This window comes from Strix uralensis, chromosome 9, assembly GCF_047716275.1.
Source record: "Strix uralensis isolate ZFMK-TIS-50842 chromosome 9, bStrUra1, whole genome shotgun sequence".
Lineage (NCBI taxonomy): Eukaryota > Metazoa > Chordata > Aves > Strigiformes > Strigidae > Strix > Strix uralensis.
In genome coordinates, this window is record NC_133980.1 from 23,089,379 (window position 1) to 23,666,094 (window position 576,716).

At 37.3% G+C, this 576,716-nt stretch overlaps 2 protein-coding genes across 2 annotated transcripts; both read right to left on the reverse strand.

The window, feature by feature from the left end:
* Positions 1-7,662: 7,662 nt before the first annotated feature.
* TRIM42 (tripartite motif containing 42) lies at positions 7,663-41,338 on the reverse strand. The gene is given in 11 exon segments (XM_074877418.1): positions 7,663-7,713; positions 10,682-10,930; positions 11,519-11,576; positions 11,578-11,830; positions 11,833-11,934; positions 11,937-12,335; positions 13,632-14,170; positions 14,172-14,294; positions 15,647-16,013; positions 18,070-18,216; positions 41,200-41,338. Coding segments are annotated over 11 exon segments (2,427 nt in total).
* A 35,083-nt stretch (positions 41,339-76,421) lies between these two features.
* On the reverse strand, positions 76,422-474,283 carry CLSTN2 (calsyntenin 2). Its single transcript, XM_074877726.1, has 17 exons — positions 474,073-474,283; positions 316,801-316,923; positions 172,533-172,728; positions 170,606-170,814; positions 163,430-163,579; positions 151,545-151,730; positions 146,767-147,015; positions 146,058-146,179; positions 114,183-114,345; positions 100,542-100,708; positions 96,941-97,089; positions 95,534-95,757; positions 93,005-93,175; positions 92,246-92,391; positions 90,698-90,821; positions 88,936-89,120; positions 76,422-88,167 (listed from the first exon to the last, which is right to left on the reverse strand). The coding sequence occupies exons 1-17, from the start codon at positions 474,179-474,181 to the stop codon at positions 87,958-87,960; spliced, it is 2,883 nt and encodes a 960-aa protein (XP_074733827.1). The 5' UTR covers positions 474,182-474,283; the 3' UTR covers positions 76,422-87,957.
* Positions 474,284-576,716: the final 102,433 nt, after the last annotated feature.

Below are 576,716 nucleotides of genomic sequence, written 5' to 3' on the forward strand. Positions count from 1 at the left end.
GATGTTTATTCATTTGGCTGAATAAGTTTGTGATGATTTGATTTCTAGTTTTAAAACAAAGCTAGGAAACGAACGAGGGGTTGCTTGAAGTGAATAATTCACTAGGAAAATGTTTAATGAGAAAAGAGCTCTACCAGAGAAAATCACCAGAATCTTTACCAAATTGCTCCACAGTGTGATGGCCTCCTCCACTTCTAACCTCCTACCACAGTGCACCCTGAGGGACAAGTCAGTTTATAGAAGTGCAGGAAGTACAGAACTTTCTTCTGTTTGACTCCCAGACACTACTCCATGATTTATCCTCCGGATAGATTTCTATTTTCGTTTTCACAAGAATGATAAACATCATTCACTAAAATGAAATTTTTAAAATTTAGCAGGTAGAGATAACTTGTATTGCAGAGTTTTTAAAAGAATTATCTAAAGCATTTTCATGTCCACAAATCTACATTTGAATAAAACTTGGAAAAATTAGGAAGGTATAACTGTCCAAAAGAAAGCTAGGTAAGTGCTAATATATTAAAAGAAGATCACCTAAACATGTGTAAATGTATATCGACCCAGGCAAATAATGGAAAATCTTCACTCTTATAATGAATATTACCTTTTTCCTTTCAAGTTCCCAAATATTGTCCTTCATAAGTTTTAAACAAAAGATTCACCTAGATTCACTTGGTGCTTCTGTTAGAAAGTCCCTTTGCAGATGTCTTATTTTAGTACCCCATGCGAGTTATTTTTGGAAATATTTTATTTTTTACCTGATTGTAGACATTTATAGAGAAGTTAGGCAATATTAGATAGAAAGAAATTTTAAACACAAGGCCAGTATAATGAACTTCTAAACTCAGGCTTGATTATGCTGCTGAAGAGGGTGAAACTCCTTGCCATAGAGGTATATAATACAGGCAAAAAGTTGTCAGGGTCTCAAAATGGGAGTGGACAAATTCAAAAAAGAAAGTTCTTGTGAGTTTTAGGATACCAAGAGGCTCTCTGTGGCTGACGAAATCCTTAAGCCATACCTTATGAAGGCATAGAGAATATAATTGTTTCTATACTCTTTTGTTTGCTGCTGGTCGCTGTTAGAGACAGTGGATAGCACACTCAGCAGAGCTTTTATCTAACCTGACTATTTTTACATAGATCGTTTTTAAGCTGTAATATAAGTGTCCTGGTTTGAGCCCAGAGGGCAACTTAGCACCACGCAGCCATTCACTCACCCATTCCCCCCCAGCACTGGGAAGGAGAAAATGAAACAAAAGGCTCAGGAATTGAGATAAGGACAGGGAGGGATGATTCACCTATTATGGTTATTGGCAAAAGACAGAGTCGTTAGGGGAAAAAAAAGATGTCAATTTAATTCAAACACTAACAAAACCAACACTTAACAGAATGGGACAGTAAGAAGTATTACCACATCTTAAAACACTTCCTCCCACCCCTCCCTTCTTCCCGGGCTCGGTTTTGTTCCAGATATCTCTACCTCCTCCTCCAGTGGCACAGGGGCAGGGGATGGGGGGGGTGCAGTCAGTTTGTAGCTTCTTTCTCCAAGGGGGGGAAGCACTCCTCTGCATTCTTCCTCCTGCTCCATGAGGCTCTCCTCTCATGGGAGACAGTCCTCCATGAACTTTCTCTGTCAGGAATCCTCCCCGTGAGATGCATTCTTCTCGAGATGCTCCGGCGTGGGTCACCTCCATGTGTTGCAGCCCTCCCAGTGCCGAACTACAACAGCGGGGGCTGCTTCTTCCCACAGAGTCCTGGGGGTCCTTCACAGGCTACAGGCAAATCTCTGCTCCTCTGGTGACCCCCATGGGTGGCAGGGGGGCAGCCCTGCCATCTCACCATGGGATACAGGGGGGCTCTCTGCTCCGGTGCACATCCCCCCCTTCCACCTTCTTCCTTCTGCTGACCTCTGTGTTTGCAGAGGTGTCCTTCATGTAACTCCTCCTCACAGATCCCAATCCCCTTCTAGATTCCCCTTCTTAAATATATTATCACAGAAGTGTGACCACCATTGCTAATTGGTTTGGCCTTGACCAGAGGTGGGTCCCACTTGGAGCCAGGGGAGCTTTGAGAAGCTTCTCACAGGGGACACCGCTGTAGCCCCCTTCCCTGCTACCAAAAACCCCACCACTCAAACCCAGCACAACAATGCAATTTATTCAGCACACCTATTGTACGTTGGCTCCAGAGTACTTAGAATTCATCACCAAAAGCCACTGCTGCTTTAGTTTAAGAGGAGTTCTTGGAGCATTGAGTTCTGCATCGTTAGTTTGTATTGTCTTATGAGGTTCAAAAATTGCTTTGAAAAATTGGTTTCTGGATGGTTAGGTTTTCTTGTGACCCCCATTTTGACTTCTAACCTTCAGATAAACAGTGTTGGGACAACAAGAGTTAGCCTATTTAGAGCTGTCTGTGCACATCAGGTATATATTCAGTAACATTAAAATAAAGAAATAATACTTTGTGCAGGCTTTCTGATGAAAAGCTGAACATTTCAAAGGGTGAAATTGCTAGCAAATACAATGTCATTTCTGCTCAAAGTGTTCACTGGAGAAAAAAAAATAAAATCCCAGGGCATTCACTGGTGTGTCTAAATGTTTTGTGGAATGCAAGCTTTGAGGGTCTTTTTTAAAAAACTTGAGACCTTTTCCCCTTCAGCTTGTGAGTCTTGTGAAATATTCTTGCTGCGTTGGAGTTGCAGTAGAATTAATGACTTGATATTAGATTTACTATGATTTGTTTCCTGCCATGATCTGCTAAAAGTAAGCAATGCAAAAATCTCATTGTAACTAACACATTTATAAATGCAAGGGCACATCCAGGAGATTTTTATTTGCAGACCAAAATCCCAGAATTTATAGAGTCTGTCTTAGTTACTATTGTGAAGAGGGGAAAAAACCCCAGTGAACTCTATTAAAAAGATTGATGCATGGCTACGAGAGCTCTTGACAATTGAGATTTCTTTCTGAAGTGTTGTTTAACATATGTATGGCAAAAGAAATGCAGGGGAAGGAAGCAAATTTTCTTATGAAATTTTGAAGTACTTTGAATCTAGCAAAATAATGAAATGATTTAAACACAAATTCTGTGTAGCTGAGAAAGCAAAACATTCACGTTTTATAAAGCTAGAATTCATGCCAGGAAACAAAAGCAAAAATATTTCCTAGGTATTTGAGCTATAGGTAGGCTATATGGATATGATAGTTGGGTCTGGTCAAAGTACTCTGGTCACCTTTTTTGTTGAGTCACTGTCTGGGACAAGACATTTCTGGTTGAGCTTCTAAGCTGACAGGTTACATTTCCTGTGACCTGCATGCTCCAGTAAATGTCCTTTTGAAGACAAAGCATCTTTCTCTTCCTTAAGCCGAAATGTTCCTTACTGGATGAGACTGATGATTGTTGTCCTGTGGACTCTCTCTAATACTGCTTTGTACATTGGAATCAGTTTTACCCCTAAAAAAGCTTTGCAATGTGTAACATAGTCATTCACTGCTGATTTAAGTTTTGTATAACACCAACTGCTTAGGTCAAATCCGTCATTTCTGAACACTGTTGTAACATGATACTACCTGGTAGGTTATTCCTCTTCCTCTTAGATGTTTACACCTTTCAGGCAGGCTGTTATTTTATTCTTCCTTTGCTGTTCCATGAACTTTCAGGTAAAGAGATGTCTAAGCCTGAATTTTGTTCCAGTTACATATCACTTCTGATTCAGTTTTCTATGGAAGGAGCAAGTATCTAAAACCTTTACGTTTATGAACATGTGTTTCCCTTATTTTTTAAAATTATTTGCTAGAATCTAGTCGGTCTCTAATTATGTATTTATTTTGAGGTCTACCTATATTTTCAAACTCTCCATTATCCAGATGATTTTAATTTAAGAAGCATTTTGGGAGACTAAAAGTTGTGTGTTTGAGATTATAAGATAGAAAAGGGACTTGGTTCAAACCGTTTTGATTATTAGTCCTTTTTTCATTTTTGTTCTCTCTCCTAATTACGATTGCAGAACCTCCTAACTTTTAGAATGCATTTTTCAGCTGCACTGAATCACAGCTTCACAGTCTAAAACAGAACAGTTTTAGCAGGCTGTGTTTATGTTTGTTTACGTATTACTGCTCTGCTTTATTTGCTTAAAATGCTGTGACTTATAATAATTATGTATAATAATACTTATGTAGAGTTATGTATTTCAGAATTTCAGTTCAGCTATCAAGTCACTTTTACACATTGTACAGAGGTGCAATGTGAGTCTCATCACATTATGAACAGTAGTTATGTTAGAAAACATTGGGAATATTTTCAGTCCGAATTGTCAGTTAAACATTTAGGCCCCCAAAGACCTCTACCTCCTCTTGTGTAAAAATAATGTGTTACAGGTGGACCAATGTTCTCCAAAGTTCTATAATGGTCTTGAAAATATTCTTGAAGATGACACTGCAGACCCTTGAATAATATTGATACTAATTATTCCCTGATGGGTTACACAGCAAGTGGATGATAAAACATTGTAATACCTTGGCTTAATAGTTGATGCCCATATATCTCTTGTGTTTGCTGTGCAGGGTGGGTTGGTTAGCTGCTTTGTGTCATGCAGGTTAGCTAGCTGAACCTCCGACCTATCTCCTACCTGCCAGCTAATTTATGATCCATCCAGGAAGGCAGAGATGCCACTGACTAGTAGGTATCTGTATGTTAGACTGATGTTGGTCTTGATTTCATCACTTAACAAAGTGGGTAGCCACCATCACAGAATATTTTCTTTCAAATTGTCCTTATTTGCTTCAGCCCAGCTGTTTGCTTGGCTTTGGAGGAGGTAGTTTGACAGCCACTTTTATTTTATAGTGTTTTGTTCAGCAGGGTTGGTTACAGATACTCCAAGAGATAAATGGTGGTGAAATGAAATGATGGTTCATCTAATATTCAATTACGTATGTGTCTTTCATTTCTTCACCTTGGCCAGCTGCCCAGCACAAATAGATGCATATTGTTCCCTAAATAAATTACCCTGGTTCTAAGCTGCTCCTCAATTTGATACCTACAAGAGTTCTGTGTTTATTTGCTGGCACAGGCTGCTCTAAAGATACTCAACCTTCTGTGTTTTGGCTTCTATTACACTCATTACCTTGAAAAGTAATTATGCAAATATCACACTTGTATTAAATACGGGGAGGTTTTTACTTATTTATAAACATCTCAAAATTTCAATTTCAGGGCATGCAGCTGAAAAATGTCTGCATAGGCTGAGAAATGGAGCTGCCTCCCCACCCATTGCTGTAACTGAGCAGCAAGTAGTAGATAAGCAAAACTGTTCCATTCTTTGCCTTGCCTGCTTATTGAAAGGAGGAGTGCAGTAAATTGGGCTGTAGACATCCAGTCACCATGGGATTTGGCTCTGTTCACAACAGGCAGGCACTGAACTGTACGTGAAGATCTTAACACATCTTTTTCTCCCATGAAAATAGAGGCAACCCTGGAGAAAAAAGCAAAGCGAGCTGAGATAGAGATGTTTGAAAGGTAATTTGTTTGAAAAGAAACATAGGCTTCCAGCAGCCCCACAGTAATTAATAAAAATCTTAAAGCTTGCAGGGTTGGACTGATTCTGATCTCTTAGCGATATTGATAAAATGTTGCCCTATTCAGGTGATCTGAGTCACTGTTTACACGGAATTGGAATTGGAGCTTTGCTTGGCTGTTGCACAGAACTGTGTACTGCAAATTGCATCTCTTCAGAACTGCTGGGTACAGAAGGCTGCTATTATCAATGGATAGCCAGGGGGTGCAAAGGGATTTTATACAGTTGATCCAAATTGCAGTCTTATCCATCTACAGAGAAATATACTAAAAAGAATACCAGATGGATGAGCTTCTGGGGAACTGTAGGCCATCAGCAAAAACTCACATGTCCTTGAAAAAAGGTATAAAATGTTGCTGTCTGGGGAATGGGTTTAAAAAACCATGAGTATTGAAGGAATAATTGGGCTTTACTATCTAGAGAGCTCAGACATTTAGATTTCTGCAAAAATCTATCAGAAGTTTTAGATTGCAGGTGCTTTTCATGTGTGATGATCAGGCCCCTTTTAAATGTTTCAAAATATGTTTCTCAAAATCAGACACTGCTATAATTGTTCAATAGATTTGAAAATGCAAACCTCTTTTGCTTTTAATAGCCTTTACTCCTATCTAGAGACTTTGTTGAAAGAAAAATACGCTGTCAAGGAAAAGCTGCACAGAGATCCTGGCAAGAACATACATACTAACTGAAGCATCACTAATAACTCACTGGCTAGCACAAGACAGAGAACTCGCTGCTCTAAGAGTTCAGATTTTGGCTTTGTTGATAGTTTGATTGGACTCTTTTTATTACATTAGCCATCCATAAAGTGGGTTGAATATTATTACCTTCCAGCAACTATGTGAAGCTAAAGCAGAGCTTCAGAAATGAAAGTTGCAATGGAAAAATGGTATATTAATAATAAATATACCTAAGTTTTATTGTTTGCCTTAAGGAAGGTAGCAGGAGGTCCAAGATTTCATGGGCAGTATTCATAATACAAGATTCCCCATAAAAGAATTTGTTCTGTGCTGAAGGTAAGACACAAACATAGAGATGGACAGAAGGGGTTTAAAAGAGCTAGTAGTGGCCCTGATCCTGTTTCCATTCCCATGTAAATGCCCTACTTGATTGGACTGGGGCAAAGGGAGTTTGTAAATGTGTTTAAATACATACATGTATTTGTGTGTGTATATGTGCAGGCATATATGGAGATGTGTGTAAGTACGTGTGTGTGTGTGTGTGAAAATATAGATAGCTCGCTAGATATGAATACCTGGTTGGTATGGCTGAAGTGAAAGAAAGGAACCATGTGAGATCATCCATGCACAAAGGACGTTAGTTATTACTCTTGACTATTTCAATATAGAAACTTGATGTGGATCTAGTAACTCCTGTTCAGTGGATCAGAGCTGCTATGACTTCTCCTAATTTTATTTGCAGCTACTTTTAACAAGTTGATATGCTGCAACTCACGTGACCTTCACAACAGTCAAGTAAACCCAACCATTATTAAGTGCATAAGGAGATAAAATTTTGTCTGTCCTAATTCTTGTACTTCTTGTCCTGCCTGTTGCCAGGGCCCTGCTATGTGTGTATGCATGTTGTACTTAGCTGAGTGAGGCTGAGAGCAAAAGTGTATATGTACAGAGTAACTTATTTTGTGCTTTAATAATATGCAAAGTGTGATATAGGCTCATGCAGCTCTTTATGAACTGGTATTGAATGGTCTCGTAGGGAATAGTAATCGGACTGTTAACTTACAATGCAAATACATCATTTATTTCCTTTAAGCTGCAAAGGTCCCTCAAGTATAATGGGTTTTATACTGTATTCTTATGCATGGCATAGCATTTTCCTTAGGTCTTGGTGCTACATCTGGAAAAAGAAAAGCTAATGTAAACATGGGGGTTTTTTATTATTATTTGCCAGAAAGCAATAATAGTCTGAAGAACTCCCCATTAGATCTCTGGCTGCTAACTTCAGTGGGAAATGGGATATTGCATAAGGAGGCATAGATGTTTTTCAGTTCCTTGAGGAAAAAAAAAAGAATCCCTATTTTCATTTTTTGTCTATCTATTTGGTGTATGCAGAGCACCCTGAATACTCTTCTACTTTGCCCACCCGTCTTCCATTTTCCCATATTCATCTGAAGTGATTATCTGCAAGTAGAGAACAAGGATGTATTAAAGTACAGAAGTAGTACATGTATTTATTATTTTGGGGATAGGATTTAATTAGTGTCTGTTTTCAAAAGAACTTACCACTTACAGATGTATTTTCAAAGCAGTCAAACTGTCTTATCTATGTTGAACTTTGGAAGTCTAAGTACTTATGTTGGAGGCAAAATGGAAGTTGAGCTCTTTAAAAAAAACCTTACATTGGAGGCAAGCAACGGTCTGGTGGCAAATGTTACAGTGATTAATACAATATATAGCCATTAGGTTCTGGCAGCTGGTCATTTAGGGAAAGAGTTTCAGATACAACCACAGGATTTAGATGCCCACATCCTATTAAAAGTCATTTTGCTTTTGGCTTCCAAGGTAATTTTGAAAAATCTCCTTCCAGAGGTTTAATCAACAAGAGTATGATGAAAAGGTAGAAAGCAACAAAACCATCATTAGAATTATCACTGTTTCTGTGGTTGACAATCTCAAGAGACAGGTTAAGGGACACAAAGTGTGTTGGCATTTGTGGCAGGCTGCTGCTCTCATTGAGAAGAAGGGCTGGGGGAGCACGTCTTCCAAGAGTAGTAGTACTGGCAGCAACTAGAGCAAGGATTGCAGAATTCCAACATTTTCCCTTCCTGTTTTTCTAACTGCATCCTTAGTGCTTCTCATTCCTCCTCCCATGGCAGATGCAGCCAAATCCTTTATCTCTGGGGCAACAAATTTTTGCCTACTTTGTTGAAAGTCCCCAGGGAGCACTGAATTTCACCCTTAGAGGATTCCTTGTCACTTGCCTTACGACATAGTTTTGCATGGTTTGCCAAGGCTGTTTAATGCAGCAGTTTGTTGACAAGGCTGCCTTCAGTTTCTGTCATTCATCCAGGATCTTCCACAACCTCAACACATACTCAAAAATATCCCTTACCCAGGACAGTGCAGTGTAATTCCTTCAACTGACTTTTAAATTAGGATCCAGTTGCCAAAATCATTAATATCTTTTACCAGTTTAGATGTTCGAGGGTAACCTGCCTTCTTCCTAGTTGCTGCTCAAGAAGTGCATTTTCCAAGTCTGGTGTCATCTGTCAGCTCTGTGCAGATATGTTAGATACCTTCGGGCACTTCCTGAGGCATTAGGAGCCTATATTGAGACAACTGTATTGAACTCTTCTTGGGCAAAGAGATCACGCCATTTGTAGCAGCTTCTGTGATCGTGTAACAAGGATATAGTGGTACTTCCATGGTGCTTCACACACTGACAAATGGCTGAAATTGAGGAAGCTGTGATTCAGCTGTAAGCCAACAATCATGTTAATGGGCTAAGAGAGAAGTTCCCTCACTCCTAAAAGCAGAGAGACTATAGTTTTCTGTTTCTGTTAGTTGCTTATGAGGGCTTCATGCAGACTTGAAAAATCTGCTTGTAATGCTAAGTAGCACTATAGTTGAATAGTAACTAGTAACTATAGTTGAATAACCTCTTCTGTGGGACTTGATATTTTGGGGTATCAGTGGCATGGCATCAGCTTTAGTTCAAAGAATGAAATATTAGCTGCTGTCTAACAAAACTTTCTGTCACCTTCTTCCTCTTCATAGCTTGGTGCCTGGGCTCCTGTGACCTGTCATAGCCGTCACAGTTACATTCCCTCAGAGACTTAGTAACTGTTACACATGAAGAATGATATTGCTCTGACTAAATCCCCTATTTAAAATCAAATACTACATTTTCTTTTAAAAAAAATTTCTTCCAAACTTTCTGTGTAGTGTAACTGGTAAAGTAAAATAGTCTGATATTATGCAAAAGGAACAGATAGTTATTTTTTAAAAGACGATTTATAAAAGTCTGTCATTCATACTCTCATTTTCATTTGCTATGAAACTCTTTACTTCTGTAAATTACAGCAGATGTTAACTGAGTTTGTGTTTCTTTGGAATATTAATATGACTGTACTGTGTGCAGAAAGAACAATTTTCAGAAGAAAAATCAATATTACATTCCAACATGTTAGATTAAAAAAAAAAAAAAAAAAAAAGAAACTACTGCACTCAGTGTTTTAAGTATAGGAAGTGGAGCAGTCCAGGAAGGTGTCATTTGTCATTAAAGCTCAGGAAGTGTGAGGGATGTCTGAATACTGTTTCAAAGTTAAGGCTTTTACTCTCTAAATGTGATAAGGGACAAGAGACCTGGAAAGGGACAACACTTGGTGTAACTGATATAGGAAAAGACCGTGAAATGCGGTTGGAACCAGAGAACAGCAGCTACCATTCTCATGGAAGCCATCTGCATTTTATGCACTGCAACTCCTCAATACAGCCTTTACTGAAAATTTATCAAGGAGAAAGCATGAATTAAGTATGTATTTTTTCAGCAAGGCATGAAAAACTAAAGGTGACTTCAGCAAGAGATCTGGGATGCTTGAAGGGTGTTAAAGTGAATTCATTAGATCTCTTAACTTTCGACACCTTTTTGAATACCTTCCTACTCCTTTTAACTTTTATCTTGCAACACTTTTCCTCCTCTTCTAAAACCACAATAAAGGAGACTCTGTTGAAAGGTGAATATTCTTATTTTTCTGTTTGTGTCCTCTCTTCTAATGATTGCCGCCTTGTTCTAACATGAAAGTTTCTGGATCTGACACTTACTCTGTGTGTTCAGAGAGATTAGTGCAAACACAGCCCCAGTCCTTGAAGCAATATGAATTACAGTGACTTGGCTGATGTGATCATGACACAGCATCTGTGCTAGAAAAAATGAGAAACATTCTACATAGGTCAAGCAGTTTCAAACTGAATTAGAAAGAACAATGTATGGAAAAATCCGGTGTAACTGTTAGTATCACTTACCTAGATAAGTGAATAGCAATATTTCATTTAAGCAGTCTTCTTCATAAATACATGGGGTAAAAAACAATTGTGGAGGCAAGAAGATCAAGGCAACTCTATGAAGTATAGGAAGAATCTACAATACCTTACAGATCTCACTCCATTCTCCTCGACCACTTGCATTGACAGCACAGAGTTTAAAAAGATATTCTGCCTTTGGATCCAGATTATGTATTTCAAGGTTCTGCTGCTGTATTTTGTTTAGCTGCCCAGCTAGTGGTGTCTGGGCAGTGTTATCAGGACCAATACGAGCAACTTTATAAAACTCTACCTCATATTTGCTTTCTTGGAACATCCCTGTTTGGCGTATTTTAATTTTGAAATGCCAATGCAGCTGAAATTCCAACCATAACATGAAATATATGTGGAAGATAATGCAGTTTGTGGTCTTGGAAAATGCTAAGCTGCCTCCTGGGAATTTCATAGTATCCTCTTCTAACACGCTAAAAGTAATGTAGGCTGACAGCAGTCAGCACTTTGCAACATGCACTTGGGCATGTTAGGCAACTGGCGTACTGATCTTGTTAGCATCTATAAACGTATAATGACGAAAATTACATGGATATGATGTGGTCACATTGAAGGCCAAGACCACGATTGAATTATTTGATCCGACATACAGATATTTAAATACAAACATGGCATATCTATTTCTTTCTGCATTGGACCTTTCCATGTAACATATTCATATCACATATATAATAACATAAGAACCCCATTGACTGCAGTAGAATGTAATACGAATCAATTTATGCTTCAGTTTATCTAAAAAGGTGAGTTTGAAATGCACTGTCTCCTACAAATAAAGTTTTGGAATTGATATTGTAGTCTTATTTACTCAAACTCGTATGGGTTCAGACTTCATAAAAGCCTGAAAATCTAATGATCTCTTCTATATATTTAGAATTTATTAATGTCTTACTTTGGCAGACCTCGAGTAAACAGCAGTCTGATATATAACAACAGGTCCTGGGACTGGGACTGTCATTGTCTGTAGGTTCTGGACTTGAAAAGTTAACAATCTGATATTTTCTTTCTTTTCCTGGAGTTTCACAAGCTGTATCCCGCTACTCACACACTTCATTACTCTGTGTAGGATGATGGGGATGTGTAGAGCTTAGTCTTCTGACAGTGTCTTTAGACAGCACACCTAAATCAAACAAGGAATCTAAAAATGGACTTCAGAATAATGTTGCTTGCTTGGATTCATGAGTACTTGAAACATGCCTTGGAACATTATCTCTGGGTTAAAAGAATAGGGATGTTTTTCTGCTTTACTTTCTGACTGCTTTATTCTGCTAAGGGATGGGACAAGTCCGTGTAAAACAGGAAAAATTTGTCAAAGTTGAGTTGATGTTTTCTTAAGGGATCTTCTCTTAGATGTGGACTAGATTGGAAAATGGAAGGAACTGCATTTTCTATTTCTTTCACCAATCACTGTGCAGATTGCAGAAACACAACTTGGCTTTCTTCCTTAAGAGCCTCTTTAGTGTATCAAATAAGGCCATCCATATATGATAGCTGGCTGGATGTATAGCTTATGTATTCTGAAATTTCTTTCTGTTTTTTAAGTTCAATGTTTTCAAGCAACTCCATCATCTCCTTTTCTTGTTCATGATGAACCATACATATTTTTAATAATCCATTTCTGATCTCCTTTCTTTTGATGACCGTATAGGTCCTGAAATTATATTTTAACAGGATGACTTCCATTAGGCCATTATCAACTTCTTAGTGTACTGTGGAAAAAAAATAAATCAGGTCAGAAGTTCCAAATTCTTTTTAAAACGTAGTGGTTACAAGAGGCAGAATGATAGATTTTAGCTTAAAAAAAAATCGTGTTTGGTAGAACATGGGAGAAGAATAAGGATTCTAGTATTTTTCTCACATTTCTGCTGCTGGTAAGCCCTGAGGGAAGTTGTTTGGGTTAAAATGTTCACATTTAGGTGTATAAAATTTGGCAGTTAATTGCTACTTTATTGTTATTTCCTCACTTACTCAAATTAATCTCCCCCAAAATAGACTTGATAATTTTTACTTTATTACATGGGAAATCCTGAAGCTGAATTTATTGTAGCTCTATATTATCTTTGAAAATTCACTATGACAGTATGAAGTTAAAATATTGACAGCAAATACACCTGCATAGCCCACATTATGTCTGTGGCTGACAGTACATTCCTCTGATGGTCGTTATGTGAAGGTATGATTAACTCTTCTGACACTAAAAATTGTGAACTGTGAGGGAAAGAATCAAAAGTACCAAAGACCGATAGTAAATTCCAGTGGCATTCAGCTAACATCAGGAAACAATTTCACATTACAAAATCCTGCATAAATATTCTACATTACTTTTCTCAAACTTAAGACTATTTGAAAATTGAGAATTTAATGCTTCCAGCTGTTTCTCATTGTGCATGGTTCACTTTCACCTTTCTGAATGTTATTTTCTGTGCAACTTCATTATGTCCCCAACATTTGTGAAGTTATATGCAAAGATCAAAATTAAAAGAAATTGATAAAATCATGGTCTGTGTTCAGTCCCTTAGTTGCTATGGATCAAGTCTTAGTTAAAATAAGTGACACTGCTGTGTCACCTCAGAAAAATGTGACTGCTTTGACTCATAGCATGGGCATAAGCATAAAACTGACTGAAGAGGGACAATTCATAACTTGCCTGCAGGTGAAGAAGCAGTTCATCTTCAAACATCTATTTCTGATTAAAAAATATTCACCATTTTGTCCTGCAGATGTAATTGGTGTTTATTCCATGCTGGGTCCTGTAGTATGAAATGAAAGTTCCCCTTCCTAGATGCACATTTCTGTTCCCATCCCACATACAGATCCTTCATTCTGTAATAGTGGAGCCTGGCTCATGATGCCACAATTATGGGCTTTTGTGTTTCTACAGTGGGAACACATCACCTTTCTGACTCTTGTGCTGTGCAGAGAATTAATATAACTTGTCAACCATATGTTCAAGTTTCTTTCCCAAGGAGGCATGGGAAAGTGTGAGAAGCAACAGAAATACACACCTGTTCTAAATTTTGCAAATGTATCAAAAAGGGAAGCAGGCTCTCTTGAACACATGACTGACAAGGGAATAGTCTCGTGATCGTTGTGCAGTGAGTTCTTGCAGGACTCACAGATCAGGTCGTGGCTATCCAGACAGTGTTCAGAGAGGTTTGAGTTGCTGTGCAGTAAGCAGCGCCACTGTTCACAATCTTCTTTATGTGCTTTGGTGAAAATGTGGTCTTGAGCACCATTCTTGCAATGGTTTAAATGCAGACATTCATTACAATAATTGATTCCACATGTTCTACACCTTTTGGTTGCCACTCTTCTTCTCTCCCTGCAAGTTTCACAGTCACTATGGTCAAATCTCCACCTCAGAAAACTATGTCTAGTTTTGCTTTTCCTCAGCTGAATTTTATTTGTGTAGGGGGGGCAATGTGCTCTGCTATACACTGGGCATATGATGATATAAAAGTTTTCAGTTACTTCAGCTTTGGTCTTGCTTTTAGTTATGCACTTCTCACCAATGCAGTGATTGAATGGCAGCATAAATCGTTGGAAACAATTGCTTACAGAGTGGACAGGCAAGCTGGTCACGGAAAACATGGCTGGAGACATTCCTTTCCAGTGTAATGACAGGTGCATTATTCCTAGTTCTGAATCTTGAGATGACATCTTTTGATCTAAATAAAATTGGAAAAAAAACAATGAAACAACCCCAAGAACTCAAACAAAAATATTTGAATATTAGGGTACTATCTAAGACACTAAATTATTTCATAATTTTAGAATCATTTAAGAAATCACTCACCTCTGAATTATTTCTGATTTCTAGAATGAATTAAGTTTATTTTTAGTGTTAGTAGCAGCCTTATCACTGATTCTTTATATTAATTGCAAAGACTTTCAAATGTGTTTTCTTTTTTTTAACTATTATTTTGTTTTAGAAGAGGACTGATTTTTCAGGATGTGCTAATCCCCATTCTCTTCAAATCTTGATAGTTAGTCGTAACCTGCCTCTTAGTCTGTGGACATTATCCTTTTAAAAATATATTAATTTTATAGTGCCTCCTCAATATTTTCCATAGCCTTGACATAAGCATCTTTATTCAAGATGAACACCTGGTTCTAGGCCTCTATGGTCTGGCCCTCTGATGTGTGTTTCTTTAGCATCTATGTTGTTACTGCTTTCCTTCCCACCTTCTCTCCTCAAATGTTCAACCATGCTATCTGCTCTTTCTGTCACTCTAAACAACAGAAAAACCCTAATAAACTAAAGAGACTAGAATCTTCGGTTGCTATGAAGATTCCTTCTTGTCTTCAGAGTTTACCTAGGTAGGGATTAACCATACATTTCCAGAGGTCCTGTCAATTCCCTTTGGTTTGGTACTGTTTAGTCTGGAATTCTTCCGTTAACTTCATTTCTGCCCTCCTCTTCCCCCACCCATACTTGTGAGTGCTCCTTAGTGTAGCATTTCTACAGTTAATAATCAGCCCCTTCCCTCCTGGTTTCCAGTTTTATCTTCTAAGACTGTTACTATGCCTTCTTTCCATTCTCTGTGTGGCATTTCTTGAGTCTTCATAATTATTTGTCTCCTTTTTGTTTTATTCTGAACATAACTGCTTCCATCTGCTTCCAGTTAACAGCAGTCTTACTACTCTTTGTTTTTACTCCAGTCTTCCTTGTATCCTTACCTGCAGCCCCCTTCCTACAAAAACATTCCTGTTTTCCTCCTTGTTCTCAGGTTCTCTTTTCCTTCATGTTGCTACATAGGTTTTTACACTGTGAGAATGCATAAGCATATGCTGGCCATTCATGGATTTTATCTGGAAATCAGGTGGTCCTAATTACAAGTGCAATGATGTTCTGGAGCAGTCTTCGCCCCAGTCAGAGTAATGATATCCTGTGGTTATTCGAAATGACTCCAACATGCCAACAGACTGTGTTTTCTAAATGCAACACATCTATTAAGATATAATGTAAATTAGAAAAACAAAACCCCAAGAAATTTTAAGAGCCCTTAACTCCACTTACTGAACAGCTCCTGGTGTTCTTGAGTGATGTGGTTCATCAATAGAACTTCTGCAGCACTTGCTTTCATAATACTGACATGCTGAATTCTCTCCACCGCAGCAGCAGCACTTGCAGTCTGGGTCATTTGAACAAGAGCAGCAGCACCACCAACAATTTGCCTGCTCTGCACATGAGCAGTGACAGCACTGGCAAGGTTTATCTTTGTACAGACATGGAAAACGGCTACAGTTCTGCTCACTGCTAAACAAGAAGCGCCAACATGGGCAGCATTATTTCTTTCTGCTGTGTCAAGTCAGGTAACGGCAGTTTGAGCAGCATGGCCAGATCAAACAGGGATGCCCGTTTTCGTCCACCCCTCTGTCAGATACTTGGAAAAAAGTTCATTGATCGTTTCAGCTTCTTTGCACACTACAGCAGCTGAGCTTCAAAAAGGCACAAGCTCTGACTGTGGGGTCAAGCTCTGTGCTGTGGTGATGCGCTTCATTATGATTGGAAGGTGATTTCACAGCATGATATTCAAATAAGGACACACGCAGAATTTTATGCACAGGTACCTGATATAGTGATTACATCATCTATACATCACAATAACTATAATTGTTCTTCCTGAATTTCTTGAAAGCATTTACCTCACTCTTCATTAATTCATGGGGAGTTTATACACTTGGATTAGGTACCATAAGGCCACTATCTTGTTAGGACCACACATTTCATAGGCATTTTGTCCACTCAGCTTGGTGCTATAAGCAAACCACCTGAATCAGCCCCTAACCAGCAATAGTGAGAGGTTTCTCATCAGGCTCCTATGAGACTTTAAGCATAACTAGCACACATGAAAGAACCTTACACTTGAGATGCATCTTTAAGCATATCCTTGTAACTGTCTTAATTATTTTAAGCTCTTGTCTGCCATTGTTTATGCTCTTGAACAATGCATGGCATTCTTTCTCCCAAGGCCTGATGAAGAGAGCTGGACTTGAATTGTAGTTTCAGTGTTGTTGCTCATTTGCTGTGGACCTGCCCCTTTTTTCACTGAGTCCAAGTGTGTTTCTTGTCCTTCCTTAAGCTGGCCACTGTCCTATAAATGCACTATCAGACATATTATTTCTATTATTGTTTAGTTACTTTGTATTAGACACCTTCATTAGTTGATTTATTCCAAGATTTATGTAGCATTTTTTACCTATTTATACAAATGATAATTTTAAAGAAAAATGAAATTTGTGTAAAGAATATATGAGCCTTTCAATATTGCATGCTTACTATAGTGCTTATATGTAAGTGGTTGCACTCGATGATCTTTAAGGTCTTTTCCAACCTAAATGATCCTATGATTCCAAACAAGGAAATCTACCCTCTAAGAGTTTATCTGCAACTGACATATGAAACAGCTTATTCTCTTACTTGAAACTGTAAAGGACAGTGATATCTATATGACACATATTCAAGAATACTGACTTTTGATGCTGGCTTCTGTACTGTAGGTAACTAAATTTTTCCAAAATTTAGCAATTCAACTGGTGTTAATGAGTTAATGTATAATTGGGAGTTACTAAGATAAGTCTTGACATAGTTTATTGTAAGAGTTCCTTTGAGCCTATTTGCTCAAAGTTTGTTCTACCTAGAGAAATTTTAATTCACTGATCCAGAGCCCTACAGACCATAATGACTGTGTCATTATGTGTAACCATTTACATGATGGGCTATAATAGGTTGTTGGAATGGTTATAGCCTATTGTGTCAATTGGATTTTCATGCATAAGTACTAGATCTGTGTGCTGAACAGCTTTCCATAGTATAACCTGAACCTTTAATGGATATTATTTATTCCATTTGTCTTTCCAGTCTAATCAATGGTAATGCTTTTTTATTGTGCATATTTAATTTTGGGATATTGAAAGGCTTTTAAATTAAATCATTAGAAGAAATGTATCTTGTGATGCTTGCCTGCTTTTCTTTTGTGAAACATTCATGAATACATAGGGAGTTTTTTGAGTAATGAAAGAAATCAAAAGTGTGTCTTGTGTGCCACGTGCTGACGCCTGGACCTGTATTTTGACATAATACAGAGGCTAATAGCAGCTTGTGCATATATTATTCTCAGCAACATATTTCTTTTTCTCGGATTCTCTGTGAATTGTTTTCTTCCACTGAGTCTTGGACAACTTTGTCTTCTGCCCCATGTATTTCCCATCACTTATTTCCTGCTGTCTGTAGTGCTCTAGTTTTGCTCTATCAAAATTACTTTCATCCAACAGCCTCATTCCTGTGCTGCTCCCAGTATAGGTGGCCCTCTCAGCGTCTATCTGTAGGCTTGTAGCCAGTTCTAAGATGGTCTCATTTCATTAATACGTTTATTCTCTAGCAGATATTGAAAGATCCGATCCGACTGGCTGCCAAAGAAACTGAATTAGATGCAATACCTGCAACCAAACTGACAGACTTTAATAGTGTTTGCAAACATGTTCCCTCATGCCTCTGTTCTGGTTTGGTCTGATTGTCATTTTCATCATAGTTCTCATGATAGCCAGACTGTGATATGATGACTTCACCTACAAATAAGCTCGACCCTGCAAGGTGTTGATGGAAAAAAACCCAAATGTGTGAGAGAAAGAAAAGCACAGGGCAATGAGGACACAGGTTCAGTTGAAATTGCTTCAAATTAGTGTGTGGTCATTTATGCTGTATTTCCATTAGCTGTCAAATAACTCAGTACAAGTTCTACTTGGCAGTTTATCCTGTTCTGTTCTGTTTTGCAGGATAAGCGAAGATTGTTGTCTTTTTCTTCTTTCTTCCCCCTTTTGCTCTACCTCCTGATACCTCATTGGTATTCCTAATACTGATATTTCTAACAGTAATTTGAGACTGCACACTGATTAATAATGTGCAGAAAGAAGTTTGAAGAAAGACCATATACTATCAGTGACTTAACCCTTGACTAGTGTCTGTAGTAACACTACGTAAATCATGGATTTATTGTTTATAAAAGTGCTTTTTCTTTTATTTACACAGGCCATGACGACACACTCAAATTAGAGAGGCAGAAACTTATTAAAATAGTTAACAATTTTCCCTGTATTCTGTACTCCTAACACAGCAAAGTGGTAGCTGATTACATTGTTCTTTTCTATGTCTGCTAATGGTATCAAAAATTTCTGTTAGCATGTTCATTCTCTCAGTTACTATGTAGAAAACCAGCAAGAAAAGTCTGCTGCCTTCAAGTGTTCCTAGAGGTGTAAGATAAGCTCATGAGTCAGGGAGAGGGAAGAGGAACTGTTGCCTTCCTTAGGATGGAGAAGGAATGACCCTTCCTATAAAACCATGTATTCCAGCAGGATTCACTCTCTAAAGGATACAGTAGTTCTTTCAATAAATTGCAGTGATTTAAGAGACTAACTGACTGCAGCACATAGAAATATCTGGTTTGGGGGGAAGGTTTAGAACGATATATGAGAAGCCAGATGTGGTACAACCCAAAACTGATGCATTCACAATTGAGAATTGCTTCTGAAAACATTATTTCTGGCTAGCTGTGGCTTGCCCACAACAACTAGCAAGAGAAAGGAAAAAACATCACTACCCTTTCATCATAAGAAAAATCTCTGCTTCTAGCTCTTTGTTTTCACCCAGAGGGAAAACTAATTTCAGACAATGTCAAAGGAAAGGACTCACTAATGACATTTTGACATTTTGTGCATTTCTTCATTAAAAAACTTAACTGAATGTCCTGGTTTCATCTGGGATAATTTTCTTGAGCTGGGAGAGAGCATAACTGGAGCACCTGACCCGGATTTCAGCCAGGGTAGAGTTAACTTTCTTTGAGCTGGGAGGGGCACAGCTGGAGTGCCTGGCCCAAACTGACCACGGGAAAGGGTGAGTGAAGATCTGAGTGGTGTTTGACTGCTGGCCCAAGATCAAGCCACAACACTGAGATCACATAGTAACACCATTAGTACCAGAAATATATAATATATAGCTAAGAACTGTCTAGAATTTAAAAAAAAAAAAAAAAAAAAAAAAAAGAAGAAAAAAGAGAAAGTTATACCACACTTTTATTTAATTTAATATTTAATTATTTAATATTTTCAAAGTATCAGGGCCTAATAAAATTCATTCAAAGAATATAGAGACATATCTGAAATATTCACAATGGTTTTAGGAGTTCTTTTTTAAGAACACATGAAAGATGTTGGAAAAGATACTGGACTAAATGAAATTTAAGATTACACAATTTAGAAGAAAATGTAAGAAATCTCATTTTGGATGAGATGCATTTCCACAGGACAAGGACTTTCTATTGCTTGCGTGCCAGAGAAATCAAAGCTTTTCATGCCCATTTGCACAGATCTCAAAGGTATTAAGTGAATCGCTTCAAAATGCTTTAGAGGATCTATTTGTCACAGATACTAAGAAACTACAACAGCATACTGTTGTTACGGGTCTGCATGCATGGTCTTTCACAACCTATTATTCCTGCTATGCAAAGCCTTGTCTTATGTATTACTGTCACAATGCGAGACCTGTTGTTCTTTGGAACAAATAAAAGTTTGGGCATGTTACAGAATGATTGGAAATACTAGGTATGTATAATCTCTAGCTGCTTCCACTCCAGCCCTCGTGTGCTTCATCCTTGTCCTGGTGGCTGCACGCATTTCCTCCACCTGATATGGTTTTGTTTCTGGTTTGGCTCACTCTCAGTTTCCTGCACACTCCCTGTTTAGGTTCTTTTTTGTTAGGCTCTGACTTTTTGAGCTTGCTTGTTCTCAGAGTAAGGGTGTTCATCTCCTTAAGGTGAGGTGTGTCTGTGCTGCTATTGAAACTACAAAGAAACTCAAATGTTTTAGCTTGAGCACATCAGTTAAGGCAGTGTTAGAACAAATGTAGCAACTGCAAACCAACACATTTAAAATTTAAGGCCATATTATGTTAAAAGGTGCTGGACTGACTGCATGTTAAACAACTGTGGTTGCAAACCAGCCAAACTTTGTTTGGGTTTTTTGGTTTGGTTTTTGTTTTTTTGGTTTTTGGGGTTTTTTTTAAAACCTTTTCTATTACAAAATTATAAATGAATAATACCAAGCTTGTTAATGCCAAATCTTCATCCTGGTCTGTAGTGATTATGTGAGTTGGTGATCAGGCACTCGCCCTCCTTCAGGCTGCTCTGTTGGTATATCTGCTTTTATGACCATAGTACCTAGCTTCAGCCTCACTTTTTAGTCTATTTTTCATTCTTGTGTTGGTTCTCTGCTGGACATCCTGACTCCTCTCCTGATTAGCCTGGCTCTAAGCAGTAACTAGCTTATTAGGAGGTCCAGCTGAGCAGTGAAATATGTGTTAATAACTTGGCTCTGCTTAAAAGGAAAAAAAATTTTAAAAAATTCACTCTATTGCACTGCCTAGGGGAAGAGGAGAAAATACAAATGAAGTGGGCAGAGGTGAGAGAAAAGGCTTTATGGATTTAGGCGATGCATAGCATAGGGAATTAAAGCTGTGGTAAGCCGAAGTTCCCTGCAATCAGAGAAAGAGTGAAGTTTCTCCTTCACCCCAGAAGTTTCTCCTTCTCACCAGCTGAGAAGATTTATATATGTAAAAAAAAATAAAAATAAAAGAAGTGCTTTTTAGAAGAACTTGTGAAGAGGAAAAAAAGGGCTCCCGGCAAGGAAAACAACAAGTATAAACACTTCATCTTTAATTGGAATCTGAAGACAGTGCTTGCTGCTTATATACCCCTACAGAGAGGATGGGGAATATGCCTGCCTACATGCACTGCAGAGGTGAAAAAGCTTCTTGAGCAAAGTTGCTTGCTGTGTGTCTAAGCTTGCACTTGAATTAGTGCTGGAACTATTGTGTCATGGACTGTTAACTTTCAGTTGTACTTTCAGGTTTGCAACTCTGCTTTTTACTCTTCTTTATGCTCCCATGCTTGCTGTATGCTTACCTCTTGTGGTGGGTTGACCCTGGCTGGATGCCAGGTACCCACCAAGCCGCTCTATCACTCCCCCTTCTCAGCTGGACAGGGGAGAGAGAAAATATATCGAAAGGCTTGTGAGCTGAGCTAAGGACAGGGAGAAATCACTCAGCAGTTACTGTCATGGGCAAAACAGGCTTGACTTGGGGAAATTAATTTTATTACAAATCAAATCAGAGTAGGGTAATGAGAAATAAAACCAAAACTTAAAAACACCTTCCCCCTACCCCTCCCTTCTTTCTGGGCTCAACTTCACTCCTGATTTTCTCTGCCTCCTCCCTCCAAGTGCCACAGGGGGACAGGAATGGGTGTTGTGGTCAGTTCATCATGTCTCTGTTGCTCCTTCCTCTCACTCTTTTCCTGCTCCAGTGTGAGGTGCCTCCCACAGGAGACAGTCCTCCACAAACTTTCTCTAATAATTCCCATGGACTGCAGTCCTTCAGGAACAGACTGCTCCAACGTGGGTCCCCTGTGGGGTCACCAGTCCTGCCAAGGAACCTGCTCCAGTGTGGGCTCCTCTCTCCATGGGGCTACAGGTCCTGCCAGAAGCCTGCTCCAGCGTGGGCTTCCCACAGGGTCACAGCCTCCTTCAGGCACCCACCTGCTCTGGCGTGGGGTCCCCCAAGGGCTGCAGGTGGGTCTCTGCTCCCCCGTGGACCTCCCTGGGTGTAGGGCACAGCTGCCTCATGATGGGCTGCACCACAGGCTGCAGGGGAATCTCTGCTCCAGCACCTGGAGCACCTCCTGCCCCTCCTCCTGCACTGACCTTGGGGTCTGCAGAGTTGTTTCTCTCCATGTTCTCACTCTACTCTCCGACTGCTGCCCCACAGTTTTCCCCCCTGCTCTTCTTAAATATGTTATCCCAGAGGCACTGGCACTGTGGCTGATGGGCTCGGCCTGGGCCAGCGGCGGGTCCGTCCTGGAGCCGGATGGCATTGGCTCTGTGGGACATGGGGGAAGCTTCCAGCAGCTTCTCACAGAAGCCACCCCTGTAGCTTCCCTGCTACCAAAACCTTGCCACGCAAACCCAATACACCTCATCTATGAGAATATCAGAGAAAACTTTGTGTAATGGCATGAGACTCATTTCTACCAGTTTTCTCATCAGTAGTAAGGTTAAGGATGCACAAATGATGAAGAGTATTTCTCAGTGGAAATCCCACTTTTTATAGTGTAACAGACTGTCTCTTATGCTGTTTCTTCTGTTTCCAATTTAAGTTTTGGATATTTCTCTGTCTGGTGTTTTGGAAATGTAAAGGACTCTCTTTACATGTTCTATGTCCTACTTTACATAACAGGAGAGAAGAAAGTTTTCCACTGTGGACTGTTTTTCATTCAATTATTTAGAGAGTGAATGCTTCTGCCTAGATGCATAGGTTGCTGTACAACTATTTAAATTTTTTTTTCCCTGAAGTATTTTTATTATTGTATTATAGTAGCGGACCAAATGTATCAGTGCTGTTGTAAGTGGAAAATGATGCAGCATTTACAATCATTGGGCTTACAGTGAGAGGTGATTATAATGGAATTAACTTAATTTGCTGTTTCCTTGTTGGATGCAGAAAATACTGTGTTATTACTAGCTAGTGTGCTCCATGTCTGCCTCATGGACCTTTCAGTTTGGTGGTGGTTGCTGTTGATTATTGGGGATTTTAGCCCATATCTCCTTCAAATAGAAGGATAATATAATTCATGCTGTAGCAAGATAGTTTAGTATCAAGAAATAAAAACTTCCACCTGTTGACACATTCTAGGGACTGTTTTATCAGAGCAAAATGGTACTTCAAGACATAGCAATGCTCACCACGTTCATAAGCTGAGATCTAAAAGCTGAACTTCTTTTGGAAAATAGAAGTATATATCAAAAAATTGAGCATGCCATCTGAAAGAGTTTTTATTAATGTACATACATTACTTAGTGGGAATAAATGTAGTATACTATCCATTTAAGAAACTTTATAGAATGAATCCTCTTTTCTTCAGATTAATTAATAAGAATTTGCCAAAAGTCTTGCATGGTGAACTTCAGAGTATACTATATCTACAAGCAGTTCACTTGCAGCAGGCACTACTTGTGGGAATACATGAGTCACTTAAGTTTCTTTTCCCTCTCTTCTCTGCCTGAATGATAAAGCTTTCCAGGTAGGAAAATGAATTTGCATCCTGATTGCCACCATCTTCTCACTGAAATAGCAATGCTAAAAGATATGGCTTCTTAAATGTGTTGAATTATTAAGATTATGTCATGGAATGAATTTGGGTTTCATTTGATCTCAGTACTGTCTACAACATTTTACTATGAAAGGAGTCTACTCCAAAGCATGATTATGACACTGAGATGGAAGAATTGACAGAGGCAAACATATAACAGGATGAAATCCTTTTTAGGTTAAAAATGACTGTATCAAACAGTGAGAGAGTTTAAACTGTTATAAAGCTTCAGGAGTAGAAATAACTGTACAGCTGAGGCATTTAATGAAAGCATACTGTAATAACAGCTGAATTATAAATGAACACAATATTAAACAGTGGTCAATGATTCCTCTATCCTCTTACAGTTAGCTGCTCAGTAGTTCAAAGTGAGCAATGGAAAAACAAGCTGCAGTTTGATCTACAGCCTTCAGCAGATAACGTAACCTCTCTGTGCTATAGATTTGATGCATAACTTTCTTTTAGGATATTGGTTGCAAGGCTTAATTTTTAATACTTTAAACTCTTCAAGATTCATAGACCCAAGAAGGCTATATACATGCAAAGGACTAATTTAGTAAATTAAGTCATGAGATTTCCTTATGTTGAATCCTACCTTCCCCCCCCCCCCCCCCCCCCCAAATGATGAATACTGGAAGCTGTTCCATTTAATTAAGATGTTAGGCACTGAGCTCACCTCCTGAGATGCACATGTTGTTTTCCAGGGGATGCCCACAGGAGGTTGCAGTGCTTTCAATGGTGCTGGAGCAACCTGCAATAGAATACTGATAGTGCAACGTGGGATGCCTTGCTTGTTGTAGTAGACTGAAATTTTAAAATGTCACAAATCTAGGTCATTCTACACTGTCTGTGTGTATATTGGATAGTGCTTGGCTAGTTTGATGTTTTCCTTTTTTTAATTTACAATCAGTCTCATGAAAGGCTGCATCTGATTATTTTGATATTAATAATAGAAATGTGGCTTGATATTATACTGCAGTGTTTTGTAGCTTTACTTTATGCTCTTGAAATGTCATACAAAATTATGTGGCTTCACATGTTTTTTTCCTGTAATCTTTCATATTTTTATACATAATCCCATTATTAAATAAAAAAACCTCACATAGGTTTGGGCCCAAAGCTATGTGAGTTAAGGAGCTAAGTTTCATTCAGTGATATGTTTCATATGTCTCAGTTCCTTTCCATGACCAGTATCTGATCCTTTCTTTCCAGCAATGATGATTCTTCCTTTGTTTTTCACTTGTCTTCTTTCAGTTGGCTTTCTTTCAGTCAATTTTTATCTTGTTGCCATACAATTCTAATAATTTGGCTGGTGACCAGAATCTCAAAGGAGCTGAGTAGGAAAGCTGGTATAAATAATTTTGTTTCAAATAGGAAAAAAATTGCTTATTGCTCCCTGTTGCCTGTGAACCTGCTTCTCTGTTCTTACACAAAGTAGATGCTGGTCAACTTTTTACATGTTCACTGGCTGATCTGAAAAAATCCATCGACCAACAATAAATGAGTGGAGATCAAGCAGAGGAGGATTAATAGCACGAAGTTCCCGTATGCTGCAGGGTGCAATAGGCAAGGAAAATCTGTCTGTTTTTCTGCTACATGATGATTAATGCTGATGATTACCATCAATTAAAGAATTCAATCACTTTATATGCAGACCTGATATAAAACTGGGTATTCAGATCTTTTGAGTAAGATACAAACAGTAGAGTATAGTTTGATAGTCACTTCCATCCCTAGTGCAGTTAGTCCTAGTCAGTAGAAGATATTCTTTCTGTACTTTCAGCTTTTTCCTCCCTGGTCTTGTGAGCACTATAGCACTGTACACAGGAGATCTTTACTACTTAAAAATTACTGTGGTTTATTGTAGATAGTTTTATTTTATTGAAGTCCTCCCTATCTTTCCTTGTATAACTTTACTTTTATTAGGTACAAGGCTTTTGCTTTTGGGGGGAATAAAAGTTGTTGTACCTAATGGAAATGGAAATAAATTCCTTCTTAGTTATAACTGACTTCTGGCAAACTCCCCAGGGAGTGGGAGGAACACCATAGACGTTCTTCGTGTTCAATGGGATAAGAATAGTTTTGGCATTAAAGCTGGTAATATTGTGAGCCCTTTTGTGCAGAGTGTAAGCCTGTCAAGAAAACACTTTCTGTGTTAAGGGAGTACTTGATTTGCTATTCACAAGTGATGGTGAGGAAATGTGATGTCGAACAAGGCAAGTCACTGCCTCAGAGTTGCAATTGGTGTGGCACTAGCAGATGTCAGATCAGGGTTTTGTCTTAATTCTCATTTATTAGTGTGTATTTATCCTTAGGAAGGAATTAACATAGTTCTTCCTTTGTCCTAACCAGATTTATTTTGGTTAAAATTATCTTAATGAAGTATCTTGAGCTTTGTGAAGACAAAGGTTTCCTTTCCACATAAAAACTTTTTGACTTTGTGTCATCTTTACAAGGAGGAACAGAAGGATTGAGTATTCCTTCATCTAAACAGCAGCAGATGAAAAATCAGACCAGTGTCAATCATATGAGCCTATCTTCGTTTATTTGTAATAAGCTTTTCCTTGTGCTTTCATTTTCTGCTGTATTTTCTCTCAAAAATTTGAAAGCAAAGTTTTTGCTACTGCACTCGGAAAATTAATCAGGCCCGCCTAAAGAAATAACTCAGACACCAGTTAATGTTTACAATCATCTTTTTTCCTCGAGTAATCTGTTGGAGGCTTCAGACTATGATTACCATCTACTGAACTTAAAAATGGGTAAATGCGATGATTTTTTTCTTTCTTTTTAAAAACGTGCCTTGAATAAAAATGGCAAGTTAACACCAGCTTTCCTTCTATTCTGCAGACCTGCTTCTTGGGTAACTTCGAACAGAAATTAATAGTTTCAGTGGTATCTCAATGTGTCACTTTTTATACAGAGAGTTTCCCTTAAAAAGCTTAAATGGGATAAACAATCATTGTTTAAAGCAAAGAAGCTTGCCTGATGTTTGTATGAGCTTGTTGTGCTCTACAAGTACATGTAAAAATGGGAGGAGGAAATACTGCATTCTAAACAAACAGCTGTGGGCCTCTGTCATGTTTCTGTTGGGGGAGTGGAAGGTTCTGGTCGCTGAATTCCCACTGAACTAAGCTGCAAGTTCAAAGGAACCTGAGCTGAAGAAGTACAGCTGTTGTGCTGCATATGATGTTCCAGCCCTTTGTCTACTGTGAAATACAACTGTCACTGTAAAGCAAGGTATCAAAACGACTGAGCTGCTCACACTGCAATAGTTTGAAGTACATCCTATAGTCCACCACTTTTTTTTTTTTTTGGTAAAATATTTGGTTGTACAGTTGATTGGAAGTTGTGTTGCAGTCTGTACAGAAGCAGTCAGAAAAGTGCTTTAAAGCCTAGAATTATATATGGCAGTTATATATTGTTCTGCTCACTGCATAATTTTGTTTGAAAAAACAAACAAATAAAAAACCTCAACCCAAAAAACCCTAACCAAACCCATACAACTGTGTTTAAGATGGGTATAATTTATAAACAGCAGATTCTTTCCAAATTCTGAGACTAGAAAGTGCAACGTTGAATGGGATAGGCTGAAAAGCATAAAGATAGCTGGGCAGCCACTAGGAAACTCATTTTCTTTTGTATCAGTGTAATGTGAGAAATATTAAACAATCCTAGTACTGTTTTATGTTCTTAAACATAGAGACTAGCCAGAGATTTAACTGTAAATCTACAGAAATGCATATATGACTCAGGAAAAGCAGACTGACTTGTTTTCTTTCTCAGTACAGTATATAGATGTGCTGCTGATATCTGTGGAGTTACAATTTAAGAATATAGACTTATGTTCTACTTCAGAAAGGTGTATGTGCCACTAATCTGTGACAAGTCAGTGATAAAGTCTAACACTTATTTTTCAGCTTTCTGTTAGGGGGGAAAAAAGTATTGAATTTAGGGAGTAAGCTCACCTACTACTTACAAAAAAAAGTAGTTAGCATATTGAAAGGCTAATATTTTATTAATTGAAAACCAGTCTTTTCCTAGGCTCCCTAAAAAGTAGTTGCCCTTAAGCTATTGGCAAAGCAGCATTTAAAATAAGTTCCTGACATCCCCAAGATGTGCTTTTTTCATTTGATCTCTGTTGAAGCTTGCAGAACAAGAAAGCAAAATGAATTTTTGGAGCCTGAACTATCTTCATGGAAACTCGTGTTATGGAATAAAGCAACATATGTTAATTCATATAGAAGTGTGATGTTTGTATCAATGCAGATCTTTAGTCTTAAACTGAGCTTAGTATTTTACTTTTGACCCATTTTTGCAAATAGTTTTCCACACTTTCTGTTCATTAAAAGCATTTTGTCACTAGAATACAAGATCATATGGCAGAGAGAAGTGAAGGTGAATCCAAACATATGGTTTCCTTTTTATGTCACATGAGAATACTCGTGTGCATAAAAACTATATGCCAGAAACATCAGTGAATTGTGATTTGATGAAAGTGACTCTGTTTGACAGGAGCTAATTTGCACAAAAAAGTTCTCCTGAAGTTGCTGTGATCAGGCCTCAACTCAGAATAAAGGGTGATCTTTATAGGACTTGGTATCTCAAATCCGTGACAGGAACATTCACTTTAGTAGTTGACACAGTTGATGAGACAGTTAAATCTGTTCACTGTAAAAGTAAACAAAGGAAGAGCACTTGTCCTGGTAGTGTTTTCTTATTTTTGCAGGCATTAGAAACCAAGGAAATTGATTATTTAAGAAATAGTATCTATCCCTGTAATTATGTGTTCTTCGGATTGGGATAACAGTCATTTTGTTCTTTTTGGTACATGGCTGATGAAAACTAGTAATGTGGAAAAAGAAAGAAACTTAAGAGAATAACATTTTCCCACCATGTTTAATCTACTCTAATATTTCATGACTATAATAGATGCTAATATGTTAAATGTTGGATTATGGGCCAGTCATGCATGTTGTTTGATTTAGCAAATCAATTAAAAAATCACGCTTCTGCATAATGGACTCCTTAGTTTGGAGCCTGTGTTTGAAGAGCCCCGATGAATCAGCGTAAGTGCTGGAGTGTGAGCTGTGCTGACGTTACCAGGCTTCTGTTAAGATAGTGTGTGACTGCAAGTTTGGCCTTGGCTATTTGCCTCCACTCTGGGAAAACAGCTGCCCCCAAAACTGGACTCCTTGGCCTCACTGAGATGTGGTTCTCTATTGTATTTAAAACTTAGTTCTTAAATCTTAGTTGTCTGCCTTTTAGTTTACATAAAGCTGAGATGGTCTGCTTTGGGGCAGAAACTTTAACACGAGTTTCTATAGAGCATGGAGCCTCTGGAACTGTCTGCCAACCAGGTAGAGTCACTTTATTGTCCTGCAGTATGTGTACAAATACAAATGTTTGGAGAATGGCCCAAAATTGAATAGAGAAAGGGGAAAGCAAATACAAATAGTGAAACCAACAGACCGTACTAATTTCCTAAACTGTTATCAGACAAATTATGAGGAGATTGGAGGCTATTCCTAGGGAATGTTTTAAAATCTGTCATTATTTCCAGTTCCACAAAGAAGTTTTAGTTTCTCTGAATCCTCAACTTCTACATACTATATCCTTATATCTGTGTGTTTTCTCATTTTGAATTTTATAACAATGAATCATGACACTTAACAAAGAAGTTGCAGGTCCCTCCTGCTCTCTCAGCTTCTGTATACAATTTGGTTTCCCTCTTCTGAACTCATCTTTTGTGTTGCAATATTTCCATTTAATGCATTATTACAAAACCTGCTATTACTTTATTCCATACTTGGAAGGGATTCCATACTTGGAGCAAGCTGATGACCTTTCTTCTAAAGACACCAAAGACTGCTTGTGTCAGACAGTTTAGCACTTAGTCCCATTTTGCAGTAGGATGTATCCTCTAAGGCAGTGTGAAGCACAAAGCAATTTGTTTTGCATAAGTAGCTGTTATGAGTAATTGTTTGTACTACAAGAGTCTAGGGAGACCAGGCATAGACTAGGACATTGTATGAACCTGAAGCTAATTCACCACTTAAAGTGAGTTTGGGATGATAATGAATTAACAAAAGCAAAGTTCTGAAGATCTATCAAATAGAGTGGTTGGTAGCCGATTTTAACACATCCGGTATCATATTTCCTATTTATTCTTGATGAATCACTGCAACCTCTTTTCATTCAGAAGTTGTGGTAAATTTGCAAAGTTTGGGGATAGGTTATTCATAAATACTTGATGGTGTAAAAACAAAAAATATCTTCACCCAAAATGTTATGCAAACACTTCTAATACTACCATGCAAAAAAAATGAGATTAGAAGGAAAGCTTACTTTATTTTCAAGAATATTTTGACTTCTTATTTTGGCTAAAGCTTATTCTTCTCAGTTTTTCTTGGGACGATGCAGAGAAAATTATTGTGAAGGCATTTCATGTCAAGAAGCAAACTTAACAGACTCTTTACATGAATTTAAGTTGTCTGTACAGACTGAACCCTGTTCTAGAAATTTTAGGGAAAAAGTGAGGCCTAAATGTCTGGGAATGGCATTGTTAGTCATAATGTGTGGCAAACCAAAAAATGGCTTTTTATGTAAAGATACAAACTGAATCTTGGAGTACTTGCTAATTTCAGGATGTTTAACTCCTGTCCTCTCCTACTGGCTGTAGCTGTATTTGTCTAGTAAAATGTGGGGAACTGTACATTGAAGTGCATGTTTGGGGTGGTGGGGAAGAGGGATGGTGGTCTGTGTGATGTAGTCTGTGTGCCTCAGTATTATCCAAAGTCTGGCTTGAAATTCCTTTCAAAGAAACAACTATATAAGTGAAGTTTTTACATTCAGATTGAAGGTCTACATAGTAACTGCAATCTCTCTTTGCCATGAACAGGCATTTAACTGCTCTGCTGGCAGTGACACTGTCAGGTCTAATTGTGACTACAGTATTAGCTTTATCACAGCCTTTCAAAGTTCCTCCTTTATGAACACACTTTCTTCTAATGAATTCTTGTTTTGTGTGTAATGTTTAATGCACCTTTATTCTTAAGAACATCAGTAACCATACACTGAATTCCTCATCTTCTCACAATATTTTAATTAGTTTTACTTCCAGGCTTGAACAGCTGCTACCCAACCACCAGAGGGTAGAGCTGTCTCTTACTGAACCAGATCACGTACCAGCACTTTCCTCATCCTTCTTTTATACTGTCTCAAGTCACTTCTAGCACTGAACAGTGAGTCTGGGCAAGATCAGCACACTGGTGTGCCAACATGACGTTACTCAGTAAAGTAAATGAAGAATCACTTTTCCTGTCAGTAGGCATCATTCTGAAATACCAGGTTATACACACCTTTCTCTTGTTCTGGCAGTGAAACTGATAATTTCCAGATTTACTCTTTTATTATCCTTAATATCTGTCTTAAAGACCACACTGTGGTTTGTAGTGAGTACACAATCCATATACCCTCAATGAATGCTAGCCATCGAACTAGAGCAAAATTGGAAAAATTCAGTTCAGAAATAGAAACCTGGCTATGAAATATTTCAAAAGACTGTAAGGAAGAAACTGTATGTCAACCTCTTGCTACCTCATTCAGCTGACCAAAGAGTCACCTGAAAGATCTGTGGGAAATGAATCAAAGAAAATGGAATACTGTATCATGTTCCTGTTCCCTGCAATTATTAAGATGGGAAGCTTGTAAATTACTTTTTTTTAAAAAAAGGAAAACCAAAACTGTGAAATACAGTTTATAGCCTTAAAATTAATTATTTATGTACGTATGCATGCATATATGTACAAAAATATGTATCTGTACAATGGAAACACATTTTTTAAAGTCTACTTTGTTCCAAACATTTTAAGCTACATTATGGGGTGGGGGAGAATAAAAGAAGACATGGATAGAAGATTCTAGTCTTCAGAGTTATTAGTATAACAAACTTCATAAATACCAAATATCTTTGAAATACATAACAAAACTTACAAACTATTTATGGAATTCAGTGACTTAAAATTGTAACTGCTGGTATTTTGTGTAGTAAGTGTTGTAAATTTTTACAGAAGATGACTTTTATTGCAACTGCTGTCTGTAATCATTGTTTTGTACACAAAAGCAGCATGTCTAAGAAAAGTATAAGGCTTCAGTAGTACCTTGAATGAAGGTGATGAGACATTTTTTATCTTACATACTATAAATGTCAGTAAGTTATGAAGTAAAGATTAGTTTAAATCTGGTTAATTTTAAACCCAAAGTGTGAAATGTTCACATTCTCCTATCCTTGTCTGTAATCTGTTGATTTACCTCTGGATACATTAGATGTCATAATGTAGAGTAATCTAGAAGGTGACAGCAGACTGTAAACATTTCCTTCTCTGGATTTGCACTTATCTCTATGACAACGAAGTTAATACAGCATACAGTGCATGATGAAACTATGTCACAGTATGAGTTAGAGAGGTTAGAGCATAACAATAATTTGCAAAGCTCCCCACATTTGTTTAGTTCCATGCCATTGCTGTAACAAGCAGATTTTCTAAAAGGACTGCCTTTCACCTGTTCAATGGAGTTACTCCTGGACTATACTGATTGCTCTGGTTCAGGTTTCAGTATACCAAGCTCATTTGAGTTTACATACCTGTAAGGCCTGTTTGGTATAATTGGGACACTTGTCTGCTATCCTTTCACAGACATGACCAAATTATTCTCACTGCTGTGTGTTCTCAGCCTAACCAGTGCATTAATTGTACTGTTCGGATGATACAAGCAGATATCTATTCCACATCTATTAGAGATTTCTGAAGCACTTAGCAAAATAATAAACACTTTCAGGTTTCAGTATAAATTAGAGCAAGTTAATACTTTGCAGAGTGTAGTGTCTATTCTTTTTACTCCCATATAATACAACTTTTTCTTGTTACTCTTCAGTCACTTCCATTCTAACACTCAAGTTTTTCTCTTACGTGGCTGATGAAAGATCTTTTCTTTTTATAACCACAATATTTGTCCATTAACTTTCTTTAGAATATCACATCTTCCCTTAAAGGAAGGGAATCAATGTCAGTGTTTGGCAAGCATTTCACTGGATCTGTATACCTATATGAATTCATCAGTTGCTACCCCATCCTGGCCCTGGAAATCAAGCCTTTGCAGACAGTTGATTTTTTTTTTTTTTCAGTAAAGTTGGCCATTTTTTTCTTCAGAAGACAGAAGGAAAGGAAAGAATAACTTGACAGCTCTTGCTAAAAAAACCCCAACAAACCCCAAAACCAACAAACCCAAGCATTTGAATACCTTCACTTTTCTGAGGGAAAGTGGCACAGAAATGATAAGAAATATTCTAACAAGGAGATCATCTAAGCATATTAAAGTTAATAAAAATAAAAAAGAAAACAAAACCAAGAACATGACCTGGTGAGTAAACTTACTCTGAAACAGTTCTTTAAAGTTGAGAAATAATTTGGAAGAGCTTTCTCTGAAGAGTAAACAAACATTTGTCAAGAGAAAAATGTTGTTCATACACATCATTAAATGATTTTTTTCTAAATTATTTCCTCCTACCCTGCACTGTGGACTGTTTCTTAATAATACTTGTTTGTCTCCACTTACCTCTTACTGTTTTTTTCAGCACAAAATGAACTGATCAGTCAAAAAAATACTCTAATTCAATTAATTCCATATGTAAATATTTCATGTTAATAAACAGAGCATAGATATAACCTTGGGTCACTACAGTGGCCAATTGCTTATAAATTGGCAAAGTGCACAATCCTCCAGCCTGTTCCTTGTGGAAATTATTAGCTTTTTGTATGAATCCTATTCCACCCATGTGTAAAAAGTTTCAGGAAGAGGAGTCAAGATTCAACTATCAGGCCCCTTTCCCAAGCTCAAGTGAGTATGATTTTGTACAGTTTGTCAGATTGCTGCTGCTGAATGTGGAATGTGTTAAATGGCTAAACTGAAGAATATTTTTTGTTTTGAATAAGCCAATGCAGAGATAAGTGTAAAGGACTGAGTTTCTCAGCAAAGTATCTTATCCTAATAGCTAAAAAATCATCATCCCCTTTAGGGGAATGGATAAGGAATAGAAAAAGTCGGAGAAGGAACAGTTTTGGTAATGTCAAAGACAGCAAAATTTGAAATATGGTTAAGGCACTGGCAATTCAGTTTCAATATCCCATAGTAGACCCCTGAATCTTTTCTAACACATTATCTTCCCTTGCTTCTTATCTCATCTTGTCTCTTTGCTTTGTAAGTTTTCCAGTCACATAATTTATTCTGTTTTTGCACAATGCCTTATACCATAAATCCCTCACCGTGGGTGAGATCACAGTGTACCACTTAATTTTGTTTTGGCACAGAGTAAATACTGCTTTTATGCTGAACAATGCCAGAGTGTTCCAGATGAGTAGAAACAGACAGTTGAAAGACATGCTCCATTAAAACCAGTGGACTTGCCAAGTGCTCTTTTTCACGCTTAACAAGAACATTCAAGTCCTTCTGTTTCATTAAAAAAGTACCACAGACAATGAAGGTAACTAGCAAAGGCAGAGCCATATAACCAGGAGAAAGTAAAGGCAAATACATTACCTAGTTGTAATGCGGGGTCTGAGATATTACTTGAAGACTCTGTGGACTTCATAGTTACGGAAAAAAAAAGGTTTTAATGTTTATTTGAGGAAAGAAACCTTTATTTTCTTTCTCTTCCTATGGAGAGTAGCAAGAATAAGAAAAGTGAAAGTGTTGACTCTTCTAGACATACATTGTGCAGGCTATGGTTGCCCACACTATATTCTGCCTAGCCCATGCCTTTCATCTCTCAGCAGCAAATTCCCTATAACATTTGTATAGCACAGTAATAAGAAGTGTTTGCATTTGGGTTTTTTTTTTATCCTTACCTTAGAACTAATAAATAGTACCAAAAAATTTTAACAGTGAAAGGAATGAAAAAAATTGATAACATCTTTCAACCTTTTGTAATCCATATCTAGCTGCAGCCAATTGAGGTCAAAACTGGGTTGTCTGCTTCCTAACCCAGGTTTTGTCTCAGCTGTTTTAGAAAATATTCCTACTGTTTTGAGTTGCCTTTGGTAGCTAATCTTTTGGTGGGAGACCTGCAGACAGAAGGAAGTATAACATCGACCTAGCTGGGGCGTATTCAAAATGAAAAGAAAGCACAGAGGTCACCTTGTGGTGACAGCAGGAGGAACTGATAGATCACACAGAGATGCACCTTTTATTCTCTAAGAAAATTGTGTCCCTTTAGCTCTTGCTGTGTGTTTCTAACCCTTCTGCCCCTTTCCGCTACCTTGTGCCCCTACTTGTTTCCTTTAGTGGCAGCACAACAATAAGGATTTTATTAACAATAATGTACATCTACACAGTTTTGTGAATTGGAGGGCACAATAGATCTGGTAATCTGTTTTCTTTCCTTGCAAGGTGAAGGGCTGCAAGATTTAAATATAAGTTTTGCAGAAGAAACACAGAATGAAGGTGACATAAAACACACGACACCAAAAAATACCTACAGTCAGATACAACCAAGTGCACTAGAATAGAAACTGCAAAATGTTTTGAATTCAGCACTAATATCATAGTATTCTTGATATAGGAGATCTGTGAATTCCATAATTTTTTTGCAGGGAAGAGTGTGGAGAGCAAAAAGCAAAGAAAGAAATCAGAACGATTTCTAACATGTTCTTTGATGACTAGTTTGAACCAAGATGCACAAAGTTGTACCTCAGAGATGTACTTTTAAAAAAATCGATCATACCCATCGATGAATTCTCCAAGACTTTCACTATAATTTGATTTATATCAATGTAGCATAACTTGATTTCTTGCCTGTGTAAAAAAGATCAATGTAAAGTCACTATTACAAAGATTTATTCATGGGTACACAGTAGTTTCTGTCTACCTAATTAAATCTATTGTATCAAAAATAAATTTCAGTTGGTGCAAAGTTAGTTCATAGACTAGCTGGAAAGTGCTGTATCTGCGGTACTATTTAGTTATGAGAATTTATCAGTGGCATTCCTAAATGATGAGACTTTAAAAACACACTTCTGAGACATTTCCTTTACATTGACAATGTGATTTCAGAGGCCCTTAATGACATTATAATTTTTTATTGTTGTTGTTTGTTTTCTTACTTCCCAGCAATGCCACTGAGGCTTATAAAAATAATACAAAACCCAGAAAAAAAGTCACACACAATTCTTTGTCTGCTTCCTCACAGCTTTGTTGTCTAAAGAAAAACTTAGCAAAGGAATAGGGTTTGCCTAAAGAAAATGAGAAGGTATGTGAAGTTGTTCATCTGAAGTCCTGGTTCAATTAAAGATGAAAGCTCTCAATTTCAAGGAGATCTATTCAGTTTTTAGATAATTACTGTGATTACATGCATGTGTGTGTATTTATATAGTGAATCATTTTCTGGGTAAGAGAAAAGATGGATTAGAAACAGTAGGTGTCATAGCTCACTAGAACAAGAATGAAAGTAAAATGTGAAAAACTTTTTTATTCTCTCTATGGTATCCATGTTCAGGTGTGATTAAAGGACTTTTACAGCTTGGTGTCCAGTTCAATCATTTTCTTGAAGGGAAGAAAATAGCTAGCAGCTGTTTAAAAAGGATATATGTCTAGTTATTTTGTACCACTAAGGTACCACAAATGACCCAGCTAAGCTACGGTATAAATTGTTACTGGGGTTTTTTTTTCATGTTTGTTGTTGTTGGTGGTGGTTTTTTTACTGTCCTTTACTTACTTCTTGTCTAGCATATAGCAGGTGAATTCATACTAGCTAGAGATTAATATATGATCTCCTGGTGGGGAGACAGTGAAGTTCACTGTAGCTCCCAACTTAGACATGGATTTGTTTGATTTCTGGAGATTGTTTTGTATCACTGCTATATTAACATGTCATTGCACTTTTACCATGAGATTGACTATTTTTCAGTCTAGAATTTTTCACAGTACCCAATCAGTTTGATTTTTTTTTTTTTTCTCTGGCAAGCTGTCCTAATGGAATATTTCCCTCACACCTTCTGTATTGCATTTGAAGAAGGGCAGATCATAAGCGCTTGAGTTGCGAGGTGCACTGAGACCCTATGGTTTAAATGCCCAGACGTCTTGGAAGTTGGGATGGTAGAGACCTATGGGCATTTAGAATCATTAAGGGGACAAGATAAAGAGAATTCTTAGAGCAGAGGAGAAGCTAGACAAAAATAGCTAGGGCTGATAGTTTACTTTTTGAACTGAGAAGGATACATGAGGAGGAAGAGAAGATGAAACTGATCTGGAAAATAGGGTCTTTGGATGAAGTGATGTAGGATACTTAAGAAGGAAAATGCCATTCAATTAGGGGTTTTTTATTATGTAGTGGAAAATATGAACTAAAAGAGTGAAAAATGTAGTAGTAGATGAGAATTGGAAGTCAACTGTAAGAACTGTATTTCCAGAAAAAGCCATTCTTTTCGTATCTTTAATTTTTTTGTGGATAGTAAATCAGATATTAAAAATGTGTGTGTATCATACGTCAAGGCAGTTGGGACTCTGAGGCACACTAAGTGAATGTGTTTCAAAGCCCTGTATCTGTCCACTTTTGCCCAAAGCCTCTGGAAATATTACTGTGGTCTCTATCCCTATTCTTCAAAAGGATCAATGTGCATCTTCATTTATTTGATCAATGATGTTGAGGTGAGAGTACAAGGGTTTTTCTTTAGCAAAATATGATGATGCTGTAGTTGAAGCAGAAGAAAGGTATCCTCTATGGCATATGCAGTAAGTGTATGCATTATCATCATATTTGTGTATCAGAATCTTAATATACTTTGCTATATGTGTGTGTGTTTTATACATATTTTCTAGGAGTATTGTAAAGCTTAATACATTTCCATCTCTTTCTCTATTGGAAAACAAAACTGTAATACAAAAGTAACATCTTTGGAGATCTTTATTTTTGTATATGTGCCTTTGTTTCCATTTTCTGTCTGAAACAACAAATTAATACATTATTTTGTCCGATGCAAATGTGTCGGTATTCAGGTATTCCGCCTGCTCACTAGAAGTTATAAGATCCCTGCAATTAGACCCCACCTACACAATTATTTCAATTTGTTATTCTAATAGAGTCTAATAGATAGAACAGTTCAATTGAAAGGGACCTACACAATCATCTTGTCCAACTGCCTGACCATTCCCCTCTTCATTCTCAAAGTGAAAAATTACACTTCCTGCAGCTACTGTACTCAAAACAAGCCACAAGAAATTGATTAAAAACCATTCCATTGAATGGAAGTTACATGTATGAGTATTTAGACTTTTTAGAGTTGCTCTGTTGTACATGGTTGCTGCTCCCAAAATCACGAGAGGAAAATGTCCACAATAGACTAAGCACTGTACAAATGTGCAATCTGGGCCAGCCCTGAGGAGTTAATAATCTAAGCAAGAAGTGAAGGGGAGGAATGTTTATTACTCAGTTAAAATAAGTGGAAAAGCTATATTTAAGAGCTGCCATAGTTTGGAGGACTTTTATGTTGAGGCAATACATAGTTTACCCAGTATCCTGAAAGAAGCCAGTTGTTGGTGGTGTTTTTATTCCTTATGTCAGTGGCTTCTGGGTCTGATTGCAATGTTTTATCTATGCTATAAATTTCTTTCAAAATGTAGTATTGACTAGAACAGAGATTACTTATTCTTTGAATTTTTATTCTTAAAAAAGGGAAATGAAACCTCTAATTGATTTCCTGCCCAGAGTGCAAAAAAGCAAGCCCTGCCTAAACCATACCTTGTTAAGCGTCAGCTCCAATTCTAGCTATTAGGATGAAACCTTTCAGAGAAGATGTTTGCAGGACTTTATTGTTGTTTTGGCAAACTCTATATTGTTTTAGACAGTTAAAAACAGTTGCCAGTCACAGTGTTTTATAAACCAGACACCTTCCTATGTCAAGGACACTTTGGAGTAATTGCAGTGAACACTGGGATAAAATTATCATTTTAGAGCAGTCATTTGGCAGAGAAATAAATGATGGTTACACATGACAGCAGCATAGTCCAGTGGAGTATCATGCGTTTTTCCTTTGCTTTTCAGGATAAGCAATCTTGCCTCTAGAGCTGAACCACTGCTCAGCCTTCCTGTGTGCTCTCTTCTGGCTTACTCTCCTCACCATTTTCTTCACACTTACATGAAAAGCAGGGATATATTTCTAGAGTGGCATGCAGGAGTGCCATGCATGAGCAAAACTGAACTTACGGCAATCTACAGGGTAGTGATTTGTGCAGAGTAAGACCCAAGATAGTGGTTTGTGTGTACTGTTGGAACCAGTAGCTACAGTGTTGCAGCAGCAGTACTGAGAGAGCTCACCTGACTGCAGCTACAAAGCAACAGGAGTTTTTTATTCTACATCTAGCCTAAAGTGAGACCGGGCTTACTTGTATATTCATCCCTCTTCTCAAACAGCAATATTTGTTAATTTAAGGAGAGGCACAGAGCTTCATTTAAAATCATCTAGTATAATTGGAGCTTTGTGATATGAAAAGAATTACTACAGTCTTCATGAACCTGTAACTTTTGGGGGGCAGGTTGAGGGGAGGAGGTGTTTTTTAGCAGTGAGAAGTTGACAGTAGGATTAAAATGAATTTTTTATTTGAGTAAAATCTTATTTGTGAGTGCAAGAGCTCCTGCTCCTTTCTTGACTATATCACTTGGGAGTATAGGAACTGCCATACTGCATCAAACCACTCATTTGTCTATCGCAGCACGCCCTTGCCAGCAGTGACCGACATCAAATGCTTCACAAGACGGCAAGGGAAAACCTGTAAGGAGGCCAGAGTAAGAAACACTGTTCTAGAGGAAAGTGGTTTTTTCTCCCTCCTGATTTTGTTTTAACCCGATGAAATGGTTTGAAATAAAGCCCAAAAGTCATAATCTTTTGATGGCATTTTAAGTTTTCCCTTTTGAAGATTCATAGCATGTCATCAAAAACTAGAGAAACTGCTTGAATAAGAAGGTAAGGGGAAAGAAGTGTCCAGCGGCATTAAAGTGTGCATCTAATGCAGTGTAGGAAGAAATATTTTTCTTGTTTATCATAACAAGAAAATGTATGTAATGCTGCGTCTACCTCCTGCCTTCTAGCCTACACTCTCTTCCAAATGACTTTCTCCACAGTTGGTAAATGTGTGTGTGCTCCAGTGTTTTTTAAAGATAGATTTGGATTCTGCTTCCCCTAAATTTCCAAAGGGGAATATGTCCAGGGATGCTTGATAATTTGCCCAAACCTAGGGCAAATCTAGGGGCTGTATGTAGCCATAAATACTAAACACATCTTGTGATGCAGAGCCAGTAGGGTAGGTCAGAAGTTTTCCATCAACAGTGCTGCACTATGTATTGGAAGTTGATGATGACAAAATACTTACAGTTGAAGAAGAACATATTTCTCTTCCAGAATTTTTTTTCTTTCCTCCACTTTAAGCCTTTATTATCAGATTTCAGAGTTTTTAGGATACCAAGAAAACCACTGATAGAAAATAATTAAGAACTCTATATTAAGCCAAAATATCAAAATGAACAAATAGTTCTTTTTTCAAGGAAAAAGTCTCATAAGACTGTTTTGTGGATGTGGAACACAGGAAAAAAAAAAAAAGAGCTGCTTAAATCCCTCTGGAGAGGAATAGGGTCTCTGTGGTTTTGGTGACTACTGTGGAAATTGTTTCGAATCAGAATGGTTTGGGTTGGAAGGGACCTTAAAGATCATCTAGTTCCAACCCCCTGCCATGGGCAGGGACACCTTCCACTAGACCAGGTTGCTCAAAGCCCCGTCCAACCTGGCTTTGAACACTGCCAGGGAGGGGCCAGCCACAGCTTCTCTGGGCAACCTGTGCCAGGGCCTCACCACCCTCACAGGAAAGAATTTCTTCCTTATATCTAATCTAAATCTACCCTCTTTCAGTTTAAAACCACTACCCCTCATCCTATCCCTACACCCCCTGATAAAGAGTCCCTCCCCACCCTTCCTGTAGCCCCATTTAAGTACTGGAAGACCGCTAGAAGGTCTCCCCGGAGCCTTCTCTTCTCCAGGCTGAAGAACCCCAACTCTTCAGAGATGAGACTCACAGGTCTGTAGTTCCATGGGTCTTCCTTTTTTTCCTTTTTAAAAATGGGGGTTATGTTTCCCCTTTTCCAGTCAGTGGGAACTTCACCAGACTGCCATGACTTCTCAGATATGATGGATAGTGGCTTAGCCACGTCATCCACCAGTTCCCTTGGGACCTGTGGATGCATCTCATCAGGTCCCATGGACTTTTCCTTAGCTGGTCTCGAATCTGATCTTCTCCTACAGTGGGCTGTTCTTCATTCTCCCAGTCTCCATACCTTTCTCTTCTGCATGTTGGGGGGTGTGGCTGGAGCCCTTGCCAGTGAAGACTGAGCCAAAAAAGGCATTGAGTATCTCAGCCTTCTCTATATCTCTAGTAACCAGGTCTCCCCCTTTCTTTCTAGAGAGGGCCCACATTTTCCCTAGTCTTCCTTTTATCAATGACATACCTAGAGAAGCTTTTCGTATTGCCCTTGATGTCCCTGGCCTGATTTAATTCTATCAGGGCTTTGGCCTTCCTGATCTGATCCCTGGCTGCTTGGAGAGTTTCTCTGTACTCCTCCCAGGCTATCTGTCCTTGCTTCTACCCTCTGTAGGCTTCCTTTTTGTGTTTGAGCTTGTCCAGGAGCTCCTTTTTCATCCATGCAGGCCTCCTGGAGATCTTACCTGACTTCCTTTGAATAGTAGTAGTACCTAATAGTGAAAATATTGTTTCTGGTGCTAACAGATATCCATTATTGGATTAAGATAAGAAAATAGTTCTAGCTGTTATGGTGAGAACTAACCAAGTCTTCTTTGCAAACAAGGATCCTTACAAGTTGGGTTGAGAACTACTTCTATTCTGTATCTTGTCCATTACATCTTGAAGAAGATTTTTGTACTGGGCATAGAACTGGAGCTCCAAAAGCAATGATAATTTTCAGTCACCTGGAAGATTTTAAATGAAAGCCAATTATTTAATGTGACACCATTCCCTGGGTGGTGACTCCATTTGTAGGTGGCATCCTGGTTCCACACATACTACGCTGGCATATTTTACTCTTCTTTGCAGTAACCTATCTCTGTACTTTACACGTTGGTAAATAACAAAGGGTTTTCTCTTGTAGAGCATAGTTAGAGAGTTGTCCTCATTACTGTCAGTTTAAATCACCATGAAACAGTGGGTTTTTAAGTAGGAAATGAATAGTGAGGAGATTAATTGGTTGAAAAGATTGCAGGGTAAACACAAGTAGAGAAGAGGGACATGACTGAAAGAAGAGATCATGTGTGCAAATAGCTGGCAAAGGAAAAAACAGAGAATACAATAGGGCTAAAACACCATAACACAGAGAAATACAGTACTGGCAGTGACTTGCATTCCTGCAGCATCTTTCATCCAGAATTGTCTTCAGACACCACAGAGATTTATCTCATCATTTATCCCTCCAAAGCAGTCACCTTTCAGGTGAAGGTGAGAAAAACAGATTAGAAAGATATAGACAAGAAAGATTGCTAAAATCTAGGGAAAGAGAGGCAGAATAGGCAAACCTAGTTTTCAAGAATGTTTTATAAAGCATCCTACTCAAAACCAAGTTATGGCCCTGCACTGAATGCATGGATATTACATGATAATTTATATTGTGGAACCTCATCTTGGGACAAACAGTTGATGATCTCAGCTACAGTTAAACTGGAAGACCTAACCCCCTCTGAACTGTATTTTGGGGCTGGTCCTGCCACATGCAAGCATCATCTCCTGATCATGTCCTAGTTTCCCCAGGGAACAGCCATGAGGGAACTGTGATCTCCAGCCAGTCCCTGGTTTGGCCTGGGGATGTAATACACTACAGAAGAAATCTACAAGTCACTTCAGAGAAAAATTTAATTTCAATTATAGTTGAGGACCTAAAAGATTATGTTACTCTCTTTTAAAACACGAAAAACATTAAGGCAACACCAATTATTGCCAATTGTCTCCAAGAAATCTGACACACTTGAAAGGGTTGAAGTTGAAAGGGTTAAAGTCGGTTCTTCACATTGCAGGTGCAGGATCTTTCATGTCCAGTCCACCCACAGGCTGAAATCATTGCAGGTGTAATGGGATGCTCAGTGACGGAATTGCACATATAGTCAGTCCTGTTTCAAAACAGAAGTGCGATCATATCATTGTATGTACATTCATGCCCACAATTCCTAAACACAGGCAGGAGGACTCTTTTTTTGTCCTCTGTACACATGCCACATTGCTAAGGAATAGACTCATTTTGCAACCATAAAGACAAAGCCATCTTAGACTGTAAGAAAGAGAGACTATTATAGCTCAGGGAATGGCACTTTAGCGTGTCATTGAATTCAGTAACTCAATTAAGAGCACTGACAGTTTACTACACATTCAACTGCACAGAGCTGCATGCAGCTGTGCTCTGCCACATGGTGGCATAAGAAAGGACAAACATTTGATCTTCAGCTACACTGTTTTTTGTATTCATCATGTGCAGTGTGCTGAGTGCGCGTGGGCTGCTGGAGAAAATTCTATCCAAGTTGCTGCACAGCCTTGTCTGGATGCTGACTGATTACACCTGCCACATTTCAGTTTTAGATAGGTTCATATTAACCTTCTACACTGCGAAGTGTAGTCCCCTTTCACAATGCCTCAGACTGAATTCCTGAGAAGACACCTCATGTTCCCCCCTTAAAAAAAAGGCAGAAGGACATATGCCATTTAATAAAGTGATGCCAGAGGATTTGAATCTTCTCTGTGTCTCCTTGCCCTGTCCCCCTACCACCTTTCTTCCATCATCAAGATATTCTGATGTGTAACTCAGTTTTAAGTAGCAGAAGCTGCATAGTTCTCATACATCCCTGTCAACTGGTGCATGAAATAAAGATGCATGCACAACCCAGGAGATACATGCACGTCCTTTGCATCTGAGAAAAGCAAATAACTGTTACCTATGGAATTATCTAAAAATCCCTGCTCTGTCTCCAAAATTTCATTTCACTCAACTCATTCAGATTAAAATACTCCCTTCTTGTTGCCTCTGTTTGTATGACTTCATACCTGGCTTCACAGTAGGTCTGCTGCAATTTTTTTGGTTGAGGAGCAGGGAAAACTTTCTGGTTTCACTTTGTCTTTTGGTTCTGAGATTTATTCCCATTATCTCTGTACTTTTGTTTTGATAATTGATACTTTACATCATCTGAGCTGACATTCTCTCTCTTCACTCTGTAACCCATTTTACTGCTATTACTCACCCATGTGTTTAAGTGCTTAACTAAGAAGTTTTGTGACAATCTATTTTATTTTCTCTTCATTGTAAAAAACTCTAAAATGTGCAATCCAAAATTGTAGGTTTAAGGTATTTGTTACCCTTTTTTTTAATTATCTGGTGAAGAACTAGCTCCAGATTTCACTTTTAAAAATATTTCCATCTCTTGGAAATATCTATACAATATTGTGCTGCTGGCAAAACTTCAAGGATGGTTAAGAGCATTTCTGCTAGAATCTTAGATTTTTAGAACCTATGTATGTGCTTGAATGCCCTTTCCAGGTTCTGAAGGGATTCCGATACAACTTGTAAACTGTGAGACACTGCAGTGAACCAGTGGATGCTATGCATCAACATCCATAAAATTGAGCTTGGCCACACCTTACTCTTGGGCAAATTGCCTCCTGTGACTTTTGTTGCATACAGCGAGTCAAAGGGCTTCTAGGAAATTCGTATCAGGCCATGGAAGATTGTTAGAAGGCAGCAGAGATAAAGTTTCCTGGTCCAAGCAGTCTCTCTACTCTCATCTGGATAGGTTTCAGCACTTGTCTCCTTAACACATGCATGTAGAACAAGCAGATAAAATATAATAGAGGCACCTATCTTCCAGCACTCCCATTTCCTCTCTCCACACCTGATGACTTGAGTCATCAGTACCTGACCAAAGTAAGACATGATGTGTCCGATAAAGGATGCAGGTTCCTAGATAGAAGATACAGTAAGGGAAATTAACAAAAACTGAAGCAGTTATTGCTTGCTTGTGCTGGTCTTGTGATACTTCTGTAAAACAGCGTAATTCATATTTTTTCTGTGACTTGCACCAAATCTCTCAGTGACTTTAATTTTGTCAGTGAGGCCATACTAACTTATTCCAACTGACAAATCAGCCTGCTATTTTACATTTACCTAAATTTAAATGTTTTCTCTACCATTGGGGTTCTTAAATGCAGCTGTTGCTTGAAATGTAAACTTACTCTATGACAACAGAGATAACTTTTCAGTCTTTATTCAACAGTTTTGCATGGAATAGTGAGTGATTTTTTTATTCATCTAGCAGAACAACTTGTTACCATCCTTGATTAGTTCTTCAATCATTATAGCTTTTATAGTTCTGAGAACATTATAGTTATTTCTCTCTCTCCCTCTCTCTTTTAACTATTTACATTCTAAAATGTGTCTGTCCCTTAGAACAGTAAAACTTCATCTTCGTTGGTTTCTTACAAACAATTCAGTTCATTCAAATGCTCAGCAGAGACATTTGTAACAAGATCAAAAACATGATTCACTGAAGTTCTCCAGACATCAGTGAAATGAAAATGCTGCTGCTGTAGGAAGAGAAATGATGTCTGTTTCTTTAGAAAATACTGCTGACACATTGAACAAACACCAAAATTGTATTTCTGTATGAAGCAAGCTTTTATTATTCTTTGAAAGCAGAATAACTGTATTTCTAAAAGGCTCTCATCACTAAACAAAAAAAACCCTATGTTAAATCTTACAGGGATGTGGTTTATAATAAACTCAGGATAGCAAATCTAGTTGTGGTGTCAGTCTCCTCTAACTCAGAACTGTCTTAACTTGGAAACAGATAAGGTTAATTTATTTATTAGATAAAATAATACTAGAGGCCAGTTAGCCTTTCGTTTAGTTTTTGATCCATGATGTAATTTTAATGGTACATTTCAGAGAGAGATATTAGAAGAAAAGAGTTTCATAATCATGAGCTGCTGGATCACAGGTAGCAATCAGTGTCAAGTTGCCAGCATTGTCAATGGGCGTGATTTATTGAAAGCAAATAATCAACCTTTATCAGAATGGATGGAAAGAGCAAGTGAATATGGTGACACTAGTAATATTGAAGAGTTAAAAAGAGGGATTTTTTCTTCTAGTATACTACAGAATATCACTGGCATAATGTAGTCTTACAATGGTTAAAAAAACTTGGTTTATAAAAAGTAAATGAGTGGGGAAGGGTTTTTTTTGTGATGTTATAGTCCTCAGTCTACTGCTGAATCTAATAATTTGAGTTTACAGAAAGCACATTCTAAACAACATACAAATCTGCACAATGCTCAAGAATCAACAAATTGCCTTGGATCAATGAATCAAATTGTATATGAAAAGTAACTTTTTTCACTTCCTGAATATCAGGCTGTTCTGTTACAGTATTTCTGGAAAGATGCAAACCCATTTCCACCAAGGGCTTGCATCCTTAGCCTATCAAGTCTTATATACATCCATTATGGTGATTTTTACTGTGTTAGTCACATGTCCCAGCAAAGCACAATCAGCTCCTCGTGTAAAGCTCCCTAAATGATTTCCTTACAAGTCTGATATGGGAGCAGAGCTGGAAAGCTGGTATTTTACCAAGGCTTATCTGCAGATGTACTGTTTTGGGGATCCATGTAGAGTGGGAAGAAAAGTAACCAGATTTGAAGTTGCACTACAGGTTACCAGAGCTGATCATAGAAGAAAACTGCTTAATTCACATAGTTTTAATCAAATCAAGATCAAAGAAGTTAATTGATTTATTAATGACAATAATTAACCAACAATCAATGAAGTGTACATTCAGGTTCCATATCAGCAATACAGCATAATAAACCATAATACTAGACGCTTACAGAATGTGAATACACACAGATTTCTCCACACCCTTCTATAACTTATCCAAGAAATTTACAGAAGTGGCAATGCCAACAGAGCAACTGCTCGTGTTTTCAGACCAAGTTTTGATGCTGCTGTCTTCCCATTTCTCTCTCCCCACTGTTAAATATTTCCTTGCTTCTTTTATAGTTCTTTCAAGCTGACTTCTAATTTGTTTCAAAAGTGTCTCTGTTACAGTTTAATGTGGCTGATGATTGTCTCAGTGCTACAAGTTTTGGGCAAAATGACCTCTCAGACAGTTTGGGCTCTTTTATTTCCACGCGAACTGATTATGCTTACACTCCTGACTTACCAGCCATTTTTCCAAGGAGGAGGCTGTGTGAATTTGCCCCCAGTGGGCTGTCAGAGTAGATGATATCAGCCCTAGATTCAGATTCAATTCTACCTTCTGACTCCAGAATAGAAAATGTACCTTGAGCAGACCTAAGTGACCAGATTCGAGCTTTTATTATTTTTATTTATCTAGCTCTATGTTTATCAGAAGCCTTTTTTTTTTTTCCCCCTTAAATACATTTTTACTGGCTTGTCTCTAACTTATTCTATGTCAGAGGCAATGTATTAGATTTTCTTTTTCCTCTTTGCAATGTGCGCCTTAAAAATTATAGATTATTCTGTTTTCTGGATAGATGTTATTGAAGAGTAACAAAGCTCAAACTCATCACTTGTCTGTAAATGTTCTTGGGGATATGAACGTGAATGATGACTCTTTGTTGATGACTCATAAAATTACTCAAAACTTGGAACTGGAGATTTATATTCTTTTCTTGTACATGTTCTCTATATTCTCTAATTCACTTTTGCCTGTAATTCTCTATTACTGGGCATATGGTCAAATAGCAACACATCTAAAAGCTTCTCCTTCTAAACCAGTCTTTTAATTCTTTCCTTGTTTACAAAGGCAATTTAATTTAAACAAGTTCCCAATGTTATCAGATTATTAGAATTTCTACAAATGTGTGTGTTGCTCATAATGTAGAAAAGTAATAGTTTTTTTTGGGATGTAATTAATTATTATTACTGTTGCAATATTTATACAATTTTTTATCCATCGTCTATCTGAAGTTCCCCTGTGATCGTAATAAGCAACACAGAAGACTTGGGGATTTTTTTTTTCTGCATCATATATCTCGGTTTTGGGGCCACTCCTGTTTAACATCTTTATTGATGACCTAGACGAGGGGATAGAGTGCCCCCTCAGTAAATTTGCAGATGACTCCAAGTTGGGTGGGAGTGTTGATCTGCTTGAGGGTAGGGAGGCTCTGCAGAGAGATCTGGACAGGCTGGAGCGATGGGCTAAGGCCAGTTGTAGGAGTTTCAATAAGGCCAAATGCCAGGTTCTGCACTTCAGCCACAACAACCCCCAGCAGCGCTACAGGCTTGGGGAGGAGTGGCTGGAGAGCTGCTAGTCAGAGAGGGACCTGGGCTTGTTGATTGACAGCCAGCTGAACATGAACCAGCAGTGTGCCCAGGTGGCCAAGAAGGCCAATGGTATCCTGGCCAGCAGGGACAGGGAAGGGATCTTACCCCTGTACTTGGCACTGGTGAGGCTGCACCTCGATTACTGTGTTCAGTTTTGGGCCCCTCACTACAAAAAGGACATTGAATTACTTGAGTGTGTCCAAAGAAGGGCAACGAAGCTGGTGAAGGGTCTGGAGCACAGGTCTGATGGGGAGCGGCTGAGGGAACTGGGGTTGTTTAGTCTGGAGAAGAGGAGGCTGAGGGGAGACCTCATCGCCCTCTACAGCTACCTGAAAGGAGGTTGCAGAGAGCTGGGGATGAGTCTCTTTAACCAAGTAATAAACGATAGAACAAGAGACAATGGCCTCGAGTTGCATCAGGGAAGGTTTAGACTAGATATTAGGAAGCATTTCTTTACAGAATGGGTTGTTAGGCGTTGGAATGGATTGCCCAGGGAGGTGGTGGAGTCCCCATCCCTGGAGGTGTTTAAGAGTAGGGTCGACATAGCGCTGAGGGATATGGTTGGGAACTGTTAATGTTGGGTTGAAGGTTGGACTGGATGATCTTCAAGGTCTTTTCCAACCTAGACAATTCTGTGATTCTGTATGTTCATTTATATCAGAGGAAACCAGGAATTTTCTAGAATAAACACACAAGCCCAAATTTTCAAATGTGTTGATTTCAGGTGTCCTACTTAAGCATCCAGTAAAGGTCTGGTCTCCCAGGAATACTGAACAATTAGCTTGTAACAATCAAGTACTTTTCCAGTGACTGTAGTACGTCATCTTTATTTCTTCTCCTCTACCTCATGTATTTCATATTGAGAAATCAAGAAATTAAACACTGGAGAATTTTTTTTTAGTCTTTCTCCCTCTTTGCCTTTTTCTTCTCCTTTTCTTCTCAGAAAAATCAGATACTGCCCATTTTCAGTTTTTATGGAAATAAAAATGAAATGAAAAAACAAAATTAAACAGAAACTAAATACAATTATCTCTGGCCAATTTTATTATGAAGTGATGTGTCATTATTCTTTCATTTATCAATGTTTTCACTCTTTAAGCTGCAACTCTGTTCTGAAATGCTAACAAGGTAAAGGAAAATCCTCTTTCCATTACTCTTAAAAAGGATAGGCATTTATGGGTCCAGATTTTCGATATTGTGCACAAAAAATTACAAATGCAAATATGCCTCTGTGGTTGTGGGTAATTTGTAGCTGCAGTTAACATAACTATGCATAAGATAAAAATCATGCTTCAGTCACCATAAACATATAAATCACCATCTGTACCCAAAATTACCCAAAATCTGTGCAGGATTTTTTTTTTTTTTTTTTTTTAATTAGGCAAATACAAGTTTTTTCCTGAGTTACAGCCAGACAGACACATCATATGTTAGTCTCCACTGCTGCCTCCATCTTCTTTACCTAGAGTCCAGATTTTAAGGAAAATTTCACAGAAGTGTCTGCAATGTTGCTCCAGTTATTCCATGTACACCATCCTGTTTATGTTAAACTTTCCAACCATTTTTTACTAATGTATAAATAAAACACAACTTTGATTTCAGAAAGTACTAGACCCAAGTTCTAGTTGTTTGCCCACATGAGTAATGATTTTTTTCCTCTGTTCTCTATTTTTTCCTCTGTTCTTGTTGCTGTCTTTTTATAATTCAAGTACCTGGATGAAAACTGTTCCAAATGCTTTCTTCTAGCATGATGGTCAAAAGATAACCTTTCAGCATAAAATTCAGACAAGCTTTTTAGAGCTGGATTTACATGTAGTTTTTATTTTCTATTTCGGTAGTCAGAGGGCCATGTACAGTTCTAAAATCCCCAGGGCAGCAAATTCAGAGGAGGTTAGACATAAAAAGACATAAAAAGCTACAGCTGAAGTTGCAAGAATTGTTGTCACCTTTTGTCAGCTTCTACCAGCAGGATAAACTAGAGAGCAAGGTGAAAAAAATCATGTGCTGAATGGTGAGTTAGATGCAGTAAAATACAGACATTTTATGCTGTTCAACACTGGAAGCACCTGAAATCTGTAGATCTTCTCCTTCTGCACAGTGTGTTTTGAGATAAAGCAGAGTGATAATTCATAAAACTCAAAAATATTACAGTTTCAAACTGAAGTCTCTTATAGGAGCTATATAAAGAATGACGGGAAGATTAAAACCATAAAATGAAAAAAACCCCCATAGTTGGTATGCGAGGTAAATTAGAAGATTTGTGAGATATCATACAAAAATGCCTCTAGAACATAATCAGTGATATCCACTCTAGCAAGGGGAGTAGCATTGCAGGCATGGAGCTTGCAGGTGGAATATCCTAATTGCTAGAAACCAGTCACTGCTCTCTGGTGAAGGCAAACACATTCTTGATTGGTGTCCTGACTGACTCTGAAACACAGTAAAGCTTGAGAAACACTTCTCTGCTAGGACCATGTATCTGTGTGCTAGGCCTATGTGAGTAATGTTGCAAAGGGTCTGAAGAATGTGGTCAAAACTGGTGAAAAAGACCTAAAGAAGCAGACAGTCTTAGAAGAGAAGGTAATCTGCAAGTCTAATACCAGTGACAGTGGATCACCATCTATATTTGAAAAATCATCAGTGTGGTAGAAGACTCTGATACCCTATCTGGACAAGGTGCTGGTTAGAAGGAGGAAACTTCTTTCTACTTGCAGGGGTGAAAGTGACTTGTTTCATATGGATATATGGGAAACCTGTGATGATAATAACAAAATAAAAATTTACTATGAATAATTTAGGAACATTCATGGTTTTGTAATTTGCCAAATTGCTATGAAGAGTGCAGAAGTCCTGTTACAAGAAAAACATATTCCTAGTATATATTCCTTGTAGCTAAGGTAAAAATAAGTTCTGAAGCATATCTTGTTTTTTGCCAACTTTGACTATGTACTGAGTGTGAGAGATTTCAGTCAGGAAAAACTCCAGTTTCTGTCTGCTTCTGTGCGTGGAATCTGTGACATGAAAACATGAACATTGAACTGAACTGAGAATCAAAAGTTTAATGAATGATCACATACACTAAGGTCTCCTCATCGCAAAAAAAAGGTAGCTATTGAAATTGTATGTTTGTGTCAGACTATTTAGTGCTTTTAATTAGCTTTATTGTTAAGCACTTGTGGGAAATTTGTCTGTGAAAAGTAAACAAGTGAGAAATGCACTGATTTCATTTATATCAGGGGGTGATATCTCAGGCCATTTACTGTTACACTTAGGATGTATTGAAATGTCCTAGGTGACTTGGGTTCTCACTGTGCAAGCTACTATGCAGGCATGTAATAGAAATGAGACATGGTCCGTTAACATTTGGATGACACAATATAAACAAATGAGACCGCAATCCAGCAGGATGAACTGTCAATCTTCGCATCCTAGAGCAAGTCAGTGATAGTGTAGTATACAGATCTTGGCTGCTGGTTCTGTTCCCACCTCTTTAGATCAACAGCATCAGCACCATTGATTGGTTCTGTGTTGATGGCTGACTGGCTTTCTGATAGTACAACTGAAGTACAGCTGAAGCATCATTCTTACTAACTTGTTCAGTAACAGCAACTAGCTTAAATCCTGATAGTAGTAGATAAGCACTGGTATATGTTTCCCAAATAGAGCATTTGAAAGATATAGAACTGAAACCTGACCTCAATTCTAGTTGTGTAAAGTCTTCCAGTGATGAAAGACACAGTTATCAATTATGAATTGTAGAAGAATCAAAAAAGGAAATTATTTTTTCAAGTCACAAGAACAGTGTCTGACTTTTTGTCCTTGCACAGTGGTACAAATGGAAGAAGTTACTGTCTGTTACTGCTGGAAATAAAAATGCAGGCAGACGTACAGGTTCTAAACACACAAATTATTAAAGAAAAACCCTAAAAGAAAAGAATCAAAGCTATTGATGAACCCTTTTCCTGAGTATAAAAGAGTTTCTCTAAAATGACTGATTTTGCCTTTCATTTAAATGGCTGTTTATCAGTGTCTGACAGCACCATTTTCATTATCAAATTCCAGCAGACTGTAGTGTTGGCTCATCAGTATGTCTCTTGGGTATTTCTTGGCTATGTGATCAAACAAGGCATATTTCCCAACTTAGCTCATTTGACATCACATGAGGTATCATTCTTTGGAGTCATATTCTAGGTTGCAAGTTAAGGAGAGAAAGGTTTCAGCAGATGCAAAGCAGCATATGTACCTTGACTTTGGCTTCAAGAGTAAGGAACCAGTAGAAAATTAGGCAGTGCTCTCACTGTGCCTACTGTTCTGTTTTGCATGCAGTTTCTGAACAGAATACCTCTCAGCTGAGGGGAAATTCTGGAATGGAAAGTTTAGAAAAAATCTAAGACTTAGCTCACTATCTATGCAGATCCTAATGAAAACCTACCTTATGGTTATTTTACTCATCATAAATTCTCTTCCCATTACATTTGCTTTCTGAGGCTTTATACAGACCTCACTGTTGTCCTGATTCAGTAAAGTGCATCCACATTCAAAGCACTGGAGTAGCTCTGTATAGAATAAAAATGTCACAAAGCTGTTGACGTATTTTTGCTTTGGATCCACATGCATTCCAATTTACAATCCAAATGGGATCAGGAAGTGGAAATGAAAGAAAAAAGTTGACCGTTAAACTAAATGTTAACAGATTTCCTTGTCCTTTTCATACAAGACTATTGTAAGAGTAATGCTTAATAAGCTAAGCAGAGCATTGTAATGATAAACCTCCTCATAGAGTTTTCATTCTGTGATAGTACAGGTAATATAGGATCCCCTAAATAATATTTGCTTGACACAGTAGACTTTCAACTGATTAACTTCAAAGATAGGAAAAAAAAAAGGAAGGAAGAGACCTAGTTCTTTCTACAGAGATTAGATATAATTTGTCTTAAAAGATCTTTCCATCAATCATATCCTATTCATGTTTTGCACTGAAGAAGTGCATACCGTGTTCATGGTTTGCAGTTGCTTGTTGTCTAAGAGGTAATTAGTTCATAACTTTGTTGTAGGGGATGACTTGTACATTACTGGAAGAAAAAATCTATCAAGATCACTCCTTGGCTTTAATTAAAAAATAGCACCCAGAATATTACACGTCTCTCACTTCATAAGGCAAGTGTCACACAGTACAAATTACTTAAAAATTTTCTTGCACTTTGTACAAGCAATTACTGTTTGAACATGTTCTTTTGCAAACTGTTCCGGAAAGAAGAAAAGAAGGAAACTATACTTTGCTTCTTAGTAATTTGCTTATGTTATCCTAGAATACAACAAACAAATGCTAACGCTTCTTCTCTATTTTGACTATTCCTATTAGAATTTTGTTTGGACAGAAATGAATAAAAGCTATACCGTTGAAGGAATATAATTCATTTGTTGGTCTGTCTACGTGGTGACTCCAAAGGAGTCACAGGTCTATACATATAGCCCTCAGTGGTAGCTTTTTTATTTGCATCTCTAAATTAACTGGAAGATCTGAAGCCAGAAATGGTCTGCAGTGGCTAGTTTGAGGAGTGCTATGTATTTTGCTTGCCTGAATGAATGTAGGAAATATGCTGTTTGCATGAAAAGGACTGATCATAAGGTACTTTCAGAGGTGTCTCTGTGAATGACTTGAAAAACGACTGAGTTACCTTCAGAATATTCTTTGTCTCAAGAATTCTAAGGTGAAGACATAGTAAACCAGTGTTACTGTAACTGAATAGATGGATAACTAGATAATGGGATAAACTTGGGTCAGAAGTTCTTTTCCACCCCTGTTGTTGTATTCAGACCTTTGTGCATGCCTCATACATATACACGGCTTCTCTGTTTACTCTTGTGGAAATATATATGTGAGGAGGTGTACAAGATGTGCTTTCTGTGATCCTATGTTGTTCTTGTTTAAGAGGAGGAAAGTCTGTATTCTTATCCCACCGCTGATGTCCTTTTGTCAGCTTCTGTTCCCCAGGTTCTCAGTCCATAAAATGAAAATGGTTTCATGGAGCCTCAGTCTTGACACATAGTCAAAAATTTCCCTAAAAAGCCATGAAATTTTGGCTTGGTTGCCATCTACTATCTCTGGTCTTAATTTCCCTCTGCAGTAGAATACAACCTTTAGAGATATGAAGGATTTTTTTACAATTTTTCCTCAGGTATCAGGATGGTGGGCTTTTATTCAAACAAACCCAATATATTTACCAATCTCATTAACTGTGACAAGTATCATAAATTGTAAATTACAGAGGACACCTGCAGATTCAAAATATAATCCTATGTCAACTTGTTAAAAGAACTTGTAACAAATACTGCATTGTGGGAGAAACTGCCTGAATCTAAACCAAAGAAAATGCTTGCTCATGCCCTTGGGAATCAAAACTGCCAGATTTTATGCAGCTCCAATTAAAGTACAACACACAACAGATGCTCAGGCTCAAAAAATTCGAAGTTAGTTTCAGTACTGGTGTAATACAGTATTCATCCCTCAGTGCTGGCTTATTCATGAATAATGAATATTTTATATGTTATTTAGATAAACAGTTTTGTGTCTGCACCACAATATTCTGCTATTGGTTCAGGCTGCGAGGAGCCACACATACTACACAAAGTTACCGAGGTCTTTTGGCATCTGCAAGAATGAATGAGAAAGCTAATGAGGGGAGAGGTTCTGAGGTATGTCTGCTTACAGCCCTTGGGGTTAGCAGCAATTTTGGTGTCACATAAGTGGACTCAACAATTTCTCATCTAGAATCCAAAATTCAAATATAGATGCAGAGGTAATGTTTCCATCTATTTTCTCTTTGGCAGTGAGAAAAATGGTGCCAACTATCTTCTGTCCTTCTCTTGTTAAGTTTACATGTACACTCTTTGCCTGCATGCCTTAAAGCCAGAAGTAGCATATTAAAATGGATCTTGGAAGTAAGTTTTGTCTCCTTTTCACATTGAACTGTCCATAAAAATGTTAGTGAAGCTGTGTGCACTGTTATTAAATCACTTCTATATTGGTCTAGCCTATGAATTTGGGATAACAAAGCAAGATAGCTTTTTCAGATACTCCTTAAACTTTACTGAGTTGCATTATATATGCAATAATTCTGAGTCTTCTACTGTAGAAGTAGAGATGAGCTGTTTGTTCCTTTATCATTTAACAGTTTATTTCGATGTATCTAGTTTTGCGACTGAGAAAGGAATCTAATACTTCTACGGGCTTCTTAAAACCTGGAGTTTGCAGAAGATATGACTACAGAGTGAAATGAAGGCATGATGTGATAATGAAACTTAGACAGAATGGGTAGCAATATCAGTATAGATGTAAGGACATGAATTATTCTAGTGTGTGTTAACAATTATGTTGAAAGCCCTGTACTGTACAGTTGCCAATACATTCTTTCTGTTGCTACATCTTCATTGTTACCATTGCACATACAGACAAGTACAGCACAAACAGGCCATGTGTTACAGTCCACCTTCAGTTTGCTGTGTAGACATGCTTCTGACTGAAAATTTAGGACCCATAAGTTGAGAGCTGCTTTGTGAGTGCAGAACTCCTCAAAGTTTGGCCCTACAGTCCTTTAGTTCTATAAAACAGGGTTGATCACAACATTTTTTTAAGCTAGATTTTGTATTTAGTATTTATGCCAGGAACTGTCTTTAATAGGGTTCCAGTGTCAGTGAAAACATTGAGATGCCACTTGGTTAGATGTAATGAGTAACAATAATACACACGATGCAAATATGTCTTAAAAATTTCTAAGTTTCTTTTCAGTTCAGCATGGGGAAGGCATTCTCTCCCATGTTTCATTATCTTTTGGGGTTTTTTTGCTATTTTTATGGCTCATTGGCAGGCAAAATTCTATTTGTTTGAGCAAATAAGGTTTTCATTTCTGTAAAGAAGGGATGTTATAGCTTCACCAAAAGATTTTTTTTCTGTTACTGTTATACTATTATTATATAGTGACTAGTGACTAATATACTATTACTCTAGTATATTCCAAGCATCTTTTAATTTTTTTTTTCCCCTCAGAGGAAAACCAGATCAAATCTACATGTAGTGAGTCAGAGCAAATTGACTGGAAAATATCAGTTGTTGCTGTAGTTAAAATAGTATGTTGTTATAGCAGTAAAAGGTAAAAAATCTGCATAGTAACTGAAAAGCATGTCCCATAAAGAGCTGCATGAAGTTGTTCTTGCAAATGGTATTCAAAAAATGAGCTTGTTCTCTTTCTTCAAATATGCACCTGATTTTCAAAACTCATTTTTTATTAAAATGATAACAAATAACTAATGCCATGACATACTTATTAAAAAGTGACTTGTTTTCATGAGAAGCTTGAAATTAATTTTATAGGACATTATTACTGGTTTTGGTCTGATGCAAACGTGGTTATTCTAGCTTTATGCTTCTGTTATATGGAGCAGAATGTAACTATAACAAATAAACATCTTATGTTCTAATGGAATTGAACAAATATATACAAGAAACATTCATTTTTTTTATTATTCCTTTTTTTCAGCAATAATTGTCATATGCAGACATAACTTTTATTTGCTTTTCTCTCTGACAATTTCAGCTCCCCGTCTCTGGGGAAATAAGAAATCAGTAAAACAGTGTCTTTGCTTTTTAGAAGCTCAAGTCCTTGAGAAAAAAGGAAATGCAGTATTGCTTCTGCTGGCTTAGGCAGCCAAATCTATTTCTTCCATCAGTTTTTTCTGATTCTGTAAAGATCTCTGTTGGCCTGCTGTTTCTTCGGCTTTCTGGCATGGAACATACCCAAAGCACATCATTGCAGCATAGAGGGCCCCTCTCCATGTCTATTCCCCCACAGTGAAAAAAAGAGGATAAAATGTTCAGAAAGGAGACAGCATGTGGCTTGTTCCAGAAGCCCTGTTCCCTTTCAGTGAGGAGCATTAGTTTTCTCATTCGAAGGACACATGAGCAGTTAAGCTAGCCAAAGATGATTGCAGCTTACCCTGTTGGGCAGAGTACTTCTGAATTTCCCTTTGATCCATGGTCATTTCAGCTTTGTCCCATCTTCTATCTCCTTATCTATTATGTTTCACCTGACAGCTGCTACACTGTTGATATTAGACACTTTCTGCCCCTACGTATGTTCCCATCCTCTTTCTTCAGATCAAAATGATCAAAAACTCTGGCATTAAGGGCCATAATCTAGATCTCTTCAAAACTCTGACAAGGCATGTCTGCGTAGTCAGATACATGAGATGATCTTCTATAGCTCTGCCTGTGCTCTAAGTTAGAAGGGTATGAGCCAGGTCCTTGCTCAAAGGAGCCTGTAAGTTCACTAACAGGCATCCCTCATGCTTTACTCAGGAGTCTGATTAATGAGACTCACATCTAACAATTCTAATATCTTTGGAATAGGCTTGTGTCCCCGGCCAGGTCACTCTCTTTCCCAGTTCCCAAGCAGACAGAAGTTAAACTGCTGCTCTGTAGATGAGGACTTTTCTGTTTCTGTTCTTATCTGGTCCATATACTCTGCAGAGTCTGGTCTTGTTCTATGTAAGGTTTATAGTTTTCTGCTTTTGGAGATAGGCAATATCAGCATTTCCTGTTTTTTAAGATGGATCTTCTTCAGCCATCCGTTGTAACACAGCTTTTGCTAAACTTCCTTGCGTTCATGCAGTAATTTGTTCGGAGAGAAATACTGATTATAGTTAATTTGTGTTATTTTGTTGAATTTTAGTTCTTGAGTGTATACAAAAATTAAGAACATAATGCCTGGACATAGAATCACTAGTGAGCTAACTTGCTTTGACAGCTTTTTTTAATCCAGCTAGGTAGAACTAATTGTACTGGGGTTTCTCATTCTCTGGTAGAAAACAGGTTTGTATTCATGCCATGACAGCTGACAGCATGATGCAAAATGTCAGGAGTAATTAGTTAACCGCTGGTGTCAGCCCTTGCTAAAATTTCCCTGGGAGGTCATTGGTCATCCAAAGCAGCCACACAAGAAAACACTTAAGCATATTGTGACTAAGCTTTAGGGAATAATGTGCTAAAGTAATCTACAAAGTATACATAGCCTCTTTGACTATGCATAAGGGATACCTTTCAGTAGTTTCAATTCCCCTGAATCTGTTTGCTTCATGATTTTGTTAAATACTTTTAGTCTTATGGGGTTAGAATTCTGCCCTTCTCCTTTACTGTGGACTTGTTTTAAGCAATCTCTATGCTAAAGTCGTTTTTTCTCTTGTATTTTTTGGAGAACGCATACAGCACTTCTACTCTTGGCTTGATTCAATTAATGCACGTCTAGGATTTCTAGGGCAAATCTATGCATGTGCAGGTTTAAACTTCAGGTTCTGTGATCATTCATACTAGTGACATTTCATTCTGTTCAACTTTGGGGAAATCCTATTTTGAATACAAAAGCAGGATGAAAAAAGACCAGAAAAGAAGTCATTTAAAAGCTGAGATGAATGTTCATATTGAAGTCCTTACTTACTTGCAATTGTACAGCACCAGCTTTAGGTAGTAGGGTTTTACACTTTTGCACTGATAAAAGAATAACTGTCAATTCTATTTCTAATACATACATTTTAAATACTGAGTTCCACTTGCCAGTTATGAATTTACAGTTTATGGGTCCACCTGTTGCTATTTTTTTTCTGGCACAGAGAAAATTGGAATAGAAAGATTCCAGGAAGCTAAATATGGGCCAGATCTTTGAACTCGGACTTTTTCCACTGCTGCAATACCTTAAAGGGAAGATAAAAAGAGCTGTATGTCCTCTTTGTATTGTCCTCCATCTTCCACTTTTTTAGTCTTTGCAAAGTAGTTTGAAGCCTTAGATGCTGCTGCTGTCTCTATTGAGATATTCTACTTATGGTTCTCTGGAAGAGTTAAATAATGCCCTTGGATCCTTTGGGCCAGTAGAAATTCCCATGTGTTTCCTAAAACCAGCCACCTGAAAGGCTGTTATACAGGACAGAAAGGAAGCGAAGGAGATGGTATTCAGGCCATTTGACTCCATCCACTTTAAAGATTGCAGTGATAAAATAGTTTGTCAGGAATAGTTTGTTATAGTGACAGCACTACAGAACAATCCTGATACTACCTACAGACTAGAACAAAGGGGTGCAGTGGAATTTGCAGTACAAACAGCTTAAATCCTAAATTAATTTCTAAAATAAAATGTAATAAATAGTCTGTTTTAGTTCATAATGCATTCATATTGCTAGTAATAATAATTCTAACAATTATGATATTACACAATTAGATTAAAAACTTCCTGATTTTAAGACAGCTAAATAGCTGAAAGTCAAGGAGGTACAGAATTGCTAGGGAGTTTTCCTTCAGCCAAGATGAAATTAAGCAGGTTACCTTGAGAGCTGGTTGAAACCATAAGTTTAATTAATTAATGGTTCAGGGCACAAGATGTCTGATAAAGCAGACTCTTTGTGGAAAAGAAAAAAAATTTTTTTCTTTTCCCAAGAAAATTAGTCAAGTACTTGTTGCTTTTAATGAGTTTTGCCCCTGTTGCCTTGCCCCACCCTTACCTGATTTGCTAATTAGACTATATGCATCAAGAGCTGATCAAGCCTTCTTGTAAAAGGAGTCCCCGCAGAGACTGACTTGACTGCCTTAGACTGGAAGATTTCAAAACCAGTTAGGGAGAGGGAAGTAAAATAAAAGGAATGGAGCTTGGGAGAAATAAATGAGTACAAAAGAACATGGATTTTTACTAAGATGTGGCTATAATTGTAATATTTTATTAACCTTCTTACTATATAGTGAATTTTCTTTCTTCATCCTCTTTAAAGGTACCAGTCTGTGTTCGTTAAAGTCAATGGACAAGCTTTTATGGGCCAAATTTGTAAAGTTGTTTTGCTAGATAGATCCCTATCAGAATTAGGCTCCTAGATGCTATTGAAAGTCTCACTGGCTGCTAATCTGCATCCCTAACCAGTTTTAAAAGTCACCATATAAATGTTTTCATTAGGTCTGTGATCAAGTCTTCATCATCCAGGCTAAGGGGAAGAAAAGTTTAGGTTATTTGAATAAAGCATAGAATGTATATAATTTAGATGGTAGGAAAATACAATCAGAGTGTAAAGGAGAAAAGAAAAATCCATAACAGTAATGCAAATTTTCTTGATACTCCAAATCCCCAAGGTGTCCTGGTTCATGAGTTCAGCTGTGGTGTTTAGTTGGATGATATATACCAAGACTTGTTGGAACATCAAAATAATTTTATTTCTAAAATCATTCAAGTTTGTTTAACTACAGTAGTGAAGAACTAGGTTAAAATTAGCCTTATCCATAGAAACCCAGGACCTACTGTGGGTGCCAGATAGGCTTCAGTCTGCAGCAGAAACCTGTGAGCAAAGCAGTGGGTGGGGAACAAAGGACGGCTGAGCTTTTTGGTTGGGGTGGTGATTCCAGCTCACTTCTTTCCTTCCTGAGCTAAATTCTTGATGCTGTTATGAAAGTTAGTGAGAAATGAGTATTGAAATAAATGCTCACGTGAGTTCATAAAGAATTGTCATGTGTGGTCAATGCATGGCCCAGTTATGTGTGTATTCTGTCTCAGCCAACACCATAGGCCTAGGTAAGAATATAAGAACAATGGCAATACCTGAGGCTGCAGAAATTTGCAAACCTGAGAATTCTGAACTGGAGACAATATCTTTCTACTTAATGGCTCTTGATGGATGTTTTTCCATTTATGATTTGTTCAATCTCTTTTTGAACCCTGAGCTTTCCTATGTCTTTGGAAATCTCATCCATGGAATCACCACTGTCATTAGCTTTTCCTCTGGTGGTAGAAAAAAGAAACACAGTGCTACAGCCGGGGAAGTGGGAAGGGGCTACAACATCTGCTTCACATAGGGCATTCATGTTTTATGATCTCATAGCAGCACGACACTTGCCACAGATTTCTCCTGCCTACAGGTTTCTCTTACTTGGTTGCAGTCTGCACAGCCCTCTATTCCACAGTATAGTCAAAGACAGGTCGGGATAGAATCTGCAGCAGGCTGATCTTCGTGACAGCTACCAAAGAGAGATATTCTATTGAAGTGCTGGACTTGATCACCTCCTAGACAAATGAAATTAAAACATTATTGAAACTCCCTGGAAAGGAAGATTAAACTTTTTCTATTAAATTAAACTCCTTGGTCAAAGAAGTGGAAGATTCAAAGCAGACATTGTATCAGTGGCTAGAGAAGATAATTATCCTTGAGGTAGTGAGAGAAAAATCATAGCAATTGAAAATTCTTACCCAAGAGAACAAAACTTTTCCTATTAGAAAATCTTCTAGTTTAGAGCCTCAGAGATCCGAAAAATCAAGTTCAAGTACAGAATAAAGATGATCATATGCTCCTCTGCACTGTTTTATTGAAACTTTTTACTGTGTGATACTGTGATACATTAACTCTTCCTTTTTTTTTTTTTTTTTTTTAAATCATGCATTAAACAAAATGACAAGAGTTGCAAGCAGTTTTTTTTCTTATGCTCTTCCTGCTGGGTTAAGAAACAGTACATAAAATTTTTATTTTGCAGGGGTGGAGGGGAGTGGGGAAGGGGAAAGTCATGTATGCTGATCTGCATCTTTTATTGGTAGGGTCAAGTAAGTATAAGGTGTGCAGTTTTAGTGTTCTGTGTGGGAAGTGATCCCATTCAGATACGATCTGGATATACTGGTCTCTTTCACTGTCCTTTTGTACCAATTTTGTATTGGCAGCTAAAGAGTGATGCTCTCACATTATCGGTGTCCTTTCAGGTAAACATGCTTGAACCCCTATTAACGTCCCATTATTGAGGAGGAAGTTTTGCTTTAGTGTATGTTATTTGTTTCTTTGTTCTGCTGATGACATCATGTCAAGTAGTGTCATTTGAATTGAAGGACTATTCCTGATCAAGCCAGTTTGTCAATTAGATGCAGTTGTTCCATATTGCATTTCTGTTATTGATCAGTCTGTGGACAGAATGATTGCCAACTCTCCATGAGAACATCTGTTTAGGGGTGTTCTTGGTTTTTCTCCTTCTCCTCACAATCTGAAACAAATATTTATCTCAGTATTAGGGTCTGAACAGGCAATTCAATTACCATGGCTTAAAAAGTTATCATCTGTCAGCTAAGGCATGTTAATAAACATGTTCATGTGCATGTTTTTAGCACTAAGCATTCTCATTATTTTATTCTGCAGATGATGAGTGGCACTTTACTGGTTGTTCTGTCACTTTGGAACATGTGGCTTAACCCCAAGAAAGGACTTTTACAGCTGAGTATTAATCACCAAATTTATGAAAGCTTTAGAGCCCTAAAGAAAGCAGGAGAAATTGGGTACCTTGGGAATTAATATTTGCAGATTTGTCTAGACCTTCACCAACAAACTGTATTACTGACCTATGAAACGTAGCTTCATACCTCTATATCTTTCTTGGCATGCCTCTATACCAGGACTTACAAGGAAATAGTACAGCTGGCATCTGGACTTCCGGGATATTTTGTTTAGATCCAGAAATTTAGAATTCTTTTAGGCAAGTCCTGTCCTTTTATGGACTCATACCAAGCTTCAGGGATCTGCTAACTGTGAGAGTGTCTGCCATGTGAATTCAACAATGTGGATTAGCTGCAGTTTCTTCAGGTAACTACTGACCCATCTTAATGTTTGGTTGTCATGAGAAAATGGAAGCAAAAAGATAATTATTTAATTTTCAGATCAGAGGTAAGTAGGAAGGAAAAATAGTTATCTTGGTACCTAATAATAAAGTGGAGGAGTCTGCAAGGTGCCATTTTCCCTCTCAAAAGAAGTAGTTCCAAGCAATGCATAATAAATATGAGTGTGCCTGTGAAACTGATGAGAGCACTGTTGAAGTAATAAGGATACTCTTTGACTGTAAATTTGTTTCTCTCATGATTTCATTCTTTCACTTATAAATCACAGGATGTTTGTTATGTATTCTCTTACTTCAAGCACAAGTAGCTTATCAAATACTATATATAACATGCTTGTGAGCTGCCTGTGGTCTTTTCTGCATCTGAGGCTTAACATAAGAAATGTCAAAAGAAAAAATGCCTTACGTTAGCCTTAGGGCTAGAAATATTACAGGCTTTCAGTAATGATGTATGATCAGACTTATGCAAACATGATGAAAATATCTCAGTGGAATTTTGCTCAAAAATGTTTCCCTTATGGGAGAATCCTATGGAACTAATTAAGAATGAAACCAAGAGGATTCTATTGAATTTGTTCCAAAGAGCTACTGTATGTAGTAAAGATCAATTGCTCTTTTTGTAGAATTTTTTTTAAATCGTCCTTCAGAAGATGATGAATAATTATCTCTGCTAGCAAATCTCAGAGGCTGGTTTTAAAAATCTGGGCAAAAATTTCCCAGAGGAATTAACTTCTGCAGGTTTGTTCAATATGATCGTATTCTTTAGGACAGTTACTAATTTCTTTTGTTATACATTTGAGACTTGAATGTTTTCACATAGGCTAGCCAAACCTTGATGTAAAAGAGCCACATACTTTCAAAATTTTGATTCCTTCAAAAATCCCCTTCGTGTCTATACTTGAAAAATCCCCTCTACTATACTGTACCCAAAATATTGGCTGGGTAATAGCTAAGATGGCGATGAGCTACAATTTTTCTTAAATTTCTAAGAATTTCTAGTATATTCCAAAAATTGTTTGCATCCATCCCACTTAGTTGTCTGATATAACTCATGTTCTCTGTCCTCCTATCACAATTTTGCTTAGTCAGTTCAAATCTGTGCACAAGTATGAGAGATCTGTTAATTAGCCGTGTGATGGAAGTTTTGTGTAGGCCAGCTGATTTGTTCAGGCTGGTTCAAGTAGCTCTCCACAACACCATGTTGTGCCACGTAAACATAGCCGTAGAGCTAAGTCCTGGATTCCACGGGCCATCACATGTGAGCAGCAAAGCTGTTTTGACTGGCACAGAAGAGTATGAATGATAGTTAATGACAGCAACTCATTTTAAAATAGTTTCAGTGGGTAGAGTGGAGCCCAGGCCCAGTAGCATGAGTAACTATGTTTTAAAGAATATTTTGGTTTTAAACTATACAGAAAGATATCCCCGTGCTATGTCTAACCATTTCAAATTCTATGCACTTCATGATGCAAAAGTTTTATAGGGCAAAATCATTAGGTGTTTTCTGATGGTTAATAGTTCTTATCTGGAAACTCAGCAGTTGGATGGAGATGTTTAAGTAGTGGTAGCTCCTTGGGGAGCAGAAAGGGGGCTTTCCTGAGGCAGTCTATCCTGAAGGGTTAGCTTCTCTCCTACCATTATCTCCTGCCCGTTTTTCCCAACTGGTTCTATTCCTTTCCATTCTGTAGAACTTTTAAGATTTGCTGACTGTTAAGGATAAATTCCATGTGTCTTGTAAAACCTTCTTGATACAGCCTGATGTGGATAAAATACACTATTGGGGAACTTCTGTCAAGCTTTGCCACAGTGTAACTGGGACCGTGAACACCCTGTGTAGTCGTGTTCTGTTTCAGATTACGTATTTGGAAAGCTTAGGTAACGGTGGAGTTAACACTGAAGGTCTTAGAAAAGACAAGCTGAATGGAAGACTTAGTAGAATGAGGGACTTCTGGAATGAGTAGCATACTATCATTACAAGACTCAAACAATTGAGACTTGAAATATTCCTGGACTACCTGACTTACTGCTGTACAATGTGCAAAATAGGCTATGTCTTTGTAAAGTATTTATGTAGTCAAGGAGCGTGACTGGAGATACAGGTGATTTTTGTCTAATGAAAAATGAAGAATTCAAGCAGGCATGATCATAACAAATGTATGATAGAAGGAAGACAAAATTAGTCTCAGGTGCTAGAATTTGGTACACAATAATGAAGCTATTTAGAAACCGTGTACTTACAGAGTATGTCAGAAGATACTGGTCTTTGAGCCATTAAGGGTCAACAAACTCTCTACAAAACCAATAAAATAAGAATGCTTTGGGTCAAGTATTCCATTAAAGTAGAACATAAACCTTTCCTACGCTTGCAGACAAAACCAGTTAGATGTAACTCAGAGAAGACTCACTGTTTTTCTCACATTTGTGAAAGCTGAGTAACTGGAAGCAGACTTGGCATTTGAATAGCCTCTTCATGTAACTCCTTAAAAGTCAATCCTGTAAACCAGAACTGGACAAAATAAATGCACTTAGACAAGTGTCTGGTGCCTGCCAACCCTAATCAGGCAACATTGATCAGAGTCTTACACTGCACAGCACTAATTACCATACTTACACACCCAGTCCACATGTCACTTGCCTCACAGACCCTGCCATCATATTCTCCTTTTAACCAGCTTCTCCCTCTCCCTCCAGTCCCTCAGTATTCTACCTCCTTTATACTAGGACCTCTGTTTTTCTGTAAACTGCCACCTTTTCATACTAATACCTCTTTCTTTGTATGCTCCTATGGGCCCTAACCGTGATGATACTGAGGGGAAGTGTTCCACTGGACATTTGAGCTCAGAAATAAATTACTTCAAGGTAACTAGCTATTTTGTGATAACTTCCAGAGTGACAGCTTGTTAACGTAGTGCTTATACTCAGACATAAATCTAACCCCATTTTGAACATGCTCTGAAATAAGGGGAAATATCTGAAGCCAAAACTAAGGCTCACAGTATTTAGGGGGTCTTCCTGTGAACATTATCCCTGAGATGAGCACACTCTACTGCTTTCAGTTATGGCTAAACTTCCTCTCTAATGTAGAAAAGCAATTACTGTTGAGGATCTGATGAACCAGAGCTGCCTCCCCATCTGTAACTTGATTCTGTGTCAATTTGTAGCCTTTGCTATGAGTATATTTGTTAGAAAATACACAAGACATCTGTACTGTCCATGAAAGAACAGGCCAGGCCAATGTGCAGTCTGCTCACTGACCCGTGGCTGTGCAGCCACATGGCCAGAGAATGCTGCAGCACATTTGGCATATTTGGCAATGGACAGATGGTTAAAGCAGAGCCATTCAAATGAAGGTTCCTCAGTTGCACCTGGAAGTGCAAGGCAAGTTAGGACTTTCTCTTCTAATTAGCAAGTTTTATGCTACAGACTTGTAAAAAACTTTGAGTCTGAGAATAAGTGTGTATTTCAGTGCAGTATTTGTGGTCCTTTTGTCTAAGCCTGAAACAAGCTAAGTTCAATTTAAAGGAAAAAAAATCAATCTGTGAGGGAATTGTCATTCTAAAGAGCCACCTGATTCTGAGGTGGATGTACAGTGGAAACAAATGTTCTTCTCCATCCTGCTGACATTTCTAGGAATATAAATAGTTGTTCTGTTTGTCCTTCAGCACTTTATTGAACCAGGGCTTCAGAGCCTGGTTCACTTCGAATTCATGCTTAATGAAGCATAAGTTGTATTAATAGCAGCTAGTAAATCTAGATAGCTTAATAGAAATTTCAGCTCGACGCACAGTCTGACAATGGCTTAAGTAGCAAAGGCTGGCAAAGCCCAGTTGTGATGCACTCCAGAGATTTCAATTCAGTTCCTAATGACACTGCCCATGAATCACTGCCCACATAAGCAGAAGCCTGTTTCTGGATAAGAAAACCCCTTTACAAGAGCCAAAGGATGTTTCAACAGTATCAGTGAGGCACAATGCACAAGTACTTTCAGAGAAGCATACTACAGAATATGGAAGAAAAAATTCCAGCGAGTGTTAGAGGCCAGCCTGCCAGCTTTGAGAAGCTAGGAGAATATTTTTAACAGTCGGCTCTCCATTTCTGAGGATAATTGAGAGGCTTTGGTATCTTGGATACTCCAGGGACTTTTAGTATTTGTTGGGGAGAGCAATGCAAAAGCATAGAGAGGGGTAATGAAAAGCACCCCAAGGACTCTGAGTAGAGCTGATCCTTGTTTAGTGTAGACAGCAGTGAGTCTGATCTAATAAGCCGTGCAAAACACAAGATAAGTGTGTGCGGCATTGTACAGAGATACCCAGCCTGGCTTTACACCTAAACCAGCTCAGGCACAGCGGCCTTGACTCGCCTGAATTCTGTGCTCTGCAAATATATCTGCTCTGCTTCTTGGCAGACCATGGAGTTAGTGCACCTGCATTTATTTGGCAGCTCACCTGAGGTGCTAAGCCCTTTCCAATCCAGCTGCCTTTGCATCAAGCCATCTTGGGAGCTGCTTCACCTATGGCACTGTTTGTTCACAGATAAACCACTAACAGATAATCAAAGTTGATTGCACTTGTCAAGTCAGAGAGGCTAATGAGTGGCTTACATTCTCATCTCATCCTCTGTACCAAAAGATCCAAAATACTTCACAGAGTTAACTAATCAATATATAAAGTACATTACACAAACAACACGTGTATTGTTTCATCTAGTTATTGATCTTTGCTTGTTGACTGAATGAGAGCCTTAGTTTAAGGCTAGATATTTACTGAGAACTATGGGAGAAGAAAGGAAGAATAGTGTATAAAGAGACAAAAATTCTACTGATGTAGGTAAGCAGAATCTGATAATCCCAGTTGATACAGTGCCTAGTTTGGATTCTTTAGGTTTTTAAAGTCCAGAAGCCTAGTATCTTGCTTATGCAAGTTGTAAAAAAACCAGGAGCAAGTGTATTAATAGGTGAAATCTAGATAGTAAGGAAACACGATGAGTTCTGCCATTCGCAGAAGTTCATGAGGGATCTCATCAATGTGTATAACTATCTGAAGGGAGTGTATAAAGAACAGAGAGCCAGGCTCTTTGCAGTGGTGCCCAATGACAGGACAAGAGGTAGTGGGCACAGACTGTAGCACAGATTTCTGCTGAACATCAGGAAACACTGTTTTACTGTGAGGGTCATTGAACACTGGCACAGGCTGCCCAGAGATATTCAAAAGCCAACTGAATATGGTCCTGGAAAACCTGCTCTATGTGTAGGTGACCCTGCTTGAGCAGAGGGGTTGGTCAAAGCGACCTTCCAGACTCAACCATTCTATGATACATCATTAACACCACCATTACCTACACAGTCACAGATCAATAGTAAAATGGTTTAGCTTTTAAACTATAGTGTCTTAGCAGAGGTAGTAGGTAGCACTCATTTTGGGTCTTGAGGAATCTCTATATCTTATATAAATTTCTAGCTATGCCATGAATCTCTTGGTATAGTTTGATCAGGGATTTTTAGGCTTCCAAGGTTTTTTCCTGATGTCCAGTGATGCCCATATCACAATTCTCATTAACGTTATTGCAGTTAAAATTTCACCTTTTAGAAATCTCTTTTTTCTGAAGCAAATCGATATTTACTTTTTAAAAAGAAAAATCAGTGGTGTAAAAAAAATCTGTAATGAACATAATGCTTTTCTGTGTATAAATGTCACATAAATGCAAAGTCATCTCAGTTGTCACATGTGCTTCTTTAGTGTTGCTGTACTAACGTGTACCAGCCATGTCTCTTGCTCCGTGTATAGATTTTCACTGCAAGTGCAAATACTCCTGGTATAATTGAACACCCAATTGCTTTCCTTGACTGTGCATATGAGCAAAACCTGTTTACTTGAACATTACATCTGAGGACTGCGACTGAATGCTGAATAATTGTATTTTAAATCGTAGAAAATTTTTAGCTACTGTAACCTGATCTCCACAAAAATAAGTACAAAAGAGGACAGCAGTCCCTCTAAGACCCATTTTTTTCTGTGACTCCACAAAGGCCTGAGAAAGTGGAGAGTTTCCCAGTACAGAGGCCAGCTAGCAAAGCTACTTTTTAATCTATTATTGTTTTTAAAACCTGTATTAATAGTCATAACCAGTGTCCAAAGCAAGGCTGACTCTTGTTCCTCAGGACTTCAATGAGTCATTCCTTCTCTTTCCCCCCAAGATTCTGACTGAATCTTTTTTTTTTTTGTTTCTTCTTTCATGCTCTCTCATCCATCTCCACATTACAGTCATGTATTCACCACTGTTGCCTCTGATGGTCTGGTTGAAGGATTTGTAAGATCTGGTCGCTGGCCCTGAACCTTCCTCCATACAAGTGGTGGGATGGCAATGCTGAGGCTTAGTGTTTGTGCTTTTTTTTTCCTCCAATATTACTAGGCTTTCCAGGAAAGAACAGCTTGCCTGTCAGTGTATGTGCCTGGGTGTGTATCTGTCTAGTGGATATTGGTTTTCATCACACAAGTTTTCTGAAACAGCTGGTGAGTAAGGCTAATGTTTCTGGATTGGATGGTCAAATGATGGTCAAAATGGTTTTCAGAGGGTGATTACTCAATGTCTTGTGAAACCCAAACCACATTGAAAAGTCCCAAAATGCAACAAGTTCCAGAATCACTAAGTAGACATGTTTCAAAACCTAGCTAATTTCTTGATCTGTTACCCTTAAATGAAGACAGTAGTTAGAATTAATTTTCCCTGTGATTATTATTCTGCTTAGAATGGTGGTATTTACAAAATAGTACAATAATTGTCTGTGTCTTCACTGAAAATCAGCAAGCAAAAAAACTTGTGTGTATTCTAGTCTTTTGATATAGCATAAATAAATCTGATGCTTCCTTGCCTCAACAATTACTTTGGCTAAGTGCTTCAGCTTTGCCTTGGCATTTACTTAAGCAGCAGAGGACTAATATTCTGCAACAATATTCTCAGAAATAGGTCTCAGTTATTATTCTAAATGGGACTGAAAACAGCTATTTGGGACAAATGGCATTTATTTATTGTGAAAAGAAACCTAAAAATGACAATGCTGCCATTAAACTGGAGAAACATATGAGATACAGCCATTGAACTCAAACTTATGCTCATGCTAATTTCGGGAATTTCTACACTACTTTCCCACTTTCAAGTCTCTCACCAGCTGTATGGTTATTGTCTTCTAAATGTATGTACAATGGGAATGCAATGCTGATGACAGTTTTGTTCTTAGACGGAAGCTCTCATTCTTCCATTTTAGCTGTCTCTGGGAGTATTGTAGGTCTAATTTAAAAAAAAAAAAAAAGTTGTCGGATACTGCTAATCACTGGAAAGAGGCCTTGTCTGGTAGGAAGGTCACCTTGTCAGAGTGAAAGTAGTCATCGGCATTTAGATTTTACTTTTAAAGCATGATGTGCTAGAAGAAGAAGCTATGAGAATTGTGCATTTAGGAACTCTTTTTGCTGTTCTGCCTGCACCTCACTGCTTGTTATTCTGCTTGATTTTGTCATCTCCCACCCGTATTATATTCCTTCCAATTCTTGCTCGTGTAATACTGAGACCTCCAGTATATATTGTGGAATTCAGGACCATAAGTTTAATTACATAGATGAGAAAGTATTTCTAGTTTGTTAAATATTTTTAGGAAGTTTGTTTTGCCTCCTTATATGAAAAAAGACATTTCACTGACTGAAATGCTTTATTAATACTCATGTTAATATTCAGCAAGTGTAGAGCAGTTTATTTTAACAAATTTCTACAGGTCTCCTAGACCACTGTAGATCCGGTCCTAATGTTTATAAAATGAGAGATTTCTATGTTCTTGAGTAATCAATTATTTTTTAAAATATATTAACCTTTCCCTAATACATAAGGTTTGCCATATCTTTATGTATTTGTCATGTATTTAAGGAGAAAAATATTTTCAGTATAAATAATGAATTTCATTAGGTTTTGATTGTCACTACTGCAGTGATCTGCTTTCCCTGGACATAGCCTTTCACTTGTAGGCACATGGATGTCACAGTCAGATTCCGTCTGCAAATGAGCAGTGGGAGAACAGGATTTGCTTACAACAGTAATATTTATGATCTGCAGTAATCATATTAGGATAGTCATCTTGCTATATAAGTTTTTATGTAGGACTTAGCAGGAGCAGGGGTCACACCATAATTAGAAAAGCTAACTAGAACAGTTTTTTTAGTTCCATTTTATAGGTGCGGAAAGTGAAGTACAGAGGAGGATGAAGAGTCCTATGAAGATGACAGGCAAAAAGGGTAGTAAAAGAGTCTAGATTTGCGTATTTGAGGCTCATGTCTACCTGTTCTGCCATGCCGTTCCAGGTAGCATTTATAATTATCATTATTATTGTTATCCATTCTCTGTCGAATCATTCATGGGATTAAATCCAAGGGGCCTCCATGCTATAGTCTATAAAACACGCAGTACAAAAGACTACCCCCAAAACCTTACAAGATAAGTATTAAACAGGCCACAACAGGCATCTAAACATCAGACAATGGAGAGCAATGAGACAAAGCTGAGCAGCCTGATAAGGAGCCATCCTAAACCAGCAACTGTCTAACTAACCCTCTCCAAATTACATGAAACTATGGACAGTGTTTCCATAAAGAAGAACATGTGCTCTGAAATGACTGTCTGCATCCTGGAACACTCAGGGCAGGATACTCTGCAGGGTGGCTCAGACTTTTGGGACTGCAGATTAACAGCAAAATTTGTTTAAAATGTATGTAGAAAGGTATTGCAGAGTAAGCCCCTTCAAAATCTAGGTCGCCTATGGTTACTGAATTTTTAGTAAAAATATTTCTGGTGTCCTGAATATTTCTGGAAGCCTGAAAACATCCCTTTTTCTTCCTTCCTACCTCAATAACCATATATGATCAAGGAAAGACCTCACCACACCCAATTCAAAGTGGGAAGTAAATTGCACACCACATGGTCACATAGTGCTGTGCCTTTTCATGGAGGGCTCTGCGAAGCACATGCACAGGTATAGCAAGAGGGCAGCCATCATTTCATTAGTGTCAAACTTGAAGATACAAGAGATGAGTGTGTGACATGCAAGCAGATCTAAATGGTTTCTTGGATTACATTTTTGAAACTTCTATTCCCTACAGAATGGTTATTTCTATTTGGAATAATATTTTCACTTATGAGTGACAACAGATGAAAAATTAAGAAAACAGAAAGATTCTTTTACCTGCAGAAAGGCAGACTATGGATGTCACTACTGAGAGCTCCTCCAAGCATTTAATCTACAAAGAGATTTATTGAGTATTTGGTTCTTGCTGGAATTGCTAATAGTATAGCTAATTGAGATGGTGATTCCTTTTGTCATGGACATCTGCTTGAAGGAATGAGACAGAAATGTACTGCAGTTAGAAAATGTAGAAAGCTCTCAGATACCACAGTAAGGGGGAAGATATAAAAATGTATGTAAAATGAAGCAGTACCATCAATCCCTTCCATAAACTAAGCCAACCATCTCTTCAACAGAAAAATACTTTGCTTGTTCTAAAGATTTAACTGAGCTTGAGTCATCACCCTGATATTCTCAGCCTGAAACTCTCATCACCTCATTCCTGCATATCTTATGTGAAGACATAAACCTCATAAACAAGATCTGCAGTTCTTGCTTTCTTCAGTAAATGCCACGCTGAAAGACAGCAAGAACAGGATCCTTCCTTTACTTCTAAATTGCTGTGACCTTCACCCAGGCTTTTGAAAAAGCAGCTAGTACAGCTAGAAAGGGTTGAAAATAAAGCCCTGCTTACAAATTTTTAGTAGCCTCAGAAACATAGTTGACCTCTTTCACTAAATGTGAAAATGTTAAAGGTTTTCTCATATTTCTGTATGAACTCTGTTTTAAGGGTGATGTTTGCAATAATGTGCCTAAATATTTTCTTCCCCTCTTTATCCATGCCTGTGTTCAGGGAAGTTATAAAATTATACTTTTTTTTGAAAGGTCAGAATAGGAAGACATTTCAAACCCTCTAATTAAAAGCACAGAAAAACATCTCTTTTTCCTCATTCCAAGGTCTCTAGTGATTTTTGTGTCTCATACACATCTCTGTCAATGTCTCTTTGTAATGCTGTAAACCTTCCGGTACATGGCATTTTACATGGTCTTGGGAAATTTGGAGATTGCTGAGTGTTAAGTTTGTTTTACCAAAACCTTTTGCACAGATTTTTTTTTCTCTCTGAACTTCTGCACCAGTTTTTCTCATTTGTTGTTGTTTTCCTTTTTTCTTGTGAGCAGGTATTTCTGATTGAGGAGTTAGTGGGATTTGCTCAAGTCCCAGCTGAAAAATTTGCTCCCTCTAGGAACTTTCCTGCTGGAAGTTACTCTGATGCCCTTGGTGAGCTTTCCCCTAAGCCACTTTGTGCAGAAGCAGTCAGAGAAATTTAAGAACTGTCTGTGGTCTTGCATACTAGCCTGTCCCCTTTTGACGAAAAGCATCAGACTTATAACTTCTTGCTTGGGAAGAATGAGAGAAGAGGCAGAAAGACTGTGAGTACTGCTGATCTGGTCAGATAACATTGTTGAAGCTAGGAGAAAATATTTAGCCATTGCTTTAGTAAGGCTGCCACAGTGAGTATATGTGGTAGAAGGCAGCAAACATCAAAGACTCTAGATTCTGGGGCTAGTCTACATTCAGTGAATTTGTTGTAGTCAAGCTGTGATAACTAAATCACAACCTCTAGACCACTGAGCCTTTTGTTGACTGCTGTACTCTGCAGAATAATCTGCATCATGACAGGAAGGCAGATATAAATCTGTTTGTCCTAAATCTGTTCCTGCTTACGTTTCTGCATCTCATATATGTAACAGTGTATCATTTGACCAACTACAGCTTTTAAAAAACATTGAAATCTATGAACGCTTGTCTATACATGATCCATCAATATATGTCACAGAAGAGTTAAATGCTAGTTTCTGTTACTTATTATAATACCTGCTACTATTTTACCTTGCAGTTGACCTCGGGACTAGGACCAGCTTCTGGTGTCTTGTTTTCAGTGTGGTAAAGGACTGATGTTTAAACATTGTCATAGTACAAGCAATAACTTGCAAATAAATGAAAAGTTCATTTGTATCAATTAACTTTTAATTTCCAATATTTCTTCGAGTGTATCTCGTGTGGAACTAAGAAAAAAATGCTGAAGTTTTGTGCATCTCTGTTAGGAGGTTTTCTGCTTCCTAAATTGGGGAAGATTTAGCATAGTGTTTCACTACTTGAGATATCTTTTTAGAGAGACTAAACCGCTATGATTTGTTGGAGGTTTTCTAAAGCCAGGAAGTAAGATCGTGGAGGTCTTTAGAGAACCTGCAAAGACAACAAAGGCTTGCAATTATAAATAGAATGAAATAATGAATAGAAATTATTTCTATTCTTAAAATTGTAAGTAAAAATTATTGTCTGTTATATAATAAGAAATAATTCTTTGCAGAGAGATAATAGAAACTGTAAAGTTGCACTAGCTCATATTTTACTGATTTTTCAGAAGCTCTTCAAGAAACCTCTAAATCAAATATGTGACATTATGTTTTAGTTATTAGCAGACAATGCTTTCTAATATTTATTTACAAATAGTCACAAAGGGAGGAAGATTTTAGGGTGGAAAATTTTAGGTTCTTTTTCTAGAGCACCCATAATTCATTTGTTTTCTTTCCTTGAATCACCGCAATTTCATTGTGATTCATTAGGTCTAGACTCAGGACTTCTGTAAAGCCCATCCTAAATTATTGATAGGTGTTACAGACCTGGAAATTGCTAGAAACAAAACGCAAAGTCAAAACCTGCAGTGACTGGAATGTGTTTTGGGTCATTGCATAGTAGCCCTATATTTTGTATTAAGAGAGAGTGCCAGGAGTTAATGCTTACTCTGGTTGGAACTAATGTGTGATACCATTTTCTTTCTTTCTTTCCTCTTTTATTTTTTCTTTTAACTAATGACACACAAAAAAGTATAAACCCAGATTGCACTGAAAGGTGAGAGGAAAGGCAGGTAGGAATTGCTCTCTAAGGAGGGAAGGATAATTAGATTTAAAAACATTTATTTTTTTTTTCTATTAAGAAAACAGGCCTTGGATCTCTGCAAACTGATGAGGGGTCCAGCCTTGCTTGGGTGGTGCAGTCAGCACAGGCTGACAGGCTATCTATAACAGGAAAATCTTTGTCATTTGTTCAGGTATTGTGTAATCTTAGTCTTGCAGAAGAATGTCAAACTCTTCCTGTTTGAATTTGTTAACAAAAATCATCCTTGCTAATCTAGATCTTCTAGAGTTGGTGAGAAAGCTTCTGCCAGGAATGTGATAGGTAGGGTTAATCTTGTACTAAAGCAGCCAGAATGGAAGATTCTTCATAAGGTCCCTTCCATTTCTACCTGTCTAAATTGTATGATGCTTAGCCCTCCCAGTATTGCTGCTGAGCTACACCAAGGCTGGCTAATGAATCTGAATAGATTGCTAAGGCTGCAATGACTGGCTCCACTGTCTGGATGTGAGATGCAGGAAACAGGGACTTCTGTAAACCTGTAACACTACTCTGTAACCACAAAAAATCAGCATTAGGCTCACTGTCCCTTGTGTGTAGGATACAGGCAACATTCTCCCTGAGAGATTTTCCAAAACTCCAACCAGGATGCTATGCCACTAAGATCAGGAGCGCAAAGTCTAATGTTGCTTTCAATCCTTGTTCTGTTCAGTACAACTCTGCAAAGATTGGAGATGGTGATTTAGGTGTTCAGGTTAGGCTTTTGCCTTTCACTGAGACTTCTGAAGCGGGAGTTGGACCCTTCTGAAAATTCAAAAGAGCTGACTTACCTTAGCTGATGTTGGGTACTTAACTAAGTGTGGCTAATGAAATATATATGTGGAGTTTTTATTGTATTGTGACTTGTAAATCACACCTTATGTAATCAGTGTAACAGCTCATTAAAGAACTAGATTGAGTCCGAGGAGCTAATAAAGAGGGGAGCTCTAGATAGAGCAGAACACAAAAAGTCAGCTATGTTCCTATATGTGATGAGATCACATGTATCACATGTGCAGATGTAATCCATAGGCAGATGATTCAAAATTATGTTTTTCCCTTTGTACTATTTCACAGTTTATGTGTGTAATATACGGTGTAATCATCTCTTTAATCTTTCATCACCTTTTATCAGACCAAAATGAAGCGTGAAAATAGATGGCTATTAAATGTAGATACCAACAACTACTGTTCAGAGGGTTCCCTTTCACTTGCTTCCCTTTCTATATTCTCAGCAGCAGGAAGAAAAATTATGTAGGTGCTTTAAAACTGTACTGAGTCTTTTGACGCATGGCATGTTCCTCCCTAGGAGTTAGCAATAGAGTGGACAGATATAGACCAGACTCAACCTTTGCCACCAGAGGTGTTAGTGTTTAAGGGTTATTGTTCAGGAAATTAGAACATCCCAATAACCGGTGAAATAAAGATTACAGAACATTACCTTTTATGTGAAATTCTAAAATTATATTTATTGGCCAATTCACAGAAAGTGCCATAGTGACCACAAAAATGAACCTGGTTTTATACATGTACAGGTGTACAAGCCAAGTTTTAAAATAACAGATCTATTTCCATTATGCATTTAATCAATCCTGTGGAAAACATATGGCTATTACTGAATTTGAATTCATAAATGACTGTGCAAATTGACATGGCTTTTTAAAAATATACCACTATGCCATGGAAGGGGTTTTGTACAACTTATTCCCACTGTATGTGAAGTTACTTTTCACGTACTTTACTATGTGTCAAAATTTACTGTACATTTTCATAAAGAGAAGGTTGTTTTTTTAAAAAAAAGCCAACACAGCAGATTTGTATCTGTCTTCAAAAACCATTTTCGTTTCATATTCACCTTTTTAATTGCATATAGTAATTTAGTTCACCATTCTGCATAAATTGTATAGATTCACGCTTTCATAAATGCATTTAGCACCTGCAACAAGACATTTCAAGATGTAGTTTATGATTGTTTCACATATATATTAAGATATTTTATATTATGAGCATCTCTCCTGGACTGAAGAGTCTGTTGTTTTGAGACACACTTAAGGGGTCACAACCATTATGGAATATGTTTATTTGAATCCCATCTGGTACATTTTTTATTATCAATAGAAGCGGCCACAACTACACAGAGACTGGACTGCTAGGAAACAATCCCAAAATACATGCTACCAACTGCAGTTACTGCTCCTCAGCAGGAACTAATGCACCAACATGGAAGCAAATCTGGGAAATGATGAACTGTGTGTGAGACATTCTACATTTTTGCAGGCAGATGAAGTATCGCTTTTACTGTCAAGCTATGATGAAATTTGAAATAGAATTGTCCCAGCCAATTAGAGCTCAGAGCTGTTACATTCAACATGATGAGATTATTTCTCAGCTCTTCAAAATCCTACTCTCTCAATAACATTTAAGATATTTCATAACTATATGGTTAATTATAACTAGAAACAACCCCTTCCACCAAACTCCAGCAATATGCAGGGTGAATGTCTGATTCCTGATATGCTGCTCATCATAACTTAAATCATGTTTTACAGTTCCCTGCTCAGGAATTCCTCTTCCCCTTTGTGTTGAAACCTTACCTTGCAAGGCTTGATCATCTCCCCACTTAGTCTATTAGACTTAAGTTACTCTTCATGCAATTATTACTCTTTATGCAATGGCTCATTTTGGAAGGGTGGGCAGAGAAGTGACAGGAAGCTATGACGACAGGTTTTTTAGAAAATGGAAAGATATTTCCACTAGCTTTTCTCATCCATTGTATTAGCCAATGCCAAGGTAGTCATCTTTGTTTGATCATGTGACCTAAAACCACTGATGGCAACTTGTCATTCTCTACAATATTATTTGTACAATGTTAGTTGAGACCTGTTAGGGACAGAGATGTGCTAAGGGAAGTGTATAGTGTCGTTAAGTCAACACTGGAAGGCTTAGTGTGCCTGCTGTCTCCCTTTATATTAATCCTTTTAGACAGAGCAAATGAGGAAGACAGTTTTATTTCACTTGGGTCTTAGTGATGCAGTGGGCCTTCGAGCACATGGATTTCAGTTTTGGTTTGGCTTTCAGGTACTGAAGGATGGGGTAGAAGAAAATACATCAATTAAAAGACCCAAGCTGACTTTGTACATCTTTCCTGTTGGCCTGTGTAATCAGGCTTCTGAGCCAGAGAACAGAGGTTTGCTTCAGGCATGCTTGAAAACTAACCATATAGTCATCATGCCAGTCAGAGAATGTAAATGCATTACAAATTTGCAATATACCGTTAGGCATGGCAGTACTCAGAAAAGTTGGCACAATTCTGTTTCTTTGCAGCAGTTAACATATAGCTAGAATATACTTGTTTTAGAAAGTAAGTGCATTGTACCAATGAGATTCGAGGAGAAACAGCATATACTAATCTGTCTTAAAGGAATGTATTGTTAATAGTTACTGTTTAGTGTAGGGACACTTAAAAGCATAGACACATGAATGACATGTCTATTTTCAAACTAATGATGACAATCTAAATTTTAACAAATTACTACTTCGTGTTATTGTTTGGTTGGCTCCAATGTTATGTTTATTGGTTGGCTTTGTTAAATCATACTGACATAAAAGACACTGGCAAATTCATATTATATGAGAAATTATCCATAGATTACAGCAAAAATTTTTTAAAAAATCAAGTTTCAATATAAATGTATTGTTTAACCTTTGACAGCCTACACAGTGACACACACCAACACAGAGCACTTTAACAGAGTGAAGTGACCAGGACTAATTTAAGGAAATACCAGTTTCTTTAGTTTGTGTATTAATGACATTTCATGAAAAGGTAAGAAATGTGAGACTAAAGGAATGAATCGGGAGGAGGAGGGATTCATAGCTTCTCTAATAAATGCCCAAAGGCAACAAAACTGATAACTATCTAAAAATATTCAAAGGATATAAATCATGCTTAGGGGAATCATTTAGGGTGGTGCAAAACGGTATAACTGGCACTAATGAGATAAAAATTACAAAAAGGGTTATTTAAATTCATTATCAGAAAATGGTGAATTCTAATAGAGTCTAGAATAATCTCTGAGGGGAAGCAGTAAAAGCCCCAGGCTTCGAAACATTTAAGTAGGTGGAAACACCCCCTCCCCTAACACTAGAAAATATATCCCAGAGAACAATTCTGCACTGTTAGCGTAACACTCTACTGGTACTACTCTTTCTTTCTGTCTACTAGTCTTTATTTCTAGGATTTAATGAGTCTAGCAGCAACTTCTAAACACACTGAAGTTTAGATGAAAACAGTTATTAGGAATCCTAACCACAGTGTATATTACTCTGCAAAGCAGTAACCCACTGTGGTATATCTTTCCATCCCTGTTGTGATGACCCTTTGAACAGAACTGCCTGTTAATCACAATCAAGTGTTTACTCAAGATTCTGGTGGTGCAGTATTTACAGCAGAATGTAAAACATATTTTGAGATGTACTTACAGTCTTTGGATCATTTTGTGGAGGATCTAACAATAAATATGCCAGTGGTTCATTCTGAGAGCAGAGGTAATAGCTTCAGCTCTCAGAATTGTCCAGGGATGATTGTTATCCTTGAGAATTTTTTGTATCTCATGTATTTTCAAAAATCAAGATTTGTAACTGTGTGGTCACTTAGGAAATTGGATCATTACAAAAAGTTTACTTATGGGCCTTTGCAACATGGTATACAGTCTTTCTTGGGTGTTCCTAGTGCCTGATCCAACCTATGGAGTATAAAGGTCGTAGAAAATCTCTGAAACTAATCAACACAGTTGTCTGTGTGCAAAACTTCTGTTTCTTACCTCAAATTAAAATGTGTGGTAACTGTACCATTAAATTTGAGTCACTACAGACAAAATGTTTTGGCCCAAATCACCATGGGCCTGCCTTGGCTGTAAAGCATTTCCTGCTTAATGCATGCACAGGGTAGCAACATTCATCATGGTCCTGCTCCCTTCCCAGCTCTGCTGGAGGTAGTGTAACTATAACTAATGAAGCGGCTATGGACAGCAGCAACCATGCTAAATAACTTCAGGTTCTAGTTCATCACCACAACAACCACCTCCATGCTGGGAATGATCAGGTGGTTTTTTTGTATACAAATATATATATGTATACACACACATATGTGCACATGCATATACACACAGTCATCTTGGAACCTTTCAACATCCTGTATTCGTTTTCCTTCTTGTTGAGTCTGTTAGCTGTCAGTTCTGGACATGAAAATAGCATGTCTTCATTTTCTTACTTTTTGACACTGAAACTTTTAATGTCTCTTGTTTCTAGAAGATTAAATTTCAGGGTTTTTCACATCAGCTGGAAACCTTAACTCTTTCTGTTTGTTACTCATGCATTATTCTACCTTCCTGTTCATTCTTTCCTAAATAATAATTCAATTTTCTAAAAGAACTGGCTGCAGTTGATCCATTCCACTTTCCAAAGGGCATATCCAGTTAAAACAACCATCCACCTTCTCATCTACATGTGTGCATATTAAGCAGATTGTAAGCAAGAAATCATTGCCAATTTCAGTACTGGTTTGAAATGTCATTGTAGTCACAGACTTTGTCGGGGTTATCTGATCAAGTCTTTTGTATCTTTTCGTATATTTAGGGGAGGCAGGAGTAGAAAGAGAAAAGACATTGTAATTTTAACAGTTTCTTTGGTTTTGTTTTCTTTAGGATATCCTGAAAACTTCAGCCAAAAATTATTTTATGGGTTTATACACCTAAAGGAACCTGAAAGAAGAACTTTATATCCAGTTAGGAAGTTAAATGCCTCTGAAAACCCAGAATTCTGTCTAGATTTATACAAAAAGAATAGGTAGGGCAGCAGAAAGGCCTTTTACTCCCATGAAATTTTCTGGGTTTCTAAAGTGTGAGGATAGAATATGATTGTAAAACCTTTGTCCCCCATTTGGAGACAGCTTCTCTTTGCATTTGGCAGGCTTTATGCACCTTGCCTAGTGAAAGCTGCACTCTTTTTATCGTACAATGTACTTAACTGGGAAAAAATTTCTTCTGCTTCTTTGTTCTCAGTACATGTATAAATACTGACAATACACAGTCCTGTAGCTTCAACAGCTGATGAATGCACAATTTCCACACGAGTTAGAGTTGAAAATAGGAATGAGGGCTTTTTCTGAACTCTGTTTTAAATGTTTGTAATGTTTCAAACTATTGTGAGTGTTTCTTCATAGGCAATAACTAATGAAAGAAGAGCTCAAAGTTCTTGACTGTAACCAGTGTCATTCATTTTGTGTGTGTATAGGCTGCTCTACAGTGGAGTAAGTAGAGCTGCAACAGAATTACTGAATCGTAACACCACCAAGCTCTTTGACAGTCATTTTCATCTACGGGGTGCACAGTACTTTGTGAAGGATGTCAGTATCATTATTCTTATTTACAAGCAGAGAAATGTAAACTGTAACTGACAAACCACTGCTGATACCTACTCAAAAGGCAGCAAAATGCCTTTAGGGAAAAAGGGTACCTGATCTGGTAACTGCCTTTTCATCACCAGGAATGAAGTTATGAACATACAAAACCTCCTGGATTTATTTTATTGTGTTAAGCTTCAATAATGTGGCTTAAATTGTTTATTATTTAAAAATTCTCTGTTAGACAGAGGTTTATGAAATGAAAGCCCTTGCTTCCCTTTCACTTTTGCTTTGTTTGAGCATTGTGAATTTTTATTTTATGATCATGTCTTCTTTAAGGAAATAAAACACAACCCAAAAACCCATACCAGACTTGTACCTTGTTACTCATACAAAGGTAATGAAGAATAATTACCTTCTGAGATATCGCTGGAGTAATTTTCCTGATAGATTTAGCAGAATTATTTCTTGAGACTGGGTGTGTTAACAGAGTATGTGTTTTACTCTGGTGTAGCTTTACTAGTCATCTTTCAGACCTATTTTTATTCTCCACTGTAATAAAAAATAATCTGGATTCTAGGAGAGACAAACCAGGAAAAAACCCCAACCAAACAACAAAACACCCTAGTGCTAAAGCAAACAGATTGATCACTGAATACACTTTCTTGTGTTGGTTCACCTAAAACTATCACCTCCTTCACTGGGAATCTGAAACATGTAGCATTAAGGGACCTGATACATTTGAGTTTACAACACTCCCCACACTGCTCGTTATGTTATTTTTTGGTTTTGTTTTTTTTTTAAAAGCATTTGACCCAAATGTACAAAGATTGTCCAGGTATGCTGTTTGCTTCTGGGTGCCGTACAAAGTATTTATATTATACTGCAAAGTGTTGCATGGTTTGGCCATCATAAGCACGGGAGTGTTGGTTTTTTTGGCACCATCTAGATCTTTGAGGGACAAGGGTGGCTGTCGGTCTCATGGCTGTTTGGAGTGGAACTTTTACACTATGAGGTTTGCAGACTCCGTGGGCAGTGAGGATGTGACATGAACAAAGCTGGTCATCTTTCTCAGCTTAGACTGAAGAGGCAGAAACCTAACATTATATGGTTGGTGATGCTGGTTGAAACATGAGGAAGATCATATTTATATAGCGCAGTGTTACATACAGTTAACAGTAATATCTTTAGTCATTTCAAAGGTCTTCAACTGTCCTTTTTTTTTTATTTATTTCTATCTCCTCCTTACATTTGCCCAACTGGTGTATGAGAACTGCCTTAAGCAGATATTAAGTAAAGGTCAGCAGTTACGGGGATCATCCAGAGGTGCATTAATCCCAAAGTTTATGGTCAAAAGTAAGAGACACATCAATATGAGGCTACTGAACATCCAGGTTTCCCCAAATATTTCCACTTTTTTGTTCAGTAATTTTATCAGGGCAGAAACAGAGCTCATTGGCCATTTGTCTGTGATTTCCAGCTAGCCAGCAAGATGACTAGCATCTGACAGAGATTTTAAAGAGCCATAAATTGGCCCATTTTTAAGGGCACAGATGCTATATACTTTGATTCCAGCATTTCCAGATAGTCTCAGAGCAACTCTAGATGTGCTGCAGCTGCATAAGACAAGAGATGTATTTCCAATCTGGTTAATATATTTTTTTTATATATATATACACACACATACATACAATGTTACTTAATTTGTATGTATACAAACTATTATATATAGGCAATATAATGGATCAATTTGGGTATGTTTTTTCAAAATTCTGCTCATATCGCTGTTACTTCTCAGTCTGGCAACTGTCAATATTTGTCAAAAATTTTATTTCATGAAATTGGTTTTTGTCAACACCAGGATTTAATCAAAAACCAAATATCTAAGTATATTTAAAACACCTTTTACAAGATGTGACACCTTTATTTTTCTGCCAGATGAGATGTTCTCTTGCTGTTAACCTATTGGTGCTTTTTAAGACTAGTTCAGAAATAGTATACAGCATATATCCAGCTACTTTCCATAGAGGTGAAGCAAATTTGACCCCCCAAAATTAGGATGCTAGTCATAATGTCAGACACCAAGATTTTTAACACTTGGCTCCTTTGCCTACTGCTAGATTCCTGGAAATTGTTTATATGGAAATTGCATTTTGCTATGAGGTTTTATTGTAATTTTCAATAAGTGTACAAAAAATGGTGGGGATATACTGGTATTGAGATATTTAATCTAGTCAGCATGTGTGAATTAAGGGAACAGGAGACTTTTCTGAAGCCCTGGAGATGTTCTCACAGTTTAATTTCCTCTCCCTAAGTATCCATATGCTTTTGCAAACATCCTTAACTTTGGTATTATAATGTATATTTCAGGATACCAGCAGCAGCTTCATGGGTCCTTCACACCAGACCTTTACCTGCTGTCACCTCAGTGAAGCCTTTCATTCTCATCTTCTGCTAAGTATGGATGGTGGTGGAGATGGAGTGGTGCATGTGCTGGCACCAAAATTTCCAGAAGAGGAAGTGTTGTATCCCAACCTGCTGGGATCCCCACCAGGTAAAACCATTAGAGCTGCCTCTCAGGTTACAGGTCAGGGAAACAGACAGTTGAGACACAAACTAGGTGCAGGGCTCAAAAGTCAAGTAAGAGGTGCTGAACTACCCTCTGACCAGCCCTTAACCTGGGGCTACTAATGTCCCATGGCATTTTTTTCAGCTCAGGGTCAGGCAGGACAGCTTCTGCAATGGAGACAGTGGATTTCATCCCTGCTAAAGGAACTTTATAACCCTCTGAGTCTTTCTGAGTCTCATTTTCTTCCTGAATGAAGTAGGGATGGTGCACATGCTCACAGCAAGTCCAGCACCGCAACACACCAGAAAGGGAAATCAACTGCACCTTCCCATTAGCCCTTGGTGAGGGAGATCATCAGTTAAAAAGAAGTCGAGCCACCACTGCAGGATACTATCGCCTGTTTGAATGAACAAATAACAACATTTTATTTCAATTAGTATTAAAGATGTCATGAACCCTACATGTCTATTTCTAATTTGAACTGGTGTCAGCCAATGCAGTAAATATTGAGATTAATCTCAACAACTGTGCATTTTAAGGTTTACTTGCAAAGATAAAATACCTGTGGAGGTGGTAGAAGTGAAAAAGAAATGTGAGCTATTGATTACAAAAAGCAACAACTTAGTTATATTAATTCAGGTAACAGTGTATCACTGTCTTGAATTTGGATTTCCCAGTCTTAGTTAAGAATTTAAAAAATTTAAAGGCATTCATTGAATTGATGTCATTTTAGACCTCTGGCATCACAGATTCCTGATGTCAGGTACTACACGTTCCCCTTCAGAGGTGTTTTTTGGATGCACTTTTTATTGCTACTGCAGAAAAGCCACCCTTATTTATGTGTCTTCATAGCTCAACCCTGCAACTGGGCTAAGGATAAACATTACATCTTAAAGAACCAGATACTGCAGTTGCCATTTCAGAGGTTGCAGCATAAACTCTTTTTTCAGAGAGGAAAGGAGAGATTTCTGGCTTTTGATTAGGGGAAAAAAAAATGGGGCTTGTATGTATGCACGTATGTGTATGTTCTGGTTTGGTTTTAAGCAAGTAGTTTACATCAAAAAAGAATTCATGGAGGGGAGGCAATATTACAATTATTTCAGAAAAAGTGATATTTCTATGTTGTTCTACTAATAGGCTTTTGCTCATGAAGCCATTGCTGTTAGCTTCTATACAAATATACTAATTCTAAACTTCATTTTGTGAAGAAGTATCTCATTCTCACTAACATTTTGTGAAAAGGATTTTTCTGTTTATTTGAATGAAAAATGCTGAATAATGCACGCCAATGAGTAATCTAAAATAAGTACAGTCATACATTTTAGTTTGCTGAGTATCTTGTTGCAAACGAAATCTTAGTGATAACACACACATGCCTGTATTACTTTACTTAGGTTTAAAAATGTAGGTTTATTTACAGTAGAGAAAATACTTTGTTTGCTTCTTGTGTAATGTACCAGCATGACCTGAAAAGATTTGCTTCCAGTAACAAAAAGATAAAAATCTATTAGATGGAGAAACACACTGATGATGACATGAGCATATAAAAGAATTAAAGGCTGTCAGTAAGGTTGTAAATTGCTGTTTTCAAGTTGCCCAAATGTTTGCTGCAATAACAACAATAATAATCAGGAATAACAGAAACTTTAAAAATAATTTAAGTCAAGTTTTAAATCTGAAATTGACTTTTAAATATCTACTTCTAATTTTAAATCTTATTTTTTTTCTGAGCAGAAAGCTTTGCTGATATATGCCGATAACAAGGATCATGAAGAGCCTGCTTCATGTCACTAACACAAATTAATGCTAGGAAGTAATTTAGGATACTAGGATGCTAGAAAATGATCTAACATAAAATTTCTGTTCAAGATATTCAGAAATTTTAAAATTATTTTTTTATTAAACAGATTTTGGCTGATTTTACAGTCTTTATTCTTGCAGATAAATTGTATGTATGTGGGCTTGATTCTGCAAATATTCTTGTAAGTTTAATACATGTGAGAGACCAGAAAACTAATAAAACAGGACTGCTTATATAAGAAAATGTCTATATTGCCAGTCTTCATTGCCAGAGCATGAAGAGCTCTAATTTTAAAATTAATTTAGAGTTTTTTTCATTTACTTTCTAGTTATTAAACTACAAGGTCTAGTTGCTGTCAATCTTTCCCTGCCACTATCAGATGCAGAAACTGGAATTAAAAGAACCCCCAAACCCACAATATATCCTCTATATTCCAAGACGTTCAGGAGCTGCTAAAAATTTAGTATTGAGGGAGGTGGATATACTCAAGATTACTCAAGTTACTCTTTGCAATATCAACACTACCATTGATGAGTGCTCAGGAAGGTCCTGTTGTGGCAAGACTGCTTGCTTCTCTGGGAGACAGGAAAAGAGAAAGTAGCTCATTTTAAACAGCAAATTACAAAAGCAAAAGTTAATGATGAAATTGTAAAGAAAATGAAGTACGTTTAGAAAAAAAAACAGACAAGCCACTAGGCAGCATTCACTTGCATGCCATTTTGGTTTTTTACGCATTAGAGCAGTTAGTTATCCTAGTAAGTGCTGCATCATTTGGTACGCAGAGCATTTGAAGATGCAACAATAATTAAGGGGACAAAAAACACACCACACAGACTTATCAACACATTGTACATAGCTTTGCTTTTTTTTTTTTTTCTTTTTTTCCCTTTTTAAACAGTGTTTAAGAAAAATATGCTGTGTTACCATAACAAACTAAAGTACTCTCTCAACCTCTTAAGAGTTTAGTTTTTGTTTTCACTTCTTTTGGTTCCAGATATAGGTTTTATTTGTTCTTGTTCTACTTTATAAAACCCTTTCTTAACATTAATGGCTTCAGGAAGAAGAAATAAGGGAGAAGTATGAGCACAAAAGAGAGCTGACAGTTGTGTATGTTGTTACTTTCTCTTGTGCCACTCGTAGGTGGGTCGGGGTACAGAAGAAATAGGGCATAATGTTTTATAGAATACAGTCAGACAGGAATTCCAGCTGGCATTCACTAAAGCAAAAGGGAACATTTTCCTCATGTAAAATCGTTTTTTAAATCCCAACCATACATAGCTATGGAATAATGGGGTCACTTATTTTCCACCACTTCAGTAAGATACTGCAGCAAGCTAATGATTTTACAAGACAGACAGTTTAAAGCATTGATTTGCTGCAAATTGCTCAATCCATAACTAATGAGCAGCTCTACAGGTTTTCAGTAAATCAATCCTATTAGAATTTACAGTTTGCATAAGATCATATTACTCAATCTGTGGACACAGAATGATTTTTTTTTTTTTTGTAACCTCCAGCAGCCCCTTGTTGCTGTTTTTTTAAACTCTTTTCTGTGGGTGGGTTGGATAAAATCCCTGTCTTGAGGGTTCTGACAGCATGCCTGAAAAATACACTGAACAATTCTACACAGGCACACGTGCATCCCGTGTCAAGTCCTAGATATATTCCCTTGTCGAAGAAAGACAGTTAACATCCAAGAAGGCAGGACAAGACGACAAATGGAATTCAGTCTCTGTCACCTGTAGCACTAAAACTCTGCCCCAATTTGAAGGTGGATTATGTTTTACACCTGCAAGAGTGTGAAGTCAAATGGCAACTGTTATTTGGACCCACACAAGTAATTCTTCATAACAAGCTGAAATCTCTCCTGTATGAAAAATCTAGCAAAGGCAAAAACCTCTATGGATTGAGTGACAGGACTTTTGTCACATTCTGCAGTATAGAAACAGGAAATTGCGAACTACGCTTGCTAACAGATCAAGTTCTAGATTACTTCATTACGAGTGATGCCTGTATGTTTGTACCATGTTTTCTCCGGGCTTTGTAAGAAAAGGGTCGGTTCTATCATTATCAATTACTACAGCAAGATCATTTTAGGCAAAACGGTTACAGGCAAGCAGAAGTTCAAATCCTGTCAGTGAATTCATAGACTCTGAAAAAACACTGTAGTGGTTGTTACAAAAGAGCAATGTGGCTGGAGGGCTGTTAGTACGGGAGTGTTGAATCATCCCACTCCAACTGCTCTTGCCTGGTGGCATTCTGTTTGTCTCCCTTTTGGACAATCACTTCCTCTTCTTCCTCCTCCTCCTCCTCCTCTTCACTTTCATCTGATTCAGCACTGGTTGTGTCTTCCTCTTCATCTTCTATGTCTTCTTCCTCACTCTCTTCTTCTGTCTGGTGAGGCTTTTCGTATTTCTACAGTACATTTAAAGAAATGGAAGAGAGACAGTAGAAGAAAAGTACCTTCTTGCTAGCCAGCGGCCATGAGAATGTATTTATTCCACATTTAGAAATGCTAACATGCTGGGAAAATCTGCTTTCCATCATTATGTGACTACTGGGCGTCAAATAGGATACGAATATGATACAGCTCAGAAGGAGCCAGAGGGGTACAGAGCCCTGGTTGAGAAAGCAGTGCTAGGTTAACGGTTGGACTTGATGATCTTGAAGGTCTCTTCCAACCTAAACGATTCTATAATTCTATTCTATGATTCTATGAATTCAGTAGCAAATATTCAGAAACTACTGTAACAAGAACAGAATGTCAATAAGCAATATATTTGTTAGTCAAGCTGCCAAAAATGTTTCTTTAAATTGCTGATCATTTCCTCTCCTTTAGTGTGTTAGTGCTTACATTAAAAAGTTAAAACCAAAGTAACTATATCATATTGCGTACCTAGGGTGCAAATATGGATGGAGAGAGGAAGTGATGTTGTGCCCAACACCATCCTATTTAGTAATTATATATCACAACAAATATTAAATGCTCAATTATATACTATCATGGTGTGCAGACCTGAAAACTGAGATGGAGTCCTGAGTGTACATACATACAACTGTTCTGCCAAGCCTAAACAGGTGTACTCCAAAAGAGGCTTAAAACTCACTGCTGAGTAAGCCACCAGCCCAGACAGTAACTCCTGGCAGTGTATCATGGTATAATACCGTGCCTCAGTTATGTACCTCCATGGGGTTGACAGTAATTGTCAGAGCAGAATCATCCCAATCCATTTCATTTTCTTTACTTCCTTCGCTGTCTGCAGAGCTGTGCTGATGAGCTGTCCGAATTCGATAGACCCCCAAGGTTATGATGAAAATGAGTATGCTCACACAGATTATGATAACGATAGTAGCCACGCTTGGAACAACTGGAACAAAAGGTGGAAAAAGGAATGGGCTTATATTTGTGGAACAAATTGCCTACAAAACACTAAATACATTGTCTATTTTTTTCCCCTCAGCACCTCTTCCTCCGGATTGAGAATCAGCACAGCCATCTGTCATGAGCCTGGAACTACAGAAAGTGTTGACAAGTGCCCACCTACTAAGGCAGAGCATACACGAATGGTGTTTGTTTACAGATATCTTATAGTGAGTATTATAAATCATAACTAAAAAGTGAGTATGCCTACCGTTTGTTCTTTAAGCAACTTTATTACAGAAGACAAGTAGTCAATCAGTGCAGAACCAATTAGTTTCAGAACAAGTGTTTTTGCAATAAGGTTCAGTTATCTTACCTGCATGTTGTCCCCTTCTGATTACAGCTGAGGCGTTAACTTCTCTTGTGAGAAAAAGTATATCTGAAAGCTTATATTTTCAAAGGTTTCAAAAACCTGTACTGCAATTTAAATCTCAATCTCCAAGAATTAAAACATATTGCCACTCTATTTGCCTGCATTACAACCTTCCTGGGAGGCTCTTGAGGATTCAAGACATTTTTCCTCACTGTTCAGTTGCACTCTGAGAAGCCTCTGTCTCCACCCAGTCACAGGAAGAAATCTCTGTGAACTACTTGTATATTATCAGCTTCCTCATTAGGTTAGTGGAGAAGTGCTGCCACTCTCTATGTACCTTTGCTACCTAGGTACTGCAGTTCCAGGAGCTACAGTAGTTCTGTACCCCTTTTTATCACCTTGCCCTGCCTGTAAGGATGAAATTTTGAAATCAGAACACTATTAAAGAAGAAAGAACTAGTTTGCAATAGTTTGTAAAAATTCAGTTTCATTTTAGTAAGATGTTCATACAAGTGTACAGAAAAATACAGTAATTTTCTAAGAATAGCTGTATATAACTACATACACTTTACATCAGCTTTATTTCTTTACATATGTATCAATCAGCTAAAAGGATTTCAAAATTCAGAATTTAAACAGATATCTTTGCTCTGTGTTTAAGTTATATTTTAACTCATATAGTCTAAAAATTCGATTTTAATTCTGTATTGAGTATATACTAATGCCCCCTGCACATGGCTAGGTGGACCTATCTTCTCTCCAGAGAGCTCCAGACTGATGCCTGGACAGCAGCTAACAGAAGTCCTGTAGCAATTATATATTTAAAAAATAATACAAATGTTTCTTCCTTTTGCTTAGAAAGGGGTAGGCAGAAATTAGTATGCCATAGAAATACAGATGTACAAAGACAATATGAGCATAAATATTATCCTTTATATCATTCAATACTAGAAACAAGGCATTTTCTTAACTATGTGGGTCAGAGTACATAGCCTTTAATGAAGTCTTAAAAAAGGATATAAAGTACATCCTTGGAAAGAAAGAAGAGAATTCACTGTTACCTTCTTTCATACCCGTGCAATGATCTCTGTGAGGTTTCAGAAACTGTAACTATGGACATCAGGGCTTTATGTGTTGACCAGGCTGAATCACAAAGGAAATGCCAACATACCAGAATCATTATGAGCAGTCTCTGTAAAGTCGTCACATACCTGAGTTGTGAACAGCACTTATGCTTCCCTCTGGGTGGTGGACAGATTGGAGAAATTGTGGTTGTACTATCATATGATTTACATGGTCCATGAAGTTGGAGTTGGAGCTGTGTAGAATATTAACCTGGCACAAGAGAAGAATAAGAGATCAGATACTAAGAAGTGCTCTATATTCCAAGCCTGCTGGCTCCATACATTACACTGAACTATGACGTTCATCAGCAGATAGGAACATTATCATATAGATCTTAAAGGCCAAATTGACTTTTTTTATGCCATTGAAAAATGCACAGCTTAATATATTTCTCATTTCTAGCATTAAAACATTTCTAACTGTAGACTATGAAGTGGCACAGAAGATGATTTTTTTGATTTACCTGTCTGTATAAGTAGCGACTTTTTTTCTCTATACTAATCAGATTTAGATGTTCCCTGAAACTTAGTGGGAGGTTTGTCACTCTGAACACTGACAGAGAATGTATCAAACTCATTGAGTTTAAAACCAAAACAGTAATAGAGAATTAAAAGAGGTTTTAGTTTTTCCTCTATCCTTACTTTCAGAGTGACTTTCTTTGAAGATACCATTTCAATTCTCTGTCCTGCTGATAGTTATAAGCAAAAACCCTGAAGTCATTGTCAGGGCTGCAGAATGCTAAGATGAAAAGAATTTTCAAGACAATGTAAGCATGCAAAAACTTTCAAAACCAATTTTTAAGTTTTGAGCCTATTGCTATAAAGGTCCTGCCCTTTTCTGTAGTTACTTGGTACCTGAGTTCTAGGCTGATTCTTCAGAACTGGTCCGTGATTTCTGCTGAGGTGCGTCAGCAGTAATTCTCAGTCCCTGAGCCACTGTGCTGCACTGGACTCAGTACCAGCACACATAAGCTCAGGAGAGCTATTTAAATGTTCCTGTGGTAACTGACTATGTCTGGGTAGTGGATCCAAAAGAATATGACAGATGAACTCCACCCTGTGTGTTTGTTACCTGTATACTGACTTCCTCCCCAAAGAAACCTGTAATCATGTAAATTACCAGGAATGATCTCTATCTGATCAAGAAGAAATTATAAAACTTATTGTAAGGGTGTAGTGCTTGGAAAAACTGAAAAGATGAATACCCCGGGAAAGAAGAGTACATTAGGTTAAGTAAAAAAATAACTAATCTAAGGAAAATCATGAGGCTGTAATGATTTACTTTTGAGCAGGTGTATAAATCTTCAAAAAGGCCTGTAGGCCTGGAAAAACAGTGATGATGACCTTAGCCTCCATTCTGCTTGAACAGGAGTAATTCTCTGAGTTAGTGGAGGTCAAGAGAAGGGTCATCTCCTTACACATGCAGCAGAATACAGAGACCCACACTGAGGAATGCCCACAGGAGAAGTCAACTTCCTATTTGAATGAAACTTAGAATTTTTCCTCTATTTGTTTATAGTAACCAGAACATGTCAATCATTTTACATATTTCAAAGAAAACTCGATGTCACTGAAGATAAGGCTAGTGCTCAGTGTCAGTGCTGGAAAAGGAAAATTGACTAAATGATTGCTTACCTCCAAGTTAAATTCATTGCTAGTGTAACGTCCATTTAGCTCTGAGCACTTGACTCTGAACTTTCTGTCAAAGGTGACGGAAGTGTACCAGTTACGATATCGAATCTGCTGAAGAACCTGTTCGTAGTTGTGCATGCTGTCCACACCTGAAATGGTGGTAGAGCAGCAGTAATCTCAAGGAGATGCTATGTAACAAATGCTCCATGCAGTACAGGAGAAATCAAATGTTCACAGAAAATACAAAATTTGGCAGAATGATCTGAAAATGGCAGTGCATCAAATATTCCCTGATAGAGCCTTTGGCTGATACTAAATTATGTGAGAATAGTTTTTGGAAATAAATGTAGGTCCATAATGAGAAGAACAAATACAACAGCAACACTTTAGAATAAATTATTTAGTAATCAGAAAAACTGGCCAGTGAGTTACCAGCACTGTGCAGGAGCACTGAGGAATCCCCTCATTCCCATGTTCTACTGTGATGGTTCACAAGAACCCCCACGTTGCTATTTTCCTTGTTTGGGAAGTAGCAGGAGGGATGCTGAGATCAAGACAGAGCTGTGCTGTATTCCAAAGGATAAACACAGCGTACCCAGAGATCAAGAAGTGACTATGTCTTTTGAGACGCAGTCTCTCCTGGAAGATTTTACAGCTAGTACATCACAAATTTCTGTCTAATTTCTTTTGCATCAGTCCTTTCATCCAATAATGTAATTGTTGGTGGGAAGAAATAGGAGAAAGCAAAGTCCATGAACATACCATAGATTGAATATCCTGCTGTGGAATTTGTGGCATCTAGATGTTTTCCTTGAAGCTCCACATGATCTAGTTCTAAACACTCTTGTTCAGGATCTAGTTCTGCACCAATGACCAAAATATCACAGAAATCCAAGTTGTGGAGCATTTCCTCTAATACCACTGGTTTATTGGCTGTGAACACATGGCATATACCACAAAAAAGAAAGAAACTAAGATAAATGATCACAGAACAGCCCAGTCATTTTATGTGCTTTGCATCAGGACTTTCAATTTTTGCAAAGATGGCTGAATTGTTTTTTGCCAATATTAAATACAGCATACTTGAAGCAAATCAGAAGTGTCTGTTTTGCTGGTTCAGGTGCTATGATGATGATGGCCTACAAATACCTAGTGAGACAGATGAACAATATATTGCTTTGTAATAAAAGGCATTCAAGAACAGTATTTGGAATAGAAAACTGAAATTTGATCCTGGAAATAAATTCATGTAAACAATTCTGATTTTCAATACTGTATTGCTACCAGGTTGGTATCACACATTCATTTTTTTCTCAAGGAAAACCGAACTGGAAAAATACATGTCAAGTATATCTATGGTTGGATGAATCTCTCAGTTACTCTATGGCCCATAAAGAATTTGCATTACAAAGAACATGGCCATCTATCCAAGAACATGGTATTATCATAAATGGCAAGACCCTCTGTTGTGTGACTTGGAGAAATTGAGTTGTAAACTGACTATCCTTCAGTATGCAATTAAAAAAAAAAAAATCTGGTACTGGAAAAAGAATAGCATATTGATTTAAATATTTTAATTCTCTGGTCAACTTAGCACAGAGTGTCTGGCAAGACTGCTTAACCAGCTCCCTGAGGGAGAGACTGCAATCTTGGAACTTAGTGCCCATTTTGCGAATTTCATTTTAGAGGGCATATGGGGAAGGAAGGCACAGACAGAAAAGTCTTATGCCCTAGATTCCCAACTTCTGGTACAGGGAATTTGGGTATCAAACTCTAGGCACAGCTCTAACTTATCCGAAAATGCAGACCGAACTCTAATTTGCACGCTAGGCACATCTGAATATTGCTGAGGTCGATGAGTTGGACTATTTCATGGGAAGCTATGACAGACAGGCAAAAGCTGGGCTGCAGAGCAAGGGAAAAGCCTGCACTGGTCAGCTTTGCTGCTCTGGCTGTCAGTGGACAAACAGGAGAGGTAGGGGCAGCAATTTTAGCTATTGGGGGGATCCCACTGATTTCTCTACTGAGGCAGGACAAGCAGCAAGATACTGGTATTCCAGGGGCCCTCCACAGGTAAATAAGGCCTCAGAGCCATAGTCATGCTGCTGCCTCTTAGTGGAAATAAACAAGAGCTGGCACATTAGGATGACTTTCAAGGAATTAAACCGTAGTTTAAGAAAGGCTGCTATATTCCTTTTCAAGGTGAGACTGGGGCTTTTTAGGTTACAAGGTGCTACAACAGTAATTATGTCAATAACTGTACTGGGAAAAACTGCAAGAGATGAAATTTATGAACTAAACTGGAAAGCAGTAGTTCCTAGTTCACCGAACAGTTGTGATGATGTCATAGCATTTAGGGACATGGAGCGTCATACATGCATTGTGTCTTAAGTGATGGATAATGATCACTTTTCTATTCAAGAATGTATGCAGCTGATTGCTATTATGGTATGATACACTTTCTGGCCTTGAGAGGACAGATGCAGTTTCAGGCAAGTGATAAGCAGCATTATTACAGAGCATGGCTTCAGGGAATCCATGACCCTACACTTGCACATCATTAGCGATTTTATCTTTTCAAGAAATGTACATCTAGTTGCTACTTATTCTAGGCTAACAAATATTGTTTAGAATGATTCCTCAGATTACTAGGCTTTTAATTTACCATGCACACAAACATCCAAAAGGAAGATTCCTTTATAGACAATTATTTTAAACCTTATATATATTTTTGAACATTCACCTAGTGTTGAATAATAATAAATACACATATTGCTCAGCATTAGAATAAACTGTCATAATGGGAAAAAATCTTTGCAAATTATTATGTTTACATTATATAGATGGGAAAACTGAGGCACAAGATTACTTTCTCAAGTATCACCAAGAAGTCAGTAGCAGAGCTGGAAACATAAGAACAGACTAAAACTCCAACTATTAGTCAATTACTGCTCTCCACTTTATCAGTACAATTAACAAAATTCTGTTACAAAAAGATTCTAATAAAAATATGTTATTCAGCGGAACATGTACAGAAGAGTGGAATTATTCTGCAGTAGGCAAGACACTAAATGGAAAAGCTGCTTTTTTTGAAGCACATACTGATCTATCATTATTTAACACATTTTTCAATGTGTTTAACTGAATGTCTTCAGTACAGCATTACTGTTGCCTAATATTGCCTAAATTAATCCGGGTGAAGTGACTTCCTTTGTGTTACTTGTTTGCAATATCCTTATAAAAAAGCAATGTTACAGAGTAAGCAATAATATTTAAAAGAAATCCACAAACCTCCGTCATGTTCTTTTAAGTCCACTGGATGCTCCACTTTAGTGACTGTGCTGACAATCCTGACATCAGGTAACAAAATAACACCTCTTTCACTTTCAAATTGTGCAGCTGGTCTAGCAAAGTGGTCCATCCCACTTATTGTAATCTTGGGCTCATTGGCCTGAAACACCATTACATACGCATCTATATCTGGGATACTTATGCAGACATCTTCACCAAAACATCTGAAAAATATATTATTCATTAACTGCATGTAACACATTGCACATCAGAGGTGTGTGGCGCTTGCACTGCCCAAAACCCACCTGATGGCTCTCATCCTTTTGTATTCTCTCAGATCAGTCTATTCCATGCTTTGGCACTGCCACACATAAGGACATGCACCTGCACCACCATGTACATAGGCCAGCAGTGACTGTCACAGCTCTGTTCCTCTCATCCCCTCCCACATTCACAACTACTGAAATTAGCTAGGAACAGCTTAGCAAACAGATTCATGACAAGCTCAGATGGGTCACTAGGAGACTAATAGTTTGATGTTTAACTGACATTTAAAAGTAGTGAATGGTTAAAAAAAAATAAAGTTAATTAGATGATAACAGCTAACTTTAGGAAACCTAACATTAAATTCTCAAAGTAATAGCTAATAAACATAATATGGTTATTTTGTCACGTGTGAATAAAAGGGCCTAATTATCCATTTAAATTGAACCCATCATGAACTCATTCTGGCACCCACCAGTATTTACTGGGGAGAAAAGGGGCCTATATTAGCATTTTCATATGAATCAGCACCGTGCTTTGGAAGTGAATCTCCTGACAAACTCTATTTTACTTCGCCTCAGCACAAGGCTTGGGCCAGCCTTGGAGTGTGCGAACTGGACTGCTTCCAGTGTCACTATTGTTGCATGAAAATGGAAGGACGTGGATTTCTGTTTAACACCCAACACCAGTACTCCAGCGATGACAGCCATATAAGGATACAGACAGACAAAGACTATTTCAAGCATAGCTACAAATACTGTTCTTGCAGCTATGTCATCTGTTAGATGTAATAGGCCTGATTTAAAAAGTCATGGCTCTACCTATCTCAGAAGAAACTGTAACTTTTTAAAATGAACAGTAAAATAAGACTGTAATAAATGCAAGTACTGTAGTCCAGACTATAAACAGAATACAAGTAAATTACAGGAGCAAGAGAAGTTTCTTAAGAGGACAATATTGAAAGAAAACCACAACATAAATCAGCATAAAAGTAAATGAAATTCATCCTTTATGCTCAATAACATAAAAGTATGATTTAGCAATGTAATTTAGCCAAAAACTCTTCTTTTTACAGGGCCAAAGAAAAAAGTACTTTGTTAAAAATATTCCTAATCTAATCAGTTCATCTGAAGTATAACTTACTGGACTTTAGATGAGACTTTGAGACGTCGTACGCCTGCAGTAGGAAACTGTCTAGAGTTGATGTATGAGACCTTTTGGAGAGCTTGATTTATATTCTCAATGTCATCTCCTTCCATGACAAGGACTGACTGGGAAGGGTTGAAGTGATACTAGGGGAAATGCATATAATTAGTATTTAAGGTACCAGGTACAGAGTACAATATAAGGCAGTTTTAAGTAATGTTGCACAGATGTAAGTTTAAAATTTAATGATTTAAGAAAACAAAATTCTTAGTAGCTACCGTTGGCTGAATCCATATGTTGTTCCCTAAAACACGTACTTGTAGTAGTCATGTATTTCGTGTCTGATAACTACTGTTATAATTAATTTAATAGTAAACTAATCCTGATTTGTTGTACTTTGCCCAGCCTTATCAGCTTTGCTGATACCATTTCAAAACCTTAACTGACTGTCATCATTATTATTACTATGTAATTTTTTTAGGTTAAACACATCCCCCATATACAAATATTGGCTTAAACCAGAGTAGCATGCAGAAGCATATTTTTCCTGCTTTCTGTTTGGTTTTACCCTGGGCTATCTTTCTGAGATATATTTCAACATGAATGAACACAACAATTGTAACATTTACCTCCTACATCTTCATTAATGTCAGACCCAATATAGGGGATTCTCCTTTCTCTGTCTCATGATCAATAAGGGTGTCATGATTTAAGATGGAGCTGCTACATGCACAAAGCCAGTTGCTCATTCGAGCCAACAAACCTTGCAAAGTCAATCGCTATTCTTGTAGCCCTGATCTTTCTCTAGTCCATTGCATTGAACATTAAACAGTCTTGCTGACCAAGAAACTTTGCTACTATATTCACATAAAACCGATTGATTTTATCTGCATCATAATTCATCCTGATTTCATTTTTTTGGTCTGTTAATTAGTTCAGCAAACCATCTGCATTGCGGAGAAAACCAGATTAACCCCCTTGATTTTGTACCCTACTGTTGTCAGCACAAAATGCAGAGAAATGCACCCTTTTCTTACATGCAGTCCCTTCCCAAAGCTGCATATTGATTATATGAACATGTTCTATTATATACAGACAATGGTTGTCTACACTTCCTTGCAATGAGAAAGGTTAAAAAGCAGAAGAGCAAATAGACTGTGAACAACAGAATGAAGCACGGGGTTCTCTGTTGAACAGAACACAGAGGACTGGGTTTAAAGCTTGTGCAGGAAGGTCATAACACCTGGAAGGGTATTTTTTTAACAAAGAAAGAGGACTAACATAAGTCACAGCCTGCATAAACTTCTTTTTCCTTTCTGTAAGCGAGCAGTAGTAGAGAATAAAATTAGCAAAAGGAGACTCTAGCTAGCTAGTTAACTTAATAGCTCAGCTGCCAGAACAGCTGGAATGCTGCCAAAGGGACTGGAAAAAGCCCTAGTCTGAGCCATTTTTGTCTTTCTCATTAAAAAAGGCTAAAAATAGTGACAGTTTAGACAGTGTTTCTGAGAGCTGTTACAGATATCTAAAAATTAGGCTGCAGAAAAAAAAAGTCCACCACTAGTGTCAGAAACTGTATTACAGCTGCACTGCTCTTTCTTAGGTGGCTAAAGGGTGAAGCTTCATGAGTCCAAAGTGCCCAGCAGAAACACCTTCCAACATCAGTTTGCCAACATTGAATCTGCTAAGCAACATGTAAATAGCCAACACAGAACCTATCTGTGCAACTGTCAAACACGTTTGTCTAAGATCAGGTATGTTTATTTTTGACATCAGAAGCCCTTTCTCTTTATTAATCTTCTGTTCAAGGTCAGGTGCCAACTGTTCCACTTTCATCTGAGCTTCTTTCTGTCTGCCCCAATAAGAAACCCTACCACAATCTATCTCTGACTGCCCCTTTCATTTTTGCCTCCTGCTGTTGAGCTTGCTGAGGAGGTAAAAATTAAAACAGTAACTTTAAAAAAAACACTATGTCTCATCTGTATTTCGGAAAATGAACATGTTTTGAAGTTTGGTGAAAGAAAGAAAAGGCAGAAAACAATCCCTCATCTCCATGTTCCCCACTGCACTGCTAGTACGGTAAAGAAACTGATCACCCATGCTGGTGCAGCGGTGGGTGGTATAACAGGGATTTTTCCAAGCCCATGAAATAAGACTACTCAAATATTGTCAAGTTTTAGAGTGTGACAAAAGGAGAGGAATTACTATGCTCTTAAGCACCATGGACCAAGTGTACACTGCTTTAATTAATGTAAAATCCCAGCAAAGAACTTACTTGTAGGCATATACACTTGCGTTCCAGAAAATCCTACCTGCTCTTTGTACGCATTGTCTTTTAAGAATAGCTTTTATTTGTAAGTGTGTTATTTTGCTGGGACAAGCAACGTGAAATTCTTGGTAGCATGAAGAAATTAAAAAATTTTGGGAGTGTTTTGCTCATACGTAAAAGCTAGCAAAACTCCTCCTTACCTTTGCACTTTAAATTTTCATTTTTACCCTTGTTTTCAGAAAACATATTGGTTATACTACAGCACTGTAACTTATCACCTAGACAGGCATTTGAGTGTATTTCAGGTCAGTCTCCTATCTTTAGCTAATAAAATGTAGTACATGGCACTTCCACTGCATACTCCAGATCAAGTGTTACAGCACCATCCTCCTCCCCACTGTAAAACAACACACTAAAAAACCACCTGTGCAGTTTCACAGGATGCATGGTCTGCAGCCAAAGTATCTTCCCAGTTTGAATTTGAAGCTCAGCTCCTTTGGAAGATGGTATTGTCATTTGTGTGCTGCTAGGAAAGAGCTTAACAGTGTGTTTACACACTAGGCAGAAGAACATCTGTCACCTAATATTGGTATCTGTAAAGGAAAACTGTCAATGCATCTCATGTCAGCATTAGAGAAGTTATAGTCAAAAATCCTACATAGATATCCAGAAGAACAGAATTTGTCTTAATGAATGCAAAGCAATCTGGCCAGTATGTCAATTGAAACAGGATTTCCTTCTGTCTGTTCTCCAATCTTCGAAAAAGTGTTACAATATCAATAAGATAGCCATATGCATAATGAAGATGGATAATGTTTTATATGCAAATGTAAAATTTTAATTTCTTGACTTTAGGTTTTTCTATTGTCCACTTTTCACATCCCATAATGTTTTCCTCTTGGAACACACCTTAAATTTGTCAATACTATTGCATTGGGACTTCTTTCAGAGCTGCCTCTAGATGAAAGATATTCCAGTTATGTTTTCCATTGCTTTAAAGCTACTTGAGATCAAAATTCAATAATGCCTTGGAATCATGTCCATTTCTGTAAAACTACCAAAAAAAGCATGAGAACACGACCTGGCAATTCTTATGGACGCTGAAATATCAGCAGCACCTTACTTTCTGAGCATCTAGCTTTGCAATAATGGAAACATTTTTCCTTGCAGTGTCACAGCTCTTCTGCTGTTCTGCTTTTTCTTTGCATGACTTTATGGGAAATTACATCGCTTCTGGGAGTACATTTGTACTGTGTGTACTCTACCTTGGGCTCTCCACTTCATAAATCAGATCTAAATTTTTATCAAAGATTATGTCAGTTCATCCCTCACCTTTATTCCTTGGCCAAGACTCTCAAGAGAATTAATATCCAGACCTTCCTTGCAGGCTTGCAAACAGGAAATCACTTTCTGACTCTCAATTTTGCCTGGTCGGATAGTAAGACTGGCCAGGCTGCCATGGAAATACTGAGCAAATCTGGGCTTGGTGACTTCACCTCCTGCAAGAAAGAGAATACAAAATTATTATTGATAACAATAAACAAACCACACATAATTCATTTTATGTTTTAACACATTTGAAGAATTTATATCTATTTTAGCCAAGTATATTTGAGATCCCATTTATTGTGATAAGTGGAATTGCTTTGTGGGTTGTTGGGTGGTACCTAGTAGCAGCCTGTCTTTAAGATTCTTGTCAGTGTTTTTCCAGTATTGCATTCAGGTATTTATAAAGCTGTGACAACGTACTCTGAGATGAAACATAGCTTCCCAAACCTGTGTCCAAGGAAGCACAGCATTTAAAAAAATTGATAAGATTATTGAAGTGATCAAACACAAAATTAAAAAAAAAGTTGAAGGTCCAACGTTTATTTATACAGAAACTGTATTTGCAAGTTTTCTATTACATGATCACTTACACAGCCTTTGCCTTTTATCCTCCACAAAACATACTACCTGAAGTTCTGAGATGTGCTAAGAGTCATGGGCTCTGTGTAAGCGAACTGCCACACTCTCTACAACCGGTTGTCTCTAAGGATATGGTGTAAATTCACAGCAGTGAATGCTGGCCAATGCCCAGCACTATACTAAAAGTCTTACAGTGCTTCCCTTCCCCAGAGCAGCTCATCTGGTGCCAGATCAGGTCTCGTCACTGTATGCTGCATTAGGCCCTCTAGCTACGCTCTATTCAGTTTCACTCTAGGCAGTTTCAAAGGAAGACTGATCTTTAGGAGTTGTCAATAAAATGTGATTACATACTGCCTGCACCAGTGATCATAGCATCTAAATTACTCTTGGGATATTTACTGATTTACGTATTCTCCTCCAGAAGAATTTTTAGAGCCTGTCTTTCCTGCAAGTGTTAGCTATATCAGTGCATGTGAATTACTGCCTACCTTGAGCCTGAGAGGACTAAGAGAGCCAGTGAAGCCACGCAGACTAATTGGATTAGCAGTTGATAAACTGTTGTAATTGGTAGATAACTCATCTCTACAGTGTTTGTAGCTTTTGTGTCAAACAAGCTATTTCTGCCAGGTAAGCTAGCTCAAGCTTGAAGTTTAACTTGAAGACTTGTGTGTGGATTTAGGGTAGGATAGGGTGAAGTGGCAAATTTTCTTCTGGCTGATGTTGTGACCTAAAAGTCTGAAAAACATCACTTCTAGTCTGTGCAGTACGAGCACTATGAAGAAGACTTGAGTTATTTTATGTAGCAAAGAAAATACACAAGTGTACTACTGGTGTACTGAGAGAAAAGAAGGTGTCTAAGCAGGCTGTTTCTTTGTAGAAGTAGACAGGTTTTGTTCTTTTTTGTTAACATTGCAGCACAAACTGCCTCTCTTTTTACCCCAAAGAAAGATCCTCAAGGAGAGATTATTCTCCACTCTTTCATTCATTTCTCCATTATACAGAAAACTTACTCTGGGCAGAATTTTTTTGAGGTTTCATAGAAACTTTGATGTATGCAACAGCTAAAGTGCAGGATTAGTTTGTTCTGTAATTTTGGCCTTTCTGATACTTACCAAGACAATTATTTGCTAAATAGATAGTGCATTACGGTGACATTGGCTTTTCAGCAAAAATGTTGTTATATTTACCTGTTTACATCGTCTTTAAAAGTACATGTTGCCACTAATACAGAAGCAATGTGTCTGGACAGAAAAAGGTAAGCTAAATTAAGAAAAAAAAAAATGCAAACCTCTCCCTAAAAAGGAGATAAAGAGAGAAAACTAGATAAGAACTTACAGAAGAAGTGAATCACATTGTGCTTTGAAGTTTCAAATCCTCATATCCCTAATGGAATTCTGAAAACAGCAAGTTCCAAGGCTAAAACACCAACAATAATCCTGGAGCTTTGAAATTTAGAAATGTACAGTAAGTCTGTCAGTGGATCTTAATAGTTCTGAGCAGATGCAAAATAAGAAGCAGTCTCAGATAAGCTAATGTATTTAAATATGAAAGTAGCTTATTTAAATGTATAAAGGGCTAGACAAGAAGCTAGAACAGAGAATTCAGTGCTGTGGTTATGCCTGACAGAAACAAGCAGGATAAGCCAGTTGAAGTAAAGCTATAAGAGCAACACAACTGGTGCTTACATCCATGAATAGGAATTTCAGGTTTGGATTTTTTTTTTTTCATTGGTTGGTCTTTCACTTTGGACTAGTTCTTCTCTGGTGTCATTGACAAAGCACTTACAATTACGTTGCTAGGTCATTTACAATGATACAGTAATTGCCCATAAACAATATTAAATATACAGAGTATTCACTGTGCTCAAGCCCCACTTTAAAAAATGCTGGTGTACAAGGTGTACATCTTGGAGATGTATAATTCATGTTTAAAGTCATCTGTCCTGTAAGCCATCTGCCCAACCGCTAACGTAAAGCATGGAAGAGAATATGAGTGTTTCTAGGAATAAGCTTTTAAAATGCTCTGCAAATGCAGGCACTCAAAACCAGTGAGCATTTGAAGAACATACTTACCCTGTTCACAGGACTAAGGCTGGGTTTTGTAGACATATAGATCAATTTTGGACTGTAAAGGAGGTGATGTAATCTTTGTTCTGGAGAGACTATCAACTGCTATGTGAAAAAAGCAAGTATTTCAAGAAAATATGAGTGAAAAATAGCTGGGACTAGCTAGTCCATATTGTGTCAGCAGAGAAAATCTGCAAAACTATGCCTGTAGTTACAACCGGGTGATTCAGGCTGGGACAATTGCACTGGAACAACTGACAGCAGAGTCTGAAGGGACACTAAGGGGGGATGCCATCTGCTCCCTAGCCCCGGGACAAGAACAGCTGTACTTAATCTATTCTTGAGAATTGCCTGAGCTGTTCTAAACTCTTATGGAGACAGACACTCCCCAAGCAATCCACTCCAATGACCATCGATCCTTAGATTTGGAAGATTAATTCCTAACAGGGAATGTGAGCCTTCAAAATATGGCTACGTCTTCTTTTCCTTTGCCAGGGTAAACAAGGCTTTTACGTCTTCTACTTAACACTGTAGACTATGATCATTCCTGTTGCTTTTCGTGGAACTCCTGCTGTTATCTGAAGTACTAACCATAACCTAGTGTTCTTCTCAACATTACCTGTGTTTTACATAGGACATGCCTGTTAATCCAGGGCAGTGTGAGTACGAGATTTTTCCACATAAAAAAACATGAGCACTTGAAGAGAGAATACTATCTCACACTTTATTAGAAAAAATAGACTGCTAAATAAGCCTTCCATAAGCACCTTTTACCAGAGTTAAAGACAAAATTATATACCTGCCAATTTTATCCTCGAAGGTGAACAGAAGTCATTATATCTGACTCTTATCACAGCTGCTTGTAATTGCAGTATGTTGACATTTTGATATTCTTCTACCTCAGCATTTCAGAAACTTCTCAGCTCAGTGGGGTATATTGGCTTGCTGATGTGTTTCAATTGCCAGTAATTATTATATTGCAAATGGACAAAATCCAATGCAATAAAATTGAGAAGCAAAACCCAAAACTCTTGCTAAAATTGAAGGAATGGCCTAAAGCCAATCTGCTACAATCCTGTATTATAGGGTTGATAAAAGGAATTATTGAGAATATAGTTTTTCAATCTCAAAATAATTGTCAGAATAAATTGAAAATCCTCAGCAATTGGCTGTTTTACTCCTGTCTGTACCAGTGTTTTATTCATGCTTTGTTCTACTATATTAGTATGTGTGAATGCTGTGTTTCCTTCTGCTTCTGTATTCTAATATTCTTCAAGTATTCTCAGTGGGTGCAAATTTAGCCCAGGACGGCCAATCTCCAAGTCCTAGTCACTCTAAAATTCTTACCTCCCAAAATTAGATGAGTATAAATATATTTAATCCAGCGTGAAAATGGCAATTCTGTACTGTAGTACGTTAAAGCACAGTGCGTAATTGTAGCTAATGCTGATAGTAATAGAGTATCATCTAAATTCTTCTAAATACCGATCTTTCAAAGAGAGATCCTTTGCCCTTGAGCATGATACATTTAATTCCTGTGCAGCTCCAAAGCAGCTGACAGGCAAGTCACAGCCACTGACTTCACTGGGCAGGAGGAATGCTCAGTTGCATTGTCTGAATTTGGCTCATCACTGAAATTACCACATGCTAAGAAACAACTGAGGAAAGGCATAAACTACTCCCAACAGCCCTTACTGCTTTAAGACACTTTGAATTTAACTCTTGGTTCTGACACGAAACTGAGCCTAAGCAACAATATTTTTGAGATAATGAAGAACTAAATAGATTACACAAGCCTCCGGAGCAACAATTCAGAGAACGAAGTGGAGCTGCAGTGGTGATGATCTTGAGGTAATCCATGTCCTACCATTTTTTCCTACTTCCCAATGTCATGGTGTAGTGAAAAATAAAGTGTTCTGTAACATAGCATCTACCAGTTTCTGTCCAGAGGTCAGGCCATCCAGTTAACCTAGACTGACTCAGCAATTTTCATGGCATGTTTTGCTGTCAGGGTCTTTTTGCACTTTCTTGTGAGATACAGCTCACCTCTGTAATGATGTTATAGCATCAAGACCTGAGAGAATAAGAAAACATACTCCTCAACTGTGTGACGTGTTGTGTTTCAGTCAGCTCTATGCTTATTGATGACTATGGATTAATATGCTGTGAGTGTTAATTCTTGGGGGATAGTTAAGTAGTTAAGACTTAGCTGAATGATGCGACCAACAAAGGAAAACGGAACCTTCTCTACTGTTTGTCAGGGAATGGGGTTGATGTCTGTAACACAAAAAGAGACTGAAACAACACTATAGAACAACATCACTTATTCTCATTGCAAACCCTTGCATGACAAATTTTTGAAGCTACTGGTTTTTTTCCCTTCCTTAAATATAAATGTTGCAGTCCCTATCGCAGTTGTGAGGCAACACAGGCCATAGTGTTAGTCAAACCTTGGTAAAACTGTGCACTGCTTTTTCCACCTGACCCAGCATGCACATCCACTCCCAAAGTCTGGCAGATACAGGAGGATGGATGTTGGCTTTCTGGCATTAATTCAATCCTTATAATGGGAAGATGGTGTCAGACTGTGGGAGGCATCCAGAGAAACTGTTGACATATATAATCATTCACTATAATGCTGTTCACTACTTAGTCATTGTCAAAGTAGTATGTATCACATTTTTTACTTGCTAAAATAATAACTGTTTTCTGGACTGAGTTTCTTCTTCTTCTTCTTCTGTGCTGGTTCTGATCGCTTCTGCCTGGAACTTTATCAATGCAGAGCAAGTAGGGCAGCTCAGACATTAAGGTTGAGGGGTCCCTCCCACCAGAACTTTACCCAGTGTCACCTTGATAATGTCTAAATTACTTTCCTTTTCTGCTAAGCGTGAACGCTGGTGGCGGTGAACAAGTATAGCACACACACTGACAACAGAATAAACAGAAGAAGGGTCCTGCCCTGGCCTGCTGGACTTCCCACCAGATAAAACCATTATAGCAGACACTTGGTTATGGTTCTGAGAAAGAGGCAGCTGAGACATAACATAGGCACAGGGCTTAGAATGAGCTGTAAAAATAAAGTGCATGCTGCTACTGGAATTATCTAGATAAGTAGAATTATCAGGGTTTACTAATGTCCCATGATATTAGTTGCAGCCTAGGGGTAGGGTTAGGCAGGGGCATCTCCTACACTAGGGTCAGGGTGTTCCCTCACCACAAGAACCTTATAACCCTCTGACTAATGAGTGTTACTTCCCACCTGTGCTAGTCACAGCTGGTGCCTGTGCTCACACCAAGCCGAGCCCCACAGCACGCTGGAGCAGGAAGCACAAGTTGGAGAATGCACACTACACAAAAGGCAGTATGCTGCACCCACACAGCAGCCCTCAGTGGGGAGTGATCAAGCTGCCAATGAAAGCAAGACTTTACAGTATCACTGTGTTTGGCACATTCCTAAATGGTCACAAGCACAGTTACAGTTGGTGCCTGAATTTTCAAACACAACAGATCAAATGTAGAATTAACCTACTTAATTTTAGATGAGTATGTTGCAGATGCCTGTCCTACTTGTGGGCAGATCAGTCAGGATGGCTCCCTTATACACATGGAGGAGAACAAATGCTTCTAGTATACACGTCACCTTGCAAACAGCTAGAATCTCTCAGATGAATACCAGTTTAGGGGGGTTAAAGGACTGTCATCTAGCAAACACCGTCTGATCCCAGCCATGAGGACGTTCTGTTAGATATAACACTGGAGAGTCTGGGGAAAACTGAACATTCTCAGGATTCATTCTTCACAGGGTTAAGGCACATTCATTAACGAAGCAGAGTTGATTTCCATGACACCATTTTTTTTTAATTTCACATTGGGTTAATATAAAGTGTGACAGAACTTGATTACCATTGAATTTTACAGTTGTATAGTTTTGACTTCAGAGATGTAAAGTGCTGTTTGCATTCACTCGTCAATCTCCAAAGAATAATCATGCCTTTCTGTCAAACGAGTGACTTTATTGAGCTCACAGATCTTTTAGGCCTTTTGCCCTACCCTAATAGTGAGCAAATAATTATCAGGGCAGTCTAAGCACAATAAGGTTTTCACTGGAAATGATGAATCAAGAGAATTTCTAACTGAGATGCGATTCTTTTAAGACATTATAGACTCTGGTTATATTGAGCCAGACAATTAAGGAATGATCGATTATTCAGGATCCCAACATAAAGGTTGAAGTGAATCTGGAAGCAGCTGCAAGACATTCTGGCTCTGAAGGCCTCAGGTCCAAGCCCTAAAATTTATCCCATCTTTTTATTACAGCAGTTTAGGGAGCTGGGTTTAATTCCCTGACAAATAGACTGGCTGTTAAGCAGAATGAAACCTAACATAGATTTCAGGAGTAGTCCCAATTAGTGACTCGAGTTTTTATACTCCCAGAGCTTCTCAGCACAAAAAAGTTTTAGTGGTTTTTTTATATCATTCAGACAGAAATTACTCAGAAAATTACTCATCAAATATGGCAGTATTTAAGTCTCCCTCCACTCTTGGTAGATATCATAACCTGACACTCTCACACAGACAGCTTTAGGCTTTAAAACATTATCTGAAATAAGACAAGTACAGAGAACACTAAAGGCTACCTGCTCTTAAGTATGCATATGCTAATCTATCTCTGTGCAATAGATCTGTAGATCAAAAGCATAGTATAACTTAAGCTATTTAAGATAATTTTTCTCAAGACGAGAAGAACACTCTATAATCTCTTACAATTAGGCCAATACATTGTTGTTATTTCTCCAGGAATTGTGGGAAATGATGACAATAATGAAAAATGTTACAATCTTATATATCTTAGAGTAGATCACAGTCCAAGTGATATTAAAGTTGCCCAAAAAACTATATTCCTATTCTTCAAATAACATTCTTGTGCTGAGGCATAGTCCCCAGTGCAGAAATTCAAATAAATAAGGGACATATATCCATGTTGAATTAGTGACAGATTTGAATGCAAATTCAGCTCTCCAAGAAAACACCCTTTTAAACTAACTTTCCACATATGTTTGTATTTCTGCTACAGCCAAAATTCCAGCAAAGATCTGTGAAGTGCATTAAAATCTGCCCCATCTTGATTTTGATGAGAAGGGCAGTAACAGAGAGAACACTGCTGTACTGACAGAAGTGCCAGTACACAGATATTCAGCATCACATTATGTTGAAATCTAGCTAGGTGGTCTTGCATTAAGTTGTTTGTTTGTATCACTCTACTGAGGCCCCAGGTTGGTGCAAGCTATGTTCCCAAGGCAGGATCCACTGGTGTTAGAATGCATAGTAGGGGGTAATCTTTATCTGATACATATCTTAATTTCTGGGGGAGGTCCAAGGTTGGGTGATACAGGTTGCTTCTGCTGCTGTGCCCACAGTGTATTTGTCTCTCAGTGATCTGATCCCTCTCCAACTTTTAACTTACCATTCTTCTCACCTTTAACAGTAAGTCAGTTCTCTGACTGCAACTTTGTGATTGATATGTCAGCAGAGTGCTGACATATAAGGTTAATAATGTTATGCCACAGAAGGGCTCTATAAAAGAATTAGGTCTCCAGCCTAGGTTAAGGAAAGAGGAAAATGACAGGAGAATACAAAAGAAAAAAAGAATAGAGAACAGAAATTACTTAGAAAACAGAGATCACAATAGTCTTCTGCTATGTCCATGATAACAAAGTTTGCCCGTTGACAGGCTTCTCCTAAAGATGTTCACCTGTGCAATGTGGCCAGCATAATTACACTGTGAAGCTCCAATACTCTAGAATGGGTGGCATTATTATTACAGTCATGGTAAGCTACATTATAACCTTGTGACAAGTCATTAACTTGTGTCAGTAGTTTCCTGACAGGACTTTGGGAAAGATATATAAAGAAACAAGTCATTTTGGGAGGGAACTCAAGACCGTATCTTTTCAGAGAGACCTGGAGGAAGTGTTTGCAACCTGTGGTAGAAAAGATGATTAGACTACCAAATCATGTAGCTTTCTCCCTTCTTCTGGCTGCCTTTGCCACAGAATATTTAGCAATAAAGGGATCAGAGTGGGAACCTATAAACTTTGGTTTAATGGAAGAAATTTCTCACTCTGTCCATTTGCTATGTCCTCAGATAAACTGAATCAAAAATAATGAGCTTGGAGGAGAACTTACTGGGATAAGCTCCCAGAAAGTGCAGCTCCAGGATAAGCTAACCTTAATTTGTTTGTATTGCTTAGGAGAGTGAAACAGGATTGCAAAAGCTAAAAGGAAGAATAACTGTGTGGTTGATCAGGAAGTCTGATTTTATTCTTGCTGTGATGCACATTTTTTTAGTGACCTGAGGAAAAATCACCTACCCTCTTGATACTGCATGTTATCCTCACAGAATAAGGGTAAATCTACTTCCTTGCTGCAGAACTGTGTTACCTCTTTATTGTTTGGAAAGCTCTCGAAAGCTGGAAGGGCAAAGCTAGAGTATTTTTATTGCTAGAGAAGAGAGTAGAAATGAGAGCTGAAGTTGAGCCTTGAGAGCCAGTGTCAGGGCCACACTTCCCACATGTTCTCTTTGGTGTCTCTTTTGTTCCAGGAAGCACACGTACAAGCGAGTCAAATTTGTCCTTTAGATACCCTTGAGAAAGAGTAATTTTGCCTTAAAATTTCTTTCACCATTAGAGACAGAACAGCACTTTGGACCTAAATAACCCTACCTACATCAAAATCACACTCTTGACAATCATCTGTGAGAACACTGATATGAACAAGAAAGGCCTTTTAAAGAAGTTTAAGTTATGTCCTTAACCCTAAGTATCTGCAGAGAAAGCTGTCAAACTTTACCAAGGTACATAAAGGCCTAATTTCATGAACAGTTGTACTAGCACTCCAAACTGTTCATTTCCACCCTCAGTTACTTCATTAAGAGTCCAGTTTGCTAAGCTCTATAGTCAGTATTAGCTTTTCCCAGGCCTAGTGTCACTGAAGTCACGGCTAAGAGGTAAGTTAGGATTTGCCATGCATGGAGACTGGCACTCTGTTGGAGATAGGCTGCAACAGGTTAAGAAGGTTCTGTCTCCAGCTGTCACTGCTCTTGGGTCACATGTGACTGAATCAACACAAACAGTTTAGCCTAAAAATAATGCTTTAACTCCCACCCTCAAATAAACCAATCCCCCCCTTAATATAGCAATATTAAACATGAACTACACAAAATAAAAAAAATTAACTCTATGCTAACCATTGTGATAGGACCCTAAATCAATGAAGTAGCTCTACCTAGATCTTCCCTTTAATGAGCTCCCTAAAGAAAGAACCAAGGTTTTTAAATTAAAAAAGGAAGATTATGCTAGAGCAACATCCAGAATACCTAATTTTAAGTAGAGAAAATTCATATTGATTATGCCAGAATAAAATGTAAAAAAGATTTTTTTATACAACTTTCTTCATGTCCAATGTGTCATTAAAGCTGGAAACTATCCCCCAGGCTTGGTTTTAGATATCTGAGTGACTTCCTGGGTTGCAGTAAACTTTATGCAGTGCCTGACAGACCCTAGGAAGATTCTCTTCTATCACCTTTAAAGCCTGGCACTCTGTTCTTCCAGCCATCTTCACTTTCTACTTGTCTCCAGGCTGCCATCCACATCGGGACCCTAACTTCTGCTTCCAGTACACTCTTGCCCCCTAGACAATACTTCAGGAAAAGGCTAATTTTTTCTCCTTTTAGGAGAGTCCTAGCACTCAACTCACGCTATTTAAAGAAATATTGCATATGCTTTCCACACTGCCAAGGGAAGGGTGAAGATGTAGGAGAGACTTGCCCGTTATAACGAATGCTCTTGTAAAAAACAAAAAAGGCAAATTGTTTGATGGAAATGGAACAGTGAGCACATCATAGGCTAAAGTTTAAATTTATCATGTAAGTCTGAGAGATTGCACATTTGGTTTGTTTTCATGTTAGATTCAGGAGAAAGCACTGAACTTAAACTGCTCTTATATTTCACTTGAACAGCTGAATGTAGAAATAAAAACTAACCTAACTTTTCATAATGGATGCTATAAACAAGGCTATAAAAGTCAGAAAAGAATTACTTTGGAATTGAAATATTAATAATAGGAAATATTAATCTCAAAGAATTTTTTTTCTGTGCCTGAAACTCCTGCATGACATAGCTCTGAGAAAGGCAAGAAGGAGGTGCAAGCATGATACTTGCTACATAACCTCAGGACGAGTACCAGTGTAAGTGAGGAAAAGACCAGGGCTGAAAGAGAGACTTGTCTCATAACCTGGAGGAATCTCAGATTCCTAGAGAAAGAGCAGAACAATTCCCAGTTTCCATATCAGAACTGAAAATTGTCATATATGAAAGGGTAAATCCTTCACAGTAGTAACAGATTTTCCTATTAGTGCTAACAAAGTAAATTACAATTCTTTTTGTTCTCGATTTTTTGCTTTGCCCTCTAAATACACTCTTCCTATTCTGCACCAGTTCTTAAGCTGTTCCACAGTCATGATGACTTACTTTTTGCTGTGAGCAAACCAGAATTGGTGTGGTAAGAAAAAGCAAAGTTATTTCTGCTGGTTCATTTAGTTATCTGAGTTGAGATTGTTTTTCAAATAATTTGACTTTGATAAATGCATACTCTGGACTCTAAACTATAAAATGGTTTAGTAAAAACAGGAAAAAAAAAAGTCTTGTCCTTTCTGGAGGAAGAGGTTAGAGCTTGTATTCCTATTCTGCCAGTGCTTTGATGAAAAGAGAGTGAAATAGTCTGAGCAAACAAGAGCTAGAAACTCCTCATATCCTCTTAACAAAGACTCACCTGAATGGCTTATGACACCAAAATCACTGCATATTTTTACTGAAATAAATCATAGATGGTTGTAAAGCAGTTTTATAATGCTTTGAAAATGTAAAGATTTAGACTATTTTTACTGGCCAAAATGTATTATCCTAAGTAGACCCAGTTAACAGTTTCACTGAAACTATTTATAGTCAAATTATTTGTTTGATAGATACACTTTTTTTTGAAATATATGGATTTTTAAAATTAGCATTTTGAATGGAATAGATTGGTTTTATATGTTGAATTACAATTCAGCAGACTAAGATAGAGTGATGAATCTTATTAACAAAGTGAGTTTCCCTATCATTCATTTAGAATCATTTGAGGTGATCAAAACAAACCTATCAAAAGATAAGCTTTGCCAAAAGCAATATCTTGAAATCTTGTTTCATATAAGCTTTCAAAGTTCATCTTTTTGCCTAACACATGGTAGTTTATTGGAATCTTTAGCACGCCATCTTAGCTAAACCTTGACATTTTTATGAGATGGAAAATTTGTTTTTACTTTTGACAAGCTCAAATTCTCACACTATTAAAATAGCAATAACATAATCTTGCAGTAAATATTGACAGCAGCAATAGGTAAAATTTTGGTTATGAGGGGTAATGGTTTTAAACTGAAAGAGGGCAGATTTAGATTAGATATAAGGAAGAAATTCTTCCCTGTGAGGGTGGTGAGGCCCTGGCACAGGTTGCCCAGAGAAGCTGTGGCTGCCCCCTCCCTGGCAGTGTTCAAGGCCAGGTTGGACGGGGCTTTGGGCAACCTGGGCTAGTGGAAGGTGTCCCTGTCCATGGCAGGGGGTTGGGACTAGATGATCTTTAAGGTCCCTTCCAACCCAAACCATTCTATGATTCTATATTTTTAGCTAAAAAAGGAGTAATGCTCCCTTAGAATATTAACACCTTAGAGTAAAATTAAATTTATTCTGTTATATATTTAACATCAGTGAAAAATTCCAATACAGCTAAAGATCATCCTGTAGAGATGGAAGCCTAGACATGCAAATTCCAGTTACAAAGAATGAGTCTATACTTTTATAGATATATGGGATTAGTGTCATGCTGATTAGTTAGCTATCATAATACCTATCTCACTGATAAATATTCAAAACTTATCAAATCTTGTTTTTAGGCTTACTGTGGCTTTATTCTGCATGTTGTCATCAAAGTAAAGACTGGATCTTTACCCTAAGCTGTTCATAATCTAACAGCTGGATTTGCTTCTAATACTATTTACACTGAATAGCTCTGCCACGCATAAAATGTCCAAATTTTGTAGATAACACATTGTAAGTGAGCAGAGATGAAACTGGCAAACAAGGTAATACTGGAGAAAGTGAGCCAACATTAAAGAGTGGGGAAGAAACACAATCTGTGTTAAAGTATTTTTTCATAATTATACAGTTTGCTTCACTTAATATTTTGTCTAAAGTGGATACAAGACACAGTGCATAAATAGAAAATCAACATGGAAGGGTAATGGAGACAACTTTACAAGAGCAGATGAGCAGAAGAGGACTGCTTCAGGTGTAAAGCAGAGAACAGAAAAAGAAACTGGCATAAGGAGCAGAAAAAAGAGTGAGAATAATGGAATTATAAAGGGTAGAAAACAGGAAAAACTAATCTTTAAGCAAAGGCCCATACAAGTATAGCTCTGGGGTTGTGACTTTTGGTTTTATTTTACTCTCACTTTTACATATGGTCTCTAACAGGGTGAATTGGTTAAGTCAATGGAATTACTGATGATATAAATCCCATGTGAAGAGCGCAGGATCGGACCATGAGTTGTGAAAGAAATTTGAGGCAGAGACTGAAAGAAGATAGATGGAGTTCTTTAGAGCAATATTTAGATAGTTTGCTTAAAGCTGGAGAACAAGGGAGACAATTAAAATAAGTGAAGACAAAAGATAAAGAAGAAAATCTTTCACACTGAATACACAAACTGTATTCAACACTTATTTAGATGATGGAAATGTAAAGCCTGTTAATGACCCATCCATTTTATCCTTGGAGTTGATACATTATTAACTCTGGAGTTACTTCTGATTTTATACCATCAATCTTTTAGCAATTTATTTTACTATGCAATCAATGAGACAAATAAGATTTTTTTTGGTCTGGATTAATAATTCTACTGTCATGTTACCTTGCCAACAAGCACCAACTGTCAGCTGCATGGCAATGTGTGAAGGGTGGATAGGCCAATCATTGGTCACAAGGTAAGGTTCATATGTTGTTCCGTCCATGTATAATGTAACAACGGGAAACTCAACATTGACAACATAGTAATGCCATTCTTTATCACAAATCTGAAAGACAGAATGCAAGAGAAACATATTAATTAGCATTTATTGTCAGGTGATTAATTTTTATATCCCATACATTTTTAAAATTATATTGTTTCCAAATTCCACTCAGAAAAAAAAATAACATTATTGCAATTTATACATCACTAAAATTAATGAAAGTTAAAACAATGTTGATAAATATTCGTGATATCCTTGCAGAACATATTTCATAAATAAAGGCATCTTAGAACACTTTGAAAAGAAGACATGGATAAAATAGAAGACAATTTGGTATTTCCTTTGTATTTTCACATTTGTTCATACATAATACTAGTTTCTTAATGTCTATATTGACTTTTGAGAATACAAAACTGTATGTAAGAGATGCATACTTGGGATGTATCAGCACACTTACTAGGGATCCCTATTAGCTTCAAATTAAGAGAAAATATAAAACTTAGTCACTAGATTGATGAGTTCTTATCAATGATTTGATTCAACTGTCATTATTAACTTATTACATTAGTACTTAGAAAAGTCCTATGCAATGCATCAGGACCTCTATAGTGATAGAAGGACCTTTGTTGTGTTCTGTATATACACAGATGGACAAGTAGTCTATCTGTCTACCTGATTTGGGCAGGAAACTCAAAATCTTCTCCATTCTTCATCTTTTGGCCTTGAGCTTTTCCCCAGATAGTCAGCAAAATAAAGATCTATATGGTTTCACTGATATACATCAGCTTTGAAAAGCAATGGCCACAATTACAACATACTTTCAAGATGACATTATTAGTGTCAAATCTCATATGAATTTCTGAGCTGGACAACCAGGGATTACTGCAAAATGGTCAAATTTGGGTTTTGTTCAGAAATGTACAGCTAGATGAATCAGTGCCTTTGAAGACAGAAATCTAGTGTGTAAATACCAATGTCTGCCCAATTCTTTTTTCCTTTGTTGTATCTTTCAGATTTAAAAGTTCAAATGAATAAATCACAGTAAATTGGTAGGATGGGTGGGCTGTTTTTAAAAATAAAGCAATGGTTACAGTCATGCTACTTTCAATTCTGTAAAGATACTTGTTTTGATGTATTAAGAAATGGAAGTGCTTGAATGCAGATATCCTTCCTGTTTCATAGAGGCAAGCAGAAAAGTGATGTTTAAATATAACACTTTGTCCTTCGCCAGGTTAAGTGCTATCTGCTGCAATATCTGCCCTTTGAAAGCAAAAGCTAATGTTTTGTTCCAGAAGATATTTCAATAAGAGCTTAATCACTTCTATTTCAAATGGATACATTTATTATGGCAGACATCATAGCTCCACAGCAAGAGATAAATGCAGCAAGGGACTGCTAGAGCCTTCCTTTTGTAAGCAGTAGACAGCACAAATGTTTTCTGAAGGTTAAATGAACTGAAACCAAAATTGAAAGTAAATAAATTGGAAGACTGAAAACTTTATTGAACAAACAGCAATCACGAATAGTATTATGCAGTCCTCCCATTCAAGGAAAAACAGCTTGCCAAGTTTCCTGACCTGATCATTAGAATGTAGTGCATCACAGCCACATGTCAGACGTTTTATGTAAAACAATATGAATGATGTGCCTGAGTTTAAGAGACCTTCCATGACAAAAACTACAGGTGTTAATACTTGACACTTTTCAGAGAACTGTTCCAGAGTATTTCTATTTTGCAACCCTAAACTGCATCACGTGGGATGCCCCAGTGCTATTAAACAAGTGAGCAATCTTCCTCATATTTAACCAAAGTGAGAGCACTTTAATATAGCAAACCCAAACATTTTGGGATGTCATATACACAAAGAGCATGATAATGTGTAGCTAGTCTGATTACTCTATTGACTACATTTTTCAAAGAAAATGCTTTCTGGAAAGACAAGATTACATAAATTCCACAATTCAAGACTCCAGCAACTGGGCTCCAGTGCTTCCAAGAAAAATGTAGATGTCCAACTGCAGAAGTCCACACTAGACAAAGTACTTACTAACCTTTATTTTTTTCTGATACATTCTGGAGCATAAGATAGTGTAAGTGTAGACAGTTTGGTGAAGTCCTCAAACCATCACTTTCATGCTTTCCCTTAAATTTCAACCCATAAACACATCAAGTTTTATTTTAAAGGGAATTTTGGCACTTGAAGTCTAAGCTTGGTGCTTCCTGAGATTTCAAAAGCACCCAAGTTGATCAGTTGCTTGTCATACAATTTCAATACAGCTTAGGTACACAGACATGTATATTCCACCAAATGATCTGTAAGTATCTGTACTAGAGCCCAGTGTAAAAACAAATATTCTACAAGGAAGCAATAAAATTATTTAAAAACTCTGGAATACATCGCAGTCACTCAGCAGCAGGTAGTACTTCATGCCTGGCCATTTCACATGCAAAAAAATAATGAAATATATTATTGTGGAGTGTAATTTGTTATGCTGTCATTTCGGATACCTTCTTTACCTTCTTAACATAGGAAGCCAATTTCTTCCCTGCATGCATTCCACAGTGGCAATGGAATGTAACATGATTGCAGTGAAGTCATGAAAATAAGATTATAAAATATACTAGTTTTTTAATCACCTCACGTAAAAACTTTATTTTAAAAAAATCTAATTTATAAAGTTATCCTAATGAGATAAAATTACAGATAAGTAAGCTTGGCTTTCAACAACTGCTGGACAGATAGGTTGATCCAATCACTCTATCATGTCAGTCTGCCTCAAAAATTTATTAATTAAATCACAGTTATTAATTAAATCAGCTTGAAGTCTTAGTGCTGATTACAGGCCATTGCATTGGAACTTGCTTTTATAAAATAGATGAAAACAGACTCAATACAAATCTTATGAAGTAAGTTTCCCAAGACATTAAAGCTCTTGACTTCTTCTGATGAAGAATGTCAGAGATTTTTCCATTTTATATTGTAATGCTTAGGAATGGACTGAAACCAAAGTACTTTGGTCTGAGAAGCTTAGAAACAGATTTTGTTGGTCTGCAAAATGTCTCTTTTTACAGTTTTGTAGGTATGCACACATGAGAATATGGACTTTACAGCTTACAGCTTTTTTAGCCTCACTTAGGTCAGTTGGGGCATACTCATGCAAAATGGATCATTCGCCTGTTTGGCTAAGTACACAAAGAGAACTTGCACTTTGAGAACGGTCCCAGTACTGCAGTTCAATACTGAAGAGCCATGCATATTCACAACCCTCTGACTCGCTTCCTGAAAGTCCCTTAAGTAATGTTCAGCAGACCAGTGTGTTTGACCACGCAAACAGCTCTGCACATCCTGACAGTGCCACTCAGTGCATACTTTGAGCCTATCCCTTTAGAGCTGAGGAATCATGTATTACTTCCATCTGTCTGGTTTGTGTGACTTTGCTGAGGAAGTGTTATCAGAATACACTGAAACATCCACAAAAAAGCAGTAGGAATTAAGAAGAAAAGGAAAGCAAGGAAAGCTCTCTACTTACTATAAATAGCGCTACTTAGTGCAGGTATGAGACACAAACTCCTTCTTTCTGCCTAAGTGTTCTGAACCTTTGTTTGAAGAAACTTAATCCAGCTCTAAAAAACAGAGCACGCCAACTCTATTCACTTCTTGATTCCTTTTGTAGTGTTTTAACATGCTCTGAAACACGCAACACTCCTTCCTCCCTTAATCAGCATTCATTAGACCACATCTAAAATACCGTGCCTAGTTTTGCATCCCTTAATAGAAGAAATACTTTGATAAACTGGAGTGAATTGAGTGGAGGGGATCCAAAATGGCCAGTGCTTGCCATGTGAGGAGAGGCTGAGGGAATGGGGCCTGCCTGGAGTAGGGCAGCATTAGTGGGATGGTAACAGCAGCCTTCCAGAGCCTAGGGAGAACTTACCGGGAAGACAGAGACAAGCTTTTCAAAGAAGTGGTTCATGCTGTGACAGAGAGACAATGGACAATAAATTGAAACAAGACAGCTTCAGACAGGATATAAAGCAAGCCTTCATTTCACCATGTGGACAATCAAGCAGTAGAGCAGGCTGCCTCCATCCCTGGAGATTTTTTTTTTTGAAAACTTGCTATGCCCTACCCCAGAGACATTGCCACTTCCTTTGTTGCACTCTTTCTTACCTAGTGCCAGCTTCACAATACTTCTGTTAATTGCTGACTACTAATGTCAACTGGGAGGCTCACAAGAATAAGAACAGAACTGCTTTGCAAAACAGACTTCTAAAATTCCCTTTTAGAAATAAACCACTTCAAATCCTAAATTCTCTGTAGAATAAAAATCCCAAATTATTGGTTTTCATCAGTCATGATATTTTATTGTAAACAGACTTAGGACAAAAAAGAGAACATAAAAAAAAACCCCACCCAAACCAAACCAATCCACAAGGTGAAGGTACAAACTGTAACTATTTCATTTGAAAATGCTAAAATGCTTTCAACCTAACTGGAGTGCTCTTTTCCCATCTTTTCTTTCATTGTGATTTCACTAGTATCAACAGAGAGGTAAACACTCCGAGTTAAGCTAAGTTTTATTTTCTGAAAGAATTTTTCACTTCAAGTATTTGCAGACAGCAGTAGTGGAATCTATCCTCTAAGTAACTCCCTCATTCTTATACCCCTCTGATACGCAGCCCTCCCATCCGTCTCTCAGATATTTTTTTCCCAGTACCTCTATTACTCTTTCCCCTTGCTACGAGTTTTAGCATTTAATCTTTTTACCTACAGCATTCAATCTATTATAGCTCCTTAAATATTAATTGATATCAAAACAATTAATATAGTAGCATTAGAGCTTTTTGTTTATTCTGGTCCTTTTCCCCCCTTTCTGTTTTGCTTTTGTTAATGTATGTTGCTAACAAACTGGTCAGCTGACTAGGTAGGCTTACTTCCAGTCTTATTAACTGATTCAAATTTAAATAGTTGCACGTGAGAAAAAATTATCTACTGCAAAAAAAAATTCCTAACTAGGTCAGAATGTCAGCTATGCTGTGGTGGTGGTCAGGCCCAAAGGTCACATGCAACAGGAAATGCTAAAGGGGTTTGTGCATCTCCTCAGAGGGACACTCCGTGTACTTGGGCTGAAGAAGAGACTGACAATACACTGACAGCCAGTTATGTGCTAAAAACTTGAAAATACGGTCGTTTATTAAGAGGAATGTAATAGTCATTGCAAATAGCTGGGCTAGTGAGGTCAATCTGACCAATACTTTCATTTCTGCCACAGACTAGAGATGCTTTAAATCTGCAAACACAGAGCTTAACTTTTTGAAAGTAAATAAAATATATACACAGAAATCACAAAGGTGTTCAAATCTCCTCTCTTTTCCTTTTTATGGAAAAATTCTAAGTATGATTGCCATTAAACATTAACATTGAATGAATTAACTCACTTCTACAATTGAATTCTGATCAAGAGAGGTGACAAATAGAAAAAAGAACATGCACTTCTGTTTGTTCAACCTAACTTTACAAAATATAAATCATCCTTCTTGAACTGATGAGCACCTGCTGGAATGTCACTCCAAGATGTACTGGCCTTTACAGAACTGTGACTGTTTATAAGACACGGAGCACTTCAGTAGCAATCGTTCGTCATTGCAGTCAAATTCTGTGTCCTCTCAATAAATCTACTTATTTTCTGCTGTTTAGTAGCATTTCAATAAGTAAAACATTTAGGCCACTCTGTAATCAAGACTATAGTGGAGAAGGCTATTATGTTCATTTATAGCAAAACGGGATCATTAATGAAGGAGGAACCGCAGTCATGTAAGGATTACAGTGCCCAAGCAGCTAGAATACTAATGCTTACCTCTGCTTGCAAGGAGGTCAGGAGTACACTTGGGATTACAAATTGCATATTTTTGTAAAGTAGCATAATAGAAAATTAGTCATGCTTAGTGTGTCACTATTTCTGTACAAAAAATGTCCTCTCCAATGGTTGTGCATGTCTAGAAAAATGAAGAGTCTACAGAAGGTGAAGAAGGCACTGTTTCCACTAAAAAAAGGTTGCAGTGCATCATACCTTCATTAAGAGGTTGAATTATTATCATCACACTTACCAATTAATAGTGAATATTATTAATCATTGTTATGCTTTTATTAACGGCAGCACTTTCTCTTTGGATATACATTTACTATATTTATAAATCTGCAAGTCCTTCAGCAAGCAAAACATTTACCTCAAATCCTTTGCATGCTCCTGTACAGAATATGTATAATGCTTATATAAAAACCTTAACGATGGAATAGTTTCCTTATTTGCAAGCATGTCTCAACAGAGCAGATGGAGGTCATCATTGTGAAAACTTTGTAAACATGCAGACACAACTCAGGCTCTGCATTTTTATCTCACTTCACTAAAGAAGACAACAAATGCAGGGAATCTCCCTTTGATCTCATGCTTAAAGGCGTTAGCATTATCCACTCAGTTACAGCACCCAGATCAAACCCTCTGCCCTGCTCTGAAAGCAGCCACATGCTTTGTAAATCTGCTTCAAAGCACGGCGCTCATTACCCTTGTTCAGAGTACAGAATGCAGATGATATTTGGATGGGGGCAGGGATATTATTTTGAGTTTTAAAAATACCACATTTTTCTTCCCATCTCCAAAATAATACTTTCTGAAAGAACTTTGTAAAAATTTACAAATTTTGGTATTGTTGTTTTCTGTTGGTGGCACTAAATAGACACTGAAATGGTTCCATTATATTTTGATGCAAATTTTAAAATATATTTTGATATATCAAAATATTTTTATTATATATTTTTGATATATTTTGATAGCACTGAGAGAAAGCACTGTACTGCATACAAACAGGAAACTCAAAGGCAACAGACTTAAAAGTTCTGAAAGACTGTTTCCTTATACCTTTAATAGGGACAGAAGGAATAGTGCTACTGTAAGAAAGCAAGCCTGAAAAAGACACTGATTTGGAAACATTTGGCAGTGGATCTCACGTAAAAGTGAAAAAATTACATAATTTGCATTTTTTAAAAGAAAAATGTAGTATATTTACATATGCAAAATAAAAATAAAATTTCCTAAGAGTTTTAGGCAGTCTAGTCATTATACACAAGATTGATGAGTTTTGCATGAAGACAATCCAGAGGTGAGCATAGAAAAGGCCTTCTCCTGTCCCACTCTGGGGTCTGTAACTTGTCTCTGATGAATGGGAACTTTAAAGATGTTGAATGAGCTCTTATCTGTTACTGCAGAAACTCATTTAGTATCTTAATTGTTCTGCTGTTGTCAGTTCTCATCCACAGACTTCTACAATTAAGGCATGTTAGTTTAAAAAAAGAAAAGAATATACCTTGGGGCATTGCTTTTGCTATAACTCTCCTGCTTTCTTTTGATTTCTTCTAATAAATCTTTGCCTTTAATTTCAATAGCTGAGCTACCTGAAAAAGCAGGTATTAAGTGATATAGGGAAATAAGTTACACAGTTGTGTTTTTATCTCTTTTTCTCATTGTCTATAAATCATCTCATGTCTTCTTTGTGGTTTTTTTTTTTTTTTAATTATCCCATCACCACCAAGAACAAAAGATATACTGCTAAAAATGTCCTAGTGTAGACTGCAAGTATGTAATTCAGTGTGCAGATACCCAGTATTCAGGATGTGCTTACTTCATTGTATAGCTGGATTACCTAGTCACTTCAGTTTTCTAAATATAATGAAAAAAAATATATTTCTGCTGTGAATATGCAGGCTTTATAGTAAAAATTTGCTTTTGTGAGAATCAACAGATACGCACTTGAAATTGGCTTTCCACTACAGTATAATCTGCCAGCATATTCATTTTGGGGAAGAGCAATTGAAAATAAACAAAAGCAAAGTGCAAACACAGACTAATCAAATTCATCCAGTAGTATAAATTGTTATGTCTTGTAGTATTATTTATTCTACCGCAGTAATAGGCTCTGTGCATTAGGACAGATATTTGTCACATGTGTTGGCTTTACTTAACCTAAGCATTGCTGAAATTGAGGATTAAAACACTTGTGACCAAGAGTCACTATATTCTTGACCACTAAGTGGAGCTGTGCAGATTGCAAATATGTTTCCAGTATCTCCACAACCTCTTCAGAAAACTAACTAAATCTCTAAAATATTCATATTATATACTGTTGGTTTTTTTAAATAATCTCTTTGGGTTTTCCTTTCTAAATTTATCCTTTAGCAGCTCCCTCAAATGACACTTTTTTTTCCTGTCTGTAAAATCAATATGCCCTGCCTCTGAAGTGGCAATAGATACAGTATATATGTAGTAATTAAGGCAGGCTGGAAGAAAAATATATTGTATATGGGAAAAGAGGAATCAATATACTCCCACCAGTTAAACTAACGGGTGATACATTGAAAAGCATCATCACAATCTACAAGTTCAATGCTTTTTCCATAAGAATACTGTTGCACACTTAACCTTCACATAAAACTTGTAGTTTGAACCTCAGCCTGCACAGCCCTGCTTGAATTTGATCAAAAAGGCTCTCTGAGCAAGTTCCTGAATTCTGACAGCTGGTGGCAGGCAGTGAAGGAAAAAAATAACCAACCAGATTGCTTTGCTCTGGACCAGTGCTTTTATGCTTATGAGACTAGAGCGTCACCGCTCTTCCAGTTGTTAGCAGTAGTAGTTGTTAGATGGAGTAATTTGTACTCCTTTGTGAGGAAGCTTTTCTGTAGCTACTATCTGTATCGGAACTTGGATGTCTCCAGTACATACGCTGATGTTATGTTAGCTTCATATATGGGGAGAAAATGTGGAAAAGCAAATAAACATTCTTCTATATTTGTGTTTTATTTCTTTTAAAAATAGCCTTCCTTAAAGGCTTAAACCAGCATATCTTCTGATCCGTGCATGTCATTGCTGTGTAATTCTGCACTTGTAAAGGAATGTGTATGATCAGTCCCAGAAGAAAGAATATTGAACATTGTGCAAATTAATCTCCTTTTTCTGGAGCCTCAAATAAGTATCAGAAGAACATTAACCAGAGAAGGAAGCAAAAGAGAGACTTCCCTGCTCCTTATGCAATTCTTAAATTAGTGATTCCTCATAGGACCTCTGGGGTAAAAAACAGAAACACAGCTTGTATTCCCTAGCTCTGGTTGCATGTATATATATGGAAGAGAAACCTCTTGGGATTATATTAAGGTGGGCAAGAGCCACAGGAATCTCATTCTCAGGGCGCTACTGACAGTGGTACAAGTCCAAGCTCCTAAATGAGGTACCAGTTACATGCCCATAGACAGACAATAGGAAACCCTGACAACAATGGCCCTAAAACTCTCTTCAAATGTCACTATATGGACACCTTATTTAGGAAGCTAAGCAAAGCAGAAGACATTTTCCACGATGGTATATTCTGAAACAGGAACTGGAGGTGAAGGACTGGGAGGCACTTCCCCTTATAATCTCACTAATTGAAAAGATAATGCAGTTTAATGGTGTATGTTTTAAAATTATATTTTATATACCTTATAAAACAAGTATTTCAATATAAGCTGTTCAGTACAATGTACTGAGTACAAACCTAATGGATTTTCTCATGCACATTGCTCAAGTAAATGCTATATGCAAATAAACACATATCTAATCTCAGTCCTTCCAAACTGATATTTTCAATTGTTTACTCACTGTCTAGTCTGTGTTTTGTCTTCTGCTTAATGTTTATACAATTTAGATATTTACTTTCACTTAAAAAAACAAATTTTCACAGACTGTTTAGGAAATAGCCCTAAAATTTGTTTGGTGTTCTTAAGAAAATATAGGTAGAATATGTTATTAGAATACCTTGGGTTCTGATATTTATTATGCAGTATGGTTTATTTAACACAACAAACAGTAGTGTGGGTGTCCATTAAATCATTCAGAAAATTTAGTGAGGGAAGTACCATCTTTTAACAATTTTTTTTTCTCTTGAGAAATACCCCAAGAATACAAATTTGTCCAAAACTAATTCCTGAAAATACATTTATGTAGCATGCTTGCCAAGCATTCTTCTTTACAGCTACTGATGTTCCCATAGGAAATGCCTTGTTGCATTTTATCAGAAATGCCTATTTACCTTGTAATGACAAATAAAAGCAATCCTTTTTCACTCTCCTCAGCCCCTTCCCCTCCATGTACATTTAAATGAATGTAGAAGGAAGAGCAAGCACCTAAAAGAGGCAAGTCTGTATTTAGAACTAGACTTACGATGTAAGACATTTTTTTGATCTTTGATTTTCCTGAGATAAAAAACTGAATCTCGCAGAGCTCTGTAGTGTATTCTATTTTGAGGTTGACTGACACAGCAAATGTCTTTCATCTCAAAGAAGAGGGTGAACAAAGACACTGCAGTCACCCTGTGGCAACTGGGGCAAATGTTTTATTACTGTGAATTAGTTTTAATCTGATTTGTGTATTATTCTCAGTTTGAAAGAGCTAAGTATATAGATCTGACTCTGAATTTTCCAAGATTTATTATCTGGTTTTGTCTAAACTACCTGCCCCGTATGCTAGAGAGAGCATGTTAATTGTAGCATTGACCTCCTTGCTAGATAGATTCTCCTAGTCTCCCTCGTGCTGCTGGCATTCTGCCAGGCAGAGTAGATCACTGTCTTTCATTGCAGTATTCTGTGTCCTCTTTTGTAATCACAATATCCACTCCATTACTTCATCCTTTAATGAAGTCAACTTTATGCCAACCACATATGACATTTGAGTCATCTGCAAAGCAACCTTCAGAGTACAAAAACTGAAAGGAATTAAAAAGTCTAATGGTAAGCCTCTATTTAACTGTAGAAAAAGGGGCGGGGAGGGGGGAATAATCAAAGACACCTCTTAGCTTCTCATTTTGCAGTCCCCTGATAAGGTCTTGCATGGTATTACTGCTGGCCCTTTTGCATTAAAAAACATTCTGTTTTGAAATATATCTGGCTATTCACCTGGATAGATTCTTCTCCTGTCTTACTCTTTGAAGAGACTAGACCACTCTATACCGTGTCTAAAGACTTCTACATTACTGTAAGACTGAGAGATGAGTGGGTGGAGAAGGAAGTGTTACAAACAATTAAATGGTTCCATACTTTCTAGCTTTTAGTTGTACATATATATGTATGAATGTGTAAGATATAAATATGCATATGCACACATATACACACAGACTTTGTTCCTTTTTATTACAACCTAGAGTGAAATAACTTTGAAAACAGGTTTGCCGAACAGTTACAGTTTTCCAATATTTTAAAATAAAAAGGGAACATTGTTTTCAAAATGTCAACATGATATAATCACTAAAATGAATAAACCCCAAGCAGCTCATATCAATGTGAATATTTTCTTAGACTAATTTGTAGTATTCTACTAGATGTGAATCTCTTATTCTAATTGTAAAGACTTCAGGGTACTTTCACAGCTTGTTTCAGAACAAATTGATTTAAAAACTGCTAAAAAAAGATAAATTATCAGAGCATCCAAATATATATATAAAATTTTCAGAAACTAAGTATTTAATAACTGAGTTGGACTGAAATCAAAACTAAACTATTAAAGTGAAACGGAAAACTAACAGAAAACTAATAACTGTTAACTATACTATTAAATAAAACTATTACTGATGTTCCTTCAGCTACCTAATAACAAAGTCTTGGTAGGCAATATAAGGTAAAATAATTTGTATAAACTGTTATAATGATCCCATAAAGAGATATTCATGGGATTAGGAAATAACATGCTGATTATTCTTCATCAGTAAAGAAATTTTTCCTGGTCATTAAACTCTCTCTGCCTCTCTCTCCCTCAAGTAAATAAGCCTAGTGAACATTATTTGAACATGGTGTTCTGAATTGGGCCACACCTCTTTCCAGGTTTTCTAGGCTGAGGGGTGGTCTTTAAATGAGAGTATATAATGTGTGCAGTTGAAGTGGCACCCTGTTTCAGAAGCAATATTCCCTTCTCCTAAGGCTGTCAGAAACTGATGCCCAATGAAGGAGGCAGCACTGATTTCAGCAGAAGTTAGAAAGCCAGGAGGTGAATAGACCAGTTAAATATGCATTTAGCAACTTTCTCTACTGTTGTTTAGATAATGATAATTAAAAAAAGGTTTCCATCTTGGCTGCTCTTTGTTCTTATAATACTCATTACCTTTAACAGAAAGCTTTACTGTACAGTAACTCATACTGGTAGTGATATTTTACTTTTTTCTTACCTTTTTTCTATTAACGAACACCACTTGATCGTAAACTAACAAAAGGCAGAAAAGTACCCTCATGTAAGGTCAAACAGCACTTAGTAGTCCAACTGTTTGTCAGAATTAGTGATCTCAAAGGAGTACTAGATAACTGCTTTGTTTTCAGCCCTCTTAAGGAAGAATAGTCTACTAGGTATCAGCAAATGTTCATTGTACAGAAAAAGCCCACAGTCATCAGACTTTCTTCTTCACATTTTATGAAATACTGCCTTAGCAGTGGCTAAAAAATTCAAAATCTTCATTAGGATAAATACAACTCTTCCATAAATTCATTAATTTTCATGTGCATTCCACATAGAAAAAGTTCCCAAAACAAAATATAATCATGGTAGAAAATTAAAACAAAAGAACCCACAGGATTCACTCTGCATATCAGTATCACAACAAGCTGTGAGTTCAAACTAAATTTTGTGGCATAATTATGCATACTGGCTTTTGCTTCACACTAGCTTTCCAAATGTTATACAGCATACATTTGAGGCTTATACAGCACCCAGTTGAAGTTTTATGCCCGATATTCCTGATATCACAGAACTTCTGTAAATCTCAAACTACTCAAAATTTGTTGATAGATCACAGGCTTACTGAATCTCTTAAAATCCTGCATCCTGACTAAACCAAAACGTTTTCCTTTAAGAATACTCAGATGAATTGCATGTGCAATATTTTTGAATTGCAATATTTTTGAATTGCACATTCATTCATCAACAGAGTAACAGGAAATTAAAAAGTGAGTAAACTATATATACAGCAGTGTTTATCATAGATAAACTCTACATTGCCCACACGTAAAGTAGGCAATTTCTGCTTAGCTTTTCACGCTCAACTAACCATAGCCAATTATGACCAGTTATGTGCTTTCTGATCTCTTTGACTGAGTGATGATATTTTTGACCCATACGCTTTATAGCTCCTTCTCTCTTGTCTTTATGGATTATAAAAATAAATATACAGGCCACAAGCCACCTGGGGCTAAAGTAAGGGGTAATGCTTTCATTTACTTAATTTAGGTGTTAAAGTTGAGAGTGCATTTTAAGTGTGTCGCCTCTTCATAAAACAGGGAGCTAAATTCCCTCTAGAGTCAACAAAGAAAAGTATATTACTTTAAAGACTTTCAAAGAGACTTCCAGTCTCCTCAGATTTCAGCAATGGAAAATCTTCATTTAACAGTTAAGATGGGAGGTCCAAATTAAGTGTCATGAGCTAGGCTGAGGTGACCCCAACCTGATCTCAACTCTTGAAAATAAGCACACAGTATTATTAAAAGAAATGTGTTTACCATCTGTGTACATTCATTATACAATAACAGAAGTTCAACTCCAGAGTTAATGTAGCTGCATACAGCAGTAAAACCATTATAAAATTTTGCAATCGCATTTCAGCAAAATGCAAAAAATAAAGCCCTGCATGATCAAAGTATAGCATGTTCAGTCCTAACAATAGCAACAAACTTTCTCAGCTTCTCACCCTAATATAAAGCTTATCGCAATTTTTTAAACTAGACACAGCTTAATCAAATGTTAAAAGATAGCTTAAGTGTGTCACTCCCATATTTGTAGCATTACTACTGGGAAAATTCACATGATGCTTTCAGGTTAGAGAAGGCTAAGAGGTCTATTCATCATTAGATAGGAACCCTATACATACTGCACAAACCTAAAATATACACTAATAGTTTGAGACCACATAACATTTCCTCTGTAATTCCTGCTCAGAAATATGACAAATGTGCAAATAAGTTCTGGCAAGTATCTTATAGCAACAAATATTTTGTATATTTCAGGAGAAAATATACTCATGGATGCCACTAAACTTAAGAGAACTAGGAAGCATTTGAAATACTATGTACTATAAAGGTTATTACTAAGGTTCATAAATCTGTATTTAAAAAAAAAATTATAAAATGAATACTTACCAAATTTTAAATCTCATTCACATTATTTGCTTTTAGCTAATTTGTGGTGCCAAGTCAATAATAAAAAATAAAATTACATGTACAGGAACCATCAAACTCATTGCTACCCTATATGTCCATGCTCTACAATTACCAGCTCTCTCATATCAGCGAGTAATACAAGCTACAGTCTAAAATTAATTTTAACAAGTGCTTAAATAATGCTAAACCAATGAGGAATGCTAACCTCGTGTTGTTTTGAAATAAACCATCAGCTTCCCTTTACCCCTTTTTAATTATTTCAAGAAGTTCTAAGTACACTGGAAAAATCAATATTGGGACAAGAAGAATTTACTCATTGTAAAACGGTATTTGGCCAGTGGAAGCTCATCCCATTACCAAAGCCAGAAGATGATCTAGAAAAGGAATCTATGTGTTTTGTTGTGGTTTTTTTTTAAAAACAAAGATTAGCATTTGATCACTTCTTGTACATATAATATTTATGGATGAAAATAATATTCCAGTTCTATTAACGTGGGAACTTGAATTATGCTCTTTGTCAATTTTATTCATAACTTTTTAGCCGACAAGCTAAAAGCAACATTCTATTGGACACACTCACTGCTTCCCAGATGTTTTCCATTTTAAAGGGGACAGTTATGCTGAAGGTCTTTGTAAGGTGCTCCAAGACCTAGCAGTTAATGTGATGGCTACTGCTGTTTATTTGCAGACCATACCAACATTCCACAAATGAGTTACCTGTACATATAAAAGAATAAATAAAACTATTACGGATAATGCAAAGAACTTTGCTCCAGAGATGCACCATGGCCACTGTCAGCACGGATTTGCCCCTTGAAATCTACTGCCGTGGAGAACCAGGAAAAGAAAGGGAAGAAAGAGTCATTATATCTCCCACCATGAAATGCTGCAGCTTGTCAGACTCAATAAAATATTTCCTTGGTCCTATCAGGGTGGGGAACTGCTTTTTTCTAAATGGAAAGAATAATCAATATTCTGAGATAAATGCACTTTCTACCTAATAATGAAACATGGTAACATTTTTTTTAAATCAAGTTCAATCAACCCTTATCTAACCGAATCTGAGGAATAAAAAACCCAATCAAAGTCTTAACTGGAATAAACGTTAGAAGCTTAATTTTCTGCCTCTAACTTTAATGGGCTTATATGATTTTTAAATTTATTTATATGCCAGATATCAATCTACACTATGATTTGTCAGTATGAATTTTCTATTAAACATCTCTTTAAATTACAGAAACTACTATAAATATTATATATCCAAGTGTCTGTGTATATGATCAGAGATTTAAAAATGCAAAGACTTAGGGAGATAGTGTCTTCGAGAATTATTCACAAACCTAACACATTATTACCACTTAACAAATAACAAAAACATTAAGGAGAAAAAATTAAAACCATCAGATCCTTTAACTGCTTACTTTACTGAAATAGCCCATTTGTTTCATAGTCTGAGACCTGAAATCTGATTGACATTATTTTATTGAAGTTTTCAATTAAATTTTTGAATTTTGACTATTAATGCTTTTGCAAAGCATGAAAATGTCTTTATTTCCAAAAGGCACACATTATGAACACATCAATGAGAAGTGACCAAATAGATTAGGGATAAAATTTGCATGTACATTGAGGCCCAGATTGTGTTAGTCTTACATTCCTGCATTATTAATGTCCTTTCTAAAATTGATGTCTAATGAAAATTGAAAAGAAGTGTGGGCTTTTGAGCAAACTATCTTAGAGGATAGTTGAAATGAGCTTTTGGTGTGTGAGTTTATTCCCACCTCAAGACAGCATATGTAGAATTCTACTTTATTTCTCTCATGAGGCCTCATATTTCATCTTTGAATCTTATCTGGAATTTAAACCACTTTCTCTGATCTCCAGGATCTGCCTTCTGCTCAGATGAGATGTGCAGGGATTCTGCCTGTTAGATATTTCTATTAAGAGATTTGCACTGAACTTATTTTTCACTCTTCGGAGGTCTCAGTAATATGTATGGTCTGCAAATGGAGTTCTGGTCATAAAGTAAATGAAATACACGTTGAACTAGCCTCCTGAAAGACGTATTATTTGCTAGAAAGCCAAGGAAATACTTTTCAGTATGCTAATAATACTTAATTAAAAAAAAGACTACGAGTGTTAATACAAAATAGGCCCTCCTATCCTTTGCAATTACTTTTCAAATATTAATATACTGGGTTTTTTCAGTTTGCTTTCTAAAAACCTGACTGAAATACTAACACTCAAATGTTAAAGGTTGCATTTAAGATTGGCATCTTGACTGCCTGCTGCTCCAAGGGTGAGGTTTCAGGCAGCTGATACATCTGGCCATACCTCTGAAGGGTATTCAACAACTGAGTATTTTTTTTCTCTCTGAGCATAAGGAGGTTGCACTAAGAAAAGGGAGGTTGTCACTTTCAAAATAGGATGATATATCCTTCCCTTGCTGTTAGCGTCTGAACAAATATAATGCTTGTTTCAGTCAGTTATTTAGACATGTCATGGAGGTGCAGAGAGGGTGATTAATGCAAACTAGACTCCAGAGACAAAGCAAACAGGCTAGTTGTGGCTTGTTTGCTTTTGAGGGGAAACACTCAGGCTCAGCTCTGAAAACCAGATTCTGAAGACACCGCCTCTCTCCTCCTCCTCCTCCCTCTCACACATTCCCACCTACATACATCACTGACTTCATTAGACTAAAGAACTAGACTCCCCTTACCGATTCAAATCCCCCAGGAAGTGCTATGTGCTATTTTTTCATTCATAAAATAAATATCCAGTCTTAATACCTCAGTTCTCACCTACCACCTGGAAAATACCAGGATTCCTGGGTTGGATAGTCTGCACACAGAAGAAAGCTCCCCTGGGCGTGACCTCTATATTGCTGAAAATGGTACTGCTGGCTCTTTGAAGGCTTTCCATCACCTGGAAAATCCCTCTTCAAAGACTTGCTATCTCTGAAGGAAGTGTTGACATTGCTTGCAAGCTTGCAAGGGTTGCTTTAAACATACTCAGCAAACGAAGATGGAGCTGACACAGGCATTCAACACCCTTTCACGATTTCCACATTTTGGGAAAGGTGATTTACTTGAAAGATATTTGCTGTGTTGAAGGTGCACAGTGCAAATCAGAGGTAAAAGAATTCCTGCTCTTACACAACTCTCACATTAAACTGACAGGATATCTCCAGAGAATCACTTAGTGCTATTCATATGGGAGCCCACTACTATAATAATTTTGAATATTGCTGTAGTCTGAGATGGAGATAGCTATAACTGCAGAAAGACACATAAGAAATAGACACTCCTTCCCCATACAGATTAGTGTTGTATTTACTTCAGTTCCAGAAGCTAATTAAGACATAATGCAGAGAAAAGCAAATGCTATTTTGTTTTTATTGCAGATAAGAGGTGGCAATGAGTCATATATGGCTACCTTAATAATTTCTGTAAAGTGAAGAATGGTTGTATAGCCATGCTTCTGTATTTATACTCAAAGATAAGTCAGGAAATTATACAACCCAAATATTATGCATAGTCTCTTTATTGAAATGGTAACTGCTGGGCCTTTAATTACATAGCTGGCATCTTGCAGACAGGCTGATTATATGTTATATACCATACAGAGGTAATTAATTATCAGCTATATTTATGACTTTTACAGAGAATGTTGGGAATTTTGCATGCATGAGCAACATTTTCAATTGTATGGTCTTTTCTCTTCCTTTTAAACGATGAAACTGAGATCAGAACTGGGTTTATGTATGTACAGCATGACATACAGGTAAATTACACTCAGCAACTGAAGAATATTTTAAATATTAATGAATGATACCCATGTATCATTACAGTACTATCTCAGAATTTACTTTACTTGCCCAAGGCTAGTGATTGCTCTGCTTGGTTTGTTATTAATATCCACAGTAGCACCACCAAGACTGAGCTACTTTATACCATTGACAGGAAATATGTTCTTTCTGAAACCTAACTTCTATGCTGCGAACAAAAATTTTGTGAGATGGCTGAGTTTTTTGATAATTTTGTACAGAAAACTTTATGGAAATTAAGTTCACATAAAAATGCCTCCCTTTCCCTTTTACTCAGTTAAGTAGCAGACTTACAGATATTAATGGGTGGCAGATGAAACCATTACTATAAAATAAAAATTTGCTTTAAAAAAATATTGTCAGGTTTGCCTTTCATGAAAAAAGTAATTTAAAATCCCAAGAATATATGCAAAATACATATTTTGATATGTAACCCTGTATCTCTTGTCTATCTGTACCTGGAGGTGCGTGGAAGAGATCTGTATTTCCTTTTGAGATTTTTTTCTCTAATATTTATTCTTACTCTTGACGTATGACAAAGCATCTTCTGAATCATAAGCCTTAAGTATTATTTTTTCATTTAACACTTTTTATCCTCTCACATTTTAGCTCTACAAGAAAAGATTCTGAAGCTCCTGAAAGGGCTTGTATATCAAGTGTTTCGTGATGATGACTAAACATGTCTGAAGGGTGTGAAGACAGGATGCACTTAATGTGAGAAATCACATTTATACTATATCTGTCATACCAAAATCACAGCTGAAAGCATAGCTAATTTATTATCAGAGAAAAGGCAATTCTGTGGGGCAGCCAACTATCAAAGTGAATCTGTGAGAACATCAAACAGTGTGGGTCTGTGTGCTCCCCTCGAGGGCGCAGCAAGCATACACCCACCCATCCCTTGGTGCTCAGGAATTGTTAATTTTTATGTAGCATTCCCGTTGCTGATTAGGTTAAGAGGACATCACTAGCTGTACAAATTAATAAAGTATTTTAAATTTAGAGTACGGCATATTGAAAAAACTACAGACAAGCAACATTTGCATTTCTTCTGGCTACTAAAAAAGATTTGTTTGTATTCTGATTTTCAAATTATGGGTATGAGGTTAAGACACCATTAATGTGTGAATTCATGCAGGTTTCGTACTCCGTTACTCTAGACATAATCTTCATTCCCAATGCATACAAATACATACTATACATCAATAGACTGGGTGGATAATTCAATGTAGTAAAGCTTCCATTTAATTTTCTGAGATGATAATTAGAATAACCAGCTGTACTGAAATTTGGAAATTATAAGAAATTTAAAAATTTTTTATGATCTATTCTATTTCAAAATATAACTGTGAAAAATACCTGTGTGCTTTGAGCTCGGATACAGATACTCTGCAACTGACTTATGCAGCACACATCTGTCCTATTAAGCTACTATTTCAATTTAAAATAAATATTGTAAGATGCCCTTAAACTACAAGTACCTCAATATTTTTGCTGCTAGCACCTGTATCATGAAATTGGAAACTGATAGACAGGATTTTTGAAGGCATGAAATTCAAGTGAGATGTTTTTCACAGAAGTCGTATCAATAGCAGTCAGAGACATACACACTTTTTCATACCAATCCTTAGAAGTAGCACTTCCACTACTTGGAACTCAGACATTTCTAGCAGAACCCGATACACATTTAGCGTGCAAATTTCAGGAAATATTGAATTGTTGATCTTTTCTTTCAAATTTTTAAGCAAATGTTACTTCACGTAAAGCCAACAAAATTTAGGAATTAAAACAGGAATAAGGTACTGGAGTCTACATCATTTTGAAGGATAAAGGGTGTTTTGGTGGATGATTCTAAGACACTTTAGTCCATGTGTACCTCAAGAACTGATTCATAGGCTTGAATGAATGCAGAAGGTTTTCGAATGCTGAAAAGATGGCTAGTCACCCAGCTGTCAAGGTCATGAGGAAAGGGGCACCTACTTAAAAGTTTTTCAGCATTTCTGACAAAAAAGTTCAAGAGCATGTAAGAAATCAGAGAATTACTTGATTTCCTGAGCCTTTAGGAAAACCTGTGTGGTGAACAATTAAACAGGCTTTATTATTTTCCTGAAAACTTCCAAGGCAGGCAATGAAAGGCTTGGCAGAAAACCCTGTCTTATAAGACTACCAGCCCAAATGTGTTTCTGTAAGTCCAAACCATTGCTATGTGTAACACAAAACTAAAAGGTGGGTGAGAAGGGCATGATTGTGTTTTAATTAGCTGGTGATTAATGTAGGCATAGATTTATTTCTGGGCTGATTCTTGATGCCTAAATTCCAAAACAAAGCAAACTGCTTAACAGGTATGAAAACTGCAATTGAAACTTCAAATTATAATGGCTTTTATACGTAAGCATGTGGATAGTTAAATGAAAACCACTGTAACTGCTTAAATAAGTCCATAGGTAAATGGTATGCCAGCTCAGGGCTGTGTATTTCTGAAATCAAAACACAATTAGTCCAATTGAACTAGAAAGTGACAGTCAAGGAAGGGAAGAACAGTACTGCAAGGAATCCAAGCACGAAATTCAGAAAGGTCTCTTCGTAGTTACCTGAAGGAAACTGGATGTTCCTGTTACCTCTGCATACAATGTAGTATGGTCTTTTATTGCATACACACTAGAGTTAGATTAATAAAATCATTTTCTGTTTGAATTGTAATACACTTAACTGTGATCCCAATTCTTCTATTTACTTTAGGTGAGCACTGGGCAATAAGTAACCACAAGAATCTTCATTAAATCAGCCACATTCAGTTAAATATTCAAAACACAGAAAATGAAGACTGAATTTGACATCAGGGTGTCTGTGCTGGCCATGAAGCATTACAGCAAACCCTTACTTGGGAGCGCATCCAAATCCAATGATGTCAGCAGAGATGCCTCAGTGAGAGAGCGCTTGAGGCCACTTACGCAAAGAATAAAAAATGCCATCCAGGCTGTGCATCCAATTACAACAACAGTAAATTGCTCTGAACAAATGTGAGTCCACATGTTAATTGGAGTAAACAAAGTGAAAGGGAAAAGGTGGAATTTGTAATAAAACAACCATTGTGAGATTGAAAATAACTTAGTAAGACCCTGAATTCTGACTAAATGCTTGAAAAAATGCGGTAAAATTCTTCAGTGCCTTGAATACTGAATTGTCAATTGAAAACTGAAATTGTCCATTTGGAAGAAAAGTAGCACAGGGCTTGGAAGATCTGTGCACTATCAGCCTGCAGCTTTTCATTTATTTTTGAGCAGGCATGAGTAAATTAGGAATAGGAACTTCGGCTGCTGTGAGGATACTTTAAAACTTGGAAGTAGGACTTTGTGCAACAAATATGTCATAGTGATGTTTCTTTTTGAAAATTTACTTGCTGATGTAGGATTTTTATGACTTTAACATGCAAATACTAAAAAAAGTAATACTAATAAAAATATTACAGCTATCAATAATAATACTAAATCATGTCAGTAATTTTCCTGAAATTATGATTCAAAAAAATCGGAGTTTTTAACGTTAAAGTTGTGCTAGGAAGCTTACAGTTTCATTGGAAAACAATTTCTGTTAATGGAAAATTCAAGTGAGGATCCTGCTTTTGCCTGCCTAGGAAGTTTCTGCTTACAAATATGCGGCTGTAAAGTAAAAAATGCTTTCAAGACATGAAATTATTCATAAGGTTTTCCATTTTCTAGCTAGCACTAATAATACTACTAAACTATATATGGATTCACAATTATTTGTAACCTAATCAGGGCTGAGATGCTGGTTAAACTTTGAAGTAATCCTGGCTCTGTCATGCTCACTAATCCAAGCACGACTTGAAGACTTCATTTCTAATTGGTGGCACTGAATTAAAAAACTGCACAGTTATCCTCACATTATTTAAAAGCTGCTGATGATTCCTTTACTCTTACAGAGTGTGTATTTGGTAAGAAAGCAAAGGTTTAGATTCTCAGTGCAGTAGCACTTGCATTGAGAAGAACCGGGCAGATTTACAGCAGCAGAGGCACTGGCTTACCAGCTTTGCAGATGCTTAATGCAGCTCTCAGGAATTTTTTACTTTCTGCACTAAGTAAGCCCACTAATATCATAATAGTTTAATATGGCCAATAGATATCAATTCTCCTGAAAGTCTGGTGAAAACAAGAAGTGTTTTTTAAATCTATGTCTTAAGACAGTCAACAGCTTAAAAAAGTAGAGGTCTTTGTGAAAAGTGAAGTTTATCTTTCTTCAAAATCATGTAAATCATAAACATTTGGTTTATCTACCACAGTCATTCCTAATACATCCCAAGAGTTCTGTAACTAAGAAAATTGGTTTTGATGATCTAGGGAGGTAGTATAGTGAGAACTGACAAATCCATACTAAAGGTAAATGTGTTCCACAGTCTTAGGTGTGGAATTGTTTATATGGTCACTATCACATGATAAATTACTGCTGTAAGTGTCATTAAACCATTAGCAACCATAATAATCTTTTTAAAATATTAGGCATTAATGAGAGTCACACGTAACAAGGCTGGAAGGAATTTTAAGAGAACATATTAAGTCCATCTCTCTCTGCCAAGGTTGCACCAAGTACATCCACTACAATCTGAATAATAAATATATGAAAATAAAATTTAATGTGTTATATAAAAAGGGAAGATTAGTAGATCAAGTTCTACTTCCATTTTAATGCACATTTCAGTAGCAAAGAATTCGATTTCTTTAAGCTTCAGTTTCCTAGTCTAATAACAAGTTGGATTTATGGACAACAGTACAATAGGAAGATTTCCATTCCGTTTGTTAAGTGTGGTAGGCTGAGTTCACTGGAATCTGACCATAATGTGATCTACCATTTTTTTTCATTTGCCAGAATTTCACATTATTAATATTATGCTCTTCTCAAACCAGCACCTGTTCTTGAGCTGTGCAAATGACTCCCTCTTGCCTGTTTTCCCTGTAAGACCATGCTATTTCCTACTGTCTACCAACGTCTATTCCATAAGAAGAGACTCCAAGAACCTCAGAGAAATACATGCCCTGAGGTGTTTTTTGCCAACCTGGCAGTATAACAAGCTACATGCCCTGTGGCCTAATGGACTTCAATAATCAATGACAAGCTTCATGAAACCCTTAGGTGTCATATCTAGCATTCCCATAGCACAATGGAAAAAATCCTGGAATGAGGATTTTTTTTCTTGTCTTATTGGGTGCAAGCCAATAACTGCATTAGCAAATAAGGTATTCGGCTTTTAAATAAGAACATTTCTATATAATGTATATACACTGTTGCATTGTGACAACACTGCAGTGAAGCGTAAGAGCTTGCAAACCAACCTGCATGTGAGTTGTGAGCTGCTTTTTGTAGCCTTGAAACTCGTACTGTGTAATGCTTATTTTCACAAAAGGTTTCAAAAATGTGAATGGTTTCATTAAATAATGAAATTGCTTAATCATACTGACAGATAAAGCACCTGAAAGCCCTGATTACGTACTGTAGCTGCAGCATGTCTTTGTGCTGTCATGCTATAACTTCAACGTGTCTTAGTAAATTAGATCGATAGTTTGTTCATGATGAAATAATTCTATTATAATCCACCTTTCTTCTTTCTAAATTGCATCAAGCAAACATGTCAGTTCAGTAACACTTGATGACGACAGTTAGGTAGCACCCTGTGTTTATTTTTTAACTATATAACTAGAACGTTTCTCAGTTCTGCAGTTTTACATAATTGTTCATGACATGCTTAAACATATGCATTTCTAGGCTTTGCTATTGTCAAGACACTATCCAGATGTGGAAAGCAAATCAATGGAAAAACACCATACTTTCTTCCTGAACTGCAGCCATCCAGAAACCATAGCTCCGATGCTGGAATAAACAGCTCATGCACATAGATAAATGAATTTATATTTAGTGATAACACATGCTATTTATTGCCTAACCTGCATAAAGGATAGAGATGTCAGTCCTACTTTTGTGAAATGCTTCAAACACCACCTGAATGCTCCAAAGCCAACCTGCTTTTCTTCAAAGATAAACAACATAGAGGCCTAGGAAATTCCCAAGTAACAGATCTTGCTCTTAAGCAACATTTTTAAAACAGTTTGTGCATGTTTTGTGCAAACTCTGGTGTCATCACTGATAAATCAGGGACAGGGTAAAAATAAATATTAAAAATAGCCTATAAGAAAACAAATGTGACTATTCACCTTCACATGTATAGCTCAATTGGGAATTTCTGTTCTAGGCTTTATATTTCTAGAGTTCCCAGAGTACTGTAGAAACGAGGCAAGTTAACAGACACTTTAATCCAGCTTGTTTAGACATATTAATAACGCCATATCAAGATATTATCTATACAAGAAATTAAATGGATTTGGGGGCCTTCTCACGGTATGCTTTAAGAGAGTAATACTTCTGATTAGTTCATGGTGCTATAGCCAGTTTTAAATTCTTTTTCATTCTATACAGAATTTTTTTTTTTTTTCCCCTCTTCTTTAATTTGATTGAAAAACGGGTGTCTTACGGTCTAAAGGGCTTGCTGATTGCAACAGTTCTAAATTCTGACTTCCCTAGGTAATGAGCATAACCATGTATGTAAATAACAGTTTGTCAAGTAAGAGTCGAAAGACAACACGTAATAGGTATCATTTTCAGAAGAATCGACCTAGCTCATTTTAAGTCTTTGGGAACAGTAGGCCAGCATGAACAGGTCTGAAAATCCTATACCACTGTAATAAAACTGTCACGGTCAGAAAAATGAGAAAACTGCAAAATACAAATACACAGACACATGTCCAAATAATTTTAAGTAAATACAAATAGATAAATTATGAAAAATTTTCTGCAGGCAGCTCAATTGCTCCTTAAGGGTCATAGAAGTTTTACAGAAGCACAGAGCAGTCACTGCATTTCACACTGGGCTGGACTGCAGAAACCAGAAATGCATAAAGCCAGGCCAATTTATAGGGGATACTTCAGAGCTGGCCCAAAGGAATTTTTGTGTCATAAAGCAAGTTCTTGGCAGCCACTGTGATTTGTTTGTCAAAATTTTGTTATTAGCAGTGATATTGCAGTTGCAATTAAAAACATATCTTAAAAAAAGCTGCTTTCAATTGAAATCTCAAAGAATATTTTTGGCATTTATCAGCGCTGCTGACTCGTCCTTGTGCTAGCAAAAGTTGTTTTGAAGCAAGATGCTGAATAAAAATTTGTCAAAATAGCATTTAAAGATGGAAACTGGTAAATAAACTGTATCAGAATAGACAGGGCTATACTGTAGGACAGGGGGTGCTGTGGATGCTGCAAAGACTTTTTAAGTCTTGGAATTATTTCATCTCTGTTGCAGCATTATCATGATTCCCTTATCATTTATCTCTTACTGGCTCTGTAGGAAAGCACCTAACTTCTTTCTGTAGTTTTATTAAAGACATATGCAGAGTGCAGTGCATGTCTGCATACCAATTTATAAAATAAGTGATTAAGAGCCTAAGAAATGCCTATGAGCTTCAAGTAAAAATGAAAAAATAAACATCATTAAAAAATAAGTTAACTTTCATTAGGGCATGATGTTGAAAAGTACAGGACTGACAAGCATGAGGATTTTTATCTAGAGGTGAAATTCAGTGCACAGAGATGATGGAAGCTTGCTCCGTCGTATCTCCTCAGTGTGCTCTTAACCCTCTAGGACTGAGAATACTATGTACTTTCCATAAATATTCACTCATTTTCTTTCTCTCTGAGCCTTTCAAGGAGGCGGCCACTTCGGGCTCTCATAATGTGAATGACTGTCTTCTCAAAATCAGATGCACACAACTAACCAATTTCTAAAAATCCAGAAGAACAACTTTCACTTATAAATACTGTAATTTAATGGAAATAGCTAATTTAACTAACAAATGGTCCAGATACCAAATCCCTTTCATTTTGCCCTATCATGTAACATACATTTCTTCAAAAGTCAGTTCCTGCTCTATCCTGTCCTTGGGCAGTAGCTTATTTTAAAAAGTAGAGGGGAATGAAGGGCTTGACTGGACAAGACTGCTTTGTACAGGTAGAAGACCATGTTGTATGTGGTCACTGAAGTGGTTAAATACAAACGAAGGCCTTGCCTTGATCCTTCAACATCTGTGTGCACACACAGAGGTAGAATGCATCATACTCAGATCTATCTAAACCTCTTTCTCTAGTTCCTATTATGAAAGCAATTGTTAGGGACTTTGCCACAATGAAAAGCACTGCAGGCTTATTTTGGGTTATTCAAAGCAATTTATCTCATCTTAGAAAAGAAACAATAACTTTCTGCATGTTTATCTATTTTTTGCTGACTGAGTCCAGATCATGCAGTGCATTCCCTGTTTTTTAAGGGGATCAATACCAATTTTGCCTGTGGGCTGGAAGACTATTTTCAGGATGATAACATGAGTATAAAACAGAAAATAATTTCTGATAGTGGATAAAAACAAGTACATGAAAAAAAATGTTCATCCCTGGCTAAGATTCCTTCTCCCACTCAAAAAAGTGTTCCCATTCCGTTGATTTAGGGGAAGGAAAAATACCTCTTGGCTTGACTGTCCCTCAATATTAGTATGAGAAATGCAATATCCATGATGAACAGAGTGTGAAATACACTGTGCGTTGTCCTATTTAATGTTATTTTTTTCCACTGTCACCAAAGGCGTGAATGCCTTGGTTCATTATTCAAACTATTATTTTGATTTCGTGCTGTGTGGGCTATAGAAAACAACAGCTAAAATGGACAGAAATCGAGGAAGAGAATTCTCCTATATTAATCAGAAATGGGGAACACACAAGAATTGTCATTTCTTATAGCAGAAATTCAAGGATCAAAAGTTTTTCCTGCAGATAACAATGAGAGGAAGGGGCACTAGTTCGAACCTTTACAACAGAGCTGCTAACAGAGCTCCCTAAAATGCTTTTGGAAATACCTTTGCATTGATAGAAAAAGAATTGAGAAGACTTGATTTTTTTTTTTTTTTTTAACATCTCTAGGGTGAAATTCTGCCCTTGTTAAAATCAATTAAAATTTTCCCACTGATTTCAAGAGAACTCCATTTCTAATATACATAATCTCATTATAACCTGATCTCTTTTGCAGTCCTGGTATACTTGCATCAAGCAATTTGACAAAGCCTGACAAAGCACCAGTGGCTGAAGGAAAACGTGATCAGAGATGTAAATTAAGAAGTTCACCAACTCCCATGTCTCCAAGGGTACTTTTGTGCCATACAGAGCTCAGAAAGCTCAGGCCCCCACTGGACTCATCCCACATGCGGTTATCTCCTGTGTGCAAGAGGAGGCTGTACAATCTGACCATTTTCTTAAAACCAGTGGCGCATCCATAAGTTGAGCATATAGTCATATGAACATCCCAATAGAAGGGAACCCTAAAAGAAATCATCACAGCTCTTTCAGAAAAGCAAAGAAACAGTTTTTATATTTCGTATGTTATTCTTAGATGACCAGATCTTTATTTGGCTGCCTGAATTATTCACTTAAAATCACATCGGTGTTCTTACCTGTTTGAGACAATTAAATGATGATTTAGGTGCCTTTTACTGACTCTGGTGACAAAACTTATTGTAATAGGTTCTCAGGTGTAAAGAGTGCCTTACAGTTAAGTATGAGAAAAGAAATAATAAAAAAGCTGACAAACACATCATGATACTCAGTTTAAACTTTTGCATGGAAAACTGAGAAAAAAGGTCATGATTCTGAGACAAAGGAAACACCTGCACTTCCAAGGTAGTAAGTAAAAGGAGGAGCTACCTCTAATTGGGACTCTATTGCAGTTGTTTGGGAAAACCATGCAGGTTTTTTTACCCAGCATGCATTAGAGACATGACACTGATTTTCTTTAACATGGCTCTTTCCATACCTTTTCTTCTATATTAGTACTAATGGATTCTCTCACAACTAAGATAGTTAATTTCCTAAAGGAAGAAAGTGGAGAAAAAACCCAAACTATACAGTTTTCTTTCCCCCCCCCCCCATGTTTCTTATAAGTAACAAGGACACCTTCAATTTAAAGTCTGTTACCTCTGATTATTAGCATTTTTTGCAGACATACACATCTTGTATTAGCAGTTCAATACTAAAGGCACATATGCCCATGGTTACAGCACTCTTGGGTCATGCATCCTCAGCACATTAAATAAAAAATTAGACTAGCAAAGTCCAGTAAGTTTAATGGAACAAATAGGGCTAAGTACACTGAAAGCCATACTGAGAATAAATCCTTAGGTCTATGAACTAAAAGACACAATCTTCCCAAAGCTAACTTGGCAGCCACTACTATGTGGAGGTTTCAGACACTTGCTATGCATGACCATTATGATGGCTGTATTGTATCACAAGGCTTCAGATGTACTGCTCAGGTGTAGCTACATAAAATGTTTCATGACTCCTTGTATTCAGCCAAGAATGGAGTCTGCAACTAAGATGGGTGCCACACCCACCTGCCACAGAAACGAGATCTAGAGAATTAAATTAAATTTGGAATGACAAGCTCATAGTCTTGGTCAGTGCCTTGAAAGAATGAGTAGTCTGGTGGACTAGGTAGAGCCCAAAGCAGCTGGTATAATAAATTTTACTACTCTGCAGTAAGAATGATAAATGATTTCACTAGTTTATGCTTCACCCTATTCCAAGGTCACCAGATTCCTCTCAGCAAAAATAAGCTGTGGATTGTTGTCGCAATCATAAAACGAGCTCAGCAATAAAGTACTGTGCCACATTTTACTCTGCTATGGCTGTCCTTTGTACCAACCCCTGAACTGTCTTCCAGAGTCATATATGCAATATCATCTACAGTATCCCATATCACAGTGCAGACGGTGAGAAACTGTACAACAGTTAGGTACAGCTCAATTCCCATGCTTTTCTTAAAAACCAAGGAATCAGAGGATATGCCACTACAGAATGAACAGTTCCGAAGGTGAGATTTCCAGAGGTATTTCAGTATCTAAATATGCAAATAAGCAACTGGTAGGATTTTCAGAAGTGTCTAGAGCACTTAATCTACTTTTGAAAATCTAGCTCTAGCTTCTTTTCATATTGAGATCCAGAGGAGTTTGTAGTGGGATGTTAACTTGCTTTTTGATGTGGTTTTAAAATATCCTGTGCTTTCTAAGGTAGACCACTGTAGGTAGATAGCAAGAAGCTGGCATAATTTTATTACTTTGACGTGAAAATTTCTGACTGCCTTGTCTTCAAAACCATGCAAGTTCCTTACCAGTCCGTTATTCAGATATGTTTTATTTTCAGTTTCTTTTAATTTACTCTACTATGTAGGCCAGATGGAGCATTGAAGAAGAGGTAAAGCAGCAATCTTTACTAGGTCCCTTCATGACACAACTTGCAACAGAATCACCGTGACAATATAAATTAATCATCATGGAAGTCTGGTCACACAACCCATAACAAAATTTATTTACACTTTAATCTTACATTCTTTTTCAGCTAGAAAGAGCAGTTGAAAATGTACTGTGGAAATCAATTGACAGTAGCTGAATGAAAGAAAATGAATGATGTGACCTAAAAAATCTTTTCTATCTCTAGTTTCCATCATGTAGGAGTTTTCAATAGTAGTTAGGAAGAGTCTCCCTTCAGTGCCCCAATGCAGCTCAACTATTCTCTAGCGCTACAATTTGGGAACATATTTTAGGTTACAAAAATGATTATTGGCATACAATAAAATACACAGTTTAGAAGCAAACAGTAGAAATTAGTTAATGTGTCAAACAGTACTTTGGATTGCCTTTAGTATATGCTCTTGCTGAGATGGCTTCAACAAAGTAACTTCTCTCCAGAAACATAACTCAGAGTACAATCGATTGAATCTCAAAATACCTCCAAGGACTTATTCAGTCATCCCTAGTTGAAATCTTTGTGTTCCCCTAGGATTTGCATCACAAACAAAGAGTTCCTGTCACCAGATATTTGGGATTCTACTTAAATGTCAGCTGAAGATGTGAGAAGTTTTCTGCTGGTGCAACTCCCCTAGGTTTATTAATTTCAGACAAAATCTGTAGACTTGCCCAAGGTACTCTTTATCCCTTGTTAGATAAAAAATAGCACTTAACAAGTTAGATACACACACTCTTAGCATGTTGTTTTGAAACAATGCACCCTCAAATTCATACACATTTCTCAAATCAACAGACCATCCAGAAGTAGATTTCTGAGATGAGCAGCACTTTCTGCAAGGAAATAATACCATCAAAATAGAAATATAAAGAGTATATGTTGCTCATCAATAACATGGATGCTAATCAAATTCCAGTGCAAGGCTAATCACACACAAACGTTTGCCTAATGAAAAAAGAGTATCTTTTGTGATATAAGAAAGAAAAAATAATTGGAAAGATGTTAGCATTCCTGTACTTTCCCGTTTATGCCATTTTTCCTGTCCATTTATTTTAAAGCATGGAAATGATGTGGAGAAAGTAGAGTAAGAATAAAGTAATCATAGATGGCAATAGAGATGAAAAAGTCACGCAATCAGATACATCCCCTGTCAATGGAAAATTATCTTTGACTGTACATTTTCCAGTATTTTGTAATGGCCAAATTACAAGAGTTACACATGAATTTCATTTATTGAGAGGACATTGATCCTTTCTCATGGTAAGGATATAGAAGAGAAGTTGATTGCATTCAACTTTCAAAGTCAAAATACTTTACATTAACTTTGTATTATCATTAATTTAGATTCTTAGTCTAGAGTTTAGAAATACAAATCCATCTTCAGCACTCAGAACAGCATTATCTGAGGTGACATCAGTTACTCATGACTTATAATCTTCAATATGAGTTAATGTAAATTTACCCCTTTCTAGACACTGTAAGATTTCTTACCAAGTATAGCAGAAACTGCTTCCAAACTGGTTAATGGAAATGCAAAGCAAGTTCTATGATCATCACATAATTTCTTACCACAGTCATCTGATAATCATGACAAAGATCATCTTTTCATACACATTCTGGAGGTGAATTAGGAAAGCAACCATTCCTATATCTACATCTTCAATGTCATAGTTTGGACTAAAAGACATGAACAATACTATTGCTTTGAACATAGTACTAAATTGCTTTGAGAAAATACTAATTTGCCAAAGTCTGTCTTCCTTCATTCAAATGATCTTTATCCTGCTTAGAATTAATAAATCTATGAAAGGCAACTCTTATCTCTTTAATAATAATTTCCCTGTGATATACTCTTCATAATAAGGAGAAATTACATACAGCACAGCAGATGAAATTAAAAGTCTGCAGATTAGATTGACAATATATTACAAATGCCTTTCTGTGTGTCAGCATACTCTTTATTGAAAAGGTTTCCATCACTTCCCTTGTGCTGATTAAGTAGATTTTTTTAATGATAAATGGAAAACTTTTAGGGAACTATATGCAATGTCACGTCTCTATCCATTGCTGAAGGATATAAACCTCTACTTACTGTTTAAAATGACTCAATTAAAAACCCTACTGTATAAAATGATTCAACCAAGTTAACTCATCTATCTCTTTTTATGTGGATCCCAATTAGAATCATAACAGTTACAAGTTGCAGCATAATTGCAATAGACTTCTGATTTCCCAAAGCAGTTATGCTAGGATTTGGGTTGTTCTCTATGATTTCTACAGGGGATGAAGAGAAGGATGGGTTACAGATAAGAGAAAACCACAGGTACCTGATCCAGTTTCCAGTGGAACTCCGCAGGACGAAAGGTGTCAGCCTGATCAAAGTCTTTGCGCAACAGAAATACTAATCGGCAGTTGTGTACGTACAGGGCATAGTGATGTCGGTTCATCTCTGAAAGGAGGGGACCAATAAGATCAGTGATCTGAACAATCATCAACACTTCTGTTAAGGTGAATTTGTTTGAAAGCAATATACACCTAAACCACAAAAAACAACCAACTAAAAAAACCCCAAAGAATTGACTTTTCTCAACATCATGGATCGTTATGTTTCTGGGGGAAGCCACATATGGTAAGCATGTTCCTGAATTATGCCATATTAGTCTTGTTTGTAGAAGAGTTACGTTCAAACTAATAAATAAAATCCAAATCAATATTTAATATAACTAGTTTCAATGAAGAATTAAAACTGTTTTTCCAATCTAAATCATAAAAAAAAATAAACCTAATTGAATCATTTTATCAACCAATTTCTATAAAATCTACAGATATGTTCACAAACATTTTCCAAGAAGAGAACCAGTGCTTGAAACTTGGGTAGACATCAGTCCCCTCAATAAGCTATCAAGTCAGCAATGCTTAGAGTGGCACCATCCAAGCTTAGTAACTTTTTTTTTGAGACTAAATTAAATGAGGAGAGATGTAACACTCTACTAACTTTGTTATGCTCTTTACCTAACATTTTTTCAATACACTCACCTGTCTTGTCAGAGTTGCAGAGAATAGTCTCTTTCTCAGCTCTTAATCCAGGACTAGGTCCATGTTTCATCCACAGAGTAATGGTGAATTGATCAGTTAAATTCTTTGGGACTATTCCATCTGGGATTTTGGCTCCTTGCTTTCCATCAAATTTAAAAATCATGTCATTGTTATCCATGAGAAGCCCAGCTGTCCAGTTAGTTGTTGCACTGGGAGATGGTAACAGGTCAATGGCACCTGAGGAAGCTCCTGCAAATGATATATAATGAATAACATGATGAGAGACTAATGAAAAAACTGTGAAGATTAATTTAACATAGGGCAAGGTTCTGATTCAGACTCTAATTTAGATTATTTTTACTACCCGAATGGTCCTACTAGCTTCACCATATTTTCTTTTGTGTTAATTTTTATGGTAATCTTTTAAATTTACAGAAGGAAATTGCTTGCACTGTGGTGTATATCAGAGGAAATATACTTTTAAATGGGCATATATTTATATTAGGTAACTTAGGGGCTCAAAGAAGAAGCTTCGTCCCTTACTCACTCTATCTACTCTGGCCGTAAAAATTGGAAAGATCTGGTTTTTTTCCACTAGAATATATCTGTAGGAAAACTCCAAAATGGAAGTCTCTCATATTGCTTTTAAACTGATTCAGCAAGATGCTCAAGTAAGCTACCTTACTTTCCCAAATTAAGGTCAGGCTTGTGTAAGAGCATTTGGTTAATCAGTGCCAAGCTCAACAGGTTCTACTTTATCTGCCCATATTTTTATGGAGATTTATGGGTTACTCTGGAACCTCATCCTGTTAGTGTGTGTTAATCCTGTCCTGAGAACAACTATTGGATTATGTGCTTCAGAGATTTAGCTGAAAGAAATCATACTGTTTTGATCCTAATAAATCCAACCAGCATCCTGAGCTGCTCAGCCAATACATATACAGACCTGGAGCAATAAAAACAGGATGTATCTGGAGGTGTTCCCAGAAGAGTCTTATCACACTACTGGATCAGTGCCCTTCCAAAATGTAGAGGCTGATGCCCTTTTCTTCTAAAATGCTTCCAGAATAATGCAGGAGCCACTGAATTAAGCACAGTTTTGAACTGAGACCCCTGAGGTATGCCTTGCATGTGAAAGTGCTTGTTTTCACAAGCAACTTAGAGCTGGCCCCACCTCCTCTCCCCACCCTGCATGTTTGTGCTGCAAACTTTGTGCCAGGATAAGAACACACTGATGCCGTTTGCTGAAGTGGACCAGACTGTTGGCTTAGCTGGAAGCTAACTGTCCAAATAAAACCAAGCACAAATTCCAACTTTTCAATCAGATCAACAATTGCCTTCAAACCTCCTGCAAAGCTACACAACTCAGGATAAAGGAGAGAGGCCAGGATCTACCCTCTTAGCCAGAGCATGGCCTTTAATCTGATACTCAGTGTTTCCATATTTAGTTTCCCATCTGCCATGTGAGAATTAGCAATTCCATTATTTTCTATTTTATCTACATTTAGAGGGAAAGAAGACAGCACCATAGCTACCTTTCCACTGTATTCTAGTCTCCTTAACAGAGTATTTTTTTTTTTAGTGAAATTTATTCTGGATATGTTTTTGTAGTCTAAATTGTGTATTTTATACATTCTTTATTTTTTATTATTGTCAGATGACAAGGTGAAAAAATGCTTACTAAAATGCTTTGAGGCACAACACTAATAACTCCTTGACTTTAAAATGACTCAAGCATAATTTAATCATTTAAACTGCCCACCTTGACTGTCAAAGTGAGTACAAATCACTGAGTTATTGAAAAGCAGACTTAAACCATCAGTCATATAAAAAATGAATTTTAATGCACTGTCCTTAGCATCTGAATTCTCTAGATTTCCAACAGATAAATGAAGAAATGAGCACAGGATTTATAAACTGTGTCCTTAATTATAGAGAGACAATCTTCCATTTTATATGGCATAAATGAATATCTGTCTGTGATCGCTCAGTTCTGCACTCTGCAATCACACAATGCTTTACTAGTAGAAAAATATTCAGGGTTTTCTTCCTTTTCAAAGAATTTATTCATCCAACCATTAGATACAATAAGATCATTTCTGGGAGAAAACTGATTTCCATAAATAATTTATCCTGCTTTCATAAGACTTGTCTCTACATTAAGGATGGCAATAAATACTAAATACCAAAGTCCAAATGCAATTATGATGTAAAGTTCATTGTCATTGACAACCTTTTTATCAAAGTCCTGTTACAAGTTTCTACCCTACATGTTCTTCTCTATGAAGATATGGAAGCCTTGGACAAAAAAAAAATATTCTTTTGGCAGTGAGAATTTCCCCCCCATTTACATATAGATTTTACATTCTATCTATTTTCTCAAGTGCTTTACATTCTGTTCCTTCCCGGATGTTCTGAGTGAAAACTGGAAGTTCAGCAGTAATGTTAGACAGCACATCTATCCACCAGCTCAAAGGCTGCCTGCAACTACTACAATGGCAGTGACAGACCTGCTGAAATGTTTTTGATCATTCTGCTTTTCATCACCTTAGGCCTACACATGGTGCAGACAATGAATTAAGAGAGTTAAGAAACATCTAGTTTATTCAGGAGAAAAAGAGAAAGACTTTAAATTCTCACAGAATCACAGAATCATCTAGGTTGGAAAAGACCTTGAAGATCGTCTAGTCCAACCATTAACCTAACACTGACAGTTCTCAACTCCACTATATCCCTCAGCGCTATGTCAACCCTACTCTTAAACACCTCCAGGGATGGGGACTCCACCACCTCCCTGGGCAGCCCATTCCAACACCTGACAATCCGTTCTGTAAAGAAATACTTCCTAATAGCCAGTCTAAACCTTCCCTGGTGCAACCTGAGTCCATTCCCTCTTGTCCTATCTCTTGTTACTTGGTTTAAGAGACTCATCCCCAGCTCTCTGCAACCTCCTTTCAGGTAGTTGTAGAGGGCGATGAGGTCTCCCCTCAGCCTCCTCTTCTCTAAACAACCCCAGTTCCCTCAGCTGCTCCTCATAAGACATGTGCTCCAGTTTATTCTCTTTTCTACTGCTTAAGTGTCAGCAGGTAAGGTAGTCAAGCCATACTGCAAATTGAACCCCTTAGACTTTACACAACCTTCCTCAACTAAGGAATTTTACACAAGCAGAAGGTACCTACTTTTGGTTCTACACTTAAAATGATAACATTGTCAGATATAGTTGCTATTACTGTTTTATGTCAATGTAATAATTTGGTGGTTTAGATCTTGTATGCAGTGATCTGCTCTGAATGATTGTGCCATTTGCAGTTCAAGTCTATAACAGGCATAAAGCAATGTTCTTTTTTGCTGCCAATACAGGTTCTTAGAGGAGGCAAAAGTACTTGACTTTAGCTATAATATCTTTATTTTTATTAAAAAATATCTAATATTTTATGAAATCAAGTCCCCGATAGGTCACATAGCCTTGCTCAACATCTCAGTTTTAATGTCATTAACATGATGAAGACACATACTGTTGGCAGATGGGTTTTCTCCTGCTTTTCTAAGATCCCAGTCAGTTGGATAAAGATACAGGATCAAAATTATGATTGTTTTGTAATCTTAACTAAGCAATTCTCAGGTTGAAAATATTCAGATTTTATGAGAATGCTGCTACTCCCACTCACCTTTACCTCACTTTCCCAATCTCCACAGGTAATTGGTAACTGCAAACTATTTTTCCCTGGGAACTGGCTCTCCATTTTCAATAACTTAGAAACACTGGCTGAAAATTTTCATTTATAAAATTATTTCTTAAAGGTTAGTTTATTGATCTTAACATATCTGTTACACTTTTGTGTGGTTATCAAAGCAAATGTAAGCCATGCACCACAGCACCCCAAACCAAAATCCATGCATTTAAATGGAAAAAAATTGTACATTTCCTACTGTAACTCAGACAGGAAACAGGTAAAGAGACATTTTGGAGAAGATGAGAATCAATGTTCCACACCATGAGGTCTCTAAGAAGACAGGATTTTAGAGGAGGAGGAAAGACAGAAGATCTCAAAAGCAAACGATAAATGGCTTAATGTGTGGTCATTGCTTTGACAGACAGCTAATCTTATAGTCACAAAAATACAGCAGTATCTTCAAGTATTCAATCAACTTTTCAAAATTAATTTCTATCTTTTAGACTAAGTTATCAAAAAGCAGGAAAAGGGAAGAGAATAATTAGGAAACCTTTCTCCACCAGGATATCTCTTTTCTGAAATTCATGTTTCTTAAGTATTTTTGCTCAAATGATTGCTCCAAATGTTCCTTTACTTTTTGTTTGTTTTTACTCTGGCACAGTATTTAGCAGCAGAACAGAAAGTCGACTCAGGAAGACTGAAACACAAGATGGAGATTCAATTCTCATCAAATCCTATGGTCTTCCTCTGATGGCAAATCTGTACCTGAAATCTCACTACACTGTCACACCAGTATTAGTAGCAGAGGGAAGAAAGAGGGAGAAGGAGGTGGAATGAGGATAAAGAAAAAAAAGGGAAGGGAAGAGCAGCAGGAGAGAAAAAAATTAAAGGTAAGCAGGGAGAAAGTATGACAAAGAGTGAAAGCAAAAGGAAAAGAAGAATGGAGAACCAGTCAAACATCACCGCTCCCTTCATTTTCATTGCTACAATCCAGAATAAACCAGCTGAGCTAAATCCATGTATTGCATGCTAACAGGTCTCAAGGAACTGGTGCTTTATGTGGAAAAATATTATTATTGTATCAACTGAAAGCCATATCCATACCACATAATTTCTGCAGAGATTTTTCTGAGTATGTTTCACGATCACAGCCCTTTCCAATGTAATTGGTCTGTAATTCAATGGTGGTATGTATTGAGGAAACTGGTCCATCACACGTTTCTAGATGAATGCTGGGAAACAAAGGTATGCTGCCAGAACCGGGCTTGTATTCAATCCGTTTGTTCCAATCTGGAAAAAAAGAAGAACAAAAAGATCCAAGAGTGACTGAAAAAGGGAAGGAAGTTATAGAATTTTAAAAGACATACTGTTCTCAAAGGTCACTAAGACAAAAATAAATGTTTTTGAACTTGTCATCAGTAAGTTACTGTCCTAAGAAAAAGAATTTTGCCCCTTTTTATACAAGAGTGTCAGGCTCAATTAAGTAATACTACAGCTCCTAGAGTCACACAAGCATGGGGTGCATACATAACCTGATGACAAGAATTGCTAATTGGTGTCAGTCTGGATCTCCAATATCCATGTCCCTATGACAGACTACAAGCTAGCTCTACAGGGATGAGACTGTCTGCTGCACTGAATTTGGTCAGATTTCATAGTTCTGTGATATAGAACAAATATCTCCAAGGCCCAGGCTATATACATCAGTCTCACTGAACTGTGAACATAAGCTAATATAACACATCTGTAGTGTCACTTCTTGTCTTCGGATGTCTTACTAACTTTGTGAAGTATTAATGACAGAAAGTTACAGCTGAAAGGACTACTCACACTTTCAGCCAGATCTGACTATTCCGTGGTTTTGCTTATGCGAATGTCTCACAGCCCACAACATTTAAACAATCACCTGCCTTAGGCAGCCACCTGGACATGCCATACATACCACTATGCTTCTCAACTGAAGCATTTAATTTTTAAATCCAATTAATTATGGTGTTTGCAATGTGCTTCAGAGAAAACCCAAACGAGCAGCATTAGTTAAAAACATCTATTTCAGCTATCACTACAGTTCATATTTTCATAGAATCATAGAATGGTTTGGGTTGGAAGGGACCTTCAAGGTCATCTAGTCCCAACCCCTGCCATGGGCAGGGACACCTTCCAGTAGACCAGGTTGCTCAAAGCCCCGTCCAACCTGGCCTTGAACACTGCCAGGGAGGGGGCAGCCACAGCTTCTCTGGGCAACCTCTGCCAGTGTCTCACCACCCTCACAGGGAAGAATTTCTTCCTTATATGTAATCTAAATATACCCTCTTTCAGTTTAAAACTGAGGACCTCTTGTCCTGTCACTACAGGCCTCAGTAAAAAGTTTATCTCTGTCTTTCTTATAAACCCACTTTAAGTATTGAAAGGCCGCAGTAAGGTCTCCGTGGAGCCTTCTCTTCTCCAGGCTGAACAACCCCGACTCTTTCAGCCTTTCCTCATGAGAGAGATGTTCCAGCCCTTGGGCCGTTTTTGTGCCCTCCTCCTCCTCGTTGCTCTAAGGTTGTCATATCTTTCTCATACATTTTAGCCAACTCCAGCCAAGTTACCATGCAACATAAATAAGAATGCCACATTAATACATAGATGCAAATAGTTAATTATTTTGAAGTCACAAAATTATTCAACTTTGCTACCTAATGTGTACATCTGTAAAATTTGTCAAAAGACGTACTCTTGCATACACAGATAAAATTTTTCTGACTTTTTGTAGTCCTAGGTAAAAGAGAACTCCATAAATGGAAGAATTCTAGGTCCTGGCAGTCAATGAAATCTCTTAAGGCAAATGGACAGAGACATTCTTTCTAAATACCAGTGAAAGAGAAAGTAATTTTATATATATATATATATGCATTGAGTAGGTGAAGGAGTTTGGTGCTTTTCAACAGATCTCATTTACAGAAAGCTTGAAAAAAGGTGCTCTCTCCTACCATCTTAAACTGGACTAAAAATTTACAAGAAAACATGAAAGTCCGTGCAAACATTTTGAAATGTAGAGCAGTCATTAGTCCAGAGTCCAGACAAAGGAGATAGGATGCTGACAGTCACTGGTCTGCATTTCAAAATTCTCAGATTTTCTTCATGACTTTTAATCCAAATAGTAATCATGTAGCATTTTCTTTTCAAGAGGAATCTGAGACCTCATGGAACATTCTGAAAGTATGCTTAGTATCTATTTTCATTAAAACCTTTAGGACTAGCTAAATCACTAGCTAAAAGACAACTATGACTACTACCTGTGCACACACCAGCTGAGTTGCTATTTCAGTAGTAATTTTCAGGTAATAATATTCAGCCCATTCATTCCATACTAAGTTAGATTTGTTCTGCAATATTGCATAATTTGTCTGCAATTGTCAACTTAAAAGTTCCCTTAGAATTTCAAGTATCATATAAAGTACATCATTACAGCAATAGGTTTCTGTTCCCTATCTGTTTCAGAAACTTGAGGTTAACATATTTCCAACAAAACAAGAGCAGAAAATTCTTTCCTATACTTAAGGTAAAAATAAAATCATTTACTGTGTTGTATACAAGCTAGTAATACATAAATTATTGATTTTTATAGTCTTTTATTCACCAGTTAAAACATTATATTCCTCTACCCAAAAGGAAAAATAAAGAGTCTTATACGTATCTGAAACATTTCTGACTATCTCAGCAGCTTTCAGGTTTCAGCCACACTTTCATTTCTCATCTATATCAAATTAACTGGCACTCATGCAAAATATTTGTTACTGTATGTGAGATGTGACTGAATTATTAACTGTAGCATATCTGCAACTGCACACACAGTTCCAGTTACATGAAGAATGTCATATAAAAAGCACGCTATATAAAATGCCGCTACTCACAAGGAAGAATAATGGAGGGGACCTCTGTTTCTGCCACATGAATTGGAAGAGGTGTTTTGTTTCACAGTATTACCTTTCAACTTGGCAGAAATGGCAAGATCTTGGCAGAGATCATGAACCCTGAATGTTCTAAATCACTTGCAATTATCTCAGCTCTAAATTGTAAACCATCAACTAGACTTGAACTAGTGTCTTTGTACCTTGGTCCCCTGCAGCGTCATAGACCAATCCTAGCACTTCTTTCACTTAGTACAGCTTTAGGAAATCCACCAAGGAGTCCCTCTCCATGCAGGAGGCATTCCCAGGAAGACATGAGGCAATACTGGAGTATGATACAATCCTGTAGCAGGACAGTGCTTAAAGATAGCAATAGCTCTGATACAAATCAACTGGATTATTTACATAGTACCTGCCCCCATGGCATTTCAGCATTCCAGAGGTGTTGAAGCCGAGGCCAGCACCCTCTGTATCTCACCACCAGTAAAGTTAGTAACGCTGAAAAGTGCATAAAGTTAGAACAAGCAACATGAAGTAGTGACAGTGTGAAGAGCTTATTGTGAGAAAAATCCAGGTCTTTAATTTAATTTTGAATGCGGTGAAGATTGCTATTTTTCTTTCTCCCAGAATAACATTCTGTATTGGACACATTCAAAGGATCAGCACTTTCCCCTCAGGAACATGGTGGCACTTTTTCAACTCCTCTAGATTTGACTCAGAGAAAGAATCTTATGTAACCTGAGTCTACAATTTCAGATATTTAAATTTCAGATATTTAAATACTGTATCTTAAAATGTGAGTCATGTCTAAGGTTATGCAAACAGTCAAAAGATATACAATCCCATCTGAAATGGTAAATTGCACTAGATTAGCTAAACTCAACCAACATGGTTCCTCTGACACAATCTGTCATGTAACACCACCACAATACAGTGCCTGGATTTCTACTTTGAACTAAGGATAAAGGATTTTTTTAGTGAAACAGACACATGGTAACAGAACAGTTCCTGCATATTTTCTCTTGAGCAGCATTCTCTCTATTTATGGACTTATAAATTGTGGCAATTAAAAAAAAAAAAAAAAAAAGGAAAACCAAAAACATTTCAAAGGATTTTAATTTCCCATTTGGAAAAAAAACAAAACCCCAAGACACACAAAGCAATTACTGTTCTGCTCCCCTGTTTCCTGATTAACCCTCCTCAAAACTTCTGAAAAAGGAAAATTTATACTTGCAAAAAAGGAAATCTAAGCCTTGCAACAGACCTATCAAGAAATTCTGAATGTTGTTTCTTGACACAGATTACAGGTGAACAAAACTGAGTTCAGATTATTATATTAATGTTAAGTATATCATGATTGTTAAAATGGATCATCTGCTATGCCTTATCATGTCAGAAGGACAGTTAGAAAAAAAGACTGGTAGTGCATATATGCCTGGCCCTTTTTTAAATATGTTTGTTTCTGTGAAGATCCTGAACTACTTAAAATAACCAGCTCTGTTCAGGTTGTCTAAGCAGTTTCCCATTCATGAAATTGATCATTTTACAAAGGATTGAATTTGGTAGGATGTCCCCTAGTTAACTGGCAACAAATCAGCTAGTAAGCATCAGCAGAATGCTACTTCCATCAATGTCACTGTGTGCTGCCCAGAATATAATTTTCTAAAACCAATTTGGTAAGTTTTAAAGGGTCAAGCAGTCACCACTGACAGAAAAAAATGAAACATGATTTAAGTATCAGCTAGGATCATGCTTCTTGTGTGTGTTTAATAACACACAAAAATACCATAACACACATAAATTCCATTTAGGATATTTTTTATTAACTGATATTCCCTCCAATTTTTAAATTTACATATGCCTGTATCCTTCCATTCCAACACTCCAGTCATAGGAGTCATCCCACCACGTCTCCATGATGCCAGTAAGATCGTAGCCTTGCAGGCACGTGTGTGTCTCTAGTTCCTCTTGTTTATTCCCCATGCTACATGCATTAGCATAGAGGCATTTAAGTTGGGCCCCCGGTGAAGCTGACCTACTGGCTGGAACTCCTTTGTGCTGCTTTTCAAGGGCTCCTGCTGCTCTGCAATCCCTCTCCAGGCTCTAGGCATCTATAGCTGGCACTGGCATCAAGTTGGTAGGAGTGGGATGCTTTGAGGTTCGCCTCCCCCTGAAGCTTTAGTTTAAAGGGCTCTTCACCAGCTAGGCAAGTCTATGACTGAAGATGCTCTTCCCCTTCTCTGACAGACAGATCCCCTCAGCCCCCAGTACACCAGGTTTTTCAAGGCCAGTCCAATGGTCTAACCAGCTGAACCCAGTCCCATAACTAACTGTTGATTTGCCAGATTCAACTGGCCCTTTCAAACCCCTTCCCTTCAAGTGGGAAGATTGATGAAAGAACTACCTGCACTCCAGAGTCTCTTACCGCTTCTCCCAGGGCTTTGTAGTCCTTCCTGATACTCCTCAGACTGCTCCTGGCTGTATCATTGGTGCCCATGTGAAACCACAGCAGCAGATAATAGTGGACTGTACGAGGCTCAGCAGTCTCTTGGTGACATCCCAGATTCAAGCCCCTGGTAAGCAGCACACCTCTCTAGAGAGTGTGTCAGGTTGGCAGATGGGTGCCTCCATACCTTTCAGAAGAGAGTTGCCTACCACTATTGCCCAGCTCACAGAGGATCTTGCAGTGAAAATTAATAAAAGGAAAGACTTTTTTTTGTACTTGTAAATGCAGAAAGGTGAACAAAGGAGTGAACTTCCACAGAGGTATATGGAAATAGTTACATAGGTTTAAAATTAATGTTTTCTTGCATCAGTTAATATGCAAGATAAGACAGGCTTTAGTACTTCAATTGTAACATATATACAGAACTGCCTAAAGAGAGGGTAATAATAGGTTACTCTGAAAATGTAAAGTTCACGGTATGAAGGGAAGTAACTAGAAAAGATCCTTGTGAATCTGCCTTATTTGATATTTCCATTAATGGTCTTGGCACAAAACTAGAACTGCATCAATTACTTCCTCTAGTGATAAAACTGGAAGGCAATTCTATGTTGGAAGTCAATATAGAAAGAGAATATCCCAGGCACAGAATAAGATGACCTTGAGAACTGGTGTTACATAAATACTGCTTTGTAGTAATGGTGCAAAGTGCCAGTAACATGCTCAGGAACTTCAGCAAACTGGTAAGTCATCTCTGAAAAATTACACATGGAAAAAGAGCTGATTCCATTAACTGAGTAACAGCATGTCCATGAGCCACCAGTCTGACACAGCCAGGCAAAAGAAAGCTAGTCTTGGAATATATAAAGCACTGTGTTTCCAGTAAGAGGCTATGGTAAAAAGAAAACACCTTATCTAGAATGTTCAGGAAAGATGTATTTTGCTGTAATACATACACAGAATTTGCTGAGGAAAGGAGAGCATATCTTAAATTAGATTGAAACATGTATGACTGCTTTCTCTAAATGTGTCTGGTATTCAAACAGAAAAAATAATGCTGATACATAAATGAGTATGAAATTAAGTAAACGCTGAACTCAAAAATCAAAAGTACTCAGAAGTTCAATTAATTTTGAAATGTCTGAAATGGGAATTTAAAGAGTGGGTATTTTACTAAAATGATGTCATTCAAGTAAATAGCTGAATGTAAGCATTTTGTTATGATTACCTTGTTTTAAGGATGTATGGCTAATGCATGCACAGCAGCTCCCAGACTAGACTGGCATAAAGGCTCCCTGCTTTGCAATAAATTTAATTTTTAAAAATATGGGTAAATATTTCATAGCTAAGACAACACAAGCACTGCATTTTAATCTGCTAGGTATGTGCACAAGACGAACAGAAATTGATTTATATTTATTGCAGAAAATATTTGAGCCTTTAAAATTGTTCCTGAAGACTAGGAATATTATTTTTATAAGCAAGGTTTCTGTACTTGACCACCCTCCTCCAAATACACAATTGCTTTAGTAATCATATTGCTCCTTGTTAAAAGCACTAACAGCTCAAAAGCCAACACAGTTCTGGTTTTCCTCGGTAATTGGATTTTACTAGAAAGCCCACATGAATACCATTCTAAAATCACTCAGCATCTACTGCAAATAGCATCTATGAAGTATGTTGACTCAGAAGTGATGTAAGATCACTTTGCTACTAAAAGAGAAGGTCCTGCCCTCCTCTGAACAAAAGAAATACTATATTTCAGCAGGAAAAGTGAGCTGATCTGTCCTGTACAGGGCTTCTGAATGACTCTTCAACGTTTAAGAGGTGGTAAAAATGTGTGTAATGGTGCTAGCAAAGCTGTAGTGAGCCCTACATGCCTTAAAAAAGTAACATGCAGTATCTTTGATACATTAATGACTTATTAAATATTTTTATAGTCTATAAGGTAAATAAACAAAAAGAAGATTTTATTTTAAAAGCATTTTAAGCAAAAACTAAGTGGAAAGTCATTGAATTTTTAAGGAACATTTTTTTTTGAGATGAATTTTTAAGGAACTTCTACTTTATATTGTTACCTCAGGTAATTAGGTTAAGTGTGTATATGGGTTCATAGGACTTGAAGATAAGTGTAGGAAATATTTTTAAATTAGTAAAATACTTAAGGCTGGATGCTGTGAAATCCTGTTTTCTATTCAGAGTCCTAATTTTCTCTTAGTAGTTAGTGAGCATTGCATATTCAAGGGCCATATTAAATTTGGCAGAAAAAAAATTGAGTCCTCTTTGGTCAGAGTAGACAATATGACTTACAATTCTTGGACTGTTGTCTTTGTTACATGCTTATGTCCCCAAGAAACACATACAGCTTTCCCTGTTTGTTTCAGAAATGGCAGAGTCCTCTGATACTTTACTGGGTTATTCAGCTGATTGGTTTAGAGGAGCTTTTTTGCTTTATGCCTTAATAACTGCTTCCCATCTGAAACCAACTGCATTTTAAGGGAACAACCTGACTTTTGGTTTAATTGTCAATAATTGAGCAGACCTCTAGCAGTCTCAAAACATATTTTAAGTTTTTGGGGACATGATTCTGCTTTTCAATTTTTGAGGCTAAACTCCTTTTTTTTCTCCCCATGTAGTACATCATTCACCAGGGAGTATGGTACAGGAATAATTGTTTTCAACTTTCTGCTATCTTGCATCTTTCACAGCACATTGTTTTATATTTTATTTCCATTTGTTATCCCACTAGGGGGGACAGTAACAACTTCAGTTTTATGAAGACTGTTCCTAAAACTAGCAGAAATAAGAAAAGACAATATTACGGTACCATAAATAAGCTACAGAAAACACGGTGTTGATTACAGGTTTTTGACTCTTTCTTATTTCACCTCATGTTTTTTAATGAAAGTACTATAAGGATATTTAGTACCATGTTGTCAGAAGCCTGGCTACCCTGCTCTGAATAAGGCAGAAGTAACTTTACAGAAATCAATACTTGTGACATTAAAACCACTGTAGTGAAGAGAACCACACTGGAAGTCAATCTACAGGAAAAAGTGTAGTGTCTGCTCTGTGTCCATAGAACTGAAACAAAGACAGAGCCCTGGAGGAATGGACAGAACCCCAGGGAATGTGCTGAAGAAAATAGGGTTTTTCTTGGTATGGAAACCCACTATTTCTGTTTAAAAAAAAAAAAAAAAAAAAAAAATAGAAATAATTTCAACTGCAAATCTACCTATTATGGTGTCAGTGATATTACCATCTAGGATTTCTTTATAATGTAGTCTCCTTACTACCTGGCAGTAAGTGATCATGCCATTGTTCGAAAATCATGGAAATTAACACACAGATAGCATGAAGAGAATTTGTAGTATAGCTGTACAAGTCAATTGACAAAACACACTAATGAGACTTTCCAATTAAAATAACTGATTAGGAATTAATTCAGTTAATTGATTTACATTTTTAGCTTGCTTAGGACACTAAACATTTCAGAGTGGTCTGGCTCAGGATGGTTCGATGTCCATGTGGGTCAAGGTCAAGTTTATTTCTAAAGTAGCCTCTTTATAGAGGGAAGGCTTGTTTGCTGAAAACATCTGTGTGAGAATTCTTGCTGATTGCATATTAATGTCCCTCTTCAAAGAGCAGGGAAGTAACTCCTAGATTTAATGAAGACTTAGATGCTGTTAGTCCAAGGAAATGCTGTTTAAAGGACAGCACCTTGGCTTGTTGAATCTTATTTGCTCTGCTATACTTGTCAGTGATGTGTGGAGTTAGCCTCTAGAAACAGGAATAATTTTGTACCTTGATTTACGTAAATCTACTCTTCCCCATCTCACCCCTGCGCAGTGGAGGTTATTCGAAGGGTATCTGCATTGAAATTTATTACACTGAATTTGCATTAGACTACTACAGTCTCTATTCACAACAGTCACAGAAAGAACTGCATAATATTTCAGATTACTAAAGCCAGTAACTTTTAAGAACTAACTGCCAATGCTATGAATTGAAATTACAAGTATTTATTTGTTCAGGCTAACACTGAAGGACAAGAAAGAAAATCATATATCGTATTTTGGCAACTTTTATATTATAACCAAAGACTCAGAATATTCATCTTCTCTGTCAAGCAAAACATCATTGTACCTCCCTTAGTCATTCAATCTTTTCAAACATATAATTATTTCAAAGATGGAGCATACCTGCTGGCTGCCTCTTCGTGCTGAGGTCACAGAGTGACAGACACAGGTAAGAAAGAACACTGTAAATATCCTCCATTCCCACTCTCCACATTTCCTCTTTAAGTACTGAAAATACTATTAGTAAGTTTTGCTTATTTGATTTTTTTTTTCCTAGCAAGAATTAATTTTCACAGATATTGGCTCAAAGTAGAAAACATCACCACCTATGTGATTATCTTCACCTTTAAAAATAAGTAGGCATAAAAAAAATCTCATTAAGAGAAATGTAGAAATTTCTGGAAGTATTATGTTGCAGCTCATTTTCAAATTATAATTAATGACTTAGTAATTAAGAACTAAAGTGATATCTACCCCATTGTTTACCTAAAAAGCTTATACCCTGATTAGGTAATCACTATCCTCTTGCACTTTATGCCATTTGACCTGAAGACATGTCAGTGAAGTGAATCAGTCACCCATTTGACAGGTGGAAAGGTACAATTCCACATGGATGGCACGGAATATGTATTGAACTATTTCATAGTTTTAAGCTTGCCCATGATAAAGACATATCATAAAACTTTATCAGATCAGAAGGGAGAAAGAATAGTTGTGCCAAATTGCCACAGAAATAAAAAGCCCAAATTCAAGCATAATGAATGCTATCAAAGCATATCCTTTCCTATCTGAGATGCTTTAGATAAGCTGCTTTAAACTTTATGTATTGCATTCTTTTTTGTTGCTTTATATATGCTGTTTTCTCTATTTTCTCACCATCACACTAAAAATAACAAGCTAGCTGCCCCTCATATTAAATACCAACTAGTGTTAACCAAACAATCAGACACATACAGCTCTGACTTCTACAAGAGAAGAAAATAAATTTTGCATGCATAAAATAACAATAGCTGAATTCATGCTTTTCATTAAAAACTTAAATACCTTGTAAACACTTCACACAATCTAAGATGAACAAAGCATTTAAAAAATCCCAAACAATAAACAAACTTTATTTGATGTTGTTTCTATTACTTTTATTGGCTACCTGGTATCTATACCCATCTGATGGGATGAGCAATGACCATCTGTCCTATAATTGATGCTTGAACTATGAAATAAGTATGACAATATTGGACAATATAAAGACACCATTCGTAAGGTGTCTTTGCAAAAATTATTCAATCAATAAAATACCTAAATGGAAATAATATGGAAATTTAAAAAAACAACAGTTGCACCCATTTTAATACAAATTCCAAGCTAATTAAGGAGTATTTAATTTCTTTGAGATGACTCCATAAAATGGAAAGAGAACATTTCTACAGTGTAAAGAGACCATATTTGTTTTATAGAATAAATCATGGGATTTATTTTACAAGATAAGTAAATGTGGAAATAGCTCATAGTTATTCTATTTTTCTTTAAAAGAAAAAATACTCTTCAAAATACTTGGGTGGGTGGGGAACTAGCACATCCATGAAAAATTAAAACGTGGTTGTGTTCTCAGTGAGGACTGTGAAAATGGAATCATAATACTGGACACATTTGATTTCAAGGTCCTCTAAACCAGAGCTTCTTATTTTACAAATAAAACCTTTTATCCTTTTAAATGTCAGTCTACAAATTTACCTTCAAGTACAACAGCCAAACTGACTTTTTTTCCTTTCAATCATTCTCTTTAAAAATTACGATTATGAAGGTCAGGTTAGTCCTGAATGACATCTGCATAACGTGGTTACATCCAGTTGGTTTGTCCCTAATCCAGCCCTCATTTTCATCTTAATTCCTTATAATTTGTGGCATATCTATCTTCCTAGTACATTGCCAGCTGGGTTTTTCTCCGTTCTAGACGGAGTAGACTGTAGATCCTTACAATCTTTAGAAAATCAATTGCTACTGAAATGCCTCAATATAAAGATGGTAATCAGGATAAAAAAAATGCCTTTCACTCCCACTGCCGGTTGAGCATGCCTTGACTCATGCATACATGCACATGAAAGACAATTCTGTACCTGGAACAAGATAATCAACAACTCTGGCACACATGGGAAATCAACCCATGGCACACATGGGAAAACTACCTTGTCATGGTGGCTTCAAAAGTTTTATTTAAAGGAGCAGTAGGAAAAAGGCAACACAGAAGTGTTTTTCAAATGTTTCAGCATATTCAGACTGAATTATAAAATAGCTTATTAGAACAGAATTTTTTTTTCCTAATCTGTTCTTTGTTCTGACTAGAGAAGAAACATAGCAAATGTAAGTAAATATTGGTATTTGGTTAAAAGTGGTATTATCCACTTTTTTAACAGGCTTGGAATGAAGTAACCATAAGAGATAGTAACAGTTTTCTATATCATTTCAATAAGCACTCTAGTTTCCTTACCATGAGGTGGATGGAAAACTGCAAAGAAAAGAGATTTAATTTAAATATATTTAAATAAAAATTTAAATACATAAACTATTAAACCTTACCTTGCCAGCCTGGTTTGCATACTGGTTTGACATTAACTCGTACTAAGACATCTTCTGTTGCATGTTTCTGCCCACAGTCAAAAGCTGTTACCATTATCTCATACTGGTGCTGTTTATCATAGTTCAGTTTCTCAGTGTTTCTGATGTTACCTATAGATTCAATATAAGATAACATTCAGAAATTACTTCTTGGCTAAGCACATACAAGACTATAGCATTTGGGTGCTGGTTAATCAAGTCCTTTGTGACCAGAAAGCTGTTTGAAGCATATGGGACATCCACAGACAGGACAGTTATGAGGAACGGGCAATATTTTCTTTCAATCCAGCAGAGAATAAAGAAGTTCTTAGGCAAATATAAGATGCTATGGATATAATATGGGCATGTTTATATTAGAAAACATCTGCTCAACCACACTTTCTAAAGTAAGACTGTAAGAATCATTAGCAGTTACATCTTGAAATGTAAAGTATGAGTAGGTGCAACCTCATTTTCCACATCTTCCCAGAATACACTACTTCAACACAGCAGCCACATTCCTGAAAGCTACTGGTGAATACCTCACCAGCCTATGTGTCTTCCTTTATTCCCCTAAAATTATTACCCTTCACGTGAGAGAGATTATTAGCCCTTTTGACACCTTTCCCTGGGTTTTAAAAACAGGAAAAGACCCAGAATCACCTTCTCAATTAGTGGTATTTGATATGACAGCACAGAGTTATCACATGGAAAAATAAAACTCAGCAGATATTTAAAGGTGACAAATTACCTGTTTTGGGATCAAAGACATTACAAATTCCACAAAGAAAGGGATCAGAGTACTACTCCCTGCAGGACTGGAAGATTACCATGCCCAATGTATGTTTTTGTAATTAATGAGTTCAGCATTTTAATTCTGTCCATTTCTACTTCTTGCTCAAATTGAAACTTGAGACTATTTAATACATTTCACAGTTTTGCTCAGGGCTGTTTGTTATACCATCTTTTTGAATGACAATGTTTGTTCTAGAATTCAAGAAACAAACTTACTCTGTAACAATGCTACACATAGCAACTGCTTTCAAGCATGGATCTGCAAAATCAAGTTGCTTGGGCTAAATTTGGAATGGGGAGCATCCAAATCCTGGAGTCTAATCAAATACAGTGATCTGATTCCCATAGGTGCTGGTTAAAGTATCTGTTGTTAGGCATGCTGGCATTGCTGACATGTCTTGAACTTGATCTTCTCCTACAGGGGTTGGGTCTTCATTCTCTGAGTCCCCACATTTGCCTTCTCCATGTTGGCGGGTGTGGCTGGAGCACTTGCCACTGAAGACTGAGGCAAAAAAGCCTCAGCCTTCTCCATATCTCTGGTAACCAGGTTTCCTCAATTCCTTCCAGAGAGGGCCCACATTTTCCCTAGTCTTCCTTTTATCACCAATGTAACCCTAGAGAAGCTCTTCTTGTTGCCCTTGACATCCCGGGCCAGATTTAATTCTATCAGGGCTCTGGCCTTCCTAAGCTGATCCCTGGCTGCTTGGACAGTTTCTCTGTACTCCTCCCAGGCTATCTGTCCTTGCTTCCACCCTCTGTAGGCTTCCTTTTTGTGTTTGAGCTTGTCCAGGAGCTCCTTGTTCATCCATGCAGGCCTCCTGACGGTCTTACCTGACTTCCTCTTTGTTGGGATCCATCGCTCCTGAGCTTGGAGGAGGTCAGCCTTGAATATCAACCAGCTGTCTTTGGGCCCTCTTCCCTCCAGGGCTTTATCCCGTGCTACTCTGTCAAGCACATCCCTGAAGAGGCCAAAGTCTGCTCTCCTCAAGTCCAGGGTAGCAAGCTTGCTGCACACCTTCCTCACTGCCCTAAGGATTTTGAACTCCATCATTTCATGGTCACTGCCACCAAGGCTGCCCTTGAGCTCCACGCGCCCCACCAGCCCCTCCTTGTTGGTGAGAACAAGGTCCAGCATAGCACCTCTCCTCATTGGCTCCTCCATCACTTGGAGAGTGATGTTATCGTCAGTGCATTCCAGGAACCTCCTGGATTGCTTGTGCCCTGCTGTGTTGTCCCTCCAACAGATATCAGGGTGATTGAAGTCCCCCATGAGGACCAGGGCTTGTCAATGTGAGGTTGTTCCTATCTGTCTCTAGAGGGCCTCATCTGCTCAGTCTTCCTGGTTAGGTGGCCTGTAGCAGACCCCCACTGTAATGTCTCTTGTCCCTGTCTTCCCTTTAATCCTGATTCGTAAACTCTCAGTTGGCTCCTTATCCATCCTCAGGCAGAGTAAACCGATAAAACAATTTAGCCTATCCATTTTACTATCTTGAGTTGCTTGATTAGTACCTAAGAGGATTTAATGAAAAACTGCCACTGTATACACTTAGTATCTGCACAGTTGTTCCTTCCTTTCTGCATTATATTATTTCTTACATGAATCTTTATACTTCCCTATTTGGTTCTCCTTGGTATTATTTTAGTCCATGATCAGCAGAGATAATTCTGAAGAAACCAAAATTGTCTGAATCTACATTAGCAGACTGGTAGAATTTGCATGGTACATTAACTGTCCTCTAAGATCTATAAATCATTACAACACATTTGCATTTCACTAAATCTGTCTTCCAAGATTTGTATTTCATTATGGTCTTTCAAGATTTGGACAACAAAGATTCTGACTATTAGGTGTTATTCTGAAAGGTCATTTGGATATCTTGCAGATGTTACTCAATAGTTTATTGATTTCCTAATTATTCTACTTTTCTGTTACCTCTGATGCTTTATGCTTCTTTGTTATTTTACAATTTAATCAATAGGGAAGGGAAGCAGTACGGATACAGACATTAAAGTTTTAGAAATGATAGACTGAGAATTTCTATTTACATCTCACCCATAAACCAAAAGGTAATCAATAACTTTAAAAAATAAAAATTTTAATGGGAAAAGTAAGTATTTTTCTACACAGTTCACAATTAGGCCATAATTTTTTTTCCCCAGTCTTTCTAAATCTCTGCCTTTTCCTGGAAATACCCAAATTTTTATTTAAAAATAAAAAAAACAGGTAAGTGACAACAGGAATATAAACATTCCTTCCTAAGGACACACACATTTACACCTCTTTTTCTTCAGGTCAGTTTTGGGGATAGTTTGATACACACTTCCCTCTTTTATGGCTGTCTTTCATCATATTTTGGAGCAGTCACAAGAACGGGGAAAGACTTGACCAACTTACTATGGCAATTCCTTCTTAAATTCCATGCTTCCTTCCTGTGTGTATAAGAAGTATAAAACTGAATCTCCTAACTCTTACAAGAGATGAGGGCTAGCATTGTTACATGAGTGGCCTCTGACTTCAGTTTGCTCATAGGAGTGGCAATTCAACATTCCCGGCTGTCAAGAGCCACCAGGAGCTGTATTTGACCATAAGTCAATTGAAGGATTAGAGTTGCTTCTTGTCAAAAAGGAGCACTTTTCAATGATAATGGAAAGAAATTGTAGTTTAGTAAATAAATATCACATACAAATGCTTAACTATAAAGCTTCACTACTTTTCTGACAATATGAAGTTTGCATAGCTGCTAACACAGATCTCAGTGCTGTAAAGGATGACCTTGTGAGATCCTATTCACATCTGTTTTCTATCATATGTAACTTGATAGAACCTATACTGACTGGACAGATAAGTCAGTAATTCACCTTCACAGAATCATAGAATACCAGGTTGGAAGGGACCTCAAGGATCACCTGGTCCAACCTTTCTTGGCAAAATCTTCATACTGAACATGTATTTGTGAAATGCTTCCCAGTGGTGGGTGGCAAATATAGTTATCTCCATTTTAGAGATGAGAGTAGGTCAGAGCCATTACAGAATTTGTACCTATATCTAAATTCTCTGATCATCTGACCATGATCCCTGACAAAGGAAGGCAGAAAATTGCATAGAGATGTTGTTCTGCTGGCATTACAACAGATCTGTGCTTTGTGGTTTAATTTTCCTGTTGCCTGAAAAAAGCCAACACAATATTGATATGATAACTCACGTGATGATTTGGATTCTCTGCTAAAAAGACAACTAGACTAAACTGCATGCAGAAGTCTCTTAAAACGTATCTTAACACCTTTAGTTTCAATTCTTTGCATAGGAAAGCATAGATTTGCTCTATGCCTTTACACAATTGTATTTTATAACCAAGAGTTCATTACCTTCCAGGTTAGGCTCATCATATACAAGAGTAAATTTTATTAAGTGTTATGGTTTCATAACACAATGTAACTTTATTAACAAAAAATATACATACCAAGGGTCAAAATCGCCACATGTAAATGGGAAGCTTTATATTACTTACCTTTAGGTGCCTAACCTACAAAGATCTATAAGAACTACACCAGAGCTGAATGCTGCTTCCTGTGCCAGTGCTGGCTGCCCATCAACTTGTGCCTCACACAGTTCGGTGATGTGATGTAGACTGTGCACTGCTATAGTCTGGAGGGTTCTCTCTTCCTTTCTGCAAATGTTCCCCACCCAATGTGTAATATAATCTTTCAGGACAACAAAATTCTCCCTGGATTGATCTAGATAGAAGAAATAAGTTTTTCCTAAAAAGACAATGCTCTGCCAAAAGAAAAAAGCTGATGGAATAGCATGTTCATCTTTCTAACGGCCTGTTTGTGGTTAGTTTCATAGGTTAGTGGTGAAAAAAAAGTCACAATCTGGGACTGATAATGGTATGTTTTCCTCACACACCCCCTACTTTTGGGGCCCTCTGCAATATTTAGATTTGATTCTAGGCATCTAGTTAAATGCTCTTTCTGGGCAATGAAATTCCACACTTATGTTACTGAAAAGCACCAAAAAAAGTCATAACTTGCAGAAGACACAAGAACCTAGATTTGTTTTTCACAATGGGTAAAAAATTAGTATAAACAAAATCCTAATTAGCTCAGCATTAATAGACAGTCCCAGGCATCTCTTTAATCATCCCATAGGTAACAAAAATAGGCACAATGCCAAAGAATTTGCATCAGAGAAAGCTTATATCAGCTGGCATAGAGACACATTCTCAGCAGTGAAATGTGTTGGAACTAAGCAACATATTTCTGTCACAAAATAGAAGTGCAACCATCTATTCTAACTCTGTCTCTAATCCCAGTGGGCTTAAGCAATTACCATTATCTAAAAAATTGCAAATTAGACTGCAATTACTGTTGATTGTGGCAGCACTGTGCTTTTAGTGAACAAATAGATCAAAAAATATTAATTGAATTCATGACCAAGAAACTACAAGTACTACAATCTTCTACCAGTTACTCACTGCAGGCTTTAAAGTCATGTTTAAATCAATGATTTTCTCATTGTCTTTGCTGAAAAGCAGGTCCCAGGCACATGAAGACAAAGATGTAACCAAGGATTCCTGACACTTCACATGCCTTTGATCATGCCTCTGACTGTAAAAAACCCATGATCACTCACGAGCCAGCTGCACTGTGTGATAGGAGCTGAAAAGGCACAAGCAACAGAAATGTCTGCTCTATATCACACTAATCTCAGTGTATTATTTATCCATGATATCTGTAACAAATCTGGCATAAAATTATGAAACCACCTGCAACTCTTGTAAGTAGCCAGCCCCATACTGGCAAGTCACATGGAGTTCTGGAAAAATAATGGTTTCAAACAGAAACATGGAGAACTTCCTTTTATGAACATGGGAAATCTCACAATTAGAAAAAAATCCATAGAGAAGAAAAGCTTCTAGGGAATTACACATAAACATCTACTTTTAAATACCCACTTACTGTAAAAAATCCTTTGTGCAATTGCTCTGGCAAAAGATTACTGTGCCAGCTGACCTCATTTACTTAAACACAAACATACTCATTATGATTATACCTCCTATATAGTATACTTGCCTCCCAATGTATTATAACAAGACGGCTCTTTTCCGCAATGTAATTTTCAATTTATTGATGCTAACAGGTTATTATCTTTCGATGCTCAGCTGTGCATTGTGCGAGAACTGCACAAATAAAGACGAATAATTTTTTAATAGGGGAAAAGGTTTTTATAAAGCATCCCAACATAAAAATGACTGCCTAGAGAAAACAATAGCTGCATGCATGCCTTCAATTTCCAGTTTGGCCAAAAATCAGATTTAACTTCCAGAGTGTATTCTCCTACATACAACAAAATGGATTAAATGTTTCTGTTAGGAAAGATAAATCAGAGCATTGCTGGGCATGCACACAGGGTGCTTGTTTTGGGGAAACAAATTCTGTGAGCACAGAAATTTCCATTTTGAACTTCTGCACAAGTGTGCACACACGAACATTAATAACAAGGACTCTTATCTACAAAGTGATGCCAATATGGGACTGCTGAAGTACCTGAAAGACAAAGCTACTATTTTGTATTGTCTGAAGCAAGCACAGAATGGGAGGGAGGATATTCAACACATTTTTAATGCAGCCCAGCCACCTCTCCCAAACTCAGTGTCAAGTTCTGTGCTTTTCCCTGGTGAGAAAAGCAGGAAGCTGACAGACAGGGCCACCAAGGTCAAAAATTGCTGCATGTGGAAAACTTAATATGGTTTATTATTTTCCTATAATATTATATACATTAGAAAACCAACTAAAATCTAAAACCATAAAAAAATCATACTACTTCTCCAAAGCATATTTTCTTCCATACTGCAGAGTAATGTATCTGCTTCAGGAAGCAGCACAAATGGGTAGATCTGCAGACCCACACCCCGAAAGTTTAATATTCTCTAACAAGAATATTGTCAATTCCGCATTTAGACTCTGCTCCAGAAAGTTCAGAACAATGGGACTAGCTACAAACCAGTGAATAAATCCTATTAGGTAGAGCTACATACTGCGTTAGGAAATGCCATCATGTGGATGGGAAACTAGATCTGAGACAATTAAAAGAATGGACTGAGTGACAGTTCAATATTGATCAACTAAATCTGGGGCTTTAATTTCCACAATAAATTACTGTCGCATTTTCTTACCAAATCTTACGTAAAATGGATGGAATTTCGCAGTGCAATGGTTCCTTCATTCTCAGAGATGAGGACAGTATTACTCTCCTGAGATAAAACTCAAGCCAGGTTACCAGCTAGTATCAATAGGTTATTATACTATCGACAGAAATTGCTGCTGTCACAGAACTTACAATTGCTCCTTCTCCATACTCACCATTTCTGTCAATGGCAAAAGGAACGTCAGTTGTCACAATTTCGTAATTGCAGATCTGGCTATACTGTGGGGAACAGTCCTCATCTATGGCTTCTACCTGCAGTATGCTGTCATAGATCTTTCCCTCTGTCACAGTGGCCTTATACACACTCTCCTTGAAAGCTGGTGAAAACTCATTGACATCCTTTACCTGGATATGGACCACTGCCCTAAAATAGGTAAAGACATCAAAGAGAAAAATTAATTTAGCATGACACATCACTGTTTGTTTTCAAAACACTTGAAAAGACTAACAAAACATCTAGAAAACTATGTAAACATCTGTTAAAATAAGATATTATTGGATTTCTATGTTTAATTTACCCAATTTAGTATCTTAATGTGGCACTAGGTAAAAACCTTAATGCCACAGCTTGTAGGGGGATAGCTTCACAGTGCTCCCTATTAAAATCAGTCTGCCTCTTAAAATAGACCCCAGCAGAAAGTCAATGATACCACTCCAGTGTAAAACGGGTTAATAAGCAAAAAAAAGAGGAAGAGAATTACAGTAGTCGTATGTATTCACTATCTAAAAATGGTCAGTTTATGAACATTCTTCGATATTAAATGAGCCTCTCACCTTCTGCTAATTATAATTATCTAATGCTTTAATTAGTCACAATATTGTACATGTAAACCTTTGAGGGTCAAAAATAACAGGCCTTTAGTATTTAATGAGCAAACTCTAAAGGCCTTCCTCTGAAAGAATTTGCTATCTGGTTTGATTGGCAAGGTAACAGAGAGACAAAGGGACTTTCTAGATCAATGGCAGAGATAGTAGTCGTAAAGGTTGAGACCCCAGACCACCCAGCTTAATGTGTGTTTTACTATACAGACCACTACAAGAAAGTGAAACAAAGTCTTGTCCCAATGGCACAGATCTCATTTGGTAAGGATTAGACCAAAATTTTGCACAAGTGAAACATACTAGCTTGTTACTGACATGTGAGGGAAAAACGTCATAAAATTTAATAATATGAAGCACAAACTGTTTCTGTGACTCAATGGTTATTTGATTTTGCAGCCTTCCTTCTGAATGTGTATTCTTTTTAAATATCATGAAAAAGTTCAGCATGTATTATAGAACTAATTAAATTTTTAATTGTCAGGTGTCCTGGATGAGCAAAAGGAATAATGATTACTATTAATCATTTATTTAAATTGCTTTCAGCAAGATGAACAATTTGTACAGCAGTTATACATCTACATGTGAGTTAAATTCATCTTTAATGACAAATGATCTAGAGCTTGATTTCATGAATTGAAGAGGAAAATAGGCACTGTGCCACTTAAGATTATACAGGGAATTGACTCCACAGTAAAAAGTACCACCTACTAACCTTCAATACCTGCCTCTTCCGGAGGACTTTAATTCCTCTGAGACTTGCTGTCCAAAAGCTGAGGTCAGAAACACACTGTGCAAAGGCAGCACTGCTGCAGCTTATATACGTGCATATACTAAAAATAAAAGGCAATTTATCTTTTCTTACCATATGAAATGAGATGAACAGAGAGAAAACCTATTTAGAATTTGTAAGTATCAATTAAAAGCTAGCTTCCATGTCCTGGATGATCTGTTTAGTCAATGCATTTAACGTGAAAGCAAGAATGGAAAAACACACCAAACTGAGATGTGTTTCTCCACTTGAACAGGGATCCTATTAAAAGCTTCAAGTGGAACCATTGCAAAATGGGTCAAATTGCAGGAGGCAAAAAAAGAAAAATATTTTCTAAAAGTAAAAAGGAATAAAAAGTGGATAGACTACTGCAACAATGGTCCATCTTGGTTTTATTTGCTTTCTACCTGACTACAATATAAAAAGGAGCCCTTCAATCCGATCTGTACTGTAGAGCCAAAGCAAAAAAATTTCTCCTCATTTTCACCCACTTGTGAGATTTCTTCCAGTTTGTTCCGCCTAGTCCTGCTCCACAATCGTAGGCCTGGATGATGAATGTATATTCCTTCTGCAGTTCACAGTCAATAGGACTTTTTGCTCGAAGACGACCTTCTCCAGATGTCTTGTTTAGCACAACAGCTTCGAAGGGCATTTCTTGTCCATGGATTTTAAAAGCACAGATTTCACCTGTGAGGAATAGTATAAAACAATCATAATCAGGGAGGTCTAAGTCTTACACACGAGAGTGAGACTGGAGAAGTTAGCACTCATTTGTATTTCACATGCTGTTAGAGATGGGGGAAGCACAGACTCAGTTTCTGTGTCCAAAAGGGCCATTGGCCACGTGCTCGTACAGCGTGATGTGGTGAGCGCAGCTCTGGTCATGTACTTTCCTCTTCCTCTGTTATTACTAAATGGTTTCCTAAGCCCTAGAGACTATTCCCTAGATATGGTACTAACATGAATGTTGAGCTAAATTATTTTTGAGCTAATCTAAGACGACTGTATGTACTTAAAATACCATAAAGAAGAATAGAGAGTATTTTAGAGGTGGTCTTTTCTAACTGCTCTCACTCCTTCCTTGAGCCACTTGAGCTGCCAGGTGGTAGCAGATGTTCAGATACTTGCAGTTTAGTTTCCCAACAGTGAAAAAACTAATGATGCAGAACATGGGCACATTCAAAATATATCTTGCTTTATTTACAGACATATATCATCTTTGGAACAGAAGTAGTTGAAGGAACACGGACAAGGGTCCCTTTTGGACATCTCAGTCACCCACCCACATTCATACATGAATGCCTTCTTGGCAGCAACTCAGTGTGCCTCCAGACTGCCTCCTAATATCATAGATCCATAGTTTCTCTCAGAGGAATACTATATAACAAAACAGATGATATAGCAAGGACTAAAAAAATTGAATTGGACACAAAAGACAACATAAAAAAAGTCTTGTGACAATATGAGTCTGGAAGGCGGGAAAAAAGTTTCTGGTGATCCGTTTTTTTAATCCTTCATACTGATGGCAAGGATATGCATGCTGAATTCATTTTTAGCCACTCCAGAATCCAACTTTAAAAATGAAATATTTATACAAAGACCAATGTGGCTTAAATATTTTTATGACACATTAAACACATACTCTTTTATGAGCAAGTCAGTCTCGGGACATGCATTATAGATTCAAAGCTGTCTCCCACTCACATAATCTTTTTCCATTTATTTCCAATTTACAGTTGCAGCCTTTTGGAAATCTCCTTGCCAATCATATCTGAGTCAGCTGCCAAATTCTAAATTAACTCTGAATCTATGACCTCTAATTCAAGCCTAGCTCCTCTCTCTCATTGTCTAATAGAATATATTGTTTATTTTAGAGAAGAGAGTAGACAGTGACTTTATAAAAGTGCTGGAGCTCTTAATTGCTATTATGTGTAAGAAAGTAAAAATGGGAAGGGGGTGTGTGTGGGCAGGGTGCGGATTAGGTACACTTAGAATATCAATACAGGCTTTTTAGGATATTCCCTCAACTACCACTACATATGTTTCCCTTTATTATAATGGGAGCTGAAGCTGAGCTCAGCTACAGACATTTACATTTAGGCAGATGAATCCCACACTTAATAATTGTAATCAATCCTACGAATGTCTTTACAGGATCAGCACTGGGAAAATACGTTAAGTATTTGCTTGGACATTTGCTTGTTCCAACCCCTCTCTCAAGTGGCAGGAAAGGGCAGTGTGGTTTCTTAAGACAGACAACAGACATGCTCTTTTCATTCACCCTCAATGAGCCCAAATAGAAGGCTATAGAAGAAGGAATGGATTTTACCCTGAGAATGAGACTGAAAAAGACTCATACCTTGCATATCTATAAAAGCAGGCTCCACAATGTTTATGAACTGTTGCATAGGAAACAAAGCATAAGATTAAGAGAAGGCTCAAGTAAAGCAGTTTGTTCAGCTTTGATCATGGGCACTGATCACTGAGTTTGTATCTCAGCATTGTCACACATACCTTTGATAAAAAATTATCCCAATTTCCCTGCAACTTCAAAATGAAACATTCATCTAAAATGATATTGTGGATTTCAGTTTTAACTGAATATGAAAATAACAGTGTAAATGTGGGAGGTCTAATGGAAAAATACTATTTGTTGTATTCTGTAACAGTGACCTTCATAGTTTCTTAATAACAAATACAGCATTTGCAGACATCCAAGCCTACTGTTCTTAAAAAGCAGAAAAACCTCAGGGCAGAAAAAAAGTTCGCAGTCTTAATCTAAACATTTATCATTTTTTCCCTCTCCAAATGCAGAGGCCTGATGCAAAGCAATCATAGAAGCAGCACATGTTCTAATTAGTTCTCAGCAAATATTTCAGAAGTCTATATCTTGCTCATATGCTAGATACTCCAGCTTTATATACAACTAATCTTGTCTCTTATATCGCCATTTGCCAAACATAAAATAATGACAGCTGCATGGATATGGGGAGGTATTTGTAAACACACTGCAAAAAACCCACATACACTTCTGGATTGTGGCTACAGTGACCTACTTATATGAAAACAACTGTATATGTTTTTAAAAACTATGTATTTTTTTTTTTTTTAGGACGACTCTACTACAGTTTCCAAAGAAATGAGTTAAGCACTGTTGAAAAATGAAAATGTATAGTAATCATAATGATTCTAAAAAGGTGCCTTTATGACTATATTGGAAGTGGAAATGATAACAGTTATAACAGCTGTAACAAAGCAGAAAATTAAATAAGGTCCACCTTTACACTGCGAGACACATACATTTACAGATATATAGAACTACTACTACTAGGCATTACAAATAGTGTCTTTAAAATATAACAGATACTATTTTCCATTATTGAATGGAGCTACAGGGCTTTATTTAAACCCAGCTGAGCTAACTCCAGCCATGGATGCCAACGGGAATTATGCCAAGCTTATGTTAGTTACTGGCTTTTTAGATATACATTGTTATGGAAGTCATTTGAGGAAAAGGAGACACAGTCTTCCCCTCTTATTCAGGCTCACCATTTAAGCTGCAGAACAACCACATTCAGGACCTTGGTACCACCCACCTTCCGTCTCCTTTGTAAGCCTGAAATAACTAGAGCGCAGATTGGGACATTCTTTTCCTCACAACAGACAACACAGTAAAATGTTAAGCTTTATTCTTCATTTCATTTGAATGGGTTTGGGAACAGGTGCATATAGAATTCAGTGATCATAAAAATGGTGGTGGCAGTGCGTTCATGAAATAGGGATAAGTTGGTGATACCTGTGGTGGTGCAATTCCTCCCCCACCTCCTTGCTAGGCCGCTCAGTGCTTGGAGTGATTCCAACCCCTCTCCTGGGCCACATACCAATCTAGGGAGGTATGAACTGCTAATGGCAGCGAACCAGAGCATTAAAGCACCCCTTGGACGAACCTGGCTCCTGCTCTCACTATAGCTTGGGAACGGTTATAACAGTCCATCACCTCCTGACAGCCTGGTACACCTGTACCTGGGATGCGGTTGAGGGAGAACAGTAACAAAACTGCACGTCCATCATGTTCTTGGCCTGTGCAACTGGTGGAAAACACCAAAATATTTCATCACTCGAGCTGGGCCAGAGTGGAAAAATAACTTATGAAAGTCAATTATCTTGGATCCTACAAATAACGACCCTAAGTGAGACCCTTTGAGCTCTCCTGGTACGCAGCAGGCCTGTGCCCAGCACCTCCCCTGAGTTGGGACGCCTCTCGGATATCAAATCCTTAAGGTACCACCCGCTGTTAGAGCTGACAGGAGGCCAAGGCAAAGTCGACCCTCTCAAGTCTAATTATTGCCCATTGAGGAATGCCAGTGCATTCTGAGTATTTACTCTAAATTTGAGAAAAGGGAAATTTTAACTTTGGGCTAGCTCCTCTTTCATCCACCTCTCTATCTACTGATGTGTTTAGGTATACACAATTATTTTCATGAGTGTGGGTACACACATATTTCACTAGATCCAAATACTTTTGTCTGTACATCTTGCGTTTATGAATGTACATATATATATTGAATTAGGATAACTTTATAGTAAGTTAGTGTGAATCTTGTCATTTTTGAATCTGTAATTAAGTTGCTATTTTGATCATAACATATTTTACTGAATTATTTTGTAAATCCTTAAATTGGTTAATGATTAAGTACTGCTAGTCATTAATAAATCTTGATTTGCTACTAAATCATTACCGTGTTAATATTTTCATCTGCGACAATACCACATAAAGGTAGAAGCACATCCATGAAATCCTGTAGCAATTGCATCCAGGATAGAGGGAAAATATCTCTTCTCCCAGGGCCAGGATGTATATCCTGAGGGGTTCCAGTTACTTCCTATAAAATCTTCTGGTTGCAGGGCTGAACTTTACTACGAGTTGCTTCATTTTAATACATGTTTTAATTAAACTCTGGACATTATGTTTTCAAATCATTCAGACTAGAATTAGCCATAAGCACCTATTAATTTTGAGGCCTACATTATTTTAAGTTGAGAGCTGTGGTAGAGATCCATATGTTACTACCGCAGGGATAATAATCGTATCATTTCCTCTGTAAAAATTATAATAGCTTGAAAGAAAGCTATTGACAGTTTATCATTTCCACTGTTTAGAAATTCCTAAAGACAATGTTGCATATTCAGCGTTTGCATGCAAGATTTAGTGATAAGCCTTAATCAAAACTGTATTACAAATTAGTGCCTTTTATATGAAAAAGAAAACTCATGCTTCCTTCAGTAGCATTAAAAATCCCCAATGTTACTCCTTTAACAGAATGATACACTTGAACTCCATTTCATAAGTTATTTAAAAAATTACGTGCTTATTTTGCCTTTCACAGCTACCTTTGCTTTTTCTTCAGCTTTCATTACACCAAGAATACAGAAGACTTAAAGTGAAAAGCTGGGATCTCTGATATTTGATCATTTTCATCAATAGTTGATAAAAGGCAATGGTTGTATGTGAATCAGCAATCACCAAAAGTTGTTTCATTTGGTTGTATGAGATTCAACAAGGCTACATGCTGCACTTGGGTCACAACACCCCATGCAATGCTACAGTCTTGGAGAAGAGTGGCTGGAAAGCTGACTGGAGGAAAAAGACCTGGGGGTGTTGGTCAACAGCTGGCTGAATAGGAGCCAGCAGTGTGCCCAGGTGGCCAAGGCAGCCAATAGCATCCTGGCTTGTATCAGAAATAGTGTGGCCAGCAGGACGAGGGAAGTGATCTTACCCCTGTACTCGGCGCTGGTGAGGCTGCATCTCGATTACTGCGTTCAGTTTTGGGCCCCTTGCTACAAGAGAGACATTGAGGTGCTGGAGCATGTCCAGAGAAGGGCAGCCAAGCTGGTGAAGGGTCTAGAGCACAAGTCTTATGAGGAGCAGCTGAGGGAACTGGGGTTGTTTAGTCTGGAGAAAAGGAGGCTGAGGGGAGACCTCATCACCCTCTACAACTACCTGAAAGGAGGTTGTAGCGAGGTGGATAATGGTCTCTTCCAAGTAATAAGTAATAGGACAAGAGGAAACAGCCTCAAGTTGCACCAGGGGAGGTTCAGACTGGATATTAGGAAAAATTTCTTTACTGAAAGGGTTGTCAAGCATTGGAACAGGTTGCCCAGGGAAGTTGTTGAGTCACCATCCCTGGAGGTGTTTAAAAGACGAGTAGATGTGTCACTTAAGGACATGGTTTAGTGAGACCTAGCAGCATTAGATTTACAGTCGGACTCAGTGATCTTAAAGGTCTTATCCAACCTAAACGATTCTATGATTAACTCCAAGCAGAGTTCTCTGCATGTTCTATCCTCTCCATTGGCCTTATCGCTTATGGAGTAGACTTTACACAACTGTGTTCCGGACGTGTCTATGTGCCTGAGTGTACACACATGTATTTGTTCCTGTCATTAACTCCCAAACGATTTGCTAATTTCAGCTAAATTTTAAAAAGATGAGTTGTTTGTCACAAGTGCTATGAAATTATACAGCTGCACAATACAGAGACACTACAGAAATCGTGTAGGGGTGACAAAGAGGTCACATCTCACTAGATAGCAAACAGTCCACACAAAGACCATGTAAAAGCTCATCATCAAGAAAAGCTTCAATTCTATCTTGCACCTTCTTGGTACCAGTAAATCAAACAAGAAGCTCAAACCTGTAGGAAACCAGGCTTCATTAGTTCACTGCTGACAAAATTACTCATTTATATTCATATCCTGTTCTGATTTTATTACTCTCTAGCCTTTTATTATATTTCTATGTGTGTTTTTCTCAGATGCACAAATCAACATAGCTGATCATTTATTTAGAATAAAGGTTGCGGTTTTATACTGCCTGAGTTAAGCACAGTGTCCCCAAAAGATCACGAAGGGCCTAAGAATCAAAGCTGCGTGATCACGCACAAATCCACTCACACCTTAGAAGGGACAAATAATACTCTGTTCAGGAGAGATGCATCTCGAATTTCAATTCAAAGAACAGAGACAGGAACACCATGACCAAGGCATCACTGTGACCTCTGAAGACTTACATATGATTGACAATAACACTGTTTTTTCTTTAAGTGTGTCCTTCAAGAACTTGATTCAGCTACATGGATTCATCATGTCATAGCAGAGGTATTTGATAACCATCAGTAATGAATCTTCTTCATATATTACATGGCACAACTAGGCTTCCAAGAATTTTATATAACGTATAAATTTGCTTGTGGATATGACTTTCTTTTTGCTATAACTGAAAGTTTTAAACCACTCTCGTCAATGAAATTAAAGTACTCTTAGTCTGAAGCAAAGTTGAATCTTTAACCCCTTACATGTGTTCCCTCCACATATAGATGGACATCCAAACACAAGCATACTGTTCTTTGAACATCGATCATCAAAGATCTCTGTTGGCAGTTGGATAGAAATCTGCAAATAAGCAATGCGGTTAGGACTACTATTCAACTTGATGTCTGTTTTCTCAGAAATGCAGCATGGACCCACTATGTGTAGTCAATGTTGGGTTTTTCAGTAAGTTTGTTTAGGTGTTGCTGTTTCTCTTGTTTTTTTAATCCAGCCTACAATTTTAACAACCGCACACAAGTTTCTCTGTTGGAATCCTGCAAGTACCTCCTACAGCGCAGAGCTGCCAACCTTTTGAGTGTCTCCATGCAACTGGGAAGGTTTACTACTTTGACAAGTTTTTCTATCAAACTGCAGCTACTGTTTAAATAAGTACAGAACATAGAAGGTTATGTTTTGAGGGAGGAAAGGGTAGTTGTTTGGGAAAGGAGGCAAAATAATAATTAGAGATTTAAAATATCTTTAAGGATAGAAAAAAATTAAGGCAGTAACTACTGTATATGGTTTTTCAGCTCACTGAAGTCAATGCTATTAAACTCATACTGAAATACTAAAATCCAGGAAGCAATACTGAAATCATAAACAGAGGGAGGTGTTCATATCTTAATAAAATATAAAAATTATTATTTCCTCATCTCTAATTTTATGGGCAACAAGTTCTGCAAAGCAAGAGCATAAATCCACTGCTACCCTTCCTATTCTATGAATTTGAAATTGGAAAGTGGAGGAAACTGCACTTGCACTTCAAGTGATTCATTGTTGCCATAAGCTCACACCAAACGAACCAGACTTCATTCTTCTGCTGAAGCAGGGACCAATTGCTCAGGATAAAAAGATAATTCTGTGAGTAGCATGTAAGCAGCAGTCATATCTGAGTTTCTTCCTGGCTCCATGATAAGTTTCCCAGGGAAATCACTTAGGTTATGAAGGCACTCTGCAAAACAGCACCTGAAAAACCTACTCTACAATTTTGTTTAAAGAAGCTTGTTTCAAAAGTGTAATTTTTATTGATGTGCTCTGATTATAGTGAGATATATGACCACGTTGCTCTATTGGAAATTAGACCACCACTGTTTAGATGCATAACATATCACACTGTGCACTCAGATCTGCACAAGAGATCCTTGCACTCCAACTTAAGTGATGGAGAATTGATACATGTCTATTTGGAGACTGCAATAAACATTGAGTTGGATCAGAAGAATATGTAACAAGGAGATAAAGGTTTGTGCACATAAAGATATGCTTAATAAACTAATGATTATACAGTTCTCGATACCCTCTATTCTAAAAGCATAAAAATATGAAATATTGTCATTCGTTCCTCCCATCAAACGCATACCAAATTAACATTCTATTGTAAATAACCTCAAACAGTTCTTGATCTTTTCTTCTTTCTGAAATCTGCAAGATTCAAAATAGAAAGAAAGCAAGAAGGTGCGATTTTAAGAAAAATACCAAAAAAAGTATATGCTATTATAATCAATATATGGAGCTCTATGCCCACCTGCAACAGTGGAAGGCTTTTGTTAACTTCATGTTTCACATTTGCAAGTATCCTGGGGATTCAGCAGTGCATCCGAGTATCACACACACACGCGCTCAACACAGAAACAGCCGTCCAATTTAGTTAGAATGCTGTAAGGCATAGCACAGTCTCTTTAACAGTTACATGATCATTACTGAGAAATATTTGCCTTGACATTTTTTAGAATACCACATTATAATGAACTATTTGAAAAATAATCCTGCAACTGCGCAGTTAAACCTGAAAAAAAGCACATTAATAAAAGGAACTTTATTCTCCAGGAGCTAAGTGGAACATAATTACTCAGTTCCCAATTGGGTAATTTTCTGATCTACTTTTTCACACGTGTCAATAACGATCATAAAAACATGCATGGGTCATCGTCTTCATACACACTACCTGCATTATTTGATTAGTGTTCACTTGAGGCTGCAACATTTGCAATCAGTGACTGCAGATTTCTTGCTGCCGCAGCAGATGAAACATCACTTCGCTTCAGACAGTCATCTTTCAGTAAACACAGAAGCCCAGATGCTAGCACTGCTCAAATTCCACATCTGTGTCTGAAAGATGGATCATGAAGCTATTTCACCTCTAGATTAGTGTGGTCTACACTGAGAAAAATAAAGAGATAACTTGCTTAGTGAGGCATGACCCATTTTACTGTGTATATCCTGTGAAAAAAGTGAGCCTATTTTTATAAGAGAGACCTAGAGGCCTCAGCATGTAAGATTAAAAAGGTTATTACAATACTTGCAACAATTTCTAGCCACTAAGTATTGCTGAGCTGTTAAAGGACAAATGCTAATAAAATACATAAAACTAGCTAATGATGTATAACGTGACTAGAATTTCAAAGTAAATAAAGACCTAGGATTAGGAATGTTGGCTAGCAAATATGTACTGCTTAGAGAATTCTTACAGTCTGGTAAGCAAACCTAACACAAATATTTTCTACAGCAGGATAGGTGCTCCAACACGACCTGCTAGATTTGGCTCCCCTGTGAGATATACAGAGATAAATAAGAAAATGAACAACACCATGTCACACTCAGATTAGAAAATCAGCAGCTGTTTAGTCTATTGAGGACTCAGCAGACAGACAGAAAAACTTACTTTTTAATTAAACCAGTTTCCCTGGGGTCCTATATCAAGGAAGACAATTTCTGAGATAAAACAGTTTGGAAAATGTTGCCTTTATTAAAATTATTCCCCTGAATAATTTTAAATGTATAGTTTTGGGGTATAGTTGGCTAATTCAAAGCACACAGTGAATGATCAATTCTTTGTTCTGCTTTTTTTTACTCCAAGACATCAGTCAGCTTTAACTTGCTAACTATAGCAGGAAATTTGGGGTGGCTGGGACATAATATAAGCAGTGGACTTGACCACACAAATCAAAGGAGAGGCAAGTACTAGGAGCTAGGACTGTCTCGCAAAAATAATAACCATAAAATAATTCCAAATATGTAGACCAAAACAGAAATGAGTACTAGGCTCTACAGAAAAGCAATGCAGAAATAAAGGATTGCCTACTGGTTATTATTAATAAAGCTGTGTCCTTCTTCCAGCATACCAATATTTTGAGATAGTCATTCACCCTCTTCTTTCCTCAGATTTGTAATTTGAAAGATCAGGTTGATGGTACAGAATGCCATTAAAAAGTATTACAGAATCACGCAAGAGCAATGGGTGGTCATTTCAGTCTATGTGCAAATGGGAGTCTGCAGACAGTTGGATGCCAGCAGCTCTAAGCTAGAAACCAAGTAGTCACATTAGCATGGTGCTGTGCTTGAATGACCAGGTGCCGATTCCTGGCTGCCTCATGTAGGAAGCCTGGAGGGAGAGCACTCTGGATGTGTGCATAAGACATAAGAAAGGACTGCAACATCCTCCTGTGATTTTTGCAGGTTTTTTTTAAATTAAGTGAGGACAAAGAAAGTGAATTTTTATAAGAATTTTCTCCAAAGTGTCTGTGCAGACACGTCAGGTTTGCAAGAATAAGCTTTAGTGAGGTGCAATGCAAATTACCTTTGGATAATCGTGGAATGTTCACTGCACTGGCAGTCTATGAAGTGAGATAAAAGGGAAATTATGCAGTTTGGGTCTTTTCACTGGCTCCTAAACTCTTGTTAACATGCACAGTAAAATATGTCAGAAGCACATTAGGTATCTCAGGACTGTTTCTCTTTATGCCCATAAAAACACACATGAGAGAGAACACAGTGAGAGAGAGGTTAGGAAAGAGATAAAGTGCTTACACATTCCCAAGTTTTCACTCAGCTATTTACTCTGCTATGGCCTCCTCTTACAGAAGCAGATTAAATAAAAAGCTTAGGAACATTAGTTCAATCTTGGCATGGAGCCTGGGCACAAGGGTTTAATCTGTGCATCCTGCAGACGTGCAGTAAAGTAGAGCACTGAGTTTAATTGTTACAAGAGTACCATATGGTTCCTCCTGATCACAGCTTTTTTTTTTATTTGTTTTTACTTCCACTTGTATGTCTTTAAATACTCTGAAATATTCAGCTCCAAGTGTAAAGTCATAATTTGGACTGGATCTCTAGACATGATGAGTTACTTTGGACACATGCTTCTACTAAAAGCATCATCACAAATGAAAAATAACATAGTCAAAATTATAGCATCTGGCCTTCTATCAGAATTGAAATCACATAGTGAAGATAATATCAAAAGAAAAGTTAAATGCAGATCTCTCAATAGAAGATATTTGCACTCTAATTTGTGTGGACACTTAGAATTGCTATCATTATTTCAGCTTATTTTACTCCTCTGAGCCTTACAATCTTTCTGTACAGTTTATTTCCTACCATACCGTTATGAAGATAAGTATTGGTGCCATTTTATACTGTGCTCTTGAGGATACGGTTGCTCGCCCCACCAGTAAGTCATCAAATGGTTCCAGCCACTGACCATAGTTCAGTCAGTAAACAGCTCCATTTTGAGGCAGAAAAGGTTTGTAGCGAATTGTCACTCATAGGCAGTTCATGAGAAAGCCTGGTTTTTTAGGCATAGAAATACAAGAGACTTCCTATCACAGCTTTGTGTTGGACTGCTTTAGCCTGCTCATGCTGAAAATTCTACGCATTAGAGGTGTAAGAACCTCAGCTGTGTGAGCTGACTACCTCACTATTTCCAGAGCTGCCCTCAAGGAACTGCTAACTTGATATTTGGTTCCTTATTTTCAGCTTTTGACTCCAATAACAGCACAAATACTTAAGCAGTACAAAATCTCCAATTTTTCTGAGGCAAAACTTACACCTACTCAGAATTTAGTAAGATCCTTGCTTTTTAATGCAGGAGTGTCAGCCACACAAGGTTCTGATATATTCAGTGATTCAGATGGGACTCCAGCCACCAAAATTTCAGAAGCACAGACCCTTGGCATAGTATTTATATTGGTAGGGGGGTACTGTGCACCAGTAAATCTCAGGCTCATTGCAAACTTTACTCTTTCATATAATGGTATGATCAGTAGTAGTATAAAGTAACTTTTCCTATATAGAAACTTAGATTAAGCTTTTATACTCACACTGATATGAAAGTAACTATCCTGGATATACAAACTGCATCTGCATTGAACCTAAAGATACAGAACAACCATTAAGAATTTCATAGTAAAAACAGGGGCTCTATCCCTTTTCAGATTTCACAATAGGATCTCTTATGCATCTTAATTATTCAGTAATGCAAGGAGGTTTGTTTTTTAAACAGTAAATTCAAAGTCACAATGAGCTCAACATTCTGGGTTTTGTGCCTTATCATCTAACATACTGAAAAACCCTACTTATTTGCTATATCTCTTAGATGTTATCCTATTTGTTGCCCTCATCTTTTCGCTTGAGCAGGAGCTATATAGGGGGCAGAAATTGTGTTGTTCAGCAGCTTTGAAGATGATGTTACCTTTTTTCCCAATGTGAAATTAAAAATTTTTTGAAACTTTTCATGAAACCGAGCTGCATCAAAATAACTGTTTTCAGACAAAGGTCAGACTTTCAATTCAGTCTTCTCAAAAACCCCATCAGCACTGCAGAAATGGCAGAACTATCAAAACATCCACAGAATACTTCTACTTCAGTAAAACTGTATTTTTGATAAATCATATTTTTACCAGGTCCATGATTTTGCTCTTTCTCCTTGATTTCTGCTCCCTCTCTGCTGCCCATTTCTGGCTATGTTAGTCTGAGAGCTGTTCATTGACATCATACCCAGCTGCATTTTGTGCCCTTTTTCCTTAAACCTTTTAGAAAAATTACACTTCCTCGCTTCTTTACACATGTAAGAGACTGAGAATGTGAGCCCTTCTGAAAACATGTAGCGCTTGTCATAGATTATGATCAGTCTGGGATTTCATCCCTGGGTTTAATTCCTACTTTCTAGGAATTTGGACTTTCTAGGAATTTCTAATCACTAGATTTCCTGTCCTCAAAAACACACATGATCCTGTAAACATTTCAGTATTTGGGGATGTAACAGGGGTCCTTCCCTCACCTTCTGCTTCAAATCAGCATCTGAATAAGTCACTTGTTGTCCATGGAAAATGAAGTCCTGAGGCCCGTGCACTCGGGAATGACTAAAACTGGACTGAATTCAATGGAAAGATTCTATCTGAGTTCAACATGGAGCAAACCACACTGTGGACACATCTTTCAGTTTCATCTCTATATCAAAATATTTCTGGATTTACTATCTATTCCTTTAAATTACTTAAAATCTTTGTTTCTTTAGGCATATTTTGCATCTCTAAGAATTTTCTGTGGGAGTTTTGAGAGGTAGGAATTTAATTATAGACATAAGTCTTTGCAGAGCCAACCCTTTAAATGTTTTATAATGTGAACTCCCAAGGATGTTTCTGTATCTGATTGTTGAGCAAATGAGATACCACATTAAAAAAAAAAAAAAAAAAAAAAAGACTACCTGAAAATACAGTTGAAGTAAAAAATACAACCTGGGTCTTAATGATTAGGTACAAAATTTACATTGATTTCAATTGCAAAAGGCTTCCTTACTGAGTACTGGTAAAATCCATAATTGCTAAAGGCTAAATTATCCTTGGTTAACTGAAGCACAATAAAACTAAACCTTGTAGTACAGAAATGAACACAGATCTCACAGTTACCAGATGCTGTTATGTGTAATATTGCAGATCTTGCTGAGAGAACAGATTATTTTTCTACTTAGTCTGTATTCCATCCCCACTTTCATTCTAGAAAGTGAAGATCAAAGCTTATTTTTTATGCTTTAGGAGCTATGACTGAACTTTCATTGCAATTTAATGTTTAATTTGAAATTAATGGAATGAAGGATGCAACTATTAAAACCCAACATGTGCAGTATAAAGCAATAAAAATGTAACTCCATGAAAACTGCACAATAATAAATCATTTCAGCAATTTAGAAAGTGCAAGGAAATATCTATACAGTTTCTATTTAACTGCTCCTCAACAATGTAACAAAACAAATTATATTTGCAATTTCTGAAGTAAATTATAATATTAATTTGAATATATCTGGTAGGAAACACAAAGTATTTCATCAAGATGTAAAGTTAATTCAAAGCCATTTTTGCAGTTAACACTATTTAGTGGTATTTGCATTTACACCATCACGACTGGACAAACAGAATTTGACTGGCTGTGGCAGTACTACTTTGTGAATACTTTGCTCTAGCCCTGGGAAGCAAATGCTGTGTCGGCACAGTTTTTCGAACAGACATGAATTTTTGGGTGACAAATGGCTTTCTAGGAGGAATTGACTAACTGCTTGTCAGGGCATTTGCTGAAAACAGCTTCTCTGTTAGCCTTGCCATTCAAATTCTTACATATTTTGGAACATTCTGATTTAATTTAAAAACTGGTATTTTCTCTCCATGAATATAGTGCAAAGTTGTCTTCTAAAAATGACCAATAACGGCAGTGTTATCCATACTAGTTTGTTTTCTTTACTCAAAAGTCATACCTGCTTGCTCTCATGACACAAATAACTGTTTACAGTTTCTTCTCCTATTAGCCCTGCAGCACATAACTAAAACTAGGTGAACTGGATCATGCTTCTTCTTGTACATAATTAACAGACTTGTTTACTAAAAGCCTCATTTCCAGATACATTGAGTAAATGCTGATCCTCTGGACTTCACTAGAAACTGCAGGTGGTTGCAAAGCCTAAAGACCAGGCCATCTGTCATAATCATATTTGAGCAAAATAACATGATTGTACAAATATTTTTAAGGGCACAGTTTGAAGACAGAGGGATTGAACAGTTGTCAGTGAGACAGCAAGGAATCTTTATTCCCAGTAAAACTTTAGATTGTCTCTGTAAGACTGGGCTGAGTTTATAGATGTAACAGTTAGAAAAAGCTTATGATTTCTTTGCAAACTGAGTACATAAGAAAATAATGAAACACAAAGAGAGACAAACAATACACTTCTTAAAAAACTCAGCTACTCTTCCATTAATTAGTACATAGCTCTGTTTGCAACTTAGGCATTTTTTTGCAAAATATGCACTTTAACCAGTTTCTCATAAGTTAAACTGCTCTACCTGTGGGAAATCCATCCCTGATCTCACCCACCCAGTGACCTCTGTCCCTAGGGAGCCTTTCCAGGGTCCTTCTATCACCATGAACAGACAGGGAAATCAGGGTAAAAAACCATTACAACACCTGATACCCCCCAGCAAAGGAAGACAACACCTAGAAATGAAATAATACAGGGAAGCAGCCATGCTTGTGCCAAGGCTTTTGTCTGTAGGACAGAGTTGCACACAATCAGGTGATGGGGGCCACCTCCACAAAGCCTAGCAAACACCTAGGAACAACTTGGATTCAGGACCAAAAACTGCCCACTTGCATACCCACTTGTTTTCCTGGCTGCTCCATGGGGCTCTGGGCACAGCACTTTCCTGTGGATCAGAAGGAACCCAGAGAAACGTGGTGCTCTCAAGCAGGTAAATCTCACCTGAGTGAACTTCTTCAAACAGTCCAAAATGCATTAACATCCATTTTATGGTTAATGAAAAATAGGCAGCCTCAACTGGCAAAAAACCCCAGCAACAACCCTCGTCATCCTCCCAGTGTTGTTACATAATTAGTACATTATGACTGTCAAAATGACTTATCCAGATACTATGATAGCTCACTTAGCAGATTATAACTACTTAAACAGCCATAATTGTACGGAGATATGCAGCCAAGTAACCCTTGAAGAATTTTTAATACTATAGGTCTGATAAATGAGATGATAATGAAAGGAAAGTTACTAAAGCACTTATCATTTCTGACAAGTTGTGATTTTCAAATTATCAACTATGTCAACTTTTACATGTACAAACCATGTTCTGTAAATGGGGTAAAACAGCTTCCCAGCTGTGGCACTGGTACAAGTTTGTGTGATGATATCTGAAAGCAATCCTTCTGACACATTTCAGGTGATGTAGCAGCTCCCTGTCCTCTTCGTCAGAATTCTGGGAATTCTCAGAAGAGCATGTGTGCGTGCTGCAGAGAGCAGGTGGAAAAATACTAGCAATTAAAAACCAAACATACAAAAAAGTCCTAGCTCGAAAGCAGATGAACCCTTGGTATCAACATCATGTAAGTCAGTGACACTGAGGAATAACCAAAACTTTGATTAAATACGTGCCAGGCTTAGTAGGTCTTTTGAAATGGTTTCTTATGGTTTACTTTCCACAGTGGAACAGATGCATAAACATGCAGGCATTTACACACAAGCTGCTTACATGATTGCCCTCTGCTCTAGTCCATAATTTCAGATTCCCTTTCCCTGCTTTTTTTATTCGAGGTGGGGTGGGGCAGATGGTGAGGAGGCAATAAGAATCAAACATTTTATTAAAACCGTAACATATTGTTTCTGATTCTCAGCTTTACATTCCAGGTACAGGGCAATCTGGTAACAGACCTGATACCAGTTCTTTTTTTGGTTTTAATGATAAACTAAATCTCTCTCACATCAGTTTATTCATAGTATTGCTCCACAGACCTCAGGAAACTGTTCTCTATTTTTACAGCTGTAAAGGAATGAAATAAACACAACAATCCTCAATAACAGCTGCAAATGAGGCATTCTGAGTGGAAAATTCAGAGCATTAATGCCTTTTTTTTTAATGTGAGCAACACACTGACGTTTATTGTTTTAATAGTGCATATACATTGTAAGCGTGAAAACCAGCAAGAATCTTGCTGTGTAAATTCATTGGAGATCTCAAAAGGATAGTTTAAGAGTTATTTGATGTATAAGTCAAAGATACCACAATGAAAATGTGATTCTGTTGGTCATGACACAGAAATATACAGGTATTTTTACACACTACCCACAGTGTCTCCCCCTGAATTTTATTCTCTTAGCCTGAAAATAGAAGTAAAATATGATCATGGAAAAGATTATATTAAAACACAACCTCAGCACTAATTTGATAGGAGCTTTGGAAAGATCTTTGACAGACTATGCTACCAAGAAATGAGAGATTACTTTGTCTTGGTTCATAGGGCAAAAACAACAATAAAAAAAAAAAATCAGAAATTCTTTAGGTAATACTGTATTTAAAACAGTGAAAGCACCAATTCAAAATCACAAGAACAAAGGTCAACCTCCCACAAAACTGATGACAGAATTACACAGGTGGAGCAAGGCAAACCATTATTCATTTTTACATTAATTCTTTGTAGAGATGGAGCTTCATGAAGTCAATGGCAGCCAGGCAGCCTGGATTTCATTATAATATTTAAAACATTTAGTCACAATCATCCTCACATATTTGGTTTCTATTGCTGTCATTGTTGTTACAATGACAAACAAGGCTTAAGGTAGTGCTGGCAACAATTACTCAGACACTCCATGTATTTTCAACTCTGTTTTTACAATGGCCTTAAAAATATATGTATATTCAACAACTCACAGTGGCTTTCTGGATTCTATACTAAAAATGCTACTAATGCAGGAGAACAAAGACTTATTTTAAATGAAAGAGTTCCTCACTTGATCTCTTTTAAAAGCATTCTATCTCCATGGAATTACATCAGAAAGAAGAGTGCTGCATGAGGCAAAACAAGAAACAAAATTATGATGAAAACAAGCCTTCCAAAGGAATACCTGAGGGGTCTTTGAATGAACAGGTTATCAATGAGATTCCTGCTTCCAGCCAGGGTTAGTGAAACTAACTCCCAGGCTGAGATCTAAAACCAAGATGACAGCGAATTGTTGAAAATCCCTGCCCTAAGAACAGAGAAGTCAGTTGTCGGCAGGTGGTTGATGGAGAAAAGGGCAGGAAGCATCACAGAATGCAGCATGGTGTCTTCCTGCTATAAATTACAGACAGACCTAGTACAACCAGTGAACAGAAAAATTATTATTCTAATCTAAGATTATTCTTGGAATTTAAGAATAATTAATCTGTGGAATTCCACCCCAAGACAGGTTCAACAGAGCCAGGCACAGTCAGGTTCCATTCAGGCAAGAGGCTGTAAGGGACTGATAGTGAAGAGAGAGCAGTGACTAATCCAGGTTTGGCAAACCCTCAGGGAAATAAAGAAACATGTAGTTTATGCTCCTAGTCCTGCCTCATGTAGGGTAAATACCAGACTCTAATGCTGTTAGAGAGACCTATCTTTGTTGGAGAAACTCAGGAACAAGATACATATGCAGCTTATTCCTGAGCCATCATGACAATTTAAAGAAACAAAAAGAAGCAGATGGATTTTCAAGAGTCAGAGGCGGCAAATTGGTTTTACCAATCTATCAGGAATATACCAAGGCAGTAATTGTACAATTTACTCTATGCATGTCATGATTTCCTGAATTCAGACATGTATTTTTGGAACTAAAAGTTCCTATACATCTTTTTTTTAAAAAAAAACCCACCAAATTTCATAACTTTATCAACCCCAAGGGTATGTGGGGAAAATCTAAAAATCTCGTTCATTCTGAACACAATGTAGCCATTTGTGACCACTCCTATCAAAGGATCACCTGAGGTACAGATTGCAAGATCTGATCCTGAATGAAACCCAGATACGCTGTAGGAACTATTCAGGCTAAGGTACCCCCGCTACCTAGAACTCTATGAATCTGCACTCTCTTCCCCCTTGGGTATCACCAAGAACCTCTTGCCATGAGGTGGCTCAGAGCACTCTGCAAAAAATACTAAAGGCAAAAGTATTGTGCAAGTATTATCGACATCAGCATCTGGTCTGCAAAATCTTTAAGGACAGCAACTGTGTTCACAGATTAGAGATTGAAATTTTAAATGTTTTACTTCAGAAAAAGAAACTTTGCTTTTTTTACATGCTAAGTTCAACCTATTTAAAATGGGAATAGCTGAGGTGCAATAAACACTGGAGCTACATGTCCAGTTTTACAATGTCGTTATTCATGCAATGACTTTCCTTTAAAATATTTTTAAAGAAGTACCTAGGTTGATCATAAAAATCTATGTGTTATAGCCATAATATTTCTTCAACAGTAATTTTGTTTAATGTTTAAACCTGCAGTGACAACAGGATGATTAAAGGTGAAATGGATTATGTTGCTAATGGTTTAAGTCAGACAACAGTTCCTATTATTTAAAATTCCTATGTATAAAGAGGGTTCCTAGACCCTCTTTTGTTTTGTTCATAACTTTACTGTCTGATGTCAGCTTCCCTGTCATGACTACTAATGTGCTCTCATCTTCAAAAACATCATCACAACTGGTTCAAAGTCAGAGACACACAAGCTCTGTTAACAGCAGTTAAGTGTCCCCACCCTCCTTGTTTCAGTGTTCTGTTTACCTTCAATAGAGGTTTTAAAGTGGGATGGTGTACTGTGCTATCCAAATTTGAAAATTTTCATCTTTTGAGGAAATCACTGTTTGGACATGTTCCACAAACTTGGCAGATACACTCAATCCCAGGTGTGGAGAGCATGTATTGGCTGAGCAGGACTTTCTATGAAATTTCTTATCCTAATCTGCAGAATTCTTTAGGGTCATACTAGAGCTAAGAACTGGAATACAGGTTCTCAGCACTTCCTTGCACAACATTTTCTAATTCTCACATTTTTAAAATACTGCTAAACTTTCCATAAAGGAGAGCATTGTGAAAATATATAAGCCGATGCCTTCTGCTGGACATATTCACTCTCACATTTACAGAACACAACAGTACTTTGTGTCACTTTTTTGTGCAATGGCTGCAGTCAGAGCATTCACTAAGGTCTAAAAGTAAGAAGCCAGAACTAATCCCTAAGTCTTTAAACAGTGTTACTTGTTTTAGGGCTCTCATAAAAGGATATGTTGTCATATGGGAGATATGAGACCATAGAAAAGATTGCTCTTTCTTACGGTCTTGCTGTGGATAAGAAAGATACTAATCATACAGACATATTATTCACTTGTCTGGGTGAGAGGCTAATCACAGTGACCTGGCAACCTCACTCCCTGTTAGCAAGTGAAGTTTGAATAAGGAGCATCCTTGCTTTCTTAAAACCAAAACGAAACCAAACACACAGAAAAGTTCTTAAAAATGAGAAAAAGGATCAGAAAAATAGTTTAAAAATACAGGGGGAGGGGAAAACTAACCATTCCCACTACACCTATTCAGTCTTAGATTCATTGTAAGATAGATTAAGCAGTCATACCTCAATTTTGTTGGGTTTTGGTAGTTCTTTTGATATGGTGTTTGTTTTTTTCAGCTCATTCCTCTCTGCTCCAGCTACCTAGTTTTCTGTATCTGCCACTCCTTTGTTCGATGTCAGGCAAAGGATCAAAAGACTGACAACAAGAAAAGAACTTGAGTGTCTGATCATATGCAGTGCATGGCATCCAATTATTTCAAGCAGCTTGCTTAAATTATTCAAGTCCCTCTTCTGTTGTTTATAACCTTGTGAAGCTTTCTTTCCACAGCAGTTTTTGTGGTAGCTGATTTAAAAGCAGTAAATACAAATAATGGGGCGATGTAGTTTAATTGAGGATTTAGTTGACTCTTCAAAAGAGCCTGACTTCTTACAGTATTTCATATTCAAACCACATTTCTGCCTGAATTGAATAGAAACAATGTCTCTCATACCAAAAGTACTGAATCAAATTACAGAGGAATTTACTTGCCTACTCCAAGATGATTTTGTTCTCTGTCAGCATTAACTTAGCAGCTGGACCTCACCATTACTTTTCAATCTGCTCTAGCTGACAAAAGTGAAAGGTGCTAATAAAGGAGCAAAAAATGGGTGAAAAACCACATGGGATATAAAGCAGTCACAGCTGAAAGACTTGGATTACTCATTTTCTCCTTCAACAAGTCTATCCTGCTCAGAATAAGAACTCAAGCACATTATGGCTCTGAAAATGAAAAAGATAGGTGGTTTTGATCTGCTAAAAACACAGAAAAGGAAATGTGAATGTAGAAGAAAAAAAAAATAAAAGGCACGCATAACATTCATAGCCAAAATGCACTATGGAGATAAGAAGATGCCAATCGTCATAAATGATATGACACTTTCTTTTAGAATATTTTTGATGCTGTTTCTCTGTACACCCCCCCCCCCCCTTTCTTTTTTAATACTTGCTATGAATTTGCTATGAAAAGAATGAAAATTGCTCATGTCCAACAGCCCACTACTGAATTTACAGGATGGATGGACATGAATCTATCTGCTTTGAGCAAACTTCCAATCTCTAGGCATGATATCTGTAGACCAGAGAAATGTTTCCTCTTAAGTTTTCAAATGATTATTGCTAGGATGCATTTTAATGACTCAAGAAAATGGCTTCATACGAATCTGTCAGCCTAGCTTTCTAACTCAAAACAGCCATCAAATAGGTCCTAAAGTAGGAATGTCATTAAAAAAGATAGTTTTCTGTGTAATACACATAGACAGATGAGTCTTGACTATAGGTAGGTGTAGACCTTCCAAGGAAAAAAAAAAGATCACATCCCTAGGAAAGAACAACCTTAAGATTCTTTTTAACCATTTTTCAGCTTCCAACTAGTGTGGATTTAATGTCCTCTTCAATATTACCCAAGGAAAAGTGAAATATTTTGAGAGATTTTCTTCAGATAGAACAGAATCATCTTCTTCAAAAAATGATTCAATACTTTGCTCTAAATATAGTTAAACCAGCAGTAAATACATCTTATCAGTCCAGCTATGCTGGATTCATTTTTCAGACTAGATTTCTGCTTATAGCAGTATTTATTTTCTGGTTCTCATAAGCTTTCCTAATGAACAGTTTGCAGTTTTGAATGCATTTATCCATACCAATTCCCTATAAAAACCTGTAAGCAATATTTTGCAGAAAAGAAAGTAAAATACAGCATCAATGACTTAAAATTAAATGAAGCCACTAGTGAAAGTGAATTCCACCCAAATCACTGCCATCACAACTGCATTTTAAAACTGTTGGTTATTTGCTATTTCAGAACAGATGCTTTTTGTTTAATCTTGGTCTCACCTGCTGTGCTATGGAAATCTCTGGTCACAGAAAACTTCAGAGGAAGACAAAATCTTTCCTAATCACCAGGCTTCCTTAGACCCCCTTTATGGGGTGTTGATTGGAAAGACAGAAACAATATGTTTATGACTAAGAAATGCTTGACCCAAAAAGTCTGCAATCCATTAATATGGATCATGTACTTCTGTGACTTTGTCTAACAGACAGCTGAGTAAGAAAGAGCCCAAAAAGAAAGCTTGTTAAAAAAAAAAAAGGAACAAAATGGAAAAAAAAAAATAAAAATCCCAACCTCAACTCAAAATCAATAACAAGATCCCACAGAAAATTAAGACATTTGAAGAAAAACTAAAACATAAAAACGTGAAAACATAAACTGCGCTTGCATTTATATCAGAGCTACTTCCATAGAACCAGGACCATTTGCATACACAAGAGTAGGAGCGATTAAGCCTGGAACAAGTTTACCACAAAGAGTTTCACAGATTGTGATCCTCAAAAAAAAAGGAAAAATATCTTGAACATTTCTGCAGCTCAGAGAAACCTTGCGTGGTTATGGTTGCACAGCACATGTAATTTATGTCTGTGTATGCTGGGTGGTAATCACAGAGATGAAATCAATGCCATGGTCACCTCTTCAATTTGATATCACAGAAATGGCTGAACAGGAGGCTATGACACCTACAGGGCACTTATGTGGTCTTCATGCTGACAACATATGGGTGAGGACAGGAAGCAATCAAAGATTGCTGAAGATTAAAGAAATGAAGAAACTATAGCTTAATTGTAGGAATTGTGAGCTTCTGAGTGTGGCTCAGCATTTATGGAAGTTGGACCTGCCAGGATCCTATACTGTCTCTTCTATCCCTAAAACAAGCACACAGCAAAGAAGATTTGGCCCAACCTTGAGAGTTGGGCTTGAGGCAAAATGATGTTTTTCATTCTCAGACTAAAACAAAGCTTAAAATGGAACAGGATATGTTTCACAGACCAGTTTGCAGTTGAGAGTATGGCATCTCCTTGATTTGATCAAGTAGCCTTGAATGCAGTTTGTTCAATCTAAGGACATACTTGAATGCATGCTAGTAAATATATTCAGCTGAATTGAGCACTTCTGTTCTCCCAGTGATAGCTGCATTTCCCTGAACATGTAATTGCATAGTCATTTAACTTCTAAACATTTCTAGTTGTTTAAGATCTATTTACATAAAATGGTAACAGGGATGGTAAAGAATTCTTTGTCTAACAAAATATTCCAAGAAGAAATATTTTTTTCAGAGTAGGAATTGTTTTCACTTATTGAAACTTAAAATGCATTCTAAAATTCTTTTCTCAATTGTCCAGTTCATTAACTTGTGGAAAAAGGTATTTTACAGGATTAATAGCACAAAGTTTCTGTAATACGTTAGTGGCACATTTTTATATATATGGAATTTATAATACACACTTAAGGGTTCTGTTTAAAAGAAATTACTTTTAAAAAAGGAAGCAAAATTTCCAGAGAGGAAGTTATGAAAATGAAAAATATGAAGAGAAAAAGGGAAGAAAAAAAGTAGGAAATTAAATGTATTTCAAAATAACCATGGATTTTAATTTATCATTTAATTAGCTCCTCCACAATAATAATAAAAAAGATATGAAATATGCAGTGTATTAGGGGAAAACTACGCACAGTTTCAAAATTACAGTGTGGAAAAATTAGATTTTTTCCATCTCTGTGCAGTTCAGTCTGCACAGTAATACATATTTTAATATGCTTCACTATTCAGCTTCAAAAGAGTGTCCTTTCAGGAAAGACAGATGAGAACTAGATGGAATGGAAACATAATGGAAATTCTGCTATGCCAAAATATATATAATTCAATTATCACACATGGCTGAAACCTCAAATGAAATTAATGAATTGCAATGTCCAATATGCCTTTAAAACAAGATTTAAACTAAGTCATTATTAATAGAATAATTAATGTTCGTAGTAATTGACAGACCCTGGTTTAGTTGCCATTAATTTATCCATTTACATGACAGGCTGTTCTTCAGTATACGGAGACTGATTTTGATATGTGTTTTCCATTAGACAGGAAAAGGTTAAGCAGCAGATGTATATGGATATTTAAACCCAAACTATGTTGCAGAAATTCAGTAAATACTTGCCAACTACTGGGTTTGTTAATAACTTTACTCCACAGTTCTACCGCAATTGTGTCTTGGTAGATTGCACCTGGGAATAATCCACTGCATTTTGCAGATGGCAGAATGGAATCTTCCTGATCTTTTTGAAAACCTGATTCATGGAGTTTAATGTATTTTAAAAGAAATAATGAAAGGAATATTCATGTGGAAAATGAATGGATGGGGAATCGTACTTAAACTATGTTGAATCATAGTTAAAAATTTCTTTCTGTGCATCATCTGTTGTACTAAGATATTGCAAAATCTTTTCAATACAGTTTTTGTATAAGATACTACATAAGACTTTACACTGCCCAATAACCCAATGAATTTAAAATGAACTGTCACTCTGTGGGCAGAGTATAAAGATTGAAGTTTAAATACTTGCTGCCTTCTTGCATTTAGCCTATAGAGGGCTCTGAATGCAATGTCCTTTTCACAAGGTTTGCTCCACAAACCCGAGAAGACTGCTAGGACAGTATGATTTGGCACCTCTAATTTTTCAGGGGTTCATGCAGTATTCAAAGTACAGGTGTGTTCAGTTGAAAAGGACTACTTGCAACATTTTCTCACTTTGCAGTATGTCTCTGGCTTAAGTTCAAACCAAGTTTCTATACATAAACATCAGATTTTTTGCTATGGCCAACTCCTACCTATGAAATAGAAAATACAAAAAGAAATTTAGAGATTTCTTCCATTAAATTTAGGACAAACATTTGTTCCTCCAACCCACCAACCAGAAACCTGGAATGACAGCTCTGTAAACTGGGACACATAAAAAACTGCACAGTTCACAAAGAATTTGTGAACATACACAAAATATTGCAGTTCATCCTGGACCTTGGAGACCTGGCCAGGGAAGAGGATGACAGTCAGTCACAATTTCCTACAGTAAAGGCATTTGCTAGAGGGTCCAGTTGAACACAGGTAAAAAGACACAGCAGAGTGGAAAACCCAACCTGATGCAACTTCCCCAACCACTATGTCAATGCTTTTGTTTCCATGGAGGAAGGAAGAATAATATGGCCACATTTAATTAGATTAAGTCATATATTTAAAAATGCAGCTTCTTTCTAGCATAAGATAATGAACTTCAGATGCTAGAAACAAAGATATTTCATTTCTGAATTAAGTATTCATAAATGGAATATTCATTTATGAATATAATCCATTTCTAGCAGTTGTACTGCTGAAAAAGTAGTTTGAAAGTATAGAAATCATCCATGAATTTTCATTACACTCTATCAGAGTCTGGGTTTACACTCTTCACCTTTTATAAACTCAGATTAAATCACTGCTGTCTTCAAAAATGTGTTAGAATTACCTGACTTAAACTCTCACAGATGAGAAAAAAACAAAAAGCCAACTGGACTGCTGTCTTGGTTCATGGACCCTGGTTCACTGGCTCTAGGGGGCAGTTCACTGCAACACAAAACTAGTTTGAAAAAAAAAAAAAAAAATCGAATTGAGGTGGTAGCAAGACCTCATCCACACTTTCACTGACATCATTCATTAATTCCTTAATTCTTCTAAAAAATGGAGGTATATCTAAGTGGGATGTGATCTCAAGGAATTTATGCATTAGGAAGAAAGACTTTATCTATCGTCTCAGCCAAATTACTTAGAATTATCCAGCATCTATATTTCTCCCTTTATAAACAATTGTACAAAAAGAATATGGGGAAAGGGGAGGACAGCAGAAACACACAGGAATAGTGAGTACCAAACTACACTTCACTAGAAGATCTAAGCAGCCTCTGCTGTTGGAAGGCTTTTGTCCGAGATAAAGAATGAAAGAGGAATTGATGGAGAGGGAAGGTAGGCGAGGCACATTTTCTATCCTCTTACCTGAGTAAATTGAGAAAGTTCTCTGGAGGTTGTTCTACAGGATTTTAAACCAACTTCTTCTGGTTTTGATTTTGGATATAAAGTAAGACTGGAAGAAGGCAAAAGGCTTGGAGATGAGAGTTTATTCTCTGATGCAAGCCAGCTTCTGTGTGACTGGACTTCTTTAGTTCACTAGTGTGATTCTAGGCCAAAATCATGAACAAGTGTTTGACTAGACACAGGCAGGACCACAAACATTTCACCAAAACTCCCCAGGTATGGAAATATATAGGACACAATTGGAGTCTTTTTTCAGCTGCCATTAAAAACAAGTTAGTCACTGATGGCAGTGGGAGCTGAGCTTATAGTTCAGGCGTATATTTTTAACCAAATAAAAGAGTATATGCATATGTTAACCTTATTGGGACAATGACTACGTCCCTACATAATGACAGAAAACATCTACCTGCTAGTAATGGTAAAACCGTTTTCTTTCCAGTAGGTCTACATAATGAATCATACACTGAAATATAATTTGTTTTTAAACCATGACAAATCTGATATATTTCCTCCATGTTGAAACATATCATTAAGATGTCATTTGTCCCAAATAAAACTGTGTGGGAAATGAAGATTATTTTAATACTGCTGGGATCTCTTAAAATCAATAAACAAAACCAGAGTATCTAATGCCCAGAAATAAAGAGTGTATGATTGTTGGAAAAGAAATGTCAAGATACAACCCCACATGATCGGGAAATATTTTTCATCTGGAAATCATTAGCTCCTGACACACACTACTAGTGTAACAATTTACATCTCTCTCCAGTTACTTAAAGTAAAATCTGCAGAAATAAACCATGAATACTTTAATTGGCTTTTGTGTTGCCATCTGAAATTGAACATGAAAAGTAAATGGGAAAAATTATTTCATGCCAGTAAGTCGATCATTTTGGCCCAGCAGTGCTTGTCTGCAAATGCCTTTTAAAAAGCAGAAATAGAACCTGAAATAATTCTTTGAAATTTGTGACTTATGGATTTCACAAAAACCTCCTGAAATATTTATTTGTTTACTACTCAAAAACATATAGTACACTGGCAGCTTGCAAATTACTAGCATAGTAGTAGTATGCTTTTGTTTAGATACCAGAAAATTATAAAAATTATTCTGAGGTGGAGTTCAGATTTTAGTTCATATTTTCTGACTGACAAAAAGGGACAGATATAACCTTTTTCACAAGAAGGAATAAGCATGCTCTTCTTTCATTATACAGTCAGTTAAATCTGCAAGCAAAAACCTGCACTAATAGCAATCTTCCCTTGTCCCTAAAGGATTTCCATGATTTTATTATAGCAGAGAACCAAAACAGACTTTCTTTTACTTAATTAAAAGAGAGGGGGAGAGAAAACATAGAATCATAGAATGGTTAGGGTTGGAAGGGACCTTAAAGATCATCTAATTCCAACACCCCTACAATATAAAACACCACAATCTCACAAAACAGCAGTTTACTATGTGAAAAAAAACCCACAGATAAATGTAAAATTATCAATAAAATTATTTATTTACCAATGTGTCCCCTGTATACAGAATTACCTGATTGAATTACCTGTATTTGGGTTTTCCCTGTACAGATTTCATTTCATTTTCCTGCATTTAAATCAACATGCAAATATACTGGCATTTCTTTAATGTAATTGTATTTGTTGCTCCATCAGCATGTGGGACCACATTTTAATAGCACAGTGGAGTCAGTGAAGCCAACCCTCTCATTTCACCATCTTATTTGCCGCAAATAAACTTTTAAGATCCAGAATTTATCTCCCAAGTGACCTAACGAGGTAGAAAGGACCTTCTTAGATGACACTAACTTACTGAGCTTGCCAAGTGACACCAACACACAGCCATAGCCCCTATTCTCACCACTCATTCTCACCCCATGCTACAACATGACTCTTCCTCAGTTGTTCAAAGAAAAATACTCACAGGAATGTGTTGTGAAACAGACTGCAAACAGAGCCAGGTTAAAAATAACTCTTAAAAAACAGCCCCAAGACTTCACATTTTGACATAACTCTCAGGGGCTCAGAAAAGCCTTTTTAATGTTGTTTTCACATCCATAACCAACCCACCCATAGCAAAAGAAAATATTAGTTGGGCTTTGCCTTTAATTCATATGCTCATCTATGCTTCAGTTTCACAAAGAACTGCAATTTAGGTTTGTAATCTCACTGAAGACTCTGAGATTACATCTAAGTATAACTAAAGGCAGAAAAACATTAGTGGCATGTCTCAGTAGCTAACCTAGATTGACTTTCAGTTCCCAGGCTTACAAAGAAAAGTTTAGCGGTTTTTTTATGATTTTTGATTTGGAAGGCGTAGTTTGCTCATTTTTTTGGTATGAATTCAGGAGATTTGCTGGTGGTGCCAATGGAACGTGGCTCCTTTTTCAGAAGAAATCATGCTTAAGTGCTCTTTCCCATACGAGAAAAACTGTCTACTTCAGCTGAAGGGTTGTATCATCTTATGAGTCAGAAAATGTATCTTCTCCCTTTCTCCCTCATGTTGAAGGTGTAATGAGGTTTTTCCCTACTTTTCCTATAACTGTGGTCAAAAGGCAATGGGAGAGTGTATCGTACAGACATGCAGCCCTTCTTCTTTATGGAATGGAGTCAGGTGAGAAGAGCAAGAAGCTGCACAGTCAATTACAGGGGGAAATGCTATGCTGAAATATAATCCACAAAGAAGGAAAAGTACTAGTTACAGTAGGTAGCTGGTATAGGTCAAGATGACTTGGATACACCCACAGGAAATTAGAGCAGTAGATGAAATGTAACTCAGAAAATATTGCTATTCGCAAAACTAATTTTTTCTTGGCTGTATTTTAATAAACAGAAGTTGAAATTGTTCAGAAAGCTTTGAATGTGACATGGTGTAATGAAACACTATCTATGAAGGAAAATCCCCATAAATTAATTCCAATGGCATTGAATAAAATGGAAATTGTTGAAACAAAACAGAAATTCACCCAACTAAACATTCTAAAAGCTTTTAACAGGGTCACTTTACAAATAATCAAAACAGAAAGTCAGAGTACTTGGGTATTATGCAAAAAGAAGGCAAGTACATAAGCAGGCAGCACAGGCATACTAAGAATACAAATGCCTGATGTAGTTGTAGGTCTTATGAGTCTGTTTTCAAGCGCAAAACGGAACATTCATAAAACGCTTACAAAATTAAAAGAGCACTTAAGAATGGATCCTCATTAATGAACCTTCTATTGAAATGACTGAAGTTGTGCTGTTAGGCAAGAATTTGTTCTGTTTTTCATGTGCCGGACATTAAAAACACTCAAAGAAATACAGAATCACTAAAAATGAAGCAAAGCATGAAGTAGTAACAGCCCAGACAAAGCTTTAACACCTTGAGGTGTTTGGTTTTTGTTTTCTAACTGCCCTTAGATTTAAAGCACCCACAAATTCTAATTCAAGATCTATTTCATCAGGAACAACAACAATTGGGGATGGGTAAACAGGAAGAGAATAATGCTGCAAGGCAACTTGTGTACATTGATAAAGAGGACTGGTATTAAGTCCAATAGGTGCTTGCGCATCCTCAGCTATTTGGCTTGGAAGGTCCTATGTAATTTAGTGTTAAGTACCTGTGTCAGCTGTCTAGTGCTCCAGTACTTCCCTCTAGCTCTGCAAACTTCAAGCAAACCCAAAGTACTGTTTCCATTATTTTTCTTTTTCAGTCTTTAGTTTTTTCATGTTCATAGAGACAGAGAGTATTTAAAGGAGTGATGGACTCCACAGAAAAGCTATGGCAAGTAGATGCAAAAAGTATGTATTTGTGTCTGTCTCCCACAGGTAAAAGCAACATTTAATCATAGTGATTTTGCAATCAAAAGTAGGGCTTGTCTAAGGGCTAAAGATTTATTTGATTTACAAAGAAACCAAGGATGATTTCTTAGAAGTATTAAAAAGCTTAATTGGGTTGTGATGACGGCATAAAAAGTCCTTTCATCCACTTTTATAACAGCAGCTCCTAGCAACCAGAGTTATTCCAACCTCACACTCCTACCTGCCAAGGCCCAGATATGGGGCACAATCTGTGATAAAACTCGTAATATCCAAGCAGGAAATTGCAAAATTATGGGCAATTCACTTCCTCTGTGTAAATAGCCCTATTTCCAGCATCTGTAATTTTGAACTACAGAGCGATAGCATGCCAAGTTTGTGTCAATCATGGGTAATTTTGGGATTAAATAAGTAACAAGGGCCTTAAAGTCAAGCGTAGTCTAAAAGTTTAACATAGTTTTGATTTTAAATGTTGTCATCCAATACTTTATTAGTGAAAAACTTCAATAGTATTCTGAAGTACAGACATTACGCTCTTTGTAAAAATATTTTTTTTTCCTAATGTGTCTTCCTAAAAAAAGCCATATTAGAATTATTTGGGTTTGTATTGTCTTTCTAATAATAAATTCTTACAACATAATATTAACATATTTGTTGTCTAATATGTGATAGAGGGAATTAACGGTAAATCTCAATTCAACAAGCAAAATGGACATGTACTGCTCTATTTCAAAAAGTATACTATGCCATTCTATTTTTTTAAAGCAGTTTAATTCCGTGCCAGCTGCCTCAATTCTATTAATCACCTTTGACACCTTCACAATATCTAACACCATTTTCCTTTCCATCTCACATATTATCAGGAGAATCTCCCAGGCTTTTACCCTGTTATTCTTCTGTCCTTGTCCTCTTTCATCACAGATCACAAAGCAGAGACATGCTTCTTATCTACTTCTTTTATCAGCCTCAGTAACACATTCCCTTATGTCCTTTGATGCAAATTTCTTGCCCAGCCTGGTAAGTGTCCCATCTTTCCTCTTACCACATAAGAGCATATTACTTTTCCTTGCCTCATACAAAAAACAACCAAATAAAAACAATCTGCATCCTTTCCATCACTTGCTTATCCATACCTTTTCCTAGCTACTTGGTGGCCCTGACAATTCAATGTGCTGTTTCTTAAAGATGAAAGTCTATTAAAAATCCCACCCCACCCCAGCCACTCCCAGCATGTACTGAGATCTGAAGACAGTGCATCAGTGTCCATTTAAAATGTGTAAGGGTTTGGCTTGCAAGTCCTCATGCAGTGAATGTTTGAGATCCTTCAAGCTTACAACAATAAGGACCTCTCCAGAATTTACACCACAGCACACATTCAGGTGTCATAAACTTGTGAGATTTCCTGTCTTTTGAGACATTACTCCCCTAGTAACTTTGTTTACAAATGGCGAAAAAACTACTGTTAGACTGACAGGCAGAAATACAGACTGATTACAAAATCCTTTCTTCCTCAGGAACACCAACCAAAGATGACTGCAGGTATCTGCCAGTTACAAGTATATTTATCAATAATAATATGTTAAATCAGAAGTTTAATAATACTCAGGATTGACTAGTATATTTTACTTTTAAATGTAAGTGTACCATGGCTTCTTAATACCTACTGATGCTCTACAAGTTAAAGAAAATCAAACTCACTCTGATGTGCATTTTTCTACTGCCTCAATACTGCTTAAACATACAGGATTTAAGTTTAAATTGTTTTACTTTTTTTAACTTAAAAAAATGCACTGAAAATAGGAAGTTGAGAAACACATAGCACGATATTTTGGCTTGTGAGCACATATATCCAAATTAAATCTGTAAATCAACATCAGACAAGTATCTGACTTTGCTTTAAACAATACTAAATATGATCTAAAATATTATTTAAAATTTTCCTTTTAATGGTGCATTAAGCAACATTAAAATCATCATCAATAACCTCAACTCTATTGTAGACAATGCAAAGAGTGCTGAACACATTAATTCTGTATTTGTACACCTAAAAGCTAAATACAAACTGAGTATGTGCTTTTTGGTCTCAGCACAGTTTAAGGTATATATTTCATAACACCATGCTGCTTGCTCTGTGACACTAAGGGTAAAACATCAGAAGCCCAATTTTCAACTGAAAGAGACTACTAGGTTTGGTGCAGCAGGGCCTGGGAAATGATTAAGGGAGACAGTATTTGCAAAATGCCTGATAGAATTTCTTTTCAGTTTTGGTTACTGTCTGATGAAACCTATTTTCCTTAACGTTGTAAAAGCATGTACGTGGCATTACTTTCATTTTTATGTCATGCCTTCAGACATGAAACTCTACTGTAGCAAGTACCATGAAAATCATGAAGTCGTCACTTATTAAAAGGGCTTGTCACATATACTGCACAGTTAAAGAGGTTAAAGACAGCCTTCCAGCTCCATGGCACAAAGCGACTTCCAGTGCCTTCTGCAAATTCTTCATGCCTGTACATTGTGTTTCTTCTCCTTTAGTTACTATCATTGCACTTATAAATTTAAGTAGCATTTTTTTGGCGAAAGCAAGACAATTCCATTCTTAGCTTACTTTGGAGCCATCCTGTAAACAGATAAGGCTGCATAAGTCTATAAATTTATCACTTGTTCTTGTGTAAAGATGCAGCACTGTGTTAGTCCCACACCTGCTGCTGCCATTGCTCCTGCTGCTTTCATGACTGCTGCCTCTGCTACTGCCAGTGGCACAGCAGTATCAGCAGGGAAGTTGCTGATGGTGTGTGGGTTCAGTATTTAAAACACAGCCTTAGTTTTAGGCATCCTTTTCCAAGAGACAAATGTGCAGTTTGTACACCAGAAAACAGTAATGGTACCCCCAGCAAGATACAAAATTTAAGGCTAGAATATATTGTAACTGTGGAGCAGAAAACTTGTTTGTACTGATCATGTAGCATGCAAGTGTTCAGGGTTAAATGAAACAAAAATACTGCTACAAACACTGCATTCATGCAACCAAACAAAAAATACAGATGGGAGGAAAAGAAAAAAGTAAGAGAAGTGCAGTAATATAAGTGTGCTTTTACAGTACAGAAAGCAGCCATTTGACTTTCATCCTTATTTAGCACATAGAATTTCTACTTAAATTATGAACTGCATGCAGTTCTCAACTAATTTTTTCAATTTTTCTTTAAAATGCCCCAAGTTTGCACATAGATTGTACATAGAGTGGTCACACTGTAAAAGCATTTCAAGCTGGCTTAAGCCAGACAGTTAAGTGTCAGTCCTTGGTTTTAAGTATCAATATTACATGGGGAAAATGAACCAAATTCAATAAACAAACAAAACATAACACCACCATTTGTTAGCCAGATGAAATTAATTCATGGGAGAAAGGAACAATTGATGAATAATTCCAATTTGATACTCAAGATCTGAGAGTTATTTCCTAGGTCACTGAAGGCATTTGAGTTTCTCTGCAATGCAACCTTTATCATACAGCCTATTTCCTAAGTATAGACAAGGGGAGAGCAGTAGACAGAGTTCATCTTGACTTCAGGAAAGTTTTCAGCACTGTCTCCCATAACATCCTCATTGACAAACTGATGAAGTACAGGGTAGATAAGTACACAGTGAGGTGTATTAAAAACTGGCTGAACTGCCAAGCTCAAAGGCTTGTGATAAGCAGAATAAGGTCCCCCTGGATGCCAGTCACTACTGGAGTACCCAAGAGGTCAATTCTGGGTCCAATGATGTTCAACATCTTCATTTAATGACATGGATGGTAGGACAGACTGCACCCTCAGGAAGGTTTTGTGATGATACAAAACTGCGAGGAGTGGCTGACTACCAGAGGGTTGTGCTGCCATTCAGAGGCACCTTGTCAGACTGGAAAAACAGACTACTAAGAATCTCATGAAGTTCATCAAAGTCTTGCCCCTTGGGGAGGAATAGTCCAAGGCACCAATACACACCGAGGGCTCACTGGTTGGAAAGTAGTTTTGCAAAGAAGGACCTCTGGGTCCTGGTGAACACTAAATTGAACATGAGCCAGAAATGTGCCCTGTGATAAAAAAGTCTGAAGGCATTCTGAACTCCATTAGGACTGCCAACAGGTTAGGAGAGGTGATCCTTCCCATCTACTCATCCTTGGTGAAACACATCTGGAGATCTGTGTTCATCCTTGGCTCCACAGTTCAAGAGAAACATGGACTTAGTCCAGCAAAAGGCCACAAAGATTATGACAAGATTGGAGCACCTGACATACAAGAAGAGATTGAGAGAAATGGGATTTTTCAGCCTGGAGAAGAGAAGGTTCAGGGGAGAAGACAGACCCAGGCTCCTCTTAGGTGTATCCAGTGGAAGGATGAGAGAAAATAGGCACAAACTGAAATATAGGAAATTGCATTTAAACACACAAAAAACCCCTTTTACATTATGAGGGTGGTGAAACCCTGGAACAGCTTGCTCAGAAAAGTTGTGGAATCTCCATTCTTGCAGATATTCAAAACTAAACTGGATGTGGTCCTGGCAACCTGCTTGAGTAGACCCTGCTCTGAGCAGGTGTTTGCACTAGATCACTACTAGGGATCCCTTGCAACCTCGACCAGTCTGTGATTCCATGAAACCTTTGAAACAGTGTCAGAAGAGCAGAATAGCAGGAATAAAGCAAGAGTCAGCCTTTGACAGTCTCATCCATAACAGGCTGCTCTATTCTGACTTAAAGTTTAAAAGCAAAAGAAAGTTAAAAGGACTTGTACACAAAACTCTCCTTCCTCTGTGTCACAACAGGGTAAAACTTTTCTTTCAGTCTTGCTCTTTATTTAGGAGCTTTTTGCTGTTTTCTGCATTGCAAACAACCCTTGCCCAACCCCTTCACTAAAGCACCTTTTCTTATTCTCATTAACTTGTGTGTCTGCTTCCTGCTCTTTTCAAAGCAGTATCTCAAATTCTCCATTCTTACTGCACGCCCTACCCTGCTCTCTAAACCTACTCCAGGTACAGATATTCAGTTAATCCCCAGAAGAATCTACTTGACCTACTGCAGTATGTGCTGCAGTACACAAACAAAAATGGCAAATAAGCAGTCTTACTCTCTGCTTTCTATCAAAACCCTTTTTTAAGAGAAGCTAACTTATGTTAACATACAGTAGGGATGGATAAATGTGTCTCAAATTTACTCCATCTGTAACAAGCAGGTTGACTGTTAGAGCAGCTTCTGTGACTTACCAGCAGTTCACAGTTCCTCTGCAGAACTTGGAAGTGAAGGGAATCAAGAACAATATGGTGATGTTGGAAAACTCCAATATGGTTAAAGGATGGGAAAAAGTCAAATCTGGTTCTTATTCTACCTGAAGGTTTTTTTCCCTTATGTTTTCTGAATAGGGATGCATGTGATTCCTATAAAATGGTTCCCCTTAAAAAGCACACATTTTCAGAAACCTTGTACATACAAAAAGAGCCATAAGCCGGATCAGTTCTGATCGATGGATCTGTTTGTGCAAAAGAACTGTATCCATCTATCTTAGTAGGAGATCTGACTCAAAATAATTTGAAAATTAACTAAATATCTGCAGCAAATATTATCTCTTCAGAAGCTTCTACTGCTAAAAAAGTTCACATTGTCCTTGTCCTTTTCCATAGTAAAGCCCTGTAAGTAAACTCAAAACACACAACCTACTCATCCATGGTAGACTTTGAAACCACATGAATTTACAACATTTCAGTTCAAATCTCTGATGTCAGATGTTATTTACCACCACATTTGCTAATATACTTAATTTGAAAGGAAACAGACATAACCTGATATCTGGCAGTGTGTTAATTAAACAGTTGACAGGGAAGGATATTCGTAAAATCCAGTACGTAAAAGATAACACTGAGACCATAATGTTAAAAATTATCATCACAGGATAAGTGCCTGGTACGAATTACTGATAATGTACAGTTCTAATTTAGAGAGCCAGAACAAAGACTGCCTGTTTCCAGACTCCTGTGCCTCTCCTTCCACAATGAAAGTTTATTCATAACCTTAGATTTAACATTTGAACTCTGAGTTTCTTCAGCTTTAATCAAGTTAGATAGCTCAACTGATCAATCCATTCCCTTGGACCTAATTTCATCTCCTATCTCTTTCTGTTCAAAACTGGGTTTAGCATATGATAAATAAAATACTTGAAGTGGTCACTTCAGACCTGGGATTCACCCTAGCCAAGCACACTTGGCTAACATTTCACATCACTGAGAGGATGTGAATTAAGCTTAGAACAGGAATATTAAGCCACATTACAGACAGTGAGAACCAGCAGAAAAGAAACAATTTTTCATGCATGTTGAAAAGACTCACCTCACTATCAGGATAGAAAGAAAATAATTAACAGGAAACCAGGAGAGAATAACACAGAGCTGAGCAAAGGAGTCAGAAAAATAAATATTGCAGAGCTCCTCAGCAATATGTGATGTGTGCATGTTCATTGTTTAATAGTATGATTTCTTGGAAAGGCATTTAAGTAGGAAATCAGCCACGTGCCTTCTTGGACTTGAAATAGGATCAGGCTCTTACAATTGAGTATCCTTTATAAAACACGTGGAACGAGATAATCTGAAACTGAACAAAAAGTGTGACCATGTATGATGTTTTAATATGTTGAATCACATTTTCCTAGAGAGGCAAAAAATATTTACTATTTTAAAGATATGTGGGAAGACAAAGGAACTTCATGTCGTTAAGAAATAGGCTTTTTTAAATATTTAAATTTCTATGCTACCAGTAGAATAGTCCCTTTCCAGTAGAATTAGACCACCACCTGTTTATTCCAAACCAAGATAAAGAATTTGATTTTTGCCATCTTTGTATTTTTGATGTAAAAAATAAGGTGGTAATTTTGTCAAATCTTATGGAAAAGTGGATCTGAGGGGAGGCAAAATTGCATGAAATAGCAAACAGTTTTGTGGGGAAAAAACTTCAAAGAAACATTTGGAGCAGTTTCACACAGCTCTGATGAATACCATAATGAAAGAAAATGAAGCCAGGCACTACAGAATTGAGTTATCAAAAATCCGGATGAAAGCATATATTGTCTTTTTGTTACTGCTCTCTGAGGAAGCAGAGCATTCATTTACTAGAAGGAGGGGTATTAGAGATCCTGCTTTTGGGAGTCAGAAGTTGTCCAGAATGACACCAAAAAAGCATGTGTAAAACAAGATATCAGACTGAGAAACAATAGAAGCACCAGTATAATGATGTATTTCAAAGCACTTGGTTCAGTAGTAGTGAACAACTGTATATACAGAACAAGATATTGTCTATATCAATTTTGCAATTGTCTCTCCCAGATCTCTGCAGAAAGGCTAAAATGTGGGTTATATGTTTTTTCAAACACACTTTGGGAAAAAAACAGAGCCTGCTTTTACTTTTTTCTATCAAAAATATGCTTAGAACACATTTTGCAAGAATATATTTTGAAGGGATTGCTGGATAACATTTAAGAAGCACAGCCTATACCGTTAAAGTTGCAGTATTGTTAAAAATGCTTGCTGTTAGATTTGAAATTGGTTGAAATGTAATGCTACTTCAGCAATACCACTGCTTCCCTATATGTAAAGTGTATACTTTAATATACATTATAATATACTTTTTCTTTCCTGAAGATGTCTGCCTTTGTTCTTCCTTTGTCTTTGGCATCTCTTTATTCAAGTGTTAGACACATTCCAGGGAACTCATTCTGCTAAATACTTAATATATACCATGCAAACTACTGTAAATAAATTACACAGGTTTCTACTCTAATATTATGTACATTTTAATAATTTCTTCACCTTGTTGGTTAGTTACATCCCTTCATATATTATTTTACAGTACACAAATATTGTAGGGTGCAGGAAAATCAACTTCCTGATGGAATTTTTCAGTTTTATTCTCTATGTCCTTTTATTGAGTATTATTTACAGTAAACCAATGATGCTGATGCATTTTTATTCTTCTACACTACAAGGCACAGAGCCAGCAATGAACTGTACCTGTCGCTTATACACTATAAGCGTGTACATATGGGCTTGCTTTTCACCTATTTACTAAGCTTGGACATGGAGTACTGGTCTTCATGTTTCCAGCAACCAAAGAGGTGAGTCTGTTTAGCTTCTCTTTGGTGATTATAAACGTCCCTTCACTATCCCACCTATAAGTTTACCTCTATTTTCAATACTCCATATGAAAAACTCAAACCAAAAGATTAGTGAGGTTATGGAAAGTGTCAGAACTGAGATAACAAATTTACTTTCTCATTCATTCATGTCTGAATTAGAGAGCAATACTAATATTTGTTTCCAGATATTCAACAAAAGCTCCTTGTTTCTGTCTACTCTTAGACATGCTTGTTAGACTGTAAGTTTGAATGTTTTGCTCCTGTTTCCTAATGGAAAACCAGTATATACAGGGTATTAAACACTTCTGCAAACGCAATCCAACAGTTTATTGTATGTGAAGTGATCAGTGTATCTCAAAGGGATGCAGGTCCTCTCTGCATTGAAATCTCTGTAAATTTCTCAGCTTGATTTTCTGTCTCCTGTGACAGCGAAGTCTTTCATTACAATAACATCATACAATTTCTTATCTTCAGGAGGAAGAACAACAAGCTTATCCAGATGAGAAGCACAGATGGATAGACAGTTATACAGATAAATCACTGGGATCAAGGAGATCAAGAAACTGTCTGAAGCGCTGCTTGAGTATGCACTGAGCAACAGATCCAGCCTCTGTGCTTACCTTATAAAAATTGCCAACTATCCTTTCTGTACAACAGTGCCCGTATTTACTTAGCTACCCGTTTCAGAAACTAGCTCTCAAGGCCTTAACATGTTTTTTGCTTACACTGCTTTGCTGATAATGAACACTGTAATCAGTATGTGAGGGCAGAGCACGGTTAAGCAAACTTTATTCACTGTAGCTGAGGACCACAGCTGGCAAAGACTTTCAGGTGCTGGATCCAGGCTGAATACTTCTGATGAATGAAGGTACTAAGGTGCAATTGTCTCATTGATTATATCTTAAGATACTAAAGAAACATCTCTCAATTTCAAAGCCTAATTTAGTTTTGCTGGTTAGAACTATACTGTGAGGACAGTTTGCTTATCTGTAAGACTAGCGTAATAAAAAATAATGGTGAAAAGTCCTTCTTTCCCTTGGACTGTTTGTGTGGGAAGCTATTTCTAACAGTACACTGTATTTTTGTGAGATATGTCAACATCTTCACAAAGCAGGATATGGCTTAATGAAACATATTGCCTTGGTCTGTATCATACGTAGAGATTTCTGGGGAAGCACAGTGCTAAAGATGAGGCTTCATTGTGTATAATAACTGGCCAGAGCCATCAGCTTGTCCCTTCACTACTGCACTTCCCTTCTGCCCATTTCTTCTTTCCTACTGAAGGACTTGTTTTTGGTGGTTGCAGCCCAGCTCTGGCTATGACAGTCTGCAAATTGAAACTTGCATGAGATAAAACCTCCACACATGGGGAGAGCACCTCCAGGCTGTGCTTCTCTTTAATCTATATACTTATAAGCTATAGAGCTGCAAAGTCCTATACCACTTCCAAAAATGACACTTTGGCAAACTGTAAGGCAGCAGCAAAAAGGCAGCTTTCCCTCACACTCATGAATAGCTTGTTAAATATTCATCAGTCTCTTCCAGAATTTTTTACTCCAGACTATTACTTTTGAGAAGGAAGAATCAACTACAGAAACAAAACTAAATCATTCTGATGAGCGCTGCTCTGCTTTCTGGATTCAAAGCTCTGCAGTGTAGTTGGCCAAACTATGCCCTCCTTACTCTTATTGCCTTTTCAGTGCAGTGTGAATACAAGGCATACCTGACTTCTTCATGCACACAAAAAAGTCTCTAGCCTGCTCTAAGTGGTACTTCAAACACCACTCGGCTGACCTGTCATGAATATGGATGAAGTGCAATTCAGACGAAACTTAGTAATGTCAGGAAGAGTTGTCTTCTAATATCTGCTGCCAGCAAAACATCTTGTGTTGTATATCCTACCATCCCGTTATTCAAGTGTCATTTGATAAGATGTGACAGTTTTCAACCAAGCAAGGCTGATTCAACAAGAGTTAACTTGAGCAAATACTGCAGAGAAGACAATTCTGTAGTAAATAATCATACAGAAGAAAAAATGTTCTCCAGTCAACAGGATTAGACTTACAAATAACTGCTCATTACAGGCTATAACTCAGGATCTCTCCCCCTCTTCTCTGTTCCATCACATTCTTACATAAGAACATGGCACTCTGGATCCTGCTTTAACACATAAATATCTTACAGTACATCTCTGCACACTATCACCTGCAGTCAATCCACTTTATTCTGCATGTTCACCCATCATTTAATTTCAATTACCTTTTTAATGGCCTCTCTATGCAGAAAGAGGAAATTACACTGTATCAAAAGAAAAACAAATGCCTACTTGAACATAAACAATTATTTAATGAAGAACAAAAAAAGCATAACCAGCAGTAACAAAAGCAGCTCTATACAGTCTTGCTTGGTAGATGCAGGAGAAAACAAACTAGATTTTGTGAAGACTTATTATGCTTTCACTTCATTTAGCACTGGAGAACCATCCACAATAAATGACAGCAATAAAAAACTGAGAAGCGAGTAAGCCAGTTTACCATTGAGTAAATAAAGCAAACAACTCCCTGATTTAATTTACTAAAAAACACAGGGAACTATAAATTCTATATATGAAATACTGAGTTGAGGCAGGATGTAATCTCTTGCTCCTGTGATTCCTATTGGCCATACAGAGTTTCAAGTTAAGTCCTTTCTCCATAATGTTTAATGTGAGCACATTCCAACTCATAATGGTGTAGAGGAAAAACATTGCTAGCTTCACAAGCCCTATGCAGTATTAAAGCAGTAATAACTCTCCCATCATTGTCCAAGAGTTACATCTCGCATTTTCCAGGTCTAGGAACTGATCTATTGTTTTAGTCAAACACTGCCTTCAGATGTCTGGATCCATCTTACTACAAATGCCCATTCTCAAATAAACCCTTTGTATCCTTTTACTAACTATAATAACATCTGACAGCTATTCTAGTTTTTTTTACCTTAAGTAGAATTAAAAGTATATCCAAAAAGTGATGAGTAAACCATCTTTTTGAATGGAGCATCAACGGGACAGGCAGTGGCCTGCAGGAATTGATTCAGAGACAGCAGCATCTTGCCTCTACACTTTTGAACAGATCCTACTCGAAACCAGAGTGGGAAAATAACAGTGTCTCACACAGCAGGATAGAAGGATGTTACAGGACAGATGAGTGGATGTAAGAGGGGAAAAAGGCACATACCGATATCTGAGCTCAGATGCCGTAATCCCAATAGGGTACTAAGTAAAAACTATGTTAGCAAAGCAGTTAAGACTCTGAAGGGATAAACCAAAATGAATCCAGCTGTGGTGCCACCAAGACACTGTGGTTATTTTCTGGACAACCCAACTATCAATAAAGTGCTTTTCACGGTCTTAAAATATATGTAAAAAGGGACTCTTTTTTTTTTGTGACAGTAGTGGCAGATAACCTAAAAATTGAACTGTTTGTAAACACAGCTTCTTTCATATCCACCATGGCTTTCACAATTTTAGACATATTTCCCCTTTGTGCAATATTTTCCTACAAATACAGTAGGCTCTCCTCAAGAGGGCATGGGTCCTTGACCTCATCATTGGTTAGTGATGGTACAGGTGTAACGAGCAAAGATTAAGCCCTGAGATAACAATACACACATCAAGCTATGCTGTTTTTCCACACTCGCTTTATTCTGGGTGTCTTCCACTGATATCTAAAAGTGGATGGTTCTCTTGGGACAAGTCTTCCTGCCAGTGAAGTAAATGAAGGTGACATTAGTCCAAAAAAAAAAAAAAAAAAAGAGAGGAAAGAATGAAAGCAAGAGAAGAGCAATGACAAGCTCATGCTTTGCCACTCTGTGGTGTGTGTTTAACTGCCATAACTTATACTCTTGTAGGTGAATGCAGACAGACTGAGAAACACACCTTTACACTAAATTGCATGATCAGTTGAGTGGGGGAGGCAGCATTTGCAGCTCTTGGTTAAAAACAAAATGGAAAGATTTTAGATTAGTACTTTGAAAGCTAAAACTCAGAAGATAGACATTGTACATAAAATACAGTCTGAACACGACAAATTACACAGACAAAAAGCACATAAAAGCTATTAGAATAAAAAACCCCCAACATTCTTTTTGTATTACAAGAGTTTTAAAGACACTGAAAACTCCAGTAAAGTAAAAAATCAAGCCTCCTGTATACAGCTGCAGCACAGCATTTATTTCTAAATCTGAGGATGCAAACTGTATTCAGTGTTACTCTGCAGGTGACAAATTAAGGTTAGAAAGATAATAAAAGTAATTCTTCACATTGGAGCGGCAGTACCAGCTATACTTAAGTCCAGGGAGGCTGAAATGAATACATTAGCTGGAGAATGATTTTGTTGTGAATACTGACTGCTGGGGAAACAAACTTACAAAGCTTAGTACCTATTATGTTGTAAAATTTATCCTGCAAGGGTATAGATTCTTACCCAAAAGCTACCTTTTTAGGCCCTTATCAAGCAAAGTATTTTACACAAGTTTTAGCTCATATATGTAAGTAACCCTGTAGCTGCCATTTATTTGCAAAGAGAATGCAAATAGCACTAGATTTTCTTTCCTTGCAAATATATTCTTTTAAACCTTTAAATAAAACAAAATTCCATCCTATCTCTCTACACAAAATAACCCTAATACAATTTCCAAGCGAATATAAATATGATTTCCAGCTATTTCTCACGTGGTATGTAAAATCAAACCATTAACCCCCTTGGTACAACAGATAATCCTATTTAAAAAGTTAAGATTTGAAATCTTAGATCTCATACTTTAGTGCTAAAACTAGGTGTGAAAATAAGGCAAGTTTCCAAACCAAACTAAAAGAATCAAATATACTTAAAGAGAAATGCATCAGATATGTAATCAGTGATTTGTTTCCCCTGAACTAAGCAGGAGACTCAAAAGAGCAGGAAATGAGTACACTGATCAGGGCCCTTTGTTAGTGAATAAAGCTGAATTTCTTATTTACAGTCTCTAGTTAATGCTAAAATATTAACCTGCATTCTGTGAATTTCTAATGGTAAATTACTGTGTAATAATCATTGAATCTTTGAGCAAAATTGAAAAACAAAGATGCATTAGTCATACACAGACAGAACAAAAATCCCTTTCGATGGGAATTATCCTACAGTTACTTCTGAATCTTTCTTCCTCCTAAATGTCTAAGAAAGAGACTCTGAAAAGATATAACCTTACTGAAACTATATATTATATCCAAGAAGATGAAAATGTAACCAAGTGTTGTATTTATTTTACACTTCATCAGTAAATCAGGTACTCAAATTCTTCCATCAGCGTCAAAGGACCAAATAAACCAACTTTAGCCAGTTTAATTGACCTCCCTCATGCATCCCCAATGAAAGAAAAGAATGTATCCAAATGTCTGAGGCCAATTTCTAGGTGCTTAACCCCAATGACTGTGATGCCTTTGTGCTAAGAGATACACACCTAATGGTTTCAGGAAGGTACTAATTACTTTGTATTAACTTCTGAAGATAAACATATGGTAAATCTATATATACACAGTATGTGGAGAGGTGAATGCAAACACACTCAGCATGGTATGCCAATCGATAAGCATCCAATTCCCTGATGGCTGTTTGTTAAAACCCAAGACCATTCTGCATATACATAACAGAGTAACTGCCAACATCTCTGATCTTAAAATGATGGAAGTTCTACTTTTATCAGTGAGGTTTTATGCAAGAACCCTACTGCTGCTCTATATTTTCAGAGAAAAGCAGTTACAGGTAAGCAATTATCTCTCAGGCACACACAAATATTACAAATTACACATACCATCCACATAACTTCTTGTGATCTGGGATGATAAATGAATGACAGCAAAGATCACTAAGCATGATGTGCATGTGGCGGGACAAACAGAAAATCATCATCAGCAAATCTAGGAATGCATGCAAGTTTAGAAGTTGTGAATATAATCCTGCATATAAATACAGAAACTCTTCCATTGCATGCTGGCATACCATTTGATAAAACCACTGGAAAGAACTTTTCTTTCTTACTAGATGTTTATATGTGCAGAACAGGATAAAACTGTATTTTTCCATCTCTACTGCCTTCATATTTTTACACGTCCTCACTATAACTATTCTTACGAGACAATAAATTTTTACAGATCAAATCACAGACACCCTGAAATTCTTCAATTATTTGCACTATCAAAGAAGTGACTTTAAACTGTATTCCCACAGTGAAACACTTAGGTATTTTATAAAGTATATATATGTGTATCCACTGAAGTGTCTCTGGTAACAAAAAAATAAATCCATAAAAGGGGAGGGAGGCAGGGAGTGAGGCAGGGAGTGAGGGAGGGAAGGAAGGAGGGAAGGAAGGAGGGAAGGAAGGAGGGAAGGAAGGAGGGAAGGAAGGAGGGAAGGAAGGAGGGAAGGAAGGAGGGAAGGAGCTATGAAACCTTTGAGATATTAATGCATGGCAATTACTACCCACTGCCAAAAGTTACCAAAGATGTGGAGTTCTTGGGAAGTGTGGAATTCATAAGTGTGGTCTAAAAGGTAAATCTAAGCAAACTCCCAGCTTTACTATTCTAATAAATCACTTATCAGAGCAGAGCTTTTTCACAAAATCCTATTAAAAATATCTCCATAACAGCACTCAACACAATGTGCCATGCTGCTAGTAATGCTCTTCCAGCTTACTCCACATATGGGCTATAAACTTCTTGGATCCTTGGAACTGAACTCCCCCTCCATCTCTTATAAGTGGATATCAGAAAATGAGAAAGATTACTGACTAGTTAGGATTGCAGATTAGTTTTACGACTTTTTTTCCCTACAGCTATTTCTTTTTAAGGTTCTTCAATAAAGAGTAACCTCAGAGAGACTTTACACACTGTGGAGGTTCTAAAGGAGCTTAACAGATAGGGGTTATGTGTGCAGAGAGTTGGGCAGACTCAGAGCTCCCACTCGAGGAAATTTGGCATTGCCTTCTTGTGTATCTTTGAAAGCATCCTGTAGGCGAACTTCACAGCTTTCCTATAGGCAAAAAATCAGGACAGAACAATGCATGACATTTCAGTGTGTGGACTATCCCAGATCAAAACTTTCTACCGCATCTCTTGCTTTGTCTGCAAAAATCATTTTCAAAAGCAAAATATTTAGGCTTTGTATAGACAGTAATGATACTATAGGTAACGTGAATTTACAAAAACTGCTTTTTCAGCAAGCTTTTAATTCCTACGTATTTGTGAAAAACTGAAGATGCAACTGCTACAAGTCTAATAAAAACCAAGTTAGCCATTTTTTTAAATATTCTGCTGAAAATTGAGCCCAAAATGACATATGATAGGAATCTGTACAATTTATTTGTTCTATCTACTACCCTGATAGGAATGCATAGAATTTATTTATTCTGCTTTCTAGTATGAACTGGCCAGGGCAAGACTGACCAGAAGAGCAATCGTAGTAATTTGTTAGAATTAGTAACTCAAGGCAAGAAAACTAAGGCTAGAGGTTTGGATCAGACTAAAAGATAATACTTCTTTCTCTTGCCTAAAGGGAGAGAAAAAATTGTCAGGAAAAAGACGAAAATAAAGAGACGACAACATGCCCTTTTGAAAAGCACTCACAATAAAGCAAGTTAGAGTCACACAGGGAGCTGGGTACCAAAAAAGAAGGGAAGATGTGTAGCTGTGTGCCAAGGCTTTGCCCCCAGGTCAGTAAGAGAACATATTTCATCTCCTGTTTGCCTGCCTGAGACTGACGTCTCTTATAAGCTTCCAAATGAAAATGAATTAGAGAGGGGTCCTGAGTCTCTGAGTTTGTGTTCCAACAATTTCTATTCTTCTGTTCTTTCATGTTTGTTCCTGTCAAAGCTTGCTGATTCCTTTTCTTCACCAAATCCTGTCACTTTCCTACACGTATTTGTGTGTTTGTTTACACACACCTTCCATGCTGCACCAAAAGAAGTAATCTACCGCTTAATTTAAACCTAGTCCCAGTATGTGACATAAGCCACCAATCCATCACATAGAGCTGTATTAATCAACTCCCTTGGGAAGAAAGCCTGATGTGTTTATACAGTTAGACACTGGACAAGACTTTTGCTCCGTTGCTTTGAAATCTGGTTAAGGAAAGGAATAGTTATCACAAGTACATTTCCCTATCTCACAGCTTCAGGGACCCGCATTTTCGCAGTTTTTCAGTCACACGTCTGAAAAGGTGGCGTTTAATAGACAGGGTTGCAGGTGGCAGAGTGGAAAAACTGACAGTCAGTAGTTGTTTGGGGTTTTTTTTTTTCCCCTGAAGATGAAAACTGTTACATTACATTTAAATTGTTGTGAAGATTAAAATCCATACATCGTGTGTAGTAAAAGCTAACTTTCAAGACTTTCTTGCTGACTTTAGGAAGAACTTTCACCTTTAATTTATAAGTTCATGGTGATGTTTATTTCAAAAGCTTCTTAACTAAATTGTTTAGAGCAGTACCACTATAATACATAGTTTTATCTCTAGAAATCAAACTCACAGAGATTAAAATTATTTAAAAGATTATTTTGAAAGGTCATAAATCCTCTTAAACATATCTATTGAAATCAGTTTGACTGTCAATTATAGAAATCAAGAATACATCATTTCATTTGACTTGTGTCTACAGGCACATCAGCACACTGCTTCTTGCAGGAATTAATGACATAAGAACTGCATTTGCAATACATACAAAGCTGTGAAAACTGTACATGTATTACCATTACATATTCTGTAACTAAAGAATTATATTCTTCACCTCTCTGAAGCAAATTCAGACATTCAGATTTTAACTGAAAGAAAAGTACCTCTAGAACAACTTTTTTTTTTTTTTTTGCCCCCTTCATTTTTACAAAGAATCTTCCAAGATTCACTTTTGGTTTGTCACTGGTTCCTACCACAGGAATCTTACCATAACCTATATGAATCCCTCCTGGCTACGGAAGACCGTCAGAAACAACCTCTCTGAACACAATCAAATCAAATGCTTCATTTGACACAAAGTAAACAAAAAAAAATATTTTTAATATTTTAAAAGGGAATCTAGAAAAATAATACAATCAGCATGATAATACTTCTTTTGATATGAGGCAGCATTATTTCTCCAGGCAGATGTGATTAAGAAGGAAGAAAAGAAGTGAAAGAAAGCAAGCACAGAGAGCATGAAGCTGGACTGAAAAGGCTTTAAGGTGCAGCATGGGAGGAAGTTGGAACAAAGCTTGAACCAGTAAAGGAAAAACGTCCAGGGTACAATTTGTAGCAAGAAAATAAATAAATACATGCTAAAACATGTTATTATCAGCATCAAAAAGATCCTCACAGCATCCATCCATATTCCCTCAAAGGTAGGACTTTACATTTTGTTCATTCATCCCTGGCTACCAAAGACAAAAACCTCCAGTATTTTCTCTGTCATTAACTTTTGGGATATTTTCTTCTTTCAATTCAAACCACAGATAAATTCTCTGGAAGAAAGCTGTCAAAAAATAACTCTTTAATTGATTATATACTGCCAAAAGAAAAGCCACAGTCAACATTTGAAATTTCCATATGTTAAAAGGTTCTTCTAGTCTAATCCTGTCAAGCTGGATGAATGGATATCAAAAGGAGAAAATTAAGGTCATATTTGGGCAGGTCTTCATTTAGGTTTTTGGCTTTTGGCAACGTCCTTAGATAGTAAGGGATTTTTTGCCTAATTTTTAACAATGAGAACTTTTGCATCCCTGCCTCCAAAAACGCAAAACACAATGTGGCAGCTTTTGTAGACTTAAAAGGTACCGTTCGTTGCTTTGACCCTAAGATTACTTATAGAAAGGACTGCACAGAGCCATGCTCAGCTAGACCTTCCTAGTAATCTTTTGAGGATTTGGAAATTCTGGCAACAGTGTGAAAAAAACAGATTACCTTTTGTTCCAGAGGAGATTTTCCTTTAGTCATTAGCATCATGCAACCTAGAAGTACTAGTTTGCTTAAAATCTCTTTGGAATAAAAACACCTCTTCCTTTACATTTTAGTATGATTGGGGCCTAGTTTAACCCAAGGACATTTTAGAAAGGACATTTCCTATATTTAAAAAAAAACCCCAAACCAAACACAACAAACAAAAAATCCCCATGAGTGACATGGAAAAAAACATGGTTACACAAATGAGTTTCATATGCACAGAGAAAAGTAATAGAATTTTAATCTTGCATTAATGGGGTAAAAACAGCATCAGCAATAGAGAGAACAGAAAGGCATATTCTACCACCTGAATAAACTTACTGTAAATCACACCAAATACAACAGTAATTATTTCTTTAAACTCCTCAACAAAATGAGAGTTTCTCAGTGAAAAGGAGCTTAACTGTCTCAGCCACTCTGCATTGACTGAATAAAGCCTAAAGTCTTTAAAAAAAAATAAATTAGAAGAATCCCAACCACTCCAAGCCTTTGGGCATAGTAAAGGCCATACAGACCTACTTAAAAGCAAACAAGGCAGTATGCAAATTGTTATTTACAAGACCAAGTTTGCACTATCTATGCATGACAGAAAACAAATAATAAGAAATGTAGCAACAGGTTTGCAAAGGGTAAGGTAATATACTTCTTTTCCTTCAGGCATATGAATTCAGTGTATAGAATATTCACAGGCTCTGTTTGGAGCTAATATAACCAGCATTACACCTTGTAGAGAAAGGGAGACTAGCTACTAAAGGGTCTAATACTGCAGACTAGAAGCAGCAATAGTTTAGACAAATTCTTGCATAAAATCAGCTATTTTCCACAAACTAGGGAAATGCAAGCATATTTCATCTCCCATCTAGATATAACCTCTGTATCAGGCAGGTGTACAGTAGATAGCTTAGCTACGTGTGTATTTACTTTGCTCTCTTCATTTCAAATTGTAGATTTGTCATTAAATATTGACGATTGCTTTCCTGTCCTTCTGTAATTTATGCAGAAAAATCCTGCTAGATTGGTGCCATAGCTACAGAGGTATAAGGCCATAATTTGTATACAAATTTTCTATACTTGGGTTTTTGTTTATGAGTAATGATGAAATTCAAGGAATGTATCTGGATTACAAATACAGTTTTGTCAGATTTTTCATGTCTGAACAAGGCTAGGCTACAGAGTAAAGCATTTAACGAGCTGCAGGAAAGACAGAACACTTTTCAACAGATGCTCTACAAAGTTGACAAAGGGATTTTCCAAAGCAGAGACATCAGCTGCACTGAATACAAAGAGACCTGAAGAGATTGAAAAGTGGAAGGATGTATCCCTTTGTATTAAAAGTTTTTCCCCACCTCTCTTTCCCATGAACACGAAGGAGTTTACCAAAAAGCAGAAGAAACATATACCAGATCATACAAATGCAAAGCTAGTAGAAGAAACCTCAAGATTCTAGAATGTATTTAACTCTCCTTAAGAAACAGATGGTGCTTTCTGCTCCTTATACAACTCAAGAAAATTTTGCTCCTAGATTTTATGAACCTAAACTATTCTTGGGTTAATTTTATTTGCTATTATGAATATTGAAGATACTGATGCAGCCAGTAATGCTGTCTAACATTTCATTATCCCTGATATTATAGTATAGCTTAAATACAGATAAATTCATTAGTATCTGAACACCCAAATTAATTAGTTAATTACAACTGAGCTATCTGAAAAGGAAAGGAGAGTCTGGAGGGGAATTTTTCCCTTTTATCCAGTCAGATACAGCCTAACTGGCAGAACTTAGCAAACAATACTTCTTACCACAAGGAAAGGCAATTCACCATGGGGGCGACACATACTAACACAACCCAGAAACAGAAATAGCCCCTATTAACCTTGTATCCCTGTGCCATTTTGTGAAATTCCTAAGTTTAATGATTCATATTACAAGTTAAAGACTATAAGAACCATGACAACAATACCTCCAGTTCTGCTTTCTGGACATCCTCTACTACATCCGTGCCTAATGTATCCGGGCTTTCTGTGACGATGGAAACCAGAGCAGAAGTTACTGTCATACCTCAGCCCAGAAGGATATGTGTCTCCATTTTTCTCATACAACACATCCTGTTATTCACTGTAGACTGCTCATCTCTGTAGTATACAGTATGCTAATACCATGAAAGCAAGAACAGAAAGTATTCTTCATGCATTTTGCACACATAATTTGGAAAGCAAAAAGCTAAGAGAGCTGGAAATGAGGCAAGATGTCCTAAACAGAGTCCTTTGGGGAATTTGACTCTCCCAACAGCTTTGTCTGTTGTTTATGCATCCTGCCATTAAGTGCTACACAACTGGACACTCTACGTATTTTTTCTGTCGTCCTAGCTCTCATCATTCTCTTGTTATAGCCAACTGAAATGCCATCAAGTTCCAAAACATTTGAAAAACATACCCTGAATTTGGGATTTCTGTTTACAGCAAACAAGCTGAAACACCTTTCCTGAGTTGATCTGGAATTCACATGTAGCATGATGTTAAGCTAGACTGGGTTAAACATAACAGAGTTATAACAGGCAATGGGCTACAAACATCTTTGTCCAGTCATTCTGGGTTCTCCCACAAGAACCAATTAGCCCACTGTCACACCATGCTGCAGGCTACAGTGGTTACCTGAAATCAATTTATTCTGTCACATTTTTGAGACTTGATAGAGACAAATTATCATAACACTGTTACAAAGTGTCATTTGGTTTTGGTGCTGGGGTTTCTTTTTTGTGCTTTGCTATTCTGAAAACATATCCACTCACCAAGAAGTGTTGAGTATAGAGACTCACAAAGAGAAATGGCACTAGTTGTATAAAAAACCGCCTTGTAAAAAATTTGCTTTCACCTTTTTCCTCAACCACTCTTTTTCCTGTTATCATTTTTGGAGTTTAGGCATGCAGAAGTTAATCTGAGTCTCAAGGTATTTTATTTCCTTATCTGATAGACAACTTCCTACAGTTGAAGACAACAGAATAACTAAGCTCTGTTAGAGAAAATATTGCATATTCTTACTCTTAAAGTAATTTTTAGAGCCTGCCATTTATAGCAGGGCAAAATTAAGGATTTTTCTTTGTATTTCTGAGGAGCTGATAGCATACACTAGTGTTAAACTTCAAGAAGATACAACTGATGGGTACCATTTCTTCTCAAATCTGTGCCTCATAAATTACTAGTGGCAAGTAGGCAAAAATTTACACAAATGCAGAAAGAAGGGCTGATGGGAAAAAAAGAGTTTTTCTTCAGTAAATCATTACTACTACAAAAAGAGAATACTCATGTGCATGAGGGCACCCCTCTTTTCTACAAGATGAAAAATGGTTGTTCAGGAGCTTCCATGATGTTTCCACCTTCTTGCTCTGGATATACATGCTGCTAGCAGACTAATTTGGTCTGGTGGTGACAAATGAAATAGGTGGGATGCAGCTGTCCCAGAGAGGGAAAAGGATTCTGGGGCAGGAGTTAGCAGGGCTTATTGACAGGGCTTTAAACTAGATGGGGGGGGCGGGGAGATAACTGGGCCTGTTAGGAATAAGCTCAAAGGAAGCTGTCTAGGGTGCAGTGATCATGAGATGATTGAATTTTCAATCCTTGGAGAAACAAAGAGGAGGGGTTAGTAAAACTGCCACCTTAGACTTCTGGAGGGCTAACTTTGACCTGTTCAAGAGACTGATTAACAAAATCCCTTGGGAGGCTGCCTTGGAGGATATGGGAGTCCAGGAAGGCTGGACATACTTCAAGAGAGAGGTCTTAAAGGCACAGGAGCAGGCTGTTCCTGCGTGCCGAAAACCAACCAGGCGGGGAAGGTAGACCGGCCTGGCTAAACAGGGACCTTTGGCTGGATCTCAAGAACAAAAGGAGAATCTATGACCTTTGGAAGAGGGGGCAGGTCTCTCATGAAGATTATAAAGATGTAGTGAAGTTATGCAGGGAGAACGTTAGGAGAGCCAAAGCACAGCTAGAGCTCAACCTGGCTACAGCTGTTAAATATAATAAAAAATGTTTCTATAAATTCGTTAACAGCAAAAGGAGGATTAGGAACAATCTCCCTCCTTTATTGGATTCAGAGAGAAACATAGTAACAAAGGATGAGGAAAAGGCTGAGGTGCTCAACGCCTACTTTGCCTCAGTCTTTAGCAGTGGAACTGGCTGTTCCCTGGACACCCAACCTCATGAGATGGGAGATGGGGAGGGGAAGGAGAATGAGGTCAGTACAATTAAAGAGGAAGTGGTCAGAGACCTGCTACACCGCTTAGATGCACACAAGTCTGTGGGACCAGATGGGTTACACCCAAGGGTGCTGAAAGGGTTGGCAGATGTGCTTGCCAAGCCACTTTCCATGATTTACCTGAAATCATGGCTAACTGGGGAGGTCCCACTGGACTGGAGGGTGGCAAATGTGACACCCATTTACAAGGGAGGCAGAAAGGACGATCCAGGAAACTATAGACCTGTCAGTCTGACCTTGGTACCAGGGAAGGTCATGGAGCAGATCATCCTGAGTGCCATTAAAAGTCATATAATGGACAATCAGGGGATCAGGCCTAGTCAGCATGGGTTTATGAAAGGCAGGTCCTGCCTGACAAACATGATCTCCTTCTATGACAAGATGACCTGACTATTAGACAAGGGAAAAGCTGTGGATATTATCTACCTGGATTTTCGAAAAGCATTTGACACAGTTCCCCACAGAATTCTCATAGCAAAACTGGCTGCTCATGGCCTGGATGAGTGGTCTGTTGGGTCAAGCACTGCCTGGATGGATGGTCCCAGAGAGTGGCAGTCAATGGGGTTAAATCCAGCTGGTGGCCGGTCACAAGTGGTGTTCCTCAGGGGTCGGTGTTGGGACCATTTCTGTTTAACATCTCTATAGATGATCTTGATAAGGACATAGAGTGTATCATCAGTAAGTTCGCAGATGACACCAAGTTAAGGAGGAGAGTCAATCTGCATGAGGATAGGGAGGTTCTACAGAGGGACTTGGATAGGTTGGATCAGTGGGCCAACATTAATGGGATAAGCTTCAACAAGGCCAAGTGCCAGGTCCTGCACTTGGGCCACAACAACCCCATGCATCGCTACAGGCTTGGGGAGGTGTGGCTGGAGAGCTGTCCGGAAGAAAAGGATCTGGGAGTTCTAATTGACAAACAGCTGAACATGAGCCGGCAGTGTGCCCAGGTGGCCAAGAAATCCAAAGGCATCCTGGTTTGTATTAGGAATAGTGTGACCAGCAGAAGTAGGGAGGTGATAGTCCCCCTGTACTCTGCACTGGTGAGGCCACACCTGGAGTACTGTGTCCAGTTTTGGGCACCTCAATACAAGAGAGATATCGAGGTGCTGGAGCAACTGCAGAGGAGGGCAACGAAGCTGGTGAATGACCTGGAGAATAAATCCTATGAGGAGTGATTGAAGGAGCTGGGACTGTTTAGTTTGAGGAAGCAAAGGCTAAGGGGAGACCTCATCACTCTCTACACCTACCTGAAAGGACATTGTAGAGAGGTTGGTGCTGGTCTCTTCTCACAGGTAATTAGCAATAGAACAAGAGGGAATGGCTTTAAACTGCAACAGGGAAGGTTCAGACTGGACATTAGAAAAAAATTTTTCACAGAAAGAGTGGTCAGACAGTGGAATAGGTTGCCCAGGGAGGTGGTGGAGTCACCATCCCTGGATGTGTTTAAGAGTCATTTAGATGAGATGTTGGGGGATATGTGTAGGGGAGAACTTTGTAGAGTAGGGCTGATGGTTGGACTCGATGATCGCAAGGGTCTTTTCCAACCTGAATGGTTCTGTAATAAACTCATTTAACTCTTCTGTAATAATTTCACAGTAAGGCTTACATTAGGTTAGTAAGTTTATAAAAGAAAACTTTTGCCATAAGTAAATGTTTGCTCTATTTTTTCTCAGGCACCTTAGTATAGAGGCAGGATTCATGACACTTAAGCAAATTGGCATGTAGTTGCTTACTGGTGCATACCTCAGCCCGAAAGAATAATATGTTCTTGGATTTTTCTCATGTAATACCATCTTGCAGTTATTTACTGCAGCTTGCTTATCTCTGTAGCATGTAGCAGTAAGAAGCTTATGGATTTGGTCCATTAAAAATGTGTTTGATCTATTCTTCTGTATTATATCAAGAAGGAAATACAGACTAAGTCATTTATTTCAGCCAAATTAAAAGGTGAACACCTTATCTAAGTTATCTAGGTCCTGTAAATTTGTAGGGGTCCAAAGCATGCTTAACATGTAATCCTCACTTGTTCTAATAGATCTCAAACACTAAAAGCTCTGTAGTATTGCATAGTGCCCACTTACTATTTGTCACATTTAATTTCGCTCTAATAGAAGTCAATCAGTATTTTTGTCAGTGTAGCAAGGGCAGATTTTCAATCACTTGCCTTAAGGAAATCCTATATATTTATACATCATGGTGTTAAATCTTACACCTCACATACACTTCACACTTGAGTACCTGTATGGGCACTAACAGTAGGTTGCATCGTAAATGACTTATGTGGGAATTAAATTGTAACTATAAACAAGCAAGGTCACTAATGAGCTGAGACAGAAAACAGAATTGCTGGCTCCCTTTCAAGTTTATAGGAATATCAAATGGATATGTTATACTTGAGACCACAGAACCAGATTAATGTAACAATGAATTCATTGTTTATTTGAAAGTTGTTAGAAATTTCAAGGATAATATTCTGAATGCAGGAAATGAGAAGCTGTGTCCATTCTGTGATCCAGTATTTATCACAGCAAGAGACCCAGAAGCTGTCACTGAGGTCACAATTAGACATACAAATGTGAAGAGACAGCCATCTCAACACAGAGAACCACCACACATCAAAATCTATTGCAAATGCATCAGGAACACAATGTCATGTTAATCCATGTGTAAGAAAATGCCTTTGATGCCCAGAACTTGTCTTTGCCACCAAGGGGAATTGCAAATGGTGTCCTGATGACATTTGTTTCTGTAAAAAGAAAAATCAGAGGGGACCGAGGCACATGATCTCTACCGGGACAAGTTCAGAAGGAGGGGAAAAAAAAGGCAATTATATAAGCAGAAATGTTTTGACAGAGTAGTGCCATTTCTCTATATCCTGAAGCAGTAATCTTGAAAAAAAAAAACCCAACCCTTTAAATTATTTTTGCCAGATCTCCTGGCTAGTAGGAGGCTATGGAAACATATGCACATGACCTTCAGCTTCAGATTTCAGGCTGACAGAAGACTATGAGTAGATAGAAATAAACAGACATAATACAGAGTAGGTAGCTGTTCCCAGCTCAACCCTAATAAGTCAATAGAAAATAAATACATATTTGTTTATCTTCATTTTTTAGTATGAGCTTGCTCAGAAAAAGATAAGTGATCAGAGATCTCTGCTGAGATCAGAACTTTATATTCCTTTATGGAATAGCTCACCAAGTCATTGAATTCCAACGTGCCTTTTCAAAGGGAAACAAACATATGACACTGGCTTCCAGGAAGTGGGAAGGGTTCTCAAAGAAAGCAGAAGAGAGGAGGTATTCTGTCCCAATTACCTTCCACTGCAATGGACAAACATGAATCAACTGTTAATTTCTTCTGTGAATCAAAATACTGAGCCATCTGGTTTGGTCAAGCATATCACAAAAAACACTTTATATTTAACATTATACTCTTCTACACACAGTACAGATCTGCCCTCTCATCCTTTGCACCATGGGATCTATTTAAAGCAAGACTGTTATTCATGAAGTCCATCAGTATTTAACATAGTTTGCAATGTGGCCATTACCATCAGTAACATACTCTTTGACAGTACAGATATACTTTTGAAGTTCTATCAGCATTTATAGAACAAATAAACCTTTGTCATTTTTATTTACAGTGTTATTAAATAAATACCTTGATAGACAGCCAACAGGTACAGCAGGGCTTACTGTAATAAGACAGATAGAGAGCATAAAGGAATCTATTCTTTAAACTTGACTTTAATATTCCTGCTTATTTATTTCTTTTAGTTTTCCCTTACCACAAAGGCAAAAGTTGGGGATTCAGAACATGTTAGCATTTGACCTGTACTCCAAATGAGGTCATCAGGAATTTAAACTACGGTGATCCTAAAATTGTTACATTACTATTGAAATAGCATTACATATTTCATTAGACTAGCAGTTCCAAATATTGCTCACTTTCAAATAGGCTTAATGAGTCTACCATTTCATATAAGTGATACAGGCATGACTGAAAACCTACTGCTACTGTATGTTGTATGCTAAGGTTAATAATGAACGTCTCTTGATTCAGAGTCCAAATCTAAACATAAGCAGTTGAACTGAAAAATTATGCATTTTTTTCTTAAAAAAAGAATAATCAGTGAAGACAGGTGGTTTGTTTGTTTGTTTTAAAAAAATAAGTGATCTGATTTATTGCTTCATTATTTCAAAATAATTTTAGCCAAGCCATTTCTTTCTGGTCAAGAAATTATAAGTGAAAATTCATTCAATATTTACAAATCAACCTAAGTATTATCACTTCACCAAAAATTAAAACAGAATTGTATAAGGAGGAGAGTATTTTGAAACCCTTTAGTACTATGCTGGCAACATATTCAATACACCCACATGCAGACACGTACAGCACAGACTGTTCACAGCATGAGGAATGTTACTCAGCAGACAGCACTCATCACAGTTTGCATGCTTTAATCACAGAGGTGATCTGTACTTCAGGACCAATCTAAAACTTTGACTGAAAAATGTGTAGGCAGCACACTGTGGGCTTGACTTCCACGGCAGAGGTGTATGGCACTGCATGTATAAGCTCCAGTTAAAAAGATGATGATTGAAGTTGAAGAACTTGATCTCACACTAGTGAAAGTGCTGCTGACAATTAACATAGCCTAGGAAGGGATGGGGAGCACCCAGGCATGAAGACAGAATAAGAAACAGATGCCTGGGGAAAATTCTGAATTTTATTAAAATAAAAGCCAAAAAGCTTTAAATTTAAGTTTCTTCATAAAATTTAAAGTTTATAGAGAAGATATGCTATCTGTCATCATAGAAATATCTGAGGTGCATGCCCCCATGTCTGTAGGTTCTTATAAAACTTGACATTGAATAGTTAGTTCTAACATATATAAAATTGTCACTTAAACTCAAGATTATATATTCCCATTTAGGCAAAGTTAAATTCTTGAAGTTGTATAATGCACGTGAGTTGCAACATCTGATTCTGATAGTCAGTTCTTTCTTAAAGTATGAAGCATGTTATTTCAGATACAGACATTAGTTGACTTATTCCCTACAAAATCAAGGCTATAGCTAATGAGACAGCTTGAAATAAAATGAAACCTCAAAAAATACATGCTTCCTTGACTAGCCTTACAGTTTCCTAAATATGGTATGTTAAACATCCATGTCGAGCTTCAAAGCTAGTATTACACTTAGTTTTAAATACTTGAAAATAGGAATTTGCAAAAACAGCTTTGACAGACCTTGAACAAAAGCACCTCTCAATTCCTTCATAATGCAACCTGACTGCTATTGATTTAAAGCTGGTATGTATTCTACTTAGTTCTGCCTCTTCATTTGAGTTTCTTGTGTTATCCTCATTAATTAAACTGGTTTTGAGTTAGTCCAATGACAGCTGAGCAGTACCTTTTGAATACTCAACTACTGTGCCCTCTTTATTGGTCGTTTCCATGACTGCTAATGATCAAATTTTGCACTAGTGGATACTTTTACACCACTACAGCATGATTTGTATTGCTGCTTTCAGTGCACCCACATAATGCCTTCAGTTGCCACGGAGCACTACACTAAGGTGCTCACATGAATATTATCCTCAGCTTTGAAAGGTACTTTTGTTATTTTGACATGTGAAAACATTTTAAATGTTTGTAATGGGTTCTATTTACCAGCCTTATAATACAAAGATTGTTTGCAGTTCCAAGGCACAGTCACAGGAGACAGAGATTACTGTCTACTGTGTTCATGACAAGATGGATCATCTTTCCATAGCAGAGCACAGACCATGAACAAAGTAAATGATTGGGGTTTATCTAAGTGCATCTTACTCTGTTCGACTGATTCTGTTTTGTCTGTCTTAATTGTGGAATGATAGCTTCAACCCTTCCCAACTTGTGCAGTTTGAAGACTTGCCCCTTGCCATAAAAACTTAGAATGAACTGATGCTAACGGTGATGCTGGTGGTTGAACATGGCTTCAAAAATTGTTGATAAAGACTTATTTCCAAATCATTTTCCCTAGTGATGTATCTACAAAGAGAATGCACATTTTAAGATCTGAGTACAGAGCGTAGTAGTTTTGTGTAAGCAACATAGCAGAGTACTGTACACCAAATTGGATACATGATTTCAAGCAGATATTCAGAGGACTCAAACAGCTGCACAGTTAATCAGCAGTTGTGTCAAATACAGTAGGTGACAGTCAGCAGTACCATAGTCAAAATAAATCATTTAGATACTTTATTTTATTTGATACCAGAGAAAACATCACCACTCAATAGAGCACTTAGGCAAATGTTTCTTTTCTTTCCTGATGATATCATCAAGATTCAGACAATAAAATGTAGTTTATAATCCAGACCAGAAAAGAGAACTGAAGAACAATACTGTTGTGAAGTTTTGCATTGCATAAGACTCAACTCAGTACCTTTGAAGTAAAGTAGAAACAGTACTGCTACGCTACATTTATGAGGATCTATCAGCATTTGGATTGCTTACTATATCTTCCAACTCACAAAACTCAAAACACGCTTTAACTGGAAATGTCAATTAGCGGTGTTTGACGGTCAGTTCAAATGTTATCTGACTTTTCAGGCTTACGGGGATGTGGAATCAGATATTTGAACTCGGAAAGGTGCATTATAATATCTGAGTCCATCCTCAAAAATATAAAGCACTTACTGAATGAGAAGTCTCAAGCAGTGCCAATGGCTTCTCATGTGGTTTTCTAGAGAACCAACAAGCCAGGCACCGAATTTAACCTTTAAGTTTTCTTAATGTGCAGACCTCTTTTCTCATTAAATATGTGGAAGTTACCTGAAATTTCTGCCATTATGAATCCGTCTCCAGTTCTTCCTACTACTGTGATAATCCAGAATTCTGCCCAAAACACCAGTGCTACTTTACATGTTTTCTTTATTTTTTTTTTTAAATCCTGGGCTCATTCTAGGTTTTTAAATAGCAAGTACAGCCTAGTGCATTCTGTGATGATAAAATGTTTCCTTTCAGTAATCCACTCACAAGTTTACCTGATGCTAGATGACAGTTCAAGGTGTACAGAGAATTTTATCCTAAAATCACTTGGGAAATTAAGTCAATTTAGGTTGCAGCTGCCTATCACTGAACCATACTACTTAACCAGAGTGTACAATACACCTTCCTGATGGAGATAAAGCTTTTGCTTAGTCATGGACTCAAAAGAGCATACTTTCATTTGCGTTCTCTTTCAGGATCACCTGTGACTGGCTTAAGTTCAACAACATTTTTAAGTAAGAGGTCAGGTTCAGTTCCAATTCAGGAGGAAAATCTACAACTTTTTTTGATCCAGTCCTCAATTCAAAGTTGCACTCAAGAGAACTGAAGTTATGGGTCTAGGTTATAGTTCAGCTGAAGTAAAATAATAGTAAGGAAGCTAGGTTTTGGCTGGGTTCAGTTTGCCTCTGTGGCTTAGATATTAAATAATTTGAAGCTCAAGAGGCAAACACTATCCATCCAATCAGCATTCCCAGTGCAGCTACAGTCATTTAAGCAATTATATTTAAGGTTGCCAGGGAAGAGGCGAGAAACTCCCAATGAGTGGCGCTCATGCCTCAAAGCTGTTTTGGTTTTTTTTTTTAATTTGTGTGGGGTAAAAAGCAGAGACAAACAACATAACCATAGCTGTAGGGAAACCTTTTGAAACTAGCTACCATAACCTCAGATCACTATAGCTCATCTCCTGAAAGGCAAAGATGAACAGTTAGAAAGGCTTAAGCTCTTTAATCTCGTGTTTTTCAACGGAGACTGTAACACATCACCATAGAGAAGTGTTAACATCTGAGACTGATCAAAATTTGTGGTTGGTTATATTTGGTTTTGCTCTGCTACTATACTATTTTACACTTGGAATAAACAAAGTGTACTTGCATACTTAAAATTTATGTGTTTCTCCCTAGTCAGGGAGTCTCAGGCCTTTGGAAGTTTAGGAACTTTAAATAGAAATGACCTTTCCATTGACTTATTTGCTAGGAAACTTTTGCATAAAAATGCTGTACACTTGCAGTTAGACACATACAACTTTTTGAAGAAATTCAAATGTTTACTGTAACAGAGATCTTTGCACATGGAGGAGGATGACATTTAGCAAACCAGCTTTATGAAAAATGAAGAGCCCCAAAATAATAGCTCTTTGTGATGCTTGGTACCAAGAAACACAAATAGGTGTGTAACCTGAGAATCTGTTTCTAATAATTATTTCTCTGTGGTTCTTCAGAGAAGTTACTTCAAGCTAGTCAACAGAAATGCCTTTATCAACAAGAGGGACACTAGAAACTAACAACTAGGCAAAACAAAACAAAAAATTAATTATATCTGGACAAACACAATGTTTAAGATTAGCATTTACAGTTCCTGCTTTGTGGCAACACCTATAATCACTCTAGATACCTATTTAAAAAACAAGACTTACTTTTCCCAGCCCTTCTCTCTCTCTCGTGTAAAGCATGAGACCTGGTATGTGATCTATTTTAGTATAGCTTACACACACAGACTGTCTGCCAGCAAAATTTAACAATATAGGAAAACATTTAGGCAGAAAACCTATACTTCTGAGATAAAGAACATCATATGTTTATGTAAAGACTTGGAAAAAAGGAAGCTGAAATTCCCCATGATTATTTTAATAATGGATGGACTTCTAATTGGGGATCTTGAATAACAGGAGAAGCTTACTTTGGGAAATCATTTGCCCACCGCAAAGAATTTGTTTCCTCTTAACACCAAAATCAAAACTTAGTTTACTAAAATCACTACAAGTTTTTAAAACAACAAGAAATAGGGGAATGTAAAAAATACTGACAAGGCCATCTGAATCATGCTTAGAAGCCCTAATTCTACTGATAGGCCCTGGTGGTCTTGTAGAGATTTAGCCAAGTTTAACAGGTTTCTGTGAATTCACAAAGTTTCTATTTAGCTGCAGGACTGAAAGAGGCCAGAACTGACTATCTCTGCATAACCTGAGAAGGTTCTCATTCCTGAGATAATTTTAGAAAATACCTTAATGATATCTGGAAAGTTATGTCATTGAGAGCTTTCTTCTTCACTCATAAACCCAGTCTCAGAGAACCACATGCATAACAACAACAGCCCTTGTGTCTCAACAGTAAGACATTTAATTATTCTTTCAAAACTCGTTGAAAAATCTCCTAACTCTTGCTGAATTAGTGCTGTGTCACCACATGCTACCTACCACGTCGTAGACCAGAGAATTTTACAGAAATAGTCAGAAATAAACTTTTTCCCCCCCATGATTGCTTTATATCCCCATCAGGATATTTTACATATCAAATTAAAGAAACTCTATAGATTGTTTCTTTCCCAAAAAACTTGCTTTGATAAAATAAAACTACTAAACTACATTTCACTCTACATACTTTAGATGTGTACGTGCAAAATGCAAACGTCTATTAAATTTCTAGAAGAAGAAATCAAGAGGAAAACTAAAAATGACACTTCAGAAATCTGCACTTCTTAAATAACTAAAGCAGCATTTTTCTTTAAATATGCAAGTGTTTGCATGGCTAGAGAAGATGATCCTTAGGAGTTATGGTATGCTTATGGTAAGTTTTATTCAACAGCCCAAATCAGTAGCATAAAACCACAATTTTTAATTTTGGACATAATGTTGGTAAAATGCAATACTAGTGAGAATACTTCATATTTGTGACAGTCATAGTTTTAGAATCACTATAGTACAGGAACAGGGAGCTTATATCTAGGCAAAACCTCTAGGATCTGACAAAGATCTGGCAAAAGCTAGATTTACAAACGTTCAGTTTCAACTAAAAAGTAGTTATTAATATAATCCTAGTAGCCACAACAGCACTGGACCTTGAGGTGCAGTTTTGTAACCACCTATTCATGTACTGCTGTAAAAATATTGTATTTTATTTTCTCATATGCTACATTTATATTCAAGGATAGGAATCTCCAAAGTGTCATTCAAAGGCAATATGCCCATGATCACATCTAAATATCTAAGTATTTATTCACCATTTAAATTTCTAGTCAGTCCAAATTAATAAAAAATGCACAGATGCTGTCTCTTTTTCTTCACCTACCCAGATGTCATCACAAATGAGCCTTCTTTTACAGGGGATTTCCCACTGCTGTTATTCTAAGAATCAGCTTTTATTTCCAAAATGCCCATAATTAAAGTGGTCAAAACCAGCCAGGAAAGAATAAATGACTCTGCCAACCTCAATGTCTTGTCACAATTAAACTTAAGATGGTCCATCTTTTCAAGGTAGAAAAGATTGCAACAAACAACTTTTATTAGGGCTCAGAACTTAAATTTCAATGTGAACCTAAACACAAACTCAAGCATTTAAAATTTGACTAATCTCAAAATTCATATCCAACCATCGAGAAATACACCAAGTTAAAAATTAAAATGCTACAGACTGGAACATGAACATAAACTGTAGATATCCCTGATTTCTCCATGCATATGAGACACTTTTAATTCCTATCTTTTATGTTTTGAAAAGAGCATACAAAAAAGGCCAAAAACGACATTTGATTTTAAACTTCTGAACAAATTTTGAATTAATTTACAGTTTATCTGTGGAAATTTGGAAAGGTTACTCAATGCAAAGCACATGGTATTTCCTCTTGTTCATTGAGTGGAAAAAATAACATGGCAGTTCCCATTCCTCAACGAGCATTTATTCAATATGGCCACTAGCAAGAAAGAGGGTGAAGATTTCCCAGAAAAGCACTGGAGAAGGCCCATGAAAGCAGGCAAAGGAAACCAACAACAAATGGGTTTCTAGGAAACGAAATTATGGGGGAAATCCCTATTATATTACACAGTGCAACGTATTGTGACTGACAGCAGATACATTACACTAAGCAAACAACAAATTTCAGCTCTCTTTGAATTGCACCATATTATATGTGTAAATGTATTGGTTTCTAGCTATACTACTTTTTATATATTTTCAAAGATTATTAATCTATTTTTCAAAAACTTGTAAGAGCAACAGAATACTCTTTGAAAAGGAAATACTCATATGCACATGTGCTTCTACTGTTCTAAGAGATCTACAGTTTAGAGATGCATGGGTTTACAGTGTATTTTGACTCCAGAAAGTCTTCATAAACTACAGGCAGCAGCTTATAAAAGACACAGTTTGGCCATATGGTCATTACTATGGATATGGTGAAAGCTAATAAAGCAGAAAATAAGAAAGAGGTGAAAACAACCAGGAAAGATTGTGGCATTTGATTTGCTCAAGCACTTTAAACTACGTTTTCAAATTTACTATTTAGAGTGTGGAACAGATTTAATGAAAACTGAAATAAAAGCTTGCACCACTCCAAATATTAATGGTTACAGAAGTTACCACATCCACTGGCTCTCTTTATACCCCATGTAGCAAAACTTTAGAATTAAGCATTACAGATATACACATTAGAATGTTTCACACTTCTCTGTCTCATCACCTCCAAAATACTGTGCGAGAGAATAAAATGAAGATCAACTCAAAAAAAACCCCAAACCCCAACTCACTAACACACACATTTGCAATAAATCTGTGAAAAATGCAACCAAAACCTACGTAATGTAAGGTGGGCAAAGAAGAGTACTCCACAGAAGGCTGTATGGGACTGCATCCAGCTGTTAGCATTGCTATAGTCTTCCTCACATCTTCTGTGGAAAATCAAGAGGAGAGGTAGGCCTTGCAACCTCCACAAAGAAGTGGGTTCAATAAAAGTTCTCTTAACATCTGTGCTTTCATATCTGACAATATTAGCAACAAATGAAATAAAAAAAGCCGAGTCCTGATCAGATTATATTCCTGCTGACTTTCATGGAAAAAAAGTACTAGGAAGGCTGAAGAAAGCACAAGATACTACACTGACCCTGGCATCGAACTAAGCCTCCCACAAGTTATGCCTATGAAAAAGAACAAAAATTTTCATTTTAAACCCAAGAAATGCATTTTATTCCAAAGATCTGAAGCAACTTAATACAACAATCAGTTGTAGATCCAATTCGCAACATCTGATTAACATCCAAGCCCCAGGAATGTGAATACTTCTTGCAAATGGGATTAGATTAAGGGACTTTAAGACTATAGATTATGTTTTATCTCACTTCAGTATGAAATTTTATCCCCCTCCTTTTTTGTAAAAAAAAAAGATCCCTGGAACAAAACTTCACTTTTACATATAATTTAAATATTTTGTAAATATGAAGTATATGTTGCATATGAAATATACACATCAAATTTATACATGTGCACATATATACACACATATACATTTCACTTTGAAAGATCAATTTCTAAATCAAAAGGAACAAGAGATAAATCTTAGATAAAAGTTACTTTCTGAGTAGATTCTTTGTAATCAGTACACCTGCGTAAGTTATCAGTAATATCTTAATATCTTCCCCTTTCAACATATTACTAGGGTCAATACAATCACCTAACTCCCATAAAAACTAGAGGACCAAACCACATTTATTTCAAGCTTGGCAATTTGTGCATTGCTAAGCATTACCTCTAAATATGTAGAGACTATCCATAAAAATCTCACAATACAGGTTTTTTTCAAAAAAAAAAAAGTACTTAAGACCGTAAGTACTGAGGTTCAAAGATATAAATAGACAAACACATTTTTTAATTGCAATATTTTCGGTAAGTAAATGTTACACTATGAACAGAGAAAAAGCATCCGTGTACATCCAACTTGCTCACAGTACTGAAACTCTCAAGTGGTTTATAGTGTTGCACCACAAATATTATATACTAAAAGATACATTTTAAGCATATATTCAAACGCGGTCATGACCTTACAATAGCTTCCTGTACATAGGTAACATTTATAAAAACAATTTGGAATTTAAAATCATAAATTTGATTATTTCCATATCTCTCTCTTTAGTAGCAAAATCATTCTACCGAGCCTGCAGGAATAGACCACAGGTATTTTGGATGGGAGTGAGAAGTTACATACTAGCACTGCTTTCGGAGCTGCAGATTTCTTCCAGCACTGCAATGTGTCACACCACCATACCAAGCTACACGGCACTATTTCAGAACTCTGCATCACACTATATTGCATTTGTATTGACATACCTTCAGAGACTGACTGAAACCATACTGGGTTCTCCATCTTTATGGAGAAGAGCACTACTAGGCCAGGAAGAAAAGGGCACAATCCAGTACTTCCATGGTATTCAAACAAAGGAAGACTATCTTTTGTCCATACCACTCTGCATTCCCGACAGAATCAGAGCAGGGTGCTGGGAGCACAAAGTCCCTTTGTAGTCAGCACTCTGAGTTCAAGAGATGTCAAAGTACTACAAAAGTCTGTGTCACTGGACCTTCATCATGGTGCTGCAAAGTCTTCAGATAGCAGCTCTCTGTCTCAGCTTCTAGGGCAATATGGAATATCACTACTTGAACAGTGCTCCTAGTGAATTCTTCACTCCCAGCAGTAACTCTTATAAGTAATGAAGTATACCAAGCAGCATACATACATCATACTTGAATTTCACACCTAAAACCTCTCTACTGTATTTTAAAATCTTGCCAGACAAGATTCAATGGAAACCATACAACATCACTGTAACTTCACTGCACAAGGCTTTATATATTTTTATATGGTACATTGCACACTTATTACATCTAACAATGGGCCCCAGGAGACTGCCCGTATTGCATAGCTTAAGGTCACAGTGTCACAAAAGCTCATAATACAACTTATACCCACCTTATTCATATTTTTTCTGCAGTGCAAAAGGAGGCTATATCTCCACAGAGAGAAGGGAGGATATCCAAAAGTTACAAGGTGGAGTTTCAGAACCTTCATTTCTTGTTTTCATTGCAGCTGACCTTTAAAGGCAATTCCCTGTCAAGTTTTGCCATGCTTGAGAGATATATAATTTTGAGTCCTAACGATTAGTATGTAAAATGGTTTAAACACCATTTTATTAATAGGAATAGAATTAATTTCATTACTGCCATGAAACTATCTTTGCTGCAACATGATGTTAAGATTTCAAGTTCTGTGGGTTTTCTTTCCCCCAGCAATGTGGAATAACAGAAGGAACAAGAGGGGCAGCAAAAGAGTACTTAAGCAATAAACATTCTTCAGAGTCATTGATTCAATAAAATTTAACAGCTGCTAAAGGATGTGACTCACACTATATTTCATCACTTTTCTTTAATGCAATGAACACTCTGGTTTTAGCATTTTTACATTATTTATTTCTCCTTCCATATAATTTTGCTGGTATCAAAATGGGGGTTTTTTTCTACAAAGCCTTTGAGTGAAGTTAATTCATTTTGTTGGAAGTTTAAAAGAAACACATATATATCAAACACACTGTATGAAGAGCCTCCAGGACAATAAAATAGCTTGGTTTTATCACATGTAATTTTCAGAGAGTACTAGAGGAAAAAAGGTGTTTGTCTTCTTTAGCTACCTACCTGCCTGTTTTCATCTCCCATGAAATTAGCAGGAAATGAGGATAAATCTTGGTGTTTTGCAAGATTTAGTGCCAATTAGTCTATTCTGTCTGAGAATTTTACTAGGTGGAAATGTACCCCAAGAGAGACAAAAAGGCCAAGCACAAAATTCCTTAATAAATGTCCTAGCACATTTCAGAAAGTGAAATATTTATTACATTACAGGGATTTTTTTTTTTTTTTAATATTTAGTTTTAGTTTCATATTAACATTTCAATTCTGATAAGGAACCTGCTGTAGAAGGGAATTTCCCAATGCCCCTATCCTACTATGCTTTGGTTCACATCAGAGTGGTTTCAAAACCAGTGTCAAACCAAGCTTTGTTCCATACTGCCACTTACAAAATCAAAATCACTTTGTCACTTCCTCTGTGCCTTGTCTCACATTGCAGTTTTATAGTTTGTTTCCTCTACTGGCAGCAGCAGAATTGCAGTGATCAAGACTCAAGACTGCCCTACAAATATTCACAGCAGGGGGTCCAGAACAACTTCTAATTCCAGAAAACTATATAACAGTAATAGTTCAGGTGACCCATTTTTCACTAGTGTAATCTCAAAGGATACAAAACTAAACTGTCATTTCACTAACGATCTTCATTTTAAAGCTATTTATTTTTTTCATTGCAATCTACTTTTTCTAGCTTATTAATTTATTTTAATGAGGGAGGACCAGGGGGAATGAGGAAGAATAAAACCTCTGCAAATACTGGTCTACTACTAAAACATGGTGGTTTTTAAAGCCACATCATTTAAAAAGAAAAGCTGGTTTTCATCTGAGTGTCAGAGCACTCACCCTCTAATCCTAAAATGTATAATCTGATGAGGAAGGCTTAGCATTTTCAAGGCAGTTCTGTGCTGAAGAACTCATCCTACACAGCGCATCCCAGGGATGGTGTGTATGGCCCATAATATTTTGAACACAAAATCTCTATCACAGGAAATGGTCCCTTCTCTGCCCATCTGCAGCCACCACAGTCCCTCATGGACTGGGGGAGGTGAAGAAAAGATTACTTAAAACACATAGGCAGCAATATAATTTGCCCTACTTTGCTTTGTTTAGCCCCAAAGAGCAAATCAAAAGATGATGATGTGACCATAATACTGAAAAAAAAACCAAGGCAGATGGCAAGATTTAGAGTTATAGGAAGGCTTGAAGGGGATGGAGAAGAGATAATAGGAAATCATCTATCCTTCAGTAAGGCAAAATTTGTAATTATTTCAGTAAGGTTCTGAATCAGAAAAGCATTTAATCATATACATTTCTTCAAGCACATACATGTTATGCTGAACCAGGCATTCCATCTCTGCAGTGAGGTAGATATCCTTCAATCACAGTGTAAGGGTAAAGAGACAAAAGGAATTAATATAATGTAATCTCTTTGTATGTAATGTCATGTAATCTCTTTGTATGTAAAAATTGCTAAAACTTGTGATGGCTTTACAAGCCCTATGTTTTGACGGCATTGCTGTCTTTCATAGGAGATACTCAGCCTTTCAAGTATCAACCTGAAAAAGGTTATTCCCATGTTCCAAAAAATAATACCATCAGAATAAATGCATTCTTACAATACAGGGAAGAGATTATCCTTATAGAAATTGCTGACAGGCACCTGCTTCAGTAAATGTTTTCTGAACGACTCTGACCAGGTCATTTCAGCCTATTGTAGTCTTCCTCCTCCCATTCTGTTTAAGGCTACAATATGATGCGAGGAGAGCATGTCAGAATGAAAGTGATACAACTGTAGGAAAGGAAATGGTATCCAGGATGGACATGTTTGGAGTAACACTGATCAGAACACAGCAAAGGCACTTAGAGGGAATTCACCACTATCAGCATCTGGTGCATAGTGTCCCAGGGAAGAAAACAGCAGCGTGGCACAGCCCCAAGGAGAAGACAGCTGGAAACTCCTGAAGAAGAAAGGGGAGCCTCCTGAGAAGCTGCTTTGTTGGATGTGAAAAGGCAGTGCTGAAGGATTCTTCCCCACCTCCACTAAAAAAGGGTCTCCCCTCCTTTCTTAAGCACGTAGATCATATGTGACAGCTCAAATTCCCCAAATGCATAGGCACATGTAGTTACTGCACCAACAGTTCAAAAATCCAAACATCTCCATAATTGGATTAAAACTCATCAAATCTTTAAATCAGTGTTATGACCTGCTGTGGTACATATGATATGTGAGGTTTCAAGGTTTAGCTTTGACAGAAGCAGAACTCCACTCTAGTGTGCAGAAGAGGATTCCCTAGGTAGGAAGACAACACTCTCAACTGCCCACAGCTCTCCAGCTCACCCACTGAGAAGCACAGATTGTGATACAAGGTATTACTGCACAGAATGTGCGTGTGCCCTTGCCTGGATTAAATAATCAGAGAACAGATTGCTGACTACGCTGTATGTGCTGTTTCCTTAACATAAACAGAAGTGGGAAGGAAAATCTGCACTTAAATCCATGAAAAGACTTCCTTCCATTTGGTCCTCCATGCTGAAGGGAGAGTTGAGCTCCAGATTTGTATGTTAGATATTTTTATTTTATAAACCTGATCTTTAATTAGTGTAATAGACTAACCACAGTGAGAGATGCTGGAATGACTAGTAAAGTATCCCTATCTAAAATACGCTCATATCAAGGAAAGAACAGATGGCTCAATATAAGAAACTATTACACATCTCCAGGATTTACAATATTATAATGATTCTATTTACTATTGGAATTATTAATTTCCTGGGACATTTGTGATCAAATCTAGTTAAAAAGTTGGCTAGGCTAAGCACTCATTTCCAACAAAAATGTTGCATCTTTTACTCAACTATTTCAAAGACTACTGTAAGAATAAAGCTTGGTGATATTGTTCTAGAAGACTCCTCCAATTTAATATCATAGCTTTGCTGTCATGGTAGAGAAAGTAAGGCGGCTCTTTCACTAGTAACAGGTGTAGAACACAGTCTTACAGTAAATCGCTGGTGGATGATCTCTTTAAGGGATTCCTTAAGGATAGAGAAAATGACTATTTTTAAAGGCTGTGCATTCTAGTTTGACACAAGCCTCATTCCTGACATAAGCCTCATTACTACTTTGTTCACCAATGAGACCTCAGTTCAAATGTTTAACAGTTTCAGGTCTTTATTAACCCTTTTACCATTAAAGTAGCACTCCATAGGATTTAGAGACTTAAAATGATTCTCCTCTTTTTCCAAATCAACCAGGCAAAAAAAAAAAAAAAAGTACATGGGATATATGTTGTCCCAAAGGGAAGTTCCTATATGAAATAGCCTATTAACTTTCATACAAAGATGAAAACACTTCAGTAGGAAACAACTACTTTTTAAACTATTAACTTTCCTTCTTACCTTTCATTTCATTCTTCAAATCCAACTGAAAAAATATTAATAAAGATCCTAGAAACGTTGTTGTGCTTGCTTTAGAAACAAGAAAAGTATATTCTCACACTATTATGAGACCTGAACAATGACATCATACACACAGTAACACCTGAATCTGCCTGGAAGCCTAAGAAAATCTTGAGGTGTCTGTCAGGTAAGTAACCAGCTGTTGCTGCATGAATTTGGCAAGACCATTTCTCAAATGTCTTCACTGAAACTTTTGGTTGATCCTATATTTACAGGATATGAAGAGTACAAAATTAGATTAAAAACTCCTAGATATCCATTTCATTTTTCAATCAATAAGCTCCTCTAAGGAAGCAGACTGAAACACAGAACAAAAAAGCAGGATAACTTTTTCTGATAGACTTCTACTTCCGAATGTATCCAATGACAAGCAATATTAACTGTACTCCAGTTTCAACTTTCACAGCTGCCGAGGTTCTCAGGAATTAAAAGATCTCATGAAGACACAAATAATCATCATATATTGCTCACAGCTAAATCTAAAAATGACCATATTTGCAGCAGGTGCAATTAAATACATTCCAGTAGACTGATGCTGTAAACTACTTGCTAACTTTTAACTTTTCATCTGGAAAATCTGTAAATGCCTAGAACTATCTGTTGCATTATTGTCTGCTGCCTATTAAAATAAAAATAATAACTCTGTGAGAGTGCGCTGTAGGAGGGAGTCTTTGACATTGCAGATTTTCCTAGTCTTGTAAAGGGATGAAAAGGAGACCAAAAAGATTCCTTGGGGGGAAAAAAAAAAGGACAGAGGTGGGGAAAGAAAAAAAGAAGCATCATATTAATTGGGGACATAAATAATTCAGTCTCAAGTTTCACCTCTGTTTGATTCAGATGAGAAACTTAGAACTGTCTCCTGCACTCCAAGTGAAAACTCTGAGTACTGGGCTCAATGTAATTTTCTTTTTCCTACAAACGCTTCTACTGAAGATGTTTTTATTTGGTTAATTCTGAGGAGAAAGAGAAACACTCTCTACAGACCACTGGTGAGGCCACTTATTTGGGATAGAGGAAAGGAAGGTTCAATTTCCTGTTCCAATAAATATTTCACTGTTTCTACAAAATATAACAAGGGAAGAAAGGGATAAAAAACTTACCCTATTGAGTAGGATACCTGCTTTGGATATTGCACACCTCATTTGAGTATTCCACAACAAGAAAGTCTCCTGACCCTAAGCCTCCTGCCTGCCCACACCATGTACTCATCCCTGCGCTATCCTTCTTGTTAAAACTCTCTTTGCCCTCTTGTGACCAGGAAGGACAACTCAAGATTGAAGAAACTTCTCCATTGAAAGTAGAATATTGCTATTAAACTTGTATAGAATGAATCTGCATATTCCAGTGGAAAAACTAATCTATAGCTACTGAATAATTAGATACAGATGGATTAGACTTTGAACTCATCCCATAGTCTGGAAAACTCTGAAGGCTTCAATAAACTATACTGATTTCATTCTATATCAACTATAACAAACTAAATCTGACTGAGAAGGGAGCTACAGGTTACTTTTTCCCTCTTATTCAAAGTACAGAATGCTCGTGCTCTCACAGCTACTGAAAAAATCTTCTACTGATTTTGTTGTTCCCACGTGTAAAAATTCTAAAACCAGGATGTACACCTTCATCTATTCTCAATTTATATAAAAGTACTGAATTAAAATACCCAGCCCTATACTTGGACTGTTTGCTCTAAACTGTTTCTAGAGGAAAGGCAGGTGAGGATAATTTAGTAAAATAAAGGTTACTGTCCATTTCATTAACATCTAGCATTTGGTAAACAACTGGTAAAATGCCTTGAGAACATAAATTACCTAAATCACAGAGAACAACAACAAAAAAAAAAACCCAAAACACAAACCTAGAATAAAAGGCAGATCTGGCAGGGAACAGTTCTGAATAGGAAAAGGCCAAACAGAGAAGATTAAGGATAAGTATAGCAGAACGTTCCCATAGTAGAATTACTTGTACTGAGCCTGCTTTTCAGGCGTCCATAAAAAAGAGAAGACAACAATTCAACTCCTGCCTTTTGATTTCCTTTCATATATTTTGCCAATTTCTAAATCCTCTTTTATATACTTCCAGAATGCATCTGTGCTGCACTTCCTTTGTAAATGCAACAGATTAGAGGGAAAATTGCAAGCATCATGCAAAACACAGAAAAACATCCAAGTCTACTAAATCAAGAAAATAAAAGAATATACAGATATATAAGAGAATATATGACTATATTTTCATTTTCAGTTAATGGTGTTGTCTATATATTCATTTTTCAAAGGAAGATGAGAAAATTCTGAATCAACAAAAAAAGATTTGGACTACCATTAGCCCTTCCCTATCACCTTTTTTGAATAACACCACAAAAGAAAAACATGGTTAATCTAGTAACTCAATCTTCCTGCAAAAGAAAGACCTTTTTCTGTGTCAAATCAGTAGTGGTCTACAAACCCATGAGAAAAAATATTATGTTTTCCAAGTGAGTTAAGAGTGTAAATGTTAGCAGCTAAAAATAGCATAAAGGAAACTGAATTCTGAGACTCCAAGTGGGCTTCTGCGATGATAATTTTCTTTTTCTTTTCTCCCTTTTCTTTCCAGTTTTACAGATAAACAGAACTCTTAATATAGGATACTAAACCTCAGATTTAAAACCCTCATCAGACATTGTACATATTGCCATCTAATCTGTATTTAAGACACAACCCTGGGTAACAGAAAAATTACAGAAAAGGATGAGCTGTTAATAACATTTTCTTAGGAGAAACTGAACAAAACCAGAAATAACAACAGAATGACTCTGAGGTCAAAATACAACTTGTGGTTCAATGAATGTAATTTTACAGACCCAGAGTAAGGAAGCTGTACTGATAGTTACAGTATGATGCTGAAGAATATGTGGATTTTCCAGCTGGTGGTGTTGCAAGGGGGTTAGTTGGATTATATCCCAACAAGAATGAAAGCCATAAACAGCCATTTGGAAGACAGTAGCTGCACAGGATTCACTTGAACTAGCAAATAACCACCATCAATTATTACAGAATGCAATTGGGTGTAGTTCCTTAAAAATTACCATTAACATTAAAAAACTGGAATTACATAACAAGATATCAGCTACAGACTGACTGGTACACAATAAAGTCTAGAAATACCTAACAGAAAGAAAACATCTCTAATACAGGCATTTAAGACTATGCAAGTTCATAAGCTTCAGGAGACACATGTAAGAATATTGCCCTATATCAACATATGCTTTTTCATGATAATATGTAGAAGAATAAGAAATTCCTTCTACAGTAACTGAATAGTCTTTGAACAGTTGGTTGGGTTTTTTCTTTACTATTTTCTAATTATTTTGCCCTAGGCACCCTATAATGGTATGAAATATTTTCACTGCAAGTATTTCAGCAAATATGATGACAATTCAGCAATGCCTATTTTTATTTAAGATTAACAGAAAGCGTGGAAATTAAATTCACTAGTGGACCACAGCAATAGCATTAATTCTACATTATGTTGTCTGCGAACTGTATAAGGAAGTGTTGTCATCAGCAAAGGTAGATTTCTGTCTAAATACTGATGTTCAAATCAGTTTGCTAAAACCGCATTTCTTCTGGTAATCAGCCATTACAACTCTTGAACTACAGCTGATCCTGTTTACTCGTCTTTGAACACAGAGCAAATCACTCCTGAAACTCATGACCATTTTAAAGTCCTCTACAATCTGTCACAGTTGGTCTACTCTACCCAATTCTGGTTATTTCCTTTGGAGTCACTTTCCAATCACCAATTTAATCCTTCATTTCTGAACTGGACTTTTGTTTTGCTTTTTAATTCCTGAAATGTAATTATCAGATATCTTCCCACACAGACTGTTTCCCCGAGATTTTCTTCTTAGTGTTCATCTTTCAACACTCTGATGCGACCCTGCTCTGTACCCGCCAAGAAGAATAAAGCCACCTTAGAATTATGAGGAGTCCGGTAGTCTGCCTGTGTCTGACAAAATATTTCTTATAGACAAGCATAGTAAAAAGCAGACAACTACATCAGTACAGTCCCTTATAATACCATCGAGTTCACAGCACCCCTTCTCTCTCATCAAAAGCTCTCCATAGTATTTCTCTGTTTTTACTGCATGTAGAAACTAGGGAGCTTAGGCTCTTCTGGAAATGTAACCTCTGTCACCAAGGCTCACATACTCCAAGGGTAAGTGAAAATGAAACTCCCACAACACCACCAGTGCAGCAGCATGGCAGATGTCTTGCTAAATGAAATCGATACTCCTACAAATGCCATCAAACAGAAATACAAAAAGAATACAACCAAAAGATGACATCCTAAGGCTCTTATTACTGAAAGTGCATTAACAGAAAATAAAGTGGCATCTACAGGAATGAAAGAACAGGATAGTTCAATTAAAGAGAATTGTCTTCAAAATTGTTCTAAGGCTTCAATGTTTAAATAAAGATGAGACAGAACCTGGATAATGTTCTTGCTTAACCTACTAGAAAACTGTTTTCAGTAAAATTTGCTAATCAACTGTAACAGAATTTTGAAGCAGAATTATAATCTTCGCAAATAAGAGTCCAAAAGAGAATAAAGCTTATGTGTCCAGACTAATCAGATTTGAAGAAAAATAAGTGAGGTATTAGTACAGTGGAACAAGACCCATTTATGTACTATAATTAGATGTCAGTACACATTTTGTCAGTTTACATGCTAATTTTAATTTCTAGGGCAAACTGTTTGGACATTTAAATTAATGCTATACAGTTTAGTCATGAGTATCAGATCTGAAAATTAACCTCTTCTGACAGGGTATTATTTAGGAGTTTGATTCTGCAACCACAAGTGAACCAGGTTTGGATACAGCTGCAGTTTGGATGGAGAGGGCATTTAGCAACTTGTCTGGCATATGAACAGAGGCACGTACAGCTTAGGACAACTAATGAAACGTCCCAGCAAAGTTCCAGTCACTTCAGTGATCCCCTTGACTTCATGGACTTCAGAGTAACAGAGTTCAGCAAAGTCAAGTGACTGCAACTATTTCTGTGCTTGCAAAATCAAATGCTACAAATGCAACAGGCTCAAGTCAGGATAATTTGGGGTTGCTGCTGGTAACAGTGTACCATTAAAGAAACAAACATCCATTCTACGTCCAAGTGGCGAGCAGCGACAAGTGACGTTCCTCAGGGGTCAGTGTTGGGGCCAGTGCTGTTTAACATCTTTGTCGGCAACAAAGACATTGGGATTGAGTGCACCCTCAGCAAGTTCACCGATGACACCGAGCTGTGTAGTCGACATGCTGGAGGGAAGGGATGTCATCCAGAGGGACCTGGACAGGCTGGAGAGGTGGGCCCCTGCAAACCTCATGAAGTTCAACAAGGCCAAGTGCAAGGCCTGCACATGGGTCAGGACAATCCCAAACACGGGCTGGGTGATGAGTGGATTGAGAGCAGCCTTGAGGAGAATGACTTGGGAGTAGTAGTGGATGGAAAACTGACTGTGAGCCAGCAATGTGTGGTCTCATCCCAGAAAGCCAACCATGTCCTGGGCTGCATCAAGAGCAGTGTGGCCAGCAGGTCGAGGGAGGGGATTCTCCCCCTCTACTCCACTCTCGTAAGTCCTCCCCTGCAGTGCTGTGTCCAGCTCGGGGAGCACCAACATCAGAAGGACATGGACCTGCTTGAGCGGATCCAGAGGAGGGCACAAAGATGATCAGGGGGCTGGAGCACCTCCCCTGTGAGGACAGGCTGAGAGAGTTGGGGGTGTTCAGCCTGGAGAAGGCTTCAGGGAGACCTTCTAGCAGCCTTCCAGTACTTAAAGGGGGCTACAGGAAAGATGGGGAGGGACTCTTCATCAGGGAGTGTAGGGATAGGATGAGGGGTAACAGTTTTAAACTGAAAGAGGGTAGATTTAGATTAGATGTAAGGAAGAAATTCTTTCCTGTGAGGGTGGTGAGACCCTGGCACAGGTTGCCCAGAGAAGCTGTGGCTGCCCCCTCCCTGGCAGTGTTCAAGGCCAGGTTGGACGGGGCTTTGAGCAACCTGGTCTAGTGGAAGGTGTCCCTGTCATGGCAGGGGGGTTGGAGCTGGATGATATTTCAGGTCCTTTCAACCCAAACTACTCTATGATTCAAATATCCAAAAATACTATAGTCACCTCTATTAATTAAAATAAGCATACCAACTGACAAAGTACAACTGACATCCAACTATTTCGCAAAAGATCATGTCCTACTGCACCAATACTTTTTATCTTGAGTGTTAGAAGAATTCATTCTTATTTATAGAGAATGTAAGAGACCTGTCCCATAAGAGGGACTGTTGTTTTGCTTTCTATGTTTTTGAGGATGAGGGTATAAGAAAAAGCTACAGGAAGTTGAACAGTATTATTCAAGGCTACAGTTACTCTTTCTAAGCTCTATTTGAGAGGAGAAAAAATTTCCCACTCCCCCCACCCTTACTCCCTTGTTAACTTTATTCTGTTTTAAGCTGAGTATTTGAATCCAGTAACTATGTGTTACATATAATTAACTGCCTACAGATAACTATGGTTCAGTTTTCCTGATATTATAATACACTGATGATGTTGATTTATAGCATCAGACAATGAAAAGGTAGTTCAAGAGGATGGCTGAATGGCATTTTAATTTCATACAATAAAGAAAATTCTAGGGTGCAACTGGAGGCAAGTTAAATTATTACCAGGCATGGAAAAAAGTTACAGTACCGTACTCATTCACAGAACACAGACACAGGCTTACAGGAAATGGCTTTAGTTTTATGCAAATACATAACAAACTGATTAAAAATTATAGTTTTTAGATTATGAACTATAAAAAAATAATTATGGAGATTTTAAAAAGCAGAAATCAAAAGGCTGTTTAATGCTGAGGACCTTACACTGTGTTCATTAGAACTTTGCAAAGGCATTGGAATGAGAAACTAGTTTATTCTGGTTAATGAAAAAATATACTTGATAGGCTATTGATAAAATGCTTTTATAAGCATATATAAAAACATTAGGTATTTTATTAAAAAAACCCACTGTTGTTACAGGAGAAATTCCATGAAAATTCAGGGCCTCTTTCAATGTTTACTAAAAATTATTTTAAGCCACAAGCCTTAAAGAGACGCCCAAATACTCCCATCATAAACCTTCCATAACAAGGATATTACTGAAATAACTTCAGAAGGTAAATATAAATACAGACTCTCACAAAGTAGTAATACCAGACTACTGACCTTATTGTGCTGCCTAAGAGCAACCACACTGAAACATTTTTAAGAGGCCCTTTCCTCCGGGAGCAGTCTGCTGGCTAAAACAATCTCTTTTAAAGTAACACAACCCGAAGCGTATGTCTCGACTAATGCTGGACATAGACCCAGAGACTTTCCAGTTGGCAGTACTGCATGGTCCAAACCTTACCATAACCACCATGATCCTATGACTTCCAGCTACACATTCTCATCAGTTTGTGAAAAATCAGAAAACAAAATCAGCCATACAAAAATCTCCACACTCAAGCTCCTCTCAGATGATGTAGCAACAAAACTTTCCTAGACTACCTGACACAACAGCAGCTGATACAGTTATCAGGGTATTCTGAGCCCTCCAAACAACCCTGGGGCAAATGCTAGCAGCAGGGAGGTAAGACATAGCCTCCGCAGCTTCCACAGACTTTGGGAGGACTCCTGGGGTTGACTGTCTCAACTCAGTGTTTTCAAGCTCTGTTTGCACAAACAGCACAAATGCATCTTCACTATTTACTGCAATAGCTCTGAAGAATCAGGACCATCATGGAAATGTGAGCTGGATTCCATCTACAAATAACCAGGAGATATCAGCTAAGTTTCAGTTCCAAAAACATTCTGCTGGCAATGGTGTATGAACCAGAATGAACACAGCTTGATTTACATCTCAAGCTGAGCTTGTAGCATTGACAAAACAACAACAAGAAATCCTGAAGTGCTTTACTTGTAAATTAAACAAGTATATCCAAGAAGGACTTGCCTGCAAGAAATATCAAATGCTATAATGCTGCACACTCAGTTTCAGGTTATTTTATCTTTCATCTTAAAAAATAATACATATTTCCCTTATGGAGTATGCAGAACTCCAAAGCAGACAACTGGTCTATAGCGATGGCTTTTGTATTCTATTTCTGCCCATGTAAGAAAACAGCTCAAGTCAAGCAAAACTAGTTAATCGTCTTTCACACATAAAAAGAATCTATGTTATATTATTTGATACTAAATCTCAGAAAGAGATAATTTAAAGTAGATGGTAGAAATTGATTGTAGTACATGCCCCAGGATGCTGTTTTGTTTCTGAACTTAACTGGAAGTCAGAGGAGTAAAAAAGAAAATCCAAAAAGTATTTTAAGAATTTAAGAAAGAGATAGAAGACAACAAAACAGATCAACTTTTCAGTTCACAGAAAGTCCAGATCAGTTTCTGGCTTAATATGAAGTCTAAACTTGTTCAAGCTTGGATTTTAATGAACTGATGTATGTACAGATATATTCCATATGTTCCAAGCATCCTTTCCAGGTCACTATCTCTTAGACCATACTCTTTGGCACACAGCTACTCTTTAAGGACAAGAGTTTCAAAAGTTAAAAATAAGGCCACTGGTCTATGCAGGAGTCCAAGCAAACTATTCCATCAATTCATCTGTGGAGGCAGTAACCTCAGTTGGAGGAGCAATGAACAACTCAACAGCAATAATATTTTACAGGAATTGTCTGTGTAGCCTGATCAAGAAACAGGAATTATATTTCATCCAAATGCTGTAACTGCCAGGAATTTTATCTGATTTAGGAGAAGCAAGTCACTTTTTCTCTCTCCCTTCTGAGCAATCAGAATGAGAAGTCTTCCATTCGTTCCTGTAGAGAATGGCAACATTTATTATATCTCACTAAGTTTTTCAAAGCACAGCTTTGATATTGCTTTGGTATTGCAATCTTAGCTGTTCAGGAGGGCTCCAAGTTATGGAGAGACTTCTCATCTCTCTTGCATCTTATGGCTTAAGCATTCACTCTCCTAGTGGATTCATCTAATGCTATAGCTGCTCTTTTTAAATTAACTGTGATTCTGTAGTATGGATAGCAGAATATGCTTTTAAAAAGCTATAACACAAATTGTCTCTGCATATAACAACATTAAGGGAAAACTACTTTCATCACTTTGGGACACTTTCTTCTGTATCATTACGAGACTTATCTTATTATGTTAATGTTTTGCACTGAAGCTCTAATCCATCAAGGATCTCTAGAGTGATACTGAAAGGAATAAACAATTAACTACCAGCTAGAAACATTAAGGTATGAGGCAAAAATTAGAAGTTCTGGGAAAACATTCTCAAAATAAAAATAACAAATCCATTCATATTGACTGAAGAAGCAGAAATGAGAGGTTTTTCTCTTCTCCCATAAAATGGAACTTGCCCCATTTAGAAACATATAATTGGAAGGAGGGGAAAGAACACCTCTGAGGATTAAATATTAGTGTTTCTGTTCTGTATTTTATAAAATATCTCACCATTTCAGTGCCAATTAGACACCACAGCAGTAATATAAAGCTCTGAATGAAACAGTAGCACAGTGAGTAATTAAGGATTTGGAAGATTATGAGATTTTTAGGCCCCATCAAGCTCCTCAAACAACAACAAAAGAAATCACAACTTGATTGTGATTTATTTTGTGTTTTTCTCCACGTTCTTTACAGGGATGAATATTTAAGGTTACTTCCTAGCAGCCTAATCTAGAACTGGAATTGAGTTCAGCAAAACACAGAAAGAAATATTAATATCTTAAAGACTGTACCACAGCATTTCAAAAACGTGCATAAGAGGAAAACTTTGCAGAACCACTACTAGTTTGTTGGTTTGTTTAAGTTTAAAAAAATGCAGTAGAACACTTGCCATGATTAGGGTAATAGACAGCTGAAACTATTGTATACAATGTATACAAAAACTACTTAATTTTAACACCAGCTGTTTTGAACTCCACTGAAATAGTGGATACATGATTATGAGTTGTTTAATTTAATAAAGACTGGTTTATAGTAGCAAAAGAAATGGCAAATAATTATGTTCATTTAATTCACTTGGGATTCAGCTTGTTTTCTGCTTCCTTGATATTAATGAAAAGAAATCCAATTTGTTCTACATGGCAAGATATGTAATTTAGATGCTTATTAATGCACAGTTCTGGTAGCAGCTCTCTGAGAAATGTTGTCTGTAAGCTGTTTGGTTTGTAAGTCAAGGAAGCTATAAGTGTAACAAAACAACATGCTTTGCATCGAAGTATAACAAAATTGGAAAAAAAACCCATTGTTTCTCACTGAGTGGGCAGACTTGTAGACTTTATAATAACTTGGAAAGAGATCTTGGTAACAGCATGATTTTTACAATATACACATCAATACAGTATTTTTTAACATTTATGGTAAAACATGCCTAAGCTTAAGAAACACTACAAAAAAGCCCTCTTATAATCTCTAACATTTTATAACATTACCCACACTGGACACACCACCACAACCTCCTTGGAAAAAAAATTACTACTATAAATTTTTTGTTCCTAATAAAAGCTATCTAGTCTGTTCTAAGCAGGACAATCCTTTATGACACTGCCTGCATTCCTGCCACCCAAAGAATACTTCCGTCACTTCTAAATCTTTTTGCTGCATGTGTAGAAATAACACTACAAGCATTGTAAACGTTAGCAGCAACAGAGATTTAAATACAGGGGAATAAAGCATTATCAAATAATGCCTTGAAATTAATCAAATGGCCTGAAGGTAACTAAGTCTGAGGAATCAAAAGAAATAGATTTCTTTAGTTCACAACTTCATTTTTTATTGCTAACTTTAAGAGGAAAGGGAAGATGAATTGTGGAATAAAAGAGGAGAAAAAAACAAAGAAAAGGAGCTCATTCCTTTAGATACACTCAAATACTTTGCTAGCTGACATCACTGAATACACAGGTGTGAGAAAATCAGCGTGATACAAAATAATTAGTCATATTTGCTAGTCAGTGGTAGGTATGACAAGAAACTTCATTCCCACCATAACCACTTTACATGTGTAAAAGGTAAACGTAAAACGTGACTGCTATTTAACACAGAATTCTCACTGGGGAAACAGTTGCTCAAATGAACATAAAGTGCAAGTCAGTGAAGAACTATGTCCTTTTACTGTAACTTCCATTTCAGCTGAGCCTAACAAAATTATATGGATACAGTAAAAACTAATCAAAGCTTCACAAACCTATTTGATGTGGCTCCGTGACCTCCCTAGCAGAACTGTATCTCCAAAGAGAGACATTGGCTTGTCTCTGTGGCTGCACCACTAACATTTCCAGAGCCTATGGTCCATGGAACTGAAAGGCAAGAGGCACAATGATGCAAGTGCTAACTTGATAGAGATGAAAACTGACTTAATTAATTCATACAGACCATTTCAGTTGGGAATAACTTGAAGCAAACACATTAAAAAAATATTACCACCACTTTAACTCTGTTGTTCTGTGGGATGAAAAGAAATGACAAAGTTTCCTGCAGAGTAAAACACAGTTTTTCCATCACTTCTTTTCATGAGAAAGTTGGTTCCCCTTATTCTTCCCAATTAACTTCTGTGGATGTCAGTGCACACACCGGGAAGGATGGATTCCTGGAGCTTTGTATATTGCCAGTGAGAATTCTATTCATGGTACTATTAAGAGTCATTTATTTGGTATCTATTCCAACAAACTTTCTGCTCTCAACAAGTGGGCAGGCAGGCACACAGATCACATCAGTTTCCATGTGATCTTTATGTTGGACAATCAGTAGTTTCCTTCTTGTCTCAATTTTAATGGAATTGCAAATTACATATACACAATCAGAATTACTTGATGTTAGTGTATTTTTAGCTTTAGGAGGGAAAAAAGAAGAACTATTATCAATGAGATTGTATTTGAGTAATGTGCATCACAAGATGAGTCTGGTTTTCTTCCCAAGAGTTTTTGTTTTCAAAGCTGATAGGAAAGAATAAAGATTATTAGGAAATTTCTTTTCTTTGCACTCTTGGGGGTCTGTGCTTGCCTTCTATTTCATTTTTCTGATTGTGCCAAAATTTCCCATTTTTCATACTACAGCAGAAATTTTTAGATGAGCATTAGCTCCTTCCATACTATGCTGCCAGCTGGGATCTCCACTAAGGCTTCAGGAACCCACTGGCAGATGTTAAGAAATGTGATATCATCATCAAGATGATGATATTAATAAAATGTTATTATGGACTTGAACTTGATTCTCCTAGTCCTTCTATAAGACTGAGGAACCATTTATCTTCCACTGTGCCTACATACTGAGTATTGAAAGTATTCAATAGCCACAAATTTAGTTCCCTGGTAGACTTCAACTACCATATTTCTCCAGAGTTTTTAAGATTGATTGCAAATGCCACATTATTCACCTTCAGATACATCAGAGTCTACATCTTCCCAAGCTTACATACTTATTGAATGGTTTTGGAGCAATCTGTTCCTTAAAGAAGATTACTCACATGAGAAAATATGAGGTCCACAAGACACAGGCATGGATTTTATAGCACAAGGCCCTCTTGATAATGACAGCTGAACCCTACCACTGCTCACAAAAGAGGGGAAAAAAATACAACTAATACCTTCCAAGTGCATGTGCATATACCTATGTATCAGTAGTTGTTACAACTTATTTCTGTTGCTTTCCTGCAAAATTATATATATACAGATTATGATTATTTATATCACAGTCAGATATGAACTTTTCAAAGGTCATAATTTAGCTGTCATTAACTTAAATGAGCAATATTTTGGAGCATGCAAATACATGCAAAAATAATTAACTGGTCATGCAAATGAAGCAATTGCACAAGAAAACAGATATTAAAGGTATGACTACCTAAACTGAACACGAGACTAAGCTGTTCTTGGGTTTTCTTAGCATTGCCTTTGGTTTATGGGTTTCTTTCAGTTTTCTCATCAACATGTAAGTAAAGACTCATTTTCACAGAGTGCAATTATTATTATTTCTTACTATTTTTTGGCTGTTCCCACTGATATTTTAATGGAAGAACTTCATTGCACAGATCAGGAAGAGTTTACATTTATTTAAATTTTCTGCCCATTTGTTTTTCTGGTGCCATATGAAATAGGGATGTCATTGTTAATTGCATTCACTTTAATAGTGGATTTTGTGTAATTGGAGTGCTCTTACAGATTTTACCAGATTTTGACTGATGCTCTGTTCATTACATTTTAAAGGCTGCCTACTCTGGTCGGTTGCGCACTGTATCTCATGGAGTTCACATACACAAGGTGAGTCGTGTGTTACTGGCAGTGGAGTGGAACCTTGTTATCTATGCCTCCAGTTCAGATCATTGTGCTATGCATCTGAATGCAGTGTGCATCCAAATGTCCACAGCAGTCACTCACTCTGTTTGAAAGTCATGCCAGGCGTCAAATACTAACCTCATTAGGCTTTTGCTTGGGAGAGACAGGTTTATATCCCAGTAAGGTATCTTTTGAAACAGAGAGGGTCTCCGAACATGTGCTGGATCAGGCCTGACCCAATCTATCTGGTCCAGCTGTTCTCCTGTTTGACCTTTTACTAGTTGACCTAGTAGTTCTGCTGTTTGATCCCACACCACTGGGATCACAATCATGGCTAGTTTGCTCAGTCCAGAAAATTTCAAATTAGTATGGGACAGTGTGTTGCAGGAGTAATTCAAGCCCACTAGCTTATATTAATATCAGCAAAACCAGACCTACACTTTCCTTGACCTCCTGCACAATGGAAAACTCTCATGCTTTGATGAGGACATCCTTGAAGATCAACCAGCTGCCTCGGGTCACTGTCCTGGGTCTCCCATGCTCTGCACATATTACTTGCCATCAAATCTCCCTGACTTTTAGAATGAGAAAAATCTCTATCTGTTGCTCTAAATCCATAGGTTTTTAAATTACCTGATTAAAGAGCCTAATTTTCAATGGAAGCTGTAGTCACTGGGGGAAAGAGGGAGGAAGGGCAGGAAATAATCCCCAAATTCTTCCTAAAAAATAAACACTTTCTCATTTAATGTCTCTCTTTAAATATGTATATATTTATTTATATGCTTCTATATAAATAAATGAAAAAGACTTAAGACTAGATGCATAGAACACTCACATTGGGCTGACAATTAAGCTAGTGTATATTTCTATTAATTGAAACCCAACACCTTGTTTTCAATGAGTGCTACAAACTTTTAAAATTTATTTCTCAAATTCCATTCTATTCAAACTAATTGTCTGGTCTCCTAGATGCTAGTTAGCTGCAAGTCAATAACTGAAGTTTATGTCAACAATATTTGGATTTCAGCTATGAAGCAGTGAAAATTCTCTTCCACCAGCACACCTTACAAATTCTTCCAATTATCTGCCTTTTGTCCTGATTTATTCCTGTGGGATAATTACCATCCTAAACTTTATTTGTTGCTCCATGTATATGACCAGGATTATTTTCCAAAAGCTGATTTATGTTTTCCTTTTATAAAACACATCTAATCTATTTCCACTAGGCAGGTTGCCCTTATAATGCTAAGTGATTAGTATTTTGAACACTGTTTCATAATGAAACGATTAAAAAATTGTTATAATTAGATATCTAAAGGCATTTTGCTGGAATGGTAAAATAATGAAAATATCTATAAATGTCTTCCTCTTCAAAGTAAAGATCCAACATATAGCCTTTTCAAAAATAAAATATGAACACAATATATTTTGAAACTGAAATATAATTAAACTTTAAGTCACAGTTCAAAATAGTGTAAACAGAAGTAAAAGCAGTTTCACTTTAATGGAAACATCTGGAATTGTGAAAGTAAACATTTATAAGGTGATAACAGAAAAGTCACTTTTTGCTTTTAGATTTCCTAGACTCATTTTTTCACTCATAATAGATTTTGCAATAACACAAGAAACACAAAATAATTTGTAAAATATCTTTACCTCTAAATATAAACAAACTGGACCTGTTTCCTTCTAGTACATTATATAAGCTTTATGCATCTAGCTAACGTTTGCTGGCTTTAGTTATGGGTCTTTTTGAGGAGGGAACATCTTTTTATGCAATGAGTGTTAAAGAAGATAGAATTCACCAAAGGGATTTTTATAACAAGCATATCAAAAGCATTGTTTTGCAGCAGAAAAAGTTATACAAGAACAGGAGAAAAGACTGGAGAAGCATTTTCTAGGCTACTTTATTGGACACTTTTTACTCTTGGACCACTAACGGGCTGCATTGTGATACCATGTTAAATATTGCCTTGTAGCATGCACAGTTGAACCATACTCCAATTAATTTACATGTCTGTGATATTTGTGTAGATAGAAAATTGTAGCAATCTCCATATTTGATCAAGAAAAAGGAGACACGCATCAGGTGCAACTGATACAGGGTCCAGATTTTGCTATGATATTTCTTCACTGAGCTCAGATGGGACAGCAGAAGCATTCACAAACATGTAGGAGAAAAAGGGGCAATAATGAACTTAGGTTTCCCTTTGGTAAGTCACACATTGAGATGCTTCAAGAGTAAGTGAAAGATCTGAAATGAAAATGAGCAGAAAGTGAGACTATGCTCTTCAGAGAAAAATAGGAAGGTCGACTGGGTGGAAGTTAGCTGTAAGCCCTGTATCTGAGGTCTCCAACAATAAACCATGACTAGCATGCAATCCAGTGCCTCACAAAGTTATATTAAATGCCTAAAAGGGCTATAAGGCTGCTGGGTACTTCAGATACGATACTGAATATTTCTCAGCATACAGCAACTGTCACCTGTAATTGCGCTAATTTAATGCCATTAGAATTATGCTAGATGAAAGAAGGGGGAATATTAATGTAAAAGTGATGAGACACAGAGACCTGGGCAGACTAGAGAGTTGGACAATCACCAACCGTATGAAATTTAACAAGATCCAAGTGCCACATTCTCCACCTGGGATGGAGTAATCCTGGTTATATGTACAAACTGTGGGACAAGAGGCTGGAGAACGACCCTGCAGAAAGCGAACTGTTGAATATGAGTCAACCGTGTGCCTTGGCAGCCAAATGGGCCAACTGTGTCCTAGCGTGCATCAAGCACAGCACAGCTAACTGCTCAAGGGAGGTGATTGTCTCTGCACTGGTGTACCCACCTGCACTGCCCCACCTTGAGTACTGTGTGCAGTTTGGGGTGCCTCAACACAAGGACATCAAACTTAATGGTTTATGTCCACAGGAGGGTGACTAAGATGGTGAAAGCTCTCAAGGGCAAGACTTAGGACAAGCATCTGAAGTCACTTTGCTTGGAGAAGAGAAGGCTGAGTGATGCCCTCATCACAGTCTACAATTTCCTCAAGGGGGGCAGCAGAGCGGGAGGTGCTGACCTCCTCTCTCTGGTGACCAGCAATAAGACATGAGGAAATGGAATGAAGCTGCACCAGGGGAAGTTCAGACTGGACAGGAAAAGGCTCTTCACCGAGAGGGTGGTCGATCACTGGAACAGGGTCCCCAGGAAAGTGGTCACAGCACCAAGACTTTCAGAGTTCAAGGAGCATCTGGACAGTGCTTAGACATATGGTTTAGTTTTAGGCTGGTCTCTGAGGAGCAGGGAGTTGGACTTAATGATCCTTATGGGTCCCTTCTAACTTGAGATATTCTATGATATCTCTGTGGATGTATGTATATTCTAATACTTGGAAGAAAATAACATCAGAAGGAACAGTATGTGACACTGGAAAATAAATCAGTACAAGATTCTCTTACCAAAACATTGCTTCTCTCCCTCATATGGAATAATTAACATAACCCAAAAGGACTTAATCTTCTTTATCAGAGGATAAAGATCCTCTGCACACAAATACAAAAGTATTCTTTTAGAAACAGAAGACTTTAGACATCTGTTTTTGTGACAGAATATGACGGCGCTCTGCTAAAAAGAGAAAAAAGTACCAAGAAGGAATTGAAAACAATAAAAACTGATAAGGAAAGGAGAGCTAGAAAAATATTACCTAAACAACAAGTCTTTGATAGCAAGTCTAAATTTCTGGAACACAGAAGAATCTCTTGAGTTCAAGCACAAATTCTGCTAAATTCTGCAGTGGGTGTTTTGAATGAGAAATAAAGACGGTACTCTGGATGGCTAATCCAGGAAAGGCTGATCTAGATATTTTAACTAATATGACTGTTGTGCACTCTTGTAACATGAAGTACAAAAAAATATTATCTACCTTTCTTCAGCACATCTCACTCTAGGATCTCAACAAGCTTTGCTAATATGAAATATTGGCATTTTATGATGTCCATGTGTGTTGGAAAATAAAGGTTATATTTCACCTATCACTGGAATAGTGAACTCAAGACTAAGGACTGAAAGGGAGCAAGACAGTTGCTCAAGTCAAAATGCAGCCTAAACTGAAGCAGCAGACCAGGATACTGCGACCTTATGAAAAATGTACTCTAGCAACCAAAAATACTTAGAACTTATGTCTTATCCTGTAGATCTCTCTTTGTCTTTAGCACACTTCCAAATACCATTATGGATTACTGGATCAGAACCATTTGGCTTTCAGAAACAACTGTTCTTTCTTTTGAGATCGTTTAAGCACAAGAAATAAGACTGCACTTTGTGGGAGGTGGTGATCAAGGAACTAAAAGGAGAAAAACTTCTGATTTGCAATGTTTCTCATTTCCTGGATTTCAGCTAAAGCATATGAAAATGTAAGTAGGACTGAATGGTGCAGCAATTCAGGGTAGGGGGAAGGCAGGCACAGCAAGTGAGTTGTGTTATTGGAAGTACTATCTATGCCTAATATTATCTTAAAGCTCAAAAATGTCAACACACAGTAAGAGAATCACTTTTCCCCCACTGCTTTTGTCATTGGGGAATTCCTTCTTTTCATGAATTACACCAGCAATCTATTTCCAATGGTATTTTAATCTTTCATCCCTTTCACAAACACCACCAAAATATTTAAGTAACTGCACCCACATTCTAGTCTTGTCAATGGGTCTCAGAAGATGGCACTTCCTCATTCTGAGGAGAAGCAAGTCCAGGTTAAGGACTGCAGATATACTTTTCCACAAGATTAGCCTACACAGCAACAAAAGTTTAATTTCCCATGTTTCTAAAGGTACAGACAAGAGAAGTTTGTGGAAGATAAGCAGACAAAAAAATTGGTTTAGGCTAACCTGAAACCTTACATTTGTCTTCTTATACACTCTCCATCCATCTTCAAAGAAATCAACATTAGCTTCAGTACTTTTACATTCATTCTTCTACCACTGAGCCACAAGTTATTACAGCAACCTAATTTCCAGCTACATCCACAAAATGCAATGGACGGTGCTTCTAAAATGAAAAATGTATGAAGTGGTTGAGATTGAAGACACAAAGGAATTTTTATTTTGTGTTAACTAGTTTCTTCATTTTAAAGGCCTGTTTTGACATTCCATCCAACTTCAAATACACTATGCAGGATAGAAATACAACTGGAAATGTCCCTAAACAAGATTTCAGCATTTGGCCATCCACCTTGTTGATAATGCCTTTAAAATATAAATCATGCTACAACCAACTTCCCTCTAGGGTATAGGGTAAAGGTCTTTTTTTTTTTTTTTCCCCCCCAAAGATATTATCTCACACAACTCAGCAAGGTTTAATTCATCTCAGTCATCTTTTTAAGTTAAATCATGAGTTTGTAAAATGGGCCTTCCGATCAGTGCCTTAGATTACTCATATTATTAGAGTTAGTGCCGGAAACAAGATTCTTGGCATTCAAGTTATGACTTGTTTAGGAAATTGATATTGGCATTTTCTGCATCATTTGCTTTTCTCCAGTGAATTACTTTCCTGTCTTTGATTCTCCTAAAGAAATTTCAACCTTATGGGAGAGTAAAACTAATTAAAAAAACTGGCAAATTTCACTTCAGGCAGAGTCTGAGCTTCCTCTTAGAATTAATGTACCTATTGATCTGTTAAAATAATAAACTGAAAGTTGCAGTCTATCACAGAAAATAGTACAGTGTTAGAGGTCAAACACTAATTTATCCTTTAAGGGTGAGCATAATGTTTCTTATACCTATAGGTTAACGTGGCAGTATTCCAAGACAGGATAGATAAGAACAAACAGGAATTAGAATCTATGAAATACACCGGGAAACAAAAAGTCATATGAAAACAACATTTTTGTCTTTACACAGACAGAACCTCTGCAATATTACAGAGATGACAAAGTGTTCATTCTTTTCAGGAACATATTTTAAATTATCTAGTGACAGTTTTCTGTGGGTTTTTTTGGTTTGTTCGGGGTTGGTTTTGTTTTTGTTTTTTACCATGTTATTTAACATAGGGTTTTTTACTACGTTGTTTAACAGTTTATTTTAAGTTAAGTAGCCTAAACTCTTCAATGTACCTGTGAACTTTTGTCCTCTTCCCCAATCTTTTCAGACTGCAGGTGCTACTATTACACAAGTCAGGAAGAAAAGGTCTCCTTTAGATTTTCAATATCAAAGACAAAACAAATCAATGTTAATTTCTCAGGAGATGAAACTGCTGATGCAGAAGGTTATTAAATACTGACTGATCTTCAGGGGCACTGGAGCCCAGAATAAAGGATTTTACAAAACAACAATCACTGAGATTGAGAAGATGAAGAGAAAGGTATAGTTTGTGTTGGGGAGGGGGCACTGTAGACATTAACAAAAGGTACATTCTCTTTGTTAATCACATTACTGAATATATCCACTGAATAGCCAGGTGCTACCCCAGTGATAAAAATTCTTCAATAATATAGGAATTTATGACCAAAAACTCGAAGGTAAAATTAATCAGCCATCCTCCACTATCATCACTCTCTGTACCTCAGCAAAATTTTAATTTTAAATAAAAAAATAAAACATATTTTGGTTTCAACCAACTCAGTCATCTGTTTCCCTCTGGTACCTTTTCCTATGGAGTCTTTATAACAGAAATTACCACAGAAACATATTAAAAATTATTAAAATTCACATAAATTACTATATCAACTGGAAGCAAGGAAGGTACTGCCTAGATAAAACCACAGAAAAAATGTTAAACAGAAGAGCACAGAATCTGAATTTGGCATGTATGATTTAGGTCCAACTTTGGACCACAATCTGCAAAGATGGCATATAGCAATTTACACATTAATTATTTTTGGAATCCTTTGGATAACCTTATCAGCATAGCTGCCACACCCCCAGTCTCCTTGGATTCTTCAAAACCCTTGAATTTTTATTGTCCCGGTCAAAACAGTTTGTGTGAATAGATTACATATTCATCTCAATTTGAAGTCAGAAAGACCTAAAACTATCAGTTTGGTTTACCTTTCCTTCTTTGTCCTTTTTCTTTCTCTGCCTATCTCTTTCTTTTTATCCTTTATTTGCCTTTTGTTTAGCAAGCTTCAGGTTTATCCAGACAACACCATCTTTCACAACACTGCTCTGAGCCTGTGACCAATGAGACAGTCAAGAGCATTGACCTAAACAGTTCGACATTAATTCAGGTTTGTCAGGTCACAAAATTTCTGATAAGACTGTGAGCCAAGCCCATGTTTCTCTGGCAGTAGTACTACAGTAAAAGTCGGGGGGGGGGGAAGATGGATTTTTTTTCTCTTTTATTGTTGTTTTCTTCTCTCCTTACCTTCATTTGTCTTGTTTCCTCATAAAAGAAGTAGGCTTGACTCCAGTAATAGCTCCAGTCCTTGTCAAATAACTGTCTCTGTTAACTCTCCCTCACCCAAACATCCCTACAAAGAACAGTTGTTACCATCTCAAAATAAATCAAGCTGCTGGTTGTTACAAACTCTTACTCCTTCTTTCCCTGTATCTTTAAAATTAATTTAAAATATCTGCAATCATGTACGAGCCTTGGGATTAAATTGGCCAAAAGCCTGTATACTTGAAACTGCAAACCATGCTTAGCCTGCTTATGACACTGAGCTACCTGCAACTCTCTTAACCTGTAATTGTATTTGTATTCAGTGTTTCTCCCTTCAAAACAACGTTGTTTCTCTAATGCAGCACTGTGTAAGTTAATTTTCAACATTTACACTTTTAAACCAGGTAACCTAGTTTATTTTGTAAACTCACTATATTCCATGGTCTTAAACTGGAAAAGGATACTCCATTTTCTCCTAATACCAACAGTCATCTTACATAAATGCTTTAGGCTGGCTCATTAGTCATTAAACACATTCAGTTTCCAAAAAGTGCATGGAGATTGGTGTGTAAATGCCTTGAAAGTGAATGAACTGATTCTCATGTGTGGAACTAATAATAAAAGAGTATTACCCACACTGCAGTTGTTAACACTGCCGTAATTAGGATTTTAACAATCAGAGTTACTATCTAAATTTCAATAGTCACCTTTTTACAGTTACATTAATTAGAACATTATAAGGTAAGCAGTACCATATGCTTTCAGTGAATAATTATTTTCTGAAGTTGTCTTGCCTTCAATACAACACTGAATGTTGAAAATTAGCCTTTCTAAAGCAATTTGTACACTATCAACCTTATGTAATATTTTAAGCCTTTTAAAATGTGAGGAATTTTCATATGTCCAATATTTAATCAGACTATATTTCTGAAAAAGAATCCAACAGGGTTTCTTAGTTGGGTGAGTGGTACAGCAAAGTGGTATTTGCATGCCTGGCCTTCCATTTGATGATATATTCTTTAAAGAAAAAAATAAACTAACTACAAGTTCTGTAGGTCACCTTCTACATACAACATCCCTCTTTTGTAAAAAGTACAATTAGATGTGCCTTTTTGTATGAAACTATAGCCTGTCTAGATCCCTCTGAATAACAGCCCTGCCTTTGAGCATAATGACCGGTCCCTGCAGTTTGGCTTCATTTGCAAACTCCAAGCAACTGGACTCATTGACCTCTGCCAGATGACTACTGTGGATGTTAATGAGGACAGGTCCCAGGTCAGACACTGGCAGTACTCTACTTGGTACTTTAGCCACATCAAAGAGGACGAATTGGCCACTGCACTCTGAGCCTGATCTTACCCACCTATTTGTCCATCCATCCAGACTGCAGCACACTCACTTGTATCCAAGTATTGTGAGAAACAGTGCTGAACACCTTGTTAAAGTCAAGGTAAATGGCATCCGCTGCTCTCCCCTTGTCCACAAATCAAGTTATTTTACCACAGAAGTTAATCAGGTTGGTGAAGCATGATTTACTCTTGATAAACCCATGCTGACTGTTCCAAATCACCTCTTCAAGTGCCCAGAAATGTTGTTTCAAGAGGACTCAACCTATGATTTTCCTCGGGAAGTCATGCCGAGTTACCTTCAGACATCAGTGACACAAGCACTTAGACCACACCTTGAATAGGAGATCATTTAATATTATATAGCTGAATTTGTCCTGTCCAGCTCTGAAATCAGATTCAGAACTCACACAGGCTGAAGTGTGACCCTGACTTTGCTATAATTTTTCAGCTGCAAGTAAGTGTTCAAGCTATTTGTGAACTACTAAAGGCCGCTACTGCATTGTGACAGGAAGTCTCTATTACATGCTACAGTTAAATATTTTTGTTAGCCATTAAATAGCAAAACCTTGATGCTTCTAACTATACTTCAATCAGTGTGACAAATATATAACATTTTAAACTTACTGTATTATGATAAAGTCATTTTGAATAGCTAAAAGCAAAATGCAAATCTGTCATCCAAGACAATTAGGAAACAACATTTCTCTTATTTTAACTACCTATGTGTACTTTACATAAAAGCCACATGAAGATCCACTGTCATTCTACAATATCAATATCCATCAAATGCAGCATCTTCCATCATCAACTGTTTGGTATAATGGAAAGAGTGTCCCTGGAATACAATGCTTTAGCAGGATAAATGATTCCCATTTTGGAAATAAACGTCTCAACTTCACCTCAACATTTATTTCCTATGAATGCCAAGGGGATGCTAAGACATTCATCTAGCAGTGGGAGGACATTATCCCGTTGCAGCATTCTATTCTGACATTCTCTCTTAAACCATCCAAACCCTACCATCCATGTCCCTGATCTAATTTCCAGAATTCTTACACTCACAGCTTAAAGATATGCTTCCATGGATAGAACATTACAACTTCTGAATAGCACATAGGAAGAGTCCAAGATGAGAAAAAAAAAAAAAAGTTATGCTTCCTGCATTGTTTTTGAAAAAAGAGATGCTGAAATGCATCTTGTAAGATGGGAAATAAATAAACCGGGATGAATCCTAGAAGATGCTCACAAGATGGAGCCTTCTAGAGAACGTGTCACCTTGAAAATGAATGCTTTCCCATTTCACAGCCTTCTGTCCTTGGCCAGTGTCAAATGTCTGAGGAAAAATGGGTCACACTTTCAGTTTTTAATGTTTGATTCAAATAAAGGCAAACATCAAATTGTTGATCAGTTGGATAAATTTGCTTTTGAAGGCTGATAATCATGTCTACTTTAGGTTTATGAACATAAAAAACACAGCCATTTATTTTATTGCTGCCAAGTTATTTCAACTAAGAAAACCATTCTGTACACTCATAATGGTGTTCCCATCTGCAGAGATATGAGCAAGAATACAAGTCTTTTGTAGCATTATGCATTTAGCCAAATGCTATCCTCTGATGTAAAATACAACTAAGTGCAGAATGTTGAAAGTATGCTCAGTGTGTACGATATCACCCATTTCACCTGCAAAAAAAGGCCACTGACCTTCCCTTTCATACCTGTCACTTTCAGATTCTGAGAACTTGGCCTAAGCCTATCTATTCAGACTGTCTCCAGGTTCAGGGTCAAACTGATAAAATTGAAGACAAAAAGAAAGTCTTTATTCCACCAGATACTGCAAGAAAGATATAATACATGTTCTTTAAGGAAGTCTGTCAATTCTATTATAGGGTTTATTATCAAATAGTAATAGAAATAGTTAGAAGTGAATGGTTTTCATCACACAAAGGATATGGCAACATGTATCTAAGCAGAAAACAATCTAACTGTGCACTGCCTTTTTTTTTTTTTCTCATCATAGAAGACATACAGATTGATTTATTCATGAAGAACTTGAAAACAGTAAACACAAATTAGAATCACAACCAAGATACTAGTAAAATGAAGACTTATGAGTCTACATCTATTTGGAAGCATAAAAGTCAAATACTGACAGGATACAATGAATAACATCTTTATCTCCTAATGTTTTGATTCTCAAAGCATTTTTCCTTTCTTTTTTGCATTACAAAATCTACTTTTCCATATCTAGTATAATGGAAGTGTAGAATAGGTGTCTCCTCTCTTTAGACTTAGCTGAAAGCAAACTCTCAAACCCTCCTTGAGCCTTTTTCTCTGATTGGTCCTAGTTAATGGCTGAAGCTTCCTTAGTTGAAAAATGTGGTTGTTAAAGCATTCTATGAGAGAAGTACATCTCCAGTGATGATGTTATCATTAAGATTTAACTAACATTCAGAGGCAGTTTGTACATAACAGGAAAAACAGAATAAAACCAGGAAACCTACTGCCATTGAAAACAATATCAAGATTTCCACCTGACCTAAAAATATTTTAAACATATGCACTCCATTTGATGTGTGTGAGGAAGTATCTTCAGTTCTACAGAATCTGCTTTAAAGTTAGTATAACACTTGGAACCATTCCTAGGGATACCAGTTCTTCACTGGAACATGCCAAATGTGCGTGCATGAAAATGTTTATATCCCTCTTCCTGCATTTGGCAGGGGGGAGGGGCGTCCTTAAAAAATATAGCTTGGCAAAAATAAGAAAACTTCACCCAAAGTTTTAATGTTGTCAAAAAGGAAAAAAATTCTAAAAGCAAAGAGATGTGCTGTTGCATAAAATGCCAACATCAAACTGTTTTTCCAAGTGCTACAAGACAAGCAAGCTGGACAGAAGAGGCCACGTCTTTTGTTGCATGGATTGAAATATGCAGCACCCATGCCACTAGAAAATTGTTAAAGACACTGATATTTTAAAAACTGCTCTTCTGTAAAAATATCTTTTAATAAGCTATATGACACAGTTATAAACTATTGATATTTTTTTTCCCTAAGATTTCTATTGGGTTTATAGATAAACTCAACACTTAGAGTATTAATGTTCATGTCAACATTGCTCACCAATATTTCACACACAAGTAAGACTATACATTAAGAGATACTAAAAAGAAATTTTAAAACAGCCCCACTGATATTTTATGAATTGAGAGACACCTGCAAACACGAGGATAAATAAAATTCAGTTCTCTTGTACTGTAGAAGTCAGATATGTCCATAATACTTGCTTATTTTACCCCACATATTAACGGAATATACTTTTCTAACTATTTTGGCAACATACAGCCAAAACTACTGTAAATTCATAGCATGAAGTGCATGGAGAAATGCATATTTCAAGAAACAGATAACACATTTTTAGAAGGAATACACAACTTCAAGTTTATATACTTTTGTTTTTTCAGTTTTAATTCTGACCTCTAACTAAGATGCATGAGGATGCAATAAATAAATACTACTTGGGATGATAGGATGCTTTAACCTTAGGCATCTTTCACATCATCTTAAACAAGTTACACTATGCAGCAAAGTATTTCTAAGAGACCGTTAAGGAGTATGTCAGCATCATGCTACATTTCACTGAAATGCAGCCACCTCTGGGATAAACACAAACACCTATTTAACAGTACATACTCTCCAAACTAGTTAAAGGAAGTTTCAAAAATAGCAGTGACATGGTAGGCAAACTGAGCTTAACTGGCCTGCCATCCACATCCTTGCAAAATTCAGTACTGATTAAGTGCAGCAGAAGTCTGAATTTTATTTGTGTTCATATGACAGATTCCTATGACAGCAAAAACTAACAAAATAATGAGGTTCTATTGTGGTTTCATCATAAAACACATGGACACAAACATTTCTGAAACTAGAAAGAATTGAAATCCACTGATTACATACCACTGTCAGTATGTTCCGATTCAGTTACAACCAATAAGGGGAAGATAATATTATCAGTGAAGGTATAGTTTTCCTTGTAAAACTTTGCCCCAGGACCTCAAAACAGAATACATCTATAAATGTCTATATCAGATACTTAAAGCACACAGGGTACACATAAATGTAGAGGTATGTGCAGAAATACTAGGGTTGGAAATAGATACGTTATGATCCCCTATATTGTTTATCCCTTACTCTAAAACCAAGCAAAACCACCAAAGGTAGCAAATGTAACCACATTCCCCTCTGCAACAGGGGAAAGCTGCTAGCACCCAATTCACAGCATACCACCATGTTAAGTATTTATATAAAATTTTATTAGTAATTCAGTGAATGCAAATTGTTCCAAAGATGATTTGTAAATGTTTCCTCCTAATTCTAAAACACCGCATAGCAGTACCATGAATTATATGGGTAATTCTGTACTATAGCTCAAGGAGAATAGACAATATGTTTGTATAATTCTGTTCAGATCAATAAGGCTTGAATAATAACTAAACCCATAAAGACATAAAGAGCCTCCAGGGAACCTATTTTTACTATTAGGGAACTGCTTTTGTACCTAATTTAAACATATAATAGACAAACCATAACATTTCTGGGATTCTTGTTAATTGCCTTGTTATATATTTTACATTTGTGACAGCTCTCCCAAGTACAAAATTAAGCATTAGTTATCCATTCTTTGGAAAATAACTTAACGTGTTTGACTAAGAGATATAATTTGTCCATACACACGTATTTGCTTTTTAATAAATTATTTTCTGAAGTACTATAGGAGCACCTTAATTTTCATGTCCAACATTTACTGTCTGTGTGATTAATAATAAAGCATTAAAATCAATAAGATTAAATTTTTATAGATAAATAATGCCTCTTACACTGTCTCCTGATATTAGCACTGTACTTTTGGCAGAGAAGTATATTAAATGGATAGGTTACAAATAAAATAATTAAAATTCATTATCTCAATCGTTCAGTTAGGTATCCCATTAGGACTCCATAAAACACACATGTACAGCAGAATTAAACCTAAAACTCCATTCTGTGTTAACCTTCCTATTTTTCAAGGTGAGTTTTTTCTTAAAGTAGTGCCAGGGTTAATCTACAGAACAGGATTCAGAGAAAGATTCCCACCATCTAAACAAAAAAAGCATTTGTTGCCACACCTGTTGTGCTCAAATCCTCCACAGATATGGTAACAGTTTATTGCATATCATAAAAAAAAAATTGCCAATAAGTATGTTTTAAAAACTTGACAACTTGCTATATTTTGCCTCTTCTGAACAGTTCCTCCCGTTCTTCTCTCATTCAAACGTTCTGTCCACTCTGACACTCAGCTAATCACAGAGAAGTGAAGCAGATCAGCTGCTACCCAAAGCAACACATCTGTCCTTTTTCTGGCTATTATTCACTAGATAAGTCAGATGCTGTGCTGCTTGCACATACTTAGGTTTCTTAGAGGAAGCCTTTGGTCTTCATTTTAATATGCAACCCTCTAAGTACTGGGAAAGCTTGCTAAATCCCTCCAATTGCTAACTGACAAAACACAAATATTTTCTTCCTGTTTTCCTCCACCAATCTTACTGCTGTTATGGCTGGAGTAGAAGGAAGCCTGCTATTGGTGTTTGGATTCTTCAAGTCCTCCTTCAGCACGTCTCAAACTCCAACACAGATGGGATTTTTCCACGTAACAGCAGAGTGAAGCCAAGGTGATTTCTGCCAGGTTCATTCATGCTGACAAAAGTTTCTAAAGCACACTTTGTTGATTTTAACCAGAGAAGATTTATGCCACAGGCAAATCAAAGCATTACTTAAGGGAACGAACTTAGCCCATGCCAGAGTTCAGGGATGTCAGGTTCCCAATTGTAAAATAAGGGATGAGTCTGTGTAAGGGGAAGGATGACAAGTGTTTAGGGACACAGCACCTCTCAGGCAACAGACACTAATTACCCTTTCCTCTGCAGTAGCACAACATACCCAGCTCTCCCATATTCCGTTCCTTACACTTGGCTCCCATTTTCTTGAAAGAAGGAATCTCACTCCTCATCAAAAAGGCTGCAAAATTTAATTTTGTGAAATTTTTGAAGGATTCTGGGATGGCTCTAACTTCATTCACACTACATCTTGAAAAATCAATGAGCTATTGTGGTGTTACCATAACAGCCGGCAGAGGAACTCTGCAAGACTCGTGGAGTTTTAGAAAGCAGGCGTTCTTTGTTGCAGCGCTGAGGACACACACGAATAGCTTCCCAAAGGTGAGCATGCCCCAGCTCTATAAGCAGCAGCTAATATACAGTGAGATTATACATATTCATAACTTTTCTGAGAAATGAGTTACATATGCATTAGATTTCCTGGAACTAATTACAGTATCTGCCTCCTAACGACACATGCGCTTCCTTGCAGGGTGGTGGTCTTGAGGGGTCATTGGTAGTCTTCCTCACTGTGTCTGCTGGTTGACCTCTATGCTCACACACACTCACAAAGGTCTGTTCAGGAGGTGTTGTGCAGCTGTGTTGTATCTTGATCAGGTTTGTTTTAATTTGTCCCGACCTTGTTCCTGTTCTCTTCAAGAATAGTCCCCAACTGTCTTATTTATTACTGTCTTATCTTCAAACCCCTTTCTTCTTCACAAAAGCACCAACCTTCAGCTGCACATTCCAGAAGCTACACTGACATTGACCTACTTCATTCTCAGTAAAAATATATTTAGCAAAACAAAAAGCAAGACGAAGAGGAAAAAAACCTGTTAGCAAGACATTTTGGCTTACAGTGGTACTGCCCATCTGCAGACTCTAAAGGGAAACATTGCACTGAATACACTCAGTTTACCATGTAAATTTTTCTGTTCAACACCATGGACTACAAAATTCCTAGTGTTTTAAAAAAACCCTATAAGCGGTTATCAGATTATTCAGAGTATGTAGTGGAGCACATCTTTTATATTTATCCTGTGTAAGCCTCAACACAAACAACAGGCCATCACATTTCAGCAAAAACATCTCAGTAAGAGGAAGATTGAAACAAATAGTCAAAAGGAACATCAAAGTGCAGAGTAGCAAGAGCTTACTTTTCTGAAGTTATCAGTTTCCATTACTGAAGTACAGTGATGAGAAATACGTGAGACAGAATGTCAGATGTAGTCATATAAACCAAGAACCACAAGCTATACATCTGGGAATGTAATGTGGTCAACTACATCAACAAATGCTGCAGTTAGCAACAGAGAAAAGTCTTAGACAGCAAACTAATTTCTGTCTACTTCCTTCATTTTAATAGACATCAAATGCTGGTATTTATACTTAGCACTGTAAGTCATTATGGGTATTGAGGGGGAAAAAAAAACCCACACACACTCAAGCATTCAGACTGTGAAACACGTTTGGCTGAACTTTGGTTAACTTTGGATCAAAGAATGCTAAAACTTATTTTACACATACACATTTGCCAGCTTTTAATTTGGTTGGTGAAGAAAACCACAAACCAGGTCACAGTCTAACAACGTTGTTGATCAAGTTCTTCACAAACTAACAACTGCGGCATCCCATGAAGCCGACACATACATTCACTATAAGCACAAGAATGACCACAGAAAACTCCAGGATACTTTCTCATTTAGTGCAAGGTAATTAGTTCAACATTAATATTGTTACATATTATTTGTATCACCAGAGCACTAAAATTAAGGCCATGGGAAACTACAAAGAGAATTTCTCTAGATAGCTGTAAGAACCAAATATTCCAGCATTCGTAACAGGCTTCTGATTCAACAGCCCAGTGTGGAAACTTGAGTCACTTAGCACTCTACATAGTCGCTTCTGTTGTTGCCTAAATCAACGTACTAAAAGAGCTGCAAATTACATTAAAAATTTTATGACCATTTTAAAGAGTTCTCCCTCCTCCTCCAATTAAAGATGAAAGCATTTAAAATCCACCACACAGCTCTTCTCCTTAAAGCATGTTCATCCATAACCTAGGGCTGGCAAGATGAAAAAAAGCTTGCAGAAAGTGCAAAGTTATGACACATTTCCCTTTGAAGCAATACAAAGGTTCAGATATTGCACTTCATCCATTTTAATAACAGCTTTAGGAAACTGAAACAGAAGTAAGTAAAAATAACCCACCTACAGCGTTGCGAGGACAAGCAGCCTGCCTAGCTGCGCAGATCCCTGCCAGCACACCTTGCCTCGTTAGGACCAGGTGTCCCACCTGGAAGGAGGCGGGGTCCTTGTCTGTTGGAAATACCCAGCTGACACTGATTTGCACCTGGTGCCACTGAGTGCAAACACTTCTCCAGAATAAACAGGTTTTGTGGCACATTTAATTCCGCTGAAAACATTTATGAATACCAGAACATTTAATAGCAGTCAGTCCAAGAAGACAGTTGAGATTAAATATTAAGAAAGCCTTACCTTACAGTCAATTTAATTAGCATAAATGCTGTTTACTCATTTGCTACACTAATGCTTTATATAGCAAAGCCACCAGGGATGGTTCTTCAGATAACAGAGATAAACCTTGTTGTCATTTCCAAGCGGGGAGGGGCTTAATTTTTTTTTTCCCAAATTATTAGGAACTAAGTATTCAGCACACACATTTTGCAATATCCATTATGTTTGACAGCATGAAATGGGAGGCTAGAACTGTCCTACAAGCAGTGCAACTGCTCTAGGCTGTGCACAATGTAAGTGATGCAGTGTACCCCAATTTCTTCAGTTCTGCCAGCAGCATGCTGATGCTGAAGGTCAATCCCCACAGTCCCTGCTGTGGGCACACTGGGATGCATCAGCTTCTGAAAAGATCAGAGGTGCTGAGATGGAAATGTAAGTTAAAGATTCTTCAGCTGACTTATATTTCTGCTTGAATGAACTAAGGGTCCCATTATCTTGGGAAGTAAATTGGAACTGAGGACACACATGGAGCCCTCTGAAAACAAAGCTATTTAGCTACACAGAGGGCAATATAGTTTGTGAATGTTGAGATTCTCCAACTCTTAAGACAGAAAGTTTATAGATTGCTACAAATACTTGACAGCTACCTGGAAGGACTAAATTAATTTCTTACTCCTCAGATATCTTGTGTCACAGATCATTGGTTTATTCTGAAAAGAGCCAAGTATACTTTACTGCTTCCAGAAGGGCCATACACTGGGATTTTATTTTTCTTTTAGAACTCCAATGAACAAATACCAATGATTTTATTCAGGTTTCTTGGAAAAGAAGCCTGAATATTCTAAATATTTTTCATGTTTTCAATACTTTTACCTTCTTACTGCTCAGTGACATTTGCTAAGAGAGAGGGAAAACACAAGGTGATCACAGCTGAAATGCAGTTTACATCATCACAGCAACACTTTGATAAGTGTAACTGAAACAGGTGAGCAGTTGGGCTCTTTTAAGGGGGGGTTAGATGGCTGACTGGCCAAGGCAGTATTATTGCTATATAAATGATCATTAAGGTGTAGATGTAGTTCTTTTTTCATTTATTTTTCCAGGGTGCTTGCCCTTCTGCACACAGACTAAGTGCTATTTTGTTACCAGTGCTTTTGGCACAGAACACATTCTCTAGTGCTTCCACAACAAATTCTTCACAGCATTCACCAGCCTGAATTTTTTAATACAGTTATAATCACTTCTGCAAGCAGACTGAAGGGATTCTCAAATATGTATGTAAGCTTATCTGTAGGCAATAAAGGTGTGTTTGCAGGAAAGAATCTTTAGTGGTTAAAACAATATCTAAAGGTTTGTTTACACACCCCTCCCTATTGTAGTCTGAATGCAGCCAAGAGAAAATCAGGAAAGATTATACTCTCTTAAAATTTTTTCCCTATCCCTAAAAAATACTTATTCTTGCTATACAAATCTGTGGTTTTATACAAAGAGCAATTTTATACAGATATAATGCCTACCTCTCACCACAGCTCTACCTTTAATGATGTTTTAAAGAAAGGTGGGTAAATTCTTAGGTTTGCATTCATTGTGTACAGTGGCTAAATGAATTTAGCTTGAATACAAAGTGAAGAAAAGACCTCTAAAACATACATGGTGTCCTTCACGTGACAAGTAAAGCAGTACAGAAAGGCAGCTGTTTTCAATGAATTGCCTACAGAGCAGACAGTTCTGGTACATATGAAGGAACATACCTCAATCTCTGATGGAGCTTAATTTGCTTTTGCCTACTGCTAACCCAATTTATCCCACACTCAAAAATGTTCTATTGAGGAAAAAGCATGCCTTCTGGATGTACACTAACACATCTGAAAACACCTGAATACCTGTTATTTACAGATATTCCTTCCTCACAATTCCTTATGCAAAGGCTAGATAGCCCTCCCCTTTGCTCTTTTGCAATTGCCTTAATCCAGACATGGAATAGCTGATAATACTGAAGAGCTGATAAAACTACATTAGAAATCTCTTTAAAATACTATCTATTACATCAGTGATCAGAGGTGTTAGGTGTTCAGAGTTCTAGGTGAGATGAAAAGCTTTCTTCCTAGAAATGTTTGGTGACTTAGCTGTTTATACAAAAAACCTCACCAACAAAAAACCCCCTCCAAAACCCCAACCACCAGGGTTAAAGGTCAGTGAGACTGGTTCTTAAAAGGAACACAAAAAACTGCAGGCACACCAATAACTAACTCCCTGGCACACACTTTCAAATATAAGAACGCTCAAGCAGAACTTGAATGTTGGAGTTTAACCTAGCCATCCTACATTAAAAGTTAGACAATTCCTTTTTGACAATTGTTATTTCCATGTGTTCTAGAAGATAAAGAATGCTCCAGTTCTTAGTTGGAATAAATAATTGCTCCCACTCTTTCTATATTTCTCTGCCCTCTTGGCAGCATTACAGTACCTTAGTATCATGAGACACCATTCTCTCCACGTAGAAAGCCTTGAGCTTTGATTCTCTGAAGCACATTTGCATTCAAAGGATAAGCCAGAGTGTGGCTGTGTCAGGGTTTGTGATTTGACAGGAGCCTCCAGTCTAGGAAATCACCAATATGATTTGACAGAAATTAATCAGTCTTGAGCTGTTAACACAGTACTTTTGTGACTAGATCTCTCAGGCCAACACTGAATCAGGTCTGTATCCCTACCTTGGTCTAATAAATATGAACTTACACACACTCCCAATGAAAGTGGAAAAGCTAATAGGAGAAAATATTGATTTCATTTTAACCTTCGCTCCAACTCATTTAGCAAAGAACAATGCTGTGCTGAACACATGCCCCAAACTTTGCCTTTCTAGGTTCTGTCTAAATTAAAGTACTGGGAACTGTGGCAGCTACACAGTATAGATCAGACCACACAAATGCATTTCAATCATTTCGGATTATTCACAACCCTTTGCTTAAGGGCTATCTCCCTTCTATGTTTTGTAGAGGAAACAAAACACAAGTATCATGGCATACTATGTAAAACAGAATTCTGCTGTATCTAGCTAAAGATTCCTGCCTTTCTCTGCACTTACAACTCAAACATTGTCATTATTTTAATTCAGTTTAAGCAACCAAATTCCTACATTTAACTGCAAAAGAGATGGAAGAAAAAACATGCTTCAAATCTGTTTTTTAAAAAAACAGTAGTGCTGCTACAAGGTCACTTCGAAAGGTCCAGCTAATCTTTCATAGCATTAGCTAAATTTGGATTCACTCTTCTGACTTTATATAGGAACTTTTCAGTTTGATGCCTTTCCAACAGTGTTGGTAGAAATATCATTATAAAGACAAAGGCTGAAATTTTCAAAGCTATACAGGAACCTGGACTGTATTTTTTAAAAGCTGCTGTCCCTCAGGATCAAAATTATTTCTGGAAGTCAACAGGAGTTGTAATGCATTTAGACACTTCCGGCTATCTTAATACTCATTCAAATTAAAATAAGTGAAATTTCATTTGAACCCCTAAGACTGTGATTTTCAGCCTAAGGTATGACTAAGACGGCTTTTAATTTTTCTGACATGGAGTTTCTTGATTTTGTTGTGGTCAGTTTACACATTGTGCCAAGAAACATAACCTAAGATGGTACAAACACTAAAACCATTAGGTACTTCCATTTATATTGAACAGGTTATTTGATCTTTTTTATTATTCATTAAGTGCAACATATATTTTGTATTATTATTTCTTTTTAAAAGTTTCAGGAAATGAGAGCAGATATCTATATTTTGACACTAATATGCATTTCAGTTTTGACTGTCGGAACAAAATTAATTCAAACAAGTCTACTAGAAGATACAAATAATAAAACTATAACAGACAAAGTGGTACCTTAAATACAGGCAGATTAACACAACTTGACTGCCTATTTGGAAGTCAAACTGGTCAATTCCCTGGCTTTTATCTTTATAAAAGCAAATATAAAACTGCTAGAGATCCCTCCATAGAGAAAATACAGAATGAGGGGGTAAAGATACTTGGAAATTAATCTCTTTAGGAGTTGTAAGAAAATGTTACAGGAAGCGGGACATGCTGTTTGAATGCACTATAGTCAAAAGATGCACTTTAGATAGGCCTGGATACGTAAACTTTTTTGTTATCTGTTGCTTCTGTTTGGCCTATGCATCAATTACCTTTTGGTTTGAAAAGGCTGGGTTTTAAGGCAATTTGACTGTCACAGGCTCCAAGGAGGGCTTAGTGACTGATATTGCAACTTCCTGTGTTGTTACCTGGGAAACAGTGATGCAGCCTAGAAATTATGACTCGTTCTTGTGGATCTTCTTAGAAGAAAGGTAGTATAGCCCAAACCGGAGGAAATATATGAAAGCCCTCTAAATCCACTATTCTTAAAATAGGTTGCCATTTCATAGAATCATAGAACCATTCAGGTTGGAAAAAACCCTTGGGATCATCGAGTCCAACCAGCAGCCCTACTCTACAAAGTTCTCCCCTACACCATATCCCCCAACATCTCATCTAAACGACCCTTAAACACATCCAGGGATGGTGACTCCACCACCTCCCTGGGCAGCCTATTCCACTGTCTGACCACTCTTTCTGTGAAAAAGTTTTTCCTAATGTCCAGATTTGTCGATGAGAGATGTAGGACCATATGGACAGTGTTCTGTAATCCAAGAATAATTATATTATGTTAGAAGACTGTTTACATGTGAAAAAGGGGAGAGGAAAAGAGTGGGTCAAACCAGATTTTATAAAACCCTTTATCGTTCCATCTCCTTGTAATTCTATTGAGGCAACTACGTATTTTTTTTTTTTTGTACTTCAGCCCATTTCATGTAGTATGTTTCAAGCATGTTCACTGGGATGTGGGGCCTGTTAGAAAACAGTGAATAACTTATCCTAAAAATCTGTTCCATGTGACAGATTAAGCTAGTACTACTGCCAGTTTAAAGCTTCTTCACAAAAACTCCAGCTTGTTCACTCTTAGTGAAAGCTGCAACTGCATAAAACCAAAAGGGAATTTAGATTCAATTTAAGTCCTAATTCATGGTCTATTTGAAGACATTCTAGCAGTCTAAAAATTGTCACAGTATTAATACCTCTTAAATTACCTCACTGCTGGAGTTTCTACAACATTTTCTTGTATTCTTTGCTTTCAACTAATAACCTCTTGGAAATATGTCAGCCTGAACAAGAGCACAGTATTTTAATACTCAATCAGATATATCTCAATAAAAAGAAAAAAAAAAATCCTTCACTCTATATCAAAGAAAAAATGGGACATAGTGGTTTTCCCAACTCTACTTACTATGGTATCAATGTTTTTATCTTCTCCATCTATAATTTTCACTTCACCATTGTATTGCATCTTTCTATTTTCTGCTTGGTTATTCCTCCTGTTTAAGTTTATTTTCTGTTTCATCTTTCTGTTGCATCTATAATTTACAATCTTTCATTCCAGAAGCACAATTTCTTTGCCTTTCTCTATTCTTTTCTGGCAGGTCCAGTATTAGAAATTGTAAGAAAATGGAAAGGAGTGTAATGACAACAGCAGGCAGATGATTTATCATGAAGATTAGGCTGATAGGCCAAGTCAAAACCTGTAAGAAATACAGATCTCTGTATTAATGTTTTAGTGAGCTCCAAATGTTACATTAGAAAAACTATGACAGGTGATAATTGACAGTATTAGTATGGTGATAAAGCTAACTAGAAATACAATGACAGTATCCTTAAAGGTTACAAAATATAAAAAAGGGATTCACACAGATAATCACAGAACCATAGAATAGTTTGGGTTCGAAGGGACCTTAAAGATCATCCAGTCCCAACCCCCTGCCATGGACAGGGACACCTTCCACTAGACCAGGTTGCTCAAAGCCCCGTCCAACCTGGCCTTGAACACTGCCAGGGAGGGAGCAGCCACAGCTTCTCTGGGCAACCTGTGCCAGGGCCTCACCACCCTCACAGGGAAGAATTTCTTCCTTACTTCTAATCAAAATCTACCCTATTTCAGTTTAAAACCATTACCCCTAATCCTATCTCTACACCCTCTGATGAAGAGTCCCTCCCCATCTTTCCTGTAGCCCCCTTTAAGTACTGGAAGGCCGCTAGAAGGTTTCCCCAGAGTCTTCTCTTCTCCAGGCTGAACACCCCCAACTCTCTCAGCCTGTCCTCACAGGGGAGGTGCTTCAGCCCCTGATCATCTTTGTGCCCTCCTCTGGACCCACTCAAGCAGGTCCATGTCCTTCTGATGTTGGTGCTCCCCGAGCTGGACACAGCACTGCAGGTGGGGTCTAATGAGAGCAAAGTAGATGGGGAGAATCCCCTCCCTCGACCTGCTGGCCACACTTCTCTTGATGCAGCCCAGGGTACAGTTGGCTTTCTGGGACGCGAGCTCACATTACTTGCTTATAGTCAGTTTTCCATTCACTAATACCCCCAAGTCCTTCTCCTCGGGGCTGCTCTCAATCCACTCCTCGCCCAGTCTGTGTTTGTGCTTGGGATTGCCTGGACCCATGTGCAGGACCTTGCACTTGGCCTTGTTGAACTTCATGAGGTTTGCAGGGGCCCACCTCTCCAGCCTGTCCAGGTCCCTCTGGATGGCACATCCCTTCCCTCCAGCATGTCGACCGCACCACACAGCTCAGTGTCGTCAGTGAACTTGCTGAGGGTGCACTCAATTCCAATGTGTACCGGGTCTGGCTGAGCCAGACCCGGTACACAATGTCTTTGTTGCCAACAAAGATGTTAAACAGCACTGGCCCCAACATCAACCCCTGAGGAATGTCACTTGTCGATGCTCTCTACTGGGACTTTGAGCCGTGGACCACAACACTTTGAGGGTGACCATCCAGCCAATTCCTTATCCACCAGGTGGTCCATCCATCAAATCCATGTCTCTCCAATTTAGAGACAAGGATGTCATGTGGGACAGTGCCAAAAGCTTTGCACAAGTCCAGGTAGATGACATCAGTTGCTCTTCCCTTATCCAATGCTATAACCCTGTTGTATGTAGAAGGCCACCAAATTTGTCAGGCATGATTTGCCTTTAGGGAAGCCATGTTGGCTGTCACCCATCACCTCCTTACTTTCCATGAGCCCTAGCACAGTTTCCAGGAGGATCCACTTCATGATCTTGCTGGGCACAGAGGTGAGATTGACTGGCCTGCAGTTCCCTGGGTCTTCTTTTTTTCCAATTTAAAAAACAGAGGTTACGTTTCCCATTTTCCAGTCAGCAGAAACTTCACCAGACTTCCATGGCTTCTCAAATATAATGGATAGTGCCTTAACCACTTCATCTCAGTTGTCTCAGGACTTGCAGATGCATGTCATTAGGTCTCACGGACTTGTGCACCTTCAGGTTCCTTAGATGGTCTCAAACTTCATCTTCTCCTATAGGTGGCAGTTCTTCATTCCCTGCCTTTGCCTTCTGCATCTTGGGCAGTGTGGCTGGAGCACTTGCTGGTGAAGCCTGAGCTATTTGATAATAACCTGAGCTATTTGAGACCTCACAGTCAACATGACAGAAATCACTTCAGCAAGCTTCACTAAAAAACAGAGGACCCTACATCTATCATTATGGCAAATGGGCAAGTGAAGACCTACTGGCCCTCCTATGCAGGCTTGAAGGAAAGAAAGGGGTAGACTAGGAAAAGGTAATGGGGTCAGCTAAAAGTGTCAGTATAGGTAGTCCCTACTCTTCTTGAAGAATACATGCTCTCTATACTCCTACCCACAATTTCTACAAACAGTGACTTTTTTATACAGTCATTGCTTATGAACAAGCTGTTGATTCATGCACAAACAATAGAAATCACTCCAAGCTGGTGAATTACCAGTCAGTTAACAGATTACAAGTGTTCAGCTGGAAGGACTATGTAGCCTGAGTTTCCCAAAAACATGTCTGTTCCTTTTTGGTCTTTTAGGCTCCAGGTTTCTTTATTGTTTTTAATTTTTTAACTCTATCCTCTGTATTCAATGCAAAATAGGACAGGACTTAAATGTAAAGCCTCTTACTCTCACTAACCATACAGAGAACAGCTAGCAGCAGTCTTTCTGAAAGATGTCCCTCAGAGAGAACTCTTTCAATACTTCCACTAGAGCTTCAAACCAGCCAATATCTCCAAGTCTCCTGCAATGGACTTTAAGTGGGAAAGGGGAAACTACCATCCCTGAATACCATCTTGCAGGTGTTTGGCCTTCATCCCTTGATTTTCTGGTAATTCCTAATAAAGGATTATCCATTTTGTAAACCTAGCTAACTGAACACTGAATGTGTAAGCAGCTGGAGAGTTTTTCCTATAACTTACTTGATAAAGATGATTCTGACTCCACAAGAAGAAGGAATAGGGCATCCAGGCAGAGTTATTGCCACCTACATCAAAGATGCCATGTTCTGCTTCTTCATTTCTCTGAAGCACAAGCTAATAGTTCTACCAAAGAAGTTAGATTGTGTAGAGGAACATCTCAGAGGCTCAAAAGCACCATGTTAATAAGTCTAGCTCACCTCTCTATACACCAGACTACTACTAGCCTCAAAGCTTTATCCATTGTGAGATTCATCAGAACCCAGGGAAAAGAACTGAGGAAGTGTTTATCCTCCTTCTTCCATGGCATAGAACAGCATTTTGCTAAGGTCAAACAGAAGTCTCTCACCTAAACAACAAGCTGCCAATGCAGAAGCCCTAAATGCTGTTAGCACTCCAATCTCTTTCCATGGTACACAAGTAGGATAGCTTTCAGAGAACTGCAACGTTTAATTTAATACCATCATCCTCAACATAGGTACATGAGTGTAACATAAATGATCTAACAGAACCACTGACTTGAATTTTTTTCATGAAGTCATAAAAAACTAGACTGGCCCTAGGACATCACTCAGAAGGGCCAGCCTGCAAAATCAGGCAACTGAATGGAGTAGAGATCATTGATTGCTGTGCTCATGTTCAGCCTTCAGTTTGCAGAGTCAAGTAGCTTGAGCCACTTGTGGCATTATTGCCTTTTAGGGGCAAAAATTACTGTGAAATATTTGCTTGCTCCCTTTATTTATCAGACAGTTGGTTTGCTCCAGTCTAGACCCAGGTTGCATCCCAAGACATTAACAGTGTGTTCAATAAGAGGGCTAGGCTTCAGCTTCAATCTCTGTATCATGGCGTAAACAGACTCCTGAGCTCATAAAAATGGTATATGTACAAACGCTATGCAATATTTTTTCAGAAAGAAAGGAACTGGTAGTAGTTAATGGTGCTCTGAAAACAGAACAGATAGGGGTAGCTATATGATAACTGATTTAATTTTCAGCTACCTTAAAAATAATTAACATAAAATTGAAAATCATATAGCCCACAAACATAGGTGATGCAACTTATTTCTGGGACTCTTAAATGTCTCTGCTCAATAAAGAAAGGCTGATATGTCTCATTTTTCTAAAGCACAGTAGTCATCCTTTTTGCTGCTTTAATTTCAAGTACTATTATTTTGACATTCAGTGCTCACTACCCAATGTAAAGTCATAAAGTCTAGGAATATGGCAGAATCCATCAATCTTCTCACTTGTATTTTTATTAATTTTTGAATTTAAAATGAATTAAATACTTATATTAATTTAATAATCTCATAAAAGGGAATGTAATTGTTTTTTTCAAATTAATTAAACTCCACTGAACTCATCTGCTGCCACATCAGCCAGGCTTCAAGAGTTCATAAAAGCAACTGACAGTCCTTGTAAACAATAGCTGTTCCTAATAAGACCACATTAAGCTCTCTATTCCACTGAATTAAGAAGCATGAAATAATTTCAATGATAAAAGTTAATATTTAAACAAAAACTATAATGCCAGCATTTTCTCTACCAGTGGTCTCTCTCACTTAGTTTCTGTTCTTACAGTCTGTCTAGCAAATCTGACATTCAAGAGGTGTGATATTAAAATGTGTGGCTTAGCAAAAATGAAAAAAAGTAGTAAAAAATTCAGTTTCAAGCCTAAAAAATAGATTACAAGGAATTAGCTCTCAATAGTTGTTATGATACGGCATTCTAATGATAAAATGAATTAGAAGTAAACAGAATATATAACAATCACAATCTCTGCCATTTATTCTTTAAAAAGATTTTTTAAACTGTGTATTCATTGACTAAACAGCTTTGATGAAAAAGGAACAGCTAAATCGAGCACTAGAGCTGGCTTCATAGCATCGAATATTTAATTATGGTAACACTGTAAAATATGTCTATATGGAAATGTTTGTATTAATGTATCCACTCTGCAGAAATGTCATCAAGAGAAACAAAAATCTGAGAGAATACATGCAACAGCTACGATACTTCTGTGATGTGCGGGTTGCTTGTGCATCTGCTGTAGTGCTTGCCAAGGCTAACCCCCATTTTGCCATGATCCCCCTGCATTCGTACCAAAACCCTATTATTTATTTGTTAATCTGTGATGAGAAGAACACAAATAAAAGAACAATCCTTATTCTCAGTAGTTTACAAAGTAGAAGGCAAACTAGGCTTCATTTATTGGAATTTAAAAAAAAAAAAAAATCTATAAAAACCAATTATTACAGCTTTTAAATACTAAGGGCTCTCTACATTCTTCACATGTTATGAATCTTTCAGCACCTAATGGTTTTGAAGCACTTATCATCAGGGAGCTAGTAGTCATCAGAATCTCATTACTCAACCAGTCAGCATCCTGATTGCTATCATCCAACAATTTACTAAATCAGATATGAACATTCAGTGAACCACTATCATATAAGTGGGACCCCTCAGGGTAAAGTACCCTTGTTATTTACTATATACAGAAGAAATGTTGGGGTTTTTTTTCCTGTATAAAATATGCAAAGGTTTCTGAGACAGGGCTTTATAATGCATTATAATTTATGAGCAATTGGGTTGGCTAGCAGCTGCCAGAAATGTTAGACAGTTGCATAATCGTAAGGAAAATCTAATCAACTCCCCAACTAGTATCAATTAATTTCAGGAAGAGTTAAGAAAAATAGTAAAGGATAGCCTAAAAAAAATAAAATCTAAAGCATAAGACAACACAAAAGAATAGTAAGTAAAATCTAAACAACACTATTACTTTTTAAAGTCTATTCATAAGAAACTACTTTAGATAGTTACAGTTAAGCGGTAATTATATGTGTGAATAAAGCACACCTATAAAAGTCATGCGAACAAAGATTTAGACCATGGTATTTAGCTACAGCTGATAAAAAGGTCAGAAAATAGCCATAGTATCCTGAATAGATTCTGCATCTGGATCTGATTCTGGTCTGAATATGAAAGTTTCTGCCCCAGCGAGTGGTTTACAGGGCTTTCTCATTGCACCAAGGAAGCGGTATTTCCTGCTGTCTTTAATATGCATATCTTACACTTAGCTCTGTTTTTAAAATGCTTCCATTTTCTACCATACAGCATTAGATCTTTAATTGTTCAGTAACTGTCTTCCTTCCAAAAAATGACTTGGTGCAACATCCAGCCAGCCCTTGTTCAGCAGTCTCCCACTGTAATTGACCTCTTCTGTCAGCCAGCACCCCTTACACAGGCTTTGCCTCTTAGAACAACATATACCTAAAATAAATGCACAATATAATTCAGAAAGTTATTCTAATCAAATGCAGATATGCAAATGCCATTCTCTGAAGTCAAGATAAATATAAGAATTTCAAGAATAGCCAAGTCCTAACTGCCATCTTAAGGACAACATCCTTGTTACAAAGTGTATACTCTATAGTCTTATTACTCTCCATCTTAGAATATGAAATCTAGCTCCTTGCAAGACTGGCAGGATCTGTTTGAACCTTTCTCTGCGGTTCACCAAGTTTCAGGACGTATGCAGAAGAAATTTTTCTCTTCTACTTGACGTGGAGCGCTCCTCAAAAACACACAGAAATTTAACCTGTGCCTTGAACAAAATCACAGCCTTCAACAACTACCAGTTTTCAAAGATGCTGATTGAATGCAAACTGATACTGTGAGAAGGATCAAGATTATTATGCCCTAGAAACATGACTGGACATTTCTTGCATCTCCCTGAAAAATTCAGCTTCTCAGAGCAGAAGTTGCAAATGCGATCCATTTTGTCATCAAATGATGGACACTGAGGACCAGGGCAAGAAATACCTATACTCCAGTCCCTGCTCATATTAAGAGAGAATAAAGAAGAGTAAATACGGATTCAGGCAGACATATAAATACCCTAATGTCAGGCTGAGTTCTTTGACACTGGTATCAGCAGAAATTGTTGCATTTATATGGAACACGATTTTAAATTGTACAAAAAGAAAAAAAAAATCACTGAGGTTTTCTGTGCTATTTTTTTGCAGTCACACTTTGCAGAATAAATCTCAGTCATGAATTGCCTTGTCAACCAGATGCGCTTACAGGCAATGCTATAACCCAGTGCCACCTTTGGTAAAGAATTATTATTCTACCACTCAGAAAAAACACTCACATCCTAAACAACATGTGGAGACCCAGTGGACCAGCAGCAAATACAACAACTTTCAAACAGGATACCAAGCTGTTCCCACAACTGAAAGGCCTAAAAACAAAGACATTTAAAGATTCTGACACTTCAAAAATCAGCCCAGTGAAGTTGTGCTCAGTTACACAGGGCACTAAAAGCATGCCACACGAATGCTTTGTACTGTCAGAATTCTCTCTCTGAATACTGATAAATTCGAAAGCTTTCTCCTCTTTAAAGTCCTCAGTAGATTTAACTGACTATACCTGAGAATGACCCAAAGCTCCCAAAGAAAACTATGTTTCAGTCAACAGACATGAAATTTGGCATATACCAGGGTTTTCCCCTTGCAGACAGAACACAGAGAATGCAACACCATAGTTCTAATATCAAAGAATTAATTGTAAGATGCCTGTAAGTATAAGATCTACTTTTGGAAAGCCTAGACAAGACTTAACGTTCAAGGTACGCACTGTGTTACAGAATATTATGCTTATTGAAAGATATTTCAACTTCTAAGTTGAAAGAAAAAGACTGACATGGCTTTTTTTCCCATTTAGATTTCTATTAGATTGAAGTATTCCAGGTAGTTTGCCTTCAAAACATAGGCTCTTCAGACAGATAAACAGTTCATCTTACAGAATGACACAACAGGACAAACACAGCAAACAAAACAAAACACAATTACATTAGAACTAGATTATACAGTTATAGGAAGTGATTCTGTAAAAATCACACCAAAGAAAAACAGCGCATATGGAGACATGCATGACATTTAATAAACAGATATTTCATAAAGTAAATGATGTAAAAATGTCTTTTTAACTCATTCAAAAACTTCTTAAAACAGTAGAATGGTATCTATCTTAATGACAATCAATTAGATGCTGAAATATCCAAACAACCTTTTCTTAATGCTTTACATTTACTGCTGTGTGGTGTCTTGGAAACTAGATACAAAACTGAGAGAAGCCTGCAGTATTTTTTTTTTTTTTTTTTTTTTTTTTCATTTCTTGTGATGTACTGACAACAGCTTTCCATGGAAAAGTGCTTGTTAGAACAATGAAACTTCAAATTGCTATTTCTATTCTTGTCATGGAAATTGCATTCAACACCACATAGGAGACTCCCTGCCATATGCTTTTAACCCTTTAATATGATGAATTTAAAATCCTTCACAAAACAATCGGAAGCAGGCTGGAAGGTGTCTTAAGAGGTTATTTACTCCAGCTATACCTCTAAGCAAATACATTTCTAACGCAAACCTTTTTAATCTACTTAAAAACTTCCAATAATAGAAATGCCACTATTCCCTAACCCATTTAGTCTAATACTTTATCATTTTAGTACATCAGAGGATTTTATAAAATAAAAATAGTAGCAGATCAGAACTTCCCTTGTTGTAATTTCAAAATACTACTCTGTCCTAGTCCTAGTAAGCAAAGAAGCATATTTCGACCTTCCTCTTATCAACCCTTTCATGTATCTGAAAATTACTTTGTTCCATCAGTCCTCTCTTCAAGAGATTAAATAACCCACATTCTTTCTAATATCAGATTTCTTGGAATCTCTGCCCATACTTCTTGTTCTCCAGATTCTTAACCTGAACAGGACATTTATGATGAAACCTAAACCGACTGTGTTTTATACAGTGACCATAATAGAGGCATATTAAATATCTCAAAATTCCATTCAAACCCGATAGAAACTTTACACTAGAATTATTTCATTGCAATTGACAAACAGAAATCACCACATTGGTTTACCCTGTACTTTTTTTTTTTTTTTACAGTTGCCTTAATGTTCTGATGCCATACCCAGTTGGCATTACTACAGCTACTCATTGCACATGTTCATCCTTTTCTGTCTGTACTTATTATACTGTTACAATGAGGCACTCTGAGAATGGCCACAATTCAATAGAGGAAAGGCCCTTCTGACCCAATATCTTCCTCTAGTTGTAACCAGTAGCAGGTGCTTTGGGGAAGCAAATAAGAACAGGGAATGAACAGAAAAGGGGAAAAGAATAGTGGTCGATCTTCCCAGTTTACAGCAATCTGTTGTGTAGGGACTGCCTGGGCCAAATGTATTAACAGTGGCAAGAATTTAGACAGTAGCAAGCTGATATTTTCTTCTTGTTTTTTATTATTTTCCTGTTAGCTCGTCACATTTCATTGACTTCTTTGATTACTGTTTTGTACTGTACCGATGCTGCCACGGAACTCTCTCAAATAGCTTTAACAGATGGCAACACAGTGACATTGGATGCAAGTGTATCTTCAGGTTTCTGACTGGAATCAGTGCTTCAACTCAGAACTGCTCACTTATGAGAAATGGTGGCATTTTTAAATGTCTCTTTTAGTCTGATGGAGAACAGCCAGAACGTTCAAAAGGAAGAAAAGAATATTTTCGACACTGACACATAACAAAATACACTATGAAGGAATACTGGCTACAGGCACAGTAAGGCATTTCAAAAACCCTTCTATTTTTCCACTTCCACTGACATAAACTATAAGATTTCTGTTGCTTTAAATATGGTGGGGGAGGTTAACGGAAAGGTACCTTTTTATAACACTTCAACACTTTTTGTAGAACAGAACTGTTTATTTGCATCACCCATGCAAGATTTTCAAGATTCATCGAATTGTTACCTCTAACACCAGGAGCATGACTGTTCTGCTGGACATGGCTGTTCCTAACCAAAGCAAGGAGGGACTTCAAATGACATATTTTAAAAGCTATATATTTACACAATAGGAGCTATAGATATCTATTTAAATATGGAAGTTTCTAATCAAACTTCCTAAGTATGACTGCTTCTGGGGTTTAGTTTACCCATTATGCTAGTCAGCATGATTCCTTATCCCAATTAGATATAGGAAAGAATTTTCTGTTATTGAAAATATAGAAAGTATAGAATTATTCTAGAAATGATCCAATAAATAACTGAATATGCTAAAATATGTACTCTAAATTAAAAAGACTTAAACAACGCTATCAAAATATAGTTAATAGATATGCCACTGCAAGAATGCCTTGAAGATGAAGGAGAAGCCACCAGTCCAGGTCACTACACTTGTCCTTCTGGAGGTACATTCAACTGCCAATGATACCAACACTGGACTACCTCTCACCCGGCGATAACAATGACTTGCAGTGTGTCTTATTAAAAGTCTGAATTTACACTACCTTCACACCATCCACATATGCTATGAAATCATACTATGTGGTTTAACAGGCTAAGCTCATTATTTTGATGCTTTTGGGGGGAAGAATGTGGCAGGGAATGGAAAGGTTAAATAAACTTCTTTGCCTTAACAAAAGCAATCAAAAGTTTCCTTAATTACTTGGACAGTAATTATAAGTCTGTATGTTGTTTTTTATGACTATCAATCTATATATCTAAATTTCTCATTAGTTAAGTGATTAGATATAATTTTGGGATCTCAAGTGCAAGAAGCATAAACCTATTTAAGCCTTTAATTTCTAATAAGAACAATATGGCAGCTTAGGGTGTTGCTGGCTTCAGTAGGATCCGAGTCACAGGGAAGGCAGGCAAATCGTAAGGGCTGTGTAAAATACCATGATGTTGGTAGAGAGCAGTACCATTAAGATCTGTTTCTGAAAATTATCCAAAATAAAGTGACTTGTACACATTCAGCATGATTTTGTTCCTTTGTTCACTGCCATCATATATTATCTTTATTTTAGAAGCTTTATATTCGTTAAATTAAAAAAAGAAAAATCCTCTCTGTGAGCCTAATTAAGTAGGGTCTGTGTTCCCATTCCTTCTAACAGAGGCCACTGAAAGGCCAAGTCCTTTATTACAGATTACTTACACTTCTCTTTGAAGAAAGTCAAAAGTAAGAAGACTTGTTCCTACAAGCCAAATCACATTTAACACTTTTAAAGACCCTTTGAACAGCAGCAAATGGACTTTTTTTGACTTAAGATAATCTAATAAGGGTAAAGGCTGGGAGCAAGGAAAGTTCAGGCAGTGGAATCACGGGCTTACATGAAGGACAGCATAGGCATTTGATGATTTATGATCTTGAAATCAGAGTTGATTTTCAATCATATATAAGTGTATGACAAGAACGAGCAATGTTATCCCCATGATCCAAGTCCTATGTGAATTTCATCTGAATGCTTGCACCTTCAGGTCATGTTCTGTACACTCCTCTCAATGAGAAGTTTGAGGGAATCAAGAATGTTTGATTGGCCATATTTCTTTGTCTTCAAAAAGATAAGAGATTTCCCTCATTACAAGAACGACATTCTAATCTGTTTTCTCTGGACATGTTGGTATTTCAGACTAGTGCTACGAAAGAGATGCAAGACTATGTAGAACCTTTGCCATTTCTAGAGAGAATTTTATTCTGTGTACAATTCATTACACTTAAAGAACTATCTCTGTGAAGATGTATTCATCAATGAGAATAATTCCCTACAGTGATGGCAATCCTCTCACCTGATTTTATCTTCATTAATTCCCCACTCCCACAAATTAATTTCAGACACAAATTTAAAGGAGAAATTTCATGCATTGCTGTTTCCCCATAACTCAACAGCTAAACAACATTTACTCTGAAAGAACTGTATAAAAATGTGAGGGAATTGGATTTTATTTTCCAGAAACAACAATGTACTATTTTTACAGATTTTCTTAATTAATTCTTAATTATTCTTGATTAATTACTGATGATTTTCTTAATCCATCCATTTGTGACCAGCTATACAATCGTTTGCAATCAGCATATTATTGATTGAACTGCAACCCTAAAGCTTATTTTAATTCAAATGTTTTAGACATTTACACAACAAAACAATTATAAAAGCAAAACCTTTACTTAATATGAAAGGGAAAATTTATTTTGGTATGGGTGTAGAAAAGTTCCTTGACTAAAATTATTTTTATTAGGTATGATATAAATTCATCAATAGTAGGTTAAAACCTGCAGGTTTCCATCTAAATGCAGTAACCAAAAAAATGGTTTTGCATTACTAAAACGTGTCTGGAGTGTATTAATATTACAGCTATTTATTTCTTAAAAAGATGCACAAACACCTTTATTTGTTACTGAGAGGCACATAATACTCTTGAGTACTGACAAAATGGATTTATAATGTTTATTACTTTTTCACATCTCATCCATATGCTTTATGTACAAACACTCAATGATATTGATTACTTAATGAAAGCATTTATATGAATGTTCAGAAATGTCCTAAAGAGTTAAGGACCTCCACTATACTTCATTTCATGAGGATGAATACATTTATTTGTAATTCCATGGGCATCACTTTGCATATTCAGTAAGTAAAGCTAAAATTATGAACCAATAAAGCCAATAAAGTTTGCTATGTCAAATTTATAACAAGGATGAATAGACACATTTAAACACTAATAATTTGTGCAAACATTTTAAGCAAATAGGTATATGAAGAGCTAATGCTGAGAGCACTTGTAGAGTCAAGTTCAAATAAGAGGAGCTCATCTAATTCTCTGTATGCCTGAGAAGGTCAAGATAAGATTATATAAAGGTACAAAGTTTGTTGGCTATGTGAATATGTAACTTTAAAAAAAAAAAAACATCCTAAGCTACCGACATATAAATAGTACTGCCACGTTTAATGATTCCTTTCTTCAGTATGTTTCAAGAAATAAGTAACCTCACCTTGCCAAACCCCTGAAAGGTCTCTGAGTAGGGAACAATAAAGATCTAAGTATAAAAATGAAGAAATTATCTTAGGCTTTGATATTTTTTAATACTAGCAAACTGATTCCAATCTGTTCTGAACATTTATTTATATACATATATGAATATAAAAAAATAGAGATCAGCCTACAACAAAATTGAGAAACGAAATGTCTGTAGTTTCAACTCAGCTACTAAAAGAAAAAAAAAATGTTTGAGCAAAATTCTGGATGTTTAAAGCTTCTACTCCACTCTAAGGCTTTCATTAGTTTTATACATTATTCATTTATTTCTACCAGCATTGAACATCTTCAGGATATTCACATCCTACTCCTTATTTAAACTAAGAATGCTTAATCATACTGAAGTTTGATTAATGCTTTTCAGGCTTTACTCTGCTGATTGTTATTTTCACGTTTAGGCAGCTTGATAAATATTACCACGAACATTTAAGGAAAATAATAAGCTAAACTGATTTTTCCCCCTTCTGGAAGTAATTTTGTTTATATTCTTGCTCCCCTCAAATTTTAGCCATAAATGGAAGCATCCCATTTAACAAAAAGATTGGGCAATATAAATTGTAATATTAAATATTTAGACATCTTAGTAGAACGGATGTTAGCTGCATCATCTAATACACAGAAATAACTATTAAAAATACATTTGATAGTAGATATTTTTTCCTAAGACTAAAAATCTGGGAAACAAAAAATTCCTAGAATATTGCCAAATTGAAAACCATGCATAATTCAGCACTCAAATTGAATTCTAATCCTTTTATAACACTTGGGGAAACATTTTATGCTTATGAAAAGTAAGGGATAAAGAACATTACAAACCAAATCATTGTTTTTATGTTCAGTCAGAAATGATACAATAGCTAATAGAAATCAGTTCTTTGAATCAGTGATAGGAATAGGAAGCACCCTGACATTACAGATTCACATACAAGTTTACAGGATTGTTCAAGGAAATAAAAAAATACAGTATGAGGAATTCAGGAAACTTTTCATCATACAACAGAGGAGTGAAACTCTTTAAGATTTTAAACAAAGAAAGAGCTGAGAGAAGCTGCCACCCATCAGTAGATGTTGCTGCACTTTCCCACTATGCTCTTCAGTGAACTACTTTAGGACTATATCCCTCCCTGCAAACTGATTATGGCTGGCTCTTAGACTGCCTCCTTTTTCACAAATCACTGGTCTCTAGTAAAATACTATTTTTCTCTCATACCCACCAAGGACAAAGGGGATTCTCATGGAGCTGTAAGGGATAATACTTACAAAACTGCTGCCTTTAGGATTGTTAGAAGGATCATCACCAAAAGCAGCAATCAAACAAAAATCATTAGAGTTGGTGTCAGCACCAAGAAAGAATCCAGCAGAAAGAACCAAGACTGGCATTTCATTCACACTGTGAAAACAGCATTTCTTTAGAGCTGTAATAAAGATGCCCTTCTTAAATCTACAGTTATTTATTCTGATTCTGTAACATTAGTCAAACCACCACAGAACCATCCTAGGATATTGTCAAGGACTATGCGATTCATGAGTAACTCCACACAATAAATTACTGCTTAGTTTGGCTCAACAGGTCTACCAGAGCTGTTTGTAAAAACACCAGTTGTTTTACCGCCTCATCCCCTTCAAAACACTGTGAAAATGCCTGCACAGCAACACAATGCTAGTACATAAAAAGAGCTTATAACAAGACACATTTATTGTACTTGTTGCGGAAACGTACTCTTTCTTCTCCCCTTCCTCCTCAGTTTTCATAGCTTGGAATAAATATTTGTTCTCAGTTCCTGGGGTACTACTGTATTTGAGTCTTCAACTTATATCCAAAGCCATTCCTCGACATATAAGTCTTTAGCAGCAGAGAAGGATATCTACCCTTTCTTCTTTGACTTTCTGGCATAGGTATTCTGTGATGTCTCTGATGTCCATGCTATTTCTACACACTGTGTGTTGGGGAGAACCTGTGAACTGGGTCACTGTCTCACCCAGACTAGCCTGCAGATGACAGTGCCAAAGTAAACACTTAACTCTGCTGGTACACAGTGAACAATGAATTTCAAAAACCAGGATACCTACCTGAATTAATAGTGTCCAAGATTTCTATGCCATGCAGTTGCCACTCATCCTGATGCAAATCCCAACCCAGACTTTCTTGGATATTACTGCTGGTTTCAGCAGATGGTTACACTTTCAGAAGAATTAGTGAGGGTGTTAACAGAGAACACAGAGTTGGCCAAGAACATGTTTATTTCTCTTTTACTACTACTTTTGCTCATTCTCAGTCACACTGGAGATACTATTCTCATATCAGTGAGAAAGATCAGTGGTTTTGCTACAGCAGCTGATTCATTTTGCTTTATAGGTAATTGGATTTTGTTTGATATTCAATTTTTCAGTTCTTCAAGTGCTAGAAATTAGGAAGATATGGTCCATCAGAAAAGTTAGCCTCATATTTGCTGAGTACAAGGTTATGTGTTAGAAATATACAATTTTTACAGAGGAGACTGGGAAAAAAGCCAAGGAACTGCTGTCTGCATTTCACTAGAAGAAACGACAGCTAGATCTAGGGCTTGAGTCATCATTAACTGAGCAGTGGGTTCAAAGAGCTCTTTAATATTTAATTATGTATGTATAATTTTAAAGGCATTACACTTTTGATATTTGCAGATCTAACAGTCATTTATTTGCTGCAATAACATGGTCACAATCATAAAATAGAAGATGATAGCAAAACTGGGGAAGGAGGGAAGGTGGTTGGGATTTTTGGCTCAGATTGCTTTTATTTCTCAAGAGCAGTTTGGATGGTCAGTTTTCCCCAAATAGCACTATTTTGTGTGACACACTCTAGTGAACACTGACATATTTTGTTATTATTTGTCTTTACTCATTAGTGTTCTAAAACACTGAAGCTGCTTTATTTACCAGTGAAGCAATTACTTCACCTTGGAAACCAACAGACACGTTATTTAAATTGGCCACAGAACTGAGCTTTTGCTGCTGTCCACTCTTTCAAACAAACAGATCCATCAACAAAAAAACCCACACACATTTCCTACCCTTATCTCTGAAAAAAGGATTCACTGAAGTCACAGTGTGTGCCTTATTATTCTTGTCAATTATATAGTAAATATGTAAATAGTAAAATAGTAAAAATACCATTAAATAAATTAATTTTGTGATAATTAGAAATTCCTGCAAAGGGGCTTTTTGAAACAAAGCTATTTCCTATTAGAAAGAAGAATAAACCAGAAAAATTATTGGGCCAGACCCCATACAGTCTTCACTTTTTTCAGTAGCACAGCAATAACTCACGCCAGATGAAAATCTGACTTCTTATCATTTCAAATAGATCTTGCACATTTTCTTAATAAACTGGAGTTAATTTCTTAACTGCACAAATGTCCTCTTGATTATGCAAAAGAGAATGCTGACAATGAATAGAGAGGTTGTTTCCTTTTATCTGAAAAGGAATAAGTGTCAGCCTGCTTTCATGAAAAGCATTCTATTTTTCTTTTCTGAAAAACATTCCTGAAGCAAGCAACAGAAAGCATTACAGTGTCAGTAGCTGCCAATAGTTGCAACATTGATATGAGTAATCCTCTTTAGATGTATGTCAGTGCAAGTCAAAGGGTCCTGGTTGTACTGGCATGTGGATCTAATGTTAGTGATGAGGTCACTGTTTGATCAGAAATCCTATGACTAGTATAATATTGTGTGGCAAGAGGAAAAAAAAAACACAACAGGAAAACAGACCATAAATACACACACACACAATATATATATGTTTGTGGTGTAACAGAAAGAGCAACACCCATTTAATTTCAAAAGCCTACCAAATGAAATGAAAACTAAATTTCCATCATCTACGATGAAGACCACTTGTTGTAGCGTAACTCCAGCTGGCAATTAAGCACCACAGCCAAAACCAGCACACCACTATACCTAGAAACAAGCAAACATTTAAAAAAGCCTTTCTGTATAACCTTTTAGACATACACAGACATTTATGTTGAAGCACACAAAAAATAAATAGCTGAGAATACTCTGCCCCTTGCATGGAGGGCTTAGCACCCAGCAAGATGCTATTCTAGCAAGAGCAGTAATGTGCAGGTTCTCGAGGTTTTTCCAGGGTGATGGTATAACACATTCCCAAGCACAGGAAATAAGAACTGGATAATATAACACATAGCACAAGGTTCTGGATATTCTATAAGATTGCTCACCTCCAAAACTTTCAAAAGTGCAAAAGCTTATCTGTCATGGAAGCGTAGCAAGGGAATTCAGGATCATCTTTCTGAGCTAGTGGTCTTTCTGTCATCATTTAATAGTACTGACATCAGAATTACTGTATTGTCTAAACTTAAAAAAACCTTGTTCTTGAAGTCCAGATCATATGCTATGGACTGTTTGTGAAGAAAACCAGTAATCAAAATACTGAGAGTAACTTCATTTCCCTGTCTTAATCATAAACTCTAACAGAGGAACAAGGTTGGAAAAGAATAAAAAGGAAGAAATTTAAGAAGTAGTATTAAGAGCCAAAGGTGGCAATGCTACTTTCTCTCACCAACACACACACACACACACTCACAAAGTTGCCATTCTGTAGGAGATTTCAGGATTATCTTACCTCTTTTAAGTTTCCACAGTAAAAAAAACCCAAAAACTAGATGGCTTTGAACTGCTAAGATTTTTTTTTTTTTTCTGTAAATATACACAGACACATATCCTTTGTATACACGCTTATAGGAAGTTGATGTATATGCAGGTACTTTGACCAGTTCAGATAGGGTCCTGAAACAGAAGCAACCGTACTTTCGAAGACGGTAGAAGCCATCTTGCAAAACAAAAAGGAATATGCAAGACAGAAAAAATTCAAATGAATGTTGCAATATGAAAGAGGAAGGATTGCATACATAACTGTCAATAGGATTGTACAAGGAACGTGAAAGGCAGCAACTGTATTAATAGTCATTTGTTTCAATAGATTCTTAAGTGCGCATTGATGGTCATCAAATAATGAATGGTAATCAAACTGGGCACTTAGGTGACTGCCCAAAATCTGTGTCAGAGGAAAGAACTGAATTTTGATTTCCTAAGTCCTCTGGGCTCTATTTCAATTTTACATACATCCCCCGGGTCAAGGAGGAAATTGCAAGAATTTATAACTCTTTTTGAAGAATATAAATTGCAATAAATTGCAAGAATTTGTAATTCTTTTTGAGGAATATGAATTATTTTGCAAGAATTTATAATTCTTCAATTACACATACATACCTGGGTCAAAGAGGAAATTGCAAGAATTTATAATTCTTAGATAAGAACAAGGTAAAATGAGTGTATGGGAAAACTGGTTGACCTGTGAAGTGTGAGGTGGAAATACAAGCTAGCAGATCACAGCCTTTCTTAGTCAATTCAAGCTTTTGTTGACAACTAATGGAAGAGAGGGAAGGCTCCTCTCTCATTCTTTCTCAGTTGTTTCTATTGTCATCAGCAAAACAGCACGTAATGGCTTAAGTGCAGAATACTGAAATATTAATCCCTATGCCCTAGTTTTGTGCTCTGTGCACCCTCCTCAAGTGTGATAAGCTACTTATTTTGGTTGCCTGATAAAAAATTGATCAATTCTGATCACTGCAAACCCCTTAAAAAGCCTGGTTTTACTCAAGTATAAACTTAAAAGCCAGTACAACAAAGCAGGTTTGGTGCATTCAAAAAGCGGAAAAGCGCAGTGCAATATCACAAAATAACCAAAGTTTTTAATCAATTATACTGAATAATAGCAGTTAATTCTTTCAACACAAAAGAGTATTAAGTCTGAAGATTTCACACGAGACAAAGACTAACTGAATAAATGTTATGACTACAGCACTCACAGAACTGAAACATGCGGCATCTATTTCCTTTTGTGTATTCAGGCTTCTGTTTCATAAAGTTTACCTACTGACTTATCAATCTCAAAAATTAATTATAAGCTCAGTACAGCTTATTTCAGCACCTTAAATTATTTCCCATTAGTTTTGGAAATAACAATGACTCAGTTTTCACTTTTTTATTCAAAGCTAAACCTTCCTTATCGATTCTGCTTTCACTTCTCTTCTGATGTTTGGATTTTTGTATCTTCATCATAGGAACAGAGTTCAAAACCTCACATCTGCATAACAGAAGTAATCCAAAATGATTTAATAAAAATTTGTTATTATTCATTTATGGTTTAGACATGTAATCTGAAGAGAAGTCAGTATCTTCTATGATTAAGAGTCACTCTCAAAGATGAACATAAGAACTAACATCATCTTCAGTATAGCAATTTCAAAAAATGGCTTAGGAAATGGTATGTTATTTTAAACAAAGTATCTGTACTTCAGTCTCTTCATCTGGATCACAGACTAATTCAGACATAAATTGCACTGGGGGTAAAATGTTAATGATAACTCACATTAAGTTAAATTACAATGAAAACTTAACTACTACATTAGTTTCATCATGTGTTGTCCTTCTAGAAGGTGATTGTTAAAACCCCCAAAATATAAACAGCTGATGGCTCCAGATGCTTCACCTAGTTATCTAATGCCTTTGACCTAGTGTTATTTCAAACTTCAGCAAACCTTCATATGGTGAGTCAGTTTCAAATACATCAAAAGATTTAAAACATCACCATATTTTAAGGTAGTCTGTACCTTTCTGGCTTATTAAGAGTTTTTTCACAATTTTAAATACATTTTCAGTTTATTAATTAGATTCCTTACTCTAAAAAAATCTCTTGCTGTTTTGAGAAATCAGGTCTTCTTCATTTTTCAGTTCTAAGGATGTTAGGCCACCACCTCTACATCTGCATAGTTACAGCATTAAGATAGACACACATGGAATTGTTTATCCCTGGGCAGTTTATTCCCTCTCTTCTATGAAGATATCAGGATACTGAAATGAAAACTAAAGAATACATCAGCACGAGCAGATTTATTTCTATATCTAATTCTGCTCAACAAAGCCACAGTCATATGCAAGAAAAGTTCTAACCAAAAGAACTTTTACCTGTATGTCAGACCACAGTAAGCAAACAGATTACACGGAGACTCTAGCAGAAAGTTACATTTTTTCTGCTGTGCAGTATAAAAGCACACTTTCATGTAAACACTAGGCAGTGTCTTCTCCTTAAATCTTGCAGATTGAAGCATAAGACTATTTCATTTTCAGTATGTCAGGTGAATGTTGACTGTTCAGCCCCATACCCAGCAGCCTTTGGCTTCTCCAGTGACACTGATAATCTGCCATATGTGGTACACCCTATAGCAGCACACCCTGGAGGGACTGGACCAAGATCAACAGCGTATTTTATAAAGGCCATTGAAAAGCTGACAGATGGCAACAGCTGGGCCAAATTTGATTCAAAGAGACCCTTTTTAATCAAAAATTTTATACAAAGCTTATGGGGCTTTTCATTGCACATTATTTCTTTTTCATTGCGTATAATTTCCATTGCCCTTCATGATGCTGTTCCTACTATGCAGTTCCCACACACCTGTCAGTTTCCCCAAATAAGGACAGCATCAGGCTAGCATAAATAGGCAAACATCCATGGAAATCAACAGAGCTGCATAATTTTTCCCTTTGGCCTATGTATACTTTTAGTGAAATGCTGCAGGAGTGAAGCACTGGGAGAAGAGGTCATACAGAAACACAGCCCCTCAGCTCCACTGAGGTTGCCAGTTGAGATGTAGAAACTTTGCTGTCCTAAATAGAGTCCTAGTCCAAAAGCATCTAAAAGTTATGTTAAATTAGTCACCCTTTCAATTCTAACATGCTTATTAATTATAGTGCTATATATAAATTTCTGTACTCTGGATTCCACATCAAATACATTAGTTGTTCCTGTCTTCATTCATAACTTTTTTCATTAGCATACCTCAAACCTCTCCAAGGCAAGCATTTCAGTAAGGAGCTGAAGTCATGTCAGAAATAGCCATTAAATCTGTCACATGTACTAACAAATCAGTCAAGTACCAACGCACCTTTCAAAAATTTTCTTTTTAGCAGCTGATTAAAAAGGAATCCACCTCACTTAACAACAACAAAACACACTAGGCCTGAAATACTGCGGTTATTAGTTATGTCCACTGCTGCAGAATAAGTCACTTAAATGTGTTTGTAATATAACAGGAATAAGTGTTTGAATTAAATTTAAATTTAATGAATTAAATACTTTTTAAATTAATTAAATTTTAATTAAAATATAGTTTCTTACGGAGATAAATTTCTATAACAGGCTGGTAATTGCTCTCATTCATTAATCCAAAATATTTTTCCTGTTGTTTTAAAAGTAATATGAAAAGGTAAGTAAATTATAATTTTAAAAAAATCAAGGAAAATTTAAAAATTCAACTCCCTCACATAGGAGGAGGGTGTAGGGGCGGTGGGAGTGAGAAAACCAGAGAGAGAACAACTATCCAAAGAAAAGGATTAGGGCATCAAAACCATGACTGAAGCTGCATAGATGGTATTGGTTGGAGATTTCACATCATTTAAACACACTAGCATGGCCTCCTAAATTAAACTCAGCTGAGCCAATTAGTTGGGCAGCTCTAGTGTTTGCCAGCACAGCAGGAGCAGATGACAATGAGGGCTCTGTAGCGCCGGTGAGGTGGCAGAGTGTGTAATACTGCAAAAGACTAACATGAACGATACATTCATTTTTCTCAAAAAATTCTGAAGTCCACATTTCTGTTTGGCCCTCCCCTCATGATGAAGGAGGCAAGAAAACCCAAAGAAGCTAAAATTGTCTCCACTGGGAGCAGAATTAGGACAACATAGAGCACTTCACAAAAGCCTCCTTGTTTGCACTCAGCAAGTAACTTCCTGCCTGAAAGATGTCTGTGACATGAGTGCAGGGTATCATTCCTGAATCAACCTCCTACTTCTTTATTTTCTTCTGGTTTAACAAAGCTTTAGGGTATGTCACTGCTCATGCAGTAATATTGCAGAGGAAAAGTTACCATATTTACTTCGCATGCATAATTTTCCCTCACTCTTAATGTAAAATGACTTTGTCATAAGAATCATGATGTACCAAAAACTTGCATGGATCTTTCCTTCTAACTTCTACAGTCTTCACACAAAACATTTTTGTCTCTGTTTGTCTTGCAGAAGTGTCTTTCAGGTAAATCAACAGAATATCTAATGCGAATAGCTACTGACTCGAAGCAGGAAGAATATATATTTGTGCTTAACGTTTGTGTCTATCCCTGCTTAATTACGCATTTCCAAGGCATTTCTAAAACCTTGTTTGACTTTTATAAATTTTTATTAAAACCTGATCAAATGTTCCATGCACATTAACTATATAAAATATAGATAGAACTACAAGAAATAAAACTTATAAGAGCCACATATAACCAAGTATTGTTACTCAGAATAATCTGATCCATTGCCAAGGACAGTCTGGCAGATACAGATCTTTCTGATGGCATAAGCAGGCTTGCTGTAACCCTACTGTCTTTCATTTCTTTCTACTGGCACAGCACTAATGCTCTGTTTTACTTGCTCCGAATAGCAACAATGATACATACTACAGAAACATACAAGTGACTAACTGGGTAAGTAGCTTTATTCTAGATATTTGTCCACTACAGGACAAATAGGGATATTTGCACATTACAATGAGCGAATTATTGGTACAAAATAAACTGCAAAGAAAAATCTCCATCTAGTTTCCTTGAAGACCAAACAAGAACCACAAGGAAGAGAGCTGAGGATTATGATCAGCAGGGAACTAGCCTTATATAGAGTAGAATAAATTCTTTTTGCAATAATGTACTTAAGAGCTACAGATTTAAGCAAAGGACATAGCAAGTCACAAGAACATTCAATGACTTGGTAGTATGGCAATAATCTATCAATTACAAGAGAATTGCCATATCAGTGTCAATTATGAACAATGAACAATTTTTCTCCCATAGCTTAAAGTACTCTGAAAGCAATTTCATCTTAAATGTATTTTTTTTTAATTTTAAAAATAATTCAGATAATTTTGACCCCAATCTTCTTACTTTTCCATGCAAATAATCTTACCAATTTCATGTAGCTAGACAGCAGTAGGTAGTTCATGAAAACATGTAATCTTCACTCAAATAAATTCCCAGTGTCTCCATAACCAAAGTGTATCTTTTCTCAATCCAGTCCACTTACTTCTGAAAACAGTGGTGACTGTTCAGAACATGTAATTTTAGGTAGCTCATGACAGAAGCTGCCAAGAGCTCGCCTTTGCCACACAGTCCATGAAGCTGTTTCCAAAGTCCCAATGCCCAAAGACTGGTTAAGTCCTAACCCATGAACTGTCCTCTCAGTCTGAGAAACAAGAGTCATCCTGATATCAGAGAACATTTAAAATAATATAAAGACTTGATCCATTCAATACAGAAGCATCAGGCTTCACTTATACATGCAGAGGTTTTTTCCAAATCACTGAACAAAATTCCTGTGCATTAGTCCAGTGTCACTGGCAAAGAACCTAATCAGTGAAGATACCAAGAGATTCTCCAGGTATGCAGAATAAGGTTAGGTATTTCTAATTATGTCATTCTTTTAGTTTGGAACTGTTTTTTCACTTTAAAATACATTGGATTTGGTACTAAATTAATATTCCCAGCCAGCGTACAGTTTTATATCCTTTTGGAATTTTGACATAATTAACTTGGGAAGGTATCTTAAGTGCTATGGTGTAATTTCACTTGTACAATTTTAGATGGCATTTTTAACCAATAACCCAGACCAATGGGCACTTAGATGACATTTGGGCGTAGCCACAATACCAGTATGACACCTTTCAGAAGAAACGCTTGTACTATTTAACATGGGACCAATAACAAAGGAGTATCGTCATCTTTCTCCAGAGTAGTGTATCATTATGCATATAAATCTGAGCATTTATTTTCATACATTTTATATAATAATTGTACAGCAGTAATTATTATTTCCTTGTCTGTGTTCAACAGCATTATTATTGAAGCTCATTCATACCTCTAATTTTTCAGATTAATCAGATAATAAAAAGGAGTGATAGTGACAGCTTGGTATAAGAATATAACTCACAATGTGTCAACAAAATCTACCCAGATCTGTGCAATTTCTCTTTTTTAAACATCCATGTATTTGTAAACAGTGACAGGAAAAATACCTCTAAAAGCCTGGACTGGTCATATAATGAAAGAGGCTTATGGTAAGTCAAAGAAAAAATAAAGGAAGTTTTCAGCAACCTTTGAAGATATTTAAGTTAAAATTCCTGACCATGACTAGTTGTGAAATGTGTAGAACAGAGTAAAAATAATGTGTTCAGTTAAAAATGCAATTTTAGATTTGCCAACACCGTTCATCCATTTTTTCAAACCTAGTAAGTAGTTTTGGACTAGAAGGTTCTACACCTTTGGTTTGTTTACGCCTTCAACTTTCATTTAAAGTGAATAAAAAAGTTATACACGTCAATTAGTAAGGAGGAAATTCCAGCATAACACTGTGAGTGTAATTAGATCAAATAAAATGTTTTCTTCAACCCATGTACTCAAAATATGACTCACATCCCCCTAAAGAAAAAAGCAGGTATGAGGCTAGTGTGAACAAATCTGGGAACTAGACTCTTATGACTGAATAGCTTCATTTCTTTTCTTCTGCTTTTAATTGCAAAAGATAAAAAGTAACAAATCAAATTACGGTCCCAGCAGTAAGATTATCAAGGTTATTTGGGAGTTTTTTGTTTGTTTGGGGGCTTTTTAGTTTGGTGGGGTGTTTTTTTAACTTCTGCTCTTCTGTCACTTAATCTTCTATAATATTGAAAGATTAAAGGAATATAAAAAAGCCAGAAGGGACAGTATGTGCAGTAAAAAGTCCATTATATCTGGTAATAAAATCTTTCTTTTAAAAAGCTGTTTAAAATTAAAAGTAAATTAATGTATTGCAATTAACCTGAAACGAAGACAGATGTCCAACAGCATGACAAGTTTGAATCCCTACCAGTCTCTTTTACAACCTCTTCTCCAAAAATTTGCTCACATCAACAATTAACCAGAAAATTAAGTCCCACTGAGAGACAAAGTCCCCAAATGCATCAAGGGCAGACAACACAGCTTGTTCTTAAAGTGGTATTCAACTATGTATTTAAAGACTGCATTTTAAATATGTTTAACTGTATTAATTGCATATATCATAAGCTGTCATATTTAAAAACACCAAGAGAGGTCTGATATTAGCCTCTACTTATTTTTGATACACTCTCTAAAAAAACAATGAGAGAATGACAAGTTAAAAAGTACTTACTTGATATATGTTGTCAAGGTTCACAAGGGACATGTGGCCCTTCATGATTATTAGATGATTACAGTCAACACAGAACTGCTATACAAGCTAGTACAATTTGGATATGAACCAGTGCCAATTTGTTCACTCAATACCTGGCCATTTTGCCATAAGAGTGAACTGTAAGAGTCAGTCTGCTGTCAACTTTCTTCAGTGTACTTTCTTCTGAATTTTATATGAGCACAGGACACATAAAGAGCATTTATGGCTTAGCAGTCATATAAAGTTAAACAATTGGTGTTAGGAATTTTTATTTATAACTAATATTTTGTAGGCCTCCATTTTTGTGTGTATTCTACATAGCCACAGTAGCTATGAGTGAAAAGAATAGTTTACATAAAAAGCTAAAGATCCTTTCTAAAAGTAATATATTTTGAAATAAAAGTATCAGTCCAACACAGAAAGGAAGGCATACACTAAACAGTGAAGCCTGTTCTCCTCTCTGACTCAGTTGAGAAGAAATATGAAGATAAAGAACATTGCCAGCTGACTTCAGCCAGGTCGCTGCGACGGAGACCATCTGTTTCCTTTCCTTTAACAAGTGGCCTTGCCATTGCTAACACAGGCATCCTCCCCAAATCCATAGAAAGCAGGCAGACTATGTTTCTGATATAGCATTACAACAACCTCATGTGTCCTCCCACCCACCACCTCTTTAGCAATTTAATTTCTGATAGAAACATCCAAACATCATAAAATCACAGGATCATAGGACAATTCAGGCTAAAAGGTATCTCAGACAATGTCCTGCTCAAAGCAGAGGCAGCTATGAACTCAGGTTACTCAGGGCTCTACCCAGTTGGGTCTTCAAAACCTGTAAGGATGGAGGTGGCTCACTCTCCCTAAGCATCCCAGCCAAACCTTTGACTGTCCTGGTGAAAAAGTTCTGCCTTATATGAAGTCTGAACCCTTCTTGTTTCAATTCCTATCTGTTGTCTCTCCTTCTCCCACTATGAAGGGCCTGGGTCCATCTTCTCAATCCCCTCCTCATAGGTACTGAGGGGCTACTGCTTTGTTCCCCCCAAACCGTCTATTCCAGGCTGAACAAGTCCAGTTCCCTCAGTTTCTCGTCACGGGCAAGTGCGTGCTGCAGCCCCCTGACCAGTCTCACTATGATGATTTTTATATAAAAGCTGGCCCATTTGTTTCTGTGGATTAATATTTAGGTTCTATTTTGCAAATTATGGCTAAATTGTGATTACTATGGCCATTTTGTCTCTGTTCCTTGAATTTGATGTCGTACTGAATTTGCACAGTGCAGTTATAGAATTGATTTCATTCAGGAAAGGAGGAATAAACAGAACAGCCTACAAAGAAACAAAGCCTCAAAATACAAAAATAGTAAAAGAGAAAAGCATGTCTCACCTCAGGGGTCTAGTTATCTACTATATTTTACCTGCAAAGGCCAATTACCTGAATGAAATGAATATATATTTTGTGTAGCAGAATAAGTATTCTAAAAGAAGAATTTTTATTTTTTTTTTAAACCAGCTTGAACTGTTTTTTATATAGACAGTAAATGCAACACCACAAAAAATAACAGAGGTTAATCATTTAGGAAAAAAAAGGCAACTTACACCTCCTTTCTGCCAAGCTCCTTCTCATGCCCAGCACATGAAAAGCGAAGGTGACTGTGTAATAGCTGAAATAAGCATCCTGACAACTGAACATATCAGATGTACTTGACTATGTCTGGTATTTCCACATGCTGTAGCTACATCAAAGCCATCCAGTCTCTCTGGATTAACAGATACCTGAAAATGTAGGCAATTAATTTTTTTCAATTCCCTTGAAGCCTGCTACAAGCCCAGCAAAACCTAGATGTTATATTAGCCCTTTGTTCTCAACATGTCTTCTTAAAAAAACCAGCAAATTTTTACAGTATTTCTCTCAACTTCTCCTTGCTGCTTCACTGTATTCTCAGCGGAATCAGTACCATACACAACATCCCAGTGACATTTCTCAATGTGATTAAGAAAATACTTGGTACTTTACGTCATGTGTTGTGTTTTCATAATAAATAATTGGACATTTTATCTCTTGGTATTAAACCTATAATGGCCACAAACAAATACAGATCTATTCAATGACAAGCATATCTAGCTTATTCCACATTTTTAGTAAAAAACAGGACACATTTAGTTTCTTCACAAAACAGAACCCCAAGACTACACACTCATGAAATTATTTTTTAATTTTGAGAAATAACAACCTTAAACATGTTTACACAATGTATCCTGTATGAACAGTCTTCAACCTTTTTGTAAGAATGTATTTCCCCCTCTTTTCCCCACTCCACTATTTGCCAATACTTTCTCTTCATGTCTCGTCTCTAACTCCGCAATGTCTCAGTAATGCGTCTTCCTTACTGGTTGGGAGCTGGTGCAACAGCCATAGAGATAGAGCTGTGTAACCATATTGATGGACATCTCTAGCAGGATTGTTAGCTCAGGTGCAACGTCCACACTAATTCAATTGTTCCATGTACTATAAACATCCTACATACCTATACCATAAACAACTATGGAACAGAAAACAGTGATAGCTGAGAACAACAAATTCTCCTTGTGCTTAGTGTTGCGCAAGGAGACTCAGTGCTGCATAGTCACTGATAAAAGCACTTAGATTTTTTTATAGTCTAAACACACAGAAAAAAGGACAGTGGAGGAAACTCTAGGCCAAGAGAACAAATTGGTTTGATTCATTTCACACAGCCAGAAACAGAAGAATTGAGTAGAAAATCGATGCCCTAAACTACCTGTCCAGAGTTTGAATTCTTTATATTCTCCTTCCCCCTCTTGCTTCATAAAAGTAGTATCATATGCATTTTTTTAGGCTGTCCTAGAAAGCAAAGGGAGCAACAGAACTTACAGGCTATTGAGAGAGTTTATTCTAGTCCAGAAAATTAACTTTTTTTTCAGATGTGAGTGGAAAGTAGCAGGTTTAAAGGTAAGTGGGGTTTCTCAAGTATACTTTCCATAAGGGAATTGCTGACCAGTAAGCAAAAGGAACTCTAAAGATTAAAAAATTACCTAGTTAAGCTTTTCTTTTAAAATATTTTTAATATTTAGAAATTATTTCAAGCAAACTATGTGTTCCTGCTGCATTAAACTAACTCAGGTAGTTCCATTCTGAGGAATAAATTTAACACAATATTTTCCCAACTAATTTAGCCTATTCATTTTACAGTGAACTGGAATCCTGTAGTGCTAATTCTGTTGCAGTAAGCTTCTAAGTGATGAAAATTCCAATTCCACTTGTTATGTTACTAACACTTCATGGTATAAATTATTTTTCTAAGTCTGCATAAATAACACTTCATGCCTTTACAAATGATTTTTTAAAAATTAATCATTCTTCACCTAAGAATATGACAAGATAGGAACACACACAAAGAGAAAATATTTATATGAAGGAGATTGATGTAATTGAATTAATGGACAGACCATGGAAGGAATGAAAGTATAAAGAAAGATATTAGAGTGGAAGTTGTGCTGTTTGACTCAGAATAGTTGATTATTCCTTCACTTGGGTCCTCACACTACTTCTTTCAGCCCTCCCTCTGAGAGTCCTTTATGTTATTATAGTACTGGAAGTAAAGACGGCCACAGGTTTTGAATCCCCGGGTTGATATATCCTTGAAAGCAAAAATGGACAGGTCAAGTTTACTACTTTTTGAATACCAAATAATGAAGAAAAATAAACTATGAAACAAGAAAAACTGTAACAGGGGTATCATTCTTGTTTCTTTCAACCTCGTCGCTGTCCAGATTCATGCCTTTGAGTTATGCTTGCTGTCATCATTTTTCAAATAATTCAATTTATATCAATATATGTTTTAAAATGCTTATTTGTACCTGATATTGTAAGAACTTAAGCAACTATGATATTCACTGCAAGCATAATGACAAGGAGGTCTAACTACAGCAGGGGTTCGTTACATTTTTCACCTGCTTACACATATTTGACAAGCACTAATTTTAAGATATGAGCCTGTAAAAACCTAAGGCAGCCCTCAACATATAACTTACACCATAGTAAGAGAATTATTTCTCATCCTTTTTATGTCAAACTAGAGGATTCAGAGGCAACTATTTATTTACCTTAATTACACATGCTGCAAATTGGCATGAGACTGCTCCTACGAAATAGCACTTCTACCCTTAAACAAAATTTTAAGTTTGCTGACGAATCTGTTATGTGAATTTTGGAGTGTACACAGATCACAAAAGTCCCATTTTAAAATGCTTGAAGTCACTTAACATCATAGAAGGGAAAATACTATGTACTTCCTACAAAGCTGTCCTTCCTGTAACATTCAGGATTTAAACTCATAGCTGAGGAAACATCACTGATTTTAGAGAACTAGTGAAGTGTATAGAATCCATGCTTAACTACATAGCAAAAATTACATCTCAAAAGCAAGTTACAGTCTTAGTTCACTCCAAACCATTCCACTGCAGAAAAAAAAATTATTAGAATAGTACCTCAACAAAATAAATTACTTTCTGCAGCTTTAAAAACATTTTGTTGAAAATAAAGAAGTAATGGATGTAGTTCACTGAAATAAATTATTTCATATTTCAGCTGCAGATTCAAGTACGTTGTTCACAGCTAAAATATACATGAATATAGCTGGAAAATTGCATTGTTTTGTGTCATTCTATTCTATTCTTAAATGATGGACAGTCAGCACATGGGACAAATTACTATAGTATCACTGAGTTTAGTTCTACTGACTCAAGATTTATCATCTCTTAGAAATGTCTCCAAAAAGGTGTTTATTAGCAATGTTTTACATATTACCGTCACCAGAGTTTATTGAGATACAGCACAAAGATTTTTATCAATTAAGAACTGCTGATGAACCAAAACCATCTATCGACACTTTCATTTCACTAACAGTCACATAAGGATTTTTTTATAAATAGACAAGCTTTGAAATTCCATAACTGAAACATTAGCAAAAGCATTTAGAAAAAAAATAGATTGTTCCTGGATAGATACTTAGCTTTGCAAGTCAAAGTAAAATTCATTGTTCGCCTTCAATGATCACTAAAGAAAAAAACCTGCATGAAACTTCATGACCAATTCTTACAAAAAGAAAATATTTTTGAGGTCAAAAACATAACATTATTATGACTAATAGTATATTATCAAAGAATAAAATGGGGAAGCAGAGACTTATTTTTTTGAACTTCCTATAAAATTTGCCAGATGTAATCAGATCTGGTTAAGAAAAAGAGTTTATCATTCCTAAATTATTGCATTTTGTTTCACTGGGGTTTTTTATTTGATCCTGGATTCAATTCAAATGAAACAATTGTTTCCCAGAATTGTCAATGACTCTGTATTGCAATTTTATCTTTCACAACAATTAGGATCTTACAGGTGAAGCTGAAGGTTTTTAGCAGAGTAACAGGAAGGTCCAAGAAAACTGCGTCTCTGTTTCCCCTGTCACGGACAGGGCTGCTGGGTAACAGCAATTCCCGCAGTACAATTTGTGTGAATTTGGCACAGATCTTTGCTATCTTGAATAGAAAAATTTTATATACTGGTGGTTTGGTTTTTTTTGGGTTTTTTTTGGGTTTTTTTTTGTAGAAAGCTTTGTTTTACTGGATTATCTGGCTATCACCAGCCTTAGTTCTGACAACACAACATTAACAAGTTGTTAAAGTTTGTGGATTTTTTATTAAATGTTCATACAGCAAGGCTTCATTAGCTTCAAAGAAGGTGTGTGACACAAAATCTACATCCGTTGTCAGAGCATAAGAGCAGTTACCCATTTTGGGACCTACGGGATTAGCAATTCCAGTACCTCCCATTTAGGTTCATCTCTAGTGTTTTGCCCAGCCCAGAAGTTTAACAACTGATACTATTTTCCTAGCAACTTTGGTTATAACCTGCTTTTATTAAATAATTTTTTAATTAAATAGACATTTACTATGATAATTCAGCACAATAAAATACCAGATTCTGTCCCTGTCCTCATGTGTATATTTGCATATCCACAGCAATATTCTCCCCTAATTTTCCAAAGATCAAGCCTTATTTATAAAGAAAACTACTCAAAACAGTTCCAATTTATTTCACATTAATATTTTCCCTAAGTAGTCTAAAAGCCCAAATGAGTATCATCAAACTATAATTAGTTGGTTACTTTACTTGCTTCTTTCTGGCTTCGAGTAATTTAGCATATTTAGGTGTAATAAAGTTTATCTCAACGTTCTCATTCATTACTGGTTTTGTCTGCCAGAAGCAACTTACGTTCACTGTCCATGCATTAAAGTCTAATTTTCTTCCTAACCACTTACTCCTGCAATGACACACCACTCAGCAGCTACTAAAAGCTCTATTAGAACAGTCTGAACACTTCTTGAACCTTTGGTCTTCTTTCAAGACATTAATGTTGTCTACTTTTATTTCACTTCTGTCAAAATGACTAAGGCAGGCAATCAAACTTAATTGGCAAAAATTTCAAGAAAAAAAAAATCACAAACACAAAAAAATCCCTCAAACCCCTCATTTCTGAACTTCAGGGACTAACCAACAGAGGTCACTGTCAGAGTGATTTTTTTTTTATGCAGTCTTAATCTGAAGTGTGAGCATTTATCACACTAATTTTACTGGATGACGAGCAACATCCCTTAGGTCAAAACCAGCATCTCTGGAATCAATTGTGCTATTCCCAATTTTTTATTCTACCTTAGGTTATGATCACAATGAAGAGATTCTTTTTTTGCTTTTAAAGGCTACACAGTCTTAACTAATTAAGCTACATTAATAAATGTAAACTTCAAGATAGAAATTTTAAAAATCAGTAGGTGATTTGTTATAAACAACTGCAATGCTCCATGATTTCATTTACAGTTCAGATTTTTTGATCATGCATCATTTTCACAGTGAAATATTTAACACAGATGAAATCGGCATGTTTTAAATCTAGCTGACAGTGAGTTAAAAATGATATTCAGAGTTGTAATTTGAAAAATAATTTCCATATTTTTAATGTTGTACTAAAAACATTTTTTCTGTTATTAATGTCACTGCTTACCAATAAAAACAAACAAACAGGCTAGACAGTTTCACAGTTTGAAGCAAAGAAATGGGACTTTGTGTTCAGCCCCTGGGTGTAAGTGGACTGACAACTACTGGATTTGCTGTGGTGCAGCTGAGAATACATGCTCCTCTGAACTGCTAAAATAACAAAGATGATTTGGGAGAGTTTGTGGTCAAACTTCATTGGAAAAGGATTTTCACACACTGGTGTTGAGACACAGCTGACCTTTAAAATAACTAGACTCACACTGGAGCCTGGAGCCTTTTTCAGGGTATCACAGAAAAAAAAACAACCAAACAAACAAAAACCCCAAAACCACAAAGAAACGCAAGTTCTGTAGAAGCAGGTTATGTCTTCAGTCCTTCTCTTCAAACAGTATTGTGTAGGTGCAGTATGTACTTACTTACTATTTAATTTAGGGAAATCTATTGAAGGAATCTCTCTTTAAAAATATATAATAAAATCCACCCAAAAGAAGGGATGTAACTTTAATTAGACTTGTACCAACTTGCAGGGTCAGCCATACAACAGTCAGTTATCACACACAGGCTACGAGGCTAGAAATTACTTAAAGGACTTGACTTTCAGGCTTAGGAGTGTTTTGGCTAGAAAGGAGGTGAGATCAACTAGATCAATTTGACAACATTCTGTTTCTGTGATAGCGAGAAGCCCTCACAAAATGCTGTAGGATTTTGGAAGGCTATTTGGAAAGGGCATCTGTCTGCATTTTAATAACAGCAACTCTGTTTCATCAGCAATGTTGTTCAAAAATAGATCTGAAAGGAACTTCAGGATGTCTCCAGTCCATCCTCCTGCCTAAGGCAGGACCCATTATACCTGTGTCATTCCTGATAAACAGTTTTCTGTCCTAATCTTAAAGATCTATAGTGACAGAGATGCAACAGCTTCCCTGAGGAATCTATTCCACACTTCACCATACTCACTTTCATGATGCTTAGGCTGAACTTTCTGTACCACAATTTTAGCTCATTAGTTTTTGTCCTTTCCACCATGGTTAGGCAGAGCAGGTTATTCCCATTCTTTTTTGCAGCAACAGCCTTTTATGTTACTCCCTAGAAGCACTGTAAGCATCTTAAACAGCATGGGGGATGGGGGGGCTTCACCTATCCATCATCTTACAGATACAGAAGCAAAGCAGAGAAATAGGAGGTGACTTTCAGAACAATGTGATGATGAATGTCCTTTTCACCTTGAAAGCGAAGAGCCTCACACTAGGTTGATACACTTGCATTTGAGTGCAATGTGTCGCACCAAGGTTAAACTGGATAATTTCACCACAGTGAGTTGGGACCATTAAGTCTTAAGCTACTTTTATGCTCTTGATAGATTTACAGATAGCCTTTGTTAAAAAGGTCAGATGTGTGTCTTTCTAGCTCCACACAGACAGGTACTCTGTATCTCCAAAGCAAATGCAAATCAGACTTCCTTTGCAGATGGAGTCCCAGTCTCTGACTACATTGAATTTTGGAAAACTACCCATACTGCTTCTCACACTTAAAAATTTGTGATGGTATTTTCAAGCTTTCCTTCAAAACTAGGGGTCTAAAAATGTACTTGCATGAAAAAGAGAAAGTCAGTATGTTCATATCATGACAATTTTAAGAACCATGATTTTACATATACTCCAATTATCACACAATGCACAATAGATTCATAAGATAAAGAGACACCAAAGACCATTCATTGCAATCTTGTGAAAGTCTTCATGCTTCAGTTATGAAATAGGCTGATCACATCTGACAGCCAGCATTTTCACAGGTGCATTTAGTCCTCTTAGTCTCTCATTAGTCCTCCCTGGAAACACAGACCTGTTGAGAGGGTAACTGCACAGAAGATTCCTTTTTCGCCTGTCATCACCCCTGATTTTAAACATTAGACAGAGGTGAGAAAAAAAGTGCAGATTATAGTCATTTTCTCTTGAGACCACTCCATGAATAGGGGTTTGACATGCACCATAATGTGTGTACTATCAAAAGAGGTTGACAAGACAATTAATAAAAGACTTACCTTAGCAGCCATGGAGAGGAAAAAAGGCACCAGGTATTAGGAACAATGTTAAAGTTTCCAGAAGAGAAAACAAAAACGCTCTTTAAAGTTTAGAGTAGGTCTATGCCACAGCTAACATTTAAACTAAAAAAATGAGAACATGAGAAAGGGTACAGAAAGCAACTAAAGCACTGGGGGCAGAGAAGAATCATTGATGAATAACAAATGTGTCTTAATAGCTTAGGTCTACTTTTGTGCTTAATAACAGTTATTAGGTGAAAAATAAGAAATGCATAAACCAGCTGTGCACCAGGGCATTTGACAGGAGCAAGGTGATCTGTATGTTGCTCAAAACATCCCTGATAATACACAGCTCAGAGCTGAAAAACCTGCACCATTTCCAGGCTCCTCTTGCTGAACTCTGAGCTTTTACAGTTGAATGGTACAAATAGCCCTTCCTGGTTCCTTTAAGCAAGGGCTGTACATTAGCCCTCTTCTGCATGGAAGGAACAGTGCAATCTCATTATCTGCTGGTATCTGCTATTAGTGTATGTCTTGTCATCAGTACAATCCTAGAGACTGCAGTGCTAGTTATCTACAGGTATTGCAGACCTCAACACTATGTTTTATAAAGCACATAATGCAGACAACTTGGAGACAAAAATTCAGTGAGGTTTGCAGTCTCCGATGTATGGCCCCAGCCCACTTGTTTTGACATGACATACTTTCTGGCTTGATACTACTGCACCTCCTTTCTGAAGATCTCCTTGCCTTGGCCATAAACACAAGGACTACCTACTCTTCTACAAGTTAAAAAAGGTTCCAAAAGGATTCCACCCTTACTAGCAAGATATAGAAATACAAGTATGAAATAAATACGCATTTCACCTACCATGACCTGTCACCTCTTTCAATAACAAACCCCGGAAAATTTCCTCAGTCTGTTACTGATAGAAGACAAGCACTTAAAAAGGAAGAAATTAAGAAAAGTAGAAAGATTACGCTGTCCACATAACATCTACCTACGCAGCTATACAGGCATTCCCTAGGAACATCAACCTGGTGGTTAACTTGAGAATTTGCTTTCTACTGTTCAATTTTGTTTCTATGAGACTTATGCCCACATGAAAACTGAGAGGATGTATAGCAGCTGGGCTGGGTTTTTTTTTTTTGTTTGGTTTGGGGTTTGGTTTTTGTTTTGGTTTGTTGGAAGGGTTTTTTTGTTGTTTGGTTTTGTGGGGGTTTTTTAAAGTCAAATACACACTGATATTATTGAAAAAAATGTCTACTTCTGTAAGCTAACACAAATACTAATGGAACAGCCATCAATCTGCTGGTAAACTATTGCAGTAGCTGTAGTTCCAGAGGAAGAAACCATGGATGTTTAGTCTTAATATAGCTTGTTCAAGGAGATCTTAGTAGATATGTAAGCACACATCACAAATTGCCTTGATATGTTCTTGAATCTGGGCCCATTTAAAACAAAAGGAAAATCCTGCAATAGACTATAAAATTAAAATCTTTTTCTACAATAGTTGGACAAAATACTGAAAATATTAATAGGGTGATGAAAAAGGAACTGTTGGAGCTCTGATTCTCTGGTACAATTGAAGACTGATATATTATACTGTAGAATAAGTTTTCCACACTTGAACAAAATGTAGTCACAGAAGAATTTCCACACTACAATATTAAATGTACAGCTACTGAATATTGTTAATGTTGTAGCCGTATCTATTTCCAGTTTTGTCCACTAAACACATTACACAAACTGTATTTTCCATAAAGAACTATAATAAAATTAATCGTGAAACCAAATAAAATTACATTATATTAAAGCAGAAATTCAAAACAGAAATAAGTTACTCCAACAATTTAAAAAGGCAAGAGTCTTAAAAAAAAGCACGTAGAGGTTTTTCCAAATAGGTAGGGAGTCCAGGCCCTTCGAGGGAATTAAGGGTTTAATCAGTATTATAATATTACATCTAGATTGCAGACCATGAGGCCAAATATACAATATTACCTGGAAATGAACTATTAATATCAGGGAATATGCACCAAGTATTTTCCCTCCTAGACCCCATAATACTTCTTAAAATATAAGTAATTCAAATCAATAAATGAAGAAACTAAATTAAAACTACTGTCTAATGTAACCTTTATCACAAAAGCCAGTCTGTCTGTGCAAGTTCAGTATTTCAAAGGATGATTTTCTACAAGAAGAGTAAATCACTATTTCATGGAAAAACAACCCACATTGATTGTTCCAATGTAAAAATCAAAGAAAATAATCAGGTTAGCAAATCCCCAGTCAGCAAAGAGTTTGTAAAAGTATCAGCAAAAACAGCACATGGGATTAACAGCCCTGTAAAGATCCCAAGGGAATGCAAGTAAAAGAAGAAAATTTGAGACAGAACATTCATAATAATAGAAAAATCCCCCAAAAATGAAAAGGGCATCTTTTCACTAGGAATCAATCCTCATTCCTAAATAACTGTACCTGAAGATTTCACAGATAGGTTTAGTTTAGCAAGGATTTCATCTAAGTTTACGTTACTGTTTTCCACAAACATTTGGAGGAATGAGTTGCACATGTATGTAAAAGTTACCATTATAAGAAAAAAAGTGTATTCAAATACCCTACTGATAACTGTTTATCATCCACAGTCTCATTCCACGGTTTTCATTTTTTAACATATAGCTGCTTCTGGATGAATGCATTAAAAAGATAATTTGAAAGAAGTACTTTTTACTTTGCTTCAAAAACTAGTAACTGAGTTAAGGACACCTTATCCTGAGCATCTTTGTATGAAGTACCCCCACTCTGATTATAATTAGTACCTCCCAGTTAGAGGCTGTCTACTTACCTCTGAATGGACATTGATTATGCTTCCATTAGCAAGTAATTCGGTGCCATAGGAACTGATCAGCAGACAGAAGTGTTTCATGGTGTGGTTGCTCTATCCATATGTCTATGCTATTTGAGGCTTTTACCTATGACTAAATTTAGCTGAGTCCCCTCCACTGAACACCCCCACTGCATATATGGTTGAGGAGGAAAAATGTTCTGTGCAACCAAGAACCACGGAGCACCATGAGTGACAAATCGATCTTGATATTAAAATGGGGTTCAACATATAAAAAACATTCATGAATCCCTCTTTTGCAAGGTATGAGTTTATGCCAGTATATGCTTTTGGGGAAAAGGGCTAATAATAATACCTACATGATGCTGTAAAACGCTCTTTGGGCCAAGTACTTTGACTTACTGCTTACTAAACATGACTGTATTCCACAAGAACAAGGATACTTATTTTCACTATTTCCTTTCCTTATAAAAGATGAACGTTCTTAAGCAGTATAAGCTTTTTAACAACTGCATCTTTTTAGGATCTTCAGAACAGCTATCAAGCATTCATATCATCTCTTTAAAAAATATTTTTAATGAAACAGGGAATTTAAGAGAAAACTTGCTTGACATGCAAAAGTACTATTTTCTGCTTAAGGAACTCATAATATGATGGAATAAGTGTCAGGAAAAATAGACTTAATACAAGGAAAAACTTCTACATGACATACATCTACCATACAGTAATCTAAGCAAAAATCTTCAAAACCTCATTAAATTTTCTGTCCAAGTCTTGACAGCTGTAAAGTACTAACACAGTAACATAAGATTTGAGCAACTTTAAGTATCTGTCACATTGTTTGCCTATAACCAGGGAATGGAATAGGAAGACAGAAAGCAGAGGCTGTTATTACTAAACAGAATCAACTATGTATAATTACTTTAGGCAATTGTAATGAATCATTTCTATAAAAGCAAGTCCAAATTTAATTATATAATGCTTGTGTTTTCATTAAAAAAATGTTGATAGTGTAAGCCTTCTGCATTATGATGTTTTTAATCACTTCTGCTTCACAACAAACGAGCAGACACATTCATAGTAAAAGACACCTTATTTCAAGGTCTATGGGGCAATGGTCAAGCCCTGAGTACCCAGATACAGCCGCTAAACATGTCCTTCCGATTACATAATCTCTGCACAACAAATTCATTCCTTCCAAATGTTAATGACTTCATAACATAATTCATCAACTCAGATGCTGCAGTTAGTGTATGTTCCTACCTGCAAAGGGAACAGGTGCATCTTTATCCAAAGCAACAAGGGGAGGATCCAAAATTACAGTGTCATTGTTTTCAGTTATGACTCCGTGGTACGATGTCTCAATCCAGGGCTTGTGTTTGTTCACTAGAAAAGAAATGGTATGCTAAATTAATTTTATTTGTGTTTTATATCCATTTAGTTCATTTTATATTTAAAGAGAAATTATTTAACACACATCCAATATTAAAGTTATTACTCAAAAGCTGCTAACAAGATCCCAAACTACTTTATAAACATTCAAATATGAAACCAAAATGATATGTATGTTGTACCTTAATTCATTGATGAGAAAACCAACACTTACAGACATCCCTCCAATTAAAACACCAAAATAAAAAGACAATTTTCAAAATATTTTTAATGTGTTCCCAACTGTCAGACATAATTAGGGTCATACACTTTTGAAGGAATTGCTTTCAGTTGCAAAACCCTGATGCAAGAGAAAGGAGGTCCAGAGAAACACAACTCTTGTCAAGGAACAAAGACAAGCAGGAGGGCAGGTGAGAACATTGGACTCTTGGTCAACTTCTCATTTTATATTTTTGTAAAAATATCTAAAATTACTTTTGTGTTCTGTACATTGTAGACAAAAAATAAACTTCTACATTTTAATCACTTAGATAAAAGCTGCCACCTCTTTTCTTTTTAACCAGCTTTAGTTATGCTTAAATGGGATCTGAAGTTTTTCTGAAAAATCTGTCCTTCAAATACAGCTGTTGAACATTAGGATATCTGGTCTTGAAGTACATAGCAAGACCACACAGAAAGACGCTTTTTAAGTAGGGGATACACCATGTATCATCAGATTGTCTTACTTCTGAACCCTTTCAATGTACATCCCTCTCACCAACCATCTCCTATTTATTGGACAGTATGAAGATGCATTTTCCCCTTCCTTTTTATTTTGTAAGAGTCTTAGATTTGCTATGCTTATAATAGCACTTTTTTTCCCACAGACAGAATCTGAATGTTGTGTTTTTGGAACTCCTACATAAGTAATACAATGGTGCTAGCCTAAATAAATTTCAGTATGAAAAATGTACTACCTCAGCTATGAGGGAACATTGCACAAATCTACCACGTTTTCACCAAGTCCAGACACAAGGCATTTTTTGTACATATTATTTAGTTGTGTGTATCAGACGCCAAGGAAGACATCTGGTGACGTAACAGAAATCACCTCAAAGATGGAGGGTTGACACTTAAAGCCAAACCAAATTGAACCAGACGGGATTATGTAAAAAAACTCCACCATAAAAAAAAACCACCAACCAAACAAAATCCACACACCAACACACAACCCAGAAGTCCTTCCTGCCTTGTCTTCCAGAAAACCCCCAGACAAGAATGAGTTTCAAGTTTCTCTCACATAGTTTCTTCTCTGTGAAGAAAGTAGCAATAAACACCAAGAAAACAGAAAGGGCTCTGGCCACAGTGGAAGAGCTAGGCAATTAACAAATTACTTTGTTCACTGGCTATTTGGAAAAAGCAAAGAAATATATTTATGGCAAACTGGAGTTGATTCTTTTTCCTTCTTGTTTCTTTGTTTAATCATTAGGAAATTGTGGACTCAGGAAGAATGATCTGAAGTCCTTTTAAAGCTGAATTATTTTATATTCTAACCATTAATATGAGAACTTTGACCTAATTTACATGTTGCAATATTTATTCTTTCAGAAGAAATCATATTTACCTTCACAGTGGTTTTGCCCATTTTTGAAATAGCTAAGCAATGGGAAGATTAAACTGGGGATGTGTCAGGGAAAGATGAAATGGAAAATAGGGAACTCAAATCTCTTCATCTTGTAATGACTGTACAGCTAGAGGAGAGAGTGGCAAGTTTATGTAGTCGGATGAAGGCTGAAAGTCTTTTTGATGTTGAAATTTGAGAAGTGATGGATACAATTTCAGAGCTTTGTTTGGCATTTGGGATTCCAGTTTGCAGGGCAGTTAAAGTGCTCTGTATCTGTTATTTGAATATGTGAATTGCCTGAACATCCACGCACATAAATACGCTCCACTGGTCCTCTGATATGACTCAAAAGCTTTGATTGACACATGCTGTACAGAGGAAAAGATGATCTCTTGATTGAAAGCAGATACAATTTAACAATAATTAACTAGTGCATAAGAATTTGCATGAAAAGGGAACTCCTTGGGCAACTAAAAGTCAAAGTACCAAACCCAACTTTTCCTTTCTCCTGGTTCTGTTAATTGTCTAAATTCTCACCAAAAAACACCCCGAAAACAACAAACCAAAAAAAAAAAAAAAAAAAAAACCAAAACAAAAAACCACCCCAAACCAACCAAAACCTACCAAAAAAACAAAACCCCAAAAAATCCCTGCCTACCATAGATTCTACAGAATGGAACTGATGACACTTTCACTTAAGAAACAGCCTCAGTATACAGTAACTACAATTCTGCTAGCCTTATCTTTTTTCCATTAGTGTCCCATGAGCAATAACAACAGTCAAATGAGTGACAGTAACATAATTCTTTAAATTATGTTGGGGCGGGAAGAGAAGAAAATACATTAGGAAGGAGCTCTACAATTTAGCCCTACACCTTAGAGAATGGTATTAGTAAGAAGAAAGGAACAATAAACCAAAAGTAAAATACAATAAAAGGTCAAATTATTTGCAAGCTCTTATGAGGTACATCTCTCCAAAGGAAAAATTATGACTATACAAGCTTTGTATAACTTGTGGTGTGGAAATTCTAAAAATAATGGAAATCATCCACACTCTTTGGGAGTGCAAAACAATTCTTTTGCATCAAAAGATCTATAAGTTTGAAATATTTTCACATCATTAAAATTATTCATCCTTTTACACTGTTTTGGATACTTATTTCAAATTAAGAACTCTATAATACTGAGATTAGTGGTTGGTGTTCTGGTTGGGGCGTTGTTTATACATTCTCTGCTAAAGGTTGCTAAAATGTTAACACAGAAACTAACTAAATGCATACAGCACTATACAGGATTTCATAAGATACTAGATTCTTTAAAAAGTACCTTCAAATATAACATGATTAATGAATACTTTACATTTCTTCCTCCAAGACAAAAAGGCAGCTACAAAATCTTAGTCTGGTTCAAATCAGTATTAATCCACAGGTCAACACACCTCTCAAACCTCTGATATCTTCCTATCCTTGCAGATGACACAAGTTGGGTGGGAGTGTTGATCTGCTCGAGGGTAGGGAGGCTCTGCAGAGAGACCTGGACAGGCTGGAGTGATGGGCTCAGGCCAACTGTAGGAGTTTCAATAAGGCCAAATGCCGGGTGCTGCACTTGGGCCACAACAACCCCCAGCAGCGCTACAGGCTTGGGGAGGAGTGGCTGGAGAGCTGCCAGTCAGAGAGGGACCTGGGGGTGTTGATTGACAGCCGGCTGAACATGAGCCAGCAGTGTGCCCAGGTGGCCAAGAAGGCCAATGGTATCTGGCTTGCATCAGCAATAGCGTGGCCAGCAGGGACAGGGAAGGGATCTTGCCCCTGTACTCGGCACTGGTGAGGCCGCACCTCGATTACTGTGTTCAGTTTTGGGCCCCTCACTACAAAAAGGACATTGAATGACTCGAGCGTGTCCAGAGAAGGGCAACGAAGCTGGTGAAGGGTCTGGAGCACAGGTCTGATGGGGAGCGGCTGAGGGAACTGGGGTTGTTTAGTCTGGAGAAGAGGAGGCTGAGGGGAGACCTCATCGCCCTCTACAGCTACCTGAAAGGAGGTTGCAGAGAGCTGGGGATGAGTCTCTTTAACCAAGTAATAAACAACAGGACAAGAGGTCATGGCCTCAAGTTGGGTCAGGGAAGGTTTAGACTAGATATTAGGAAGCATTTCTTTACAGAACGGGTTGTTAGGCGTTGGAATGGGCTGCCCAGGGAGGTGGTGGAGTCCCCATCCCTGGAGGTGTTTAAGAGTAGGGTCAACATAGCGCTGAGGGATATGGTGGAGTTGGGAACTGTCATTGTTAGGTTAATGGTTGGACTAGATGATCTTCAAGGTCTTTTCCAACCTAGATGATTCTGTGATTCTGTGAAAGTGATACACAAACTAAGTTTTTTGATTTGCATTTGCTAGAGATGATGGAAGAAATCTATATACAGATTTGTATGTGCAGTTTCAGGAATTTTGACAGCAGAGTACTACACAGCAAGCTAAACTCAAAAAAGCAAACAGACTGGATACTCAGCAAACGAGCTATACAAAAAATTATTTTCCTTCTTAAAGTGTATTAAGTTGTAGCACACATATTAACTCCAAAACTGAAGAAAACAAAGTATGTTTTTTTCTTTTTTTACAGAAGTTCTTTTCTGACAGCATTTATCGTTTACCTTTTCCTTGCATTTTTTTAGCTGGGTAAAAGCTGAAATGAGTACAATGCTTTCATGAATTCAAACATATTGAGTTAAGATGTACAGATGAAATATACCTATGCTGTGGGGTTTTTTTTAAAAACTTGCCTGCCTTCCTATAATTTATTTGTCATTCATATAAAATCATAATGTAAATAATTTGTATCATCTAGGATAAGGCAATTAATCTTTGTATGCACCATTTACACTGCGTTTTCATAGTCTCTCCCACCAAAGCTTGTAATTACAAGCCTTTGGATGTAATTAAACCATCTTGCTGGAAAACTGCCACTCTGTGTTCCATCTGCAAATGCACTTGGCACGTAAAACAATGAAGTAGAAAAAGGCAAAACAAATTCATTCTGTAGAGTCTGCAGCAAAACTCATGCCCCCAGGAACGTTGTCTTGAAAGTCAGTTCAAGGACAAGACCCAAAATTTAGCAAAATTATTACAGAGAAAGGCCAGAAGATGTTTAAAAACCCCAAAATATGCCAAACTCCTACACATGCTACTTTGGTGCCTCTTCCCCATCCTCCACACAGTGCCCTGGGTGTTACCCCTTCCAGATGGCATGCCCAAAAACCCACCCTGTTACTTGCCACCTGATACAGGGTAAGAAAAACAACCAACCGCTCATGCCAAACTCCCCTACAAACTATGATTGCATCTGTGGCCTTTACACCTGCACCAAATGGCCGGTGCATAGGAAGCTCAGCAGCAGAAACAGAGAACAAAATCACAGACAAGACTGATACATCAGCAATAGGAAAAGAAAATATCAACCATCTCCCATCCTGAGCTCTTTGGCAATCTACCAAAAGGCCCTTTCAGTATGGCTATAGTACACAAAACTCTGTCTGTAATGTCTACAACATTAAATGATGACTGCCTGCTTTATCAGATTGCAAGACATGCACAGGGCTTTCTGAAGGCAACCACACTCTCTGCAAATTAAACCTTTCATGTCTCAATGCCTGTGAACAGAGCTGCAATTTGCCAGTGCAAAAGTATTATTATAACTGGACCACAATATACACAAAATATATGAGGACATCATCTTATGAGGAAAGACATCATCTTTTCTATAACCCAAGATAGACACTTGTTTGGGGTGGGGGGAGTGGGTGGAAAGCAGCATGTGTACAAGGAATACAGTACAATGGTATTTCCAAAATTCAGATGGTTTCTGACTTAAAATATTTAGGAAATGTCACTGATACAAAAATAACACATTATAAAAGAACTATGAAAAAAGCTAATATTAGAAGCTTTAACTACTCACACTAGGGCAGTCAATATTGTCTAGCTGATTTAACTGCTGATTTCTAAACTGTAGGAAGATAAAACTTTAGATAACAAATTATATGTGTTAAAAACTGCTTTATGGATGCAAATGATTTCTTTCTTTGTTTTTTCCATAATAGCATAATGGATCTATTTGCCATTTAAATGTACAGATAATATGCTCACTCATCTCTACCTCTAGCTTAAAGAGGTTGTTGATGCCAGTAAAATTGGCAGAAAACTTAGGCTTTCCAATCACTTAGTTCAGCTCCAATTCCTTTCATCTGCTAACTTCAATGATCTTCAGCTCAGCCTGTTGGAATCCTGTCTTTCTAAGTGTCAATGGCCTTCCCCTAAAAACCAGCCAAATTAAGGATGCTTAGTAAGCCTTTTAAACATATGCATGAAATCCCATTAACTTCTGTTGAATACAAGAGACTGAACCTCATGCCTTATGCAGTCTGCACTACAAGCGACAAGTCCTTATCTTGTACAGCAAAGAGAGTGCTTCTAATGCCCTATTAGGAGGATACTGCATAACATAAAAATCCTAATGATGCAGATGACATACTGACACCTGCAATGCACAATCATTACAGCTGAAAAAACCTCCTCCCCAGATCTGGATGCCGTTGGTTTGGCTGTCTACTCCTCCTTTAGGGTATGCTTTTCTGGGTAAATGCCACAGTAAGACTTATGGGGTCAGCAAGGGACAGAGTTCTAGATCACTGTTTCAGGTATTTCAGAGAAAAAGGCTATTGAAAAATAGATTTTGTCCATTATTAAAATCCAGTGGCCTTTTCTCGGGATAGTTTTAACAGTCTTTGGCTTTGAATCAAGTAGTAGAAACTTTAAAGAGGAAGAGGGAGAGGCCAGAAGATAATTTTGGTTCACAAATGTGGCTTGTGCCATGTTCACTCTTACATGATCAAGCTAGAAATTTTGAAAATGCACATGCTTAACAGAAATTTGCTAGTCTCTAGTAACTCTAGTTACTGATAACTGGAATATTTCAAAGATCAGGTTTTCAAAAAGCAAGTCCTGTTCACATAGTTCATACATGTGACTGTGTTGTGCACATGTAACACTATAACATAGCAGACCTCAATTCCTCCAAGATACAACCACAGATGCAAACCTGGATTTCTTGCATTGCCTGCTCCAGAATAGTCTGGGGCTAGAAACCAAAGATAGGAAAAAAATCTAAAATCTCATCAAGTAGCAGCTAAGAACAAAGAGTTCAGAATATAGGCAGATTTGGGGGTTTAGGTCACTAAAGAAATAAGGATTTGGCGTTGGTAAAGAATTTAAGTCCTCCTCTGGGAAGGCAGAGAAAACAAGGACATGGATAGATGCATTTTGAGTGAAAAGAAACTAAGCTAGAAATGGAAACTGAAAATGGCTCACAAGTAGGAGAATAAATGTTTGCATTTTACAGGATTAAATCTTTCTCAGCATTAGGAAGAAAAACCTCAAGTGGCTATATCAGCAGAAAACAGTATGCTATGTTTCCCTACATACAAAAGAAACTGAAAACTTTCCTGAAACTTTCACATATAAACCACATTTTATAAGTTTTGTCAGAGACAAACTGTAAAGAAGAAATTTATTATTCTGTCTCACACAGTTCTCCATGTGATGTCATTGCCTGAATTACTGAAACACCAGTAGTTATGGTTCACTTTTACATAGATAACTTTAAATTATAATGCTTTATATGCTTTTATATAAAATAATAATGTGAAATTCCTGCCAAGTAAGGCAATGTGAGCTTTGACACTAAGTTCAGAATTTGTATGGTTTCTGACATGTGATTACGAGATGTGATCTCTTTGGAGAACATTTTAACTAAAGAATACATTATAAGCAGTGCATCTCAGCAATATTAAATTGCTCAGTGGAGATCCTACAGATAAGTTGGCATTGGTCTGATCATACTGCACAACAAAAAGCTATTTTGCATGAAATAGACTGTACAAGAAAGTCTTCTGCCATAAGCACATTTTCTTGCCCCCAAGAGAAGGCTTTTCAATAACGACAGTTTCCATTAGCAAAATTTGTTCTTACATTAAAAAAGGGGAAAATCTGAGGCGCAGCACTCCTTTGTTAGTAGCTCATTCTTACTACAAGCTTATTTGACCAAGAGCATTGAGTGCCTTGTCTAATGGACTTGGTAATATTAAGCAGTAATCTATTGGCTAGTTCTAAAGTAAAATAACATACTCTGTATTCATTCTGACATTCTTTGAAGTTTATGTAGCTATAAATATGCTTGATTTTCTTTTTAAAATGGGATTTTTTCAGTGGAGAGAAATTGTTTTTAACACTGACCAAATCAATATTAAACATTCATCAGGAACTTACTAAATGCTTTAGTCAACCTAAACCTGTACTGTTCAGGAAGAACAGTCCAGCTACAAATTTCATAAAACTCTACTTACAATATTGATACATAAAAGTAAAAACACTGCTAAAAGTTTTGACCCTTATTTCCAAAAAGCACATTTTGAATTTACATATGCATATAAGAATAAACCTTTACACTGTGCCTCATTGACATCTTTTAGGTAATGGACCACATAGCTGTGCTCTGTGTCTTAAACTCTCTCTAAGCTCACAGGTTATTTTTATTAATACAAAAGAGATTTCATCTCCCTGATTAAGATGTCCAGTCCTTATAAATTTATCTATTGATATTTGTCATAATAAATAGCTACAGAGAACGCAAAACTGAATTCTAACCTAACACAGTCTATATGCCTCAATGTTCAGATCAGGAAGTTGCCTGTGTACTATACATAAAGGAAAACAATTGGAATTAGAGCATGAGTCTGACCCACAAGTAGCCATGGGAACTTCAACAGCACACATTTGATTAAGTCCTCATACATAAAAGTTTATACAGTTAAAAATCTTGGGGAAAGTATCTAATAGCATAAAAATGTTTTCATTCATGTCACAAGAACAGAAAAAGGTCACAAACAAACGAGGTTCTGCTTTCCTATGTATTTAGTTGTACTCAAAAAACATTTCATTTATCTTGCTTACCAACGCTGACCTTTAATTCAACACAAATTTCTTATGAGCAGCCTTATTCTCATTTAAAAATACATAAAAGCTTGAGATTCACAATATTTAACCTCTCTATCTTTTCATTTAACTTTCTTGAACATTTTGTAACTCCATGTTCACTATATGAAGCTGTTCCATTCTTACATGCTTTATCTTTTTTCTTTGGACTGAAAGCTGTTCAGAACATGGATTTATTTTTTCATGATGAGAGTTTATAGCACGCATTTTAAATAAACCTGACTCTAGTCCTTATTCCTTAAACAATAAAGGAGTGTCCTCTGAAGAGTTTTGTCAAATGATACTATCTTAACAGAGATTCCAGCACATGGAATCTGGGTATTCCAGATTCCCAGCCCATTCCATGGACTGGGTATTAATATCTTGTAAATATTCCAGGTATTTAAAACAATGCTGAGCAACATACGGATCACTAGTAAAAGTTTTTGTCTAGACAGTGTGTTGCCATAGGAAACAAACAAACAAAAAAAAAAATCAATGAAGATGCAGAAAAGCAAGAGTAATCCCCTAATGGCACCAAAGATAGACCTCATTGAGGAGTTACAGATCTGCAGGGTGCCCTGTTTAACCAAAGAACAAATTTGCACATATAATGCCTCTCTGATTGCCTGAAATATTAAAACCAGGGAATTCCAATTGCTGGCATTTCTTCCTGTGAATGTTCTCAATTATGACATCTCAAAAATGAGCATTGTAACTATTACAGAACCCCAGACATTTTAACATTTGCTGAGCAGATTTGCAAAGGTACTAGTTTTTCATCACCTTATCATTCAGGTTAGCAACAGTTTTTCTTTGTAAATAGTAACTTAAGTTGAAGCTTTAAAAATGGAAATTAAAGTAGCTTAGGTTTTATGCAATTATGTCTCAAGGACTTCAGCAATATTCTGCAGTTGAGAACGGTATTTTGAAAAATTCAAAGTTATAAACTGCTATTAGATTATGAGGCTAAAAGAAATGGAAAAAAAAACTTAAGAAATTGTAACCTTTATAAAATTTTGTGCCACACTATTTTGATAGCACAGACTCTTGAGTGTTATCACAAATTTAATCTTACTGAAATCCCACACTCCTACACATAAGCCTACACATTGGGAAATCTTGGAAAATGAGCTAAAGTCTAATGCCATGGATTTTAAAGGAGTAAGTAGTTTATTTTTTTTAAAATAGAAGAAAGTATTGATGTTCATCTTTCCATTATTTGTTCAAAATTACAGATTTTCATAGAGCAGGAGCTGAAGAATATTCCAGAAGAGAGAACCTGATTATGTAAAGGACAGGTATTGCTTCAAATTATCTGTTCTTAATCCAGAGAGATGGGGCCCCAGGCTAACTTGAAAGAGGCTAGTGATCTTTTTCTTTATTACGGCCACTACTCTTTCCAAATTAGCTTTGTTGGTTTTGAAATAGCGATTGCATTATCAAAAAGAGATGCTTTATTCCCTGATAAAAACCAAGAAAAATACATTAAGAGCAAAAAATAGGAAAAGTGCAAGAAAGTGTGAGATACTGACAAATTCCAGACACGTTTATGTGAGCAAAGGCTTGTGAAACTGAAAGGTTAAGGGAAAGATGTGACCGTGCACAGAAACATAGAGGCTGGGAGCATAAGAAAACTTTATAGTATGTATCCTCAGGGTGTCTTGTACCATTTTAGGACTATGGTTAAACCACAAATGGATGACACATATCAGAATCACTGTTACCCTGCAAGATGTACACATGTAAGATGACACATATCTGTTATATACAAATCACGGAGTTTCATGTTAGGACATCCTAATATTCAGGTACCAAAATCCACAGATTAAAAATTTAAGTGTAAAAATAACTATCAGTAGTATAGGCAGAAGTGCACTACAGAGAAGCAAAGAATAAAGTCCATTTGTAAGTATTTCCATATTTTGTGTTCAGATGTCTCTTAAATTGAAAGGTACCTCAACATAAATGTATTAACTGACTGTCCATCCTCACCCCAAACCTCTCTCCAGAATACACTTTAAAATATCATCATTTATTACATGATCCCATACATTAATAAAATAATGATTACATAACTTTTACTACCATGAATGCACAATGCAGATGGTGATTGACAGTATTGTCTGTCTCAATCACAGCAGAAAGCAGGAATGTAGCAAATAATGCAAAGGAGGATAAAGATAACGAGGGAGTGTCTTCGCATTTGCTGTCACTACAGTGGGATTGTATCCATGATGGTCATTTGTTATAGATTGGCTAAACAACAGTTTTTTCCTTTTCACTTTTATACAGTGCCCCTTATTAGTTTGTGGCCCTTGACTGAAGCTTCTACACACTCTAAAACAAATAATAATCTGTCTCCCCAAAAAAATCAATAGGAAAGTGGGTGTTCCAGAAATTCTAATAGTCGACACCTATGTGTTTCAGCTACCCAAGACAGAATAATGCACGTAGTTACATGGACTATATAATCAATATGTCAAGAATAGATAAATCCTGCTTTTCATAATAATACTTCATTCTTCAGCCATATTCTATCTACACTTTAATTTTTTATAGTTAATTTCTTTTCTTTTAACAGCTTAGTTTAGACCTAGGAACTGCCTGAAATAAATATTTTTTTTAAGCTTTGAGACTGTTTCTGATTATAAGCAGCTCTGACTTTATAATGCATTTAATTTAATACTTTATGTTCCTTCTCATTAGCAATGCAACCTTTATTTTTTTTCAAGGTAATACTCTTTCAGTATATTCTCTACAGATTTAAACCTAAAGTTATCACTCATCCTACTTGAGTGGTTTATTCTTTCCTTAAAACTCTCTGATCCATCTCTTCTGCATTCAACCTGAAAATGGCTTCTTCTTTTTCTTTCTCTTCTTCCCCCTCAACATCCTCAGTCTCTCCTAATTTCTAGATAATTTGAAATATATCAGTCTATTTACATAGAAATTAGGTTGCCAATAGCCTAGTTTTAAAATACAATGCATACATTAGCAAATACTCCCTCTTCATATACACATTTATGTATTTAAATAATAAATTTTGAGTACTGTAGGTGCTCAGAGCGAAAATGTGGCAGAATTTGCCTGTATTAGGAGTCAGAATTACCAAGCACTGAGCCCTGTTCCAGTCCGAGCTGGACCCTGACATTGTACCAACAAATAACACATTTCTGTCCCCATATGACTCCAACCACAGCTCCAAGAGACTTTTTAGATCTCCGCCTCTTTAGGAATAACAGCAACCTATCAAGTTCCACAACGATTTAAGACAGCTTTCCATCAGTGCTCCAAGTAACCTCCCTGTACAATCGTCCCTCCCACTTTAGCTTGATCAGATAAATGAGTGAGGAAGGAGATACCCAAATACAGAAAAGAAACCTAGAGATCACTAGAATGTATGGGTTACCTTTTTCCCCTCCCTCTGTTATTAAACACAACTGAAGCCAGCATTCTGGGCTCTGCTTAGCCTTCCAGATACAAACATAAATGTTACTCAAAGGTTTCTTTTTGGGTTTTTCCTCAAAAAAATTATTAGTTCCTGTCTGTGTTTCTGCTCCACGCAGACAATGCCAAAATGCTTTTAGACTTACGGCACACTGTACAAGGGACTTCACAGTAAAGAAAAAACTATGGCAAGACAGACCAGTCTTCCTGACTGTATAAAACCACACGGTAAAACCTCCTCAGCATTAAAAACCACAGAAGGTCTACAACTGGGTCACAGAAGGGAGATGACAATGCCACCACATTGCTCTTCTCTGCTGCAGGATGGAATGTTTCACTCACATGGTAGCCAGGTGATATCTGCTATGGTAATTCCTACTTTGCACTTCTTCCCAACAACAGGCATTAAGATTAGCCAACTCCTCCCTTTCTAGCACAGTCCTGCTGCTTGTCAGACAATACATGCACCCTGGGAACAGGATTCTCATGAACTCCAAAGTCACATGTGGACCATGAGTTATAGGCCAACCACTATTTCTGCTGACAAGACTAAAGCAAATGAAGGAAAACAAAATGATGATAGAAAACTGATGTTTGGAGTCTTGATGTAAAACATCATATTGTGTTACAGGCTACAAGGACTACCAAGAAGACAGACAAGAGTAAAATAATCAATGGTTAGATAGACAGGACATCCAACCCTCAGGCACCACAATCCCTTTGTATGCATATTGTTTAGAAGATGACAACTCAGATATATTTCTCCACCAAAACCAAAGTACATGTCTCAGAAAACATCCAATTTTGAGAAACTCTGAAAGACTGGATCCAATAAAAGTATTATATATAATACTAGAATAATAATTGCTCGGAACAGCCTAACATGAGAACTTACATATTTCTCTTTATGTCTACAAATTCATTCAGCATTCATTTCTCTCTGTCTAATCTTAAAAAATAGCTAAGCTTCAATTCATTGCTTATTAGTATTCCTTGATAATTACACAGATCATTTCTTAATTACTGCTACCTGCTGTAAAGAGTGTTTGGCCAGTGTAGAAAAACTTGTTTGTTGAACAGAAGACAGAATGATGGAAGAAAAATGAAACTGCATCTTCTACACATTTGAGGTTTTTTTTAGTTAATTTCTTAAGTCTCATATCTAAGCACAAAATACTGTTTTTCCCAGCTTCATCACTTTGTCCTTAATTATCAACTACTTCAATGAATTACTAATAAGTAAGATTGATTTTGACCCATGACATATCAGCTTTTGTCCTACAATGTTGCAGATGGGACACATTTTATTGCAAATTTCATTTCATGCTTTTTATTGCAAAAGGTATGGAACAATGAATGATAATTATGTATTTTACAGTTCATTCACTTCAAACTGATCATTTGATATTCATTACTCCAGTGACAGACACGTCCTGTCAGCTTTACCCCTCATTATGCACATAATATCGGCATTTGAGCAAGCAACAGAATTTTGAAAGAAGACCTGAAGCAAGTTTCCATTTGAAAAAAAAAAAAAAAAAAAAGCCGCCAGCTTATCCTGTTACATTAACTTTAGGGACTGCTGTCAAAGGAACAGTTGGCTAAAATCACATTTCTGATATCTCTTACAACCTGGTTGAAAAACTAGGTTTGGGCATAAAAATATACAACCATACACAAAAATGCTATACAAAAAAGATGTGGGCAGGCTGGAGAGGGTCCAGAGAAGGGCCCCAAAAATGATCAAGCAACTGGGCAGCCTGCCATGTGAGGAAAGGCTGAGAGAACTGCGTTTGTTCAGCCTTAGGAAGAGAAGACTTAGGGGACACCTTATCACCATGTTCCAGTATTTAAAAGGATGGCTACAAAGAAGATGGAGGCTCCCTTTTTACCAGGAGTCACATGGAAAAGATGAAGGGTAACAGGTACAAGTTACTCCTGAGGAAATTCCAACCGGACACAAGAGAAAAATTTTTCACTATGAGAACAATTAGCCATTGAAATAATCTCCCCAGGGAAGTGGTGGATTCCCCAACATTGGACAGTTTTAAGATTCAGCTGGACAGGGTGTCGGGACATCTTGTCTAGACTGTGCTTTTGCCAAGAAAGGTTGGACCAGATGATCCTTGAGGTCCCTTCCAACCTGCTATTCTATGATTCCATGATATATAAATCATTCCTATGAAATAAAAAGGTTAAAGCTCCTCAACATATTTTCAAGAAATAAACTTTGCCTTTAATTTTTCCCAATATTTCAGGTCTTAGAGATTTCACAACACAGAGATCATTATTTTTGGTATTTCAAAAAGGTCACTCTGGTGGCAGCCAATGATCACTTGAAAAGGCGGTTAACATAAAGGAGGACTTTTTTTCTGGGCTTCCTAAAGCAACAACTCCAATTTTTATGTATCAATTTGAAGTAACAGCTCTCTGGATACTGTTCTTCTGAAGCTCCTTTTCTCAGAAATAATTGCTGATAATCAGAATCTTTCGTCCATTGATTGCATGTTCAATGATATATTCAAAGGACACTCTGCCCTCACAAAATTTGAGTGGCTAATAGAAAAGTGGCTGGATCTTCTTGCTTTTAACATCCCCAAGAACAAGTTCTGGCTCCAAAATAGGAGGTTATAATATAAGAAATATAACATGTTAAATATAAAATACATGAAACAAGTGAGAGCAGTTCAAAGGTAAGCACACATAAAAAGCCATACCAGAAAATATACCTCAATACAAACCAATAAGAAGGATAAAATGAAGCTTTGTGATAACCACAGCTGAACCATATCAATGAAAGAGTATACATGCTGGGTAACAACAAAAGGAAAACAATTAAGTCAATCTGTTAACTCACCAGCCTTTAAGAACCTTCTCTATTAGTTTATGCAGAACAGGCAGACTATGGCAAAATTAAAATGGTGAGCACCCATCAGATCACTGAGGCTTTCCTGACAGGAGTCAAGACCCCTATGGAGCAAATAAGACAGAATGCAGAAGAAACTGTCTGCAGCTACATAAATGCAGAAACAACACCATATCATAAATGGTAAGGCATCAAAATATGTATTTTTCAGGGGTCAACGATTGATAGTTGTTTATTACCCAATTTGGAGAGGCTGCTGCTTGAAAGGACGAGAGAAGAAACGAAGTAAATCGCAGTTAAAAATTTTATTTATTTGCATTTTGCAAACAAATAAAAGTCTTAAAGACCTTGCCCAACATGTACTACCCCTTGTTCAGAGGCAGAAAGGTCTGAATATATCATGTCTGCAGCTGAAGTGTACACCATTTACAAGTTTTATCTGAACTAGAAAAACACTTGTAACTGTCTAGAGTCTCTCATGGTTAAAAAAAAACCTCACACATTTAACTCCAGGTTTTTGATGACTTAGAAACTTCATTCATTCAAGATCCATGCACAGTAACTTAACAGTGACACTTAAAAACACTGAAAATGTTATAGATAAAAATATAACAAGAAACACCAGTTAATTGAATGTTTGTATCAAGCTTGGGAACCCAGTAAAGTGCCTGCAGCTACATAAATGCAGAAATGATACCACATCATCGTGTAAACACGCATTTTAACAAGGCTGATGTAGGGATTTGGCAATCGGCTGCATCTGTATCAGCACATCTTCAACACTGCTCATCAACATTTACTGTTATAGCACAGATAAACAAAAAACAGAAAAAAAAAATGCAATTTAAGGTAGTCCATGTTTCCTAAAACAGAGTGAAAAGTCATCTATATTTTTCCCATAGGAAATTAGGCTAAATGAAAAAAAGACTAACTTTATAAAAAAGGATTATTTTACAGAATTTGTATTGGTAATGGAATCTACAAGCTCAATTCACTTTATGTTTAAAGCAACTGAAGCCACCCGCCTGGCAAAAGTCAAAGGACTGCTACGGTTCAGCAAGAAGCAGCAAAAGAGGACCACTTATATTTGACTAGCCTCATATATCAGTAGTCCCCAAACACAAAGGAGGAAAAAACCTGCTGTCAGAAGGGACATGTAATCTAGAGCAGGGCTTGGCAACCTTTCTAAGTACCTTCTTTTTCAAAGCAAAACTTTGAGTGCCTTTACATCAAGAATGCCAGCTTGAATCTACCAACAGTACCAGTAGCTCACCAATCCTAGTCCCTTCAGGGTTTGATCCGAGCTTGGGAAACAGCGCGCTCAGATCACGGAGGGCAAACAGCAGGGCTCACATATGTAAAATCTTAGAGGAGCTCTGCAGGAGCAGGGCTTTGGGAGCTGCTGCCTCTCATAGATACACATCAGACAAGATTATTCAAATTTATCAAATGTGTTCATACATTTTAACAAGATGCAGATGATAGAGGGAAATGATGACAAGCAAGCTGCCCTAACAAATGCTGCACATATTTTCATCAATCTTACCACTGATACTACACAGCACATTTGCATAACAAAGTAGTAAAAACACATGGGCCATGTGCTTATATCATTGTGAGGAGGAACGCAGGAAGAAAATCACTGAATTTGCTAGGTACAGCCCTTGTTAGTTAAACACTACTATAAATAAAAGTCATGTTAACAAAATAACTCATCTGGTCTCTCCTACTTCACACCAATAATAATTCTTCCTTTCACGGCTCCTTGCTAAAATTAAAACTGAACAAAAAAGAAAATGCTAAGATGATTGTGAAGATCATATTCTCACCAGAGTAAGAATAAGTAAAATACTGAGAGTTTAAGCAACTGATTTAAAGGTGACAGCAACTCTATAGACACTATCAGCTCAAAGGTTTGCCATACTTGCAGTGCTAGATTACAATTGAATGGCTGAAAGTTCTTGTGGCCCTGCCTTTTGCCCCATGTTTCTGACAGCTAACTCTGCTCCCACAAGGCAGGGACTTGGTGTCCAGTTGTGAATCAGCTCCTGAACTACTTCAAACTTTTAGCTTATGCATCAAGTTAATCAAAATCTCCCTACAAAGTAGCATCTCAGCTGCTTTCCACATTCCTCCCCTTGATCACAACCCATCAGTACTATTTAGTCTATTAACATTTTGCAATCTAGGATTGGGGAGAGAGTGGTGGTGGTGATAGGGGTTTTTTTCCTTCTTCTCCATGGAAAAAAGTTGGTTTAGTTGGTTCTGATTGTTTGTTTGTTTGTTAAGCACTGTTCACAGGAATAGAACATGTTCAGGTGTCTTAATGGGGTAGTTTACAAGCAGAAGCACTTTCAGCAATCTCCATTCTTTCTGTCATCATGATCCTCAATCCTTAAGGACTAGGTTGAGCAGGTAAAGTACAAGTACTAAGTTTATGCCTAGTACACTTGCGGGGGAAGCGCTGCAAGAGGAAAGTTATCCTCTTTTGTAACATTATGAGGTGACACTGGCATATAATCGTGCAGGCGGCATGCTGCAGAGGTAGTGCCTTTTTGGTGGAGAGATCCACCCATCAGTCATCTGCAAAATCTGAGAACTAACAGAGGATTGAAGGAAAAGGGTGATCATTTTTTCTGCATAGCTTTTAGTCTTTGCTGCCCCTGACTGAAGGACATTGTCAAAAAATAGGTTTAAAGGAAGAAAATTAGTATCACATCAAATCAGTTATAACCATTGGATTTAACAATGGGGGGGAAAAGTAATTGTCTGTAAAAATTACTCATGGTGGTTTTTTTAAAGAAGTCAGTTATATTCTTTAGATAAATGTTTTGGCCGGGTTCATTATTCAACCTTTTTTATCAAAAGCAGGAAGAGTAACCCTCTGCAAGTCATAATTTCATGGATACTGGACAATGTAAGTCAGCACTACTGCTAGAAGTTTCACTGGCTATAGTGTTTCTGTAACTACTATTTCATACCAGCATCACTCCACAAACAAAGATAAGGAAAGCAACAAACAAGAATATGAAATCTTCCCATGCCTCCACCCTCCCCTTGCAGTGTTGTCTGTTAGGAAGCAGATTTCATTTGGAGGATGTAGCAAATAGCTGGAAAATTCTGCACATTCAGAAAGCTTCTGTGCAACAGTGTCTCAAACTCCACATCTCAACTACACCAGAGAAATCTGAAATAGTATCAGAGACTTCAATGAGATTACTCTAGTTTTAGGCCAATATACCAGCCCTGGCCGTGTTTTCACACAGCTAGGAGGTAGGATTGAAAAACCTTTGGTGAATGAATCCCAGTAAGACCCCAAGACTACATCTAAATTAATTTGAAAATTCAATTTGTGTTCTTCTAGCTTCTAATACTACTTCTGGTTTTATTCTATGGTCAACTTGCACTGTTTGCAACAGAAACATTAGTGAGAAGCAGTCCACATGAACCTTCACCCCAGGTACCCAGTTTCTGCTATATACTTTCAAAACAGACTGTCATCTTGTTCCACATACATTCTGCGGATTGATTGGGAACACTGACTCATCTGCTTCCTCTTCAGAAGAAAGCAAAATCAGAAATCAGGCATCCTCTTTTTTTTTTTTTTTTTGTTTTACAGGCCTTTCCTTTGGCAGCTAGACAAACAACATATACGTCTAGTAAGAATGCACAAGGAAATGGATTTACAATTCTTTCTCAGAACTTAGCACTAAATATATTACAGTAATTCTTTCAGTCCTCAGACACAAAATCATTAGATATGGGCTATTACTTGCGTTATCACTACATTATTAGATCATTATGAAAAATAAAAGTTCTGATCAGCACGCACGTTTATGAAATGCAGTGGTTTGAAACTACCCCCTGTAACAGCCTAAGCATTAGCACTAACCAAAATGAGTAACTAGATTTTTTTTCTGAACCAAACAAGGTTAAAGCAAAATCCTTTTTACACAAGAGATTATGACTGGTGGCACATGGCTGAGACAGTGTTCACATCCAAAGAACATCAAAAGGATTCACAATGTCATTCATAGCAGAACATTTTGCTAACAGAGAGACCGGCACACAGAAAAATATGACTACTGCAATGAGTCTCGCAGGACTGACCGTATGGTGCATAGCCACATCGCGCTTAGTTATTCAACAGCACTTATACAAAGCAATTACACAGCAAGTTAAAAATCTAGTAAGACTCAGGCATTGGGTTCTTTTTGCTTGTTTTTTTCTGTTGCCTGTGTAACTTTCTGATGGTAAAGACAGTGAACTTTTCTCCTGTACATCTGTGTTTGTATTCATTTATCCTTGTCTGTTTCTGATATTGATCGCAGTAAACTTACCTTTTTCTCTTTCTTACTTTTTACATCAATATTTTCATTTATTTCTTTTTTATATCAGTTTTGGCATAATTTTATATAACGGCCACAATATATCAATACAGCTTTCTCCTCCACAAGGAATGGTGCACACTCAGATGGATCAGGCTGAAGCATAGTCAGGACTACACTGAAAAAAGAAAATGGATGGGCAATAGTTACAAGGATATTTTATGCTTTTAAAGTGTCTCTTACCAATCTTCATCTGGAACACCAGTTACTAAAAGGGGCCATACGCAGACAGAACAGACTTTTTTTAAGGTCTTTCCCTCGTAATTCCCTTCTAGACATTTCTCAAAACACTGGTACATAAGCACAGTTGTATTGTATCAAACCTGCACTGGAGATCTAACACACTAAGCAATCTCATGGCAAATACTGAAGTGAACAATACGATCCCTATTTTATGAATAAATATGCTTCTAAATTGTGGTAAGAGTATACTGCAATCTTCAGACTACATTACACAATTCACAATATTCAAAAGGAATCACTTGAGCTGTAACTGATTTTATGAATGCTCCAAATCCATTCCAGTGCAAAGTCAAAGCTTTAACATCCGTTAGACTTTGCAATGAAATCACAAGTACTCATGGGGTCACTTATGCCTCAGCAGGGAAGCAGTAACTGCAAGTGGAAGGCAGAAGTCTCTAAATTACCTCCCAACTTTCACAGTCCCAGTTCTGGCAGTTGACAGTACTAGTATGGACTCAAAACATGCAGAACAAGACATATGCTCTAAGCTCAACAGAAACAAGCATACAACTGACCAGACCAAATTCTTCTACCTCATGTGGATTTGACAACAGGATAAAACTTGGCAGCCCAACAAGAGTATAATTCTTAATGTGCCCTAGACTTCAGCTACTTCTGTGTTTTCAAATGGGCAAAATCTGGACAAGAAAAAAAATACACAAGAAAAGCAAACCTCAGATGCCTCAGCCCTCAGCTGAGGACACCCCAAGGTTGCTGTCACAACGCACAGAGGTAACCAACTGCCTGGGTTTGTTTTTGAAGATCTTTAATTACTTACAGGTGTTTTCAAAGCCTGTAACTAAATCTCCTCAAATTCCCAAGCAATACAAAAAATTGATGGTTTATATTTAAGTGGCACGATACAGATATTTTGAATGAAAAGTGATTGGAGGTTAAACTTTGGAAATTCCACTTACAAAGTAAAGTTCAAAGAACCAGCACTGTTCCTCCCAACCTTTTTGCTCGCCCCATGTGTCCCACTTTCAAGTCTCAAGCTGATGTTTAACCTCTAAAGAAATATCTCCCAAAGCAGCATTTTATTGTATAATAAGAAAAAACTAAAATAAAATTAATCGATCACAATTCATTACTACATCATTTCCTTCATAAACTGAATTGCGGCAAAAGCTTTCCTAGGAAGACACAGTTGGCATGCTGCTGGGATTGTGGAGCCACAAAACTTCACCTCACCAGGCACAAAACAGAGATGCCATGATGCAGTTACTTACTGGTAAATATCACTCATCATCTCTTTCACAAGAGTATTTAAGAGTCCATAGAGGAAAGTAGACTCTCTCTCAATTTAGACTTCTGGTTTCCAAACATAATTTGCATCTGTATCCATTCTAATCCCTGAAGAAGCTGAATATTTCTTTTTTATTAACAATAAATGAAAAAATAATAGGTAACCATATTGGGCATAGGTAGCAAGGTGTTGGCGGGGGGCTGTCTCTGTGAGGAGAGGCCAGGGCTGCCCCGGGCTGGGCACAGCCCAGCCAGTGCCCTGTGAAAGACTATTTAGGAACGGGCCAAGGGCCACCTGGTAGCGAGGGACAGGGTGAGAACCAGCCCTGGGGGCAGCGGGGTGGGAGCAGGAGGAGGTGCTGCCGGCATCCAGGCAGAGACTCCCCCAGAGCCTCTGCGGAGACCCCGCTGGAGCAGGTATTTCCCTGCAGCCCATGAAGAGGACCACCCTAGACCAGATATCCACACCACAGACCCCAGCAGGTGGATACTCCCTGAAGGAACTGCAGCCTGTGGAGAAGATCCACGCTGGAGCAGGTTTATTCTGAAGGACTGCAACCTGGGGAGGAGCCCACGCTAAAGCAGGGGAAAAGCATGAAGAAGAAAGCAGAAGAGAGGAATTGTTAGAGTTGTTTTCCACTTGCATTCTTTTTTACCAACATCAAAAGATGTAGAGCTATGTCACTAGTGAGAATACCTATTAAGTTGTAAGTTATGATATCATTTACCTTAATAATGTGTAGCAACTGCAAGCTCAAATAGTGACAGATAACACAAAGATATGTCACAGAAGTGAAAGATAGAATAGCAATTAGCATGGCATAAAAGAACTTGGAATGAAAATGAGGAGAGGCATAAAATCCCTTATATATACCTGTACAGTATAGATACTATATACGTGTAACAGACAAAACTAGAAAGGATCATAGATGATTTTGTAACAATTGCTTTGCCACTAAATAAAGAACCTGCCCATCTATTTTTTGCCATGGACAAAGACTTGCCTTTGGGTTTCTCAGGCCACTTACTACTAAAGGTGGTGTTATTTTCCCCTCTGCAGCAAGGCAACATGGAGGAACCAGACAGACCTCCAAGTCCGCCATTTGCTCCTGGGCAAGTCCAGCCACATTTTCCCATGGAAGAAGAAAATGTTTCTAGATAGCACGGTGTATTGAAGGCCTATGTATAACCATTTCTGGCTAGGAGGATGAGTCCTTTCTTTCCCTAGAACTTGCTTTGAGGTGGAGGAAATCAAATAAACTGTTTTTCATATGTAAGGTGACAGTCATACGAATGTATTCACAGTAAGTCTCTGCTTTCAAAACTAAAAAAAAAGATTACGCAACACACAAGTATACAAATACTATTATCTCTATTAACCTTACTATAGTAATATTTTTTAAATGTGTAAGTGACAGAAATAAAAGTAATAACTTGCCTTTGCAGGAACTTTTTAACAGAAGCTAAGAGGCAAGAGTAATGGTCTGTCAGTGTTAGGTTTCATCAGCCTCTCAGCTATATCTTTCTTTAGAAAATGTAATTCAAGTAGAATGAAATGTTGAACTGACAAAATGATCTGACATCCCTTTTTTTAAGAAAGGAAACAATTCAGCTTGGAGGCAAAGATGACCACAGCATTTACTTTCTACTGAAATTAATGTAACAGTCCCACTTGATTTTAAATTATTAACAACAATAACATTTTAAATTTTTTTAAATTCTTTTTTAGCTTAAAACTAATAATTTGAAAATTAGCCCCATGTTAAGTTGAATAACAGTGAGACAACAGGTCAATTCCCACCTCTGCTACACATTCCTAACTGAACTGACAAAAGTAATATTTAGGAGCAATAAGGAGAATATCAACACTTATCTAGGTTTTATATAACATGCATTAGTTACAGTCAATAAAATGGATGCACATTTAAGCAGTGTTGGCCAAAGAGTGTAGAACACAGCACTGAATGTTCCAGTCCTAAGTCTTTAATATGAGTTAATTGACTTACAGGCATACATCTGTAGATTTTCAACATATTAAGACAGATGAATTTGCTGGATCAGTATCTGCATAGATTATCTGCCATGTAAAGTGCCAAACTGCCAACTGCAGAAGATAAGCCTGTCACAGGCAGCTCTTCTTGCATCAAGAGTAGATACAGAAGTGTCATTTGTAATCCTTCATACTGGTTACCCTTTTTGCCAGATTGTTTTTTGTTTTGTTTTTATCCAAAAGGCTGCTTGCAGTACACTGGGATAACTTTTCAAATGGAGAAGAGAAGGACATACAAATACAGAAGCCGTGAGTATGTATTTCAAGTTGCAGGCAGTATCCTGTAAAAATAATAATTTCATCTGCTAATTTATGGTGAATCACACTACACACCTCCAGTGGGGCAAACGGCATATACAAACCCCAAAAACTCAACTGCCAAAAATTAAGACTCACTATATGGTCTATGCACTGGTTACTTCAATTCTCTCCAATGCATTAGACTAGCTGCTCTAATCTAGTCATATTAGATGTGATGTACCAGTACAAAAGATGACCATAAACACATTAAAATCTACCTGCAGGTACTAGGATGGTAATGGGATTATCTGAGTAGGTTTACAGCAAAGATTTAATTTTAAGGAGGAAGTTATTTTCTCCCCACTAACAAGATACCATTCTTATAGCAATTGCCTTTAGAAATTAATTCAACTATCCATTCAATTATTCAGTCAGTCACAATCACATTTTATTATTATTTTTCCTCAAGCAGGGTGGTGTTAACTTTGACTAAATTTTCCCCACATTCAGATATATTTTCCCCAGTGATAGAATCAAGTACATATGGCACTCTGCTTGCTCACCCCTGCAGGAAACCATCATTGTATCATGCTATGATGTTACACTGTAATATGACCATTTAAATTATCTCAGGATCAAAATAATTCTACTAAAAAAAAATTTAAAAAGGAAGAATGCAAAAAAAGGTGTTATTTTTTTACCCACAGTATTTTGGAATGGAGAACACTATTGTATGTGTGGGATTTTTAAAACACAGGCTAGATAGGTTCAAGAAAAATGGATATAAGATTAAACAAAGCTGAGCAGAAAAAAAAAAATAAATCAAAATCAGTCCAGCATTGTTACAATAGCTCCACAGTACAGTGAGGACAGTGGAGTAATGAAATGCAGAAGCAGGAAGTATGTGTCCACAACAGGAACTTTAAGCTTTACCACTGATAAAAATATATCACAGAATTATTTCTTGAGAGTCTATGTCATGCCCTTTTTCCCCACCCTGAAGCTCCATTTATATTCCATCAGAGAATAACAGATGCATCTGCAGGCTTTTTAAACTCACACTGCAGAGACTTTATGCCACAGGGTCTTCAGTACCCAGGTAACCCTCTCACACAGCAGCCTGGACTGTGGCTACTGCACAAACACAAGCAGAGAAATCTTCATATTCTTTCATTGCTATTTCACCAGCCTAGTGAGAGCTGCTGTGTATCCATCAGCATGATTTCCTTCTTTCTTCAAAAAGAAAGAATGTAAATATTTACTTCATATCTATAAAGAAGACCTATAAGCTCCATGACAGAGGACCAAAAGAGATTAATTTTAACATACACCCCACACATTAGCTTGAGATAATACTAAACTTCATCAGTTACAATTTCATAACAAGCTTAATACCTGCAGTGTTTTCACTCAAAGGAGCCATAGACATGTAATAGCAGACTCCCACAACTCTACAAGAACTACCTTTAATGAACACTCCTTTAGCTGACCAGTCTTGAGGGAAACACCTCACTCTCAGATCTCCACTCTTTTAGTCTAGTGAATAACTTTCTCTAAAATATCAACTATGACATTTTCCCTTGTTGAGACTGGTTGAGACGTAATTTGCCATCTCAGGCACCTCTACAGTCTGCACAAGTATGTTCTTGTGTTCATATTACTATGACTTAATGCCTACATACCAAAGCTGCAAACACTCAGTGCTCTGAGATTACCTGTATCTAAGAGCAGTCCTTCAAACTAACAGATGCTGCACATCATCCCAATGAAAGATCCGTAAGGAACTGTCATTCAAAACAGCACTTCATCTGAGGGGATAGAGATTTACTCTCCACATGTTTGAGGTACTGCTTACTGTGCTTGCCATGTTTACCATGAATGCTACTTTACCTTCTTTTTTTGCTTCTTGTGTAGAGATGGCAGTATCAGACAAATCCCTTCCCTTTTGTGATAGAATGACAATCCAAGCAGACCTGAACACACTGACCAGGGGAAGAGAAGTCCTTGTTCTCCTCTACAGCTGCAGGAGGACAAAGGAAACCAGGCATTGCTGGAACAACATATGAAATAACCATATAAAGATGGCAAATAAATAGTTTCCTGGCTTTGGAAAACATTAAAAAATATTTTTTATCACAACAAAACCAAAACATTTCAAGATTTATTTATTAAAAAAAAAAAAAAAGTAGAGCAAGACAACAGAGCAGATGACATCAGGAAGACAGTCTTAGCATGAAGGCAGCTCCGAAATAATCATGTGGGATATGAACAATTCAGATGAGACTCCAGATCCTACATATAAGGCTAATATATTACTCTCTAGGCTGTAGGTTGGATGAGGATCTCTTTCAAACCATCACTTTCATCAGAGACCTGAGGAAATGCTCTTAACAAAAGGTTCTTCAAGGCTGGCATACTTCCCTGTAAATTTTCAGTCAACAAATCAGGGTTTCTGATAAAGCACACCATCCTGAAAAAATAACTTGCTCTTATGCAACATTTTTTGTACTTCCTTCTAAGAAAAGGATAATTTGTTTCTACAGAAATGGGCTTGCTCTGTAAGGTTGCATAATTTATTAGAACCTCGATTCCATAGGTTCTGGAAGGTGCTAAAAAGCTATAGAGTGTTATGCCTAACACTAGCATAACACAAAAGCAGCTGAGATTTTGTGAACTGCAAAACAAAGCATTCAAAATACTGAATATTTAAATTCAGAATATATATGGAATGATTTGGGCATGTGAAAGACATAGATAATATGGTTTTCCAGGCCCACAACAAAGTATGAATGAACTTGGCAGCTCCTCCTCTGTAATCAGCACACTCTAGTAGATGTGACTTACAGATGAGTGAGCTCCAGTTTGACATCACCCCCACCTTTGCTTGAGCCCAGTCTAGAATAGCCACCATGAATGCACTCTCTGATAAAAATCCCAGAGCAGTAAAACCTACCGCTGACAAAGTCTGCATTATTGCCCACCTGCCTGCACTCTTGATTAACGGCTCAACCACAACAGTTAAAAACTGACATTGGAAAGAGTTACATGAAAATTGCAAGTGATATTAAAAAATGTTTCTTGAGAAAGGAGGCTGTGTTTGCAAACAGGTAATTTAATTTCCTTGCACTGCCTTGTAAACCTAAGTTTGTGAAATTAAAGTGAGATTTGTTTTCATGCTAGATTCCACTGGGAGGCTGATTATGCTGAAACACACTTCACTAAGTGTTGGAGGAACAAAGAGGAATGCAAAGAATGTTTCAATATATGGAAACTGCATATTAAGTAACTCCTTGATTTTCCTAAATGAATACACTAAAATGAAGAATATTTCTTGTAGAGCCAAATGAAGATTTACCATGGAGTAATGAGTAACTGCCAGCAAAATTATAGCTCACTTTATGTTAATTTCATTACTAAATAATTTGAGGGGGATTTCTTATGCAATAATTGTGTTGCTCTCCTTCAGAAAGACAGGTGCAGGTCAACTCATGCATGAATCCCAGATAAATTCTTATCTTCATTCCCACAATGATTTACTATTATATACTGTCAATTCATAGCCCAGTGACCCCTTTTCCACCAGTTTCATTCATATATATAAACTATCAAAAAACTAGAAAAATAAGAAAAAGAAAGTTCATTTGACTCAAAGAGTGTGTTCATCACTACATTAAGAAATGAGGTGTTCTACTTGTAAGTATCAATCATCTGGGATCAAACTGATGACAGAAACTCTTGAACCCAGATACTGACACATTGATATTCAAATTACTAAGTTTTGGAGGTTTCTTCCCATTTGAACTTCAAGCAAAAACAAGAAAAGGATGTAGAAGAAGCAGCAGCAACTACATGTTTCTTTTGAGCTCATGTCTTCTCTAGTATAAAGATACTTGAGGTTCTGTCATTAAAGTACCAGGGAACAGCAGTACCATCTTGGCATACATCCTCAAAAAGTTCCATGTAGAAATCTGCACTAAATCAGGTGGCCTGAAAAATCTAAATGAAGACATGAGCCAAGAGCAGTATGGTCCCTGAAAGTGAGAAGATGCCTAATTATTGTCACAGAAAGGTTCTTTGCACTTTTGATCTGTACAACTGCAATGGTTTTCCTTTAGAAAACCAGCATTGATTCCCAGCCCAAATCAGTTCACTACACTCAAGGCTATCGTGAAACACTATCTCTTCATGAGCTGGCAATCCAGCTGATTGCAGGTTTTAAGATGCTTTTGATGAACAGGACATAGCTGAGACTGAAAGGAGCCAACTGAGTCATCAAGTCCAGACCCTCACTGCTAGAGGTCAGCTTGCATTACAAGAACACATATAACAGAAAGCTCCGCGAAGTTTCTACTTACTCCACATACCCATACTTTTCTCAAGACCAACAATACTGCCCAGCAGCCTCTAACAGCTGGTAGACCTGACAGTAGAAGACCCCCAATGACAGCTACACCACAGCACATGAACAAAACAGATCAGTTCTGAAATCACCATCATGCTACATTGCAGTGTGTTGAGGACTTTGTTAGGAAATATCAAAGTAATCCCAGACCCTAAGTTCTACAGGAGTAAATCCCCACAAGATTCTTGGGTAATCAGACTTGGGCAAATTTCCTTGCTGACCCCAAAACATCAATATTATACTTTAATTCTGAGTGAGAAAAATATACCATCTAGAACACTTTAATAACACTGCAGTAGTGAGTCCTCACCTATAACCTGTGTGGAGCTATAGTCAGTTTTCACAATATGATCAAACCCATCCTGACTGGAGACGTTTTCCTGTCCCTCCCTTCCTTTCTCAATTATAGACAGAGCAGGAAAAAAAAAAATAAATCTTTCCCAATCTCTTAAGCATATACCAAAATCACATCTAAATCAAGGTGCACGCATAACAATCCCCCATGATATTGAAGTTGCTTATGAATGAACATTTCAACAAATATTTTTGATTAATTTCTATAAACATGTTTTGGGTTTAGTACATTTTGAAATATTTCTTGGAAAAATTGGAAAAAAATAATCTCAAGAAATGTTTCTGGGTGGTTCAATTAACAAAATAGCAGGGATATCTAATCCTCATGGAGTTGCAAGAGTTTCAGCTGAGGGTATTTACTTTCAGAAGTTTTCTAAATTTTAAATGAATTAACAGGAAAATAGTGCAAGCATTAACCCACTGGAATTCTGCACTGCTTGGGTGCTTCCAACAAGTCTGTAAAGACTGCCCTTAGGAATCTTGTCATAGCAGATGGATTTCACTCAAACGGCCCCATCTGTCATTTTTCATTTGTATGGTTGCAGCTTGAACTCAAAGAACACCTAGGGCACATTTTCATCAAAATGCCTTGGTAAGCAATCCAAGAGATGAAAGAGATAATGCTCCAAATCTTACACTGGGCAGAGAATCTGACCTAAACAAAATGAAAATCTGGCAGATTTATTCAAGTTAAGAGACGGGAGGAAAATATTCCCACTGCTCCCTTCACCCAATAGCTGCAGAGGTATTTGGCAGAGGGAATTTTTCCCTTCCTGCCATTTTTTATTTTCCAGGGTTTGGCCATCTGTCCACTATTAAGTCCTTTTGAATAAGAAACCAGTTTAGAAGCATAGAGCCATTTTCACAACTGTTCTCTTGCAGGGCAGATAAGAATAGAAAGGGATGATTAAAGCCTTTGCTGGTTAACAATAACATAAAGTATGAGAGGAAAAAAAGAACTGATCTGAGCCTTGCGAGACAGAAACCAGTTTCAAACTATTGCCGTCTGTAATTAGCCTATCTGGAGGAATGGAATCTACCCCACACTTGGCAGCACAGCAGTTCAATTTTATATTTTAAGTACCTGGGTCTATTAAAACACCATCATTTCAAGCACATCCAGTCAGATGCATAAGTTCAATTTCCAGTAAGAGAAGGTGAATAATACAGATGGTGTGCACAGGCTACAGAGGACAGACCTCCACCTTTTCATAAAGGGGCACTTGGTGCTCCTATCTCCTGCTGCATTCTTCTCTTTCAGATGCAATTCAACATGCTTCCACCTAGTATAGAGCTATTTTTTCCTTTTTCTTTATTTTTTTTCCTCTCCTGAGAGTTTCATCAATATCAGTGGAGACATTTATCAAATACAGTAGTAGGGAATGATAATACCAGTTTTCTCATAAGGCAGTAGTCACATTGTCTATATCAGGATGATCTTTGGATCACAAATGTACTAGTGTAATGAAAAAAGTAGAATTCATTTGACTAAAGAGCTGTGCTTTTCAAAAACACATGAAAAACATAAAATACAAAAACCCGTTCAAAACATCAAGCTTTTCAGAAACATGTAATTAATTTAACAATAAAATATGTAAGTTGCCAGCATTACCTGACCAGACTATATATCTTTATCAATTGAAAGTAAATATCTATTGTCTGGTAAGTGGTACAGCAATCTGTAAATATATGTAAATATACCAGTTATTAGAACTCCAGGAACTCACTTATGAAGCCAGCTAGCTCTCAACAGCCCTGCTCGCTTCCCCAGGCAATGCAGAACGGCATGCAAAGAGTGAGCCAAGGATCCTGTAGTGCTGAGTGCTCACACAACAGCAGAGAGCTTGACTCCTCCTGAGTAGTGACTGGTTAGACACAGCACATTTCAGTTTATTTTTCCTTGCATAGGTCAACAAATTCCAAACAACATCCATGTCTCATGTTAGCCTAAAGCTCAAAGCCCCCTTTTTTCCTCAGAAGAGGACCATTCTGAGATGCAAAACATACATTTTGACACCAGCCTCTGCCACTCTTCTCGCTGACCTTTTCAGACTGGCATCCTAATTAACCTCTCAGATTTGCATCTACACATTGGAAAAATCATACTTCTTAGTATCAGTGGGATGATGCAAGTATAAGTTCAGCATTTGTACCATGCTGAAACTCCAAGGCCATAATAACGTTGCACCCCAAAGAGTACACAACGAAATGTATAAGAACTATCTCGATGGAACAATACCCTCACAGATAGCGATTCCAAATGGTCTGTATTAATGCAGATAACTGCTACCAATAATGACATTTCTGTTGACATTTTAAAGCTATTTTAAATGTAGACTATTTTATACAGACAGATATTAGACTATAATCAAGCCAATGCCAGTAATACTTTAGTGTCATAAGATCAATCACGGGGATCCAATAGCTCGCGTAATCATTCTGTTAACCCCAAAGAACTGGAATAACTCAGTGGCTGCACTTTCCTTCAACTTTGTATCAGTAAACCACAACAAGATGCAAAGCATCTTGTAATGCACAGTGAAAATCACTTTTATAAGTATGAGAGAAGTGAAAAGAAAAACTGGTAGTGCAAGAAATTATGCTGGTGGAACAATACAGAAGAGCTTGCATAGCATTCATCTGCAGTAGGTCTAATCCCAGCTAGTAGTATCTTGCTTTTATGAATAGTAAATTCCCCTCACACTTCGAAAAGATTTATAGAAGTCAATTAAAAATGTAACTCTATATAACGTCTCTCTATATATACATATATTACATATGCATTATAAAAAGACTACTGATGACAGAAAGAGACATGAGAGATTCACAACAACAGTGAGGTGAATCACTTTACAAAATACACTTATGAAAACTCAACAGGGAATACGTAGAGTGGTGGGTAATTGCTTGTTCCCTCAATAGTGCTGAATTTAGAAATGAACAGTAGTAAGAACATTCATAATAAAAATTCCTTAACTGTTTAGAGACTACAAGTCTAGGTATACTATATGCTGACTACTGTATTCATGATTTTTCATAGGACAGGGAATTTCACAAGCATAATTTTTGTTAGAAAAGCTACAGTATTTAACTACTTAATAGCTGGTTTTATGTCCTCTAAACAGTCAAATCACTACGGTAATTGCACAAATTAATTCACCATCAATTTTGTCAACATACTTTCACACCTAGAGTACCCCTCAAGACTTTAGTAGGAAAAGACAAATTGAACAGTTGAGAAGTCTAGGGTACTACCAGCGCCACTGGGCAGATTTAAGGAGAAACTGCATACAAATTTGCAAACTTTTCTGCAAAACCTTATTTTTGCTTTGGAAAAACCCCACACAGATAACATGTGATTCTTTGAATTTAGCCTAGACAACTAGTTTCTTCCCGTTCCACATTCCTGCAAAGGAATGCCAGGTTAATTTACCTGCTGTAGAAAGCAGAACTTGCTGTTAATCTTGAACTTTCTTCATCATTTGAAAATAACAGGCAAAACACTTTTTTCCACTTAGTCAAAATCTTATTTCAGTAAGGTGGCTGGGTAATGTTTTGAAATGCTTCCCTCTTTTTGGTCTGATTTAAAGCTTACTGCAGTCAAAATTAGCTTTTCTGTGGACTTCAACAGAACATAGGTTAGGCCTTCTACCTTGTTCCGTCCCAGACAGCATGAAGATTGTAACTGAGTCCCTTTGAGGTATTTCTAAAATTAGCACAGCATAGTGCCTTGCAGAGGAAGATGGGAGGGGAACGGAAGAGGAAAGAAAAGCAATTTAGATCAACCAATCAGCTATACCTTGCCTCCTTGTATAGAGAAAACAGATATGACATCAAGCAGTTATTTTGTAAGGCTAAGGAGAAAAAAATTTCACAATAAACCTGCACTGATTGTCATGCAGAATTAGGCACGTGACCATCCACTCAACTTCAAACATTGCTACAGACTCATTTACTGTTGCCCAGGAAAACATTCAGCATCTCTCTCTCCTTAGAGATCCTTCTCAGCAACAGTAGCACAGCTTTCTACCATCCTACCTGAAACCTATATCCCATCCAACTTAAAATTCTTTGTCTTTTCCTCACCAAAGCCATATATTTCAGGATTCTGAAGCATAGCTTCAATTATGAGGGTCACATCACTCTATCCTAGTACAAGTTACATTTTTTGATATATCAGGATATTGTCTCACAGCATGAGAAAGATTTGCACAAAGAAAGACACGATGCTCTCAAATAACCCATTTACTCAGTTGTTGCAGAATACAGCCCTGGGGATGTTCACACATATTTGACAGTTCAGATTCAGACATGATGCTGTTATGCCAAGCAAGAACTCAGACAAATTCATAATTTTAATTCCAAGGTTAGCACAGACAGCAAAAACTCAGGTCCAGCTGTACTTTCCAGTAAAGATACACCTAATCATTTCATTCTCACAGCTTTTTGTTTCTAAGCACTTTTTCTATATGTTAAAGGCAACATAGGAAGGAGGACGTTGTAATGCCTTTCATCATTTAGAATAATAAAAAATACAACTTAACAATAAGTAATTTATGTTTCTCACAATCAACTGCACAAGAATTCCACCATCAAGTATGAAATGTACTCAATCGACTGCAATTTTGCAATAGGAAAATTAAAACTCCCTGAAAAATGCCAGAAACAGTATCCTAAAACATTATTTTAACAAACTACAGAATCTCGGTGCGTCACAAAGCTCCAAAGTGCTGCAGCTGCAATAGAGGGTTGCCCAGTAATCAGGTCACTGTTGAACCAGATACAGGAAAGATGATCAAAATTGATTTCTGTCTCATAGTCCCACTACTGTCCACTGAAAAAGCCATTTTTGCACAGAATCACAGCAATGATAATGAGGCCAGACCCTTTAATCTTCAAATTGTATTATAAAATTAAGTAAGATTTATTGCTCTATTTTAAACATGGGAAAAATGCGACAAGTGTACCTGCTAAAGATCAACGGTTACAGAATCAAGAGCCATGTGAATTAGGACCAGACTCTGGTGACACAAATTTGTTCTAGTACAATTGACAATTTGAGCTAGGGTGTAAGGACTAAGATGGGGATGAAATTTATGGCTTTCTGCCTTTCAGTCTAGTACTCCATGTCCAGGATGACACTCAAAGAGAAATAGGTCTAGGTGAGCAGATTAGCATAGTAGATTTTGAGATACTACATCTGTTCCAGAGATGGCATGACTTTGTGATCCAGCCTTATTTTTAATTTTCTTTTCTTACTTGCTATGTACTTTTAAGCCTACATAAAATTATAGATAAGCCAAGGCTCCACGTATGCACATTGGGAAGAAGTCTGCAGCCTAACTCAACAGGATGCAAAATCTATCATTCAGGACTAGCTGTACACAGTGATATATTGCTATTTCCTTTATCATACTTTGAAAACCACCATTTCAGTCCCTCATGTAAATGTATTTTGATTCTCATTTATCAAACAGCAGCAATAACCTCTCCTGCTAAACTAAACTGCCTAATGTGCAGTGTCTATCAGCTTTCCCCACAGCATACTGAACAACTAAGTGAGCATACCCTAAAAGACTTGATCACAAGAAGGATAAAGTGTTTACCCCTGACGTTATCAAGATAAGACTGGTTTGCATTACAGTACCATTTTGAGCTATAGTAAATGGATAATTTTGCTTATGCAGTTTGTTTTCCCCTTAACATTTTTAAGGACAAGATCTAGAACAAAATACATTAATTGTATAGAAATTATAGGATGCTGAGTAACAAAAAAAATTTTAAAGCAGATATAATTTCAATGTCAGTCCCTCTGTGTAAATAAAGATAATACTGTCAGTCCCTCTGTGTAAATAAAGATAATACTGTGTTTTTAACGGTCAATATAAAACATCTTGAAATAATTTTCATTAGCATAATACTAAGCTGCTATCAATACATTTTTTCAATAAACATCTTTCATATTCAGTCTTTCCATTTTAGAGGCATATAGATTATTTGTTTCAATAAAACAATTTCATTTAAAGGATTTTATCCACATTTCACAGTCTGCTCACGACCTACTTCTTTGTATTTGAACTAAAACTAATCATATTATTTCCCATGCACTTTACAGAATAATAAGATCAGGAACAGTCTATTGGAGAGAATGAAAAAATACCACAGAAGATGCTTCCATAGTGCTTCAAACAACCATGAAACAACTCCATCCACAAGTCTGACATACAAAGTTTCTACTTTGGTGGCATTCATAGCTACCCTGTACACCTACCCAAGGCCATGTCTACCCCAAACACTGTAGCAGCGACACCTGAGTTGATGTATTAACGTAACACAGACTGCACTGCAAAGAAACCAGCTTGAGTTTTGAAAAACTGCATAGCTTAATTAACACAGAACCATGCCTAAGCAAATAAGCCCAGCAGCCATAGGAGAGTGGAAAACACTTTGTAAATATCATTACTTGTAATCAAAATGAAGAAAGCAGAGCCTTGCTAGCCTTATGCAGTCCTGCACCGTGTTATCGGCACTCCTCCCAAGCCCGGCTTCTCATTCCTGGCTCCGTCAGTTCCCAGCAACACCAGCCCCAAACCCTCTGTGCCAGCTTCCACTGCCCAGCATCAACACGCCCAAAGAGATTTAGCATGGCTTATTAACTTGACATCATCTCAATAACTTTCTGTGAGACCTAGGCCAGATGTTTAACAGTACTTAAAATCAATTAGATCAACGCAATAGACAATTATCAGCATTCTTAATGAAGTCAAAAGGTCTAAAACAAAAAAAAAATCTGTGAATCCTGACATTCTTCCATTTTCCAAAGGGCTTGGTAGTCAGAAAAATTAATCCTGGGGTTCTACTCTGTTAAAGACAAAGATAATTTGAGACTAAAATCTTGCAAGGTATGAAACAGCATTTCCCAGTAGGGTATACTGTAACAGCAGTTTCACTGTTAAATAATTAAGTAAAATAAATTATGCAAGTTTGCTAGGAAAAGTAGAAAATATGTGAGAAATGTAGTTTACAACACAGGGTTTTTTTCAAAAATAATTTCAGTCCAACTGAGCATCTTAGTTTCAGCAGTATCAATATACAGCACAGAGATATAAATGCCTCTGAAGATCTGTCACTTCCAAAATTTTCTGGGATATCCTTATTAGCTGATTTATAAAATGCTGGCTTTTTTTTAAGCATGCCTTTGTTTCTTTAAAATATACACAATAGCAAGCATGAAATTTTAGATATAGCCTTTGTCAAGTTGCTCAGCAAAAATGTCCAGTTTGTTGGTAATTAGTACCATAACTGGCTTTCACTGACAATCTGAAAGGCTACTGTATGTGCTGAAACCCTTTTGAAAGGCTGTCCAAACTTTAGACCTTTTATTATCTTGAAAAAAAACTATCAGACATTTAATTGCTTGCATTTTCAAGGCCAAAATGCTGGGATTCTAGGTTCTTTACAACTTTTTGCTCATGAAAAATCAGACTGCTAGCCTTTTAGCACTATGGTGATACAAAATACTGTGCATTACCACAGTGGACTGAATGATTTATTAATACCCCAGGCTCTCTTTTTCTGTCCTGTATCTAGCCACAACAGAATCTATACTGGATCGCAAATCATAATGACCTATGACCAAAACCCAAGGGCAAACCTGCCACTTTTAAAGATACATAAATGATTAATAACTGAAAAAGGAAAGAAATGCATGCATTATTTGCTATATTAAATCATCTTTCTAAAGAGCGTTCTATTTCAGGTTGCGACAAGTAAAATCACAGAGGAATACAAAAATGTTAGTCTGATACTTCTGCAAATGCAATACAAAATGACAGCCTACGGACCAGCAAATTCAACACCACCACTCATGTTCCCATTTTCACTATGTCAAAAGAACAAATCCTTCACTCTCCTTCATAAATGCCTGCTCCTGCTAAGCAAAACAAATATCTTAACAACAAAAGTAACAATTCTTTAATAAGAAATTAAGTATTTAATGAGGTAAAAAAAATATTGTCTTAAATTGGATGAGTCACCTTTTGGCAATGCAAAAAATACAATGCTCTCCATCTCTGTATCATTTTTAGCAGTATAAAAACCTGATTTTGTCAGGAAAAGTAAATTGATGTGCTGTATCTAAGATTCAAGGAATACCTCTTGCCATTTCAGATCTTTATACATGAGACAACTACGTGCTGGAAGAAGTTATACCAAGAGCAAGTGTCCTTTATCTCACTGTATGTTATTTCTTAGCAGATTGTACAGTACTAGCATAAAATAGTACATTCAAACAATTTTTAAAATTTGATAGTGTTCACGATTATTTGTAAATTATTTCCTCCTTTGCTACAGTTAATGCACACAGAAAGTTCAAACAGAACACACAGAGCTACATTAATAGGTTTTTACACTGTGGTATGCTATGAGGATGCTTACAAAGTCATACTACTTTTATAGTAAAAGCTTGAGCTTTTGATTCAAATTGGCAAGTTCAATTGTTTCAAAACCACACAGTTTCCATGAAAACATGATTGGTGCGAAAAATAGGAAATACTTCCCTTTTTAATCAGTTCTGTTTGGATGATAACTGACAACAGTCTTTACCACCACTGCAACTGATAACATGGCACTTGCTGGGCTACCTCATTACAGTTTTCTCCAAACTCAGCACAGGCTACCTTTGGCAATAAATTGTACAGCTTGCATCCTACCGTTCACAGGCAGGGACTGTGGGAGCAGCATTTACACAGAAGAGAAGATGCATGAGCTGTCACTCCACTAATCAGTGCAGGAACATCATATTAATCAAGAGATCAGCAACAAGGGAAAACATCAGACAAGAATCCAGATGGTAACTTTGCAAAATTTCCAAAATGCATTACCTGTTTACAGGGCGATACTGCAATATTATACTCAGACACACAATTCAGGGAAGACAGGTATATAATTCTATGCCAAGGTAGGTTAAAAAAAAGTATTTCAGGGAAAACTCCTGCCTGAAAGTAGAAAGATACACATGCAGAACAGTGGATTTGTACTTGCCAGTCCTCCTCTTTCTTCTGCACTACCCCCAGCCCTTCTACTCTGGGGAAAAAAAAAAAAAAAAATCGATTTGGTCATACTGTGTGCTCTCACCAATCAAGTACTAAGAGATTAAGGCTGTCAAATACCTGTTTTCCAAAAAAAGCATCACCACCTCTCCATATTAATTAACCTCACCCCCAACTGCAATCCCAAAACAGTAATGTGGCACAGGAGGAAATGGGTAGAACAAATACAAATATAAATCACTAACAACCTACTCTCAATCCTTTCTAACTTTCTAGAGGATTATTGAAGGGAAGATGATAAGAAGAAAAAAAAAAAAAGGGGGGGGGGGGGGGTGCAATCCCTACCCAGCCATATGAGTTCAGGAGCCTCTTTCCCCAAAACAAGCTAGGTGGGTGGATGGGTGGATGCATCCCATTCCTCATCACATAAAGGATGTCGGCCTTTGCAAAGCCCTGCAACTGCCTAGGAAAAATTAGTTACTGTAAGGTTCTGCCTCCTCTAAAATTGTGCCTGGTAATGCCAGCCAGCTCAGAAACACTCTCTGCAAAGCTGCTATGACTTCTTCAGCAGTTGGCATGATTTTACTCATGAGCATGTCACAACCCCGCATCAGCTCCACCTGAATCTGCATTCCCTTTGAGCACAGTCCTCTTTCAGAAGCATCTTCCTGTTTCTCAAGTGTTTTTTCAGTTAATCCTACCTACTTAGAGGGACAAGGTCACACTTGCCTTTTGCAGCCATGACTTCCCAAGGTAGTGAGAATCGACCAAAAAGAGATGGTTCTGATTTCAAAGGACTGAAGTTTCAAAGTGCTAGCTTAAGTCTGCAAAGTTCAGTCCATACAACCAAACTGAGCCAAATTATTAAGCTAATTCTCCCGCACCCAAATGAAAAGGAGAAAAGAGAGTGTACAGGAAAGCACGTGCAAATGAAAGAGCCTCTCAACTGAGATCTGTTTCCTGATGTTTTCTATGCTTATCTCTGCAAAGTAGTGCAAGAGAATAACTCTCTCTGTGCATTTGTGACTGATAATTTAAAGATCACCATGATGATGGCAGGAGGTCCTGCCGGAGACCTCAGGCTCAACTAGCAATTACTGGGCTTTTTGTAGCTTTTAAAAAAGTCATCTGCCATTACCACACTTTGCACTGCTTTAACACAGCACAGAAACATAGTGGCACTCTCTTCTGAAAATGTAGATAAAAGTAAAGACAAATAGTTTCCAAAATAACCATAGTCATATGTTGTGAGAGTTATAATTACTTAATCACTGATATCTTCAATGGGATGTTCAGAAAAAGAATTTTCAAAAGAAAGAAGGTCCTCTGTTTCCATTCACTCAGGGGAAATGGGTGAAGTTTCAAAATGCTGAGACACAATGCCCTTAGAACCAAACACTTCTCAAAAATTTCACTTTGAACAAGAACACTGAAATTTCATTCATCCCTCTGAAAATCTGATCTCTTAAGTGTAAACTTGTCCTTTAAATTTGTTCTGGCTCTCCTAAGGCTAGTACAAACATGTGTTGCAGTTAAATAAATTGCTTAAAATATACTATGATAACGGTAGTCTCTTAAATTTAAATAAAAATTTAATATGCAATTTTAGGGCACTCTTCCCACATTTACACTGACTACCATTCTGTCAAGTAACTTCATCAGTCTGTAAGATTGTTCTAATTGTGCTTTTCTGAACTATTTGTGTGAATGACAAATTACTGTTAAAAATGGTACTATGAAACTGGCCTTAGTACTTGCTTGACTTCCCACGACCAATATCAATAAAGCTTCAAAAAGAAATCAAAGGAAAAACTAGAGACACTGACATTCTACCTTCCAATTCAAAAAAAATACTAAGTATTCACCTTATTTACGTATCAGAAAAGACTGAAGTAACATAACATGGCGGTTTTCTGGCTATTGAGAAATTATCCTACCCGACAAATTTGTCTTTATATTCAGGAGATTTGATGCAGGTCCAGCATAAGTGGGAAGACAGAGCTGCACACTCTTTTGGACCTGTAGATCAGATTCCCAAATGTCTCTAAGCTAGCTGACACTGATAAATAGCTGGTTTAGAAAAAGAAACAGATTTCTGCTCCTAAACAGTTATTACAATTTATGTATGCATACATATGATATTATTTTCATTAAAATCATTACAAGTATAAAAGGACAAGCTTCTCCTGCACTAAAAGGGCTGAAAACCAAAACTGGAACCTTTATATGGACAATTTACCCACATACTGAATTGAAACATCTCTTTTGTACTCTCCTCATTTTCTTACTTTACACAAATGAATACACACTTCAGACAAGCTACAATATATGGCCACCCTGGAGGAGCACACAAAATTCAAGACAAAACAAAACACCAATAGCTGGTGCGTCCGCAATAAAAACGACTCTTTGCATTGTTTTTTGCAATCTCCCTTCTAGTATCTCCCAGAGAATATCATGCTGCAAGCAAAGGAGTTTTCCCTTGTTCTACTGAGGAAGGGGTCACAGTTAGGACCTATTAACTTGAAATTACTCGTTTTCTGTTTCAGATGCTAACATACAGGACTTAGTCCAGTGTCGTGCTGCCAAAATGTTCCGGGAGCAGAAGCATGACATAGAAGAAGCAGCTGAGAGAGCTGGGTTTGGTCAGGCTTGAGAAGAGAAGAATGAGGGGAAAGAACATGCAGAAAATACACCTAAGCGCTGTCATTCACAGTCCTTATCCTGACTAGAAATATAAACTTAACATATAACTTCTGTATGAAGTCTATCAATGACTTGAAATCTCAATCCTGCTATGACTATTTTTATATTTATAATTTTTGCAAGATTTAAGATTTGTGTAAAACTTCCAAAAGCACTGACCTAATTTAAAAGCTTGAGTCATCGTTAGAAGTGACTGTGAGACTTGAAAATCCATTAAGAGATGCTGGAGATCTTTATAGGTCATCAATCTATGTCTAGAGTTTAATATTTACTTAAAGTAGTTTTTCAAAATCTCAATTATTCGCATTTCTTCTCCTGTTCTCTGTGTTTCTAATTCATGAAGAATCCAACTACATGCTTCCAAATCTCTAATTCTTTATAATTCAAACTATGTAGAGTGTCTGTCACAAAATTAGTCTATGATTTGCAAAGAAAACAGCTCAAAAATAAAAAAGCAGCACGTGCAATAATTACGTAAAGACAAGGTGTGCAGAAATTAAAGTTACCACAAGATCGGAGAACCTTTTATATTGATTACCATTTAAAAGGATAACAAGAATAAAGAATCCTCTGAACAGCTATTAGTACAGGGTAATCACCACTAATAAGTAATCATTAGAAAATGCAGTCTAACATCTTGAGGAGTCTCAAGCACATAACTCCATGAACAGAAGGAAGGAGGTAGGAATTTATAGAATACAGATATTCATAGGAATAGGAAAGTTTACCCATTTCAATAGCAGGTCCCTCTTTACAGAATAATCAGGCCCTTTCAATTTCTTTTTTATCTTTCATTTTACATTTCTGAAATTATTTTAGGACAGTTAGTCTAATGAAAATACAGTAAACAGAAACACGTGCCTTTGCAAGTTCTATTATTAATTAGCTTTTACGTATATATTATGATTTCAGCATACTAAGCAATTGCAGCTGAAGTTTGTGCAAATCAGATCAATGTTGCCTTAAGATAAAAATAACTGATCAGCTCCAAAATCTGCATTGAGTTGCAATGCAAAGCAAGCAGCTTTTATGCAGTGTCCTTTATATTGTGTGATGCCCTGGGAGGTTTGTATGTCAAAACACACTCGAGTTAATTAAAACCAAGGTCAAACGAACAGTGTTTCTAGTTTATTTTATAAGTAGGTATTACATCAAATTTCCTAATATCAGCAAGTTGGGTATCTAAATTTGAGCTACAAAATTAGTTCTAAACTTCAGTTAATTTAATAAGGGTCATGGAGAGGTTAATATCTGTTAAAGGAATAAGAAAGTAATAGTGGGTGCTACACTTTCTCCTGAACCAACTATGCTATGTCTGAGATTTCACAGCTTCCTTAGTACATTGTTCTTTATCTTTCATTTGTAGCAAGAACTGCAGATAGTTAACAGAAATAACCCACTTGTAGGAAACAGCACTGTGTATATAGACCAAAAAGTAAAATATTTACAGGTTTTCTTATCTTGCCAGTAGCATTCTTACAATAATTAGCAAGTAGAAGGAAAGGAGTGAGTGCTCCAACAAAAGTATAATGAAGCTGACTGGCTTATTTTCCTTACCAGGTATGCTTTAGAGCCTGGTTTAAGCATGGCTTTATTTATTGTGGGAATAAAAACCTGCAACTCAACTGAAGGTATGCAAAGCTTTTAAAGAGTCTGATTGCTGCAGGTGTCATGCCAGCTTTGTTGTGTAGGATACAGTCACACCTATGGAAACAGTGTTGTATATATCAGAGAACTAATGACCTTCAGAATTTGGGGAAAATGTTTCTCCAGGTTTTACTTAAGCTAGGGTACCTACATTCTACAGACACATCAATTTAAAACTCAGGTTTCCTATGGATATGCCCCATATCACCTCAGTTTTGATAGACCTGTACCAAACCCTATCAGCTAGCTTCACAGCTACAATTTTGAAAGTTTGATCCAGGCAGTATTTCCATAGTACAATTAATTCTTGCATTAGTTACATTAGTAATCTCCAGCCAAAATCTCAGGAGTGGCTGCAATTACATAGATCTGAGTAAAACAAGCTTGAAGTTTTCTGAGGCCTCTGAATATAAGAAAGACCTTAAAAATTACTTGCTTTCAAATTACAGACTCAGGGAAGGAAAAGGATGATGGCCTCTGCTGCTTTTCTAACTGAGGCTTGGTTTATTAGCATTAATGAATGATACTTAGCCCAGACATCCATAGAAAGACAGAACAGTATATTTTTCTCAGTGAGAATGCCCTTTAGTGACCTGTATTAGAAAGATCTTCAGATCTTTAACTTAAAATCTGTAATTATAAAAATAATGGTCTAAAAACCTGACCAATTTATTACATTTGTCTTAAGGAAATGCTTATGATACACACTAAAGACTCACTGTACAAAACAACCCTCCAGCTGCATCCACATGATTCACGGGAGGTCACAGGACTCATGGTTCCAGGGAAGCCTGAAGACACTCTCGCTTCCTTCATTGCTTCACCACCACCAAGGGCTGCTCTGGAAGGAGGGTCAGATTCTGCTGCATCTCCTTTCAGGGGTGATGGTTGCCCTATGCTCCCACAGAAATTGGGTAATTGATCAGTCTTCCAATCTAGGATGTCTACCCTCAAATCTTTCTCACTTGCCTTCCTTTCCTTCTGCTTCAAAGGTTAGTTTATAGATGTCTCCCCCCCTGCCCCCCCCCCCCCCCCCCCAATCCCCTCCTACAATACTAAAAAAAAAAAACCCAAACCCAAAACTAAACCACACCAAAAAACCCAACCAAACAAAACTAAACAACCAAAACAAAACCCCAAAATATGAAAAAGCCACCATTTACTCTCCACCCATCAATTCTGTGCTTAAGTTCTCCCTCTTACCCCAAGGTAATGTCCTGGTTTTGAAATGCTATTCATGTTTTCATGTTCTTTTCAGAAGCAGGTACTTTTGTCGTCATTCAGCACAAATTAACTTCCCTAAATTCACAGTCCAAGTCAGATATGTCATATGAATGTTCTGGCAATTTGTTTTTCAATTTGAAATTCATCATTCCAAAAACCATACTGAAGCCCTCATTCAATTAAGACTCTTCATTGACTTCAATTATACCAGTACTTACCCTGTTTCTTCCCACACAATTCCACTATAATCTGTTTAATTTTCACTGCAGCCATCATATTTCTCTTTCAAATACATAATCCCACAGAAGACTAGATATTTATAACATACAGACTAAGCAATGTTATCCTAATCTTGAAAAAGTAATGCAAGTACAGTATGCCTGTTCTGAGCAGATTCAGAAAAGCTCAGTGCCTCACTGTCACTTGGAGGGATGACTTTAGTTTCCACAGATATTGGACACTGTCACGTGAAGCACTCTGCTCTTCCAAAGGATATAAAATGGCAGACCACTTCATTGGCCATTCTCCACTTCCAGTTTACTAAGCATGGAAACAATTATGCCAGTAATGCATCCAGGTACATCACTTGGGACAGACTGTTCTGCCTTAGACTCATGCAAGTCTTTGAAATAAACACAGCATGTCCAAAGACTTTAAAGCCAGTTTGGGCCTCCCATTGCCTTTCTCCCTCTTCCCAGTCTGTCTAGACAACATGCCCTATCACACTGTGGGCCTCTAGAGCCCAAATACATTTACTACACTCTTAATAAGATTCATTTCTTAGAGCATATTTCCCAGTGCTTTCAGTTTGAATGCTTCAGGTGGTAACACTTCCACTGAGAAACTCCTTAGCAGTACTAGCGGCATCTACTTACATTTTTTTTTTTTCCCTTGGTGTTTGTCTTAATGATACCCTTTTACTGTTGTCCTCATTACTGAACACTAAAAAAAAAAAAAAAAAAAGAGTTCTTTATCTGTGCTTAAATACAATTAATTTGATAACAATTAGATTAACTATATTATACCCACTCTGCTTTTCATAGTTTCTTTTGAATCCTTCCTTTGAGTCCTCAAACATTATGCCTTGTTTTCTTCAATTCTCTGTAAATTTTTACTTATTTTTGCTGTCAATCTGGAACTGAATACAGCATTCTCTTTGTGGAATCAGAACTGCCTATAACCTCAGCTCTAAACTAAACTCACGGTGTATTGCACCTACTGGTTTCTCTGATATTTCTCTTAGAAATCTCCACCTTTTCTTTTCTTCTACTTTTAGGTAAAGTCACACGTGTATCATTTCAGTTCTCCAAATTGTTCTTATCCAACAAATCATTTTCTCCCACACAAGCTTTCCATAGATCTATTTGGTATCATCTTTCTCTAGGTGGCAAGTAAAATTGATTTCTATCTCTACGATGCAGAAACAGCTTCTAGTTTTCAGCCACTGAAAGATTTGTACTGTGACACACACTCCCTCTTCCAGATCTTAATAAAGTTATTAAGTCAGAAATGATCTCATTTAGCACCTGTGCTGATTTTGGCTGGGATAGAGTTAATTTTCTTCACAGTAGCTGGTATGGGGCTGTGTTTTGGATTTGTGCTGGTAACAGTGTTGATAACACAGGGATGTTTTAGCCATTGCTGAGCAGTGCTCACACAGAGCCAAGGCTTTTCTGCTCCTCACCCCCACCACCAGCGAGGAGGCTGGGGGTGCACAAGGAGCTGAGAGGGGACACAGCCAGGATAGCTGACCCCAGCTGACCCCAGGGATATCCCAGGCCATCTGGTGTCAGCTCAGCATAGAAAGCTGGAGAAAAAGGAAGGGGAGGATGTTTGGAGTGATGGCATTTGTCTCCCCAAGTCACCGTTACGCATGATGGAGCCCTGCTGTCCTGTAGACAGCTGAGCACCTGCCTGCCGATGGGAAGTGGCAAATTAATTTCTTGTTTTGCTTTGCTCAGATGCATGCCCTTTGCTTTACCTATTAAACTGTCTTTATCTCAACCCACAAGTTTTCTCACTTATATTCTTCCAATAACCTCCCCCATCCCACCAGGGGGGAGTGAGAAAGCAGCTGTGTTGTGCTTAGCTGCCGGCTGGGGTTAAACCATGACACACCTCACTAGCCACTTCATGAAACCCCACCCAACTACCTCAATCTGTGTGTGCGTGTGTGATCTTTCACCTTACTCCCTGAAAGTTTTTTCTTACCTTAGCGCCTATCATTGCTGGAATATTTACCATAGAAGCTGGTAAGCCTCCACGCTCAGAGTTGATCCTTTTAATAAAACAGAAGTCTCATCCTCAATTAGTCCAGCAATTAGAGTAATTACAAACAACTGTCACCCTCTAAAGAGCAACTGAAAGCAGTCAAGGTACATTGTGACCTATTACATCCTCTCTGACTGAGGAAGAACCGTGGATGTGACCTTCATAGATGGGCAGAGTTTTCTGATGGATTAAGTTTATCTTTGCTTTAGCTAGAAAAATTGAAGAACCAGCATAAGCATGGATGTGTGGCAGTTTCTGCACACCTACTTAAAGCAAAACATGAGCAGCTGACAGCATGCTGTGAAAGCCACGACACACTTAGGAGACCGCTTTACATTTCCTAACCTCAATCCTTTGGTTAGAACTTGCTGCTGTGTTCAGTAACAGAGTATTCATACCCGTTAAACCAGGAAAAGACATGTTAAAACTGATTTTGTATCAATCAAAATATGTCATAAAGCAGCCCTCAGAATTCCTGCAAAAGCATCTCCTTGTAAATTAAACTGATTGAAGTCACTGAGCAAATTAAGCCTATAAACACTCAGTACTCTAATAAGCAAACATTAAGCCAAGACACACACACTGTGAGCATCAAGTTATCGGGCATAAACTCATCTGTGGTAGCCAAGAGTGTCATAGTGCAGTAATGCTCTTGGCCCACAGCAAATGTGAGAAAACCTGAACGAAAGGACAAAACTCAGATTACTCCGTATTTGTTGCTGACACATAGGCAGTCACTAGTGACTAGGAAGGTATTTGCATATTTGCATTCACAATCCTCAATGATACAATGAGGTGGCATCCTGGAGTGGGATATTCTGAGCTGGGCAGGGCTCTGAAACCTGCTCTTGTATTCTCTATTGAAGGACAAAGGACCTGTAGAATCAGTAGATGAGTAACAAATACATTGCTCCCAGTAATTTGTTTAACTGAAGTCACTTCTGCTATATTTTGTAACGGATGTTTAAAATGCCATGAAGGTCTTGTTCAGTTCATCAGAATCTACCTTCAAAATTATAGAACGCAGTAACCAAGCTGTGCTTCAAAACAACAAAAATAGGTTTCTTTGCCAATTTAACCTATTGCTGTTTTTAAAGCCTCCAATCTAGAGTCTTTAAAGATGTACACCTTTTCGGTGTAAGTGAACAGTCTCACTGATTTGTTGTATAAAGCTAACAATGCAATCAATCCTTTACAGGATCAGAAAGTCAATTGCAAATTTAGATTTTCAAACACTGAAGTACTCTGCTACACAACAGAGATGCAGGGCATATAACTAGATTCAGTGTTTACATTAATGTCAGACTAGAGACTGAATCTTCAAACCTTTGTTTTTAGTTTATCTGGTATGATCTTGTATTTCTGCAGTTATACAATTGGATTTATCGACCTGAATCACTAGAGTGTAAAATATGAAGTTGTCTGTGATTGTAACATTCTTCAAGAAAACAAGTGATATAAATAAGTTGGTAATAAAATGTGGAAATTGTACTGTGAAACTTTTAATAAAAAATATTCCAAAACAATAAAAATCATCTTCCTCAGTAGATAAGAGCTACCAAGAGTGACAAGGTATCATCTGGAAGATGTATTAATAGTGGTAGTATAGTATTTTATGGAAAGAGAAAACACAAATTTGGAGAAAATCAAAATATTAAACTGAAAAGTTTGTTATTATTACTTATTTAAATGAAATAACACTATTTTTCTTCCATGCATCTCCCTCCTGATAGGCAAGAAACACTGTCCCTTCCCAAGCCCTTCTTTCTCAAAACTTAAATACACACTTAACTAACAAGGAAAATATACAGAATCACTGAATTTTGTAAGGCTGTATGGGTAATGCTGCTCACTTTCATACCCACAGTGCCACAGGCATACTCACTGGCATTCACCTGCTCAGGCAGGTAGCCTTAAAAGTAACATTTTATCAATTATTTGCATACAATCCTAAATATCATGTATTAGAAACTGCTCTCTTACAGTCAAGTCCTTTGTCCAGCAGCATCTTTGTTTTTACCTGCACAGGAGGACAAGGTTTACAAGTCAGAAATAATTTGATAAGCACATATTGTTTGAGCATCCCATTGCTAGACTTTCTGAAAAGGGAATTCCACTTCTGTATGAGAATGAACATTCAGATTTAATCCAAAACCTGTATTGCTTTTATTAGATTTTTGAAACTGTATTCTCAAATAACAGAAGGGTCTTCAGGTCTCACCACCTGCCTCAGGCTATTTTTCTTACAGAAAATATGGTACGCAACCTAATATGGTTCTGCTTTTGAACATTATCTTTTGGAATGATCAATCTTCAGGGTTTGTAGGTCAACAAAGTACATTTTGCAGGAACTCATCCTTTGCTGCTGTCGGCAATTTGAAACAACCTAAGTGACAAAGGCAGAGAGCTGGGAAGGATTCCAGCTTACAGGGGCATCCTGGGCTACACAAGGAAAGTGTATACATGTGAAAGCTTCATCTCCTTTAAGGGATAACATGTAACATACCTCCAGGATATTAAGATGAAAGCCATGTTACTGACAGACTGGTTTATTGTAGTTCTCCCAGAATCTCACAGAGATTAAGAGGTTGTCAGAAAGATATCATGGAGTTGTTTTCTTTGATAAAGATTTTACAGTTAGGATCAGTTGAAAGAAATATCAACCACAAAAGAAGTGAATTTTGTTCAATATCAGTTTAGTCTCTGGCAGTCTGTTGAGTCTCTAAGCACCAAGGTAAACTGCTTAGTTCATCTTCGTAAGGAGTCAAGCAAATATTCTTTGATAATACACTAATTCCAAACTGTGTAGCCCTAAAAAGATATTTTCACACAGTAAGCAGATAATGATTACATTTATGCTTTCAACCAAAAAAAAAAAAATGTTAGAAACTATGCAAATTATTTTCATTTCCAAATAACTAATGCCTATGAAACTTTCCAGCATTTATCATCACTTCTTCAGTGTACAGTCAGATGATCAATAACAAATGCATTGTCTGAAAGGAGGAAAGTTCTTATAAATCATCTGTGAAGCTAGATCTAGCCATGAACTGAGATGCTTGTGCAATAGATGTATTTAAGAACAAAATGTGATGTCTTTAAGTTTTCTATCAAAAACAGTATTTACAATACGAACATGGGTAAAAATAATTATGTGCTTTCAGTAACGCTGTCTGTTCTAATCTTTGGAGGGGGTTTTCTCATGCTCATTGGGTTGCATTCACTTTCTACTGACACGTTATAAAAACACACTATTCTCAAGACAGTGGAAACTGGAAAGATATAGCAGAGAAAGTGATCAGCCCACAATCATGGTTTTTTCTTGAATTTTTTCCCAAAGCATACCCCGCCTCGACAGCATGAGAGACAGGACAGGCCTTTGGAGTGACCCAGTATGTTCTCATTTCAGAGCAGAGCAAGAAATTTCCTCTAAGGAATGAGATGAAGCTTCAGTATCTTGTGAATAGGGAAGCACAGGCTGTCATCCTTCATATGGACTCCTGAGATACACGCTTGAAGTGCTAGCAGACTTCAAGAGAGAAAAAAGAAAAAGCATTCAGCCTAAAGCTAGAGGGTGAATGTCAGTTCTAACAAATGCACAGGAGGATTGTGTTCTTCCTAAAATTAACTGTTTGAGAACACAGCTGTGAATGGATAAGGAACCTTTATAAGCATAGTCACTGCACAAACACTAATATAAAAAATATTTGGAAGAGAGGTGGGGGCCACTTTTGTCAAAGGCATATAGTATATTAGCTATTTCTTTTAGTTCTTCACATGCAAACTATTATCAATAAGAACCTACATCACTTTATTCAAGCCTCTTCAATTAGAAATGTATGTTAGATATAAAATAGCAGCCAAATTAAGTAATAATTTATAGTAAGAGCTTTTCTGCTGCTAATCTATACAGCATAAATTATCCAGAATAAAATTTGAGCCTATATATGTTTCTGTGGAAGAGTGAGGACTAGAAGTGTATGGTCTGCTGAAGCCAGGAGACTCATTTGATCATCTGAACTTTGACTGTTCATAAGTGTCATGCAAGTGGCCCAGAACCTATTGCCTACAACCAGCTTTGAGGAGAATATAACCAAAATAGAAACAAATTCTTTCAGCAAGGTAGAAACTACATTTTACTCATTTATTTCTTCTGGGATCCTTTTTCTAGTTTTTTAGATTAAATTTCACATCAGGAGGTTTCTTTCTTTTTTCAGTATCCACTGCTGAAAAGGCCAGATACTAAATGTAATTAAGCCATGAGTCTCAGCTAAATAGTTGGAAAGTACTCCATATGGAAAGGTCTCCCAGCACTGCACACCTGCTCCTGTCCTACCCGCCCACTTTTGAATGGCCCCTGCTGAGCCAAGTTACACCGGGACAAGCTGCCCCCTCCTCAGTGCAACCACATAAACTGGGAGAGGATAATGAGAGGGCTAGAGAGTAGCCATACTACCGCAGCCCACAACTGCCCAAAATCTCTCTCACCCCTCATTGTCCATTTCTCCATCCACCTCTTCCTGACTATAGGGAGCATCAACAGCCAGATTAGTCCTTTTCCCTTCAAACATGTTCCCAGCGGCTTTTAGCAGCCCCTCTCAAACTTCACGTTCATACACAGAAAACATGAAACTATTTCACAGTTATAGATGTCCTTCTGCTTGCCTGCTGCTGGACCCTCTCCAGTTTGGCAATATCTGCCTTATACTGGGCAGCCTAAGAAGATTCAAATTCTTACACTGAGATCACTTTCTCATTTCCTATTTTGTTTTATGTTTTGACATTATCTAAATAATGTTGTTAAGCAGTGTAAGATTCCTAATTTTCTACTAATGCTTAAACAAGTACGAGGAAAATAAAATTAGTCTTTTTGGCATGTATTTTTCTTGCTAAATGTAGTTTCAGGTATGAAACAGAGCAATCTATTCAACAGCTTTCGTCTTATATGAAACAAGGTGTTGACTAAAACCAGTTTCACAGCTTTGAAAGCAGGGAGCACAAATAGCTGTTTTTTTCTGACTCGTTATGTAAACAGCAACAAGAGATGGGCAGACCTTTCAGCCTAGGAGTTGGGACAGAAAGATTCTACTTGAAGATCATTAACAGGTTCACAGGTTCTAAAACACAGAAATAAGACATTAACAGTATAAATGCAGAGGAAATTGGAATGTTTTATAACACTGATGATTTACAAAATGACTAATCATAAAATACATGGTTTGCTTTCAGACCTTACAGACCAGGTGTCTATGCTAAACTATACCCTATGCTAATTACAAATCAGCATTATGAATTAAAAACCTTCGCATATAAACTACTTGCTTCTTGCAAAGATTTCCATGATTATTGAAAGTGTATTAATGGCTCACAAGGAAAGTATGTCTGGGAAAAATTGTCTTCGAAAGCATATTTACGTTTATGCAAAATGCTTCAATCCTCTATATACTAACCATCCCGCATAAGCCAGAAAGCTTCACTTCCAAACACGATTTATGAAAAATCTCACATACAATACAACATAGCATGGCTGTTTATTAGCCAACAGCAAAATGTGCTTGCAAATGCAGTAGCTTAGTATTTACTATTGATAGCTTTATGCTAAAATTCTGTAATACAACTAGTCACTTAGAAACTAATCCACCAGACAGTGGGAAGTTTTCTGAAGCAAAAAGATTCTTCAAACCTTTTGTAAGAAATGAGCATTTGACTCAGTGACCTTTTGCAATATTTTCTTAACCAACTGCAGAACTATTTCCTTCTGTATTTTTCTAACATACCCTTTTATCTTATGACTTCTGATATACTGAAATGATGAACTGTGTGAGAAAAAGAGAATTAACTACTGCCTCTAGATTTCATTATTCTTCTTTTCATGTTAAAGAACCATTGTTTTCGCAATTGCCATACTGGAACAATCACAGATACATCTGAAATATCTTTTTTAGGAGTAATACAAAAAGCTCTGGGTTCCATAAAATTAAAAGTTCAGCTTGAACTGTTTAGACTGATCAGAAATCTGCATGTGCTTTTAAGCATTTCATTGTCAGAGTTTCAAAATTGAAAACAGGAAGGAACCTAAAATCACTGGTTACCCAAGGCTGCCACGCTCAGTCAGCCAGGGAGGAAATCCATTAGGTTTCCAGAAGATGCTTATAAAAATAAACCCCAGCAGAATGCTGGGCTGGCATCTCCCATTGAAAAGCATTATAGTAGAAAACTTCTACTTAATTCTATTAACTGGTTCTAATATGCTCTCATCTGAATTTCTGTAACTTCAACTTCTAATAACTAAACCTCATCACCGGTTTTTTTGTTTGGGTTTTTGTTGCTGTTGATTAGAGAGCTGCTTACTGTCATGAATCTCTCCATCTCTCCACTATATTGGCAGTGACCCCCCTCAATTTTCCATGGAATAAAATGCCTGAACAGATTGAGGTGATCATAACTCTCAGTATGAAGGACTTCTACACCTTCCTCCTGCCTGAAAGGACTTTAAAACTGTATATTCTGCTTTACATGAGAATTGTTTATTTGGATAATTCAGCTGAGCTAATTCTTTTCTTTAGCTATTTGGAACATATCACTGTTACTCTTCCCTGCCTTACCTCCATTTTCCTTTTTAAAATAAATTTTTAAGAGAAAAGACAGAATACATTGCTTCTGTATTTATATCTGAAATGTCCCTTATCCCAGTGAATACAGCTCCCAGTGAAGTCCATGCCACAAGGTGCTGCACACGCTGACCTCCTGCCTGGGCTCACTGGAACACCCTTATGTTCAGCCTCCACCATCCCTGCAGCAGGCAATCACCTTATGAGATCTAGCCATCAGCTTAAAAGCAGAAAGTCTCAGACTCAAGTCAGAAATATATGACAAACCTTTCTAAAACTCATACTTCTGGAAACTCTTCTGTAACAAAGTGAAATAGAAGTTCAAACCACGCATCCTGCAAATACAGCAATCTTTACACTGGTAAATGAGTCAGCTGTTAACCCACAAGAAAATAATTCTGATGGATTTTTCTACCTTTAGTGCAGCAGTATCAAAAAAGGCCGGATTAGTGAATTGAGTGACACTTTTCCTTTGAAGTGTCTTGAAGGAAAGACTGTTCATGCATCAAGAACACATTAGCTCACCAGAAGTGCCTGAAACAGGGGTACTTCAGAATACAATTTATATACATATAAATTATCTCAGTGGTTCTTACAAGCTCTGAACATTTCCAATGTTCAATTCCATAACCCCCCAGCTGCCATCCAGCACAGGTACTTCAAACACCAGAACCAAAACACAGATGCAGATCAGGAAAAACACACATTACTTTCTTGTTGGGTCATATCAAGATTAATCCAGTCCTTTTTCCTTCCTTCCCCCCAAAAAGAAATAATTCATGACATCAAAATGCAGATTCTGGAACAAGACATTTTAACTTCACTAAACTGCTGTAGCCAGCCGAGTACGTTACGTCACATTTCTCTAAAGCTCAACATGCATTATTGTCAGAAGTCGTAATTTTTTTTTTGTTTGCTTGTTTATTGGCATTTTTTCTGTAGAGCAATGAAGTCAAAGCTTGATTGTGAGGAAAGCTTCATGTGCAAAGAGAAATACATATTTCATGAAAGCTGATAAAGTGTTTCTAATTGCAGAAATTATATTATTTCCAAAAATGTTGTAAACTCTTCTTTCTGGGGGGAGGGATAGATTTTTCTGTATGCTAAATATCCACCCCCATTGAACTAATCAGCTAGTGATGCATGAAATTAGACTTCACCTGTCAGGATGACCTTGTAAGGGTCTTTGTGCAACCTATTATTTAACATACATTCCAAGATAATTTGTCAGGAAGGTCACAGAACTAGACACAGAACTAAAAAGCACTTAATGAAGGAACACATACATGTGTTTGGGGTTTTTTGTAGCTACACATTTTTATACTAGCAAGTCATATTTTGAGCAATCCTATGTTGAATCTTTACTTTTCACATAGCTTTTAGATACAGCAGTCTTCAAAGAAGTTCCTTTTTTTTTTTTTTACTTGATATACCTAGACTACTATACAGTATTCTATATCTAGACTGGTTAAGTTACCAGTTTCTAGAACTGTAGAAACAAGTCACATTGCAGCATCTTGTAGTAGTGAGCCTCAAAGAGGATAAGACAGCTCATATCTCCTTTTGAAACATGGAAAAAGGTTATGAAACACCCCTAGTGAATGCAACCACAGTACTCGGAGAGGAAAGTAATCAAGATAATATAATCTTAAGTGATCAAGATAGCACCCAGTTGTCTGAGACTCCTACATTTGGTAACTTGGTGGACTGAGATGTTGGAAATAAAAAACTGACACTACTTTCCATTTAAATGAGAAATCTGCAGGCTTTCAGTAGGAAAGATGGCTATATTTTTATTTGTAGAAAATAAAAAGCAAGTGGCTACTATAAATTTGATTGCAAACAACAAAATCTAATAGACAGCTCAAGCATCTAACAGGTAAATGCTAATGAACAGGGTTTTTTTATAGACACAGGAGGCATGATTTTGACAAAACATAAGCAGCCTTTGGTTACAACACACCTTTACTTTTACAGTATGTTTTCTCCCTTACCCTTGGTTCTGCATAATCTGACACAAACTCCCTACAATTATTTCTATGTACTTTAAGAGGCCGTCTCCTTTAACTGCAGAGGAAATTTAAATGCCATGGGGAAAATCCAACACAGAAAGAATATATATAATCTCTTCCTGCCCTTAATAAAAAATTAGGAACTCACAAAAGCAAACAGCCATTCCAGATCATCCAATTTCCTCATAAAGCTTTTTATTTATTGAGTTAAATAAATAGTAAATTTATTTATAAAGTAATCAAAAGATAGGAGAGGAATATGGATGATAAATAAGCTATGACACAGCTTGCCTTTTTTTTTTTTACCAGGTAGTCCCTGTTTCTCTGAAATGTATCATCAATCCTAGCATGTGCTGCAGACTACTTGACTAGGAAGACCAACTTCAGTATCGATGATTGAATGTACAGCCTAATCACCTAACCATTTAAGCTTAATTGTTGTTACGACTTGAATTTAAGCTGAATTTTTCTGATCGCATGTGATACATGAGTAATAGACCATTACCTACATTCCTATCCATAAGACTTAAAGATCCCCATTAAGTGTCAGCATGTTTAAATTATTATCACAGTATTGTGCTTATAGTTCCTTATAAAGTGCAGCATTTTCTAGGAGACTTGTGTGATAACAAAGTGTAAGCATTGACATGACACGTGAACCAGAACACATCTCTTGGGACAAGGAGATAAGTTAACTCAGCTTTTTGCATTATTATAGTTACTCCTGGGGACTAACAGGATCAAAAAGTCAAGCCTAAAGACACTCTTCTACTCTTAGCTAGTCTGTCAGACATCTCTTTCCTACCCCAAAGGGAATGGCTCAGAAGGAATATGGGTTGCAGGCTGATGTACCAGCCACACTAGAGACTCTTTCAAGGTGAAAACTTTCAGAAAACTGTGCAGATAGCCATTAACAGAGCCCAGACAAACAAACTGCAGAAACTTACTTTCACGGCATAATTTTATGGTTCTAAGCAGAATTGATTTTAAGAGAAAACTGAAGAAACTGGAGCTAGAATTTGAGCTGGTTGGATTTCATAGAATCATGAAATGGTTTGGGTTGGAAGAGACCTTAAAGTTCATCTAGTTCCAGGTTGCTCAAAGCCCCGTCCAACCTGGCCTTGAACACTGCCAGGGAGGGGGCAGCCACAGCTTCTCTGGGCAACCTGTGCCAGGGTCTCACCACCCTCACAGGGAAGAATTTATTCCTTACATCTAATCTAAATCTACCCTCTTTCAGTTTAAAACCATTACTGTTTGTCCTATCCCTACACCCCCTGATCAAGAGTCCCTCCCCATCTTTCCTGTAGCCCCCTTTAAGTACTGGAAGGCCGCTCTAAGGTCTCCCTGGAGCCTTCTCTTCTCCAGGCTCAACACCCCCAACTCTCTCAGCCTGTCCTCACAGGGGAGGTGCTCCAGCCCTCTGATCATCTTTGTGGCCTCCTCTGGACCTGCCTGAGCAGGTCCATGTCCTTCTTAAGCTGGGGGCCCCAGAGCTGGACACAGCACCACACAGCTCGGTGTCGTCAGCAAACTTGCTGAGGGTGTGCTCAATCCCACTGTCCATATCACCAACAGATATGTTAAACAGCATTGGCCCCAACACTGACCCCTGAGGAACGCCACTTGTCACTGCTCTCCACTGGGACATCGAGCTGTTCACCGTAACTCTAAGTGTGACCATCCAGCCAATTCCTTATCCACCAGGTGGTCCATCCATCAAATCCATGTCTCTCCAATTTAGAGACAAGGATGTCATGTGGGACAGTATCAGAAGCTTTGCACAAGTCCAGGTAGATGACGTCAGTTGCTCTTCCCTTATCCACCAACACTGTAACCCTGTCATAAGAAGGCCACCAAATTTGTCAGGCAGGATTTGCCCTTAGTGAAGCCATGTTGGCTGTCACCCATAACCTCCTTACCTTCCCTGTGCCCTAGCATAGTTTTCAGGAGGATCCACTCCATGATCTTGCCAGGCACAGAGGTAAGACTCACCAGTCTGTAGTTCCCCAGGTCCTCTTTATTTTCCTTATTAAAAATGGGGGTTATGTTTCCCCTTTTCCAGTCTGCAGGAACTTCACCAGACTGCCATAACTTCTCAAATATGATGGATAGTGGCTTAGCCACTTCATCTGCCAGTTCTCTCAGGCTCTGTGGATGCATCTCATCAGGTCTCAATGGATTTGTGCACCTTCAGGTTCCTTAGGTGGTCTCGAATCTGATCTTTTCCTACAGTGGGCTGTTCTTCATTCCCTGCCTTTGCCTTCTGCATGTTGCGGGGTGTGGCTGGAGCACTTGCCACTGAAGACTGAGGCAAAAAAGTGGTTGAGTACCTCAGCCTTCTCCATATCTCTGGTAACCAGGTTTCCTCAATTCCTTCCAGAGAGGCCCACATTTTCCCTAGTCTTCCTTTTATCACCAATGTACCTAGAGAAGCTTTTCTTGTTGCCCTTGACATCCCGGGCCAGATTTAATTCTATCAGGGCTCTGGCCTTCCTAAGTTGATCCCTGGCTGCTTGAACAGTTTCTCTGTATGCGTCCCAGGCTATCTGTCCTTGCTTCCACCCTCTGTAGGCTTCCTTTTTGTGTTTGAACTTGTCCAGGAGTTCCTTGTTCATCCATGCAGGCCTCCTGACGGTCTTACCGGACTTCCTCTTTGTTGGGATCCATCGCTCCTGAGCTTGGAGGAGGTCAGCCTTGAATATCAACCAGCTTTCTTGGGCCCCTCTTCCCTCCAGGGCTTTATCCCGTGCTACTCTGTCAAGCACATCCCTGAAGAGGCCAAAGTCTGCTCTCCTCAAGTCCAGGGTAGCGAGCTTGCCGCGCACCTTCCTCACTGCCCTAAGGATCTTGAACTCCATCATTTCATGGCCACTGCCACCAAGGCTGCCACATCAGTTCAGCACAAACAGAATTCTGGACAGAAATGACATTTGTGATGAAAGAAATTTGAAAATATTGATAGACATTTTCATCAACGTATCTTACTGCTTTCAGTTAGCTCCAGATACGTTAAAATCAATTAAAAAATAAAAAACATTTAGATGAATTTTTGTAATCTTTAAAAACCAAAGTGGGCATGTCAAAAATTTCATGTCAAGAAAAGTTAAATGCTTTTTTTGATTCAAGGCTAATAATACATAGTCTGTGAACGATCATAAAAAATCTAAAGAACTTTCAGAACAGAAATAACACAATTCAGCATCCTTATAGCTCCTATAAATTCTCACTTTTATTGACTCTTGCAGCAATATCTGTTAAGTACAGGCCCAGAAAGGTGCACAGAAAGCTAAGTTTCCTTATACTGTGCAGGTACAATCGAGAACTTTCTAAACTTGCTGTATTTGCCCACAGGGGCTACTAGAAAAATCAAGTCTATTGACTGTTATTAGGCATGCCTCCACCCTTCCTTTACTCTCAGGAAGACTAACAGCAAGGCTGGCAGAACAGAAGGCAGATCAGAATCAAGACTAAATTATAATAGCAATGAAGTTTTCACTTCAGCATTTTCGTCACATACTAATCACATTACAGAATTTGGGTGGGGGGCGGGGGGGGGAGAGAGAGATTCTACATCATCTTCCTCTTAAAACCCATTCCTGTGCAATTTATTCTCCGAGAAAAAAACCACAATAAAATGAAGAAGGCTTCAAGAAAAAAAAATAAATTAGTTACATCTACCATGCCATGCTCCCTCACAAAGAATAATTTGTTACATTTCAGTAAATTATGGCCTTGAGACCAGTAAAGTAGTTATTAAATTACTAGGTTATATTTATTCTATCCATTTATGAAATGGAAGAAATGCTGAAGCAGAGAAAGGATTCAAGGTTTCTCTACATTATTAACAAATAAATGTTGGGTTTGTATTTAGAATTTGAGAAAGTAATTTTGCAGGTTTCTAGTGACATGTTAAAGAAAACTGTTTAACAGAGAACTAAGCTGACATTTGGCTTGCAAAGCCTTTGGTTTGAACTAACGAGTGCATTAATCCCACTGCAAACATCCGAAGCCCATGAAGGCTTATGCTATTGTTCCCGAATTATCCACAAACTCTGAATTAGCACACTAGAGACCTCCCAGAGGGTCACAGATCATTGATTGCACCTAGACTAGTCTCGAGCATGCTGATCAATAAGAGACATAATTGGAAGGTCTCAAATAATTGAAAATTTCAAAGGAGTGCTGCAGTCTCTACAACACACAACTGGCATGGAAGCATATAAAAATATCAGAGTCAGAAGGGAGTTTAAAACAATGCTCTAGCTCCAGCTTTTAAAGGCTTTTCCCATTCAGAAACACCTTCATCACTGGAGCTGGCAATTCCACCCATAATTTTCTGAATAAAATTACTTTAGATTATGAATATTCAAGATTTGAAAGATCTATTCTAATTTATATTGGAATAGCTCCGTCGATTTCTGGGACAGAAAACAGAAATAGCAAATAAGCTTTAAGGATTTTTATTGTCAGAACTGGCAAATTTCAAAGTAAAATCAAATCCATACAAATGAGATTACATATTTCACACAAAGTTTAGAGTACATCCTGGTCTTACTGAAGAATAAGAGTTCTAAGGAATAAATTTCCCTGTCCCTGCTCTCTCAAACATTAGATGTTTATCTAAGCCTTGAGTTCAAATGACATATGGGATGTGCTGTTAGCGTCAAAGAAAGCACAGGAGCTGAATCCTCCATCATCGTATGCCACTAACAAAATCTCAACAACACTAACACAACAGTGGTTTTGGTGGAAACACGAGCTGCTGATGAGGTGGCTGCCTAATTTTCAGAACAAACTTTAAATGTTCCACCAATATTGTAACGACATGCCATTCAATTTTGCTACGTCTCTACACTACTTCTACATAAGGAAGAAAAAAAGGAAAGGGTTTGACCGTTCCTTTTCTGGACTTATTACTGTCTGTAGTTTTGACAGAAATAATATCTCCTTGTCAGTCCCACTTTTAAAATGTTGCTATTCAGCACGTTTTTGTTGTTGTTGTTAAAGCTTCAATTCTTCCTTGAGAAGATCAGACTACTGTTTCGTCATCTGCTTGAACACAGATCTTCATTTGAAGTCGGGATTAATTGCCAATGAAAAGACTGCACTTCAAGATGGTTCATTTCATATTGAAGTAGTCTTATAAGAGAAAAAAAAATTTCCAGCAGAGTGCTAAGCAGAGGTCAGATCAGCCACAGGATAACAAGACTCTGGTGCAGGTTTTATGATCTGTCATGCTGATAAGTTAATATTTTATTATGCCCAAGGGGTACCATCAGGAGCCAGAGTGCTAAAAACTATACAGAATACTTCTGTCCTAAAAAACTTCCAGTCCAAGATGATGCTCTCTTTCAACTGGAAATCCACACTGGCAGGAAAAGGGACACAGTTACACCTGCAGTCAGTCATGACAGGCAGTGCCACGCTGACCTCTGCCGGGGCGGCATGTGGAAAAATGCTTTGTGCCCTGCACGGGCAGGCACAGAGTCTGGAGCAGGAAGGGGACAGAGGAAGTCTGCAGGGAACCGTGTTTGTTCAGTTTTTTAATTTATACTCTAATGAGCCCCAGGGAGGCTCTGCTGCAGCTATGAGTGCAGCACGCTGCCTGTGCAGAACGTAGGGCTGGAAACTGTGTGAAAGGCCTTTCCTGGCTCCCACCGCAAAAGGCCATAAAGCTCTGATTTGTACTTTGGAATATGAATGCTTTTACATAAGAATGAAAGAACAGATATTCACCCCTACACACAAATAAGAGCACAGGATTGAAATCCTATGCACCACAGACCAGTGGCTTAAAGCCCTTGATAAATAAATCTTTCTACAGGAGTCAATGTGGAGGGCAAACCATGCTCCAAGCTATGATACGCAGACAAAAGCCATGTCCTAATTTTACATCCAACACAAATTTTGGACTTTCTTCTATCATTCACATTGAAAAATGAATTACACCCACAATTTTATGTATGATATAACAATGTAATGGTGGAGAGTATTAATTTGCAGTAAATATATATTTTTTGATAAAATATGTGAGACATTACACCAGCTTAATATATGGAGGAAAAGTATACCTTGTGAAGCATGAAACACCAACCTCAAACAAAAGGTCTGAGTACCGTTTGCCTTTGGTAGTAAGCACTGATAAAGATATACCTTATCCAACCATCCTTAACCAACATTGATCCTAACAGTTTAAGCATTCATAAGTATCTAATTAATGAGGTTTCTTCTGTGACAAACGGAAAGAAAAGGCTTTATAATACCAAAGGAAAATGTTAGACTTTCAGTTCAAAAGGTGCACACAGCTTTCACGGGAAGTTGAACTTGAAGAAAGATGGTTTTTTCCTAGTCTTCAACATCTCCAAATACCCCCAGCCACAAACACACTTCATCCATACTGTGCATGACCCACACATCTGAAATGCAGGGCTGCTTAAACTAGGACAACTTGCCTATAGTAATAGCTTCCTAATAAAGAAGTAGTCACCAACCATGACACATCTTCTCCCACCGAAGCAGATGAGTTCTCACAAAGCTGACAAATGACAAGAAAGGTGAAGTACTGGGAAAACCAGGAGCCCCCAGTTGAGAATGAGCACCACCCATCAGCCCATCCAGCTGAACCATTAACAAAATACCTCAAACTGTATCCCACTCTCAGAACATTCAGTCTTTATCACTATCTGAAACTACACTTTTAAAAGCAATGATAAGAACTGTATTTTGCATTTTATAGCTCCCTTTGATTTCTCCAAGGATTAATTTTATAGTCAAGTATTCAGTTTTGAACTTTGCCTTCAAAAGGAGAGACAGTTAATGACACCAGCTAAAGTTTGGGGGGGTTTGTTTGGGGTTATTTTGTTCAACTGGTTTTTTTAATTTGGAAATTTCTCCTTTTAGCAGAAATTACATTTGACAAAGTGAGAAGGAGAAAGTTTTTCAGAAATTTTGACTTCTTTCAAAATTAGTTCAAAAATTTAATTATTACTTAAAAGAAAAAAACAATGTGCCCTCATTCACATCACTCCTATACCTCTCAAACCGCCCAATGAGCCATCCTTTCTAAAAAACATATGTCAAACTACTGACATGTTCTACCCCATTCTAACAATAGGACTCCAACGGAAAGCAGCCCCAAAACAGCAAAGCACTTTCAATACCTCCAGAAAGAGGAAAACAATTCATCTTCTGAAGAGTTGTTAAATATTATGCTCAGTTGCATTTTTTGTTGATCTAGACCCTCTGGAAATGACATTTCTAAGAACTGGAAGCATACCTAAAATGAACAGCTTAACACAAATCTTGAAACTCAGCATTTCTTAATGTTTAACCATCCTAAAATATGAATCACTCAATAATGCCAAGTCAGTCAGTCTTGCAACAGGAAAGAAAAAAGAATTGGGAACAGGGCTCAAAAAAGTCAAAGGAAATACCACATTTTTAATATGACTGTGATGCATTTTAAAATATTTAAAGATAAAAGGTAAAAAAGTAATAGTCCAGTTGTAATTAATTGTCTTTGAAACTATAAACACATAATTTCTATACATTTCCTAATAAACCTTTTATTTAGCCACTGATGTCATTTACAGCTTCTCTCTCTGATAGCTTTTAATGCCAAGCTATTTAACTGCAACAGCTGGCGAGAAATCAGCTTTGAGTTTTCTCATTAAAAGTAATGCTGTGTTAGTAGCCAAATACTTGAAAATGCGAAATGTTAAAATTTAATGACGGGGAAAAGACTTGTTCCAACTTTAACAAAAAAGTCAAAAGTTGAAGTTTGTCAGAAACTGCGGTTTGTTACTATTTAAAAGGAACAAATAAAAGGTTTATCAGGAGTTTAATAAATTGCCGAGAAGTTGAGGGTAGAAGGTCAAAAAGAACAGAGAAAAAACTACATAGTCACTATGTGCAGGACAACTCTAAGTTATGAAAAAAATCCTCTCTTAAAATACTTTCTTCTGACCAATATCTTTTTTCCACTAGCCTCTTACAGTACACTTTTGAATTTATTGTTCATATTTTGCTTATGTTTTTAAGATACAGACATGTTTTGTTTGGGTCACCTCAGTTTTGGGTTTCACAGGGTTTCAGAAGCTATAAAAGCATATACAGACAGTACAATTCTATTTATGCCAGTGATTGAAAGAACAAACTTCAAACCAATCTTAACGGAACCAGGGCTTTTTGCTTAGGTGTATGGCAGAAGAACGAGACAACACTTAAGAGACAGATGAGGTTACAAACAGCTATTCTTTTAACTGTGAGAATAACTAAGCTTTGGAACAGGGGCTCAGAACCACTGTGCAGTCTCCTTCCTTGAAAGTTTTCAGGACCCAACTGGACAAAGTTCTAACAACCCACTCTGAATCCAGTGCTGAATCTGCTTTGGGCAGGAAGCTGGAGCAGAGACCTCATGGTTCTTTCCAACCTGACTGATCCCAAGGTCATGGTTCAAGAAGGAACCCTAAATTTGGGAATAACGCTGAAGTTGAAGAATAAAGTTGGAGTTCTTAGGAAAGATCTGACCTTCCTGAGGTCACCTCAATGCACAGGAAATGTATGAGGTCCATCATCTGAGGGGACAGTTCAACCTGTTCTTATTGGTGACCCTTACCCTTCCTCAGGGATGTGGAGCCACAGTTTCCCATTCAACCTTCACAGCAATATTTCCAAGTCCAAGAATTTAATGAATTCTCCATCCCAACAGCTCCATTTTTTTTTTATTTGATAAATTTCTTTTACCATTTTCAGTTTGTTCCAGTGATATATTAAATTCTTTTCATGGACCTAAAATTAACATTCTAGAGGACCAGTTAAGATAGACAACCAAAAAATTATTTTGCTTTAAATCTGATGTGAAATATTTTAATCTCCTGGCAACACTCCAGGATTAAGTTTAGTTTCACGTAAATTAACTTTTTTTTTTCCTGAACACAGCATGAAATTTAGGTTTTGGGTTTTTTTACAAAATAAATCTTTTTTTATATATCAAAGAGAACATTTTGAAAGAACATATTTTTTTAATTTTTGCAAGAATAATTTAAAAATTATATTAATTTGCCCTCATCTGCTCTTCCACAGCTGAATGGCTAAATAAAGGGGTGGGGGGAGTAGAAGAAAGTTAGAAAAATAAGAACACACTCATAGCATACAATGTAGAAATATTATGACAAAATTTATGACAAAAAAGTTGTGACTGAATAGTGGTCTTTTAAAAGAAAAGACTAAGCAATCTTCATTACAATCAACACCCCAGCTACAGTGCCTGTGCAAGCAATAGCCCAGATCATTATTACAGCCACTGCTGTGTGGTATTCTCTAAAGTGTGGTAGCTTAAATCCACCAATTCAGTCTCTTAGGTCATCTCTAGCAACAGCTGGTAATCATGATCTATGCCATTCAAGAGTGGAAATGACTTAATAAAGAAAATAATCTCTCTCTGTCAATGTCAATAGATGGGACCATAATACAGATATCCAAGGTAATGTGAGGATAAAGAAGGGGGATCACCTGGGCTGCAACTCTCACACTCAATCTAATCACTTAAATGGGAAAAAATAATAAAGGTAATGTAAATATCAATTCTTAAGCATCTTGAACACACTACAGGAGGAAGGTAAAAAAAAAAAAAAAAGTGAAAAAAAATAAGCCTATACTTTCATAAAACATTGTTAGCCAACATCTCCCTCTCCATTTTCAAGAATCTTTGATAGAACATAATCAAGGAAGAAGCAGCATTTGGATTCTGCTATTTATTTATGAAAATAAAATGCCTTTGGGGAATTTTTAAAGTCTGATCAAAAAACCCTCTGAATCATCTTATATTCTGAGTAGACAGAGGGGTGAGTTCAACTAGGATGAAGATTAGAAAAGCAATATTCTGAAAAAAATGTCATAAGAGACATCCTAGAGTTTGTACAGGTAGTAAAAAACCAAACAGTCTTCAAGTATTTGTTCTGTAAAAAACTTGTAAGTGTTCCTGGAACTCACTATCTATTACCAGAAGATATCCCATTCTAATGGACATTCACTAAATCTTTCACTCTTAATGGAAAATGTTGCCTTTGGGGGACACAATTTTATGACAACACTATTTCTTCAGAAATAAAACTCATCTCATTCTTACTTTAACAAAGCAATTTTATTTGTGCCTGGGTTTCTTCAGGGAAAAAGAATAAAAGGCTGTGAATAGGCTACTAAAATATCCCAATCAGCAGGAACAATATGGTGCAATAAGTGCTAATTAGTCATATCCCAAACCATGCAACACTCCTCCTCTACCAAACACAAATTAAATTACCCTGTATTAACTATCACACAGACTATGCATTTGGTTAAGTTTTATGCAGCCAAAACTGTAGTTTTAAAAGACTAAATGATAATTACAAGTTGCTTCTGCCTCCTACATCTGATACTAAGAAAGCAAGCATCAAGGGAAAGCAGGATACAGTTCATTAGACATTAATTCAGGTGACAGAATCAATAGACAATATTTACTGGTCAGCAGAGTATCAGCCTTAGCTTTAGGACCAAAATCAAAATTACTGACAACAGTATTTCAAATAATTTCACCCCTCCCAGGCATTACTGGAACTTGCTCTCCTTCTGCATTAATTTCTTTAACGGGAGCTTTGGGAGTTCTCAAATCCAGATGGCTTATTTAGGTGTTTAATTTTAGGCACCTGAACTTGCTGTGATGCAAGGTTTGAGAGATTTATACATGTTTTTCCCAGTTCACTGAATGTACTGAGAGTATCAAGTAAAATACTTTCCAGCAAGTGTTTACAGGAACAGGCTTCACACATATATTCTTATTCTGCTTTTGAAAGCCACAAGGCTCAGTACAACAAGCCCAGATAATGGCGAAATCTTCATTACATAAACTCAAAGTTACCATGTCTAACTGAAAGACAACTGTTAAAGAGATTCCCTCTGTCCCACATTTCTCAGTTCTTGGTTTAAAAACATGAGTCCTAGGGTGGTTTTACCATCGATAAGCCTTCAGAATGCTATCAGACATCACTCTCACATTGAGTTACTAATGCACAATTTCACCAAATCCATCACTGATATGGAAGGGGTATTATTTGCATGTATTCCAGATAACAAAGCGTTCATTCAGAAGGATTCTACATTCAGATGCAGACAATACCACAAACTGAAAAGTTAAATCTTTACAATGTTTGTTTGCAGGAAAATAAAATTCTCTATTTCCTAAAAGTGTCAAGGTTTATTCCACAGCTGTGTCTCTCAACAGAAGCTTTATTCTGTGTGATGTCTTTCCACAGGAAAACAAAGGCAGTATTTAAGATCAATGTGAAATACATTTTCTTGTAGTCAGAAACAGATTTTGTAAAATATTACTTATTTTTGGCTAGAACAGCGTTTTCTTATTTTGTCTGTGATTCAGTTTTCAACTATGGAAATCCACTCATGAGAACTACAGGTAGGTTTTCGGTGAAACTCTACCACCAACCACAGCCTAGCTCCCTGCTATCTCCCCAGCCTCTCAGTCTCTACCCGGTAGGATTGTCTAAGCAACAGAGTGATAAAATCATCCCACTGCAACACCATCTTCAATCTAGCATGCTGCAGTAGGCACAACTCAGAAGGAACACAACTAATTGTTCAAACTTAGTTGTCAAGATTTGTCAGGTATGATGCTTTGCTCATATTTGGCATTAATTCAAATTTATTTTTATTTTTAATTCCACATGCAAATTTTTTTTTTTCCAGGTAACACTGAAATTATTCAAGAAATTTTTTTCCCTTGATTTTATTAAAAGGGTATTTTATATGTCAGCTCAGAAACTCAAAGCTACTGTGAATAAGCTGATCCCTGGCAACGGAATTGTACAACCTGCAACAAAATGTAAGGTAAATTGACTCCCACCAAGAAACTACAGTGCCCTTGGTGTGAAGGTTTACCCAAGTCTTGAAAGAAGAAATATTTGTTTTGAAGACTTCATCCAATTCTTCAGATATTCTACACCACTCTCTTCATCATAGTGAATCTCTCTTCTAAGTATTTTCAGGTGACTATGTTCTCCCCACACTTCTCACCATTACTGAGTCAGAAGTTAGTATATATGTAAATGTACACATATTTAGATAGCTAGCTTTCTCTAAGTAGTTTTTTGTTTTAAGATTTCCATCTACTTCAAGTTGCAAATGAATTATAACTACAGACTTTACAAGATACTATCCCCATTAGAATCCTACTTAATAGTATCAAGGTGTCCATAGTTTATTAACTTCATCATCATCTGTGTTCAAATGTTCACAAAACACAACACTTCCTACAAGAAAAGACAGAATATAACCTGAATTTTATACACTTTACTATTTAACAGCATAACTTTAAACTAAACTATCCTTTGGACTAACAAAATCTGTATTGTGCTACACAAGAACTCTTGCCCCATGTTGATGGGTCAGGTAGAGCCCCATAAGACTCAGCTCACCAGAAATAGATATTTTTCCAGGATCAGGCCCTTCAGCCCATTGGGAAACACTGGCAGTCCCATAGTTAAACACTTTCCTTTCAGCTAGCACTGGATGAACATTAAAAAAACAAAATAAACCTAGATGTTTGGCTAGGCACCAGTAAGTACTACCCCTATACTTTGATGTATTCCATACATAGAGCTTACCACTGACTATAGTACAAAAAATACATGTGATGGAAACATGATGCAGTGGATTTCCCTGCAGTCCAAAGGCCTACAGGAGTCCTTCAGTGATTCACAAACCTTATTCTTGCCACACAAAGGGTTATGGAACCTCAACAAACTCCAGTTGATGTTTCAGTTTTGTGGACTGTGGTATAATTTGTTGCTGCTACAGAAACATCCAGCCCATAGGCAGAAGGAAGCAAGGCTGAAGTTTGTGCTGAGTACTGCCTGTCAGCTGCAAATGAACTGTCTTTGACAGCAGCTCCTGAAGTCAGTAATATCCCCTTGCAAAAGGGAGCACAGCCCTGTCTAAAATCTGCCAGACTCCACTCTCTGTAAAGGGTACCACCAAAAACAAAGCAAGGAAAAGAGGTAACCAAATTTGTAAGAAAAATCTATGACAGTGAAATTTCTCTGCCTTCAGGAGATTCATATCCTCACTGTCACCTTAACTTTTCTTAGATAATTCAAACCACCTGTTTGGGATTGGGGCATATTCCACTCTTTCTGTTAAGATTTTATATTTCCACACTAGAGGTTGTACACTGAGGTGCACAGGCATGTGGTGAAAAAATAAAATGGGATCATAGCTGTTCTTCCAATGAGGACATATGACTCAGACCTGGGAACTCTGGGTCCTGGACTTCAGTCCCCATCCTGTGTCTGTAATTTGAACTAGCCAATAATCAGATAAATGCAGGAAAAACTACTGTGATTTATAAAAAGTGAATCCAAGTAACACAAGTGGAAGTCTAAAGTGCTGAACACTTCTATCACAAGCTGTTTTCACAGTTCTCAAAAGATGGTTTGGATGCTCAGCAAGCTTAGAAAACAAGCTGATGCATCTGGTTTGAAGCAGAACATTCATCTGTGCTGGAAGTAACAGAACCTAGATTTCCAATCTCAAGTTTTAACCATGAGAAGTGTTAGTCCTTAGTACACAGTACCACGGTTGCTGCTACTTCTGATCATGATTTGCAAGCATTTTCTTATTGTTAAATTAACGTTATTTGCAGTGTGCCAAATGTGCACACATGGCACTGTAGAATTTCCAACAGCTTTGAACAGTCTGCACAATTATGAGATGAAGTGCTGATTATGTTTTACTGTAATTGCTCTTTCTAGCAAATGATTCAGACTGCAGTGGTGTGATTACAATACGTTGATGATCAAGTCTTTCACACCAGCCCGGCATTTTAGAAAGTTTCACCTATTTCTATTTATTCTGTAAGGAAAAATATGAACAATATAATTATATCTCCTCCTTTTGTCACTGCAGTACCAAATCAACTTTTTAACCCAAAAAGAATACCAGTGAAACAAAAAAAGGTCTGTACATCTTGCTTTCCTGTCTTCCCACTCTTCAGCTTTGTGAGCCCAAATTGAATTGATGGGAGTTCCTAAAAGAGTTCTCTCTTTCAAGACAATCAAACCAACTCAGTCAATGAAACTTTTATACTGGTTTCCACTGAGCAGTGTTACAGACTTGATCTTGAGACATTTTAATGTAAATGGCAAGATGCTACTAATTCAACATTGTATATCCAAGCCAGTTTTGTAAATAAATACAATTGCAACTGATACTATTTTTATTCACAGGATTGTAAAGTCATAGAGTAACTTAAGTCGTAAAGAATGCCTCAAGGCCACCTGGTGCAACCAGTTCTTTAAATCAGGGCCAAATCTGAAGTTAGTCCACTTGCTCAGGGCCTTATACACCCAAGTTTTTAATACCTCCAAGGACCTTCTGCAGCCTCTTTTCTCCCTCTCCATCTCTATTGCAGTTTACATTGTGCATCCCTTTGGTTTTCCTTTCCTATTTCATATTTTAAACAGACACAACATATACATTTTTATACACTTATTTGGCCTAAAACTGCATGTTAAGAGATGCATGAAACACTTACTCAGCACCAGACTGGCACTATTTTGATTGTGTTTCAACAGACCACTGCTTAAATGTTCCTTTACCTTTAAAATCTGCTTTCAATATCAAGTCCCTATGCCAAAGAAAATGCTTACTGTAAACACAGCAGAAAATGGATACCTGTACAGTAAGAAGACATACACAGTGATAGTAATACAGTTTGCAATGGCTTAAAAGTGCATTAACAAGAAACAGTTTGCTTTTTTTTCCTCAAAACATACTTGATTTTCACAAGCAGTTTATATTCAACTTTAGTACATTGGCTCAACAATTTCTACAAAGACTGGAAAAGCAGGTTTAAGTACAATTTTCCCCACAACTTTGCAGGGACTTACTCATCTTCCAACAATGAAAACATTCTCTGTTGTAGTTATGGAAGAACAAGATTGAGGTTATCTCTACAAGGCTACGGGATCTTGTCACCTCTCAGTCCCACCCGATGAAGCATTTCCTTCCAGTAATGGATGTGTGAAGGGAAGTTCTCTACAGGGTCAAACCATGACAAGGGTTATGAATGAAGCATGTAGTAGAGCAACTCACCTACAGATCTGAAGGGATTTAAAACACTAACACAGATTTTTAAAAGGACTAAATCCTGAGACATTCCTATATTTTTATGTTATTCATTCTGGAAACCTGAGAACAGAATCTTGAAAAATATAAAATGTCCCTACTGATAAGATAAGCCCGTATCATGTAACAATCCTTCCTTATTTCTACAGCACCCCAGAACTTAATTTTATAGCATCTGCTAATTCAATTGCATTAAAATAAACCAATTTAAATAAACAAGATCTATGAACCAGTCATTTGCAGATGACATTACAGTTTGAGATCCTGAAATTGCACCTTTTTCTGAAGGATACTGAAGTCAAAAACCTCCAAGCAAATATCAGATTTACATCTGTTTTCATTTTCTTCTTTCTCTTCTCAAAGGTTTTCTAAGCATGCAGGCCCCCTTCCACCCCATCATTTCAATAGCCTATTCTTTTACCAGATCTGCGAGGAAGTCTGGTTTGTACTCTCTGCTTCATTACAAACATCCTTGAGGATATGACATAGAAGATACATCCTTTATGGCAAACCTCTCAGTAACCAGCTTACTCTAGCATGTCCCTTAATACCATCTTACTCAAAGGTCTTCGTTTTTTTCTATGTACTGTCTCTTCTTGCAACCATATGATCTCACAAAATCTGAATCATGTGGGCGAGTTCAAGTTTATGCTGCCTCATATTTTGAATTTACAGTTTCATTCAGATCCTTGTACTGATTCTGAGGTGAAGGACTAGACAATTGGATGAGGGTTTGGTTGCACTAAGGAAGGTTGGAACTCATTTCCAATTTTATTTTATGTCTATTAGTTTGTCAACAAATACTAAATTTGATTAAATGAAAACACGCCTTTTTAAAGAGCAGATGGCAAACCAACCAGAATCCTTGAAATTTTTAACTCTGAGCTGAACATTGTCCCTTTTTACTTTTCAAATATATCCAGATCAGCTTCTACAAAACTAGCAATTTATATGCACCTGTTTACCATATGGATTGATCACAGCTGGAGCTTTATGTTCAACCATAAACACTCAAAACTTTTTTTTTAAAAACCCCTCCTTCATACATAAAATTCCAGGATCTGCACCACAATTCCACTGCAATTAAATATTTAGTAATTACATGCAAAGCCAGGAGCCTCGTTCATTACAACTTTTTTTTTTTTGCAATGAATGCAAACAAATTTTATAAATATTTCTCAGTAAAACAGCAACAACACCTAAAATTAACTTATAAAATCATCATTCCATTCATCTGCATAAAATAGAATTACTTGAATTCTTCAGATGCAACATTTTAGTTTTAAAAAGGCAATAGTCCATTTCCTTCTACCTTGTCACCACCAGAACCAGGATGAATGTTTTCAGACAGATGTTGAGACTTACATTAGAAAGGTTATTTTTCTATTTTCCATTTCCATTAAGAGTTATTTTTAAAAGTCCAAGTAGTAGAGAAAAAAAAACCCAACTTTAAAAATACTTAAATTTTCCTTCAACTGAATAGTTAGGTATAGACTGGTATGATAATAAGTCACTAAAAATCTCTCAGCTGAAGCAACTTCTAGTTTGAAAAAACCTTGAAACATAAGTGAATCACCTTCATTATGCAGTTGTACTAAGATTTTATACATTTGAAGCTCAGTTATTGCAAAGAATGAGGTTCTTCAAAGTCAGTCTTCCACAAGGCATTTCTATACATTATACACTCCCTCACGTCAGGAACAACCATCCATGACATATTTGTCTGAATTATTTGGAGCCATTATGAGAAGAATTTCTGTTACACCTGCTTAGCAATACTTTTCCAGGCCATATGCTCTCAAAATAGCCTCTTCTGTGTCAAGACAAGTATAGCATAATGATTCAGTAGAAAGGTGAATCAAAATCTACTTGAAATTTGTTGTGTAAATGTCCTCACACCATCAGGATCTCTTTATGTTTGGATACATTAATTTATATAAGTTTTGTAGCCAGGACAACAACGGCCAACAGAAGAGTTCCTCTTGACTCAAGTTGTTTGAAATTTAGAAAACGTACTATTTAAGAGAAGTGTAAGAAAGTTGATAGTGATGTTTTCTTTCATTTAATTTCATGCACAAAATACACAATATTCCTGTTCATATGACCACAAGAAACAAAGGCAACTCTCCTCATTCATGACTCCCAAATCCCAAAGACTATGATTACTTTGGCGAAGAAAATATCACATACAGCATTTCCTTCAAACACTTCATTTGGGCAGCATATGAAGATGCAGGCAAAAACACCCCACCACCACAAGTCTTCATGAAGCTGTTGATTATCAGGGTTTGTTATACAAGCATTCCTCCAACCTTTGAAAACCAACAAAATGAAAAATAACACAATGTTTCAAGTACAAAGGGGGGTGTCTATAATGTAGATCATTTTCCCTCTTGTTTAAATGGGTGCTGAAATCACTCAGTGTTGGAAATAGGCAGCTAATATATGCAGCTGTTTCAGACTCCCTACAAATTCAAATACCAGGTATTCATTGGATCATTTGTTGGGTGTTTTTTTCATCATTACAGCAGTGTTGTTTACTTGGTAAAAGCCAAGACTCAAAAGAACAAGTCAAATTAATTTGTCAACTCTGTCAAGCGCTCTCCCTCATGAGAAATACTGAATTAAAATTTACAGGGTCAGCTTATTTACCTCTAAGCTTTCATTTGAAAAGGAAAGCCGGAGAACACTGATTACTACTTATTAAAATTCATTTCAGCTATGAAATAAATGCAGTTTACTTGCCCTTGCAAACTGCAAATTATGTAATTGAGGGCTTTTTGCAGTCCAGATGATAAATATACACATAAAAGGTGGCAATATTTGCAATCTTATCTTTGTAAGTGCTGAGCACAAGCTAGATGTGCAAGAGATTTTAGGTAGTACAGACTCTTACAACCAACATGAAATCAGAGAGGATTCCTGGTATACAGTGAGCAAATAAGCACTGTCATAGCTATCTGCACCTCTCTATCCCACAATGACCCTAGTGATCCCACATCTGGTTTTGGGCTGGCATGCTGACCTGCCACACAAAAGAAGTCATACAGTTTTTTCCACTCCTATGTGTGAGAAATCATACAATACAAAATCATGGCGAGAAATCATACCTTTTTTTATCACTCCTGTAACTCTAGGTTATAGCTTCCTCTTTTGTATCCACTATTCTTATATTACAGATATCACTGAAAACACTGGCAGTGATTCTTTAGACGGAGAGAGCGGTCTGCCACCTCACTACCCATTTTAGCCTTCCTAAAGTCAAGAATTCCTGTAGCAGGTGTAAAGGTTGCTTTAATCTGTGCCTAATGCCCTGTGTGTTGTCTTGCAGAAATTTAAAAGATGCAAGGTCTGAAAGACTTCTATATGGAAACAAGAAATTTAACTTACTAGAACTAAAAATATTAGCTAAGAATTCTTCTTCTGTATGAGGATGCATGAAGTGGCCAGCAGGATCTTCGCTCTGTCGGGACTGCTGCCAGGGGTGGGCTGGGTACTGGTCAGCAAGTGGTGAGCAACTGCATTGTGCATTACCCGTTTGTACTTTCCGTTATTGTTTTGTTACATTACAATCACTAAACTGTTTTTTTTTTTTTATTTCAACCTATGAGGTTTTTTCTTCCTTTGTGTTCCTCCTCTGTTTTCCCAGGCAGGGGAAAGGGTGAGCGACTGGCTGCATGGTGTTTGGGTGCTAGACGAGTTCAAGCCGCAACAGTGGCTTAAAATGATGGTAAGTATTTTATTGTTTAAAAATACGCATTGCTGGATCATGCATAAACAGAACACTTACAGGTAGATATAATTACTGATAGTCTCCAACTCTAAGTCATAAAAACTTCTCAAGTGATCAGGTAACTGGTGCATTATATCCCCTTTATGCTCTCATTTATATTGTATCTACCCATCTCCTGCATTTTAACTGTTCTAGAAGATGATCCCAGTTCTAAGGAGCTTTGTATATATTTGGCAAACCCTAGAATAACAGATGTACGATCTTAAAACTTGATGGCAATATTAGCATAAGAGACTGCACTGAGTCTGGCAGGGATGGACTTAATTGTCTTCCTAACTGGTAGGCCTTATGGTGCTGTGTTTTGGATTTGTGACTAAAACAGCCTTGATAACATAGCAGTGTTTTGGCTATTGCAGAGCAATACCTGCACATCATCAAGGCTTTACGTTTTCCCCCACTCTGCTCCCATAGCAAGCAGGCTGGGCAAGAGGATGGAAGGGGACACAGCCTGGACAGCTGACCCCAACTGACCAAAGGCATATTCCATGCCATATCATGTCATGCTCAGCAATACAATCTGAGAGGAGGGCTTTTGGGGGGAAGGTAACCACTGCTCAGACACTGGCTGGGCATATCAATCCACTTGTGAGAAGTGGTGAGTGATTGCCTTTGCATCGCTTGTTTTGTTTTTCTGTTTGTTCTCCACACCCCCACCCTCCCTTTGCTTATTAAACTATCCATCTCAAGTAACACATATTCTTGCTTTTGTTCTTCCTATCCTCTCCCCTGTCCCACTGGGAAGGAGGGAGGAAGCAGCTGCAAAACGCTTATAACTGCTGGCTGATGTCAACCCACCAGAGACAAATACCTTACACAGAGACACCTTCCTTCATTTACACCAGAAAAATGGATGTCCAGAGGAATTAATCACTTAAAATCACATTCTGTGTAGTTTGATGCAGCACATTTCATAAACCAAGAGCAGTGCAAATAACCATTGAAAAGAGCATGTTTAAGTCTTCTGAGCTTTTCTTTTTTCCAGTAACCTCCCACAACTCCTCCAAAATGAGATATAAGTGCCTCTTCCAATTAGATTTTGGTTATTTAAGCTAGCAGATCAGTATTCTTAAGCACTTTCAGGTTTTTCCAGTAAAAACAAGAGGAAGCTTCATCCCAAATATGACTATTTTAGACAATATTCACAGACACGTAGACACTTCAGTGTTCATAGATTAGCTAAATTCCCATAGAAAATGACCGTGAGTAGTTGACTGCATGTATATGCAGTATATGATGTGGCATATGCCCAGGACTTGAGTTGTGTCGGGCAATTAAAATGGGTATGAGGCTGCATGAAGTATGTCACACTGACCTGACTATCCTGCTTATAAAATTCAAACTATTTAATTTAGCTCTATTTTCTGCATCTGTGCCTTGCACAAGACAAACATACCCATGGAGAATGATTCTTATGTTCCTATTAAAACAACCACTTCACACCTGTATTACACCCTTAGGTCAACAGGTTTAGATGAAGCTGGACTGAGTTTCACATTCACACCCACACATAGACTGCTACTGGCATCTTAGAAACAGGAGAGTTTCTTTAGATGAGCAGTTTCTGGGTGGTTGCCTGTTAAAACACGATGACATAGTTTCCAGAGCAGTAACAAAAGGCATGAAAAGAGAGACAGGAGTTTCAAGTCTTTCAGGGCAATTCTCAACACTGGTACTGTCTCACTTTCTAGAAAGATGTAAAAAAAAAAAAAAAAACACCAAGCAAAAAAACGAAAAGGTCTCAGAAGACAGCCTGTTCTACAACCCTGTACTTTCTTCTAAAGATGAGAGCAGGAAGATTCTCTCCCCAACAACCCACAAATACATCATCTTTATCACATATTGTTTCTTTCCCCTTTTCTGTGGCACAAGTGAAGTCCTTCTTCCCAGTAGTCTTGGGAGCAAAAGAAAATAGAAAATAACTACACTGAACTAGCTACCTCATTCCTCCTCTCCAGCAAACAAATCAGAAATTCCCTCTTAACACAAATGCTGTTCTCTTTCCTAGTAAACTCAAGAGCCAATATCACTCTTCAAATCAAAGAGATAAGCTTCTTTTAACTTGACAACACTGGAAGTCATTTTCAGGTTTATACTGTCTTTAACACAAAGTCATATCTTTATATTACAGTAACATCCACAAATATTTGGTAGATTATACTACTGGAGGAAGACCTCTCCCACCACTGATCTCTTTCCTACTGTGATAAAACTTTTAATTTGAATTCATAACAGTATATTTGTATTTATAGGTAAGAAACCTTTCTTCATCTTGATGCAGAATTTCTTTCTCACATAGAATATTCTATGAATATGCATTATTGAAAGGATTGCTATGTGCAAACTTCAAAAGACAGAGTACAGATTACAATAACTATTGACTTTTTTTTTTATGATTTAGCACAGTCTTAGGCATAGAACTTAATCTCAAAATGGGCAGAGGTATAATCCCCAAGAAAAAAAAGCATCATTATAAATTAGAGGAAGAACTAAAGAAAAAACTCATACATATTAGCAGATTCAGAATTACACGCTTAAGTACTTCAAACACTTTCCTTACCACGAGGGCTTTCATAGTACATTTTCATAATTCTCCATTTTAAAGAAATAATGAAATATTTGTTTTAGGAAGCACAGTGCAGCAAAGTTTAATCCAAATCCACTAATTTTCCCAGCAGGTTTCCAGTGCCTAATGCACTCACCTTCCTTTTTATCTCCTGAGTACAATACAGTGTGAATTACAAAATGGAACACTCAAAAGGGGACATGAATTCATGTGGCATCACTGACAGACAGGAATCTAACAGGAGATAAGACCTTGCAAGAAGGCTAAAGCTGCCCTCTGTGATGGCTCAAGAGCCAGGGTCCCAAGTATGCTTCCTTTGTAGGAGCTTGGCTGGCTGTGTCTGGGGCCAGCTAATGGACAAGAACAGCTAAGGAACATGCTGTAAGGAGTCTCAGTGGAAGCTTCCCACAGGATATCTCAGCTTCAAGCAAGGGCTCTGCTCGTCTTCACTGGGGAGGTCCCACTGAACCCAACCTGCGCCCTCCTGCAGTCGTGCCTCACCAGGTACCTTGCTGATCCAGAACCCAATGTACAGATTCAATTTGGACTTGCCTAGTCCTACAGACTCCTTCAGCAATCAGGACCCTGGCTGAACCTGGGCCTATCCTGCTCACCTCACTCAGGTGCTGTGCATCTGCCCCCTCGGTGAGGCCACTGCCTCCACCACCCTGCCACCCGGCTTGGCTCCCAGTTCCCTTTCCCACGGGGAGCTGCTTGCCTTCACTGGTGCTGGACAGAGAAGACCTTGCAATCAGGGAGCCATCTCTTCTTTCTCTAGAGAATCAGCCTATGGACATAAAACCCACAGCCTGGTAAAGCATACTATAACTTCCAAAAATACCTAGCCATGGAAGCCAGGTCAGTTCCTCTGAGGGTTTAGAGGCTCTCATACTACTAAAGCCCGTGAGCAACCCACTGAAACAGATTATCTATTTAAATGGTGCATATACAACTTAACAAGGCCATTAAACCATGAGGATTTGTTAACTTGTTTCACATCATCTCAGAAGTATTTAATTTCTGAACCACAGAATTTTTTTGGCTTTAAAAAAAATTTTCTTTCAGACCAAAACAAAAATTATTCTACCATAACCAATATTTCAAGGTTATATGAACACATTTTTCCTCCCCTTCATCTTGGAGATGGAATTTAGCCATTGGTATCAAACTATTCCTGACTAATTTCAAAAAGTACTTACAAAGCTATGATTTATTTCCATACCTTACAAAGCGAAGGAGGAATTGGTGAATTTTAGATGGCCAGAATACGGTTAGGTATGTTTACTGTCAACATTTCACAGACTAATTGCTTGAAGGAGAGGACAAGAAACAGAGGAGATGAATAGTATCTTCAATGCAGAATCCCTCCTATGTGGAAAAAAATTCCTTTGAGGTATCAAAAAGAAATGTAAGCAAGCCAAGGACAGACTCAAGACACATTAATGAGGGGGAATGAATGGAACATTAATATGCTGCAGTACAATTTTAAAGTATCTGCAGGAATCTGTAGCCTATTACTTTGGCTACCCATAGTATTACTCCCTGATCTGGACCATCACTGCAGCAGAAATTATGCCTACAAACATAAATAACAAGAAATATAAAGACCTTGGCTCAAAAATATCAAGGCACTTGAAGCAAGAGCTAATGTGCAACCAGGGAAAGGGGAAAAAATAAAACAAAATAAATTGGAAAAACAAGGTAGGTCTGATGTCCACAATTTTAATTCTAAGATAAATCAGTACATCTTGAACAACCACCACTCTCATCTAACAACTGTCAAAGCACATAGCTTTTACTATCCAGCCAGTTATTTTTAGTGGATCTCAAATAAGATATTTCAATAACTGTATCTTTTTGTTTCTCTCAGTGTTTTCCTGTAAGACAAACTTTAGGAATATGTTTGCACAAATGCAAAGTGTAACGGTGATTTTCAGGTTAGACTAATAGTCATGGACAGTACCTAAAAAAAGATGATCCCCAGTACATAGTAAAGCCAAAACACGGGTTACTCTTAGAAGGCATTCCAGTTAAATGGGATTAATGATTTAAAAATACAGTTTGATCCCAGTAATTATATGGGAGGTACATTTTGGTTTTGAGAATTAGTTTGTAACTGCAATGATAATTAGGCACTTCATTATCCTTGTACAGCTTATTTTTAAGAAGGCAAGGTATTTTCAACATGTTCTGACCAAGACTGCACTTGTTAATAAATTGTTGAAAGTTAAAACTATAACACAGGAGAACTACCAAATAAATTCTCCCCCAAATGTCCAATTAAAAAAGAAATGTAAATATGAATAATGTGGTCATTAACATTTGTGAAAATATTATGCAGATAACATATCAATGAAATGTGCAACTTTAACACAGGGATCTCTTTACCATGATCTTGAATGTGAAAGGCAGCATGATCATTTACCAATCTCTTCAGTCTAAACAAAAGACATGAGGTCCCTTCCAGTAAGTAAAAGCATCTCACTCTCATTCATCTTTTTCTAAATGATCTGTCACCTGAGCATATATCCAGTTACCCCTGAAAAGAAGACTCACATTATTTTGTTAGTGTCACATTGTGGTATTTTACATAAACAGCAAACCAGTTAACAAATGCTGTAGGGCAAACCGTTGTCTGAGAGGGATAAGCAAGACTTGTGTCAGATCGTTTATCTACAATTTCCATTGTTTCTTAAATTAAGTCATAAAAATCTGGGGAAAAAAAATATATTTTCCTTTCCTAGACCTCTTCTTTTATTTATGAGTGGTGCCATTTTTTTTAAGACGCCATGAATTTTCCTGATACTTTGCACAGGAAACTGAGAGGAAGATGACAGCAGCAATAGCACCCCAACTAGAAGGCTAAATTGAATTGTGGCCTCTGCAAATGAGTAGCTGTAATAGCACATAAGAGGAATTTGTGGGTCAAAGAATCCAAAGGACTCCTAAATTTCTTTTTAATCAGCATGAACAGAAAAGATTTGTGCGATTACAAAAATTTTTAAAAAATATTTTTTTTACTGCCATGTAACAACATTCTACATTTTAACATTAATACAGATCACACTTGGCATAAACATTATGGGCAACTCAGAAGACAAAGCTTCTCAGAGCTCTATAAATAGCTGAATATGAATGCACTCAATATGATTGATTCAGCATTTCCTACCCCACCCTTACTGAATAGAAACCTAACAAATAGCTTCTTTAGCAACAGTAACATCCACAGACTACAGAGCAAATTGTTACAAACCATATTGGCAACAGAGAGAAAAATCAAACACTACAAGATTCCCTATCTCACACTGTGTTCTACATCTGGCAAACCTAAAAGTGACCTTTCAACTTCAATGACTCAAGTATTTCCATAATATAGTCTTCTTCAGCCTGCTATCATATGAAAGTCTACTTTGGGGCACACTTTCTGTGGACTAGTTTAATGTAAAGACCTTCTTACTGAATTTAGACAAGTTATGATGTCACCTGACAAATTTGACCCTAGAAAATTCAATTATATCGAAATTAGTTTAATCCTAAATGCATATTTTCAGATGCATATAACAAACAAACCAACAAAAAAAAAACCCAAACAAAAAAAACCCCAAGCCAAACAAAAAACCCCCACACACTTCCTTGACATTAATTCCTGGATGACTATAGGAAATTTACACAGCAAAGGAAAAATGGGACTTCACACCTAGAATTTCCCAGACTAATTTTTAAGTTCAACATAGTGATAAAGGGAGCAATACAGAAGAGACAGAATCAATACCATTTCTATGTGAGAAAGAAAAGACAAAATTAACACTTTCAGAAAAAAGTTTTGAAAGGAGACTAACTAAAGGATTTGTAACAGAGTTGAATCTAAGAGATCCATAAATAGAAGAAAGCACTGACAGAGTAGGAAAAGAAATAAGAAAAAAAAAAATACAGCAAAATTGAGACACTAAGACAAACTTGCATATTTTCCAAAGCAGCTGACAGATACACACTGAGACATCAACCAGAGAAAGGCGCAGGTACACAATTCCCAAGTGCATTTTTTTCTTTTTCTGAGAAATTAATTCCCCTTTTCCAATTACTCTTGGAGATTTAAAATCAAAACTGTCTACAAATGACAGCAATAAGCCAGTATACTCTTGAATGAATATATTTTTTTTAGTTAATAAATTTTTATTCTAATGTTGGGGAAAAAAGATATTCTAAATTTACATATGTGTATTTGTCTGGGTAACTGTTGCTGCACAAGAATACTGCTCCCTTAAAGTGGGAACATCAATCTTCACATGAAGTTTGTTAAAAATTCTGGAGTTCTTTAAATAGTGTCTTCAAAACAGTTTTGATTAAAGTTCTCCAGAGACCAGAACAGGATTACAGACTACTTCACAACTAATTTATCTGTCATTTAAACAGATCTACACTGAAACAAGTTCTGACACAATACAAATAAAAAAAATATATACTTTGAACAGCATTTCTGGCAAAACATTTAGTGTTTGCCCTGTTTTTGCAGCTGTCTTTTATTGATTGTATGAACTATTTTAACTGCTTTGGGCTGAAGCAGCTGGATGAAGGGTGAAGATGTGAAATACGCTACATGAATAAATAAAGTACTAGGTTAGTCACACAGCACACCAGTTTTAATTGCAGCTGTAAAAACAAAGATGCTCAACATCACTGCTAAGAGGCAAAACTGTAAAACAATAACACACATATCCCAGAGACATGGGAGAAGAAGTAGTACTAGAGAAGAGATACTGCAAAATATCTTGGTCTTATGATAATACAACTAGTAAATCAGTTCAAATCTGGTTTTGTGGATTTAATATGTTGTTTTATGCTTCTCTTGGAAATTAGGTTTATCTATAGTACAGAACATCTGATTGGTTTCCTGCCTTTGAGCAGATCTGCCATACTTTCAAGCAAAAGAATCCTTCTGTAGAAACAGGCACACAAAGACAGTGTAAAAAAAACACTTAACCAGGTATGCCCTTCCCTAGTGAAGGCGGCTGCAGATTGCACACCACAACAGAAAGCGTTAGTTTCAAAGTAGAAGGTGACTTCTCGCCAATTATTCAAAAAAATTACATCCTATCCAGGGATTTAATTACTTCTCTACATATTACTGGAACCTTCTCCACCTTACACATTAGTCACAAGTGCAGAAATTCATCTGATATCTTGACACAGTAAAGGGCTTGAAGAGTAGGCAGCTGGAGGCAGACAAGCTAAGAGATTCAGCACTGAAAAAGTTCCAAGTGTGTGTATATATTACAAAGGAACAGGGACCAATTAGACAAAGCTATCAATTCTTAGGGTGTTAATAATATTGGATAAGTAGTCTGAATACAAAGGTGACAAAACCTAAATCTCCTTTATGTATGTGAGGCCACACACAGTTTTCCAAAGAAGATAGAAAAGAAGCTGTTGCCAAATTAGAGCAGCCTGAGCACACTCTTCCAACACGCTTCAGAGAGGCTGCCAGCTCTGGCTCTGCCTCTCAGCACTAACCCCACCACCACAGTTTGGCTGCCTGCATATCTTCACGTACTCTCAAAAAAAAGTTTTGGTGGGAAAATTGCATGTGACCTTTTTTCCTACAATAAGATCCTAACTAGCAGGTTCTTATTCCAACTTTAGCAAAAGAAAACAAAACCATAAATAAAACCATAATTTAAAAACATGCTTCAGCAGCTTATCATTTGTTTTGATGCCTGCTTACTTAACGAAACTATCACCATGGATTTTGACATGTAAAAGCTGCCCAGTGGGGGAAATGCCCATCAAGAGGAAGCTGAAATTTTACAGAAAAATTGCTAAGTAGGCTCTGACTTGGCCTTTGACTTCACAAAAACACGCCCCCGGCAGAGTTGTTCACTGACTCTTCAAAGCAAGGTCTTTTGTCAAAATTTTGCAACATACACTTAGACACTTTCAGTAGGGCAGGATGGGGATAATTGTGGTGAGCAAATAGAGGTGACAGCATTTAATCAACTAGATTTTGATTGACTTAGGATAGCACAAAGCTTTATCTTAACTGTAGTTCTTAACAGGCACTTACTTACTAGAAATGGTTAGGAAACAAGGCTTTAGAAATCTTAGGAAATCTTGCGAATTCTGAGATTCTAGTCAAAGCAAATGACAAAAAATCATGAAAACTAAAATTAAAAAAAAAAAAAAAGAGTAACAGATTTCTGTTCTCAGTATGTCATCCTGTTCTCTCTGTTGGGAGAGTGCTGCAGAGCTGCTTGTCCCACTTACGTCCATAAGCTACTGCAGAGCCCGCACATTTCTGCTGGCACACACGAAGGCAAGCTTTTTGGGATGCTCACCATGCTACTGGTGAGGACCAACTGATCTGAATGGAATGATGAAACTTCTGTCACTAAAAAAAATATTAAAACCACAAGGGACAAAGCAGGGTGGGAGGTGGTAAAAATTCAAATTGGTTGGCCCAAATTAGATCATCATTCTGCCGCATTTACTCAGACTTAGTAAGCAAAGAGAAAGCCTGCTGCTGTCGTATTCAACACTTGTTTGGAACCCTATCGACTCCCAGATGAACCAAGACTTTGCAACTGTATTGAATACAGTCACACATACATCAACTACTCACATTTATGATCTCATATCCTTTAACAGAAACTAATTTACTTGAGAATGAACTAATCTCAGTTAAACGAGCTGCTGATGGTTTGTTAAACTCTACAATAACTTCAAAAGAATGAGAGAAGAAAAACTGAAATGAGTCTAATAATGAAATACACACTTGTAGGCAGTTTGATTAAGGATGTAGCATTTTTGTTTCTTTTAAGAAGAGACACTGCAGGTAATAAAACCAAGCAGATGCTTTCCTTAGCTGATATTCTTCTTTAATTTGAATTATATATATTCTTGTTACATATATAAGTATTTAAGTTATTTTACTATGAGCTGTTGACCTTTGGTGCAACTACTGTGATCTGTCTGTAGTACAGCAGGATGAAAACAGTATTTGATACCTGTCTACAAGGAACAACTAAGTAGGAAAAGGCAATAGATATGCTCAATATTTAATATCTTATGTGCTTCTCTGAACTAACTCAATAGGACTAATTGCCTAATAAGTGTTTGAAGGATGACAGCTTTGAACAGTAAAGTAAGTAGGACAGTAGAGTAAGCAGGAGTTCAGCAAACTTCTCCAGTGTTTGAGCCAAAGCACAGCACAATGTGCTACACTTCTTCCAATTTACTTTGATAGATTATGGATCAGATCTTCCCTATAAGCTTCCACAAGACTGACTGACATTCTTTGAAGGATTAATTGAACCCCAAATTATTTTGATTTAATAAGAGCTTCACAAATACAGACAGGCTCTATGCATTGAGTTAACCGATCTTATTAAATCATCCTTAACTGACCAAGATGACAAGTAAAAAATGCCTAAGTACTAAACATTAATTTCACATCATAGTACCAGCAAGATGATGGGGCAGCACATATTGAGATTTCACTTATTTTCACTAGAAAGGATAAAATGCAGTTCGTTTTAAAATACTAATAAAAAAAAAAAAAATCACAACTTTTCTCTCAAGCTGACCCTACAAATGTAGGATACTCTCCACTTACCCTCAATATTCTTGTATTTACTTATTATGTGAAGACTGCATACAATTCTAGCTTACTAATGTCAAGGAATTGTATTTAAAAGCAGATCTCTGAAGGCTAAAATCAAGGAACCTTAGTTTTGTTTTAGATGATAATTCTCTTCAACTTCTAGAGATGCATGTCATTTCTCAGTTTCTCAGTTCATCTTTAAAATAATAAGCAAAAAATATGAACTGGCAAGCTCTTTTAATACCAATCTCTTGACACTGGAAGAAAAGTGAAATATTTTGAAACATACACTGCAGCTGCAAAATAGCTGCTGAAGCCTGTTAAAGCTTTACCAGACATAAACAGCAATCAAATATTTTACATGTTGCTAACTTTTTTTAGATATTAAATATCAGCAATATTTATATGCTTAATTGTGCTCTTATAAAGACTATATTTATTTCTACCTAATGGTTAGAACAACAGTTGTAAAAATTTGGACACAGTCAAAAAGTCCTCACTTCTTTCCATGTCCATTTAAAAAAGTATACAATAACACTTTGGAGTTACATTTCTGTTCCATTTAGTTATTGTATGTCCTTTCCAAATCAACTTTATCAACCATATTATCAGTTAACTTAAGCAGGAATTTTAACAAAGACCAAGAATTGGAATTAAAAGGACTTAGTATGTATCACAATTTAGAACATGACAAAACATGTTTTGCTTAATACAAAATAAAATTTGAAGATTTTAGATTAGATTAGGCAAGGAAAAGCCAGGATTTCAAATTCAATAATACTGGAGCTGGCAAATGAACATTTGCAAAAAGGTGTTCCAAAAAAAAAAAATAATCTGTCTAGCAGATTTGATCTTTTCTGTTGCATCTCACAGATCTCTCAGTAGTTGTTTGCAAACCACCAGCCTCATCATAGCTAAGTAGAATGTCAGCTGAAAGCCACAGTACTAGTTACTTTTGAGTGAAAATAATGGTAGTAATAATTATAAAGGTAGTTTTCAGCAATGCAAAATTTACGATTTATTACTTATAATTTAGGTCTCAACTATTAATTTACATTACTACATTCCACTGGTATCACAATATTCCCTTCATTTGCAATATCATATTTAAAACAATGCATCTTTGTTAGCAATTTTCATCCACATACAGAAAAAAAAAATGGCTATTTGTCTGATGCCGGTAGAATAGAAATGATGTTTCCTTTGCATTACAGGAAAGAATATGCCCTTTATACAGGACTTTCATTCCAGTCATCACAAGACTTCAATCACAGCGGGAGCAAGCCTCAAATACCCCTCAGCTCTTCTGTTCTCTCTGTTGCTATCTGTTGCAACCAACCCAGGAAGGTTTGTTATAAAACAAAGGTTGAGAGGGCTGTTAAGGATACAGGTTTAGATCTTTTGTTATACTGGTTATGTACAAGACAAATAACCAGTAAGATGAGGACTTGCATGGTAGTTTCATTTTTAAGGCAGTTTTGCAAGTACGCTGTGGCTGTTTATAATCAAAAAGAGGACTGTGAGAAAATTTTAATAGAACTGAATATGCTGTGTCGATAGACAAATTTAACTCAATTTGGTAAATGTACTTCGAAGGAAAAATAAATCAGCTAGCTTTCTTATTGCATGGGATTTAAAGGTGATTTGTATGAATCCATGAAGAACTTGACAAAACCTGCTATATTCCTAAAGAGATACAAAAAAGTTATTATGAAACAGAAGGGACTGGCTGTATAAAAAAGTCTCTCTTTCATATTTTAGTGGTGAAATAGAATGCAGAAATGGCTAACTTAACTGTGAGAGTGGAGGAATTTTAAACAGAACTGGAGAGGTGCCTGAAAATATTCATGTGAAAGACAGTTTGATAAGACAAGGCTAGCATAACAAAGGCCATTGGATCATCTTCACCTAATTCCTGTCTGACTTGAGTATGTCCTTGCATCAGATGAGTGGAATGGAGAATTCCATATTAATAATTTCCTTTTCTTGTATCTATCATGTTGTCGTGTCCGAATTTTGCTGGCTCTTTTCTTGTATAAGATTTTATAAAGCTCTTTCTTCCTATCTGAAGATCCCTCTTTCTTGTAAGGATACTCTCATGGATGACATGGACTAACAACATAAAGAGGAAGCCTTAAGTCCCTCTGGAAAACAGTTTAAAACCAATCAAACTTATGTTGTTCTTTGAACTAAATGGTCTGTTCATATCTTCTTTTGGTTAAGTGCATGACATACTATGATAAAAAAATACTGGAAGAGTTTTAGCAGAGTCTCTACAGGTTTAAGATGAAAGTTAATTCAATGCCTTTGTGAGAATTCTTTTCTTTGTCCAGAAATGTACTGGTCATTTGCATCAACTGCCTACAGAATTTGAACACTTAGCTCCACATACATATGGCATGGCTGAAATTATTATTCTTGTTGAGCTAGTTACAGATGCAGATTCCAAAGGATAATTTTGAGAATAAGATGAAGCATTTCATGAAAAAAAGGTTATTTTAAATGAGTAAAGTCTCCCTCATGCTTGCATATCCAGCCTAAGATTAAAGCATGTTACATGTGGATTCTCTGTTTCGCATTTACATATTTTCAATAATGGCTACAATTATGACACTGCAATGCTTATGCCGTGTCTCACGGTCAGTAAATACACTTTCAAGAAGTATAAGCAACTAGTTAAGATCAGCACTACATTGCATTGTTAGAACTTCCACTACATGTACCAAGCAGCAAGATAACAGCAGATGATAGGGTTTTTCTTAAAAATAGAGGACATCCTAGATAAATTTAGGGAAGAAGCATAATGAAGTACTGCAGGTTCTTTCTGAACAAGAGCACAGCAAGATATACTTCTGGCTAGTCTGGGGAAAAAAAAAAAAAAAGCACTATTATCTATTGCCCTTCTATAAAACATCTGCAAATATAAGGAATAAAAAGTCTAAGTTATAACTGGCTGAAAAGTCATCAAGTCATTACCATCTTCTCACATACTGCTAAGATTTTCCTTTTGGATTTTAAGATGAGGGCTCTTCCTCCTTTCTCAGCTGATTCCATTGAGGATATAAACTGATTCTAGCATCAATTTTGATAAATAAGGAAGAGGAGTTAAATCTTGATTAAGAGTTTATATAACTTAAAATTCCATAATCAGGTATTGCTTCTTCTGTTAGTCTATCAGCAACAAACTCATCAAGCAACTGTAAAAATTGATTTAGCTCTTCATATTTTTCAACATTTTTAATAACCATCTGTGATAGTGCTAAGAATCATACACCACACTATATAATTTTACTCTTCTCTTTTTTAAGAGACACCAAGATGCAATCAACCATTTTGTCAGCTGAAAAGTAAATTCTGTATGATCTATTGGATTCTACAGATAAAAGTAGAATGTCCCTTTAAGATCATTTTAGGCACCTTCTCAACTCTCACGCTGGATGAGTACACGGTTGAAAACAGTCTGTTCCACAGGGCAACTTGGCCTGGATATGTCAGAGATATGAAATAAGTGGATCTAGCTAGTTCATCAATTTTACCTATCACTGGCTTAACAGCAAGACTAGCAGCTGTGGAGGATGCTGAACCAGCGGACCATTCAGTCAAAAGGATAAACAAATTAGTATCAGCTAGACACATTCACAGAATCGTCTAGGTTGGAAAAGACCTTGAAGATCATCTAGTCCAACCATTAACCTAACAATGACAGTTCCCAACTCCACCATATCCCTCAGCGCTATGTCGACCCGACTCTTAAACACCTCCAGGGATGGGGACTCCACCACCTCCCTGGGCAGCCCATTCCAACGCCTAACAACCCGTTCTGTAAAGAAATGCTTCCTAATATCCAGCCTAAACCTTCCCTGACCCAACTTGAGGCCATGACCTCTTGTCCTGTCGCTTATTATTTGGTTAAAGAGACTCATCCCCAGCTCTCTGCAACCTCCTTTCAGGTAGCTGTAGAGGGCGATGAGGTCTCCCCTCAGCCTCCTCTTCTCCAGACTAAACAACCCCAGTTCCCTCAGCCGCTCCCCATCAGACCTGTGCTCCAGACCCTTCACCAGCTTCGTTGCCCTTCTCTGGACACGCTCGAGTCATTCAATGTCCTTTTTGTAGTGAGGGCCCAAAACTGAACACAGTAATCGAGGTGCGGCCTCACCAGTGCCGAGTACAGGGGCAAGATCCCTTCCCTGTCCCTGCTGGCCACGCTATTGCTGATGCAAGCCAGATACCATTGGCCTTCTTGGCCACCTGGGCACACTGCTGGCTCATGTTCAGCCGGCTGTCAATCAACACCCCCAGGTCCCTCTCTGACTGGCAGCTCTCCAGCCACTCCTCCCCAAGCCTGTAGCGCTGCTGGGGGTTGTTGTGGCATTAGGAGAAGCTACAAACAGGAATAAAATCAAGGAAGTAGTTTCACATTTCCTGTGGGTATAATCAAGGTAGAAGGCTGAGAAAATATTTTAGAAGACAGTGGGAAAGCAGAAAATTTAACTCGCAATCAAGAGCAAGAAAACAGAAGATCTAGATCTACATATCTTGAAGTGCACCTCAATTTGTTTCCTACATTTCTTAATAACATTCCTACATTTCTTAACTATACAAGAAAGAGACAGATGAGAACCATCACTGTAGTTCCAGCTATCAAATCTTTAGTTTTGTACAAATCCAAATTAACCTTGGAAAGGTGTTCTGATTACATTTTCCACTAATATAAAGCTCCAGAACCCATCAGTGTAAGAAACAGATGATTGCCCACAGCTCACAAGAAAAATTTGTCAAGATGTGCTTTCCTCTGTAGCTAAACCGTCCAAAAAGCTTCAGTGAGTTTTCTGAACAAATGTCTGGCATCACCAATTTTTATGATGCCACAGAATTTACAGCAAGCATATACTGTGGAAAACTGTGTTCATGATCAAACTGCTTTCTTCACTGTTCTCTGTTCACTGCATTATTAAGTGGAATTGAGAGAAGATAACTAAAATGAGACTCAACATGCAATAGGTTTGAATAGCCTCGAGGGTTTGTCTGTTAATATTTATGTTGTGGGTAGGGAGCACAAGATAAACAAAGTTCCAAGGTGGTAAAAAGGATAAAAAGAAAGACAGATTTCCCATGACATCAAAATAAGCAAGACCCTTCTCATAGCCCTGCCTATATTTTTTGATATTTCAGTGATAGGATTTTGTTGAGATGTAACAGATTTTATTCGCAAGAAAAATAAGTACAGTTGAGGTATGCTAGATACTACAACCAAGTTCTCCCCTGCTTCCAAGACAGTCTGTGCAGTGATTCTAATCTGAAATACACTGATCCCCTGACAAGGATGTCAACACATGCTTTTAAGGATTCATGATCATAAGCAAGACAAGGTAACTACAACACAAAATACATTAGTTTTCTAGATTTCTGATTTCCACATGTACCATTATAGCTCAAGCTGGGCAAAAAAATTTCTGAAAAATAGTAAATTCACTAGGGAGGAAAAAAAAGAGTTTTGAAGCACTTGGAGCTACTTACACGCTAAAAAATTAATTTTCTACATAGCTAGACAGTAAGAAGTGTGATAGCAGAATATCAGAAAAGTCAAAATATGGTGCTTGACATCTCCTGAGATACGTTAAAGGAACTTACCATAAAGTACAGTAATAAAGTACTAAATTTACAGAAGTGGAAGTCAGTTTTGCTCAACCTACATTTAGGATAGTCAAGATGCAAGACTCGCATTGAACTTTTCCTCACACGTTCCACATCTGCTCCAAAAATTTTAGTCTACACATTGTATGAAGTACTATGACTACTGTGCAGTAAAGTATCCTGGGACATGTAGTTCTTCATTCTTCTGTTGAATCTGTTCGCATTTGTAAGCGGTTCTTAAACATTCAGTGCAACAGTAAGAAATATTTTTATGTTGTCAAATGTTATGTGACAATACTACAGCTTACACTGAACTGAGTCTAAAATGGAACCCTCTAGAAGCCACGAAGACTATTTAAATGCTTTTTTCCCCTCCCTTCTAACACCACAGCAAAACTGGAAATGTAGCTTGAAAATGCTAGATTAAGACGTTTTAGAAGTTTATGAGCTGAAAACAGCAGCCGCATTAAGAATCATCCTACACTGTTGCTGCAGCACAGTCTTGCATCACATTACCAACATTTCCCCTAATGAGCACTTACCAGAGCAACCTCATCACAGGTTACCTAGGCAAATTCCAGTTAAGAGCATAATTGAATGAAGGTGCATGTGATTATCAGAAAGAATAATAGGTTTTAATTCAGACCTGAGCAAGGGCTGTCTCCCTGGAGCTGTGTAATCCCGGTCCTGGACAGCCACTAGGGTGTAGTTAACAATTCCAGTGGTGGTGTCTAGTTTGACAGGGTCAGGGTCCAGGAATGCTTCAGGGCAGGGTGTATAATTAGTACCATGAGCCAAACAGTATTTTTTGAAAATCTGTATGTCTCACCACAGGGTGCTTATGTTAGAAGAAGGCTTGCATGTTTCTACATGAAAAAATAATTCCTCATCAGTATAACATCTGAACAGAGTCCTGTATCAGCACATACATACATACATACTGTAAACAGCTTTATTCTGACTGTTGTGATTACAAAGCATTTATTTCTTGATAATACACTGTACTGCTTTAAACAGATTTTTAAAATCTCATTTATTTAAATGCACTCATGTTACTATATAAATACCCACAGTCTACGAGTCCTAGGATTTTGTTCTTAGGCATTTCCTTTTTTTTAAAATTTATCATGACAGCTTTGCTGCTTCCCTCAACACTGGAAAATACACTAGAGAAATTAGAAATGTGCACTCCATTTATGTCAAAGAAATATAGTATGTGGTTACTGAGAAGTTACTAGACCCTATGGATGCGCTTCACAAACAGTTGTCCCTCAAATTTGCAGAACAAACAGACTTAAGCAAATACAAGCTATACAAGTCTCCACACACCTCATGCCTTGCCTGAAGTTATCACATCTATTCCCTGATGTCTGTGATCCAGAGATTTTGTGTGACAAAGCCATCTTTTCATTGCATTCTTTGGAACAAAAACAAGCTTAGTTATTATTTCTATCTTATTCTGATCTGACAAACCCTGAGCCAAGGTATGTATGACTACAAAATTACAGAAGTCCTCAAAGACCATTGTGTACCAACTTATGCAGCTGCATTTCTAAATTTAAGCCTTCCAGCTTATTCCTAGCAATGCATTTCAGCCTTTCAAAACTCACTTCATCATTGTCATACAACTTATTGTAGTATTGATATTCATTATTCTTAAATCTTCACAACAGTTTTGTTCACCACTACCTGTCACAGCTCTCAAGAGGCCTTTCAATGTCCTGAATATTTGAATTACACACTAACACCAGGGTCCTGTTTCAACATGTTGAGTGGATATGGAATGCAGGTGTTGCACTTAAACCACATAAATCAATGGGGCATTTCACAAAGGTAACATGAAAGATTTATTATCCAATTTGCAGGGTTCGCATATATTGCTTCCTAACAATAGCTTAATAGTGGTATATAAAATTCAGTATTTGGATATAATTCATCATATTCTGAAAGGATTTTGGTTTGCATTTCAGGGTAATTAAAATCTCAAGCTTGACTTCATACTGAAATCTGAACACCCCTCCTCTGCTCTGAAATCCTGTATGTTTCCCATTTTTAGACCTTTCCTTACATGCTAACAACTCATAGCTCAATGTGTGCTTTCAGCAAGCAGCTCACAGAAAGCTGTCACCAATAACATGGTTGACAAACCACTGGAACCAACAGCATCTACAGTGAACTGACATCCAAGATCCTAAGTGTGTTAATAGCTGTTGATGTCTCTCAACAAGGGTCTCTTAGTGGCCAATATTATTCGCTTCTGTTCAGACAGGCTCTCCATCCAAATAAGCAGCTCCCTGTGATCTTCTGCATTAAAAGGGCAACAGCTATTATTTTCCTATGACTGCCTGAATTGAAAGCAACACAACACAGAATTGGTAGAAATCATCTGATATACGACCCCACAGGACTCTAATGATCTATCCATCATTCAAAAATCAATTCAAGAGATGTGCCTGCTTTTAAATGAAGTACAAAAGCCACACATGAGCTGCATTAAAGTTTTAAGTAAACAACTAAAAGCACTGGGTTCTACAAAGCACTCCCCCACCCCCCTTTTTTTTTTTTAATCTCCATACTTTTTTTTTTTTTTAAATCGGAGATTAACTTAACCCCCATTACAAACATATCACCTTCAAAAAAATCACAGCCTGTTGGACAGGCCTTAGAGTTTAAAACTCAAGCACAAAATACTGTCCTTTTGCACAGCCTTGAAGGTTTCCTGGACTTCTCATCAGCCTACTGTGCTGGACACAATAGGTATTATTCCCTTTCTATTGCAAGAAAAATGGAATTGAGGAAGTAAAAATCTACCCAGGTCAAAGCACTAGAGTATAGTGAAATAAAGAAATTCAGAGATTTATACTCTTGAGAAGTATTTGGGTATAGAAAACATACAGGGAATAAAATAAAGCCTGATTCACCATCCAGCCTGGGTGCTTCTTCCTTTTAAGTGAACCTTGACCAGGGATTGCAGCCTAAACAGCAATGAATAAAAGTTAACACTGGAAACCAGTCTTCAAATACATATCTACACTTTCAAGAGATGTTAGCATTTGATTTCTCTGATAATGCTATATTGCTACTATTGCTATGAAAAGGTGCTGAAATTAAGGTCATCTTACTTCACTGGTTTTCAGGCACACATAAAACTCAGTGCATTGGCCAATACATAAATGGCCTAAAAATATATTATCACACTTTTCCATATGCTGTTACTTTTAGCCAGCAACGTATAATTTCTGTCTGGAAAAGATATTGGTTATGCCATGTTCAGCACTCCTGTCCAACAAAACTCTTCCCTATAAATCTGTGTTCCAGTATGTGACTAGTGAAAACACTTCATTACAATACTTCATACTACCAATATTTTATGGCAATATATGCTCATGTCAAAAATACAGAAGATGTGCAACTTGAACTCATCAAATAGAATCCATCAATACAATATCTAGGTTAGAAATCTAATTTATTTTGTGCGTCTACAGAACACTGATGGAAAAAGGGTTCAGCTGTGCAAATAAGTCATTTATTTTGTTGTCTATAAGAACACAGTAACACTTAAGCATAATCAAAAACTATGTATTCATTTGCTTAGACACTGAACTTTTTTTCCACTGATAACAATTGAAGACTCCCAGACGTTCTGCTTCCTCTGTAAGTCTGTGAAAGGATATGCTATCATAACTAAACTACAAGATGCAGAGATTGGTTGCTAAAGTATGTTCCACATTTTCATAGATCTTGATCTACTGACAATCACTCTGTTTTCAGGGGACTAGTGTTGCTACATTACAAAAACAGGTCCCTGTAACCGAGAGTACAGCTGAATTTCTATCACAAGTTTGGGTTGTTGCTAACACAAATACAGCAATGAATTCACCTTGGATTCAAAACTAGTTAACGAAGACTTTTTCTTCTCAGGTCACATTTTAATTCATCATCCAAGTAACAAGTGATAGGACAAGAGGCAATGGCCTCAAGTTGTGCCAGGGAAGGTTTAGACTGGATATTAGGAAGCATTTCTTTACAGAACAGGTAGTTAGGTGTTGGAATGGGCTGCCCAGGGAGGTGGTGGCGTCCCCATCCCTGGGGGTGTTTAAGAGTCGGGTTGACACAGCACTGAGGGATATGGTGGAGTTGAGAATGGTCATTGTTAGGTTAATGGTTGGAGTAGGTGATATTCAAGGTCTTTTCCAACATAGATGATTCTGTGAATCTGTGAATTCTGTGAACACCACCATAGTGGAGGTAGGGAAGCAGAGCAGAACCTTACAAACTACTGGGGACTCCCTAGAAAGGGGTGACACCATTTGGCCTAACACTTCAGAGCACCTCTTACTGCTACACAGTATTACTGTGCTACCCTGGACTCACATGCTTTTAGAAGTCTGTATTTCCAGTCAGTGTAAGTGGGAAGCTGAGTTTCTGGGGGTTACTGCTTACTTAATTCTGTTGGATTACTTCTGTTTTGTTTGCAATGTTTGAATAAAACAGAATACACTGAAGCCACTGCACTGTATCCAAGTCCACTGCATTTCACAATTTCTGAGCTGCCAGTAGCTTCTCCCCTCCTCTTACAGCTGAGCCTTAATTGACCAATACATTTCAATGACAGCATGTGTTACAGAAAGAAGAAAACTGGAAGTACTGGGACAAATCCCCAAATGCCAGGACAATATGGTCCACAGCCATATCAAGTAAATACTGTAAAAACAACAAAAAAGCCATCTGCTACTTTCAGGAAAACCTATGATGAAGCAAGCAATGTTCCATGGAATATACCACTTGGGAAATAGCAGCATACTCTCTCATCTGAGACAGTCTCTCTACTTAAGTAAACACAGTTGAGTGTTAATCAGGCTCATCTGAGCTTGGGGTTTTGGCAGCTAGAAAAGTGCTCTTGTATTTCTACTTTATCTTGTTAAGTGGCACCTTAAAACAATAGGATTAATGGTTGTTTTATTTATTGACCTGAGGGCAATACACACAATAGAAATCTTCTCAATAACAGGAAAGACTCAGCAGCATATTTCAAGGCCTGGGTTTGAGGCAGAGTGGTTAAGGTGACCAGGAAATTTCCATCTGAACTAAGATGTAAATAAGTGCCAAGGATTTTGCTTCCAGTAGTTATTTTGAATAAACCAGCTCCACTCAGCACATATGATTTCACAATACCAAAAAGCTACCATGATTTATAGTAACCCCCTAAATGAACACTTGGGCACTAATGATTTCCCTTATTTGTCTATTTCATATTTTTTTTTATTTCAGTAACATTTTCATATAAATGAAATCTTAAAAATTCAGACTTAAGATCAAAGACTCGGGAAGAAAGTTATCTTCAAGGAAGAGTGTTTTGCATCACACAGGTGTGTGTTGTCTTGTCCCTGTATCTTATGCTTGCTCTGAACCCAGGTCACGTAGGAAATCACTGTAATTTGTCTTCCTTTTCAACTGGGCAATCACTGTACGAACCAATTTTATCATGCTAATTGTCTTTAGTGAGTGATTTACCATAGCTTTATACTGCAGTACCATACTGCAGCACCTATCAAGCAAGACTGCAGCTGCTGATACAAATTTTCCCAGAGCTCAGATACAAGCTCTTCAAAGTAACAGAAACAAATAAAAGGTTGAAACTGGCAAAGGGAAAACTTATCACAGATACGGTACCTATCCCTACTTGTGGCAATTTTAAGCAAGTCAGATATGTATGTATACCCTACTGAGGCAAGATTTACTCACTGGAGTAATTCAGAAATGCATCACCTACTGGAGATGATAAACAGTTACACATTTTACTGCCTAAAATTCCCTGCTTTTCGCCCCATTGTGCAAACTGTTCAAGTGTTCTTTCATTTTAGCAGCTAACAAGCACCTAGTTCTCATGGTATCTAACACTAATGAAGGGATTTTCTTTTTTTCCTCAGCTAGAGCCCTGAAATGTGCATTATTTATCTTGCCGGCCTGGTAAAACAAGGGGAGTTAATATACTGTGCTCTCCAATTTTTCACCTTCTCCAGACTAGTGCCCCCCCCAAAAAAAAACAACCTGTTGCTTATTCCATTGTAGTTAAGGAAACTTTCTCCTCATCACTGAAGAAACCATACACAATTTCCATGGTAGCTACAATCTTCACCACAAACAAACTAATCCCACATCTTGATTCCCATGGTATTTTGAGCAGATTAGAAATAAAATTGACTATTCTTTTGTTCTACATTAGAGTGATCATTAGCAACACAATAAATAGTACCCCTGAATTTTGCAAGAGGTAGCAGTAATGAAGCCATACCCCAGTTAATTTACATCATCGCATCCTTTCTGCAGTGATACCAATTCTATTTCCTTGATTTAAATATTATTCTTGTCCTGATGATCCCCCAAAAAAATCTCTGTACTCAGCTAGAGTGCAAGAGTTTCCCCAGTTTTGTTTTTTTTTTTTTTTTTTTCCTGCAGGAGTTCCACTTAAGATGGAAAGATCACATCTCCTAAACATAATGCAAACAATGAAACTTGCATAGAGGAGATTGGGATTCTTACCTCTCCTTCACTTCGGTCAAGCACTGGCAATGCTAGGCACCAGCACAGTTAAATGCTCCAGTAGCAGCTGACAGCATTAAGACCATGGCCTCCAGTAAGTATTTTGCAATTTCACAGATTTTACCTTTTCCACGGAGCTACTACCCATGCACACAGAGCAACAACTTCATATACACTTACTTCAGAGTCCACATGCCATGAAATTTAGAAAAAACATATTTCTTTTTATTTTAAAAGTGCTTTTTAATAGACACACAATGGTACCAAATATTAATCCACTTAATTTTAAACTATTCATTTTTTTATTTAGTCTACTTTCCCAATCTTCTTTGGACCACACTCTTCTAAATTTATAGGCCTCACCAGAGGGCTACAAATCAGTGATAGACAAAAATTTCCTTTGCCTTACTCTGAAATTTACTGCTTTGTCTCCAGGAAATCTTGAAAAGTTGCATGACAAATGGTCCATGACTTAATGGCCTTTTAGCATACCATAAGGGTTGAAGCTGAAGTTTTTAAGCATTGCTGAGCCAGCCCATGGTTGCATTAAAGATTTAGCAGTTCAGAGCTGTAAACTACAGTTAACTTATGACTGAGAAATGAATAAAGTACTGATGCCCAAGCTCTGGAGTAAAACACTAATGCTAATAATTTTCATTTTATAGTCTGAGCTGTTTATCTGTTGCTTGCATGTAAAACTGCAATCAAATCCATTTCAAAAAGGTCAAAGAAATGGAATAAGACAGGGCTGAGCATTCTGCATTTTAAGATGAGTTTAAAAAATCAGCATATTTTCTGGTGAAGCTGAAATAATTTCAACCTCTCAAAAGGAGTGCATTTTGCTTTGCTTCAAGACCAATCATTCATTTTCCATTTGAGCAGACCTCAAAATATAGAGAGATTTTACTAGAATGAGCACTCATGGCACTGTGATCCTGCTAGCTAGCTACCATTTACTTTGTAGAAACAGAAAATATACAACCGGTTTGGGAACTAAGCACACATTTTGCTATCCACTTATTGGAAGTGGTTAAAAACCCTAAAACACTACACAAAGGTACCTCCTGTCCCACTTGGCTGGCTTTTAAAGGTATTAACACAGCCACTGTTCCAGAATCTGTGATAAGACAAACCTACAAATACCCCATGGCTAGCACATAAGAGGCTGGGTAAATGTTTCCCACCTTGGTTTCACGATAGCAATGTTGTGCATAGGTCTGCAGTGCAGACAGAAGGCTCTAAATTACCATGCAAAGGAAGGATGGATTTTGATTACAGCATGAGAAATGCATAACTGACTTTCCTTTTCTGTCAGAATTGACTGGACAAGTCACTTAGTATCTTGGTATTTCAGACCCTACATATCTCAAAGTCTATTCATGTATTAGATGCATGTTGTGAAAACTCATAAAACAGCATTGGAGATGCTAGCTCTTATGGTGATGGGTTTAAGTATTATGGATCAACTATATTTATATTTACCACTGTTAACATTCTAAAGTTCTGAAAAGGAGTTACATATATACAATAATGTCCTATTTTCCATTGTTATCTGATCAAGATACGGCAGATGTTACACAGAAACAAGATAGACAAAGACTGGTGCATTATTTTGCCTTATGGTATCTTTACAGTCTTCTGTGATTTAGAAGGCTGGGGAGAGTCACTAGACTTTCCAGCAGGATGTGATACAAGCATGAAGTAAATTAACGCACATCCTTGTGGATATAATAAACCTGAAGAAGTCAAATCTTTATTGACTTCAAAATGGTCCAACAGAATCAAATTGCAATCCAATTCATAATAAAAGACACGAGACTTCAAAAACTCCCTCTATGAAAGTTATTCATAAAAACTTACATTTAACATTAAATTCCATAAAATTACAAACTCTGCATGTAGTGTGAAGATCTAATAATTACTATCAAAATATTTCTTTTAAGGCAATTTATACTGAAGCATGACTTTACAGACACAAAAATAATCTATGAATTTTATCACCAACACACTATTGCACCAACTGAAACTGCACACATAGCAAAAAGAGAAAAAAATAGAATCTGCCTGCCCACAGTAGAACAGCAATGACAACATGAATTCTCTTGTAATTATGCTACTAAAGTAAACAGGAAAAATTTTCTCTGAATCCATAACTATTACCACAAAATGATCAACATCATAGCTGTGTAAGTGTTTATTTATGCCATGCATGCTTAAATATTGAGATAAAGCACGCTAAGGTGAATGAAAGGACTTCCACCAATTCCAAACAGCAATGGAGCATGCACGAAATAGAAGCATACTAAAATTCAGGAAAGTTGGTCAAGTCATCATAAACACATTGGCACATACCACAAAAGATTAGCTGTCTTTTGAATGTGAAATAAGTATTCCAAATTTAATTGCTGACAGTCAACTGTGACACAATTTTGTCCTATCAGCAATATCAGAAACATGAAAATAGAGCAGAAAAAAAACCTGCTTTAAATTAGAAAAATATAGCTTCACTCCTTTGTTGCTTTAACTTTCATTCCCAATGGAGAAAAAAAGTAAAAATTAGTCATACAGCTGAACTATCTGCTCACTTTCTTATACATAGGAATATAAACTTACATGAGACTAAATAAAGTATTTTACATATACACACCAAAAACACTAGGTTTGTGTATTTGCATGGTAAGTATTTGTAGGAACAGAAAGTGAAAAGGCTATTTCAAAGATTGTAGCGACTTGAAAAAGTTCCAACTTGATATGTATCAGTTTAGCAATAAGTCATAAAATGTGCAACATGCTAATGTATATGAGAATATATGTTACTGTACCTACAAAAAAGGACACAGGAGCAAAACAGTGGAAGTAAATCTACAACTGAAGAATTTGTTTTGTCATGCTCTCTCAAATCTTGTTTATATGTAGAACCACTGTAAAAGTGTCATAATTGTCCTATTAATAGTTGTGGGTACATTAGCCTTTGGAAATTAGAAATTCAAGTTGTTCAAAGAAGGCAATTTTGTTAGAATATTACCTTTGTCCTTTCCAAAAGGCATTAATGATACTGAATGCATAACATTTGTCATCTGAAAGAAGTCTCATTTTCAAAGACTCCATCGCACATGTGGAAGAGCACACTCCAACATGTATCAATCCACTCATACCAAAATTGTCCACCATGTTTTTTAAAATCTCAGCCACCCGTTGATATGCTACCTTTCTTGTAGTCACGGACCTCTCAGCAAAAGACAGCTAAAACATCCATTCACAGATACCTTAGCTGAAAGACAGCTGGACACATTCCCCGCATACAGCATATCTGAAACAAGCATAGCCCTTGTTTGGGGTCATGATTTTCTGTCAAGATAAAGTAGGCATGTGAAGAGAAGAAAACAACTTTAAAAATTATGAAAAGTTAAACAATGAAGTATAAGTCAGGAAGTGTCCACGAAAATATACCATAAAAATCAGTAATAGAAATGGAGACAAGACCAGAAGCTACTCAGAACTAAGTACAGCAGAGACAATTGCCCATTATTTTGTCAGCAATGAGAGGAAGTATAAAATCATTATGCATACAGTGTGACAAAACATAAGTTCAGCCTGTAATAGAGATTAAGCATGCAAAAACCCTAAACTGATCAGCTATAAAATTGAGATCATCTGCTATTTAGAGAACTATAATACTAGAACTCAATTATATACATATACGATGATTAACATTTGTTTAAACTCTGCTGAATCTACCAAGGAAGACAGCTTCATCTAAACAATGGAGGAAAGACATGGGGGAAAAAAGCTACAAAACTTGTGAATTAATGAAGTAGAATCCAAATTTTTAGTCTTGCAAAGAGGCAAACTAATGTTTAATAGCACTAAACAGTCCTAAAATGTCTACAGGAGAGAACACTTACCCTGACTACTTGGACAATTCTAAAGTCCTCCTGGGTGGCTGCAGTTTTAGTTGCCTAGATACTTTTAAAAGTCTGCCATGTATCATACATTTTTGTTTATTTTCTTGTTATAATTTAAAAAAAAAAAAAACAAACAACTTTCTCAGTTTGGAAAGGTTATCAATGTATAGACAGAAAAGTAGTCTGACCCTCCTCTATGAAAGGGTCATTATCTACAAAGCTATCTTAATTTCTAACCCTGCTTCAGTGGTTATTATTGGTCACTACAAAGTAATGGAATTGTTGAAGCATGAGGCTGCACAGGCTTTGCATCCCCAAGGAACGACAGGCAGCTGTGGCAGTTGCATGGGGCAGAGCCTCTCTCATATTGTAATACTGTGAGAATTTTGCAGTGAAGAAATCAGGTCTGGGATAATAGGGTAAAAGGGCAGCTATAAATTTAGTTCTGCCTGGAAACAAGAAATATAGGACAGATATAAGATAGAAAAAACAGGCCTGAATACTAATGAAACTGAGGTAATGGAATAAGACCAGACAGGAAGGTTACTAAAAATAGCTCTTGGTGTTATCTTCTGAAGTAATTTCAGATTGAACCATGAAAACAATTTAATAAAAATTCAGAAGCTTTTCTGACTGAAAAACAAAGGAGGCAAGATAACAGCAACACTGATGAATAACAAAATTATTATTAACTCAGGAATCAAGAATCACAAAGATCTGGGGATCATCATACACCTTTGCAAAATTTCTGCTACCAATGATCTCTATAATTCATTCACTTATGGCAGTTACTGCAAAAAGACTAAGAGATATAATAAAACATTATAAAATTCAAGGAACTCTTAGTAGCAGCTCATTTTGCATTATCTTGATTGTAACATGCTGGGAAAGCAGACCATTAATACTCTGCAAATAGGACTGGGTGCTGTTTTATTACAGGATGGTGCTCTAATTGTCCTTGCTGCTAGAGCAATCATTCATCTTGGAAAGCACTTAGCCCAAGACTAAATAAGAGGCAGTTGCTCTACTAAGAGCTGTGAAAGGTTTCTTTAATATGTTTCTTTTAAACAAAGTACTTTGAGGAGTTAATGTGAAGCAGATGTTTCTGAATTACCCCAGAGAATACAAAAAGACCTATTTCATCATTATATGGAATAAGATACTACCCAAGGCAAATGCTGGTAATGAAATTTTCCCACAGGATTCCTGTTGATATTAGGGATATTATCTTACCCTTAATATAACAAGAACTTAATTTTCATAAATGAAGCAAGTACACAAATTTGCTGGAAGGCAATAGCAAAGACGTTAAAGCACCTTTGAAAAACTAACAGGTTTCCTACATGGTTTGCAAGTTGCAAGTTCCACAACTTCCTTGAACAACTTCAACTCTAACCATACCAAACCTGAAAAAGGTATTTTCTTTTTTTAACACCTAAGAAATGGGGACTGCTGTGATCCCAGTCATTCCAAAAAAAGTCACGTAAATGCCACATCCTATACAATACGTTCCTCAAGTCTCATAACTTTACCAGGCTATGATTAAATCTAGTCAGTCAGCCAAAAAAACCCAAAGCTATTTTTGAGGCTAGATTCTGTGGGAAGTCTAATAACAAGTCCTGGTCTGAAGAGGTTAACGTGAAAGAAATGCAGAATTTTGACTCAGCAGGGGTTTCAGGTAGTTCTACATGAGCACTTCTACTAAGGATGCTACTTGTAGTTTGAGATAAGGGAGACACCAAAACAGCCAGTTTCTCCATATGACCTCCAGAAAATTAACATGAAAATTATGTGTAGGAGAAACTGATCCTCCCTTCCAGCCTGGCTAATCAAATGTGCCTTACCCACCCTCTTGCACAGAGGCATGCTGAGGAAGGTGGGCAGTTCATATGCAGTCATTTTACAACTGCAGCGGTTCAAGTGCTGTGCAGATGTAAGCGGGTCAGCTTGGTAACTGGGAAGTCACGACCAGTACCAGGGAGACAATTACCTCACACTTCTTCTCGTGTATGTTGAGCACATCTGATGCAGCTGACAACGGGACCAAGTAGCTATCCTTTAAAAACAGACAAGGCTTAATAATGAATGAATATATATCATCCACATAAATGAGCTTTGTTTTTATTTTATACTAAAGAATCCATAAACAAATGAACAACTTTTTACAATGTCACTGAGGGCACTGCTTCTCATGAAGCTGGGATTCTACACTTGTTTCACAGGCCCAAAACCAGGAAGCAGACTTGGACCAGAGAGCTCTAGTATATGCTCATTTAAACTAGACATTGCAATCCACTTAAATTGTTGTTTAGAAAAAACAAAGACTTGGCTACCTGCAAGTCAACCACTGAACCACAGAGCATAATCAATACATCATCCTGAAAGGAGACACACATATAGTGCTGATTTTTCCTGGGCATCAGATCCCTGACCTGCTTTCACACCTCACTTAGTTTACTTTGCCAGTTATTTGCAAATATAGCTTGATGATATAAACTGTGGATTCTGATCCTTAAGACCATCAAAGCCAGTAGAAGCATTTTGAGTTCACAAAACATTTCCTGAAGGATTTAAAACACATAAAACCTTTATACAAGAACTAAAAGAGAAAACCCTTTCCCTCCATTTTAAACAACTAGAGAAATAGTTAGTGCTAATATGGCTTAAATACTTAAATATATTTCCATAAGATACAAAAAAGCATCAGCCAGTATATGGTAACATGAGCATGGAAGAAAAATACACTATTGTCAGGTAACTATTTATGATGCGATGTTCTGTTATACAATTTCAGGCGTATTAATGCAACATAGAAGAATGATTACTGCTATATTGCTTCAGGAAAGTTTGTATGAAGAACACGGCTCTGTTTTTATTGTTTGCTTATTTGAAACAAAAAAATCCACCTTTTTTCTTTCAGACACTTTTTTCAGCTGAAAATATGAAAAAAGGAATGACACTTCCATTCTGAGATTAATGGCTACATATTTTTGAACAAGCATTTCTGAATTTTGATCTGAATATTTCAATGCATTGTTTATATTTACCCAATCACCTGAAAAATCCTCCTTCATTCCTATCCTACCCTTTTCCTAAAGCAAAGGAAAGCAGTATTTCAGGAAAGTACTTTGTACTTCTAATAAAGAGGTATTTCCATATTAAAAATCTGGGGAACAACTACAATCATAACAGAACACCTGGTATCAAGGGAGTATTTGTTATAGTAAGAAATTAATGAACAAGTTGGCCTCAGAACTAAATAAACTAAAAGCTTTCTTTTAAGGATGACAGTGAAGTTTATTATAACATAGCCTAGAGTTATTTCTCTTGCATACTTATATGTTGCCAAAGATCCAACAGGATTTTGAGAAGCACTGATTGATTAGGCAAAAATGGTTTACATTTTTAAATCATCATCTACCTATTGCACAGTTTATAAAATACCTGCATTTTTATTTCCCCAGACCTATTTTTTGAAATGCTATGATCCTTTGAATTGTTATTTCTATTATATATAAAGGCTTTAAAAGTATGAACATGTAGTCACAAACGTACTTTTTGTCCTTCCTTTTGAGCTCTTGGCAAAAACTACAATCTCCATAGAATCAAGCATATCTTTTTACTTCATGTCAGTCACCAAGTGAGTCAGTCACTTGATGATTTTAGCAGGGATCATTAGGTGATAAAAATAGAGGTATTTATGTCTTTACTTGCCCTGAATAAAGATGACCATGTAGCTTCCACAGTCTGGTGCAAAAGGTAGAAACATTCATAGATGTGGTTGAACAGGACTTGAATTTTAGAATTTGATTCGTCAAAATACTCCAAAAAAGCACATGCATTGTGATTACCTTGGGAACTGCTATGCCACCTCAAAAACAAATGCTAAATTAAGAGAGTACTAATTACAGAATAAGGGCCCACTAAATCAGATTTGATGCTATGGCACTGTTGTTATTGACATTCCTGTTAGTTTAAAGGAGAAAACTAAATTCCGAGCAGGCAAATTATATTTTGTACATCACCTTCTGGTCCTACATGGTTGAACTTAACACCTTATCACCATTTACTAGTAACAAAATCAAGCAGTGACAACATGTTTTCCATTGTTGGTTTATAACTGGTTTCAGTACGGTTCACGTGGATGATGGTGCAATTACAAAAGCAGAGCCACCTGAATAGTGCGTTATGAAAGGCTACTTTCAAATAACAATCTAAGTGAATAACAGCTCTTAGTCAAGGTGGTGACACCTCGCTGAAGTATCATTTTAAGAACCAGGAAAACATTGTCTCAAATGTCAACATGAATGAGGAAGCAAGAATAAAGAAAGGCAACTACTTGAAACTTTTTCATAGGAAAAAAACAAGAGACTCAGAGAGATAAATTCTTAGAATTCTGTTTAAGAAAAACCTTTCCTGTGGTCCACATCGGTTCACATTGTTTTCTCACTCTTTCTGCTATAAACAGTGATGTTTTTTTCAGAACTACTAATCCCACATACACACACTATGGTACAGTTTCTTCCATTATAAATTCAACCTCAGGATTTCCCACAACTACAGGTCAGATAGTAGATAACTGACAACATTTAATTAGACAATATGTATTACAAATGGAAAACAGATTTATAGGAAAAAATTTTCAGCTACTATTAGACAAGAAACTATAGTCATTTGTGTAGCAGCCAAAGTCATACTTCTGTCTTTACAGTAACCTGTTTTCTGGAAAGCAACATCTATAAAAGTACGGTTATGCTGTAATAATCCAACACATAAAGGAAAAACAATTATTAAGACAGATCACACCTTTCCATCCCACAGATTCCTAAGCTGCTTTATAAAAAACAGACACACCACTTGACTGAAATGTATTTTCCTATCTGGAAACTGCACAGTGCAGAACAGCTGAGGAGCAAAAGGAAACTCTGGCAGAGGACATACAGGGCCTGTGTTTGGACTAAGAAGTTTGTAGCAAAAAACACTGAAAAAAAGGCCATGCTCCCTTAATTTCTCTATACAGGTTTTGTTTTTCACTGATAAATTAGTTTTTCTTGTGCAAAATTATCACTAGAGAAGGACTTCTAGAACTTTTTTATGACAACTGTTTTGCCAGAACACCTTTCTCGGCTGTCCTTGGTTACACCTGATCTCTCTCTGTTTTTCTGTCAGGATCCAGATGGCCAGAGGGATCATTTGTTACAATTCAATGACATTCTCAATCAGTGCAGATCCCCTCCAATCAGTCTCTGTGCTGTTAGTAGCAGTCTGCTTCTTGGGCTGAACCTGTCAAGTGCTGACACGGGGGGGGGGGGAGGTGTCTTATCAGACATCTGTTTAAATTAAGAGACCCAAATTTCTACTGATTAATTACCTTTTTCTGTGAATAAACAGGAGTATCATGAGTTAATTAAGGTACATGTTCAATTAATCTAACTGGCATCAGGTGCACTACTTCATATCAGATGATGCAAGGAAAGAGAAATGCTTCACTGCTTTAGGACACATACAGTGCTACATGCAGTGCATACATACAAACAGACTATGGTTTTACCTATGTAGCCACTGAGATAAATACTGGGTAAAAACTCTACACACACGCTTGCAAACCACAAAATTAAAACAGTGGACAAACTAAATTTACCCTATCACAGATTCAAAAACTTCTCTTCAAATTAATTTGACTCAGTCTAAAAGCCTTGTATTACAAGCAGAATCAAGCAGACATGAAAATTCTAGCTGGCTTCCTGCCTAACAAAGGGTTTTGTTTTTTTTTTTAGTATGTACAACTTGAAAACTGAAACTAGTGACTTCAATGTATTAGCTTTGAAGAATTAATACAAGAGTGACAACAGAGCCGTTATCTTCTATGAATACTCATAGCTTAAACTATTAGGAAAAATTACTTTCACTCTATTCTAGGTCTTCAGCATATCCTGAAAAGGCTCCTGCCATCATCTGAGTGTCATGTAGCTGACTAGGTGGCAAGAATCTCCTAGGCAAGCACATCCTCTGATGACACATATTGCTCAAGTCACTCAAGAGACAGCTTCAGTTCTGCAAGTTCTCCTACTGCTCCATTTGCACAGTTCACTTGCTGCTCAGGCTTTCCTTCCCACAGCATCTCCAGTATTAATCCTGAATAAATGATAAAAATTCCACCCCAAAAGTCATTCTTAACTATACTAATTTTATCCTATTCTACACTGAAGCGTGTCATAACTACTTGGTCAAGATCATCCCCCTTCATTCTAAGCAACAGACTTGGGTTTTTTTAATACTGGCATTAAATCTAGAGTGTTTCTCCAAAAGCTAACCATTTGAAAATATTTTCAGAGACTGTCATGAGAAAAAGGTTTCCAGAGTGGAACATAGCAATATTTTTACTATGGTCTTGTGTGCTCTTTAATACAGAGGTTGCTATTGCAATGCTTTGCATGGTGTTCCTTGGCTGCTGTTGGAGATGATGTTTTGTGAAAACATTTCCAAGCTATTGGGCTGCTAATCCAGCTTTTTCTAGGTATCATTAAAGAAGCCCCGCTAAAACCACACATTTATATATGGTGTAGGCAGGTCCAGACAGTTTATGATGACCACAGCCTTCATTTCAGACGTATGACATGCTGCTGCAGAGCCTTTAGCACGTGTTTCTTTTCAGGCTTTGAAACCCTCTGTAGTCCCGTTACTGTTGGATACTGAGGTGTGCAAGAATAAACCAAGACATTGTTCTGAGTACACCAGTTTACATACTTAAATGGTCTTGTATTAGCATTTCTTAAATACTTGATATCATCATCACACCTTTTCATCTTACTCCTTCTACTTGGCATTGACTTTTCTGAAGATCACCGCAACCTTGCAAATATTCCTTTAGAGTCTAACTTTCCATAAGTAAAAACACCACTGGGGACATCTTTACAGAAGAGAATTGCTTAACTGTAATTCATAATACTGTTTCACTCAGTTATCACTTACAAACTACCTCCTCTGAGACCAAAGACTGCTTTTCTTTGGTTTTTCTCCTGTATATTTTGGTTGGGAGGACTTCTCTCTTCACTGAGAAATAGCATTTCAGATCTAAAAACCCATCACTGCAAATGAGATTTTTATCTCTGGGATCTTCTCTCACAGGGTTACTGAACTGACTGCTTGGAGGCAGCAATTACACTTAACAGGAATCTGTGCACAGCACTGGCAGCTCCATGGGAAGAGTCCCACAGACGGTGTCATTTACAGCTCACGCCAAAACCTAGGAGTTATATTGCGCATTATCAGGTACGCTGTAATAGGCTCTTGTCTATTCATTAAGAGCATCCAGACAGAGATGGACAACTCTAAACAGGAGAAAATCTGCAAATCTACTAAAATCATCTACAACAGTTAAAAAAATAAAATATAAAAAGTCTTTTTTCAATTAGAAATTGAAAAACCAAATTGAAACCAATTGAAAAATATTTTTTAAAAAGTGTTTGAAAAAATTGCACCTACTTATTTATAATATGATGGAAAATGCCACATATACAAAAATAGGCAGTTCAGGCAAAATCCTGTTGCTAAAAATTCACAAAATTCAGTAGATATCAGCCATAAAGTACAGAAATATCCTGATTAAGGTACAGAAACACACACGTGAAGATATTTCTGGCTTTTTAGCCATCTCAAGCTTTTGAAGAAAACATGTTGTTCAGTAGAACCAGCTAGAAATCTGCTCTTCATGAACTACAGGCAGTTAGACATACTTCTGTTGCAGTTTCAAAACTTTTTGCTTTCCTTTCAATTAGATTTTATCTCCGTTGGGAGATCACCAAAAAAAAAAAAAAGATGATGGAACCCGTGTAAATTGTCCCAAGATTTGGTTTTCACAAGTACACTATTGCAAAAGATAGACTAAGTATAAAAGGCTTTACTTTTACTATATGGAGGAGTTGCAAAAGAGCAGACACAACCCAAAAGTAAGTCCTCATCTAGCAACATTGAAAAGATAGTTATATTCTCAAAAGTGACTTAACATCACATAATTTTATGCAACGGGATCCTCATATCTTCCTCCTTCAGTGATAAAATAATTTATTTGTATTTTTTCAGATCGAGAATCAATTTAATTTGAGGGGAAAAACGTGGATCTGTTCTGCCCAAAGTACCATCATCATACACATTAATCATGTTCCTGTTGCACAAATAAATTAAATTTTTGTTTACTCTGTTGGATTTTCACAAATGCAATTAAAGGGAGGATATTTGATCACAAAAGATGATGGTGGATTTCATAACCACACCTTAAGGAAAAATACATATTTATGCCTTTTCATTTCCACATTAAGAAACTTTATTTCAGAATCCATGCAGGCACAAGAAATTAATTTGAATATAAGTCTCCAAAGTGGCACATTTCTTCAGCTCTCAATGCTCTTATACTGCTGATTGAAAGCATCCTGTCAAGCTGTAATGTCAGATAATTCTGAAGAGTGCTAAAACCACAAATCAGATATGTAAGTGAATAACAGTGAGAGGTAGTAAGGGTTATCCTGAATTGCGAGAAATTGCAGGAGAAAAGATCACCAAGATGTCAAAAGGGTTCAGGAGGCTTGACTGACACAGGAACATAAGAGTTCCCTCGGGGCAAGATGGAGGTCATGGTGGACTACAGGAGAAATTTCAGAAGTCTAGTCTGTACAAGCCCTTGTTCTTCCCTAGGGCCAAGCTGTGAAGCTTTTCTTCATAGCTCTTGATGAAATATGCTGTTATTGTCAATCCACATGAAACCCATTATTTTATTCTGACTCTAAAAGATGCTTTCAAGTTTCACTTCCCCCACCCTCCATCTGAGAGGGGAAAAGACAGACGTAATTTTTTCTAATGAAAGGATATACAGATTCCTTATTTAACTGAGAAGAAACGCCATGATTTTCCCATGAAACTAGGATATGTAGGCCCAAAATCCTTGCATGAAGAAACAAAGCACATGTTCTGGAGCACATCTCTTCAAGACAGTGGGGCAGCTGGGAACTAAAATTGAATTTGAGGACAGAGGAATTTATGGTACATCTTCTTTAACATGGTGAGCTCCTTTAACTGCCTGGACAAGTTTAACGTCTGAATGGGAGGCTGCCAAATCCATCACTTTTCAAACCAACTGTCCCTAGTGGAATTTAAGACATTCAGGCAGATTCTAGGGCCTATTCAGAGAAATTCATCTCAGCTTCTTCAAGTATGCAAGATGGCATTCAAACACTTGAAGAGCAAATTATATTCTTTCTTCCTCCAAAATTAATGTGAAAAAATTCAAAAGGCTTCCAAAATGGGTATCTGCTCCAAGCTTCAAATTACAACAATGGGATATAGCTAAAAAGGAGGAAAGAGCAGGCACAGAAGAAAACTGAAGAGCAGCAAAATGCAAATGAGTGCTCCACTTTTTATCTTAAACATGCAGGTCAAAGTCAAGCAGCTGAAACAAAAGCAAAATAGAAGTTCTGTAGTCCATGGCACAGGGAAATGTGAACAGAGATAATAATGTAAGCAAGCCCCTGAGACCTTAGTAGAAAGTAATTAGACTATTAAATAAAAATGGCAATAAAAAAATTTAAGTATCAAGTGTAGCAAATGAAACAATAGAAATCTTCAAGCCATACTTCTAACACTAACATATGCCTGTGCACACGTATCAAACAAGTACTCACTCATATAAAGACAGACTACATACACAAACCACTCCAGGAATATCACTCTTGTAATATTACCTCCAAATTACTCCTCACTATGAAAGGAAAGAATTTAAGAAAGACTGAAATTGCCTACAGGGCATGGTAAACTCAGTCTAGTTGATAGAAAGATAATAGATTAGCCTTTAAAAGGTTTATGTTGAATGTTTCTATGACTGTTTAATAGCACCCATGATCTTTGGGACTATACCAGGTTAGGAAGAATTTAGGACAAGCTAACTGATAATAGAAAGGCTGACTTGAAAGTTACTACACTGATGTTTTTTATCTCTTCTTTTAGATAAAGATCAATAAAAATTGAAGCTAAGTCTGGAAATTTAGTAACACATCAGAAAGTCACAAAGGGAAATAGTAACTGTTATAAAACAAAAGACTAGTTATGCTAACAGAACTACCAGCAATCTATGTTCAGTACCACCACCAATAATAAAAATATGTTCTTAACACAAAGTACCATGTCAGAAATGCTCCTCAAACCATAACAGGTACAGAGCCCTTGGTTTATAAATTTTAAATAAAATAGAAAGATAATATACTTACCAAAATAGAGAATGCATTTACAGTCAGGTGATAAAAGTGTAAAACAAATAAAAGGCCTCAAATGCAATTGAGAATATTCTATTATTCTTTAGCAAAAACAGTTAAAGTGGGGTAAGAGTTGTTTCTAGCATTTTTTCTCCTTAATAATAATAATTAAAAAAAAAAATCTATATTGGATACTTTCCCCTTTCTCCATCCTCTCCATGCAAGATGTGAAATTGAAGGAGGCACCAAAGAAAATATTTTTTTTTAACAAAGAAAACATAGTAAGAAAAATACTTCTCTAGCATGCTCATAAACAAAGCAGTTTAAGTTATTTAACAGCCTCTTCTAGATCAGATAAATGAGTAAGAATTCTAATTTACAATGAAAACTTCTCAGATTTGACTGAAATAATCCTCAGGACATAGAGTATGCACTGATTTAGTTGACATCCCTACCCAAGAGACTCCTCTGATTTACAGTTATTCTCTGAACAGGTGTGCAGCACAGAGGCAGTGCTAGGAATAAACATATTGCCAGACTTCACTCTATTCTCGCTTTGCCTACCTAAATGTCTTCGTCAACATACCATTCATTCTTGAAAGCTTGTTTTGGAATTCCTAGAAAAACACCTCTGGGAAAAAAAAGCCAAACAACCCTAGATAAAAGAGGATAAGAACCTTAACTACATTCAATTTAGTAAAGCTAACATTAAAAAGGAAGTGCTCTGGTTACACGTAGATGGCAATAGAGATTATTACTCAGTAGAATTTTCCGATTTAGAAAGAAAAACTAAGTGAGAGAAAAATTAAAATAATCTATCTTGATAAGACAATGTATAGGCAAGCCAGTTACATAAAGTCACCCAAAGGAAAATTTTCCACAATTTTAACAGAAGAGAGAAGTTAAATATCTTTATTTTTCCAGCCAGATCACTTAAACCTGTAACAAACATCATGAGAAAGGACAAAATGAAAACTAGTGTTTCCTGGGAGATGAAATCATGCCCCGTAACAAATAATTAGCATAAAACTCTCATGCAGCCAAGGAAACAAGTACTGTATAGCCCTAATACTACTATGATTTGTTCACATTCACATCAGAAGCACAGTGAACCCTTTCAGTGGAGCCCAGCATTACCCCAATTCTATTTCTGCCGGAGTTAGTAACCACTGATTTGAGCAGGAAAATTAGTAAGACAGCAATGACAAATTCTGAAAAATCACAGTTCTGGCTGGGGAGAAAGCAAAGGGAGACATAATCTTTACCAATGTCCTTACTTAATTCTCTCCACTCTTTGAAACCCATCGAACTCCATCCTGTGTCCCCCACAAGCTGCAGCTATTTACATATCTGAAAGAGGTGCAGAATACCTATAGCAGACTGACAGGTGACAGCCTTGTCTTGGTATACATCTTGAAAAAAACATTTCAACCAAATATCCACTGAGGGATTTTTGAAGCTTTATTCATGAGGGTTTGAAAGCCAGTTGAGAGCTGACTGTTTCTTCCATCAAATCACTACCCTTATTAAACCACAACAAAAATATTGGCAAATGTTTGGTCAATAATCAAGACAACTATTGAAATTTCAGTTGAAAAAACTGATATCATACAAAAAGAAATAGGTTTACTTTATGAAGGACAAAGAGTACAAAATGGTAGAAGAATGCTAAGGGACCATTCATCAAGCTTAATTAAAGGCTTATGTGTGTTGTTAGCAATAGATGTACAGAAAAAGTCTCAAGTAGAAGAGAATATTTGCATGAAATGCTTTGAATAGTACAGAAGTGGACACAGCTGTCCCAAATGGATAAAATCACTTCCACATAAGGAAAAAGGCATTGCTATTTGTTTTCTTTTAGGGGGCAGAAGGGCATACAAACATGGCTGCACATAGTGCCTACACACCACTTTGGGCTGGAAATTACTGGAAAGATTCTGCTGTAATTATACAGCTAAAAACAATGATTGCTCTGAACAGCCACAACAAAACTGCAATCTGTGGTACTTGGGTTGTTAAGATCTCATCTGGCCTTCACAGTTTGCATAAAGAAGTAACTCATTTGTTTTGGGATGAAGACAGGTTATGTTTACTCCAGATATGACTGAAGTAACAGGTACAATTCTCAGGAGTTATAAACAAGAAACATACACTGAATTACACTTCACTATAGTTAAAAGTTTTATTAGAGACAAATACAGGTACACACATCTATCTGTAAGATCTTTATCTCATTACAGAAACAAGTTTGAAACAATGCGGAAAAACTAAGCACTATTTCAGAACAAAACAAGATAGCAGCAACTAGAATGAACATTCTAGTTTAGTAAAATCTGACACACTCAGGAAAGCAGTCATGCACTGAATAACCTCTAAAATTCTAGTCCACCTTTCTATCAGTACTTACATGACTGACATTAAGCTTTTTATAAAATTAGGTATTTCAGTTTCATGCGCTCTGCATTGCAAATGATAGAAAAATGAGTAAAAGTAGATCTCAGTTTTTCCAGTACACCTTGATCACCAAGAAAATAAAGAAAGCCTTGTAGAGGAGTGGTTATGAATAGGTTAGCAGATGATCACTGCAAGCCAGGAAAAAAGAAGATACCAAAAATACTTCACATTACCTTGAAGATATTAACAGCTGACAGAGCACTGCCTATCAGAGAATGAAACCACCTTATAAATAGTAAAGAGAGTCTGGAATTTCTGGGAAGAAAAACAAGTAACTGAGTACAACACCTGCCCCTTTATATCTTCCTCACAAACTATAGGACAAAAATCCAAGCTCTCTCTACTCATGTTCTACTGCCAACCCAGGTGCCTCAGACCAATGTCAATACCATACTTGTTAAGAAGGAGACACAGGGAACAGAAGAGATAGCAGCAGACTGGAAGATGCAAGACTGAACTCTAGAGGGGAATAATTTTTTTGTGATTGAGAAGACAACAAGGAGGTAGTGAACGGGCATTAGAGATTTTGTCTCCAATCCTAGAATCATTTAGGTTGGAAAAGACCTTTAAGATCAAGTCCAGCCGTTAACCTAGCACTGCCAAGTCCACCACTAAACCATGTCCCTAAGCACCACATCTACATGTCTTCTAAATACCTCCAGGGATGGTGACTCAACCACTTCCCTGGGCAGCCTGTTCCAGTGCTTGACAACCACTTCAGCAAAGAAATTTTTCCTAATATCAGATCTAAACCTCCCTGGTGTAGCTTTAAGCCATTTCCTCTTGTTCTAATGATAGACAATTTGTGCAACTCACTAGCCATTAAATGGCTGTTTAGAGACAGAGAGAAAAAGGGGGCTTTCAATAACCTTGCTCTTCATCTCTAGCTTGTTTTTGTCCAAGCTGAATAAAAGCAAATGAGCAGCCCTCCATTTCTTCTTCCAGGGAAGAACATAAATTTCACTCAAGAACTGTGAACAAAACATTAATCTTTTAAAATATTTATAAAGTACTGTACTGGTATATGTCCTTTAGAAACCATCTACATAATACTTTTAATCACTGTTTATTTTTCTGTTTTACAAAAATTTTTAAAACCTAATTACTATATAATATCTTAGAACATAGCCTGCAAAATGGATCTTTCATATGCTGTGTATTAGTTATTCAGATAGACCTTACAGAAATACGTGGTAAGAAAATATGCCCTTCTATAGAATGTGAATAGTAATTCAAATTAAGAGATGAAATTAAACTGTACTCTGCAGTGTAACCAACATGACCAGTGGGTAATCTCAGTGTATGTCTACAGCTGGTATCACTGCAGTGATTTCAGCTCAAGTGGAAACTCCCAACCTTGCTTCAGAACAGTCACCTGCAGCTTGATGGAACAACCTAACAACGGGCACCCACCGCTGCCTGAGTTGTCATACAGCATCCAAGATGTCTGCATAGTGCTGGCAAACAGGATAAAAGATCTAAGGGATAATGGCAGAAGGACAGGAGAGATTCACGACATGTTAGATGACAAAGTCCTGCCCCTAAAACCACCAAAACCAGCTTTAAGATACTGTATACAGTTCAAAAACTGAGAGGTCAGCTGCAAAAATCAATTTAACAGTTCAAGTACATGTTCAGGCAGTTATCCATGCTGAGTTCAGTGCTGTCACAGCTTCACCCCTACTAATTTATAGATACTGCAGACATCTCTGCACAAGCTGCAGTAACAACTGTGACAGGAACAAAAGCACACAGACCCCCCAGAGGCAGCACAGCTGGAGGTGCACTAAGCCAGATGCTGTTGCAGAAAAGAGCATCTTCCCCAACTCACATCAGCTGCTCCTGAGCCTCTCACATGAGACTGGAAAGCGTAGCTGTCTTGTCCAGCTTGTAGTCTTCTCAGAAGAAATGGCAAAGAGCCAAAAGAAAAACAAGGTAAATCTACTTGGAGTTATTTTTCCCCCCTCATCTGTTCATTTCTGTTTCACTAGAAACAGATCTAGTTTCAGATGTTTCTTTCATGTCTGGCTTACGACTTAGATAAACTTGTTTTCTTAAGCATTACTCAGAATGAGGTAAATATACCACCTCAGGTCCCTTGCTTTACCTTGACAGACTGTTTACGATAACGTACATTCCCTCTGGGTCCCAAGATAAGCATTAAAGTTAAGATCCCTTGAATTAAGGGAGTGCCAGTTTGTAGTCTTTAATATTAATAAAGTTAATTAAGCAGAGAAAAGACTAACTTAAGAGCACATTAATATATTTTCTCTGAAAATCTAAGCTAACATTTCTTATTTGGTGTGAAAAGCTTCTTTTCACATGTATATTCAGGGACTTTAGTAGCAGCATATTGCAAATACGGTAAAAAACTGATAAATTTGCAAGGACAAATCAAAAGCAATCTAATTGTGTTGTTTCAACTAAAGTCAGCTCAATGACTAAGCTCTAAAGACGTGGAATATAAAGCCTTTTTTTTTTTTTAATGACTGCAGTTCCATTTCTGACGCTGTTGGTCACCTAAAGAAATCCCAAACGATGCAAGTTTTCCCATTCTGGAGATAATGGATAAGGTATACGAGTCTTACGTCACTTGAGCAAAAAATATAACAGTACTGAATTTAGGTTTTTTAAAATTTGGCTAAGGAAATAAAACATTTTGTTTTTTCTAGTTGGTTAGTTTCCAGTTTCTGTGGTTCAATAATAGCCATTGCAGCCAGAGCCCTGTATCCAAATATTACAGGTGAAAAGGTACCAAATCTGACCCAGGACCTACTGTTATAAGAGATGGCTTTTTCCCAGTTTCCACAAGAATCACCTTGGGCATACAGATGTTTTCATAGTCCAAGAGGACTAAAAGTGTTTATCACATATAATCTTTATTACTTGATATATCTCAACAATAAAAGAATTAAATCATCCCATCATGAAGCAATCTCAACCGTTAACTAACCTTTCATTTGAATCAGTATGCAAATTCACTAATACATTACACAGGGTTGGGTGTTTTTTTTTTTCAAACCTATACATATTCACTGTTCAAAATAGCATTAATTAGCAAGTACATTATTTCATTTAAATAAATTTAGGGAATGTGCAAAGTGATTTTTCCTGAATACATTCTACCAGTCCTTTTGCCTCACACAATCTATCAACAACTCCAAAATACACTTTGTGATTCACAACAGACCACCTTAGGTGCCATCATGACATGTTTTGTGAGTTTATTCTTTTTGCATGTTTCAGCAGAATTTGCAAACTCAATGATATTAAAGGAAAAAAAAGTACCAAGCAAAGAAGATCTCTCAACTACTACTAAAATTATGTTCTATCTCAGATTTGACTATGAAATTTCTTTTTTTCCCAGGAGACCGGAGAGGTTTTCAGAACTACTTATGGACTAAGCCAGAAAGGGTATTTCCCAAAACAGAAAGAATTCAACAACCTGACCTGAATTCATCCACGACAAGTTTGCAGCTGTGAAAGTGGTCTTTAAATCTCTTAATTAACCTAAATTGTCAAAATACTAGTTTCAGGTTTCATCTGAAAGATTTTTCAGTATTATATATGCACACAGAACACCCACACATACAATGAATGTTCCCACAACTCATGCTCAAGTCTTCCACCCAAACCCTGGAAGACAGATACTGTTCATTTTCTACACCTAGTCCACAGCAATATTGATTCTGAAATAATGCACTTCATTTATGTTTACTCTTATTCTACAATGGAGCAAACAAAGAAAAGTAAAGCCCGTATCTAACAAAGCTTTATTCACCACAGGTTATTGGTATTTGGAAACAATTATAATATGCTGATGGTATCTTACACTAGTATTAACTAAACAGCCTTAAATGAGGTTATTTAAAGACAAATAACCTCCAGAAAAAAAATGCTTCTGATTCTTCTGTGACAATCCAGCAAGGTTCACAACACTGCTACTACCAAACATACCAGTATGTGGCAAAACTGCATAGTATGTGGTGACACATTTATTTTCACGTGAGTTCATTTGTGTTGTACAACAGAAATTACCTTTTTACATGTCCCAGTAATAGATGGCCCCGCATATTGTTTCTCTTAAATTTTACTTTCTTTCATGTACAATGCATAGACGTTTGGCTTTCAGGTCTGGAGGTACCAACTGATCATTGCTTTATTTAGAAAACTTGCTTTGTATCTGACAATTCCTTCATGAAGTTAGTTTCATTGCACACATCCTTCCCATAACACAGCAGCAGGTCTGTATGTATAGCATGACTGCATTCCGAATCCTGACATCAACAGGAATGTCCATCAGAGCAGCAAAATTAGTCATAGCAAAAGTCTTCCTTAGTCTGAAGAATAATTCAGAGTAGGTGTCCACTAACTAACCATCTGGACAAGTTTCATGTGCAAAAAAACACCCAAACATTTAAGCTCTGTTGTTAACTTTTAATAGTTCAGACATGTGAACAATAGCCATGTTTTTCCTCTGTTTTGTGGGGGAAGGTAAGTATAAATTAGCTAGTGTTATTGGCTTGGACTCCTTACCTCAACAGCTTCACATATTCTTCACATAAATCATGGAAGGATTTGTACATCAATAGGCAAACTCCCCTTCTGAATTTGGAAAACAATGGTAAACAGTTGTGCTTTTGGATTGTTCTCTGACAGAACACAAAGCCAGACTGCTCTTGAAAAATTTTCCCACACACACTGTAAGCACCACACAATATCAGTCCCTCTTTACCTATACTAGAATGAAAAATTAACCCAAATAATTTAACTAAGAAAGCCTTAATATTTAGCATCTGCTAGCACAAAAAAATCATTTTATTAACAAAAGTGATACCGCCATGTTTGTGATGTGCTAGACCTGAAGATTTGAGTGAGAGGCATGAGACAGCAACATGAAAAATCCAGGTATGCACAGAATCAGCTTACTCTAACACTAGAAACTACTATAGTACAAGAGTGACTCAGTTGTGTAAAAAAACACACTTTAAAGTTTCAGTAAGATTATTTTTCCTCTCCTCTCTTTTGGTACTAACTGAAAGATACATTGAAAACTTCATCCAAGTTCTGCAAAAGCCATTGTCCCTCCAGCAGAGCTTCTAAATGGTGGGAAAAATAAAGGAGCTTGCCAGCACCAACGATGTAACTAACTACAATACTCGCTAATGTAGACACAGCATCTACACACATGCACAGATTACATCTATATCACCAAGCAGAGTTGCACAATAGAGGCATTTGATGAGTGAAGCAATTGGCCCTGAGGACCAGAAATCAATTCTGCATTTATCACAGAGGACTTGAATTTAGACTAATGTTAGCCAGACCCAAGAGGCAGAGCACCTACCAGCAGCTAGACACATTGGGTGTGCTTCCAGAGCCCACATTTCCCTTTGGGTTCACCAAGAACAACATTATTGGCATGGAGCAAGATCTCATTACAAATAAAAGTACAGTAAGCAATCTCCTTCTAGTGATTTGCTTTGAAAGTTTACTTTGATCCAAATAAAGCATTTCCCGGAGCAAGCAGATCATGTTACTTAGGGACCTGTGCAACTCTACACCTCCTTTAAGGGCCAGAATTTTAGGCCTCATCCCTATGTACAGTATGCAGTCAGTATCATTTCAAAATGAGGGTTTGGTGCATTAAAGAAAAATTCCTGAACATAAAACAAGAGTCATGCCTCAAATGTAAAATAGAAGAGCTTGCTTTTTTTTTTTTTTTTTTAGTTTAAACCAGATTCAGGGATGTAGTATTCAACTGGTCTCTTCTCCTTACTTCTGTGTCCTCCGAGCCACACAAGAATTGTTTTATGTGTTATATTGACATGCACTGCACAGTGTCAAATTCCCTCCTCTTTTACTGGGAGAAAAAGCTAGATTTCTGTGTTCCATTTTTTCAGTTGCATTGCTGTAAAATTTTGTTTGTCCTCACTGGCTTTCAAACACACTTCCAAGCCTGGGATTTCTTAATTTACCACTTCAGCTCTACTTATTACCTCCTGAAATTTATCAATACATACTATGCTCCTCTAGATAAAATTCCAACTCTTTTTAGGCCAGCTGGGAATTTCTAAATGATAGCTAGTTAATTTGATTCTGTATTTAAAGCAGAGGAATCTGGAATATATCAAAAACCATCTTTTTCCCCTTAATTTCTCCCTCTTAATATTCTCATTCTTAGTCATGACTCTAGCAGTACTATCTCATGTTAGTGCTTCAGAATAAGAGTGCTCTTCCTTAATGGCTTACAAATCAAAAAAAAAAAAAAAAAAGCAGAAGTTCTGATATGCTGAACAAAACCCTAGCAATACTTCTTTCCTGTCCTCTTAAAAAGGGTCTAGCACTTCCAACAAATCTTATACATTACTATGTAATACTTCCTCGTACAAGAAAACAGTACTAGCCTGTGTAGTGCTACCACCAGTAGCTATTTAACTGATTAGCACTGTTTAACATCTTTGTTGGTGACACGGACAGTGGGATTGAGTGCACCCTCAGCAAGTTCACCAACGACACCGAGCTGTGTGGTGTGGTCGACACGCTGGAGGGAAGGGATGGGCCACCCAGAGGGACCTGGACAGGCTGGAGAGGTGGGCCCGTGCAAACATCATGAAGTTCAACAAGGCCAAGTGCAAGGTCCTGCACATGGGTCAGGACAATCCCAAGCACAAATACAGGCTGGGCAAGAAGTGGATTGAGAGCAGCCCTGAGGAGAAGGACTTGGGGGTATTAGTGGGTGGAAAACTGACTATGAGCCAGCAATGTGCGCTCGTAGCCCAGAAAGCCAACTGTGTCCTGGGCTGCATCAAGAGAAGTGTGGCCAGCAGGGTGAGGGAGGGGATTCTCCCCCTCTACTCTGCTCTCCTGAGACCCCCCCCTGCAGTGCTGCGTCCAGCTCTAGGGGCATAACATCAGAAGGACATGGACCTGCTCAGATGGGTCCAGAGGAGTCCATGAAGATGATCAGGGGGCTGGAGCAGCTCCCCTGTGAGGACAGGCTGAGAGAGTTGGGGGTGTTCAGCCTGGAGAAGAGAAGGATACGGGGAGACCTTCTAGTGGCCTTCCAGTACTTAAAGGGGGCTACAGGAAAGATGGGAAGGGACTCTTTATCAGGGGGTGTAGGGATAGGACGAGGGGTAACAGTTTTAAACTGACAGAGGTCAGATTTAGATTAGATATAAGGAATAAATTCTTCCCTGTGAGGGTGGTGAGGCCCTGGCACAGGTTGCCCAGAGAAGCTGTGGCTGCCCCCTCCCTGGCAGTGTTCAAGGCAGGACGGGGCTTTGAGCAACCTGGTCTAGTGGAAGGTGTCCCTGCCCATGGTAGGGGGGTTGGGACTGGATGATCTTTAAGGTCCCTTCCAACCCAAACCATTCCATGATTCTATGTGTTATCATTAGGCTAGTTTGATATCACTCTCTGTCCATTGATCAACCAGAATCTAGAAGGATGACCACTGAGAACAGAGGGGAATACAAATGCTAGGAGGCTGCTGACAGTATACCACTAGTTAGCTGAGACCGTGATAAACTGGATAGTCTTTTAAGTGGTACCTGTCTGTTACCACGTGCTAGGTTTTTATTTCTTAGTTGACTAGCTCACTACCTCTGCATAGAGCTGTACTTCAGATGTTTGCCATGAAAGTAAGGATTCTCCTCAGAGACCCCATGTAATCATAAAGCAAAGTGCAAGAGTAGAAGATGGGAAGCATTACCCATCATTAACTATTCCCCTGCACACAGCTATGACTCTTAGCAAAACAACAACTATTTCATATCCTGACTTGAACCACCTCCATTCCTTTCTTCACCATTACAAGGAGTTAAGTGGTCCTTGAAAGCATGATTATATACACAACATATCCCCTAAAAGCATTATTAAAATTTTTATTTAGCAAAGTAATAGAACACTAACATTGAAGATGCAGCAGCAGACATTAATTTAATTCTATAATGCAGTGCAATTCCAAAATTATAGACAATTACAAATGCACTTAATGAAGTTAAACCATTAAATCATGGCACAAACACCCAGCCAAATACTGCAGCCTTTATTCATTCCCACATTATTTTTGATACCTTCCAAAAAAATCTTCCGCCACTTAGTCAAATTTGAAGTCAGTAAGACCACTCTCATGTGGAAATTTAAAAAAGAAAATTCTCACATCCATTAAGAGCTAGACATAAATCGTGCAAATTCAAGCATGCTATAATTCATATAGAAAAGGTTTTATTCTTTACCTTTCATGCAGTGTCATTAGGGGATGGTCCTACTTCACATATGGACACTCAGTTGAATCCCATACCTGTATATTATTTGTTTAGAGATTCCTTTGCTACTGTTGTGGTTTTGGACTGAGACTGGAAATTAGTGGAAAACATAGACAGCTCTGTTGCCAATACACAAAGTTATAGAACCTACTTTGTTATTCAGCAGTTCTTCACTTAATTCTCAGATTAATGGAGTATCTTTGTATCAATCACAGTGCATGTAGATGACTAGCAAATGATGCAGAAGCTTACAATCACTACAAAAACTCTCAGATTTGGTTTTGAGAGGTTCTAGATTACATTCTCAGGAAGAGATAGGCAGAAATCAGAGGTGGAATAGAACAACTGCATTTTTACATTGTTATCACATGTGAAACAAAAATAATTTCAAACACATGCAAATAGTTCTTAAATCATATAAGTGGAAAATAAATTAACTAGTCAAAAAATTACCTGAAAAACATAGCACTTAGGAAGGGTCAAATGCTTATTTCTCAGCCATTTTCTAATCTGCCAAAAGGCATGAGCAATGAAATATATTTTCAGGCAGCCTTTAGAATACCAAATATAACCTCGCATTCCATGCCATATAGGGGAACTCTCAATATATTGCATTCCTGAATGATCCTACCCGATAAGGGTAGGCTGGATAAAGTAGCTCCCTTCTCATTAAAGTAATAAAGCAGTACGTGTACACACAGCGAGCTAGATCCAAAATAATGTGAAGTAAAGCACATTATGCTGTTTTTTTGAGCAAGAGAGCAGCCACATAAGGGTGAAACTTTTTCTACAGAAAATTGAATGACCGGGTTGGCATCCAAATCTCAGTTTATGAATTTTTAAGTTCCACAAAAGACAATGAATGTCTCAGCTATAGGAAGGCAAATAAAAATATATCAGTTTGCTAAATATCCCAAACCACAAGACATCTCAGAAAGCTGTAGAAGTAACTGGCTAGAATGAGAAGGATCTGCACAATTTGACTGACATCAATTCCACCTCTTGAGAAACTGAATTGGGGGAATTTTTACAGAGGATAAGTTATCATATGAAAATACGAAATATGTAGCATTATTTTCTTTACAACCGAAAGAATGGAGATTTTGTTCAAAAATTAATAATCACAAAAGACGTCAAACTACTGTAGGCACCTGTAATCATTCCTACAGCAAGCTATTACACTTAAACACAGTCACTGAAAAAGAGAAAAAACATGGGGAAAAAAAATAATTACGTAACTATATAAGAGTAGAAATAGAATAATTGGCAAAGCTGAACACACCAAATAACAGCAACACCAAATCAATCTTCCCTATGAAGAAGAACTCATGCCCTATTTCATCGCCAATCAAAAAGCAATGAGTACCCTGGGGTGGGAAGGGGGGTGTGGGGCACAGTGGAAAGGAAGAAAGAAGGGGGAAAAAAAGTTGTTCTCTGTATCCTAGGTTTCTACTTTAAGACTTACTTTAAGAGAATAATTCTCTCCAACTACATTCGGATTTCTGCAGTGCACCTCGCACTCATACTAAGGGCTTCCTGGAAGGAATCTGTCTCTGTATTCACTTCTGCGGCAGCCTGAATGAGTGAGGTGCTTCCTTTTCATCTCTAGATGTTGTGAGAAATTAGAACAAGTCTGATTGCTGCAACATAATTGGATTGCAGCAGTTGGCATAATAATAAAAACCTGCTAATTATGCAATCAAACTGTAACACAGGCAAATGCCTATTAAACCCTTGCCAACTTCCTATCTTAGTCATTTCATGTGTCCCACTTAGACTCCTTTTTCATCTTGTTGACTGTAAAAACAAATGCTCATTTTGGTTACGAATCTTTCTATCAGTTTTAGTCATCTGACAGTCGTCTACTTGATTATAATCTAAAGAGATACTAAAAAATATAGATGTTATAGAAGACAGTACCAGAAAAAAGCTTCTTTATTTCTTTTGGCTCACCTAGCCGATTTGAGGTACATGTTCTTGAGGAAGGTATAACTTGACTGAACAGCACCAAAATAAAATCCAGACAAATTTAATCTCCCATTACTCTGAAAAAGACTCAAAGCTGTACTTCAGAAAATCCAGATCTCTTTATGAATGTAATTAAAATTGATTTGGCAAATGCAAGAACACCATTTGAAGAAGTGAACTAACTGTGTTCCTTTTATTAGTCTCTTTAACCTCACTAACCATTTAGGTCTCTTTCCATATCTAATTAGAATTTAACTGCAAGTCATTGACATTTCATTAATGTCTGGTGTTCCCTTAGCAGAAAAAGAAATCTTAAGTAATAGAATGTTAAGACTATACAGCAGAAAAATTAAATGATAAAAAACTTAGCAGACATTTCAAAAGATGGTAAATATATGAATAACAAATTTTATTGATACTTAAATCTTTGAGTAGAGTGAATTCAAGTTAGCAACTTTTTCCTCAACATTTAGATTTTGCAAACTAGAGTGGCCATTCAGTAGCCATGTCATGAAAGAATTTTGTTCTCTTCATAGAGGGTCCACACAGACTATTGTCATTTTGGAAGAGAAAGTAGTCTTGGAGACACTAACTTCATGACCTCAGGTGGTAGTGTCAGCCCACACACCATGACAACAAAACCAAATTCCAGTATTTGTTTGCAGGAAACATCCAATCTTAACTCAGGAATTTAAATGTGATGCTCTGCATAGGGGTTGGCATAACTAATTACAATACCCCATTTTGAATACTAGAACAGAAGTGGGAGCTCTCCCTTGTGAAGCAGATTTAAGGACACATTGTCACATTCTGTTAATATCTTGGATTCTATTACTGTACCTATGTTATACAAATGGAAGCAATCTTGCTTTAAGACAATACTCATTAAATTCCAATTTAAACAATCTGCCACTGGTTTCTACTCACAAGTTACTGGGCACGTAGATACAATGATCATAAACGAGTCTTCATTCAAAAATCTGAATTCCTTTTTTGTTCATTTCTTAGTTGTTCCATTTTCCTAGGGAAGGCATTATTCATTAATTACTCGGGTTCAAGAGATTCATTTCATGCACTGCTGGAATTGCCACTGACTGACATCATACAACGTGAGTTTCTGCACTGTTTCCAGCTTACCCTGGCAAGCTTCAGATGGACCTGTCTATAGTATAACTGAGCAGTCAAAAAATTCCTTACAAATACTGATCCTCTCATACCTGGGACTGTAAGGCCAGTGCAGAGCCCTGTTTGCCAGCAAGCCTCCCGGTATTCACCAACTTAACATTATTCCTTTTTATTCTAATCCCTGAACAGTGTATTTCCCCCCAACTTGTCAATAATTTTTTCAAAGGCAGAGAGACACACCTATGCAGGTTCAAGTCTTAGACTTTCTTCGTTGTTTTAAAATCAGCAAAATTACCTTTAACACAGAATGCAGGGAGTTATTTGTGAACAAGGTTTTCAGTGTCTAGTAACTAATGCACAGATAATGGTGAGTTATAATAAAGCCTTTATATGTTTTCACAGTACTCTTGCAGGAATAGTAAATAAGTATAGTTAAAAATGCAGTTTTATGACAAATTTCAACAGAATTCCTAATGAGTATACACTCAACATTAACTCCATAAGCAGTGACAACATTATGAAAAGACAATTTTTTTGCCACCATATAATAAATAATAAAGCAGCTTATAGTGAACACTTATCTTATACCTGTTAGATCTTTCATCATGTAAAAGGCAATAACACCTAGAATTTAAGATCGTGTATTGCAGCAAAACACAAAGAACACTTACAGAAATTCTTTCAGAAAGAGAGATTAAACTGATTTGTTTCAAAATCTATTGAGTTAGAAAAAAATTTCATTAAAAAATTAGAAAATTCTTTTCATCTTGAGGGTAAATGAGGGTCTTTAACTAAACACTGACTGATTATTTTAAATAAAGCATTTCTCCTCCTTTGAAATGCAGATCTTGCATCCAGAAATAATAAGTAAGCCACATATTTTCTTATAGACCAATCAGTGAGAAGGGATTTGTCACAGTTTCACTGACGACACACTCCAAAAGTATTCAATTTAAGGTACATGTACACAAGTTTCATTTCCAACCACCTTCTTTGTCCTCTCTTTCCTCTTCTCCCCCATCATCCCCCCCACTATAAGATATACCACTTCTTGCTGAAACACACAGCTGGCTCCACATGTTTGGGCAGAAGGAAGAGCTCATTTCCAGTTTAAAACCTGCTTTACGAAGTGAAACAGAAGGTTCATAATCTTTCCAATACTGTATATAAAGGGGGACAATGTTTACTTCAATTTAACTTAATTTTGACCTAGTCTTCCACCTCATGCCCACCTTAAATTGACCAAATTGAAATAAAATGTCAACCTCTCTAGATTAGTATAATAAATTAGGACAGCGATACCTAGCATTCTCTTCCTCATCTAGGAAGTTCTCCATGCAGTCCGGTGTCTATCACAACAGGTCTGACTTTCTGGTGTACCAAAACTCCACAGCTGCAACCACACTTTCAGCTGGACCTTGTCTGTTCTAGGTTTTAAAATAATTAATATCATCACATAGTGGCTAGCCACTTATGAAAAACTAGTACAATAACCCTGCTCCCTTTTAAGACCAATCATATCCTACAGACAGCCTAACTAAATTTGACTATCTAATACAGAATAACATGGTTACTTAGTTTCATGCTAGACATGGAACTATAATGTAGAATGTTGAATATTTCTTAGAAGGAGGCCGTAACTGTAATGTATGTCCCAATTTCTGCTGCTGTAGTAGGATAACAATACATTTTCTTCACAGGTATACATCACTAATGCTTCAAGAGAGTTTTAGGTATCAGATGTCAACTAATACAGAAATCAAACACTTGAGAAATTAAAGCAAGTTTTTCAGATCACTTCAGATTCAATTGAATTCCCAAATAGATGTTGTTTGGATTTTCATTACAGCTAAACATATTTAGAGGTGAAACACTTTAGGCAAATTGAAAAGAACTGTCACTGGTACCAGTGCTGCTTCACACTCCAGATCTCTGGAACCTGTTCCTCTTGAGGCTATTACATGGTGAATGGGTCATGTTCTTCCAACAACTGGTTTCCAAAGAATGGTATGTACAAAAGTGTTAGTTATTTCTAAGCTTTTGGGGACACAAGTCATTGTTGAAATTTAACTCCAACAACTTAGTGGTAACAATTCTAACTGAAAGAGAGGTTCTTAAAAACATACTCAGTAAAAAGATTAAGAACAGCTTCCCTAGTTTGGCTAGGCAACCATTCATGAAACCAAGGGGCACTTGGCACACTACTTAACAGCAAACCCCTTGACAAATTACCATCTTACAGAGAATGAGCTGAAGACTCAGTCCTGCTAATACCATTCCCATCTTAATGATGATCATAAAAAACACATTTTAAATTAAAGACTGAGTTCAATTTTATACAACTTATGGTAACATTTTATACAACTTATGGTAACATTAAGACACTAAACAGTTATGCTTATTTCCTTGAGTCAAGAAAGCTGTTTGAGTTTTTCTACTGCATCACCCAGTAAAACCAACAGAAGATACTGGATAAAACAGTAGCTATGGCATAGCTATCAATAATGCAGTAATGAGTATTGGAACTAAAACTTTTGCCCTAGCATGAGGTTTTAGTGGTGACACAGTAGCTCCAAGGACTAATCTAGCCATCTTCTACAAAGCTCATTTCCTCTTCTGAAACTTACAAGAGAGTATTTATGATCCTTCCTTAAGGAACCACAAAACCAGAGAAGAAAGCTATAGGACACCTGGGCCATCTTCACAGAGATTAACTGTATCTGCTCTAAAACAAAAGCTTGTAGATTAGAACTCATCATTTGTTTGCTATCATCTGGTTATAGCCCCTTCATGACTTGCAGTGGTATGACAGGAAATAGGGCAGACAGATATTCCCAATTAACTGCACTGATTTATCCCGTGTTTAGTCTGTTATACAAAATATACTCAGATTTTTAAGACCATTAAGTTACAAGAACGAATTTAAAAGAATTTAAGTTTCAAAATTGTAATCAACATACAGAAATACTTTCCACTAGCATCTTTTCAGCAAGACAGTGACTCTGATTTCACAACTGAATTTTGGCATAAAAGCCACAAGCAGTCTGAAGCCTTATTTCAGTCTACTGTTATGCTGAGTAATTATCACAGTCAAGATTTGTTAAATTATACCATTATTAGTAACAGTTAACATTTAAAACTGTTGATAGAATATGAAAAATAAAACAAGGCATAGGGGCTGCTTGTAAATAGACTATACAGTACTGAGAGGTCAGAACAGCAACCTTGGCCCACAAGCTCTTCTGCTGCTGGAGTCATCTACAATGCACACTCCAGTCTCTGAGCAGGTTCTTTTTGCCCTTGCTTTGCAGGGAACACTTTAGTCTCTCATATCTAAAGTTAGACTTATTCAGCTCAGCTATCAAAGCTGCAGTTACAGATTTCTTCATGTGGCTCTAAAGGTCAAAACCATGCGTCTTCAGCTCAGGTCACCCTTGCTGCTCTTGTGTTGTAAATCAAGGTCAAGAAACTTAGTTTCCTCTCGTGAAAGAATAAGAAAGTTAATTTCACAACTGACAGCAATATCAGATGTAGCACAAATAGCAAACAGTGGCAGTTTAGCAAATTTGGCATTCACTTCCCTTCCCACAGATCATTTCTGGTGGTAAAGAATACTCTATATCAAGTTACCTTCTTATGCCACATAACCAAGTTGAGATAGACTGAAACTATTCTTGTTTAAAGAAAACATTTATCAGCATTATATGATAATCTTTCCACATTAATCCATGTGTTTTCTCGTGCAATCTTTCATCTACAGCACTTCGTTTGCCCTTGATTATAAATTATAAATAAGTAGTGCATGTGAACTAAGTTCTTCTTCCCTCTCAGAGAAAATCAACCTGAATAATTAACTACCAAAAAACCTACCCAGCTGTTTCTGCAGCAGTAGCATACCAGGCAAGTTCAAAATTTTTCAAACTCACTATTTCATAATCTAAACTTAAGCCTGGATCCAACTTCACTTACTTTATCTGTCAAAAAGAACGACTTGTTCCATTCTCTCTAGATGAGCCTTCCTCTCTGTATAAATATTGATTAGAGAATTAGCTTAGAGACGATTTCTAGACAGCTAAAGTTCGTAGAACAGGCTCCTGCTACTAAGTATGCTGCCTAGGACTGCATACTATTATATGCAGTTTAGGCTGAAAAAAGCTCAGTAGGAAAGACAATAAACGTACAGATTCAGGATCTGCAGTAAAAGCCAGTCACATAAAGGCAAAAGAGCAACACTAAATACAACACTGAAGTTTTCAGCTGGACAGCCCTGCTCACTCCAGAAATCGTGGATTTCATGGGCAAACCAAATAACCCTCCTAGTATCCAGCAAAGCACGTAACCATGCAGTAACTATTTCAGCCTACTGAAAGAGGACCAGAGACCAATTAAACATTTGGTCTTTGAGTAGATTCACCACTGCACTGCCATACTTGCACTTTAGGCTCAAACCCAAAGAATCAAACCTTTCCAATTAGATTATTACACATTCAACTCTATCCTCTGTAAAGAAGAACTGAAATTATCATTGACTTCTTTCCAGGACACTCTTTTGTGATGAAGAAAGTTAACTGCTGACAAAACCACCCATTTGATCCTGTAGCATTATTTATAGAGAAAAGTATTAAATTTAGCAGGGGAAAGTAAGTAATAGATTTTACACACAGTTTGGAAGCTGGTAGTTACAGCTACACTTTTCTTCTATTACAGCTATTTTCACTGCAAGAGCTTACTTCTACCTCTTATAAAATTAGTTACTTCCACTGATGAATTGGTTAAAAAGCTTTCTATCCTATTTCAATTTATTTACTCATGATACACTAGAACAATAAAGAATAGGAAGGAAAATACTCATTCTCTATAAATATCTACATAATACTTCTCATATGCACAGCTGTGTATGACCACATATGATCATACATACATGTAAGATCCATGAGAAAGTGTGAGTTGTGTTCAAAGCAGAAGATTCATCTTCACATCTCACGTTACCATGTTGTGCAAAGCATGTAGCAAATATACCACGTTTGCTTATGAAAAAAGGTGTCTCAGTATGTCCATTACACACCACTCAGATGTCCATTACACTGTCTCCAACACAAAATTGCATCCTAGCAGGAAGCAAATGAATGCAGTTTAACTTGAGATATCTTTTGTGTAACCATATAATAAAGATTTGGGGTGCACATTTCCATAGCATCTTGGAGCTTATTTCATATGGAATTCAGCCAAATTAACTAAAAGCATGATATTAAGTGTAAGTACCTTTCTGTGAAGATTCACGCAGAAACAAAGCAACATCTGTACATTGTAGCTTAATCCCCTGGAGAGCAGCAAATGCAATCGCTATTTCCAAATGAATGTCCAAACAGGGTCAGAGATAGCACTGGTACTTGTGGAGACCTTGGGGAGAGATTAAGGCTTGAGCTTCTCCACCCCATTTGCAGAGCAGATTACCCACACTGATACTCCACCTTAATCTGGTTCAGAAGCCAGCAATGGTTTTGGCTGTTAACCTCCACTACCCATTCACACAGCTAGCACCATTTTCCAGGGATGGCAGGAGATCCTAAGCGCTGAGCCACGTCTCTAGATGGAGGAAGAAAAATTATTTGTCCCCTTACACATGCAACAGAATTCACTGCACAGCAGACACACTAGCTGGTCTTTCAATAAGAGAGAGGCTTTAGTCCAAATTTGCCAGGAAGGCTTGGGATACCTAGCCCACCTCCTGAAATACCACATCCTCTCCCCAGCCCAGTGTCACCTTTCCTACCACGTACCAGATCACTGGATCCTACACCAGGGCCAACCAACCACCTGTGGTACAGGAGCTATGAGCACAGGGAAAATGATGCACCATGGCACTTGCATAGTAGGCAGTACATCTAGAGTGATAAAAAAAGACTGAAAACAGATTTAAATGACTCTCACACACAGAACATCAGAACTAACAGACCTGTGTTCCAGTTTTCATACTGATGTGCTTTAACATCACAAATTCAGTTGATTTTCCATCAATTTTCCCACTTATGAACCATGAAGACAAGGCCTAAATGTCTTAAAGCCTACTCCTCACTGAAAGTCAATGGGATTTATCCTGAGGCTATGAATATCAGTCACCAGACATAATGTGAATAGAATACTACTTCCCCACTTTTCCAGCATTTCAGCTTCAGGGGTTGTATAAGCAGCTGCAAGAACACAGCGCATGATGGAAGGTGACTGCCAGCAACAAGAGACAGCAAGATGGACCACAAACTAGGCGAGAGCCACTCCAACAGACAACCATATCTCCATCAACTCATTTCAAAATAGAAGTGTTATGGTGTGCACACATGTACATAAATACACTATAAAAGTAGACTGGTATTAGATTACATTTTAAAGGGGACATAGAAATGTGTGTAATAGAACTGCTAAACTATTTCCATTCCCCCCTCTACCCCAATAACACATCATGAAATTAAAATACACTTCTTGTGCAAAAACTTCTAAAACCCTAGACTGATCTGAAAAGACAAGACAACCAATCTTCACTGGAAAATAACCCACCTTGGCGTTTTCAGAAAAAAGTTTTGCTCTGTTCAGCAACATTACAATTACTTTGGAGAGTTTTTAATTACCTATATTCTTACATCCTTCTATTCCTTTTGATCATATCATAGCAAAGTCATTTCAGATCAATACATTGCCCAAGAGGTCAAAATAACTCAAAGCAAAGGGTTATTTAGTCATACAATGTACTGTTATTAATCCTCAGAAAGAACTACTGCTCTACTCATAAAGCAGAGATAATACAGGAATAGCTAGATCAGAATTAAAAGAAATCACTTAGTCCTTAAAGTTAATTACTTCTCGGTACTTTCTGGGGGTTTTCTCCTACTAAAGCTGACCATGGATGGCCTCTATTATTTCACATGATTAGAAAGAGTATTTAATTTCATTAACATTTTATTTCTTAGTGATTAAATTTTAAATCTTTTGTGGTGCCCTTCTACTTAGTTTTAGGATGTATTTGAGAAGAATAACGTTCACCCTTGCAAATAACTATCTGACTGGGGAAGAGGAAGAGAAGTTCATGCATGAGAAAAGGAGAAAGATGAGACAGGAGAAATCCTGAAATAACCAAAGAGGAGTTTAAGCCTCTATAAACTTCTTTATGTCTACAAAGAAGGTCACATACAGCTGCAGTTGTTACCTAAGTTTCTAAAAAGTCCTATAATACTAAATAAAGTTTGACATAATGAAAACCTACAAGTCTGCAAAGCATTTCAACGTCCTTAATATTTCTGTAGAAATGTATTTAAGTTATGACTTATGAGTTCAAGTGTATATATTTTTTCAGTGGCAAATTGGAAATCTGCAGACCCTGTTTCAATACTAGAATTAAATTTTGATTCCTCAAAAGACGGTTGAAGTTACTTTTTAAAATAATAAGAAATAAATTCTTTGCTACATAAATTAACTACTTTGGATTAGTAAATCAGGAGTAACTAAAATCTCAAACAACAAAGCAGTTAGAGTTTTACTCTGAGTCTTCCAGGGGTTTAAAAGACAGTCAGTCACATGTTTTTCTTTGGTTGTGCAGCCATATACAACAGCAGCAGATGTATCCATGGTCCTGCTTTCAGAATCCACACCAAAACTTTAAAGCTGTAATTACTCATGTCCTCTTAGTCTTCCAGTGAATTAAAAATTTGTGCTGATTCCTTACTAATTTAGTCAGTGATCTTTACATAGTTATCAAGATTTTCACTTTCTTCAGCAAATATTCTCTCCTACTTATCTTTACCATTAATTTCACAGACTTGAGCTCCTCAAAGATGCTTTTAAAGGCATCAGTGTAATTGCATCAACAGCATGACTGCATCAACACTATTTGGCAATATTGGTTCACAGCTGCAGAAAACAAGTAATAGGAGTAATTGTTTGTTTAATGCAACTGCCAGGAAAATGAATTTTGGAAGAATACAGATCCAGCTGTGTCAGGTGCCATGCATGGCCCAGCCGATAGCATGAATAATCCCATGAAAAACCATGAGGCAGTTTAAAGTTTCTTGAACTAAGATCAGCATATCCAGAAGGCCCAAGAATGCTTCAGGCAAGTAGAAGATTCAGAGAAAATCCTGTGGAGGCCAAAACTTTTAAAAGAGAACTTATTTAAAACTGTGTCAAGCAAAAAGAAATGCTACGAGAGAAAGTCAGCCAGATGCCACCACACCAACCACAACATAGAGCATTTCAGATGAGTTCTTTGATTATTTACTTTTCCAGATTCAGTCACATGTCTTACAGCACTACATAGTAACATCAGACATTATGACTGGGGGATGAGGGGAGAGACAAGCAAACAAATAGAAGCAGACCACAGCGATCTGAGCAAAGAAAACTAGATCAGTTAGTTCAGCCTTGTTTCCGAGAGCAAGAACCGGCCCAAAATGCCTTTCACTGTTTTATCCATGTCATACTCACTCCCCAAAATCAGACTGCTATGAGCAGATCACCTGGAAAATCTTAACACTGACAGCAGTATTAATCCTGCCCCCCACCCTGCCCCCCCCACAGTTTAGGGTGCAGCATTATGGCAATCACAGCCTATGCCTCTCATCTGTTTCTGTCCTACTTCTGCACTGCCCATGCAAAACCTTAAAACCCATGCTCATTTGAGCTTTATACTGTAGGCATTTGTGCAGCAAGGAGGTTGGGTTAGACACAGCTGTCTTAACGTAAGCTAGAACATCCCTTGATGAAGACAAGGACACTTCCATGCTGACAATCTTTTGTGCATTTCCCATAACGTCTCCTTGCCATGGCGGCCAAAGAACTCACAAAATCTCTTACAATTTAAAGGAAAAGTCTCCAAGAACCCCTGGACAAAAGTACCAATGAATACAACCATGGAAACATGAATAAAAATATAGAAACCCTGTACATGCAATAGGCCTCTGCTTTGGGATAGCTAATACATTGCCTACTCAAACCATTCAAATTCAAGTGCGAGTCATCTGGGCTAACTACAGAGCAGAAATACATACAGTGTAGAGAGCAAGTTCTTCTTTTTCCTCCTATTATGAAACTACGTTCCCATTGCCACACAGCTTCACCAAGAAACTACAAATTCCATTTCTCTTTCCTATTGCCTTTAGTACCTTTCCACCCCTACATACCTTGTATTTACACTCTAGCACATCTTCCACACACAGGACACTGATATTCTGTACTATTTTTACAGCAGTACTTGAACCACTGACATGAAATTGAGGAGTATTTCTGATACAGAGGCTTTCTGTTCTGATCCACAACAAACTTCTTCGCTGAAATTAAACTCTCCCTTCAGAAACTGCAAGTTCTGCTTGAACGAGAACTACAAGTAACCCCCTGCTATATTAGATGATATAATACAAGGCACACAGTACCTCTAGATAATTGCAGGGCAGGATACAAATGAAGATTAATCTTTTTCACTTTGACCTGAAGCAAACAACAGCTAGGTGCTTAAATTATATCATCAAACTCACCAAGACGTTAAAAGCTTAACAGTATTAACGACGACTTTCAATTTTTAAGTGAAAGAGTACATATTCACTAAGGCGCTAACAGATTCTAACAATCTAGGGAGAGATACACCTAATATCTTGTGCTTTGCTCTTACCACTAAAGCTTCTACTCATCAAGACTCAATTGCAACTGCCCCTGCTCCCAGCCCTTCCCAACTGTTATGCTGCAGGAAATGATTGAACTGTACTTTGCTAAGCAAAAGAACACCTAAAATACATAGATTCATACTGGAAAAGTGCTCAACAATTACATGGTGATTTTTATTTACTTTTATTAAAACATTATTCAAATTTGAACATGGACTGAGCATTTTATTGCATTGAGTCAACAGCAACGTTTTCACCTCCCAGAGGGCTACAAGCTAAGCTGTAGCTTCGTGGCACAGTGTGTGGCAGAAGAACCTAACTGCAGAATGATCCCATTTATCATCCTAATTATGCCTCAGAAGCTGCTGCATTAGCATCAATATCTGCATCAAACTGCAGGTGTCACTACAAATTCTCAGGCAATGAGCAATGTCAGCATGTGAAAGACAGAACTGCCCAGGCAGAAATCAATGGGCTATTACTTTTCCCCCCCCCTTTCAAGATCCTGATCGGATGGAGAAATACCTGTGTTCAATCCTTACATTTAAGGAGGGCCCCAGATGACATCATGTGCAGCTCCACAGAGCTGCTTACAGAACCCTGAGAACAACCCAGACCAAGAATCTACGCTTTTTCATCAAGTGCAAAAAAAAAAAATAAAATGTTTCATGCAATATTTTTAAGAGAAAAGAGAAAAGGAAGGCTCCTTACATAGCAAGTATATTTAGACAGCTAAAAGAATAAACAGAAAATAAGATATTCTGCAAGATGTGTTATGGAAACACACTAATACAGCTGAAACACTAAGATACGGCCAATTGTGACCAACACCAAAGGAAGCTATTACAAGGTCATAGGGTTCACAGACTGCCCACAAGACTGGACCACCTAATATAATGATTAAAAAAAAGGACAATATCCTTAAAAAAAGATTCATAGGAAAGCCATCCCATAAAATTCATTTGAAAGCAACCCCAAATCCAGTTGTAAGTGTATGACTTTGTGTTAATAGTGTCAGAACACAGACACCAGCGAAGAAGAAGAGTTACTTGAAATAAGCCTGTCCAGCATTTTATCAAGGAATAGCTATAATAACTGCAAAGAGAATAAACACTGATCCATATTCTTGATGGACATACAAAGTGTTTTTTCATCTAGTGGGGACAATATTGAAGTAAACGCCCCTTGCTTCTTGCTACACAACTAAACATACCCAAAGCAGCAAAAATGAGGAAATAGGACCTTTAATAAATTAATTTTTCAAAAAAGGAAAATTTATTTCTTTCTGACAGGTTAAATAAACTATTTGATTCAGATCTGAGAGACCCTTTACATTTAAGAGCAACAGAGTTTTCACTGCATTTATATAAAAGCTCTTAGACAGGAGGCTTTGTTGATTAAACATTCAATTGCCCTTGAATATCACTACAGCCTTATTATCTTGTGGTGGTGTCTGAGAACGAATCAATTCCAGCCCACCACTAAAGCCTGTAAATATTTTCTCAACTGAATTTGCTATTCCATACTTGTGCAAATGACTAATTCACTCAGCAGTAACACTTCATTGCCTGCTGTAATAAGAAAAAAAACAAACCACCACACAAAAACCCACACACCACAGCCAGTTTAAGCAAAACTAGCACATCTTACAGGTCCTAAAATGAATGGGGAGCTATAGGCAAATGATTGGAAATTGAGACAGCAGTTTTCCCTTATATACTTTATATGCTCTGTTCAGGTTTGTTTACTTTGGATGTTTCATTACAATTTAGAACTTTACTTGAATAGTTATTTGAACTATGACTACACTTGATAGAAAAATGTTGGAAATACAGCAAACTCTTACCAACACTCATCAAATCATTTTAAATGTCATTTAAAAGAAGGACCATGTAAACATGGTATTGTCCCACTGTTTAAGCGACTACAAATCTAGATTACTACAGAATTAACTTGGCTTTTTTGTTTAGTACTCTTTATACTTAAAGAAAGCTAAATTCAACAGCAGCATTCTGACTGAAGAATAATTGTCTACATGAAACAGAAATATTAGTATGCTGATATTAAAGTGTGCAGGTTAGAATAGATCCCCTACATAAGTCAATAAAGAAGGCTATGGTTCTGTTATATCTCGTCTAACCACATGCTATGTGAAACCCTGCATGTTAAATAGCAAAGGAGAATCTACAAAGAGAGTGGTCAGTGATATGAGCTGTAATTTAAGGTTAAAACAGTCTGTTCACAGACTTAAAACACAAAGAAAACTTGCAGCAGAAAGCATCTCCTTGCAGCACAAAGAAGGCATCACGTTAAGAAAAGATTTATTTTCAAATGAAATGTATAAAACATTTTGAAAACAAGAAACAGCCAGGATGAGGAAAAACTTCTAAATTATTAAAAATATGAATTGACTTAATTTTTTTTTTGTGAAGACTAAAATAAAGCTTTGTCTTAATTTCATTCTGAGAGCTCTTCTCAAATAAGAAGGAATCCCTGCTGTTGTGCTCATGGCTATATTATTCCCCCTTGTATTTTATGAAGAAAAAAATAATTTAAGAAATTATTTTTAAAACAGTTCACACATCATCTTAGGTCCCCCTTTTATCCTCCTGAAATGTTACCCACCAAACTTGATTTCACAAAAGGACATAAAGGGAGATAAAAAGGATGGAGAAATTATCCTGGTTTTTATTTTTGTATGTCAATGCAAACAATTAAATTACATTTAATGTTTTATCTGTCAGCTACTCTGATAAAGCAACATGGTACTTCCATCTGAGCAGTAGTTTCTGCCACTTATTGCTTTTTCTACATTAATATTTCATGATATTAAAAAGAAAAACAAAAAAAACACAAAACAAGAACAAAGTCAGCAGTAAAATAAGAGAGAAACCAAAGAGTCATTTTGGGCCTCATTTTCTATTCATGGTGTGTAGTTTAACAAATAACGTGTCTGCGGTTGATTTTATTATGTTACTGTGTGACCTGCAGAATCTCAGGAGACCAGCTAAGAAGAGAGATGAACTTTATTGCATTAGTGAGAAAAATCAATAATATTAGTTACACACTTTATGAAGTCTTTTGCAAAACTTCTATTTTTGTAAAACTTTAATTCATATTGAATTTTTAAGAAGTATGAAAAAGAAATCCTTAGCTTTCCCTCGCCAAAAAAGTGAAAGAAAACTATGTTCCATTAAGAATCAAGGCCAAGAGGCTTGTTCTTATGCATAAATACATAAAATGTAAATGTAAATAGCATCTATATTACAATACAGGTTTGCTGTTGGAGGTTGGTGGGTGGTTTTCTTTTCCTCTTTCAAACAATTCTTATCTATAAATTCATACCTATTAGGAATAACATCCATATTTTACACTCTCTAGAAATGCTAAACTCTGAAAAGCTACACAAATGGAAAGCAGAGATAACAACAGCCAAGTGTTTTGCCTTGAAAAAAGAAAAAAAAAAAATCAGAAAATCAGCCTGTAAGCTTTTCCCCCATTTCTGTTTTTTCTAGGCTCCTTTAGTTCTTTTGCTAGAGGGGAAACTTAACCATAAATTGGGGTGATAGGAAAACTAGCAAAACCCTAAGAATAAAAATATTCTTAAAGCTCTGAACACCAATTTCCAATCACTGGATAATCATTGCATGGTAAACTGCACATTCGTACCTCAGTAGAGACTAGATGCCCCAGTCACCAACTGGGACCCTACTGTGCCAGATAAAGCCTAGCATATTTTAATGGCATTATAAGGATATAATATCCAAAATGAAAGAATGTTAGCTTGAGATATACAAGGCTAACTCACAAACCAATAATTAGCAATAATTTTACCATATTTTAATTATTTTTGAAATGCACAGTAATACTGCAATTTAGTTTAAGGAAGAAAGTACAACTATTAATATCAGAGCATAAACAATAAAATAACACATTTCTCAGATGGTATGGAAATACTTCAAATAATGAAATTCCCGTCTTCTCCTTATGAAAAACTGGAAAGAAGACAGACATGGAAGTTTGGAGAAAAAGCCAGTGTGCCAAAAGCACCACTACCAGGGGTTGGGAAATCACTCATACATAGGACTGCTCTGTTTGTTTCCCTAATTATTACTCTCTCATACCCAGTTCTATTCATAAACAGAGTGCACATAACTTGCTTCATTATCCATCGGTTGCTATGACACTATATAAGAAAGCTGACAGAGGCCTTTTTCTTTGTCGAACACAGACTGAGAGCATTCACAGTCCTGTGACAGAGAAGCTGCAAAAATGTACACTCCAGGAGAAGCTTTCATCCTTTGGACAATCTGAAGAACAAGCCAGGATGCTGCTCAAATCCTTCAACAAAGGCAGCAAGCACACCTTTCAGCTCCAACTTTGTCAGAGTCTGTGAGAGGAACTGGCTGTGGAGACCATTGCAGGAAGGCTGCAACCAGTACTATTAACCACTCGAACACTTGTGTACAGAGCTGGCGTGCTCTCTCGTCCAGTAGAGGCATGCAAGTTACATACACTCTCTTCTTGAAGTGATCAAAATAAATATATCAATAAACTTTATAATATCTACCAGTTTCAATAAAATATAGCGCAAAAGGAAGAGAATTGTTTGAAATCTAGCAAAGTCACCGAAGAAAAAAAAACGAACCACCCCAACACAAAAAAACCACAACCACCAAAACATTGAACAAGAAAATCCCCAACTGTTTCTCAGGAATAGTACAAAATCCTGAGGGAAGAACTGTAGGCTGGCACTAAACCACCCACAGTGCCAGTACTGCTGGTACAGTCCCCATATCAGTGTTTAGAAATGCAATTGACTTGCACTTAAAAGGGAAAGTCTCCAGTGTGTGCCATTAAGGACAGCTCCAGATTGCAAAAAGAGCAAGAGGAGAGAAAATGGAAATCAAGGAGAAGACTGACTAGCTTGAGTATCTTCAAGCTAACTAAACCTTTTGGGATAGAGCATTTGGGCAGTGGAAGCTGTTTTCTTAATAATTTTAGTGGAATATAAACAAGTTTTCACCACACTACTCCATAAATCAAGGTACTTTTTTCACACTTGCTTTAAAAGCAGAGCTGTGAATGAATGACAATGTATTCATTCTACCATCACCACCCAGTTAGTTTATGACAGAATCTGGAGATCATTTTGCCCATTCACAAGAACAAAAGGAGACAGATAAAGCCCATGCTCTGGCTCCATATAAGAAAGCATGCATTGCTTGCTTTCCTTGCACACCACCTCGGTCCTCACTCCACCAGTTACACAAAGTTAAAACATCTGAAGAAATGGCCTGGTAGAACAGATATTCACAGAATATGGCTCATCTCTTAATGAAGTGCAGAATTTAAAATAGGAACTGCATCACCTCTTTCACAAAGAATCAGCAGCAAAGGAAAATAAACTTCAAGTAAAATCCTGCCTGGGGAATCTCACAGAACCAAGAAGGAAGCACGAAGACCAGCAAATCTATGGTCTCTCATGAGTGACGTCTCAGCCCTGCACCCAGAGCCTTCTTTCTTTCCAGTGCCACATTCTGAGGCAAATTTTAATGCAAAGTCATCTTACTGAGAAATATGGATTTATAACCTCCTTCAAAAATCCAGAGCATGTTGTTTTGTGCTGCCTTGGACCCTAGTCTTGATCTGCAGAACATACACTATTATGATTTTACAACCGAAAGCCCAGTTTTGATCCCTTTGCTTTCAACTTCATTCACAAGCCACCCCACTGACTTCAATGACCAAAAAAAATAAGAAAAGGCATTAGCCATCATAATTAAAGGGACTAGAATCTGATGCATATTAATTCCAAGAGCCATCTGATTACAGAACAAACCATAAATATTGTATAACACAAAGGCAGGCATTACTTGATGTTAAAAAGCTTGTCTTTTCACCAAGTCATTAAGAAATGCATAAGACATATCTGGATTGTGTGCACTTCAAACTATTTTCGCATCTTGACAGCAGAAATTTCAAATGAAAGTAAGTTATCAAACCCATCATTCTCATTTACAGAAACAGTTGCCAAACACTAATCAGTCCATTGCTCTATGGATCCACCAGATCTACTTCTAAATGGAAATGGAACAGCACAGTTGAACTCCATATATAATAATTCACTATATTCAAAATATGCAAGGTATGTACATACGTAAAAATAATATGGGGTATGTAGTAATGATACACAATATTTTTAAATAAAATTTTTACTTGAGTGCTCAAATCATACTTTTCTTCAAGAAGTCAAATTAAATGGCAAACGCTTTAATGAGTCACTCTTCCAAATGTATTTAAAAGAGCTAAGAGTATGAAAAGCATTTTTTAGAGTAGAGTTTTTTTAATAAAAGAATTAGAAAATACATTTAAATTCTAATCAGCAATATATACACCTTAAGTAAGCCTAAGCCTTGGACTGAGTCATTTCCCTCAGTCGCTGGTGCAACATTTGGCATGACAGGTTTTTGGGTTATAACACAAAAATACTGTACAAAATGAATGCAGTGAATTTTGTACAGTTGTCAGCTGCATTCAGATGTATCGGTGATGAAACTTTTTCTAATCCATCTTCTCTTCACAACTGCTGAGAAACAACCTTGTTCATCAAACACTAAGCATCTTCAGCTCAGTGTTGAACAAATCATTAACTGACTTCAGTCTTTTAATAACACAGTTTTCCTTCTGCAAAAGCTATTTTCAGGAATTCCACTTAATTTTAATATCCTGCCAATTGCTTCATGATACTAATTACTTTTGTTAGGATGCAAGTCACTGGGATGAGCTAGGAATGACAACAATGGTCTCCTGTGCAAAATGCTTTATTGCTTAGTTTCACTGAACTCCAGAGTCAAGGGTTGCATCACTGACTGAAATGACTTGGCAATTAAATAGGTAAACCTGAATAGGCTGTCAGCATCTTAAGAACAAGAGAAAGGCATAAGGTCTAGGTAGGCTAAACAGCCTTTTCCATAAACATAGGAAAACTCTGAGCCGAGGATGAGCATAAAGCAATACTTCCTCATACACTCTCCCAGCCTCAAACAATATTCATCTCAAAGACTTCTTAAACCAGGGACAACATCATCATTTTTGTTGTCTTCTCCTGCACATTAAAATGTATTTGCTAAACTAAAGGGTGGTTAAAACTAATGCAATAAAGGCACTTTCCAACACATCATTAGCAACAACGTTATTTGGCCAGATAGTAATTTGATCAACACAAAATTTGTAAACAGATTTACAATCTTGACTCATGCAAAGATAAAGTTTTTAAATAAAACAACTCCCTATTCTTTTATACTTTTCTAAAATATAAAAACTAAAATTTTACTCTCTAAACTTAAGAAGCCATGAAAAATGCAAACACTCTCTCCTTACACTTACCTGAGCTACAAAAAGGTTATAAACAGGACTCTGGAGAGTTCAGCCCACCTACCCTGGCTTTTCATGTGAACAATTCACAAAGAGGCTGCAAAGTTCTCTTGACTGTGCAGAAGGCAGGTTATTTTTAAAAACTGAAGACAAAAACCAACTTCACAATTTGACAGAAAAGAGAAACATTAACTAGAGAAAGAGGAATAAAGTCAATTATAATTTTTAATTAGCTTTCCAAGCTATTCAGTGAATGTTGGTACTCATGAATAGCAATCAATACTGCATTCTAGTGATTTGTTATGCAAATAAAGAACTTCAGCAGTATTATCCCACCCAAAAGTTAATACCCTTAACAAAAACTCAAAAAAAAAAAATCTATTTGCCCTTATTATAAAGGAAAAAGAAAGAAAGAACACAGAGAACTTTACTGGAATTTGAGCTAGTTCAACAAAGGTACCTAGTTACATTCAGGAACAATTCCCACAATTCAAAAGAAAGATTTTGATACCTAGATGCTTTTGAGACACCAAGTCCAAATTCACAAGACAGTTTGTTCAAGAACTATAGCAGAAAAAGTGAGTCACTAGCATATGTAAAGTGAGTTTATAGTCTTAGTATAGTAAGAACAAAGCCAGTATCTCCATTTTAATAAAAACAAAAAACCAAAAAACAATAGTAACAATAACAACAAACAACCAAACCATTGATACTGGTCACACTGAAGCCCAGTCTAATACAGAGGAAGAATGGACAAAGCTCATTTAATTCCTGCTATAAATACTAGGAAGACAGGATGGGCCACAACTTAGCTGTTTCACATTTGTTCTATAAGCAGAGAATAACAGTTGCCAGGGCTGCCAGCTCATACCTTTCATATGCACACATGGCAGGATTTCAAATATAGGCACATGTAAGTGTACAAAGCCAAATGTTATTTCCACTGATATTCAAAAATATCACATATGCAGCTGCATGCTTAACACACTATACACAAAAATTCATAAGTAACATCAAGTTAACCCTAAGATATAGCAGTCAGGAGCTGATGAGAACTTATTTTAAAATAACCCCATCAAAACCATTCTTTATTTCTCTACTGTTCAGCTGAAGACTGTAGTATTAATAGAACATGTTCATCTCCAGCAGCAGTCAGGTGTTCTACTGGTCCCATAGAAGTTTCACTTTATCTTACATATAACCAGACATAAAACATTGCAAGTATCACTGGTAAATCTTCTCCATCATTTCTGCAAACACAAAGGAGCATGATCCCACATGATTTGTTGTGTTTTCAAGCATACTACCTACTATATTTCTATTTTAGGTCACAAAAAGTATGGAACATTATTTCCTACAAAGGGTATGAAAGATGCTCAACACAATTTCTAGTTGACATTCTGACCTTTTGTGTGCAAACTTTCAAATTAATGAATGTCTGCACACATTCAACTCTTCTATAGTTAGTAGAAAGTTTCACTGATTTCAATGCAAGCTGATGTACCACTGAGGTAAACATATACTTTAGAATAATACGTTCCCCTTCCAGAAAAACAGGCATACACTTTTCCCCCATTTGTTGTAAAATAAATACTGCATTAAAATTCCCCTGAAGCAAAAGTGTCTTCAGTTAAATCACTGCAGTGAACTGTGCAACAAATTTTCAGGGTCACACTCTTCATAGAAACCTTGGATACATAAGCTGACAATGACATCTTCACTCCCCTTCTGCAACTGAATGATCATGTTCACTCTTCATCAAATACATCTTTAAGAAAATATCCTGGTGTGAGTACATGACCCCGGAAACCTTGTGCAATTTGAGTAATCAATTTTTATGAGAACTACAAGGGAACTCATTATCCTCCCAAGGCAGGCCCAACTGTTGTTGAGACATGTATCTTGAAAAGCATATGAAGTGCCTTCCAGTTGAAGGACTGAAGTCACCCTCAAAGATTTGCTATATACACTCCAGAGTTTAGAACAAAACATATTACCCATCTAATGGGTCATACAAAGCTGGTGGCAACTAGTTCCATTTAATAATGGGAAAGCCAAATGTAAGGTGACTTATGACTAAGGAAATGAAAGCTGTATCGATTGTTCTACCACACATTTCAGATCAAATTCCTGCAACAACAAGCACTAAGTTAGGAGCAGAGCTCTACCTTACAAAACATTAACTTCAACATGTTTGAGAATATGAAAGGATATAGGCTGTATTTAATTTTCTCTGTACTTCCCAGATATGATACAGATCACAAGGTCCTGAATTTTGATAGACTTACTATATACAATAATGTGCATCAGGAGAACATTGCGCAGTTTAGAAAGTTCTTACTAACTTTTACATTTAGATCTGTGATTTGAGATGTAGTTTGTAATAACAAACATGAAACCAGTCAAAGCATTACAAGCCAACCAAGAATTTTGTTTTTCTGCAACTGCAAAGTCCTTCAGTTCAAAGTTAATATCACCTTTGGAGACTTATAAGGTACATCTCTTAGGATGCAGGGAAGGAAGCAAGAGCAGAATATGATGCCCCACATGCTGCTGTCCCCTTTCTACCTATGTGAGGAGGGACTAGCACAGCTATTAGCGCTATCCAGGAACAAGGCAAAATAATTTACAAGGAGCAGCCCACTGGTGCTGTTCTTCTAAAGGTTCCTACCATTCATTTCCGTGCTTGCCTCCCCTCCCCATCATCAAGTTTCTCCTTCTTCTCCTTCTGTGCATGCAACAATAGCTGAGAAAGATAGCTGCACATTATACACATCAAAAGATTGCAAACAGCAACCTTTACACAGATTATAGCCAGGTCCCAAGTGATTCAACTACCCTGTATAATATTTGGCCTTCAATTTCCTCCCTTGTTCAACATAGTCATTATATTCATAGCAGCAGAAAAGTTAAAAGGTCAAAAGTGTGTTCTGGGACAATCACAATTTGTATCAGAGTAATTGCTTATGTGGAATACTAGTTAAATTTCTAATAGGGAGTCAGCCTAAAAGAACTGGATCAGACAAGATCTGGAAAAAGATACCCAAGAAACATTTTGTGAGGATAAACCTAAAAATCTCAAAAATCCTTTACAATAATGCTACAGTCAGCACTTCATACAAAGTATTTAAGAAAGAGGTAAACTTAAAGATAGACTAATATTAATTTTCCTTCTATGTCCCAGTTTACCCCTCAGCTATTCTCAAGGTTTCACTAAATCTGCTAATCTGCCAATACTGATAAGCCTTGCAAAAATGTATTGGGTTTTATTAGCTTCCAATGAAACAGAATCTGGTCTATAATTAAGTTTCTATAACATACCTTATTCCCTTGTCCTAATTTATTTTTAGGATTTGTGACCTCAGTGAGAACCAATCCTTGAAATATAGACAAACCAAGACACCCAAAAGTTTTCAGAATTTCAATGTCTTCCCAACAATCTGAAATCTTAGGAGACCGAGCTCACGAACACCAAGGCTCCTGGCTCCCAGCTCCTTTCTGTCTATTAGGGTTTGTAATGCTGGAAGCACTGAAGCCTTCGGAACGTCAGAACTTGAATTACCAGTGTCTGCTTATCAAAATACCAAGATTTTTTTCCTCCTCTGTTGATCTTGCAATAACTAAATGTTCTCTCTTGTACAAAGATGTATTTGGAATGGCTATTGTGAAAGACTTCCTCATATACACAGCCTCGTTCTGTACAGAAAGCATCTAAATTGTTCAGTTTCAAATATTTCCAAAGAAGGTTAAGCTAAACTATGCATGGGTTTACCTCTTACTTCATGTTCAAATGGAGGGTTTAAGAAATTATTACTGCACTTTTAGATTTATTCCCTAGTAAATACCACCATAACTTAAGGAATATATACTCTTTAAGACCAGGAAACAAGACACACAAGTTTTCATTTTGTAGAATGTAATTTTGGCCCTGGAAAAAGGTTGCACCATAACTGCAGGGAAATATTTACTATTTTTTTCAGGATCATCTGAAATGAAACTACTTCCCAAATAAAGGCACAGTCAATAGACTTCTCAAAATACTGCATAACTTAACATTTTGTCCTTGATATTATCTCTTATCTTCATCACACCAGTTCCTCCTCATTAAATACTTGTATACATATTGTACATATGTTTTAACACCCCCAACAACCAGTAAAGTCTTCTGCAGACACTAACACAGACTGTAGGCATGCAAACACCATGTTTTTCTGCTTGTCCATTTAGCCAGTGTTCATTCCACGTGCCAAGAGACGCTCCCTTACAGAAAGGAAAGGTGCACAATGCATCACTGCTACTGGAGTGTATTTCTGTTTGAGGGGAAGTGTTTTTTAAAAAAATAAAACATAGAGGCATTTGTAACGTCACAGAAATTAACCACATAACATTCTGTTGCCGCCTATGTCCTAATGCAACTCCCAATCAAAGGTAACCAGCTAAGTGTTGCAATCCTGTGTTAAGTACAGGATCTGCAACATGCAAAGAGCAGCCAGCAGTAGATTCCAACATTGCTTCTATTGCCCAAGAAAACATACCACTGCTGTTTTAGCTCCAACTACATAGAATACAGTGGGGTTTTATAGCTTTTGACACAAGTTTCATAAGACAGACATAATTAGGCTTTCAACACTTTTCTCCAATACATACTCACCCAAAAAATTCCAGATCTGCATGATGAGCTGTTCTGGCAAATACTCAGTCCAGAACTGAGAAAAATTACACAGAATGCTTTTTTGAAAGCTTCTGACAAGTTAAAAAAACACAAACAAATCTCCATATTCAATCCTATACTTTAATCAATCATAGAATGGTTTGGGTTGGAAGGGACCTTAAAGATCATCCAGTCCCAACCCCCTGCCATGGACAGGGACACCTTCCACTAGCCCAGGTTGCCCAAAGCCCCGTCCAACCTGGCCTTGAACACTGCCAGGGAGGGGGCAGCCACAGCTTCTCTGGGCAACCTGTGCCAGGGCCTCACCACCCTCACAGGGAAGAATTTCTTCCTTATATCTAATCTAAATCTACCCTCTTTCAGTTTAAAACTGTTACCCCTCATCCTATCCCTACACCCCCTGATCAAGAGTCCCTCCCCATCTTTCCTGTAGCCCCCTTTAAGTACTGGAAGGCCACTAGAAGGTCTCCCCATATCCTTCTCTTCTCCAGACTGAACACCCCCAACTCTCTCAGCCTGTCCTCACAGGGGAGGTGCTCCAGGCCCCTGATTATCTTCGTGGCCTCCTCTGGACCCATCTGAGCAGGTCCATGTCCTTCTGATGTTGATGCCCCCAGAGCTGGACACAGCACTGCAGGGGGGGGTCTCAGGAGAGCGGAGTAGAGGGGGAGAATCCCCTCCCTCACCCTGCTGGCCACACTTGATGCAGCCCAGGACACAGTTGGCTTTCTGGGCTACGAGCGCACATTGCTGGCTCATAGTCAGTTTTCCACCCACTAATACCCCCAAGTCCTTCTCCTCAGGGCTGCTTTCAATCCCCTCATTGCCCAGCCTGTATTTGTGCTTGGGATTGTCCCGACCCATGTGCAGGACCTTGTACCTTAATAGGACCACAGCCTCAACTGGTTTAAAATGGCATTGCTAACTTATGCCACCTGAAATTTTATCCCCTTTTTAAAGGTACACTTTTCCAGTTTCTTAGTGAAAACATTGAAACTCTTGCCATATGGATTTAAGAGGCTTCAAGTATTGAAACTTTAAAAACAATTTATAAACGTTTGGAAGCATGCAGAGAACAATTTCTGTTTGCAACTTACAAATTAGTTTGAAGTGCCTATTATTTATTTACTAAGACTGACATCGAGTCCTGTAAGAATTTCTATTTTATATTCAAACCTACATAGATTAAGTTATAAAAGAAGGGATTCATACTGGACAAAACTTTTATCATTAGAAACAATCACATATACAACTAAGACTGACATTTTTTGAGGACATGTTGTTTCCACCAAAAATACCTTCTCACAGATATTTTTGCTATTCTTCACAAGTAGCTCCAATACTTTTCGATTTACAGATCTCTACAAATTTAGAGATGGACAGCTGAGTGGTAATACAAGCCTACTGAAAATAGATTTGTTTTTCTTGATTATTTTTTGCAGCCATTTGTAGTGGGCCACAGACCCCACAATACCAAAGACTACAGTTAAAGGAGGAGTGCAGAGGAAAGGAAAGGAAAAAAAAATCATTTTCCCAAAATAAGCCGTGAAATATTACTATTCAAATTATTTTGTCTCAAGAACTATGTCTCTCATCTTCTGACTTTCACTTCAGAAAAACTCTGAAATAATTGCACTTTGATCTTTCCATTTTATACATCTACGTTGCTTACACTGGTTTTGAGGAAGAAAAAGGTGGAAGCCAAACACACTGTCCAGTGCTTTTCCATTTATTACACAAACTCAACAGTTTATGAGTCTACTTAGCTAGATTTATAGACCACTATAACAACGCAGACTTTTTAAAGCAGCTTAGCATAAATCACACTGATTTAAATCTTTCTATGTTTTATTTCTTAACACAAGTTTAAAATTCTGTTAATCAAGATCTTAAAAGTTCATTTTTTCTTCTTAGGACTGACAACAATGGCAAATACCGTCTGTTCAACTGTAGTTCGGGAATTTTTTTAAAATAGTTCACAAAAGGAAGAGGGGAAAAAAATCCCTTCAAACATGATTGCCATACAGTTTCTTCAGAAATACCTCAATTCTTATTGCCAAAGCATTCCGTTATATATTGACTTCTGCTAGTAGCCTTTGTGAAACTAACTCCAAAACAGATTTTTAGAAACTGACAATGTCTAACACACAGAAAACCATGAGACCTCTCAGACTATTTTGTTTCACCAACCCATATTTTGCAAGTTCTGCTTGTAGCCAAGAAATTCAACCAAATTACTGCAATTTTGCAGCCCAGTATAGACAAGGTGTAGTGATGTTTTCCAGCTAGTCAGATTTTTATTGCATTTCAAACAATCACGTGTAAGAAAAAAAAAAACAACACAAAGTTATGAGGGAAATGCTCATTACTTCATTTGTGTTTGTAAGCTTTTGTGGTATACCTTCATTACCTTTTCACTTCTTCCTCAAGTAGGGTTTATTATCATTTAAAGAATAAAAGATTACATTTCCTGAGTCTTTTGATTTCAGAAGCTGGGGTTTTAAGGAAAAAAACCAAATATCTTAAAAGTCAATAAAAATGTCACAAGTCATTAAATCCTTGTGAACTGATAATGGTCAGACACACATGCAGCACATATATAAACACATACATCCACATGTAGTATTTATAAGCATGTGCATGTTTCAGTGAGAAGTCAAGTCAGAAAGCAAGAAGAAATCAGTCTCAAAACTAAAATAGAGTCCAATTTTTTTCACCCATTTTACTCCAGTCTGCTAGCAAATGAGTGATGGATGAATGCTGATCAGAAAACACCACGGTCTTAATATTTACATTTGATGGCAATTTTCTTCAAATGAAATAAAGATGTCCCACTTCACTTTAATTGTCCTAAGATATGTATAGGGAAGTAGCAGTAAGGTAAATAAAATGTCATTCTTAGTAACTATTATTAGAAAAGAAGACAAGTGCTATCCATATCTGGGATACACAACTTCAAGTGATTAATTTGATTTAAAACAGCAACAAAAAACAGTTTCACAAAATGAATACAGCTGAAACCTTGGGAAACTGCAGCATTGCTGGTCTCTAGTATACTCATAGTGTTCAAATAGTAACAGACAGGAATCATGGGGATTGGATTGAAGACTGTTTTCTTCTTGTTGCCTCATTGACTGACTCCATTTTGAAAGTCAACACAGTGAAGAATTACCATACTTAAATATGTAGGATCATCATCTTGGTCAACATTTCACTTAATCGTTTTAAGTTGAATGAAAAGCGCTTTGGAAAAACAAAACCAGAATTGTTGTATTGACTCGATGAAAGCAGTTATACCATAGGAAGCCATAAGGTAAAAAAAGATTAAATCAAACATTCAAACATTCCTCCTGTATGGTTAAAGGCAACTATTAGCAGAAGAACATTAAAAGCTTTGAAAGAACTGTTTACATTTATACTAAAGCACATAAAGGATGAAACCCTGATTCCACTGAGATACACTGCAAATCTCGCATTGATTTAACGAGGGTCAAGATTTCACATACACAGACCAAACATCTAAATAACAGCATTAACTGCTAGGAAACGGCAATTCCATACAGAACCATCTTTACAATCAATACAGAGAGAAGTCACATTAAAATGAATTGTAATTCAGCACATACACTTCTTTTATCCAAAAGCACTTTTTGGAATTGGATATTAGGCAAAATCCGCTTTCATAGCCCAATAGTCCTAAATGATATATTGGTTAACTTGCACTCCAGCTGAATGATCTTGAAGATACCCAGTCCCATAAGGGCCCAAAAACCGGAACCATTTTGAGTATTTTTTCATTGCTGCCAAGCTTGACCATGTCATACAGACTCCAACTATACCAGGAAGACAAAAGCAGGGACATTTTGCCACCAAACAACATAACATAAAAGATTGTTACATAAACCCCTGCAATTTCTTAAAAGACAGATTTTAAGAATCACCCATCTCCCACATTAAGTAGGATTTCAGGGGGTTGAGGGGGCAGGGGGGCAATCCCATTTAGAGTCAATGTGTTTTAAATGAACTTTTTTTTTTTAAATGTCAGTTATTGAGAAAGACAAATGTCAGATAAACTGATGTAGTTAGAAATACATATCCACATTTTTCTGACTAGAGCTTTTATGCTGATTTTATTAAGAAGTTGTTTGTAGTTTTGATGCCATATTATAACACATAATGTTTTAACAACTTTTTCTTAATAACTCACTCTCTTACTCAACAGCTATAAGCAGCCATCACATTCATTTTTTTTTGGAATAGAAGCAGCAAAAAACAGGAAGGCATTTAGAATGACCTCTCCTCAAGTACACTTTAGAAATCTACACATTTTTAATATTTAAATTCACTCATTAGTCTATATAGTAAATTTGCAGTTCATAAAAGAAAACAAAACACAGACGCATTACAGGCATCCTGTAGATGCCTGCCCAAAGCCCCACAGCAAACGTGCACAACTGGGTATACTTGTTAGCATGCTTAAATACACTGATTAATATAAAACTAAAAGAGAAATTTTCACTCTACAGTTTCACAGTCATTCAGAAGAAGTGAGATTACATGAAGAGAGTTTACAAAGATGTAAACAACATGGAAATGAAGGCTCAGCTTCTTTCTTTCAGCAGTAGGGTTTACTCTGAACAAATAGTTGCACCAAAGCATACTCAGCAAGTCCACACATCCTATTCAAGGATTTTGGCACACTCTAATCTTACACTGCAACCTCACAAGACATGGAACGCAAAACAAATTGTGAAGTTTTCTTTCATGTTTGTATCATTTCTTAAACCCCACAGTTAAGTATGTAGGCACATATGTATGTACACAAAGTTGTCCGTTTAAAATAAATATAGAGCATACATATATGCATGATTTTATATACATATTTTCTGAACACTACATAAATCATACACAAGACATCCTGTTATGCTGTTCTGCAAGAAGTAATGGAGTACAGGGAAGTATATGATGGTGCAGAAAGCACTTTGTATACTACATCATAAAGTGACAGACAAGTAACCCTGCCTCTGTGTACGGTGACAAATTTAACAACTCTTCAAATCACGCCACACGTGTCTCTTGCAAAATTCCTTCAAATTTATATTTACAAACACCCTTTCCAAATCATGACAACTTTTCTATTTTTAAATATACCACAACATACTAAACTCATAGATAAAAGTCTAACATGATCAAACCACAAACTTTAATTTTAGTCAGAAAATATTTTCTTTTTGATATAACAAATGCCTTTCTCAAGTTTGATATTAAGCTTCTTTTTCCCACCTCTAGTTCTTTTCAAACTGTCTTTTTATGCTTATTAGACTCATGCTTTTCAGACCTGTCAACAAGGTTCACCTGTTCTCTGATTCTAAAGTTCAACAGACTCTGATTCCAGATTCCTAGTCATCCTCCTCTCTACCTCCACTGCAATTATCAAAGGTACCAATATAGGATTTAACATGGGCTTGCCACTGTGCTAGTTAAAACCTGCATGTATGGAAATGAAAAACTGTGCCAAGTCTCAAATAATCTAGGATGTTCTTTAAAGGTCAGCATAAAACCCATACCAAAACACCGTGATTTGTGTTCAGCAAGTAAGCCAATTTCGTAAGTCACAACCCCCCAATGTTTACTGGGCTGTCTGGCGAAGACCACAGGAAGAGTCACCCTGTAAGAGAACAAGGGACAGCTGAAGCTTGTATCCCTGTCTTTGACAACAGCCCACTGCAAGCAGCTATGGAAGAGAAAAAACACACATACAGTACTGCTCCTGGATAGTCTCCCAGCCTCCAGCAGTAGGTTGCATAAGACCACTTCAACAAGAGGTTGTGCCTGTGTGTTTTATGCACATGTTGGATTTTACTTTTTTTTTTTTCTTTCATGAAGCTGTACAATCATTTGCTGAATCCATCTGAAGCTTTAGCACCTCCAACACCCTGCAGCTTCTCCTGTAGAGAAGGGTTTGGGGATAAGCTGATGTTGTGGGTTGACTCTGGCTGGATGCCAGGTGCCCACCAAAGCCTTCTCGGCTAAACAGGGGAGAGAGAAAATATAACAGAAGGCTCGTGGGTCGAGATAAGGAGAGAGAGAGATCACTTACCAATTATCATCTCAGGCAAAACAGACTTGCCTTTGGGAAATTAATTTATTACCAGTCAAATCAAGAGTAGGATAATGAGAAATAAAACCAAATCTTAAAACACCTTCCCCACACTCCTCCCTTCTTCCTGGGCTCAACTTCACTCCTGACTTTACCTCCTCCTCTGCAGCAGCACAGGGGGACAGGGAGTGGGGGTTGTGGTCAGTTCATCACCCCTTGTCTCTGCCACTCCTTCCTCCTCAGGGGGAGAACTCCTTGCACTCTTCCCCTGCTCAGTGTGGGGTCCCTCCCATGGGAGACAGTCCCCTACAAACTTTTTCCAATGTGAGTCCTTCCTGTGGGCTGCAGTTCTTCACAAACCGCTCCAGCATAGGTCTTCCATGGGGTGCCTTCCTTCAGGTACAGACTGCTCCAGCGTGGGTCCCCCACAGGGCCACAGGTCCTGCCAGGAGCCTGCTCCAGCGCCGGCTTCCCACAGGGTCACAGCCTCCTTCGGACACCCACTCGCTCTGGCGTGTGGTCCCCCAGGGGCTGCAAGGTGGGTCTCTGCTCCCCCATGGACCTCCCTGGGCACAGGGCACAGCTGCCTCACCATGGGCTGCACCATGGGCTGCAGGGGAATCTCTGCTCCGGCGCCTGGAGCACCTCCTGCCCCTCCTTCTGCACTGACCTTGGGGTCTGCAAGAGTTGTTTCTCTCACATATTCTCATTCCACTCTCTGGCTGCTGTTCTGCAGCAGGTTTTTTTCCCCCCTTCTTAAATACATTATCCCAGAGGTGTTACCGCCATCACTGACGGTTTCGGCTTTGGCCAGTGGCAGGTCCATCCTAGAGCTGGCTGGCATTGGCTCCGTGGGACATGGGGGAAGCTTCCAGCAGCTTCTCACAGAAGCCACCCCTGTATCTCCCCCACTACAAAACCTTGCCACACAAACCCAATACAGCTGAATAAAGTTGCCTGTTTGTTTGGTATCAAAGATGTGAACATCCCATATGTTTGATTCAAACACCTGTTTCTAGACTGTGATTCAGTGGACTACTCTAGAGAACAGCAGGAGATACTACTTCACACAGTTGTCAGACACTGTACCTTCTGAGGACAGAAGGGGTTTATCTAGAAGAACACACAAATGAGCATGGGAATATCCTGAAGAGGGACGGCTGCAGCAGCTGCCACTGAAGGAGAGCTGCTAGTCTGCAGACAGCATCCGTAGAGAGGCCAAGGAATGGTACAAGGTGCCTGAAGAAGCATCTTGGGTGATAAAACATTCAATAAAATGTCCATATTGCCTCCAATTGTTTTCTTTCTCCAGTAGCAAAATCACTGCAGTGTTTTCTGCGTAGTTTGAAGCTCAGGTTTTAGGATTACTTTAGGAGGTCACTGCATCCATTCTCCTCCCTACCAAAAAGTCTAGTCTATTATATGTGCTAACATTGTTCCAACTACTTCTTACGGCTCTCCAGTTAAAGGCACTAAAATATAAGAGAAGCTTTTCCTAAAGTCTACCCTGAATCTTTCCTGTTGCTCTTTACTTCTGGTCCTACGCACAAAGAGCATGGAGCGCATGATTTCCTCTCTGCTTTGCAGGAGCTTTTTATATTCCTGAAAACTGTTTGCATGTTCCTCAATTCCTCTTCAGTTAAGCACAACTCCTTCAGCATGTCAGGTCAGTTTTTCTAAACTTACCAATCTCACTGTTCTCTGTTGGAACCAACTCCAGCAGGTCCAAATTCTACTTCAAGTGCAACATCCAAAACCAAAGATTTTTCTCCGTCTGAACCTTGAATAAGGAATTTACCTTTCAACTGTTACTGTCCTCTAAAGTATCCTGTGAAAATTGATTGCAACTGTTTTAAAGATTTTTTTTTTTCTGTTAGATTTTGTTTAATAGATCAAAAGTGATAAGATATTAGAGAGATTGAGAAACTGCCATTTGAGGACAATCACTAGGAAAGCCACAGTTAAGTCCAGGATCCTTTTGTACGTATCCCCTATCTGTTATTTTCAGACTGCTCTTTTTTAAGGATACCAGAGGGGGAAAAAAAAAGTCTCCGAGAAGAGCTATACTTAGTTTATGGTCACAAAAAAACGGTAAATTTGAGCCAGGCCAAATCTCACTTCTACTGGGTTTTAAAATTTCTCTTTTAAAATTACACTTACACAACAATAAGTAACATTAAACATGTTTTAAGTATCAGGACTTGATTATCTGCCATATTTGCAAAAATAGGCTATGGACAACAGGGAACTACACCTGACATTAGCAATTAGCTTGCTATAGAAACAATGCATTTTATCTTTCATTTTCCCATTACTTATTTCACAGTAGGGAAGCTCTCTCTACTAAATGAAGTGCTAGCTACACCGCTCACACTCTATAGGAGCCAGGCAAGCTATTTGCCGCCTTTCTTGGAAACAAAAGGAACAGAAACAAACCACTTTGAGGCAACTAAGTCAAAACGAGGACCAAGAGGAGGCCAAGAATATCCGTACAAAGGGAGGAAAGGAAGTGTATCTGAAGCTGGAATTAGAGGTTTGGAGTTACTTTTCCAAACTGTCCTATCAATCTGACATAGAAACTCTGATACACAAAAGTGTAGGAGAAAATTTACCCTCTAACATTTTTATCAGATATTAAATAACATAGTCATGAACATTTGCAAGAGCCCTAGTAATAACATTGTTTCGTAACACACACCAAACTATAACTATATAAAACCAGTAACTTGCACTCTGTTTTTTTAACACCTAAGGGATGCAGAGGAGTACTGGATCATCAACAGAAGTTTTCAGTTAAAGAGTAAACAATCAGAACAAGGTGACAGTGCCTCTGAGAGCTTCTAATCAGCTTTCACACACTTTTCCAAATATTTAAAGGGTGAAAAAAGAAAACTGAGGCCACTTTCAAGTGTACAGTTTGGCCGTGAGAAGGTCTATCCAGATAGAGATACTGAATTTGAACTCCAAGGGCTGTCACTTCAAGAAAAAAAAAAAAAAAAGCCAACAAAACTATGACTCCGCACTGCTCTTATGACACTTATTGTTTGGTGACAAAAGACATACCTTGCAGGGTGTTCTTTAAGTGGCACATGCTTTGCTTACAGTTGAAATATGCTTTGAAAGCTCTGAAGCTCTTAGGTTCCCAGTTCTGGTAGCCTTCCAAATAACGCAATTAAAATTGGTAACAATATGATTACAGCTGGCAAACATTCTCTAGCTTCGTAATGACAACTTAAATATAGTTGTCAGTCTTTGATACTGAAATACCTGAATACCAAAGCAGTTATCAAATACTCTGATTTTTGTCTTTTGAGACCTCTGAATCATTTCATTATCTTGACACCCAGACTTCATAATCAGATGAATCTTTTATCCTATGAGACAGAAGAGTCAGTTTTCATGAATTACTTTTCAATCAACACTTAAAAAAGAGTATTCGTGAAAAAAGAATATTCCTATCTCCATTTACTGATGAGAAAATAGAAATATGAAGCCATTTACATGTGTTTTCCAGGGTTTCTTGGTGAGCACCATCCCCCATCTTCTGATCTAAGCAGTGCACCAAACGTTACTTCTCATGTATTTTGAATGAGGATGAAGAGAAGGTTCTTATTTTTATCTCTCTCCTTTGAACTGATATGGAAAAGTATTTCATGATTATTTACTGTAAAAAAAAAGTTTACAAGAAACCATAGCATTATACAGAAAAATTCAGACACTTGGATTTGTCTAGCATGTTCTCAAAGATTTTCCTTCAATTTCTTCCCCCCAGGCTTTAAGCTTTCTTTTATGCAGACTATGCTGGCTCTGTCTCCCTGGGTTAGTTGTTTTTCTACTGCTGATAGTCATATCAGATGTATTCACATAATAGACTTGCCAAGTGGGACTGAATGTTCCATTGATTTGGAAATGTCCTGAATGACTAAGACTTCAAGTTTTGCCCATGTAATTAATTTAATTGTAATCAAATATTCTTATTCAGATCAAGATGCTTTCAGCTGTACTTAAAAATTGAGATTAAAATGATGTTTATGTTAATGATGAAGTTCAAATACAGTCATAGTAGAAAAGTTGACTAATTGGGTCTCACAAGGAATTTGGATATGGCAACCTTTTTAGGACTTCACTGAGTAGTTTAATAACGCATACTAGAATAAGATAGTAAATAATTTAAGAGATCAGCCTTATGCACAGATTTAAGAAGAAACAGGAAGAAAAAGTGAAATGCTGCAGGTAGTATTTCTCCCTATCTGCAACTACATGCACCTATAAATTTTGAATGTGCTAAAAAAAAAATAATATTCTTACCGTTCTGCACATTCTATTTTACATAACTGAGAACCATGAGAGACAGTTCACTTTCCAGACATCATTAATGCAATTCCAATCATGCAAAAAGTGTGCCCCTTCGTCTTATTGAACAAAGCTGTCTGAAAATACTTTAAAGAAACCATTTTTCTGTCCAAAACGGTGATTTTATTGGAACCTATGATAAAGATCCCAGGGTCAACAACCTGCTAGAAAGCTAACAAAGCCATAAATTGTATATGAATATTTAATACACAGATTAAGTTCTGTAACTGACCACCTACTAAACATTATGACAATACCTCTTATGTTTGTTTTTCCATGGAAAAATTTTAGAGAGTCTTGTTTTTTTCTTTTCTATGGAGAGTAAACAATTTTTTTCAGTCCAGAGATATTTTGTGAAATGAATTGTCATTTTCTGAGTGAATGGCGAGAGCCAGGACTGTTTCTGTAAGCCTTCTCCCCATCCCCAAAAACATGTGGAGAAAGGAGGGGGGCATTGGTTTTGTTTTTGAAATGAGAAGCAGCAGAGTGCAGCAAGGTAGATGAGATAAGATGAGATTTGGAATCATTATCTTAGATTGTCCTTGCTACTCTCTATAACAGGATGCTTAAAGCACCTGAAGCTTTGTACATACATCTACGTGCATCTCCAGACAGAAAGCACCCACCTTCAAGCTAAAAGTCAAGTTTATGGTTACAGTACCAAGTTTCTCAAGTGTGTGTGTGTGATACCCACAAAATGCTGGGGAGAGGTGGGGAGGGAAGGAAGAGTCTACAGAGTATATCAGATATCAATTTCATACAGTGCCAAGATATGTCATTTCATTTATTAATCCTGTATTATGGTCTCTGATGATATCTAATTTTAAGAAACAAGGTATATAAAATATTACGTGAAAACTTAAAGTACTTCAATATCAATATAAGTACCCTTAAAATGTCTATTTTTAAATACTAAATACTGGTAAATTGTGGCTAGTTATCCAAAAATGCTCTTTGCAGCCCTCCAGCGGTCAAACACAAAGTGGAACCCAAGAAAACAACTCCGATTTGTCTGATGAACTACCTGCAGCATTTAAAAAGACATCTCCCACCAACTAAAAACTCGCATGCTTGTCTAAAGAAAAGATCCGTACAAAGGAGATAATTATGTTAAAATACATGAGAAAGTAAACAGGTAGAAAATAATTCCCCTCCATCAAAATGTTCCACGTTATTTGTTGTATCACACAGTTAATCTGCCCGGAAAACATTGTATCCCACCAGGACCTCAAGGTACAGGGTGGGTTAGTAACAGAAGTAGCAATTTCCTATAGTTACTTTCTGCTATTCATATGGTTAATCTAAAGAAAGTTAAGGCAATGTTTGCTGGAAAGAATCAGTTTCCTCTCACAGTTAGGACTCATGCAGTTATTTTTTAAGAAAACAAACAAACAAAAAAGAACCAAACACTCAAGTCTTCCCTTGTCTCCCACACACACACGCACAATAAAAGGCAAAGCTTCCTATAAAAGTAAGAAGACTAAAACTGCTTTTAGGTAATCTAAAACAAACTGAGACAGAGTTCTCAAAACTAAGTTTTTAAAACTCGGGGCTAGAAAAGTCAGACCAGACCTGCAAGAAAACAATACCAAAGAAAAAGTAAACCAAAGGAAAGACGACCCTGACACCTGGGAGCCCAGAGCCCTTCCGAGCGGGCGGCGGGCGCGCTGGAGGCGCGGGGGTGCCGGGCCCCGCCGCGGGGGGCAGCGCTGCGGAACGGCGAGTTTTCGGCATCCCCGAGGCAGCCCGCGCCTCTGCCCAAGCGGCAGGGCTAGCGGGGAAGCGGGGCGCGGACGCTCCGGTGGCCTGATGCCACGGCCTCCCACAAAACTTCACAGCCGCCGTCGCCTGCTCCCGCCTCCCTCCTTCCAGCCCTCCCGGACCGTTTCCCTTTAAGCGGGAGACCCCGACCCACGCGCGACCTGCCAAGCCGCGGCTCCCACCCGCGCCGGACTCCCGGAGCGGCCCCGCCCGCTCAGCTCAGCCGCTTCCAGCGGCCCCCTCCCCGCCGCCACCGGGCACGCCCGAAAAAGTAGCGGGCAACGAGTTGCCGGGAACCCGCCGAGGAAGCGGCCGGGGCGCAGCCGCCAGCGCCGTGGCCCCACGCCCCCTCCCGCTCGTCCGCCCCCCCCCCCAAACTTTCTGCTTCGCCGCCTCTCCGGGAGGGGCGCGCCCCCCGCCACGGGGTGACCGCTCCCCTCAGACCCCGCGGCAGAGCGGCCGCCCGGCCCCGCGACCCCCGGCCCGAGCCGGGGCACCGCCGTCCCCCCCACCGCCCCGCCGCCTAAGTACTTGCGCGCTCCCGCCCGCCCCGGGGCCGCCGCCCGCGGTACCTGCCTTTGGCGGCGAGCAGGCTGCCCAGCCCCGGCTCCGGTCCCAGCAGCAGCAGCAGCAGCAGCACCGCCGCCGGCCCCCAGCAGCAGCAGCTGCAGCAGCACCGCCGCATCCCCGCCGCGGCGCCGGCCCTCCGCGCGCGACGCGCCGCCCTGCGCGGCGGCTCCCGGCGGCTGTCTGCGGGGCGAGGCGGCGGGCGGGCGGGAGCGAGCAGGCTGCCGCCGCGCCGTCATTCGCCCTCACTGCCAGCACCGGGGCGGCTCCGGTGCCCGCCCCGGGACCGCGGCGACGTCACGGGGAGGGGAGGTGTGAATATTCATGAGCGGAGGCGGGGGGCGCCGGGCTCTGCCGAGGGGGCAGCGCCGCCGCCGCCGGGCCAGGCTCTGAGGGGAGGGGCGGGGCGGGCTCGCGCACCTGCTCGTGCAGGTGCCGCCTGTCCCCGCGCGGGCAGGGCGGGGGCGCAGGAAGGGCGCAGCGAGGGAGGAGGTGGGGAAGGGCCGGCGGTGGGAGAGGGGGGACGGCGAGGAAGAGGCTTTGGTGAAGGATGCAAAGGGCACCAGGGCAGGAAGAGGTGGTGCCTGGAAGAAGGGAACAGTCCGAGAAGATGAAGCAACAGTTTAGTCAATTTGGAGGAGAAATAGGAAACCTCGGAAACCCGAGGTACGAAGAAAGCTTGGGAGGAGAAGGTGAAGTGATTTTGTTGGAGGAAGAGGACAAATTACCAATGGGTTTTGGTAAAGTGGAGGAATGAACGGGAACCAGGCAAGACTTCAACCCCCAGAGATGGCAAGTGGCCTGGCAAGGCTGGGAGGGGTGCGGGAGGGGGCTGTGCAGGCAAGGAAAGCTGTGTGGTGGGGTGTCCGAAATTACACCCAGGTGAGACTCATATTCAGGACTGCAGGTGTCTGAGAGATGCTGGAGGGAAAGCACAGACAAATGTGAGCACACTCACTGTAAGAGTATAAGCTATACTAGTTGTAAGATTGCAGCTACATACGGGCTGTAAGAGCTACAAGGAATTATTGCAGGGTCCCCTCCCTGCTTCAGGTGTTGTCTTGTGCTCTATCCCATAAATTGCTCATCCAAGCCACCTAGCTCTGCAAAGCAAGTACAGCAGAATTGCGGCTCTAACATCTGCTTGTTAATCACTTGACTTTGTGAGGGTTGCCATTCTGAGAGAAGACAAGTTCAGGCTGCTTTAATGAAATGGTAGGAGTGTTAGTTGAGTAATAGGTACCAAAGAGCAAGACTAGGGTCCATTCTACATAACCCCATGTAACACTTAGAAGACATCACAATCATTGGGTAAAATATTTTCAGTTTGGGTCTTTACCATTATTCCTTTCCATTACCTTTTTCTATATGCATTGCTAGAAGCATGATTCACTGAGCAAATCACTTCGAGTAGATGGAAGGTTAGATTCCCTCCTCCTCCTTCCAACCACATACACAGAAAAAGGAGGATGGGACACAGTGAGAACTCCTCGAGCCCTTTTCCAAACTTAAGATGTAACACTTCACCTGCTAGAGAATGAGACTGGAAATACACATTTACTCTTCCACTTCATCCAGACAAAAAATTTTCAAGTTACACCAGTTGGGACAGACTTCTAATGCTCTTTATTGTTGCTCATCTAATTAGTTATGGAATCTGCTTTCCTGTAATCTCTATTGTGAGCTAGAATGGAACAGGCATAAAGAAAAATTAGGGAAAATCAGCAGTAAAATAATTTGGCATACCTGACAACTATGCACAGAAAGAATATTTTTTGCCAGCATTCAGTTGTTTCTCATGTTTGTGCAGAACAGGATTTTTTGATGAGTTCAGCTATCATGTCACTTCTGTTAGTCAGGAGGAAACTCCTCCATCCCCAAAGTGTTAAATGTTCCAAAACAATGTTTGCTATGTATGCACAGTAAGGGTTTCCTGCAAACAGCTCAAAAGCACTTTCAGTGCATGATACAAGGCTTGACCGTGCTTCCTGATACTCAGCTGGGAGCACACCACTACCTGTCTTGTGAAACCAGCCATGTACACTGCAGCTGATTTTTTTTTAAAAGGTGCACTGCTGTGCTGAGTACCCAAGTGTCCATCACCTGGGGGCAAATATTAAATGTAGTACAGAGAGGTTTAACTATCAACATGAATGGAAATTACAGGGTAAATCCATGTGGTCCTGGCCAAAATTGTCCATATTTATAGCAGTCAGACTGCAAAAGACTGCAAAGGCATAGAAGGAACTTTAAGATCTACAGGCTATTAGTTTGTTGATTTAAAAAAAAAAAAAAAAAAAGAAAAAAAGAGTAGCTATGTAACAAGCAGCAGCAGAAGTCTGTAATGCAATATCCCACTTGCTGAAAGGTTAGAAATAGACCTATGGGCTAACATTAAAATAGTGTACATATAAACACAGCAACAAAATTCAGAGGAGAGTATTTTCATACAGTGAACTAGCAAGAATTTGAGGAAGCTAAAATTAGAAAATATTGCTTTTTAAGAATTAACCTACTACTAACAATCCATAATATAACTGATTTGGTGGTGGTATCTAGAAAGTGGGTTTGCAAGGTAGATGCTGTACAGGAAGATGCATCTTTCTTCTCAGCCAACTTAGAGACTAAATAAATAAGACAGATAACAGAAATGAAACATGACAAGTGTTACCCCATTCCACAGGCAGGGAGCTGAAGTACAAAAGATGAAGACACTTCACCAATAGATAACATTATATTGGTGTCAGAATCAAAAACTAATTTCTGCTGTGGTACCTTAATCAAAAACTGTTCTCCTTTTACCTGATTGTATTTATTTGTTGACTTGACAGCCTGGGTGTTCTACAGTCTTCTGGTGGTGTCTTATACAAGTGATGGATGTAGATGGATAGAAATATTTGCAAACAATAATGATGATGTAGCACTAAGGAGAAATTTAAAGTAAGTAATTGCCATTAAGTCCTACATTTTATGCTGCTTTGCAACTAGGTGTGTCTATTGGCTTCTACAGCCTTTACCAGGGTTAAAGAAAGCAAGTTGAAAATCCTTTACTCATCTTACTCTTTCTGCCTAATCACTGTGTAATTGAAGGAGTGTATCTTGCCATTTCCACTTCTATACGCTTGTGACAGAACGATTACAGTAGGGAAATGTATTATTTAGTCTCAAGCAGGACTTTGCTGAAGGATTACCTCTGACCTGAGATCCATCCATTCACGTGTCTAGAACGACCACTTTGTTCTGACATGTTTTATTCGTCTTGTAAAATAGAAATTCTAAAACAAGGGGGAAAAGGTCATAGCCATGCATTCACTGAGAATTATTGACATGGACCTGGCATCAGAGGCAGTCAATCAGAAAGATCCATTTGAGTCTAGAGATGTAAAGATTATTTTTATCATAATTTCTCCAGGGTGGATTCAAGACACTGCTGGAGGAGGGGATTTAACCCTGACAGACAGAGTTTGCTGAAGAAATCTGGGTAGCTCCAAGGTCATGGTCAACCCTACCTCATGATTATCAGGTATTTAGCTGGGAGTTTTAATATCATGATGATCATGTTTTCTGAATAAAAGTTAATAATATCATGGTGAGTATCAGTTTTCCTAAGTAATAAAGAAGAGACAGTTTAGCAGCAATATTCAGGTACAAAGTGTATTATGCTATTGTTAAGGGCATTAGACTCCATTAATTAAAAAACAACTTAAGCATCAAAAAGAAAGGAAATCATGAAAGAAGATTCTTTTTCAACATTATAAAAATCACTTTGTCATCCATACAAAAGATTTCAGTCCATAAATATACATAATGCAGATCCTATAGCAAACCCCATTATAGCATTCATTATAGGATCAGGGTCTCAGGTTCGCAGGTTTTTATTGCTTTATTTTAGGATATTGTTCTATGTTTGCATAACACCAAAAATGGGAAGCACATAATCTGATTGGATGCCTAAAACCATGATTCAAACAATGTTAAACTTACTATATAGTTTAAAAAAAATACAGCACAGGAATCTAAATCTGATTACATTTAAAATGTATGTATTACCAAAAAAATGGCAATATGTTTTCCTGTTGGGAAAACAAAAGGGAGAGGAACATATCTGCCATTTTAAAGAAGAAAATACATTTAAAAGCATTATAGAGCGTGCATTTTAATATGCTACATGAAAGTATGGTATTGCAATCAAGTAGAGAAATAAGTATCCACTTTTTCAATAGAATGGAAGTAAAATTTCTTTTCTCTAGTCATATAAAGTAATAGTTTTTGTGTGCGCCAAATGCAGCAGCAACGACACTGATGTAATTTATGCTTCTTTACAACAAGTTTGAACTAGGCCTAGGGCCTTCCTGCTTATTTGTTCTTTTGCTCCATGGGTTTAAACTTGCCTTGAACGTTAGAGGACCTGAACAGAATGATGTAGCATTTTGCTACTGCTACCATGGGTTTCATTTCCTCTCTAGAAGTTTGCAAGCATTTCTCTAGAGACTTATTCAGGTCAGGAGCTTTTAATAAATAAGTAGGGTGGCCGTCACATAGAATAGAACAAACAGCCTGAGAAATGAGTGTAAATATAAACATTACTTTCCATATATGCTGCAACTGCTAATGTGTTAATTAAACAGAAGAAAATATATTTAAATTATTTATTCTTAATAAATGAGCCATCTGAATAATAAATAAATGTGTTCTGTAATCATTGAGGAGTTTTTTAAATAAAAGGCTCTTTGTAGCAGGAAGAATCACATGGAGGGTGGGGAAAGAACTCTATTTGTTTAAATAGCATTAAGAACCCAACCAAAGACAAATAGCTGTAATGTTGGAAATTAACACTGCTGACAGTCTATTGCATTGTCCCTTATAATTTCTGTATAATGTTGTAATCCCTTTTTACGAATGCAGATTGGAACTCTGAAAGTATATGTAACCCTACGTTTTCTAATCAGTATAATAGAAAATGTCCAACTATTTTCTCAGCTCTGATATTCCAAGCCTTAACGCTGTAACTCTCTGCTTTTAAACTTGCTGGTTTTGTCATGCTCTTCAATTGCAAGAGACACTGATCTTATTTTGGGCTCCATAAGAGGCACATGCTTTTAATTGTTATTTCAAAAGCAATATTTTTTTTACATGTATTATGAACCTTGCTTGGTTTTTATAGTGAGGGATCACTAAATAAAATCATGTTACATGTTAAGTTAATCTCAATCACATCAAAATAGCCCCTTGATGGACACCTGTATAAAATACTTGTGTCTCACAGAAAATGAAGATTTGGTAGGAGATATGACTCAGATCTGAGCTAACATCCTATTACCATCATGCTCCTGGATGTGCTTTGGAATGAATTACAGAACAAGTCTTGACAGCACGTTCTCTTTAGCAACCTTGTAGCACTTTTTGCAAGAGTAGGGATCTTCTACCCAAATTCCTTCCTGGCTGATTAGATACCACCTACCTAACTTCCCTATAAAATTTTAGTTGGAGATTGTACTCTTCTGTGTTCACAGACACAATGATTTTATGCACAACAGTGTGTTGAATCTCTAAAAAGATAAAGAAAACAACATTATTCAGGTAATCAACTGATGGAATCCACAGTGGATTGCTTGACTCTGTATTAGTCATTTTATTGTTGTCCTTTAAATGAAAATGAGATTCTCACTCGATTTTAATATTTACTAATGAGATAACACCTGTTAGGTGTTTGCCTTTTCATTATCAGTGGTGAGATGAATTACATTCTTTGTGTTATCTGGTTTGGACCTTTCATTTAAGACATTATTTTATGTAATTAAATTAGAAATCAGAAGCAGAGATTATGTATTTTTTTTCATAGAATTAATGAGATTGTCAGCAGAGTACAAGGAAATTGGCAAGTCTTTTGCAAATTTTTACTGAACGTAGCACAGAGTTTCAACCTTGACATTGGATCTAAATTGGGAAAGATAAAGTTCGAAATTAACACATGGAAGAGTGAATAAGTATTTTGCCTATAGCCAAGATGTAAGTTCAACAAACTTAAACCAGGAAACACAGTGAATAAATATTTTTTTCATTTTGTGAAGTCTGCCTTTGAATTAGTTTTTGATGCTTTTTTCCAAAGGTATCAAAACCACTAGGTGTAAGCCACAACTAAGTGTACTGTTTCGGATTCTGGCTATCCAAATAGAGAGATTAATGCCTCCAGCATAACCACAGTTGAAGCTTCCCACATCCATTCACCATAAATTACTTCCTCTTCTGAAAGTGTAGGCAATATAATCTTACATTTACATTTAAACTGTTGGCTGTTGTTTTCAGGTAAGCTGCTATGTTTTACCTTTGGCTTTCCCCTACTTATTTTATTCTTTTGAGAAACATTTCAATGCAAAAGTTGAAGAGTCATAAAAATATGATTCCAAAATACCTAAGATTCTCCTCTATTTCTTTTGTGAGAGTGTTCTTGGTGTCATTCTTGCTGTTAAGGAGACAATGACCCTGCTCATCTCTACTATTCTGCATTAGCTATTGAGCCCCAGAAGCAATAAACCATTTTTTATTTGGCTACTGGTAAGATACTGAATGATCAAAGCTGCCACAGTGGGCCACAGGACCTAAATCAGTGCATGAGGTAGCAGAGCCTTACCCCATTAGAAAGGTGATAGATCAGCATCTGCACTGTGGCTTGCATCAAACAGAAAATGAAAAGTTAATGTAGAGTGCCTAGCACAAGTGTATAACGCTCTTTTCAGATTATTAGATCATGAAATTGGTGCTGCTCTACAACCCACTGAACTAGGGCCTTTGTGACCATTTTTTCTATACTCAGAGCAACAAAAACGTAGTCTTCTGGAACACTCTGTCAGCTCTTCATGGGATGGACTTCATGCTTGCTGAACTTGGATGGTAGCACTTTAGATAACTTCAAATATCCAGAGGAAATGAGAACATCAACATGACACCAGAACTACACACGTCTTAGTTCTTGGAAGCAAATGCCATCACCTGAAGGCATAGTAGACAAATTCTTTAACTCTTCAAAGTATTTATTTCTTCCTCCTAATATTTCTTCCTTCTCATATTACCTGCCTTCAAACCAACTCATCTTCTGCTAAGCTCCATTTCACAGGACACACATTCTCTAAACAGAATGGTAAAGTTAGAGATGCAAATTGGCACCCCATTGCTAGGTTTATAGTCCATATTAATTCATTCTAGTCTCCTTTCAGCTTTGCATAGACTTTTAAGGGAAGATGTGAATCCATGTAGGGACATGAGTATGGCTGGCTATGAGTGTGGAGGGGGAAGAAAAATAAACATCCAAGGTGACCTTTGAAGCCCAACTAAAAATGCAATTTGACAAATTTTTAACTGAAGTACTGAAGGGAAAAATTACAGTATTTCTATCCATTCTGAGTGGCCTTTATGGGACCACTCTAGCTCCCCTCAGACTGCATAACAAAATTTCTATAGGATCCGGGTTTCATGCCCTTTGCCTTTTTTAGAACTTTTTCAGTTCTCATGCCTTTTCCTGTGTTCTAGAAATTTAAAATGAACATTTAGTTTATCTTATTAACCCTCAGTATTTTCCATATTAACTTTTCAATTCATCAATACTTGCTGTTCCTATCTTCTTCTACTTTCTGTATATTTTCTTAATACTTCATGAAGTTCTAGAACAGTGTCAAACTCTAAATTAGTGCAAACTAGCCTAAAATGTATGAGGTTTTCCCATTACCTTTATAACAAACATGAGTCATTCTTAACTAACACTTAAATAGCTTCTATTTATTTGTCAAAGGCTAAGCAGAGATTCCCTTTACAAATTCACAATCTTCAAAATGAAAAAACACGCTTCTGCAGGAAAAGAATATTCTAACACAAAAATGCAGTCAAAGCTTGGAATCGCTACGTGGCTATTAACATCCTTGTAACTGCTACCTTTCCTATAGTTTAACTACCAGCTTATTATACCAGATTGAATGTCAAAAAATGATGATACAGATAAAGTTTTTCCAGTCACTCTAAAATTTCTTCCTCAAGCTAAATTTGAACCAGTTACTTGCAATAGCTGTTCTTCATTTTTTTGATTGATGATAATTTTTTATAATTTCCCACCTTTTTCTCCATGTCTGATTTCTCTTGATTATTATAATAATATAATCTTATATCATATCCATTTTGTTTTCTTCTTCTTTCTTGATAGTAACCATTTTATATTTAATTCTGTTTGATTTGAGCTGCCAAGAGCTCTTGCATTTCGGCTGATCACTTAACAAGACCTGATATTTACAGGAGCTAATCATTTCAGGAGGAACATAGGTAAAGAGTGCCATCCAGAGACATACGGAGCTCTAGGCATACTGGAAATGGAGAACCACCTGAGTGCTGTGTCACAGCACTTGTGGGTTTTTTTCCCCCATTATGGGAAGTAACATAATGTAATCTTTTTTTCTTTAAAGACAAACACAGATAATATGTCTACATCACAGGAAATGAAAGTACCTGGATATTCTTTTCCAGCAATACCTCACCTTGTGCAGTTGTATAGTCCATGACTTCTACTGTTCTAACTGTACTGGTTTCCTTTTCAATAACTGAACTCTTGTATGTAGAAGAGAAACTATGGTGATTTTTGTGGTTCTAAACACAGTGACCATATTACACACAGATGAATGAAAACATGGATTGGAAACAAGTCAGAAAAGCTGTTACTGAAATACAATGTTTTAAAAAAATGATAAATAATGGAAAAAATTACATCAGAGAGATTCAGTGCTGAAATGCATCCACATAGCTATCCCACATGAATATCTGAATTTCAACTTTAACAAAATTCAGCAGAAACCAAACAAATGAATTGCAGTCAAGCCCTTCTAAAAAATGAGTTTGAGAGGCCCAGAGTGACTTCAGAGAGGAATCGCATATACAGGGCAGAGACAGCAGGTTCATCATTCCAGGAGCCGAGATAAATTCTTAAAAATATAACCTTATTCATTTGGTTTTCCAAACTAAAGGAAATAAAATCACCAGAGTTCAAATCCTAGAACAATTCCAAATACAGTGCTGCTATCCTTTCAGCATAGATTTAGACGAAACAATATTTTTCTTACTTGCAGGAAACTATAAGACACCCAAGGACAAATAAGCTACCTAATTTAGTCAGAGAAAAGATCTTCAAATCCACAGTGTTCATACTGTTACTTGATACCTGAAATGGTAACTATAGCAATATTCCACTTACTTATGTCTTGGCTCTCCATAAAGGCTTAGAGTTTCAGAAGGACTAATCCTTTAACTGTGAAAGTGACAAATATTGTAATCATTCTCAATTTCCAAAAACGTATAGTATATAAATACAACTTCAGCAAGGAACCTTTTCCCACACATGAAGTGGTTGAAGGCAAAACATCTCAAAGGAGGCAGAAAGGATTCTCCTAGATGCATTCTGTGAGTGAAATTTGAAGTGTACCCCAAAACTATCCTGCCTTGTTTACCGATAGTAGATGACATATTAAGAGGTCATTACCAACAGGTAACAGTAACTTGAAGAAATAGTTCATTGAAGCAGAATGCATCCTATTCGTCCCATTCTCTACCATGCTCTTCAGTGCTAGAAAAAGATTATGACCTGCTGCTTGACTGACATTACATGACTTATTATGCCCTTTTCATGCCACTTTCTGGCAACACAACACAGGACTCTAGATTAAGTATATTTATCTTTTCTATAGAATATCATTAGTGAAAATGTTCTGGTTTGGAAAATTACATTTTGCTACACTTTCATGGAGAATGTTGGTCTTCCAAGTAATTGAGAATTGACTATTTTGAGGACTGTAAACTTCAGCAAAGCTTCTGGTAGGCAATGAATTCAAAATGAACGTATTAGCCCACTAAGTGACTCAAATACTACAATAAATGGACCAACAAAATAAAAAGGAAAAGAAGCAGAGCTTTTTTGCAGAGCGCTGCATTTCCTTACTATCTCATTAAAGTCTTGCCACAGAGACTGCAAATTTCCCAGTGAAATTTCTCATCACCAATAAGTAGTAGGCAAGTACCCTTTAGCAGTTGCCCAACAAATGATTGGAATTTGCATTTCATCTGTCACTGGCAATGACAAAGTGGCTTCTATGTTTTAGTAACTTAACAGTTTGAAAGGGCTGCAATTTAGTTGCAATAATATGAAAAATTGTTATTGTCATCCAGAAAATTACTACTCTCTAAAAATTCCTAGAATTCGATACCTACCAATTCAAAGATAAAGCAAAAGATATGATTAAAATACCAAAAGAGTTAAACACTGTGAAATTGTTTCAGATGCCCATGGATCAATAAAGAATGACCTGTGCCTTGAGTACGTTAATATAGTCTGTTAATCAATAGGAATGGTTACTTTTCCTAAAATGTTTTTTAATAAGTACATAATTATTTTCCCTACTTTGATTGGAGGTTTGCGATGTCAATAAAGCTCATAGTAGCCACATGCTGAATGTAAGATGAATGCAATTCCATAGTGAAAGAGAAAGCAAACGTCACAGTCCCTGTTCTAAGAGGGCCACTAGCTCCTTCCTATCACCATGGCTCTTCCCCCAGGAGCCTCCAAAGCAGCAACAGGACACCTTCAGACAGTAGCTCTATGACTAAGCAGAATCATCTCCTCTACCCAGTTCTAGGAAGGCTAAGTGGAAAAGGAAGTTAATGCAGCTGAGCCATCAAACCATCCCATTTACTTAAGTTCAGTTGCAACAGAAAGAATTGTGACCTGACAGAGGTAGGAGGCTCCTTTCCATCCAGGTATTGAGACATTTCCCTCCACAATTAAGGCAGTACTTGAGAGGTACCATGTGGTGGGGATGGAGACAGACACTGGCCACCCACAGATTTCATCAGTTTAATCTGGACTCACCGGTACACAACATCTCAGACAAAACACCCCTCACAAGCTCATCATTTAGTTTAAGTAAATGACATCGCATCACACTGTGCCAAGCAAATTGATTGATTTATTGATTGATTGTTTAGAACATTCAAAACAAGCTTTCCGTTTCTCAGCTGTTCCCACCTTGCTAAATCAATCAAAATAATTGATTTTATTGTATATTAAGCACATCAAAAGTTTGCTATAAGTTTTTTCCTCTTCTTTCCTTTAATTCTAAGTGCAGGATCAGCAGCAAACTAGGTAATAGAACTATTAAAACAAAATATTTTCAAAGAAGAGAGCTAAGAATGAAAATGCGCATTCATGTTGCCACTTTAGTTTGTCTCAGGTGCACTTTCCAAGCAAAACTAATTGTCCCAATGCACTACGCTTTGTTCACACTGTGGAGCAGTTGCAGAGTACATAAACTGGATTTCTGTCAAGTGACATTAAAGCAGCAGATGTGTTCCATGTTCACACTTAGTACACTCCAGCTCTTAACTGTTGCTCAGTCCACAGGACCAGACTAGCATAAAAATGAAGACTGAAGTTAAATTCATGAAGTACGTATAGTGCGGACAAAGGGTGCTCAGCGTCATAGCTTCATTCATTAGATTTCCTCCTATTGCACAGCACTCCCTAGTAGCGTATGCAAAGCTTAAGTGGAATTTAATGGTATGTAGTTACTTTCACATCTTTCTCTCCAAAAACAAACATCAATCTGACAAAGATTTTGTGCATTTTTCTTGCAATCAAGCATTTTAAAATCCTGGAAGTGGACAAGTAGGGAATTTAAGTATTTTTACTATTCAATAACTGTTCTTGTTACAGTCTATAGGCCCTTCTCCCCCATTTTTCTTGCCTGATGTATCATTTCTAGGGGTATCATACAGAAGGACCTCCTTCTTGGTTGTAGAGTTTGCACTTATATTTCTCTCCTTACATACACATTAAGTAATAGTTGTGCACATTCATCACCCTAGATGTACAAGGTGCTGTCAACTATTGATCTGATTTGTTTAACTGGTTTTGTATCTTTGCTCTGGCACAGCAATTTAGTAATCCTACGGTGACAAGCATTTCTGTATTCTATATAACTTAAATACCATCCAAGAACCTGAACATTTTAAATGTGTATATTTGAAGTTCACATTCTGCAAACCTTTGAGTGATTAAAACTTAATTTCCAAATGTTTGCAGGAGTTAAACAAAGTCAACTTGAATTGAATTTTCAATCCAAATGAATCATGGTGGAAGTATTTTTATAGTGGTTATCCAGCTTTTCCCATTTTGCCTTAGGGAACATCAGCAGAGTAGCACGTAGGCAAGAATTCTGCTACCAATTTATTGTATATATTTTTATGTCATAAATAAATGTAAAACGATTTTGCATGTTTTTCAGTGCATTTGCAGAAGAAATTAATCTTTTGGGAAAACAAAAACAAAAAAAGCAAGCTGAAACAAAAGATATTCTTGGTAAAAAAAGCAGCAGAGGTTACAGTAACCTGAGGATTACTGTAGGCTTTGTTTAAGAAATTACATGCAAGTCACTGTCTTGTTTCTATCTGTATCTTGTCATACAAATTACTCTTTGACAGAGAGCTGAAATCTCACCGAAAACCATTATAAAAACATAATTACTACTTCTGCATCATTAATCTGAAATAGCAATATGTTTCTGCATAAATGGAAGCGAGTTAGGAAGTTCTGCCAGTCCATGGTCTCTCAGATGTACAATAAAACTGTTAATGAACAGAACAGAGACCTATATAAAGCCTATATAGTTTTGTAATCTCCATGAAAAAAGGAAGAATTAGGACCAGATTGTCATTCTGGCCATGTTACCACTTACCTGGAAACTTCTCAGAGCATAAAATATCCTGCAGCATTTTTCTGCGGTTGGTGCAGTTATCCATTCCCTGATCAACTGTCTCTTCCCTTCTTACTCAGGCCCACTGGGAACCAGGGCAAGACCTTCCCTCCTCACTGCACTGTCTTGTTCTCACTGGGATGCTCAATTTCCCAGGAATGTGTTTGTGCCTAAATGCTTTCCCAGGAATATTAAATGCTCCTTTCTCCCCCACTCTTTGATGTTATTTTTTTCTTTTATAATTTTTCTTTTGTCAGATTTCTTTTCCTCTAGTATCTCCATATTATGCAACGACAAAAAGTTATGTACAAAGACTGGATGTGATTAGTCTTGAACATGAGGTAATTACTGACTTGTAAACACAGCATCCTGTCATAACATTTTATAGTTGTGCATTTGCAGATTAGCATACACCTTAAAAAGTCATCCAGTGAAGTAGCACATGATGAGACAGCATTTGGGAATGGCAAGGTAGAAAGGAATGAGAGAAAAAATTAGAACTGAAGCCAAGAAGATCAGAGATGAAGATATTTTGTAACTGTTATTCATCTTTCCAGATCAAAGACAGCTTTACATGTGAAAGAGCTACAGAATTTGACCCTCAAGAGAGTAACAGTACATTAGAAAATAAATGAGAAGTTGTAATGTTGAATGTTGCCAGAGTCTTCAAATACATTTTTTCCCAGTCTGTGGGAAAGTTGCTATCCTGCTATTGCTGCTAAATTGTCTATAAACACCTCTTCTGTATCACTAGTAAGTCTTTTGGTATGTTAATCTAGGGTGCAAGTTTTAAGGAAAACTACCAGAAGATGCTCAGATTTTGTGCAACCATCATTAGCAGAAATTAGAGCTCTAAAAATATAACAATAAGGGAACTTGTACAGCAGATATCTGAGCTAATCTCAGAATTATTGAGAGTTATTGCTAAGAAGTGATGCTGATTTCAATGAGGCCAGATTCCAAATACTGCAAAATATACGTTATTTCAACTCAGATGCAAAGAGGAAGTGTGATTAAATTGTTGGGCTATCACACAAGAAACAAAATTAGACTGGTTAGGTCACACAAGCAATAATTACAGCTTTCATGTTATAAATTATATTTTGTATAATTAAGCATTGATTATTTAAGACTTCTGAGGAAAAACTGTTAACTTGTTTTTCCTATGAGAAAATACACGAACTTTTAAAATTTTAATTCCCATAATGCCACATAACAGGAACAGCAGAATAGAAAAATGAATGGTGTAATATTACACACACACAGCCCCCCCAGTTAAAATCATGGGTTTGCTCTCCAACTGCTAGCATAAAAACTATAATATTTTATCTTAGACTGTTAATTATTGTCCTGATAAAATAAGAGCTCTATTGTAACGCAAATATTTAATCGGTAGAAGTAATTTATTACAGCACTATAAGCAATAAAAAAGAAAAAAAGGAAAAAAGGGCTCATTTCAGACCCACAGAATCCATGGAATCAACTACCACTGATTTCACTGAGTTTTGCCTTAAAACCTAAGAGCCAAAGTCTTGGAGCAAAACTTCCAGTGAGTTCAATGAGGCCAAGAAATCACATCTCTAATCCAGTTTGAATTAAATCACGTATGTGAAATAAAGGAAAATTAAGTCCAAAACCTATTTTTCAAAACCACTTTTTCGTGGGTTGGTTTGGTTTTTGTTGTGTTTTTTTTTGTTTGATTGGGGTTTTTTGTTTGTTTTTAGGGTTTTTTTAAAATTTAACTAGTTCTGCAAGAGTCAGAGTGCTTACTGGACAAAAGTGGTGAATTGTCCTATTTTAAGAGGCTTTGTCATAAGTCATTTGCAACCCATGACTTTGTGATGCGAAGGCTCAGGCTAAACAGCACTCACCAATCCAGGCACTGAGTAGTAGATCTCAGTGGTCTCATCTATGCTCCTAATTAAAATAGGTTCAGGAAATGAGCTCAGGCACTGGCCAGCTGGTCAACCATTTGCTTGACTGCTTGCTTGCTCCCCAGCCCCTTGCCGGCTTGTGCCAAGCTGTAGTTTCCCAAACTGCAAGGGCACAATCGGAGAGCAGCTTGTTCCAGGGACCATTCCCAACAGAGAGTGGGGACAGCAGCTACAGGGAGACCAGAGGAGATGCAAAGCCAACTGCACTGTGGAAGCCACATATATATTTCAGAAATAATCATGTCCTATTTTGTCCTAGAGATATCTTGGCCACTTGCTTTTCTATAACAAAAGATCATATTATATATTGTTCTTTTCTGGCATGTACCATCTTAAAAGGGTTGGGTTTTTTTCTGTATTTCATCTGAGCTGCTAGTTTCTCTGGGTTTAAAGAAAGCTTTACTAGTTTGCTAAGTGTTTACTTCTCTTACTGCAGCTAACAAATACCTTTGTTCTGTTTTCCTTTTGTCTGGTGCTTGTAATGCTTTTGTTTGTTCCTTGTACAACTGCTTGTATTGTAAACAGTACGTTGCCTTAAAGATACTGCAATTCAATCAATATGGATGTTTTACAAAACTAATTACTGTACATGTGACAAGTTAATTATTTCAAGGCACATAAAATTGATAATTCACAGAGAAGCAAGAAGGAATTAGGAAACTAATATATGAAATATGTATGTAAATTCTATGCTATTATTGAGAGGCAAAAATGTGGATATGTCAGCACATAGGCTGCCAAAAAAAAGGATTATGACATAGGGATGCATTTAAAAAAAGATAGTCATATTCAAGTCAATTATTTCTTTTCATTTGAGCAATCTTTACATTAAAAATACTGCCTACATTCTGAGTCATATCAGTCAGAAAAAAAAGATAAGAAAGAAAGATCAAATCAAGAACAAAAATGAGTTCGAAAAAGAAGGAGGAGACCTGAATTGTCTTCACAAAAATCCAACAAAGAATCAGCAAACAGTCTGAAAAATCAGTGATCACACTACAGTCAAGGTACAAGGCAGACAGACTGGAGAGACACTACCTATCAGTAGGGCCTACTCGTACAATTTTAATGAGTAACCTGTTGCAGCTAATTGTCTAAAGTAAAATAAGATATGCATTCAAAGATGAAGAAATTTTACAAGAAAATCCTCATCAATTTCTTGTCTTTCCTGCCTGCTTCCATAGATTCTCTAAGGATGCAGGAGAATCTGAACCATACTGTTTCTTAATTATAATAAGGCAGCTTCTACTGAAGGGTTTCAAAGAATCTTGTCAAACATTTAATTAAGTCTTACAGTGAGTCTCTCTTCAAAAAGGTGTTAGTACCTTTTTACAGAAAATTTTTCAATAATAAAGGGTTTCAGTGCACTGGTAAGATCACACAGCAAAATCATTATGAAACTGAAAAACTGTTCTCAAAAGGCAGAGGAGCAGGAGGACAGGAGCCACCCCCATACTGCTGTCTCTGCACCAGTGGGAGGACAGTTGCCTGAATGCATCTCTTGGAAACCATCCCACCTACTATCAGTGACCATCTCCTTCTTGTAGAAAGAAGTATCTTACAGAAATGGTGTGTATTTTAGCAAAATGAGTAGGAATTCCTTATATGATTATCTGTTTGACATGGCTCATAGGATCCTTTGATGGACAAAGAGGTGGATGTCAAGTAAGGGGAGATAAGGGGGAGATACCACCTCTGTGGAATGTTGTAGTGATGCTGCCTCTAGCACACTAGTGTTTCAGTACTTGTGTCCATGCCATGAAAAAGCATGGAAAAACTGCAGAGGGATTATGAAGAAGCTACAAGAATGTCTGGAGACCTGAAAATATGTTTTGAACAGACCAAGTAGGAATTTCAATCTATTAATTTTGTTAAAACACATTAAGTAACTCGGGAACCAGTTAAGCAGAATACAGATAAGTAAATGATAAGGCCATTTAATTTAGGAGACAAAAATCAGAAAAAACACACCAAAAGCTGACACTAGAAATAAGATTTTTTTTTGAAAAAAAAAATAGCATTAATGAGTTATTGGAACAGATTACCAAGAAAACTGATAAATTTGTCAACAGCCAACACCTTTAATGTGAGGGCAGCTACATGTCAAAAAAAGAGACAGTCTACTGGAAGCTGACTGTAGCAGTTAGGTCAGCTTAATGATCATAATGATTCTGTGTAACCTTAAAGTCAATAAATCACTATGAAGCACATGACTTCTGTTGCAGATGCTTCCTGATCATGAAAATGTTAAGCTGATTTAGTTATTTGGTCAGAACTTCCTGCTTTTTCAAAAATAGCATACCTCAAAAAAAACCCCCAACATTTAAAGAAAGACATCGGGAGAAATTTCACATTAGGGAAAAGATGGAAATTCCTGGTCTCTGTATGATTTCTTCATTTGTTTGCACAATTAGTCCTTTTTCTTTTTTAAAATAAAAGTAATTAAATAGAGATACTGCCTTGGTCATTTTATTAGTCACCCTTCTTAGCTTTCGGACTCATCAAGAAAAGTATGAACTTCTTAGTCCTCATTGCAAAATACTATTTGCATAATCTTTGAATAGGAAAACCTGGCAAATAAAAATTGAGGAAATAGGGTTTTTACTCAAATCCGTATGATTTAGACATATGCCACTGATGAAAACCATGGTCTAAAACTGCTACTGTACAACCATCCTAGGTAGGGCACTGGTAGGTAGATGGACAAGACAGATTGTGAGCAATCTCTTTTCTCTTTTTCTTTATTTTTGTGGTCTTTTGTTTCAGCACTTGGAGGTTTGTTTGTTTTTTAAAAGGCAAGTTTTGCCAGTTTTTCTAACAAGAGCAGTTTCAGATTTGCCAGCAGTGCAGGCAAAATAACTTCTGTGCACATCCTCAGTTGGTAACAAAAGTCACTTTTGCTGTCACCAGAGAGGGGAAGCAACTGCTGCTGCTACGAGCCTCCCCCTTCCCTGGGCAGGTGTCACTGTCGGGCACTCTGCTTTCCTGGAGAAAAGCAAGTGCAGCCCAGCTTTGCCCATGCTGCTGCTCAGGCAGGAATCTGAGCTCACCTTTCTGCTTTGCTCAAAGGTCTAAAAAAAAGGGCAGTGCTTTGCTCTCATCCAGCTGGGCCCTCTCTCCTACCACAAAGGCAAAGATAGTAGCGCTCAGGTTGCTGTTTTACTGCCCCCCAGCAGTTTGCTGCTGACTTACTTTAGCTGTGCCTGATTTCCTGCTATGGTCACAGAATTTGTTTCCATTAAAATCAGTATGAATTGCTATTGATAGCAACAGAAGATGGATCATGACTTTAGACAATGCAACAGGGAAAAAAAAATTGCTATTTACCCCATTTTCAGCAATTGTTTTGAAGGTATAGAGATTTGCATTTGGTAATCTCCACAGGCCCATGGAAAGAGAAAACTACAGTCCTCCTCAGATAAATAACTCTCCTGGGTACCCAGAGAGGTATGTAGTGGCCTCACAGGTACAAACCCCAGGAAATTTAAAAGAAAAGGATAAAGAAGAAAACGTGAAAAGAGGTAAGATATAGGTAAACATGGAACATACTACATTTTGTTATGCCACAATTTCTCTGCATAAAAATGTAAAAATAATATAAGGGTTACCTAACAAAATCTAGTTTAAAGTTTATGCTATTTTGGGCTCTCCAAATCTGCTATTCTAAAAGAGTTGAAGTGCTGATAATTAGAGAGTCACTTTATTCAGGGCTTTGACAAAAAGCTAAATACAGATTTCAATTTCACATTATCTTGTCCATGTGGCAATATCAGACTTTTATGCTGCAGGGATGTCATGAGCACACATTAATAATTCACTCATTTTTATTCTCTCTGCTTTAATTTTGGTTAATATGATAATCCAAAAGTCAATTTTCTTTGAAATAAAATATAGGTATTACAAATCTAAGATGATTGCAAAGGAATATCCTAAACCAAGCTACGTGAAATCCTTTAAATGCTTTCTTTCCATTTCCCATTTCTGAACTAATCTATTTAGAAATTATCTTGAGAAGAAGGAATAATTGTAGTTCTTACAATTTATTTGTATTCCTGTCAAATACACAATATTGTGATACTGCCCAGGAACTTAGGTGTGGAAGAGTGAAGTGTGGAAGACTTTGAAGGTTCTAACTGTAATGCAAGTATTCACCCTTGCCAACTTTGTCTCATGGCACAAAAATCACTTTCCTTCAAAGCAGGGGATTTTGTAGTTTTTCTTTCTTCAAGAAACAATCAGAAACTATGTTCAGTATGTGGCAGCAGCAACAAAGTAAATGATTGTTGGTATCAAATACCTGGCTGTAGTGCAATCAGGACATTGCATTTCTGAGAGAATCCCTGTAGAGATGAGAGGATTTCTGGTAATGTGGAAGCACATGGTCAGAACCACAAGTGACCTGGGAGCTTGTCATGATACAGTTATAATGTAGGTACCGAGACCAGGGGTATAAAGGGAAGTAGGTGACTAAAGGTAGATGGAGGGCTCTAAAGACCTCTACAGATTTGGCCATAAATCATTCTGTGTACTTTCTCTCAATTTCATTCTCCGCAGAAAGAAGCTACTGTCTATAGTAGCTTCCTCCCTATATATAGCTCCTATATGGGAGGAAGGAATTCAGACCAGCCTCTGAACTTCCATGCTGATGTTCCTTGGAGTCTTAACTCATTGTTTTGTAAGGAAAATATCTTCTCAACCTATCTTTTACTGTGAGAAGAGCCAGAGATCCCTGCAAGGTCTACTGAAGGAGGAGGCAGAAGGTATACACAGTCAGTTTCTCTACACTGCACTCACTGCATTTCTTTCAGCTTTACCTAGATGAAACACAGCAGGAAGACTGAAAGATTCATTTGGCCACTTAAAACAATAAAAAAGGCAATGATATTATTTGAGAACAATGAAACTGTTATTGCCAGGATACATAATATAGTCTGACAGCTTTCATTCATAGTGTTTTTATATTTATAAAATGCCCGTTGTCTGTTGGCTCTTGGGCTGTGTGACTGTCTGAGAAGACTTTTTGCTCCAAATGATATAGAAATTGCATCTTGGGATTCCTCCAAGCCAAGGAATTTTTGGTCAAATGATCAAGGAAAGAAAGGAAAAAAAAAAAAAAAAAAAGGATAACAAAGGAGATCATTCTACTCAGAAGAACAAAATAAAATTAAATGAATGCAGTTAAGACTAAGTTTAGACTTAAATAGAAGACTTGAATTCCTTGTGTTCCCAGACCTTATCTTTTACTTAAAAAGGACATCTGTCTTGAAAAAGTGGGAGGAAAAAATATTTTAAAAACACTGCTGCAAAATGCAACAGCAGTGTTCTGCAGCAGGCACAATGACTATCATATCAGTCTTTGCAACAGTGCTGGGACTTTCCACTTTGCTCTTTATATTACATCCTCAGGCAATGTTTTCTGCAATTGACACAGAAAGACCTGAATATTTTTCCTTGGTGACAAAGACGAGAATTTAGTTTCTTACTCTCTTCCTCAGCCTTTCCAAACAACAAAATAGCACTTTAGTTAACATGGTCAATTCAGGAGCGTCTTTGAGCTTCCGTTACATCTGAAGATGGAAAAGAAAGAACATAATCTGCAGGCACCAAGCATATGCTGGATGCTATGAAGAGGTAATAACCCTCTAGTAGTACTACTTTAGGGTTTCTCTTTTTCATTAGGACAGAGTGTACTAATACCCTACTTTTAGGCAGAGCCAAACTTTATATCTACTTTGAGAAATTATAAGCAAGTTCACAAAGCCAGGCATAAACTAAATTTATGATAGGAAAAGAGGGAGTTACTAAACACTGGAAGAGAAAATGTCATTGTTATCTAAATGGATTTATCAGCCCAGGCCATAGCATACCTGATCTTTACACAAGTACACAGTGAGTTCTTAAGAACCTCCAAAAATAACAGTTCCTACCCTCAGGGGGAGCCCAAGATGTGATCCCTACCGGTTTTACTGGGAACTCAGAAAACAAATCCAGAGTTCCCATCCCACATGTTTGCATGTTGGCTTGCCATATGGATATCATCCTCAGGTAGCACCCTTTGTGTCACACCCCCACCCAGGCAAGTTAAGAGCAGTCTTCCTCCATGGAGCAGAATTGTCACAATGAATGCTCACACATTCACAGTGAGTGTGACATTCACAATGACTGTTTCTATGAATACTTCTAGGTTTAATATTTAGATTTATATATTTATACATAGATTTATATTTCATGACTGTTTTAGATATCTGGTTCATTTTAAAGCTTTTTTTTCTTCCAGAACACTTCACATTTAAACTCCTAACAACCAACAGAGATCTCTTATGCCACATCACAGTGGAAACCCACTCAACCCCATGATTAGGCTGATCCAGAGATATGCTTTGTTTATGTAGGCAAAATTCCCTGAAATCAATGAGGAGTTTTGCTTACAAAAAGGAAAAGGGATCATATCTTGAGACTTACAGCAGATATAATCTTCCCTTTCCCAGTGTTGGGCTGTTGACTGACAACACAGGATTCCTGATCTACCCTAACAACATCCTACAGACTCAAATATTTACTTTCCAGAATTTCCCTTTTTAATTTGTATTCTATATTCTAACCTTATTGATCCCCATTAGAACTTCAATAAAGACAATCACTCCTCTAGTCATAATCAGAAATCATTATTTGCATTCAAGCCTCTTAAAACTCTCTCTATTTTGCTTTGTGCTGTGAGACCACTAGTGGAGAGAAGAGTTGAATATATTGAAAAATAAAAATAAATAATCAGAGGGATTTTTCCCTTTTCACAGTAACTAATGCTAACCTGTCTCAGAAGATTTGGAAAACGTAATCTGCTTTCAAAATGCAGGAAAGGAAAGATACTTGGAAGAGATTAAAATCTTCTTGATATCAGAGACAAAAATTACTAATATGCATTTTTGTTCCAGCTGAGATTTAAAATTGATGCACAGTTCCTTATGAACCCAGGTATTCACACAAACTGTTAAAAGTCAGCTCTCCATGAGCACCAGAATCCATTACTCTGAGCGTGCAGAGTAGAGGAAGTAGGAATCTAACTAATTTGTCAAAATAATTTTCAAGTTTAATTTTTTCATGGTTTATAATAATCATAGCCATTTCAAGCAGTGTGATAAAACTGCAGATGTGTAAATCTCTGATTCCAAAAAGTGAAACCCGATAGGTTGCAAATACTAAGCTTCAGAAAAAATGTTTGCGGAGAGATACGAGTCTTCCTTTCTTAATAAAAGTAGTGATTCCTATAGTTAAGAATATTGAACAGCTTCAAATATAAAACACCATTCCAATCTGTTTATAACTCCAAAAGCACTAGTTTTCTGGGTTAAAATTTTGCTGGAATTCTATTTCATGGAAAGTTGCAACAAAAAATGTTTAGCTTTTTTACCAAAATGAGATTTGGACAAAAGATGTCATTTTCTGCATTTTAAAATGTTCTCATAGCTGTATTTTTAAGTCTCTAGAACATCTCTGTTTTGGAGTACCTGAAAAGGGTCTGGAGATTAAGTTCTGTGTACTTTGAGCATGCTTTATCACAGCATTTCAAAAGATTTTGCCTACTCTTTCCAGCATAAGGACTGCTGTGGTCAGTACACAGAACATGAGAGCATGTGTTCCCCAATCTGCCCCCTCCACTGGTAGGAAGAAAAAGGAGGAAGATCCTGACGGTGATTAGAAGGACTAGGGAGCTGGCTGGGAGCAGAGGCTAAGGGGCGGTTGTGATGCAAAAAGGGACTTCAGTGACTGCAAACGGCATGTTGGCAGAGTACAGAAAAGAAAGAGGTAGCGAGATAGCATGTAATTAAAAACTATACTGTAGTACATAGGAAACTAAATTAAGTACAGGCAAACTTAATTCCAGCATGTATGAGCTTATTAATATTTGACTTGGAAACTGTAGGAGCATGATGGGTACATGTGGGAGCAAAAGGAACAGAAAAAGAGCAGAATAGAAAGGAAGGATATAATTATTATTTATTAATCCTTAGATTGGTTTAAAAGTTGCTAAAGCACTGTAAAAACTCAGTGTAAGTGACAATTCCTGTATAAGCATATAAGAATCTAAAAATGTATCACAAGGAAAGATGTAAGAGGCAAAGCACTTAGTTCAAATCCCCCATCTATGTCAGTGGCAAAGGAGTACTTTGATTTGCTTTATGGGCAATAAATAACACAAAAACCTAGAAGATACAGTAGGACTGACAAGCCTGTGCAGTCCTCATGGGACAGCACACATAGCTAATGAAACACATTGGTTCATTGCCTCCCGAGCTCCTCTACTTTACAATGTTCCCCTACACCTGAGTATTCTTGGTTGAAAAAGGAAAAGGATGACATTATAAATCATAGCTAGAAATATAATGAGTTTGGCACATCCTACATATTAATTCATGCAAAGCTTTTACAGAACTACTTAAGTACCTAAAGAAATGAGCAAGCAGCATCTGCAAATTAATATTTCTTTTGCCGCAGAACATAAAGTGCTACTTTCCAAAGGCAATGAGTCAGGAAGGGGCGTGATGCATGAAGAACATGAATAATTTAGTCCTACCACCTCAAATGAAAAGGCCTCTCTGACTGCAGGTCACCATTACCCACAACAGCAACATCTGATGATCCTGATCCTGCCTCCAAAGAAGAAAAAGGGATTTTTGCTACCAACTCCGAAGGGTGCAGAACTGCACCTCCCTTTCCTGCTCTTCATTCACATTCCATCACCTTAGGTGTTTTTGACATAGCGAGCTCCTATGATCTTGAAAGGTAAGTATACTTCCCTGTGCACTACAGCAGATAAAGTACCATCACATTTTATTAGAGTTAACAGAAAAAGTGCAGGTCTGCATACCTTGTTGAAAATGTGTTTTACATTGCAATGTGATGTTTTGCAATGTTCTGTTACCAAACATTGGGCAACCTGACAGATACATCTGTTAGAAGTATAATTACACTAGATAACTTGTGTCCCTCTCTGTTAAACAAAACAATGGATTTTCATTCAGAGGGGCACCTTGGAAGATTAATGGTAATAATGAAGCATGAAATATTTCCTTCCTAGCATGCTTAATCTGAAACAGAGGAAACAATCATTTCACCCAGGAGGGATAATCCTTTGAGGAAAATTTACGGTGAAATAATGTATTGCCATATCTCATCCCACATATGTCAACAAAGAAACTATCAGTGTTGTGCTTAATGCAATAAAGGCCAACAAGCACAAGAAAAGGAAATGGAATCAGCACAGCATAAAAACAGTAGTATCAGCAGGAGAGAGTGGAGAAGGCAGGAAAACGGTGGCAGGAAGCAATAGTATGAACAGCAAAGGAGGACAGAATCAGAATTTCAGCAATACGGAGAGAATATGAAAGGAATTGTTCATTCAGATACAAAATACAATGTGGGAGGAAAAAACATGTTGTGGGGCGATTTTTTAAGTTAGCTGTGTGAAAAGGATGCCATAATGAAGCGGACACTGGGGCAGGTACCTTTACCAGGTGAGGTACTGCAGTACAGCCGCCCCACATTGCTGCAGCTGGGCGGGGGAGCTGTAAAGCCTGCAGAACAACCCGGGCAGACACTGCGCTTCAAAAATTGGCTCCTCTCACCCCTTTGTACAGATGGCACTTTGGCAATGCTGCCGCAGCACTGCTGCCCTCAAGTCCTCCTCAGCTGATGTGACAGCTTCCTGATGGCACAGCAGTTTAACATGGGCTCCCTCAGGGACTGGACCAAGATACTGGTAACTTCAGAACTGGTTGACCACAAGCATTTCTTTGACAATCTATACCCTGAAGTGGGCTCTACCAACTAACACACACACAGACGAGTACATATGGATGTGTGCATACACAAGAAAAGCTAAAAAAAATATATATATTCCTTTTTTTGTTTTAGTAAAGCCTTTTCAATCAAATGCTGGTGTCCATAGGAAAAAATCCCTTGATATCAACTTATTGGAATCATCCCCTCAGAGTCTTACTAATAAATCCATGCTTCATCTTCAAAGAACACTCACAAGCCTTTCATTTTTGGCAGATAAGCCATTTGATCAATATTTTCAACATTAATCAAGGCCAAGAGCAATTTCATTTCTACCCTTTCCCTAAATTGAGTTGGAATCTAAGCAAGTGCATCATTTTGCTCATGGTAAGTAGACTCAGCTGAAGGAGATAGAAGCTCTCAGTGGTAACTAATTCTCTTCAACTGGTAATACTTCATATTTATCTTACATAAACATCAGTACAGCAAGAAATGTTACATTTTCTCTAGAAAAAAGCTCCATTAAATAACTGTATTTCTAGATTCTGTTTTTAAAACATAAGTGCCTTTTTATTACTTGAACTGATGGCTGCTGTTGTCCCAATAATTTTTTATTCTGCAAGATGTTTTATGCTCACAATATTCTCAGCATGAAGCACTAATTAGAATCAGAAAACTGCTCTATTCTCATTGTCTTTTTGCTGTCCATATTTATTGCAGGAAACATCTTTCCTTTAAAAAGTGTACCTTCTCCTTTGTCAACTGGAAAACTGGGTGAGCATCAGGACCGTCACATCCACTGTTCAGCTCTACCAAGAGAACGTTACTTCCCTCAGCAGCGAGCAGTAGCTGTCTGTCCTGAGCTACAAATGGAACATTCCCTAGAGCTTTGCCTACAGCCTATCCTTCTGTGGTGTTTTGTTTGTTCCAATCATACAATACTCGTGATAGATACTATGCAGCTTGGGGGCAGAGCAAAGCCCAAGATTTGAGGAAGCAACAGAGCTGCAGTGAGTAGCACTTCCTTGGCAGTAGGTTGCAGGTTTTTCTAATTGGACAGCTTCTGTAGCAAGAAATAAATCAGTTTACCAACTGGGTTGGTCTTTGGCCTTACTGATAACCTTGCCTAGATGTCTCTGTGGCCATATAAACATCTACAGTAGGATGTTCTCACTAGCACACTTCCTATTTGTGTCACGCAGCAGTCAGTACTTTGTTGCTGCCAGGAAAAGAATAAGGAATAAAGTGTAGAGAATATCACAGCGACTATAAAAATGCACTACCGTGCTTCACTTCACTGGAAGAAAATGAAGCTCGACTACTGCAAGCTCTATAGCAACCCCATAGACTTGCCTTTGGCTTTGAGAAGGCCATTTTGGCTTTATCCCTCTGCAGTAAACACTTTAAAACATGTCACACAATCCAGTTTTCACCCTTTGTTTCTTCCTCTGATATTACAACATAAAACCACAAAAGTTCCCTTTCACAAACATCTCCAGAGCTAACAGGAGCTTACTGAATGCTGTCTGCTGTGCAAACACAAATCTAAAACAATTTTATAGGGCCTGTTATTTACCCAGCTATAACAGCTTCTTTGTTAGAGGACGGCACTATAATTATCTGCTTTTATCATTAATACTTTGAGTCAGTGGTTAATGCAGAGTGGTTAATGACAAATCACTGAAATGCCTGACAGTTTATGGCTTTTAGCACTAAGGAATCTCTTTTTTATTTCATATCCCTTCTGCATATCACACTTCCATTAGATGTCTTCTGTTCTCTTACATACACATTCATAATTAAACATACCTGATCATAATTTATTCACACACAACCAGTTACCAAATCTCTGTTGTTCAGTGTTAGTGCATATCACTTAAAGTTTGGAAAGTGGTGGAACAAGAGGAAAATTACTGACTGAGGAAGTATCAGAGTAACATCTTTCGTCCTTTATGTCCACTCTGAAGCATCACCCAGGAAACAAAAAAATACATATCTGCTTAATTTTGCTAGCCATCAGAAGGACGGGATGAACTGCCAGTACCCTCAACTAAACTAGAAAGAATGGAATCATAATTCTTTCAGGCCAAAAGCAGGAAAACACTCTATTTTCCCTATAAACTCAAGCAGTCATGTTTTACTTGCATCATGCTGCAGAAGTACAGGCACATATACCAAAGATTTCTCACCAAAATCAATGCTAACTGTGCACACAAAGTGCTGCAGACCACAGGCCCCTGTCCTGGGAGGGGCTGAGCTGTAAATGTCAGGATCAGAATAAGGAATATATAGTCAGCATTGCATTACACTATGCTTGTGACACCATTATTTACATGCGGAGCATGTCACTGTGTTGCATAAATTTCACCCTACATATAAGCATAATTTGCTCCATATGATTACTTGTTTTTTCTCACCCTCCTGCTCCCATGATCACAAAAACTTGAAAGCTTGAAATGAAATGTAACCCCTTGTGTTGTAGGAAGATGGTCACTTTTGAAAGCAATGAGTAACAACTGTTAAAACAAAACGAACTCCATTTCAAATCCAGCGTGAAATAACAGAGCAAAAAAAGAATGAAGCAGAAATGACCTTATCCATAACTATAGCCATAAGGCTGGTTAGGATTCCTTCTGAGTAAAAAATAGAGAAGAACAACTGGCAAATGTCAGCCTCATTATCATGAACCCTTTTTAGTAGTGAAACAAAAATTAGCCCTTAGATCTTTTTTCAACAGACTTGACCATTCTCTGTGTTAAAAGACCTTCCATTTCTTTTGAATAACTATCAAGTTACGGGAACACCTTTTCCCTTTAGTATTAAAAGCCCATGTTTCAGCCTTAATGGCTATATGCACACTATATTTATCTTTCCACAAACACCTGATGTTTAAATAGTTTGGGCATAATGTTGTGAAATATAGTGAGAAGAAAAAAAAAAAATGGGGAAGCTGAGCAAAAAGAACATTGAGTTCAAAGGTTATTGTTTCTCTGATAAATGCAGTTTTTCACATTGTCCTTTAGAAAGATTAAAAAATGGAACATTCCAGTTAGATAAAAGAAAACCTGAAATGCTTATAATGCTAGTGCCACTGTTTAAAGCCAAGATAATGTTCTTCAATCTTGAGTCTATAGTAAATGCTATAAATAGAGAATACAGTTGTCCTTAACCTGCTAGATTTCAAAGGGAGTTTTCCAAAGTAATAACTTGGGAAGAAGTCAGATCCTAACCTGTTACAAATTATTGAAGCTCCAATAAAGTTAATAGAAGGGTGTCATTTCATGCCAGTTAGGGCTCTGGCACAAGGTAATTCAATCGAGACGCTAATTGGCTCTATCTGTCTAGCTGGCAGTTTAACACTAATGCATGTTTTTACAAGTACCTTGACTAAAATACAGGGCAGTTTCTCATCTTGGCTCTTTCGTCTCTAGCATAGTTTTGGTCATTTATGCTTTGACATTCACCAGTAATGCATCTCTTGATCAGACACCCATCTCTTCTCGAAGACCGGGGCTTTAAGTCTGCCGTTGTTGTGACAATCCCTTCCAGCTGTGATTCAGCAGTTACTACTTTCTGGGATAGTGATGGAGCACTTCCAATTTTCCCTATTCATGTTGTAATTTACCATTTATGGGAAGAGAGACTGTTCATGTATCCTTGTCATCCACAGGTAAAGCTCAGAAAAAAAGACCTGCTGTTGTTTTATGTTTGGTTAGGTTTTTTTTTTAACTTATGTTCTTGTCGTATAAGAGCCACCTCTGATTGTGATCTCAGGTCAGGATTAGTTGTCTGAAACCTTCCCTACCTTCATTTGTCCAGTTTTCTGAAATGAAACAAAATTGCATGGGTCTTAGTCATGTTTACCCACCTAGAGATTTGCATTACTGAGCCAGGAGTACAAAGATATTTGACCCTTACAGCTCATGTTTCTTGTTTCCCTAGTGTCTGTAAATATGAATACGAAGCTGAGTCTTCCAACTTTCTGTGCACTCAAGATATCACATCCAGCGTTTCTCCCTGGAATCACACAGCGATGTACCAACTTTATATGTCTCATGAGCTTTGGTACAAATACATTTAGGCTTACTCAGCTGTAAAGGCCTTGCTTCAGTTGGCTTCAACAACCTCCACTGGGCACTCTGGGTTGAGGAGCTGAACTCCACATAGGTGGAGAAAATGAGATTGGAACTCACATACATACATCTGACAGCTGACCAGGGAGCAACAGAGAGAAGAAGATATTCTGCCTCATTTAGAAAAGATCCCTTGGAGTCAATTCCAGGCATTCAAGGCCTATGACTCCCTGGAGAGCAGCATGAACAATAAGCAACACATGAGAATTTTACCATGTGAGTGACACAAGGATTCCACTCAGCCACGAATTTAAGATTAGAATATGAAGGCTAAACAGGACATCCCGTAAGATACACTAAAATGTCAAATTTCATATTTTAAGAAGTGGGAATAATGATACTTACTTGCTCCAGAGGGATGTTATGAAGCTCAGTTTATTCTTAGTAAAGTTCTATGTGATTCTCTGATGTGCCCTGTCAATGACATGTACTATTACCTCTAAAGAAAACAATCCTCCAATGTCTCTTGCCAAAGTATGATTTATAGAACATGCCACAGAGCAAACCAAGGGGACAACTCTGATAGATGCAGAAAACAACAGCTTGTAAAACCAAGGGTGCTGCTGACATGGAGCTAACAGCCTGTAGAAATGGCTTCTAGAGAAGCAAAAAGCAAGACTGTATCACTTAACAGCTGTCCCGACTTTATGAGGATGCTAATAAATCTTTCAACAGTTGTCCTATTATGTACAATGATCATCTATCCTACACTTTGAATGCTTGCTGGAAATGGGTGCTTTACACAACAAGGTACTTTACACCATGACTTGCAGATACATTGATTATGCTATCTTCCCTCTCATGACAGCATCAAAGAAAGTCACAGCAGAAATCCCACAGAGTTTCTTGAAATTCCTCTTCTTGTGGCCTTAGTTCAAGGCAGTGATAGATCAGTCAGGTTATCCCCTTGAAGTTTCTTTTAAAATATTACTACAAGCATTTTCCATTTTTTCTATGAATTCAGGAAATTCAAATGCAAAGTCAGTTGAGGAATATAGCTATCATCCTGAAACACCCTGCTCCTTAAATATGATGCTCAGATTACTATTTCAAGTTACTTACAGCTGATATTCCACCAGAAAACAGAGATTCATGATACATCAAATATACTTTATAAGAGAAAGATTCACAACAATGATAAAGCATTTATAACAACAACTACTAAAAATGAAAAAAATCCACAGTAGCCTAACTCATGATGAAACAGTCAGTAATAACCCAACTTCATTGCCAGGCAGGGACACTATTACCTTGTGACCCAGTAAGCTAGCAGCTGTGAAATAATGTTTTCATTTAAAAAAAAAAAAACAAACAACCAAACAACAAAAACACAAAACCCAACAAAACCCACCAAAAAAAATAAGACTGAACATGTTGCTTATAAAATGTTTACACCCAGTTTACCAATTTGTGTAGTAATGATGCTTGAAGTATGTTTCTCCTGAATGGGTTTGAGATGCTAAATGCAAAACAAGATTAGAGGACTTGAAAATACAGAGCAGATAACTGCTACCAAAAAATAGATGGTATCAGCATATTGCACAAACCCAATGAAATCCATATGGCCACAGCTATTTTCAGCTATCTCCGTCAATTCAATTTTTTGTCTTCTCCTGAGTTTATATGTTCATGTTTTCAGTTACATTTCCTCCAACTGTTTGTGTTTCATGCCACAGAACTGGGCCATATTAAACACAGAAGTAAAGTAAATCAGCAGGTTGGCAGCTGAGAGCATTGCTGTAGTTTAAATGAGGTAAAGCACACAAATATCCTGGAAAGGTCATAAAGAGCTAGTGCAAGATTATGGCTGGGGATAGAGGGCATAAGAGAGAGAGGGGGACATGCAGTGTCACTACTTTGTGGGATGAAACAAAACAGAAAAGTATCCTCCAAAACTTTCTCATGCAAAGTTTTCTAGATTTCAAGAGGATTAAAGAAGAGGCCTAGACTCAGTGGGGTTACCTGAGTATGCATCTGACTTATTAATGGGCTTTTCAATATATTTTAAGAGTTCTTGTGTATGTCATGACTCTTTTGACACTTATTTTTATGATCATGTCAGATTGCTGCTCTGGAAATCTTACTTTCCCAAATTTGCTGTTTAGCTCCTCAAGAAAATTTGTATTGCTATTTTATGAACTAAAATATCAGTTTTGTCAAAGACTGTAAATAGGAAAATTTGGTTTCTTTATTTAAAAAAAAATAATATGTAAAAGTATTTTTTCGGCTGATTTTTTCTGTTAGTTTTTCTAATGGAAAAAGTTAACCAGATGCTATTCGGAAAAAACTCAGTTCTCCACACAAAAAGCTTTGTGAACATAATATGATTGGAGTGATGGAGTCTCCAAAGTGTCTAGGCTATCTTTTCTGATCTCTTTAAAGTTTCTGCCTCACAGTTCCACAGAAAGCTGTGGACAGGTATACAAAAATACATGCATAAAAAAATTGCAAAATACATTGTCCTAAATATTTCAGACATAGACAATACTAAGAACAGGGACAGAGAAACCCCCACAGCAAAAGCTTGCAAACAATGACATTAGTAAGAGCTTTATATGTTTCACTTGCAAGGCTGAATATAACTGTTATGTGCCTGGGAGGGTTGTGCACCCACTCTCTGCTGTACAACAGGGAGTACTTACCACACCAAAAAAAACCTAGTGGAGAAACACAAGAATATGATATTGCCCTTTCTTCCCCCAGGAAATCTCACTCTATAACCAACTATGACAAACTCTGTAAAGAAAAGGAGTTGAGATGAGATCTTACCAGGGTGTCTGTTCTAATGGAGCTGGAGGGAAACTCCTGCTGATGCCTGATGAGAAAGGGAAATTGGAAATGTATGTCCTCTTGTAAACACAGGCAAAATAGAAGATACACTAGCATGGAAGAGGATACAATTCTCTGAAGCCCAATAACATAATCAAATATAAGAAGAAGTTGTCCTAAGAGCAAGATTTATTAGCCAATATGCAAATTGCCAGTAGGACCTAAACTTTCTCAGATGAAAGAGGACTGAGAACTGGTGTTTGTTTTTCTCATTATCTTTTTCTGAGTTCATAGTATGCACAGCTAATGAGAGGTTCAATTTGGAATTTCCTACCTGACAAGTCAGGTCAACGCACAGACAGATTATAAGTGAGGAGACTTCTACAGTTGAAGGGGATGTGAAATTGGAATTTTTGAAATAAGCTCAAGTCATGCTCAATTTACATGACTCTGCAAACACTTGATATGACATCTGATAGGCATTGCTGATAGAGCAGAAACCTGGAGACATGAGAAACTAATCTCTCCCTCCCTCTTTGTGTCTTTCCTGAAGAAGCTTCTAGCCCTGCATGGCTTCTGGGCTTCCAAACCCCTCTATGGCTTCAAAGAAAACTCTGAAAACTCAACTTTTTAACACTAGAACCCAATTTCCTCTTGTTTGTCCCTTGACTCCTGATTGTATATACATGTGTACGTATCTACAAACCACATTGACAGCTAGAACATTACACGTTGCCTATATAAGGAATTCTATTAGGACATCAAAGTGCATGAAGTTTAACATATTAAATAGCTCAGTGGTTTAAGATGTAGAGCTTTTGAGGGCAATTTGTAGCAAATGGCCACATGCCAAACAAACTGCTGTGCAACAAGTGACTAATGTCTTTGCTGATATTCCCTATTTCTCTGCCAGCATCCTGCAGCAAATCCTGCAGTAAACTGGCAGCTCCACTTGAGTGAATGAGGCTGAGATAATTGATATCTGCTGGGAATCTGCCTCTTCTTAGCTATGTATTTCTTTGGGCAGCTGCTCACAACTAAAATCTACTCTTGGAGAACTGAGGTAGCACTGTTCCACATGTAAATATAGTCACCAAAATTTGTCCTCTTGTCCCCTCAAATTACAGGGGTACTTAAAAACAGAGTGCTGATGAGCTTTTTTCAAACCAAAGAAATAATGTTTCTTTATAGCAGCCAGGCACCTAGACCTCCCGTAAAAATTATAGCATTACTAGTTTGAGAGTCAACAGCCTACATTATGACAGAGGAATAAAAAATTTAAAAATAAATAAATAAATAATCAAATAATGCATCCTTCACTATTGGGACTGAAGGACTAGTGCTTCTTGGAGTAACTCCCTGAGGTGTCAATATTAAGACACAGATTTAGAGGCAGGCCTGAAGAGAGGAAGTTAGCTGGTGACAGTTTCTGTATCTACATTCACACAGCAGCTTCATGGTAAAGATGAATATAAGACACAGGTGCTCTGTCAAAAAGTCCAGCATGCCACTCACCTGCCAGCAGGCACTCTTCTGGAACCAGCTTCTCTTCCAGTCACCTCCTGAGGCAGCCAGTGCCAAAATTTCAATGCTTAGATAGGAAAACATTCACCTCATGAAGTTCGTGTGCTGGATGAAACAGGGAAGTTTTTATATTTTGGCCACTGAACATGATGTATTTTAAGAACAGGTTAAACATAAGAAATATTTTGAGGGAGATGAATGGATGGAATGGACTCGTTGTAGCTACATTAATGCATTTCAGAATGTGCAAGAGCAGCTAAAAATGCTTCAGAATTTGACAGTAAACAGAAAACAGTGATTAAGATAAAAGTTTCCATCCCACTTCAAGCACAGGTACCATATTCCCTGAATTTATTTGTCCAATTGGGGTAACTTCTAAAGAGAAATCATCGATGTTATTTTATAGCATGTGGAGTATATTTCAAATACATGATCTGTGTAACACTCAGAAGCAGAACTCAGGAGAAACGGAAGTCTAAACCATAAAATATGGTAAAAGTATGGCTTATAAAAATAGATGTAAAAATATTTGCCAGAGTTTTCAGATGTAGAAAGTTCTGTAGATAGGATTTGTACAGGTCAGTCCTGGCTTTGAGAAACTTCTTTATAAACAGTTCATTTAAAAGAATTAACAATAACATGGAATTCTATTACAGGTATTGCATTAGTTACAAATATAGTTCTCAGTAGAACTGGAGAACGCAGACCATCTGCTCAAAGTGCCAAGGACAACCACTTTACTTCAGCAAACGTAAATAAAGATGTGCCATAAAGACAGACCCACCTGCAGCTTAGTAGATTTGTGGCTAAAAAGTGAAACCTGTTTGGTTTCCAAGCACCTGGCTGATGCAGCTTTATGAATGAAATGGGTGAGATAACAGTATTTACTAATGAGACCTCACCACTGATTTGATTGTTTGTTCTTCTTGATATTTATTAACATGATTATCTCTGAAGGGAAAGAAAATAAATATTTATTTTTTATCTAAGCATTTTACATGGGTTATGCCAAGTTTAACAGTTGCCAGTTGTAAAACAGCAGAATATTTACAGCAGGCTCTAACAGCAGCCACAGCTTATGGAGACTGCCCCTGGCAAGCTGTTGAAGTTTCTCCTTGAATGGGTCTTAGCTAAACTGTAATGCATAAAATCATACCTTCAGCACACAGCAATCTGAGTTTAGGTTTTTCTCTCTTCTATTTTAGATTTTGTTTTATTTAAATGCAGCATTTCAAGTCCCTCTACTGAATTTTTACAAAGGTCTGAGAGAAACAAAACATCAATCTGAAAGATTAAGAAAATGCACTCTGTCTGTTTCTATGGTTATTTTAAATCAGTTTTATGCAGGCTTTGACAGGGGTCTATTAAATCAAAAGCCAAAGATTGAAGTGGCAGTTCCAGTAGAATTGAATGAAAGCTAAAATAACTGCGGTCAAAGAAAGGGTCAAAGCCTATGTATTGCCTTAAGAGCAACTTTCTTGTATTTATAACAATGATTTTTAAGCTGCTAAATATTCTGAGTAAAGAAAGATGCAAATGAAAGGCATTGGACTGAGGCCCGATCCAACAGAAGCTTTCCCTGGTCTTAGCGCCTCTTGACTCGGCCCAGTATCACAATCATATAACCTCTCCAGAGATTTTTCTCTAAAAGCTGCGTGCCCTACGCACCTCCACAACTGATTTCAGTGAGAGTTTGACATCCACCTCTGAGGAGGTTCCATCCCCCTCTGTTTCAGATTCCACACTTTGGTACATTAAGAGAGCACAAGTTAAAACACAAGAATGGCCACACCATGTCAGACACGGTCCACTTAGCCAAGAAGCCTGTTTGCTGTAAGAGATGATTCAGGAAAGAATATAAAACCAGGAAAATGTATTCTCATGGGTTCCAGCCTTAAACAATAACAGCTTTTTGAGAAAAAATTCAGATGCACACAGTGGTGTTAAAAAAAAGCTATTGATCCACAATGACTTTGTGGACGATACTTTCTCTGTTTTTCTAAGACTGTTGTCTGATAACTCAGTAGAAAATCCTCAAGGCTTTTCTTGAGAAACACTGATATTTTTTCTGTATCTATATATTCCTACTTAATTTTTTTTCTTCTTCATGCCATTACAGATCTTAAAGACCTCATATCCTCTCACACTATGAGAATTTAAACAAGCCTGTGAAAGACTCTCAGTGATACTCTGAGCTGTGAATGTGTCTTCATTTCTACATTTCATGCAAGTCATGTATCATACTCATTTAATGATACCTAAAGCTGTATTAAATAATACTACAATATAGCAACTGCACAGCATTGCAAGAGCACAGGTTTTCAGAGGAAAAAAGGTGAAAATCAACAAAGAAATTCCAGAACTTCCAAAGAAGCAACTCTGTCAGAGTGACTTTAGAGCTGACGGTTGTACAATAGTCACTATCAGCATCTAGAAGTACCTGATGACCTCCTGGTAAATCTCACTGCAAAACTTTGTCAAGTTCAGTCAGGAAAGCGAACCAGGAATAGAGTCTGTCATGTTTACAAAAACATTGTTTGGTTTGTTTATAACATCTGATTTATTTTTCCAATTCTATAAAATATGTGGTAAGAAACAAAATCAATTTTGTCTTGCACCTGTCGCCATGAATTAAAGACTTTATTCAATGTAAATGTTTCACAGCAATCACTTAACTGATCAAATGGATGTGTTGACCATTTTTCCTCTTCTTCCAAGCTTCAGACACTTTCCTCTCACCTAGAGACCCAGTAACCTGGTTATCTGACCAATATCTTTACTTCCTGATTTAGATCCAAACTGCAATGGTTCTGCAGTGATCTGATTCTAGTGGACAAAATTACACATGAAAATAATTCAAACTACTTAAAAGAGAAACAGTCCAGACCAGAGTCATTCTGGTTTTGATTATACCTTTCAGTTTTCTAAATACTTCCCCCCACCCCACCCCCATCTCTTAATCTGAGGAGGGCTTCTATTTATCATCCATTTTATCATAGTGGAATGGGGAAAAGGTAAGAAGGAGGAAGAAGGCGGGAATGGAAGCAAAGGAGAGAACCCAAACTATTTGGTACTGGAAAAAAATCTGGAAAAGTAGAAGGCTGGTGAGGTTAGCAATGGTTTGATAAAAGCTATTTAGTAGCAAAGCTACCTACAAGAGAAGGCCATATTGCTATTCTAAAGAAACCAAACAAAACCGATAAAACACCATCCCCCAGCCTCCCCAAAAAACATTGTTAGATGAAAATGTCTTTACATTGCCAGCTGAGGGACCAAATTCTTTGGTGATATTACCCATTAGATCCCTCTTTAGAAACTTGTTCACAAAATCTCTGTAAAAGGCACCTTCACAAGACCTAAGGAAGTCATTTGAGTAACAGAAGACTTCACCATAAAGAACACCACAACAGTGGAAAGAACTATCTGATCAGGGTCTCCTGGGTAATGATACAGAGGAGCTTCAGCCACACGTTCAGCTGAATTTTATAAAACCTCCCATGGAGTCAGTCAATATCTTTCATCCAAGAGTTAAATTACAGGAAACCTGGACTGTCTGTTAGGGACAGCCCTGAAGTCAGGCTGAAGGCCGGACTCGCATGCTGCCTTCAGCAGAGCTAGAGCACATCCTCTGAGGCAAAGGAGCGGGCCGATGCGAGCTGCCAGGCAGGCTGCTGCCAGGCACCAACACCAGTGGGAAATGAGCAGCTTTCAGTGGACTACAGGTTTACAGCCACTTCCAAAGGCTGCGTTTTCTCTGCAGGACAGGTACAGTCTCCAACCAGAGAAGGTCTCAGCACATGGCTTCTTCAGGTGCACAGCTGTGTCAGTTGTGTGTGAGAGAGTATCTCAGAGGAAACATAAGGCAGGTATTTAGCTGGTGCTTTAGCACACTGTATTTCAGGCCAACACAGCAAAAATGGTTTCAAAACAGCTTCTTAGCAACACCTTATCTCTTTCATGATCCCATAGAACAAAGCAACTGCATAAAACATAACAACTAGAAAAATACAAAAGCAAGAAAGGAAAAATACCATCTCAAGCTAAAAGGTCTTATTTAGATATTACACTGGAGCAGAGATAGTAAACAAGAATAAGCGTGCAACAAAAAAGGAACACAGTTAAGTAATTTCTTCTGATTTTTTAAATGGTCATCAGAATGGCAGAGTTACGTAACACAAATGAGTTATGGTCAGCAATGGAGAGATGAATTTTGGACACTTAGGGGTAGGTGAACCTTGTCTGGGACAAGATTTTTCTTTTTTCTTACATAGAACACTTGTTTCTTAATTTTCCAGGCATTCTTCTATTCCAAGCCAAGGACTGAGCTGCTTAATCCAGCTGTAGTGTTTTTATAATATCCCACCATCACTACTTTAAAAAAAAATTCCAAGAAAATAAGACTCTGTGGTTGTGTAAGAAAATGTCTTTCAAAACTTTCTATTTAAAAGACTAGCTAAAAGATAATAGCAGCTGTACATGAGTATCACCATGCTCATCAGCTCCCCTCATTTCCTCCAAGATGACCCAGAGGAGATCAACAGCAGCCAGAGAAGCTTTTTCAGATGGAAGGGTCTGCAAAACCACAAATTGTTAGTATTCCAGACCTCTCAAATTTTTCCAATATACATCTATGCATAAAGATGGTCACACACTCACTGTCACTTGCTGTGAGGCACAAAAGCACATGGTGGAGACAGATGGTACTTTCCAGACTTCTTAGTTATGACAAGTGAAGAATCTAAATAATTGTGTGGGGATACACTACTGCACCCTGTTCAACCATATACAGCCTATGGTAAGACCTATTGCTCCATTTTCATTATTATATTTCACTAGGATTTTTTCTTGACTTATAAAGTATTTTTATTGTTTACTTTGAACATATCTGCACTTTCCCTTTAAAGAGTTATTCAGGAACGCACATAACAATTACTGCTAATGCGTGCTTTTAAAGCTGGTAAAGAGTTTTAGGCTAGCATGCAATCAGAGCCTGTGCAGCAATCTGCTCTAATGCAAGACAGGCCTTTAGCATTCCCTGTATGGAGACTGCAGAACTAGGACACTATTCTTCTAGTTCTTTTCCTCCCAGGATGGAAAAGTGATGCACAAACCTCTCAGCTGGGCTTGAGGCATTCATACAGCCATTTAGTGCTTTAAGTCTGACTGCGCTGTTGTGTCTAATTGGTCAAATGGGAGATTAGAGACCAGAGGGAAAGGAATAAAGAGACCAGCCTGGAAGACAGGAGATGTGAAATTGCTGTTTCAACCTCTCCACAATCTCCTTTACTTCTGCCTGCAAAAGTTAAATATTTTGGTAAGAATCTCCAAGGGAATATCTGAAAGTCAAGTCACGGGTTAGAGTCCTCGCTCTGTTCCACGTGTCCACGAATAAATTGTACCCAGCCCCCAGAGAAGTTTTGGTGCATATATTTCAATATAACCTATTTATCAGATGCTCTCACTTTCCATTTGCATGTTTCCCAGGAACAGATTTTTCCTTATGTTTGTTTTAAATTCAAAACAAACTAGGACATTGTTTTAAGATTTCTGTCTCAGAAATATACTTGGGCAAATAAACAGCACAAGACACTTCCAAGATTTGATGGTTATAAGCTGAGAAGATGACTTTCTGGAAATATTCCATAAAATTTCAGTAAGCATCCTATCATTTACTAGATAATTTGTAGAATGTAAACACAGAAAAGTGAGTGACAGAAGGAAAGTGAATTCATCAGGAGACTGAGCTGCAAATTCAGTATTCCTTCAGTGAGCTCTGGCACAACATTGCCTCCTGAAGCCAGCAGGGACTCCTGATATACCCCTTTAACACTACTTATCTTCATCCCGTGCAAGGAAGTGGTTCCTGTCGATAGCAACCTTCTTCCTTGTGCTAATTCTGCACCACCTGACCATCCTACTTACATAGAAAATGGACAGTTTAAAAGACAGCAAAGAAAGGAAGAATAAATGTTCAGTGTTCAAGACAGCAAAGGACTGAATAAGATATTAAACATTATTTTTTGTATGTTCATTAAGTGTACTGATTTTTTAAGCTATGCATTAGTGAACTTTAGGCACGTCTAAACAAAGTTTTGATAGGATCTCAATAATTTTATCATATTCATAGTATGGATGGTGTAAGAAATTCCAGATCAGCTTAACAGCAAGTGATCAGGGAACAAAGCAGTAGGTAAGATTTATATTAAAAAAAAATATAGGGTCATACACATAGCAACTAATTTCTCAGCTTATTCTTAAACACTGTTGATTCTAAAAGAATGCAGCTCAGTGGAAATGGCGCTGTTACGAATCTGGCCATCAGGACACTGCTGCACAGCGAGGCCGTCCCTGATACATGTAGAGAAATATTAAGCTGTTTCAATAACAGAACATGAATATGAACTGCACCTGGACCACCACAGGGGCTGAAGGCTTCTCTCCACCTTGATCATTAAGTCCTAGTCTCTACCACACAAGAGAGATTGAAAAAGTGAAGGGCTTCAAGCACAGATGAAAGAAATACCAGTCAAGGAAGAAGAGAGGAGGAAAGAAAGGAAGATAAAGAGAACATGAAGCACTCCAGAGAAGTAAAGAACAGAGTACACAGTGCACTACATACAGGTATACATGGAGCAAAAGGGAGGAAGATGTCCTTCTATTCATGTTTTCTTATTGAGAAAAGCAATCCCACAAAAATGAATGCTGAGGAGCACAAAGTTGGCATGGACCTCAGTGCTGAAGGGTGTCATAAGAGACCATGGTTTTACAAGCAGAGCTAAGTCATGGATCACAAGGCAGATCATGAACAACTTTCCTTTTAATCTTGGGTAAAAGGTGATGTGATATTATTGCAAAACATTAATTCTCTGCTGGGAACCAGAATACACATATCCATAATTATTCTCAACACTTGGAACTTCTAAGTTTCTAAAAGAAATATTTTTTTGCTGCTAGAGCCTGGCAGCATGGTCCAGGGACCTGGCCAGCCCTTACAATAGTGCCTATGTTACTTATACATGAAGTCCAGAAATAAGTGAAAGAGTAAAACCTAATACTTCCTCAAAATTTCAGCTTTAATGATATAGTAACACTTTCAAAATGATACACATCAAGTCCCAGTCTTTTGAAAAATGACCTTTCAGAGACCTTGCTACCTATTACATAAGCTTAGAAATGTTTTGATATGGCAGCCCTATAAATCTACATTAATAACCAAAACCCGTTTTAAGACAGATAAAAATGAAAAGCTTTTTGCCTTCCATGAATCGTTCTCTGATTGCATTTCAGTTAGTTTTCAATTAAAAACTTGATTGCATTATTCTTAAATAGTACACATATTGAAAATTTGTGGCCATTTTCTTTCAACTGTACAACAGCATTTTTATTCCCCTATGAGTTTAACAATACATCTGTGTGTGTCCTCCCACTGCTTCAGATCTCCACTCCTCATGGTGTAAGAGAGGTAAATTAGTGCAGGTTGTATTCGTGTTTCTCCAATTTCATGTTAGATCTGACAGAAGGAATAACTATACACTTGTCATGCTTTTTCAGACACTTATTCCTTTTATCCCAAGTCCCAGACGCCTTTCGTTAGATTATGCTTCTCCTATAACTTTGATCTCCCTTTACAAAATCAGAAAGCCTTGCTGTACAGGAACATGAAAAAATCCTGGAAAATAACCTCTAAAATATCGTATCTTCCTTCCCTACTTTTATTTTTATATCTCCCATTCTTTCTGTACTTTGCCATAGGGTTCCCCATAAAATATCTGGATGAAAAGTAAACATTTTCAAATTAATTTCTCACACTGAAAAGTCCTTTTTCCTCAGATAACCCCAGGGCACTAATAGGATCTTTTTATATATTCCTGCTTGTCTTCCCTTCTATCCATTAAATCTCTAGATCAAGGGTTCTTGGACTCAGTTTGCACAATCTTATCATGCTGTTTTCTTAATTTAAATGCTTGTCTTTACTCCAGAGTCTAATACTTTATCTGTTCATTGCAAGGCTCCTTAATTCACTGAGTTGATTAAACATTTAAAAAATATATATATTAAATATTCATAAGAATCACTCATGTGTCCCCCCTGCCCCGATTCTAGCCCTGGAGAAATATAAACAGTCAGTATGCTTGATTAGTGCAGTCATAAAGGCATCTTCCTCTCTCCCTTTTCCTACACCAAAATAATTTTCTTTAACTTTTCACTGGGTCACATCAGAATATTCCTTCACTTCTACACTGTTCTCATTCATTGCAATTGTATTTTCCCCATTCATCAGATGCATGCTTAAGCGAATGTTCTTAAGTCAAACAGCCATACTGCTGTATCTCTAAATACTGGCCATAGTGATATATCTTTTTCTCCCTTTTGAAAAACTGGTTAGTTGTAAATCAGACCAACTAATAGAATGGCAGTGTAATAAAACAACTATTTTTAATTTATATGCCTCTTTCCTGAACACCAGCTAATATGAGTTACTCAAAATGGATGAAGATTCACAGAGATAAATACAAATGTTGACTGAGTCTGAGAAATGTCTTAGCATACATCATAGAATTATAGAGTGGTTTGGGTTGGAAGGGACCTTAAAGATCATCCAACTCCAACTCCCTGCCATGGGCAGGGACACCTTCCACTAGACCAGGTTGCTCAAAGCCCCGTCCAACCTGGCCTTGAACACTGCCAGGGAGGGGGCAGCCACAGCTTCTCTGGGCAACCTGTGCCAGGGCCTCACCACCCTCACAGGGAAGAATTTCTTCCTTACATCTAATCTAAATCTGCCCTCTTTCAGTTTAAAACCATTACTCCTCATCCTATCCTTACACTCCCTGATGAGGAGTCCCTCTTTCCAATAGCCACTTTAAGTACTGGAAGACCGCTAGAAGGTCTCCCCAGAGCCTTCTCTTCTCCAGGCTGAACACCCCCAACTCTCTCAGCCTGTCCTCACAGGGGAGGTGCTCCAGGCCCCTGATCATCTTCGTGGCCTCCTCTGGACCAACTCAAGCAGGTCTGTGTCCTTCTTATGCTGGTGCCCCCAGAGCTGGACACAGCATTGCGGGGGGGGGGTGTCTCAGGAGAGCAGAGTAGAGGGGGAGAATCCCCTCCATCGACCTGCTGGCCACACTTCTCTTGATGCAGCCCAGGACACAGTTGGCTTTCTGGGCTGCGAGCACACATTGCTGGCTCACAGTCAGTTTTCCATCCACTAATACCCCAAAGTCCTTCTCCTCAGGGCTGTTCTCAATCCACTCATCACCCAGCCTGTATTTGTGTTTGGGATTGCTCTGACCCATGTGCAGGGCCTTGCACTTGGCCTTGTTGAACTTCATGAAGTTCGCATGGGCCCACCTCTCCAGCCTGTCCAGGTCCCTCTGGATGACATCCCTTCCCTCCAACGTGTCGACTGCATCACACAGCTTGGTGTCGTTGGTGAACTTGTTGAGGGTGCACTCAATCCCACTGTCCATGTTACCAACAAAGATGTTAAACAACACTGGCCCCAACACCAACCCCTGAGGAACGCCACTCGTCATCACTCTCCATTTGGACATTGAGCCATTGGCCACAACACTTTGAGTGCGACCACCCAGGCAATTCCTTATCCACCAAGTAGTCCATCCATCAAACCTGTGTCTCTCCAATTTAGAAACAAGGATGTCATGTGGGACAGTGTCAAAAACTTTGCGCAAATCCAGGTAGATTACATCAGTTGCTCTTCCTTATCCACCAGTGCTGTAACCCGTTCTAGAAGGCCATCAAATTCATCAGGCACAATTTGTCAGGCACCGCTGACAGGAATAGTATGCATTAAAGCACAGGATGAAACTGGGACAGCTTAGTGGACACCCACTTTCTCCTGCTACCAGGTGCAGTAGTGGTAGTCTCCAAGAGAGGGGAGAGCTGGGAGCATAGTCATTTTCTAAACTGCCACAGATGTGCTGCTGGAAGCTGATACCTGCCATCACTTAAAATTTGCTGTCCTAAGAGGCATCCTAAGTCACCTAAGTACTGTGTACACGTGCTGGCTTTGGCTTCAGTTAGACTTTCAGTTGATTAGAAAGCATTGCTTCATGTTCACATAATATGAAGAGATGGGAGTACTGAGGAAAGATAAACAGCACTAGAGGTTATACATACTCAGCAACCTCCTCAGTTTATCATCTAATTTCAGCACTGTTATATTCAAGAAAATTTCAGCAAAATCAGTGGAGCTAAATTTAACTCAGTCACCTTGCTGAAAGGTGCAATCTGAGGAGCTTTTCTCAAAATGGATCTGGATGGGCTGACCTGTTCTCTGACACAACTGAGTATACCATCAGATAATAAGCATGAAATCCAGCTCCAGCAGAAGTCAAAGGGAGTTTGTCTTCAATAAAAGAATATTTCCTCCTCAAGCCTTCAGCAGTGCTTTGTAAACTATGAGACATCTGACCAACTGCTCAGTTGCTATATATGGTCATCAAATACATAATGAAAGAGTGGGCAGTTTTATACTATTATGCTTTTTTGTTTTAGAAGCCTACAGTTCCGATTCTTGTTTTGGAATAAAACACAAATTAAGTCACAATCATAAACCTCTCTCTAGGGAAGCAGCCTCATTTCCTAGGCAGAGGGAAAAGCAGTCAGCAGAGAATAGCAGTATTCCTGGAGATTTCCAAGGCCCTGCAGGAGACACCATTCATGCTTGCAATATTCCTTTCATCCCAGGACTGACTCTTGCAGTCCAGTCAGGTAACTTTCAATTCAACTTTAGTAACTGAAAATATGGTTATATCTTCCTCCCACATATTATACTTCTAGAAAGAAAAAGGGACTGTAAAAAAGTCTGACTTGAAACAGAAAACTTTAGATCATTATATCAGACTTTCCATCTCAGTTTTTTTCTAATGAAAAAACTTTATTTCCAGTGGAAGCACAGTTTAAAAGTATGTTTGCACTTTTTTATATATATATTTTTTTCCCTGTGTTAAAGAGAATTACATTGGTTTAGGAAGCTGGATATAAAAGAAGTTTCTTTGTACTGAAATTTCTTTTATTGTTGCTTTGAATCCTCAGTTCAAGAGGTCAAGTTGCCCTTTACAGCTAGTAACAGTCTCAAATATCCACTTTCCAGGATTTGTAGCAACATGCTACCTCACCCTGCTGCTACAGCTTCTCTAAGATATACACTAGTCAGGACCACTGTATACTACAGAACTTTACATTAATGGCAAAATTATTCAGTCTCCAATGAGGTTCAAGCTGCTACTACTGAATACAGATGTCATGTTTAAATAAATACTGTATTAAAGCAGTGAGTGGCTTTTGATTATTTCCAAACTTTGAGGTATTTTCATACTGTAATTATAGCTGCACCACAAACACATAATTAATATTTCTCTTCTGCTGCCACCTTCTCTCCTTTCTCCTCATCCCCCTCCTGCTGCTGTAATTCCTTCCCAGCTGCTATCCCACCCAGCTCCCTCTGATTTGGAGCCACCACCTGACAGAGGCAAGCTTTAAAAGCTGAGTTTGTCTTTTTTTCCATCAAGAGCAATCACAGCTGCAAGTTTCAGAACCCACAGAGGCTTTTAACTGTAACTTTTTATTAGAAGTGCTAAATTGGGAGTAATAAAAATTCCCAATTTAATAGCTTAATAAAAAGAGGAAGTTAAAAGCCAGCATAGCTGTGGAGGAGCAGCACCGAGACTGGAGGTGCCAAATATTTGGCTTTTAAATGGCTAGGCTTTCTCCTCTATTTTATGATTATAAGGAAAGGCTCTCCAGCGAGATGCTCTGGGCATAGACAGATTTCTGCTCATGAGCTGAAAGATATCACTGTGTATTTAACTGTACCCATACAAACATCGAGGCTACTCCTCAGATGCATTGTCGTTATGCATGGGTGCCTTTTGCACAGCAATTGGGACCAAAACGTACTTTACGTCCTAGCTAGGATTTTCTAATGTATTCTGCAGCCAGACCAGAGGCCAGGCTCTTGGAAAGAGCAAAGGATTTATCTATGAATAAGGCTTTCTGGGCTTCGGAAAACTGGCTTTTCATATTATATATGTTTAAAATCTGACCCTTACTTCTTGTAAGAAATTTGGGTTTGTTTTTTAGGAATAAGGTAGGCTTCCAAATTTGTTTTCAAACAGCAAGGGGCAACCATGACAATTCAGTGAAGTTGCAACTGGAAGCCTACAGCCAAGTAGCCAAAAGTAATCCATATTTCCACCAACATCACATAAAAAGGCCAGACTTCCAGATCCAAATATTACCAGATCTCCCTGATTTGCTGCCTGGTAGTGCATTATGCTTTCATTATTCTGCACTGCCATAAATATTAAAAGGGTTTAGTCTTATTTTCAGATGTCAGATCTCAATCTAATACTCTATCTCATTGGGAACTGTATTAGAACCAGTAATCACAGCACACAAAAACCAAAATCAGATGAAAAAAAAAAAAAATTGTAAGAGGAAGTCAGGACAATCCCTATGCATATTAATATGTAGTCATTAGTTACTCCAGCAAAAGGATGCTGTATGGTTACATTTATCACCTTTAGCCGGAACGCTCACTCTCCTGCCTGATCCCCCAGCACAGTGGGAAGTTCCCTGCCAGCCAGCCCCTGAGCATGCTGAGCCTACAGCAAGTTCCCTGGGGAGGTTGCACATATCTCATGGCCCCAAAGGAGAGTGTAGAAGAGCTTTTTGTAAATCACATCACTGCCAAAGCAAAGCCCAACAAATGCTGAACACTAGTCCCTGTCCCCTGTGTGAGCCCAGGCCAGGGTGGAGCTGGCTTCACGAAAAGACAAGGACAGCCTCAACTCTTCACACTACATGATGATGGTTATAGTACACGCATGTGAGGAGATCCTCACAAAAACAGACTCTTTGTGCTGAGGTGATGTTTCTGACTCCCTTTCCCCCTATCATTCTCCCCACACAAAGCCAGCTGCTTCCCCCACCCAATTTCTTCAAGGATAATGAAGATTTACCAAAGCAAAGTACCCCTGTTTGACTTCCCTGATGGATTTCCTCTCCCATTACCTCATCAGCTTCTCCCTTCATGGAAAAAGCCCAAAAGAAGACATGACAACGCCAAGTCATGCAGCACAGATGCATCTCAGCACCTCGTAGAAAGGTTGAGAACTGGAAAGAGTGATTACAGTAGAAGAGTTTATAAGTAGACTTGCATGAAGACTTGGATAATCCCAAACAGGTTCTGTATTTGGCTCAAAACTGCTGAATATTTTGAGCTTAATTAAAAAAAAAAAAAAAAAATAAAAGTTTCAAATGTCAAAAATTGCAATGGTTCTGAAATTTGTTTTTTAAATAAAGTCCGGGAGTCAGCTTTGTGGTCCATAAAAGCCCTAATATTGCATGCCTTAAACAACAATGAAAGAGTATTTTTTGAGAAGATCCAGTTTGGTCAGAAGTCATGTATGTGCACAGCTACACATGCCAACTACAGAAAAATTAGCAAAGGCCTAAGAAACACATAATCTAAGCGACCAAATAATTTTTTATTTAAAACAAACTGACAAATCTGCAACTTTTATCTAAATAAGGACAATTCATTTCTTATTTTTGGGAAGAAAAGAAGGACAGACTTCAGCTAGATTGAGGCAGTTTTTCTCTGCAATATTAGAGGGTGCTCTCAGTATGTAATCTCTGCTTAGAAAAAGTTGTTTTAACTATTTCCATATGCTAAAGGAAGGCTTTCTAGACTTCAGACAGTTGCTTTTCCCCATACTGTAAGCTATAACTAGAGTTTTTAGCCTTCTGAAGGTCCAGATGAAGCAGTCCCAAAATGTTATACAAGGAATTTTACAGGTTCCTTTAATGACTCCATTAAAAAGTGCTTATTACTGTGGGAGTACACGAAAGTTAACAGGCAGAAATTATTCAGAGCTATCTAGCATGCAGAATGAAGATCTATCACCATATCAAAACAACAATCACTGCTGGATGCCACCAGAAATGTATAAGAAACTGTTCAGGGAGAAGGAAACTTTGAGGAAGATTAAACTAAGTGAACAAGCCTTGCGTCAGTCCCTGCGGGTCACAGAGATCTGAGAGGCAGCGTGAATGAAAAGACGCAGACCCTCCACTCAGGCAACTCTGCTGACAGTCTTAGCAACTCCCCTTCAGGGAATGAGCAACTCAGATGTGGTTGCTGCTTCCGGTCACACTTTCTGTTTTAATCGTCAAAAGCCTCCAAGACTCTGTTCCCAGCGCTCTTCTCCAAAGATGTGTAGATATATATGCCTGTCACTTGATTCTTCCACACAAGAACATTCCCATCCAACCCTACTCCGAAAGCATTTGTTTCACCCATTTTAGTATTTGTCACTTGAGAAGTTTCTATTCCCTCCTCTACTAGCAACTGCTGGTCAGAAACCTATGTTAGTTCCTAACCTTGGTTAATTCCCTCTTAAATGACATCTCATTGGGCGATGACGGCAGACTGTATTTCAAAACATGCCATATGCATTAGCAACACCTATGAAAACAGAACAGTGTCAACTGCCACAATGAAGGAGGGAGCCCATATAGTGTATTATTAGAAATCTGAAGCTTATACTAATTAAAAGAAGCAAATAGAGCAAATAACACTTCCAGTATTTTTCCGCTCAGTTCCTTTCAAACCCAGGTAAATGAACATTACCCTGTTTCATTTTATTTTTATAAAGCCTAACTTCTGAAAATACTATTGTTATCATTAAAATGATTTTACGCAAATTCCCTTTATAAAGGCTATCACAGATATTTGATGTGTTTTCAAGAACTTCTGGCATCTCTCTTTTGATGAGTTTTGCTGTTCTTTGCTTGGTTCTGGGAAATCTTTGCATACCTGTTTTGGATTAGAGGATAGAGTTTTTTGATAGCACAAAGGGTATCACTTCCATTTCAGTAGCAGATGAATAAAAATGCTTATGGCTTATATAAAGAAATGAATTTTCAATAGAAAAAATATTACTTTGTTGAAACAGACACTTTTCTAATAAATTTTCATGAAAATTTTATCAGAAAAGGCCTCTGAAGTTCACGATTAAATTCAAACCCACAACATAAGCAGGTGTGTTGTAGTCCCTGAATAACCAACCCAAACCTACATTTATACAAAATGAAAAAGGTCCTAAGAAAAAGGAAGTCCATAGTTTCTGGGGGAAGACACTCACCATGATGCTAGACTCAGAACTTTTGGCCCTTGCTCTCTGTCAGACAGGCAACATTAGTCTCCCAGAGTGCTCTATGCTTAAAACCAGAATGACAGCATTGTCTTCATTGCTTTGGAGGTCCACACACACCCCCACACCCCCAGATAATATCAAATTAATTTCAAATACAACTGGAGAATTTTAAAAAATCTGAACTATTTTCTTAAGTCCTCTTTGGTGACTTCTAGAGCTGGTCAGTTGAAATATTTCCACTGCTCTTTCGCCCATAGACAGATACACACAATATACCCAGGTTCTTTTCCTCAATTATTCTTATTTCACAGTAACGATTTTTCAGCTCTCAGTTTCTCACACAGGCTGGCCTGACTCCCAAAAGGGTGGTGTTTCCTATCGTATCACATTTTACAAAGCTTTCTGCACAGCCTGCTGTAAATGACAACTGCTGGATTTCTATGTGTGAAATTCTGCAACCCTGGCAAGACCATTTAATTGATTTGTGGTCATGGATGAGATGCCAGGTAGGTCTGTGTAGAGTAGGAAAATTTTAATGGTGTTACAAAAATGCAAAAGATGGAAAAAGCCAGGAACTGGTAATTCTATGTCAATAAATTTCAAGGTCATCTAGAAGCAACAGTATATAATTAAAGGGCATAATTGTACCATTGGCAACCTGATCTCAATTAGGCAACCCATCTTAAAATTCTTTAAATAAAAAAGACAGTGAAGACAACTGGTTTTTAAAATCATACTTGCAAAGAACTTTTAAGGTCTAGTCACAGGCTATCCAAAAAGCGTGATTTTCCACCTCTGATCTTTTCTGTTATTTACAGCTCAGGCATTTTACTTATACATAACTACAACTCTCCCTACTCCTTCCGCCCAAAAGAGTTCCTAGTATTTAAAACATGTGTTAAAGGGCTGGTGATAGGATGTTAAATCTATTTTTGTGCTTGTAAATACTGCTTTGCTCAGGGGAGTTGAAGCATTTTGGAAGCCAACTTTATTTGGCATTCCTATTTTGGAACAAGAATAGTCAAATGCCAGGCATATCATCTAAGCAAAGCAGGAGTTCCCTCCCAATGCACACCACTAGTATCACGCTGAGGAGAGTTATCTCTGCTTATAGCCTTTCAAAAATAGTCAACTACCATTACTCTTGTCTCATGAATATTAGCAACTTAGTACATGAAAAGCAGCACAATATGCTTCCAGAAAAAGATACACCTCTCACTTCTCTCGTAATACCTCAGAATGATTTACACAGCAAGGAAGTTTCAGACCGGTAACTCAGTAATAAAGATGGATATCTTTTATGGAAATTTCATATAATTCCCTTGTACCAAGAGCAAGTAAACTGCTACTTCTTATCACTCTTTCTGTGCCTACTGACACCTACCAAAGAGCTTGCTGTCTTTGACAGTTACCTAGATAAGGAAAGATGGTGGACCATCTTTATTTGGTCCAGGCTTCTAGCTAGGGGGGAATATTATCATACATGGAACTCAAAGACTCTACTGGCTCACTCTTCCCCTCAGTTTTCCAAACTGTTTTTTCCATCTGCTTCTACATATTTTTCTGAACATTATCATTTGTACTAAATATTGCCAGACACAAGGCAGTATATTAAATGAAACAGCACATACAAATGCATGCACATGTATTTTTAGCAGTCTGCTTCTGTTTTTCTGTAAATAACAAAGCACACCAAAATTTAGGAAGAAAATTCAAATGCTGTTAAGTAATTAAATAGAAACATGGAATGTGACAACAGAAAAAGCTATGAGTGCTTCAGAAATGGTATTGGAATACCCAAGGGTCTTGAGAAATTGAATAAAAGGTCTGAAATAAACAGGTGCAACTCAGTGAGGATAAATGCAAAGTATTACAGTTAGGAATATTCAACTAACAAAAAACCCCCAAACAAACAAGAGGGGGAAACAGTGCAATAAGCACCAATTTTCCAGATTAGGATACCAAAGTTACAAGAGATCAGAGATTGATATCAGCATTATCATATTGCTGCTCAAATGTGAACACCATATTAGGAAACATAAAGAAAGTAACATAGGTAAGATACACAAAGCAATTCTTCTATCCAGTCTGATAGTGTCTCAGTTGGAATATATCATCTGAGCACTGCATTTGAAGAAAGATTCAAATCAACCACAGAATGTCCATAGGAGAACAATAAGAATGACCAGAGACCTAGGAAGATGTCACATAATTACAGGTCTATTGAAATGCCTAAGAAAAAGATTGAAAGAATTAGGATTGTATAGTCTCTGAAGGAACACTCTTCTATGATTCTGATTCTAAGTCTCCATGTACAAGATACAAAGGGGAAGAGAAAGAGTTAATAAATTGTCCTCTGAAGGCAGAAGGAATAACGGGCTTTGCATTCAGCAAGAGAGATTCCGGCTAGACACTAAGAAAACTTGTGCAGTGAGGACAGTGAACTGTGATACATTGCTTTAGCACTGAAGGATTTTGAAGAACATATTACAAGAACGTTTATCAGGAAAAGCTAGGTAGAAGTTACTTTGCCTTGTGGAAAGGTATAGACTAGATGGTGTCTTGGGTTTTTTCAAGCCAAACCTTTGCATAATTTACTATGATGTTTTCAAAAGCTGTGTATTTGTCTGCAAAATTCCACATTTACTCCCATCCATGTATTGGTATTTCCTTCTTCACTTAAATCTTCTCTCAAAGCCCTGTGCCATGGTCACCCATCTTTATAGCTGAATAGAAAGCTGTCTGGACACTGTAAATATTTGCCCTTCTCCTAGACTGAGCCCAGCACCCTCACAGGAATCCCAGCCTCCACAGCATAAGGAGTAAGAAGTTGTGACTGGAAAACCAATCAGACAGAAACCTTCCACTGAGACTGGATGCTGTACTTATTTCCTTGGAGTGTTACCACAGTAATAATTCACAGCTATGTTCAGTGGAGCTGTATAAAGATTCTTGGCTTTCAGGGTTTCATTACAAAACTGCAAGCACACAAAATTAATCAAATGTTTCAGCAGACCAGAGTGTTTTAGTATTAAGACTCTCTGATTAAATCTGGAGGGGGGAAAAAAAAATATTTTAGGTAGGAATTAAACAAAATGTGACTTGATGTGTAACCACTTCAACTGTTAGCACCTCTATGTTTTATCAGCAAAATGTGGTAGAAACAGGCTTGAACTGGAAACTGGAATATAAATATCCAGTTTGAGAGCAGCTGGGGTTTAAAACTGAACCTGGATTTTCATTTTACAAATGAAGCCTCTCTGTAGTATTTGTCAAGTTATGGGCAAAACATCTAAGAACTTTGCCGATTTTCCTACTTAAGAACAATATTTACTAATAAATTAAAATGTCTAAAATTATCATTTTCAAGTTCCTCTCCTGTCTCTCTTGCCCCTATTTCTTCCACATTAGTTGTTTTCCTCCAGAGTCCTGGACAGCTTCCACTGGAGTGGAACAGATCTCAGTCCTTACATTTTCATTTGTATTTTCCCCAGTCAATACAGATACTCCCTAACAAGCCATGCATCCAAAATACCAACTTGGCTATTCATTTATTGCATGAACTGGAGGAACTTCACCTCTCTGTTCACCTTCCTAATGTATCCAGTGAAAGAACTGGCTCTGAATACAATATCTCCTGAGATCTCCAGATTTCACTGCAATACAAATAACTCATACAGTCCAAATCCACCAATCATGCACTCCTGCAGAAGGAAGTTTGAATCATAAATCCTCTCCACTTGTGCTCAGAAAGTTTGTTTGTTTTTACTCTATTTCATACATCACATGCTGTCTTCTGAATTCAAGGGCATTTTCGAATTCGACATTTTTATATAGGCCAAGGAGCTCTTAGACAACATTATAAAATTAAACTAATTAACTGGGCAGTGTCATTTAAACAGAAGATAAGAAGAGAGCATGAGGTTTTGCTGTGCCCTTAAAATGAATATAAGGAAGCATATTAAGAACAAATAAAGGTATAAATAATATCCCAACCTCCAAGCCTGGGTTTTGTTCTAATCTAGAGAATCAGCAGGATAACAGTACAGGTTTTGAAATGAACAGGCAGGGTGAAAGTGATGAATCGCCTGCTATAAAATGCATTTGATCCACGTGTCTAGCTTTTGTTACCATTAGTTGGAGATATGCAGATATATCAAATGAGACCACATACTGGTGTCATTGTGTTGTGACACAAGAGAACACAGATTCATGAGATATTTCATATTAATTAAACAGTGCTATGAATCAGATTGAATACATTAGATTTGTGCAAGACTGTAGGATACATACTTTACAGGCTGCAACATGAGATGAGGGAAGTCAGTTGTGCTTCTGTCTTTGTGGCCAAATATAAAATTTTCAAAAGTCTATCTGCACTTTTCTATCCATGGAGTTATCTCACCATAGTTCCAAGTGACCTTAATTTCTCCCAAGTTTCATTTTAACTATAAAGATACTCTTGGCCAGTCTGTAAAATAAGGATATGGCTTCCCCACATCAAACTGTCTGGCAAGAATTCACTCAATTCTATAAAGCATCTTGGAAGTCCCGGAAAAACCCAGTCATAGGAAGGCAGCAGGTTACTTCCCTAGCAGGAGATACTACAAGCTATAGTGTATGGTAGTTTGTCTCTGCATAGTTTTCTGGGTGGGGGCTAGAGTTGGTGTTTTGGAAACAAAAATAAAATCTATGAATGTTTTACATGGGATTTTTGATGATCTTTTAAAACAAATTTCAGTGAAACTTATTAAAGTTTAATTTCATTATTTGCAATAAAGAAGTCCAAAGCTGTATTAGTCCTCAGAGTCACAACAGTATTTCAAAATAGTTATATCTGTATATTTTCCAATAATTGATTGTGTGTGTGATTACTTTTGGCTTTTTTTGTAAAAAAACTTAGTTAATTTTAAAAAAAATCATAATGATTACATAATTCTCAGATTCCAATAGGGAAAAACATTCAGAGTAAGCAGAGGGAAACTCAAGTCATCTTGAAAAGGATTTACAACCCATGGAACGAGCATATGTTCTGGGAAACTGGATTAACTGATTCTCTCTTAAATAAAGACATCAAATCTACCTCTTGTCATTTCTACTACCATCACCTAATTCTATTCTCATATAAAATAACTAGTAAGACTAAAAAGAGTTAAGCACAAATACTAACGATACAGTGAACATCAAGTACTTTATTTATTTTATATATTCATATTAAACTAAAACATTTTCAATAACAGCTTTATACCAGACCCTAGCTCTGTATTAGCCATCATTAACAATCAGAATATCACACCTTAACTATTCCCTTAGAGAAAAAAAAAACAATCAGGAACCGAGACAACACAGATCCTGATAATAAATTATGCATATTCCTCATTCTGTCATCATTATATTTCTCATTCTGTTGACATTTCACTTTGAAAGTGAGTGATGGAAATACATTGCTTTATCCCTGATATTATAGTTAAGACTTAATTGGTGCAATTGAATTGTATTAGAATTCTAACTGGAAACTGCTTTAGGAAATAACTGCAGTTATTTAGGAAATAACCCTTTACTGATCACAAGAAAAAAAAAAAAAGTGTAGAGTCTCCTCCATTCTCCAACCAAGCCTGCCTTGCACCCCATGCCAAAGTGCAGGAGGAGGAACTGGTGTCTGTGTAAGGCAGGCTAGCAGTTTTACAGCCTTACATGCCTAGCAAGAATTGTCTTTCAACCTACACCTGCATATAGCCTTACTTGATCTGTAGGAAAAGTGCCCAGAGTAGGCCTTAGCAATCAAGACAGGAAGTGGTTCACAAAATACCTTAAAAGTCTGTGGTAGTCCTTCTTCCTCCACTCTTCAGGATAGGTTTTTAAACCACACTTAATCAAAGCCACCTCTCACACCATCGTGGAAAACTCCTACTATATGACTTCTAACCAATCACACCTCAAATACCTGAATTAAACACCAATTACCATCTCTAAATCCAATTCAAAGAATTACTAATAGCAGCAAAAATTAGGTAGTTATAAATAATGATGAATTGTAGCTTTTTTCCCCCCAAGATTTTTTAAGTAGAGAAAGAAGCTAAACTCACAGTCAGTGCTGATGAAAAGCAAAGATATAGCATATTTTGTGTTCTTCACAAAATGCATCAAGAATCTCAATACTCAGTCTATCAGCTTTTCTTAAGGCATTCTCTCTACCTTAATGATAACCCAGACAAATCTCAAGTGCTAGTCTTTGCATGCAGCGTGTTCATGTAAGGTATAAGGAACTGACTAAATTGAACCCTTACCTCTAAGCAAACTCAGAACTCAGTTTGATGCTTTAGCCCAAAACAGCAAACCCAATAAACAGGAAAAAACACCATAGCTATTTTACTAAAACACCAAAAAGGCATTTTTAAATTCACAAAGAGGGGAAGAAAGAACAGTTACTGCATCCATATTTTAAGAACTTGCTACATAATCTGCACCAAAACCTCCAGTAAGGCTCAGTGGGTCGAGTACGCTTCTGTTTATTGCATGTCTTGTCAAAACAATAATTCTGATGTATTTCTTGACTCAATTTCTTAAGTATCCCTTATTCAACAGTACAGTTAATTGGAAATTCTTCATCAGAAAGTATTAATATAAATTTCTTCCCTAACTGGAGTTAGAAAAAAAACCCAAACCATTAATATAAAAATAATCTATTTTATTTTTGGTTTGTGAAAATTAAAAACAATTTAAGAGTTTGTTCCAATCAAGCACAGGTGAACTTTCTTAAGCCTCAAATTTCTTTCTGGAAACCCCATCCTATTCAACTCCAAATTAAGATGCTCCTGCAGCTTCCCATGCCATAATTGCTGAGTTGCTCGGTGTAATTTACTTATTCTCAGAATACTAATACAAAGTAAGGAGGTGCTGTAACACTTACACTGCAATTAGCCACTGCGGGTGGGTTTCAGTGGCCTAAGCGCAGGCATGTAATGCCATTTGGATGCTCCAGGCTAACTCCTCCGTCCTCCAGCTGCCACCCCCAAAAAGTGTGGATGGATTACCCATACCTCCCACATTGTATAGGTCTTTAACACCCTTTAATTGCCCTGAACAGCCTCACCTGGGACATACATGTGCCCTCCAACTGTGGGGCTAGAAGCCCCATATAAACTCCAACCTGGGTCTTCAGTCTTAGCTTAAACCATGTCATAGGTTCTTGGGTTTTTCATGGTGGTTTTTTTTTTTTTTTTGGGGGGGGGGGGGGAGGTGTTTGAATTTGACATCACACCTGACTTGTTACCTTACTTTTGCTTGATGTCACTCATAGGAACTACTGCTGTTACCACCACTGTGCTCTCCTTACCTGGGTCCAGTGTTGTGGGGCTGTGCCCTGCAGGTGAGCTTGTAGCCTGGCCAGTGTTGTGGCTATCCTTAGCTCCCTCCTTGTCTTCCCTTAAGAAATAACTCTGTTCTTACTGTTGTCTTACATTATTAGCACCACACAGATGCCTGAGATATTTCTGCATACCTGAATCTTACTTAGCCCACAATCCTTTCTTTTTGTGTCCTTTCTCTTTTTGTTTAGAAAAGCATAAAAACTAGTATCCTACTCATAATGTTACAGCTACTCAAGTCCAATTGTACACTCTCAACACCTCTTCCCTATTGCTGTCTAACTATAAAGATACCTCAGCTTTTGAACTGACTCCATTTTCATTACTGAAGCTCTATGGCTTTCAAGCAGGCTCAGAAGTCAGGTTTTAACGGAGCTGAGCTACCAAATAACTAATCATAATAGTGCTGCCGCCCTACCAGCACTACCTATGGGGTTTCTTGGCTGTATTCCCACGTAATAGCATTTTGGGCATCCAGTTTACCAGGTACTGCAGTAGAGCCTGTGTGCTTACCTCAGGGCTGTGGGCAGTGGTGTACTGCAAACCCTGAGTTTGCACTCCCTAAATTACTATTCATCCATGGTTACACTGAAAGTGACAGTGTAGAAAAATTAAGTCCTCTCCCTTGAGTGACAGGTTATACTCATCAGTGAACTATACTTCTGTTTAGCTTCCTTGGCACAAAATAAGTTTTGCTTTTCATTAGCTGTCACTAAGTCTGAAACGAAGGGGGAAAAAAAAGGCTAAAATCAGGATAAAGGAACCATAACTCTGCTTTAGTGGATCATGGGATTTTTAGCATGGAAATTCTACTGGTTGATTTTTCTGTGTTATACCTGACCTCACACTGCAGAGCAGGAGGCTCTGGGGACTGGATAACGGGGTCTTTTAGCACTGGCTCACTGCTGTGAATCGAGCTCAGGTCAATAATAATGGCAGTTCAGTTGCCCATGATAATTTTGCTGATTGCCTCAGTCCAGATCTGTAGAGGATCAATAGCTACAAATATTCCATCACCACAACTGCCATTATTCAAATAAGTTCATCAAGAATATGAAATACCAAACAAAGGTGCAATGAACCTTATTCTCACTAACAAGCTACTTCTAAGACTAGATCTAAGTCTGTGAGTGGGGTTTCTATATGCAGGAAGAATATATATTTGTTCTTTCTCCAGTGTACCTACAGCAGATAAGCAGTCATGATTCCATGACTTCAGCTTGGATATACCTTTCCTTAAATCAAAGTTTTATCTCATATAACCAAATATGAGTTTCTTTCCTGAACATAAATTTATCTTTGAATAGGGAAGGATTTTTCTGTTAGCCTTAGTTTAAGTTTATTAAAGGCTGTACTGTTAAACTTAAGATCTCTCAAGATTTCTTTGGTCTCAGTTAAGCTGTAAGGGAAGAAATGCACAGCCAGACAATATGAACTATGCCATTTAACAATAACACAAGCAGGAAAAATAAATGGATGGACATAAACTCTGTATATTTAAGGGCCGGTTTCAGGCCATCTAGTACTACAAATATTAAAACTCCATCATAATCATAGTTCTTGCACAACATCATGACAGTGCAAACTAAGTTGTATGAGTGCTTTAGCTACATATTTTTTCTGAATTGTTTGGCTATCTTTTGAATATATCCTTAACTCTGAATACATTTCATCTATAATACTTGTTTATGATATATAGAAAAACCTTTGTCATGTTTAGTTTTCAACTTTCAAGAGGTATTCAGCTACAATACCAGCTTCTTTTGCCTGGGAAAACATTTTGAGTTCTAAAAGGACAGCTGAAAAATGGTACTGCTCTTATGTTATGTACAAACATGGCAAAACACTGAAGTGCAAGAGGGCAGGAAGTTAAGGTTGAATATTTTAGACCTATAATAATAAGCCACAGTGCATGCACCCAAACAAGAAGGATGTGCTATGTCTTAACTTTATCTCCCCAGCCACCAAGACTGAACACTGGGAAGGCAGCATTAGCAGTTCCAAGGGGAAAAAGAGCTTTGCACTTCTGCTAGAGTGATCCCATCTGGCCTAATTAAATGATCTGCATTGACAGACTTCTGGGGAGAGTCTCATTGTGTTCTCCCAGCTGGAGGATGAAAATGCCACTGAGGCCTGCTTGAGGGAAATAATATGGAAGTGTCTCCCAGGGAGCTGGGATGTGTCTGATGTTTTTAAAAATGTAGGAGCAGCAGGTGAAGATAAAATCTACGGAAGCAGCATCCCTAGTTTTATGAAAAGCCAGTGACCCACTTTCTGCTTAAGATAAAGGTATCACCTGCAGGTCTAAGGTCCTTCATAGTGCACAAGGCCAACAAAGAACCAGAAAGGAAGATTTCCTGCAGGAGAAAATGGAACTGAAACAGAATATGAAGCACTGAAGAATGCAAATAAACTGTGTTCAGTAACAGAATGAGTAGCTGAGAACAAGAGCAAAATGAGCAAATGATAGACTAATTCTGACAGAATATGAAAAACTGCCAGCATCAAGCGCTCAGATACTGTAAGTCAGGTCCCATGAAAATCATAAGCCACTTAAATGTGGAACCTTTTCATCTGCTGCCTTCTTTTGCTGAGCTCTCAGAATCATTATGCACTTTTTCTCTAACTGATAGTAAATATTGTTTTTTCCCCCATGAGCATCGACTGTCACTTTTAAAAATATTGTCCCATGGCCCCAGAAGGGGGTGTTCAGTCTGGGATGCTTAGCCTGGCATAGTACTGCACAGTACTTGTCCTCCCTGCTTCCCCAAAAGTGTCGAGTACCAGGAAGTCCATGGATTTTTCTTTACACAGATGGGGATGATTTTAGGTTTGCTTTTTAATATGCCCCAATATAGTTAGAAGGTTGATATATTTAGATCATGCAGATTTTCAATTGACATCCCCACCTGTTTACTGGTTGCAACATTCAAATAAGTCTGTCAGTGAATTCAGGCAATAAAAAGTCTTTCTTGTCATTTGTATTAATGTCTTGTTCTCATCAGTTAACTTTGTCAATTGGATTTTTTTATAAAATGTTTTGCCAAACACCAAGAATACCAGAATCACTTTAGACTGAGATGCACTACATCTGCTTGTGAAGTGTTGTAGAGGCTGACTCTTTCCCACTGTATATACACACACTAAATAAGGTAAAAATGTTCTATTTGAGAGACTTGAACTGGAACGATGATGATTTTTTAGGTACTACAACAAGGAGAGTGAAAGTAATGAAACCAATTCCGGTGAATCCCATTCAGCTTAAAGGTAACTATTTTTAAAACTGGAAGCATGGAGCTCTAGTCACTTAGTTTTGTACACATCAGTATTGTAGCACATCATGTGAATAGTGCACAAATTGCATAGCACATTGACAAGGATCTTTGCATCTATATAGCATTTTCAAGCTTTGTATTACTTCGCATTCTTGTACTCATTGTGATGTAACTCCAAGAAACAGATTTATATTAAAACAGATGATCATAGACATGGTTCAATCTATAATTTATGTGCAAACTGAGGTTTTCTGTGAATTTCAAATGAACAGCATGATGTTACAGTTGGTAGCAATTTTTCTTGTGCTAATACCACCCTGAAACATAAGCTTCTTCAAGAGGTCACTGAGTTTCATCAACTGTCATAAATTTGAAGATAAAAACCTCAGTACATATGCAGATTGCACACATCTAATGACATTGCTTTTTAACTGCATTCTCAAGTAACTGAGTAAAGCTCTAAATCTGATTACATATCTAAATCTGCAGTGTAATCTAGATGATAGGCAAATGCAACCCTAGCCATCAGGTTATACGTTCAGCCAAAAGAAATCTGTGTGTGTGAACCTCAAGTGATGAATACATGCTATTCTTCAAAGAAAAAGCCTCCGGATGGAAAATTTGCATATGTGTATGATGCTTTACCTCATGACTGCACTCTGTATAAGCACAGATCTGCAGGAGGCACATTTGTATTTTTTTAAGGTCTTTTTCTATTTGTCCAGTTTATCATAGCTCTCTTTTAACCTTCCTTTCTGTTTTAATGAATAAATTAATTAATTTTAAAATCCCTTTTTTCCCAGCAAAGATGCAAGTTCTCTAAACTGTAAGGAAGGCGCCATCAGTGAAAAAAAAGACATGAAAATGATTAATGAATAGCTCATTAAACTGGGAATGAGAGGGCTGCAGCAGAACCCCCAGTTGTGTTTCAGTATTGCTGCAGAACCTATGGCAAATCAAATTATTTCTCTGCACCTCTCCCTTTCTATCCCTTCTCTTGCTTTGACACTCATTTTTAAGGCTTCTACTACTGCCTGTATGCAGAGAACTGGGGACTAGAGCACATACCAGATTACAAAATGACTCAGCCACAAAAACACTAATACAAAGCTACTGCTTTCACCACAGATGTATTCAATATATTTTGGCAATATTGTCCACAAAGTCAAGGGAAGCAAATTGAAAGGCTCCCTCCTAGTCCACTAGGTTTTTGTTCAGATGAAATTCAGAGTACAAAAATCAGATCCACCTTTTTATTGTTCTAAAACACAGTAGTGATCAAAAAAACTTTCCTTTAATGCATGCTAGAGAGTTAAGACTAAAAATTTTACAGTAAATTTCCACTTGATCACACTAGTTCCAGGTTTGCTTAATGGCTTTAATATTCTCCCCAGCTACAAATCCATTGCCATCAGTGATTCAGAACTCATGCTTCTCCTGTTCACATGCTCTAGATGTAGAGGTTCCTCCCCTTGAATTATGACAAGACTGTTGGTGTCAGCACCACTGACAACTCAGTTTCTATGCAGTTAAGTTTCCCTTAGCAGTTCTGCTTGGTTAGTGCTGAAAGGAGTAAACTAAACAGACAAAAAATGTGCCTAAACTGAGAAGAGTGAAACTATGGTGATTCTGCATTTGCAGCAAGTAGATTAGATGAGTAAGGAGATGTCATTTTATGTAGCTGCTCTTCTGCATACTACTGCTATACCTGAGGGTATAAAACCTAACCTAAATAGAATTATAAATTTAATAGACTCCAGAAAATACAATCTGGCTTCTACTAGTGCTTATGCTCTTTAATTACTAGCAAATATCCAAAACTATGTACAAAAATCCACACCTATGGTGATGTACTAGTTATTGAAAATGAGAACATTAAGAATCATATTTTTTTCTCTTTATAATGGCAAGAACTACTTCCAGATCAGACATTCCCTATCATTTAATGACCAGCTAGGCTAAGTACCTCAGGCAATGCCAAGAGCATCAATTCCTCTAGCCAGTCAGCAATTGCCAGGAAATACCTGTCCCTGAAAGTCATTATCCTTAAACATGAAATATTATACACAACTAGAAAGAGAGGATGGTGTTACACTTGCTTACAGAACTCCAGCTTTGAGTTTCTGACCCACTAGTTTCTAAAATTAGTGTTATACATTCTATATGGGCATGTATATCATAAAACCACACCTCAGGTAGAAGTGGTAGAGAATGTAGCATCATTTTTTATTGGGGAATTGCTCCTTGGGTGTGCCTTACAGTCCTGTCTTCAAAATGAAACTGCTATCAAAAGCATATTATATTAGTGATTTTGACCCACTTCTCAGATTTTGTGGGTACAGAGGATACAGTGCTGGTTTTAAGCTAAGAAGCAGCCCTGTTCTTTCAAATACTGTAGTTCTGATCCATAGAAGCAATTGATCTGGATGCTCTTTTAATTATATGAGCAGGGTGTAAGGATAACATTCCCCTGAAAGATTTTTGACTCAGATTTGTTCCATCCTTGCTTACAGGTTGCACGAAGTAACCTAATTGTATTGATGTTTAGAGTGTACTATAATGTCCACAAACTTCCTCTCTGCCCTTACCCAGCTGTTGAGGAAGATGCAATTTGAAGTGGTCATTGGTGGGAGAATAACATCTAAGCCTCAGCTGTGTGTGAACAGCATAGCTAGATTTTCGTTTTTATTATACACTAGTGGATTTTAAGATCTCCAAGTATTGAACACTTACAGTAATTACAAAAAGTCCAAAGGAACTATTCAATTTAGCATAAACTACAATGTTGCATTAAAAGAATACTTTTGTATTTAATTAACGAAATACAGGAGTTTGTTTTCAGTTTAACAAAATGAAGTCTTAATATATTTCAGCATTATTCAACAAACACTACTTATCCAAAGAATGAAAATACTTAATCGAGGTATTCACAGTAACTTCCCACAGAAGCACAGCTGCTAGGTAGCATCTGATTACCTAAGTTCACAGTTAGAAAGCAGATCCAGCAGTTTATATGGCACTATTATTGTGTGAAAATGAAAATAACAATGTCTATTTTTGTGGTTCAACATAGGATGCAACACCAGTTATTATAAAAGGCTCCTGAATGGATCCTCGTTGGCTCTACAGCATTCCAAAGGGGTGGCCTAATCTGCAGGCACCCCAAAGCACAGCTGAATTTGCAGTCCAGAACTCTGCACCACCATCTGTTCAGCATTTTGAACTGCCAGGCTCATCTTCTTCCAGCCCCAAAATACATTTTTTATGGCACAAACTTATTTTTCTATGAACAATTAAGGCAGCTCCAGGAGATGGATTATTATACGATGCACTTAAGTCACTGAAATGTTAATTGGATATTCTGGACCAGCCAGAAGAAAACAAGTCCGTTTTCCAAAGTTTAACTGATTTAGAAGGCCTGATGAAAAACAGCCCAACCTACTGTCCTCAATAAAACAAATCAAATCCTGCTCTTCTAGTTCCACAAGTGTGCACTTTATCACAGCTATATATGAATATGCATGCAGATTATAAAACTACTGGTGTATGGTAGTACAAGTAGCAGAAAACCATTTAGCATGCTTCACGGAAAATTTTCAATAGACATCACCTGCTATATCTTGGGAACAAAGGTGTTGGGGAAAGATGTGGAATAATATGAGTTGTGATAACAGCATATTAACAATAGAATTTCTCTTTCCAGTGTAACTAGCCAGGGTAATTTCTTAGTGCTACAAGCACTAAGTGCACCAGTAAAAATAATATACCTTTTGTGAAGTCTGATTTTACATGGCATACTTCTGTACTAAAGCATGGTATATATGCAGCAAGTTTCTCAGTATTTTTGAGGATATATGGCATTGCTTGATTTAGATGGTAAATTCTTTGTACTCCTATGAATATAATGTCACAGTTCCTACTGTGTATAATATGATGATATTTAATGAACATATTTACTGTAGTGGAAGTGACCCAGGACACACACAAGCAAGTTTTGCACTGGGGCAACCTTGTTGTGCTAGACATTGCTATACTGTTTCTGTTATCCCAAATCAGAGACCAGTATCTTTTTCACTGTGATGAGCTTTTTTTAGTGTGTGGTTTGTTGACTAGCCTATTTATATGTTAAGTCTTCATTTTTGTTTACTCAATACATATAAATCAGAATGGTGCTTATGCAATGCAAATGAACTCTTCCTATGTTGTGTATAATCAACTGTGGGGGAAAAAAAACAGCACCAGAGAAAATTCTACCCTCTATAAGCATGAACACTGTAGTCACACTTCTCTTGAGTACATCTCCAGTACTAAAGCCAGCTGCCTACTTTCTTACAATTTTATTATAAGGAATTTGTCATGATGAAGATATTAAGCCCCCAGGCAAGTTTCCGCAATTCTGTACTGTGTCAATGAAAAGAGGAACAGACTGTTGGTGTAGGATTGCCCAAAATTACTCCAAAGCCCAGATGAAGAATGCAAGTGGTTTCTGATACAGAGCCTGCGACACACCTCACTCTGTCATACCAAGACCAGGTACCTCAAAAGTCCATTCTACAGTCAACAGCTCTGTTAATTGTGACACTTGTTCTCAGTTCTCACTCAGAGCTGCAATTCCATTTAGCCTCAGCTGATACGACAAACAAAATCCTGTTTTTGCTAGCTGTAGTACCTAGAACTTCAGCTTTTTCTTCTGTGTATTCAGACAAACCTCATAAAATCATAGGAATGGGAAAGACTTTCAGTAGTTCTAGGGCTGAATAACTCCAGCTCCCACACCATTAGCATTCTGTAGTTAATTACTTGGTAAGGGACAACAGCAACATATAAAAGAACACCATCCACAGGTAATCCACTAAGAGATTGTCATGGTTTAACCCCAGCTGGCAACTAAGCACCACACAGCTGCTTGCTCACTCCCCCAACCCCATGGTATGGGGGAGGTTATTGGAAGAATATAAGTGAGAAAACTTGTGGGTTGAGATAAAGACAGTTTAACAGGTAAAGCAAAAGCCACGCACACAAGCAAAGCAAAACAAGGAATTCATTCCCCACTTCCCATCGGCAGGCAGGAGCTCAGCCATCTCCAGGACAGCAGGCCTCCATCATGCGTAACGGTGACTTGGGAAGACATGTCATCACTCCAAATGTCCCCTTTCTCCTTCTTCCCCCAGCTTTATATGCTGAGCGTGACGTCATATGGTCTGGGATATCCCTGGGGTCAGCTATCCTGGCTGTGTCCCCTCTCAGCTCCTTGTGCACCCCCAGCCTCCTCGCTGGTGGTGGGGGTGAGGAGCAGAAAAGCCTTGGCTCTGTGTGAGCACTGCTCAGCAATGGCTAAAACATCCCTGTGTTATCAACAGTTTCCAGCACAAATCCAAAACACAGCCTCATACTAGCTACTATGAAGAAAATTAACCCTATCCCAGACAAAGCCAGCACAGAGATGTTCCTTTTCTCTACTTTTTTCTGCACCTCTGGTCTAGCACAGTCCTCCCACAAGGACCTCCCTGGAAACAGGAACATCCACACCTTCCCATGACATGGCCCAACTGGTTCCCCAAGAGGTAAGGACCCCCAGCACCTCATGCCAGCTGCCCAGAAGCAAGAAGTCACTAGCTCTGGGATCGTTTACATGGTAGGATACAACTGCAGCAGCAGCTCATAGAAACTCTGACTCCTGAGTAACCTTCCAGCCAATGTGGTAGAAAATCAGTAAGTTTTCCAGTGGAAATTTATCAACAACTTGAAAAAGATTTATCAAAACTGTGCTTCCAAAGAACAGAGAAATATTTTCCAGTTAGATCATACTTCTTAGGAAGATTATCAGGTGTGGCTTTTCATCCCCTGACCTTCGCTTCCCCCCAGGGCCTTACTGGGCAGGTCATTTCCCCTGGGTTCCATAAAGAAAATTCCACCTGACCTGACATGCAGATAACACACTACCTTTTTTGTAAGCCCTGATATTAAGCGCAGTTTACAATTTCTGTTTGGGAACCAAGTCTCTATTTCCCCATATTTTTTTGACTGTGCTAACACAATGCATAAATCCACTCCTCCTTCCCCCGCTTCCAAGTTGGACTTGAGATCTGGCCAGTCGGAGCTTGCAGGAAATTGCAGAAGTGATCTTTGATTAGTGCTGTTTTTCTAAGAGTATATAATGTATAATTGCCATTTTTGTATATCATGTTGGAAAACTAGCCTGGAGCAATTGGACAATAATTGGCTCCCAATTTTTTTTTTTTTAATTTGGAAGTCAAAATTAATACATATCCTCCCCCTCCCCTCCCAAGTAATATCCATTTCACTTCTTTGAATATATTATGGCTTCATTTTAATTTTTAAATCACTCTGTCAGCTCTTGGCTATCAGGCCTCACTTCAAGTATTCAGATATATTAATCAGTTCCTTTCATCATCTACACAGTGTTTTTTCTAGAAGCCATTATTGTTATAGTTTAGAAACTATTTCAAAAGGTGGTGGTTTTTTTTTTATTTTTAGCAAAAGAACTTCCTGATGGCTTCCCAAGTTTAAGACTACTGAAGCAAAGCAAGTAAAGAAAGCAGTGCAAAGAGGAAGAGCAATACATAGCATAGCATTCACAACAAAAATAAGGGCTTTTATTATAAAAGTGTGTTAAGTGGAACATTCATTGTCTTACAGTACTGCAATTACAGAAATATTCTACTCTTCATGAAATCAATTTTAAAAACCAATGTATCATTTACCTGAAACTCTCATGCAAGATGTAGCTAACATCAAGCCTGAACAGTCAGGAGAGAAAGCTAAGTCTAATGTGCTTTTTATCTACAATTTGCTTTCAATTTTCCATGCTTCTGTCCTCTCCATTAACAACAGTTTTACTGGCTGAAAGAAACTATGGCACACTAATACTACCTATCACTTTAAAAAAAAAAAAACAAAAACAAGAAGAACGAAACCAAACAAATATTTCTCCATATTACTCACACTGAAAAGAAAACTACCTTACAATAATCCTTTTCTAATACCAGATGTCTAAAACGAGAGATGAAAAACTGGCCACCGCTCACGATATTCTTCTTCTAACTGCTACAAAACAATTAATGCTATCAATATATTAACCAAATACTGATCAACAGCAAAACACCATTCAAAGGACCCTTTAAGCAAAACAGCCAGAGATCCATAGACTCTTTTCTAAATCTTAGACTTTTTTATCATCTTCACACAGATGGTCACTCACTTATGAAACTACCTGTCCTTAGGATTACATAAATAATACCAAGCTTCTATTTGTATTAAACATACAAAACAGATTATAAAAAAAGTACTAAAATATCTCATTTCAATATACTGTGAGGGACAAGCCAACCTCTCCTGAAACACAGACTGGTGTCACGTATGAAAGAATCTCTAGAGTATTTGTTCCCCAATATCAAGACAAAGCTTACAGTGTGAACACCAACAAGCTGTTACATAATCTAAAGGCCACCTTAACAAAACCCATGAGCAGATTAGCGTGCATTTTCCAAAATCTTACATTTTGAATGCTCAAGCCTGTACTGTTAGAAATTCCATCAGGGCAGCTGGAAGAAGGAAGTGAGAAATAATGGGCTGCCCACCGCCATCTTCCTCTCAATACACAAGATAAGAGTTTTCAATGCACTTGACAGAACTTTTTAATTAGTCCTTTAATGATAAATTTATTCTCTCAGGTTTCTACCACCTCTGTGACAACTTCCTTCACTCTAAAAATATAATTATTAGAGCCAGAAAGGGAACAGCTTTACAGTTGCATTAAAATGTTCTGATTTCAAATTCTTCATTTCTGCAGAGGAAATTCTTCCTTTACCTTACAGAGTTTCCAGGGAGGCAGCAGCATCAAGTCTCAAGAATAACCCAGTGCTGAAGATACCTACTAAGTCTCTACCCTGAAATTCTGCCAGTGTCCAATAGAGACTCTCAATACCAGATCAAAATAGGGAGATATACTGGGATTCAAGGTTTGCTAATTTCAGACAGATGTCCAAATGGCTGCAGGCTTCTCAATGCAGACCAGCCTGCCCACTAAGATTTAAATTAATTTAAAAAAAAAAAAAAAAATCAAACTGACTTATTTCCACAAATGCCTTTATCTTTGTTTCTAAGCAATTTCAAGCAATGGATTTAAGACAACTTGAGGAGCTGCTTCACTGAGCTAAGGCTGACTCTGGTGGGAGGTGTTTGCAGAATGGCAATTATTTGATTTGACTTCTGCATTTTAACTTTACTATTTGCATAGATGTTGTTGCACTGTAAACATGAGATATTAGGGATACAAAACTGAGGGAATCCTATGATATGCAAACCTGGCTTTTCCACAGAGGTGTCAAATTCATGCTGCAGAATTGTTCTGGGGCCTGTAAAAAGAATTCTGCATATCTCCTGAGAAAAATTATAACACTGCACGTTATCTAGGGGAATGAAAACTTTCTAAATTGCAAAATAGAGCAAAGATCAAAGAAATGGCAGAGAAAATGGAGAGCAAAAAGGATTCACATGTAGAATAGCAGATTGAGACCTGAGAGACTGTGAGAGAAAAACAGAAGCACTGATCTTTATATAGTAAATTAGTACAAAAAATGACGGAGAAGCTACACATAGCATAAAACTGATATTAACTGATTAATGTTAATAAAGAGAAAATCACATTTGAAATACCTACAAAAATTTTATTAATTAGCACTACTGATCATATCTTGCCCACAAATGCCCTAGGTATCTTGCAAGACTTGTGAACTCTGTATTCAAGAACTCATCAAAGCTGAGATGACAGACAGTTGAACTTAAAACGCTAAAGTATCTTACTGATAAGACTTTCTTGCCTCTGTAAAATCATAGGCAGTTTGTTGAGCAAAATTATTTCACTGTAACATTTTAATTAGTTTACCTCTTCTAAAGCTTTCTGACAGATGTGGATTTTAGAGAGGGATTTGAATGAGAGCGAAATATCTGCCAAGTGGATACTGCACCTAATGAGTTTGGAATCTAATGCACATTGATTTGCCATAGGACACAAGCTCCTGAATCACTGCAAAATTCAGAAACAATGAAAAGAAACCTGGTATTATTTTTTAAGATGTCCTCACTTTTCAAAACATTACTACAACTTCTCAAAATCAACAACTGTTTATGCACAATTTAAGTATGACACTTTTAAAACTATAGTATCAACAAGATATTATGTGGCCTTAACACCCCTGCACAGAGTTTTGGGCTTGTGTCTACTTCCTACAAGATACCTCCACTGCTGCTTCTGCTCAGCTCAAGACTTCTCTGACCATCTAGAGACTGAATCTGACATGATGCTTCTCAGTTTTACTTATGCAGACCACGTCCTGAAAGACAAACAAGAACATAAGCAATGGTTACATTAGACACAAAAAAAGCAGCAATAGAGGTTTCAGTCCACAGGTAAAGCAAACATATACTTGGAATCCATTTTTGCAGAAATAGGAGCTACAAATATAGGCAAATATTGTAAATTCATTTCCCAAACACTTGAAAATGTTGCCGGTATTTATTCTGTTTTATTGAAAATTTGAGCTAGATACTGTGATGGATTCCCCTTGCTATGTCTTCTACATACACCTCCTTTTTTTAAAAAAAAACCTTTTTTCCCACTCCCTATAGACTCACCAAGATATAACAGGAATCCAGAAAAACTGGCACTAAGTGCTTATCTTTGAAACCTCAAGGGTGTGTGAATTTGAAATCCTAGCTAGTTTTTTAAGAGCTGAACGGTCATACAGAGTTGTAAGTCTGTGTGCGAAGACCAGCTCTGCTCTCTCCACCAAGAAGTGTGAGAATTTCTTGGAGTATTAAAATACCTTTTTTTTTCCTTACCATTCCCCTTCTATATTGTCCTAGAGGCAGTCATATTATTTTTTTGTCTAATAAACAGTTTAAAACCACTTTCCATTTCTCAGATCCACAAGCCTGGGGGTGCTCTTAACAAAATGAGATTTTTCAGCTGTCACTTAACAGCTGGATATGAACCTGACACCCGGGAACCTAACTGCTCTGTTACCTGCTGCTCTCGCCACAGGAACAATTGTCAGACTGCAAAACCTAAGTGATTTAAAACAATAAGTGTTTCCAAACTCTTGTTTACTTCATTTTCAGCAGACTGACACCTGTTGCCACGGAAACAGTTGGAGACCAGAGTAGCAGGGAAATCAGATTCCCCCACTTGCTCACTACAGCTCTGTACGAGAGACAGACCATGAAAGCGCAGACTCTAATGGTCCATATTCCTTTCCAGCGGGTTCCTTCTGCCATTCTATTATCTACACAAACCAGTCACCCAAGTAATATAAGACAAGATACAATTTGACTCAGAGGTTCTAGGATTCTTCCAGTTTCCATCACATTGACAACAACAATTTTAAAAAGTGTCCTCTCTATTTATTGTGCCTTTAACAAGAATCAGCAACGCTATTTACTCATGTAGTCATAACACTGAGCTAAACTGCCTGCTTCCTATCATTAAACTGGACTTCCAGACCCAATTTGTGTTAATGAATTTCAGGGTGTACAACACAAGCAATCTAACATCTTCAGTAGAGCCACCATCTTCTCACAAGGTTGGGAGAGTATCTGTCAGCTGGGGATTTCCCCTCACACAGCTAACTCTGACTCTGCTTGAAACTCTACATGTAATCAGCTGCCTCTTTTCATTATGTCCATTTTGTATTATTAAGATCTGAACAAGTCAGAAACTGAGTTGAGCAAAGAGAACCAAGCAGTTTACAGGACAGCAAAAAGGATGAGAGCTGTCATGATCACCAGGGAATGAAACAGATGCAGTTATCCAGAGTGCAAATTAATAGTCTGGAGTCAGACTGACCTGAAATTCAGATACCAGCCCTGGAATAGTTTCTGCTAAGTACAACCACTCCAATATCAAAGACTTTAATATATATAAATATTCATTAAATAAATCTTAAATATTTTAAATTATATATGACAGCAATTATTCTGGTCTTTTGATCACGACCTTTTATTTTTGTCACTGTATTTCCATAAAGCCTCAAGAGATTTGTACCTACACTTTCAGTACTCAGTTACCACAAGGTTGATTTAGGCCAGTGATATCAGAACAAAAATCCACAAGGCTCATGGACGATGGTTATTTTCCTTAAGGACTGTTACTTGTCAGTGAACGAACACACAGAAGCGATCGGACTGCAAACATACTACAGGCAATTAAAAATACAATGCTGTGTCTGACAGACTTAAAAAGTATACTTGGGGCACTAGCTGCAAATTGAACAACAGGTTGTCCATACATCAACATCACGCTTTCATTCTGCACTGGTAATAAGGGCAGGCAAGTACAACCCCTGCAGTACCGTACCCAAACACAGCTCAGTCCCTACTCAGTACTCATTAAGCATGTCAGTGGGAATACAGTAAATGATTCAAAGTCAACAAGTTACTATGACTTAATAGGTTATCATCCATCAGCTTCAATACATGAGTGAATGCTTGTTGTTAGCTTCCTCCAGTTATGAAGCTGTATGGATTAGCTTACATCACCCTCATAACTGAGACGACTAAGAGCACATCTGTGGTGACCACGTGACCTGTGGCGAGCATGACACACACAGGCACAGTGGGCAAACAGCTAGTTGTCATGCCATGGGAACTCATCTGCTTTTGATTGTATGTCCATACCCTGTACAGCACGTTGACCTCACTGGAACAAACAGGTGCACTCACAGAGACATTGCTGTGCACACTTTGGACAAGACACCAAGAAACTTAGTAGGTGGAGAGAGATTTTTGATACCTGGACTACTTGCATTCTGATTTAAATCAATGAGAGCTGCATTAGGTCTACACTAAGTACCAGGGAAAGCTCACCCTGAGTTTGTTTTGGGGATGTTCAGCAGAGTAGGTATATTTTTTTCTCATGTAGTTTTTTCCTCGATATTCAAGATTTAAAAAGGTATCTATAAAACCTCTCTGTGTTTCCAACATGGATTACATTGTGCATTTCACAGACTTTTGCTGTGACACTTTCATGCAGCTTGCCAAATGCTTTAAAAGGTCTCTGAGTCTGTGAACTCAGGTTCAACTAATTAAAGCAAATGGAGAATTCTGAAGTCATGAAAACCATAGGACATCAATAAAACATAAAGCCTAGTAGGTCAGTCCAGAAGTCAGCAAGTCCATTTGCCAGCCACTGAATAATGACAACGATGAGGAATGCCAAATAGCAATGGGAGCTTGTGGCAATAACAAGAAGAAAGGTCCACTCACCCCCACATTCACTGCAGAACAGAGAGAAGTACCCAGCTTGTCCTTTGTCACTGAATCATAAAGACTAAGACTGTCCTCTGAATGGGCATTTCTGATATGTCATCTTATCTTCCATGACATTTTGCACCCACCAACCAAGAGTTTGGCCCAGTAAACAGAGTGCTGGGATCATATACAAGAGATGAATTCTATTCTTTGCTCCAGTCCCTTAGCTGAGCGACACTGGAAAAGGCACTCTCATTCTCAAAGACCCTGTAAATTACACTGATCTTTGCAGAGTGAGATTAACTGATGGAAACAAAAAATCTAGTTATTTTCTTAGTATGCAACAAAATAAATTAATCATCTCAATGGTAGGAAAAATGATCCTTTTATAGATTGTTGTGGTATCCAACTGTTTCCACATCTAAGCTATTTTATTTGCAAGTTTTGAAGGGCAGGAACTTTTCTGCAGCTCACAATCTGAACACAATAAATAACAATTAGAAACAGAATAGGCTATATTACCACCTGCTCTGCCTGAACAACACACAGTCTGTGTGGGTGCGCATGTAAGTACATCTGTCTGTCATACGGAGGCACTGTCATCTTACATAATCTTGCTAGTAAGTATGCTAGTGGATGCTACTAGCATGGAAAACTGCACCTGGCTTCCTTTTCCAGTTTTATATTGGCTATATAATTTCCTTGCCTTTCTCCTAATATGAGCTTTTCTGTCCTGTGAAGCATTTTGTATTGTTATTTATATGTTGGGTTGGTAGTTTCTACAGGTTCTAATAGAGGAGGGGTCTTGTTGTTCTTGATACTCTACAGACATAGCAAAGGCATTCTCTGGCCTAAAGGTGCTCCTGATCAAAACAGACAACATATAAATGAGAAGGAAAAATCTTCTTATTTGGAATCACTACTTAAATTTGCTCTTTCTGCGTTCCCCAAATCCCTTGTTCACTCAGGTGTCTACTTTGTATGAACTTGGGCAGCATTATATCAAATAAAAACACTTGAGTTAGCGCCAGTACATCCACACAGCAAAATGCAGCACCTGCATGGTGATACCTGCTTAGGACCCACTGCTGTATAGTTATGCTATAGCAAAGGCTAGCGAATGCAAGTGGTCTGTCAACACAGGTCAACGCTTTCCTCTTCCAGCACAGTCATGTTTAGCAGCAGCTCAGAGCTCTCCACCTTGTGAACTGGTTTTAGCACAAACATGGCCAAGGGTAGGAGTAATTCACCCACACTCCAATCAGTACTGCTCAATGACCAGTCACCAAAACAACTACAAGTTCAAACTTTGGGTATTGGAAAGAGCTAGGAAATAACTGCTTACGGTTAATCTATGAAAGAAAAGAAAAGGACATGAGAGAAAAAACAACAGTTTAAGAAAATGTAATTTCTTAAAGCTATCTGGATGAGATTTTTATGAAAATCACCATGTAATTGGATATTACCAGATTAAAAAGAGGCCATGTTTGTCGAGAAAATACTGTGTTGTTAATTTATAAGTTTGGCTTTACTGAGCAGCCTGCAAGACAGTTATATTTGTTCTTTGTTTCTGGTAGGTTATGAGGTGATTTATCGGGAGGAATTACTACCTGCTAGGAAAAGGTCGTAGATTATGAGGAGGGAGAAATAAAAGATCTACATACACATCACATTTCTTAAGAATATATCTTCTTGGGGCCAAGACCATGTATGTGCACTTTAGCTAGCATCCATAATGACAGGCATGAGCCTTTTACATTGCCATAACACGTCACATTTATTTATTGTAAGGATTTCATTAGAAATGGATCATTGAAAGAACACATGCAAGGAAACCCAGAGAAATCAAAGTTTACATGGAGAGCTGACAGAAAACAACACAGAAAATTATGCAAGGACCCAGCAAATAAGCAAGAACTCTGATGGAGCAGAGGGAGGCTATTCTGTTCAGCTGCTCTTCTATGCTTTGCACTGACGTTGCACCAAGGTAAAAAATGGCTTTGATGAGGGCTTTGGGGTCTATGCTTGGCTCTATCAGCCTGTTCTCTTGATAGTGAGCAAGTCATTTCACCTTGCTGGGAAATCAAAGTGTGGGCTGGGAATGGCAAGATGTGCATCTTGAAACCAGAATTATGGGGACACTGCAGGGAACTCTTGGCCATTGTAGCCAACAAAGTCTGTGGCTCAGTTCTCTCTCTGTAAAATGATGAACCTTTTTGCAAAGTGATAACAACACTCTTCAATGCGACTTTCTGAAAAGTGTTGCAGATACACCAATGAAAAATGGCTTTAATATTTTAACTAATAAAATCTAGAACTACCAGCGTATGTTTGCTAAAAAGGCAGTTAAAACTGCTTCCTTTTTCTTGGAAACAAATGACGACTTATCTGTTGCTTTCTCCCACCAACAGGCACAGAAATGTAATTATCAGCTTCTTCCATTAACTTCAAAACACCATAAAGCCTTCTTCCGTGAGAGCCATTCCATAATGGGAAATGGGGCATATCTTGTAAGTTCCTATATTGCAGGTGTCCTGCTTGTCTGAAGGATCACTTCTCCAAAAAGCTCTTGCACTTAGTGAGCTGGGGATTTTTCCCTCATCTTTAGTTGCTAAAAATGTAATTCTGTTTTGTTGCTTTGCAATGGAAACAAAGCAACACAATGCCAGATACAGGATAGCCAGATGACACAGGAGAATGTATAGCCTCAAACTGCGGCATCCAGCCAGGCTGCTCGAAGTACTCAGAGCCAGTCTGGCAGCTTGAGGTATCCATCCTGGATTAGGTCGTTATCCTGGCAAGTCTAAATGTTTGCTCTTAGCAGCCAGAAGCACCAAATATTTCAGTAGGAGATAAATCCTTCCACCTTGAAACAGCTAGCAAATTGTCCTTCATTAGGTTAAAAATCCCACTCCTGACTTTAGCCCAAGGTCACTGGGGTTTGATTTTTATACTTAATCTTGAGTAATTTTATATGTTACTGATCAAAGGATTTTTAAATCCTTTCAAAATCCCACTACATTATTTGTTTGAAAGTGAAAGTTCCACACTGAACACCCATCTATTGATTCTGGCAACCAAAAGGATTACCCATAGCTTAGTACACAGAAGAAAAAGTATTTCCAATTATTCCTTTAATATTGACCATCTTTTCTTTAATACTGAGAAAGCTCTCAGATTTTGGGGCCCTAGTGAGCATGGAATATAGGTTTGCAGTGAGGTGTCTACAGCTCGTCCTGTGAGGAAACTAGTGTGCAGTATGGCATCTCCCCATGTGCACAGTGATGATGCAAAGTAAGTACAGGCAATTCACCGTTTAAAAAAACCCAAAAATATCTGGTACCAGACACTCCTAGTTCTGGTAAGATTAAGGGAATGTCCAGACTGGAAGGTGATATAGGGTGGCTAATGCAGTCTCAATTTACAGCCTAATGCACTGACCACAACTTTCCAGCCAGAGACAAAACTCCAGAAGTTGTAGGTAATTCACATGTATCAGACCATGTATAAAATCAAGAAGAACAAGAAGAGTGAGAATAGTGAGCAGTACAAGAGTTATGGAATATCAAATGGAACAGTTTTAAAACAAAGAAAAGGAGGTGGGTTTTCATCCAACATCATTATATTATGGGACTCCTTGCTACATTACATCACTGATGTCAACAGTTCACATGATTCAAGAAAGATTTAGGTAAATTATTGGCAGAAATAACTAAAGATTATTAAACAAAACCATATGATACAAGAAGCTGCAAAAGTATACCAGTGAAAAAATACTGTATTTTTGTTATTATACTTTTTTGTATGGATCCACTGGCCACGTAGAATCTAATGAGCCACTCATAGCTCTGACCTGGCTTTATACAGGTTCTTAGTGATATCTACTGTGTTTTACAGAAGTAATGCCTAGGCTATGGTTTGTAATATGGGATCCCTGGCTCATTCACAGCTCCCACACTCTAAGCTATCCTTCCTGCTAAGGTGTTTCCTCTGTATTTTATGCAGAACTGTGGCTTCTCCCTTGATGACTGACCCAATAAACCAGACTTGACCTCAGTACATAAAAAACCCTGCACCAAGTTCTACTGCTATATAGCAATTCACACATAAAAACAAAACCACAAAAAATACTTGCAAACACAGATTTAAGACACTGTAACTGTCCTTCTCAACCAGTTCACTCTTTTTTTTTTCAGTCACTGGCCAGATGCATCTTTGACTGATGTCAGCCCAGTTATACTGAAGATTAGTTTTGCTAAAAACCCATATAATCTTTACAAGCAGAAGAAACAGCACCACAACAGCAGCCCACTGTAGTTCAAGAACCATTTTGACAGCAGATAATTCTTCAAACTGATGAGAAATATGAGTCAGAATATATCCAACTTGCAAGACCTATCCTCTGTGTCATAGTTGAGAATCAGGACTTACAAGTTCAGACTTTATCATGTCTGATTTTATCATGTATAACCCATGTATAAAACAAATAAGATTAGTTTTGGAACCCTAATTCCTCATTTTCAACTAGTGGTGCAATTTTCTAGCTTGGATGCCTTAAATTCCTCACCAAGGTAGTGCCTGATACTGGATCACCTACAGCAATGAATTATGGTTTATGATTTTCATCTGGTTGTAAGGCCTTTCATTACTATACTGCAACTAGTATGTAGACATCATGAAGGTCTTTTGGAAACCGGCCCCAGTCAGTGAGTGACAATCTGGGATGTGAGTTCTTGGCATCATTAAGCAGGACGGTCCCAAAGAACTGAATCTGCAGATTTTGCGTGCAGCACCATCACAATTGTCTAAACTATATAATGAAACTTGGTGAATCTAATTATATTTTCACATACATGTATGCCCACACACAAGTGCATTTCCATTTCTTCCCATTATGAAATACTCATGTGAAAGTTAAGGATTTTTGAACTTTTAGGGCACCAGTATCAGATTTTTTTTCAATTAAATTCTGCAAAAACACATGTTCCTATTTTAAATTTCCCCTGCCAGGCCAAATTTTTTTCAAGGGTTTTCTTGGTCTTTTTATGTTTGTTTAACAGCCAGGCTATTTCTTCTCTCTTCCCCCCTGCCCTTCCTTCTTTTTTTCCCAGCTTAAATCGAGAGGACAATGAGGTTAAGTCCTCATGAGTCTATTGGTTAGAACTTGCAGTCTGCATGCTCAAAAATATTTGACTCTCTCCCATTGCTTGCCTAGTGTGTATCTAGCTTCAAAAACTAACTGCAGGTGGGAGATGGTCCCAAAATGCAGACTTTTGTCCTTCCAGGCACTAGAGATTTGGCAGCCTTTGCTAGTTTAAAACTAAATGAACGTTGTCAGTAATATGCTCAAATGCTCTACTTAACAGCTATAATTTCCTTAGCATACTATGTCCTGTCTTGCACCACTCCATGATGTGATTCCATTTATGTAAACCACTACATGTCTAAAGCGGTTTCTTGAGACGGCACTGCTTACCTTTGTTTTAAATTAGGTATCTGCAGCAACTTCTAGTCAATATTAAAAATAAAAGTCGAAGGAGTATGTGTGAAAGTGAGCATTATCTTTGTCTTGGCCAGCAGGTAATAATTGCTACTAAATATTCTGTTTTAATGAAAGTGCAAATTCAACAAATTTCAGGCCAACATTCTCAAAATCGAAGTTACTCAAAAGACATGTTTAAGCCAGTTATAGGTCTCTAAGTATAAGAGCTGATTTTCAGATGGGCTGGACACTTGTGACTGTTGATGACAACAGTGGCCACTAAAAACTTGTAAGAGTATGGAATTCAATTCTAACGAACATTCAACCAAATTCAGATGCCTAACTTTGGCCAAGTCCTCTATCCTGTAATAAGACTAATTTGTGCATTTCTCATATACTAAACTTTTCATTGACCTGTTCTTCACCAGCCCATTTTTAACTGTCCATGTCATTCTTTAGTCCTCCTACTGTTCTTTGCATTACAAATGCCTAGAGTTCATAAAGCTGCCAAAACACACTTCAATTTTATTGACAATCAAAGCCAGTTTTCTTCAGATACTTACAGATATAATCTAGGGCATCAGTGCAACCAATTCTTTCCAAAATTCTGATTCAACCAAGCAGTAAGCTTTCTTAATTAGCCTTCTATTTTCTCTCAGATTACAATTTATATATTTTCTTCTGATAATTTTTCTCTTTTCAAAACAAATAAGCTTTTTGTAATGCAGAAGAATACCCTTTGATAGTGCATTGCCTTAAGCAAATTAGCTGGCCTAGCCAACGTTGCTACTGTGCTAGCAGTGCCTTGACTGAACTGTACACTAGTTAGTGCCACAGTATAATCAATATGCTCTCAGTTTCTCTCTTCCTGGAAACAGGAAGCCTAAGCATTTGCTTGTTAAAGCAATAAAAACACCTGGTAGGGTTAAAAGATTGGGGATGTCTTGCCATTCTTCTCTCAGTCTTTTCCCACGTTCCCCACCTGATGGGCCAGCATGCAGTTCTCACAGATCTTTCAAGATGCAGACACACTGAGAGTTTTCACAGGAAATGCAGAGGAAGATCCAGACTATTTTTCAGTATAATCTTTTCCTTAGACTCAAGGGCAGGCTCAATTAACAAAAATGTTCCTTTTAATTACACAAATTCATTGGTTATGTTTGTACCGATTGCCAGGTTGTGGGCGACCAAGCAAGCTAAAGCACAAATTGCTACACAACCCATGCTCACATATCCGTGTTTTTAATATACTGTTGCTTAAGTGTGGTGTGTCCACAGTATTCTAAGGCCAAACCTGAGTATTCTTCATACCACAGCAAACCTTGCTGCATGAGAATTTAGACTCCACGAGGAAGAATTTTCAGCGTTGTCTGCCTGATATCAGTGATGACGCTATTAGTTTTCTATGGCACACAGAATGAGCATAGTCATCTTACCTACACTGTAATTAGGTGTATTGGGTATGCCCTTGAAAAAGGATGGGACAGACATCAGTTTTTGCCCTCATAGTGTCCCAGGACTTACTCATATCCAGGGAACTATGTGGAGAGCAGTTAAGCAGTCTGGATGCAGGGCAGGCAAGGATTTGTGCATAGAGTTGGACTTAAAAGACATAGATTAGATCCTACTGAAAACTGTACTTAGATCTTGCTGGCAGGAAGACCAACAGAATATCGATTGTGTTGAATTTTCCAACAGCCAAGATTTAGGTCTACTTCAGAAGAGAAGCAATTACTAAAAAAGGATGAGATCAGAGTTCATGAGAAGCACCAAATTAACTAGCAGTGGAAAATCTCTGATGTTTAGATTTATCCCCATGTTATGCACTATGAATCCGTATACATGAAAGTGAAAGAGTTATGCCTATATCAAACAAGTTTTTTGAAAATTAAGTAACATGTCTGACTTGAAAATAGAAAACACATATATGACTTTTACAGAAGACAGACATTTTGATGAAAGAAAAAGCTAAAAAAACCCCCTGACCTTTCTGTTAGAGAAGCAAGCAAGATAAGCTCAAGGACCCAGTTTGCTAACCTATGAAACTACTATTCATCTAGCATAATAAATTATATATAATAACATGCAATACTAAAAAAGCTGACGGTTGCCTTATTATTACTTGACATGTGACCACAAATAATATTATACTGATGTCTAACCATTTAACTACATTTTTGTTTATACCAATAAGTGTGACTTAGGGAATACTTTACAGAATTCATTGGTATGACTTTGAATTAAAGCAATAATTTTCTTCTTCTTCAAAAGATTGTCATTGTAACCAACAGGCACTGAAAAATGTTCAGATTTGTGGAATCACTTCAGTTTCAGGAAGATTCATGACTGAGACAGCTGACAAATTTCTAAGGCCACTAGAAATGGGCCTTTATTAACAATTTCATCTTGTTCTTTCTAAGCTACAGAGAAATGGAATCAGAAATTTCTCCATATGGCTTGATTATAAATAAACAAACAAACAAATAAAACTAGATATGTGAGGTGTTTGGGGGTTTTTTTGTTGTCTTTCCATGTACCTGAGTTTCAAATCATTCAAGGTTGACAAATGTTTGTCAAATTTCAGTAAGGACAGACTATTTTATGTCCAACTTATGAAACTTCACAAATTCAAACCTATATATACTGACAGGAGGTCTTACAATAATGGAAATGCAAATGTTAGCACTAATAAAATAACAGTAGCTATCTTTTCACATCATCAGTGGGCATCAAATGAAGGAAAAGATGAAAGCTTCAAATATAACCTTTTACTAGATTTATCAACACATGATAAAGACATGAATTTTCAGTTTACACACTATAATGTTTCAAAGAGGATGTAGCTCCTTTGCTATGCTAAAATGAACTGACAGGATGGAAAAGTCATGTTTACTGTACAAAACAAACTCAAGAGATCTAAGTACACTGTTTGCTCTATTCACTGACACAGTGTAATATAGTGCAACATATTTACTGCTGTAGCTATCCTTTCTGTTAGGAACATTTCGTTGCTCCTGCTGGTCAACTTGCCCATTTAATTTTACTGTCTGGCATAATAAAGGATTTCCCTAATAGGTGTTTCTATTCTACAAACCGTAACAAAAAGCGTGAAAAGGAAGGAACCACCTTTTCCATTCTTCATTTCATTTTAAAGTGCAGAGTCAAATAGAGGAAAGCCAGATAATCCATCCTACATTCCTCTTAAACCTTTGAGGCTTGATTTTCCTATTGGCCAGACATCTCTGAAGACTCAGAACCAGACTGTGAGAACATCCACTCATAAGGATTTAGTTGGAATGCGGGCTGAGAAAAATCTGAGCTCAGAACAACAAAATACTGATAGTTAGGACACGACACCCTTAGTCTCTCCTGTTTAATATTCATATAGTCAAGGCAAGTTTGGTGAGAACCCCAGCCTAAATGGAAAGCTGTGCAGAGATATTGCTGTGACCAGATCATGTAATTCAAGAATCCACACCATGCAGACCAGTGCTAACAGGGAGGCTGCTCTTGCTTTTGTGTATTAGGTCAAGATATGCCTTAGCTAAATTGTTTAGTGAGATGCTTCTGACATCCGGGCTTTGTCCCAATCTGTCCATGTCCTATCATCCATGATTTCTCTCCCTTACATTGCCTTAAACATGCAATGTGTTCCCTATTTGCACAAAAAAAATGCAGTCTTTCTATCTAAAGCAGACTTCAGCTGTGAAGACCATGAGGTGGACATAAACTACTTCGCACCGTTTATCAAGTGATTTGATATTCCTTTGTAAGCAAATTTTTCCAGGCAGGTATCTACAGACACTGGAGAGAAGGACTGATATATAACAAATGTGGCCAAACATATGTGGCATACTTTAGCAGCAAGAACATCACATTGCCATCACAGCAACTCAAATACATGTTTTTTAAAGACCAGTAAAGCTTCATGCTAGCTATTAAATCAGATGAGAAGAAATAGCCTGAGTATAAACTGGGAGATTGAATGTTACAGCCAACAGCACTTTGGTAGTTTTTTAATCATTTTAAATGGAGTAGATCTGGAAATGAAGCAGGTCATCTCTTAGGGTTTTTCTGAATTCTCCATCTTAGGTTCTCCTCACCTAGAATATAACGCCAATGAAATCTAATCTGTCAGGAAAAAATGTTTCAAGTTCAGTGACTTTTTTTTCCTATCAATTCCCTTTTAGCCAGTTTAGCTACGCTTTGGAAGCAGAGGTGAAATACTGTTGGAAAAACTACACCAGGCCCACTCTTCAAACTGACTGTTCTGTATGCAGTATACCTGTGGTTGCAGCTTTGCAAAATTTTGATAAATGAGAGAGAAAATACAGGTAAGCATCTCTGTAACAATACAATGAACAATATTTCAAAGATCATGTTAAATAATAAAATATACTTGTGACTGTATTTGAAAGGAAAAAAAGCTAACAGCGAACACAGAGAGGAACTGAATCTAGCACTGTCCAAACTCTAACAGTGCTCAACCTTGCTTTTCATTTAAAAGACATATTCTTGCCTGTTTAGGGATTATTCTTCTTCTACCTAATCCTCTTTAAAGTACCACAAAGCCAGCATTTGAATGTGAAGCCAGCAGTATCCCCTGCAGAGGCTGCAGCTGTCACTTCCGAAATAGCATTTCTTAGGAAATCAGTAAACAGCCTCACCTTTAACAATCTGTTAGAGATCATATTCCCAGGGTGCTATCTATCCTGTTTTATGTGTGATCATTGCCCAATTTGTTCTTATTATGTTATTAGTGCTGAAAGATGTTTTCCATTAGACGGTGCAAGTTTTCAAGTTCTTGCCAGCTAAAAGATGAAGTTAAAGGCTTTCAGTTCTTAAGGGAAAGACATATTTGCAAATGTTTAGTTTTTACAGAACAGATCTGTTTTGCACCATAGCTTTACTATTTGGATTTTGAAGTGTTGCACATGAAATGAAACTTCCAGTCCCTCCAGGATTTTTCTACAACAGCCCTAATAACATCTTAATACTTATCAAGAAAAAGAAGTCTGATCAATGTATTCGAAATCATAGCTTGAAAAAAATTGCTAGAATATTCAGTAACACCAGCAGCAGGCACAGAAAAAGCATGATGCACAGGAGTGGCTGGTGCCATTTCTTTCAATAAAATAATATTGGTTACCAATTCAAAGGAGGTCTAGGTGGTAGTAACTCATAGCTGTTCACTCCTGTTTGATTGCTATTCAATGGTCAATGTGATCAGAATCTGTGCAAAGCACAGTTCAAAACAGACAGGTGTCCTTGTTAAAAAAGTACTTGTCACAGTTAACACCTGGATTGCCACGCACATTCAGAAAGTCAAACATTTAATAGCCATGGAAACAATGTCTTTTTATATTTTACTGCATCTCTTCTGTGTTGAGATAAAAGAAACTAACTGGGTGCTGTCTGCTACCTGTGATGCTCTTCACAGAACTGCAAAAGCCTTCAGCTTCTAGACTTAATCTAGCATTTACTATAGGATGCAAATGAATAAAATAAACAGAGTTAAAACGTACGTCCTTAACTTGCTGAGGAACTCCTTATTCATACATTGAGATGTCATTTTATTTTATTCAATAAGGAAATAAAACGTAGATCACAATGCCAATGTCCTTTGTCAGTAAAAATAGCTTGTACTTTCAAAGCACACATACCTCAAAGTCCTTTACAAAGATGTACAATCTTTCCCATTTTATAGCTGACAGTGAAAGTGAGGTGACTGCCCAGTACCATACTGAGTCTGTAGAAGAGACAGAACTAGAACCTACATCTCTTAATTCCTTGTTTTTTCTGCTGCGTTCATGGTGCACAGTCAATCTGGTATCATTTTTGTAAGAAGAAATCTCCCACCAATTGTTAGTATAAGTAATTTTAAAACCTAAAATTCTTACAGGCCTAAAATTCTAACCTAAAATTCTTACACTTGTGCAATTTTATGCCTATATTGAGCTATACTTTTGTGAAATGAAACTCAGTAAAGTTTTTCCATTTCTAGTGACAAGAATTAATTCCCTTTTTAACATTAGGACTTTTGCTCTCAGAAAACTGAGACCAATAACACAGAACTTGAGCAAAACACGGTGCACAGATGTGGAAACTTCACTGCACATGCCCTGCACTTTGTAGGAGAGATGTAGTTTCTCTCTTACCCCAATCAAAAACTGACAACTATGTCAACTTCTGTGTGACAAACACAAATGTCACCTAGGTATTTCAGAGTACACCAAAGCAATTCCATGTGTGAAACCATGCAATTATGAACTGCTATTTCCAGAAGTACAAAGCTGTTCATGTATCCATTAGAGCCCTAGAGTGCTTCCTCATTCCCTCCTGAAAAATATGCTGAATTGAAAGGAGCTATGACAGTAGTAACGGGAACAAACTTATCTAACTCTAGTTCTCAGGCACATGTGCTCATCTAGCTATATAAAGAGATATTAGAATTTTTTTTTTATATTGTTCAAGGAAAACATCTTTTTTCCTTCACTGGTTATAGAGCACATTTTTCCCCAGGGTTTGCACAAAAGGATTTAGGTGGATCAAAGTTAGTCAGCATAAAGCTATAATTTTGGATTAATAACTAGGGGGGGGAAATGTCAGAGAAATTAATTTTACACATTGTTTTGATGTTGCAAATCATAGGTGTAATTCTGACACTTCATAGATAATGGGCATCATCCTCAGTACAAAGTTCCAGAGGAATAACTACAAGCTTTATTATATGCGAGATACATATAAAGTAGCTTGAAAACATAAATACACTTTTTTTTCCTAAGTTTACTACAAATTTTATTAGTTTTTCCAGGCTTCATGAGACAAACTAGACAAACTATTTGTTTATTTTCACACAGAAGTTCTGGAATGACCCATATTAATAAAAAAATACTCTGTCACAGTTACGTGTTTAAACAAATAGGACACCATTCTCAGGATTTCAGTGAAGAAATACAGAACCTTGCTTTAAAATCAGCTTGAGAGTATATAAAATACAAGTCATGGTGTCTCCAGTAAATATTTCAAACTATTTGAGTTGCCTGTACACTCACATCAGCAACTGAAGGAGAGAGGGACTTGAAAAGGTAACGCATTGTTCGTAAGATAAATAGACTCCAAAACTCCAAAAGGGACCATTTAAAATAAATAAATTGCTCAACTGGCTTAAAACAATCAATATGTAATCATGCAAAATTTTATTTTTAACTTTTAAAGATTAAACAAGTCACAGTCCACCAATCCTATTCCTGTCTTAAACAACAACAGCTGCTGCCAAAACCTAGGGAAAGAATATTTCATTTTGGTGTCCCTTCCTACTGCACCATTATTTGGCTCTGGTAATTAGATTGGATGGTTCTCCTCTACTTCAACATATAAATGATTAACTGACTTGACTAACCCCAGTTATGAAGTCTAATTAGATTTAGACAGATTACAAGACTGTCCTGGGGACAAATCCATAAAACTTGTTACTGCTGTTCGACACCCTGGGATTGAAACTCCTACAAACACATCAGCCAAACATGGAGTCTCATCCTGCTTCAGCTGCGGTCAGTCAAGGTGAGGCTCGTCTTGCCTTCCATGGGAGTTCCACCAAGTCAAGTGTTACGAGTATCTGTCGAGATGGGTGTTATCATCTCTTTACAGTACTGTATACAGTGACACAATAAGCCTATTGCATGGTAAGAGAGTAATGTAAGCAGTTTCTTCAAGACTATCTAGAATGGTCAAGGTATGAATCACATTGACAGCATGAAATTTATCAGCTCAATTACAGTATTTTTCCATAAAATACATTAATATATAAGCAAAGAGATCCACATTCTCTTCTATTCCTAAAGGGACTGGTAACTACCCACAGTTCTGGAACTGGGTAATGTATTTTTCCTTGGCTATATCTGCCTTTCTAAAAAGGGGAAGGTGTATAAATATTCAAAGAACAGTGATATTTAAATGTTCTAAAATTTAGAGGATACTTAAACAATGCCCAATAGTATACGTTCCACCTGAAATAAATCTGAAAAAGGCACTTAAGTCACTGTCCAGTATGACAGCAGATACCTAATCCTAATTTCAATAAAAGGCTTTTATATTTTTAAGTCGGAAGGCATTGGATTGGTCCCTCCGGGTAGAGAGATAGGATCTGTGAAAATCAAAATGCATCACTGTAGTGATGCCAACCAGAAGGCCATTGTAAATCAAGGAGTTAGTGATCCACTTAACAGTTTAACCCAAGGAGGCACGTGCCGTGCTATACTGCGTGTATATCTTGACCTTCAGGTTTGTGTTGTGCTGCACATATACCTTGGCTGCAGAGTAAACTCAGCCAGCTAATTGTAACAGAGGAGGCTGTAGGCAGCTCCCACTCGGTACCAGTGATTACACTGCCTGCGTACCCTTGCCTTTATCTAAAAGTGCCACAAGTTCTCATGTGAACATCCTTTTCATTTGACAGTAGAAATAATTAATAGAATTGTTTTCTTTTAAGAAAATCCTGTAAGATCTCAGAAAAGCAAATTGATGGGCAAATCTTCCACAGATGGGATCTGCCTGATGTGCTGCACCCTAGTTGGAAGCCCATCTGATCTCACACAATTTGAGGTTTCCAGAATCTGAAGGGATGTAAGATTTTATATACTGCTCTTTTTTCTGTATATAGCATTCTAAGCAATACTTTACAGAGTCCAAGTGCCTTTTTTACTGTGATTGTAACAAACCATCATCTCCTGGTGCAAAACAATGATATGTTAAAAAAATAAATCCTTCAAGATTTTCTTTCAGAATTTCCAGTATCAAAGTTTTCACTTTGCCTCTAAGCCTAGCTATGTAAAGTGTGCTGACTACTGCTTGAGCAGTTTGAAACAATGGCCACAACTATTAATCATCTTTCCAGCATGTTTAAATGCTTTGCATCTTACATATGTAAAAAAATAGTTAACCATTTCATTGCTGATACTTAGATCTGAAATATTCAGTAAGGAGGTTGAATTTAATTATGCCAAAGGAAATATTTTATTTTCATATTCAGAACTGAAACAAAGATTCCTCTCCAACACTTGTTACTGCTTATTCTAATAGGCTACAGCTTTAGGAATACTTAAATATGAGAAATCATTGGGACTGTAGACTCTCCAACCTCTGTCCTGTTTCAAAACTCTTGAACTTGAGAGAAGAAGTACTGCATACAGAGAGTCTGCAAGGATGGCTGCATGGTGGATATACTCAAAGACTGGAGGAATTCAGCACCAAGAATAGCCTGAGTTCTATATAAATCAGGCTGACATGGTCACTGGCTAAGGAGTACGAGATATTTACTGGAGGAAAATTGTTAATAGCACAAATTGTTAATGCCAAGATTTTAATTTGGTAATATCTGTGATTGTCTCAAAAAGCAGAGAGCTACCTCAGTAGATCATGCACCTATCTATCTTCACATTCTAAATACCCTTTTCACCTTAACAGCATACTAGATTGTATTAGCCACACTCAGAAGATAAGTAGGTTGAATTCATTTTAGCCACAAACTCTGATCAGATCTCTGTATTGCTACTATTTATGGTCCAGAAGGAATTAAATAATAAGATTCAGAGAAAATGAGTTGTTGTTATATATTCCTGAATGTTCCCGTATTTTGATATATTAATCCAATAACACAGTATTCTTATTTTATCTCCTAGAGAGATATAGAAACAAAGAAATAAAGGAACACAGAATAACGGGTTATAAAATAATAATACAGTAATAGATCTTCCAGACCCAAACTGTAAGTGGTTTTAATGCATGAAATGCAACTGGAGATTAAAATCCAATTGATTTCTCATGGGTATGAACGTTGTGCCACTTGAAGTTTTAAGTCCTAAACAAGTTCAGTACTTAGAGACAGATGAATACTGGGAAAAGGCCCACAAATTTCCCTTGCCAGGCACAAAATAGACTGAGAAGTTTTGGTACTTCTGCTTCTGTCTCTTCAGAGTAGATGGGGAAAAAAAATGTTTTGGCACTTGCACAAAGACTTTGACAGTCACTAAAGCCTGAGACTTTCTCAGAGTCTGCAGCAGGGAGCGGGAACTCTAACAAAGCAGGAGGGGATTTGTTCTAGTGCCAAGTTTTCTCTGAGGCAGCCTTACCTTCAGAAATCAGTTCCCCTTCTGGCTAGAATATCCCTGGATAGGTTACAGTGTATTTTCTCCCATTACTTAAGAGCTATGTTTCAGCTTCTCAAAGCCTCAGAAATTCCTTGGCTGTTGTCTAACACAACTGTTCAAAGCCACCAATATTCCATAATAATTTCTAGGAGGTATCACTACAAACCCCTACATTCTCTGTTCTTCTGATGAAAAAGATTAAACACAAATGCAAAATGTATTTCACTACTGCATAATTCCAGTTATACTCACTATTAAAATTTGCATTTCTAATCTTAATTAACTTCCCTAGCAATATCAAAATCCTTGTAATTTATGAGCTACATTGTGATCACATTATTGACCCTGATGAGCAGTTTCTCATTGAAATACCTCTGTTCAGGTCAGTGGAATAGCTTGTGTGAATGATTTACCAGACTATAATCTGACTAAATATCTCAAAAAGCTTTGAGAAACCTTACAATTGCTAATATAATGTATGAAGATGCAATAGATAAAAATTTATGATGTAGAAATGCAATATACCCCATCCAATACCTACTCCTTAATATGTACATTCAGATAATGGTCTAATTTAGAACCTTATAAAAACCTTTATATAACCATTTAGCATTTATAGTAGTGCCCAATACAATGCTTACAGCAGTGGTAATGGCCTATATTATACCATTATAGATGTTTGAGATAACTTTGTCAGAGATTACTTAGTCCTTTTCATTATCATATTCCGATTTCCAGTGTGTTCTGAAAGGTTAAGCACGTAGATTGAAGTTTTCCATATCTGAAATTTTCTTTGAGTTTTGGGAGGTTTTCCTTTGAAGGTCAAATAAAACATGGTCTTGCCATTTCAATTAACATGTTCTGGAAAATTTACAGTATATTTATTTGCTTGTAAGAATTCTTTTGGAGAATCCTCAGCAGTGCCATTAGCTGGAAAATGCCTTATTCAAAAATTATCAAAGTTCTCATCAATATCTGTGGGCCTAGGTCTGCCTCAAAATAACCAGCCTCATATTATTGTATCTCCCTCACTCAAATACTATGTCTTACCACGACCGAAAGGGAATGTGAGATGTATTTGCTAACATTTATTCTTAGCAATTTCTAATAATGTAACATAATGTAATCTTCACACTGGCACTTGTTTAAGAAAAACTAACCAGCTACAAATAACACCATGAAATCATTACTGAAAGGAAATTTTACTTTTCAAGAGCAGTCTTCTCTCCAATATTCTTATGAAATAAGATCTCAAAACTGAACTCCTGATGTAGCTGCATTTTTCCCTAACGAGTGGAAACAAAGACAGTTCACCTATTGAGCCCAACAACTATGACAAGCCACTATTGACATGAATCTTCCTCTTTAAAAAAAAAAAGCACTAAGTTTTATTTCCCAACAAAATCTTCTGGTAACTTCATGATTGTGAGGGTAACCTCTCAGGCACCAACTGGCTCTTAAGTACAAAAAAAAAAATCATAGAATCATTTAGGTTGGGAAAGATCTTTAAGATCAAGTCTAAACATTAACCTAACACTGCCAGGTCCACCACTAAACCATGTCCCTAAGCACCATGTCTTTTAAATACCTCCAGGGATGTTGACTCCAGTGCTTCCCTGGGCAGCCTGTTCCAATGCTTGACAACCTTTTTGGTGAAGAAATTTTTCCTAATGTCCAATCTAAACCTCCCCTGGTGCAACCTGAGGCCATTTCCTCTGGTCCTATCGCTTGTTACTCGGGGGAAGAGACTGAAAACGACCTCGCTATAACCTCCTTTCAGATAGGTGTAGAGAGTGATAAGGTCTCCCCTGAGCCTCCTTTTCTCCAGGCTAAACAACGCCAGTTCCCTCAGCTGCTCATCCTAAGACTTGTGCTCTAGACCCTTCATCAGCCTTGCTGCCCTCTCTGGACACACTCCAGCACCTCAGTGTCTTTCTTGTAGTGAGGGGCCCAAAATGGATACATACATCATAAAAGACCCTAACCATGTCAGCCATGGAAAGGAAGGTTGAAATGATTTATGATGTTACAATCACTATTAGTCTGAGTAACAGCATAACTGAGCTGCACCTTATTTGTGCTTCTCAATTAGAATATTCAGAATAAGGTACTTTGAACTAACCATCTTGGGTTACAGTCCCGCCAAAGAAAAATTAGATGTAGCCATTGTCCACCACAGAAGAGACTTTTTAGTCAATTTTTTCTTAATAGTCTCCCACCTATATTGCTGTACAGGATTAGATGGAAGTTCATCAACTCCTGACCCCAGCACAATGCACGTAACCAGACACATACTCTCATCATCCATCTCCAGTGTATCTGTATCACAACCTATGAAATAGACAACTTCAAATTATAAGGTTCCATCTCATAGAAAAAGTTATTGTAATTAGTCTCTATGTATTTGACTTTGTACAATTAAACTTCATTCCATTTCCATTAGTCAAATCTACAAGGTCATATAAAATTTGCGGATGACAAAATGAGAAAATATTGCTAGTATTGGAGGAAGACTGGATCATAATTCAGAAAGAATTATTCCCTTAAATCCATCTAATCCTTCCTAAATTATGACCCAGTCCTCCTCCAAAATGGGTAATACTTTCTGACTTTGTGTCAGCCACAAATTTTATAATTGTACCCACCCCATTCTTGTAACAAGGTCACTAATTGAAATATTAGACCGGATTGCTCTCCAGACCAAACCTTGAGAAACAGCACTAGTAACTTCTCTTCAGTCTGGCCACTTTCCCTTCGATATAATTCACTGAAACTTCTACTTGAGCAAGCTTTTTATCCACCTCATAGTTTTTGAATTAATCCCCATTTTCTCATTCCTTAATAATAATTTCCCTTGGGGAACTGTATCATATACTTTGCTTAAATTTAGACAGATGAGGTTCATTGCATTACCCTTGTTTAAGTCAGCTATCTTATCAAGATATAAAATTAGTCTGATAAAACCTGCATTTGATGAAACTATATTGCATGTTATTCCATTTACCTCTGAAACCTTGATTACTTCTTTCATTCAAAACCTAAAGCCTTCACATATCATTGAGGTCAAATTCATGAGTTTATGCATTGCTTAGAGATTTTTACTTTTGTGGATGTATCATGTTTGTTATTCTCCACATTATATCAGTCTATGTAGTGGGTCACTGCAGAAGACACTGTAACAGTGATAGTGATTTCTGGCAGAATCTAGACAGAGATTTAACCACAGTCCTTGACTGCAGAGACCTGTACATGAATGACTGCTATATAACCCAAGCACATACCATGACATTAGTCATTAACAATACCACCTGTGTGTACTGCTCATAAGAACTTGTTCCTATGGAGATGTGTAAGAGCATAATGCTCTCACCGAACCTCGGAGTACCAGAAAGTTCAGTATTGTAAAGGTAAAATATTGACAGCTTTGTTCATTTGAAAGAATTGTCTAAAGATGTGAAGAACAGTGAAGATGGGAACCTCACCACAGATGGGATCCATGCAGCATGCCATCATCAACATGAAGGGTCTCGTCCAGTGACGCATACACCAGGGTTTCTAGTATCAGAAGGGGCGTACAATTGCAGTCACCTTTTCTACTATTTTTATTGTTTACACAGTGACCCAGTTAACCATCCATGAATGGCCTTTCTTACTGAGATGCCAAAATAACTGGGACCACCCTTAGTACAAAACAGTATATTAAGCTTCCCTATACTTTGAAAACAGTAGAGCTACAGTAGCATAAATCTGGAGTAACTGTATGATGAATAGACTTTCACACTTTTACAAAAATCATCCTACAGATTCTATTCACCCTCACAAAGATTTGCCTGCAGACATTCTGGAAACTGTAGAAAGACCATGGAAATATTCGTAAGATCACTCAAACAGGCTTTGTTATGAATTATTTTTATACAGTCATACACATTGCAGTTAAGTTTTATTATCCAAATTCTTTTCTAATGAACAAAAGGGCCCCACTTATTTTGAGTTTTTGAATACCATTAAATCTTTTTCTTCGATAAATTTTTTCGCCTTTCTTCCAGCATATTTAACTGACACTACACATAGCTAGACATAACAGTTTTCTCAACAATGGACTTTGCTGTAGGAAGTGCTCTGTGTTAAGGTGACTTGAAAAGAGCAACCACCACCCCTTCCTCTGCTAAACTTAAAATGCAATCACTTTCTGTAGGCACTATAATATCCAGAGCTACATGGGAAAATCTAACCACTATAAAACATATAATGAGTAGTTTCTATCTGGGAAAAATTCTGCAACCTCAGGCCAGAGCTTCTTTATGAACTACAGATTGTTAAGAACAAGTCACCAAGAATAAAACAGATTTTGTCATAGCCTGCGTGAGCTCAAGAGCTCAACAGGTTATTGGTATTGATTTGGCATTCAGAAGAACACTCTCTAACTCTTTCAAGAGAGCCTAACTCAGCAAGAAACACAGTAGCACCATTTAAGTCGGGGTTGGAACAGTGTAATAATGGCAGAGTTCAAGTTATTTCAATTCCTGTCATTGTCAGCTTGAAGCATTAAGCATACAGCTAGATGAGTGAGGAGGAAGAGCTATTTTTGAAAGATGGGAAGACTAGAGTTACTTCTCGACTTCAGCCTATTCCTTATTAATTGGTCTTTGATACACTGAAAAGGTAAAATTGAACCAATGACCAAGTCAAAGCCAATATGTATTGATAATGGTAGTATCCTGGCACAAAATAATTTGAGAAAATATTAGAAGACACAAAGTGGACAAATTAATTAATCCTAATGATGACATGTTATATTCACACATGTAGTAAAGGTAATCAGAGATATCATAGACATCAGAGATACCTTAATACAGCCAGGCTCCCTTTCGATTGATATTTTCTTTTAGTTTTTCATCACTTATATTTTTAAAAGCATGCATCAATGCATCTGAATTGCCCTAACAAAACAAAAAACAACATGTTTTCTGCAGTTATTCAGAACACTTTGCCTGGGTTACTTACACGATGATTATAATTTATGCATATACAACAATGACTAACATTGTGCCCAGAAGATCAGCAATAACCCTTAACAGCACTAAGAATTTTTCTTTTCTTTTTCTTCTTTGTTCTTAAATAGATGTTGTGAAATACTGCACAAAACCAGAAATAACACAGATCTCCTTCTCTTCCTTAATACTTAACAAGGGTAGAAAGCAACATGCATACAACGCCAACTGTAGCAGACAAAAAAAAAAAATATCATTTCAAAGGAAACCTTAACTTTCAATTATTGTATATCATGAAAATACAAGAGAATATTCTTTAGGAATAGAATTTACTCGCTGTCAAACAGACATTAAAATACTTAGGCCAGAGGTGGCAATATTTGCCATAATTAAATAAAAGGGACAATAAAGACACCTGTTATGACAGGAAAATGCACACATTTCCCTGATTCTTGAGCCTCAAAGCAGTGCAGTGGGGTCCATGAAGGCCAAAGAAACTTTGATTGAGCAACCCGTGTGCATGAACTAGAGAAGTCAGCATAGAATATGTTCACCATAGTATAGCCACTAAAGGCCCTGTCATAAGCATGCAGAAGGGAGGGGGTATCAATTACTATTCCAGTCTCACCCAAAAACATACTCTTTTTTATAACTTTCATTCAAGTCCGTTCAGACACAAATATCTCCTTTATCTCCTTGATGGTTCCAGTACCACATCAACCTCAGTACTGTCTAGTTCTCCCCAACTATCCAAATGTAATCTCTGCCTAAAAATTTCAAGAGTGACATGATTTGTGTTTGCTGTATAGTATGACTCAAGTCAAAGATAGGTAGAAAGAACAATTACTGAGACATAGCCAAGAGCATGTCATAAATTTGCTTTGAGTATCTGAACTTTAGAGTACTTTGGATCTACAGAGCGAGGTGGTAAAATCCTCTCTCAGTAATCTAGTGACATTATTTTATATTCTTTCAAGACAGACCACTAAGAAACTGCAAAGGTATTCCTTTCTTCGTGCCTGGTATACCCTTGTTCGTGTACTTCTACCTGAACCTACTCCAAAGAGAGGGAAAGGAGGAGCTCTAGATTGACACAGCAGTACCTTATTGTTGCCACAGTTAGATGGGTAGCAGTGAAAAACTCTAAGACAGACAGAGAGCTAAGGTGGGCTCTGCTCTCCCTCTATCACATACCAGTCTGCACAGTGAGCCAAAGGTCTGATAAGGTATGGGATAATGTCACAGGTCTGATTAAGCTTCCTCATGCTAAGCCTTAAAAATACTGATGTTCTGAGGATTACAAGTTGAATACTTAACTGTTTGGTTTACTTGGGCTGGATTGACTACAGTATTAATTCTTAGCCTCTCCAACATTTTCTCAGCATGGGCTTTTTACTGGTTACACCTTCACAGCAATAGGACTCATAGGCTAGTTGCTCAAGGAGCCTACAGGCACACCCATTCCTGAGGCTTACGCTTACCAGGGCACACTTGATAGGCATTCTTTATATCCACATTTTTTGAGACACAAAATAGTGGAAACAGACTTTTCTTTTTTCAAGTCTAGAGCTGATCCCTTCTTCATTAAAGAAAGGCATGCGCATGCATGAAAGAAACCACAACTATATGCATTTCTTAATCTGAATTTCCTCAACACTCTCGTGAATTTGGATTTAAACGTAAAGGCCAAATATGTTTCTGCTCTAGATGTAGAAACTGGGCAATTGCAGCTGCATGATGTGATTCAAAAGGTCTCAGTCATCAAGCTAGAACAAATACAGGAGCTACAAATTGATTATCACTTCTTCTCTTCAAGTCTTACCTTCTAGAAATCTTTTCCCCTACTGCGCTGTATAGGGATTCTTCAAAAAAGTGTCCCTGTATTTTCTCCATCTCTCTTCTCCAACCATTTTTTCTATTTTCTTTTAATTCAGAGTGAAAGAACCCAAAATCCTACATCTTCTTTTCCTTCAAGACTCTCTTCACTGAAGGCATAGTTTCACATTGTGAGCCAATTGCTAAAACAGCTGTCCATCTCCATCCCCACATCCTTCCTCACACATATTGCCAAGTGCAGCTTCCCATTCCCTTCCTTGCACTAGTCTCATAAGCAGGCAGTTGGGAGTCAGTGAATCACATCATTTTATTGATCTGGTGGAAATCAGTCTTTTTTTTCCCTACATGATTTTTCCTTAGGAGCAACTAAGTGATCAACCTCACCAAGGGATCACACAATCACTAGGCCTGAAGGGGAACAGAGCTACACTCTTTCAATAGCTGCTTTAAGCATAATGTGAAACTGTACATGGTGACCTTCACACCTTTTCATTTTCAATTCCCTGTATTAACATCCAATGTTTTTTTGTTCTGTCTCCAAAGAAATTGCGTCCCTCTTTCGTCTGAAAGGAAGGTAAAAAAATAGATCTGTCTAGTTTGCAGTTATTCTTTTGTTCTCTGTATACAAAAATTTACCTGGATGCTGACAGATTTAACAAACCACCTAGTCTTACAAACATTTGTGTGATACTCTTCTGTCCCCTTAACACACATAGTATGAGACAACACAGAACACAGCTATACAACACCATACAGACAGCTATAAGGCACAATGATACTAGTTCCTTTTAAATAAACATTTACATAAAGTGTAAATAGATTACTTCCTTAAGGAATTAACGTTAAATATGCTGCATCATTTGAAGGATTTAACAGCACTTTTATTTACACCATCATTTCCACTCATTGTTCACGTGTCTAAGTAACAAAACTTAATTTATAATGATAATCTATTCAGGCTGTTGATGACATTAAAAAAAGCTTCCTCTATGGCTGTATCTGAACCCAACAGAAGCTATACATCTCTGGCTCAAGGCAAGAAACTTTAAAGCAAGGCTTTTAGAGACTTAATTTGTGGTGCTGGTTCTGGTCACTTTTTATTGTACTTCATTTCTCTGGAAGTTTTAAGTCTACTAGCAATTTGAGAGTGTACATTATGAGCTGTTTCATATAAAACCCCCAACTCCTACTAAACTAAATAGAAATATTTAAAAGCTTTTAAATGTTTTACCAGTGTATCTAGCATTTTCCATACTGGTTCAGATAAGCTGTTTTACTACCAACTTGGCAAACATACACAGCAAAATTTGAAATCTGAGAGTACTTCCAAATTAAAACTTAATTGATTGCACTTCAGATTGGGGTGGTAGGGGAGGGAGAAAAGTTAGTATTCCTACCAAGAAGCATACTTATACCCATTAGTTGCAAGGAGGACTGCTCCCGAAGCATCTGAAACAAGTAAACCTTTCCAGTAAAATAATGAGGAGTTTTGAACAGTTATCTCCTCTCTAATGAGAAGAATTTGACCTTTATGAACACACCAGTCACAGATCCTTTAGTCCTGCCTGACATATTTCCAGTTAGAAAATCATGCCATATGTGCACCCTGTAAAGTGGTGACTTGATCAAAACAATGAAACATGATTGTGCTAGGGGAAGGCCTACAAATCCACATAGAGAGCACCCTTCTCTTTTAAAGCCTCCGCAGCAGTTTGCCTTTTTATTAACTGCTGTCTCAGGTCTCTAGGGGAAGTCAACATGTGAAATAAGAAAATTATCCTTTCTGATCAGCTCACTAACATAAACTCATATAGAACATAAAAAATAAACATTTTGCTACCTGTTTCGTGCCCTAAATGTATGGAAACAGAACACAGAATTTTTAATGCTGTAGTCATCTGTAGGATGTTGAGAGACAAGTTAACTTTGGCTCTACTTGCTGGGCTCCCTCTCCTGGTGTATACAAGGTAGTTTCAACTCTTCAATAATGAGTTGTTTGGTAGACTTGAACTTCAAGCTGCATTTCTGATATTATTTCATTCACTCCCTCGCATGAAATACAAATTCTCTCATTCTAAAACTCCCTTATACCAAAAGATAAATTTAAGCAATTAGTCATTAAATAAATTCTCTGCTTTTCTAATCAATACACAAAAGGCAGTGTTTGCAGAAGACTTGCTTCTAGACATTTTTATTGTCATTGATGCAACTGCATCCAGTTCTGGAGCCCTCAGCAGAGGAATGACATGGATCTGTTGGAGTGGGTCCAGAGGAGGCCACAAAAATGATCAGAGGAATGGAGCACCTCTCCTACAAGGACAGGCTGAGAGAGTTGGGGGGGTTCAGCTTGGAGAAGAGAAGGCTCTGGGGAGACCTTCTAGCAGCCTTCCAGTACTTAAAGGGGGCTACAGGAAAGATGGGGAGGGACCCTTTATCAGCGGGTGTAGGGATAGGACAAGGGGCAACGGTTTTAAACTAGATAGAAGGAAGAAATTCTTTACTATGAGGGTGGTGAGACACTGGAACAGGTTGCCCAGAGAGGTGGTAGATGCCCCATCCCTGGAAATGTTCAAGGTCAGGTTGAACAGGGCTCTGAGCAACCTGATCTAGTTGAAGATGTCCCTGCTCATTGCAGGGGGGTTGGACTAAATGACCTTTAAAGATCCCCTTGAACCCAAACTATTCTTTTTTTAGATTTCTTTGAATGGAAAACAAGTGGTGATTTTCTTGAGGTGAGGGGAAAGGCCAGCGTGATGAAAAGGTGATGAAATCCTTTACATTTTGGGGAGAATCCCAAGCCAGGCCAGCATGAAAGAAATGTATACTGCCGGACAATGGAAGAGTTCCCTTAGGATCCTTAGAGCCACCAAGACCTGAGGCCAGACTCATCCTGCTGTATCCCACACTCAGGGAACAGAGATGACAACAGTAATCAGAACAGTGATTCAAAGTCTCTCTTACTCACCCTTATTAAATGCAGCAATATGAAATTCAGTGATCTGTCCTACCAGCTTTTCACAGTACCTTCCTCCACTTTCATATTAAAACCACCAACAAAAAATCTAGAGTGCAAATGGATTAATTTTTAAGTGTTATTCAGCAAAGATAGGTATTGTGAAATCACTGTTTTCCAGTCGACACGAGCCACCTATTTATGGGCTATCACTATTTAGCTCCTATTGCTGAATTATACTGTGTCATTTGGAGGATTACATCCATCAGTTCCATCTGGTCTTCAACTTTTTTCTGTCAGAGGAACCAGGAGTTACAGAAATCCTCGACAATTATCAAAAGGAACATGAGGCATGAGTTACTTCGCAGTATAAAAATAAAGGCATCTATTTCTGGATTTGTTATAGCTCCAGAGATTATTTCATGGCTAAGGACCTTCATTTCCATTTCTAACTTGAGTACATTTTCTGTGTCAAACTTCACTTGCATTGCCTCAGAGTATAAGAATTTTTCTGGCCCAGTTCTCAAAGAAAGGAAATTTCCATTGTGTTCTGCAGGTGTTTGGGCTCTGGTAGGACCAGCAACAGGGATCTTTAAGGAATGAGAATTTCATAGTCACTCCAATGCAGCCCCTCAGATCTGACGGGGACTAGAACCCTAGGACTTTAGCCTCTTTAGGCTGAGCAATTTGAGTTCATAAGTACTCCACCATCCTACCCAGTCCTAGGTTTATTATATCACTAGCTGTTAGAGCTCAGCATTCCAGTCTCTCTGGTAATACGTTTCTTACCTCATCATTATGTAAAAGCATTAAATAATGAATAACATCATACAAAAATCAAGTTTTAATGTTATAATTTAAAAAAATCATACTAGTGAAAGACCAGCATGCATAATGATTTAAAGAGAGCGTTATGTAGGATTTCACAATGTGAGTGAAACAAGTGATGCAAAGATAATTCCTAACATAACCTAAAAGCAGATCTGAATCTGAGACACCAGCCATCCATCACAGTAAAACAAATGTTCTTCCATTTCACCTGCAAGACCTTGTACAGCTCATATTCCTGCTTGTAGCATACCCCTCTTCCTCTGGTATTTAGCTAACCAAGCTAACCAGAAGGCCCGAGGAAATATCCTATTCCTAGGGACCTGTTTCATTCAAAGTATTTTGACACAACATACTGAAAAGCAGCAAACTAATGCCTGATCTCACATTAAGTGGAACTGTTCTCTACCACCAGCTGTTCAGAGAGAAAAATTCTTCCTGGCATAGCACAGGTGGCACACACAAAGTGCAAATTAAAGCCGGGGCTTCTACACAGCAAGGGTGGAAGTCACAGCAGTTGTGCTGGCCTAGTGACCTGTGCCCCTGACCTGCGCACAAGAGAATGATGAGCTGGGATGGATGAAAGGACAAGCAAGAACAGGGCCACAGAGCAAGCGTGAGCAGCACAGTGTGCTGCAGCAGCTATGCGGGCTGTAAACAGCACTGGGGCTCTAATTTGGAAGCAAGTTTCACTTCTGAACACATAACTTGTTTCAGTTAAATTCATTTAACCTTTTAAAATCTAAATGCTGTAGTTTTTGATTTAGCAGTATTTTACTACCTGTAAGAGCTATATTTTACTATATGTAAGAACTATACAGCTTATTGTTAATATTTATTATTCCCCTAAAAAAGCAGAAGCTGTCCAGACAGCTCTTTACAGTCAATACTAATGAAAACCAATCAATATCCAAACAAAAAACAGCTGCTGATTTCAGTTGTACCAGGACAACTTCATATAGGTGAGATTACGCCAGATTCTCTCTCACATCAGAGACATGAAAGATCAGATTTGCTGACATATTCCAATGGTCTGAGCCACTGTGGCAATGCAAACCAGCCATAAACTCTGATTAGCTCAGCGAATAGCAAGGACTCTGGCTCCTCTGTATCAAAGAGGAGCAAAGCTGCAGCAATATACTGATGCCACTGAGATAACATGCACTTCCTCAACTGTATTGTGGAACTGAATCCAACATGTAGCAAATGTGACATTTGCCACATTTTTTGTGTTTCATTTTTTGGAGTATAGCTGGAACATTCCTTATATTTTCCAGTGTGAGCTGTTCACTTTTGTAGGGCATCTAACTATGTATTTGTGAGACTGTCTTGTTTGCTTCTTTATCTCTTTGGTATCAGAAGGAATTTAGTCTTAGAGAACAAGTCTCAGGGAGACACGGGTAGGCATACTGATGTGTGAGGGAAATCAAGAAAAACACATATTTTCAAAATATGAGCATGGCAAATATCTTAATAAAGGTCCCAAGAGTCAAGCTGAATCTTAAACTCTGATGTGCAGAAAGCAAAGAATTTTACAGATGTGAAGTCCTTCCTCCTCATGTGCAATGAGCAGTAACATTCTGACCCATGGGAACTAATAGGCCAAAGAGTATTACTTTCTACTTGAGAGAAAGAACTGGTTCTAATAATACCTCCAAAATTTAGAATGCAGAAATGTAACTAAACATGGTAATTTTCTTCAAATTAAAATAGGTTATTTTAATATCTATCTTTGTAGGAATCTAATATCTTTAAATATTCCTAGTATTTTAATTTCACATACATTATTTAAAAGCACAGGTCAGCATATGACATCCTTCCCTACATTTTGGGTTATTTCTCAGCTAGGATAATCTGAATGTTTTCAGTGAGAAATAACTTGAACAAAACATTATGTTGTAAAGAAATTCTGACTTTAAAATCCTGCAATAGACTTTAAGCATAATTAGACTTTGCCTGTTCATCTCTCGTAGTAGTTGTTCTACAAAGGTCCTTAGCTGTGTTTATCACAGCTGTTACAGCAGATCGCTCAGGGATGGCCTTTGAAATACCTTGCAAAAGCTTTAAGGCTAAAGCACAAGATCTTCAGTTGAATCTAAGATCAGACAAAACACCACTACAGCACTAGGAACTACGCTGTGTGCATTTTCCTTAAGTCAGCATCTGATCCCAGCTTGTTGAGCTAGTTGTTTTCATGCAGTTTTTGTAACAGCCAAACATTCAGCAAGCTGCAACAGTAAAACACAAGTGGTAAAGAGAGGATATTTCCAATCAAAAATGACTGAATGCACAGGAAGGAGGTGGAAACAATTTCCCTAAGTGATGCAGTTTGTTAAACTGTTTTGGATACCTGTATCTGTAAATGTCCGTGAGAATCTGGATTAATAAAGCAGGAAAATGAGCATATTCCAGTTTTCCAGATTCAGAGAAGAAAATTATATTAATCAGCTCAAAAGGGAGGAGACAAATATATCTATATCCCTTATGGCAGGACTGTGCTACGTATGACAACCCTTTGGTATGGGAACAGGGACTTTTCAGTATCAACTGTAAGTGAAGTTGTTAGCAGAATGGTCATGCGCATTTATTAGAAGCACAACATATTATTTGCCTCTTGGAATTCATGGGAGAAGTACATTTGTAACTGTTGTGCAAGAAAACTGTTAGTGATAGCAGTTTTGGGGAGAAATGGTAAAAGACCACACATCAAATAAAAAACACAGTATCTTTTGGTGGTATCTTAGCAGCTTTCTCTATTTAAAGGGAACATTAAACTTGTCCTATCACTTTACCATCCTTTTCTATACTGTTACCACTGTATATATGATAAGACCAGCTCTGGCACTTACACTGAACTGCACAAGCATCTATGTGAAATGCAATTCTATGACAAAAAAGTGGGACTATTATGCTTGTCCTGCTCACTGGGGCAACAGTAGTTTTACCTAACTTTTCATATCACATACTTCCACATGCAAACACCAGAACTGTGGTAGGGAACAGCACATAAGTGACCCATATGGGACTTCATTTTGTAGAACCAAAGCACATCCATAATGGACAAAGCCCCACAGAAGCTAACATGGCAACCCACAACGGGAAGGTTAGCCGTGTGCTCTTCTATTTTGCATTGAACAGGAGGCTAAATGCCATATACAACAATCACCCCCTTACAAAGTAAATGTATTTTTTCAGACCTGTGTTTCTCATTAATTATCTTGTCTCTGAAGCAGCTTATTATTATGTTCTCCAGTGAGCGAAATTTAGCTTTTCCCCATTTCATATTTTCTTTACTTATGGGCTTTTTGTAACAATTGTATGGATTTCTTGTTAGTGGTGCCAATGTTTCATTTAAAATATTGCTAAAGAGAATTCTAGTCTAAACATATCAAAATCAAACTATACAGTACTTTCCAGGCTAATACAGTAAGTGTATCTGAAAAGCAAATGATCACTCACTGGACCTTCTCTACAAGTTGCACTACTGGCACAATTTCAATGCTAACAAGGATTTTACTGATGTATAATTCTAACAAACTTAGACATATATTCCATTAAAGACCCTACAAAGAGGCATTCATAATATTTGATTTTTTTGGTGGTTTTTTTCATTTGCACTTGCAGATACATCAACCAAATTACATTTTTTAGACCACTCAGTCCAGTAGACAGCATATAAACTTGCAGAAGGGTACATGTCTAGAAAGTAGCTACCAATAAACTTAATCCTACAAACATTTGGTACAATTTCCTACTAATTTTGGTATCAGTTGCTTTAACTTTTCATAGCTTATCTCCTTTTTCAGTACTAATTATAGGTATTGCACACTGCACAGCTTAGGGATGAATATTGAATTATATAGATCCAGATTTCACTGCCTGTTATTACTGCTAAAAGGAATGACATGACTCCATTATTCTGTATTGTGTTACATATTTCACTTCTGTATCTGCTAGTCAAAAACTATTTTAACCCTTCCTTTGGCAAGACAGGGGCAGCCACATTTTAAAATAGGTGCATTATATTTTCTTAAATTTGTTCTTTCTTCTAAGGCCATACTACATAGACCCTTTTACAGATGGAATTAAAAAAAAAAATCATTCTTCATGACTACTGAAAGAAATTTTAGTTACATTGTGCAAATTATTTATATTGTTTACTAAATAAATACATCAGAGGAAAGTGTGAAAAAAAAGTATTTCTTACTGACACTGGTGGCATCAGAATGTCATCTTCACACAGAGAAGTCTGTTACTCTATAGCTGCAGGAGTTCTGCAGGGCAAGGATGATCCATTGCCCAGTAAGCTGGCCTGAGACTCAAATTTAGATTTCTATTATTTCACAAATTTTCTATTTACTTTGACCAAAATCACACAAACCTAGGCCTTCAAAAGTTACCCAGATGCTAAAGATTACTTTGGAGCTATCTACCTAAATAATTTTAAGAATCTGTATCCAATTTTTCTTCTCTAAAATGTAGACAGTATATCCTTACCCAATATGGATGTTAAGCTAAAAACCATTTTAAAGATCATCAGTTCCTTTGTAACAAGTGCCAAAGATTGATAGGAGGAAAAGTTACCTAGGTTTTTTTTGAAGCATCTCTTTTGAAGATTTCTTACTGTAACTTAAGGGCAAATTAATTTCTTGAATAAAGCAGTACCACTGTCATTAACCTCACTGAATTGCAAGTCTTGGCAAAAAAAACCCCAGCTTTCCTACTATTGCTTTGATTCAAATTATTCATGTTTAAAGAAAGCCAAATTAGTAGGAAATATGAATTCAGTTCCATAAAGCAATTTCAGAGATAACGAGCACCTACATCCTCACTGCAGAAAACTTTACAAGAGAAGTCCTATATTGCCTATCTCGCAATTACTATGTATGGGTTCAGGAAACTCTGGAGGAGAATAAATTAAATGTTCATTATGTTCCCTTTAACTTAACTCTCCTTTAATATACCTGTTTCTAGGAATATCATATCCATAGATGGCTGAACTGTTCTTGGGTTAAGAAGCTTTATTTTAGATGTGAAAAGATTTAAATAAGGTATTACATTCCCTAGCTATTCTTTTTTTTTTTCCTGGGTATTTTGTTGGGAGATTTTTAAGACTTCTTTTAAGGAAAGTCCGTTATCTTTGTAAGAACGTCAGGCACATTTTTTCTTCTTCAACACTGTTCACCTCGCTGTGCCACTTCTTGCAAATTGCAGAGAAATGGAGTTGTTCTAAACATGGCACTATTGAACTCACTCACTGCATTTCTATGTCAACATACATTAAAGTTTGGGGGTTTCTTTTTCCTCTCCTTTACTACTGTTTTACTTTAATCTTCTTCCCTTTCTGTAGTTGTTTGACTGTCTATATTGTATACATAAACAAAAATTAGAGGTTAAAGCAC

What these genes read in the sequence shown, in the direction of transcription:
- CLSTN2 (XM_074877726.1), bottom strand. Translation starts at nt 474,181, where the DNA reads ATGCGGCGGTGCTGCTGCAGCTGCTGCTGCTGGGGGCCGGCGGCGGTG. An exon ending in CAGCCTGCTCGCCGCCAAAG is followed by an intron (nt 316,924 to 474,072) that starts GCAGGTACCGCG and finishes TTTCTTTTCTAG; the next exon opens with TGAACAAACACAAGCCCTGG. An exon ending in ATGCAAACCAGGCTGGCAAG is followed by an intron (nt 151,731 to 163,429) that starts GTAAGGTTTAAT and finishes CTTTTTTTCCAG; the next exon opens with ATTGGAACAAACGGATTGAA.